At 39.2% G+C, this 576,716-nt stretch overlaps 2 protein-coding genes across 2 annotated transcripts; one reads left to right on the top strand and one right to left on the bottom strand.

Moving 5' to 3' along the window:
* Positions 1 to 175,136: 175,136 nt before the first annotated feature.
* Positions 175,137 to 567,358, top strand: LOC150088157 (protein bicaudal C homolog 1-like). The gene is made up of 19 exons (XM_090370592.1): positions 175,137 to 175,340; positions 221,459 to 221,508; positions 243,595 to 243,664; positions 246,478 to 246,557; positions 285,763 to 285,921; positions 314,294 to 314,347; positions 322,713 to 322,952; positions 346,764 to 346,997; positions 366,816 to 366,873; positions 371,880 to 371,953; positions 386,616 to 386,802; positions 420,863 to 421,147; positions 432,472 to 432,652; positions 452,132 to 452,271; positions 478,139 to 478,290; positions 498,015 to 498,114; positions 527,007 to 527,152; positions 552,439 to 552,535; positions 567,169 to 567,358. Exons 1-19 carry the CDS (start codon positions 175,181 to 175,183, stop codon positions 567,297 to 567,299), a joined length of 2,598 nt encoding a protein of 865 aa, XP_090226718.1. The 5' UTR covers positions 175,137 to 175,180; the 3' UTR covers positions 567,300 to 567,358.
* An 8,039-nt stretch (positions 567,359 to 575,397) lies between these two features.
* Positions 575,398 to 576,069, bottom strand: LOC150088156 (zinc finger BED domain-containing protein 5-like). The gene has a single exon (XM_090370047.1). The coding sequence runs from the start codon at positions 576,067 to 576,069 to the stop codon at positions 575,398 to 575,400; it is 672 nt and encodes a 223-aa protein (XP_090226173.1).
* Positions 576,070 to 576,716: the final 647 nt, after the last annotated feature.

Genomic DNA, 576,716 nt, shown 5'->3' with positions numbered 1-576,716 from the left:
ATCCAACCAGCTGGCCTACGGCTCCTTGAAATATCACAGAACTGGAATGTTCCTCTCGACAATAGGCAACAGATAAAGGATTACTCTCATCCACCATGGACCACCTTTCCTCAACTGACCTCTGATACCTATTTTCTTCAATGGGGAAAGAATTGCCTACCGGCAGTGACTGTGCAACAACTCCATGCTAGCCATATTCAAACCTATGCCGACTTCTTACCGATATATACGGATGGTTCCAAATCTCTGTCAACTGTTGGAGCAGCAGCAGTGTTTCCCTCTGCTATCATATCAGCTTCTCTTCCACCTGAGTATAGCAACTTTTCAGCAGAACTGTATGCAATACAGTTAGCTCTAGAAAATTTGACTCTACATCCATCTGCAAAATATATAGTTTATACTGACTCTCTCAATTAAAGCAATGCAGAATACATCTGAAAAGAATCACAATATTGTAATGAAGATCAGGAGTTTGTTATTGCTGATTTATGATCGTCAACAACTAGTGAAGTTTTGCTGGATTCCAGCACATTCAGGCATAAAAGGGAATGAAGTGGCTGATATATCTGCCAAAAGTCCAAGTTCAGACCTAACTTCTGTCCCTATTCCAGCGCCCGATTATAATATCTTAATTCAAGCAGCATGCCATGCACAGTGGACAGAATTATGGCATAACCAAACGAATAACAAACTTTTCCAGCTGAAACAAAACCCAAAGTTCTGGCACTCCAGCAATCAGACAGTGCGGCGGGAAGAAGTGGTACTCACACGAATGAGAATAGGACACACCCATCTGACTCACCTCCATCTACTAATGGGCGATGATCCTCCTCAGTGTCCACACTGCTTAGAATACCTAACAGTCAAACACATTCTGATTGACTGTCCGCAGTATCAACATCATCGAGCTGCAATACTTCAAAATCTGACTAATCGTTCAGAACCATTGACATTACATCATATCATTGGAGAGGACGCAAATGTTAACAAACTTTTCTGCTTTTTAAAAGAAATTGGAGTGTATCATCTTTTATAAATAGGCTACAGAACTGAAACTAATTTAAACTGGATTATTTTTTAATATTCCTAAGAATAGGCGCACTATAGCCATAGCAGCTAATGCGCCAATAAACACCCATACCACACACACACACACATACCCTTTTCACTGATACAACTAATAGCCGCTTGGTCACCTCGTGGCACTGCTCTTGCTTCCTCGTGACGGGGCCGGTAACCCGGGTGGTAAAGACAAACCCCCAGGGTCAAAAGGAGTCAACATGGATAAAAATACTTATCCACCATTAGAGCCTTCGAGCTCAAGGGCAAAAACTTACATGGATCATGACCCTAATCACGACATAGGAAATAATAATACAAAGAGACAGAAGACTGATCGGACGGAGCAACCTTGCCCATCGTTTCTAATTTTCCACTCCCTCACTAGTCAGACTATGAGCAAACTGTCTCCCTTTATAATTCAAAAACATCTTGATGGTATTGAAGGATCACCTAAGACGTAGTTTCCACTAATAGGTCTCCTGACTGCAGCCTTAAGCGGCTGCAGTCAGGAGACCTATTAGTGGAAACTACGAACCACAGACATTTAGAGAAACTTTTACAAATTACAAACTTTGCTGGCATTCCAGTAAAAATATATCCTCACTCAACCCTAAATTTATCTAGGGTGTCATATCCAGTTGAGACCTATTAAATGTTACCGAGGAAGAAATAACCCAAGAGCTGCATGGACAAAATGTATTTGAAGCAAAACGGATAATGACTAAAAAGACAATCAACTTACAACTACCAGAACATTATTCTCACCTTCAATACCCCTAATTTACTCGCCTCTGTAAAAGCAGGTTATTTCCTATGCCGCATTTGCCCATATATTCCCAATCCTTTACAATGTCATAAATGCCAAAAATATGGCGACTCACAAACTATATGCAGAGGAGTTCCTGTCTGCTCTAACTGTGGGTCCTCAGACCACATATGAAATGGCTGTACAGCTATAGAAATGACCTGCCCAAATTGCAAAGTGATCACCCTGCATATTACAGAGCTTGTGACAAGTGGAAAACTGAGAAAAAAATAGTAAAATACAAAGTTGAGAACAAAGTCAGTTACCAAGAAGCGGGAAGACTAGTTGCACCTACTATGGACAAAAATATTTCCTATGCTAATGCAGTAAAAAAATACCAAACAGTCTCTACTCAAACTGAAGTCACAGTTCCTACTAATAAATCAATTTCTGATTGGGCTAGAACTGTACTCGCTGAGGAACAACCAAATGTACGTAAACAACAACCCAAACTCTCAGACCAAGCAAATAATACTCCTCTGACAACACTAGCGATATATCCTCCTCCAAGGAGTGCTACCGCACCCCGTATTACAAATTCAAATGTAATGAAAAATATTCAGGACACAACCATGGCAACCATGGACACAGATAGTACATCTATACAGGAAGATTCAATTTTAGAAACCCATGCCGAAGAAGAAGAAATTGACACTGGTCGGCCAGTTTTCCAAAAAAAAGGACAAACAAAAATTGGAACGTCATAAGCCGATCACTTCAAAAAGCAGTCAGATACAGCTCCATCAATTAAACTCAAATAAGGCCTGCATTGTACAATGGAATTGCAGAGGCTCTCGTTGCAACACAGATGATATCCATGATCTAATTAACCGGTATTCTCCAGTTGCTCTTTGTCTTCAGGAAACTTACTTAACCTCGCAAATTTCTCCTTCGATAAAGAACTATTACCTTTATCGAAGAGATCGCAATACAGCAAATGCTGCCCACGGTGGTGTAGCAATCCTAATAAATTCAAAGATTCCAACTAAGCATATCCCACTTCAAACTGAAATAGAAGCTGTTGCTGTTCGTATAACTCTCCATATTGCAATAACACTAGTCTCAATCTACTTACAGCCACACCATACTTATTGTTTAAAAGAACTTGAAGACCTCTTCATACAGATACCTCCACCTCTCTGTATATTAGGGGACTTTAATGGGCACAACCCCTTATGGGGCGCTTCTAAATTAGATATACGGGGTAGACTCATTGAAAGATTTTCAGAGGGACTAAACCTCGCCATACTGAATACTGGCGCGCACACTCACATTCAGCTCCCAACTGGACATACTTCAGCAATAGATCTCTCCATTTGTTCTCCAGTACTGGTCCCGACCATAGAGTGGTATGTTATAAATGACCCTATGGGCAGTGATCACTTGCCAATCGTATGCAAAGTATTGATAGCACAGGCTCCTTTAACTAAACCCTGCAGGAAATGTAAATTTGCCCGAGAAAACTGGGCAAAATCCAGTCATCAATCTCTTTCAATGAGAAAAAATCCGTCTCCAGCTATTGATGCTGTGACAGATTACATCACGTCGCATCTTCTAAATGTGGCCAAAGATACAATACCATTATCAAATCCCCCAGGTCAAAAGCATTATAATTACTGGTGGAATGCACAAAAGCAAAAAATAAAGCTTGGAATTTGTTTCGGAAATATCCAATCACAGCCAATCTGATAAATTATAAGAAATTAAAGGCAAAAGCACGTTTCATACAAAGGCAAGCCAAAAAAGAATCCTGGACCCGTTTTGAATCAACAATTAACAGAAACACTGAGAGCAAATTAATTTGGAAAAAAATTAGACAGCTTTCTGGTAAGTTCCCAACCATACCATCTCCAGTCCTCTCCTGGAATGGGAAAGATCTCTCTAATCCTGTAGATATAGCTAATGCTTTGGAAAATACCTTTGCTGAAATATCTGCAGCATCAGCTTATACTACATGTTTATACTACATGTTTCCAGCGAATTAAAAACAGCAGAGAACAGCATACTATTAACTTCGAAACTGCCCTCATTCTACCATATAACAAGCCTCTGCAATATTCCGAACTTTTGCATGCCATTAAAACAGCTCACAGTGGTGCTGCTGGACCAGATGGGATCTATTATGTCATACTGCAACATCTTGATGACAAAGCTTTGCGCCTCCTCCTGGTCTTTTACAACCGTATTTTTTTAGAAAATATTTATCCAGCTTCTTGGCATCACTTTATTCTTTTGGCGTTCCTGAAGCCTGGAAAAGATCCATCCAACCCCCCATAGCTATAGACCAATATCTCTTTCAAGCTGTCTCAGCAAAATCCTAGAAAAAATTGTCCGCAGTAGACTCGTCTGGATCATTGAGTTACAACATCTAATGAGCCACAGTCAACATTTCTTTCGACAAAACAGGCCATGCTTGGATATCATGATTAAGGCTGAATTTTACATTCACAATGCCTTCGTTAAACACGAACATCTAGTAATGGTTTCTATAGATATAGAGAAGGCTTTTGACACCATGGTGACATGGCATCCTTAGTGATCTTAATTATCTCGGTCTACAGGACAACCTTCCCATATTTGTTCAGAAGTTTCTACACACTAGATCGTTTCAAGTAAGATACCCAAATGACCTCTCTAAAACTTTCATTCAGGAAGAAGATGTTACTCAGGGATCAGTACTGAGTGCCACTCTTTTTGCTCTTAGAATCGATGATCTTTCAGTGATGATGAGTGGATGATCTTTCCATCTCCTGCCATTTCCCGAAACATGAGATTTATTGAAAGACAGCTTCAGATATCACTGAATAAAATACAACAATGGGACAGTCTTAACGGCTATCGACTCTCACAACAGAAAACAGTTGCTATCCATTTTTGTAGATAACACAAACTTCATCTGGATCCTGAACTTCAAATTTCTAATGTCTCCATCCCAGTCACTGCTAACATCAGATTTCTAGGATTAATCCTTGACAACAAATTAAATTTCTTAGACCATATTAAAAATGTGCGTACTTTCTGTTTAAAAAGTTAAATATACTCAGAACTTTATCCACACTGACATGGTGTGTAGTTCGTACCTCCCTGCTTCAGTTATACAGGGCATTAATCACATCCCGTCTCGATTATGGTGCTCCTGTCTATGATTCTGCCAGGGCAAGTGCTTTGCGTTGGCTTGATCCAGTTCAGCACAGTGCCTTGGGGATTGCACTTGGGGCTTTCACAACATCACCAGCACATGGCCTCTACATTGACGTTCATGAGCCCCCGTTAACTATACGTAGCAAAACACTGCTACTGAACTATGCTGTCAAAATACAAAGTTGTGCCTCGCATTCAATGCACCATTAGAAAACCTCTACAGAAAGCCTAGTATAGTAAAACCAGCTGATCTTCGCCTTCTTGAACTGATGCAGGTTTGGAATGTTTCCATTCATGCTGTACAACAGGTAGTAACGTGCACTCGCCCACCATGGACTCATTCTCCTCTACCGACCTGTGACACTTACCTTTGGGCCCCGGGTGCCAAGCGATTGACTGAGCGATTTCTATTTGTGCTTTCACTGCGACTTTTTGATAGGTGAATTCTGCGTTCTCTTTTACGTTCCTCTCTTTGAGAAATCCTTTAATTTAGTAGCTCTTGTATCAAAAGTACTGGTATAGAGCAAGGAAGGAAAGTAACCTTTCTTTATTTTTCATATCTAATAGAATAACTCCTACTAATTTCGCTTGGTCACTCCAGGCACTGCTCCTACCTCCCCGTGGCGGGGCCGGTAACCTTGGCAGAAAAGTTCATCTGCCAGGGGCTAAAAGGAGCCAAGATGGAACAAAATATGTTTCCTTGTTTAGAACCGACAAGCAGTCGGCTAAACACAGAGCATGAGCATGACTCTTCGCAAGCAAAGAGGTTAAAAACCATTTCCTCTGCGACCGAGTTTCCTGCATTTTTATTAATGCATTCATTATCAGAACAGCCTCTTAGTAAGCTATCCCCCTTTCTTATCCAAAAACACTTGGAAAGTATTGCAGGGTCTCCCAAGATGGTTAAGAGATTGCAATCGGGGGACTTACTAGTAGAAACTGTCAACTGTAGGCATTCTGAAAAACTCCTGAAAGTGACAAACTTCGCAAAATTTCCAGTAAAGGTAACTGCCCATGCAACCCTAAATACATCTAAGGGTGTTATATCTAGTTGGGACCTTTTGAATGTGACAGAAGAAGAAATTAAAGAAGAGCTAAATGAACAAAATGTAATTGCTGTCAAAAGAATCATGACTAAAAGGGACAATATACTCACACCCACCAGAAGTATCATTCTCACCTTTAACAGTCCAAATCTACCCTCAACAGTAAAAGCAGGATATCTACTCTGTCGCATTCGTCCTTATATTCCTAATCCGCTGAGATGCTACAAATGCCAAAAGTATGGCCATTCTCAGACGGCATGCAGAGGGAACCCAGCTTGTCCCAACTGTGGATCTTCTGATCACAGTCAAAACGAATGTTCGGCAAAAGAAATGACTTGTCCTAATTGCAAGGGTAACCATCCTGCTTACTCTAAAACATGTGAGAAGTGGAAAATGGAGAAAAAAATTGTAAAATATAAAGTCGAAAACAAAGTTACTTATCAGGAAGCAAGAAAATTAATTGCACCCAGTATATCTAACCGTAGCTATGCCAGTATTGCAAAAAAATATCAAACAATAGCCACACAAACTGATGTTACTGTTCCATCCAACATATCAATCTCCGACTGGGCCCGAGCTGTTCTTTCTCAGCAACAGTCCAATATCCAGAAGCACTCAGATCAAGCAAGTAATACGCCTCTTACGATTCCAGCAAAATCTCCTCCTTCGCCAATGATTGCTACCACACCAAATAATCCCAGTTCAACTTCAAAACAGAGTTTTCAGGAAACATCACTCGATCAAGAGTACCCCTCTAAACAGGAAGATCCAATTCTTGAAATATTTGCAGAAGAAGAAGAAGAAGAAGAAGAAGATATGGACACAGGTCGCCCCACCTTTCCAAAAAGAAATAAACCAAAGCCAGAACGCCACAAGACAGCCACGTCAGGTACAGCTTCTTCTAAACTCAAATAATGCCTTATATTTTACAGTGGAATTGTAGAGGCTTTAGATGCAACATTGATGACATTCAGTACTTAATTAGACGCTACTCTCCAGTGGGTTTCTGTCTGCAGGAAACCTATTTAACTGCTAAAATTTCTGTTTCTATAAATAACTACTCAGTCTACCGAAGAGATCGGAATACATCTGACTCTGCTCGTGGTGGTGTAGCCATTTTGATTAACTCAAAGATCCCTGCTAGTCAAATCATTCTTCAAACCAAAATTGAAGCCGTTGCTGTGCGTCTGATTGCTGAGATTGCATTTACGCTAGTCTCAGTCTATCTCCCACCAAACAATTCCTACTCTTTCAAAGATATTGAAGAACTTTTAGTACAGCTGCCGTCACCAGTGTGCTTGCTAGGGGATTTCAATGGCCACCACCCTTTATGGGGATCCTCTAAATTAGATAGACAGGGCCGACTGATTGAAACTATACTAGATAAACAAAACCTTACCATTCTTAATACTGGTACACACACCCACATACAGTTACCTACTGGACAGACCTCTGCAATTGACCTCTCAATTTGTTCTCCGATACTGTTTCCAGTCATTCAGTGGTCCGCCATGGATGATCCAATGGGAAGTGACCATTTTCCAATTGTCTGTAACCTGCTCACTGCACAACTACCATTAGACCAACCCTGCAGAAAATGGAAATTTTCTAAAGCCAAATGGGCCAAATTTCAATCAGCAATCATTCTGGATAAAGAAACTATTCAGCTACAACCTATAGATAAAGTAACCGATTATATCACATCCAGTCTTTTAGTTGCAGCAAAATACTCAATTCCATTATCAAACCCCCCAACCCGACGGCACTTCAACTACTGGTGGAACGAAGAGTGCACAAAAGCAAAGAAGGAAAAAAATAAAGCATTCAACTTATTCCGTCGATTTCCGACAACAGCTAATTTAAATAGCTACAAGAAGCTAAGGGCAAAAGCGCGGTTCATTCACAGGCAAGCCAAGAAAGATTCTTGGACTCGGTTTGCATGTACTATCAACAGAAATACCGACTCCAGAATAATATGGAAGAAAATTAGACAGCTTTCTGGGAAGTTTCCAATCATCCCTTCCCCAATTCTTTCATACAATGGACAAGAACTCTCTGGTCCTCTAGAAATAGCGAATGCCTTGGGTAAAACCTTTGCCGAAGTCTCTGCTGTATCAAATTACACTCCGAAATTCCAAAAAATTAAGACCTCCACCGAACAGAGGCCCATTAACTTTAGAACCTCGCTATCACTTCCGTATAATCAGCCCCTTGAATATTGTGAACTTCTACAAGCCATAAAAACAACGAGAAACAGTGCAGCTGGGCCAGATGGCATATATTATGTCATGCTGCAGCATCTCAATGAGCAAAACTTACAAATGCTGCTAGTTGTCTTTAATCGGATCTTCCTGGAAAATACCTATCCAACATCTTGGCACCATGCTACAGTTTTGCCCTTTTTGAAACCTGGAAAAGATCCTTCCAGTCCTAATAGTTACAGGCCAATCTCTCTGTCAAGTTGCCTTGGTAAAATTCTTGAAAAAATGATCCACAGCGACTCAGCTGGATCATTGAAACTGAACAACTATTGAGTAATTGTCAACATGGCTTTCGCAAAAATAGGTCCTCTCTAGATCTGATGATCAAGGCCGAATCTGAAATTCGCAATGCCTTTGTGAAAAATGAACACCATGTCATGGTCTCCATTGACATAGAAAAGGCATTCGATACAACCTGGCGGTATGGCATTCTCAGTGACCTACATAATTTTGGTCTACGAGGCAACCTGCCTATATTCATTAGGAACTTTCTCCAGATCCGCTCTTTCCAGGTTCGATACCAAAACTCCCTTTCTTCTACTTTCTTGCAGGAAGAAGGAGTACCACAGGGGTCGGTTTTGAGTGCAACCCTATTTGCCCTTAGAATTGATTCCATTTCCAAAGAACTTCCAAATACTGTAGAAGCCTATCTTTATGCTGACGATCTCTCCATTTCTTGCCACTCTCAGAACATGAGATCTATTGAACGGCAATTGCAAATGTCCCTCAATAAAATTGACAAATGGGCTGAGTTCAATGGATATCGGCTTTCCCATCAGAAAACAGTTGCTATCCACTTTTGTAACCAACGCAAATTACATTTAGACCCCGAACTCCGGATATCAAATTCCAGCAACCCGATTACCAACAATATTAGATTCTTGGGATTAATATTAGACAGCAAGTTAAATTTCCTTGAGCACATTAAAGTAATACGTACTACTTGTCTAAAAAAGCTGAACATGCTTAGAGCTCTATCTGCCCAGTCTTGGGGAGCAGATCGTACAACTTTGCTGCTCTTATATAGAGCACTGATTAGATCTCGGTTAGATTACGGTGCCCCAGTTTATGATTCTGCTCGAAAGAGTGTATTACGCTGGCTCGATCCTGTACAACACAATGCACTGAGGATTGCTCTTGGTGCTTATAGGACATCACCAACCTATAGTCTATATATTGAAGCCCATGAGCCCCCTCTTTACCTCCGCAGAAAAATGTTACTACTTAAATATGCAGTCAGAATACGAAACTGTTCTTCGCACCCCATCCAACCATATCTCTTTAATCCATCATTTCACAATCTCTATAGAAATAAATCAAATAAAATACGCCCAGCAGGCCTTCGGCTCCTTGAAATAGCACAAAATTGGAATGTTCCTCTCCAGAGTAGGCAGCACAGAAAGAATGATTCTTGCCCACCATGGACCCCATTTCCTCAACCAGCCTGTGATAATTATTTTCTCCAATGGGGAAAGAATCGTCTACCAACTCTGAATGTGCAACAACTCCATGCTAGCCATATTCAAAACTGTTTTGACTTCTTACCGATATATACTGATGGTTCCAAATCTCATTCAACTGTTGGAGCAGCAGCAGTGTTTCCCTCTGCTATCATATCAGCCTCTCTTCCACCTGAGTACAGCAGCTTTTCAGCGGAATTATATGCAATTCAATTAGCTCTAGAAAATTTGAGTCTTCACCCATCTGCAAAATATTTAATTTACACCGACTCTCTCAGCTCAATTAGAGCAATGCAGAATTTCTCTTATAAGGATCACCCTATACTAAATCAAATCAAGTATTTACTATTGAAAATTGAGGATCGCCAGCAACGAGTGAACTTCTGCTGGATCCCAGCACATTCAGGCATCAAAGGGAACGAGTTGGCTGATATTTCGGCTAAAAATCCATCAACAGCAGATTTAACCTCTGCCTTTATTCCAGTTTCTGGATTATAATGTTATAATTAAAACAGCTTTTCATGCACAATGGACAGAGCTATGGCATAAACAAACAAATAACAAACTGTTCCAGATAAAACAGGACCCAAAATTTTGGCACTCATGGATTCAGACAGTTCGGCGAGAAGAAGTGGTACTCGCGCGGATTAGAATAGGTCATACCCATCTAACGCACCTCCATCTACTCACAGGCGATGATCCTCCTCTTTGTTCACAGTGCTCTGAGCATCTAACAGTCAAACATATTTTGATTGACTGTCCACATTTTCAACAACATCGAACTTCAATATTTCAATCTCTGGCTAATTTCCGTGAACGAATAACATTAAATGATATCATTGGTGAAAATGCCAATATTAATGAACTTTTCTGTTATTTAAAACAAATAGGAATGTATAAGCGACTGTGATTAGTTTCTGGATTAGTTTCTTTCAATATTTCAGAGATTGAAATATTGAAATGAGATTGAACCGTCTTCACATTAATTATTTATTTTATCTTTTCAACATACCTATGAATAGGCGCAATATAGCCACAGCAGCTTGTGCGCCATTAAACACCCATACCACACACACACACACACTTACCTTTGCCAGTGGGGAAAAAAGTTCTTCAAGCATCAAATGTGAAACAACTTCACGCAGTTCACGCTGACAGATATATTTATTTTCTCCAATTTATACGGATGGCCCTAAATCTAACTCAAACTTTGGAGCAGCAGCAGTGTTCCTAAATACCACTATTTCAGTATCCCTTCCACCTGAATTCAGTATCATCTCGGCAGAATTATATGCAATTAAACTAGCCTTAGAAAATCTCTTTTCTGAATGCTCATTAAAATTTGTTATTTACACTGATTCCCTCAGCTCAATTATGGCATTATGTAACTCCTCAGATAAAGTTCACCCTGTTCTAAATGAAATTAGAAGATTATGATTGTAGATTGAAGAGCGCCACCAACTGATCACCTTCTGCTGGATTCCGGCACATTCCGGAATTTCTGGTAATGAACTGGCTGATAAAGCTGCAAAATTCCAACTACCTTAGATTTAACCAATATTCCTGTTCCAGCATCAGACTCCACAAATCATTCATGTTGCGTGCCTAACAGAATGGACAGCAATATGGCACTCTCAAACAAATAATAAACTTTTTCAATTTAAACAGGATCCTAAAATTTGGCGTTCCGGTATCCGTACATTAAGACGAGAAGAAATAGTCCTTTCAAGAGAAAGAATAGGTCACATTCATTTAACTTACCTCCATTTACTCAAAGGAAATGATCCACCCCAGTGTCCACATTGTTCTGTAAATCTGACTGTTACACACATTCTCATTGAATGCCCATACTATAAACAAGACAGAAATACAACTCTTCTATTATTGGTTAACCTTCGGAAACCAATGACTCTAGAGAATGTCATTGGTGACAATGCAAATATTCCTGAATTTTTCAAATTTATGAAGCAAATTGGAGTCTTAAATCATTTCTGATTTCAGCCCTTTCTGACATTTCAAGAATCTTATATATTATTACAATAAATGAATAGGCGCATTATAGCCAAAACAGGTTATGCACTATCAAAATCCCCACAACAACAAATTGTGTCTGTTAAATTGTTTATATGTTCCCCATCTTCAATATCATACTCCTGCATGCGCATCAATCGGTAGTAACAAAGCCAAAGGGGGGGGGGGGGAAAGCTTGATTTATGGACCTATGGCCAGTTAATAGATATGATGTATATAAGTTTGATGGGAACCATTTCTTTATCTCTTTCTTGGTGGAAAAGGTAATATCATGGAAAAAAAATAGCATCTAAAAATAGCATTTCAGCATCTAATTTGATGCTTAATTTCAGGAACTAAACGTTTAGATTTATTGTTTATTTTAACAATTGGTGAACGAGTGGTTCCTTAGTACAGCTTCTCCAACAACATTTTCGTTTTATTTGAGGAAATCCTCACCATCATTATAATAATGATTCCTGCTAGTTTTGTCTTAAAGAATTGCGAATATTTTTAAAGAACGGAAAACTTTGAATAAGAATACAAAAATTTTTTCAAAAGGCATTGATCTCTCAATGAAATCTCTAATTACGCCTGCAGATAACAATTTTGTCAAAAATTAGCCTATTTTTGACGAAATTTAACCTACAGGCGTGATTAGAACATTTAATTGCTTAAAGCTGAAAACGTCATATTTTTATAATACGAATAACTGGTTTAATTTTATGATTTTAGGAAAATATTTGAGTATTTTATTTCGAGATTCAGGAAACAGCAACGGTCATGATGTATGCGTGTCATTGTACGTACATAAAAAATCTCACCCACTTGATAAATAGAAAAACAGCTGTGCATCCAAACTAGGTGCATCCAAACCGATTATAAATAGGACGACAGCAGTAGAGATATACAAGTAAACAATTGTAACTGTAACCTGTTTTCTCATAATAGGAACCGTTTTATGTACAGTATTTCTCTTTTCTTCGTGCTTAAATAGTACAGGTTCTCGAGGATTGTATATTAGGCACCATTTTATCTTTTTGTGTTTCTTCTATACTATTATTTTAAATCAGTATTTCCAAAATTATTTTGATCGCGACTAAATACAATCTTTTCCCAGTCTGGCGACACGTGGGGTTGGTACAAGTTAATTAAAAAAAAAAAAAAACTCTGATCTTGCCAGCAAATGACTTCAGCGCGCAAGTTTCATGTGGTCAGTTTGATTATTAGATTGTCTGATGTCGATAGTACCTATAAAACGCAATAAATTTCAGTGAGTATCTTTTTAATTAATAAAATGAAAATTACGCTGCTTCATTTTTTGATGAGCTCCTCGAGTCTTGGTTTTATGTTAATCCATAAAGCACAATGCAAGTCATGCTGAGAATCCACACAGCTCCTCGGTTTAGTTTTGATTGCAAGAAGAGCTGAAAATGCTTATTTCAGACCCCGTCATTCCGACGGGGTTATTCAATCTCATGAATAATCCCGTCGGAATGGGGTTATTCATGAGCTTGATCCCAAATTTCGAATATGTTGTTGTTGTTTGTTGGATTTATTGGTGTAAGGGCTACTAAGGCCATAATGCACCTATTACAATCTTATTTGGTACACGATTGTTATATTAAATAAAAGGATTCAGATCAGATGATATTTGTTTATCTTTTTGAGGGAGGTAAAAACATCATTAATATCTTGTCGGTCTTCGAGAATCTGCTGTAAGATAAGTTTATTAGAGGAATATAGATGTGAAGAGAAAGCTGTTTGTCGTTCTCTCAGATATAATGGGCATTCAATGATCAAGTGGTTTACTGTGAGTTGAGTTTGACAGTTGCTGCATAGTGGAGGGTCATCCTGACAGAATTCGCATTCTGTCAAGTACTACTTCTTCCTTTCTATTGCCTCTTCGGCTTGATAGCCACTGCTTGTGATCATTTTTAATCTGAAGGAGCTTATTGCTTTTTTCTCCCTGCCAAATGGATAGCCATTTTTTTTTTTCTAACAGTGCTATGTATGATGCGTTTAAAATCTGTGTAAGGTATCTGCATGTCTGATGTTATGTGACTGGCGTTCTTAGCAGCAAGATCCGCTTGTTCATTTCCAATGATTCCAGAGTGCCCAGGTATCCAACAGAAAATTAATTTTTGCCTGTTTTCAAGAAGCTGCACTAACTTGATTTGAATTTGTTGTAGTAACGGATGACTGGAAGGAAATTTACTCTGAAGAGCAGATACAGCGCTTAAGGAATCGGTGTAGATAATAGTTTGAAGATATAACGACTGTTTTACATTGTCTAGAGCCACCAGGATAGCATACAGTTCTGCGGTGTAAATACTGTACTCCAAAGGGAGCTTCTGGGATATTGTAATGTTTGGTAGAACTGCAGCTGCGCCAACTTTACTATCTGTCTTGGAACCATCAGGGTAAATTTGGGTAAAAGTAGAGAACTGAAAAGAGTGAGTTGCATAGATCTGCTGAATACTGAAATTTGGAAGTGAATTCTTTCCTCATTGTTGGAAATGTTGGTCAACATGGCCAAGGGTATTTGCCATGGTGGCATAGCCGTGCTAATATCTAGAATTATGTTATTCATATTTAGTTCCCAGTACGTAGTTACGCTTTGTAATCTAATGCCACATGGTTTATTCTGCAAAGGTTTATTTTGGTACAAATTTTGCCATTTTGGGGTGAATAAATACTGCTTTATAGGATGATGTGGGAAACTTCTGATTTTAGCTGCATAACTTAATAACAGAGCATGCCGACGAAGAAATAGAGGCGGTTCGTGTGCTTCCGTGTAGAGACTCTGAACTGGCGATGTACGAAAAGCTCCCAGTGCAATTCGGAGAGCATTGTGATGTACTGGGTCGAGCCATTTTAATACACTTTCTCTAGCTGAGGCATATGCAGGAGACCAATAGTCTGGTTTGGATCTTATGAGCGACCGGTATAAGTGCAGCAGCATGTACCGATCTGCACCCCCATGACATAGCAGAAATTGCTCCGAGGAGATTCAGCTTCTTAAGACAGGTTGTACGAATATGCTTAATATGCTCTAAGAAACCAAGTTTTTTTTCCAGAATTAGCCCAAGAAAGCTAATACTCTGTTGAAAAGTAATTGGATGAGAGTCAAGATGTAAATCGGGAACTGGATGTAAATTCCGTTTACGGCAAAAATGAATTGCTCTTGTTTTTTGTTTTGAAAGTCTATATCCATTTTTTTGGCCCACTGAACAAGCTTGTTAATTGTGCCTTGAAGCTGCCTTTCAATGAAACGCATGTTTTGTGAGTGGCTTGAGATTGCCAGATCGTCGGCATACAGATATGTTTCAACTGTGTCGGGAATACATTTGGTAATCGAATTAATCCTGAGAGAGAAGAGTGTGGCACTAAGCACAGAACCCTGAGGGACCCCTTCTTCTTCCACAAATGTTTGCGAGAGAGCAGAGTGAAATCGTACCTGAAAGGATCTATTGCTCAAAAAGTTCTGGATAAATTTTGGAAGATTACCACGAAGACCGGATTCATAGAGATCGTAAAGAATTCCATATCCCCAGGTTGTATCGAAAGCTTTTTCAATGTCAAGACATCTCATCACTAGGTGTTCGTTCCTGAGAAATGCATTTCAGATGTTTCCTTCATCGTTGACCATAAGGTCAAGTTTTCGATCTAGTTCTTCGAAATCCATATTGATTTTGACTTAGAACGCATTCCATCTCTAGGAACCATGTCAATCTGGCATTAATTATTTTTTCTAATGCTTTCCCTATACAACTAGTTAAAGCTATTGGTCGATAATTTGTTGGATCTGAATGGTCCTTTCCTGGTTTTGGGAAAGCTAATACAATAGAATGACGCCAACTGGTAGGGTAGTAGTCTTCGTAAAAGATTCTATTATGCAGTTTTAGCAGAGCAGAAAGGGATTCTTCACTTAAATAATATATCATGGCATAGTACACTCCATCAGGGCCAGCAGCACTATTTTTGGATCTTGCAAGTGCGTTACGTAAACTCTGCCATGGTAAGGGGAACATTGTATGGATGCTGTCGTGAAGTACTGCAATTGAAATTACATTTTTCTGCTTGTACTTTATGTGCCTGGAAACTTGGCTCAAATGCGGTTACAGCTGAGATATTTTCAAAGGTTTCACCTAATGTATTAGAAATATCAAGAGGATTGCAGATTTCTTTGCCTTTTAGAAGTATTATCGGAGTGGTTATAGGAGGATATTTTCCATTAATTATTCGAACTTTAGTCCAAACGGTTCTGATATTTGTGGTTCTGTTTATAGAGGAGGCATATTTGGACCATGTCTCTTTTTTTTGCTTATTCGTTGTATATGACGAGATTTAGCTCTAGCTTTCTTGAACTGTATGAGATTAGCTGTGGTTGGGTATTTACGAAATAAGTTCCAGTATCTATTCTTCTCTTTTTTGGCATTGCTACAGGCTTCATTCCACCATATTTTTGGGTGGGAGCGAGTTTTCATGGATGATCTGGGTATACTGATTTCTGCAGCTGCTATCATTTGCTGAGTTATGTAAGTTACAGCAGAGTCAATGGTGAGAGTCTCAATGGTCTGAATATCTAGATGTGCCAGCTCTTGATATTTCTTCCAGTTAGCTTTGTCGAATTTCCAAACAGTTTTTATTTCAGTTTGAGGGGGAGAGTTAGTCGACAATATGCATATTACTGGAAAGTGGTCACTATTTCGCAGGTTATCAGTGACCGTCCAATCAATAAGCGGAAGGAGGTTTGGCGAGCATATTGAAAGATCAATTGCAGAAGTTGACCTTGAGGAAAGATGCATGTACGTGTGAGTCCCATTGTTTAATAATGTTAAGTTGTGCCTTTCAAGAAATTTTTCAATTAACTGACCTCTCTTATCAAGGTGCGAGGAACCCCATAAGGGGTGATGCCCATTCCAGTCACCTAAGATACAGAAAGGCGGTGGGCAACTGGGTAACTAAATCATCCAAATCTGTTAAAGTGTATGAATAATTTGGCGAAAGGTATATGGAAACAACTGTTACAGCTATCTCAACCATAACTCTAGCAGCGATTGCTTCTAAAGTTGTTTGCAGTGCGACAGGTCTGAAAGGAGTTCTGGAGTTTACTAGCAATGCTACACCTCCATGTGCTGTATTAGAGTCGTTCGTATCCTTTCTAAGCATTATATGATGTTTTATGCTCATAGATATTTTAGGGGTCAGGTTTGTTTCCTGTAGACAAAGAACAGCAGGCTTATATTCGGTAATTAAGTCATAAACATCGTCTAAGTTAGCTCGGAGTCCGCGAAAAATCCATTGAATGATTCTATACATTATTGAGGATTATCGGGTGTGTCTGCTTGCTTACGGGATGTGGTTTGTTTGCGCCTGTCTAGTCTTTTTTCCCTTTTTTGGGAAATTTGGTCTAGTGACGTCCATGTCCTCTTCTTCTGCATGAAGTTCAAGAGGTGGTTCATCTCGGTGTGAATTTCTATCTATGTCCATGGTATCACTACTGGATTTTTGATTATTTCTTTCAGAGCTTGTTTGATTAACTGGCTGTTGTACAGAATTTTTAACTGGCGGTATTGTCAATGGTGTATTTACCGAATGAATTTATTGCTGTTGGGTAGGCTGTTCTTTTGGTGTAGAGAGGACTGACCTTGCCCAATCAGAAATTGAGATACTGAACAATCTGTTTGTACTGTTATGGATCGTTGCTTTTTTACAACTGAAAAATAAGATGGCAATTTATTTGAAATTGAAAAATGTCTTTTTGCTTCTTGGTATGGCACCTTGTGTTCCACTTTGTACTTTTGTATATTCTTTTCGGTCTGCCACTGGATGCACTCCTTTGAAAATGCTGAATGATTTCCCTTACAGTTTGGGCAGCTTTGTATTTCAGTGGAGCAGTGTCTGTGTGAACATGCTGTTTTGAACCACAGGAAGCACAGGTGGTTACACCCCTGCAGATTGGTTGTGAGTGTCCAAATTTTTGGCATTTAAAACACCGGACTGGGTTTGGAATATAAGGTCGAATTTTGCACCTTAAATATCGAGCTTTAACAGTTGTTGGTAAAATTGGTGTTTTAAATGTAAGAATGACCGTTCGGGTAGGAGTAAGAACCCCATCTTTCTTAATGATTATCCTTTTGGCATTTATTACATTTTGATCGCCTAATTCCGAACGATCTCCTCCTCAGATACATTAAGGAGATCCCACTCGGCTATTACCCCTTTAGAGGAGTTTAAGGTGGCATGCGGAGTAACCTTTGTGGGAATTCCACCAAAAGTCGATATTTTTAATAGTTTTTCCGAGTGTTTATTCTCATTCATCTCTACTAGAAGGTCTCCAGATTTTAATTTTCGAACCATTTTTGGTGGGCCCGCCGCATTTTCAAGACATTTCTGTATTAAGAATGAGGAGAGCTTACTCAAAGGATTATCAGTTAAAGAATGCAGTATCAGAAAAAGAGGAGCAGGGGTTTCTATTCCTTCTTTTTTCTGCCGTTTTGCATTACCTGCATTTAAATCTTCTCTGTTTGAGAGATCTGGATCATGAGATCTATAAGTGGCATGTCTATTTATGTCCATCTTTGCTCCTTTTTGCCCCGGGAGAGTGCTTTTCTTCTCCCAGGTTACCAGCTCCGCCAAGTGGAGGCAGGAGCGGTGCCACCAGTGACCAAGCGGTTTAGAGAGTGAGTTAGGATAGTACGGATTATATAAATTTATATACAAGGAAAGAAAGGTGTATTTCCTTTCTGGATTCTACTTCAAACTCTTAAGTAAAGAATCACTTATGAAAAACAAGAAGAATAGAGACACTGGAAAATAAATATAACTAATCCGCTCAGAAGGAACGCTATGTATCGCACAAAATATCGATTGGGCACTATCGCTTGGCACTCGGGGCCAAATTTCGAATATGGAAGCTTCAAAAATATTGCTTATGCACTTGACTCCCCTGGAGATTTACAAGTTCTTGAAATCGCCAACATCATTCTCATTCACACGTTGCTTGATGTCGAATTGGGTTATTCATTTTCTGACATGGAGCTTCTTCAAATGATCTTCAAAAATACTTTGACTATCACTAAGCGCTATCGATTTCACTGTCCATTTAACCGGAAATATTTTTTTCTCGAGACCCTCAGAAACACCAACCTAACATTCGTTTCGGAATCTGTTAAAAATGAACAGCAACTTAATATAATATGAAAGCTGCTATTTCGCATTCTATATTTCCAAATATTATGATTTTCTTGCAGTTATCTTAATAATCTACCGCTTAATTTAACCGATGATATTCCAAAGGTCTCCTCCCGTTTGTGATATTTTCATAACTAACTTTTTTAGGCATTCTAAGGTACAGAATAAGAAAAAGTTCAAGTTCAGTTCTGTTCCATCATAACTTAATGGGCGAGCATAAAACAGCTGCCTATCATGAATTAAATTCTATAAACGGATTTATTGATATAAAATTTATCAATATAAAATATCGTAAAATATAGAAAATATAAAATAATAACTGAAAGATATAAAATATTCTAAAATTTGTTCCTGAAAAGTGTCCGTACCCTCAGGTCGATATGGTCATCTTCATTTTCAATTATTTAGGCTACAATTATTTCAGATACAAAATTACCCATAGTGTTCTTAAAATGTTCTGGATAAATTTTAAAAACATCTCTTGTAATTGCATTTTTAATTCTAATAAATTCGAATCCAAGACGGCTTAAGAGAACAGTGCTGCTAACCAGTACTACTCGTACTGTCGTATATTCGACGTAACATTCAAATTGATTCTAATTAATTTTAATTATATAATCAATCTAATGACCTATTTCTATTCAACAGTGACGAAGTTAATTTAATGTATTTTCGTGAGAGACTAACTGCAGTATTTCTAAGTAATTATCAACACAGTTAACGAGGGAAAACACGAGCAGAAATGCCTGATGCGACGTTACAATAGCATGTTTATAATTGTGTTACTGAATAGAGAACGTAGTACATTAATAAAACTGGGATGTTGGCACCATTTCCCGACTAGCAGAGGCATATGATGCAAGAAAGCAAGCTTATGCAGCATCAGCCGAAAAAAAAACACTTCCACTTCACCCCTCCGTTCGTTCGAAATACCTGTCCAGCTGAGCCTTAAATTTTTTTAGGCTATCAACTTCCACAACAAGGGATGGAAGTCTGTTCCACCAACCAACTACCCGCTGGCTAAAGGCAAATTTCCGCACATCTATCCTACATCTGTCTTTCCTCAATTTGAATTTATACCCTATCAGGTGATTATTTTGAGCAAGTGGAAGAATCCCATCAGCATTGAGCATGCTCATACCATTCAAGGCTTTATACACCTCTATCAGTTCACCTCGCCGGTGTCTAGTCTCCACACACGGTAATTTGCAAAACTTAAGCCTTTCTTCGTAAGAGCAACCCTTTGTGTCATTCACTAATCTTGTTGTCCTTCTCTGTACTCGTTCCAGCAGCTCTACATCCTACTTGAAATGAGGCCTCCAGACCTGTATACAGTACTCAAGTTGTGGCCTGACCATTGCCTTATACAAGGGAATAATCACCTCCTTATCCCTGCTAGAAAAATTCCTGTATATAATTGACAAGACACCATGAGCTACTCCTGCAGCGCGTCTGCACTGTTCAGAGAACTTCATATCTGCCTGCACAATTACCACCAGTTCCTTTTCAAGGCATTCGATACTACCTTGCGGTGTGGCATTCTCAGTGACCTACATAATCTTGGTCTATGAGGCAACCGGCCTATATTTATTAGGAACTTCCTCCAGAGCCGTTCTTTCCAGGTTCGATACCAAAACTCCCTTTCTTCTACATTCTTGCAGGAAGAAGGAGTACCACAGGTGTCGGTTTTGAGTGCAACCCTATTTGCCCTTAGAATTGATTCCATTTCAAAAGAACTTCCAAATACTGTATAAGCCTATCTTTATGCTGACGATCTCTCCATTTCTTGCCATTCTCAGAGCATGAGATCTATTGAACGGCAATTGCAAATGACCCTCAATAAAATCCAAAAATGGGCTGATTCCACCATCAAATTACACCATCCCGATTGCCAACAATATTAGATTCTTGGGATTAACATTAGACAGCAAGTTAAATTTCTTTGAGCACATTAGAGTAATACGTGCTACCTGTCTGAAAAAGCTGAACATGCTAAGAACTCTATCTGCCCAGTCTTGGGGAGCAGATCGTACAACTTTGCTGTTCTCATACTGATTAGATCTCGGTTGGATTACGGTGCCTCAGTTTATGATTCTGCCCGAAAGAGTGTATTGCGCTCGCTCGATCCTGTACAACACAATGCACTGAGGATTGCTCTTGGTGCTTATAGGACATCACCAACCTATAGTTTATATATCGAAGCCCATGAGTCCCCTCTGTACCTCTGCAGAAAATGTTACTACTTAAATATGCACTCAGAATACGAAACTGTTATCCGCACCCCATCCAACCATATCTCTTTAATCCACCATTTCACAATCTCTATAGAAATAAACCTAATAAAATACGACCAGCAGGCCTACGGTTCCTTGAAATAGCACAAAATTGGAATGTTCCTCTCCAGAGTAGGCAGCACAGAAAGAATTATTCTCACCCACCATGGATTCCATTTCCTCAGCCAGCCTGCGATAATTATTTTCTCCATTGGGACAAGAATTGTTTACCGACTCTAAATGTGCAACAACTCCATGCTAGCCATATTCAAAACTATTTTGACTTCTTACCGATATATACTGATGGTTCCAAATCTCATTCAACTGTTGGAGCAGCAGCAGTGTTTGCCTCTGCTATCATATCAGCCTCTCTTCACCTGAGTACAGCAGCTTTTCAGCAGAATTATATGCAATACAATCAGCTCTAGAAAATTTGACTCTTCACCCATCTCAAAATATTTAATTTACACCGACTCTCTCAGCTCAATTAGAGCAATGCAGAATCTCTCTCATAAGGATCACCCTGTTTTACATCAAATAAAGTATTTGCTCTTGAAAATTGAAGATCGTCAGCAACGAGTGAACGTTTGCTGGATTCCAGCACATTCAGGCATCAAAGGGAACGAGTTGATTGATATTTCTGCTAAAACTCCGTCAACACTAGACTAAACCTCTGTCTTTATTCCAGTTTCTGATTATAATATTATAATTCAAACAGCATACCATGCACGATGGACAGAGCTATGGCATAAACAAACAAATAACAAACTGTACCAGTTAAAACAGGACCCAAAATTTTGGCACTCATGCATTCAGACAGTTCGGCGAGAAGAAGTGGTACTCGCGCGGATTAGAATAGGACATACTCATCGGACTCACCTCCATCTACTCACAGGTGATGATCCTCCTCATTGTTCACAGTGCTCTGAGCATCTAACAGTTAAACATATTTTGATTGACTGTCCACATTATCAACAACATCGAACTTCAATATTTAATTCTCTGGCTAATCTCCGAGAACGGATAACATTAAATGATATCATTGGTGAGAATGCCAATATCAATGAACTTTTCTGTTATTTGAAACAAATAGGAATGTATGAACGACTATGATTAGTTTCTGGTCTGAAATGAGATTGAACTGTCTTCACATTAATTATTTATTTATTTTTATCTTTTCAACATTCCTATGAATAGGCGCACTATAGCCAAAGCAGCTTGTGCGCCATTAAACACCCATACCATACACACACACAGTTCCTTTTTATGCTCTACCACTGTCAGTTTAGTACCACAGAGTTGAGTGGGCACCTGTACGTGGTGAGGGGACCTCCCAGTGACGCTGCTGGGTTTCCAGATTAGCATCACTGGGATCTAACGTCCATACCTTGGTTTCAGGGTTACATCTTTGAAATCCGGCGTGTGCAGCCGTGCGCCGCGACCCGTGGAAGCGGAAAGGGGGATCCTGGTGGTTGAGGGGCCCAGCTTCAATACACCACTTTGGCCCCTGCTTCGACAAGACGGGTGGTCCCGGACCGGCCCGACTGGGATCAATCGGCGGGTGGTTTTATACTGCTAGGGTCAACTGCGTTCCAATAAGCCTCCCTCCCTATGGTCCTGGGACGGGATAAAGACTTATTGGTAACGTGGGTATGGTGTTCTAAGCGAACTCGGCGTCCCATTCGTGTACGCAGTACCTGCTAGTTCACGAGTGGGCGTCCCCTCGTAGGGCTCCGTGGTGGGTGAGGTACTTAGGCATCAGACATTTTCTCTTTACTCATATGAGTAATTTAAATCCCCTTTCTTCTGGGGCCCCAACAAGGCCCCTACCTAATCGAGAAGATGAAAAAGAAAACACCTCTGCAAAAAGAGCCAGAACTGAGGATACACCAACACCATCAGTGACACCGCTCTTCCTCATTCTCCATTCCATCGGAGAACAGTCAATTGGAAAGATGTCACCCTTCTTTATCCAGAAAGGATTAGAAGGGTTGGCAGGGTCACCAAAATCCGTTAAACGACTGCGTTCTGGCGATCTTTTAGTTGAAGCTTCCAGCACAAAAAAAGCTGAAAAATTCTTAAACTCTACATCCATAGGGGGAATACCTATCACCGTAACCCCTTACAAAACTCTGAACTCTTCACGTGGTGTTATATCAGAGTGGGACCTTCTTCATGTTTCTGAAGAAGAGATCTGCTCTGAATTGAAAGACCAAGGAGTGACAGCTGTGAAAAGAATATCGATACGAAAGGATGGGAATCTCGTCCCTACCCGAGTTCTTATCCTCACGTTCAATACCCCAAGGCCTCCAAGTTCCATCAAGGCAGGCTATCTAAACTGCCCAGTGAGGATTTACATCCCAAACCCACTGAGGTGTTTTAGATGCCAAAAATACGGCCACTCACAAACATCTTGTCGTGGTAACCCTGCCTGTGCTCGATGTGGTGTTAAAGACCACGAGAGCAAGGAATGTTCAGCTTCAAAACCGATCTGTATTAATTGCCAACGAGAGCACCCCGCCTATTCTCGAGCATGCCAGCGGTGGAAGGATGAAAAAGAAATCCAAAAACTGAAAACAGAGCTGAATATCTCCTACCCAGAGGCCAGAAAACGTATCGAACCAATAAATAGCGGGAAACCTTCCTATGCTCAGAAGGTTTCTGCCAAGTGCACTATCGGTACTCAAACTGAGATGACTATACCACCGAAAGAGTCATTCACTCCGATTGCACGCTATTTATTAAATTCACAAAAGCCCACCAAAAAAACACAATCAGTTGCCACTCCTATATCCGTACCTCCTAGTGCTCCACCACTACCAAAACCAAGTGGTAAAAAAGAGCAAAAACGTTCTGAAGAGTCACCCGTAATACCAGAAACAATGGATGTAGAGAACAAGGAGGTACAGGATGAATCAGTCTTGGAACTCTTTGCGGAGGAAGAGATGGACACGGGACATCGTCCATTCTTCCCCAAAAAAGACAAAGCCAAGACTGATAAAAGTAAGCCCTCAGCACCTCGGAAGCCGCCTGATGGACCCACCAAGCCAAAATAATGGCTAAATTCCTACAATGGAATTGTCGTGGATTCCGGCGAAATACCGATGACATCAAGGCCCTCCTGCAAAAGCACGAGCCAGTTTGCTTTTGCTTGCAGGAGACTTATCTAAAGGCAAATGATGATCCCACCCTGCATAACATCACAATCTTTCGTAAGGATAGAATTGCGGATGGTCCTGCTCATGGAGGAGTGGCTATCCTTGTGGGTAATCAGACCCCAGTTCAGCCCTTGCTAATTACAACCAGCATAGAGGCTGTTGCAATTCGCCTTACAGTGGGATTTTTAATAACGGTCTGCTCTATTTATTTGCCACCTGGGACTGACATCTCCCAGGAAGACCTTGATGATCTTCTAACGCAGCTGCCTCCCCCTTTCTTACTTCTCGGGGATTTTAACGGACATAACACCTTGTGGGGTAGTGCTAACATCAACGGAAGGGGACGAGTCATAGAGCGTATGCTCAATGACAATGACCTTTCCCTTCTAAATACTGGAACAAACACCTTCTTCCATATGCCTACCCGTACTTTTTCTGCCATTGATCTCTCTATCTGCTCCCCTTCTCTACTCCCTTCACTCACCTGGGAAGTGGAGGAGAATCCATACGGAAGTGATCACTTCCCTGTGATAACCTTGTTACACAGTGGGAGACCGTGTCTTCCTTTTAGGTTACCACGGTGGAAGTTTGATCAGGCTGACTGGAATGCCTTCCAACATCAGGCAAATTTTGAACTCAGTACAGTCAGTCAGGAGCCTATCAATGACGCAGTAACGTACATCACAGAAATCATTGTCCACGCAGCTGCTACTGCTGTCCCAAAAACATCAGCCCGGTTTCCACCATTTCCCAAACCTTGGTGGAATTCACAATGCACAGCAGCCAAAAAGGCTCAAAACAAAGCGTGGGGAATATTTCGCCGATATCCTACCACGAACAACCTTATAGCCTTCAAACGTGCACGAGCCAAAGCACGCTACATCCGTCGTCAGAGTCAAAAGGAATCGTGGATCCGTTTTACATCATCTATTAACCAGTCTACCAACTCTAAGGTAGTCTGGGATAAAATCCGGAAAATGAAGGGAAAATATACATCCCACCCTTCTTCAATCTTAGATTATAATGGATGCGCTATTGCAGATCCAACTGCAATAGCCAATGCTCTTGGGGAAACATTCTCCAACATCTCCGCAACATCCTCATACTCCCCAGAGTTCCTGGTCCTGAAACATAAACTGGAAAGAGAAGCACTTAATTTTAAGTCCAAGGGCCTCTATCCCTACAACGGGGATTTTACTATTCAGGAACTGAAAAGAGCCCTCGCTCTTTCCAAAGCAAGTGCTGCTGGACCAGATGGCATCCATTACGACATGATTAAACATCTTTCACCAAAATCTATGGATTGTCTGCTCCTTCTGTATAACAGAATCTTTACTGAAGGGCAGTTTCCGGATTCCTGGCGAAAGGCAATCGTTCTTGCCTTCCCTAAGCCAGGAAAGGATCCAAAAGTCACCACCAACTATCGTCCTATTGCTCTGACTAGCTGTCTGTGCAAAATCCTGGAGAGAATGGTTAATTCTCGTTTAATATGGTACTTAGAATCAAATGACCTTCTCTCCAACATACAGTGCGGCTTCCGAAGGAACCGGTCCGCTCTGGACCATCTTATTAGATTGGAAGCATCCATCCGGGATGCTTTCCTAAAACGTGAACACTTGGTGTCGGTGTTCTTTGACATGGAGAAAGCGTATGACACAACTTGGAGATTTGGCATCTTGAAAGATCTGCATAGCCTTGGCCTTAGGGGGCAACTCCCCATTTTTATTAAAAACTTTTTAGCCAATCGATCTTTCCAAGTTCGTGTGGGATCCTCACTCTCTCGTTCCTTCAGCCAAGAGGAGGGAGTACCACAAGGATCAGTACTAAGTGTCACGCTTTTTGCCATCAAAGTGAATTCCATCACAGAACCCCCTCGACGTGGGCACCTGTACGTGGTGAGGGGACCTCCCAGTGACGCTGCTGGACTTCCAGACTAGCATCACTGGGATCTAACGCCCATACCTTGGTTCCAGGGTTACATCTTTGGAATCCGGCGTGTGCAGCCGTGCGCCGCGACCCGTGGAAGCGGAAAGGGGGATCCTGGTGGTTGAGGGGCCCAGCCTTAATACACCACTTTGGCCCCTGCTTCGACGAGACGGGTGGTCCCGGACCGGCCCGACTGGGATCAATCGGCGGGTGGTATTACACTGCTAGGGTCAACTGCGTTCCAATAAGTCTCCCTCCCTTTGGTCCTGGGACGGGATAAAGACCTATTGGAAACGTGGGTATGGTGTTCTAAGCGAACTCGGCGTCCCATTCGTGTACGCAGTACCTGCTAGTTCACGAGTGGGCGCCCCCTCGTAGGGCTCCGTGGTGGGTGAGGTACTTAGGCATCAGACATTTTTTCTTTACTCCTATGAGTAATTTAAATTCTTCTTCTGGGGCCCCAACAAGGCCCCTACCTAATCGATCAGATGAGAGTGAGAGCAATTCTGCAAAAAGAGCCAGAACTGAGGATAAAACACCATCTATAACACCGCTTTTCCTCATTCTCCATTCTACCGGAGAGCAGTCAATAGGGAAAATGTCACCTTTCTTTATCCAGAAAGGATTAGAAGGGATGGCAGGTTCACCCAAATCCGTAAAACGGCTGCGTTCTGGAGATATTCTTATTGAAGCATCGAATATAAATCAAGCAGAAAAAATTTTGAAAGCCACATCTATAGGGGGAATACCCATTATTGTAACCCCTCACAAAACTTTGAACTCTTCACGAGGTGTCATATCAGAGTGGGATCTCCTTCATGTTTCTGAAGAAGAGATCTGCTCTGAATTAAAAGAACAAGGAGTAACAGCTGTCAAGCGAATATCCATGCGTAAGGATGGGAATCTTGTCCCTACCCGAGTTCTCATCCTAACATTCAACACCCCAAGGCCTCCAAGTTCCATCAAGGCAGGGTACTTAAACTGCCCAGTGAGGATTTATGTTCCAAACCCACTGAGGTGTTTTAAATGTCAAAAGTACGGCCACTCACAAACAGCTTGTCGTGGTAACCCTGCCTGTGCTCGATGTGGTGCTAAAGATCACGAGAGCAAGGAATGTATAGCTCCTAAGCCTAACTGTATTAACTGCCAAGGAGAGCACCCTGCATACTCTCGAGCATGCCAGCGGTGGAAGGACGAAAAGGAGATACAAAAGTTAAAAACGGAGCTTAACATCTCCTACCCAGAGGCTAGAAAACGCATACAACCAATAAATAGCGGGAAGCCTTCATATGCTCAGAAGGTTTCTGCGAAGTGCACTATCGGTACACAAACAGATATGACTATACCACCAAGAGAGTCATTCACGCCGATTGCCCGCTATTTATTGAGTTCACAAAAGCCCACCACAAAAACACAATCAGCTGCTACTCCAATATCCGTACCTCCTAGTGCCCCACCACTAACAAAACCAAGTGGTAAAAAAGAGCAACCAAAATTAACAGAATCAATGGATGTAGAGGACAAGGAGGTACCGGACGATTCAGTCTTGCAACTCTTCGTGGAGGAAGAAATGGACACCGGACAGCGTCCATTCTTCCCCAAAAAAGATAAAGCCAAGACTGATAAAAGTAAGCCCTCAGCACCTCGGAAGCCGCCTGATGGACCCACCAAGCCAAAATAATGGCTAAATTCCTACAATGGAATTGTCGTGGATTCCGGCGAAATACAGATGACATCAAGGCCCTCCTGCAAAAGCACGAGCCAGTTTGCTTTTGCTTGCAGGAGACTTATCTAAAGGCAAATGATGATCCCACCATGCATAACATCACAATCTTTCGTAAGGATAGAATTGCGGATGGTCCTGCTCATGGAGGAGTGGCTATCCTTGTGAATAATCAGACTCCAGTTCAGCCCTTGCTAATTACAACCAGCATAGAGGCTGTTGCAATTCGCCTTACAGTGGGATTTCTATTAACGGTCTGCTCTATTTATTTGCCACCTGGGACTGATATCTCCCAGGAAGACCTTGATGATCTTCTAACGCAGTTGCCTCCCCCTTTCTTACTTCTCGGGGATTTTAATGGACACAATACCCTGTGGGGTAGTGCTAACATCAACGGAAGGGGACGAGTCATAGAGCGTATGCTCAATGACAATGACCTTTCCCTTCTAAATACTGGAACAAACACCTTCTTCCACATGCCTACCCGTACTTTTTCTGCCATTGATCTCTCTATCTGCTCCCCTTCTCTACTCCCTTCACTCACTTGGGAAGTGGAGGAGAATCCATACGGAAGTGATCACTTCCCTGTGATAACCTTGTTACACAGTGGGAGACCATGTCTTCCCTTCAGGTTACCACGGTGGAAGATTGATCAGGCTGACTGGACTGCCTTCCAACATCAGGCAAATTTTGATCGTAGCACAGTCAGTCAGGAGCCTATCAATGATGCAGTTAAGTACATCACAGAAAATATTGTCCAAGCAGCTGCGAATGCTGTTCCAAAAACATCTGCCCGGTTTCCACCATTTCCCAAACCATGGTGGAATTCACAATGCACAGCAGCCAAAAAGGCTCAAAACAAAGCGTGGGGGATATTCCGTCGATATCCTACCACGACCAACCTTATAGCCTTTAAACGTGCACGAGCCAAAGCACGCTACATCCGTCGTCAGAGTCAAAAGGAATCGTGGATTCGTTTTACATCATCTATTAACCAGTCTACCAACTCTAAGGTAGTCTGGGAAAAAATCCGGAAAATGAAGGGTAAATACACAGCACACCCCTCATCGGTCCTTGAATATAATGGATGTACTATTGCAGACTCTACTGCAATAGCCAATGCTCTTGGGGAAACATTTTCTAAGATCTCTGCAACGTCATCTTACTCCCCAGAGTTTCTGGTCTTAAAGTGCAAGACTGAAAATCAGGCCCTTAAATTCACATCGAAGTGTTCCCACCCATATAATGGGCCATTTACTATCCACGAGCTAAAAACAGCACTTGCCCATACAAAGGCTACCGCTGTTGGACCAGACAACATCCATTATGAAATGATCAAACATCTTTCACCAGAATCCATGGACTGTTTGCTTTTCATGTATAACAGAATCTTCCTTGAAGAGCACTTTCCGGATACCTGGCGCAAGGCAACTATACTTGCTTTTGCTAAGCCGGGAAAGGATCCTAAATGTCCAAAAAACTATCGTCCTATTGCTCTGACCAGCTGTCTGTGCAAAATATTGGAGAGAATGATCAATGCTCGTCTCTTATGGTATTTAGAATCGAACGACCTTCTCTCCCTCTTTCAGTGCGGCTTCCGAAGAAACAGGTCCACACTGGACCACTTAATTAGACTGGAAACATCAATCCGTGATGCTTTCCTAAAAAGAGAACACTTGGTGTCCATCTTCTTTGACATGGAAAAAGCGTACGACACAACTTGGAGATTTGGTATTTTAAAAGACCTTTACAATCTCGGTCTGAGAGGCCACCTTCCCATTTTTATTAAAAACTTTTTATCCTGCCGTTATTTCCAAGTTAGTGTAGGATCCTCCCTTTCACGGCCTTTTTACCAAGAGGAGGGGGTACCGCAAGGATCTGTCTTAAGTGTTACGCTTTTTGCCATTAAAATAAATTCTATTTCTGAACAACTTCCTCCAACTATAAACAGTGCACTCTATGTCGATGACTTCAGCATATTCTCTCAATCATGCAATATGAGGGTTATTGAGAGACAACTGCAACAAGCTATTGACCGCGTTAACACCTGGGCCACGGCCAATGGATTCAGGTTCTCACCGGAGAAGACCGTTTGCGTCCATTTTTGTCGCAAACGTAACCTCCACCCTGAGCCTGAATTACGACTTGGACAAAGCACCATTCCAGTTGTATCAGAGGCGAAATTCCTGGGACTCATTTTTGACAAAAAGTTGACATTTGTTCAACACATTCGTCAGCTACGTACGAAGTGTACGAGAGGGCTTAACATCCTCCGCTCTCTCTCTTCTACCTCTTGGGGTGCAGACCGATGCACTCTTCTACGTCTGTACCGTGCACTTGTACGTTCAAAATTGGACTATGGGTCTCAGGTATATGCATCTGCCAGAAATAGCGCTGTTCGTTGGCTTGACCCCGTCCATCATCAAGCCATCCGCATTGCTACCGGTGCTTTTAGAACTTCGCCTGTCCAAAGTCTGTACGCCGAAGCAAATGAACCATCTTTGTCGCTTCGGCGAATGCAGTTGTCTCTGCAATATGCCTTCAAGCTGAAGTCCCTGCCGGACCACCCCACGTGGACATCCGTTTTCGAGCCACGATGGGAAAATCTTTATAACACACGACGCAATGCCAATCGGCCATTCGGCATTCGTGTTCAAGAGCTACTCAATGAGCTTAACATCTCGGTAGACAAGGTTGCTCGATCATCACAGGAGCCCCTTCCACCCTGGCATGCACAAACACCAGCATGTGACTTCTCGCTCAAACTTGCGACGAAGTCTAATACTCCGCCCTCTGTCTACTTTCAGCTCTATTCACAACACCGTGCAGAACATTCTGACTTCTTGCCCGTTTACACAGACGGCTCGAAGTCGGAATCATATGTAGGATCTGCTGCTGTTTTTCCAGATAAAACCATATCAGAGCAGATACCTGTTAACTGCAGCATTTACACTGCAGAGCTGCATGCCATAGAGTTAGCTCTAGATCACATAAGAAAACACCGTTACCAACGGTGTATTATATATGCCGATTCAATGAGTGCACTACAGGCTTTATCAGCGATGTCACACACCAATCATCCAACCCTGTCCCGAATTCAGCAGATAATATACAGCCTCGATGCAAGCGGATTCGATATCCGCTTCTGCTGGATCCCCAGTCACATCGGGATTAGAGGAAATGATTTGGCTGACACTGCAGCCAAATCGACAGCCCTGACGGATAATCTTGACCTGTTAGTCCCCTATACAGACTACAGGCAAGTGATCCGTAGTAACCTGCAATCTCAGTGGCAAGATTCGTGGCATCGACTGATTACTACAAACAAACTATGTCGAATTAAGCCTGTGATCCATCCTTGGCGGTCCAGCTTTCGCAGGGATCGCAAAGAGGAAGTTGTTCTTGCTCGGCTCCGCATAGGACACTGTTATTTGACACACTCCTTTTTGCTGAGGGCTGATGACCCTCCTATGTGCGAGCAATGCGACACCGTTTTAACCGTTGAACACATTTTATGTGATTGTTCTAGTTTTATAAATGCTCGTTTTACTGCTTTTACCCATCTGACTGATCCGTATACACTCAGTCAGATTTTAAATGACAACGACAATGTGTCAGCAGTTTTTAAATTTTTAAAGTCGATCAATTTGTATACAGTCATATGAAATAAACAATTTGCTTTTCTCATTGTACTGATTTTATGACTGTATGCACCTTAAGACGAAGTAGCTTTTTACAAGTTACCAGTCTTACCTTTTTATATTTTAACTTTTCCTGGCGCACTATAACCCTGCTGTTTTTGCGCCACAAAAAATCAAAATCAAATCAAATCAAATCAAACCATCACAGAACAACTTCCTCCAACTGTAAACTGTGCCCTCTATGTTGATGACTTTAGCATATTTTGTCAGTCATGCAACATGAGGGTTATTGAAAGACAACTGCAGAAAGCTATTGATCGCCTCAACTCCTGGGCTCTTGCTAATGGCTTCAGGTTCTCGCCGGAGAAGACCGTTTGCGTACACTTTTGTCGTAAGCGTAATCTTCATCCTGAACCTGAATTAAAGCTCGGACAAAATGTAATTCCAATAGCAGCGGACACAAAATTCTTGGGACTCGTATTCGATAAAAAGCTGACCTTTCTGGATCACATCCGTCAACTCCGCACAAATTGCACAAGAGGGCTAAATATTCTGCGCTCTCTTTCCTCAACATCTTGGGGTGCGGATCGATGCACCCTACTACGCATCTATCGTGCACTTGTACGATCCAGACTGGATTACGGGTCCCTGGTATACAATTCGGCCAGAGACAGTGTACTTCGTTGGCTGGATCCTGTCCATCATCTGGCTCTCCGTACCGCTATTGGAGCATATCGCACATCTCCTGTCCAGAGCTTATACGTCGAAGCAAACGAACCGCCATTATTGCTTCGACGTAAGCCGTTGTCTCTAAACTACGCTCTAAAACTGAAATCCCTGCCAGACCACCCTACGTGGCTAACCGTTTTTGAGCCACGATGGGAAAATTTGTACAACACCCGTAAGACTGCCAATCGTCCTTTTGGTATTCGTGTCCAAGAGCTACTCAAAGAACTTAATATAAAGGTAGACAGGGTTGCCCAAACACCAAAGCAACCCCTTCCACCCTGGCATGCTCATGTCCCGGCATGTGACTTGTCCCTTAGAAATTGGGGTAAGTCGGACACTCCATCGTCTGTCTACCTGCAGCTTTTTTCAGCACACCGAGCTGAACATTCTGACTTCGCGCCAGTCTACACAGACGGCTCGAAGGCGGAATCATATGTGGGATCTGCTGCTGTCTTTAGAGACAGCACTACATCGGAGCAGATTCCTTCTGAATGCAGCATATTTACTGCAGAGCTGCACGCTATAAAGTTAGCCTTGGATCACATTAGTGAATGCCAATACCAACGGTTCATTTTATATTCTGACTCTCTCAGTGTGTTACAGGCTTTAATATCCGTGAGGTATAATCCTCACCCGGTTCTGTCTAGCATTCAGCAGAAGATTCACGTTCTCCATGATCGCGAATATGACATCCGCTTCTGCTGGATTCCCAGCCACATTGGGATTAGGGGAAATGATTTGGCTGACACCGCAGCCAAATCAGCAATCCCTAATAATAATCTCTGCCTGTCAGTCCCCTATACAGACTACAGGCAAATAATACACGAGAAGATACATTCCCAATGGCAGGAGTTGTGGAATGGACAGACTGGGAATAAACTATACCGTATAAAGCCTTTAATTGAACCGTGGCAGTCTAGTCTGCGCAGGAATCGTAAGGAGGAAGTTGTTCTTGCCCGGACCCGCATAGGACATAGTCATTTGACACATTCGTTTTTGCTGAGGGCTGATGACCCTCCTATGTGTGTGTCCTGTGGCACAATTTTAACGATCAGACACCTTTTAATTGACTGTCCAGATTTTAGCAGCACTCGTTCTACCGCTTTTAACCATCTGACTGAGCCGTATACACTCAGTCAGATTTTATCCGACAATGACAACGTGTCTGCTGTTTTTAGCTATTTTAAATCAATAAAAGTTTTTAATTGTATTTAAAATTTATGTTATTGTTACGTCTTTATTGATTTATTTTTTTATATCTTTGTTATTATACATCTGGACATGGTGGCCTAACTACTTAGGTCACTGAATGTTTTAATTTTTTTTTACATATGACCGGTATTTGGCGCATTATAGCCTCAGCTGCTTATGCGCCAATAAAACTCAAATCAAATCAAAACCACAGAGTTGATACATTGCTCTGGGGTTGCTGTTTCTCACATGTAGTACTTTACATATTTCAATGTTAAACTTCATTTTCCATCTTTAAGCCCGTCTGCTCAACATTTCCAGATCCTGTTGCAGCAGCATAGCGTCAGTAGTGTCCTTAACAACCCTGCCAACCTTTGTATCGTCTGAAAACTTTGATATTAAGGTTGATAATAAAACTTTGATATTAGTTCACGATGAGCAGTGTCCTTTGATTACCACTCTCTGTCTTTTCCCTCTCAACCACCCCTTTATCCATAGCAGCAATTTGCCTCCAATGCCACACTGCTCCAATTTGTGCAGCAGTCTTCCATGTGCAACAGTATTAAAAGCCTTTCTCAGATCCAAGTATATAATATCAAAGTTATTCCCTGCATCCAGTTCTTTTGTGACTGCAACATAGAATCCAATCAAATTGATCAGGCAAGGCTTTCCCTTAACAAAACCATGCTGTGTCCGAGCTATAACTGAAATCTTGTCTAGATGATCCTGCAGTGCTTCTTTAATCAGTGCCTCCATTAAGTTTCCTTGAACAGAAGTTAAACTCACAGGTCTATAATTACTTGTGTCAGCCTTTGATTCTCCTTTGTGAATTGGGGTCACATTTGCACATCTCCAGTCTACGGGTACCTACCCTGAGTCCAAGGAAGCTCTCATAATTATGGCTAAGGGTTTGCTTACTGCCTTTGCTGCCTCCTTTAATATAACTGGATAGATCCCATCCACACCAGGTGCCTTTCTTGTGTTTATCTTCAACAATTTCTCCTCCACTTTACTCTCAGTTATTACAAGATTATCTAGCTTACTGCCAGAGTTGAATACACTTCTGGCATTCCCCTCGCTGAATAACTCCTCATGTGTGAATGTCGATGCAAAATTTTCATTTAGTTTGTTAGCTACCTGAGCAGAATCATCAAAAGTTTGAACCATCGATATCAAGTGGACCAATCTGATTCATCCCCTTCCTTCTAGAGTTTATATAAGTAAAGAACTCTTGCTGTTTTTCTTTGCATCCTTTGCCAAAGATTTCTCGTAATCTGCCTTCGCCTGCCTAACCTCCTTTGTAACTTGGTTACAGATCAACTTATATCTATCATAGGTTTCTGTGTCACATGTTAATTTATAAGTATCCCATACATTTTTCTTCTCTGCCATGTGTCTCATTAGTTCATCTGACATCCATTTAGGCCTAAACCTTGAACAATATTTCATAGTTGGTATGTAAAGCCTAGTAGCTTCCAAGATAAGTTCTTTGAATGCTTCCCATTTTGAATTTGCTGTTGGTAACATCATCAGTTGGTCCCACTGGATAGAATTTAAATACTGTCTCAGACCATCGTAGTCGCCTTTACGAAAGCAATAACCCTTCCCTTTACCCCTTATGGTAGTGACCTCTTTGAGTAAATCTCACTTCAGCATACTGTGATCACTGCCACCTAGTGGTTCCTTTATCTGCAGATTCTTAATGCATAAAGAATCATTACTGATAATCAAATCAAGAGTATTTGCTCCCTCTAGTTGCCTCCCGAACATGCTGATTTAGAAAACAATCATCCAATAAATCCACAAAAGCCTTGCTAATGTGTGAGTGACCAACCCACAAATTCCAGTCAATATCTCGGTAATTTTCCAATATCTGGGAAGTAGTTAATGATCACTGTCAAGCTGAGCTTCTTCAGAGAGACCTAGATAGACTTCAGGAATGGTCAGAAAAATGGCAGCTGTGCTTTAATCCAACAAAGTGTAAGGTATTACACCTGGGAAACAGTAATCCCAAAAAAACTTATTCACTTGGTGGAGTTCAACTAAACCCAGTACTGGAGGAAAGGGACTTGGGTGTTACGATACGGTCAGACATGAAATTCTCTGAGCATTGTAAACAGGTTGCAAGGAAGGCTCATGGTGTCCTATCGATGATCTATCGAACTTTTGAAAGTAGAGATAGAGACGTGATAATCCCATTATATAAGGCTTATGTTAGACCACACTTGGAATACTGTGTTCAAGTATGGAGACCGCACCTAAAGAAAGACATCGAGCTTCTTGAAAGGGTGCAAAGAAGGGTAACTCGCCTGGTAAGATCGGCAAAAGGGCGTCCTTATGAAGAAAGACTTCGAATATGTGGGTTGCAGAATTTGGAAACTAGACACCTTAGAGGAGATTTGATTGAGGTGTTTAAGGCTCTGAGAGGCATCAGTAAAATGAATGAGGACAAAATTTTCAAGATTATAAATGATGCTACAACTAGGGGACATAAATTCAAGTTACGGGGAAAATGTTTAAATTGGACTGCAGGAAGTTTTATTTTAACCAGCGAGTTATAAATTACTGGAATAAGTTACCTTCATGGGTGGTAGAGGCCGACAGTTTGGGGAAATTCAAAGGTCATCTGGATAGTACTTTCGGGTAAGGGGAAGCGCATAGGATGATAAGTTTAATTTCCTTTTTTTTATTAATTATTATTATTTAGTTATTTATTTATTAATTATTATTATTTAGTTATTTATTTATTTTTTATTTATTTTTTATTTATTATTTATTTATTATTTTTTTTTTGGCTGGTGCAGCATAAGCCATAGGCTTTCTTGCACCATGCGGCCGTTACTAATACTAATACTAAATTAAAATCCCCCATTATAAGACTCTCTGATTTACTGGCCCACTCTATTTCTCTGTACAGTTTCTTATTATACTCATCAGAGTCATTAGGCCTGATCTCCCAATTATTTCTGATCTCCCAATGCTTATGTCACACCAAACTGATTCGGCACTGCACTGTCCAGCCATGTCGACTGGCTTCACTTCCTTCCATTTTATGTGTTTCTTAACTAATAGCATAACCCCTCCTCCCTTCCTATCCTTTCTGTACACATTGTACTCTCCAAATTCCAATTCTGCATTACTTATATCTGTGTGACACCACGTCTCTGATATCCCAACAATATCCGCCTTTGATGCTTTGAGCAATACCTCAAATTCATCAAATTTATTTACCAAACTCCTAGCATTGGTATACACGCAAATATACATGCACCTGTTCCTGTTCTTAGCTACCCTAACACCCATGTGTTTACTTGTACCGCAATGACTCCTAGCAGTGTCTTAAATACCCTGCATCTTGTTTTCCAGGCTTCTGCTCATTTCAATAGAAGCAGTGCATGAATCACTTTCACCTCTGCCAGTGGCTACTGTTAATCTTTTAGTCCTTGTATCCCCCAAGCTAGCAGTTTTCTGACCCACCTAACACTGCGTCGATAGCATCAGCAAATATTCTTGCATTCTTTCTATTTAAGTGTATCCCATCCCTGTAGAAGCAGTCTCTCCTGTTAACAACAGGAGAGACTGCTAATGACTAACTGTGGAATCTTGTCAGGCTGGAGAGGGAATTAAATTATTAACTAATGAATACCCATTGTTCAGGGAAGTAGCAGCAACTAGCTGAGTGAGAGAGAGAGAATTATTCTCACTCCTCTTTTGAAAAATTAATATTTCGATTATATACAGTAGAATCGGGATAAGAAGTTTTCCAGGAACCGGTGGTTTAGAACTTCTTAGAAGGGAAAATGACCTAAGAATATGAAATATTAACTACACAAATAAAAAAGAAAAGATACACATACGTGTGAATGATCATGGAATTGTAGGAAAACTATCAAGAATGAAAATTGTCATTTTATGCAAAACAATATTTATTAGTCATGATTTAATAATATTTCAAAATTATAACAAGGATGCAATGAGAGGAAAGGTAATGAGAATGATAAAACCCAATTACAATAATTACAGGTAGTACAAAAAGAATAACTAAGAAAACGTTTATAATTTTTTCAAGTAGCTATCCAGAGAAGACTCATTCAAATATTTTGGGGAAAGCTTCGTACAGAATAAATCAATTTATTTCCCTAACACATTTCAACACTGCCTCAGGAACATCGGGCACACTGTGAATGAATTGCTGCAGTGAAGAGAAGTCAATCATTGCATCGCGGAATGTTGGTACAACAGGCTCATCTTGTTCAGGCTCACTATCAGTCATGTTTTGATCTTCATTGCCTTCAATACTTTGCAATTCACACGCCATAACATCATTGTCTACATCAACATAATCATAAAAATTCACTGTAAATTCCAAACTAGTTTGTAGGAAATCCCATTCGTCAAAAGGAATCCCTTCCTGTTCATCACTTTCAACACTATCTTCTTTATCATTATAGAACCCAGCCTTTTTAAAGGAAATAATTATAACAGCAGGGCTCAGTGCATCCCATGATGCTTCCAAATAATGCATTGAATCTAACAAAGGAATTTTTGAACTTTTCAGTCTTTCCATCCAGTTTTACAAGGGTAAGAAATTTATATACAAAGTATTTACGAAAATGCATCTTTGAAACTTTGATCGCTCCCTGATCCATTGGTTGCACAACTGACGTAGAATCTCCAGGGAAGAACTCCACATGGACATTGTTTAAAGCAACTGAGATATCACGATCATTAAACTCTATTTGGAATGGTGAGTTACTCTCTGCGCATTCGGCACCAGTGGAAAGAGGTTTTCTAGAGCAACGACTTTGTCTATGCAGTATTCAGGTCTGACTGTTCATTTTTTAGCCTTAAAAGTATCGACAGAACGTTATTTATCGCAGTGGCTTAATCAAATTAATTCACAGTATAATTTTCTTATCAGGCAACGTTTAACCACTGTGCTATCGGAGGGCATGTGATACCGAAAGGGGAATGGCGTTACTTTTCCGCAGGTTGCTGTTGCAAACTGGTCGAGAATATTACATAATCAACTGTATATCACTGAAACCAAAAATGGATCCACGCGTTGTTAATTTCTTTACAAAAAAATCCATTTTCTTCAAGATGAATGGCGTACGTATACTTCTGCGAGGATAGTGTATAATTCCGCTTGTAATGCTGTTTTTGGCGTTCCATTTGAGGACTAGCTGCACATAGAAAAAGGTTTCAAAAATAAAGTTACTTTTAAACATCTTACGTTCAGACATAATATCATCCTTGAGCATCTCATTTGGCAAAAAATTTGCTCTAAACCTGTTTATTCTTTATTACTAGAGCGTGAAAAGTGAGTTGTTTTCGCTTTACGTCTAAACAATATTTAAATATCAAGAAGAAAGAGTGTCAACTTTTTAAAATATTTACGCTCATAACAGAAACTGGGAAAGGATTCTCTGAAAGTAAAAATTACAAAAGCTCACACTGATTATCGCACGTCCCAGTCTATGCACAATTGATATGTAACAGATAAAACTAAAGTCACTCACCAGTTAAGTACCGATCGAGATTAATATCAGGTTCGGAGAGATTTTTTTTTACCCGTCACTAAGAGACTTAAACTGATCAAAGTATGCGAGTGTCGAGAACGCTATTTACCTAAATATATAACACCGTTCAAGTTCACCCTCCGGCAGTTATACAGTGGCGGTGTTCTTTCCCTCCCCCCTCCGATGCCATATGTATTTTCCGCCTCATGCTTTGAAGAGCCTTTATCTCAGGTGCAGTAAAACAGTTGGAAGACTGAAATAAATGTTGAGGTACACCTGCTTGCTGCTATTTTGTTGTGATTTATTCATTTTTTTTTTTTTTTTCCCGAAGAGAAGCCTTCAAAAACACAAAAGTCGCATTCAGCTTGTCTGGAGAAAGTTTATAAACGTCATGTGCACCGTAGCTGCAGACTGACCCTGGCCTACTGATATTACAATAAGAAGTTGCTTACTTTTGGCATTAAATCTGCACCAAGTCTCAAAAATAAGCAGGGTCGTGTTAACATGGAATTGTGGAAAGGGACATCCAGGAGCAAGCTCTCAGAGACGGCAAAATGAACACGTACCAATTCTGTTGTTGTGGTAGTTTCTGGAGCAAGGGCTACTTAGGCCATACCAATTCTGATCATCAAATTACAAGACTATATATTCTTTAAAAAATGTGCGCGTACAACATTTTTATAAGCAGTTCCCTTTAAAGTAGTTTCTCCGTGATGAAACGGAATATTGCAACGTTCCTGTCATTTCTGAAGGCATCGTTCGAAGTCTTCGACTGTGAGCCATTTAAGAACCTCTGACATGGTTTACCGTTTGATCACCCTGAATAATCTCATAATGAACAACATCCCGTGTGTCGTTTGAAGACAAAAAAAGCACTCAAACCTCCGTTGTTATAATTATGATTATTTCCGAATTGGAAATATGTACATAATGGCGTCAAACGTTTGTAACTTGTTGAAATAAGTTCTTGTGACCAAAGTGACCTTTGGTGACGGTGATATTGCAAAGACAGCTTTCACTGAAGAAGTGGTAATAAATACCATGACACATTTTGCACATATTTCCAATTCGAAAATAAACATAATAATACCAATGTAGGTTTTCAGCGCTTTATCTTCAAACAACACAATTTACTGCGAACTATGTAGTTCAATGAATAATTTAAATCCTGAGGGTCATTCATTATGATGAAAGAAATAATTTATTGATTTCTTAAAAAAATATATTTTACTCATTACTGTTGATAACTTAGGGTTCTTGTTTTCTTGCTCTAATTAGTTAATTTTATTTTAGTTCCTTTTTTTTTTAAAATCCTTTTATTTTCACTATTCTTTCAAAATATTAATATGCTGTCCATACGGTACTGTCAGACTTCTGAAGTTTTGACCTTTTCTCTCTAATATTATCTAATATTAGGGCATTGTCCTTTAACGCTAAAACACTGGAAACACTGCGCTTTCTGCCACTGAGCACATTATAAGAACAGCTGCTTAATCCTAACTAATTATTTTATAAATAATAGGGCAATACAGGAATCAGCTCTGTCCTTTCTGTTCAGTGATACAAAATTTTGGATGGCGAAACATTAACAGCTGAAACCTCAAGTTAAATAACCAGGTTTGTGTCTACAGAGCAGTGGTTACATTTTTACTTTGAGGACAGGGAAATTCATGCCCACCTGAATCCATAGCACGTTTGAGAAAATTTGATCAAAACTGATAACATTTGGACCAGAAATCGCAACACATTTTTGGACACACCGTGTGCCTTGATTGAAACCACTGTGGGCACATCTAAGAGAGCGCATTAGCTCTACCCAGGGAGCACAGGAACGACGCTGAATCCTTCACCTCCTTTCCCCCTCCCCTTTTTTTTTTTAAGGAGAGACGACAAGCAGTGAGTGAGCAAATAACGGTGATGATTTTCACCGTGTCTCCTCGCTCACTAATTTTAGCTTTTATTTTTACAGAAGTTTATGCTCGGCGAAAAACGGGGACCAATTTTTTATTTATTTTTTTCAAATAACTCAACAACTCTTTTCGGTTCTCCTGTAACCGTCCTGACTTTCAGTGATTGATGAGTAGTTTCTATGATCACCTCTCTTCTTGTAATACTCAAAGGGTTAATGTTAATCTTTTTCACGTTCTTTCGAATACTTCAAATTTTAAGACTAGTCTCTGTCTGAATTCCTAGCACCATATTTATTATTTGTAGGGCAATTTGGATGGCCAGTATACAATTGATTATAATTCCAACAGCAAAAAATTAGTTGCAGTACAAGCTGTAAAACACAAAAATGCTTTTTGAAATTTTACTAAAAAGTCAATATACAAAAATGAGCTGCCAATATAAGAACTGTTCCACAAAGCAAGCAGCTCGATTTGTTTTCGCACATGCTCATGTATACACCAGAACTGCGAACATGAACTCCTCCAACCTATTCCGGACAACAATAAACTTATTATTATAAATACAAGATTAGGCTGACTAGATTTTGGAAAAGGTAAACTGGAACGCTCCAAAAAAAAAAAAAAAAAAAAAAAAAACCTTCTTACTACCTATTATACTAGTTATTATTATTATACTAGTCTTGCATACAGACACTTCATTTTTGTAACTAATATAACCTAAATTAAATATATGCTATAGTTTAATATATTAATAAATCAAGTACAATTAATAATCACCAAAATAAAAATATGTAATTCTTACAGAACAATAATTAAAATCATAATTGGTCACAACTTGCGAAATAGCTTCTAATATTGATACGTCCATCCGATTTCTCTCTTCACTCCAGTGCAAGTTCTTTAATCGGGCTAAAATGCACTAGTCCCGATGTCTCCCAACTAACCGGAATTGACTGTACTTTTAAGTGCAATTTTCTGGCACGGTTAGAGTGATGAAGGCTTTAGCTATTTTGCATCAAGTTGGATCTTTCAATACTGTAGGATATAATACTTTCAATACTGATAGATACTGGTAAAGGTTTAGTAAATATTCAACTTGGAATTTCTTCCGTGCAAGTGCTAGTCATAAATACGTCTTTGACATTGATAACTGTTAACGATTTTAGAAGATTATATTCGTGTCTTCTACTGTTTTCCAAAATTGAATTCAAAAACTTTAGCCTATGACGTATTTTTAGACATCATAGAACCTCTTGATTCATAGGCTGGATCCAGGATGATATATTTGGTGACAAAACATGCTGTTCTGTCATTTTGGTGCCGTTTTGTCACTAAAAATAACACAGCATTTGTTCCCTTCTTTAAGTTCCTCACAATTGGAATGTAAAGGAGTATTATCTAGAAAAAGAATAATTCGGGTAAGTTTCGGGTAAATTCATTGGGAAAAAAATAATTCTATAAATAATACAAAATAGGTCAGTGATGATTTTAGTGAGTGGTAGTAGACTGGTAAGGTGAAGGATTTATATATTTTTTAAAAGCTCGATGATTGTTTGATTTACCATCAACAGAAAGCTACAATTTGTGAGTTCCAGTTGCATTGTAGGAGGCTGCCGTGATTCTTCCTTTGGATTTTTTTGTACCCTGATGCGGTAGTCACCTCTTTATATATATATTATATATATATAATGAATTATCTAAAATTAAAGGCTGAATCAAAGAGCCAAATTAGAAGTAGAGAAACTTAAAAGGAAAGTAAAATATAAAAATAGTGAGCATCAAATTGAGGGTGGGAAGATAAAAAATAACTGAGGGAAAGAAAAAGTTTGATGCAAACTTAGATCAGGTATTTTATCAGGGGACTACACTTAACTATATATATAAAAATCCCCTCCCTCTCTACTCTTGTTCGTTCGTTTATTCCTTCCCCATCACTGTTCCTATACTGAATTAAACAGAGCATTTCTACTGATAATTTAAATTCACCATTTCATCTGAACACCTATAAACTTTACATTACTTAGTTTTAAAACCATGTTCATAATGAAGTAAATTAATTAATCTGTGTGGGCACGTCCAGTATTGTACTTGTTCTGCATTAAATCACTTAAACGAATTTTAAACTTTCATACGAAGAAATATAGTTGGTGATTCCTCTTCATTTCAGGGGCCTCCGACATGCACCATTGCCGAAACTTATTGGGAAGCATGTGTAGAACATAAGCCAAAAATAATACGCGTAAAAGACGGTACGCAGACAAATCCATCCCTGCGTGCAAAGTTACGGTATGAGTCACAAGCAGGGAAGTAAATTCCGTCAGGTATAGACGCAACATTAGTAAAAAAAAAGTTAACAAGTAAAGCGTGTGAGTGAACGGAGCTATGAAAAACTAAGAACAGAAAGAAAGAAAGAAAAAAAGCGGAGTCAAGGTTCAGTACTCCAACGGGAGTTCTGAAGTAGCATTAGCCAGATGCAAGAGCTTTCCATCATAAGACACACATTTCCGTTAGAAGACAAGCAATTAGGGTGTTTCAGTATATAAGCACATGAGAAAATAAAGCACTTTTGTTTGACAGATATCGACCACGTTTAACTTGTTACAGGATTAATACTACTCATGTTACGTCATCGGAAGTGAAGAGGACAAAATGAAACACTAATGGATCGGAGCTTATCTCCAAACGTTTTCCTTTCGCTCATGAAAATAAAAATAAAACAAACTTTGGAATATAAAAGATTAAGGGAGGAGCGAAACTTGGAAGAATAAATTTTAAATCCAACAAGCCTTAGATAGATTGAATGATGTTAAACTTTCATGCTAAGAAATATAGTTGGTGTTTTATATATAGTTCGCATTGGGTGGCATCATTTTTGCTAGAGGGGAGGAATTATAGGAAATACAGTTGGTATCTCTTCATTTCAGGGCCTCAGACATGCATCATTGCTGAAACTTATTGGGAATCACATCTACAACAGAAGCCAAAAATAATACGAGCCAGTACATCATTTAAAACATTTATTCCGTTAGTTTTTTTATAATTCTTATACTTAATTAGTTAAATCATTATAATTCTTTTAGAGTTTCTTGTTGTTATTAATTCTTTAATTAGAATTTCTGGAAAGTTGTCCAGTTTCAATTATTGCTTTATTGGGTCTATTGAGTGAGAAGTGCTATCAGGCCGACGAATTGATGCTGTAAATTTATTTATGATAGTTTTAAGCGCCAAGACAATTGAATTAGTTATTAACTAATTCAGTTCTCATTCTATCATGAATACTTTTGAATACTTGCATTGTTTGTGGTTTTATGAAACCCCCAAACATGAAAGGTGTTAGAAGCTATAGTACTTGGTACCGTGCGTGGGTTGAAGGTTGAGAATATGAAAGCAGATACTTGTTGAAATTAAACTTGAATTTCTGTACATCGTAATTTTTAGGAAATACAAGTGAAGACAGGTTGTTCCCGAAAATGGAAGTTGAAGGAATAAATGGGGATGAAAAAAAGTTGCTTCTGTGAGTTTGAAATTGGACAATAAAAGGATGCTGACTTGTTGCTGCATATTCGGACTGATTTGGAGGAGAGAGGGGGGGGGTGGAATTGTAGGAAACTCAGAAGAACAGTGCCTATCGATATATCTATAGAAAAGGCATGCAGTAGAAATAGAACGTCTGTGAGACAGAGGGTGGGGACACTTTGTAAGAGATGGGTCATTAATTAACATAACTGGTCTCCTCAAAATGGAGTCTAGAAGCCTGAGAGAAGTTGTGAGGGCACCCACTGCCCAGATATGGGAACAGTATTCCATGGTAGGACGGATTTCAGATTTGTACAGAGAGAGAGAGAGAGAGAGAGCAACTGTTTAGAAGAAAAGTAATACATTAAGCGAAAGAGAAAACCCAGTTTTTTTAGATGCAGAGGAATCAATATTTGTGATGTGCTTATGCCAAGAGCGATTAGAAATTAGGGTAATCCTTAATAGAGATATATGATCTTGTCTAGAAATGTGTGTCAGTGCCGGCCCGAGGTATATTGGCGCCGAGGGCGGAGAGACATTCCTGCGCCCCTTCCAGATAGAAGAAATTTAAGAAGGCGTTTTTATTGAGTTAATATTTTTTATTTTGGCTAGAGAAAACTTAAAACGAGAAATGTAAACGCTGAAAAAAAAAAGACAACCAGAATATTTATGTTTTAATTGTTATATTAAAATATTAACAACACAAATTTTACAAAAGAGTCAATTTTTTATAAGGACATTTATCAAAATACTAGCAGCAGGTTGCAATTACGCTTGCCTTTAGTTTATATCATAATAATAGTTTGTATAATTAAATTTCAGCCGCTCATGTGAAAGAAATGAGATGCACATAGGATTGTAGCCAATCACCTATATTTATACCAAATTTAAAATCGGTATCCCATCTGGAAGTGGAAGGATTTGGAGACACTCTGACAATACAGAATAAATATAGATTTTACATTACATCACAATAAGCTACATCAAAGCTATTTAAAAATACAAAACAAACATTTAAGAAGAATTTTTGTTATTAACACCAAATGTCATATTTTTATCGAGTGCCAAACGAAATTCCTTTAATGCATTCCTTTCTTTCATTTTATATCAGAAAATTTATTAATGACATCGGTAGAATCCAAATTTGCAGCAACATCATTTTAAATTGATAGTACTTCTAATGAATTTAGTCTTTCCCGCGACATTGATGATCGCAAATATGTTTTAATTTGCTAAAACTGCTTTCCCCACTTACAGTTAGTGGAATTGTCAGAATAACTCTCAATGCTACCCATAAATGTGGCAATGTATCTTGTCATTTATTGTTATTTATAAATTTCAAAATAATTAAGTTTTTATCAGGCAAAAGCTTTATCATCGTCTCAATTTCCTGACAAAAATCTTCACCATTTACATCACACTCACTTTTATCACCTAATTTAATTTCAAGTGCGTTACACCTTTTCAATAGATAATTAAGGTTTACATTTTTTTTTATGTTGTACAAAAATCCCCACGTATCATCATATTCTTTTATTTGCATGAATCGTTCTGATAGTGACATGATTGCGTGATCTACGATCACATTAAAAATATGATTTTGAAAATATTTTTCCTTTTTTTTTTTATTTGTAGGAATTTCCTTTCGGGATTCGCTGTTAGAAAAATCATTCCTTCCCCTAAATCTGGATATCTTAAACTCGGGGACCACTCCTAGTTTTATTGCCAATTCTTTTGCCGATTTCAATGCTGTCATATAACATGAGTCCCGATATTCCTCTAAAATTTCTGTACACTTTTCTAATAGCATAACTGTAGTGCTCAGCTCCAATTCTGAGCACTGCATCGATTTGCTTATCAAATTTAAAGTTAATTTTAATGAAATAAAATTTCATTCCAAATACAAATTGTTACTAAAAAATTTAAACGGGAATGCAGGAGGGACCAAATGGAAACAATAAACTGTAATCCGCAGTAAGGATACTTGAAAAATAAAATCCTCGTGGTTACAAATAGGTTGAGATACAAATGGAAGGATGGTGTATATGTAACGGGCGGCACCTGGAACGTCTGTTCAACTGCGCCTCGTGTCTCTGTGAAGAACAGTATCACTACAAATGGGCCAGATGTGTGTGACGTAGGTTTGTGTGTTCTGTTGTCGTGTCTGGCCCCTTGGCTACCCAGAAGCATCAGTCACCTGGACAGATGATTCTGGGTACTCGTCCACACCACGGGAAGGTGGGCCAGGATCCTCTGGGGGCCCATTCCAGAGGGGAGAAAGGGAGAGAGAAAATAAAAAGAAAAGAAAAAAGTCACCCGTGGTGCAGGTTATGAAGAAAAAATAAAATAATAAAATAAATAAATAAATAAAATAAATAAAGAAGAAAAAAAATAAATAAAAGGAAAAAGAAAAATAATAAAATACAATAGATAGATTAAAAAAAAACCTAGTGATACTGATTAAAAAAAAACAGAGTAATTAATAAAAAATAAGTAGACAATAAATTTCAATAAGGCTATAACTAAATGGCAAATTAAGCCAAAAATAAATAAATAATAAATAACTAATAATAAAAAAAATTATTTGATGCGTTTGAGGAGGAGAAAAAAAAACATAGCTGCACCGGATTAACTAACTCCAGGCAAAACGCGACGAAAAAAAAAACAAACAATAAATTAAAAAAAAAATAATAATAAATAGATAAATAAATAGAAAATAATAAGAAAAAAAAGTTTTTCACTGTGGACTTTCAATTTGCTGCATCAGTATTTCTAATGCGTCTTGCTTCAGCATGGATTCGCCTTCTACGCTCGAAGACGTGTGCAGCATAAGTTTGCAGCGCTGAGAGATTTTCTGGTGTTTGGAGTAGGAGATCCGGTTAATCCTCAGTGATGTTTGGTACTGCCTGTGTAAGAGTTCTTCAAATTTCTTCATACAGCGGACATTCAAGTAGGAGATGCTTCCAGTTCTCCTTTTCTCCGCAGAAACAGCTATCTGTTGTAGACAGTTCTAGCTGAAATAGCTTCTCATTAAAGGAGCCATGTCCAATGACCATGAAGGAGGATTCCAAGGTCATCGGCAACCAGGACTTAACAGTTTTCATTGCAGTAAACGAGACCTCTGGAAGGAATTTTCTAGTTGCGGCGCCTGTTACAGAGGTATCCCATCTGGTCTGCCAAATGTTTATTAGTTCATTGTAGCAGCCGAGTCTTTCGGCTTTGGGGTTGCTGTTTAGATCCAGATCAATTTCAAGGATTTTAGTTGGAATTTTCTTCTGGATCCTGAAGTTTAGACCTCGATAGATGACGTACAAATCCAGTGGTAATGTTCCGGCGATCACTTGAATGGCAGCTGTGGACACTGTCTGGCAAATTCTGAGTAGACAAAAGCATGCTTCGCTGGATGGAGTTAAGTTTGCCTCTCATTTTGACTAACTTCACTCTATAAAACCATGCTCCAGCCGCATATGTCACAATAGGCAAAAAGACCGCACTGTAGTATAAGGACAGAGTTTTATTTGAGAGTCCCCAGTGACATCTGGAAATTCTAATGATGGCCGCTAAGAATCTTTTAGCCTTGGTCCCTAAGTACATAAGATGTTGGTGGAAGCTCAGCTTGTGATCAATAATTACCCCCAGGACTTTCGTCTGTGTTACGATCGGGAGTTGCTTTCCAGAGATCTTAATTTGTGGTGGGCGTCTGAGATCTAGCTTGGATTTGAAGAGCATCATTTTTGTTTTATCCGGATTGATTCGTAGTTTGTTGAGCACCGTCCAGGAGTTGAGATCGGACAGGATACGATTTGTTTTACACTCTAGGTCAAAGCGGGATTTTCCAGGAACAACGGTAGTGAGATCATCTGCGAAAGTCACCATTTTGCATTCATCCAAGGGTTTTGTGAGCCAGCTGTGGAGGACCATATTCCAGACAAGGGGCCCTAGGACAGAACCTTGTGGGCACCCTCGAGAGGTCGGTCTGGTTACCTGCAGGTAGTTGGATTTAACTACTATCTCACGCTCTGTGAAATAATTTCGAAAGAGCTGATATAGCTGGAGGGAGCACTGAGCCTGGCGGAGGCGGGCCAATGGAAGGATGGACATATGTTTTTCTCAAGACATATATATTAATCAGGGCTTTATCCTGATGCCTATTTCAGGGTAGAGCTTGGAAGAAGGCAATAAAAGCGCCCCCTTTCAAGAGCGCTGCCATTGTTTCGCAAACTCCGTCCATCTCTGAGGGGTGTGAGAGAAATGTTTCGGTTTGTCTGGTATTATCGTGTTCTCTATCCATTTTCGCTAAAATCTTTGAAAGACGGAAGGCCTTTGCATCGTACGCATGCCATATGGTTCATGCATTTTCGACTGTTTACTGCACGATAGAGAAATAAAGGGAAAGAGAAAGGGCCTCCACACCTTTCCGGAAATCTTTCGTTTTCTCCCCTTCCACGAAGCATATGAACCCTCTCGAACCTTAGACATCCCCAAAGTCATGCGCCTCCAAAGCGTCAGCGCCCAGGTCGACCGCCCGGCTCACCCGTAGCTCAGACCGGCCTTGCTGAGTGTGGTCGAATGTATGCATAGGAGGAGCAGAAAAATCATCTTTGCAAGATGTAAGACAAGACTGAATTTTAAAAGTATTGAAATTAACTAAGTTATCTTTGCCCAACTGGAGAATTAGCTGAATATCTATATTTAAAGAATTAACAGTGGATATTCGAGAAGTTGAAGCTGTTTGTTCAAGGCAAGATTTCTCAAACTGGAAAGTGGAATGCAATGTGCTATCACTGATAATCCTATGGATTTTCAGTCAATGGGAGAAGGTCATTAATATACAAGAGGAAAGGAGTTGGAGAAAGAACTGCATTTTGTACAGTTCTTTAACTGTTTTATTTAACTGTTGTTTTATAACTTAAGTTATAAAACAGAAAGCCGTCTACTATCACCCTCAGTGAGTGGTCAGAGTGAAAACTGGATACCCAAAATTATAAGATGGAGGCTTATATAGAAGACCGTTATGCCAAACATGACCAAAACCTTCGAAATGTTAAGAGCAACTTAACATTTCGAATTAACATTGCTTGAGTTTCATAAAACTTTTCCATTGAATTTGTCTATCGATGGGTAACATAAGCCAGTATATCACCTGCCGATCGACAATGACGGAATTTCATACTGGCAATTATTGATCAGATGGTAGGTTTCTAGATAGTTTGGGAGTTGGTGGCTAATGGATTTCTCCATTACTTTAGAAAGAGTAGAAGTAAATACAATGGGACAATAATTGGATGGAGAAGAGATTTGTCACCCTTTTTTAGAACTGGCTGGATACGAGCAACTTTCCAAGCAGAAAGAAAGCCACCAGTAGCATAAGAAACTGTAAAAAGGTGACATAGAACAAAAGTAATCTCAGGAGCACTGGTTTTTAGACAAAGTGGAGAAATACCATCAGGATCTGAAACTTTCTTGGCAACAAGATTGTTCAAAATTCTTCTGATATCCTTTTAATGGAAGATCACAGAAGGTATTTAGTTTAGTTCACTGGGAATGGTAGGCGGTAGTTTACCAAGATCGTCAATATAAGAGTTAGAAGAAAAGGAGAATGCTAGAAAGTCGGCTTTATCTTTAGCTGACGAGGCAATAGAATTACCAATTTTTAATAGAAGTGGGAATAGAGATGGGCGGACAACCGTTTTTGAGCCACATTAGGAAAATCTGTTCAACACCCGCCAGACTGCCAATTATCCATTCGGTATCCGTATCAAACGGCTACTCAGAGATTTGGACATTATATTAGACAATGTTGCCCCATCACCAAGGCAACCCTCGGCCACCCTGGCATGCTCGTGTTCCACTTTGTCACTTCTACCTTAACAACTGGAGAAAGGACAATAGAGTATTGTCCTTTCTCCAGGTGTTAAGGGAGAAGCTACCGCTGTCTATTTGCAGCTCTTTTCAGCTCACCGATCTGAACATTCTGACTTCTTGATAGTCTACACAGATAGTTCGAAGTCAGAAATGACTGTGGGATCTGCAGACAGCTGCAGATCCCACAAAAAATGTACGACATATACCGACTCTCTCAGTTCATCGCAGGTTTTGTCATAGATGAGGTTCAATCCTCATCCTGTCCTGTTCCGGATACAGCAGAAGATGCACTTCCTTTCGCAAATCCGAGTTTGATGTTCGTTTCTGCTGAATCCCCGGCCACAATGGGATCTTAGAAAATGAGATTTGGCATGGGCAGGCAGCAAACAGATTATATGAGATTAAGTCTGTAATTGAACATTGGCAGTCTAGTCAGTGCTGGAACCGTAAAGAGGAAGTTGTTCTATCTCGGCTCCGTATAGGACATCGTCACATAGCGCACTGCTATCTGCTGAGGGTGGACAATCGTCTATCCTATGTGTAGAAATTGTGACACCATTCTAACAGTCAGTCATGTTTTAATTGAATGTACGCGTTTTAATCTAGTATGATGGGCAGCCTGGCTCATCTCCCAGTGTGGTGGCGGGCAACGTGGGGTACCATTAGGGGCCCTGCGACCAAGAAGCCAGAGAAACAACAGAACCCAACACAATACTATACACGTACAACATGCCACACACATTTCTGGCATTTACAGAGTCCTCTATACTTCACAAGAGTACAGATGGTGCAGCTGTGGGAGACCACAGGTGGCGCCTTACACTAAACACTACGCCACCATGTACGTGTTTTAATAATGATCGTTTGTCTTTCACCGATCTATCTGAGACTTATACACTCAGGCTTTATCGGACAATGACAACGTGTCAGATATATTTAAGTTTTTACAACGTATTAATTTATACAATTTTATCTAGAATGTTTTATTGTTTTATGCTTTATAACTGTTTTATATCATATACTCTTTTACAATAATTTATTAAATAATTCTAATATTACACTTATATATTTTTTACCTATTTGGATTGGCGCATTATAGCCTTAGACGCTGATGAGTCATAAAAGCCTGAAACAAACAAACAAACAAAAGTAGAGGTGGGCAAAAGTTGCAGCCAAGTAGCTTTGGCAAGAGACCAAAATGCTGGACTACCTGTTACACAAGAAGCAAGTTTCTGTTCTTAGCCTGTTCAAAATCTAGTTTGGACTGATTAATAATGCCCTACAGTTGTTGCTAGCTTTGATATAGGCAGAAAATGAACCGGAAAATTTGGATGCAATCCAATTGCGATATGCAACATTCTTATCTTGAACAGCTTTAGCACATTTATTGGAAAACCAAAATTTAGATAAAGGACGGATTTTAAGGTGAAGTGTGGAATAAAGGACCTACAAGAATAAGTTCACTGACACGACCTGAGTGAACATTTACATATGAAGTTTTAAAACAGCAATCCAACCCAACAAAAAGAACAATAGAAATCTCGTAGATTATCCTATTTTGCATTATTGTAGTGCCAAATAATGTGATGTTGAGAATGTCTTCATTTGAGAACAGACCATCACTAAATTGTGATCAGAGACCTACTCAACTCGACCTTATATTTCGAAGGACTAAGAAAAAGATCAAGTTCGTGAGAAAAGATCAAGAGTGTTGGTTGTGTGGTTCATTTACCTACCAAAACACCAAACGATTGTCTGGTGTTCTGGTAGGTAAATGAACAATCTGTATAAAGTCATTAGTAATTGCAAAAAACTCAGCATCTCTACCAGTTGGCTCCCTGTGACTAGAAAACGGAAGCCAGCTGGAGTTGTGAACTTTAAAATCACAAGGAAAATTATATCACAGTTAGAAAATTTGAACCAGAGAAAGTCAGGTTTCAAGGATAGGAGGTCAGAGTACCGAGTGACTCTGAGTGACCGAGCGACGAAACACCTGTAAAGCCATGAAATTAACAACTTATTGTAAACAAACATATTCACAACCTCTTTCCAAATTTGGAATTACCTCCCTCAATGTTTGTCTATATTCCTCATACAAGGAACAATCATACAACACATGGTCCCAAGACTCAGTCGAAGTACACCTGCAATATTTCTGATTTGCCAAACCAAATTTAAACAGTTTGAAGTTAAGGGATCCATGACCTGTCAATAAAAAGGAGGTTCCCATTGATAAATAAAACCACTTGTTCAGTTTATTATCAATATTGAATAAAACATCAGGTAAAAATAGTCTAGTTACTTCACCTGTGGTACTTGAATTCCAACGTTCTTGCCATAAGTCAAGCGATCTCTTAAATATATTACTCTTTTCCTTTTTAATATCTCCAGTACAATCATAAGATAAACCCATGAACGATATTTGTCTACCTTCTCTTATAAAATAACAAAAAGACCGAAATACAACATACAGATCCAAGGGCAAAGCTCCGGCAATAACCTGCATAGCATTGGTAGATACCGTTTTACAAACTCTTAATATTGTCACTAACATAACTCTTTGAAGGGAAATTAATTTTTGACAAAACTTAACATTTTCTATGCGTTTATACCAAATAGATGAAGCATAAGTAACAATAGGTAAAAAGATAGCTTTATAATACATACTAAGAACTCGCTATCCAAGCCTCCAATCAGACCTAGTAATACTAATTATAGAGGCAGTAATGAGAGAATCTGCGACAGGCTCAAGGCCCACATTTTCAAGCGTATAACGTTCTTTGATGTTCCACGTTTAATTTTATGTTGACAGACATGAAAATTAAAAGAGATACATAACCACGTTATGTAGTCTTGCTCTTTTTCACTGGTAAGATTTTCACTGTTGTCAGAAATAAAAGCTCCAAGAAATGTTTTACATCATCGGTACCATAACGTCGAGGAAATTACAAACTAATTAAATACGATGACTTTCTATATGATTTACAAATGTTCTTGTGTATATTCGGACACGACCAACAGTTCAGAGAAGTTTACATTAATTATTTTGACAATGAATGCAGTTAACTGTATTTAGCAGTCACGCGAGCTTGGACCACGGTTCACTCAAAACGCGTGTGCTTCTGCATCCTCGCGCTGACCACTCAGCTACGTTGGGCTAAATGATGTGATTAGCAAATAATCTACACCTAAAGTAATAAAAGATATTATGCGAGTGGCTGCCACTTAGGCGATTTTTCAGAGCAATTATTGGAGCAAATATTTTCAGATCAAATATCATACAAATATTAATATTTTTTCCACTTTTCTGTTGAATAAAATGTTTACCAGGCATTTAAATTTATGTTATAATTTTAAAAAAAGAAAGAAAATGAAAACAATTCTGCATTCAGAATTTTTTATAGATTTAATAGAAAATTTTACTTAAGAGATTTTAAATAAATGCAAAAACCTTGCGAAAGTAGGTAAAAAAAAATATTTTAGTTCAACAAATGCTGCAGTTTCAAATAGTGATATTATATTATATTATAACTATCATAAAGCTTATAATAGTTGCTATTCCTTGATAACTATTTCAAAAAGTCGAAAAGTCTTCGTCTGGCTTCGGGCTCGTCTAGAAACTTAAAATAAATGATCTCGTTATACGCTGGGAATGCCAAATAGGGCTAGAGGAGTTATAATTAGCTCGTGATAGCAGAATTTAAAGTTAAATTCTTCATTTTTGGGGAATATTTGAACTGTCTCATTTTGTTGGGAGAGCTCCAAAATCTATAGATTTGTAAGTTATTTTGAAGTAAATTCTGCAACTTGATAAACGAAAAGAAGTTAAGCACTTTCTTATATAATTCTGAAGAGTATTTAACTCGAGGTATATTGAACTTCCTGACGGTCCTACGATTAATAATTATATCATAAGTATATGTACAATGCAAGTTATTTTCGCTACTGGCGACAGTACACTTTCATCAATAGCGAAACCACAAATTCATGCCCTCCCCAGCGAGATTCATGACACTCCCCCCCCCACTTCTCTTTAGCAACTAATCGAAACCAACCGTATGGGCCTGCCAAACCTCTCGTGCTGTTCTTGCCATGGTGTCGGACCTGGCTGTAGTTTTGCCACAATCAAACAGACTGTTAGAGCGTGTCCGGAGATTCGTTACACATGAAGGACTATTTCGAAATCGACCCCCTCCAGGGTAAATGGCGGATTTCATTAAGGGATAGAAGAGTCTCTTGCAGATACCATCCCTATTTCTTGTTTATTTGGTTTCTGCAATAATATGGCAGCGAGACATTCATTACAACATTTCTAGTGATAAAAATAAAAATTACATTAAATAAACGATGAAAATAAAATGAAATTCAGAATATTTTTTCCACATTTTAAATTGACCAGTGGTTCGAGTTCACTTTGCTAGCCCTTGAACCAAATAGCATAATTTCATGCAATATGAAACTGTGTAAGATCATGCATTTCTTGAATCACACAGTTTCCATAACAACGACTGCTTTAAAGCACTATTAGGGTGAATAATTTAACTTTATTTTATCAGACTCATGTATAAATATAGTGCAAATGCATCAGGAATACATGGCTATATCTGAATAAATCAGATTATTAATAAAACGGCATCGTTTTAAGTTATATCTCATATTGTGAATACCTTCACAACGAGTTGCCATGATATTGCACTACTTCGAATAAGTAACGCTTCACCTAAGGAGAAGACTAATGTTACTTATTCTCGGATGGATACCACCACCCAGACGGCACCGTTTCAGGGCTATTTGATGTATGTATGTGAATATCTACTCGAATATCCACTTGTCCCTATTAGACTTAGAAAAGCAAAAAAGGTAGAGGGAAAGTTATAGTAGGAGTGGAAGAGGAAAAGAAACAGTGTAGAAGAATGAAAGGGACAGTAACTCCTTCAACTCACACCACTCAAAAACTCATAAACTCCTCGAATAGGCAACGCTTCCCCAGTGGAGAAGGCTGTTGTTACCTATTCTCGGAAACTCCGGACATCATCAAGCTCCCCCTAGCAGCACTGTTTCAGGGCTATTTGATGTATGTATGTGAATATCTACTCGAATATCCACTTGTCCCTATTAGACTTAGAAAAGCAAAAAAGGTAGAGGGAAAGTTATAGTAGGAGTGAAGAGGAAAAGAAACAGTGTAGAAGAATGAAAGGGACAGTAACTCCTTCAACTCACACCACTCAAAAACTCATAAACTCCTCGAATAGGCAACGCTTCCCCAGGGGAGAAGGCTGTTGTTACCTATTCTCGGAAACTCCGGACATCATCAAGCTCCCCCTAGCAGCACTGTTTCAGGGCTATTTATGTATGTAATGTGAATATCTACTCGAATATCCACTTGTCCCTATTAGACTTAGAAAAGCAAAAAAGGTAGAGGGAAAGTTATAGTAGGAGTGGAAGAGGAAAAGAAACAGTGTAGAAGAATGAAAGGGACAGTAACTCCTTCAACTCACACCACTCAAAAACTCATAAACTCCTCGAATAGGCAACGCTTCCCCAGTGGAGAAGGCTGTTGTTACCTATTCTTGGAAACTCCGGACATCATCAAGCTCCCCCTAACAGCACTGTTTCAGGGCTATTTGATGTATGTATGTGAATATCTACCCGAATATCCACTTGTCCCTATTAGACTTAGAAAAGCAAAAAAGGTAGAGGGAAAGTTATAGTAGGAGTGGAAGAGGAAAAGAAACAGTGTAGAAGAACGAAAGGGACAGTAACTCCTTCAACTCACACCACTCAAAAACTCATAAACTCCTCGAATAGGCAACGCTTCCCCAGTGGAGAAGGCTGTTGTTACCTATTCTTGGAAACTCCGGACATCATCAAGCTCCCCCTAGCAGCACTGTTTCAGGGCTACTCGGCCCTTCGTCAGTGAGCGGGTAGGTACCCAAGTGATGCAATGATGGCAAAACAGTTATGAAGTATAACTCCACAATATGAGAGATGCCTGATGGTGTATCATGTATTTAGACTCAAGCGTTTAGGGCATAAGCCTCAAGCTATGAAGGAGTCTAGACTATGTATAAATATAGTGCAAATGCATCAGGAATACATGGCTATATCTGAATAAATCAGATTATTAATAAAACGGCATCGTTTTAAGTTATATCTCATATTGTGAATACCTTCACAACGAGTTGCCATGATATTGCACTACTTCGAATAAGTAACGCTTCACCTAAGGAGAAGACTAAACGCTTATGCCCTAAACGCTTGAGTCTAAATACATGATACACCATCAGGCATCTCTCATATTGTGGAGTTATACTTCATAACTGTTTTGCCATCATTGCATCACTCGGGTACCTACCCACCCACCGAAGAAGGGCCAAATAGCCCTGAAACGGTGCCGTCTGGGTGGTGGTATCCATCCGAGAATAAGTAACATTAGTCTTCTCCTTAGGTGAAGCGTTACTTATTCGAAGTAGTGCAATATCATGGCAACTCGTTGTGAAGGTATTCACAATATGAGATATAACTTAAAACGATGCCGTTTTATTAATAATCTGATTTATTCAGATATAGCCATGTATTCCTGATGCATTTGCACTATATTTATACATAGTCTAGACTCCTTCATAGCTTGAGGCTTATGCCCTAAACGCTTGAGTCTAAATACATGATACACCATCAGGCATCTCTCATATTGTGGAGTTATACTTCATAACTGTTTTGCCATCATTGCATCACTCGGGTACCTACCCACCCACCGAAGAAGGGCCAAATAGCCCTGAAACGGTGCCGCTAGGGGGAGCTTGATGATGTCCGGAGTTTCCAAGAATAGGTAACAACAGCCTTCTCCACTGGGGAAGCGTTGCCTATTCGAGGAGTTTATGAGTTTTTGAGTGGTGTGAGTTGAAGGAGTTATTGTCCCTTTCATTCTTCTACACCGTTTCTTTTCCTCTTCCACTCCTACTATAACTTTCCCTCTACTTTTTGCTTTTCTAAGTCTAATAGGGACAAGTGGATATTCGAGTAGATATTCACATACATACATAAATAGCCCTGAAACGGTGCCGTCTGGGTGGTGGTATCCATCACCCAGACGGCACCGTTTTTCATATCTAATAGACTAACTTCTACTAATTTCGCTTGGTCACTCCAGGCACTGCTCCTGCCTCCCCTGGAGGGCCCCGGGTGCCAAGCGTTTCCGTGGCCAAGCGATTCTCGTGCGATTAAAGAGCGTTTTTTGATAAGCGACTAGGTTCTCATTTGTTTTCTCCATTACTTATTAAACCTTTTCGTCAAGTAGCTTCATTTTCTTAAAAACACTTAAGAAGTGAGCCCAGAAGAAGGAAAGTACCTTTTTCTTTAATTTAGTACTTCTACTAACTAAACTAATCTCTACGCTTGGCCACAAGCGGCACTGCTCCTGCCTCCCCGTGGCGGGGCCGGTAATCTCGGTGGTAAAGGTAAACCCCCAGGGCCAAAAGGAGCCGACATGGATATAAGTGACTATCCACCATTAGAGCCCTCGGGCTCGAGATCAGAAATTCGTGACAACGACCGTGACTCCAATCGTCCGAAGCGACTAAGGACGGAAAATCAGAATAATGACATGCCAGCATTTCTTATAATGCACTCATTATCCACACAACCTGTTGGCAAACTATCGCCTTTTCTTATACAGAAATGTTTAGAATCGGTTTGTGGATCTCCTAAAATGGTTAAGCGTCTCCAATCTGGAGACCTTCTAATTGAAACTTCTAAGACAACTCACTCAGAGAAGCTGTTAAAATTAACATCATTTAACAGTATTCCAGTGTCAGTTACGCCCCATAACACCCTTAACACCTCTAGAGGCGTTATCAGCGAATGGGACTTACTATCAGTGTCAGAAGAAGAGATAATACAAGAACTCAGGGAACAAAAAGTGACTCATGCGCGGAGAATAATGACCAAAAAAGATGGGAACCTACTACCAACCAAGTCCATCATTTTGACATTTAGCACTCCGACACTTCCATCTTCCGTTAAAGCAGGTTATTTAAACTGCAAGATTCGGCCCTACATACCAAATCCCATTCGCTGCTTTAAGTGCCAGAAGTATGGCCATTCTCAGACGGCATGCCGAGGCGATGCTGTGTGTCCTATTTGTGGCTCTAAGGAGCATTCCCAAGGAGACTGTACAGCTGACACTCCTAGTTGCCCTAACTGTAAAGGAAGCCATCCTGCCTTTTCTAAAGCATGTGACCTTTGGAAAACAGGCAAACAAATCCAGAAATATAAGGTGGAACATAAAGTCACATACCCTGAAGCAAGGAAGCAAATACTGTTAACCATGCCTAGCCGATCGTACGCATCGGTCTCTAAAAACAGCCGGTCAATTTCAACTCAAACAGATGTCTCCATAGAACCAAACATTTCATTTGCCACCTGGGCCAAAACTATGCTAACGTGCAATAAAAAATCTACAGTTAATGAAACCAGCAGCACGCCAATCAGTATCCCAACTGATGCCATCTCAACCTTGCCCGAAAGAACAAAATCTGTTAGCGTTGAAAATCAAAAGACAATGAAACCATGCTATAGCAACATTCAAATGGAAGTTCAGTCAGAGGACGAAGACACAGTCCTAGAATTACATGCCAATGACACCATGGATACAGGACGCCCAACCTTTCCCAAAAATGAAAAATCAAAACTAAGCAGGCAGAAACCTCAGAAAAAACAGTCAGATCAATCTTCGTCAAATAAACCCAAGCAATGAACAAATTCCTACAATGGAACTGCAGAGGATTACGCAGTAATATAGATGACCTGAATGATTTACTCATACCAACTAACGCATTAGGAGTATGCTTACAGGAAACGTTTTTATCACCAAAAGTTTCACTCAAATTCAAAAACTATACTATGTTTAGGCGAGACAGGGATTCTGACTCTTCTTCTCGTGGAGGGGTAGGTATTCTTGTCAAAACTACCATACCATCAAGACATCTCCAACTAGTAACCTCCCTAGAAGTTGTAGCAGTTCGGATAGCAAAGGGAATATCATTAACTCTTGCATCTATTTATATACCACCTAATTACCCTTGTTCCCAGGCTGAATTGACAACCTTTTAACACAACTGCCACCTCCTGTCTGTTTACTCGGTGATTTCAACGGTCACCATCCATTGTGGGGATCCTCCACTATGGATAAGAGAGGCCAATTAATCGAAACATTCCTAGATAACCATAATCTGACTGTATTAAACACTGGCTCTCCAACTCATGTTCAATTACCTACAGGTACAACCACTGCCATAGATTTATCTATCTGTTCAGCATCTCTTTTTCCAAGTATGGAATGGTTGGTGTTGAATGATCCATTCCACAGTGACCATTTTCCCATCATCAGCTCAATTCAAACACAGGTCGTATCATGCCCGAAAGCCCGTTTATTTTGGAATTTCCACAAAGCAGACTGGGAAAACTACTCTACTTGTGTCCTACTCAACAAACAGTATGTACAGCAACAGCATATTGATGACGTAACCGAACACATTACCAGCCATATATTATCAGCAGCCGAAATTTCGATTCCAAGATCCAAACAGAGCAAGCGGGTACACCAAAACCATTGGTGGAATCAAGACTGTACCATAGCGAAAGTAGGAAAAAACCGTGCCTGGAACCAATTTCGCAAATTCCCCACTACCGTCAACCTTATAGTTTACAAAAAAACTGAGAGCCAAAGCAAGACAAATTAGGAAAAAAGCAAAACGTGACTCCTGGATTAAATTCGCCTCAACTATTAACAAACATACTGACACTCGAATTATCTGGAAAAAAATACAAGCTCTGAATGGAAAATTTCTACCGTTACATTCTCCAATAATATAGTGGAATGGGCAAGACCTATCTTCTCCTACTGATATCGCAAATGCTTTAGCAGAATCTTTCTATAATATTTCCGCCTCTACCACTTATGCGACTGCTTTTCAGAGAATTAAAACTAATGAAGAACGTAAAAAGTTGAACTTTTCCACTAATCTCCCACTTCCATATAACCAGCCCTTTATCATAGCTGAACTCAAAGAATCCTTGAGTAAATCTCCAAATAGTGCACCAGGACCAGACGGCATTCACTACAGAATGCTTAAACATTTGTGTGAAGCTGATCTGTACACACTATTGCTATTTTATAACAGGATCTTCTCAGAAAACACATATCCTCTCTCATGGCGTCATTCCTATATTTGTGCAATACCAAAACCAGGAAAAGATACCTCTCAAGTTCAAAATTATAGACCAATATCATTGACCAGCTGTTTGGGCAAGATCTTCGAAAAGATGGTGCATAAGAGACTCACCTGGATTCTAGACTCCCAAAATCTGCTTTCTGATCACCAATATGGCTTCCGCAAAAACAGGTCCACCCTAGATTTACTTGTTAAAATTGAATCCAACATACGTAACGCCTTCATCAGGAGACAACATTTAGTTATGGTCAACCTGGATATTCAGAAAGCATTCGACACCACATGGCGTCATGGTATTATCACAGATATGCATCAGTTAGGGTTGAGAAGCTATCTCCCTTAAATTATTCAGAACTTTTTAAAGTTACGTACCTTTCAAGTCAGATATCAAAACTTCCTATCAGCATCTCATATTCAAGAAGAGGGTGTCCCACAGGGTTCTATACTGAGTCCAACCCTATTCGCAATTAGGGTCAACAATATATTGGAAGATCTTCCAAAAACTATTGAAGTATATATGTATGCAGATGACCTCACCATATCGTGCCAATCACAAAATATGAATGCCATCGAAAGGCAGTTACAGATTACTCTAAACAGAATAGAATCGTGGACTTTAAGCAATGGATACCATCTTGCTGAACAGAAATCCACTACCACTCATTTCTGCAAACTCCGGTCATTTCATCCTGATCCTGAGTTAAAGATAAAAAATGTGTCGGTTCCTCTGGTTAACACTGTCCGCTTTCTTGGCCTGGTACTAGATAGAAAACTGAACTTTCAAGCACATGTGGCCTATCTTCGAACCATCTGCTTGAAGAAATTGAATATCCTTTGGTGTGTGTCATCCATGTCATGGGGCGCTGATCGGCATATGCTTATCCATATTTATAGAGCTCTCATCAGGTCCCGTTTGGACTACGGTTCTCCAGTGTATGACTCTGCGAGGAAGAGTACTTTAGAGCGGTTAAATACAATCCAGCACAGTGCCCTTCGAGTTTCTCTACGGGCTTTCAGAACCTCCCCAGTCCACAGCCTTTACATTGAAGCCCACGAACCTCCCTTACATCTCCGGAGGAAAACATTGCTTTTAATATATGCCGCAAAAATCCGCAGTCTTCCCAACCACCCGAATTGGAGATGTCTGTACAATACCGAATGGGACTCATTGTACAACAGTAAACCAAATGAAACAGACCTGCTGCACTTAGACTTAAAGAACTAACTCAAACATGGAATATTGAAATCGGCAATATATATCAGGACATAACACCGCCTGATCCACCGTGGACAAATATCCCTGCAATTTTCGATGAATATTTCCAACAGTGGGGAAAGAACACCTTGTGTCCCTTCAATATCGCACAGTTACATGAAGCTCACTCTGCTTCTAATTCACAGGCCTGTAAGATGATCTATACAGATGGATCAAAAACTGAGACCCAAGTAGGCGCTGCGGAGATCTTTCCATCATTCACCGCTTCTGTCTCATTACCTGTAGGATGCAGTATCTTCACTGCTGAGCTTTATGCTATTAACTTGGCTCTAGGGCACATTACTCAACTTCTAATTTCGTCTGCCTTAATATACACTGACTCGCTCAGTGCTGTCTCTGCCATAAATAGTAATACCAACTCCTCTCACCCTGTAATAAAACAAATCCATTCTAAATTACTTATGTGTAATGAATCAAACCAAACTGTGACTTTCTGCTGGATTCCAGGTCATTCTGGGATAGCAGGAAATGAAAGAGCAGATCTTGCAGCCAAACAACCAGATAATTCTCTTTTGCAGACTTTTCAAACTCCATATACTGATTATAAGTATATTATCCGTAAAGCATGTTATAACAGCTGGTCATTAATCTGGAAAGGTCATCCAGGAAATAAACTGTACCAAATAAAACCGGAACCAAAACTGTGGCACTCCAGCTTCCAGAAAAGCAGACGAGAAGAAACAATTTTAGGAAGGCTCAGAATTGGGCATACTCATCTCACACACCTGTATCTATTAACTAACGACAGCGCTCCCCAATGTACATCATGTCAAGTACAACTGACCATTCGCCATTTGTTAGTGGACTGTCCCCATTTTCAAAACATTCGCTTAGACACTTTTAAATCAATTACTAATATGCAGAGATCAATAAATTTAATGCAAATTCTGGGAGATGAGCCTAATAAAAAAGAACTATTTACTTTCCTAAACCGGATAGGAATATATCATAAAATATAGTTATTTATTTCATATTCACCATTAGAAAGACACAATATGGCCCAAGTAGCCTATGTGTCGTTAAACCCAACAGCAACAACAACAACTCCCCTGGAGGGGCCGGTAACCTTGGCAGATAAGTTCGTCTGCCAGGGGCTAAAAGGAGCCAAGATGGAACAAAATATATTTCCTTCTTTTGAACCGAAAAGCAGTTGGCTGGCCAGACACAGAACATGAGCATGACTCTTCGCAAGCAAAGAGGTTAAAAACCATTTCCTCTGCGACCGAGTTTTCTGCATTCTTAAAAATGCACTCATCATCAGAACAGCCTCTTAGTAAGCTATCCCCCTTTCTAATCCAAAAACACTTGGAGAGTATTGCAGGGTCTCCCAAGACGGTTAAGAGACTGCAATCAGGGGACTTACTAGTAGAAACTGTCAACCACAGGCATTCTGAAAAACTCTTAAAAGTGACAAACTTTGCTAAAATTCCAGTAAAGGTAACTCCCCATGCAACCCTAAATATATCTAAGGGTGTTATATCTAGTTGGGACCTTTTGAATGTGACAGATGAAGAAATTAAAGAAGAGCTTCAGGAACAAAACGTAATTGCTGTCAAAAGAATTATGATTAAAAGGGGCAATATACTCACACCCACCAGAAATATCATTCTCACCTTTAACAGTCAAAATCTACCCTCATCAGTAAAAGCAGGTTATCTGCATTGTCGCATTCGTCCTTATATTCCTAATCCGTTGAGATGTTATAAATGCCAAAAGTATGGCCATTCTCAAACAGCATGCAGAAGGAATCCAGCTTGTCCCAACTGTGGATCCCCCGATCACATTCAAAGTGATTGTTCGGTGAAAGAAATGATCTGTCCCAACTGTAAAGGCAACCATCCTGCCTACTCTAAGACATGTGAGAGATGGAAAACGGAGAAAAAAATTGTGAAATATAAAGTTGAAAATAAAGTTAGTTATCAGGAAGCAAGAAAATTATTTGTACCCACTGTCCCTAAACCTACATATGCCAATGTTGCAAAAAATACCAAACAATAGCAAACTCAAACTGATGTTACCGTTCCATCAAACAGATCAATCTCCGACTGGGCTCGGACTGTCCTCTCTCAGCAACATTGCAATCCCGTTAAGCACTCAGACCAAGCAAGCATACGCCTCTTACGATACCAGCGAAATCTCCTCCTCCACCAATGATTGCTACTACTTCAAATAATCATAGTCCTCCTTCAAAACAGATTATTCAGGACACATCGATGGATCCAGAGTACTCATCCAAACAGGAAGATCCGATTCTGGAAATATTTGTAGAAGAAGAAGATATGGACACAGGTCGCCCCACCTTTCCAAAAAGAGATAAACCAAAACCATAACGCCACAAGACAGCCACGTCAGGTACGTGGCTGTCTTGTGGTACAAGTAGCTTCTTCTAAACTCAAATAATGCCTTATATTTTACAGTGGTAGAGGCTTTCGAGGCAACATCGACAACATTCAGTACATAATCAGAAGCTACTCTCCAGTGGGTTTCTGTCTGCAGAAAACCTATTCAACTGCTCAAATTTCTGTTTCTATAAAAAATTACTCAATCTATCGAAGACATCGGAATACATCCGACTCTGCTAGTGGTGGTGTAGCTATTTTGATTAACTCAAAGATCCCTGCTAGCCAAATCATTCTCCAAACCCATATTGAAGCCGTTGCTCTGCGACTGATTACCCAGATTGCGTTTACGCTAGTCTCAGTCTATCTCCCACCAAATAATACCTACTCTTATAAAGATATCGAAGAACTTTTAATACAGCTACCCTCCCCTATCTACTTGCTAGGGGATTTCAATGGCCACCACCCTTTATGGGGATCCTCTAAATTAGATAGACAGGGCCGACTGATTGAAACTCTACTAGATAAACAAAACTTTACCATTCTTAATAGTGGTACACACACCCACATACAGTTACCTACTGTATGTGGGTGTGTGTACCTTCAGTGGTCCACTATGGATGATCCAATGGGCAGTGACCACTTTCCAATTGTCTGTAACCTCCTTACTACACAACTACCATTAGAACAACCCTGCAGGAAATGGAAATTTTCTAAAGCCAAATGGGCCAAATTTCAATCAGCAATCACTCTGGACAAAGAAACTATTCAGCTACAGCTTATAGATAAAGTAACTGTTTACATCACATCCCGTCTTTTAGTTGCAGCGAAATACTCAATTCCATTATCAAGCCCCCCCAACCCGACGGCACTTCAACTACTGGTGGAACGAAGAGTGCACGAAAGCAAAGAAGGAAAAAAATAAAGCATTCAATTTATTCCGTCGATTTCCAACGACAGCTAATTTAATTAGCTATAAGAAGCTAAGGGCAAAAGCAGGGTTCATTCACAGGCAAGCCAAGAAAGATTCTTGGACTCGGTTTGCATGTACTTTCAACAGAAATACCGACTCCAGATTAATATGGAAGAAAATTAGACAGCTTTCTGGGAAGTTGCCAATCATCCCTTCCCCAATTCATTCATACAATGGGCAAGAACTTTCTGGTCCTCTAGATATAGCGAATCTCTTGGGAAAAAACTTTGCCCAAGTCTCTGCATCAAACTACACTCCGAAATTCCAAAAAATTAAGACCGCCACCGAACAGAGAACTGTCAACTTTAGAACCTCACTGTCACTTCCCTATAATCGGCCTCTTGAATATTGTGAACTTCTACAAGCCATCAGAACAACAAGAAACAGTGCAGATGGGCCAGATGGCATATATTATGTCATGCTACAGCATTCTCGATGTGAAAAACTTACAAATGCTGCTAGTCTTCTTTAACCGGATCTTCCTGGAAAATATTTATCCAACCTCTTGGCACCATGCTACAGTTTTGGCCTTTTTGAAACCTGGAAAAGATCCCTCCAGTCCTAATAGTTACAGGCCAATCTCTGTTCAAGTTGCCATAGGTAAAATTCTTGAAAAAATGATCCACAATCGACTCACCTAGATCATTGAAACTCAACATCTATTGAGTAATTGTCAACATGGCTTTCGGAAAAATAGGTCCTCTCTAGACCTGATGATCAAGGCCGAATCTGAAATTCGCAATGCCTTTGTGAAAAACGAACACCTTGTCATGGTCTCCATTGATATAGAAAAAGCATTTGATATTACCTGGTGGTATGGCATTCTCAGTGTCCTACATAATCTTGGTCTACGAGGCAACCTGCCTATATTTATTAGGCACTTCCTCGAGAGTCGTTCTTTCCAGGTTCGGTACCAAAACTCCTTTTCTTCTACATTCTCGCAAGAAGAAGGAGTAACACAGGGATATTGAGCACAACCCTATTTGCCCTTAGAATTAATTCCATTTCAAAAGAACTTCCAAATACTGTAGAAGCCTATCTTTTTGCTGACGATCAATCCATTTCTTGCCATTCTCAGAGCATGAGATCTATTGAACGACAATTGCAAATTTCCCTCAATAAAATTTAAAAATGGGCCGAGTTCAATGGATATCGGTTTTCCCATCAGAAAACAGTTGCGATCCACTTTTGCAATCAGCGTAAATTACATATAGATCCTGAACTTCGGATATCAAATTCCACCATCCCGATTGCCAACAATATTAGATTCTTGGGATTGATACTGGACAGCAAGTTAAACTTCTTTGAGCACATTAAAGTAATACGTACTACCTGTCTGAAAAAGCTGAACATGCTAAGAGCTCTATCTGCCCAGTCTTGGGGAGCAGATCGTACAACTTTGCTGCTCTTATGTAGAGCACTGATTAGATCTCGTTTGGATTACGGTGCCCCAGTTTATGATTCTGCGCGAAAGTGTGTATTGCGCTGGCTCGATCCTGTACAACACAATGCACTGAGGATTGCTCTTGGTGCTTATAGAACATCTCCAACCTATAGTCTATATATTGAAGCCCATGAGCCCCCTCTGCACCTCCGCAGAAAAATATTACTACTTAAATATTCAGTCATAATACAAAACTGTTCTCTCTAATCCACCATTTCACAATCTCTATAGAAATAAACCAAATAAATTACGACAAGCAGGCCTACGGCTCCTTGAAATATCACAAAATTGGAATATTCCTCTCCACAGTAGGCAACAGATAAAGAATTATTCTCACCCACCATGGATTCTATTTCCTCAACCAGCCTGCGATAATTATTTTCTCCAATGGGGAAAGAATCGTCTACCGACTCTGAATGTGCAACAACTCCATGCTGGCCATATTCAAAACTATTTTGACTTCTTACCGATATATACTGATGGTTCCAAATCTCATTCAATTGTTGGAGCAGTAGCAGTGTTTCTCTCTGCTATTATATCAGCTTCTCTTCCACCTGAGTACAGCAGCTTTTCAGCGGAATTATATGCAATACACTTAGCTCTAGAAAATTTGACTCTTCACCCATCTGCAAAATATTTAGTTTACACCGATTCTCAGAGCTCAATTAGAGCAATGTAGAATCTCTCTCATAAGAATCACCGTGTTTTAAATCAAATCAGGAATTTGCTGTTGAAAATTGAAGATCGTCAGCAACGAGTGAACTTTTTGCTGGATTCCAGCACATTCAGGCATTAAAGGGAACGAGCTGGCTGATATTTCTGCTAAAAATCCACCAACCTTAGACTTAACCTCTGTCTTCATTCCAGCTTCTGATGATTCCAGCTTCTGAATATCATAATTCAAATAGCATACCATGCACAGTGGACAGAGCTATGGCATAAAGAAACAAATAACAAACTTTTCCAGTTGAAACAGGACCCAAAATTTTGGCACTTAAGCATTCAGACAGTTCGGCGAGAAGAAGTGGTACTCGCACGGATTAGAATAGGACATACTCATCTAATTCACCTCCATCTACTCACAGACGATGATCCTCCTCAGTGTTCACAGTGCTCTGAGCATCTAACGGTCAAACATATTTTGATTGATTGTCCACATTATCGACAACATCGAACTTCAATATTTCATTCTCTGGCTAATCTCCGAGAACGGATAACATTAAATAATATCATTGGTGAAAATGCAAATATTAATGAACTTTTCTGTTATTTGAAACAAATAGGAATGTATGAACAACTATGATTAGTTTCTGATAAAAATCCATCAAATATAGCTGCTGTGGCTGTATTGTGCCTATTCATAGGCGTAATATAGCCACAGCACCTTGTGCGCCATTAAACACCCATATCACACAGACATATCATTTTGCCAAATGATACTGTTTTACTGCTTCCGCACTAAAACAGTATCATTTGGCAAATACGTTGACTGATTTTACAAATGGCGATTTCGCAATAATGGATATTATTTGTAAATAAATATTAAACGCTGAGAACTTTTCGCAAATTACACCTGATTCGGTTTGCCTCTTAAATAGCCTGTACCTTCTCACTTACTGTACCGCTAATATGTAGCGGTGTGTTTCTTGTTAGGGGAGTTTTTCAAAAAAAATTGTTCAGATAATAGTTTTTGTTTCATTCTTTTTTTCTTTTTAATTGTATTAACTACAAGAAATTTAAATGAATAGGGTACAACCTTTTTAAATCGGCCCATTACATCGACTTCGAATGCTCTTGCTTAGGAACAATCAAAATAGGACTATTTCATCACACTTTCCCCTGTTACAGTACAGTAGGTTCTCCACTTGTCACTCGTTTGGACAGGTCTGGATTTGAATTCCTTCTCAAAATGGAGGGATCACGGAAGGACTCTTCAATCGCGGCTATGATTAGCTGACCACATGAAGGAAGGACCGAGCACCAAGCGATTTATCTGTACTTTCACTGAGCGATTTTTACAGAGGCACTACTAGATATTTTAAGAAAAAAAAAAAAACGGATTTATTTTAAGCCACTACCCCGTTATTTGTAAAATCCAAACAACTAGAATCCAATAGATAAAAATATACATAAAATGTTAATTTTCCAAGGCTAACTGAAATTTATTCACTTCGATATATTAGTTGTCGATCGAATCATAAAATAGCAACCCATCGATGCTGCCACACATCATGCACAACGCAGATTCTAACTGCGGCAACCAATACTATAAAGGTCTGTAGTGGACCTCACATAAAAATGCTGACTTTAAAAAAAAAAAGTGAAAAACAGGGCATGGAACCCATTTTTTAAGCACACAACAACTGAGAACTTAATAAGTTACAAAAATCTTAACGCTAAAGCAGGGTTTTTAAGGAAAAAGAGTAAAAAAGACTCCTAGATTCAATTTGCCTCTACTATAACAAAAAATATAGACATCAGAAAAATCTGGAATAAGATTAAAAACTGAATGGTAGATTTCCACGATCACCCTTTCTGATTTTGTGGAACGGGCAAGATTATTTGTCTCCTGTGGAAACAGCAAATGCTCTAGCAGAAACGTTTTTATGAATATGATATATATAATATAAAATGTGTTGCGGTGAGTTAAGTAAAAATGAATGTCATAGTATCCTGCAGCAGTATGAGGTTACATGAATTACAACTAATAGCTTAGAAAAGATAGAAAGAAAGAATACATAAATAAATAATTAAATGATCATAAACCAATGTACATATTATCTTATCAAGAAGCCACAACACGACCATGGTTGATGGAAGCACAAGGTATTTCAATTAGCAAGACAGTTTTGTGCAAGTTCGGAAAAATTCCTTACAAAATTATTTTATTTTAAATTTGGTAATATTTTCATTTTAAATCTTGTACATCTTGTAGTGCCATTCAGTTCAGATGTACGAAAAGGGACGAATTTGAACTGTAAAATCTATCTCTGAACTGTGAAAAAACTCGATCTGTGTCACTCTATTCTGTGAACCACGAATTGCTGTAATCTAGATATATGGAGAAGTGGTTGACGTGATATCTGTCCCTGGATTGGACTTTATTGATTCAATTTTAATATTTTGTTATAATCATTGTTATTATTGTTATTATTAATAATTATCATTGTTATTATTTTGTTATTATCTTCTTACTATATTTCATTATACTGCCATCGATGTGAAACACCAGGCAGCATGCCGTGATGGGTACATTGTATGTCATCTTTACGTACAATAAAGATTAATTAAAATTTAAAATCGCTGGGCCACTGTGCTACGCTAGTGGTGTGTTACGATATGCAACACACGTGCGGGCGTTGACCACACGTAGCTGGCCCACATGTAAACTTTGGTTGGTCGTCGACAGCTGTTGAGCCAGTCACGGTATACTCGTGACACCACAGAAAGGGAGCACATTACCACGTTGGCTGTTTTTGAGATTCTGGCACCTGCTCGTCTCGCCTCATAATCATTTCACGTTCGGAGCTGGAAAGATCTCGACGCCGATCCAGGCTTCCTCGCAGACACAAAACTGATCGTTACGTGTGCAAAGTACAATCTTATACCAGCCGTTCCGGCGCCTCCGTAGCCAGGTGGGAAGGAGCAGCAGTGTATAACACACGCTTCTTGATTAGACCGGGGTTCGAGCCCGTCACCACCAAATACGGAGGATGCGGAAAGGTCAGGGAATGACCACCGCATATCCCGGAGCAATATGGCCTTAGTTGCTAATGCTCCTAAAAAAAAAAAAAAAAAAAAAACCAAAAAAACCAGCCGTTCCCTACTTTCAGCCTTCACCAGCGTCATACTACTCCAGTCTTACACTGAAGAATGCTACTAATGCAAAGCTAACTCAGTGTTTATAGATATATTTATTTCTATATAACTTGGGTAACAGAAAACGCAGACTTTGTGTTGTTGCTTAGTAATAGAGTTTTAGGAGCATCAAGGACTAAGGCCATATTGCTCCGTTTATACTGTCTGTAAATTGCGTGTGCTGTGTGGTCGATTTTCTTTTGCTGGACAACAAACCCGAATTTGGAGGAGAAAAAACCATGTGGCTTGAGACAGACTAACTCAGCCACGTTGTGAAGAAGGCCCATAAAAATTTCTCACGTCATCGAAGGGACTCGAACTCAGGTCTTTTCCATCCGGTGTGCGGAGGACGATGATTTACCAACTGTGCTACCCAGGAGGGCCTTTATAAAAAACTTCCTTGCAGACCGATCTTTCCAAGTTCGTGTGGGATCCATCCTCTCCCGGCCATTTTTCCAAGAAGAGGGAGTTCCACAAGGATCAGTTTTGTGTTACGCTTTTTGCTATCTTTGATAGAAAAAAGCGTAACACAGAACTCTATTACTGAACAACTCTCTCCAACTATATTATTGAACAACTCTCTCCAACTCTATTACTGAACAACTTCCTACAACCATAAATAGTGCCCTCTTTGTAGACGACTTTAGCATCTTTTTGCAGTCATGTAATATGAGGATCATTGAAAGACAATTACATTGACCACATCAACTCTTGGGCAGTGGCTAATGGTTTCATGTTCTCCCCACAGAAGACCGTATGTGTAAACTTTTGTCGCAAACATTACCGTCACCCTGAACCCGAACTTAAACTCAGACAAAACATCATTCCGGTAGCACTCGAGACAAAATTCTTGGCGCTCATTTTCGATAAGAAGCTGAAATTTCTACTGTATATCCGTCAACTGCTTTTAAAGCGCACGAGAGGGTCAAACCTCCTACCTGCCATCTCCTCCAATAAATGGGGAGCAGACTGTTACACTTTACTCCGCCCTTAACGTGTGCTTGTCCGATCTAAATTAGACTATGGGTCCCATTGGCTAGAAACAGCGTACTACGATGGCTAGACCCCATTCACCACCAAGCTATCCGCATTGCTACTGGAGCATTTAGTTTATATGTCGAAGCAACTGAACCACCACTGTCACTCCGACGAAAGAAGTTGTCTTTAAAATATACCTTTAAATTAAAATCCCTGCCAGACACCCTACGTGGACATCTGTTTTCGATCCACGATGGGAAAATCTATATAACACTCGTCAGACTGTCAACCGTCCCTTTAGTATTCGTGTCCAAGAGCTCTCAGAGAACTCGACATCATGGTAGACAATTTTGCCCAGTCACCAAAGGAACCACCTCCACCCTGGCATGCTCATTTACCATCATGTGACTTCTCCATCCATTAAAAATCGGGGTAGGGCTATAACTCCATCTTCTGTCTACCAGCACTACCAACTCTATGCTGCCTACCGAACTGAACCGAATATTCCGACTTCTTGTCTGTCTTCATTGATGTCTCTAAGTCGGAGTTGTCTGTCGGATTTGCTGCTATCTTTCCAGAGGTTGTACTATATCTGGGAAGATTCCCAAAGAATGCAGCATATATCAGCTAAGTTGTATGCTATAGAGTTAGCCTTAGACCACATTAAAACCCACAAGTATCAAAAGTGTTTGGCGTGCACTGACTCTATAAGTACACTGCGGTCTTTATCGGGGATGAGGTATAATCCTCATCCATTCGTGGCCCGGATTCAGCAGACTTCACATTCTCTGTCTGAGTGTTCATTCGACATTCGTTTCTGCTGGATTCCAAGCCACGTTGGGATCACGGGAAATGAACTGGCAGATGCTGCGGCCAGATTACCAGAACTCCACATTTTTATTTTTTTTTATTTAGTCCCATATACAGACTACAGGCAGCTAATAGACGCTAAATTACTCTTCCAATGGCAACTAGATGCACAGGAAACGCAGGGAGTCTGTGTCCTACGCCTCCGCATAGGACACAATCATCTTACGCATGCATTTCTGCTGAGGGCAGATGACTCTCCTGTGTGACACCATTTTAACTATTCATCATATTTTAATCGAGTGTCCATGTTTTAGACACGAACGTAATTTATATTTTACCACTTTTAGTCATCTGGCTGAGCCGTGTACACTCGGCCAGATTTGCCTGACAATGACCACGTGTCTGCTGTTTTTAGCTATTTAAAATCAGTAAACCTTTTTACTCGCCTCTAAAATGTACCTTTCATTGTTACTCCTTTGTTAAATATCTTTAATACCTTTTATACCTATATTATTATATATCTTAACATGGTGACCTAATTTATTAGGTCACCAAAAGCTTAAATTTTTTTATATATGACCTGGTTTTGGCGCATTATAGCCTTAGTTGCTAATGCGCCAATAAAATCCAAACCAAATTAAACCGACGAGGGCCAGACTGTGAGTGCGTTTTCGTAATTGAAGTTTCTCGGCACTCGTTGCAGATGGAAAGCATTCATTTAATTTTTTAATTTTTCATTTCAATTCATTTAATTTTTTAGCCAGCTCTGCATTCTAACTTTTACTTGCGTACTGATTTGCTGACTGTGCTAAGAAAGTTTCGCGTTATTGTCAGTAGTTATTTCTTATATTCTTTAACTAAATAGATAAAAAAAAGCAGAAATTTACGTGAGTGAAAGACTATTCACAATTCAGCGAGTGCCAACCAGTAAACTTTTAAAGTCAATCTGAGGCAAGTGATTCCACCAATAAGTGCTACCCGAAAAGTGGCAAATCATTGCTCGATGGTTGTTTTTAGGAAAATATCTGGCACCTTTAACGAGCACTGTTTGCAGTCACAGTGGCATATATCATCATGAAATTGAGTGCATTTCACAACGTCGTCTAATCTTCCATTTCAGCAACGAATGAAATCTATAGAACACGATGTTCGTTCATTGGTCGGATATGCTGTCAGTCAAATGTCGGTTAAAGTTGATACCGAGGACAGTCTTGACAGGCAGACGAACCTGGAAAAGCTAACTGACGCCATTGCTTTACGGCGAAACGTTCCTAAAAATGCATCAGCCTCCTCCTCCCCCTCCTTTCGATACAGGTTAGAGAAAAAAGCAAATGTCAGTACTAAAGTTAGATGCTACCTGGTAACACTTCATAGTTTAAAACAGCTGCGATAACCACGTTGTATCATTCGGTATTAGAATTTAAATCCGAGATGTCTTAAGTAACAATTTCGCTGAATGGCCCTCTCCCCCTTCCTCTCTCCCTCCCTCCGAATATGCTACTGGATTGAACAGTGAACAGTTCTACTCTGGCATGAAACTAAATTCCTACTGAACTTCGAAATACGTATAATGCTGCAGTATCTAGCTTAATGTACGCAACGAGTTACATTTCAGACGCTTTTCATTTTTTTTTAAATGAAATGATTTTTTATTTTTATTTTTTGTAAGAGAAATGAAGAGTACATATAGTTACTCCTTATCATTACTTTCTAAGGTTATAAATTATATAGCACTTTATAAAATAATAAAACTATAAATTTATGTTTTCTAAACTTAGCCGTTTAGTTTAATTACAACTGTAATGTTTATTACTCTCCTTCCCTTCCGGAGACTAATAATAATTAATAAAATATTAAAAATAATATTTATAACTTTTTTTTTGTCTTTCTGCCTCTCAGTTTTACAATTGAGAGAGATTTTACAATACACGTAAAACGTGCACGGACTGTAAACTTTACAATGCTGCATTAAAACTGCATTTAATCTATGAGTTTTTTTCTATACAAATTGTATGGAAAAAATACATAATATCTTAAATATTTTTAAATAAAATAAATAAAAAAAAAAGAAAAGAAAAGAAAATTAAAGAGAAACACACACACGTATTTCATAACAAGAATTTCATAGCAATAACGTAAGATTTAAGTATGACTTAATATAAGCATGACTCAATATATTTATGTACTTTGCCTTGGACCGTTTATGCATTGCAACATAGATCATATTTTTTTGTATTTATTCCTTTTAACGCTATGATTCTGATACAAGAGAAACATTAATAAATGCAAAAGAAGTACTGTAACTGTTCATTTACATGTATGTTTAGTAGCGATTCTGGGGAAGATTTTAAAATTTAAGGGCGCGGAACCAGCAACAACAAGAACACATGTCCCAGGATAACCTAAGCAGAGTTCAGAATATAAATACTGTATGAACCTTTGCCGAGTGTACATCCCAGCCCATTTCCTGGAACGCATCACGCTGCTTCGTTGCTTACTTCTTATCATATTACCCTTCCATCTTAACTTAGCTTTATTGAGTGACGTCAGGGATTTTTTGTCTTTAAATTAAACTGTGATAAGGTTGGTTGCAGTACCAGGAACAACCATGAAAAGCGTAGTCAGCTTAAGAAACAAAACAGAGGAAGCAGTTTCTGATACTGAGATTTTTGATCCTAATCTGCAAGGAGTTGGTAAGTTTTTCACACAGGCGAGGTCTTGTTTTTTCGCTCCATTCGCTTCATAAACACATTCGGCATTGACACACAATCGCTTTTGGTTTTCGACTGTATATCAGTCGTTTGTATAGTCACTCACTTAGAAAATGTATTCTAATTCCAGTATCAGCGTGCAAGGAATAGCGGATACAAACTATTCTTTTGATTTGATTTTCTTTCTGTCTTTTTTTTTTTTTTTTTTTGAGGGGTGGGGAACTAATCTATTGAGTTTTTTTAAGATATTTAATAAAAGCTGTTAATAAAAAGTTTCTTTTAGAAAATTCCTCCTCATTTCAGTTGGCCTGCTTATTTATTAAACATTTGCCTCCTTTCGCCAGTATCGCTCTGAGGCGGTCACGCTTCACCTTATGGGCTCGGCACTGATTTTGCCTTCCTTCTGCACGACCTTACTAAATTATAACTAGGTAGGAAACAGGGCCGGATTTAAACATTTGATACCCTAGCCGAAGCATGTGAGATCACTCTGCGCACAACCCGTGAGTTTAACCCCGGGGGCTCACATCTGGTGAGTATGGGCTTGGCAAACCCAGGGTCCTGAGCTGGATATCATCATTCTTCTCTTTCTTGGTGATTCCTCTGTACTACTCTCTCTCTCTCTCTCTTCTTTCTTTCTTAGGGGGTAACTCGGGAATTTTTTTTTTTGGCTTGTGCGGCATAAGCCTCAGGCTTCCTTGTACCATATGGCTAATAATAATGATAATAGATCGCTTCTGCAACAAATATGAAGTTTAGACGTTCCGGTTTAATCAAAGCCCATCGTCAGACATAAGTAACAGGTACAGGCACGTAACCAACAGTTCACAATCGCAGATTTTACTCCATATGAATTTATTTTTCCTATTTTTATGGGGAGGGGGGAGTGGTAGAGGTCTATCCACAAATTTATTTACTGTTTATAAGGCATAATGTTAGCGTAGCAGTTCCGAACAGTAGAAAGTAGTTCTGCATCGACCACTTTGATGATATTATATGCTTTGTGAGCTGAAAAACTCAGAATAACTGACGAGCTTCTCGCTCTTTCTACGTTCACTATCCGAAGCAGAAATAAAAACACAAAATTTCGCAATGCATGTGGAACGCGTGCTTCCCAAAAAATAAGGAATTTGCGCAGCATTTCTGCATAACCACTACAGAATTGCAACCATCTACTGCAGCGTTTCTCGCGTCACGAGCCCCAATGAAAGCCCAGAAAAATCTGGGTGGATGGTGAAAATTTTGTCGATAAAGTACAAGAAATTCATTGAAAATCAAATCAAATCTAATGTACAATAATAAATTGAGTACTTCGAAAATCATGGATCGCAGATTTCTTTTAAGTTTAGGTGGTCACATTGTGAAGAACTGAGAAACGTTGCTTTTTACTGTATTATTATTTTTTATTTACAACTTCATGTGGATGTGAACAGAAATTTTCTCTCCTGCAGCTTGTACTGCTATAGTCTTGATGAGCATGTAGAAAGTCATATGCCGTGTAAACATCAAGGCCATCATCATAGGTAATCGCACGGTGTCCAGAACTATTTTTGCTTCCCGTCCTGTTATAAAGGTCAGAATTCACAAAATTCCTCTCCCCGTTACCCGTAATTACTTCTTGTGGAATGCTTTATGTATAATAAGAGGTTATTTTTCTGAAACTCTTATCGCCCATTCAGAGAAAGAACGATGAGTTCTAGGAAAATGTGGGTTTCCTCAAGGACTGCTTCTCTGTTCGTTCAAGAAACTGGAGTGCACATTTTGTGGCAAAAAAAAAAAAAAAAAACGACGATATTTTTTGTTCCTTTCCTTTATCTCGCAGCTATTACAGTCTGCACTTTATGCTAAGGTGATACATTAAAATTTTCTCTGCAAGTTTGTTTTTTTTTTAAGTGATCCACTGGCTCAAAAAAAAAAGAGGAAGGAATGAAAGAAATACTGATTTGCTGCCAAGTAGTAGGCATTAAAGACATTAGACGACATTTCACTAGGTGGGAGGAGTCGAGGGTAAAGAATAACTGAGTGAAAGTTAGCTCTGTACCAATGAATGAGTTAGTGGAGTGTGAACATATTTAGCAGTTGCCTTTTAGCAGCGATTATTAATGTTACCCGGTCTCCGGTAATGTGATATGGCCTTTACTAATGCCATTAAAGATCTGGCATTCATAACAACTTTCGAAAATTATACAGAAATTAGATTTGTATCAGTGATGGTACTAATGAGTTGGGAGTGGACGCGAAAATAAACTTTTAACTCTGTTTGAAACAAAAATTAGAAATTAAACAGTAGCGTGATGACTAAATTTCTCAATAATCCAACAAAATGTCATTCCGGGAATGATATTTTGTATGGATTATAGAGAAATTTAAAGTTTTCACGGAAACAAGTCATCCAATAAATCCACAAAAACCTTGCTAGTGTGCCAGTGACCAACCCACAAAATTCCAGTCGATATCTAGAAAGTTAAAATCCCCCATTATAAGCCATTCTGATTTACTGGCCCACTCTATTTCTCTGCACAATTGCTCATTATACTCATCAGATTCATTAGGCCTATAACACACACCTACTCTCATTTTTCCTTTCCTAGTGCTTATGTCACACGAAACAGAATGAACATTGCATTGTCCACCAACATCAATTGGATGCACTTCCTTAGATTTTATGTGTTTCTTAACTAACAGCACAACCCCTCCCCCCCTTCCTGTCCTGTCTATCCTTACTGTACACACATGTACTCCTCAAATTCCAATTCTGCACTGCTTATATCTGTGTGACACCACGTTTCTGATATCCCAACAATATCTGCCTTTTATGTTTTTACTAGCACTTCAAGCTCAGCAAATTTATTAACTATACACCTAGCATTGGTATACATGCACCTGTTCCAGGCAGGCACTCCTTTCAATGAAAGGCTTTAGTACGAAAGCCATAAATGTGAAAAGAGAATACTGTGTTGCAGTAATGCACTTATAAATGACTGGAATCCAGAGAATAAGTTGAACAATTTAGATTTATGGAAAAAATATTTGTTTCTCTTATGACTTCCCCACCTCTATATTATTAAAATCAATGCCGAATCACTCAGAGCAGGGGTGGGCAACCTGCGGCCAGCGGGCCAACTCTAGTCCTCGAACGTGCGGATTCCGGTCGGCGGTTGTTTAAAAATATATAATAAATGGCCCTCCGTTTATTATATATACATTTTAAGGCGGAAACTATAGCTAAATAGTTGACTGGACTCTTTGTAGACTTCAAAAGGGCCTTTGACACCCGTTGGTAGCAAATTGCCTTGGAGAGGTTCCGGGAGGCCGAAGTGTCAAGACCAATATACAATCTTTTTTCAAGTTATTTCTCACATCGTTCAATAAACGTCAAGAGTGGATCTGTACAGATCTCCAGAAATGTTTCACGAGGATAACAGGGGTCAATATTGGGGTCTCTGTGTTGGAATCTTGTAATTCACTATTGACTTAGCACAAGATTTGAAGCGATCACTATGATTGGATATGCGGATGACATTACTATTCTTGTGCAGGGAAACTCAAGGAGATCATGTACTGCAGGAACTTTCCACTTGGTCTGAAATACATAAACGTCAGGTTTCAGCGTCTAACTCAGAGGTTGTTGAAGGATAAGCTAGACAAGAGGCGTCCACCATTGATCAAATATCAAGGGCAGTTCATTAAGCAAGCATGATGGAAAGCTGAAAATTTCTGGAAAGCAAGGTAATAGAGATTTCCAGGACTTCTGGGAGTCATAGTGGAACAAGTAAATACATGGGCTGTGTTAGGGTAACTAAGAGTAGGAACTCTTAGTAACCCTTAGTGACTAGGAGTATACCAATGCTAGGAGTATAGTTAATAAATTTGATGAGCTGGAAGTGCTAGTAAAAACATAAAAGGCATATATTGTTGGGATATCAGAAACGTGGTGTCACACAGATATAAGCAGTGCAGAATTGGAATTTGAGGAGTACATGTGTGTACAGTAAGGATAGACAGGACAGGAAGGGGGGGGAGGGGTTGTGCTGTTAGTTAAGAAACACATAAAATCTAAGGAAGTGCATCCAATTGATGTTGGTGGACAATGCAATGTTCATTCTGTTTCGTGTTACATAAGCACTGGGAAAGGAAAAATGAGAGTAGGTGTGTGTTATAGGCCTAATGAATCTGATGAGTATAATGAGCAATTGTGCAGAGAAATAGAGTGGGCCAGAAAATCAGAATGGCTTATAATGGGGGATTTTAACTTTCTAGATATCGACTGGAATTTTGTGGGTTGGTCACTCGCACACTAGCAAGGCTTTTGTGGATTTATTGGATGACTGTTTTCTACAGAAACATGTTCGAGAGGCAACTAGAGGGAGTAATACTCTTGATCCGATTATCAGCCGTGATTATTCATGCATTATGAATTTGTAGATAAAGGAATCACTGCGTGACATTGATCACAATGTACTGATGTGTGAATTACTTAAAGATGTAACTGCCATCAAGGCTAAGGGAGGGGCTTTTGCTTTCGTAAAGGTGACTACAGAGGTCGAAGACAGTTTTTAAATTCTGTACAGTGGGATCAACAGATGATGTTACCAACGTTGAATTCTAATTGGGAAGACTTCAGGGAGTTAATTTTGGAGGCTATTAGGCTTTTCATTCTAACCAAGAAATACTGTTCAAAGTTTAGGCCTAAATGGATGTCAGATGAACTAATGAGGCTCGTGGCAGAGAAGAAAAATTTATGGGATACATATAAAATATCAGGTGACATAGAAGCCTATGGCATGTATAAATTAGTCTGTAATCAACTCAAAAAAGAGGTTAGGCAGGCGAAGGCAGATTACGAGAAATCTTTGGCAAACGATGCAAAGAAAAACAGCAGAGTTCTTTACTTATGTAAACTCTAGAAGGAAAGCGATGAATCAGATTGGACCACTTAACATACATGGGTTGACTATTGATGATCATGCTCAGGTAGCTGATAAACTGAATGAGTATTTTGCTTCTACATTAACACATGAGGAGTTATTCAATGAGGGGAGTGCCAGATGTTTATCAAACGCCAACAGGGAGCTAAGTGATTTTGTAATAACTCAGAGCAAAGTGGAGGAGAAATTGTTGAAGTTAAACGTAAGGAAGGCACCTGAGGTGGACAGGATCTATCCAGTTATATTAAAGGAGGCAGCAAAGGAAGTAAGCAAACCCTTAGCCATAATTATGAGAGACTCCTTGGACTCAGGGGAGGTCCCCATGGACTGGAGGTGTGCAAATGTACAAAGGGGGTTCAAAAGGTGACACAAGTAACTACAGACCTGTTAGTTTAACATGTGTTCCGGGGAAAATAATGAAATCACTGGTTGAAGAAGCATTGCAGGATCATCTAGACAAGACTGCAGTAATAGTTAAGACAGCATGGGTTTGTTTAAAGGAGGTCTTGTCTGACCAATCTGATTGGATACTGTGATGTGGTCACAAAGGAACTGACTGCCAAAAATAATTTTGTTATCATAATCTTCGATTTTAGGAAAGCTTTTGATACTGTTGTATATGTAAGACTAGTGCACAAATTGGAGAGGTATGGTATTAAGGGCAAATTGCTGCAATGGATAAAGGGATGGTTGACAGAGACGACAGAGAGTGGTAATCAATGGACACTGCTCTTCGTGGACAAATGTTATTAGTGGAGTTCCCTAGGGTTCGGTGTTGGACCCATTGTTGTTTTGTTTATTTATCAATGATATTGATGAAGGTATATTAGGCTTAATGTCCAAGTTTGCAGATGATACAAAGGTTGGCAGGGTTTTTAACGACAGTAAAGACAGTATGCTACTCCAACTGGATCTAGATAAGTTGGGCAAATGAAGTTTAACATTGACAAATGCAAAGTACTGCATATGGGTAGCAATAACCGAAGAGAAACGTACCAACTGTGTGGACTGTCTCCTACTACACTTTGTCTGTGTAGGGCTGAAGAGAACATGGATCATATCTTACTTGACTCAGGAGAGTGGAAAGTGAAAAAGACCTGGGGGTAATTGTGCAGTCAAATATGAAGTTCGCTTAGCAGTGCAGACGGGATGCCAGGGCAGGTCATGGAGTCTTGTTAATGATATATAGGAATTTTGCTAGCAGGGACAGGGAGGTGATTATCCGGTTATAAAAGGCAAAGGTCAGGGCACGCTTAGTGTACTGTGTACAGGTCTGGAGCCCTCATTTTAGGAAGGATGTAGAGTTGTTAGAACGAGTACAAAGAAGGGCAACAAGATTGCTGAGGGGAACAAAGGGGTGCTCTTACCAAGAAAGGCCAATGTTCTGCAAATTGCAGCGCCTGGAGAGTAGGCACCTGCGAGGTGATCTGATTGAGGCGTATAAGGCCTTGAATGGGTTGAGCAAGCTGAATGCTGATGAGATTCTTCCTCTTGCTCAGATTAAGAACCTGAGGGGCACAGATTCAAATTGAGGAAATATAGTTGTAGAATAGATGTGCGGAAATTTGCCTTTAGCCAGCGGGTGGAACAGACTTCCATCTTTTGTTCTGGAATTTTGATAGCCTAAATAAATTTAAGGCTGAGCTGGACAGGCATTTGGAACGAATGGAGGGGTGAAATAGGAGGATTTTTGTTTGTTTTTTTTTGGCTGATGTATATAAGCTTGCTTTCTTGCATCGTATGCCTCTGCTAATGCTAATGAAAGTATAACTCTACAACTAAGTATTTAGGCAGCTATCTTGATGACACCTTAAGTTTCTGCCCCATGTAATGTACATAAAAAAAGTGGAACTTAATTCTAGCAAGTTTGCGATTAGTAACCAGAAAGGAGTGGGGTCTGAGAGGTCACTCCCTCAGACTATATTACAAATTGTGTCTTGTCTTTTTGTCTGTTATTACCTATGGCCAGTGCTTAGGGCTGTAGAGCTACTGAATCTGCTATGATTAAACAGTTATTACAGGCCCAGCGTGTTGCCCTCCTTATGATGTCTAGAGCATGCAGGACTACATATACTGTGGCCTTACAGGTTCCGTTGGGAAAACTACCAGTAAAATTATAAGATCCAATACGAATGCATGGATTTTCATCTGAAAAAAAAAAAAAAAAAAACACACCCTATTTAATTGGAAGATGTGCACCTTGATTTGGGAGTTTCTTTGACTTCTGAAAGGAAAAGACTGCATTCCACCTACATTGAAAACGGGCAAAGAGATTGGAATACCTTGGTAGTGTAACGAGAGAATTTTTACCTTTAGTCAGAAAATTCAAGAAGAAACAATTTTTATTGTTTTATCCAGGATTGCACGGCACATTCCTGCTGTCAGGTCATGGCAACATCAATAGTGAACTGTTTAAATTAGGACTGTCTCCTACTACACTTTGTCTGTGTAGGGCTGAAGAGAACATGGATCATATCTTACTTGGTTGTCACTGCTATTTGAACTATAGACAAGAATTTCAACTTATTGCAGGACTCATCTAGTGAAAATAAATCCTAGTTCAATCTCAGGTTGCATTTAATGCTCTTAATACATTTGCTACACGTGCCTCCGAAAGGAGAGATGAACTTCGATTACTTAACGCAAGATAGACTATAGTTCTTGTGATTCTTTGTACATCAAGATTTATGTACCGAAAAGTTACTTCTATTAGATGGTAACAATGATTTTGTTATACATTAGAACTACGTTTGGATTTCTACAGCCTCTGAAGATTCTTCTTTTTAATCCTTGGAAAAACTACTGGAAAACTACTCCAGTGGATTTTCTGTTTTGGATTTGTATTGTTTGGTGAACTGTTGAAGCCAATTTGGACTTGCTATTGATTGTACATAGTATATATACACTGTGCTGCCACTTTATTAGGTACACCTACCTAGTAGCGTGTTGAGCCTCCTTTAGCCTTCAAAACAGCCTGAACTTGCCTAGGCATGGATTGAACAAGATGCTAAAAACGTTGTGCAGGAATGGAGTACCATGCAGACATGAATATATCACGCAGTTCCTTGAGATTCGACGGAGGAGTAGGCCTGCAGCGAACAGCCCTTTCCAGCTCATCCCAAAGATGTTCAATAGGATTGAGATCCGTGGACTGAGCGGGCCACTGCAGCAAAGAAAAGTCTTTGTCATGTTCCTGGAACCATACCATAGTGTTCGGGGTTTGTGCACCGGCCCATTATCCTAACGGATGCACTTTGTCAGCAACGATGTTTAGGTACGATGTGGCATTCAGACGTGAATCTATGGGTATCAATAGACCCAACGTGTGCCAAGAAAACATTCCTCTACACCGTAAGACTGCTCCCACCATCTTGGACAGTAGTCGTCAGACATGACGGGTCCATGGATTCATGTTTTTTCCCCCCAAATTCTGAGCCTTTCATCAACATGATGCACCATGAACTTCGACTCGTCAGACCAAGCAACTGTTTTTTAATCCTCGATAGTCCAGTGCTAATGTTGCTGTGCCCACAGGAGACGTGCTCTCTTGTTCTTCATTGATAACAAAGGTACGTGATGTGGCCGTCGGCTGTTGTAGCCCATTTGCGACAAAGTGCAACTAGTGGTCCGTTGCGATATTTTGTTCTTCGCACGAAGGTTGTATTCTGATGTGATGTGCCAGACATTGTGGCACGTCTGTTTGCTTGCACAATTGTAGCCATCCTCCTCTGACCTCTCTCATCAACAAATGATTTTCTTCCACAGGAGTGCCGTTGAGAGGATGTTTCCTGTTCGTTGCACCTTTCTCGATACATCCTTGAAACTGTGGTGCGTGAAAAGTTCAGGAGAACTGCCGTTTCAGAGATGCTTTGTCCAGCACGTCTTGCATCTACTACCATGCCATGTTCGAAGTCCGTTAGTTCACCCCTCGACGTGGGCACCTGTACGTGGTGAGGGGACCTCCCAGTGATGCTGCTGGTTTTCCAGATTAGCATCACTGGGATCCAACGCCCATACCTTGGTTCCAGGGTTACATCATTGGAATCCGGCGTGTGCAGCCGTGCGCCGCGACCCGTGGAAGCGGAAAGGGGGATCCTGGTGGTTGAGGGGCCCAGCCTTAATACACCACTTTGGCCCCTGCTTCGACGAGACGGGTGGTCCCGGACCGGCTCGACTGGGATCAATCGGCGGGTGGTATTATACTGCTAGGGTCAACTGCGTTCCAATAAGTCTCCCTCCCTATGGTCCTGGGACGGGATAAAGACTTATTGGTAACGTGGGTATGGTGTTCTAAGCGAACTCGGCGTCCCATTCGTGTACGCAGTACCTGCTAGTTCACGAGTGGGCGCCCCCTCGTAGGGCTCCGTGGTGGGTGAGGTACTTAGGCATCAGACATTTTTCTTTACTCTCATGAGTAATTCAAATCCCCTTTCTTCTGGGGCCCCAACAAGGCCCCTACCTAATCGAGATGATGACGCAGATAACACCTCTGCAAAACGAGCCAGAACTGAGGATAAATCACCACCATTAGTGACACCGCTTTTCCTCATTCTCCATTCCACCGGAGAGCAGTCCATTGGAAAGATGTCACCCTTCTTCATCCAGAAAGGATTAGAAGGGTTGGCAGGTTCACCAAAATCTGTAAAAAGACTGCGTTCTGGCGACCTTTTGGTCGAAGCTTCTACCACCAAGCAAGCGGAAAAAATCATAAAGGCTACATCCATAGGGGGAATACCTATCATCGTAACCCCTCACAAAACTCTAAATTCTTCACGTGGTGTCATATCAGAGTGGGACCTTCTTCATGTTTCTGAAGAAGAGATCTGCTCTGAATTGAAAGACCAAGGAGTGACAGCTGTAAAGAGAATATCGATACGGAAGGATGGGAATCTCGTCCCTACCCGAGTTCTCATCCTCACGTTTAACACCCCACGGCCTCCAAATTCCATCAAGGCAGGTTATCTAAACTGCCCAGTGAGGATTTATATCCCAAACCCACTGCGGTGTTTTAGATGCCAAAAATACGGCCACTCACAAACATCTTGTCGTGGTAACCCTGCCTGTGCTCGATGTGGTGTTAAAGACCACGAGAGCAAGGAATGTACAGCTCCAAAACCCGCCTGTGTTAACTGCCAAGGTGAGCACCCCGCCTATTCAAGAGCATGCCAGCGGTGGAAAGACGAAAAAGAAATCCAAAAACTAAAAACAGAGCTGAATATTTCCTACCCAGAGGCCAGAAAACGTATCCAACCAGTAAATAGCGGGAAACCTTCATATGCCCAGAAGGTTTCTGCTAAGAGCACTATCGGGACACAAACTGAGATGACTATACCACCAAGAGAGTCATTCACCCCGATTGCACGCTATTTATTGAGTTCTCAAAAGCCCACCAAAAAAACACAGTCAGTTGCCACTCCTATATCCGTACCTCCTAGTGCTCCACCACTACCAAAACCAAGTGGTAAAGAGCCTGAAGTAACAACAGAAAGAATGGATGTAGAGAACAAGGAGGTACAGGATGAATCAGTCTTGGAACTCTTTGCGGAGGAAGAAATGGACACGGGACATCGTCCATTCTTCCCCAAAAAAGACAAAGCCAAGACTGATAAAAGTAAGCCCTCAGCACCTCGGAAGCCGCCTGATGGACCCACCAAGCCAAAATAATGGCTAAATTCCTACAATGGAATTGTCGTGGATTCCGGCGAAATACTGATGACATCAAGGCCCTCCTGCAAAAGCACGAGCCAGTTTGCTTTTGCTTGCAGGAGACTTATCTAAAGGCAAATGATGATCCCACCCTGCATAACATCACAATCTTTCGTAAGGATAGAATTGCGGATGGTCCTGCTCATGGAGGAGTGGCTATCCTTGTGGGTAATCAGACCCCAGTTCAGCCCTTGCTAATTACAACCAGCATAGAGGCTGTTGCAATTCGCCTTACAGTGGGATTTTTAATAACGGTCTGCTCGATTTATTTGCCACCTGGGACTGACATCTCCCAGGAAGACCTTGATGATCTTGTAACGCAGTTGCCTCCCCCTTTCTTACTTCTCGGGGATTTTAACGGACATAACACCCTGTGGGGTAGTGCTAACATCAACGGAAGGGGACGAGTCATAGAGCGTATGCTCAATGACAATGACCTTTCCCTTCTAAATACTGGAACAAACACCTTCTTCCATATGCCTACCCGTACTTTTTCTGCCATTGATCTCTCTATCTGCTCCCCTTCTCTACTCCCTTCACTCACCTGGGAAGTGGAGGAGAATCCATACGGAAGTGATCACTTCCCTGTGATAACCTTGTTACACAGTGGGAGACCGTGTCTTCCTTTTAGGTTACCACGGTGGAAGTTTGATCAGGCTGACTGGACTGCCTTCCAACATCAGGCAAATTTTGAACTCAGTACAGTCAGTCAGGAGCCTATCAATGACGCAGTAACGTACATCACAGAAATCATTGTCCACGCAGCTGCTACTGCTGTCCCAAAAACATCAGCCCGGTTTCCACCATTTCCCAAACCTTGGTGGAATTCACAATGCACAGCAGCCAAAAAGGCTCAAAACAAAGCGTGGGGGATATTTCGCCGATATCCTACCACGAACAACCTTATAGCCTTCAAACGTGCACGAGCCAAAGCACGCTACATCCGTCGTCAGAGTCAAAAGGAATCGTGGATCCGTTTTACATCATCTATTAACCAGTCTACCAACTCTAAGGTAGTCTGGGATAAAATCCGGAAAATGAAGGGAAAATATACATCCCACCCTTCTTCAATCTTAGATTATAATGGATGCGCTATTGCAGATCCAACTGCAATAGCCAATGCTCTTGGGGAAACATTCTCCAACATCTCCGCAACATCCTCATACTCCCCAGAGTTCCTGGTCCTGAAACATAAACTGGAAAGAGAAGCACTTAATTTTAAGTCCAAGGGCCTCTATCCCTACAACGGGGATTTTACTATTCAGGAACTGAAAAGAGCCCTCGCTCTTTCCAAAGCAAGTGCTGCTGGACCAGATGGCATCCATTACGACATGATTAAACATCTTTCACCAAAATCTATGGATTGTCTGCTCTTTCTGTATAACAGAATCTTTACTGAAGGGCAGTTTCCGGATTCCTGGCGAAAGGCAATCGTTCTTGCCTTCCCTAAGCCAGGAAAGGATCCAAAAGTCACCACCAACTATCGTCCTATTGCTCTGACTAGCTGTCTGTGCAAAATCCTGGAGAGAATGGTTAATTCTCGTTTAATATGGTACTTAGAATCAAATGACCTTCTCTCCAACATACAGTGCGGCTTCCGAAGGAACCGGTCCACTCTGGACCATCTTATTAGATTGGAAGCATCCATCCGGGATGCTTTCCTAAAACGTGAACACTTGGTGTCGGTGTTCTTTGACATGGAGAAAGCGTATGACACAACTTGGAGATTTGGCATCTTGAAAGATCTGCATAGCCTTGGCCTTAGGGGGCAACTCCCCATTTTTATTAAAAACTTTTTAGCCAATCGATCTTTCCAAGTTCGTGTGGGATCCTCACTCTCTCGTTCCTTCAGCCAAGAGGAGGGAGTACCACAAGGATCAGTACTAAGTGTCACGCTTTTTGCCATCAAAGTGAATTCCATCACAGAACAACTTCCTCCAACTGTCAACTGTGCCCTCTATGTTGATGACTTTAGCATATTTTGTCAGTCATGCAACATGAGGGTTATTGAAAGACAACTGCAGAAAGCTATTGATCGCCTCAACTCCTGGGCTCTTGCTAATGGCTTCAGGTTCTCGCCGGAGAAGACCGTTTGCGTACACTTTTGTCGTAAGCGTAATCTTCATCCTGAACCTGAATTAAAGCTCGGACAAAATGTAATTCCAATAGCAGCGGACACAAAATTCTTGGGACTCGTATTCGATAAAAAGCTGACCTTTCTGGATCACATCCGTCAACTCCGCACAAAGTGCACAAGAGGGCTAAATATTCTGCGCTCTCTTTCCTCAACATCTTGGGGTGCGGATCGATGCACCCTACTACGCATATATCGTGCACTTGTACGATCCAGACTGGATTACGGGTCCCTGGTATACAATTCGGCCAGAGACAGTGTACTTCGCTGGCTCGATCCTGTCCATCATCTGGCTCTCCGTACCGCTATTGGAGCATATCGCACATCTCCTGTCCAGAGCTTATACGTCGAAGCAAACGAACCGCCATTATTGCTTCGACGTAAGCAGTTGTCTCTAAACTACGCTCTAAAACTGAAATCCCTGCCAGACCACCCTACGTGGCTAACCGTTTTTGAGCCGCGATGGGAAAATTTGTACAACACCCGTAAGACTGCCAATCGTCCTTTTGGTATTCGTGTCAAAGAGCTACTCAAAGAACTTAATATAAAGGTAGACAGGGTTGCCCAAACACCAAAGCAACCCCTTCCACCCTGGCATGCTCATGTCCCGGCATGTGACTTGTCCCTTAGAAATTGGGGTAAGTCGGACACTCCATCGTCTGTCTACCTGCAGCTTTTTTCAGCACACCGAGCTGAACATTCTGACTTCGCGCCAGTCTACACAGACGGCTCGAAGGCGGAATCATATGTGGGATCTGCTGCTGTCTTTAGAGACAGCACTACTTCGGAGCAGATTCCTTCTGAATGCAGCATATTTACTGCAGAGCTGCACGCTATAAAGTTAGCCTTGGATCACATTAGTGAATGCCAATACCAACGGTTCATTTTATATTCTGACTCTCTCAGTGTGTTACAGGCTTTAATATCCGTGAGGTATAATCCTCACCCGGTTCTGTCTAGCATTCAGCAGAAGATTCACGTTCTCCATGATCGCGAATATGACATCCGCTTCTGCTGGATTCCCAGCCACATTGGGATTAGGGGAAATGGTTTGGCTGACACCGCAGCCAAATCAGCAATCCCTAATAATAATCTCTGCCTGTCAGTCCCCTATACAGACTACAGGCAAATAATACACGAGAAGATACATTCCCAATGGCAGGAGTTGTGGAATGGACAGACTGGGAATAAACTATACCGTATAAAGCCTTTAATTGAACCGTGGCAGTCTAGTCTGCGCAGGAATCGTAAGGAGGAAGTTGTTCTTGCCCGGACCCGCATAGGACATAGTCATTTGACACATTCGTTTTTGCTGAGGGCTGATGACCCTCCTATGTGTGTGTCCTGTGGCACAATTTTAACGATCAGACACCTTTTAATTGACTGTCCAGATTTTAGCAGCACTCGTTCTACCGCTTTTAACCATCTGACTGAGCCGTATACACTCAGTCAGATTTTATCCGACAATGACAACGTGTCTGCTGTTTTTAGCTATTTTAAATCGATAAAAGTTTTTAATTGTATTTAAAATTTATGTTATTGTTACGTCTTTATTGATTTATTTATTTTTTTTTTTTTTTTTTTTTTATATCTTTGTTATTATACATCTGGACATGGTGGCCTAACTACTTAGGTCACTGAATGTTTTAATTTTTTTTTTTTTTTTTTTTTTTTTTTTTTTTACATATGACCGGTATTTGGCGCATTATAGCCTCAGCTGCTTATGCGCCAATAAAACTCAAATCAAATCAAATCAAACCGTTAGTTCACTCCTTGTCCCCATTCTTGCTACGGTTTGTACGCTTAACTAATACTAGAAAGGTTGTTCTGCTGCATTTATATCCACAACTGCGATCATGTGACTTGCAACGTTGTGGGACAAACCATTAGGTACACCCCTGCTGTGCAGGGGTGTACCTAATAAAGTGGCAGCAGACTGAATTTGTTAATACTGAATCTTGCCTTATTAATGGATTGTAATGCGGCCTGACGTAGTCGAGTGGTCAGGAGCGAGAGTACATAGCACGCATTCTTTGACTGGACCGGGCTTCAAGCCCGTGACTACTAAAGACGACAAATATTTGTATTGACGATTTATTGTAAACTCCACTGACTTGGTTGTCGTGCCGGCGTATAAACAGAAATTTAAATTTGGTCCATAATCTTTGAACGCTTTCCTCAAATAAGACAGGAATCTCCCTGACGAGCTGTCTTTGTTTGATAATCCTGATACCAGGATGGGATTTTTAGTAAGATGCCAGGCGACAGTAACACAACAGAACAATCTCATTGGTGATAAGGCAAATATTTCTGAATTTTTAATTTCCTCAAACAAACTGGGTGTTTTAATAATTTCTGATTTCAGAATTTCTTCTGACTTTACAGAAATCTCTCATATAATAATCTCTCATCTTAATATAATAAGTGAATAATCACATTATAGCCTCAGCAGCTTAAATGTCATTAAGCCTCCATAACAACAACAACAGAACACAGCACAAAATTTACAAGCACATGACCGGATTTGGCCCAAGCCTCACCACAAGAAGTATAAAAGCGGCTTATGGGGGAAACCCTGGGGTCCACAACAACTACACCTAAATACTTTACTTTACTAAAATATATTTTTGAATTAATGGAATTTCTTACGTCAATTTAGAAAATACTTTGCGAATGAATCGATATCTGATCCAGTTATCGATTCATTTATAAAAATAAACTATAAAATTTCTCATTAAATGTTATAAAACTAAAATATTGCACTTTTTGTTACTTGGAATTGCATTTGTATTTTTTTACTATAATTGTATTTTTGTAATTTTATCTTGAATTTCTATTTCGTTTTTCTTTATTAATAAAATTAATTATATGTACGTGTATTGTATGTATAACTATTACAATAAATAACATAAAAGTGTTTATGACAATTTTTTCATTACACACCATTTTAATAATCCTAAAAATCGTGGAAAGCTAAAAAAAAATTGGCCCGCATGTACTTTCAAATATCACACAGACTTTATTTGGCCCGCCATTTATAAAAGTTGCTCACCACCTGGCTTAAAGTATGGCGATAATAGAAGGGACGTTTGACGACTACAACTGGAATACAATCTCAGAAATTCTAATATTGCTATGTGGAATCGGAACTCTGTGGGCATTAGAAACACTTTTCTTTTCGTAATGGTGGCCTTCGTGTAGTTCATTTTTTTCAAAGATGCCACCTCTCTCACGTGCACCAGACTATTTTCTATGCTTCTCAGTGACGTTTTTCACCTTCACAGTGTTACCAAATTTGTATTCTCATAGCTTACGTTTTGAATTCTCGCCGTTCTTCACACTGTACGGATAATGGCTTGGATTTCAATCCTTTAATATGTGAACTTGTTTTTATTTTGTTTTTGCACCAAACTAACTATATAAGTCGTCACTGTATTGTATCTGTAATTAAATCTATTGTGCTGTCACTTTTCTTTTCTGCTGGACGAAAACCCCTAGTTGTTGGGTGATGAATCATACAATCCTCTCTATAGACTGACTAATTGAAACGTGGTGTGAAAATGCCCGACAAAAGTTCCTCCTGTCTTATCTTAAGGTCGGAAACAGTCAAAAATCGAATTTAGCGAGATAAGGAGCCGATATTGTAGTGATATACCTTTAAATGTGTTAATTATCATGCAGCAGAAATCTCGGCTTATTCAATATGTCTGGCCTTTCATTATTATTTTCTTTTATTTTTTCGGAATTTTCTCTCAATTAAAATTGTAGCGCCTTCAAATAATAACGATGTCTATAACATAACCTTTTCTTCAGGAGTCGTCTTTAACATGATCGTCGCTTTGCCGCCCTTAGAATATTGAGGGGAGTTGTAGTTCTACGGTTTTTGGCTGTACATAATATGCTGTAAATGAATTGTGTGTGTTTTACAGTTGATCTGCCTGTTTACTGGACGTAAAACCGAGTTTCAGAAGTAAAAACCCTTTTTCTGAGACTGACTGACTAACGCAGCCATTGAGAAAAGAGTTCATAAAAATTCCTCGCGTCATTGACGAGATTCGAAACCGGGTATTTTCCACCCGGTTTTGGGGAGGAAGGGGTTTATATGCTTTATGCTACCCTTAAAATGCCTATACTACCTCAATATCGATGTCCAGTTTGATGCATCTATCCATAAGCTTGGTGATTAAGCTCAAACTTTCCTTGGCACTTTTCCCAGCTTCACACGAAATTTAGTCACATTTTTGCCTTAAAGAGTATAAAATATCGTTTTTCTACTATGGCAAAACGAACCTAACCTTATAAGCCTGTAAGACTCAAACAGTGACAACCCCTACGCTATTAGCGCAATATTCTTTCCATTGCCACTTGATATGCCTTTGGCTCCATTGTGGTTTTTAACAGCGACGAAATGTAGCCAATCTCCGAACTTTTCAAATCTCTCTTACTTCATTTTAATCAAAATACATCTTACTGAAAAGTTCGTTGTAAATAAATTATTTTTAGTGTACGTTTAAAGATAGGCGCACAGTAATTGGCAAAGGCTGAGTGTCATCTGAAAGGAAAACAAAAGCAATGTGATAATTTTGTACAAAGTTTAAAGTGTAATAATAAGTTTTCAGCAAGCAGTAGCGGACGCAACTTTTTCTCAGGAACGCAACTTTATAAGGAAGGGGTACAGTTAAAATTGTATGATTTTGAAGAAAAAGAAGAAGAAATTTTTGCTGTAATGGAGAGTGTGGAAGGTAGCCGTGAAGATCTCCTCAATGTTTTTCAAGTAAAGTATATTTTGTAGATTACTTTGTGATGAAAAAAATTAATTTGTCAAATGTAATTTGCTTTTTTAATTTGCTTACCCTGTAAGACTGTAATAGGTGCATCATTTTAGTTGCTGATGCACCAATAAGTCAAACAAACGCTTTTTATTAGAAAAATAATTAATACGTGGACTTCTTTTCTGATAACCATTTACTTGTACAGATTTCTAATTTTCAGTTAAGGATCTTATCAACGCTATAGTTTAAGACAGTGGTGCACACCATTGGAATCTCAGGGAGGCATGCAGTTCTCTCTTCCCTTCCAAAACTCCATTTTTTCTTATAATATAGGATGTCCATAAAAGCCTTGAGCACTTTAAAACTACATTAATTTAGGTTGTGTAGGAGATTCAGTCCCAAAGTTTTATACGAGATTCTTCCGTTGACACAATTAACGTTACATACAATTAAATAAGTTACAATAATATTCTTAATACAATATTATTCTATTATATTCTTAATATAATACAGTAACATGTACAATTTGTTTGTAATCTATCACGCACAAGAACGTCGAGGGGAGGTGAGAAGGCGGATTAGTTGTCAAGGACATTATGAAGGGCTCTGGACTCCAATTACGAACCGCCATGGGAATAACGGGCCATCGAAGGTTTTTTTTTTTTTTTTATAGCCCTTGCTGCTATCAAGCGGAGAATGGGCCCTCCATGTCCAAATTAATAATTTGGTTCCTGGGTTCGACAGCACAGTGTGATGAATGTATTCATTTATATTTCTAAAATAAGAATCGTAAACAGCGAAAACAGGCTGAATAAATAAAAGCGCATTTTTCTTTATTTTTTAAAAGATAAATTCGTAAATATTACATCAAATTAAATATAAATATACAAATAAATATAATAATTAATATTGCTAATTAGTATTATTATCAATAATAATAATTAGTATTATTAGCACATGGTGCAAGGAAGTCTGAGGCTTATGCTGCACCAGCCAAAATAAATTTCTGAGTTAGCTTCAGAGAGAAAGAGAGAGAGAATCAGAAGTCGAAGGGAATCACCAACAAAGAGAAGAATGATGACATCCGGCTTAGGACCCTGGGTGTGCCAAGCCCTTACTTACAAGATGTGAGCCCTTAGGGTTACACTTTGGACATGAACATAGTTAACTATTGTAATAAATTTTAAGTTCGCTTCTTCCTGAATTGCGTTCAAAATCATTAATACCAGCATCTAAACTGATTCCCAACGATTTCTGGTAGCCCACAAATTTGTGTGTTCTCTAAGTGGGCGAGGTCTGGACATAGGGGCCTGTAGGCTACAGCGCTCAGTGTTAACAGGCAAGTCCACACCTGTTAACAAGGAGGGGGGAAAAGAGAACGATGTAGTTAACCGATCTAAAGTTCTGAACTAAAGGATTACTAAATTCAGAGAATTAGGTGAAAGTCCAACAACGTCTAAGTCCAAGTGAAGAGAGTGAATAATCAAAGAAGGGTGAAAGGAAGGCTCCAGCGAATTTGTATCTTTTCGAAGGAGTACGAAAGAATGTGAACAATGCGTATTAGATGGACTGTTGGCCTGAATGTGGCATCTGCAGTTTTTGTGAATTGTAAATTTCAGTATCCATGGGTTGCATCAGAGGTAGTGGTTGAATGTGAAGGAAACGATAGGTCAAGCCAGCACCGACCTCACTTGATCAAAGTTTCGCATATCCGGAATGTCCACGTTATCCTTGTACACATTATCTCTTGAATGGTTTTTGTGTGTGTATTTGTGTGTTCTCTAAATGAATGGGGGAGGGGAAGAAGGAAGGCAGGATCTCGCGAGACTCGTGGTCGGACATGTGTGACACCTGAACAATGGAGATCTAAATAACAGAACAGTTAAAGCTGCACTTGAGAGGTCTAGTGTTTAGGAATTTTATTTTTATTTAAATGTAATTTTTTTTTTTTTTTTTTTTTTACTTGTTTCTATCTGAAGAAATTATTTAAAATACTCCTGGAACGACCCCGAGTGATAAGCGATTTTTCTTAAGCGACATTTAGAGTGCTCTTTCCAAGTGTTTCATTCTGTTTCATTTCAAGCGCCTTTCTAATCCTCAGTTCATTGTAAGTGGTTCTGGCCTTAACAGATTTAAGTAAGAATCCAGGAAGGAAATCACCTTTTTTTTCTTAGTACATTTATTAATTTTCTTCACTAACAAACCAACTCTCCAGCCGTTTGGTCACTAGGAGGCACTGCTCCTGCCTCCCCGTGGCGGGGCAGGAAACGAAGGAAAAATAATGCTTTCAGGGCTAAAAGGAGCAACAATGGACTCGACAAACCAGGCTTCACTTATAATTATGGATCTGAATGATCATAATCGGCAGCAAGATGATCTTAATCCATCTACTTCCAAAAGAACAAAAGAAAGATGTGACCAAAACCATCTCTCCACTCTTTCTAATTATCCACTCCCTAACAGACCATCCACCAAATATCCCCCTCTCCAGATCGGAATTAAATGATCTTACTATGCAGCTCCAACCTCCCTACTGCCTTATGGGAGATATGAATGCCCATCATCATTTGTGGGGATCTACTCACACAGACAATAGAGGTAACATAATCGAAACTCTCATAGATGATCAACAACTGAATTTACTGAATACCGGATCTCACACTTATATCAGTTTGTCTACAGGTATCACCTCTGCAATAGACTTAACAATATGTTCTCCATCAATTTATCCTAGTATAGAATGGTTCGTGCTGAATGATCCTTACAACAGTGATCATTTTCCGATAGTATGTTCCATACAGACACAATCAACTCCTGCAGAAGGAACGAGAACAATATGGAATTTTAAAAAAGCTAATTGGAGTAAATATATGCAATTAATCAAACTGGATAAGCAATTAATAGAAACCCTGCCAATAGATGATGCTGTCTTATATATCAATGATCAACTGCTAGAAGCTTCCAAAGCTACAATACCTCAAATAAGTAAGGCAAGGCAGGCACGGTACAACTCTTGGTGGAATGCAGAATGTGCAACAGCAAAAACAAAACAAAATCGAGCATGGAATAGATTCCGTCAATACCCAACTACCGCCAATTTAATTGCATATAAAAAAGCCAAAGCTGAAGCAAGGAGAATTCGGAAAAAAGCAAAGAAAAAGTCTTGGATCGTGTTCGCTTCTACACTTACTAGGAACTCGAATCCTGGTTTGGTGTGGAAAAAAATTCGGATTTTAAGTGGAAGATATCCAATCACACAATCTCCAATCTTCCATTGGAAAGGGCAGGACGTTTTTCAAGCAGATCAGATATCAGAAATTTTGGCTGAATCTTTCGCTTCCATATCAGCAGTTACAAGCTACAGCACTGACTTTCAAAAATATAAAGAGCAAGCTGAACGGAGTAAATTGAATTTCTCTACCAAGATATCTCATTCTTATAATCTACCATTTCTAAAAGAGGAATTACTTACAACCATTACAAAATTACCAAATAGCGCACCAGGTCTCGATGGCATTTATTATACTATGATACAACACCTAAACTCTGATTGTCTGGAAATCCTGCTAGCACTATATAATAGAATTTTTCTGAACAACCTGTATCCATCCATATGGCGGCATGCAATTGTCCTTGCATTTCCCAAACCCGGAAAAGATCCTTCCTATACATATAATTATCGCCCGATTTCACTGACCAGCTGCTTGGGAAAAATCCTTGAACGAATGGTGCATAATAGACTTACGTGGTTGCTGGAAAAAGAGAATGTTTTATCACCCCACCAATTTGGATTTAGGAAAAATAGATCAACACTTGACCTACATGTCAAAGTGGAAACAAATATTAGAAACTCATTTATAAGAAAGCAGCATATGGTGATGGTAAATCTAGATCTTGAAAAAGCCTTTGACACAACATGGAGATTCGGAATTCTAGGAGATCTATTTCAAATAGGATACAGAGGACAACTTCCACAATTTATAGAAAAAATTCTTGCCGACAGAACATTTCAGGTACGATACAAAGGCTGTTTATCTACAATCTATATACAACAGGAAGGGGTTCCCCAGGGCTCAGTATTAAGTGCAACCCTGTTTGCACTGCGGGTGAACAATATCACAAAGGTTATACCCCCATCATTGCAAATATATATGTATGCAGATGATCTTTCCATTTCATTTCAATCACAAAGCATGAACACAATTGAACGACAGCTGCAATTATCCATAAACAAAATAGAAGTATGGACTCAAAATAATGGCTATAGAATATCTGAGAAAAAATCTGTTGTTATACACTTCTGTAAAATGCGTGGTCTTCATCCTGAACCGGTCTTATACTTAAATAAAATTGCTCTACCTGTTGTTCAAAATTTCTCCTTTTTGGGCTTAACAATAGATAGAAAACTAAACTTTCAGGAACATATACTAAGACTTCGAACTAGTTGCCTCTTAAAACTTAACATCTTGCGCACAGTATCTTCAATGGCCTGGGGAGCCGACAGGTCCACATTATTACTATTATATAAAACTTTGATTAGATCTCGTTTAGACTATGGATCTCCTGTATATGCTTCAGCAAGAAGGAGCATCTTACGTCGTCTAGATACCATTCACCATAATGCTCTCCGCATAGCTCTAGGAGCATTTAGAACTTCACCAATCTACAGCCTGTATGCAGATGCTTCGGAACCCCCGCTGAATCTTCGACGAGATTATTTACTGTGCATGTATGCGGCAAAAATATACAGTCAGCCATCACATCCAAATTGGTCCATTATTCACAATCCACCATGGACGAGTAATTATGATCACAAGCCAAATGAAAATAAACCAGTAGGACTGCGCCTCAGACACTTAGCTCAAGTTTGGGAAATACATTTCCAGAACATTTCTGCAGTAGATATAAACTCAGAACCTCCTTGGATTCCGACTGTGCCATTATCCATATCACATCTTACAAACAGGAATAAAAAAAGAGATCTCTCCAATCGTTATACAGAAGCTTCATGCACTGCACAGTTTTGAAAATAGAAACAGTCATCAGATTTACACAGATGGTTCAAAATCGAACAACTCAGTAGGCGCCGCAGTAGTTTTACCGGAATATATTATATCTGTCTCCTTGCCTCATGTTTGCAGTATTTTCACAGCAGAATTATATGCTATTAAACTAGCACTGGATGATATTACCCAGCATCAACTTCTACCTGCTCTAATCTATACTGACTCCCTTAGTGCAGTAGCAGCTTTGCAGAACAGCAAACATTCCTCAAATTCCTTGATTCAGCATATCAAAAAACAACTCGGAATTTTTCATAAAGCAAGAAAACAAGTGTCTATCTGTTGGATTCCCAGCCATGCTGGAATTCTAGGAAATAATCATGCAGACCAAGCCTCAAAAAATCCAGATCTTAACATTTGTATACACGATAACTTTCAGTTTGTACAATTTACAGATTATAGGGATGTATTTCGTACCAAATATACTTCCATCTGGAAACAACTTTGGAGGGACTAATCGTGCAATAAACTTCGCAAAATAAAAAAAGATCTATGTTTGTGGAATTCTAGCTCACGTACAAATAGACAGGAGGAAGTTATATTAACAAGACTGCGCATTGGACATACCTTCCTTACTCACAAACATTTACTTTTAAGAGAAGATCCACCGCTCTGCTCTGTCTGTCAGATACAACTTACAGTAAGGCATATCCTGATTGATTGTCCATCATATTCAGCCGTTCGAGCCACATCCTTCCAATCATTAGCAAACTTGCAAGCTCCTCTAACCCTCTCTCATGTACTTGGTGACAAAGCAAACCTAAGTGAGCTCTTTATATATATTAAACATCTAGGAATAATAAATGCACTCTGATATATCCATCCTAAATCATTAAAATGAACGTAATGACGCTGACAGACACATATTGGCCACAGTTGCCCTTGTGTCGTGAAATTTTCATACCAACAACAACAACAACCTAACAGACCAGCCTGTTAGTAAACCTTCTCTCTTTGTAATACAAAGGTGCTTAGAACATATAGCTGGTCCACCGAAAATGGTTCGCCGCTTAAAATCTGGTGACCTACTGATAGAAACGAAAAACCACTGACATTCAGAGCTTCTTAAAACCACAGCTTTTGGCGGTATTCCCATCAAAATCACTCCACATGCCACTTTAAATACATTAAAAGGGGGTTATCGTGGAATGGAATCTTTTAAACATGTTTTGAAGAAGAAATTGTACAAGAGTTACAAAACCAGAATGTTATATACGCCAAAAGAACTCTTATTAAAAAGGATGGAAACTTGATACCAACCCGCACTATCATACTTACTTTCAATACTCCTTCTCTACCAACATCAGTCAAAGCAGGATACCTGAACTGCCAGGTAAAGCCATACATCCCCAATCCCATAAGATGCTTCAAGTGTCAAAAGTATGGCCATTTCCAAACAGTATGCAGAGGACAAGCTATTTGTGCCACTTGTCTCAAATGACCATAATGATAAAGAATGCCATACAGAGTCTTCTGGCTGTCCAAACTTTGGAACAGGCAGGGTGATCTCCTTTTGTTATTTCAGAGACCGCGGTATATGGAAGAGAGAGAAGAAAGTTCAGAAATATAAAACTGATTATAAGGTCATATACCAAGAAGGCAGATACCATTACTTCCAACGGGGTGATTATAACCCCAAGATAATGACCAGAAAATAGGACCCAGACCACATGCAGTCTGGAAGGATGACATCCTAGATTTAACCCCCCTGTTAGTGTCCGACCTAGATGAGACTCAACGGCCAGCTTTTTAGGGCCTGCAAATTGATGGAGACGACATACAGTGGCACTCTCCCGCCGGGACAGCCTATTGGCGACCCAAATCCGCACTCTCTTGAGCGGATCTTTCTTCCCGAACTCCTGGGGAGGGGGGAAGTAAAGGCTTGCCTCTCATCGCCTCCCTAATTTTCTCACTCTGGTGGGGCATGGGCATGCCTCACTACCTGCAGGGGCCATCTACTCTGTCGGCTCCTTATTTCCAATTTCTTCCCCCCAGTCTTCATCCTTCCCCCAAACTTTTGTCTTGCACAGCGTTTAGCCCTACATTTCAAAATCAAAAGAGAACATCAAAATTTTTGCCCGAACCTATTTGGTTTTTAAAACTCACTTTCACCGCACAGCCCAACGTCGCATACTATTAATACTAACTTGTTAAGTATCACTAATATCAACCTCGGTTTTTTTTTTTTTTTTGGTCCTAGCCACTGAAATCCCAGGAAAGTAAGTGGCAAGACCAGCCACAGTACAAATATTAGTAACACCCGACCGGCCTCCCTGTGGCTGGTATTGGTAACGTCGGGTCTCACTAGGGGCCCGGCGGCTAACAGGCCGGACGAACAATGGGCACAACAAACTACACGGTACATATCCCACACACTTTTAAATCTCTGGCTTGTCCGATACAGAGAACATACGCGGAAATGGGAGAAATCCCAGGTGCCGTCAGACCCCGAACATACATAATACCTAATAATACTTCCAGTGGGGACTATCAAACTTGCACCCACACCACCAGCTAGGTCTATGTGAGACATTCCTGAGAACTGGAAGACTTACGAAATAAACCACACTAAGGTAAAGGACTAACACAAACGGAATCCCGGTCCCACGGTTGACAACTCGGACATAACACCAGATTGGACACCACCAGCAGGGTCTCTGTATAGTTTTCCTGCAGACGCCTGTTGGCGATTGCACCGGCCTCTCTTGCCTGGTGCCTTTCCACCCATCCCCCTGCGACGGTGGGGAGATGGTCCCCCTTCCGGCTCCCCTCCTACTTCAAGTTACACTATCATCCCCATATTACTACCTTAACCGGCCCGGGTGCCAAGCGATTGTGACCGAGCGATTTCTCTGTGCTTCCAGTGCGATATCCAAAAGCGATTTACAGTTTTGTTACTTTCCTGTCGTTAAGAAATCTATTTATTTCATAACCGCTCTTGTTACAAAAGTATTTGTAGAGAGCAAGGAAGGCAAGCTACCTTTCTTTATTTCTCATAGTTTATTACTAACCCCCTACTACTACTCGCTTGGTCACACCAGGCACTGTTCCTGGCTCCCTGTGGCGGGAACGGAAACCTTGGCAGAAAAGTTAATCTGCCAAGGGCTGAAAGGAGCAAAAATGGACTATACCAATACTGACTCTTGTGGGATCAATGCCCAAACACATTCTAGAGAGCAGGAAGATCACAACCCTTCCTATGCCAAGAGACAAAAGAAGGATACAGACCAAAATATCTGGCCTCACTTCCTAATAATACATTCCTTGACTGACCAGCCAGTCAGCAAGCTCTCTCCTTTTCTGATCCAGAAATGTTTAGAGAATGCTGCTGGATCACCAAAAATGGTTAGCAGACTAAAATCAGGTGACCTGCTTGTTGAAACAACACAATAGAAGCACTCCGAGAAGTTACTTAAATTGAAAACACTTGGAGAAACTCCCATAGAAGTGTCACCGCATGCCACCTTAAAGTACTGAAAAGGAGATGGCTCTTTGCTTCCACCCAAAACCAAATGGAGCCAACACGCCAAATCCACCAAATTCTGTAAAAGCTGGATATTTGAACTGTCATGTCCGACCATACACACCAAACCCTATCAGATGCTTCAAATGTCAAAAATTTGGGCATTCACAGGCAGTATGTCGAAGGGCTGCGGTTTATGCTTCCTGTGGATCTAAAGATCATATCCACACCGAATGTTCTGCACAGTCTTTACAGTGTCCAAACTGTAGAGGCACTCACTCAGCTTATTCCAAAGAATATGAAACATGGAAAAGATAAAAACTTATTCAGAAGTACAAAACCGAGCATAAAGTTACGTATCTTGAAGCAAAGAAACGAATATCGCCAATTGCAGTAAAACGCACATACACAGCAACTGATATTGATGATGGTATATCAAGCTTAATGTCCAAGTTTGCAGACGATACGAAGGTGGCAGGGTTGTTAAGAACACTAATGACAGTACGCTGCTGCAATAGGGTCTAGAAAAGTTGAGCAGATGGGCTGAGGGGTGGCAAATGAAGTTTAACATTGACAAATGTAAAGTACTACATATGGGAAGCAGCAACCCCAGAGTGACGTATCAACTCTGTAGTACTACACTGACATTGGTAGAGAACGAAAAGGACCTGAGGGTAATTGTGCAGGCAGATATGAAGTTTTCTGAGCAGTGCAGACCGGCTGCAAGAGTAGCTCATAGTGTCTTGTCAGTGATATACAGGAATTTTTCTAGCAGGGATAAGGAGGTGATTATCCCCTTGTATAAGGCAATGGTCAGGCCCCACCTTGAGTACTGTATACAGGTCTGGAGGCCTCACTTTAAGAAGGATGTAGAGCTGTTGGAACAAGTACAGCGAAGGGCAACAAGATTAGTGAATGGAACAAAGGGTTGCTCTTACGAAGAAACGCTTAAATTTTGCAAATTACAGTGTCTGGAGACTAGGCACTTGCGAGGTGATCTGATTGAGGTGTATAAAGCCTTGAATGGGTTGAGCATGCTCAATGCCGATGGAATTCTTCCTCTTGCTCAGAATAATCACATGAGAGGGCATAAATTCAGATTGAGGAAAGACAGATGTAGGATAGATGTGCGGAAGTTTGCCTTTAGCCAGCGGGTGGTTGGTTGGTGGAACAGACTTCCATCCTTTGTTGTGGAAGTTGATAGCCTAAATAAATTTAAGGCTGAGCTGGACAGGTACTTGGAACGAATGGATAGGTGAAATGGAGCGTGTGTGTTTTTTTTTTTCTTTTGGCTGATGCTGCATAAGCTTGCTTTTTTTGCATCATATGCTTCTACTAATGCTAATGCTAACTGTCCAACAACAAAAACAGATAAGTGCTATTGCTACCTCTACTACTGCAGTTCAAACTATTGTTATCCCTCCCAACGTCTCTATATCTGATTTTTCCATTTCCATTTATTTGTACACACAATTCTTTATATTTTATATACAAGAACTTACAGAGAATATATATATACAATTTTATATACATTAGCATTATCATTCTCATTATACCTATATATATATATATATGAACACGTGTGTGTGTGTGTGTGTGTGTGTGTGTGTTTTACCTGTATCAAGGGTGGCTCCTAGGCCTTAGCCCATCTCCACCTTGCACGTCTGTGGTGGTGCAGAAACTCAGCAAGCTTTTTATCGCTTGTGTATGTCCACCTTGCCACCAGGGAGCAGCCAACACCCAGGCAGCCGCTGCCTGCCCCCAGGCACAAGCAGCCAAGCCTGGGTCTACTATTACCTTTAGTGCCATGGGCACAAATCCCACACAAATCTATATCTGATTGGGCTCGCTCACTCTTAGCTCCATCAGTTAAATCATTCTCAATGACAACTTCCAATCAAGCCATCAAAACACTAGTTACGATTCCGCCAGACGCATCTTCTGCCCCCCCCCCCCAGCCATTCACAAATGTTAAAGTTAGAAATACAGAAGACGAAAACGCTGTTCGTTGTCATGTGGATACATACGAAAAAGAAGTCTTAGAGGAACCGATCTTAGAAATACACGTTGAGGAAAAGATAGGTACTCGTCCACACTTCTCTAAAAAAGAGAAAAAGCCTGAACGAAATAAGCAGACTGCCATTCTTAAAAAGACGGATACAAATCCAATATAATGCGTACAATAATACAATGGAATTGTTAAGGTTTCTGCAGTAACATCAGTGATATTCGTGACTTAATTGATAAATATCATCCGGTAGGTGTCTGCCTTCAAGAAACCAACTTAACTCCACAAGTAAACATTGCAGTAAACCGTTACGGTACCTATAGAAAAGATCGATTTCCTTCGGGTGGAGCACATGGCGAAGTGGCTATTCTAATCGACTCCAGAATTCCATGTAAACGCCTTCAACTATAAACATCTTTGGAAGCAGTTGCAGTACGAGTCTCAGTACAGTTTACTTTCTCACTGGTCTCACTTTATCTTCCGGCCTTAGTTGCTAATGGTTCTAAAAACCAAATAACAACAACTTTACCTTCCTCCAAACAAAGAGTATACAAATGCAGATCTTGAAGCATTAGTAACTCACCTACCAGTCGTTATCATGGGTGATGAAAATGGACATCATCCCCTGTGGGGATCTCATCACCAATACAAACGGGGAAAATTGATTGAAAAATTATAATAGTGACCATTTTTCTGTGGTCTGCATAATATTAACGAATGATGTTTCACATCATAATGGCCAAAAAAGATGGAGATTCCATAAAGCTGACTGGACAAAATACGAAACCCTTGCGACAATAGATGAACAAACAATCACCACTCAGCCTATAGACACTGCTGTAACTCATATCACAAATCAAATTTTAATGGCGGCTGTCTTTTCCAGAATACCCCGGTCTTCTGGAAAATATCATAAACATGCTGCAACGTGGTGGAATAATGAATGCAGTATAGCCAAGAGAGAGAGAAGAATAAGGCTTGGAATCTCTTCCGAAAGTATCCCACCACTATCAATCTCATAAATTTTAAAAAAGCTACAGCTAGAGCCAGATATGTCTGGCGTAGGAGTAGAAAGGAATCATGGATACGTTTCGCCTCCACAATTAACAAAAATAGATATTACCGTGTTATATGGAACAAAATCAGAAAAACTTAATGGGATATTTCTTTCAGTATCAACTCCACTAATAAGCTGGAATGGACAGGATATCACTAACTCCAAGGAAATCGCAAACGTTCTTGCAGCTACTTTTTCAAATGTATCAGCATACATTCCATCCTTTCAGAAAACTAAATCTGTAGCTGAAAAATACAAAATAAACTTTAATACCAGACAACATCTCCCATATAACCAACCCTCCAACATAGAAGAACTGCAAAATGCTCTGGCCAAGTCGGGGAAGAGTGCTGCAGGACCTGATGGTGTTCATTATCAAATGATACAACAACTTAGTCAAAAATCTCTAAATACGTTACTAATACTATATAATAGAATTTATATAGAAAACGGTTATCCAAACTCCTGGCGTCACTCTATGGTAATTGCCTTCCCCAAACCTGGCAAAGATCATACAATCCCCAGAGGCCCCGGGTGCCAAGCGTTTCCGTGGCCAAGTGATTATTGTGCGTATATCGAGCGTTTTTCTTCCCAGTGACTAAGTTTTCCTTTGTTTTCTCTTGCAGTTATTAAAATTTTCTGTTAAGTAGCTCTAGTTTCTTATAAGAAATAAGAAGAGAGCCCAGAAGTAGGAATTCACCCTTTTCTCTAATTTAGATAGATCTACTAACCGTACTAACTCTACGCTTGGCCACAAAGCGGCACTGCTCCTGCCTCCCCGTGGCGGGGCCGGTAACCTGGGCGGTAAGGAGAAACCCCCAGGGCAAAAAGGAGCCATTATGGATAAAAATAATTATCCACCGTTAGTCTTCGAGCTCAAGAACAGACATTTATATTAACGATGACCCCAATCACGACTTAGAAAATGATCATCCAAAGAGACAGAAGACTAATCAGATGGAGCAACCCTGCCCATCATTTTTAATTTTCCACTCCCTTACTAGTCAGCCAATGAGCAAACTGTCTTCCTTCATAATACAAAAACATCTCGAAGGTATTGCAGGATCTCCTAAGACTGTCAAGAGATTGCAATCAGGAGACCCGCTAGTGGAAACTACAAACCTCAGGCATTCGGAGAAACTCTTACAGTTAACAAACTTTGCGGGCATTCCGGTAAAAATATCTCCTCACCCAACCCTAAATTCATCTAAGGGTGTCATATCCAGTTGGGACCTGTTAAATGTCACAAAGGAAGAAATTACCCAATAGCTGCAGGGACAAAACGTAATTCAAGCCAAATGTATAATGACTAAAAAAGATTATTTGTTCTTCTGTTATCTTTGGGTAGAATGATGAGCCTATCGATGATGGGAGCATCTAGTCTACCCGAAATGAGCTTGGAGAGGGTAATTATATTGCGAGTAGTGATTATTTGTTTCCAAGGTGTCATTCCATGTAGCGAATGCAGTATAGCCCTAGAGATAGTAAGGGGATGTCCTGAAGACCTATTGAGGGATCGCAGCAGCCAATACTCAAGCCCCAAGAACTGCTGCAGATAGGTTGGAGGAGGGGAGGACCAGATTTGCGACGCGTAAGAGCCACGGGTACAACACAAGTTTGGACAAATCTATATATTAGCTTCTTATTGCCGTAACCAACGAGTACCTGTCGAGCAGACCAAGGGGCTGCGTAGAATTTGTTTTCCTTGCTTCCTTGAAGTGCTCCAGAAAAGACAGGTTCGAATCCCACACCAAACCGAGGTCCCTGTGGGAGTTGACATGCTTTATTTGATGTCCATTTATAGAGACGTGCATTGGGATTATTCTTTTCCTCTTTGTGAAGATCATCGGGGCAGATTTTTCGGCATTGAGCTCAAGTCCAATGTAATGCAGAAAGTGTTTATCTCATTCATTTGTTCTATTGCAGCTCTTTGAACTGAGAGCGCTTGTTCTGGCTGATCCGAATGAATGAAGAGCTTCAAATCATCAGCGATCATGTTTTTTAAATTTGCCAGAAGAGGTTCTAAAGCAGTTTCAAACAGTGCTGCTGACAAAACGCCACCTTGTGGAATCCCTCTGCAGACAGTAAAGAAATGGGAGAGTCCATTATGCTCTACAAGGAGCCATCTTTCCAGCTAAATTTTATTGAGTACGGTGAGGAGGTTATCTGAGATCCTGAAGTAGTTCTTCAGGATGTTAAGTAAGGATGTGATGGAAATCCTGTCATATGCAGATTTGACGTCCAGAAAAATTATGTCGAGCTGAGTTCGAGAATTCAAAGCTTCCTGTATGTGAAAGAGAGTTTGAAGGAGATTGGTGGTAGTAGATCTTCCAGGTACCACAGTGTGAAGGTGGCGAGGTCTGTGATGGAAACGGTTCTCCATAAGTTGAGTAAGGATTGCCTTTTCAAAAACTTTAAGGAGCGAAGAGCCCAAAAATCCTTCGCAGTTTTTGGCCTAGAATACTTCGGAATGGGTTTGACGCAGTAGTGTATCCAAATCTGCGGCATTGTCGAGGTTAGTAAAATTTCATTAAAGATATGTATAAGAGCATCCACAATGAAAACAAGGGAAATCCATCAGGTCCGACAGTAGCTTTGTTCAGTAGCTCGTTTATTACTTTCATCAGATTCTCCTTCATGATGTTAAGTGTGTAGACAAGGGAGTCAAATCACGTAATGGGATGGAGATGGGAGGATTCGATTCTTTCTTTACGTGACCCCTCACCAAACATATTATCGGCCCACTCAACGAAATGGCTTTCATCCATCTTAATATCTTTGCAATGCTTTGCAAATGACCGCTTCGAGCAAACTAACCTATTAGCTATGTATCTATTGTTGGCGTGTCGCTTTTGCTTCAGGAGGAAATATGCTCGTTTCTTTTTAAAGCTAATGAAATCACTTGTCGATCCAGTGCTCTTCCATTTCCTAAAGGCACGTTGCCTATCCAGAAAAGCGGGCTTCAGATCTCTTGAGAATCATAGTTTTGTCCATTTAGAGTTTGTGATGGTTTTTGAAGCTCCTTGAATTTCCATTGCCTTTAGGAAGGAAGCCAGACCATTAGTAGCTTCTTCGATCGGTAGGGTGGAAAGTGCTGCCCAATTGGTTGAGGTGAGAAAACTCATTATGACATCTTGCCTGATGAAATTAATTGAGAAAATGGTTTTGGTTAGGACTTCATCATCCCTAGGATGTATCGACGGAAAAGTAAAAGCAAACGTGAGTGGTTCCTGGTCTGAATTAAAAGTGAAGGTCGGTATTGTGGGCGTCAAATCTGCAGTATGATGAAATACTAGGTCTAACGCTTGGTCGCCTTTGTAGGAAGTGACTCAAGGAAATCCAACCCTAAATTTTCAATGAAGGTAATGAAGTCTCGCCTAGTTTCCGAGTGTCTTGGGGTGGGCATATTGAAGTCCCCTGTAAGAAAGGTAGGTTTATTAGAAGCAAGGTAGTTCGCAAGTCATGACTGGTGTTCATCCCTGGAGTCCTGTGTATGATCAGGTGATTAGACAAATTTGGATCAGGTGATTTCCGCGTGTTACAGTGGCACACAAAACTTCAAAGCGATCAGAACTGCTGGACCTCAGGCAGGAGAGTGAAAAATTACGATGATAAATAATCATAACGCCTCCCAGTCTTCTTCCCATCATTAGTAGCTGCATGATAAGATGAGTTTCTGAACAACATGTTGAGCTATTTATTGGATGACATCCAGGTCTCTGTAAGACAAATAATCCCAAATCACTCAAGGAACAAGAGTGATTGTTGAGAGTGGAGCTTATTGCAGATGCTCTTGACGTTTTGGGTAAAAATCGAGCAAAGCCTGTCGTTCCAATGTCCTCTGTTCCCTTTAGTTTTCGAGATTCGAGAATTTTCCCGAAATTTACAAACGCTGGTGTGCACTCCACTCTTGCTTAAAATCAAATTCCAAACGTCTTGTGAGGCTGTATCAGGGTCAAGCCTAGTTACAAAAACATGCCTAAACCAGGGGCCGATTTGAGTTCCGAAGAGCTGCTACTCCCATGGATGAAGCCATCGCGTGCGGTTATAGCCACTACTCTCTTGTCACTACTGGAAGTGGACATGACTCCGACGTTGGACATCAAGGAGAGTGTGGCATTGGCAGGAGCTACTTCATGGGGTGGTAATGGGAGAGACCGGACGCTCCCGCTCATTGGAGGGAGGTTCACCTCCACACAATTCGGGCTGTTTGTAGATTCCCCTCATTGGTGAGCAAGGGTGGCTGATTTGCTGTAGATTGAAGAGCAGCTGGATGGGAGGACTTAGGATGAGGAGAAAGTGCTGCGATTTGAGCCCAGGTGCCAGCGAGGGGATCCTTCAGAGGCATAAGGCCAGGTAGCGCTTCAGTAGGGCGAGGCTGGCTGGAGGGAGCAGCGCTCCCATCGATTCTTCTGGTCTGGGAAGAATCGATATTAGAAGGACGTCGTAACGAAAGAGGATTTGGATGTTCGGCTGTAGCAGAAGGCTGCCTAGTACCAGAAACAGGAAAAGCGCTGATAAGGCTTCTCCTGTTTCGCCATTGTTGATTGCATGTGGGGGTGCACTGACTCGATCGGGTTTCCTATTATGTGGGGGCAGATCACAGATTCACTTTGAACAGGAGTTTTTATTTACTCTCTGCAGTTGCGAAGAATTATGATTTTGATCCACAGAATAGACATAATCTAATGCTTCATGCAGCTGTGTGTGTGTCAGTCAGATCCATCACCGCTTTATCAATTTGACGTATTCTCTCTAAGGACTTCAAGAATTTACAGTATTCTGTTTCATTAAGGAGTGATTCTATAGCGCTTTCATTTACACAGGAAGCCCTGTTGGGATTAACGGAAATCTCCATGAGAGGAGTGCCAGGTACTAAGAGTTTCGTGTAGAGTGCTTTCAATTCTCCATAGATTTCATAGAGTTTGCGTGTAGCTTGCTCAGGTGAAGCCGTCTGTTTTCTCTTAACATCAAAAAAAAAACAAAACAAACTTATTTTTAGGCCACTCGAATAATGAAATTCATCTGCCGTGCTGTGGTATCTTATGTCTGTTAATTGCGTGTGTTCTATGGTCGATTTGTCTGTTTTGCTGGACGAAAAACCCCAGGTTCTGGGGGGGGGGAAACCTTGCTATTTACCCCTGAGACCGACTAACTGAGCCACGGAGTGAAAAAAGACCATTAAAGTTCCTTGTGTCATCGACGGGATTCTAACCCGGGTCTTTCCCACCCGATGGGGCGAGGACGCTGACGATACCACTGTGCTACCCACGCAGACTCTCCTAACAACCTCTTGAACTGTCTGAATCAGTTGCGTCAACTCCTTTTCCCTTTTAAGTTTCATCAAGGCGAGCTCTTTGCGTATCGCCGCCAGGTCCATTAGGTGGGAGGCGCGCAGTTTTGATGGTAATCGGATCAGTATGGCTGATAGCAGGAAGTTTATTGTCATTTGGGAGTGGGGAAGGAAGAATCTTGCTTTTCACCGACGCCCTGCCGCAGGCCTTTTTAGGCTTTCGCGTTTTACTCATTCGTTTAGTACAATTTGCTGTCCGTTGAGTGATGGGACTATTCCGCGATGCCGTTGCAATTGGATGATAGGAAATAGTTTTCTTCACTTCATTAGAATTACACATGTCTCCAGGTGGATCAGCAGATCTATGCTTGGGCGCGTTTATAGTGGAATTGACCAACGAGCTTTTAGCTGGATTCTTCATAGTAAGTATGCAGATTTGAGATTAAATTAAGAATTAGTCACGGCTGAACCTTGGCAGGCGAGATGGCCTGAGTTCTTTTGACTTTCGAGAAGTAGCACCACCATCGTTAAACAGCTCACAAACGATCCTGAGTAGGGATTAAGCAGGAGGGGAAAGAATGCCGCACATAGCAGACTGGATAGTTATATGGAAAGATTAATATAAAAATCAAAAATAGTTATTTACCTCGAACTTCCACAACTGATTCGGAGAGAGATCCACACAGATAACTTGATTCTGAGTCGATTGATATGAAACTTACTGCATTATTTGGGTGAAAGGGGTGAAAGCAAACACTTGCTATTTTTTAATAAACGGATTTTAATAAAATAATAATAATAATAATATTTAACCATAGCACTGCATAATATCACATTAAATGAGGAGCACACAAGTTAGTACTCAGTAAAATTATCGAACTATCCATCTCACCTGCCATAATTTATACAGACCCCCCCCCCCCCTCAGTGCTGTGTCTGCCATAAGGAAGAATTTCTCATCTTCCCATCCTATCCTTGAAATACATTCATTCCCAGTTAATCTCTTGCAGCGTGTCCAATCAGTTTTTTCTGTATCCCTAGTTATTCTGGCATTCCAGGAAATGAAAGTGCCTACTTTGTCGCTAAACATCCTCAACCCTCTCTCTCTGGCGCCTCCGTAGCCAGGTGGGCAGGAGCAGCAGTGCGTAGCACATGCTTCTTGATTAGACCGGGATTCGAGCCCGTGACCACCAAATACGGAGGATGTGGAAATGTCAGGGAATGACCACCGCATATCCCCGGAGCAATATGGCCTTAGTTACTTATGCTCCTAAAAACCAAACAACAACAACTCTCTCTCTCTCTCTCTCTCTCTCTCTCTCTCTCTCTCTCTCTCTCTCTCTCTCACACACACACACACACACACACACAACATTCTCAGGTTCCTTACAGCGACTATAAGCCTATCATTCGCAAAGCATGCTACAGCAACTGGTCACAGATCTGGAAGAGCAACACGAACAATAGACTTTACCAGATAAGCAAGAACCAAAGCTGTGGCTCTCTGGTTTCCGACGAAGTAGACGAGAGAAAGTGTTATTGGCAAGACTTAGAATTGGACACACTCATCATACACATCTCTTCTTACTATTGGAAGAAAACCCACCTGTGCTCATCCTCTCTGACGCAACTTACGGTCTATCATTTTCTGTTTGATTGTCCCTTACATTCAACCATCCGCTCTAACACTTTTCAATCTCTCTGCACATTGAACTTCTTTCATGATTTATCCCACTTCATAGGAAATGAAACATTCATTGAAGAACTTTTGCTGTACCAAAATATATTGAATGTACAGGAGCATATAACTTAACATCTATAACTATATGTTGCCTGTAAATAAACTTATTGTGACTTTCGAGACACAAGAAGTTTATTTAGCCTCAGTAGCCCTGTTGTCGTTAAGCCCTGTACCAACAACAACAGCAATATCACACATCGACTACTGAATAAATCCTTTGAGTATTTTTGGAATTCCCCAACATTTTCTTTTGTCCCTACCAGAGTCTCTTCATGACCCGGAGTCAACGAGAGTAAATTCTGCATTCCATTTACAAGACTATTCTGAGGTCACCATATCCCTCGCAAATATACATTTCGTGCTCCCAAACCTCGACCAATTCCACACTTGCAATGTATCCTCTGAGACAGTCCTAATTCCTGTAATTTCCCAAATATTGAACCATGATCTATGAACAAATACGTGGTTTGTACATTTGGACCTAACGATCTAGGCATCTTACTAACTGTGTTCACTGTTGAGAACTTCTTAGTAATGACCCTTTTGGGAATGATCCCTGCTCCTGCCAAAGGGCAATAAATAAATAACTATAGCTATATAAATAAATAAATAACGGCGTATACGCCGTTATTTATTGCCCTTTGGCAGGAGCAGGGTTGTGTTGCAATGAACAGTGTTTCATAAGGAAATCCTCGCCTTACATAAAAACACATCGGCCGATACACAAGATATACTGTAGATCAAATGGAAGTCGGCTCCTAATATTTGTAACGCATTATTTGACACAGTCCGGCATGCTTTACCCATTAACAATGGCACCACCCACTGGATGGTAATTATTTTAATATTCACCCTTTGTAATGCCGTATCGAGACAGATATGAGGTCCGTAACTAACAATCAGCAGGAACACGCAGTCATAGAAAAAGCCTAAGGCTTTGCATGTGACGCCCCATTCTTTTATCGTTATCGTGATTATCATACTGATGAACCTTTCAATTTTCTGACTCTCATTATTGATATGAGAAACAAAACACAAAGGCCTATCAATCGGAATCCCAAGATATTTAATATACATTGTAAACTACCACCACCTAATAGAGTCACAGGGTTTCAATTTTCAATTTAGGAGTAACGTCTTACGCTTAGATTTAGGCACAGTTAACCGTTGTATACTGCACCATCTATTCAATTCCACGAAGATTGATTGGAACGTTCCGCCAATTGTAATCTTGAATATCCGTCCACCAAGAACACCAAATCATTCGCATAGATAATCATTTCAACGTTGGGGTACTCCTGCACGAGCCAGTCATTAAGGACTAAGTTCCACATCAGGTGTCCAAAAGCTGATCCTGTGAGCATCCCCTTGCAAAGATATGTGTAACACTTCCACAGGATAACATAACCATTATCTTCCCTTTCGAAAAATAGTTTCTAATCACAGAATAAATCTGTGGATTTGTCCGAGCTAAGCACAATACCATCAAAATACTTCCCCATTGAATGGTATCAAAAGCCCCTGCAAATCAAGAAATACACCTAAACAATATTAGGAGCCACATTCTTCCACCTTTGTCATCAATCAGACATACCATACATCGTCAATTCAGAGCATATATGCCGAAGCAAATGAAATCTTGCATCTAAGTAGATAAATTCTTTTGTTAAACTACGCAGCAAAACTCATTGGACTCTGCAGGAGTTTACTCGCCCAAATGGAAGTTTACAGGGTGATTCACTACCAGTGCGACAAACTTGCAGGAGGTGTAGGGGGAACAAAGACAAATCGGAATCACATAGCATTGCAGGGTCCGAATGCCTTCGTCATGCGGTAAAGGACGTTGAACGGGAGGTCGCGTGAACAGCGATCCCGCTGGAAGTCAGCATTTGCGAACCGGTTTCCAAGGCAGTAGGATGGACGAGGATTCAAACGTTGAACTGGCCGACATGCACCTCGCGTATGGCGCTGCGGACTGTAACGGGCGCGCCGCTCTGCGCTTGTACCAGGAACGTTTCACGCACAGGCGTGCTCCTCATCATACGATTTTCGCCCGTGTGCACAGAAGGTTAAGTGAGACTGGCTGTTTCACGAGAGGTACCATGAATCGAGAGCAAACGAAGAGGACTCCAGACAATGAGGAGAATGTCCTACGTCTTGCAGAAGGCAATCCGAGTACGAGTACTCCAGCGATAGGCCAACGATTAGGTATTTCCCAATCCACTGTATGGAGGATACTGACAACAAACCAAATGAGTTCATACCATCTGCAACGCGTCCAATCATTGGAGCCTGCGGATTATTCACTCCGGAGGACTTTTGCTACTTGGTTTCTTCAACAGAAACGGTTCGCAAATGCTGACTTCCAGCGACCTCCCGTTCAACGTCCTCTACCGCATTACGAAGGCATTTCGGACCCTGCAATGCTATGTGATTCCGATTCGTCTTTGTTGCCCCCTACACCTCCTGCAATTTTGTCGCACTGGTAGTGAATCACCCTGTATTTACATAGCTTACCCATCAACAGGGATACAGTACTCCTTCGTTCCCTGCTCTGACTGGCAACTTGACCTTGGTATGATAGAGCCTACTGCCTCCCCTCAACGTGGGCACCTGTACGTGGTGAGGGGACCTCCCAGTGACGCTGCTGGGTTTCCAGATTAGCATCACTGGGATCTAACGCCCATACCTTGGTTTCAGGGTTACATCTTTGAAATCCGGCGTGTGCAGCCGTGCGCCGCGACCCGTGGAAGCGGAAAGGGGGATCCTGGTGGTTGAGGGGCCCAGCTTCAATACACCACTTTGGCCCCTGCTTCGACAAGACGGGTGGTCCCGGACCGGCCCGACTGGGATCAATCGGCGGGTGGTTTTATACTGCTAGGGTCAACTGCGTTCCAATAAGTCTCCCTCCCTTTGGTCCTGGGACGGGATAAAGACTTATTGGTAACGTGGGTATGGTGTTCTAAGCGAACTCGGCGTCCCATTCGTGTACGCAGTACCTGCTAGTTCACGAGTGGGCGTCCCCTCGTAGGGCTCCGTGGTGGGTGAGGTACTTAGGCATCAGACATTTTCTCTTTACTCATATGAGTAATTTAAATCCCCTTTCTTCTGGGGACCCAACAAGGCCCCTACCTAATCGAGAAGATTAAAAAGAAAACACCTCTGCAAAAAGAGCCAGAACTGAGGATACACCAACACCATCAGTGACACCGCTCTTCCTCATTCTCCATTCCATCGGAGAACAGTCAATTGGAAAGATGTCACCCTTCTTTATCCAGAAAGGATTAGAAGGGTTGGCAGGTTCACCAAAATCCGTTAAACGACTGCGTTCTGGTGATCTTTTAGTTGAAGCTTCCAGCACAAAACAAGCTGAAAAATTCTTAAACTCTACATCCATAGGGGGAATACCTATCACCGTAACCCCCCACAAAACTCTGAACTCTTCACGTGGTGTTATATCAGAGTGGGACCTTCTTCATGTTTCTGAAGAAGAGATCTGCTCTGAATTGAAAGACCAAGGAGTGACAGCTGTGAAAAGAATATCGATACGAAAGGATGGGAATCTCGTCCCTACCCGAGTTCTTATCCTCACGTTCAATACCCCAAGGCCTCCAAGTTCCATCAAGGCAGGCTATCTAAACTGCCCAGTGAGGATTTACATCCCAAACCCACTGAGGTGTTTTAGATGCCAAAAATACGGACACTCACAAACATCTTGTCGTGGTAACCCTGCCTGTGCTCGATGTGGTGTTAAAGACCACGAGAGCAAGGAATGTTCAGCTTCAAAACCGATCTGTATTAATTGCCAAGGAGAGCACCCCGCCTATTCTCGAGCATGCCAGCGGTGGAAGGATGAAAAAGAAATCCAAAAACTGAAAACAGAGCTGAATATCTCCTACCCAGAGGCCAGAAAACGTATCGAACCAATAAATAGCGGGAAACCTTCCTATGCTCAGAAGGTTTCTGCCAAGTGCACTATCGGTACTCAAACTGAGATGACTATACCACCGAAAGAGTCATTCACTCCGATTGCACGCTATTTATTAAATTCACAAAAGCCCACCAAAAAAACACAATCAGTTGCCACTCCTATATCCGTACCTCCTAGTGCTCCACCACTACCAAAACCAAGTGGTAAAAAAGAGCAAAAACGTTCTGAAGAGTCACCCGTAATACCAGAAACAATGGATGTAGAGAACAAGGAGGTACAGGATGAATCAGTCTTGGAACTCTTTGCGGAGGAAGAAATGGACACGGGACATCGTCCATTCTTCCCCAAAAAAGACAAAGCCAAGACTGATAAAAGTAAGCCCTCAGCACCTCGGAAGCCGCCTGATGGACCCACCAAGCCAAAATAATGGCTAAATTCCTACAATGGAATTGTCGTGGATTCCGGCGAAATACTGATGACATCAAGGCCCTCCTGCAAAAGCACGAGCCAGTTTGCTTTTGCTTGCAGGAGACTTATCTAAAGGCAAATGATGATCCCACCCTGCATAACATCACAATCTTTCGTAAGGATAGAATTGCGGATGGTCCTGCTCATGGAGGAGTGGCTATCCTTGTGGGTAATCAGACCCCAGTTCAGCCCTTGCTAATTACAACCAGCATAGAGGCTGTTGCAATTCGCCTTACAGTGGGATTTTTAATAACGGTCTGCTCTATTTATTTGCCACCTGGGACTGACATCTCCCAGGAAGACCTTGATGATCTTCTAACGCAGCTGCCTCCCCCTTTCTTATTTCTCAGGGATTTTAACGGACATAACACCTTGTGGGGTAGTGCTAACATCAACGGAAGGGGACGAGTCATAGAGCGTATGCTCAATGACAATGACCTTTCCCTTCTAAATACTGGAACAAACACCATCTTCCATATGCCTACCTGTACTTTTTCTGCCATTGATCTCTCTATCTGCTCCCCTTCTCTACTCCCTTCACTCACCTGGGAAGTGGAGGAGAATCCATACGGAAGTGATCACTTCCCTGTGATAACCTTGTTACACAGTGGAAGACCGTGTCTTCCTTTTAGGTTACCACGGTGGAAGTTTGATCAGGCTGACTGGAATGCCTTCCAACATCAGGCAAATTTTGAACTCAGTACAGTCAGTCAGGAGCCTATCAATGACGCAGTAACGTACATCACAGAAATCATTGTCCACGCAGCTGCTAATGCTGTCCCAAAAACATCAGCCCGGTTTCCACCATTTCCCAAACCTTGGTGGAATTCACAATGCACAGCAGCCAAAAAGGCTCAAAACAAAGCGTGGGGGATATTTCGCCGATATCCTACCACGAACAACCTTATAGCCTTCAAACGTGCACGAGCCAAAGCACGCTACATCCGTCGTCAGAGTCAAAAGGAATCGTGGATCCGTTTTACATCATCTATTAACCAGTCTACCAACTCTAAGGTAGTCTGGGATAAAATCCGGAAAATGAAGGGAAAATATACATCCCACCCTTCTTCAATCTTAGATTATAATGGATGCGCTATTGCAGATCCAACTGCAATAGCCAATGCTCTTGGGGAAACATTCTCCAACATCTCCGCAACATCCTCATACTCCCCAGAGTTCCTGGTCCTGAAACATAAACTGGAAAGAGAAGCACTTAATTTTAAGTCCAAGGGCCTCTATCCCTACAACGGGGATTTTACTATTCAGGAACTGAAAAGAGCCCTCGCTCTTTCCAAAGCAAGTGCTGCTGGACCAGATGGCATCCATTACGACATGATTAAACATCTTTCACCAAAATCTATGGATTGTCTGCTCCTTCTGTATAACAGAATCTTTACTGAAGGGCAGTTTCCGGATTCCTGGCGAAAGGCAATCGTTCTTGCCTTCCCTAAGCCAGGAAAGGATCCAAAAGTCACCACCAACTATCGTCCTATTGCTCTGACTAGCTGTCTGTGCAAAATCCTGGAGAGAATGGTTAATTCTCGTTTAATATGGTACTTAGAATCAAATGACCTTCTCTCCAACATACAGTGCGGCTTCCGAAGGAACCGGTCCACTCTGGACCATCTTATTAGATTGGAAGCATCCATCCGGGATGCTTTCCTAAAACGTGAACACTTGGTGTCGGTGTTCTTTGACATGGAGAAAGCGTATGACACAACTTGGAGATTTGGCATCTTAAAAGATATGCATAGCCTTGGCCTTAGGGGGCAACTCCCCATTTTTATTAAAAACTTTTTAGCCAATCGATCTTTCCAAGTTCGTATGGGATCCTCACTCTCTCGTTCCTTCAGCCAAGAGGAGGGAGTACCACAAGGATCAGTACTAAGTGTCACGCTTTTTGCCATCAAAGTGAATTCCATCACAGAACAACTTCCTCCAACTGTAAACTGTGCCCTCTATGTTGATGACTTTAGCATATTTTGTCAGTCATGCAACATGAGGGTTATTGAAAGACAACTGCAGAAAGCTATTGATCGCCTCAACTCCTGGGCTCTTGCTAATGGCTTCAGGTTCTCGCCGGAGAAGACCGTTTGCGTACACTTTTGTCGTAAGCGTAATCTTCATCCTGAACCTGAATTAAAGCTCGGAAAAAATGTAATTCCAATAGCAGCGGACACAAAATTCTTGGGACTCGTATTCGATAAAAAGCTGACCTTTCTGGATCACATCCGTCAACTCCGCACAAAGTGCACAAGAGGGCTAAATATTCTGCGCTCTCTCTCCTCAACATCTTGGGGTGCGGATCGATGCACCCTACTACGCATCTATCGTGCACTTGTACGATCCAGACTGTATTACGGGTCCCTGGTATACAATTCGGCCAGAGACAGTGTACTTCGTTGGCTGGATCCTGTCCATCATCTGGCTCTCCGTACCGCTATTGGAGCATATCGCACATCTCCTGTCCAGAGCTTATACGTCGAAGCAAACGAACCGCCATTATTGCTTCGACGTAAGCAGTTGTCTCTAAACTACGCTCTAAAACTGAAATCCCTGCCAGACCACCCTACGTGGCTAACCGTTTTTGAGCCACGATGGGAAAATTTGTACAACACCCGTAAGACTGCCAATCGTCCTTTTGGTATTCGTGTCCAAGAGCTACTCAAAGAACTTAATATAAAGGTAGACAGGGTTGCCCAAACACCAAAGCAACCCCTTCCACCCTGGCATGCTCATGTCCCGGCATGTGACTTGTCCCTTAGAAATTGGGGTAAGTCGGACACTCCATCGTCTGTCTACCTGCAGCTTTTTTCAGCACACCGAGCTGAACATTCTGACTTCGCGCCAGTCTACACAGAAGGCTCGAAGGCGGAATCATATGTGGGATCTGCTGCTGTCTTTAGAGACAGCACTACATCGGAGCAGATTCCCTCTGAATGCAGCATATTTACTGCAGAGCTGCACGCTATAAAGTTAGCCTTGGATCACATTAGTGAATGCCAGTACCAACGGTTCATTTTATATTCTGACTCTCTCAGTGTGTTACAGGCTTTAATATCCGTGAGGTATAATCCTCACCCGGTTCTGTCTAGCATTCAGCAGAAGATTCACGTTCTCCATGATCGCGAATATGACATCCGCTTCTGCTGGATTTCGAGCCACATTGGGATTAGGGGAAATGATTTGGCTGACACCGCAGCCAAATCAGCAATCCCTAATAATAATCTCTGCCTGTCAGTCCCCTATACAGACTACAGGCAAATAATACACGAGAAGATACATTCCCAATGGCAGGAGTTGTGGAATGGACAGACTGGGAATAAACTATACCGTATAAAGCCTTTAATTGAACCGTGGCAGTCTAGTCTGCGCAGGAATCGTAAGGAGGAAGTTGTTCTTGCCCGGACCCGCATAGGACATAGTCATTTGACACATTCGTTTTTGCTGAGGGCTGATGACCCTCCTATGTGTGTGTCCTGTGGCACAATTTTAACGATCAGACACCTTTTAATTGACTGTCCAGATTTTAGCAGCACTCGTTCTACCGCTTTTAACCATCTGACTGAGCCGTATACACTCAGTCAGATTTTATCCGACAATGACAACGTGTCTGCTGTTTTTAGCTATTTTAAATCAATAAACGTTTTTAATTGTATTTAAAATTTATGTTATTGTTACGTCTTTATTGGTTTATTTTTTTATATCTTTGTTATTATACATCTGGACATGGTGGCCTAACTACTTAGGTCACTGAATGTTTTAATTTTTTTTTTTTACATATGACCGGTATTAGGCGCATTATAGCCTCAGCTGCTTATGCGCCAATAAAACTCAAATCAAATCAAAATCAAATCAAAGCCTACTGCCTGTCGTACACTCCCACCACTTTGGACTTATCATATATTGCTGTGCAACTTTTCATTCAAAGCGTGGGGAGAACACGACTTATTCCAACTGCAAATCACACAGAAGTAAGAACCCAGCATGCACAGCACACGCCAATCTATACGGACGGATCTAAAACTTACACTCATGTTGGTGCAGGAGCATTATTTCCCAACATTACCATAGCCAAGAAACTCCCTATTATACGTAGCAGCTATACTGCAGAACTCTGTGCTATCCACATAGCCTTAAATTTCCCATTCTCAACAAACATAATATTACACAGTGTTATTTATACAGATTCCATTATTGCTATCCAGCAGAATAAAATTCATGATAACCCCTTACTTATATAGATTTGGAATACCATGACCAAGTTAAATAAGAACAAACAACAAGTTACCGTTTGTTGGATTCCTGTTCACATTGGAATTGCTGGAAATGAACATGCTAACCTAGTTGCCAAAACTGTTACAGATCATACAGATCAATTCTTTACTGTACCGGTCTCAGACCCCTCGACGTGGGCACCTGTACGAGGTGAGGGGACCTCCCAGTGATGCTGCTGGTTTTCCAGATTAGCATCACTAGGATCTAACACCCATACCTTGGTTCCAGGGTTACATCGTTGAAATCCGGCGTGTGCAGTCGTGCACCGCGACCCGTGGAATTCGGAAAGGGGGATCTTGGTGGTTGAGGGGCCCAGCCTTAATACACCACTTTGGCCTCTGCTTCGACAAGACGGGTGGTCCCGGACCGGCCCGACTTGGATCAATCGGCGGGTGGTTCTTACTGCTAGGGTCAACTGCGTTCCAATAAGTCTCTTTCCCTCTGGTCCGAGGACAGGATCAAGGCTTATTGGAAACGTGGGTATGGTGCTGCTGAGCTAACTTGGCTTCCCATTCGTGTACGCAGTACCTGCTAGTTCACGAGTGGGCGACCCATCGTAGGGCTCCGTGGTTGGGTGAGGCACTTAGGGCATCTGAAATTTTTATCTTACTCATATGAGTAATTTAAATTCTACTTCTTCTGGGGTCCTAACAAGGCCCCTACCTAAACGAGACGATAATACTGACAACACCTCTGTCAAAAGAGCCAGAATTGAGGATAAAACACCATCTGTAACACCGCTTTTCCTCATTCACCATTCGACCGGAGAGCAGTCAATTGGGAAGATGTCACCCTTCTTTATCCAGAAAGGATTAGAAGGGTTGGCAGGATCACCCAACTTCTGGTGACCTTTTGGTCGAAGCTACAAATGTCAAACAGGCGGAAAAAATCCTGAAAGCCACATCAATAGGGGGAATACCTATCATCGTAACCCCCCACAAAACTTTGAACTCTTCATGAGATGTCATTTCAGAGTGGGACATTCTTCATGTTTCTGAAGACGAGATCTGCTCTGAATTGAAAGAACAAGGAGTGACGGCTGTCAAAAGAATATCAATGAGAAAGGATGGGAATCTCGTCCCTATCCGAGTTCTCATCCTAACATTTAACACCCCACGGCCTCCAAGTTCCATCAAGGCAAGCTATCTAAACTGCCCAATGAGGATTTATATAACCAAACCCACGGTGTTTTTGTTACCAAAAATACGGCCACTCACAAACATCTTGTCGTGGTAACCCTACCTGTGCTCGATGTGGTGTTAAAGACCACGAGAGCAAGGAATGTTCAGCTCCAAAACCGATCTGTGTCAATTGCCAAGAAGTGCACCTTGCCTACTCAAGAGCAAGAGCATGCCAGGGGTGAAAGGATGAAAAAGAAACCCAAAAACTGAAAACAGAGGTGAATATCTCCTACCCAGAGGCCAGAAAACGTATCCAACCAATTCAAAACTGAAATGACTATACCACCAAGAGAGTCCATCACCCCGATTGCACGCTATTTATTAAGTTCACAAAAGCCCACAAAAAAAAAAAAAAAACAGTCAGCTGCCACTCCTATATCCGTACCTCCTAGTGCTCCACCACTACCAAAACTATGTGGTAAAGAGCCTCCAGTAATAACAGAAACAATGGACGTAGAGAACAAGGAGGTACCGGATGAATCAGTCTTGGAACTCTTTGCGGAGGAAGAAATGGAGACGGGACAGCGTCCATTCTTCCCCAAAAAAGATAAATCCAAGACTGAAAAAAGTAAGCCCTCATCACCTCGGAAGCCGCCTGATGGACTCACAAAGCCAAAGTAATGGCTAAATTCCTATAATGGAACTGTTGTGGATTCCGGCGAAATACAGATGACATCAGGCCCTCCTGCAAAAGCACGAGCCAGTTTGCTTTTGCTTGCAGGAGACTTATCTAAAGGCAAATGATAACCCCACCATGCATAACATAACAATCTTTCGTAAGGAAAGAATTGCGGATGGTCCTGCTCATGGAGGAGTGGCTATCCTTGTGAGCAACCAGACCCCAGTTCAGCCCTTGCTAATTACAACCAGCATAGAGGCTGTTGCAATTCGCCTTATAATGGGATTTTTATTAACCGTCTGCTCTATTTATTTGCCACTTGGGACTGAAATCTCCCAGGAAGGCCTTGATGATCTTGTAATGCAGTTACCTCCCCCTTTTTTACTTCTCGGGGATTTTAATGGACATAATACCCTGTGGGGTAGTGCTAACATCAATGGAAGGGGACGAATCATAGAGCGTATGCTAAATGACAATGCCATTTCCCTTCTAAATACTGGAACAAATACCTTCTTCCACATGCCTACCCGTACGTTTTCTGCCATTGATCTCTCAATCTGCTCCCCTTCTCTACTCCCTTCACTTACTTGGGAAGTGGAGGAGAACCCATACGGAAATGATCACTTCCCTGTGATAACCTCGTTACATAGTGGGAGACCGTGTCTTCCTTTCAGGTTACCACCGTGGAAGACTGATCAGGCTGACTGGTCTGCCTTCCAACATCAGGCAAATTTTGACCTCAGTACCGTCAGTCAGGAGCCTAGCAATGATGCAGTAACGTACATCACAGAAATTATCTTCCAAGCAGCTGCGAATGCTATTCCAAAAATATCTGCCCGGTTTCCACCATTTCCCAAACTTTGGTGGAATTCACAATGCACAGCATCAAAAAAGGCTCAAAACAAAGCGTGGGGGATATTCCGCCGATATCCTACCACGACCAGCGTTTAAACGCGCACGAGCCAAAGCGTGCTACATCCGCCGTCAGAGTCAAAAGGAATCGTGGATCCGTTTTACTTCATCAATTACTCAGTCCACTAGTACTAAGTTGGTCTGGGATAAAATCCGGAAAATGAAGGGAAAATATACATCCCACCCTTCTTCAATCCTAGATTATAATGAATGCACTATTTCAGATCCAACTGCAATAGCCAATTCTCTTGGGAAAACATTCTCTAACATCTCTGCATCATCTCCGTATTCCCCAGAGTTCCTGGTAATGAAACATAAAATCGAAAAACAGGCACTTAATTTTAAGTCTAAGAACCTTTATCCCTACAACGGGGCATTCACTATACAGGAACTGAAAAGAGCACTCACTCTTTCCAAAGCAAGTGCTGTTGGACCAGATGGCATCCATTATGAAATGATTAATCATCTTTCACCAAAATCTATGGATTATCTGCTTCTTCTATATAACAGAATCTTTATTGAAGGGCAGTTTCCGGATTCCTGGCGCAAAGCAATCGTTCTTGAGTTTTCTAAACCAGGAAAGGATCCAATGGTCACTACTAATTATTGTCCTATTGCTCTGACTAGCTGTCTGTGGAAAATCCTGGAGAGAATGGTTAATTTTCGTTTAATATGGTATTTAGAATCAAATGACCTTCTCTCCAACATCCAGTGCGGCTTCCGAAGGAACCGGTCCACTCTGGACCATCTTATTAGACTGGAAACATCCATTCGGGATGCTTTCCTAAAACGTGAATATTTAGTGTCTGTATTCTTTGACATGGAGAAAGCGTATGACACAACTTGGAGATTTGGCATCTTAAAAGATTTGCATATCCTTGGTCTTAGAGGGCATCTCTCCATTTTTATTAAAAACTTTTTAGGCAATCGATCTTTCCAAGTTCGTGTGGGATCCTCACTCTCTTGTTCCTTGAGCCAAGAGGAGGGAGTACCACAAGGATCAATATTAAGTGTCACGCTTTTAGCCATGAAAGTAAATACCATCACAGAACAACTTCCTCCAACTGTAACCAGTGCTCTCTATGTTGATGACTCTAGCATATTTTGTCAGTCATGCAACATGAGGGTCCCCGGGTGCCAAGCGTATTTCGAGGCCAAGCGATATTCGTGTGATATATAGAGCGCTCTTCTAAAGTGATTGAAGTTATTTCCTTTTAAGTTCCTACATTTCTGTCAACAGCCTTTCTTTAAAACTAGTTCTATACTTGAAAGCCACAAGTTAGAACACAGAGAGGAAACACACCTTTCTTTTTTCCTATATTTCTAGTTCTACTAATCAACTAACACTTCAAATGCTTGGCCTCCAAGCGGCACTGCTCCTGCCTCCCCATGACGGGGCCTGTAAACTTGGGTAAAAGTTATCCTCCAGGGCTAAAAGGAGTGACGATGGATAAAAACCACTATCCAGCTCTAGAGCCTTCAAACTCAAGGCTAGATATACCCAGTGATGATGAATTAAACCAACCAAAAAGGCTCAGAAGAGAAGTGCAGTGCAATGAGATGCCAAACGTTCTGGTAATACACACTCTCTCTCTCTCTCCAACCAGCCTGTCGGCAAAATATCACCATTCGTCATCCAAAGATTTTTGGAAACCATTGCTGGAACACCAAAAATGGTTAAACGACTGCAATCCGGAGACCTATTAATTTAAACAGCCAACTCCAAACATTCCGAGTGGCAGCTTAAAACAACGACATTCGGTGGCCTGCCAGTGGCGGGGCCTGTAATCTGGGGAAAAATTATCCTCCAGGGCTAAAAGAAGTCACGATGGATATTACTCCACACAATACCTTAAATTCCCCGAAAGGCGTTATAACCGAATGGGATCTACTTACAATATCTGAAGAGGAATTAGTTCAAGAACTGAGTAATCAAAAAGTAATCAACGCATAATGACTAAAAAAGATGGAAATCTCGTCCCAAATAGGTCAATCATTTTAACTTTCAGTACCCCGGATTTGCCATCCTCAGTAAAAGCTGGCTATTTAAACTGTCGAATTCGGGCTTATATCCCTAATTCCATTCGTTGTTTTAAATACCAAAAGTATAAACATTCCCAACAAGCATGCAGAGGAGAAGCAACTTGTCCTATTTGTGGTTCCAAGGAACATACACAAGCAGACTGTTCAGCGTCAAGTCCCATTTGTCCCAACTGCAAAGAAAGTCACCCAGCATTTTCAAAATCTTGTGAAATGTAGAAAACAGGGAAGAAAATTCAAAAATATAAAATTGAACACAAAGTCACATACCATGAGGCACGCAGACAGGTTATGTTGACCATGCCCAGTTGTTCATATGCATCTCACACTCGAAGCTTTAATTCAACAGCAGTACAAACAAACCAATGTATCAATACCTCCCAGCACATCTATGGCTAATTGGGTTAAAATACATTATCCAACTCAGGAAAAGACACACATCAAACTAAAACCAGTGAATCGACCAACACTCCAATCAGCATCCCAACTGATACTCAGATAATCCCGCATGACAAAGAAAAATTAAAAACTACTAAAGACAACAAGAAACCTGAATCATCCACCAATAGTATGGAAGTAGATGTACACTCAGATCATGAAGAACCCATACTAGAACTTCATGCAAATGACACTATGGATACTGGACGCTCCAGCTTCCCAAAAAAAGACCGGAAAAAGTGCTCCTCAAACAAAAAACAGTCAGATGAATCATCCTCAACTAAACCTAAATGAACCACAGTATCTTACAATGGAATTGCAGAGGTTTTCGTTGCAACACTGACGATATTCAATACATAATTAACCGATATTCTCCAGTTGCCTTCTGTCTACAGAAAACTTACCTAACCTCACAAATTTCTCCTTCGATAAAGAACTATTGCCTTTATCGAAGAGATCGAAATACAGCTAATGCTGCCCATGGTGGTGTTGCAATCCTAGTAAACTCGAAGATCCCAACTAAACATGTCCCACTCCAAACTGAAATAGAAGCTGCTGCTGTTCGTATAATTCTCCGTAGTGCAATAACTCTTGTCTCAATCTACCTACCACCAAACCGTACTTGATCTTTAAAAGATCATGAAGATCTCTTTATACAGATACCTCCACCTCTCTGTATATTAGGGGACTTTAACGGGCACCACCCATTATGGGACTCTCCTAAATTGGATTGACGGGGCCGATTAATTGAAAGCTATTTAGAGGCACTAAATCTCATCATACTCAATACTGGTGCACCGACACACGTACAGCTCCCAGCAGGACACACTTCAGCAATAGATCTCTCAATTTGTTCACTGGTACTAGTCCCAACCATAGAGTGGTATGCAATAAACGATACCATGGGCAGTGACCACTTCCCAATAGTGAGCAACTTTCTGAAAGCAAAGACTCCTTTAACAACCCTGCAGAAAGTGAAAATTTGTCCGAGCAGACTGGGCAAAATTTCAGTCATCAATCGACCTTGATGAGGAAAAAATCCGCCTCCAGCATATTGATGATGTGACAGATTACATCACGTCGCATCTTCTAAATGTGGATAAAGACACAATATCACTATCAAATCCTCCGGGCCGAAAGCATTATAATTACTGGTGGAATGACAAATGCACCACAGCAAAGAGAGCGAAAAATAAAGCCTGGAATTTGTTTCGGCAATGTCCGAGCACAGTCAATCTCATTAATTATAAGAAATTAAGGGCAAAAGCACGCTTCATACAAAAGCAAGCAAAGAAAGAATCCTGGACCCGTTTTGCATCCAGTTTTCACAGAAATACTGACCCCCAAAATAATATGGAAAAAAATTAGACAGCTGTCTGGTAAGTTTCCTACAATACCTTCTCCAATCCTCTCCTGGAATGGGAAAGATCCCTCTAATCTTGTAGATATAGCTAATGCTTTAGGCAATACTTTTGCAGAAATCTCAGCAACATCAGCATATACTACCGCATTCCAAAGAATTAAAAACAATAAAGAAAAGCATGCTATTCACTTTCAAACTGCCCGTCTTCTCCCATATAACAAACCTCTGCAATATTCTGAACTTTTACATGTCATTAAAATTATTTATTATGTCATGCTACAACATCTTGATGACAAAGCTTTGCGCCGCCTTCTGGTCTATTACAATCACATATTTTCAGAAAATGTTTTTCCAGCTTTTTGGCATCACTCTACAATTTTGGCATTCCTGAAGCCTGGAAAAGATCCATCCAACCCCAATAGCTATAGATCCATATATCTCTCAAGCTGCCTCAGCAAAATTCTTGAGAAAATTATCCACAGAAGACTCGCCTGGATCATTGAGTCGGAACAGCTAATGAGCCATAGTCATTATGGCTTTCATCAAAACATGCCATGCTTAGATCTTATGGTCAAGGCTGAATTTGCCATCCATAATGCTTTTGTCAAACATGAACATCTAATAATGGTTTTAATAGACATAGAGAAGGCTTTTGATACCACCTGGCGGTATGGTATACTTAGTGATCTTTACCTTCTCGGACTACGAGGCAGCCTTCCTATATTTGTTAAGAACTTCTTACATACTAGATAATTTCAAGTTCGATACCAACATGCCCTTTCCGCAACTTTCATCTAGGAAGAAGGTGTTCCACAGGGATCAGTACTGAGTGCCACTCTTTTTGCTCTGAGAATAGATTCTATCACTAAGCAGCTTCCACACACAGTTGAGACTTACCTTTATGCAGATGACCTTTCTATCTCCTGTCATTCTCAAAACATGAGGTCTATTGAAAGACAGATTCAGATATCACTTAATAAAATTCAACAATGGGCGAGCCTCAACGGCTATCGGCTCTCGCAGCAGAAGACAGTTGCTATTCATTTTTGTAGACAACGCAAACTTCATCCAGATCCTGAACTTCAAATTTCTAAGGTCTCCGTACCGGTCACCAGCAACATCCGATTTCTAGGATCAACCCTTGACAACAAGTTAAATTTACTAGATCATATTAAAAATGTACGGACTTCCTGTCTAAAAAAGTTAAACATACTCAGAGCTTTATCTCCCCAAACGTGGGGTGCAGATCGTAACTCCATTCTTCGGTTATACAGGACATTAATCAGATCCCGTCTTGATTATGGTGCTCCCATCCATGATTCTCCCAGAAAGAGTACATTACGTGGCTTGATCCCATTCAACACAGTGCTTTGAGAATTGCAATTGGTGTATTTAGAACGTCGCCAGTACATAGTCTCTACATTTATGCTCACGAGCCCCCACTAACTTTATGCAGGAAAACACTGTTACTGAAAATGCTGCCGACCGGGCTAGCCAGGTGGGTAAAGTTCCTGCCTAGCTATCCAAAGGTTGCGGGTTCGAATCCCGCCTCGGGCTTGGATCAAAGTACTGCAAAAACCGGCCCCGAGTGCCAAGCGAGTGATCATAGCGATATTTCCAAAGTGATTTGAAAGCGTCTTTTCTCTAAGCGACAGATTGTAGAGATTGTTAAAACCCTCTTTATTTATAAAATTATTTAATTTTGGCTTTTTCTAAATAAAGAACTTAGCTTCGTATCAAGAAAGGAAAGACACCTTTCTTTTATATTTATATATATATAACCAATTTCTCTAACGCACTAACCACTAATCTCTTATCGCTTGGTCACTGGTGGCACCGCTCCTGCCTCCACGTGGCGGGGCTGGTAGTCTGAGTATTAATCTAATACTCAGGGCGAAAAGGAGCAAACATGGATCCATTAATATCACCGACTGTAGAGCCTACGTGCTCGCATGAACTTGAGTCATCTCAAGCAAAACGAATCAAAAAAGATGATTCTTCACATGACATACCTGCTTTTCTAATTTTACACTCTTTATCAACGAAACCTCTTAGTAGCTTATCGCCATTTCTTGTGCAGAAAAGCATAGAGGCTGTAGCAGGTACTCCCAAAATTGTCAAACGCCTTCGCTCAGGAGATCTTCTTATAGAGACTTCCCATCCCAGTCATTCTAGACAACTCCTGAAGCAAACGACCTTCGGAGGCCTTCCCATTTCAGTAACCCCGCACAGAAGTTTAAACACCTCAAAGGGAGTCATCTCGGAATGGGACCTCCTTAATGTTTCTGAGGAAGAAATTGCCGAAGAACTTAAAGCACAACGTGTTGTCGGTGCTAAAAGAATTATGACCAAACAAGATGGTGTCCTTACACCCACAAGAAATGTTATCCTTACCTTCAGCAGTCCGAATCTACCAGAATCAGTAAAAGCTGGCTACCTTTCCTGTAAGATCCGACCATATATACCAAATCCACTTAGATGCTTTAAATGCCAGAAGTATGGTCATTCTCAAACAGCATGCCAAGGTAAGACAATCTGTCCCCTGTGTGGCTCATCAGACCATTCCCAAACTGAATGTACAGCAGCTACGCCAAAGTGTCCCAATTGCCAGGGTACTCACCCCGCATATTCTAGAACTTGCGAATTATGGAAAACGGGAAAGAAAATAATGAAGTACAAGGTAGAGAAAAATGTATCTTACCAAGAAGCACGTAAACAAATATTAAATGTGATCCCTGCCAAAACATATTCCAATGCTGTTAAAAACACTAAAGAATTTTCTACTCAGACTTATATTACTATTCCTCCTAAATTATCTCTTATTCAATGGGCTAGATCCATCCTTGCGGATGGTGAGACACTAACAGCAACAAAGACAAAGAGTACATCAAATACTACTAATACAAAGCCATCCAAGCCACAACAAGACATTCCAAACTCAGGCACATTATTAAAGGAGAAAGATGTTCATCGTACACAAAATAAACCAACTGAACGAACCATGGAAACCGATGAGAAATTAGACAATGATGATGCTGTTCTCATGCTTCATGCTGATGATGAGATGGATATTACTCGCCCAGTCTTTTCAAAACGAGAGAAATATAAACAGGATCGAGGGAAAAACAAACGATCAGACCAATCCATCTAACCTAAACCCAAGTAATGCAGAAAATTATTCAATGGAATTGTAGAGGACTAAGAAGTAATCTTGATGAATTAAAATACCTAATGCACCAGCATGATCCTGCATGTATTTGTCTACAGGAAACTTATTTATCATCAAATTATAGCCCACACTTCTCACGGTATACACTATATAGACGTGACAGATGTTCCGATTCTCCAGGAAGAGGAGGAGTAGCAATATTAGTTCGTAGTAATGTACCATCAAAACCCGTTCAGCTTTCCACTAATCTAGAAGCAATAGCCGTTCGTATTGTTCTTGGGATTAATCTCACTCTTGTCTCCATTTATATTCCACCAAACGTTTCATGTTCCATTACAGAACTTGATAATTTACATAATCAACTACCCCAACCTGTATGCTTTCTAGGTGATCTAAATGCTCATCATCCTTTGTGGGGTTCCCCGAACATGGATCGTAGAGGGAGGATGATCGAAACTCTACTTGATAACCATCACTTAACACTACTGAATACCGGTGTGCATACTTATATCCACTTGCCTACAGGTTCTAGCTCTGCTCTGGATCTGTCCATATGTTCCTCGTCCATTTATCCTAGCTTTGATTGGACAGTATTAACTGACCTTCACAACAGCGATCACTTTCCTATAATTTGTGAAATACAGACGGATACAAACTATACATCTAACCAAAAAATTACGTGGAATTTTCACAGAGCTAACTGGGAAAAGTTTTCGAAAACAGTGCAATTTGATAACCATTTGATTCTTTCTGCATCTATTAATAATGCCACTAGACATATAGTAGAACAATTACTTGGAGCTGCTACCAGCGCAATACCGAAAGTTAACCCTACAAAACAAAGGTATAATAATTGGTGGACAAGGGACTGCTATCTTGCCAAAAGGAAACAAAACAAAGCTTGGAACACTTTTCGCCGAAATGCTACAATGGAGAACCTTATAAACTATAAACGGCTGAAAGCTGAAGCACGCCGAATTCGTCGAAAAGCTAAACAGGATGCGTGGATTCGATTCAGTTCTACCATCTGCAGAAACACTGACCCAAGAATAATTTGGAGAAAGATCCGTACCCTCAGTGGAAAGTGTCAACAAACCAAAGCCCCAATCTTGTCCTGGAAAGGAATAGATATTTCTTCTCCAACTGATATTGCAGAGGCTTTAGCAGAAACATTTGCAGTCACTTCATCATCTCAATCTTATGAAGACTCATTTAGACGTAAAAAAATTTCCATGGAAAAATATAAAATTAACTTTGTTACAAAACAATCTCATTCTTATAACCTTCCTTTCACTATGAATGAACTCAACGAAGCTCTCCAGAATTCTAGAAATAGTTCTGCTGGACCAGATGGCATTTTCTATATAATGCTTTGCCACCTCAACTCAAACTCAAAATCTATACTACTGAAATTTTACAATAGAATCTTTGAGGAGAATGTTTACCCTGATACATGGCATCAGTCAGTTGTGGTAGCCATAGCGAAAGCCGGGAAAGATGCTTCCTCTCCCAATAGTTATCGTCCTATATCTTTGACCAGCTGTTTAGGAAAGATAATGGAAAAGATGATACACAAGAGACTCGTTTGGATTGTTGAAGATCAAGATGCCATATCATGCCATCAATTTGGTTTCCGCCGTAATAGATCTACAACTGATGTCCACGTCAAGGTCGAAGCTCAGATTCGAAATGCTTTTCTTAAAAAACAGCACATGGTAATGATAACTTTCGATATTACCAAAGCATTCGATACAACCTGGAGATATGGAATCCTCCAAGACTTATACAAACTTGGACTTAGAGGTAACCTGCCTAGATTCATTCAGAATTTTCTTCACCTCAGGACCTTTCAAGTAAGATTCCAGAATGAGCTGTCCAAAATTCATACACAAGAAGAAGGAGTACCTCAGGGATCGATTTTAAGTGCCACACTCTTTGCATTACGTACCAGTAGCATTATAAGAGATATCCCATCCACGGTAGAAGTTTATATGTATGCAGACGATCTTGCTATTTCCTGTAAATCATCCAACATGGCTACCATTGAAAGACAACTACAGATAGCAATAAACAAAATTGAAACTTGGACAGAAAGCAACGGCTATCAATTAACCGAGGGGAAAACAGCAGCAATACACTTCTGTAAATTACGCTCGCTTCATCCGGAACCTGTATTAAAACTGAAAGGCAGAGAAATACCAATGACAGACTCCATGAGATTATTGGGTCTGAATTTAGACACCAAATTAAATTTTCGTAAACATGTGACCTATCTACGAACTACGTGCCTCCAGAAACTAAACATCCTTCGTGCAGTATCCTCAACATCTTGGGGTGCTGACAGACAGTCACTGCTCAATTTATATCGTGCTCTAATCCGGTCACGATTAGACTATGGAGCCATAGTATATGCATCAGCTAAAAACAGCATCTTACGGTCTGTGAACACCATTCAACACAGTGCCCTTCGATCAGCACTAGGCGCTTACAGAACCTCGCCTGTAAAAAGCTTGTATATAGAAGCACACGACCCTCCGCTTTATCTTAGAAGACAACGCCTACTCTGCCAATACGCTGCCAAAATAAGAAGCTTTCCAACTCACCCTTGTTGGGTATACCTTAACCAACCTTTATGGCCAACACTTTATGAATCTAAGCCTAATGAACCCAGACCTGCTGGGATTCGTCTTCAAGAAATAATAAAAAAGTGGAAACTCGATCTCAATAAAATTGCGGAAAATGAAAATATGCCTTTACCCCCATGGAATAGACATCATATAAACATTGATCTTTATTTTGCTCAGTGGTCAAAAAATACCATTCCACCATGTAATATCCGACAGTTGCATGCCAACTATACTTCGCAACACACTGGGAAACTCATAATCTATACGGATGGATCTAAGAGCCAATCACATGTAGGTGCAGCAGCCGTGCTCCCATCGCATGTAATTTCAAAATCCCTTCCAGTTGAGTGCAGCATTCTATCTGCAGAACTATATGCTATACAGCTTGCATTAAGTGAAATATGTCAAGAGTCGTCCCTCTCTGTCTTAATTTACTCGGATTCACTCAGTGCTATTTCAGCCATACAGGGTAAACGACATTCTCATCATCCTTTCCTACAAGACATTGACTTTCTAATCAACATATGTCAAAAGAAACAATCTGATATAACACTTTGCTGGATCCCAGGACACTGCGGAATAGAAGGCAATGAAAAAGCAGACATTGCAGCTAAGACAGCATCAGAACTGCCAAATAAAACAATGATAGTTCCACACACTGATTTTAGTCCAATCATTATTAGAGAAAGTGAAAATGAATGGGCTGAAATATGGAAAAATGAAATCAACAATAAACTGCAGGAAATAAAACCTAATCCAGAAATATGGAATTCCAGCATCAGAGAGAGTCGCAGAGAAGAAGTAATACTTGCCAGACTGAGAATTGGCCATACTCATCTTACTCATTTTCATCTATTGGCAAACAAAAATCCCCCACGCTGTGTCCAATGCCAAGTTCAGCTTTCCGTAAAACACATTCTTTTGGTATGCCCTCGATTCAGAAATTCCAGATTGCTTTGTTTTCAGAGTTCATGCAATAATCAGAATCCAGTTACCCTTCAACAGATCTTAGACAATTCCGCGAATATAGATGAATTACTTAATTTTATTCGGCAAATCAGATTTGATAAACAAATCTAATGTTTGATTTCCATCAAACTTGGAAAGACACATCTTGGCCATTGATGCCCTTGTGTCTTTAAACCCTTAATCAACAACAACAACTGCAAAAACCGTGGGAGGTGCACTATGGCCACAGAAGCCGATGCGCCAACAACTACCAAAGTAAAAAAAAAACAAAAAAAAAACAAAAAAAAACTGAAAATGCTGTCAAGATACAAAGTTGTGCCTCTCATCCAGTTCAGTAATACCTTTTCAACCCATCGTTAGAAAACCTATACAGAAACAAACCTAGCATAGTAAAACCAGCTGGTCTTCGCCTTCTTGAACTGACGCAGGTTTGGAATATTTCCGTCCATTCCGTAAAGCAGGTAGCAACTTATACTCAGCCACCATGGGCTCCTCCTCCTCTTCCAACCTGTGACACTTACCTCTTTCAATGGAGAAAGAATACTTTGCAAGCATCAAATGTCAACCAAATTCATGCAGTTCACACTCAGAGATATTCTGATTTCTCCCGAATTTATACAGATGGCTCTAAATCAAATTAAAATGTTGGAGCAGCTGTAGTGTTTCCGAATACAATTGTATTAGTTTCCCTTCCATTAGAATTAGTATATTTTCTGCAGAATTATATGCAATCAAACTAGCTTTAGAAAATCTCTATTCTGACTGTTCCTTAAAATCTGTTATTTACACTGATTCCCTCAGCTCAATCATGTCGTTATGTAATAACTCAGATAAAGTTCACCCTGTTCTAGATGAAATCAGAAGCTCATTACTGCAAATTAGAGAACGCAACCAACTAGTCACTTTTTGTTGTATTACAGCACATTCCGGTATTTTAGGCAATGAACTGGCCAATAAAGCTGCAAAAAATCCAACTACCTTAGATTTAACCAATATCCCTGTTACAGCATCAGATTATGCACTAACCGTTCATGCTGCTTGCCTATCACAATGGACAGCACTCTGGCACTCTCAGATTAATAATAAACTCTTTCAGTTTAAACATAATCCGAAAATTTGGCGCTCCAGTATCCGTACATCGAGACAAGAAGTAGTCCTTTCAAGGGCAAGAATAGGACATACCCATCTGACCCACCTTCATTTACTCATAGGAGATGATCCACCACAATGTACACATTGTTCTAACAATTTGACTGTAAAACATATTCTTATTGGCTGCCCTTATTATAAACAAGACAGAACTTCATCCTTGATCTCACTGGTTAATCTTCATAAACCAATAACTCTTGAAATTCTCACTGGTGATAAGGCAATATTTCTGAATTTTTGACTTGCTCAGGCAAACTAGGCTTTTTAATTATTTCTGATTTCAGATTTTCTTCTTATTTATGGAAAACTCATGTTTTAATATAATAAGTGAACAGGCACATTATAGCCTTAGCAGCGTATGTGCCATTAAGCCTCCATAACAACAACAAGCAACATAAGGGTTGTTGAAAGACAACTGCAAAAAGCCATTGATCGCCTTAATTCCTGGGCACTTGCTAATGGCTTCAGGTTCTCGCCGGAGAAGACCGTTTGCGTACACTTTTGTCGTAAGCGCAATCTTCATCCTGAACCTGAATTAAGGCTCGGACAAAATGCTATTCCAGTAGCGGCGGACACAAAATTCTTGGGACTCGTATTTGATAAAAAGCTGACCTTTCTGGATCACATCCGTCAACTCCGCACAAAGTGCACAAGAGGTCTGAATATTCTGCGCTCTCTCTCCTCTACATCTTGTGGTGCGGATCGATGCACCCTGCTACGCATTTACCGTGCGCTTGTACGATCCAGACTAGATTACGGGTCCCTGGTATACAATTCGGCCAGAGACAGTGTACTTCGTTGGCTGGATCCTGGCCATCATCAGGCTCTCCGTATCGCTATTGGAGCATATCGAACATCTCCTGTCCAGAACTTATACGTGGAAGCAAACGAACCACCGTTATCGCTTCGACATAAGCAGTTATCTCTAATGTACGCTTTAAAGCCCTGAATTTTGAAATCCCTGCCAGACCATCCTACGTGGCCATTCGTTTCTGAACCACGATGGGAAAATTTGTACAACACTCGTAAGACTGCCAATCGTCCTTTTGGTATTCGTCTCCAAGAGCTACTCAAAGAACTTAATATCAAGGTAGACAAGGTTGCCCAAACACCAAAGCAACCCCTTCCACCCTGGCATGCTCATGTCCCGGCATGTGACTTGTCCCTTAGAAATTGGGACAAGTCACATGCCGGACACTCCATCATCTGTCTACCTGCAGCTTTATTCAGCACACCGAGCTGAACATTCTGACTTCGCGCCAGTTTACACAGACGGTTCGAAGTCGGAATCATATGTGGGATCTGCTGCTGTCTTTACAGACACCACTACATCGGAGCAGATTCCCTCCGAATGCAGCATATTTACTGCAGTGCTGCACGCTATAGAGTTAGGCTTGGTTTATTTTAAATTCCGACTCTCTCAGCGTGTTACAGGCTTTAATAACTGTGAGATATAATTATCATCCAGTTCTGTCTTGCATTCAGCAGAAGATTCACTTTCTCCTTGAACGTGAATATTATATCCGCTTTTGGTGGATTCCCAGCCACATTGGGATTAGGGGAAATGATTTGGCTGACACCTCAGCCAAATCAGCAATTCCCAATAATAATCGCTGACTGTCAGTCCCCTATACAGACTACAATCAAATAATACACCAAAAGATACACTCCCAATGGCAGGATTCGTGGAATAGACAGACTACGAATAAATTATATCGTATAAAGCCTGAATTGAACCGTGGCAGTCTAGTCGAATCGTAAGAAGGAAGTTGTTCTTGCCCGGACTCGCATAGGACATAGTCATTTGACTCATTCGTTTTTGCTGAGGGCTGATGACCCTCCTATGTGTGAGTCCTGTGGCACAATTTTATCAATTAAACACATTTTAGTTGACTGTCCAGATTTTAGGAATATCCGTTTTACCGCTTTTAATCATCTGACTGAGCCGTATACACTCAGTCAGATTTTATCCGACAATGACAATGTGTCTGCTGGTTTTAGCTTTTTTTAAATCAATAAAGGTTTTTACTTGTATTTAAAATTTATATGTTATCGTTATTTTTTTATTGATTTATATTTTCTACATTTTATATCTTGACATGGTGACCTAAGTAATTAGATCAGTGAAATTTAAATTTTTAATATCACCTGGTTTTGGCGTATTATAGCCTTAGTTGCTAATGCGAAAATAAAACCCAACAACTAACCAACCGGTCCCAAATTACAAGTTAATTTTAAAGAAGCAATGTCTTCAACAATGGCAACACATCTGGAAAAGTCAAGTTGGTAACAAGTTACTCCGTATAAAGAAAGATCTCAAACTGTGTAATTCCAGTGTACGTGAAAACAGACATGGTGAAGCCGACTGAGAATAGGTAGCACAAACCTAACACATTTGTATCTGCTTGCAGGCACTAATCCACCACGGTGCACAAATTGCAAAACCTAGCTCGCTATCCAACATGTCCAACATTGATTGCCCCAAAAAGAATAGTGGCTGACAAGCTACATTTACCTCATTTTCCACAGCGAACACGTCTTTCAATATTGCTGACCTCCTAGCATATACGCTTCACGTGGTCAAAATATTTACTTTTCCTCAAACAGATACAACTGTACAACGCAGTGCGTCCGCGCGGGTAGCACACTGGTATCGTCACTGTCCTCCCCACATCCGGTAAAAAAAGGCCCGAGTTCGAATCCCGTCGATAACTTTAATGGGCTTTTTTTCACACCGTGGCTGAGTTTGTCGGTCTCATGCGTCTGTCACAAGGTTTTTCTGCTCGGAAACTCGAGACTTTCGACAGAAAAACAGGAAAATCGACTAGAGAACACACGCAATTTACAGATACAATACACATGGGTAAATGAACTCTACAAACGTGACCTCCCTTTAATGAACACATGTTTGGATCTATTGAAGGTACCGTTCTTGTCGAGGTGGTCCTGAATCGCATCTTTAACTACAAACTCCTTGATCTTCCGTACCCCAGAAGTCAAACTCGCCCAATTCCTCTTGAGCACCACAATGAAATAGTTATTTTTAAATACCGTGTGGCATAATGTTTTGTAGAACGCGCCTCCGGTTGTTTCCCACATCTACGCCTTGGCACTTTATGGAGAAGTACAGAACCTCCGTAAAAGCCAGAAAAAGTGTAATGTCTGATTTGCGTCAAAGTTTACAACGCAGTGTAAACTTGAACGACATTTATTCGGATAAAACTATGTATTTAACATTACCATAGTTAGGCACATTACGGCCTTTCACTTGCGCCGTAAAGCCTATAAACAAACAAACAACAACAAACATTGATTTCGACATACGAAATCATCTATAGCAGCTTAGGAGAAAGTTCAACAGTGTGCCATAAAGCAGCTGATAAAGTCAACAGGTAGGAGGGAGTTCGTTTTTATAAAACAAATATTGTCTGTGTTTTTTTTTTTTTTTTTTTTTTTTTTTATAAAAACTTATTCCACCGTCATGTTTTATCAGCTGGTTTATTGCATACTGTTGAGCCTTCTCCAAAACTATTATCGAAGATTCCTTATGATAACAGCAAGCTTGAATCTCTGGGGAACGTTAAAGTCAGATTGCTGTAAAATAATATAAAATGATATAACAATCTCAGAAAAGCGTTTGTTTGAGAAACTACTGAGAATAAACATGTACATGTTCAGTTATAATTACAAAAAGCTGCTCGTGAGTGTAACAGACCGTCGGGAATGTTAATGAGAGCGTTATTACACTCCGGCAAGATCCTCTTGGACTGGATAAGGGCTAATGTCTCCGCATTAAAAAAAAAGTCAAACTCACCCAAGAGGAGTTGGGTGAGTTTGACTTCTGCGGTACGGAAGATCAAGGAATCTGTAGTTAAAGATGCGATTCAGGACCATCTCGACAAGGACGGTACCTTCAATAGATCCAAACATGTGTTCGTTAAGGGGAGGTCACGTTTGACTAATCCGGTAAATTACAATGATGTAGTCATTAAAATTTTGGATGCAGATAACAATTTTGATATTATATACTTAGACTTTAGTAGAGCCTTTGATACCGTCGCCTCGTGGAAGGAAGTTAATAAGTTAGTACATGTTGGAGTTTCTTGTAAGATCCTACGCGAGATCGGTTGGCTAAAAGATTGGCGACCGAAGCTTGTCATAAATGGTCAGCAGTGGCACGTTATCCTAGAGACAAAAAAGACATCTACTTTGGGCCCAAATCGGGGGGGAGACGAAATCACTGTTTCAAAAACTTATTGCTATTTTACTAATATTTTTAAGGGATTTTTATTGGAAACTGAACTTTCTACCTGCCAAGGTTAATAAACTTTACTCGAAGATTAATTTGAAAATTACTTTTTTTAAAAAATGGTTTTACCGATTTTGATGAAATTTTGTATTTATTTCTTATGTCATATAATTTGTTTGTTTTGTTGTCACAATAAAAAAAATTGAAAATGTTCTTTATTAGTTTTTTCTTTAGAAGGGGCCGCCGAATTCCATTTTGCGTTGGGCCCCATGAAGGTGTAACGTGCCACTGATGGTCAGTATTCGGGATGAACCAGTGTAACAAGGGGTGTTCGTCAGATCGGATCCGGGTGCCAGCATTTTTTGACTGAGCGATTTCTCAGTGCTTAAAAAGTGATCTTTCTAAAGTGATATAGTTATTGTTTATTTCTAATGTTCTTTAAATTTCTTTGATTGTGAGTAGATCTTTATCTTATCTTAAAAATCCTAGGGAAGAGCAGGGAAAGGAAAGTCACCGTTCTTTGTTTTTACACTGAGTGATCACTGAATTATGACCACCCCTGTGAAAACTGAAAGCCCCGGGTGCCAAGCAATTGTGAATGAGCGTTTTCTCTGTGCTTAAAGTGTGATTATCCAAAAGCGATTTAGAGTTCTTTTAAGTTTCTGCGCTTAAGAAATTTATTTATTTAATATCAGCTATTGTTACAAAAGTACTTGAACAGAGCAAGAAAGAAAAGTTACCTTCTTTATTTTTCATATTTCTTTTACTAACACTTACTACTTTAAGTTTGGTCACATTGGGCACTGCTCCTGCCTCCCCGGGGCCGGAAATCTTGGCAGAAAAGCTAATCTGCCAAGGGCCAAAAGGAGCAAACATGGATCAAAATACGTTTCCGCTTCTAGAGCCGACCAGCTCTCGGCCAGAGTTACATTGACCCTAACACGTCGCAACCCAAGAGGTTGAAAACCACTTCCTCAGCGAAAAATTGTCCTGCATTTCTTATAATGCACTCTCTTGCAGATCAGCCTCTCAATAAGCTCTCTCCTTTCCTTATCCAAAAACACCTGGAAAGTCTGGCAGGATCTCCTAAGACAGTCAAGAGACTGCAATCAGGGGACCTTCTAGTGGAAACAATGAACTGTAAACATTCAGAGAAACTGCTAAAACTTACAAGCTTTGCTGGAATTCCAGTAAAAGTTTCTCCCCATGCAACCCTAAATACATCTAAGGGTGTTATATCCAGCTAGGATCTATTGAATGTCATGGAGGAGAAGATAGCACAAGCACTTCGAGATCAAAATGTCATTGTTGTGAAAAGAATTATGGTTAAAAGAGAAAATACTCAGACCTACAAGGAATATTATTCTAACTTTTAACACGCCAAATCTACCATCATCTATAAAAGCAGGCTACCTACTTTGCCGCATTAGACCATACATTCCTAACCCATTGAGATGTCTTAAGTGCCAGAAGTATGGCCACTCTCAAACGGCGTGCAGAGGAAACCAAGTTTGTCCTAATTGTGGGACCTCTGACCACACCCAAAATGACTGCTTGGAAAAAAAGATATGACTTGCCCCAACTGCGATACGGAACTGTAAAGGGAACCATCCTGCTTACTGAAGGACATGTGGCAGATGGAAAACTGAAAAGGAAATCGTTAAATATAAGATCGAAAATAAAGTAAGCTTTCAAGAAGCACGGAAATTAATTGCTCCCAGTATGAACAAACGTACGTACGCCAATATTGCGCAAAAATATCAATCAGTGGCCACCCAAACTGATATTACAGTCCCGTCGAACACCTTAATCTCTGACTGGGCTTGGACTGTTCTCTCGCAGCAACAGCCCAATATCCCTAAGCAGTTGAACTAAGCAAGTAATGCTGCACTTACAGTACCAGCTACAGCTCCTTCTCCTCCCCAGTGATTGCTTCTACATCGAATAATAGAATCTCACATTTAAAAAAGAATATCCAAGAAAGTATGGATACAATTGACTCGTCCAGACAGGAAGAACCGATCTTAGAATTATATGTGGAAGAAGAATATGTGGGATTATATTGTGGACACTAGTCGGCCATTCTTCTCCAAAAAAGGCAAACCAAAGCCTGAACGCCATAAGCCACCCGCATTAAAGAAACAGTCAGATACGGCTTCTTCTACTAAACACCAGTAATGCCTTACATTCTACAATGGAATTGTAGAGGATCTCGTAGCAACCTTAATGATATACAAGTCTTAATTAGCCGCTATTCTCCAGTTGGTTTCTATCTACAAGAACCTCTCAAATTTCCAATATAAAGAACTATTCTATTTATCAACAAGATCATAATATTTCAAATGCGGCCCTTGGGGGTGTGGCCATTTTCGCCAGTACAAAGATCCCGACCAAAAAAATTGTTTTGCAAACTGATATTGAAGTTAGTTGTTGCCGTACGTTTGATACCCCAGGTTGCGTTAACACTAGTATCAATCTATCTCCACCAAGTCATACCTTATCTTACCAAGATCTTGAAAATCTTCTAATGCAGTTACCTTCCCCTCTCTGTCTCTTGGTGGATTTCAATGGCCACCACCCCTTATGGGGATCGACTAGATTAGATAGGCATGGCCGACTAATTTAAACCTTTGTGGAGAAGCAAAAACCTTATTGCTCTTAATACTGGTGCACCCACTCACATACAATTACCAACTGGACAAACTTCTGCAATCGATCTATCAATATGCTCCCAGATTCTGTTTCCAATCATGGAATGGTCCGCTTTGGATGACCCCATGGGAAGTGACCATTTTTAAATCGTTTGCGAGCTGCTCACTACCCAACTATCATTATCACAACCCTGTAGGAAACAAAAATTCTCTCAAGCCAACTGGGTCAAATTTCAATCAGCTATCAGTCTGGATGAGAAACTTATACAAACACAGCCAATAGATGAAGTCACAGATTATATCACGTCACACCTATTATCTGCAGCTAAATGTTCAATTCCATTGTCAAATAATCCCTCCCGACGGTACCATAATTATTGGTGGAATGTGAAGAATGCACAAAAACAAAGAAATTGAAAAATAAAGCGTGGAATTCTTTTCGTAGGTCTCCAACCACGGTTAATCTTATTAACTGTAAGAAGCTAAGGGCAAAAGCACGTCTCACACAAAGACAAGCCAAAAAGAATGCCTGGATTCGGATTGCTTCTACCATAAACAAAAACACTAATTCCAGGTTAATATGGAAGAAAATTAGGCAAATTTCCAACCACCCTTTCCCCAATTCTTTCGTGGAATGGACAAGAACTTTTTGCTCCTGAGGACATTGCAAATGCCTTAGGCACAACCTTTGCCCAAGTTTCGGCGGCATCAACTTACTCAGTGGATTTCCAGAAAATTAACACCATGTTTGAACAGCGATCCATCAACTTTCGAACCTCTGTACTCCTTCCATATAATCAGCCAATTCAATATTCTGAACTACCTCATGGTATGAAAACAACGCGCAATAGTGCATCTGGGCCAACCAGACGGAATATATTATATCATGTTACAATATCTTGAAGAAAAAATTTTAAAAATACTGCTGTTCTTCTATAACTGAATCTTTCTTGAAAACCTTTACCCCACCTCTTGGCACCATGCCACAGTTCTGGCCTTTTTGAAACCTGGAAAAGATCCTACCAATCCGTACAGTTACAGACCAATTACTCTCTCTCCAGTTGCCTCGGTAAGGTACTTGAAAAAATAATCCATAATCGAATTGTTTGGATCATAGAAATGCAACATCTTCTGAGTAATAATCAGCATGGATTTCGCAAGAACAGGTCTTCCTTAGATCTCATGATCAAAGCTGAGTGTGCAATTCGTAATGGCTTTGTAAAAAATGAACACCTTGTTATGGTTTCCATAGACATAGAGAAGGCATTTGACACTACCTGGCGTCATGGCATTCTCAGTGACCTCCATGATCTTGATCTATGAGGCAAGCTGCCTATATTCGTCACGAACTTCCTCCAGAACCGTTCGTTCCAAGTTCGATACCACAACTCGCTTTCTATGACATTTTTACAGGAAAGAGGAGTACCACAGTGGTCTGTAGTGAGTGCAACCCTTTTGGCCCTTAGAATCGATTCCATCACAAAAGAAATTCCAAATACTATTCAGACCTACCTTTACACTGATGATCTCTCTATTTCTTGCCATTCTCAGAACATGAGATCCATTGAACGGTAATTACTACCTTTGGACTTTATTCAATCCAAAATAAAGTCCAAAGGTGGGCAGTGTGCAATGGCTGTCGTCTGTCACAACAGAAAACCGTTGCAATTCACTTTTGCAATCAACGTAAATTGCATACAGATCCTGAAATTCAGATGTCAAACTCTACCATTCCAGTGACTGACAAGGTCAGATTCTTGGGATTAATCCTTGACAGGAAGTTCAATTTCTTTGAGCACATTAAATTTGTGCGTACTACCTGCCTCAGAAAGCTGAATATACTAAAAGCTTTATCTGCCCTGTCTTGGGGAGCAGACCATTCATCTTTGCTGCTCCTGTATAGAGCATTAATCAGATCCCGTTTGGATTATGGTGCTCCAATCTATGATTCTGCCCGAAAGAGTACACTACGCTGGCTGGAACCTATACAGTATAGTGCATTGAGGATTTCTCTTGGTGCTTTCAGGACATCTCCTCTCCATAGTTTATATGTTGAAGCTCATGAGCCCCCTCTTTGCCTCTTTGTCTGGTCGTCAAACAACGACCAGACAGCAAAATTGCAAAAGTCAGCAAAAGGTTGATGGTAGATGTGAGCGCCTGGTCCGACGACTCGTACAGGAGAACAGGCGCAGCCCTGATGAAGAGTTGACTACCCAATATAACATGGGCCAACCCTGAACAATATCTGGCATGACCATGCGTCGCACGCTCGCACGTATGGGCTATACCAGCAGACGACCCCTACGGCATCCTCTCCTAACCAAGGTTCATCGGCGTAAAAGACTCACCTTGTGCAAAGAGCATGCAAGTTGGACGTTAGAAGACTGGAAAAAGGTGTGCTGGTCGGATGAGTCACGTTATTTACTCCGTACTATGAATGGTCGTGTACGGATTTCGCATCAACAACGTGAAGCTCTTGATCCATCATGCATGGTATCAAAAGTGCAGGCTGGTGGAGGCGGTTCTATGGTGTCGTGCATGTTTCGCTGGCAGGAACTTGGACTCCTGGTGCATGTGGAACAACGTATCACTGGTCTCCGCTTTCGTCAACTGCTTGCTGATTGTGTACACCCCGCTATGCTACACTTTTTCACGAATGGCGATGGTGTCTTCCAAGATGACAATGCGCCGAGCCATCGGGCACGTGCAGGAATGGTTTGAGGAACACAGTACTGACTTCCAGCATATCGATTAGCCTCCGAACTCCACCGATATCAATCCCATAGAGCACTTGTGGGACACTATGGAAAGGCATATCAGGCGTCTGGATACACCAACCACCTCCATACCTGCATTGCTGACCGCATTACACACATCATGTTGGCCATTCCTCCTGAACGCTTCCGACATCTTGTTGAATCAATGCCACGTCGGATAGCTGCTGTACTGAGGGTAAAAGGGGGACCTACGAAGTATTAGGTAGGTGGTCATAATTCAGTGATCACTCAGTGTATATTATATGTTGATTTTACTAACCTTCTTCGCTTGGTTACTCAGTGCTTTTGCCTTCCCATTGCGACGCCGGTAACCTGGCAGTTAAGACAAAAGGAGAAACATGATCTCCATGAATCCTACAGAAAATGACAACCATACACCGACGGACTGGCCTCATCATGGCTGACTCATCTTCTGTCAAATGTCGGAAGACTGATCTAAATAATATAAGAGCTCCCATGCATCTTATATTACACTCTGAAAGTAATCAAAAATCATTCTGTTCAAGACATTTTCTCTGAATATGCTTACACCATTTAATTCAGAAATGCATATAAAGCCCAAATGGTTCTCCTAAAACAATAAAGCGCCTTAAATTTGGAGTCTTACGAGTAGAAGTTTCAACTGCTCTATAGTCTAAACATTTTTTTTAAAATTATATCACTCAGAGCATCATCCATCACTTTTCCATTAATTCCGCTTTTATCACCTCTTGGAAAGTAATAGCTAAGTAGTAATCTCCAAAAAATGACAGAAGAAGAGCTGTTAATAAAACTAAAAAAACAGGGAATAATTCATTTCAAACGAATATTTGTTAAACGCGACAACGTTCTTGTTCTGGAACATAATTTTAAACGTTTGATACTGCCAGACCTTCAACATTGCTCCGGGTGCCAAGCGTAATGTGGCCAAGCGATCTCAGTCCGTTCATTAAAGCGAACTTTCCAAAGATCTTTTGCTATATGCAAATTCTTTGTTCTAATTACCGTTTTCCTAATTTTTCTATTGGAGTAGCTCTTTCTCATTACAAGAAGTTGGCAAAGGAAAAACTCTTTTTGGCACATCGTGGTCCTGCTCCTGCCTTTCCGTGGTGATGCCGGAATCCTGGAAGGAAAAGTTATCCTTTCGGTGCTAAAAGGAACAATTTTGGAAAGCGAAAATTTCCCTCCGATGAAGACTGCAAATCGACTTATGGATCTGCAAAAACTCGATTGTGACAATCAAACCCGAAAGAGGGTGAAAATAAATGTACCTCAAACGGAATTTCCAACTTTCTTTATACTAACGCATTTACTTTTTTTCTGCATTTACTAACGAAACAGTCACTGGATACACTGTTACCTTTCTATATTCAAAAATGCTTAAAAAGTGTGGCCGGATCACCCAAAATGATTCAAAGCTGGCGACTTATTACTCGAAACCAGCTCCACATATTCTGAATCTCTACTGAAACTTATGTTATTTGGTGGGGTTCCTACCAAGGTATCTCTTTATGACACCCTTAACACTTATATAAGTATCATTTTTGAATGACACATTTAGAGGTGTTACACGAAGTTCAAGAAAGATGGAGAATTTGATCCTATTCATAGCATCATACTTACTTTTTCTATACGGAACTTTCTTCAGGCTAAGAATTGGGCATACTCGCTTTACACACCTGCATCCATTAACAAATGACAGAGTTCCCCAATGGACATCGTGTCATATACAATTGGCTGTTCATCATTTATTAGTGGATTGTCTCCACTTTCTAAATATCCGCTTTCTAAATATTACACATTCTTGGGGATGACCCTAATAAGAAAGACCTGTTTACTTTCCTAAATCATATAGGAATATATCATAAAACATAGTTATAGCTATAAAATAAAGTTTTCATATTAACCAAGAAAGACACAATATGGCCCTGGCAGTCTGTGTCGTTAAACCCATCAAAACAACAACAATAACAACCGAACCTTCCTTCATTAGTAAAAGTCAGATATTAAACTGCTGCATCCGTCCCTATACAGTATATCCCCACCCCACCTCACCCCATACTGTGCTATTAGTATCAGAAGTTTGGAATTCCCGACTGTCTGCCGAGGAGATTCGGTTTGCCGAAACTGTGGATCAAAAGAACATATTCATACTGATTGTAATGCTGAATCATCACGATGTCCAAACTATAAAGGCAACCATCCAGCATTTTCTAAATCTGTGTTTTTGATGAAAATATCATTATAATTTTCAGAAATAAACATGAATTTTCACAAAATATTTCATCGATATCGAAACATGCTGTCAGCATCTCACATTCAAGAAGAGGGTGTTCCGCAGGGGGAAAACCCTCTCAATAATTCCATATTGAGTGCTACCCTATTTGCGATTCTGGTCAACAACATGTTGGAATATCTTACCAAAACCATTCAAATATACATGCATACAGATGACCTCACCACATCCTGCCAATCACAAAGAATGAATATCGTTGAAAGGCAGTTACAAAGAGGAAGTTGTTCTAGCTCGGCTCCGCATGGGACACAGTCATCTGACGCATGGTTTTCTGCTGAGGAACACTGATGACTGTCATATGTGTCAGCATGGTGACACCATTTTAACGTTGAAACATGTCCTTATTGACTGTCCTAGATGTTCAAATGCATCCCTTTATGTTTCAGCGCTTTTACCCATCTGACTGAGCCTTAATACACTCAGTGAGATTTCAACTGATAAAGACGATATGTCTGCAATTTTTAACTTTTTAAAACTCACAAACGTGAGTTTTAAACCCGTAAATGTTTTATAAATATATTTATAAACAAATAAATGCTTTATACCCGTAAATAAATGTTTTAGTACGCATCATATATATATTTCTCTTTTAACTGAATTTATTTTTATCTAAATGTACTTGTCTTATAGCCATTTGTATATATTGAAAATTACATAAGAGTTAAGTCAATCTTTATCCATAGGATTGCTTCTCTTCGAAACTCTCCAACTCCGAACTTTTATGACGCACGATTTAAAATGATTAAAATTATATACTCTTCATTAAAATACAATTAAATGTGTTCAATTCTCTAAGCCCGTGCAAGACCAAATAGATACCCCGGGGATCACAGCTGAAGGCCCCAACCCGACCCCAGATCTATCTAATTCATATATACTGATATATTATTTTTAAACATTGTACTTGACACATCATGGCCTTAGTCGCCTTTGAGCCATAAACACCGAAATCAAATCAAAAAGCTGTTCACTGAGGAAACCATTACAGCAATTGACAATGGCTATAATCAACAAATAATAAAAATAAAAGTATAATATATGAAGGTTTAATCAGAAAGTAAAACTTTAAATGATGACACACAAAGAAATCAAAGAACTTAAATATACGCATGAAATAGCCACCACCCATTATAAGTAACATATTGAAAGTTACATTTAAATTACATGTGGCCTCGAGTGCCAAGCGATAGTGCTCTTCCCAAAGTGATATTGTTTTGTTTCTTTTCTAGTGTGACCTGTTCTTTTGTTTACTTGAAGTGGTTCTGTACTTTAAAGGTCAAAAGTAAGAATCTAGAAAGGAAATCCACCTTTCTGTTTTTTTATTATATATATATATATATCCATTACTAACACTCTACTTACTTTAACAACCGCTTGGTCACTAGTGCTACCGCTCCTGCCTCCACGTGGTTGGGTCGGAAACCTAGGTGGGATAAATATTACAGGCGCATTTTAGCCGCAGTAGCTCTTGCGCCAAGAATTCTTAAATCAATCAATGAAACCTGGAGGGATAAAGCAACCCTCGGGGCTAAAAGGAGCAGAGATGGAAACAAATGAATTTCCACTTTAAGAGCCAAAGAGCTCTCAACAGTGACAATCACGATACTCACCATGACTTCTCTATCTCGAAGAGAATGAAGAAAGACACTGGCAGACAAGAATTACCAGCATTCCTAATTATACATTCTCTGTTGACACAACCTGTTGGCAAGCTCTACCCGTTCATCATTCAGAGATGCCTCGAACATGCTGCAGGTTCACCAAAAATGGTGAAACGTCTCCAATCTGGAGATTTGTTAATAGAGACCACCATAATGTCTGAAATTTGGCCATTCTCAGGCAGCATGCCGTGGAGACTCAACATGTGCAAACTGTGGGTGTAAAACTCATACACAAACAGAATGTAAAGCATCAACTCCACAGTGTTCAAATTGCAAGGGCAACCATCCATCATGTTCCAAAGACTGCGAGGAAGTTGGCGAAAAAATATAAAATTGAAAATACGGTTTCCTACCAAGAGCCAAGAAAACAAGTAAAATTAAGTATGCCAAAATGCACCTATGCTTCTTCTACTTACAGTCACCAATCAGAAGCATGTCAGACGAAAGTGACCATCCCTCCAGACTTCGATCTCAAACTGAGCTCGATCAGTCCTCTCGGTCCAGCATCCGTTTCCACCAACGCAATAATACACCACTGACAGTTCATCCCAGAGACTTCCCCGTTGTCAAACAGTGGATAATTTGCAGAAATAGCAGAAACAAGATCCTGTTGAGGTGAAGCAATCTTATCTATCAAGCATGGACACAGATGATACAACCAACCAAGAAGATCTGCTTGAAATACATGCAGACGACGCTATGGAAGAAAGCAATGACTCAGGACGCCCTGATTTTTCAAGAAAAGAAAAATCCGAACTCGACAGATGTAAACAAGCCACCCACAATAAACAGACAGACTCATCTTCTGCTCACAAAACTAAATAATGGAACAAATCATACAATGGAATTGCAGGGGGTTTCGCAGAAATATTGAAAATATTGATATCTATGAATTAATTCTCCATTTAAATCTTGGTGCAATGTGCCTACAAGAAACGAATTTAACACCAAATCTCCGTTTCAGACTAAAATTATACCCTCTTCAGAAAAGATCGATCTGAAACTAACAGCTTCCATGGAGGAGTAGCTGTACTCGTGGAATCGCGAGTCCCCTCTTGGTGCATTCCTTTGAAAACACCATTAGAAGCTGTTGCTACACGTATAGTTATCGGTATCACATTGACAGTGGTCTCGATATATCGCTTGCATCGTTACTGCTATCGCTAGCAACGTACTGCTCTCCTATTCTTCTGATCGCTTGGCCACTAGTTGGCACCGCTCCTGCCTCCACGTGGCGGGGTCGGAAACCTGGGAGAAGGAAGCTCCTCTCCCGGGGCGAAAAGGAGCAACAATGGATTGCGATGACTATCCACCACTAGAGCCAACAGGCTCTCAACATGTTGACACCCGTAGAAGGGAACATGATCCAAGTCTCTCAAAAAGAATGAGAACAGATTCTAGCAAACCAGAACCACCAGCTTTTCTGATAATGCATTCACTATCGAATCAACCAGTAAGCAAATTGTCTCCCTTTGTCATTCAAAGATGTCTTGAAAACTCAGCAGGAACACCAAAAATGGTAAAAAGACTCCAGTCAGGAGATCTATTAATTGAAACCACGCAGGCAAGACACTCTGAACTGTTATTGAAACTTTCAACTATAAGCGGAATCCCAATTAAAGTCACCCCGCATAATACACTGAACTCCTCCAAAGGAGTTATAAGTGAGTGGGATTTACTAAACGTCACCGAAGAGGAAATAGTTACGGAATTACAAGAACAAAAAGTAACACAAGCAAGGCGAATCATGATCAGGAAGGACGACAAACTAGTTCCAACACGAAATATCATATTGACCTTTAGTACACCAAATTTACCAAACTCAGTGAAAGCAGGCTACCTCCACTGCCGAGTCCGGGCATACATTCCAAATCCCTTAAGGTGTTTCAAATGCCAAAAATTTGGACATTCTCAAACAACGTGCAGAGGAGAAATTACATGTCCTAATTGTGGTTCGAAAAATCATTCTCAAACAGATTGTACTGCAAAATCTCCAGAGTGCCCAAACTGTAAGAATGATCACCCAGCTTATTCAAAATCATGTGATCTGTGGAAAATGGAAAAAAAGATACAGAAGTTTAAGATTGAAAACAAAGTATCATATCAAGAAGCAAGAAGACAAGTCAAGGTAACAATGCCAAAACGCAGCTATGCTACTGCTACCCAAAACTGTCAAGCTGTTGCTATCCAAACAGAAGTGTCAATCCCTCCTAACACTTCCATTGCAGAATGGGCACGATCTGTACTTTTGACAAATCAGCCCGCTAACAAACCTGTTTCAATCGACGAAATAAACAATACTCCACTCTCAGTTCCATCTAAAATTACGTCAATTGATAAATTACAAAGGAAACCACAAAGACAACGCGCCACTGAATTGCAACAACCTAATTCAAGCAGCATGGACAGCGAAGCTGTAAATGCACAAGAGGAAACAATCCTTGATCTTCATGCAGAAGATGACATGGAAACTGGATGTTCATCTACTGGTACCGATGAGGTAGAAGGGAGTACAGAATACGGACGCCCTTTTTTTCCAAGAAAGGATAAGATAAAACATGATCGTCAAAAGCAAAATGCTCCATCTTACAAGAAACAGACAGAATCATCTTCCCTCTCTAAAACCAAATAATGATGTACATCGCACAATGGAATTGCAGAGGTTTACGCAGCAATACCGATGATATATATGACTTGATCTCGCAATATAATCCGGTAGCCTTTTGCTTGCAAGAGACTTACTTAAATCCAAAGGTAACTTATTCAATTAAACATTTTACAGTCTATAGAAAAGATAGAATTAGTTCAAGCCATGCACATGGTGGAGTTGCAATTTTAGTGAATTGTAAATTTCCAGCAAGAAACATTCCTCTTCAGACCCACTTAGAAGCCGTTGCAGTTCGTGTAGCAATGGGAAAAACAATAACTCTTGTCTCCCTGTACCTTCCACCTAACAATATTTACACGTTTCAAGAATTAGAAGATCTTATAAAACAAATACCATCTCCTTTTTGTCTTCTTGGTGACCTAAATGCACATCATCCGCTATGGGGATCTGCTCACATGGATAATAGAGGGCACTTGCTAGAAAAGCTCATAGACCAAGTGAACCTAACTTTGCTAAACACTGGTCAAAACACCTACACTCATCTCTCCACGGGATGTATGTCAGCAATTGACTTGTCTATTTGTTCCCCTGAGTTACTTCCTATTATTGATTGGACGGTTTTAAATGATCTGCACAACAGTGATCACTTCCCAATAATATGCAGAATCCAAACAACGCAGACACCTTGCCCTGATCATCGGGTATTATGGAAATTTTCTAAAGCAGATTGGGAAAAGTTCTCTGTCTCCATCTCCTTTGATAGCCAATTGATACAACTAGGGTCCATTGATGATGTCACCGAGCACATTACCAAACAAATAATAGCAGCAGCTTCCAAAGCAATACCAACGTTTTCTGCTTCCAAACATAGAAACCTGAAACACTGGTGGAATGATGCTTGTACCATAGCGAAAAAAGAAAAAAATAAAGCCTGGAATCTGTTCCGTAAGTTTCCAACCACCGACAACCTGATTCAGTTTAAAAGGCTTAAGGCAAAAGCACGGCAAATTAGAAGACAAGCCAAAAAAGAATCATGGATACAGTTTGCATCTTCTATCACAAAAGACACTAGCAGTAAAATTATTTGGAAAAAAATTCGACAACTAAATGGCAAATTTTTACCGGTTTCTGCTCCAATTTTAACCAAGAACGGACAAGAAATATCTTCACCACAAGAAATAGCCAACGCGCTTGCAGAGACTTTCTCTGAAACTTCAGCCACTACAGCTTATGATATTTCCTTCCTACAAACTAAAGCCATTGCAGAAAAATATAAGATAAATTTCCAAACTACCCAGTCTCTAGCCTATAATCAACCTTTTCGTGTTTTTGAACTCCAAACAGCACTAAACAGATCGCCAAATAGCGCTGCCGGAGCTGATGGAATCTATTATGTAATGATGAAACATCTAAACAATATAGCTCTGAATTTGCTAATAACATTCTTTAATCGCATCTTCCTTGAAGGTGTATATCCCTCTACCTGGCATCACTCCGTTATTCTAGCCTTTCCCAAACCAGGAAAAGATCAATCACTCACACAAAATTATCGACCAATCTCCCTCACCAGTTGTCTAGGTAAAACTCTAGAAAAGATGATACACAGGCGACTTACCTGGGTTCTTGAAACTGAAAAGCTGCTAAACAACAATCAATTTGGTTTCCGACAAAACAGGTCCACTTTAGATCTCATGGTGAAAGCAGAGACTAACATTCGTAATGCTTATGTGAAAAACGAACACCTTGTAATGGTAAGTTTGGACATTGAAAAGGCTTTTGACACAACCTGGAGGTATGGCATATTGCGAGAACTTTATTCCCTAGGATTGCGGGGACATTTACCGAAATTTATTCAAAACTTTCTCCAAAACAGAACATTTCAGGTTCGTTATCAAACAGTGCTTTCTCGTATTTATACCCAAGAAGAAGGTGTCCCACAAGGGTCAATACTTAGCGCTACTCTTTTTTCACTCAAGCTGAACTCTATAACCCACAACATTCCCAATACTGTCGAATTATACATGTACGCTGATGATCTCACTCTATCTTGCAGTTCAAAAAATATTCATACTATTGAAAGACAGCTGCAACTCTCCATAAATAAGCTAGAAACATGGACACAGAAGAACGGATATCGTATGTCAGAACAAAAAACTGTTGCAATTCACTTCTGCAAAAAACGTAAGCTGCATCCGGAACCGGAGCTTCGGCTACAGAACCACCTGATACCACTCACCAGTAACCTTCGATTCCTAGGTTTAATGTTGGACACCAAACTTAACTTTGTTTCTCACATAACATATCTCCGAACTGTATGTTTAAAGAAATTAAATATTCTTCGGTCCATTTCTGCCATGAAATGGGGTGCCGACAGATACTCTCTGCTACATCTGTATCGTGCTCTTATCAGGTCACGATTAGATTATGGAGCTGTTGTCTATGACTCTGCTAGGAAAAGTGCACTAAGCAGACTGAACACCATCCAACATAGTGCCCTTCGTACTTCGCTAGGAGCCTTTAGAACATCCCCTGTCCAGAGTCTGTATGTAGAGGCGTACGAACCTCCACTTCACCTTAGAAGGAAAATGCTACTCCTTAATTATGGAGCCAAAATTCAAAGCCTTCCAGCCCATCCTGTTCGACCATTGCTTCTCAACCCTGATTGGATCACGTTCTACAACAGCAAAGTTACAGAAAATAGACCCACTGGTATTCGATTAAAAGAATTGATACATGCCTGGGACATAAACTTTGACAATATGCTTCAAGAGAATGATGTACCTAATCCACCCTGGTCTGTAACTCTCCCTCACTGTGATAAATATTTTCAGCAATGGGGAAAGAAATCCCTGCCAGATGAAAGTATTAAACAGCTCCATAAAGGACATGCCCTCAATAATGCTCAACGCTGTATAATATATACAGATGGTTCGAAAACAGACTCTTCTGTTGGTGCTGCAGCTGTTTTTCCCTCTTTTACAATTTCTATATCACTACCAGTTGAGTGTAGCAGTTACACTGCAGAATTATATGCAATAAAATTAGCCCTAGAAAATATAAACACTTCCTATAATACTAGCAGTATAATATACACAGACTCCAGGAGTGCAGTGTCTGCTTTCGACAATAATCTTTCAATATCGCATCCCATCATAAAACAAATTCTTTCCTGCTTAAACCACCTACGAAGTAAGAATCATAAAGTGTTATTTTGCTGGATTCCAGGGCACTCTGGTATCACAGGTAACGAGAGAGCAGATCAGGCAGCCAAACAACCAATCAGTGCAATACCATCACATTACCAAGTACCATACATAGATTATTTGCAGCGCATTAAAAAAATCTATACAATCCAGTGGTCTGAAATCTGGAGGTCACAAACGAACAACAAATTGCTTGAAATCAAAGAGGAACCAGCACTATGGAAATCTAGCTTAAGGAAAAACAGACAAGAAGAGGTTGTGCTAGCAAGATTACGCATAGGGCATACGCATCCAACCCATGTATATCTACTGAAGCAGGATGTCCCACCTCAATGCACTCATTGTGCTTTACCACTTACTGTGAAGCATATACTCATAGATTGTAAGCAGTATTCCTACTTCCGAAGGACTAGTTTTCTTTCACTCTCACAAATGAAAGAGCCTCTATCACTTGCTCATATTATTGGAAACAATGCGAATTTAAATGAACTTTTTACTTTTCTTAAGCAGATACAAATATATGATTTTCTATGATTAAAAACTGGAATGAAATATTATATGAAAACATGTTATAGGAACAGGCACATTTTGGCCTTAGTTGCCCTTGTGCCCAAAATACCAATACCAATACCAATCTCGATATATCCTCGCCAAACTGTCCATGCATATTTCGGGATCTGGAAAACCTTATTTCTCAATTACCGTCTCCAATCTGTCTAATAGGAGATTTGCTATCGTCATTGCTAAAATTTTACAATCGGTTATTCTCAGAACATATATTCCCCACGGACGCAGGTGCCAAGCGAACTCGAGGTCAAGAGATTTTTTTTTGCGGTCTATAGAGTGCTCATCAAAAGCGACTAAAGTTATTTCTAGATTCGTATGTTTTTCTTAGCAGTCTTATTTTTAAAACTGTTCTACACTTAAAAGCCACAGGTTAGAACACAGAATGGAAACTCACCTTTCTTTATTTATCCATATATTTCTATTTCCACTAACCAACTAACACTTCAACCGCTTGGCCTCCTAGCGGCATTGCTCCTGCCTCCCCGTGGTGGGGTCGGAAACCATGGCAGATAAGTCCTCTTGCAAAGGGCTAAAAGGAACAAATATAACAAATACAAACCATCTAGACATGGAAAATGACAATCCGAAAAGACAGAAGACTGGTCGGATGGAGCAACCCAGCCCATCTTTCTTAAACTTCCACTCTCTAAGTAATCAGCCTATGAGTGAATTGTCTCCCTTTGTGATAAAGAAACATCTGGACGGTATTGCAGGATCTCCCAAGATGGTGAAGAGACTGCAATCAAGAGACTTACTAATAGAAACCATGAACCAAAGACATTCTGAAAAGCTCTTACAATTAACAAGCTTTTCTGGCATTTCTGTTAAAATATCTCCTCATATCTCCTTAGATGAATTTAAGGTTCGAGTTGGGATTTATTAAATGTCACCGAGGAAGAAATTATCTAAGAACTGCAGGGACAGAATGTAATTGAAGCAAAAAGAATAATGATTAAAAAAGAGAATTAACTGACACCTACCAGAAATATTATTCTTACCTTCAATACGCCCAGGCGCCTCCGTAGCCAGGTGGGAAGGAGCAGCAGTGCGTACCACACGCTTCTTCATTAGACCGGGAGTTCGAGCCCGTCACCACCAAATATGGAGGATGCGGAAAGGTCAGGGAATGACCACCGCATATTCCGGAGCAATATGGCCTTAGTTGCTAATGCTCCTAAAAACCAAACAACATCAATACGCCCAACTTACCCTCCGCTGTAAAAGCAGGTTATTTATTTTGCCACATTCGCCCTTACATTCCAAACCCTTAAAGATGCTATAAATGCCAAACGTATGGCCATTCTCAAACTGTATGTAAAAGAATTCCCCTTTGCCCCAACTATGGATCCTCAGACCACACACAAAGTTACTGTACATCTACAAAAATTACCTTTCCAAATTGCAAGGGTGACCATCCTGCGTATTTCAGACATGTGAAGAATTTTAATTCTCTGGAATTAATTTTTATTATTATTTTAGGGTTGCCCGTAATTAAATACATTAACCCGTATTTGTGTCTGTAAATTGCGTATGTTCTATGGTCGATTTGCTTGTTTTGCTGGACGAAAAAAACCCAGTTACTGTAATTCTCTGGAATGATGGATTATAAGCTGCTGCCGCTGAGATTTCAGCAAATGTGTTGCCCAAAGCATTTGCGATATCTAAAGGACTAGATAGATCTCGCCCATTTCAGGACAGGATTGGAGAAGGTACAGAAGGAAACTTACCAGAAAACCGTCTAATTTTTTTCCAAATTACTTTGCTGTCAGTGTTTCTGTTAATGCTAGATGCAAAACGGGTCCGGGATTCCTTCTTGGCTTGTCTTTGTATGAAACGTGATTTTGCCTTTCATTTCTTATAATTTATCAGATTAGTTATGGTTGGATATTGCCGAAACAAATTCCAGGCTTTATTTTTTGCTTTTTTTGCTTTTGTGCATTCCTCATTCCATCAATAATTACAATGCTTTCGTCCTGGGGGAATTGATAGTGGTATTGAGTCTTTGGCCACATTTAGAAGATGCGACGTGATGTAATTTGTCACATTATCAATAGGCAGGAGGCGGATTTTTTCCTCATCTAGGGCGATTGATGACTGAAATTTTGCTCAATTTGCACTGACAAATCTCCATTTTCTGCAGGGTTGAGTTGAAGGAGTCAATGCTATCAAAAAGTTGCATACTATTGGAAAGTGGTCACTGTCCATGAGATCATTTATTACATACCACTCTACGGTCGGTACCAGAACTGGAGGACAAATTGAGAGATCTATTGCTGAGGATTATCCAGTTGGGAGCTGTACATGCGTGGGTGCACCAGTGTTGAGTATGCTGAGATCTAGTGATTCTAAAAGACTTTCAATGAGTCGACCACGTCTATCTAATTTAAAAGCGCCCTATAAGGGGTGTACCCATTAAAGTCCCCTAATATACAAAGATGTGGAGGCATCTGTATCAAGAGGTTTTCAAGATCTTTTAAACAGTAAGTATGGTTTGGCGGTATGTAGATGTAGACAAGTGTTATTGCAATATGAAGAGTTATACGAATAGCAACAGCTTCGATTTCCGTTTGAGGTGAGATACGTTTAGTTGGGATCTTTGAATTTACTAGGATTGCCACACCACAATGGGCGGCATTAGCTGTAGAGTGCTGTTCTGCAGTGCTTTTAATTCTATGGAATGTGTAAAGTGTACATTTTACTTTACACTTTACACATTCCATAGAATTAAAAGCACTGCAGAACAACACTATTAATTTCCAAACTGCCTTCCGACTGCCCTATAACAAACCGCTACAATATTCAGAACTCTTGCAAGCCATTGGAACATCCCACAATGGTGCTTCCGGACCAGATGGAATCTATTACATGATGCTACAACATCTCTATGACAAAGCTTTGCGTCTCGTTCTGGTCTTTTATAACCGTATTTTTCTAGAAAATGTTTATCCAGCTTCTTGGCATCATTCTACTGTTTTGGTATTCCTAAAATCTGGAAAAGAACCAACCAATCCCCATAGCTATAGAACAATATTCCTCTGGATCATTGAGTCAGAACTGTTAATGAGCAATAATCAGTATGGCTTTCGTCAAAACAGGTCTTGCTTGGACCTTATGGTTAAGGCTGAATTTGCCATTCGTAATTACTTTTTTTAGCATGAACATCTAGTAATGGTTTCCATAGATATAGAGAAGGCTTTTGATACCACTTGGCTGCATGGCACACTAAGAGATCTTTACTCTCTTGGTCTGCGGGGCAATCTTCCTATATTTCTAAAGAATTTTCTACACACTAGATCGTTTCAGAAGTTCGATACCAACATGCCCTTTCTGGAACTTTCATTCAGGAAGGTGTTCAACAGGAATCAGTACTGAGTGCCACTCTTTTCGCTCTTAGAATAGATTCTATCACTAAACAACTTCCAAATAACGTAGAGACTTATCTTTATGCAGATGACCTTTCCATCTCCTGTCATTCCCAAAGTATGAGATCTATTGAGCGAAAGTTTCAGCTATCACTAAATAAAATACAGCAATGAGCCAGCCTTAACGGCTATAGGCTTTCGCAGCAGAAATCAATTGCTATCCATTTTTGTAGACAACGCAAATTTCAACTGGATCCTGAACTTCACATCTCTAATATCTTCATCCCAGTCACTAGTAACATCAGATTTCTAGAATTAAACAAACTAAAATTTTTAGAATATAATTAAAAAAGTACATACTGCCTGCCTAAAAAAGATAAACATACTCAGAGCTTTATCTGCTCAAGTGCAGATCGTACCTCCCTTCTTCGATTATACAGGGCATTAATCAGATCCCGTCTTGATTATGGAGCTCCCATTTATGATTCTGCCAGAAAGAGCGCATTACGCTGGCTTGATCCAGTTCAACCCAGTGCACTGAGGATTGCATTTGGCGCATTCAAAATATCGCCAGCACATAGCCTTTACATTGATGCTCGCGATCCGCCACTATCTCCACGTAGGAAATTGCTATTGCTGAAGTTTTCTGTCAAGATACATGGTTGTGCCTCGCATCCCATTCAGTCATATCTTTTCAATCCACCATTAGAAAATCTGCACTGAAATAAACCTAGAATAGTAAAACCAGCTGGTTATCGCCTTCTTGAATTAATGCAAGTTTAGAATGTTTCCATCCATTCCGTACAATAGTTAGCAACTTGTACTCAACCACTGTGGGTTCCACCTCCTATACCGACCTGTGACACTTACCTCTCTCAGTGGGGAAAGATTATTTTGCAAGCATCAAATATCAGACAAGTTCATGCAGTTCACACTCAAAGATATATTGATTTTTTACCAATATACATAGATGGCTCTAAATCCAATTCAAAAGTTGAAGCAGCTGCAGTGTTTCCGAATACAATTGTATCAGCAGCCCTTCCTTCTGAATTCAGTATCTTTTAAGCTGAATTATTCGCAATTAAACTAGCTTTAAAAAATCTCTCTCCTGACTGCTCTTTAAAATCAGTAATTTACACTGATTCCCTCAGCTCAATCAAGGCTTTGTGTAATTCCTCAGATTAATTTCACCCTGTTATAAATGAAATTAAAAAATTATTATTGAAGATTGCAGAACGACACCAACGAGAAGAAGTAATCCTTTTACGAGCAAGAATAGGTCATACTCACCTTCATTTACTCACAGGAAATGATCCACCACAGTGTCCACATTGAAACAGCACAATGTCCTAAATATAATAGTTTTTTTTTTTTTTTTTTATCCTATGAACAGTTGGATGGTTCTATTCTGAAGAAGCGATTTCAGAAACTTCAGTACTTGGCCTGTTGATTTGATTTGATTTTGGGTTTACTGGCGCAACAGCAACCTAGGCTATAATACGCCAACCACGATAAATGAGTAGCCATATTAAAAGTACAGAAACAAAGGTTAAAATATTACAGTTACCCAGGTATATTGGTCACTACATCAGAAAAAGATTTGTACAAAACGTATAAGAGCAGTCAACAAGGTATAAACGATATTGTTATTATTGTTAGCCATAAAGGAAAGGTTTCCTTGCTGGTTAGAAACCTGAGGCTTTTGCTGTAGCAGGCAATTTTTTTTTTTTTTTTTACCTTGGGATGTGGGGAGAGATAGAAAGAGAGACAACGGAATTATCAATAAAGAGATGAATTATGATGATGATGCCCAGCTCAGGACTCTGGGTGTTCCAAGTCCATACTCACCAGATGTGAGCCTCTGGGGTTAATATATAAAAAGTAATAAAAATATATGTTAACGAAAGAGTATATGTTAAAAAGATGTAACATATATGTTACATCATATGTTACTTTCGAGTATATGTTAACTATCTGACAGCCCTATATGCTCTCTTGTCAGAGAGCATCTCACTGAGTATATAGGGCTGTCAGATAGTTAACAGCGGTAAAAGATATATGTTCATGTCTGCAACGTGGTCATTCAGTTAAAATGTGTCTAATAGTTAAAATGGTGTCACAGTACTCACACATAGGAGGGTCGTCAGCCATCAGCAGAAAGAGTGCATCAAATGATTATGTCCTATGCGGAGATGAGCTAGAACAACTTGCTCTCTCCAATTCCTGCGCAGACTAGACTGCCATCTTTGGATTATAGGCTTGATTCATACAACTTGTTTGTGGACTGTCCGTGCCATAATTTCTGCCATTGGGTGTGTAATGCATTTCTTATCACTTGCCGGTAGTCTGTATAGGGGACTAGTGGACTGTGACTGCTGTGGGACTGTGCTGATCTGGCTGCGGCATCTGCCAGATCATTTCCTTTGATCTCGATGTGGCTTGGAATCCAGCAGAAGCGGATATCAAATGTAGATTCACTTTTTCTTACTATCTAGTGAAAAAGCCGGCTATCTCAACTGCCGAGATAGACCCTTTTATTCCGAATCCTATAAGATACTACAAGTGCCAAAAATTTGGTCAAAACTGTGGATCAAATGAACATTTTGTAAACAGACAGTGATGACAAAACATCGCACTGTCCGAATTGCAAAGGCACACATACAGCCTACTAAAAATTATGTGACCTCTGGAAAACAGGGAAAAAAATCCAGAAGCACAGGGTAGAACGAAAAGTTACATACTATGAGGCAAAAAAGCAAATTATGCTAAATGCACCCAAGAACTTATATGCAGCAGCAATGCAGAAGTACTAATCAACGGCAATACAAACTGAAGTATCGATTCCCACCAACCAGAAGCAGCCCTAGGCCTATCGCGAGATTTTTTGGGGCGCCATCTCCGACTTGAAATTTACGACAAATCAGTGAATTATAGGGGATTTTTTGCGCCCCCTACATTTTGGCGCCCTGTTCAGGAGAACTGCTCAATCGCGCCTTAAGCCGGCCCTGCCCGAAACAATATTGATTTTAGATTGGGCCAGATCTGAAACTGTCACTATCGATGGGTCTGCGCGGGTAACACAGTGGTATCGTCACCGTCCTCCCCACACTGTGTGGAAAAGATCCGGATTCGAATCCCGTCGATGACGCGAGGAACTTTAATGGGCTTTTTTCACTCCGTAGCTGAGTTATTTGGTTTCAGGTGTAGATACCAAGGTTTTTTTCCCTCAGAACCGGGGGGTTTTTTTGTCCAGCAAAACAGGCAAATCGACCAGAGGACACACGCAATTTACCGACAAATACATATATCGGGAGATATAATCATTTACGGGTGATCCTAATGTCATAATTTTTTTTTTTTTTTTTCTATCACCATCGATGGTCTGCGCGGGTAACACAGTGGTATCGTCAACGTACTCACTACACCGAGTGGAAAAGACCCGGGTTCGAATCCCGTTGATGACGCCCGGAACTTTAGCATTAGTAGAGGCATAAGAGGCAAGAAAGCAAGCTTATGCAGCATCAGCCAAAAAAAAAAAAAAAAAAAAACTTCCACTTCACCCCTCCGTTCGTTCGAAATACCTGTCCAGATGAGCCTTAAATTTATTTAGGCTATCAACTTCCACAACAAGGGATGGAAGTCTGTTCCACCAACCAACTACCTGCTGACTAAAGGCAAATTTCCGCACATCTATCCTACATCTGTCTTTCCTCAATTTGAATTTATGCCCTCTCAGGCCCATTAAAGCCGTCTTGCTCAGATTATTCTGAGCAAGACGGCTTTAATGGGCTTTTTTCACTCCGTGGCCGAGTTAGTCGGTTTCAGGCGTAGATAGCAAGTTTTTTCCCTCCAGAAACTGGGTTTTTAAATCCAGGAACACACGCAATTTACGTACAAAATAACTAAATATATGGGTAGATGTAATCATTTACGGGTGATCCTAATATTATAATTTTTCATTATTATTTTTTTTTTTTTTGTCACCATCGATGAAACATACTATTTAGAAGCAGAAGGTAGTAGATAGAGTGAACAACGCCCCAGTCACAGGTAACACCAACTACACCACATAGACCATCAAATATTACAAAATCGAAAACAGACTTAGCTCCAAATAGGAAGAAAAACAATGTCACAAAAAAAAAAATCAAATTATTATATTAGGGTCAATTCATGCCATAAACTCGTATTTGTGTCTGTAAATTGCGTCTGTTCTCCGGTCGATTTACCTGTGTTTCTGGACGAAAAACCCCCCGTTTCTGGGGGGAGGAAACGTTGCTATCTACGCCTGAGACCGACATGGATACCTATAATAATGCCGACCCAAATTAACCCGTCCTAGACCTTCACACAGAAGATGACAGGGACACTGGACGCCGAATCTTTCCAAGAAGAGAGAAGGTGAAGCTCGATCGCAAAAAACAGTCTGGGAATAAAAAAGAATCGGAATCATCCTCTTGTAACAAAACCAAATAATGCACCAAATCGTACAATGTAACTGTAGAGGAATTCGAAATAACATTGATGATATCCACCAGTTAGTCGATCGTTATCATCCTGTAGGCATCTGCCTACAAGAGAGAAATTTAACACCGCATGTCTCTCTCTCTCTCTCTCTCTCTCTGTCTCTCTCAGTTAAGAATTATGCACTTTTTAGGAGAAATTAGCATTAGCATTAGCATTAGTAGAGGCATTTGATGCAAGAAAGCAAGCTTATGTAGCATCAGCCAAAAAAAAAAAAAAAAAAAACCACTTCCACTTCACCCCTCTGTTCGTTCAAAATACCTGTCCAGCTGAGCCTTAAACTTATTTAGGCTATCAACCTCCACCACAAGGGATGGAAGTCTGTTCCACCAACCAACCACCCGCTGGCTAAAGGCAAATTTCCGCACGTCTATCCTACATCTGTCTTTCCTCAATTTCAATTTATGCCCTCTCAGGTGATTTTTCTGAGCTAGAGGAAGAATCCCATCAGCATTGAGCATGCTTAAACCATTCAAGGCTTTATACACCTCTATCAGATCACCTCGCTGGTGCCTAGTCTCCAGACACTGTAATTTGAAAAACTTAAGCCTTTCTTCGTAAGAGCACCCCTTTGTTCCATTCTCTGTACTCGTTCTTGTTGCCCTTCTCTGTACTCGTTCCAGCAGCTCTACATCCTTCTTGAAATGAGGCCTCCAGACCTGTATACAGTGCTCTAGGTGTGGCCTGACCATCGCCTTATACAATGGAATAATCACCTCCTTATCCCTGCTGGAAAAATTCCTGTATATCATTGACAATACTCCATGAGCTACTCTTGCAGCCCGTCTGCACTGCTCAGAGAACTTCATATCTGCCTGCACAACCACCCCCAAGTCCCTTTCATTCTCTACCACTGTCAGTGTTGTACCACAGAGTTGATACGTTGCTCTGGGGTTGCTGTTTCCCATGTGTAGTACTTTACATTTGTCAATGTTAAACTTCATTTGCCACCTCTCAGTCCATCTGCTCAACCTTTCCAGATCCTGTTGCAACAGCATAGTGTCAGTAGTGTCCTTGACAACCCTGCCAACCTTTGTATCGTCTGCAAACTTGGACATTAAGCCTGATATACCATCATCAATATCATTTATAAATACAGAAAACAATAATGGACCCAACACTGAGCCCTGAGGGACTCACTAATACCATCAGTCCACGATGAGCAGTGTCCATTGATTACCACTCTCTGTCTTCTCCCCCTCAACCACCCCTTTATCCATAGCAGCAATTTGCCTTCAATGTCACACTGCTCCAATTTGTGTAGCAGTCTTCCATGTGCAACAGTATCAAAAGCCTTTCTAAGATCCAAGTATATAATATCAAAGTTATTCCCTGCATCCAGTTCTTTTGTGACTGCATCATAGTATCCAATCAAGTTGGTCAGGCAAGACTTCCCCTTAACAAAACCATGCTGTGTCTGAGCTATAACTGAAGTCTTGTCTAAATAATCCTGCAGTGCTTCTTTAACCAGTGCCTCCATTAATTTTCCTGGAACAGAAGTTAAGCTCACAGGTCTATAATTACTTGTGTCAGCCTTTGATCCTCCTTTGTGAATTGGGGTCACATTTGCACATTTCCAGTCTATGGGTACCTCCCCTGAGTCCAAGGAAGCTCTCATAATTATGGCTAAGGGTTTGCTTACTTCCTTTGCTGCCTCCTTTAATATAACTGGATAGATCCCATTCGCCCTGGGTGCCTTTCTTGTGTTTATCTTCAACAGTTTCTCCTCCACTTTACTCCGAGTTATTTCAAGATTCTGTAGCTTATTGCTAGAGTTGAATACACCTCTGGCATTCCCCTCGCTGAATACCTCCTCATGTGTGAATGTCGATGCAAAATATTCATTTAGTTTGTTAGCTACCTGAGCAGGATCATCAACACTTGACCCATCAATATCAAGTGGACCAATCTGATTCATCCCCTTCCTTCTAGAGTTTACATAAGTAAAGAACTCTTTGCTGTTTTTCTTTGCATCCCTTGCCAAGGATTTCTCGTAATCTGCCTTCGCCTGCCTAACCTCCTTTGTAACTTGGTTGCATATCAACTTGTATCTATCATAGGCTTCTGTGTCATGTGTTAATTTGTATGTATCCCATGCATTTTTCTTCTCTGCCATATGCCTCATTAGTTCATCTGACATCCATTTTGGCCTAAACCTTGAATAATATTTCTTAATTGGTATGTAAAGCCTAGTAGCTTCCAAGATAAGTTCTTTGAATGCTTCCCATTTTGAATTTGCTGTTGGTAACATCATCAGTTGGTCCCACTGTATAGAATTTAAATACTGTCTCAGTCCATCGTAGTCGCCTTTATGGAAGCAATAACCCTTCCCTTTACCCCTAATGGTAGTTACCTCTTTGAGTAAATCTCACTTCAGCACACTGTGATCACTGCCACCTAGTGGTTCATTTACCTGCAGATTCTTAATGCATGAAGAATCACTGCTGATAATCAAATCAAGAGTATTACTCCCTCTAGTTGCCTCCCGAACATGCTGATGTAGAAAACAATCATCCAATAAATCCACATAAGCCCTGCTAGTGTGTGAGTAACCAGCCCCCAAAATCCAGTCAATATCTGGGAAATTAAAATCTCCCATTATAAGACACTCTGATTTACTGGCCCACTCTATTTCCCTGTACAGTTCCTTATTATACTCATCAGAGTCATTAGGCCTATACCACACTCCTACTCTCAATTTTGATCTCCCAATGTTTATGTCACACCAAACTGACTCCACACTGCACTGTCGAGCGATGTCGACTGGCTTCACTTCCTTGGTTTTTATGTGTTTCTTAACTAATAGCATAACACCTCCCCCCTTCCTATCCTGTCTATCCTTTCTGTAGACGTTGTACTCCCCAAATTGCAGTTCCGCATCCCTTATATCTGTGTGACACCACGTCTCTGATATCCCAACAATATCTGCCTTCGATGTTTTGAGCAATACCTCAAATTCATCAAATTTATTTACTAAACTCCTAGCATTGGTGTACACGCAATTATACCTGCACCTGTTTCTATTCTTAGCTACCCTAACACAACCCATGTGTTTACTTGTACCGCAATGGCTCCCAGCAGTCTGTGAAATACCATGCATCTTGTTTTTCAGGCTTCTGCTCATTCTAATAGAAGCAGTGCAAGAATCTCTTTCACCTCTGCCAGTGGCTACTGTCAATCTATTGGTCTTTGTCTCCCCCCAAGCTAGCAGTTTTCCGACCCACCTAACACTGCCTCGATAGCATCAGCAAATATTCTTGCACCCTTTCTATTTAAGTGTATCCCATCCCTGTAGAAGCAATCTCTCCTGTTAACAAGTACAGTCCAGGCTGAAAAAAATTCTACCCCTTGAGCCTTGCACAATCTTTCCAGGGCCGAATTGATCGACAAAGCTCTTATCATATACTCCCTCCTATCGTGTCTGGGCAGAATTGCAGACACTTTCAAATTCAACCCTAATTCTCGGCTTTTGTTCAACAGTGACCTGTACTTGTTAAGTAATTCTGCCGGTCTCCTACTCTTAATATTATTAGTGCCAACGTGTACAACTATATCACCTTTTGTGCCCTTAAAAGATGATATTCGCTCTACAACGTCATCAACCTTTGCCCCTGGCAGACATACCCTGGTCCTGTTCCACCTATCTTTTTTACAAAGCATGTTCCCTGTTTCCCTGACAACAGAGTCACCAACAACTACTAGTTCCTTCGGGACCAGCGCATTCTGCCTTGGGGGTTGTCTCTGTGTCACGTGATGCCCAAGTGCAAGCTCTGGCGTTGATGTGGGCAGCTGAGAGCGTGATGGGCCCCTCAATTTAGTTTCTTCGAGGGCATCCACCCTGTCCTTCAAGCTCTCATATAGGCCCATAAGAACGCCGAGTTGTTGCCTGATATCGATACACTCCTTGCATCGCGCACACACAAAGACATCTCCCTTGGCAGTATCATGTCCCGTACCCGATTGCTCTGCAAACATCAAGCAAACAGTGCATTTTATAAGGCTGTGAGTCAGAGGACAACTGCCCCCCCCCTCAGTTCTGCTCTGAGCCACAGCACTTCCATTAGCTTGAGCCTTTTGCTTTGCTGCTCTGGTCTGAGTCATGATTCTATTAATTTATTAATTAATTATGTTATGTTATTAATTATATTACGTTTGTAATCTAAGTCGTTATATGTATTTATTTAAACGTACAATTTAACTGCTAACGAAGTTCAACTAACGCTATCTAGTACGGTATATAACCTACGGTATATCTAGTACGGTATCACAATGGCGGGAAAGTTACTAACGGTAGCGGTAGTTACGAACACGTGGAAACCCTTACCGATACTTTTACAAGGCCGAGTAAAGAATAAATACACCAAATTAATCAAAAAATCACAAAATAATGTTATACTACTAAATTTAAATCAAAAGTTTTAGAAAAACAATAATGCTACAAAATGCTACAAATAATGCTCACGGACGGGTAGCTATACTCCTAGACTCAAGAGTACTTTGCAGACACATTCCTTTACAAACCTTCATCGAAGCTGTTGCAACACACATAGTGATTGGTATTACTTTGACATTTGTCTCTATCTACCTATTGCCCAATCATCCCTGTACCATCCATGAATTCGAAGATCTTATTCTCCAGTTGCCAACCCGTATCTGTTTATTAGGCAACTTCAATGGACACTATCCATTGTGTTGTTCTCCCAATGCAGATGGACGAGGACAACTCATCGAACAGCTTGCTGAAATGCAAAAACCAACTATACTAAATACTGACTCGCCAACTTACATCCATCTCTCTACAGGTACAACCTCTGCAGTAGTGGACGACCCTTGACAACCCGCTCAGTAGTGATCACTTCTCGTGAATATGTAAAATTCAAACAGCACATCCATAATTTCAGAAAACTACGTAAAATGGAAATTTTCCAAAGCAGATTGGGCAAAGTTGACTTCCTGAGTGTCCTTTGATGAACAGATCGTCGAAATCTGTCCTATCAACACGGTTACTGATCATATTATGAGGCAAATACTGGCTGTGGAATGTACTGCGTTCAATTACAGTCAACAATCCATAGAACCATAAATTATTAGTGGAACGAAGAGCGCAAGGGCGTAAAAAAAGAAAAAAAAACTGAGCACGGAATCTGTTTCGAAAACATCCTACCACCAACAATGTCATGTTTTCACCTAGTATGCTTGCAGGTTTTACTATTGTGACCTTCAGCTATAAATGGCATTCTGTACATGCTTACCACTTTAGTGAGAGGTTACTGCGGCAGTAAAATAAAATGTCTCCGAAGAAGAATTGAATTGAATAGTACCAGTGGTGCAAATTTTACTGTAATATATACTAGTCGAATTCAAAATATCACTGGTAGAAAAAAAAAAAAAAAAAAAAAGGAAGACTTATACGGTGAATATATTATTAAGCATGAATTTTCAAAGCAAAAAAAAAATCAGAGGTCCACTTATTTTATTAGTATCAGCAATATGATGCAAAGAAGCAAAGCTAACACAACACCAGAGAAAAAGAAGGGGAAAAAACTGCATTTGCCCATTTCTACCAATGATTCGTCTAAATCTTCCTTAAATTGATTTAATCTGCCAAATTTAATCCGCAACACTAGACAGAAGTTTATTCCAACAATTGATTACTCTTTGGCAGAATGCAAATTTCCGCATATCTATTCTGCAGCGCTCTTTTGCTGTTTTTGTAGTGTTTCATCGCGCTAGAGCAACTCGGGCCACATCGCGCCGTGTATATACAATATACACTATGCTGGCACTTTATTAGTTACACCTACCTAATAGCGTGTTGAGCCTTCTTTAGTCTTCAAAATAGCCTGAATTCGTCTAGGCATGGATTGAACAAGATGCTGAAAACGTTGTGCAGGAACGGAGTACCATGCAGACATGAGTTTGTCAGGCAGTTCCTTGAGATTCGACGGAGGTGTAGGCCTGCAGCGAACAGCCCTTTCCAACTCATCCCAAAAATGTTCAATAGGATTGAGATCCAGGGACTAAGTGGGCCACTGCAGCAAAGAAAAGTCATTGTCATGTTCCTGGAACCATTCCATAGTGATTCGGGCTTTGTGCACCTGCGCATTATCGTGCTAGACGTAACCATCTGACCGAAGATAAACTGTCAACATGAACGGATGCACTTGGTCAGCAACGATGTTTAGGTACGATCTGGCATTCAGACGTGAATCTATGGGTATCAATGGCCCCACACCATAACACAGTAGTCGTCCAACATGACGGGTCGATGGATTCATGTTTTTTTCCCCCAAATTCTGAGCCTTTCATCAACATGATGCACCATGAACTTCGACTCGTCAGACCAAGCAACTGTTTTCCAATCCTCGATAGTCCAGTGCTGGTGTTGTTGTGCCCACAGGAGGCGTGCTCTCTTGTTCTTCATTGATAACAAAGGTACGCGATGTGGCAGTCGGCTGTTGTAGCCCATTCGCGACAAAGTGCGACTAGTGGTCCGTTGCGATATTTTGTTCTGCGCACCAAGGCTGTATTCTGATGTGATGTGCCCGACATTGTGGCCCGTCTGTTTGCTTGCAGAATTCTAGCCGTCCTCCTCTGACCTCTCTCATCAACAAGCGATTTTCTTCCACAGGAGTGCCGTTGAGAGGATGTTTTCTGTTCGTTGCACCCTTCTCGATACACCATTGAAACTGTGGTGCGTGAAAAGTTCAGGAGAATTGCCGTTTCAGAGATGCTTTGTCCAGCATGTCTTGCACCTAGTACCATGCCATGTTCGAAGTCCATTAGATCACTCCTTTTCCCCATTCTTACTACGGTTTGTATGCTTAACTGATACTAGAAAATTTGTTCTGCTGCATTTATATCCACAACTGTGGTCATGTGACTTGCAACGTTGTGGGACAAACCATTTGTGTGCACAGCAGGGGTGTGCCTAATAAGTGGGAGCACAGTATGTATTATATCTGTAAATTGCGTGTGTTCTCTGGTGAATTTCCTGTTTTGTGGTCTATTCTGGGGAGAAAGTCCCATGCTACCCACGCCCGAAACTGACTGATTCAGCCGTGTTGTGAAAGAGGCTCATAAAAATTTTCTTCCTCATCGATGGGATTCGAACTCAGGTCTTTTCTTCCTGTGTGGGAAGTATGGTAATTCTACCAGGTGTGACACCTACAGGGAGCGATCCTCTTCCAATTTAAATTTATGTGCCCTCGTGTGTTTTGTCTGAGAAAGAATAAAGATGCCACTAGCCTATAGTTTACTTAAAGAATTTAAGCATTAAACACTTCAAAAATTAGGTTACCCCTGATGACTAATTTCCAGAGATTACAATTTACATATATTCGGTCTTTCTTGGCAACACATAGTTTTTCGCCTCAACTGCCCAGCTCTGGTTACTTGTCACTGCACCCTTTTCAACAAATTTATATTTTTCTTAAAATGAGCTTCCAAACCGATATTCAGTATTTCAAATTCTGCCTGACCATTACCTTATACAACAAAATAATTATTACCTTTTTTTCTCTCTACTAGCAGAATTTCTATATGTCATGGACAGTACCCTGTGAGCTACTCTAGCAGCTTGTTTGCACTGATGAGATATTTTCGTCCCAGACTGTAAAATTTCCCATCCAGATATTTTTCATTCATACTACACTGTTTTGAGTTTGCTACCACTCAAATTTAGGATTATGTTACCCAAGTCAACGTTTGCTCAGATCGTGTCAGTGAAATTATTCTTGCAGGAATGGAATCCTTTATCCCACACTCCACTTTAAAATCTCGTCCTTTATCTAAACCTTGGTTTTCCAATAAATGTGCTAAGGCTGATCAAGTGAAGAATGTTGCATATCGTAATTGGCTTGTTTATAATTCTTCAGTTTCCTTTTTTTCTGCCTACACCAAAGCTCGCAACAATTGTAAAGCAGTGATTAATCAGTCCAATGTAGAGTTTGAACAGGCTAAGAGTAGAAAACTTGCTTCTTGCCCTAATGGTAGCCAAGCATCCTGGTTTCTTGCCAAAGCTATTGGCAACAACCTTTGCCCATCTCTGCTTCCACCTCTGTCCAAACCAGATGGTTCTGTTGTCACTTCAGCCAAGGATAAGGCTGACCTGCTAGCATCCCATTTTCCTTCCAGCTCATGTATTAATGATCTTGATAAAACACCTCCCACCATTCCCAACACGCTCCATCCAATGCCTCCTGTGGTCTTCCGTCAAAAGGATATCAGAAGGATTTTGATGAATCTTGATGTTAAGAAAGCTCCAGGTCCTGATGGTATTTCTCCACTTGTTCTCAAAACCTGTGTTCCTGAACTTACTCCTATTCTTTGCCGCCTTTTTTCACTTTCTTATTCCAAAGGTGTTTTTCCTTCTGCTTGGAAATTTGCTCATATCCAGCCAGTTCCTAAAAAGGGTGACAAATCCCTCCCATCCAATTATCGTCCCATTGCAATTACTTCTACTCTTTCTAAAGTAATGGAGAAATCAATTAACTGCCAACTCTTAAACTACCTAGAAACCTTCCGTCTGATCAACGATCGCCAGTATGGATTCCATCAATGTTGATCCACTGGTAATATTTTGGCTTATGTTACCCATTTATGGACTAATTCAATGGAAAAGTTCGGTGAAACACAAGTAGTTGCTCTTGACATCTCAAAGGCTTTTGATCGTGTTTGGCATAAAGGTCTTCTAAACAAGCTTCCATCTTATGGTTTTCCAACTGTTTTTAGTAATTGGTTATCCAGTTTTCTCTCTGATCGCTCACCGAGGGGATGGTAGATGGCTCTCTGTCTTCTAACAGCTCCACTAATGCCGGTGTTCCCCAAGGTTCAGTTCTTTCCCCCACTCTTTTCCTCTTGTATATTAATGACCTTCTTCCAGTGACTGGAAATCCTATCCATAGTTTTGGCGATGATAGCACATTGCATTCCATTTTCCATTTTGAGAAACCTTGTCCTGCTCAATCAGCTTCAACTTCTCGAAAATCTGCTACTAATTCCTTAAATCGATCTTCAGGTAATTCTCCAGTGGGGCAAAGACAAGTTGATTTCAACCCTTCTAAAACTCAGTCTTGTCTTATATCTCGCAAAAAGGATTCTTCTGCTCCTATGCTTATCTTTAGTGACACTCCGATTTCTAGGCAAAATGATATATCTCTTTTGGGGATTACACTGACTTCTAATCTCTCTTGGCACAAGCACATTACAAATATTTCTTTCTCTGCATCTAAAAAACTTAGTTTTCTCTTTCGCTCTCGGCGTTACTTTTTTTCCCAAACAGCTGCTCACTCTGTATAAATCGCAAATCCGCCCTACCATGGAATATTGTTCCCACATCTGGGGGTGGTGTCTCCAAAACCTCTCTCAGGCTTCTTGATTCCATTGAGAAGAGGGCAGCTTGGTTAATTAATGTTTCATCTCTAACAGTCTCTGCACTCGCTTTCTCATAGACGTACTGTTTCTGCTGCATACCTCTACTACAGATACTTCCATGGGCACTGTTCTTCTGAATTGGCTTCTATAATTCCCGTTCTCTCTTTAAAAACAGTCCGAACACGTGTCGCCACCAGCCAACATCCATTTACTCTCCAACTTGAAACCCACAGAACCAACTTTTCATCTTCCTCATTTATTCATTCAACTGCCGTTTTCTGGAACAACCTTCGTCCATACGTATTTCCTGAAAATTACAATCTACAGAAGTTCAAGTCCAATGTCAGCAAATATCTTCTTTCGTCTTCTCAACCTCCACCCAAGCACGGTACTAAGTACCATAGGTTCCAATACCTCTCGTGTTTGGGGTTCACATAAAAAAAAAAGGAAGTATCTGGAATATGCCACTGCCTATCTAATACTTTATCTAGATCCTCTTGAAACAGAAAAACCTGATTACTGTCATTAAACATTGCGGTCATCTTTGAATTATCAGCAAACTTAGATATCAAATTTGAAATGCGTACATCAATATCATTAATATATAAAAACAGGCCAGGGTTACAACACCAAGCTCCGTGGAACTCTACTGATCACATTAGTCCATGAAGAGCAATGGCTGTTTATAACCACTCTTTGTCTCTTACATAATTATCCCTTTTTATCCATAGTGGTAATGTCTTCCCAATAATGCCATATTGCTTCAATTTATACACTAATCGTACAGTATCAAAAGCTTTATTATTCTCTGGCAGAGAGAGGTTGCTGTTACCCACTTCGCCCTTTGAACCATTCTTGTGGATAGGAGATACATTTGCACATCTCCAATCTACAGGTATTTCTTCTGAACCTAAAGAGGGTATTTCTTCTGAACCTAGATAAATTCCATCAACTCAGGCTGCTTTCTTCACGTTTAACTACAGAAGTTTCTCTACAATCTCAATTATTGTTATTATAAAATCATTTCACTCCAAATCTGTATTAGACAAACTTCTTCTAATGCCATCTATAAAAATTTGATCACATTTTATAGAGATGCAAAATATTTATTCCGCTTATAGCAATGTGTAGAAATCATCAATTCATTAGCATTAGTATATGATGCAAGAAAGCATGCTTATACAGCACAACACCTATCCATTCGCTCCAAACGTTTGTCCAGTTCTTCCTTGAATTATTTAAGCTATCAACTTCCACAACGGCAGATGGAAGTTTGTTCCAGCAATCAACCGCACGCTGGCTAAAGGCAAATTTCCGCACGTGTATTCTGCAACTATCTTTCCTCAATTTTAATTTATCCCCCTCAAGTGTAATCTGAGGAAGAGGAAGAATTCCATCAGCATTGAGCAAGCTTAATTCTTATGCGATCATACCATTCATATCCGGTACACCAAGAAACTAGCAGTAACCAATGTTTGACCTATTCATATCTAGTGAACCAATGTTTTGTCAAGTAATAGTAATAGTAGTAGTGGCATGTGATGCAAGAAAGCAAATGTATGAGCTTATGCAGCATCAGCCAAAAAAAAAAAAAAAAAAAAAAAAAAATTCACACCATACCCTCCAAATACCTGTTCAGTTCCTCCTTAAATTTATTCAACCTATCAACTTCCACAACGAGAGATGGAAGTTTGTTCCAGCAATTAACCATCCGCTGGCTAAAGGCAAATTTCCGCACATCTTTTCTTAATTTGAATTTATGCCCCCTTAGGTTCGTAATCTGAAAAGTGGAAGGATCCCATCAGAATTCAGCGTGCTGAACACATTCAAGTCCTTATACACCTCGATGAGATCACCGCGCAGGTGCCTAGTCTCCAGCCACTGCAATTTGCAGAACTTAAGCCTCTCTTGGTAAGAGGATCCCTTCATTCCCCTCACCAATCTTGTTGCCCTTCTCTGTACAAGCTCAAGTAAATCTACATCCTTCCTAAAATGAGGCCTCCAGACCTGTACGCAATACTCAAGGCGTGGCCTGACCATTGCCTTATACAGAGGGATAATCACCTCCTTTTCCCTGCTAGCAAAATTCCTATATATCATTGACAAAACCCCATGACCTGCCCTGGCAGCCTGTCTGCATTGCTCAGAAAACTTCATATCTGCCTGCACAATTACTCCCAGGTCTTTTTCATTTTCTACCACCTTAAGTGTAGTACCACACAGTTGGTACGTTTCTCTGGGGTTACTTCTACCCAAATGCAGTACTTTGCATTTGTCAAGGTTAAACTTCAGTTGCCACTTCTTAGCCCATCTGCTCAAATTATCTAGATCCTGTTGCAGTAGCACACTGCCATTACTGTCATTAACAACCCTGCCAACCTTTGTATCATCTGCAAACTTCGACACTAAGCCTGATATAGCTTCATCAATATCATTGATAAATATACAAAATAACAGTGGACACAACACCGAACCCTGTGGGACTCCACTAATAACATTAGTCCAAGAAGAGCAGCACCCAATGATTACCACCCTATGTCTTCTCGCACTTAACCATCCTTTTATCCATTGTAGCAACTTACCCTTAATACCATTCTGCTCCAATTTGTACAATAGTCTTCCATGCGCAACAGTGTCAAAAGTTTTTCGTGAAATCCAAATAGATGATATCAAAATTATTTTTTGCATCCAGTTCCTTTGTAACCACATCATAATATCCTATCAAATTTGTCAGACAAGACTTTCCCTTAACAAACCCATGCTGTGTCTGAATTATTGCTGCAGTCTTGTCTAGATGATCCTGCAATGCATCTTTAACCAGCGACTCCATTATTTTACCCGGAACAGAAGTTAGACTAACTGGTCTGTTCCGGGTAAAATAATGGAGTCGCTGGTTAAAGATGCATTGCAGTTGACCTGTTCATAACCAGTGTGTTGTCGAGTTGACCTATTCATATCCAGTGGGCCAGTGTTTTGTCGAGTTGACCTTTACGCGGGAATATAGTTAATTTTTCTGTGTTTTTCATCGAAAGAATCACATTTATTTAACAGAATTCATACAGGAGTGTTTTGACTCGTGATAGCTTTGGCTTTCACATTTTTAGTAACATATTGTTTTTTTTCACGGTATGGAATAAGTATAATTTCCACTCAAAAACAAACTTTTGTTCCTTCCTACGATATTTCATTTAACTGAGTTGTCTTTAAATAGGCCGCCTATTAAATGTCATTTTTTTTTTTTTATTTTGGATGTCTTGTATCAGTGCTCGACGTTCAACAAAAAATTAAATAATAAAAAATAAACGAGCGTATTATGCTTAAATAGTGTTTGAATTAATACACGTTATAATTTTACATCAATATGATTATTAATAAGTAGTTTTTAGATGTCAAAAGCGATTAAGTAATATCGAACTCTATTTTTATGCGTTGATATATCATGAAAAGTGCTCTTGTGTAGGCATGTCACGATATAAAGTGCTCAGACATCTGAAAATTTTAAGTATGGTGGGTGTTTGTGATGTGTGATTGGTATTCATTAAACTGCTGAATCTCAGGGATGCGCTTCGATGAGTTACACGGTGGTCTCGAAAGGATGAAGTCGTTTGTAGAGGAATCGGATCATAGTTCAAACGGGCTAGTTGCCGATGAATGTCTTGTACACGAGTGTGAAGAGAGACTCCGAGTGGACAGGAGGAAACTAGAACAAATGTTACAAGGTAGGCATTGCATTTGGTATAAAAGGTTATTTAGCATTTAAATTACATAATATGTATTCAGTTTCATTCTAGATTTGCTTTGTTAAATCATCCGAAGGTGTATGATACAAGGGTATGACGATTAAGTGATCGAACAGCTACTAATCAGTTTATAGTACATGGGACGATTTATAATACTTAGTTGATCGAAGTTTGTAATATGGGGATCGGTATATGCAGCGAAGAAAGTTTCTATTCGAATCATTATTATGAACTTCCACTAAAAAACACTTAATTATATTTTGCTCAACGTTGTTAAACCACTTAATTACAGGAAAACCCTTTTCCTTTGGGCGATTGCTATTTGTCATCTTATCTTAGAACTCATATCATAGAGTCCACAAAGTGTAGGGGGGGGGGGTTAAAAACAACAACAAAAACGCGTGACTTTCAAGTGGGAGAATATATCGCATTAATATTGCTGAATAATATTTATGAACATAACCCAAGGTTCTGAATATGGAACTATATCATAAAGTTCTATATTGAGAACAAAGATGTTCAGATGCAACTTTCAGAATATCGTATTTTTTGCTTGCTCGCTGTGTTTTATTCGTCAGAGAGAGAAATATTGGCAATATGATATGCTTCACTTGCCATATGAAATATATTCCAGTATATTTTATATGCTAAATGGGAATGTATCATGTGAAAATCAAATTTTATTCAGACTTGGTGTAACTGTAAGCTTAGTGATAGGAAAATGGTAAATAATAATCTGTTAATAATAATCTGCAGTTCGTATTATTACTTTACTATTGTTACTTCATTTGCCGAATAATGGCGTATCATTGTCTTACAAATACCAACAGATAACATACTAGTAATTCCCTTGTGAAAATAAGGTACGAGTTAGCAAAAAAAAAAAAAAAAAAAAAAAAACATAAACAAGCATTTTGTATGATCAATATTTTACGTGAACATTGTTTTTGAAGGCATTTTTAAATTGCAAACTGATAAGGTTCAAATTGCATTGTGTTGAGGCGAAGATTCGTCATTTTTCAGTTAATTAATGGGGTTAAATAATAAACTTTACTGTGATAGAATTAATAGTTCTGGTAGAAAGTGTATATTGAATATCTAATTGGCACAATCATGAAATTTGGTATTACTATATGTATTAAAACTGAAGAGGCTGATAAGAGTTTGCACAAATTAATAGTTAAAAGAATAAAATGAATTTCACATTTTGACTAGACAAAAGGAAGATTAGCTGCCAACACTATTTAAGTAATCAATACTCGATTCTTAGTTGAGCACTAAGGATTATCAAAAATCTTATAAGATATAAAGGTGGGTGTTAATGCTTTTCCAATTTGAGTTGAGGAGGTTAGTGTTTGGAGGTATTTGGAATCTGTTATTTCTTGACTGGTGCTTCTCACTCCAAATTTTTTCTTGTTTTCTGCAATTAGGGCTATAGTTAACTGATCTCTGGCAAAGTGTTTAAAGTTTCTCCATGAATTATTCTGGTTTTCTCAGCCCACACAACATTCTGATGCAAACAAAATATAGGGTGGGACAAAAGTAGACATACAGTTGTTACATGTGAATGTAAGAGAGATAAACACATTTTAATTTCTTAGGTGCTGAAGATATTTATTCTCATTATTCACACATTCACAGAGTCTGGCACACTGCAGCACAAAGGTCTTTCTGTGCACTTCTGAAAGATGTCATTGGTGAAATGTTTGAATGGTACAAGGTTTCCAGCTGTATAGCTTGTCTTAATGACCCCAAAAGAAAGAGTCCAAGGGCACAAGGGCTGGTGACTGTGGCCATTCATAGGAAATAATACTCCCACTGACTTGTCTACTTTGAGGAAATTCTTGGTCTAGTAAGGCATATACTTCTCAAGCATAATGAGACAGAGTACTACCTTCTGGGATAGCTTTTTTGTGTGATTGGGTTGCTGGTGCATTTGTGGTATGATGAAGATGTCCCTTGTCATGCCATATATCCTTCATCATACATGTCCCTGTGACTGTGTTATTGAAAAATACAGTTCCAGTGATTCCAAAACATGATATTCCACTGCAAACTGTAATACCTGGTTGGTTCAAACACTTGACGTGGCCTGATAATTTGAAGCTGGCTTTGTCAGACCAGATAATCTTCCCAAAGAGTAAATACTGCTCTGCCTCAACTCAGTCACTATGGTCATGGCTGATACACATATCATGTATCAGCCTGAGTCTGTATGGTTTCAAATGTAAATGCTCCATTAATGAAGGCAAAGAATGCTTGTGCCACTAACACTATTAGTGCTGCAAGCGTCTTTTGGGTTTCAGTGGTACAAAAGTTTCAGCATTTCACCTTGTCCATAGGAGGGTGGGTGAGTTAATAGTCAGCCACTATTATAATAGTGAACCCAGTCTAATCAAAGTTTGTAGATGGGTAGCCTACTTGGGGGTGTAGTGTCGAAGACTTCAAGTCACTTCACTTGGACAAATTCCACATTCTTATTCCTCTAGTATATAATACTGGAGGACTAAGAATGTGGTATGTTTCTATTTGCAAATAAAAGGAAAAATAAAATAGACCCGTACTGTATACTCATTTTTGCCCAACCATGTGTACAAATGGATATGAGTCACAAGCTCCATTGCCGTTAAAATAATACTTTTTAATTTTGTCCAAAGTCCTTCCAAGTTTTAGTACAAATACCAGTGAGAGATCAGCAGATATGTCTTTACTTCAGTCTTTCAACTCTCCAGTAGGGACACTGCTCGTCATGGACTAATGTTATTAGTGGAGTCCCTCAGGGCTCAGTGTTGGGTCCATTATTGTTTTCTGTATTTATAAATGATATTGATGATGGTATATCAAGCATGTCGAAGTTTGCAGACGATACAAAGGTAGGCAGGGTTGTCAAGGACACTACTGACACTATGCTGCTGCAAGAGGATCTGGAAATGTTGAGCAGATGGGCTGAGAGGTGGCAAATGAAGTTTAACATTGACAAATGTAAAGTACTACACATGGGAAACAGCAACGTATCAACTGTGGTACTACACTGACAGTGGTAGAGAATGAAAGGGACCTGGGGGTGATTGTGCAGGCAGATATGAAGTTCTCTGAGCAGTGCAGACAGGCTGCAAGGGTGATTATTCCCTTGTATAAGGCAATGGTCAGGCCACACCTAGAGTACTGTATACAGGTCTGGAGGCCTCATTTCAAGAAGGATGTAGAGCTGCTGGAACGGGTACAGAGAATGGCAACAAGATTAGTGAATGGAACAAAGGGGTGCTCTTACGAAGAAAGGATTAAGTTTTGCAAATTAGTGTCTGGAGACTAGGCACCAGCGAGGTGATCTGATAGAGGTGTATAAAGCCTTGAATGGTTTGAGCATGCTCAATGCTGATGGGATTCTTCCTCTCACTCAGAATAATCACCTGAGAGGGCATAAATTCAAATTGAGGAAAGACAGATGTAGGATAGACGTGCGGAAATTTGCCTTTAGCCAGCGGGTGGTTGGTTGGTGGAACCGACTTCCATCCCTTGTCGTGGAAGTTGATAGCCTAAATAAGTTTAAGGCTCAGCTGGACAGGTATTTCGAACGAACAGAGGGATGAAGTGGAAGTGGATTTTTTTTTTTTTTTTTTTTGGCTGATGCTGCATAAGCTTGCTTTCTTGCATCAAATGACTCTACTAATGCTAATGCTAATACACTTAAGGTGGCAGAAAATGAAAAAGACCTGGGAGTAATTGTACAGTCAGATATGAAGTTTTCTGATCAATGCAGACAGGCTGCCAGGGCAGGTGAAGGGGTTTTGTCAATGATATATAGGAATTTTGCTAGCAGGGAAAAGGAGGTGATTATCCCTCTGTATAAGGCAATGGTCAGGCCACGCCTTGAGTATTGCGTACAGGTCTGGAGGCCTCATTTTAGGAAGGATGTAGATTTACTTGAGCTTGTACAGAGAAGGGCAACAAGATTGGTGAGGGGAATGAAGGGATCCTCTTACCAAGAGAGGCTTAAGTTCTGCAAATTGCAATGGCTGGAGACTAGGCACTTGCGCGGTGATCTCATTGAGGTGTATAAGGACTTGAATGGGTTGAGCACGCTGAATTCTGATGGGATCCTTCCACTTGTTCAGATTACGAACCTAAGGGGGCATAAATTCAAATTAAGAAAAGACAGATGTAGAATAGATGTGCGGAAATTTGCCTTTAGCCAGCGGGTGGTTAATTGCTGGAACAAACTTCCATCTGTCGTTGTGGAAGTTGATAGGTTGAATAAATTTAAGGAGGAACTGGACAGGCATTTGGAGGGAATGGTGTGATTTTTTTTTTTTTTTTTTTTTGGCTGATGCTGCATAAGCTCATACACTTGCTTTCTTGCATCACATGCCACTACTACTACATCATCAGCAAATTTAGGCATCACGCATCCTATTCCTTCATCGATGTCATTTATGAAAGTCAAAAACAACAGTGGGCCTAATACTGACCCTTGGGGAACCCCACTTCTTACATCAATAGCCTTATACAATGGGATTATGACATCCTTATCCCTACTAGCATTATTCGACCAAATATGAGGAATAACCATTTATCACAACCCTCTGCCTCCTTTCCTGAAGCCATTCAGCTATCCATCTAAGGATTTTCCATGTGATTCCAACCTGTTCCAGCTTATAAAGTAACCGCTCATGTGGGACTGAGTCATATGCTTTGCTGAAATCCAAATAAACAATGTCGAAATTATTCCCAACATTCAGTTCTTGAGTGACCCTGTCAAAATAGCTAACCAGATTAGTTAAACATGATTTTCCCTTTACAAAGCCATGCTGAGTATCCCTCAGAATTCCACTTCTATCTATATGATCCTGCATTCCAACTTTGATCATTGTCTCCATGACTTTCCCTACTACTGAAGTTAGACTAACCGGCCGGTAATTTCTCACTTCAATCTTAGAATTGGCCTTATGTATTGGAGACACATTGGCACTTTTCTAATCCAACAGAATCACTCCTGATTCCAGTGATTCTCGCATAATTAGCCTTACTGGTTCAATGCACTCACTTGCCACCTCCCTTAAGAGATAAAGGGTATATGCCAGCAGCCTTGCTGGCCTGTAGGCTCGAAAGTTTTTTTTTTTATTAAATAAACATGTGAAATTTCAACATAACTAATTACATTTTTTTCAATTTCACTCCCATAATTTCTCATTGACGTAAGGGGTTTTTTCTTCTGTAAATATCGATGCAAAGTAACTGTTGAGTTCATCTGCAACTTCAGCTGAGGTATCTAATACTACCTCACATCCATTACATAAGGGTCCAATCTGGTTTGTTCTTCTCTCCTTTGCATTTATATGAAGAATCATATATGTGAAGAATTCCTTATCCTCCCTCTTTGCCAGTGATTTCTCATAATCTGCCTTTGCCAGCCTAACCTTTTCTGTGGCACTATTACAGATCAATTTGTAGCTGTTATACGTTTTTGTACTTTTTATTGCTCTAACTTTTCCATGCTGTCTTTTTCTGCTCAAGTAATCTGGCAACTTCATTATTCATCCAACTTGGAATCCTCCTCGTGGAGTATTTTTTTTTAATGGTGTATATACCCATTCAAGGCTTCTGTGATTAATGTTTTAAAGGTATACCATAGTTAAATTATAGTCACTCACTCTGAGATATCTACCCAGTTAATAGAGGCCATGTAGCACCTTTCTCGAAGTTATAACCCATTCCTTTGCCTACCTCTGTCTTCATCATCCACCGTAGAACTCTGTGATCACTTCCTGCTACTGGTTCCTGTACTGTCAGCCCTATTATGTCATCTGATTCATGGGTGACGAGGAGGTCTAGAGTATTCTTTTCTCTAGTACTTTCCCTCACATGTTGATACAAATAGCAGTCATCTAGTTGATTTAAAAACTTTGTCCCCCATGTGGAGTTCCGCTCCCATTTGCTCCAATCAATTAGAGGCAAATTAAAATCACCCATAATAAGCCATTCATGCTTACTTGCCCATTTCATTTGCAGAGGCTCTCATCATAATCTTCACAATCATGTGGCCTGTTGATTACTCCCACTCTCATTATACCTTTGCTTCCAACTATCTCACACCATACAGATTCTATATTAGTATGTGAAATATCTGAATTCAGAAAGGCTTTTGTTGCACTCGGGCTGGTTTTGATAAGAAGCACGACCACCACCCCCTCCTATCTTTCCTATCCCTCCTAAGTACATTATATATACTGTACTGAAACTCGTCCTCTACTATCTCTGGGTGGCACCACGTTTCCGTAAGCCCTATTATGTCAGCGTTACTTGTCCTAACGAGCAGTTCGAATTCACTCATTTTATTGATGGCACTTCTGACATTACTGTATGAACAATTAAGACTTAGTGTTCTTGTATAGTTAACTACCCTGACACACCCCTTAAAGTTTTTTAAGCTCGCTTCTCTGGTATTAGCTACCCGCTTATTTGAAACATTTCTGCCGTAAGAACATCGTGCTAATATGTTTTGTTGTGGTAACAAACAAGAAGTCTTGAGGTATGTGCAAGTGTTAATTTGACCAATATTATCAGATAAACTTGTCCCCCCCCCCAAAACTAGCAGTTTGGGGGGGACAAGCAGTATTCCCAATAGCTTAGGTATGAAAAGAGCATTATTCACTATTTTTCCCCCCTTGATGTGGGCACCTGTACGTGGTGAGGGGACTTCCTGGTTATGTTGCTGGCCCTGCAAATTAGCATCACTAGGATCCAATGCCCACAAATCTGTTTCAATCTAACATCAAAGGAATCTGGCATGTGTTCTGTGTGCTGTGACCTGTGGAAACTCAAAGGGGGGATCCTAGTAGTTGAGGAGCCTAGCTTCAACACACCACTTTAGCCCCTACTTCAACAAAATGGATGGTCCTGGATGGCTTGGCCAGTATCAATTGGCTAGTGAGTTCACCTGCAAGGGTCAGCTGTGTCGATGTCATGCCCCTATTCTTATGTTCAGTGAGACAGGATTCAAGTCGCCAGAGGTACAACTATTGCAGTCATTGTTTAGCAAACTCATTTATTGCTTAGCAGTAAACATCCAGATAGTAGGCATTCCATTTGGGATCTGTGGTGAGTGGAGAGTCCAGGTGCTGAACAAAAACAAAATACTCATGAATCCTGATAAAGTTATTTCTTCTGGCTCCCCAACCCAGTTTTCCCTATCTGAAAAATTGAGAATGTTTGTGACCTATGGAAAAGGATGCCTGATGCCACTATTCAACTGACAATATGTAGGCATTACTGGACACATTGTGCAGCACATGGGTAGCACTATCTTGTGGTGTAGTCAATGCCGAGATGTGTATGAGCTGTGCTTACAAGCAAAAGGTGGCCTCACAAGGTATTAGGTAAGTTTTGCCAATTCAGTATACAATGTCCTGCCATTGATATCTAAATACCTGCATATCTACAGATAACCTTTATTTATGCTAAACTAATAACGTGCTAAAAGCACGTTTTGTTAGTTTTCCTGTAAATAAAGGTTTAGCCTTTATGACAGCCTTTAGTCTTCAAGGAATGCTTTCCATCAGTTTTTGTAAATGTCCCTTGATATTTTCCACCATTTGGCCTTCAAAGTGGCAATCAGTTTGGCTCTAAATAGAGGATAATCTCTCCTTGCACACACACCTGATGATCCATTTCATCCCAGAGGTTCTCTGTAGGAGTGAAGTTGTGGCTCTGGACTGATTACTCCAATTTTTCAAATCTCATATACTTCAACTAGTCTGAGACGACATAGGCAGTATGACATGGAGCATTATCCTGTAAATGGCATTAACTTCATTGTGGTGTGCTACCACAGTGTGGGTAATGCATTATGGTCCAGGATAGTTAGACCTCAGCATTCAAGGTTTTGTCCAGAACAACCAATGGTCTCATGCAAAACCATGAAAAATATCCCCAGACCATCACAATACTTCACCAAACTTCATTATTAGGACAATACAGTCTGGCAAGTAGCTTTGTCCAGCCACCAGGCACAATTGTCAGTCTGGTAGATCACGTATTGTGACTTGTCATGACAAAGCACATCTTTCTACTAGTGTATGGTACAAGAAAGCAGGTTAAACCAAGAAAAATGGCATCTGGCATTAGTCAGAGTGATAAATGGCTTGTGGATGGCTGCACAACTAATCCATGTTATGCAGCATCCTGCATGACATGTTCCAAATAGTCTCACTGAGGGACTTTGTGTATGCTGTGAAACACGTCACTTGCATTCCAAGCTGATGATTCTTTTCAGGGCTCTCTTGTCACTTTCTCTCAGAATTGGAGATTTTGCAGATTGTTTTTTGACGGTTTTAGCAACAGTCTGTTTCCATTTGCAGACGACATCACCAATCATTGATAAGGATTTTCAGTGCCATTAAAATGCCTTACACCATTACCAATTTTGTTTATGTGGCAATCTATTATCATTTTCTGCTGGAAGTCTTTAATTCTGTTGATTCCAGCATTTTGCATTCGCAATCATACCACTATCTCCTTGAATGCCTATGACCCCCCCCATACAAAGTGCATGAGAGGATTGAATATTCTCTCTCTCTCTCTCTCTCTGTGTCTACTTCAATTGCACTTTACATCTGCCTTGCACTTGTGCAATATAAACTAGATTATGGGTCTTCTCAGGTATTTGGTATGTTGAGGGTCTAGCGGCTCCTGGGATTTCTCCCATCGCCGCGGTGTTCTCTGTATCGAATGACAGTACCCTGTCAATCCAAAGATTTAAAGTGAGTGGATCGTGTATAGTGTAGTCTGTTGTGCCCGTTGTTCATCTGGCTTATTGGCCATCGGGCCCCTGATGGAACCCGACGTTGCTCATACTGCCCCACGTTGGAGGCTAGCCAGGTGTTACCAGTAAGGAATCAGTACTCTGGCAAGTCCTGCCACCTACTTTCCTCAGATTTCAGTGGCTAGGACCTAAAAAAAAAAAAAAAAAAAACATTGCTTTAATTGCTGTTGGTGCTTTTGTTTGGTCATAGAGATTTGCCTTAAGAGCGAGAAGGGATTGTACACTGGATGAGTTTTATTTTTGGCCGAAAAGGGTCGGGCAAGCAATTTTGGTGTAGTTACAGTTTGACACTTGGGGCTGTGCACTGTGAAGGTAGACAGATTTGGGTGGGGAGAAGGAAGGCTGGAGGGCAGAAAAGGAAGAAAGGGACCAATAGAGAAGGTGGCCCCCAAATGTTCAGTGGGCGTGCCCATGCCACACCAGAGGGAAAGTGGGTTTTGCATGGAGATGAGGGGACAGGGGTGTCCCCCCACCGGAAAAAGGAGATAAAGCAGGCCCAGAAAGGTGTCAGACCTGGGTCGCCATTTGGCTAGTTGGCAGCAAGGCTGCAATCTAAGTCATTTACATTGACTCTCCAGGTGGTGGACTTAGTCTCGGCAGAGGCCAGGATGCGTCACCTGCACGTGACAGGCCAGCTACATCTAAGTCCCAGTGTTTGGTCGCATCCAATTAGAACTCAGTTGTCTTTCAGTTGCTGTAGGTTGTCCCCACCACTTGTGTTCAAGTCCTGTAGTCACTCAGCTGGTCGTCAATGGCCAGTTGTGTTCTTTGTGTCCATCGGTGGTCCAAAGTCTGAAGTTTGTTTCAGGGTGGTGGAAGTGCTCTTTGCCTTACGAAGAGATTTTGAGCAAAAAGCATGAAAGCCTTATAGTTTTCTTCTTCCTGGGTCTCAGGTGTACACATCAGCCAGAGACAGTGTATTTTGATGGCTGATGTGTACGCCATCCATCATCAGGCTATCTGTATTGCTTCTGAAGTGCGCCTCCGTAGCAAAACATCAACGAGTTTTTCTCTTATCTGAAAATAATTGGACTTTATGATAAATTCTAAAATATCTCTGTAAACGCAGCCAAGCTGTTATGCCTAAATTATGTTTTTAGCTATGCTTAAATTTTGTGTTTAGCATTTTCATGTGAATAGGCGCATTATAGCCACAGCAGCTTATGCGCCGATAAACCCCCATAACACACACACACACACCTCTGTAGCACACACTTCTTGATTAGACTGGGGTTCAAGCCCGTCACCACCAAATACGGAGGATGCGGAAAGTTCAGGGAATGACCACCGCATATCCCAGAGCAATATGGCCTTAGTTGCCAGTGCTCCTAAAAACCAAATAACAAACAAACAAACAACAAGCTTCTGAAGCATTTCAAATATCTCTTGTCCAGAGCCTATATGTAGAAGTAAATGAGTCACTGTTATTGCTTCAATGGAAACAGTTGTCCTAGAAGTATCCTTTAAAACTGAAATCTTTGCCAGACCATCCTATGTGGACATTCATTTTTGGCCCACAGTGGGAAAATTTGTACAACACCCACCAGACTGCCAATCATTCTTTGGGTATTCATATCCAAGTGCTACTCCAAAATTTGTATATCATGATAGACAAGGTTGCCCAAATGCTAAAGCAAACTATTCCGCCTTGGCAAACTCAAATACAAGGCAAGAGTGATTTTGTTATTATCCCGTCACAGATAACATGGTAAGATAATGACAATAACCTCCAAACGTGCATGTGCCAAAGCACGTTACATTTGATGTCAGAGTCAGATGGAATCTGGGATCCGCCTCATATATTCCATTGGTCCCAAGTGTTAGTGACAAGCAATTTTCTCTCTGTGATATATAGTGTTCTTTCTAAGTGATATAGTTTTATTTTTTATTTTTTTATTTTTTTTTTTTAAAGGATCATTTTCTCTTTTGTTTACTTCAAGTGGTTCTGTGCCTACAAGGTTTAAAGTAAGAACCCAGAAATGAAATACACCCTTCTTCTCTTAGTATTTTAATTGATAACCAACTCTATTAATCTCAACAACTGCTTGGTCACTGGTGGCACCTCTCCTGCCTCCACATGGTAGGGTCAGAAACTTTGGAAAAAATCACTCCCCCAGGATTGAAAAGAGCAATGATGGACAACAGACATACCACTTACGGATCTTTTGAACCAGATCTGTTGGACAGAGATGATATATTTGTATGTAATGCAAAGAAGCAGAAAAAAGGAACTGTAAACCCTGCTCCTCTTTTCTGGTAGTGCTCTCCTGGAAACTAGTTTTTTTCCCAGCAAACAGCAAATTGACCACAGAACACCCACCATTCATAATTCATAGACATTATATATGGCATAATATGACTTAAGTTATTGATATGCCTAAAACCCTGCAACAGTCGACCAACTTAGATATGTTATTTTTACGAAGATGATCGGCATAAATATGACTACCACCTGTGCAGTGCTGCTAGACGTGAGCATCTGTATGTGGTGAGAGGACCTCCCAGTGATGCCACTGGCCTTCCAGATTAGCAACACTGGGATTCAATGCCCACAGCCTAGATTCCAGGCTAACATATAGGAATCTGCAGTGTTTGCTGTGCACTGCGACCTGTAGAAACTCGGAAATGTGAGGATTTGATAGTCGAGGAGTACATCTTCAACACACCAGTGGTACTGGGATGGCTTGCCCAGGATCAGTCAGCTAGTGAGTTTGCTTGTAATGGCCAGTTGTGTTACTGCCATACCACTGCCATGGTCAAGGGACAGGATTAAGGCTGGCAGCAGTATGGTGTCTGGGAAGCCATGGTAGCCCACTCCCAAGTGCATCTATTGTTTGCTGGGCAGTGGGTGTTCCTCTTTGGGCTCCTGATGGGTGGGGAGGCTGGGCACTGAACCAAAATAAAATACTATAAATCCTAATAATCTAAGCTTCTCTTCTGTGGCCGCAACACAGTGCCTACCAGAAGAATTGGAAGTTGATCCAGCCGAAGCCACCTCAGCAAAAAAGATAGAAAATGAAAGATATATCAGATCCAACATCTCATTACCTGATAATACATTCTTCAAGTGAGAAACCTATAGCAAAAAACTCGCCGTTCTTTATCCAGAAGAGTTGGTGGGTCCAACGTGTGGCCTGACCATTGTACAAGGCAGTGGTCAAGCACACTTTGAGTACTGTGTACAGGTCTATAGGCTTCATTTTAGGAAGGATGTAGAGTTGCTAGAACGATTACAAAGAAGCGCAACAGGATTGGTGAGGGGAACAAATGAGTGCTCTTACCAAGAAAGGCTTAAGTCCTGCAAATTGCAGTGCCTGGAGAGTAGGTGCATGCGAGGTGATCTGATTGAGATGTATACGGCCTTGAATGGGTTGAGCAAGTTGAATGCTGATGGGATTCTTCCTCTTGCTCGGATTCAGAACCTTAGGGGGCATAGATTCAAATTGAGGAAAGACGGATGTAGAATGGATGTGCGGAAATTTGCCTTTAGCCAGTGGGTAGTTGATTGGTGGAACAGACTTCCATCTCTTGTTGTGGAAGTTGATAGCCTAAATAAATTTAAGGCTGAGCTGGACAGGCATTTTGAATGAATAAAGGGGTGAAATGGGAGGTGTTTTTTTTTTTTTTTTTTTTTGGCTGATGCTGCATAAGCTTGCTTTCTTGAATCATATGCCACTACTAATGCTAATGCTAAAAACAACATTCCAATGGTAGCTAAAGTCGTATTCCTGGGATTTATTTTTGACAAGAAGGTGACATTTCTACAGTATAGTAGAAATGCACTTCATTTACTTTCATCAACTTCATGCAGTGGAGATCATTGTACTCTACTATGGATTTACCAGGCTCTTGTCCGTTCAAAAATCTATTACGGTTACTAAGTTTATGCTTCTACTAGAGATAGAGCACTTTTATGGTTAGATCCAATTCATCACCAGGCCATCTGCACTGTCACTGGAGCATTCTGTATGTGTCCTGTCCAAAGCCTCTACAAGCATATAAGCAGTTCTACTTGCAGTACACTTTGAAGTTAATGTCCCTCCCGATCACCTTAGATGGATATCAGTATTTAAGCCACAATGGAAAAATCTCTACAACATCCATTGGATTGCTAATTGACCTTTTGTTATTTGAATTCAAGGGCTGTTATGTGAACTAAACATGACCAGACAATGTTGCTCAGTCACCAAGGCAATTCCTTCTATCCCAGCATGGCCATCTTCCAACTTGTGACCTTCCTCAAGGTCTGCAAGAAGGCCAACAAACCACCAGCTGTCTGCTATCAACTCTTTCCATCCTTCTGAATTCTGCAGTCTACTCTCCCACCCTAGTTGGAGATGCCTATACAATACCGAATGGGAGTCATTTTACAATAGTAAACCAAATGAAAACCATCCTGCTGCACTTAGACTTAAAGAACTGACTCAAACATGGAATATAGAAATGAGTAATATATATCAGGACATGACACTGCCTGATCCATCATGAACAAATATCCCTGCAATTTTTGATGACTATTTCCAACGGTGGGGAAAGAACACATTGCTCCCTTGAATTGCACAGTTACATGAAACTCGCTCTGCTTCTAATTCACAGGCCTCTAAGATCTATACAGACATATCAAAAACTGAGACCCAAGTAGGTGCTGCAGCAATCTTCCTGCCATTCACAACTTCTGTAGAATGCAGTATCTTCACTGCTGAGCTTTATGCTATAAACTTGGCTCTGGATCACATTACTGAACTTCTAATTATGCCTGCTTTAATATGCAATGACTCTCTGTGCTGTCTCTGCCATAAACAATAATACCAACTCCTCTCACCCTGTAATAAAATAAATCCACTCTAAATTACTAGCTTGTAATGAGTCAAACCAAATTGTGACATTCTGCTGGATTCCAAGACATCGTGGATTAACAGGAAATGAAAGAGCAGACCTTGCAGCCAAACAACCAGATACTACTGTTTTGCAGCCTTTTCAAACTCCATATACTGATTATAAACATTATCCGTAAAGCATATTACAATAGCTGGTCACTAATCTGGAGAGGTTATCCAGGAAACAAACTATACCAAATAATACCAGAACCAAAGCTGTGGCTCTCCAGCTTCTGGAAAAGCAGACTAAAGAAACAATTTTAGGAAGGCTAAGGATTGGGTGTGCTCGCCTCACTCACCTGTATTTATTAACTAATGATAGACAACACTCCCCAATGTACATCATGTCAAGTACAACTGACCATTTGCCAGTGGATTGTCCCCACTTTCAAACTATCCACTTAAACGCCTTTAAATCAATTGCTAATACACAGTCATCAATAAATTTATTGCAGATTCTGGGAGATGATCCTAATAAAGAAGAACTATTTACTTTCCTAAATCGTATAGGAATATACCATAAAATATAGTTATTACAATGAAGTTAATATTTCATATTCACTATTAGAAAGACACAATATGGCCCTAGCAGCTCATGTGTCATTAAACTCAATAACAAACTGAAAAAGTATTTTGCATCTACATTCACACATGAGGAGTTATTAAGGATTGAAAATGCCAGAAGGTTATCAAATTGTAGCACAGTGCTTAATTATTTTGTAATAACAGAGCGAAGTGGAGGAGAAATTGTTGAAGTTAAACAGAAGAAAGGCACCTGGAGTGGAAGGGATCTATCCAGTTATATTAAAGGAGGCGGCAAAGGAAATAAGCAAACCCTTAGTCATAATTATGAGAGCATCCTTGGACTCAGGGGAGGTCCACACAAGCTGGAGAGGCGCCTCCGTAGCCAGGTGGGAAGGAGCAGCAGTGCGTAGCACATGCTTCTTGATTAGACCGGGGTTCGAGCCCGTCACCACCAAATACGGAGGATGCGGAAAGGTCATTCAGGGAATGACCACCGCATATCCCGGAGCAATATGGCCTTAGTTGCTAATGCTCCTAAAAACCAAATAACAACAAGCTGGAGATGTGAAAATGTATCCCCAATTCACAAAGGGGAATCGAAGGGTGACATAAGTAATTACAGACCAGTTAATTTAACTTTTGTTCCAGGTAAAATAATGGAGTCACTGGTGGTTAAGATGCATTACAGGATCATCTAGACAAGGCTGCAGCAATAATTCAGACACAGCATAGTTAAGGGAAAGTCTTGTCTGACAAATTTGATTGGATATTATGTTGTGGTTACAAAGGAACTGGGTGCAAAATAATTTTGATATCATATACTTGAATTTCAGGAAAGCTTCTGACACTGTTGTGCATGGAAGACTACTGTACAAATTGGAGGAGAATGGTATTAAGGGTAAGTTGCTACAATGGATAAAAGGATGGTTGAGTGGGAGAACAAGATCTAGAAAATTTGGGAAGATGGGCTGAGAAGTGGCAACTGAAGTTTAACATTGACAAATGCAAAGTACTGCATATGGGTAGAAGTAATCCCAGAGGAACACACCAACTGTGTGGTGCTACACTTAGGGTGGTAGAAAATGAAAAAGACCTGGGAGTAATTGTGCAGGTCAGATATGAAGTTTTCTGAGCAATGCAGACAGGCTGCCAGAGCAGGTCATGGTGTTTTGTCTATGATATACAGGAATTTTGCTAGCAGGGAAAAGGAGGTGATTGTCCCTCAGTATAAGGCAATGGTCAGGCCACGCCTGACCATTGCCTTATACTGAGGGACAATCTTGTATGTTCTTATACTTGTACGTTCGACTGCACCATGGTGCAGTATGTTGGTACATTTGAACCATGGTTGAACTGCAGCATGCTCTTACCAACACAAGGAAAGTGCTGCTAGCCCTGATGGGATATTTTATGTAATGCTCAAAAATTTAGATCCAAAGTCACACATCACTGCTGGTCTTCCTTCTTCAATCGAATCTTCACTGAACATACATTTCCAAGCTCCTGGCATCATTCCTACGTTCTGGTTATCCCAAAGCCTGGTAAAGACTATTCTGTTCCTCAAAACTACAGACCAATTTCACTTACCAGCTGTCTGAGAAAAACTCAAAAATCGATTCAACACTGTCTGACTTGGTATCTTGAGTCCCAAAATTTAATCAATAAAAATCAATATGGATTTAGAAAAAATCGATCATCATTGGATCTTATGATTAAAGCCGAAGCAAACATCAGAAATGCATTCATCAGAAAGGAGCATCTCGTTATGGTCTGTCTGGATACTGAGGAGGCCTTTGACACCACATGGCATTTTAAAGGATCTACATTCTCTTTGCCTGAGAGGAAATTTGCCGTATTTCATCAAAAATTTCTTAAAACAAAGATGCTTTCAAGTTCTTTATTGGGGAACTCTCTCTAAAGACTTTGTCCAGGAAGAAGGAATCCCTCAAGGGTCCATTCTCAGTGCCACTCTATTCGCAATTAGAATTAACCACTTAACTGAATTCATTCCGAAAACGGTGGACTCGTATCTTTATGCTGATGATCTCATGATCTCCTTCCACTCTCAACACATGAACTATATTGAGAGACAATTGCAGATATCAATAAATCAGATCCAGATTTGGATGACACAAAACGGTTACAGACTATCCAGCCAGAAATCTACTGCCATTCACTTCTGTACATACGTAAAATGCATCCTGATCCTGAACTTTGATTAGATAACCATCCTATTCCAATAGCAAATAGCATTCGTCTGCTTGGCTTAATTTTTGACAGTAAGTTAAACTATCAAGAACACATTGAACGTCTCTGGACAGCTTGTCAAAAAAAAATGAACATACTCAGAGCCTTATCAGCAACAACCTGGGGAGTAGATCGTTACACCTTGCTTCACTTATATAGATCCATAATTATATCTCGTCTTGATCATGGTGCGCCTGTCTTCGATTCTGCTAAGGAAAGTGCATTTATCTCGCCTCAACCCTATTCAACATTTGGCTCTAAGAATAGCTCTAGGTGTGTTCAGAACATCTCCAGTGCAAAGTCTCCATGTAGAAGCCTATGAAGCTCCTCTAAACATCAGAAGAAAGATGTTATTACTGAACTATGCAACCAAGATCCAAAGCCAGTCAACCCATCCTAATTGGTCAATATTTAATGATCCGCAGCTCATGACATTTTATAGAAACAAACCACAAGCAACTAAGCTTGCAGGTATTAGGTTAATGGAACTAGCAGAGAAATGGAATATACAACTCAATCAAGTTCACCAAGAACCTATAGATCACGTTCCTCCATGGTCTCTCATCATGCAGTGTTGTGATAATTATTTCCACCAATGGGGAAAACACTCTTTAACGGGTATTAACATCCAGCAGCTGCACATTGCACTTTACGATGTTATCCTGACTTCGCTAAAATATATACTGATGGATCGAAGTCCGAGAGTGGATCAGGTGCAGCACTGGTATTCCATGACACACTGTCATTTTAGAAAGAATGAAATAGTTAAAACACTGAATTATATGCCATAAAGCTTGCTCTGGAAAACATTTTCCATCTCTCAATCGAAAAGAGCATAATCTACACAGACTTGCAAAGTGCTCTATTAGCAATGCAAAAGATTTCTCCACCTACTCATCCATTACTACAGCTAATCAGATCAGAGTTGATTTGTTTCTGAGATCATCAGCAAAAGGTTGTCTGATGTTGTTGTTGTGCATGAATTTTTCTGGTGCAAAGGCTACTTAGGCCATATTGCACCTATCATAATAGTTAATACTAATTTTATTGGTTTCTATGGAAGCAGTTAGAAACTGTTATATAAACCTATTCATTTCTTCTTTCTGAAATGAATAGGTTTATATAAGAGTTTCTAACTGCTTCCATAGAAGCCAATAAAATTAGTATTAACTATTATGATAGGTGCAATATGGCCTAAGTAGCCTTTGCACCAGAAAAATTCATGCACAACAACAACATCAACACTGCCGAACAGTCTACTTTCAGCTCCATCTCAAACCTGTAAGAACCTTTGTCACTCAGCAGCATCATAGAACTTTCATGATCCAGGACTCTCCGAATTTTTCACCTGCCTGAAACGAATTAAAATGTATGATCAAATCTAATTGCTCCCAGAGCAGTTATCATATGTATTCTCACTTACTTTGATAGGTGCAATATGGCCTATGTAGCCCTTGCACCAGAAACTCCCACAACGACAACAACAGCAGCTGCCACTCCCATATCTCTAATGCTCCACTAGTAACAAAAGAAATTGGTGGAGAAAAGAATAAGAAGCATGCAGTAGCCCCTAGCTCCTAAGAAAATATGTATGTTGAGGAGAAGGAGGTACCAGAAGAAACGGTCTTGGATCTCTCTGCAAAGGTGGAAATGGACAGTTTCCATACTTTCCCAAAAGAAATAAATCCAAAACTGAGAAAATTAAGCCCTCAGCAATTTGGAAGCTTCCTGATGGATGTACCATCAGGCAGCTTCCAAAATAATGGTTAAATTCTAATGGCGGAATTGTTGGAATTCAAGCCAAACACTGATGACATCAAGGCCCTCCTGTAAAATCACAAGCCAGTTTGCTTTTGCTTGCATGAGACATATTTGATGGCAAATGAAAACACATCATTTCATAATATTACGAATGTACATAAGGATGCAACTGGGTATGGACTTGTCCATGTAGGAAATGTTACATCCTTTTGGGCATCCATGACTCATTTCAACCTGTGCTGCTCTCCAGTAACTTAGAAGCAGTAGTAGTAGTTCACATACGGTTGGGTTTTTATTAATGCTTGATTTATTTGCCATCTGGAGCTGACATTTTCCAGAGAGACAGTGATGATCTAATTGTGCAGCTGCCTTCCCCTGACCTATTTCTCTGGAGCCCAACATATGAAAATGATCGACAACTAATTTTTTCATCATTATTTAAAGGAAACCAAAACATCACCCTTAAAGATCTTTTAGGTGACAAGGAACATGTATCAGATATTTGTAGATTCATACAAACAATCAACATATACCATCTGCTATAAATAATAATATAATACCACAGAAATATTTAACCTTCTTACATTTGAACAAGATTTGTTTACAGAGAACATTGTATAACAAATTAACTGGCACACTATGATCTCCTTTGTTAATGCGCCAATAAACACCAAAACAACAACATATTTCTCTGGAATTTCAATGGATACTTTGCTGTGGAGTAGTGTTGATATTAATGGAAGAGGACATGTCATAGAGCATATGCTCACTGACAATAACCTCTCCCTTCTAAATGTGGGAAGTAATAACTTCTTCCACATACTTACCTGTACATTTTCTGCCATTGATCTTTTTATCTGCTCTGTTTCTCTCCTCCCTTCACTGATGACATACACCCTTCATGAAGATGGATTCGGTCTCCCCTTCTGCTGAATACCCAGTCACATCAGGATTAGAGGAAACGATTTGGCTGACATTGCAGCTAAATTGGCAGCCCTGATGAATAATCTGGACCTGTTATTCCCCTATACAGACTACAGGCAAGTAATTCGCAATAAGTTACATTCTCAGTGGCATCGCCTGGTTACAAACAAACTATATCAGATTAAGCCCGTGATCCATCTTTGGCAGTCTAGTCTATGCAAGGATCTTAAAAAGGAAGTTGTTCTTGCTTGGCTTTGCATAGGACACTGTCATCTAACACACCTTTTTTTGCTTAGGGCTGATGACCCTCCTATGTGTGAGCAATGCAACACCATTTTATCTGATTGTATCAGTTTTACTGCCCCTCGACGTGGGCACCTGTATGTGGTGAGGGGACCTCCCAGTGATGCTGCTGGGTTTCCAGATTAGCATCACTGGGATCTAACACCCATACCTTGGTTCAGGGTTACATCTTTGGAATCCGGCGTGTGCAGCCGTGCGCCGCGACCCGTGGAATGCGGAAAGGGGGATCCTGGTGGTTGAGGGGCCCAGCCTTAATACACCACTTTCGCCCCTGCTTCGACAAGACGGGTGGTCCCAGACCGGCCCGACTGGGATCAATCGGCGGGTGGTTTTTACTGCTAGGGTCAACTGCGTTCCAATAAGTCTCCCTCCCTTTGGTCCTGGGACGGGATAAAGACTTATTGGTAACGTGGGTATGGTGATGGTGTTCTAAGCGAACTCAGCGTCCCATTTGTGTACGCAGTACCTGCTAGTTCACGAGTGGGCGCCCCCTCGTAGGGCTCCGTGGTGGGTGGGGTACTTAGGCATCAGACACTTTCTCTTTACTCCTATGAGTAATTTAAATCCCATTTCTTCTGGGGCCCCAACAAGGCCCCTCCTAATTGAGATCATGACGCAGATAACACCTCTGCAAAAAGAGCCAGAACTGAGGAAATACCACCACCACCAGTGACACCGCTTTTCCTCATTCTCCATTCTACCGGAGAGCAGTCCATTGGAAAGATGTCACCCTTCATCCAGAAAGGATTAGAAGGGTTGGCAGGTTCACCAAAATCTGTAAAAAGACTGCATTCTGGTGACCTTTTGGTCGAAGCTTCTACCACCAAGCAAGCGGAAAAAAATCATAAAGTCTACATCCATAGGGGGAATACCTATCATCGTAACCCCTCACAAAACTCTAAATTCTTCACGTGGTGTCATATCAGAGTGGGATCTTCTTCATGTTTCTGAAGAAGAGATCTGCTCTGAATTGAAAGAACAAGGAGTGACGGCTGTCAAAAGAATATCAATGAGAAAGGATGGAAATCTCGTCCCTACCCGAGTTCTCATCCTAACATTTAACACCCCACAGCCTCCAAGTTCCATCAAGGCAGGCTATCTAAACTGCCCAGTGAGGATTTATATCCCAAACCCACTGCGATGTTTTAGATGCCAAAAATACGGCCACTCACAAACATCTTGTCGTGGTAACCCTGCCTGTGCTCGATGTGGTGTTAAAGACCACGAGATCAAGGAATGTTCAGCTCCAAAACCGATCTGTGTCAATTGCCAAGGAGAACACCCCGCCTATTCTAGAGCATTCCAGTGGTAGAAGGATGAAAAAGAAATACAAAAACTGAAAACAGTGCTGAATATCTCCTACCCAGAGGCCAGAAAACGTATCCAACCAATATATAGCGGGAAACCTTCATATGCCCAGAAGGTTTCTGCAAAGAGCACTATCGGGACACAAACTGAGATGACTATACCACCAAGAGAGTCATTCACCCCGATTGCACGCTATTTATTGAGTTCACAAAAGCCCACCAAAAAAACACAATCAGTTGCCACTCCTATATCCGTACCTCCTAGTGCTCCACCACTACCAAAACCAAGTGGTAAAGAGCCTGCAGTAATAACAGAAACAATGGATGTAGAGAACAAGGAGGTACAGGATTAATCAGTCTTGAAACTCTTTGCGGAGGAAGAAATGGACATGGGAAGGCGTCCTTTCTTCCCCAAAAAAGATAAAGCCAAGACTTATAAAAGTAAGCCCTCAGCACCTCGGAAGCCGCCTGATGGACCCACCAAGCCAAAGTAATGGCTAAATTCCTACAATGTAATTGTCATGGATTCTGGCGAAATACTGATGACATCAAGGCCCTCCTGCAAAAGCACGAGCCAGTTTGCTTTTGCTTGCAGGAGACTTATCTAAAGGCAAATGATGATCCCACCATGCATAACATCACAATCTTTCGTAAGGATAGAATTGCAGAAGGTAATGGAGGAGTGGCTATCCTTGTGGGTAATGATCCCAGTTCAGCCCTTGCTAATTACAACCAGCATAGAGGCTGTTGCAATTCACCTTACAGTGGGATTTTTATTAACCGTGTGCTCTAATTATTTGCCACCTGGGACTGACATCTCCCAGGAAGACCTTGATGATCTTGTAATGCAGTTGCCTCCCCCTTTCTTACTTCTCGGGGATTTTAATGGACATAACACCCTGTGGGGTTGTGCTAACATTAATGGAAGGGGACGAGTCATAGAGCGTATGCTCAATGACAATGACCTTTCCCTTCTAAATATTGGAACAAATACCTTCTTCCACATGCCTACCCATACCTTTTCTGCCATTGATCTTTCTATCTGCTCCCCCTTCTCTACTCCCTTCACTCACTTGGGAAGTGGAGGAGAATTCATATGGAAGTGATCACTTCCCTGTGATAACCTTGTTATGCAGTGGGAGCCCATGTCTTCCCTTCAGGTTACCACAGTGGAAGATTGATCAGGCTGACTGGACTGCCTTTCAACATCAGGCAAATTTTGACCTCAGTACGGTCAGTCAGGAGCAGATCAATGATGCAGTAATGTACATCACAGAAATTATCGTCCAAGCAGCTGCGAATACTGTTCCAAAAACATCTACCCGGTTTCCACCATTTCCAAAACCTTGGTGGAATTCCCAATGCACAGCAGCAAAAAAGGCTCAAAAGAAAGTGTGGGGGATATTTTGCCGATATCCTACCACGACCAACCTTATAGCCTTTAAACGTGCACAAGCCAAAGCATGCTATATCCGCCATCAGAGTCAAAAGGAATCGTGGATCCGTTTTACATCATCTATTAACCAGTCTACCAACTCTAAGGTAGTCTGGGATAAAATCCGGAAAATGAAGGGAAAATATACATCCCACCCTTCTTCAATCCTAGATTATAATGGATGCGCTATTGCAGATCCAACTGCAGTAGCCAATTCTCTCGGGGAAACATTCTCTAACATCTCTGCAACATCTCCGTATTCCCCAGAGTTCCTGGTCCTGAAACATAAACTCGAAAAACAGGAACTTAATTTTAAGTCAAAGAGCATCTATCCCTACAACGGGTCATTCACTATGCAGGAACTGAAAAGAGCCCTCGCTCTTTCCAAAGCAAGTGCTGTTGGACCAGATGGTATCCATTATGAAATGATTAAGCATCTTTCACCAAAATCTATGGATTATCTGCTCCTTCTGTATAACAGAATCTTTATTGAAGAGCAGTTTCCGGATTCCTGGTGCAAGGGAATCGTTCATGCCTTTGCTAAGCCAGGAAAGGATCCAAAAGTCACCACCAATTATCGTCCTATTGCTCTGACTAGCTGTCTGTGCAAAATCCTGGAGAGAATGGTTAATTCTCGTTTAATCTGGTATTTAGAAACAAATGACCTTCTCTCCAACATCCAGTGTGGCTTCCGAAGGAACCGGTCCACTTTGGACCATCTTATTAGATTGGAAACATCCATCCGGGATGCTTTCCTTAAATGCGAACACTTGGTGTCAATGTTCTTTGACATGGAGAAAGCGTATGACACAACTTGGAGATTTGGCATCTTAAAAGATCTGCATAGCCTTGGTCTTAGGGGGCAACTGCCCATATTTATTAAAAACTTTTTAGCCAATCGATCTTTCCAAGTTTGTGTGGGATCCTCTCTCTCGCTCCTTCAGCCAAGAGGAGGGAGTACCACAAGGATCAGTTTTAAGTGTCAAGCTTTTTGCCATCAAAGTAAATTCCATCACAGAACAACTTCCTCCAACCGTAAACAGTGCCCTCTATGTTGGTCTTTAGCATATTTTGTCAGTCATGCAACATGAGGGTTATTGAAAGACAACTGGAAAAACCCATTGATCATCTTAATTCCTGGGCACTTGGTAATGGCTTCAGGTTCTCGCCAGAGAAGTCCGTTTGCGTGCACTTTTGCCGTAAGCGTAATCTTCATCCTCAACCCGAATTAAGGCTTGGACAACAGGCTGTTCCAGTAGCGGTGGACACAAAATTTTTGGGACTCGTATTTGATAAAAATTTGACCTTTCTGGATCACATCCGTCAACTCCGCACAAGAGGGCTGAATATTCTGTGCTCTCTTTCCTCAACATCTTGGGGTGTGGATCGATGCACCCTGCTACGCATCTACCGTGCACTTGTACGATCCAGACTAGATTACGGGTCCGTGGTATACAATTCAGCCAGAGACAGTGTACTTCGTTGGCTGGATCCTGTCCATCATCTGGCTTTCCGTACTGCTATTGGAGCGTATCGAACATCTCCAGTCCAGAGCTTATACGTCGAAGGAAACGAACCGCCATTATCGCTTCGACGTAAGTTGTCTTTAAACTATGCTCTAAAACTGAAATCCCTGCCAGACCATCCGACGTGGGCATCCGTCTTTGAGCCACGATGGGAAAATTTGTACAACACCCGTAAGACTGCCAATCGTCCTTTTGGTATTCGTCTCCAAGAGTTACTCAAAGAACTTAATATCAAGGTAGACAAGGTTGCTCAAACACCGAAGCAACCCCTTCCACCCTGGCATGCTCATGTCCCAGCATGTGACTTGTCCCTTAGAAATTGGGGTAAGTCGGACACTCCATCGTCTGTCTACCTGCAGCTTTATTCAGCACACCGATCTGAACGTTCTGACTTTGCGCCAGTTTACACAGACGGCTCGAAGTCGGAATCATATGTGGGATCTGCTGCTGTCTTTACAGACAGCACTACATCGGAGCAGATTCCGTCTGAATGCAGCATTTTTACTGCAGAGCTGCACGCTATAGAGTTAGCCTTGGATCACATTAGTGAATGCCAATACTAACGGTTCATTTTATATTCCGACTCTCTCAGCATGTTACAGGCTTTAATATCTGTGAGATATAATCCTCATCCAGTTCTGTCTAGTATTCAGCAGAAGATTCACTTCCTCCGTGGACGTGAATATGATATCCGCTTCTGCTGGATTCCCAGCCACATTGGGATTAGGGGAAATGATTTGGCTGACGCCGCAGCCAAATCAGCAATTCCCAATAATAACTGCTGCCTGTCAGTCCCCTATACAGACTACAGGCAAATAATACACAAGAAGATACACTCCCAATGGCAGGATTCGTGGAATAGACAGACTGCGAATAAATTATATCATATAAAGCCTGTAATTGAACTGTGGCAGTCTAGTCTGCGCAGGAATCGTAAGGAGGAAGTTGTTCTTGCCCGGACCCGCATAGGACACAGTCATTTAACTCATTTGTTTCTGCTGAGGGCTGATGACCCTCCTATGTGTGTGTCCTGTGGCACAATCTTAACGATCAGACACCTTTTAATTGACTTTCCAGATTTTAGCAGCACCCGTTTTACCGCTTTTAATCATCTGACTGAGCCTTATACACTCAGTCAGACTTTATCCGACAATGACAACGTGTCTGCTGTTTTTAGCTATTTTGAATCAATAAAAGTTTTTAATTGTATTTAAAATTTATGTTATTGTTATCTCTTTATTGGTTTATTTTTTATATATCTGTTATTATATATCTGGACATGGTGGCCTAACTACTTAGGTCACTGAATGTTTTAACTTTTTACATATGACCGGTATTTGGCGCATTATAGCCTCAGTTGCTGATGCGCCAATAAAACTCAAACCAAACCAGTTTTACTGCTTTTACCCATCTGACTGAGTGATATACACAGTCAGATTTTAAATGACAACAGTGTGTCAGCAGTTTTTAACTTTTTTAAAATCGATTAATATATACACCGATGAGCCAAAACATGACCAACGAATCGTTATGCAAATTGAAGCAACTGCAGGTGAACTACGGCACGTGTGGGTCGGGACACTGTATAAAAAACACCTAATACTGAGCTCTGTTAATCAATGTTACTCTTTTTCTTCAGATGGGAAAGGCAGCAGACTTGAGCAAGTTTGACAAAGGCCAAATTGTAATGGCAGGATGACTTGGTCAGAGCATATCCAAAACGTCACAACGGATGGAGTGCTCACGGTCAGCCGTGGTTGGTCTACAGAAAGTGGTCAGAGGCAAACCCACGAATCGCCGGCAAGGTGCTGGACAACCACGGCTCATTAATGCTCGAGGTGGGGAAGGCCCTCCCCGATGGTACGTGGCAACAGAAGGGCAACTGTGGCGCAACTCGCTGGTAATTGGAATGCTGGTGTAATGACGGAAGTAATGTGTCACAACACACAGTACATCGAACCCTGCTGAAAATGGAGCTGCAAGCTGCTCCGAGTGCCCATGCCAACCACGGTTCACCAGTGACAGCACCTAAAATGGGCACGGGAGCATCGAAACTGGACCTTGAGTGATTGGAAGCAGGTCGTCTGGTCCGATGAATCATGTTTCCTGTTGCACCATGTGGATGGCCGGGTACGCGTGCATCGTTTACCTGGGGAAATGATGGCACCTGGATACACCGTGGGACAAAAACAAGCCGGTGGCAGCAGTGTCGTGCTTTGGGCAATGTTCTGCTGGGATACCCTAGGTCCAGTCATCCATGTGCTGCTGGGCACTCTGACGTCTACCACTTACCTAAACATCATTGCTGACCAGGTACACCCTTTCATGGCAACAGTCTTTCCCTCTGGCAGTGCCGTCTTTCAGCAGGATAATGCGCCATGCCACAATGCCCAGATTGTTCAAGACTGGTGTGTGGAACATAAGGAAGACTTCCAGGTATTGCCCTGGCCTCCAAATTCCCCAGACATCAATCCTATCAAGCATCTGTGGGTTGTGTTGGAACAGCAACTCCAATCTACAGCGTCTCAACCACAGACCTTACAGGAGTTAAAGGATCTGCTGGTTACGGGTTGGTACCTGATACTCAAAACACATTTAGAAATCTTGTAGCGTCCATGCCTTGCCTTGTACAAGCTGTTTTGGCTGCATGTGGAGGACCAACATCATATTAGGTGGGTGGTTATAATGTTTTGTCTCATCGCTGTATACACTCGTGTGAAATAAACAATTTACTTTTCCTCTTATGCTGATTTTTATTTAGTGACATGCATTTATATATATGTATTTATATATATATATATATATATATGCACTTTTGATGAGGTAACCTTTTTACAGGCTACCAATCTCCTAATAAGTGGGAGACCACGTTTTCCTGTTAGGCTACTGCAGTGGAAGATTGATCAGGACTGATTGGAATGACTTTCAACATCTGGTAAATTTTGACATCACCACAGTCAGACAGGAGCCTATCAATGATGCAGTTATGTACATCACAGAAAGTATCATTCATGCAATTGCAATTTCAAAAATATCCACCCAGTTTCCACCATTTTCCCGAACCATGGTGGAATGCAGATTGCACAGTAGCAAAAAAAAAGGCTCAAAACAAAGCATGGGTGATATTCTGATATCTTACCATGGCCAACCTTATACCCTCTATGTTGATGACTTTTGCATATTCTCTCTGTCATGTAATGTGAGGTTTATTGAAAGATGACTGCAACAAGCCATTGATTGCCTTAATTCCTGGGCACTTCCTAATGGATTCAGGTTCTTAGCTTAGAAGGTAGTTTGCATACGTTTTTGTTGTAAGCGTAATGTTCATCCTGAACTTGAATTGAGGCTTGGCCAAAGTGCTATTTCAGTAGCGCTATATACAAAATTCTTGGGACTCATATTTGATGAAAAGTTGACATTTCTAGAACATATCCATCAACTCTACAAAGTACACAAGAAGCTTAGCATTTTCCATGCTCTCTTCTGCATATTGGGTTGCAGACCAATGCAACCTTACTACACATCTACTGTGCACTCTGCTCTAAATTTGATTTTGTGTCCCAGGTATATGCATCAACCAGAAACAGTGTACTTTGATGGCGGTACCCTGTACATCAGTCTATCTGTATCACTACTGGAGCATTCTAAATATCTCCTGTCCAGAGCCTGTACATGGAAACAAATGAACTATTGCTATCAATTAGACATATGCAGGTGTCTGTAAAGTTCACTTTGAAACTGAAATCTCTGACAGACTATCCTATGTGGATATCCATTTTTGAACCACAATGGGAAAGTTTGTACAGTGCCTGTCAGACTGCTAATTGTCCTTTCAGTATTCATCTCCAAGAGCTACTCAGAAAACTTATCATCAAGATAGACAAGTCTGCCCAATCCAGCATTTTCTAGCATGGGACTTTTCCCTTAAAAACTGGGGAAAGTCAGGTACTCCTTTGTCTTACCTGCAGCTCTATTCAGCACACTGTGCTGAACATTGACTTCACACCAGTTTATAAAGTTGGAATTATATGTAGGAGCTGCTGCTTTCTTTCCTGATACTACTATATCTGAGCAGATTCTCCCCGAATGCAGCTTATTTATTGCAGAGCTATCGAGTTAGCCTTGATATTAGTAGTTGCCAGTACCAATGGTTCATTTATATTCCTAGTGTATTACACTAAGAATTGGAATATAAATGGTAAGGCTTTGTTACTGATGAGATAATCCTCATCCACTTCTCTCTCAACTTCAAGATAATCCACTCTCTCCATGAATGTGAATATATGCTTCTGCTGGATTCCTAGCCACATTGGGATTAGGGGAAATGATTTTGCTGATACTGCAGCCAAATTTGCAATTCCCACTAATAATTGTTGCCTGTCACTCCCCTATACAAGACTACAGGCAAATAATACATAACAGAGTACACTCCCAATGGCAGGATTCATGGAATAGTCAGACTACAAATAAATTACATTAGATAAAGCTGGTAATTGAACCATTGCAGTTTAGTTCATGCAGGAATCATAAGGAGGAAGTTGTTCTTTCACGGACCCGCATGTGACAGTCATCTGACACATTCGTTTTTGTTAAGTCTGATAACCTTCCTATGCAGTTTTATATCTCAGACACATTTTAATCGAGTGCTCCGATTTTAATGACATGCATTTTACTGCTCTTACCATCTGACCGAGCCTTATACATTTACTCAAGTTTCATCTGAAAATGACGTGTCAACTGTTGTTACATTTTTTGACTTATAAATTTATATGTAAATAAAATAAAGCATATATTTTTAGAATATATAAATGTATTCCTTTTTAAACCAATGTTAAAAAAAACTGTGAGTTAGGGTTGAATTTTTTGAAAGTGTCTGCAATTCTGTCCAGACACAATAGGAAGGAGTATATGATGAGAGCCTTGTTGATCAATTTGGCCCTGGAGAGATTGTGCAAGGATCAAGGGGTAGAATTTTTCTCAGCCTGGTCTATGCTTGTTAACATGACAGACTGCTTCTACAGTAATGGGATACACTTAAATAGAAAGGGTGCAAGAATATTTGCTGATGCTATCGAGGCAGTATTAGGCAGGTTGGAAAACTGCTACTTTGGGGGATATACGGACTAATAGATTAACAGTAGCCACTGGCAGAGGTGAAAGTGATTCTTGCACTGCTTCTATTGGAATGAGCAGCAGTCTGGAAAACAAGGTGCAAGGGATTTCAGAGACTGCTGGGAGTAATTACAGAACAAATAACTACATGGGCTGTGCTAGGGTAGCTAAGAATAGGAACAGGTGCATGTACTTGCGTGTACACCAGTGCTAGTAGTTCATTAAATAAATTTAATGAATTTGAAGTGTTGGTCAAAACATCAAAGGCAGATATAGTTGAGATAACAGAGATGTGGTGTTACACAGATATAAAGAATGCAGAACTGAAATTAGGGGAGTATAATGTGTACAGGAAGGATAGACAGAATAGGAAGGGAGGAAGAGTTATGCTATTAGTTAAGAAACATATAAAATCCGAGGAAGTGCATCCAATTGATGTTGGTGAACAATGCAATGTTGCGTCTTTTTGGTGTGACACAAGCACTGGGAAAGGAAAAATGAGAGTAGGTGTCTGTTTTTTATAGGCTGGATGAGGATAATAAACTGTACAGAGAAATAGTGGGTCAATAAATCAGTGTGTCTTATAATGGGGGGGGGGGGTTTACTTTCCCGGATGACTGGAATTTGTGGTTGGTCACTCGCACACTATCAAGGCTTTTGTGGAATCATTGGATGATTGTTTTCTACAGCAACATGTTCAGGAGGCAACTTGAGGGAGTAATATTCTTGATCTGATTATCAGTAGTGATTCTTCATGCATTAAGAATCTTTCTTGCTCTCCACATCCATTGATAAATCAAATAACTCAAATATTGGATCTTCATAAAAATAGGCAGTCACTTTTTGTTGGATCCCAGATCACACTGGAATACCAGGAAATGAGCATGCAGATAAAGCAGCAAGAAATCCCACTGACAATGACAATATTCAGATTCCTTACACAGACTATAAATTAATCATTCACGGAATATGCAATGAAAAATTACCATTGGCATTAGTAGAGGCATACGATGCAAGAAAGGAAGCTTATGCAGTATCAGCCAAAAAAAAAAAAAAAAAAATCCACTTCACCTTTCCGTTCGTTTGAAATACCTGTCCAGCTGAGCCTTAAATTTATTTAGGCTATCAACTTCCACATGGGAAGGAAGTCTGTTCCACCAACCAACTACCTGCTGGCTAAAGGCAAATTTCTGCACATCTATCCTACATGTCTTTTCTCAATTTGAATTTATGCCCTCTCAGGTGATTATTCTGAGCAAGAGGAAGAATTTCATTCACATTGAGCATGCTCAAACCATTCAAGGCTTTATACGCCTCTATTAGATCACCTCGCCGATGCCTAGTTGCCAGACACTATAATTTGCAAAACTTAAGCCTTTCTTCGTAAGAGCAACCCTTTGTTCCATTCACTAATCTTGTTGCCCTTGTTCCAGCAGCTCCACATCCTTCTTGAAATGAGGCCTCCAGACCTGTATACAGTACTTAAGGTGTGGCCTGACCATTGCCTTATACAAGGGGATAATCACCTCCTTATTCCTGCTAGAAAAATTCCTGTATATCATTGACAAGACACCATTAGCTGCTCTTGCAGCCCGTCTGCACTGCTCAGAGAACTTCATATCTGCCTGCACAATTAACCCCAGGTCCTTTTCATTCTCAACCACTGTCAGTATAGTACCACAGAGTTGATACGATGCTCTGGGGTTACTGTTTCCCATATGTAGTACTTTACATTTGTCAATGTTAAACTTTATTTGCCACCTCTCAGGCCATCTGCTCAACCTTTCCAGATCCTGTTGCAGCAACATAGTGTCAGTAGTGTCCTTAACAACCCTGGCAGCCTTTGTTATCGTCTGCAAACTTGGACATTAAGCTTAATATACCATCATCAATATCATTTATAAATACAGAAAACAGCAATGGACCCTACACTGCATCCTGAGGGACTCCATTAATAACATTAGTCCACGATGAGCAGTGTCCATTGATTACCACTCTCTGTCTTCTCCCCCTCAACCATCCCTTTATCCATAGCAGCAATTTTCCTCCACTGCCACAATGCTCCAATTTGTGCAGTAATCTTCCATGTGCAACAGTATCAAAAGCCTTTCTAAGATCCAAATATATAATATCAAAGTTATTCCCTGGATCCAGTTTTTTTGTGACTGCTTCATAGTATCCAATCAAATTGGTCAGGCAAGACTTTCCATTAACAAAACCATGCTGTGTCCGAGCTATAACTGAAGTCTTGTCTAGATGGTCCTGCAGTGCTTCTTTAACTAGTGCCTCCATTAATTTTCCTGGAACAGAGTTAAACTCACAGGTCTATAATTACTTGTGTCAGCCTTGGATCCTCCTTTGTGAATTCGGGTCACATTTGCACATCTCCAGTCTATGGGTACCTCCCCTGAGTCCAAAGAAGTTCTCATAATTATGGCTAAGGGTTCGCTTACTTCCTTTACTGCCTTCTTTAATAACTAGATAGATCCCATCCACCCCAGGTGCCTTTTTTATGTTTATCCTCCACTTTCCTCTCAGTTATTATTAGAAAATCATCTAGCTCACTGCCAGAGTTTACTTCACCTCTGGCATTCCCCTTCCTGAATAACTCCTCATGTGTGAATGTAGATGCAAAATACTCGTTTAGTTTGTTAGCCACCTGAGCAGGATCCTCAACTGTTGATCCATCAATATCCAGTGGACCAATCTGATTCATCACTTTCTTTCTGGAGTTTACATAGGTAAAGAACTCTTTTCTGTTTTTCTTTGCATCCTTTGCCAAGGATTTCTCATAATCTGCTTTTGCCTGCCTAACTCCTTTGTGACTTGGTTACAGACCAGCTTATATCTATCATAGTCTTCCATGTCACCCATTAATTTATGTATCCCATGCATTTTTCTTCTCTGACATATGTCTCATTAGTTCATCTGACATCCATTTAGGCCTAAACCTTTAACAATATTTCTTAGTTGGTACGTAAAGCCTAGTAGCTTCCAAGATAAGTTCTTTGAATGCTTCACATTTTGAATTTGCTGTTGGTAACATCATCAGTTGGTTCCACTGTATAGAATTTAAATACTGTCTCAGACCATCGTAGTCGCCTTTATGACAGCAAAAACCCTTCCATTTACCCCTGATGGTAGTTACCTTTTTGAGTAAATCCCACTGCAGCACACTGCGATCACTGCCACCTAGTGGTTCCTTTATCAGCAAATTCTTAATGCATGAAGAATCACTACTGATAATCAGATCAACAGTATTACTCCCTCTAGTTGCCTCCCGAACACGCTGATTTAGAAAACATCATCCAGTAAATCCACAAAAGCCTTGCTAGTGAACAACCCACAAATTCCAGTCAATATCTGGGAAATTAAAATCCCCGATTATAAGACTCTCTGATGTACTGGTCCACTCCATTTCTCTGTACAGTTTCTTATTATACTGATCAGAGTCATTAGGCCTATAGCACACTCCTACTCTCAATTTTGATCTCCGAATGCTTGTGTCACACCAAACTGACTTGACACTGCACTGTCCAGCGATGTTGACTGGCTTCACTTCCTTGGATTTTGTGTTTCTTAACTAATAGCATAACTACTCCTCCCTTCCTATCCTGTCTGTACTTTCTGTACACATTGTACTCCCCAAATTCCAGTTCTGCATTCCTTATATCTGTGTGACACCACGTTTCTGATATCCCAAGAATATCTGCTTTTGATGTTTTGAGCCATACCTCAAATTCATCAAATTTATTTACGAAACTCCTAGCATTGGCGTACACTCAAGTATACATGCACCTGTTCCTATTCTTAGCTACCCTAACACAACCCATTTGTTTACTTGTACCACAATGACTCCCAGCAGTCTCTGAAATATCCTGCATCTTGTTGTCCAGGCTGCTGCTCGTTCCAATAGAAGCAGTGCAAGAATCATTTTCGCCTCTGCCAGTGGCTACTGTTAATCTATTAGTCCTTGTATCCCCCCAAGGGGAGAGAAATTTGGCCTAATCAGTTAAATAACAAGTTACAAAATATAAAACAGAATCTGCATGTACGGAAATCTAGTTTCTGCTCAAACAGACACGAAGAGGTTGTACTTGACAGAGAACGTATTAGACATACCCACCTTACGCACCTCTATTTATTGTAAGGAAATAACCCCCTACTATGCTTGCATTGTGATTCACCACCAACTATAAAACAAACATATTCTTATAGAGTGCGATTATTATCGGTCTATCAGATTCACATCATTCCGATTCCTCCGTAACTTGAATGAGTCTGTTCAGTTAAGACATATTCTTTGAGACAACTCTAATATATCTGAATTTTTTCACTTTCTGAAACAGATTAATATATGTGAGTTTATATGAGCGTATTAATATGCTCATATAAACTCGCTTTACACTGTACGATCTGTACAGTGTCTCTCTACAGAAATAGGCACAATTTGGTCATAATAGCCCTTGTGCCAAAAAAAACAACATTAAGAATCTGCAGATAATGGAACCACTAGGTGGCAGTGATCACAGTGTGCTCAAGTGGGTTTACTCAAAGAGGTAACTACCATCAGGGATAAAGGGAAGGGTTTTTTGCTTTTGTAAAGGTAACTATGGTGATCTGAGACTGTATTTAAATTCTATACCAACTGATGATGTTAACAACAAATTAAAAATGGGAAGCATTCAAAGAATTAATCTTGGAAGCTACTAGGCTTTTCATACCAACTAAGAAATATTGTTAAAAGTTTAGGCCTAAATGGATGTCAGATGAACTAATGAGACATGTGGCAGAGAAGAAAAATGCATGGGATACATATAAATTAACAGGCGACACGGAAGCCTATGATAGATATTGGCTAGTCTGTAACCAAGTCACAAAGGAGGTTAGGCTGTCAAAGGCAGATTACGAGAAATCTTTGGCAAAGGACGTAAAGAAAAACAGCAAAGAGTTCTTTACTTCTGTAAACTCTAGAAGGAAGGGGATGAATCATATTGGTCCACTTGATATCGATGGTTTAACTGTTGATGTTCCTTTTCAGTTAGCTAACAAACTAAATGAGTATTTTGCATCTACATTCACACATGAGGAGTTATTCAGGGGGGGGTAATTCCAGAGGTGAATTAAACTCTGGCAGTGAGCTAGATGATTTTGTAATAACTGAGAAGAAAGTGGAGGAGAAATTGTTCAAGATAAACATAAGAAAGGCACCTGGAATGGGTGGAATCTATCCAGTTATATTAAAGGAGGTAGCAAAGGAAGTAAGCAAACTTTTGGCCATAATTATGACAGCTTCCTTGGACTCTGGGGAGGTACCCCTGAACTCGAGATGTGCAAATGTGACTCCAATTCACAAAGGAGGAGGATCAAAGGGCAACACAAGTAATTACAGACCTGTTAGTTTAACTTCTGTTCCAGGAAAATTAATTAAAACTGGTTAAAAAGAAGCACTGCAGGATCATCTACACAAGACTTCAGTTATAACTCTGACACAGCATGGGTTTGTTAAGGGGTAGTCTTGTCTGACCAATTTGATTGGATACTGTGATGTGGTCACATAGGAACCGGAAGCAAAGAATAATTTTGATATCATATATTTCGATCTTAGAAATGGCTTTTGATACTGTTTGACCTGGAAGACTGATGCAAAAATTGGAGGAGTGTGGTTGGAGGCAAATTGCTGCTATGGATGAAGGGATGGTTGAGTGAGAGAAGACAGAGTGGTAATCAATAGACACTGCTCTTTGTGGACTAATGTTATTAGTGGAGTCCCACAGGGTTCAGTGTTGGATCCATTGTTATTTTGTGTATTTATTAATGATATGTATGATGGTATATCAGGCTTAATGTCCAAGTTTGCAGACAATATGAAGGTCGGAAAGGTTGTTAATGACATTAATGGCAGTATGTTGCTGCAACAGGATCTAGAAAAGTTGAGCAGATTGGCTGAGAGGTGGTAACTGAAGTTTAACATTGACAAATGTAAAGTACTACATATGGGAGGCAGTAATCCCAGAGTAATGTATCAACTCTATAGTAGTACACTGACAGTGGTAGAGAATGAAAAGGACCTGGGGTAATTGTGCAGGCAGATATGAAGTTTTCTGAGCAGTGCAGATGGTCTACAAGAGTAGCTCTTGTGTGTTGTCAATGATATACAGGAATTTTTTTAGCAGGGATAAGGAGGTGATTATCCCCTTGTATAAGGCAAGGGTTAGGCCACGCCTTGAGTACTGTATACAGATCTGGAGGCCTCATTTTAAGAAGGATGTAGATCTGTTGGAATGAGTACAAAGAAGAGCAACAAGATTAGTGAATGGAACAAAGGGTTTTTCTTACAAAGAAAGGCTTAAGTTTTGCAAATTACAGTCTGGAGACTAGGCATCTGCGAGGTGATCTGATTGAGGATTTTAAGCCTTGAATGGTTTGAGCATGCTCAGTGCTGATGGGATTCTTCCTCTTGCTCAAAATAATTGTCTGAGAGAGAAAAATTCAAATTGAGGAAAGACAGTTGTAGGATAGATGTGCAGAAGTTTGCCTTTAGCCAGCGTGTGGTTGATTGCTGGAACAAACTTCCTTCTGCTATTGTAGAAGTTGATTGCTTAAATAGATTCAAGGCATAACTAGACAGCCCATTTGATGTTGTGGAGGTGGGTAGCTTAAATAAATTTAAGGAAGAACTAGATAAACTGCTGGAGGGAATGGACAGGCGAAATGGCAAGTGTTGGCTTTTATTTATTTATTATTATTATTTTTTTTTTTTTGGTGATTTTGTATCAGTTTTCTTCCTTGCATCACTACTACTGAAAATAATAAACTTAACAGGGCTAATTTTTGTGGTGCCAGAGGCAAAACCATGTAAAGGCGCCTGATTCATATCATAACAGGCATAATATGCAGTAGCACATCTGGAGGCGCTTGTGGCAAGTACCCAATTGCGCACCCCTAGTAAAGTGCCCTATGAAGGTATAATCTTAGTAATGAATTGATAAGAATATAACTATATTTACTTTTCACTTCAGTTAACCACAGGGGGGAAAAAATGAATTAATTTTTTCCAAAAAATAGAACTCACCTGAAATGTAACGCACTGCATATTGTAATGGAAGTATGTTATATGATATTTAGATGTTACTTAATAGAAAATGTTCAATCGAACTAACAGTTTCAGCATGTTTCGTTGGTTAATGAAAAGCTTTTAAGATCAATTGTAGCCTTCCGTGACTCCCCTCCATCTCACAGAAATCTATTCACATAAATGAAAGTTATATTTCGCGTATCACTCTAGAACGAAAAGTCGGATCGAGGCCACAGTTTTAATTTGTGTTTTTTTTTAGTTCGTCGGAAAATTTCGGACCCGGTTACGATTTCACAGTTCTCGTATCTCGCCCCCCCCCTACAAAATTGGCATAAATGAAAGACAAGTATATTTTTGCATTAATCGTCAAAAAAAAAAAAAAAAAAAAATGGGGAATTTGCTACCAAATTTTCAACATAACAGTATATGCTGTTGGTCCCTGGGATGGTTCTAAGTTCATTGCCAATTTTAGCATTCCCTCCCCAGTTTCCCCTACAGAAATATTGTTTTATATTTGGAACAGGAGCTCTAATCCATTTCATATTTTCAATGCTTGCTTAGAATATTTTAAATATTTCTAACAAATTTTCTTATTGATGGGTTAACTTATTTTGTTATAAATCGTTAATTTGCGTGCTTGCCAACGCGCCTGAAATTTAATGTACTGCGTACATTAAATTACTTATCTCACTTATATTAGACAGTTAAGACCCGGGTTCCCCATTCAGGACTCGGGTCCGGCTGGTAGCAGTAATGATGTGGTTTCGCGTATATTATCTGGATGAAAAAAAAAAGAAGCTTAAAGATTAAAAAAAGAGTTTTTCTATTGCTGAATTACTTAAAAGCAATACAAGTTGTTATGATTAAGGTATTGAATTTCTGGAGCTACAAGCGGGCGGGAGAGGGAGATCAAAATAAGTTGAAAATGATTAGCAAATTTTCTCCTGAAAATAAGTCATTAAGGGGTTAGGCATTAATTTGTCTAGAGTTGTCTTTTGAAATGAACAGGTGTTAAGAAACGAAATCAATTTATTGAAGCCGAATACATGTACACATTTTGGGCTTATAACAGGTGTTCAAAATCTTCATGAGCGCGTGCGACTGCACGATGTGTGAAAGCGAATTTTGAACATGCTTATCAAAAAGGCGTTGCTGGGATGCTATTTACGAATGCTGAACATACAGCGTTATTACGCTCTATGTTCAGGGCAAGTTTGCTGTCGTCTTCGCTCCTTTTTGACACCGCACTTCTTTTCACTCCGAATTTCAGTTTCTTATTCAGAAACAGTTTGCACTAGTTTACAGATCAATGGTCGGGAACGCATCATGGATCGCTAGGAGTTGGATGATCCAAAATACTTTTAAGTAATTTTTATTATTATTTTTTTTAATGATACCTGAAAACAAAACCCCTGCATGAATTTATTGTTAGGAAAAGATGGGATGGATAACTCCCCCCCCCCCCGAAAACATACTGTTTGATACCTACGGCACACTACAGTGGTCAATGGGTACTGGTCCATTGTGCTTTCGACTGGTAAAGTACGCGACAACCGCCGTTTAGTTGTTTGCTTTTCTAAGAGGTCAGTTGTGTGTTTGCACCATTAATATTTAATTTGTTAATAAATGCGCTCCTAATAAACCCTTGCCCATTTGTTAATATTTATTTTATTACCTAAGTTGCTCTTGCACTTAGTTGAGGCTGACAGTTTGAATAAATTCAAAGGTCAGCTGGATACTTGTGTGGTGAGGATGCATATAATTTGTTTTCTTGGCTACTTGGTGGTGTTTTTTTTTTTTTTTGCCAGTGAAGCAAAAGCCCATGGCTTCCTTGGACTATGGCGAATTCTATTAAAGCAAATACAGAGCCAAAATTTTCTCATTCAGAAGGATGTTATATCGTATAAAAAAAACATTATGTGAATCCTAATGAAAACAAAAATTCCACACCAAGGATGTTATATTGAACAATAATCTGATTCAATCAACCTTTGATGTTTATAATAATAATATAAAAAATTGGAAACATGCTACATTACGTCAGATTTCATCGTATAAAGAAAGATGAAAATTTAATTATTTTATGTTCCCCCGCTTTAATCTACTTTTTCGATTAATCGACCAAAAGCCGTTTCCGATCATGTCGGATAGGAGGACCTTTACTGTACATAAGCCACTATAAGCTAATGATGTCGCTAAAGTTTATGGTCTTCATGTTCATGAAGATAGGTAAAATGCAATGAAATCCATGAAATAATGACTAGAGTGTATCGCCGAGATATGCTACTGTTGCAAGATGGTCGGGTCGGCTGAGTTCAAAAGAGAACGAGGGTCAGTAGAGGATGGTCCAAGGTGAAGTCGGCCAACTGAGGATGATCCAAAGTGAAGTCTGCCAACTGAAGCAATCCATTCTGAAACGGTTGCCATCGCTGAACAAAAAAAAATTTAGGAAAATAGAAGAATTTAAATATCCGAACTTGGAAAAAGTACTTAACATTTCCCATGGTAGCATATTAATAATAATACATGAGTATTTAGGAATGTCCAAAGTTTGTGCAAGGTTGTTTCCCAGAAACCTTTCTATATGACAAACATCAGAGGGTGTATCAAAAGAGAATTGAGAATTAATTCCTGCCAATCTACATAGATTTTTTTCTATCTCGTTTGATAACTGGTAATAAAACGTAGCCGCATTTTTATGATCCCGAATCCAAATTCGAAAACGTGCAGTGGAAGCCCAAGGAATCTCCAAAGTTTTTTTTTTTTTTTTTTTTTTTGCAGATGCTGCATAAGCTTGCTTTCTTGCGTCATATGCCTCTATTAATGCTAATGCTAAAAAAAAAAAAAAGTGTCCTGAATTTTGCGGAATTCAAAAGGATTATTGTTCATTTGATTATCTTGCACATAAAACTACAATAACAGAGGTTATTATTAAGCCAGCCTTATTCCAAAGTTAAAATTTGCAATTGAGGAAAATTGAGTGATTGACTCTTGAGTTGTCTGTGACAATGCCCCCGAACACAAAGCCTTTACTGCACTGGCTGAAATTCACAAGTAACTCTCTTCCCCTACCCATACATACAAACTAGATTTTTGTCTTAATGGAACTCGCTTTAAATATGATTAAGAGCAGAAAGAAGCTGATGTTCATTTGTGATACCTAACCCGAAGAAGTTTGTTATTCATGAATTTATTTATTTTGAAGGATTATACTCAAAACGTGCATTGAACTTCGGCGTGAATACATTTAAAAATAATAATTTTGTAACTGTCATTTATATTTGTCTTTCAGAACTTTTTGATCATTCCTTGTACTTCTTATGGCCCATTAAAGTGAGCTTTTACTGTATTGATCTGCAATGGGGAAAAAAGTAAAGGTTGTAGGATCACTGTTGTGGATAATTCAGAAAAGAAAAGAAAAATATAAATAAATACGAGGAAATAAGTGCGAAATTGCTATCAGTACATATTCGTTTATTGCGAGTCCATTGTTGTTTTCAATATTTATCAATGCTATTGAAGGTGTATCAGGCGTAATGTCTAAATTTGTGATACTAATGTTGGCAGGGTGGTTAATGACAGTCATCAAGGTGAGCTATTGCAAGGTTTAGGAAAATTGGGTCAACAGGCTGACAAATGGCAGTTGAAGTTTAACATTGACAAATGTAAGGTACTGCACATGGGTAGCAATAACCCCAGAGTAAATTATCAGCTTCGTGATATTACATTCAGGGTAATGGAGAATGAAAAAGACCTGGGTCCTTTGCAATTGGGTAATGTGCAGTCAGACCCTTAAATTCTCTAAACAGTGCAGACATGCTGCCAGGACAGCTCATGGGGTTTTGCCAATAGTATACAGAAACTTGGCTAGCAGGGATTAGGAGGTGATTATCCCTTTGTATAAGGCCAAGGTTAGGCCGCTTCTTGAGTACTGTATACAGGTCTGGACACCTCACTTTAGAAAGGATGCAGAGAAGGGCAACCAGATTGGTGAAGGGAACAAAAGGGTGCTCTTACTTAGAAAGACTTCAGTTCTTCAAATTTTGCAGCGTCTTGAGACCAGACACCTGCAGGGAGATCTGATTGAGGTGTTTAAAGCCTTGACTGAATTGAGTAAGCTGAATGTTAATGGTATTCTTCTACTTGTTGAGAACTATGCACACGAAGTGGCATAAATTCAAGTTGAAAATGGTTGCAGGATAGATGCACGGAAGTGTGCCTTCAGCCAGCGGGCTGTTGATTGTTGAATGGCTTGAATAAATCCAAGGGAAAAGTAGACAAATTCTTAGTATTAATGGGTGGAATTTTTTTTTTTTTTTGACTGATGCTATATAATCTTGCTTTCATGCATCAATTGCCATTACTACTGCTATTACTACCCTATCTGTATACATGCATCTCCTGCGTTTCCTAATAAGGTTTTCGTCCAATACTGACTACTCCAGCTGTTCTTACATGATCTTTGAAAAAGATTGTGCTCGATTTTCGCAAATTTCTTGAGGTCTCATGGCCTTAGCGGCCCGCGCATATTCTCAAGAACTCTGCAAGCAAAGATCGTAATTTGATTGATGTAATTGCCCTTCTTGTTTTATCGTTAATTAAAAGCTATAAGATGTCAGTGCAGTTTGATGGGTGCATAAATTTTATTTATCAAATAAAGTGAAATAATAATAAAAAAAATTAAATAAATAAATTTCTGTTGGTTTCGTAATTTATGCTAAATTAAATTAAAGAGACTTCAAAATTTTGTTTTTAATGAATCTAAAAGAACTGCTGTGGTTACAAATGAATAAATTTTAGTTCTTCGAAATGCGCTGGTACGTTCAATGAACTAAATATAATTTGTAAAGAAAAGTGAAGTGATTGACCGACCTCTTGTTCCTGTTCTTTGGACTGTGAGAATTTCCGCCCCGTTCTTTTCAACTCCGTTACATATTAACAGTTCTTTGCCCCTTCCCCCGCAGTAAGTTTTGACACTACTTCTCGTACGGCGTACTTGCAATTCTTTTATACTAAAGTGTAGTTGAAATTGCATTCGCATCCTGTTTTATTATGGCACAGTGATCCTATTTTGTATATGAGAAATTCATTTACATAGCAGAAGGAAACGGGATAGATAAATCTGGTGGTAGTAGAAAGGGTCATTTAATGTCAGCTGGGTGCTGAACTGGGAGTTCTGAAATAACGATTCCTTCCTATGGGGTCAAGGCAAAACGAAGCGTTGGCCACTTTGGTGCCACTGTTCTGTAAGGTCGGTGAATGTTACCCAGCACTGTGGGGTAGGGTGACGTAGCCGATGAATGAAAGTCTTTATAACTTGGGAGCAAGTTGGCAAAAAATATTGTGCCTGTTGACGAAGAACTCGAGACCATATGTCGCGACAGCACCCATAGTTGGAAACTGTACAATTAACCTTGCCGAACATGTGGCTATTATTTTGCGCTTTACCTTTCTCCGGTTACAAAAGGATAACTCATTATCCTTTTGTAACTGGAGAAAACTGTGTTTTTCTTTAATTATATTTTTAAAAAAAAATGTACGATATAATTATTCATTGTAGAGGTGAATTTAAATAGAGAAATTTTATAGAAAAAAACAAAACATATCGTGTTAATAGCCACCAGATTATTTCACTTCTTGCGACGGAAACTTGAGAAAAGGAGCATAAATATTATTTGTACATATTACTGAAAGATACTTGCTACTATATTCATTCAGAACGACCGCATGATTTTAAACACGAAGGTAGTCTTGAAAAAAGTTAGTTAAATAACGAAAGTTTTAATCTATGACCTTGATCCAAGGTTCATTATTCAAGCTTCGCATGCGTAGATATTGTTGAGCCCACATAATTAAGTTATGTAAATTTTCGTTCGAAAATTTTCATGAGAAATAAAAACGATTTTTTTTCATAGCCTTTTAATTTGCAAAAATTTATCCCGATTATTTCAGTTTTAATTATTGAACAGTATATAGAAACAAGCAGATTACAGAATTCCCTGCATTCTGTGATCCATGTTGATTATTTGGCTATAAGAAATACAATCCCCTGCATACCGCGGAGGTGGGGGTGAATTCGTACCTGAAAAGTACTGTGTTTGATAGAAGTGCAGCTGACAAGACTAATGTCTTATATAAAATAGGGATTAGGAAAAATATATATAATAATATGCTGGGCCAATTAAAATATATGAAAAACATTGTAAACTTAATTTTTAATTTATTGTACAACATTGCAACAACAATAAGGTTGGAGATGATTTATGCATGGCTACTGCACATACATCATTTTTACTACCCAGGTAGAGTGACTGCATCATTTAATTATATTTCATATTGTGAATTCACCTTCACAAGTGGCCGAGGTATTGCACTGCTTTGAATAAGTAATGCTTCACCAGTGGAGAAGACTAATGTTACTAATTTTTGCCACCAGAGTGAATTCTGTTACAGAACAGTTTCCTCCAACTGTACACAGGTTGTTAATATTAATGATTTTAGTATATTTTCCGAGTTATACAACATGAGGATTATTGAAAGACAACTGCAGTGTGCCCCTGGGAAATGAATAATGAATTCAGGATCTTTCTGCAAAAGAACTGTTTGCATTCATATTTAACTCCCCCCCCCTGATATGGGCACATCTACGTGTTGAGGGGATCTCCCGTTGATGATGCTGGCCTTCCAGATTCGTGTCACTGGGATGTAACACCCACAGCCTTGCACAACCCCAGGCTTACAGCATAGGGATCTGGCATTTTTACCATGCACTGTGACCCTTGAAAATTTGGGTAGTCCTGGAATGTCCAGCTAGTGTGTTCACCTGCGAGGATCAACCACGTCAATGCTGTGTCCCTACCCTCATGGTCCAAGGAACAGGATTCAGACTGGTGGCAGTGCAATAAGATGTTTTTCCTGAAACATAAGTAGCTGATTTAGCTTGTTGAGTATCTCTTCGAAGAAGGAAAGTCCAGTGAAAATCTTTGTCACGCTTCAGCGCAGGCTTATAATGCTTCATTCATATTTACATTTTGGAAAGTTGGAATATGAGGTTTGGTTTTCAAATTATCTTAGATTGTTCAATTAAATCAATTTTTAGTTCATACAGTGGGTTGGTTTTTGGGGTTCTAATTTTAAATTTGGGTTTGATTTAAGTAAACCTTCAATATGAGTTAGTTGTTATTTCTAAATTTGACTATTTTCTTATTTCTACATGTTAAAAAATTTGTGTATTTTTGGACCTTTGTCTGCAGTTTATTTCTATGGGTCTTGAATAAGAAGCTTAGCATAGTCCAGTGGTTCCCAAACTGTACGGCTCCCAAGGGGAGGCACAGCAAACTCACAGGGACTCCTTGGGATATTTTAAATTTTCGATGGAAACACAGCAATACTCTACATCTGTTCAGAATCGCTGTGTTTTCATCGGAAATCGTGTTAACTACTAGCATGAGGTAGTTCACAGTTTCAATGTTACTTATTAAATAAATATGATCTTTATTGTAAGATGCAAAAGTACATACAGGTGCACAGACTTGACAATACACTTCACCGCACTAAGCCAGGGGTTAATAAGTGGCTGAGATGTTACCTTGCCATAAATATAATACATCAAAATAAAATACATAAAAAATGACACAGAATAGTTTTCTTGAATTCGGTTTTCCATCAAATTCTTGCTAAGCCGGATCGATCTTACATCAATTGATGGTTGTGGAACACATGCAGATCTAGGATGAGCCAGCTATACTTTTTGTCATCGATGATTTTTCACAGGTCTACATCCAAGGATTGAGCTAGATGGAGCTTCTGATAATGCAGGAATCAGTCTTTAAAATGTGGCCTCGAAGGAAGAGCAAGAAGCTTTGGAGTGGAGCAGAGCACTCCTTGGGTATCCACCAGCACACAATGTCCCAAATGTTGGGCACAGATTTTTCCAGTGATCATTTGGATGGTGAAGATTAGTCTTCTTTCATGCATTAGGGCTGAAAATCTGGTTAAGTTCAGTGCTTTGGCCATCAGTGATGTGTGCCTCTGTGGTGGGAGGTGACACTTCCAGGTTGACCACTTCAGGAGCCAGTATTCTGTAGCTTTTAATGGTTTAATTATTGTTTGCAGCCGAGCCCCCCCACACCTCTACTCCATATAGTACGCCTTTGAAAATGATCATTCTGATATACATTTTTATCAGATTTGTGTTCCGAAATGTAACAAGTTCTGCTTGGCAATCCACTGTTTCATATTGAATTTTGCACAGAACTCTTCTATATGAAGATGGAATTTTAGTTTTCTGTCAAAGATTACACCCAGATCTCTTTGCATTTCGACACGAGGAATCAAGACTCCGTGAATTGCGGGCTGAATTATGGCTGAATTCAGTGAGAAGACCACGATGGCAGATTTTTTAGGGTTAACTTTCAAGTCAAATCTCTTGGGGTACTGCTGCATTTTTGATAAAGTCTTGTTGATGTGTCTATTGCTTCATCGGCTGATTTTATTTTTGTTAGGAGCTTCAAGTCATCGACATATGATAACATTTCTGTTGTGTATTAGCAGGTTAATTAATAGCAGTAAAAAGAATGCCAGACAGGACTCGTCGTTGTGGCATGCCTGCTTGTATTTGCCTAGTTTATGTCTGCTTTCCTATGGACAGTTGGATGGTTCTATTCTGAAGAAGCAATGTCAGAAACATCAATACTTGGCCTCCAGTGGGATAGTAAGTTTGAAGGAGCTTAAGCAAGGCCAAGATGTTAACACTATCGAACGCAGCTTGTGGATCTAGATATGCTATTGCCATTTCTTCTTTCTCCTCAAACGATTCAAGGAAGGCATTGGTAGTCATAAGTAGATTACTAACTGTTGATCTATCCTGCAGGGCATAATGAATTTGCTGGGCGTCTCCGCAGCCAGGTGGGAAGGAGCAGCAGTTCGTAGCACACGCTTCTTGATTAGACTGGGGTTCGAGCCCGCCACCACCAAATACGGAGGATGCGGAAAGGTCAGGGAATGATCACCGCATATTCCTGGAGCAATATGGCCTTAGTTGCTAATGCTCCTAAAAACTAAATAACAAAACAAACATAATGAATTTGCTGAGGCCTGTGAGGGAGGATGTGCACAGTAAGTGTTTTCAGCAATGTTTTCTCAAGCAACTTCAATAAACACACAGAGTGCAAGATGGGTCTAAAGTGCTTGGTTTTAGTTGGCTGGGAAACTTTTGGGAGTGGCCTAACAGATTACCTATTCCATGTTAGAGGGAAAAATTCTCCTTTGAATATGGTGTTAAAAATCATTAAGAGAGGATCAATTAGATATGGGCTCAAATATTTACTGATAAACTGTGGAACTTTATCAATCCCTGCAGTACCAATTGATTAATTACAGATATCAGATCTTGCCATGTAATTAATATAGTTGCAAGTGCATCTCTGGGCACGTCATCAAACATGGGAATGTCGTTGGACTCATGGTGACATTGCTGAAATTGTGCAATAAAATCCATCCAGACTTCAGGATCGAGCTGTGAGGAGAGTTCACAGTGTTTCTGTGAATATGATGGGGGCTCCCTTACAACGTGTGGCTTCAACGTGATGCTGTATGGCTTGAGACTTAACGCGATTGAAGCTTTCTCGTACTTTGGAGCATGTAGTTCGGTCTGGAAATTGTGCTGTCCTTTTCCATTGTTTGTAGAGTTGTTGTTTAAGCTTAAAGCTGCGCCTCGGCTCAGGGGGTCCACCATCCTCTCATGCATCCGAGATCGTTATTTTCTTTGAGGCTGTAACATTAGAAATTGTGACCAGCCAGTTAGTTAACAGATCCAAGGCAAGTTGACTATCACACTGCTCAAGTCCATTCCAAGTGATTGCAGTTGTTGCTTCAAGGCATTTACTAATGTTGATTCATTTCAGGCTTGTTATAACCTTAGTGTGGACCTGAGTCAAAATGTTGTAATTCTTTGGACCTAACTACTTAATAAATGGAACTGTTAGGTATTCCTTTTGGCCTAGGGGTGCTATGAAAAAATTAGAGACATTCAGGATGCCATGAACGGAGAAAGTTTGGGAACCTCTGGCATAGTCTATTAATGAATGCAAAGTTTGTGAGATGAGGATTTAATACAAATATTACTTTTCCAGTTAAAAGCAATTTATGAATGTGTATTTTTTCCCCCTCTCCACTCACAGGGACTGACTTGCCTTGCAAGGGAGAAACAGCAGATGATTTTTTCCATAGGGTAAGTATTATTATAAAGTAGTCTTATTATTTGAATAAATTGAATGGATAATGAAAATCTAGGATCATAACTTGTACATGTAACTGAAAAGCATGTGGAAATACACAAGCTATACAAATTTGGAAATTTATATAGTTCAGGGTAGAATATCAGCAAAATTGCCCAGCAGCATTATAAAACTAAATGCATGGAATTTTATTCATTGCATTAAATATATATAAGTGGAACATTTGCCTTACCAAATTGATTGCAGATTTACCATTTCAGGTAATAAATTTGTTCAGATAATTCTCAGATTGCCAATTATGGAAGAAGAATAACCAAACTCTGTATGGGTTTAAAATTTTATTATTGAAGTTAATTATACATATGATTAGCAAATGATAAAGCATGTGTAAAGTTCATGAATATGAATTCTGTTTGTTATAGACTAATGGAGAATATATAAATTTTTTTTTCATAATTTTGTGCGTAGTTAAATAAATTTTGTTCTTGTTTGTTAGTCATGTATAATTATTACTAACTTTTAAAATAAACTCTGCTAATTACATAGTCTGAATTATTCTCCATATGTATTGCATCTGGATATTTTCTTTTGGGTCTGTCTTTAAAAAACATACAGTAATAGCCATGGTGTGATTTGCATCCCTGTTTTTATAGTCTAGGTATGAGAAAGCCATAATCTTATGAAAAGTCATTGATCTCTCAAATTGTAAGGCTACCATGAAGAGTTGCCTTCCTTATGCCGACCTCACTATGTGAGGTATAATGTTACTTATTAGCATGCTCTCCCCTTCCCAAGTGGTCATTCCAGTACTTATTGGTACCTGATCAATGAGAGGATAAGCACCTCAGTATAGCATCTGACAACCCAGTGATGGTAAGCAACCAGCATGCTCAAAGATACTGGAGTAAATTAATAAAAAAAAAAAAAAAAAGGTCTGTTCATGTTTCAGAAGCAAATAGAATGTTGAAAGAATCAAAAGGATACCAGGCTAAAGCCTCTTGCATTTATATTGCAATGGAACACCAGAACTTAAGAATAACTGCATCAGAGGTCCTAACAGAGAAAGCAGAGGTAATAAGAATTAGAAAGTAAAAGCAAAGGAAAAATAGTGCATTATTCAGGAATTCTAGAATCATAATTTCACCCTAATGAAATTCTTCAGAAACAAAAACTGCTAATTTTTTTGGTGTTCCTCTTGTTTATTAACAGATTTTGTGCATTATGGCATTTTTCCAAGGTATAAAACTTTATAAATTTGAGTTTCAAAACATGAGAGTTTATGCATTGTAATTTTACAAGCAGTGTATTACACTTGATGGCCACTATTTTGAAAAGGAAACAGCCTTTAATGCACCATAAAGTTCCATACAGTCTCAGAACTTTTCACAGAGCCCTCTTAGTTGTTAGAATGTTTAAATTTAAAAGCATTAAAAGCATTACAGATGTAATGGCCCCGAGTGATCTATTGATTTTCAAAGCATATTTACTATAAAGAAGTGGTTGAAGATTTCTAAAGCCTTTTTACTTTCAAAGTTATTTATTTTCTGGCTCTTTTTTTCAATAAAGAAGGAAGCCTCCTATAAGAAAGGAAATAAACCATTCTTTTGTATATATAACTAACTCCTGTAACACACTAACCACTAACTTCTTATTGCTTGGTCACTGGTGGCACTGCTCCTGCCTCCACGTGGTAGGGCTGAAAGGAGCAAAGATGGACAAAAAGGAGCAAAGGTGGACAAAATTAAAAGTCCACTTATGGATCTTCTGATCCAGACCTAGATAAACATGGTCCAGATCATGATGACACAACATCCCATGCTAAACAACAAAAAAAAAAGAACGAACGGATAATACTGTACCTCTCTTTTTAATACTACCCTCCTCCACAGACCAATCATTGAGTAAACTTCCCCCATTTTTGATACAAAAATGTGGTGCAATTCCCATGAAGGTTGCCCCACATACCACCTTAAACTCCTCTAAAGGGGTAATATCAGAGTGGGATCTGTTAAATGTGTCGGAGGATCAACTTGTCCCGAACTATGAGAACAAAATGTGGTACATGCAAAAAGAATTGTCATCAAAAAAGATGGAGAGCCTGTCCCTAATCAGACAGTGATACTCACATTTAAAACACCAAACCTACCTACCACCATAAAAGTGGTTACCTTAGGTGTCAGGTAAGACCTTGTATTCCAAACCCAGTCCGGTGCTTTAAGTGCCAAAAATTTGGCCATTCGCAAACTGTATGCAAAGGAGTTCCTGTCTGCCCCAATTGCAGGTCCTCAGATCACAATCAGAGTGACTGTTCGGCTGCAAAAATGATGTGCGCGAACTGCAAAGGTGACCGCCCAGCATATTCCAAAATTTGTGAAAAATGGAAAACAGAAAAAAAATAGTAAAATACAAGGTCGAGAATAAAGTCGGCTACCAAGAAGCAAGAACTAGTTTCACCTACTATAAATAAAAATATTACCTATGCTAATGTAATGAAAAAAATATCAAACAGTCTCCACTCAAACAGATGTCACAGTTCCCATTACCAAGTCAATATCTGATTGGGATAGAACTGTCCCCTCTGACCAACAACCAAGTGTGCATAAACAACAACCTAAATTCTCAGACCAGGCAAATAACACTCCTCTGACAATACCAGCGGCATCTCCTCCTCAAATGTGTGCTAATACATCTGATATTACAAACTCAAATGCAAAGAAAAATACCCAGGACATAACCATGGATACAGATGCACATCTGTACGTGAAGAACCAATTTTAGAAATCTACGCTGAAGAAGAAATGGATACTGGTTGACCAGTTTTCAAAAAAGACAAATCCAAATTGGAACATAATAAGCCAGTCACCAAAGCAGTCAGATACAGCTCCATCAATTAAACATATATATACCTGCGTGTACACCAATGCTAGGAGTTTGGTAAATAAATTTGATGAATTTGAGGTATTGCTCAAAACATAAAAGGCAGATATTGTTGGGATATCAGAGACGTGGTGTCACACAGATATAAGTAATGCGGAACTGGAATTTGGGGAATACAATGTGTATAGAAAGGATAGACAGGACAGGAGGGGCGGAGGGGTTATGCTATTAGTTAAGAAACACATAAAGTCCAAGGAAGTGAAGCCAGTCAACATCGATGGACAGGGCAGTGTCGAGTCAGTTTGGTGTGACATAAGCATAGGGAAATCAAAATTGAGAGTAGGAGTGTGCTATAGGCCTAATGACTCTGATGAGTATAATAAGATATTGTACAGGGAAATAGAGTGGGCCAGTAAATCAGAGTCTTATAATGGGGGATTTTAATTTCCCAGATATTGACTGGAATTTGTGGGTTGGTCACTCGCACACTAGCAAGGCTTTTGTGGATTTATTGGATGATTGTTTTCTACATCAGCATGTTCGTGAGGCAACAAGAGGGAGCAATACTCTTGATCTGATTATCAGTAGTGATTCTTCATGTATTAAGAATCTGCAGATAAATGAACCACTAGGTGGCAGTGATCACAGTGTGTTGAAGTGGGATTTACTCAAGGAGGTAACTACCATCAGAGGTAAAGGGAAGGGTTTTTGTTTTCGTAAAGGCGACTATGATTGTCTGAGACAGTATTTAAATTCTATACAGTGGGACCAACTGATGATGTTAGCAACAGCAAACTCAAAATGGGAAGCATTCAAGGAACTAATCTTGGAGGCTACCAGGCTTTACTTACCAATTAAGAAATATTGTTCAAGGTTTAGGCCTAAATGGTTGTCAGATGAACTAATGAGACATGTGGCAGAGAAGAAAAATGCATGGGATACATACAAATTAATGGGTGACATGGAAGCCTATGATAGATATAAGTTGGTCTGTAACCAAGTCACAAAGGAGATTAGGCAGGCAAAGGCAGACTATGAAAAATTCTTGGCAAAGGATGCAAAGAAAAACAGAAAAGAGTTCTTTACATATTTAAACTCAAGAAGGAAAGGGATGAATCAGATTGGTCCACTGGATATTGATGGTTCAACAGTTGAGGATCCTGCTCAGGTGGCTAACAATCTAAACGAGTATTTTGCATCTACATTCACGCATGAGGAGTTATTCAGGAAGGAGAATGATGTAGGTAAAGTAAACATTGGCAGTGAGCTGGATGATTTTGTAATAACTGAGTGGAAAGTAGAGGAGAGATTGTTGAGGATAAATTAAAAAAGGCACCTGGGGTGGATGGGATCTATCCAGTTATATTAAAGGAGGCAGCAAAATAAGTAAGCAAACCCCTAGCCATAATTATGAGAGCTTCTTTGGACTCAGGGGAGGTACTCATAGACTGGAGAAGTGCAAATGTAACCCCAATTCACAAAGGAGGATCAAAGGCTGACACAAGTAATTATAGACCTGTTAGTTTAACTTCTGTTCCAGGTAAATTAATGGAGGCACTGGTTAAAGAAACACTGCAGGATCATCTAGACAAGAATTCAGTTATAGCTCAGACACAGCATGGTTTTGTTAAGGGCAGGTCTTGCCTGACCAATTTGATTGGATACTATGATGTAGTCACAAAAGAACTGGATGCAGGGAATAACTTTGATATTATATATTTGGATCTTAGAAAGGCTTTTGATACTGTTGCACATGGAAGACTGCTGCACAAATTGGAGCACTGTGGCATTGGAGGTAAATTGCTGCTATGGATAAGGGGATGGTTGAGTGGCAGAAGACAGAGAGTGGTAATCAATGGACACTGCTCAACGTGGACTAATGTTATTAGTGGAGTTCCTCAGGGTTCAGTGTTGGGTCCGTTGTTGTTTTCGGTGTTTATGAATGATATTGATGATGGGATATCAAGTTTAATGTCCAAGTTTGCAGATGATACAAAGGTTGGCAGGGTTGTTAAGGACACTACTGACGCTATGCTGCTGCAACAGGATCTGGAAAGGTTGAACAGATGGGCTGAGAGGTGGCAAATGAAGTTTAACATTGACAAATGTAAAGTACTACATATGGGAAACAGTAACCCCAGAGCAACGTATCAACTCTGCGGTACTACACTGACAGTGGTGGAGAATGAAAAGGACCTGGGGGTAATTGTGCAGGCAGATATGAAGTTCTCTGAGCAGTGCAGACGAGCTGCAAGAGTAGCTCATGGTGTCTTGTCAATGATATACAGGAATTTTTCTAGCAGGGATAAGGAGGTGATTATTCCCTTGTATAAGGCAATGGTTAGGCCACATCTTGAGTACTGTATACAGGTCTGGAGGCCTCATTTCAAGAAGGATGTAGAGCTGCTGGAACGGGTACAGAGAAGGGCAACAAGATTAGTGAATGGAACAAAGGGTTGCTCTTACGAAGAAAGGCTTAAGTTTTGCAAATTACAGAGTCTGGAAACTAGGCACCGGCGAGGTGATCTGATAGAGGTGTATAAGGCTTTGAATGGTTTGAGCATGCTCAATGCCAATGGGATTCTTCATCTTGCTCAGAATAATCACCTCAGAGGGCATAAATTCAAATTGAGGAAGGACGGATGTCGGATAGATGTGCGGAAATTTGCCTTTGGCCAGCGGGTGGTTGGTTGGTGGAACCGACTTCCATCACTTGTTGTTGAAGTTGATAGCCTAAACAAATTTAAAGCTCAACTGGACAGGTATTTCGAACGAACGGAGGGGTGAAATGGGAGTGGTGTGTGTTTTTTTTTTTTTTTTTTTTGGCTGATGCTGAATAAGCTTGCTTTCTTGCATCATATGCCTCTACTAAACACAAATAATGGCCTGTATTTTACAATGGAACTGCAGAGGCTTTTATTTTATTATTATTTTTTTTTATGAAAACCCCAAACACGAAAGGTATCAAAACCTATAGTACTTAGTACCATGCATGGGTTGAAGGAGAAGTATGGGGGGGGGGGAATGCCAGAAACTTTGCCCTAGAGACTAAACATGGGTTTCACCACTTCAAGCCTCCAATAAGCAAAGTGGTGGTACTTCACCGGTTGATGAAAGTCATCTACCACTTTTATTGCAACACAGTATTCTCCAGTTGCTCTTTGTCTTCAGGAAACTTACCTAACCTCTCAAATGTCTCCTTTGAGAAAGAATTATTGCCTTTATCAAACAGATCGTAATAGAACAAATGCTGTCCATGGTGGTGTAGCAGTTCTAATAAATTCAAATATCCCAACTAAACATATTCCACTTCAAACTGAAATAGAAGCTGTTGCTGTTCATATAACTCTCTGTATTTCAATGACAATTGTCTCAATTTACCTACCACCAAACCATACTCTTACTCTTTAAAAGATCTTGAAGATCTCTTCATACAGATACCTCCACCTCTCTGTATATTAGGGGATTTTAACGGGCACCACACCTAATGGGGCAATCCTAAACTAGACAGACGGGGTCTATTCACTGAAAGCTTTCTAGAGTCGCAAAACCTTACCATACTCAATACTGGTGCACATACATGCATACAACTCCCAACTGGACACACCTCAGCAATAGATCTCTCAGTTTGTTCTCCGGTGCTGGTCCCAAGTATATGGTATGTTTCAAATGATCCTATGGGCAGTGACCACTATCCAATCACATGCAATTTTTTAATATCAAAGACTCCTTCAAACAATCCCTGCAGGAAATGGAAATTTGTTCGGGCAGACTGGGCAAAATTTCGATCATCAATCTCTCTTGATGAGAAAAAAATCCAGCTCCAGAATATTGATAATGTAACAGATTACATCATGTCACATCTTCTAAAAGTGGCCAACGACACAATACCATTATCAAATCCCCCTGGTCACAAGCTTTATAATTATTGGTGAAATGAGGAATGCACTAAAGCAAAGAAAACAAAATTAAAGCCTGGAATTTATTTCAGCAATGTCCAACTAATAGAGCAAGCTTATCTGCGAAAAGATCTAAACTTCCCAAGCACTTCCTAATTCATTTCACAAATATACGTGTCTCAATTCCATTCTCAACGATGTCCATTTCCACTTGCAGTCTGCCAAACCCCATGTACTTTTTCTGACAGAATCTCGGTTATCAGTTGATTCAACTACTGCTCATCTTAGATGCCCAAATTATTTGCTGTATAATTCCTTTCGCCTCAAAGGTGGTACTTGTGCATATGTCCATTCTGATATTCCCTGTCAGAGACTTGGCAATTTGGAATCTCTTCTCTTTGATCTTCTCTGGCTTAAAATCTCTCTACCTCATTGTGTCAAATTCATCTGTTGTCTCTACCGTTCTCCCAACTCCACTAATCACTTGGAGCTCTTTGACTTCCTCTCTTTGCAACTTGACTTTCTCCAGTCCAACTTTCCTAACAGTGAGGTAATTTTCCTTGGTGATTTAATGTTCAAAACTCCAGCTGGCTTCCGTTTTCTAGTCACACTGACCCAGCAGGTCAAGATGCTGAGGCTTTTGCAATTACTAATGACCTTTCACAGATTGTTCATTTACCTACAAGAATACCGGACAATCCTAATCAAGGAGAGGTCCTTTAGGCACTTCAGATCACAACTTGGAGATTGTCTCTTCTCCAATGGAACCTTTATCTCATGGCTATTCCCAACCTCGTGTTGTTTGGCATTACAAGAATGCAAAATGGGATGACCTGCGAGACTTCTTTTCTTCTTTTCCTTGGTCGGATTACTGTTTCAAAACTTCTGATGTCAACGTTTGCTCAGACCGTGTCAGTGAAATTATTCTTGCAGGGGCCCCGGGTGCCAAGCGAATGTGACTGAGCGATTTCTCTGTGCTATTACTGCGATTTTCCAAAAGTGATCTATAGTTATTTTACGTTCTTGTCGTTAATAAATTTATTCATTTAAAAACAGCTCTTGTAACAAAAACACTTGTACAGAGCAAGAAAGGAAAGGCACCTTTCTTTATTTCTTCTAGTTTACTACTAACCACTTACTACTTTTCGCTTGGTCACACCAGGCACTGCTCCTGCCTCCCCGTGGCGGGGCCGGTAACCTTGGCAGAAAAGTCCATCTGCCAGGGGCTAAGAGGAGCCAACATGGAACAAAGTATGTTTCCAACTCTAGAGCCATCAAGCTGTCAGCCAAACACAGAAAATGACCATGACCATGATTCGTCGCAAGCAAAGAGGTTGAAAATCAATCCCTCGGCGACAGACTTACCTGCATTCTTAATAATGCACTCACTATCTGAACAGCCTCTCAGTAAGCTATCCCCCTTTTTAATTCAAAAACATCTGGAAAGTATTGCAGGGTCTCCCAAGACGGTTAAGAGACTGCAATCAGGGGACTTACTTATTGAAACTCTGAATAGCAGGCACTCTGAGACATTACTAAAAAAGACAACTTTCGCTGGTATTCCAGTGAAAGTTACCCCACATGCAACCCTAAATACATCAAAGGGTGTAATATCTAGTTGGGACCTGATGAATGTGACGGAGGAAGAAATTAAAGAAGAGCTTCAGGAACAAAATGTAATAGCTGTAAAAAGAATAATGATAAAAAAAGACAATATTCTCACACCTACCAGAAATATCATTCTTACCTTCAACAGTCCAAACCTGCCCTCATCAGTAAAAGCTGGATATCTACTTTGCCGCACTCGTCCTTTCATACCAAATCCGTTGAGATGTTATAAATGCCAAAAGTATGGCCACTCTCAAACGACATGCAGAAGCAACCCAGTTTGTCCCAACTGTGGATCCTCCGATCACATTCAAAGTGATTGTGTGGCGAAAGAAATTATATGTCCCAACTGCAAAGGGAACCATCCGGCCTTCTCTAAGACGTGTGAGAGGTGGAAAACAGAGAAAAAGATTGTAAAATATAAAGTTGAAAACAGTTAGTTATCAAGAGGCAAGAAAATTAATTGCACCCAGTATGCCTAACCGTACCTATGCCAATATTGCAAAAAAATACCAAACCATTGCCACACAAACCGATGTTACCGTTCCTTCAAACACTTCCATCTCTGACTGGGCTCGGGCTGTCCTCTCTCAGCAAAAGTCCAGTCCTGTTAAGCACACAGACCAAGCAAATAATACACCTCTCACTATACCAGCAAAATCTCGATCTCCGCCAGTGAATGCCACTACTACAAATAATGATAGTTCGACTTCAAAAAAGATTATTCGGGACACATCGATGGAGGCAGAGTACCCATCCAAACAGGAAGATCCAATTCTGGAAATATTTGCAGAAGAAGAGATGGACACCGGTCGCCCTTCCTTTCCAAAAAGAGACAAACCAAAGCCAGAACGCCATAAGACAGCCACGTCAGGTACAGCTTCTTCTTCTAAATTCAAGTAATGCCTAACATCTTGCAATGGAATTGCAGAGGCTTTCGTGGAAACATTGACGACATCCGTTACTTAATTAATCGCTACTCTCCAGTTGGTTTCTGCCTGCAAGAAACCTATTTAACTACTCAAACTTCCATTTCTATAAAAAACTACTCGGTCTATAGACGAGATCGGACTACATCCGATTCTGCTCGTGGTGGTGTAGCTATTTTAATTAGTACAAGGATTCCAGCTAGGCAAATTACTCTCCAAACCCAAATTGAAGCTGTCGCTGTGCGGCTGATTACTCAGACTGCATTAACTCTAGTCTCAGTTTATCTCCCACCAAATCATACTTACTCTTATAATGATCTTAAAGAACTTTTATTACAGCTACCCTCCCCTATCTGCCTGCTAGGGGATTTCAATGGCCACCACCCTTTATGGGGTTCATCTAAATTAGACAGACGCGGCAGACTGATTGAAACTTTACTGGAAAAAGAAAACCTCACTCTTCTTAACAGTGGCTCGCACACCCATATACAGTTACCCAATGGACAGACTTCTGCCATTGACCTATCGATTTGCTCCCCGATACTGTTTTCAGCTATGCAATGGTACACCGTGGATGATGCCATGGGTAGTGATCATTTTCCAATTGTTTGTAATCTGTTGACTACCCAACCACAATTACAACACCCCTGCAGGAAATGGAAATTCTCTAAAGCCAATTGGGCCAAATTTCAGTCAGCAATCACTCTTGACAAAAAAACTATTCAACTACAGCCCATAGATGAAGTTACTGATTATATTACATCCCGCCTTTTAGCTGCAACTAAGTACTCAACTCCGTTATCAAATCCCCCGTCCCGACGGCATTTCAACTACTGGTGGAACGAAGAGTGCACAAAAGCAAAGAAGGAAAAAAATAAAGCATTTAATATATTCCGTCGATCTCCAACCACAGCTAATCTAATTAGCTACAAGAAACTAAGGGCAAAGGCACGTTACATCCAAAAGCAGGCCAAGAAAGATTCTTGGACTAGGTTCGCATCAACTATCAATAGGAACACTGACTCCAGACTAATATGGAAAAAAATTAGGCAGCTTTCTGGGAAGTTTCCAACTGTTCCTTCCCCAATTCTCTCCTGCAATGGGCAAGAACTCTCTGCTCCTCTAGATATAGCCAATGCCTTGGGTAAAACGTTTGCTGAAATATCGGCTGCATCAAATTACACTCCAAAATTCCAGAAAATTAAGACCGCCACCGAACAGAGACCTATCAACTTTCGAACCTCACTATCACTTCCATATAATCAGCCTCTGCAATATTGTGAACTTTTACAGGCCATCAGAACAACACGAAACAGTGCCCCTGGGCCAGATGGCATATATTATGTCATGCTGCAGCATCTCGATGACAAAAACGTACAACTGCTTCTAATCTTTTTTAACCGGATCTTCCTGGAAAACATTTATCCAACCTCTTGGCACCACGCTACAATTTTGGCGTTTTTGAAACCTGGAAAAGATCCCTCCAGTTCTAATAGTTACAGACCAATATCTCTGTCAAGTTGCCTTGGTAAAATTCTTGAAAAAATGATCCATAGTCGACTCACTTGGATTATTGAAACTCAACATCTACTGAGTAATTGTCAACATGGCTTTCGCAAAAACAGGTCATCCCTAGATCTGATGATCAAGGCGGAATATGAAATTCGCAATGCCTTTGTGAAAAACGAACACCTTGTCATGGTCTCCATTGATATAGAGAAGGCATTTGATACTACCTGGCGGTATGGCATTCTCAGTGACTTATATAATCTTGGTCTACGAGGCAACCTACCTATATTTATTAGGAACTTCCTCAAGAGCTGATCTTTCCAGGTGAGATATCAAAATTCCCTTTCTGCTACATTCTCGCAGGAAGAAGGAGTACCACAAGGATCAGTTTTGAGTGCAACCTTGTTTGCCCTTAAAATTGATTCCATTACAAAAGTACTCCCAAATACTGTAGAGGCTTACCTGTACGCTGATGATCTCGCTATTTCTTGCCATTCGCAGAACATGAGATCTATCGAAAGGCAATTGCAGATGTCCCTCAATAAAGTTCAAAAGTGGGCTGAGCTCAATGGATATCGTCTTTCCCCACAGAAAACAGTTGCGATCCACTTTTGCTGTCAACGCAAATTGCATGCAGATCCTGAACTTCGGATTTCAAATTCCACCATTCCGATTGCCAGCAATATGAAATTCTTGGGACTAATCTTGGACAGTAAGCTCAACTTCTTAGATCATGTGAAATTAATACGTACTGCCTGTCTTAAAAAGATCAACATGCTAAGAGCTTTATCTGCCCTCTCTTGGGGAGCAGATCGTACAACTTTGCTGCTCTTATATAGAGCACTGATTAGATCCCGCTTAGATTATGGTGCTCCAGTTTATGATTCTGCCCGAAAGAGTGTGCTACGCTGGCTGGATCCTATTCAGCATAATGCATTGCGGATTGCAATTGGTGCATACAGGACATCTCCAACTCAGAGTCTGTACATTGAAGCTAATGAGCCCCCTTTGCATCTTCGTAGAAAAATGTTACTACTTAAATATGCAGCCAAAATACAGACTTGCCTTTTGCATCCTATTCAGCCATACCTTTTTAATCAACCACTAGTTAATCTCTATAGAAATAAACCAAGTAAAATCCAACCGGCTAGCCTACGGCTCCTTGAAATATCACAGAACTGGAATGTTCCTCTCCACAATAGGCAACAGATAAAGAATTACTGTCATCCACCATGGACCACCTTTCCTGAATTGACCTCTGATACCTATTTTCTTCAATGGGGAAAGAATTGCCTACCGCCAGTGACTGTGCAACAACTCCATGCTAGCCATATTCAAACCTATGCCGACTTTTTGCCGATATATACGGATGGTTCCAAATCTCTGTCAACTGTTGGAGCAGCAGCAGTGTTTCCCTCTGCGATCATTTCAGCCTCTCTTCCACCTGAGTATAGCAACTTTTCAGCAGAACTGTATGCTATACAGTTAGCTCTAGAAAATTTGACTCTACATCCATCTGTAAAATATATAGTCTATACTGATTCTCTCAGCTCAATTAAAGCAATGCAGAATACATCTCAAAAGAATCACCATATTGTAATGAAAATCAGAAGTTTGTTATTGCAGATTTATGATCGTCAACAACTAGTGAAGTTTTGCTGGATTCCAGCACATTCAGGCATAAAAGGGAATGAAGTGGCTGATATATCTGCCAAAAGTCCAAGTTCAGACCTAACTTCTGCCCCTATTCCAGCGCCCGATTATAATATCTTAATTCAAGCAGCATGCCATGCACAGTGGACAGAATTATGGCATAACCAAACGAACAACAAACTTTTCCAACTGAAACAAAACCCAAAGTTCTGGCACTCCAGCAATCAGACAGTGCGGCGGGAAGAAGTGGCACTCACAAGAATGAGAATAGGACACACCCATCTGACTCACCTCCATCTACTAATGGGCGATGATCCTCCTCAGTGTCCACACTGCTTAGAATATCTAACAGTCAAACACATTCTGATTGACTCTCCGCAGTATCAACAACATCGAGCTGCAATATTTCAAAATCTGGCTAATCGTTCAGAACCATTGACATTACATCATATCATTGGAGAGGACGCAAATGTGAACAAACTTTGCTGCTTTTTAAAACAAATTGGAGTGTATCATCTTTTATAAATAGGCTACAGAACTGAAACTAATTTAAACTGTATTATTTTTCAATATTCCTACGAATAGGCGCACTATAGCCATAGCAGCTAATGCGCCAATAAACAACCATACCACACACACACATATTCTTGCAGGAATGGATTCCTTTATCCCACACTCCACTTTAAAATCTTGTCCTTTATCTAAACCTTGGTTTTCCAATAAATATGCTAAGGCTGTTCAAGAGAAGAATATTGTATATCATAATTGGCTTGTTTCTAATTCTTCAGTTTCATTTTCTGCCTACACCAAAGCTCGCAACAATTGTAAAGCAGTTATTAATCAGTCCAAACTAGAGTTTGAACAGGCTAAGAGTAGAAAACTTGCTTCTTGCCCTAATGGTAGCCGAGCATTCTGGTCTCTTGCCAAAGCTATTGGCCGAAACTTTTGCCCATCTCTGCTCCCACCTCTGTCCAAACCAGATGGTTCTGTTGTCACATCAGCCAAGGATAAAGCTAACCTGCTAGCATCCCATTTTTCTTCCAGCTCATGTATTAATGATCTTGGTAAAACACCTCCACCATTCCCAACACGCTCCATTCAATGCCTCCTGTGGTCTTCCGTCAAAAGGATATCAGAAGGATTTTGATGAATCTTGATGCTAAGAAAGCTCCAGGTCCTGATGGTATTTCTCCACTTTTTCTCAAAACCTGTGCTCCTGAACTTACTCCTATTCTTTGCTGTCATTTTTCACTTTCTTATTCCAAAGGTGTTTTTCCTTCTGCTTGGAAATTTGCTCATATCCAGCCAGTTCCTAAAAAGGGTGACAAATCCCTCCCATCCAATTATCGTCCCATTGCAATTACTTCTACTCTTTCTAAAGTAATGGAGAAATCATTTAACCGCCGACTCTTAAACTATGAAGAAATCTTCCGTCTGATCAACGATCACCAGTTTGGATTCCGTCAGTGTTGATCGACTGGTGATATTCTGGCTTATGTTACCCATTTATGGACTAATTCAATGGAAAGGTTCGGTGAAACCAAGTAGTTGGTCTTGACATCTCAAAGGCTTTTGATCATGTTTGGAATAAAGGTCTTTTAAACAAGCTTCCATCTTATGGTTTGCCAACTGTTTTTAGTAATTGGTTATCCAGTTTTCTCTCTGATCGCTCACCGAGGGTGATGGTAGATGGCTCTCTGTCTTCTAACTTCTTCACTAATGCCGGTTTCCCACAAGGTTCAATTCTTTCCCCCACCCTTTTACTCTTGTATATTAATGACCTTCTTCCATTGACTGGAAATCCTATCCATAGTTTTGGCGATGATAGCACATTGGATTCCACTTTCCATTTTGAGAAACCTTGTCCTGCTCAATCAGCTTCAACTTCTCGAAAATCTGCTACCAATTCCTTAAATGCCGATCTTCAGATAATTCTCCAGTGGGGCAAAGACAACTTAGTTGATTTCAACCCTTCTAAAATTGTCTTGTCTTATATCTCGCAAAAAAGGATTCTTCTGCTCCTATGCTTATCTTTAGTGACACTCCGATTTCTAGGCAAAATGATATATCTCTTTTGAAGATTACCCTGACTTCTAATCTCTCTTGGCACATTACAAATATTGCTTCCTCTGCATCTAAAAAACTTGGTTTTCTCTCTCTCTCTCGGCGTTACTTTTCTTCCAAACAGCTGCTCACTCTGTATAAATCGCAAATCCACCCTGCCATGGAATATTGTTCCCACATTTGGGGTGGTGCCCCCAAAACCTCTCTCAGGCTTCTTGATTCCATTCAGAAAAGGGCAGTTATGTTAATTAATGATTCATCTCTAACAGAGTCTCTCCACTCGCTCTCTCATAGACGTACTGTTTCTGCTGCATACCTCTGCTACAGATACTTCCATGGGTACTGTTCTTCTGAATTGGCTTCTATAATTCCCACTCGATTTTTCAAAACAGCCCGAACACGTGCCGCCACCAGCCAACATCCATTTACTGTCCAACTTCAAACCCACAGAACCAACTTCAAACCCACAGAACCAACTTTTCATCTTCCTCATTTATTCATTCAACTGCCGTTTTCTGGAACAACCTTCCTTCATACGTATTTCCTGAAAATTACAATCTACAGAAGTTCAAGTCCAATATCAACAAATATTTTCTTTCGTCTTCTCAACCTCCAACCCGAGCACGGTACTAAGTACTATAGGTTCTAATACCTCACGTGCTTGGGGTTCATATAAAAAAAAAAAAAAAAAAAAAAAAAACACAACCTCATTAATTATAAGAAGCTAAGGGCAAAAGCACGATTTATACAAAGGTAAGCCAAGAAAGGATCCTGGACCCGTTTTGCATCGACCTTTAACAGAAACACTGATCCTAAAACTATATGAAAAAAAATTTAGACAGTTATCTGATAAGTTTCCTACTATACCTTCTCCAATCCTGTCCTGGAAAGGACAAGACCTAGCCAATCCCTTGGATATTGCTAATGCTTTAGGCAATACTTTTGCTGAAATCTTAGCAGCATCAGCCTATTCTACGTCATTCCAACAAATTAAAAGCACTAAAGAAAAACATGCCATTAACTTTCAAACCTCCTGCCTGCTTTCATATACTAAACCTCTGCAATACTCTGAACTCTTTCATGCCATTAGAACAACCCACAATTGTGCTGCAGGGCCAGATGAGATTTATTATGTCATGCTACAACATCTTAATGACAAAGCTTTGCACCTGCTGCTGGTTTTTTACAATCGTATATTTTCAGAAAATGTTTTTCCAGCTTCTTAGCATCACTCTACTGTTTTGGTATTCCTAAAGACTGGGATAGATCCAACCAACCCCCATAGCTATAGATTAATATCTCTCTGAAGCTGCCTCAGCAAAATCGTAGAAAAAATTGTACACAGACTCGTCTGGATCATTGAGTCAGAACATCTAATGAGCCATAGTCAATATGGCTTTCGTAAAAATAGGTCGGGCTTAGATCTTATGGTCAAGGCTGAATTCGCCAATCGAAATGCCTTTGTTAAACATGAACATCTTGTAATAGTTTCAATAGAGAAGAGAAGGCTTTTGACACCTCTTGGCGGCATGGCATACTTAGTGATCTTTACTCTCTTGGTCTGCGGGGCAACCTTCCTATATTTGTTCAGAACTTCCTACATACTAGATCGTTTCAAGTTCAATACCAATATGCCCTCTCTGCAGATTTATGCAGGAAGGTGTTCCACAGGGATCAGTACTGAGTGCCACTCTGTTTGCTCTTAGAATAGATTCTATTACCAGTCAGTTTCCAAATACAGTCGAGACTTACCTTTATGTGCAGATGACCTTTCCATCTCCTGCCATTCCCAAAATGTGAGATCTATTGAACGGCAGCTTCAGATATCACTTAATAAAATACAACAGTGGGCCTGCCTCAATGGCTGTCAGCTCTTGCAGCAGAAAACAGTTGCTATCCATTTTTGTAGTGGAGGTCAAACTTAAATAAGTTCAAGCAGAGCTAGACAAGTATTAGGAGTGAATGAATGGGTGAAATGGGAAGGTTTTTTATATTTTTTTGGCTGGTACTATATAAGCTTCTTTTCTCGCATCATATGCCTCTGCTAATGTCTCAAGAAAGTAACTGAGTGGTCCCTCTTCTTAATACAGCAGTATTAGTCACCTCCGGTCACTGCAGGTTTTTTTTTTTTCAATTTTGTTTTATTTTTTTAAAGTTTTGTTTGCTTACAATGAAGATAATGTCCAAATGCAGGCATTTTTAATAGTATATAACAGAGCCATGGCACTCAATATGTTCTATTTTGTTGATCTATTTGTAGAAGAATATGAGAAATTTATGTAAATATGATATGCAGAATGCTTTTGTATGATACTCTCTAGAAATTAAAATGAATAAAAGATTAATACAAAATGATTACAGTAAAAAATCAATTAAACACAATTCAAAAATTAACTAAAATTCAAAAAACAATTTAAAAAAATAAATAAAAAAAACAAAGTTTAACATAAATTTTGAAAAATGATTTTCCTTCCTAATTTTGAAAATCATTTTTCAAAATTTACATTTAACTTTAATTGATTTTTTAATTAAATTTTTTAAAATTGTTTTTTGAATTTTAGTTAGTTTTTGAATTGTGTTCAATTGATTTTTTACTGTAATTATTTTGCATTAATCTTTTATTCATTTTAATTTTTGGAGAGTATCATATATAAGTTCTACGCATCATATCGACGTAAATTTCTCTTATTCTTCTACAAACAGGCATTTTTAATGAACATGTCTAAAGTGTGGCAGAGGAGGTTTTATTTTAAAAAAAATCATTAAAAATATACATTGTTGATATAAAAAAAAAAGTGGATTATTTACTGTTGTGCCCATAATATTTGAAAATAAAGGGTGGTTTCAAAGAGCATTAGTAGAGGCATTTGACGCAAGAAAGCAAGCTTATGCAACATCAGCCAAAAAAAATAAATAAATAAAAAAAATAAATAAAAAAGAAAATAACCACTTCCACTTCACCCCTCTGTTCGTTCGAAATACCTGTCCAGCTGAGCCTTAAACTTATTTAGGCTATCAACTTCCACGACAAGGGATGAATGTCTATTCCACCAACCACCCGCTGGCTAAAGGCAAATTTCCTCATGTCTATCCTACATCTGTCTTTTCTAAATTTTGAATTTATGCCCTCTCAGGTGATTATTCTGAGCAAGAGGAAGAATCCCATCAGCATTGAGCATGCTCAAACCATTCAAGGCTTTATACACCTCTATCAGATCACCTTGCCGGTGCCTAGTCTCCAGACACTGTAATTTGCAAAACTTAAGCCTTTCTTCGTAAGAGCACCCCTTTGTTCCATTCACTAATCTTGTTGCCCTTCTCTGTACTCATTCCAGCATCTCTACATCCTTCTTTAAATGAGGCCTCCAGGTGTGGCCTGACCATTGCCTTATACAAGGGAATAATCACCTCCTTATCTCTGCTAGAAAAATTCCTATATATCATCGACAATACACCATGAGCTACTCTTGCAGCCCATCTGCACTGCTCAGAAAATTTTATATCTGCCTGCACAACCACCCCAGGTCCCTTTCATTCTCTACCACTGTCAGTGTAGTACCACAGAGTTGATACGGTGCTCTGGGGTTGCTGTTTCCCATATGTAGTACTTTACATTTGTCAATGTTAAACTTCATTTGCCACCTCTCAGCCCATCTGCTCAACCTTTCCTGATCCTGTTGCAGTAGCGTAGTGTCCTTGACAACACTGCCAACCTTTGTATCGTCTGCAAACTTGTACATTACGCTTGATATACCATCATCAATATCATTTATAAATACAGAAAACAATAATGGACCCAATACTGAACCCTGAGGAACTCCACTAATAACATTAGTCCACGATGAGCAGTGTCCATTGATTACCACTCTCTGTCTTCTCCCCCTCAACCACCCCTTTATCCATAGCAGCAATTCGCCTCCAATGCCACACTGCTCCAATTCGTGCAGCAGTCTTCCATGTGCAACAGTATCAAAAGCCTTTCTAAGATTCAAGTATATAATATCAAAGTTATTCCCTGCATCCAGTTCTTTTGTGACTGCATCATAGTATCCAATCAAATTGGTCAGGCAAGACTTCCCCTTAACAAAACCATGCTGTGCCTGAGCTATGACTGAAGTCTTGTCTAGATGATCCTGCAGTGCTTCTGTAACCAGTGCCTCCATTAATTTTCCAGGAACAGAAGTTAAACTAACAGGTCTATAATTATTTGTGTCGCCCTTTGATCCTCCTTTGTGAATTGGGGTCACATTTGCACATCTCCAGTCCATGGGTACTTCCCCTGTGTCCAAGGAAGCTTTCATAATTATGGCTAAGGATTTGCTTACTTCCTTTGCTGCCTCCTTTAATATAACTGGATAGATCCCATCCACCCCAGGTGCCTTTCTTGTATTTATCTTCAACAATTTCTCCTCCACTTTGCTCTCAGTTATTACAAGATTCTCTAGCTTACTTTCAGAGTTGAATACACCTCTGGCATTCCCCTCGCTGAATAACTCCTCATGTGTGAATGTCGATGCAAAATATTCATTCAATTTGTTAGCTACCTGAGCACGATCATCAACAGTTGACCCATCGATATCAAGTGGACCAATCTGATTCATCCCCTTCCTTTTAGAGTTTACATAAGTAAAGAACTCTTTTCTGTTTTTCTTTGCATCCCTTTCCAAAGATTTCTCGAAATCTGCCTTCGCCTGCCTAATGTCCTTTGTAACTTAGTTACAGATCAACTTGTATCTATCATAGGCTTCTGTGTCACGTGTTAATTTGTATGTATCCCATGTATTTTTCTTCTCTGCCATATGTCTCATTAGTTCATCTGACATCCGCTTAGGCCTAAACCTTGAACAATATTTCTTAATTGGTATGTAAAGCCTAGTAGCTTCCAAGATAAGTTCTTTGAATGCTTCCCATTTTGAATTTGCTGTTGGTAACATCATCAGTTGGTCCCACTGTATAGAATTTTTAAATACTGTCTCAGTTCATCGTAGTCGCCTTTTCGAAAGCAAAAACCCTTCCCTTTACCCCTAATGGTAGTTACCTCTTTGAGTAAATCCCACTTCAGCACACTGTGATCACTGCCACCTAGTGGTTCATTTACCTGCAGATTCTTAATGCATGAAGAATCACTACTGATAATCAGATCAACAGTATTACTCCCTCTAGTTGCCTCCCGAACATGCTGATGTAGAAAACAATCATCCAATAAATCCACAAAAGCCTTGCTAGTGTGTGAGTGACCAGCCCCCAAATTCCAGTCAATATCTGGGAAATTAAAATCCCCCATTATAAGACTCTCTGATTTACTGGCCCACTCTATTTCCCCGTACAGTTTCTTATTGTACTCATCAGAGTCATTAGGCCTATACCACACTCCTACTCTCAATTTTGATCTCCCAATGCTTATGTCACACCAAACTGACTCGACACTGCACTGTCCAGCAAAGTCGACTGGCTTCACTTCCTTGGATTTTATGTATTTCTTAACTAATAGCATAACCCCTCCTCCCTTCCTACCCTGTCTATCCTTCCTGTAGACATTGTACTTCCCAAATTCCAGTTCTGCATTCCTTATATCTGTGTGACACGTCTCTGTAATCCCCACAATATCTGCCTTTGATGTTTTGAGCAATACCTCAAATTCATCAAATTATTTACTAAACTCCTAGCATTGGTGTACACACAAGTATACATGCACCTGTTCTTTTTCTTAGCTACCCCAACACAACCTATGTGTTTATTTGTACCCCAATGATTCCCAGCAGTCTCTGAACTATCCTGCATCTTATTTTCCAGGCTGCGGCTCATTCCAATTGAAGCAGTGCAAGAATCACTTTCACCTCTGCCAGTGGCTGCTGTTAATCTATTAGTCCTTGTATCCCCCAATCTAGCAGTTTTCTGTCCCACCTAACGCTGCCTCAATAGCATCAGCAAACATTCTTGCACCCTTTCTATTTAAGTGTATCCCATCCCTGTAGAAGCAGTCTCTCCTGTTAACAAGTACAGACCAGCCTGAAAAAAATTCTACCCCTTGAGCCTTGCACAATCCTTCCAGGGCCGAATTGATCGACAGGACTCTCATCATATACTCCCTCCTATCGTGTCTGGGCAGAATTGCAGACACTTTCAAATTCAACCCTAATTCACGGCTTTTTTTTCAACAGTGACCTGTACTTGTTAAGTAATTCTGCCGGTCTCCTACTCTTAATATCATTAGTGCCAACGTGTACAACTATATCACCTTTTTTTGCCCTTAAAAGATGATATCTGCTCTACAACGTCATCAACCTTTGCCCCTGCACATATACCCTCGTCCTGTTCCACCTATCCTTTTTACAAAGCATGTTTCCCGTTTCCCTGACAATAGTCACCAACAACTACTAGTTCATTTGGGACCAGCGCATTCTGCCTTGGGGGCTGCCGCTGTGTTGCGTGATGACCAAGTGGAAGCTCTGGCATTGGTGTGGGCAGTTGAGAGCTTGATGGGCCCCTCACTTTTAATGCTTCGAGAGCATCCACTCTGTCCTTCAAGCTCTCATATAGGCTCATAACAATGCCGAGTTGTCACCTGATTTCCTTGCATCGTGCACACACAAAGACATCCCCCATGGCAGTATCATGTCCCGTACCTGACTGTTCCACAAACATCAAGCAATTAGTGCATTTTAATAGGCTGCGATTCAGAGGGCAACTGCCCCCCTCAGTTCACCCCTGAGCCACAGCACTCCCATTAGCTTGAGCCTTTTGCTTTGCCGCTCTGGTCAGAGTCATGATTTCGATTTAATTTCAATAAAATTTCAATTTCAGTACAAAATTAAAACCCTAAACTTATATCACAACACAGTTATAACTCTATATTTATGTTTCAGTATCGAGTGTTATCTACGAAATTCCTTTATATAACTTCCGTATCAAGTTAAGTATTAATTATTTATTTTTTACTAATTATTTACGTTACGTAACCCAAGTCGTTATATGTATAGTTAAAAGTACAATTTAATTGACAATGAAGTTCAACAAGATTAATTATCTGATTAATTGACAATATTATGTACTATACTATACTATATTATGCTTATGCTATATATTTCGAGATATTTTGTATCGCGTAGCAATGGCGGCTATTTACGAACGGTAAACAAGTGGATTTGGTACCCTTTCCGATACTAAGTAATACCTACAAAATCTCTATCTAAGTTACTTTAATCTAAGTATTGCAAATAAGAATATAAAACTACTCTAGAAAATAAGTTAATTTAAGAAAATAATGCCAATTTAAGCTAATAAAACAGAAATTAAATCAGAAAAACTTCTCTGTTCCAGGAGCGGTAAAAATGTACGTCCGCACAGGCTACGCTCGTTCTCCTAGGGAACAATTCTAAATTATTTCATGCCATTTTACAGTTACAAAATGGGATACTTTAACCAAAGATAACCTGTCAGAAGGAAATTTGCATTCCCATCAGTAGGTTAAACTAATAGTAAAATTAAGTGTATTTCATTTATTATTCAGTAAAGCTATTCCTCTAAACAATTTCTCTAGGTAATGAAAGAAACGAATACGATTATATATTGGCCATCACAGCTTAAAGTAGGAGCCAAGTCCAAAAAAGGTTAGCAGTTGTTTTGTTCATTTATTTTTAATTTTGGTAATTGTTATAACGTGGAACCACAAACTTTTTTATTTTTCCTGCACTTTGTTTTTAAATCAGAACTTTGTATAATAAACTCTTGCTTCTTATCTTGAGATATCAATGCATGAATAATTATCCATGTAGCAATTGTCTGTGCATAATATTTAAACCTTTTCTATTTACTTTTCATTACTTAAAGTTATATCAGAGTTATTGAAATTATGGATTATTGTATTAAGAGTAATAAAATTAAAGTACAAGTCCTTTAATTTTATTACTCTTAATTGTTTAAGTTTAAAATATTGCATGGCATCTGTCAACTTTGAGAGACTGTAGGAAAGGTGATGACTTTTGTAGGGTCAGATCAAGCTTTTTGGGGACCATGGGGCTGGCATTCTTAGTTGGGCCCCTTTAGGTATTACTGTAATGTGCATGGCACAATCAGTTAAAATCAATGTGGTCACTCCTTGAAAATAATCAGTCAATTAAGGGTCAACCTATGCTGTATGTGACACTCACTAATGTTGGAGATATTGGATTAGGAACAAAAAAATTATATGAGAGAATTTTTTTATTTAGAAATAAAATAGGGAAACATCTAACAAAATTCAAAAATAATATGTATTATAAAAACTCTTAGCGATACGTTTACATAATATTTTAGAATGTTCAAATATTTTTAGACTACAAAAAGTGGGAGCTTGGTTCTACCGAGGTCGTGTCAGAGCAAGTGCAGCGTCCACTAACATTCTAATTGCAAAAAACTAAATTTGTAGAGGGTTTTGGTTGAAAAGCTGCTTCAATGTTGTAATAACTGTTAATTATTCAAATGTCAGGAGTATCTGTATATACACTGTAAATAATTAAAAAATGTTTTACAAATTAATAATAATATCCTAACACAAAAAAAAAAAAAAATACAACTTAGATATTTGGGACCCCCGGACTTCAGGGGGACAAGGGCTCAAGTCCTATTTGCCATGTCTGGCACCACCCCTGGACTCATGGAATAACTTTAATGCTTTATCATGTAAGCCAAGGATGTACATATTGACAAGGAGGATCCCAGGATTGAATGAATAAGGAGAGAGAGAGAGAGAGAGAGAGAGAGAGAGAGAGAGAGAGAGAGAGAGAGAGAGATGAAAAGCTCTGCCATATAATAAATTGATCTCAGATAGTACCATAAAAATGATTAGGCTGGCAAAGGCCACAGATGGTTCATGCCCTCAGTTTAGAAAGCAATAAAGATGTTAAAAGAACTTAAAGCCCATTAAAAACTAAATATCATTAAAGATTTATTTTCAAATGAAATAAATTATGGTTTTTCAACTCCTCTAACTCCTATTTCGAGGAGGCTAGAAATAGAAGCCAAACACCACCTTTCTCTGCAATAAATTAGTAAGGCTGCCTTACTTGTATTTTATGATTAATGTGCCATGCACATTAATCTTGAATTCTGATGACCAAAGTGTATTTCCTTTTGACATTTGAAAGTCTTCTGGTTTCAGAAAGAATTTATAGATAGCAATTGTTGCCTGCTATGTTTTTGGAAGCCATTAAGTTAAATATATTACTTTAATGTAAGAATAATCATATTTGGAGAACCAATTTGCCATCCAATAGCTTTTGAAAGTTTTTGGAAGCCATTAAGTTAACTATTATTTAACTTTAATGTAAGTATAATCATATTTGGAGAACAAATTCATCATCCAGTAGAGTTATTCAGAGAAGTGTTTTGAAATGAATTGATTGTGGAAAAAAAGAATACTGATAATTTTTAGCAATATTTATATTTTACGGTCTTTTATGATATTTTTATATATAAATCACAGAAAAAGAAAAAAATAATAATAGACAGATAGATGTTTCTATCTGTCTGTTATTATTTTTTTTCTTTTTCTGTGATTATTAGAAGTAAAAAAAAGTTTGTTAGTCTCCAGAGAAGTTTTGGGTTTAATTCCGATTCCGTGGAGTGATTTCAAACATTGTAATAAATTTGCAACAATAGCACCAGCCCTTTGAAATTATTATGACTGAGAATATTCTTCTGGATCTTTGTGTCAGATTTTGGGTAGCTGAGTTAACCCATATCCCTATGCTTATATCCCTCTCTGCTTAAAAGAGATTTCTGTAGCTTTTATTTCATTATTATGTTTTTTTCAGTTGTCCCATGAAATGAATATTGCACGGTGAAGTTTTCGGTGCAGTGTCGAGGATTTTTAACTCCTGCGGAATTCTATTTTATAATTGGAATGCATCTGAAATATAATGCATTGTGTACTCTACCTAACCTATATTATTAGTTTAACCTTATAACAAGCCGTTTTTCAAGTTAGTCTATAGTTAGGTTATCCGAACTCCGCAGTAAGGAGTTCACAAAACTTTTCACATAGGATGGAGAAGGTGCAGCTCTTAAAATAATAATCGAATGTTCAATTAAAATAATTACAGATTTAAAAGAATGCTCATTATTTATTACTTATTTTGGTTTTCTTTATCCATTTTATTTATCTATGGTTATTTGTATATAGAGGTGCTCAAATTTTTAATAGTTTAATTGTTTTCAACAGTATTGCTTACATATATTTTGAAAACTATGATAATAAATGATTTTTTTTTTTAAATAATTGGAAACAAAAATTAATGCTGTTTGTCACAAGTCTTTTAAAGAACATATTTTAAATTTCATTTTACACATATAGGTAGTTTTGTTTTGTAATTTTTTAAATTTATGGATAGGCCATTCCAATTTCAAACTTTTATTTTTCTCTCTCTCTCTCTCTCTGACACAGATCCTCATATAAAAATCTGTGGGAAAAGTGAAGCTGTTTGGAAGGCAAAGGAAATGATCACAGAAGTTCTTGATACAAAGGTAAAGTTCATGTTTGTATCTATACAGTCATAATAGCATCTTTGTCTTCACAAAGCAAGGTAAAAGTTAAATTAGACACCTGTAAACTTACCACCAGTTTGAACTAATCACATTTATATTGCACTTCCAAAAACTTGTTAATTAATACATATCCAGTGCTGTACAACTTAAATACCTTTGGCCAGTCTGGCCAGAATTCAAATTGGCCAGACTGGCCAATTTGAATTCATTCCAAGAAATACAACTCATGGATGAATTGTTTCTGTCCTGTTTTCAGATTATTAAGTACCAGAATGGTGTAGTCTGCAAAGAGAATATTCATTTTGAAAATTACATTATGCATGGCAGTTATGAAGCCACCAGAGAAGAGTTTTCAGAAAAACACAGCGGCAAATTTACTTCCTCCATATAAATATAGCCATTAAATGCCTGTACAAAAGATTTAGCACAACTGATAGGATTTCAGATGCATACAAAAGTAGAAAACAAAGTGTTTGAGAAATTCACGACAATAGAATGGGCCTAGAGTGCCAAGCGAGTGACAAGCAATTTTCTCCCTTCAAATATAGAGTGCTCTTTTGAAGTAATATAGTTTGGTTTCTTTTCTAGTGAGACCTTTTCTTTTCTTTACATCAAATGGCTCTGTACTTATAAGGTCTAAATTAAGAACTCAGAAAGTAAATCCACCTTTCTTTTCTTAGTCTTTATATTTATAACTAACCAGCTCTAATAACCTCTTAGTTACTGGTGGCACCACTCCTACGTAGTAGGGCTGGTAACCTGGGTGTAAAACCAACCCTCAGTGCTAAATGGAGCAGAAATGGAAACCAATGAATTTCCATGTCTAAAACACAAGAGCTCTCAACAAATTGAAAATCATGACACAGACAGACCACGACTTTCTCTCTCAAAGAGAATGAAAAAAGGACACTGGCAGACAGGAACCACCAGCATGCCTGACAATACATTTTGTCAATACAACCTGTGTGCAAGCTCTCACCCTTTGTCATTCAGAGATGCTTCAAAAATGCTGCAGGTTCACCAAAAATGGTGAAACTGGGATTCCACTCACATCCTTGAGTGGAATCCCAGTTCAAATCACATCACATGCTACACTCAATTCTTCCAATTGAGTGATCACTGAATGGGATTTATTGAACATTCCTGAAGATGAAATAGTTCAGGAACTTAATGATCAAAAAGTCACTCAAGCAAAAAGAATCATGATCTGAGAATACTGCAGTTTAGTCCCTACCCAGAGTATAATTTTAACTTTCAGTTCTCCAAACCTACCAGCTTCAGTCAAGGCAGGTTATTTAAATTGCCACATTAGGCCATATATCCCAAACCCCCTAAGATTGTTTTAAATGCAAGAAATTTGGCCATTCTGAGACAGCATACCATGGAGATGTAGCATGTGCAAACAGTGGGTGTAAAACTTATACACAAGCTTGTGTATGAGTTTTACACCAACTGTTTTAAATTTACAAAGCACCAACTCCACAGTGTCCTAGTTGCAAGGGCAACTATCCAGCATACTCCAAAAATTGTAAACTCTGGAAGTTATGGGAAAAAAAATTCAAAAATATAAAGTTTTCTACCAAGAAGCAAGAAAACAGCCAAATTTCACTTATGCTCCTGCTACTTATAGTCACCAATCAGTAGTATGTCAAACAGAAGTGCCCATCCCTACAGATGCATAGATCTCAGACTGGGGGGCCGTGAGTGCCAAGTGAGTGATCTAGCAATTTTCAAAGCATATTTTCTATAAAGAAGTGCTTAAAATTTCTAGTCTTTTACTTTCAAAGTTATTTATTTTCTGGCTCTTTTTAAATAAAGGAAGTCTCCTACAAGAAAGGAAAAACACCTTTCTTTTGTATATATATATATATAACTAACGCTTGTAATACACTAACTTCTTATCGCTTGGTCACTGGTAGCACTGCTCCTGCCTCTGTGGTGGGACCAGTAACCTGGGGGATAAAACAATCCTTGGGGCTAAAAGGAGCAGAAATGGAAACCAATCACTTTCCTCATCTAGAGCCCAAGGGCACTCAATGTGAAAACAACGAAATGGACCATGACTTCTCTACCTTGAAGAGATTGAAAAAAGATGCTGGAAGACGGGAATCACCTGCCTTCCTGATTATCCATTCTCTGTCGGTTTAACCTGTTAGAAAGCTTTCCCCTTTCATCATTCAACGATGCCTGGAACATGCAGCAGCATCACCAAAAGTGGTGAAATGTCTCAGTCTGGGGACTTACTAATAGAGACTTCTCTCCCAAGACACTCCAAACAATTATTAAGACTGACTACTTTAAGCGGAATTCGAATTCAAGTCACTCCACATAACACCCTGAATTCGTCAAAGGGAGTGATCACTGAGTGGGATCTATTGAACGTTTCTGAAGAAATAGTCCAGGAACTGAAGGAACAAAATGTAACACAAGCAAAAAGAATCATGATAAAAAAGATGGTACCTTAATTCCAACACGCAACATAATTCTAACATTCGATACACCAAATATACCAGCTTCAGTCAAAGCAGGTTACTTAAATTGCCGTGTTTGACCCTTTATCCCAAATCCACTAAGATGCTACAAATGCCAGAAATTTGGTCACTCCCAGACAGCATGTCATGGAGTTTTAACATGTCCAAATTGTGGCTCTACATCTCATACCCAGTCAGAATGCAAAGCTAAAACTCCTCAGTGTCCTAATTGCAGAGGCAACCATCCAGCATATTCTAAAGAATGCGATCTCTGGAAGCTAGGGAAGAAAATTCAAAAATACAATACTGAAAATAGTCTCATTTCAAGAAGCTAGAAAACAAATTAAATTAATCATGCCAAAAAGCTCTTATGCCTCGGCTATCCATTCTCACCAATCAGTAACATGTCAGAAGGAAGTGTCACTCTCTCTCCAGATAAATCAATAGCAGACTGGGCTCGACCGTCACCACCAAATACGGAGAATGTGGAAAGGTCAGGGAATGACCACCGCATATCCCGGAGCAATATGGCCTTAGTTGCTAATGCTCCTAAAAACCAAATAACAAACAAACAAACAAACAAACAGACTGGGCTCAATCATTTCTATTGACCCAGCTTACATCAAAGCCAAAAACAGTAGATCAAAGTATGAATACACCTCTCACAGTTCCAACCCAAAACATAACCCACAGTAAAGTAACAGAAAAACTGCAAAAATCAGATCCTGTCAGATCAGCCACCCTCAACAAGGATGGATACTGATGATATGATCACCCAAGACCCTCTCGAATTACATGCAGATGGCGAAATGGAAGATAACAGTGATTCAACACGCCCCAATTTTCCCAGAAAATAAAAATCTAAACTAGATCGTCACAAAGAATCCACTTATAAAAAGTAGCCAGATTCATCTCCCTCTTACAAATCCAAATAATGGAACATATCATCCAATGGAACTGTAGAGGCCTTCGCAGTAACATTGATGATATCCATGAATTAATTCACCACTACGGACCTGGTCCTGGGTGCCAAGCGATTGTGACTGAGCGATTTATCTGTGCCTTATAGTGCGATTTCCAAAAAGTGATATATAGTTCTTTTGCGTTCCTCTCGTTAAGTAATCTATTTATTTTATAACTGCTCTTGCTACAAAAGTACCTGTACAGAGCAAGAAAGGCAAGCCACCTTTCTTTTTTCATAGTCTTATTACTAACCCCCTACTACTTCTCGCTTGGTCACACCAGGCACTGCTCCTGCCTCCCCGTGGCGGGGCCGGAAACCTTGGCAGAAAAGCTCATCTGCCAAGGGCGAAAAGGAGCAAAGATGGAGCAAAGTGATTATCCATCTTTAGAGCCGACAAGCTCTCGGCCACATACTGAAATTGATTATGACATTTCACAACCCAAGAGGTTGAAAACAAATTCAACAACCAAAGAGTTTCCTTCCTTTTTAATTTTACATTCACTTTCAGAACAACCTCTCAGCAAATTATCTCCTTTCCTCATCCAGAAACACCTGGAGAGTATTGCAGGATCTCTGAAGACTGTGAGAAGGCTGCAATCTGGAGACCTTCTTTTAGAAACAACAAAAAGTAGACATTCAGAGAAACTCTTACAACTTTCAAATTTTGCTGGGATACCAATTAAAGTATCTCCCCATGCTACCTTAAATACATCCAAAGGTGTGATTTCTAGTTGGGATTTGTTGAACGTGACAGAGGATGAATTAACCCAAGAACTTCAGGATCAAAATGTTATTGCATCAAGAAGAATCATGATTAAAAAAGACAATAACCTTATGCCTACCAGGAATATCATTCTTACATTTAATTCCCCAAACCTACCATCAATAAAAGCTGGCTATCTACTTTGCCGTGTTCGCCCGTATATACCCAATCCCTTGAGATGCTACAAGTGCCAAAAGTATGGTCACTCTCAGACAACATGTAGAGTAAACCCAGTTTGTCCAAACTGTGGATCTTCCGATCATACTCAGTCTGAATGTTTGGCGACAGAAAAGACATGTCCCAACTGTAAAGGTAACCATCCTGCATATTCTAGAACTTGTGAGAGATGGAAAACTGAGAAACAAATTGTTAAATATAAGGTTGAGAACAAGGTAAGCTTTCAAGAAGCAAGGAAAATAATTGCTCCTACCATGCCCAAACGTACCTATGCAAATGTTTCACAAAAACAACAAACAGTATCCACCCAAACTGAAGTTACCGTCCCCTCAAACATATCAATCTCTGACTGGGCTCGAGCTGTCCTCTCTCAGCAACAGTCCAGTAACCCCAAGCATTCAGATCAGGCAAGTAACACTCCTCTTACAATACCAGCGACATCTCCTACTCTACCGGAAGATCCAATATTAGAAATTCATGCCGAAGAAGAAGAAATGGACACTGGTCGGCCAGTTTTCCTAAAAAAAAAGACAAACAAAAATTGGAACGTCATAAACCAGTCACCTTCAAAAAGCAGTCAGATACATCTCAAACAATTAAACACAAATAATGGCCTTCATTGTACAATGGAACTGCAGAGGCTTTCGTTGCAACACAGATGATATCCATAATCTAATTAACCAGTATTCTCCAGTTGCTCTCTGTCTCCAAGAAACTTACTTAACCTCGCAAATTTCTCCATCGATAAAGAACTACTGCCTTTATCGAAGAGATCGCAATACAGCAAATACTGCCCACGGTGGTGTAGCAATCCTGATAAATTCAAAGATCCCAACTAAGCATATCCCACTTCGAACGGAAATAGAAGCTGTTGCGGTTCGTATAACTCTCCATATTGCAATAACAGTAGTCTCAATCTATTTACAGCCAAACCATACTTATTGTTTAAAAGAACTTGAAGACCTCCTCATACAGATACCTCCACCTCTGTATATTAGGGGACTTTAATGGGCACAACCCCCTATGGGGTGTTTCTAAATTGGATACACGTGGTCGACTCATTGAAAGACTTTTAGATGCACTAAACCTCACCATACTGAATACTGGCACGCACACTCACATTCAGCTCCCAACTGGACATACTTCAGCAATAGATCTTTCCATTTGTTCTCCAGTACTGGTCCCGACCATAGAGTGGTATGTTATAAACGATCCTATGGGCAGTGATCACTTCCCAATCGTATGCAAGGTATTGATAGCACAGACTCCTTTAACTAAACCCTGCAGGAAATGGAAATTTACAAGAGCAAACTGGGCAAAATTTCAGTCATCGATCTCTTTCGATGAGAAAAAAATCCGTCTCCACCGTATTGATGATGTGACAGATTACATCACATCGCATCTCTTAAACGTGGCTAAAGATACAATACCATTATCAAATCCACCGGGTCGAAAGCACTATAATTATTGGTGGAATGAGGAATGCACCGAAGCAAAAAATAAAGCGTGGAATTTGTTTCGGCAATATCCAATCACAGCCAATCTGATAAATTATAAGAAAGTAAGGGCAAAAGCACGCTTCATACAGAGGCAAGCCAAAAAAGAATCCTGGACCCGTTTTTGCATCAACAATTAACAGAAATACTGACAGCAAATTAATCTGGAAAAAAATTAGACAGCTTTCTGGTAAGTTTCCAACCATACCCTCTCCAGTCCTCTCCTGGAATGGGCGAGATTTAACTAGTCCCTCGGATATAGCTAACGCTTTGGGCAATACTTTTGCTGAGACCTCAGCAACATCAGCTTATACTACATCTTTCCAATGAATTAAAAACAGTCGAGAACGGTATTCTATTAACTTCCAAACTGCCCTCATTCTGCCATATAACAAACCTCTACAATATTCTGAATTATTGCATGCCATTAAAACAGCTTGTAATGGTGCTGCCGGACCAGATGGGATCTATTATATCATGCTGCAACATCTTGATGACAAAGCTTTGCGCCTCCTCCTGGTCTTTTACAACCGTATTTTTTTAGAAAAAACTTATCCAGCTTCTTGGCACCACTCTATTTGTTTTGGCGTTCCTGAAGCCTGGAAAAGATCCAACCAATCCCCATAACTATAGACCTATATCTCTGTCAAGCTGCCTCAGCAAAATCCTTGAAAAAATTGTCCACAATAAACTTGTCTGGATCATAGAGTCACAACATCTCATGAGCAATAGTCAGCATGGCTTTTGACAAAACAGATCATGCTTAGATCTCATGATCAAGGCTGAATTTGCCATTCGCAATGCGTTCGTTAAACACGAGCATCTGGTAATGGTTACTATAGATATACAGAAAGCCTTTGACACCACCTGGCGACATGGCATACTTAGTGATCTTTATTCTCTCGGTCTATGGGGAAACCTTCCCATATTTGTACAGAACTTCCTATACACTAGATCGTTTCAAGTAAAATACCAAAATGACCTCTCTACAACTTTCATTCAGGAAGAAGGTGTTCCTCAGGGATCTGTGCTGAGTGCCACTCTTTTTGCTCTTAGAATCGATTCCATCACTAAACAGCTTCCAAACACAGTTGAGTCATATCTTTACGCGGATGACCTTTCCATTTCCTGTCATTCCCAAAGCATGAGATCAATTGAAAGGCAGCTTCAGATATCACTGAATAAAATACAACAATGGGCCAACCTTAATGGCTATCGACTCTCACAACAGAAAACAGTTGCTATCCATTTTTGTCGACAACGCAAACTCCATCTGGATCCTGAACTCCAAATTTCCAACTTCTCCATCCCAGTCAATAGTAACATCAGATTTCTAGGATTAATCCTTGACAACAAATTAAATTTCTTAGACCATATTAAAAATGTACGTACTTCCTGTTTAAAAAAGTTAAATATACTCAGAACTTTATCCGCCCTAACATGGGGTGCAGATCGCACCTCCTTACTTTGGCTATACAGGGCATTAATCCGATCCCGTCTTGATTATGGTGCTCCTGTCTATGATTCTGCCAGAGCAAGTGTTTTGCGCTGGCTTGATCCAGTTCAACACAGTGCTTTGAGGATTGCACTTGGAGCTTTCAGAACATCACCAGCACATAGCCTCTACATTGATGCTCATGAGCCCCCGTTAACACTACGTAGGAAAACACTGCTACTGAAGTATGCTGTCAAAATACAAAGTTGTGCCTCACATCCAATTCAGTTATACTTATTTAATCCACCATTAGAAAACCTCTACAGAAGTAAGCCTAGTATAGTAAAACCAGCTGGTCTTCGCCTGCTTGAACTGATGCAAGTTTGGAAAGTTTCCATTCATTCTGTACAAGAAGTAGTAACATGCACTCAACCACCATGGACTCTTACTCCTCTACCCACCTGTGACACTTACCTTTGCCAGTGGGGAAAAATGTTCTTCAAGCATCAAATGTGAAACAACTTCATGCAATTCACACTCACAAATATTCTGACTTTTCTCCAATTTATACAGATGGCTCTAAATCTAACTCAAATGTTGGAGCAGCAGCAGTGCCACTATTTCCTAAATACCACTATTTCAGCAGCCCTTCCACCTGAATTCAGTATATTCTCAGCAGAATTATATGCAATTAAACTAGCCTTAGAAAATCTCTGTTCTGACTGCTCATTAAAATTTGTTATTTACACTGATTCCCTCAGCTCAATTATGGCATTATCTAACTCCACAGATAAAGTTCACCGTTTTCTAAATGAAATTAGAAGATTATTACTGCAGATTGAAGAGCACCACCAAATGATCACCTTCTGCTGGATTCCAGCACATTCTGGAATTTCTGGTAATGAACTGGCCGATAAAGCGGCAAAAAATCCATCTACCTTAGATTTAACCACTATCCCTGTTCCAGCATCAGACTACCCACAAATCATTCGTGATGCATGCCTAACAGAATGGACAGCACTCTGGCACTCTCAAACACATAACAAACTTTTTCAATTTAAACAGGATCCTAGAATTTGGCGTTCCAGTGTCCGTTCATCAAGACGAGAAGAGGTACTCCTTTCAAGATCAAGAATAGGCCATACACATTTGACTCACCTTCATTTACTCACAGGAGATGATCCACCACAGTGTCCACATTGTTTTCTAAATCTGACTGTGAAACACATTCTCATTGAATGCCCACACTATAATCAAGACAGAAATACAACCCTGTTATCTTTGGTTAACCTTCGCAAACCAATAACTCTAGAGAATGTCATTGGTGACAATGCAAATATCCCTGAATTTTTTAACTTTCTGAAGAAAATTGGAGTTTTTAGTCATTTCTGATTTTTGCCTCTTCTAACAGAACAAGAAATTCTCATATATTATTACAATAAAGGAATAGGCGCATTATAGCCAAAGCAGCTTATGCGCCAGAAAACCCCCACAACAACAACAACAACACTACGGACCTGTTGCAATGTGCTTGCAGGAAACGAATTTGAGATCTCAATCAAAATCAAAAATTATACTATGTTCAGACAAGACAGAGCTGGCACTAACAGTGCTCACGGAGGAGTAGCAATACTCGTGGATTCAAGCATCCTCTCCAGATGCATCCATTTACGAACCACCTTAGAAGCGGTTGCCACCCGCATTGTAAATGGTATTACACTGACCCTGGTTTCAATCTATCTTCTGCCAAATCATCAATATACTATTCAGGAAATTGAAGATGTTATTTTGCAGTTACCATCTCCATTTTGTTTACTAGGAGACTTTAATGCCCACCATCCAATATGGGGTTCCCCTATCTCAGACAGACGAGGGAAGCTTATTGAAATGTTGATAGATAGGCAGAACTTAACTTTACTAAATACTGGTACTTCCACGTATATCCATCTCCCTACAGTTCAACATCTGCAATAGACCTTTCCATTTGCTCCCCAGTCCTCTTTCCAAGTATAGATTGGGTAACTCTGAGTGATCCCTATAGCAGCGACCATTATTCAATAATCTGCAAAATTCAAACATCCTGTTCCTTCCAAACAGAAAATCCAATTAAATGGAAATTTTTGAAGAGCTGATTGGACAAAATACAGAATGCACATATCATTTGACAACTGTATCATTCAGTCCTGTTCCAACAACAGTGTTACTGAGCACATCAAAAATCAAATTCTGACAGCCACATCCGCTGCCATTTCTCAATAACAAGTAAGAAATAGACGAAAAACAAATTACTGGTGGAATGAAGATTGCAACCATGTGAAAAAAGAGAAAAACAAAGCATGGAACTTTTTCCACAAACACTCAACCACCTCCAATCTTATTAATTATAAACTTCTTAGAGCAAAAGCTCGTTACATCAGATATAAAGCAAAAAAAGAAAATTGGATTAAATTCACCTATCAGTAAATAAAAATACTGATATCAAATTAATCTGGAGAAAAAAAAAAAATGTTTAAACAGTAAATTTCCTCCTTTATCCACCCCACTACTGAACTGGAATGGACAGGAGCTTTCTACTCCGACAGAAATATCAAATGCACTGGGGATGGTATTTTCTCAGTTGTCCTGTATTAGTAACAGCCGCATGGTGCAAGAAAGCCTATGGCTTATGCTGCACCAGCCAAAAAAAAAAAAAAAAAAATCCGAACAAAACAATGATAAAAACAAAAAAAAAGAAAATAAATAAAATAAATAACTAAATAATAATAATTAAAAAAAATAAATAAAATATAAATAAAAAGGAAATTAAACCTATCATCCTATGCGCTTCCCTTATCCGAAAGTACTATCCAGGTGACCTTTGAATTTCCCCAAACTGTCGGCCTCTACCACCCATGAAGGCAACTTATTCCAGTCATTTATAACTCGCTGACTAAAATAAAACTTCCTGCAGTCCAATCTAAACATTTCCCCCCCGTAACTTGAATTTATGTCCCCTAGTACTAGCATCATTTATAATCTTGAAAATTTTTTCCTCATTCATTTTACTGATGCCTCTCAGAGCCTTAAACACCTCAATCAAATCTCCTCTAAGGTGTCTAGTTTCCAAATTCTGCAACCCACATATTCGAATTCTTTCTTCATAAGGACGCCCTTTAGCCGATCTCACCAGGCGAGTTACCCTTCTTTGCACCCTTTCAAGAAGCTCGATGTCTTTCTTTAGGTGCGGTCTCCATACTTGAACACAGTATTCCAAGTGTGGTCTAACATAAGCCTTATATAATGGGATTATCACGTCCCTATCTCTACTTGCAAAAGTTTGATAGATCATCGATAGGACACCATGGGCCTTCCTTGCAACCTGTTTACAATGCTCAGAGAATTTCATGTCTGACCGTATCGTAACACCCAAGTCCCTTTCCTCCAGTACTGGGTTTAGTTGAACTCCACCAAGTGAATAAGTTTTTTTGGGATTACTGTTTCCCAGGTGTAATACCTTACACTTTGCTGGATTAAAGCACAGCTGCCATTTTTCTGACCATTCTTGAAGTCTATCTAGGTCTCTCCGAAGAAGCTCAGCTTGACAGTGATCATTAACTACTCTACCAATTTTAACATCATCTGCAAATTTAGACATCACGCCCTCTATCCCTTCATCAATGTCGTTTATGAAAATTAAAAACAACAGTGGTCCTAATACTGATCCTTGGGGAACCCCACTTCTTACATCAACCCAATCTGAGGAATAGCCATTTATCACAACCCTCTGCCTCCTGCCCTGAAGCCATCCTTCTATCCATCTAAGGATTTTCCCAGTGATTCCAACTTGTTCCAGCTTATAAAGCAACTGCTCATGTGGGACTGAGTCAAAAGCTTTGCTGAAATCGAAATAAACAATGTCGAAATTATTCCCTAAATCCAGCTCGAGAGTGACCCTTTCGAAATAGCGAATCAGATTTGTTAAACATGATTTTCCCTTTACAAAACCATGCTGAGTATCCTTGAGAATTTCAATTCGATCCAAATGATCCTGAATTCCACCCTTGATCATTGCCTCCATGATTTTCCCTACTACTGAAGTCAGACTGACAGGTCGATAATTTCCAACTTCACTTTTAGAGCCACCCTTATGTATGGGAGATACATTTGCACTTTTCCAATCCAAAGGAATCTCCCCAGAGTCTAGTGATGCTCGCATAATTAGCCTCAATGGTTCAATGCACTCGCTTGCCGCCTCTCTTAAGATTATAGGGTATATTCCATCAACTCCAGGAGCCTTACTGGTCTGTAGGCTCGAAAGTTTTTTCATTAAATAATCTTGCGAAATTGCAATATCATTAATTACATATTTTTTAACTTCGCTCCCACTATTTCCCATTGCCACAAAAGGTTTTTTATTTGTAAATATCAATGCAAAATAATTGTTGAGTTCATCTGCAACGGCAGCTGGTGTATTTATTACTATCCCCTTTCCCTTACGTAAAGGCCCGATCTGGTTTGTCCTGCTCTTCTTGGCATTTATATATATGTGAAGAATTCTTTATCCCCCCTCTTTGCTCTGTTTGCTAGTGATTTCTCATAAACTGCCTTTGCCTGTCGAACCTTTTCTGTGGCTCTATTACAGATCACATTGTAGCTGTTATAGGCTTCAGTACTTTTTATTGCTCTGTAACCTTTCCATGCCACCTTTTTCTGCTCAAGTAATGTGGCAACTTCACTATTCATCCAACTTGGAACCCTTCTCGTGGAGTATTTTTTTTAATGGTATATACACATTCAAGGCATCTGTGATTAATGTTTTAAAAGCGTACTACAGTTCAATTGTATTCATTCTCAGCGCGATATCTACCCAGTTAATAGAGGCCATGTAGTACCTTAAGGCATTGTAATTTCCTTTTCTGAAATTAAAACCCATTCCTTTGCCTTTTACTTCTGCTACCTCTCTCATCATCATCCACTGTAGAACTCCGTGATCACTTCCTGATACTGGTTTCTCTACTGTCAGCCCTGTTATGTCATCTGATTCATGTGTGATGATGAGGTCTAGGATATTCTTTTCTCTAGTACTTTCCCTGACATGTTGGTACAAATAACAGTCATCTAGTTGATTTAAAAATTTTGTTCCCCATGTCGAGTTTCCTTCCCATTTACTCCAATCAATTAGAGGCAAATTGAAATCACCCATAATAAGGCATTGACGCTTACTTGCCCATTCCATTTGCATGTAGAGGCTTTTGTCATAATCTTCACAATCACCTGGTCTGTAGATTACTCCTACTCGCATTATACCTTTGTTTCCAACTATCTCACACCATACAGACTCTATACTAGCATGTGAAATGTCTGAATCCGGGAAAGCTATCGTCGCACTCAGGCTTTTATCAGCTATGATCAAACATTTCAAAAACTTAAAACAGTTGCAGAGAAATCAAAAAATTAAATTTCACTGACAATTCTGCTTTACCTTATAACCAACCATTTACATGCTTGCGCTGCAACAATCCCTTACCAACTCAAGAAACAGTGCTGCCGGCCCTGATGGGATATATTATATAATGCTCCGAAATTTGGATCAAAGAGCACTCTCCTTGCTGCTCATATTTTTCAATCGAATTTTTTCTGAACATACCTTCCCAAGTTCCCGGCATCATTTTTATGTACTAGCAATTGCAATGCCCGGTAAAGATCATTCTGTTCCGCAAAATTACAGGCTGATATCCCTTACCAGCTGTCTCAGCAAAACCCTCGAGAAAATGTTACATCACCGTCTCACTTGGTTCCTGGAGTCCCAAAACTTTATTAACGACAACTAATTTGTTTTCCAGAAAAACCAATCTTCATTGGATCTCATGATCAAAACAGAGACAAACATTAGAAATGCTTTCATCAAGAAGGAACATCTTGTCATGGTCTGACTTGATATTGAGAAAGCCTTTGATACTACATGCCGTTTCGACATCTTCAAAGATCTACATTCTATTGGCCTGAGAGGTAATTTACCATACTTTATCCAAAATTTTCTTCCTCAGAGATTCCAAGTTTTGCTACCGGGGAACCCTCTCTAAGATCCTTACCCAAGAAGAAGAAAGAATTCTGCAAGGGTCTGTTCTCAGTGCCATTTTGTTTGCAATGAGAATGAACCATATAATTAAACTCACTCCGAAAACTGTAGATTCATACCTTCTTGCAGATGATCTTTCAATTTCCTGTCATTCTCAAAACATGCATTACATTGAATGCCAACTACAAATATCAATTAATAGCATTTTGACATGGATGACACAAAATGGTTATAGACTATCCAGCCAGAAATCTGCCGCCATTCACTTCTGCACCAGACACAATATGCATCCTGAACCCACACACCACTTGAATAACCGTCCTCTTCCCATAGCTAATAGTATTCGTCTACTAGGGTTATTTTTCGACAGCAAGTTAAACTTCCAGAAGCACATTGAATATCTCCGTACTAATTTTCAAAAGAAACTGAACTTACTCAGTCTTATCAGCGTTAACATGGGGGGCAGATCGTTACAGCCTGCTTCACTTATACAGAACCATAATTAGATTTCACATGGACTACAGCACGCCTGTTTTCAATCCTGATTGGAAGAGTGTTTTATCTCGCTTCAATCCTATTCAACACTCAGCTCTTAGAACAGCACTAGGTGCATTCAGAACATCTCCAGTGCAAAGTTTGTATATTGAAGCCCATGAACCTCCTCTAAATATCAGGAGAAAGATGTTGCTGTTGAACTCTGCAATCAAGATCCGAAGCCAGGTGACCCATCCTAATTGGTCAATACTTTTTATGATGATAGGCGCCTCCGTAGCCAGGTGGGAAGGAGCAGCAGTGCGTAGCACACGCTTCTTGATTAAACCGGGGTTCGAGCCCGTCACCACCAAATACGGAGGATGCGGAAAAGGTCTGGGAATGACCCCCGCATATCCCGGAGCAATATGGCCTTAGTTGCTAATGCTCCTAAAAACCAAATCACAAACAAATCACAAACTTTTTATGATCCACTGTATATGACCCTCCAAAGAAACAACCCACAGACAGTTCGGCCTGCTAGTATTAGGCTAAAACATCTAACAGAAGATTGGGATATACACTAGAATAAAATCTTGCAAGATCCTATAGATCCCGACTCTCCATGGTCTGTCATCACGCCATCTTGTGACAATTATTTCCACCAGTGGGGAAAATACTCTCTATCAGACTTTACCATCCAACAGCTGCACATTGAGCATACTCAACATTATCCCGATGTCGCTAAAATATATACAGATGGATCGAAGTCTGAGAGTGGATCAGGTGCAGCAGTGGTACTACCTGATACTATAATTTCTATATCTCTTCCAACAGAGTGTAGTAGCTACACGACTGAATTATATGCCATAAAGCTTGCATTAGAAAATATCTTCCATATGTCAGTTCAAAAGAGCATAATATACACAGACTCGCAAGGTTCCGTATTAGCATTGCAAAACAATTCCCCACCTACTCACCTGTTATTAAAGCTCATCAAAACACAGTTGATATGTCTTGGAGAACATCAGCAAAAGGTTATCTTCTGCTGGATCCCAGGCCATACTGGAATACCAGGAAATGAAATTGTAGATGATGCTGCCAAAAAATCCATCCTGCTCAGCCCCAATGATTTCCCTAGTACCGGTCACAGATTATAAAATGAATATACAAAGAATATGTAAAGATCAATGGACTCTTCAGTGGCAAACACAATTTCATAATAAACTACTCCAAATAAAACCTTTACCAAAATGGTGGGCTTCTAGCTCCATAGCAAATAGACGAGAAGAAGTAATTCTAGCCAGACCAGAATCGGCCATACCCATTTAACCCCTCTGCTTCTTTTGTCAGGAAATAATCCTCCTCAGTGTGGTCATACACCACTCACAGTCAAACACATACTTCTGGAATGTACTCTATATAATAATGCTTGACTAGTGTCTTTCAGTTCTCTGTCAAATTTAAAGGAATATTTAGGTCACTTAGCCATATCATAGGTGAAAAATCAAATCTTGCAGAATTCTTCTCCTTCCTAAAACGACAACTGCTTCTAAATCAACAAATGCAGGCAGTATGCATCACTTGCATAAGTGCAATATGGCCTAAGTAGCCATTGCACTTAAAACCCCATCAACAACAACAACAACAACTCAGACTGGGCTCGACAACTCCTCTCGGTCCAGCATCCATGTGACTAAAGCAGTAATACACCACTGACAATTCCATCCCAGAAACCTCCACATTGTTAAACAGTAGAGAATTTGCAAAAATCAGATCCTCTTCAAGTGACGCAATCTCCTCTATCAAACATGGATACAGATGATACAACCAGCCAAGAAGATCTGCTTTAAATTTTTTTTTTTTTTTTTTTTTTTTTATGAAACCCCCAAACACGAGAGGTATTAGAACCTATAGTACTTAGTACTGTGCTTGGGTTGGAGGTTGAGAAGATGAAAGAAGATATTTGTTGACATTAGACTTGAACTTCTGTAGACTGTAGTTTTCGGGAAATACATATGAAGGAAAGTTGTTTCAGAAAACGGCAGTTGAATGAATAAATGAGGAAGATGAAAAGTTGGTTCTGTGAGTTTGAAGTTGGACAAGAAATGGATGTTGGCTGGTGGCAGCATGTGTTCGGACTGCTATTGGCAAAACTATGGTTAGGATTTCCAGTCAATGGAAGGTCATTAATATACAAGAGGAAAAGAGTGGGGGAAAGAACTGAACCTTGGGGGGCACCAGCATTAGTGGAGAAGTTAGAAAACAGAGAGCCATCTACCATCACCCTCAGTGAGTGATCAGAGAGAAAACTGGATAACCAATTACAAAAAACAGTTGGCAGACCATAAGATGGAAGCTTGAGGAAGATAGAAGGATGAAATATATGCAGATGATGATATGGAAGAAAGCAATGATTCAGGATGCCTTACTTTACAAGAAAAGAAAAATCAAAACTTGACCAATATAAACAACCCACTCACAAAAAGCAGACATTCATCTTCTGCTCACAAAACCAAATAATGGAACAAATCATTGAATGGAATTGCAGAGGTTTTCGCAAGCAGTAATTTGATATCTATGAATTAATTCACCATTACAATCCTGCTGCCATGCGCTTACAAGAAACAAATTTAATCAACCAAAAATCTGTTTCACTCAAAAATTATTCTGTCTTCGGAAAAATTGATCTGATACTAACAGCCCAATGGGGGAGTGGCTGTTCTTGTGGACTCAAGAGTCCCCTCCAGGCACATTCCATTACAAATGGCATTAGAAGCTGTTGCCACACATATAGTAATTGGTATTACATTGACCTTGGTCTCAATATATCTTCCACTGAACCATCCATGTACAATTCAGGAACCGGAAAATCTTATTTTTCAATTACTATCTCCTGTCTATTGTAGATTTTAATGGACATCATCCATTGTGGAATTCTCTGGTCTCGTGGATGTGGTGAGCTTATTGAAATGCTACTTGACAGAGAATTTGACACTATTGAACACTGGCTTACCCACTTACATCCATTTTCCTACTGGATCAACTACTGCAAAAGATCTCTCAATCTGCTCTCTGATCTTCTTCCCAACTATAGAGTGCACAGTACACAACAATCCTCTAAATAGCGGTCACTATCCGCTGATTTGTAGCATGCAAGTCACCCATTCCAAACAAGCAGAAACAAAAACGAAACGGAAATTTTCCAAAGCAGATTGGAGAAAATTTACCAATTATGTATCTTTTGATGATGACATCATTGAGTCTTCTGCTATTGACCCTGTCACTGGTCATATCACAATGCAAGATACTAACAGCTGCAACAGTCTCAAATAAAAAGCCATCGACATACCAAGTACTGGTGGAATGATGATTGTAACAAAGAAAAAAAAAAGAGAAAAAAAAATGCAGCATCGAACACCTTCCAGAAAAATCCCACCACTGCCAACCTTATTAACTTCAAGAGACTGAGAGCCAAAGCTCGTTACATCCAGCAAAAGGCCAAAAAAGACTCATGGATAAAATTTGCCTCTTCAAGCAACAAAGATACCCAAATAATCTGGAAAAAAAATGAAGCTAAATGGTAAATATCATATTACCTTCTATTAACTGGAATGGGACGGCGCTTCTCCTGGGGAGTTGCCAATGCCTTAGCAACTGTGTTCTGTGAATTGTCTGTCTCAACCTCATATCATCCGTCTTTTCAAAAAATTAAAGTGATATGTCTTGATATAGTTAAAGCTTTTGGTACCACACGGCACTACAGCATTGTAAAAGATCTCCATTCCATTTATGTGAGAGGCCATTTACCATATTTTATTCAGCGTTTCCTTCTGCACAGATCTTTCCAAGTTAGGTACTGGCAGATTTTATCTCAAAGATGCATACAAGGAGTCCTCCTAAGGCTCTGTTCTTATCACCACTTTGCTTGCAATACAAATAAACAACGTCACAAACAGCATTCCAAACACTGTTCACTCTTATCTCAATGTAGATGATCTTACCATATCCTGCCATTCCCAGAATATGAACTATATTGAGAGGCATTTACAAATATACATAAATAACATTGAATTATGGATGGCACAAAATGGATACAAACCGTCAAGCCACAAATTTACAACCATACATTTCTGTACAAATGCATCCTGAACCTGATTTATGAGTTACATTTGGCCAGTTATACTCTGCTAATCTTGAACAGTATGCATCTCCTGGGCTAATTTTTGATAAGAAGTTAAACTTCCAGGTGCTCATCAAATATCTAAGAACCACTTGCACAAAGAAAATGAATATACTCCAGGTCATCTCCAGTACCTCTCGGGGTGCAGATCGCTATACCCTGCTCCACTTATATAGGTCCCTAATTAGATCTTGGCTAGATTACAGAGCACCTGTTTTGGACCTATCCAACACTCCTCATAATGATAGCCTTAGGTGCATACAAAATATCACCAGTTCAAAGTCTTTATATTGCGACTCACAAACTTCCACTCAGCATCAGAAGAAAGATGCTGCTACTGAACTACTCAGCTAAAATTAAAAGCCTCTGTAGCTGAGTGGTCAGGAGCGGGAGTGCAGTAGCACACGCTCCTTGAGTAGACTAGTATTCAAGCCCCTGACTGCTGAATATGGTCGATCTGCCAACCCGCACTGGACCAGCGTGGCAGATTATGGTCAATTTCCCTCAGCATGAATTGTTGAGGAGGCTTCCATCCTGCAGTGGGTTGATAATGGCTGCACTTTACCTTTTTTTACATCATCCTCAGTGGACAACCCGTTATGCATATTAACCCAGAACAATTTGGCATACTGGTAACAGACTGCAGAATCTAATAGAATGCTGGAACATTCAGCTTGATAATATCCTCAGAGAATCAAAAATCTGGATTCCCCCATGAACTACCTTCAGACTTTATTGTGACAATTACTTTGACAAATATTAACATCTGACTACATCTTGTTCATATACAAAATTATTCCCACTTTTCTAAGATCTACATTGATGGTTCAGTCTGACCATCAGGTGGGTGTAGCTGCTGTCCTCCCTAATATAACTGTTTCAGTTTCACTTCTGGCCAGATGCAGCAGTTATACTGCTGAGCTCCGTGAATTAAGCTTGCTCTGAAAATGTATAATAATAAAATTCTGCTGCAATGCATCCCTCTGGCATAGCTTCAACAAATGATCTAGTCCCATATCTTGACACAATATCTGGAAAACATCTGTGGAAAAGGCAAACAAAGAACAAACTATATCAACTAAAACCTGAACCACAAGTTTGGACTTCTAGAATTCATAAAAACAGAAAAGAAGTAATCCTACCCAGAACCTGAATAGGTCATATTCACCTCACACATCTATCTGCTTACAGGAAATGATCCTCCACAGTGTATGCACTGCTTGCAACCATTACAGTAAAACATATGCTCCTAGAACATAGTTTTTTCAACAATGACTGACAATTGTTTCAGTTTCATTTCAGATCTCTTAAGAGACAAATCTCAGCTGAGATCTGTCTCTCAACAACATTTGGTAAAGAAACAAATCTCTCTGAATTCTTTCTCACTTTAAAACAAATACAAATGTATGATTGTTTCTGACTGCTGCCCAGGCAGTTGTCATATGTAAAGTTAATTGGTCTGAGAGGTGCAGTATGGCATAAGTATAGGCAATATGACCTAAGTACAATATGGTCTAACAACAGAGACAGCAGAATGATCACAAGTCTGAAGAAATCTGCAAGGATACTTGTGTCCCAGGGTGTCTTATATCATAACTTGTGATTACACACAGCTATGATATGAGAACATCATAGCTGTGCCATCATAGCTTCTCTATACTCGTTCTAGGAGCTCTACATCCTTCCTAAAAGGAGGCCTCCAGACCTGTATGCAGTACTCAAGGTGTGGCCTGACCACTGCCTTATACAAAGGGATAATTACCTCCTTATCCCTGCTAGAAAAGTTCCTGTATATCATTGACAAGACTCCATGAGCTGCTCTGGCAGCCTGTCTGCACTGCTCTAAAAACTTCATATCTGACTGCACAATTACCCTCAGCGCTTTTTCATTCACCACTATTCCAAACATATCAACCACACGGTTGATACGTCACTCTGGGTTACTGCTACCCATATACTTTGCATTTGTCAATGGTAAACTTTAGTTGTCACCTCTCTGCCTATCAATATTCTGAGTACTGTACGCATGTATCCTCTATGCAGATGACCTTACTGGACCATTCAGTGTGATAATATCCTCACGACAGTCTCCATAGTATGCTCTTTTTAGAAGTGACAACTTCAACTTACCCTGAATAAACTGCTTCTGGGTGAATAATGATGCCTACCATTTATCTGAACAAAAAACTGTTGCCATACATTTCTGTAGGACCTAGAAAATGCATACTGATCTTGAATTACAGGTATGAGGACATACAGTTCTTATTACTAACATTCCTGAGTGCCAAGTGATAGTTTCCAAGTGAATTTATAGTTTGATCATGATTTTTTTTCCTAGGGTGAGTATTAGCTTGTTTCATAAACCCTCCTCCGCTTGCCACTTTACTGCCTCCCTCACTAGCATTGTTGCTGCTACACCCGCTTGCAATCTACTGCTGTCCTACTCTCCTGATCGCTTGGGCATTGGTTGGCACCATTCTTGCCTCCACGAGCCTGGCCGGTAACCTGGTAGAAGAATGTCCCTTTACCAGGGCTAAAAGGAGCAACCACGGGTTATGATGCATATCCACCATTAACCCCTCGACTTGGGCACCTGTTTGTGATGATGGGACCTCCCAGTGATGCTGCTGGTCCAGCACACGCTGGATTACTCTCCTATCAATGTTAATCTTTTGATCCTAAATCATATCCTCCGTATGATAAATCAAACATTGAGGATATGTTACCGCCTCTGCCCCGAAGAGGATGTAGACTGTCTAGAGCTGCCCCGGATATCGAATGTCTAGAGCTCAATTAAACTTTAAACTTCAAAGGCAAACTTCTATAAATTGTGATTCTTGTTCCAGCCAAATTAAAACTCTAAACATTTAAAATTCATCAATATATTTTTGTATTTTATACTTTTTACAACTTTTTCTTTTATACAACTATAAACTCTAAAATCATATATAAAACCCTAAACAATAAAATTAATCAATATATTTTTGTATTTTATTTTTCATACTTTTTTTTTTTTTTTAACATTTCCTTTTTATACAACTGTAAACTATATAAGATCAATAAATTCCAATTCCAACTAAATCTCAACTCCATAAAAACACACCCCTCGATGTGGGCACCTGTATGTGGTGAGGGGACCTCAGAGTGATGCTGCTCATTTTCCAGATTAGCATCACTGGGATCTAACTCCCATACCTTGGTTCGAGGGTTACATCATTGGAATTCGGGGATACTGGTGGTTGATGGGCCGAGCCTCGATACATCTCTTTGGCCCCTGCTTCGACAAGACGGGTGGTCCCGAACCGGCCCGCCTGGGATCAATTGGCGGGTGGCTCTTACTGCTATGGTCAACTGCGTTTCAATAAGTCTCCCTCCCTTTGTCCTGGGACGGGATCAAGCTTATTGGAAACGTGGATATATGCTTCTGAGCGAACTTGGCATCCCTTTCTTGTATGCAGTACCTGCTAGTTCACGAGTAGGCATCCCCTTGTAGGACTCCGTGGTGGGTGAGGTAATTAGGGCATCTGAAATTTTTTATTTTACTCCTATGAGTAACTTAAATCTTCTTTCTTCTGGGGGCCCCTAACAAGGCCCCTACCTAACCGAAATTATAGCACGGAAAACACCTTCGTAAAAAGAGCCGGAACTGAGGTCACACCATCAATGACACCACTCTTCCTAATTCTCCATTCCGCCGGAGAGCAGTCAATCTGAAAGATGTCACCCTTCTTTATCCAGAAAGGATTAGAAGGGTTGGCTGGATCACCAAAATCCGTTAAACGACTGTGTTCTGGTAACCTTTTGGTCGAAATTCCAGCGGAAAAAATCCTGAACTCTACATCCATAGGTGCAATGCCTATCACCATAACCCCCCACAAAATTCTGAATTCTTCAAGAGGTGTTATATCATTGTGGAACCTTCATGTCTCCGAAGAAAAGATTTGCTCTGAATTGAAAGACCAAGGAGTGACAGCTATCAAGAGAATATCAATACGAAAGGATGGGAATCTTGTCCCTACTCGAGTTCTTATCCTCACATTCAACACCCCAATGCCTCCAAGTTCCATCAAGGCAGGCCATCTAAACTCCCTAATAGGGATTTACATTATAAACCCACTGAGGTGTTTTAGATGCCAAAAATATGGCTATTCACAAACAGCTTGTCGTGGTAACCCTGCCTATGCTCGATGTGCTAAAGACCACAAGAGCACGGAATGTTTAGCCTCAAAACTGATCTGTGTCAATTGCCAAGGAGGGCATCCCACCTACTCTAGAGCATGCCAGCGGTGGAAGGATGAAAAAGAAATCCAAAAATTAAAACCAGAGCTGAATATTTCCTACCCAGAGGCTAGAAAATGTATCCAACCAATAAATAGCGGGTAATCTTCATATGCCCAGAAGGTTGGTGTCTCCGTAGCCAGGTGGGCAGCAGCAGCAGTGCAAAGCACACGCTTCTTTTTGTTAGACCGGGGTTCGAGCCCGTGCCCACCAAATACGGCAGAAAGGTCAGGGAATGACCAAAGTATATCCCCAGAGCAATTTGGCCTTAGTTGCTAATGTTCCTAAAAACCAAACAACAAACAACAGCCCAGAAGGTTTCTGCTAAGTGCACTATCGGTGCACAAACAGATGACCGTACCACCTCAAGAGTAATTTATTCCGATTGCACGCTATTTATTGAGTTCAGAAAATCCCACTCAAAAAAACAGTCAGCTGCCACTCCTATATCCGTACCGCCTAGTGCTCCACCACTACCAAAACCAAGTGGTAAAGAAAAGCCAAAAAGATTGGAAGAGCCACCCGTAATACCAGAAACAATGGATGTAGAGTATAAGGCAGGTACTAGATGAATCAGTCTTGCAACTCTCTGCGGAGGAAGATATGGACACGGGACAGCGTCCACACTTCCCCAAAAAAGATAAATCCAAGACCGACAAAAGTAAGCCCTCAGCACCTCGGAAGCTGCCTGATGGACGCACCAAGCCAAAATAATGGCTAAATTCCTACAATGAAATTGTCATGGATTCCGGCGAAATACTGCTGACATCAAGGCCCCCATGCAAAAGCACGAGCCAGTTTGCTTTTGCTTGCAGGAAACTTATCTAAAGGCAAGTGATGACCCCCCCACCATGCATAACATCACAATTTTTCTTAAGGACAGAATTGAAGATGGTCTTGATCATGGAGGAGTGGCTATCCTTGTAGGCCACCAGGTCCCAGTTCAGGCCTTGCTACTACCAACCAGCATAGAGGCTGTTGCAGTTCACCTTACAGTGGGATTTCTTTTAACCATCTGTTCAATTTATTTGCCACCTGGGACTGATATCTCCCAGGAAGACCTTGATGATCTTGTAATGCAGTTGCCTCCCCACTTCTTACATCTAGGGGATTTTAATGGACATAACACCCTGTGGAGTAGTGCTAGCAGTAATGGAAGGGGATGAGTCATAGAGCATATGCTAAATGACAATGACCTCTCCCTTCTAAATGTGGGAACCAACGCATTCTTCCACATGCCTACCTATACGTTTTCTGCCATTGATCTTTCTATCTGCTCTCCCTCTCTACTCCCTTCACTGACTTGGGAAGTGGAGGAGAACCCATATGGAAGTGATCACTTCCCTGTGATAACCTGCTTACCCAGCGGGAGACAGTGTCTTTCTTTCAGGTTACCACGATGGAAGGCTGTTCAGGCTGACTGGAATGCCTTCCAACATCAGGCGAATTTTGACCTTAATGCAGTCAGTCAGGAGCCTATCAATGATGCAGTCACGTACATCACAGAAAATATCGTCCATGCAGCTGCCAATACCATACTGGCACCTCCGTAGCCGGGTGGGTAGGAGCAGCAGTGCGTAGCACACCCTTCTTGATTAGACCATGGTTCGAGCCCGTGACCACCAAATACGGAGGATGTGGAAAGGTCGGGGACTGGCCACCGCATATCCCGGGAGCAGTATGACCTTAGTTGCTAATGCTCCTAAAAACCAAATAACAACAGCCAGTACCATACCGAAAACATCTGCCCGGTTTCCACCTTTTCCCAAGCCATGGTGGAATTCACAATGCACAGCAACAAAAAATGCTCAAAACTAAGCTTGGATGATATTCCGCCGACATTCTGCCACTGTTAATATAATAGCCTTCAAACATGCACAAGTCAAAGCAAGCTATATTCGCCGTCAGAGTTAAAAGGAATGATGGATCCATTTTACCTCATCCATTAACCAGTCTACCAACACTAAGGTAGTCTGGGATAAAATCCGAAAAATGAAGGGAAAATATACATCTGACCCCTCATCGATCCTAGACTATAATGGATGCACTATTGCAGAGCCCACTGCAATAGCCAATGGTCTTGGGGAAACATATTCAAACATCTCTGGGATATTATTCTATTCCCCAGAGTTCCTGGTCCTGAAACATAAAAAAGAAAAACAGGCACTAAATTTCACACCGAAAGACCTTTGTCCCTGCAATGTGCCTTTCACTATGCAGGAACTAAAAAGAGCTCTATCTTTCCAAGGCAAGTGCTGTTGGACCAGATGGCATCCATTATGAAATGATTAAACATCTCTCACCAACATCTGTGGATTGCCTGCTTGTTCTGTATAACAGAATCTATATAAAAGAGCAATTTTCGGATTCCTGGCACATGGAAATTGTGCTTGCCTTTGCGAAGCCACGAAAGGATCCTGAACTCCCTGCTAATTACCGTCCTATAGCTCCGACTATCTGTCTTTCAAAATCCTGGAGATAATGATTAATTTTTGGTTAATGTGGTACTTAGAATCGAATGACTTCTCTCCAGCATCCAGTGCGGCTTCCGAAAAAACAAATCAACTCTTGATCGCTTAATTAGACTGGAAACATCCACCAGGGATGCTTACCTAAAACACGAACATTTCATGTCAGGGTTCTTTGACATGGAGAAAGCATATGACACAACTTGGAGATTTGGCATCTTAAAGGATTTGCATAGCCTTTGTATTAGAGGCCAGCTCCACATTTTTATTAAAAACTTTTTAGCCAATCAATCTTTCCAAATTCGTGTGGGATCCTCACTCTCTCGTCCCTTCTGCTAAGAGGAGGGAGTACCACAAGGATCAGTATTAAGTGTCACGCTTTTCGCCATCAAAGTAAATTCTATCATAGAACAGCTTCCTCCAACTGTAAACCGTGCACTCCATGTTGATGACTTTAGCATATTTTGTCAGTCATGCAACATGAGGGTTATTGAACGACAACTGCAACAAGTCATCGATTGCCTTAATTCCTGGGCACTTGCTAATGCCTCAGGTTCTCGCCGCAGAAGACTGTTTGCATATGCTGTTTACACTTACCACTTTTGTGGTAAGCATAATCTTCATCCTGAACCTGAATTAAGGCTCGGACAAAATGCTATTCCAGTAGTGTCAAAACCAAAATTCTTGGGACTTATGTTTGATAAAAAGTTGATCTTTCTAGAACATATTTGTCAACTTCGTACAAGTGCACGAGCAGACTAAATATTCTTAGCTCTCTCTCCTCTACGCATTGGGGAGCAGACAGCTGCACATTACTACTTATTTATAGTGCACTTGTACGATCCAAACTAGATTACGGGGTCCCAGGTATACTCCTCAGCTAGAGACAGTGTCCTTCGATGGCTGGACCCTGTCCACCATCAGGCCATCCGTATCGCTACTGGAGCTTTTCAAACATCTCCTGTCCAGATCTGATATGTCGAAGCAAACGAACCACCGTTATCGCTTCGACATAAGCAGTTGTCTTTAAACTATGCTTTAAAGTTGAAATCCCTGTCAGACCATCCTACATGGACATCCGTTTTTGAGCCATGTTGGGAAAATTTGTAGAATACCCATCAGACTGCCAACCGATGTTTTGGTATTCGTGTCCAAGAGCTACTCAAGAGAGTTTAACATCATGGTAGACAAGGTTGCACAAACACCAAAAGAAACTCTTCTGCCCTGGCATGCTCATACCACAGCATGCAACTTTTTCATTAAGAAATGAGTAAAGTCTGAGACTCCATCATCTGTCTACCGGCAGCTGTATTCAGCTCACCGACTTTCTGCCAGTTTACACAGACGACTCAAAGTCAACATTGTGTGTAGTATCTGCTGTTGCCTTCCCAGACATTATAAAATCTCAGCAGATTCTTCCTGAATCCAGCATATACATTGCAGAACTGCATGTTAACCTTGGATCACATTCGAACTTGTCAATGCCAAAGGTCAGTAATATATATATATAGTTTGTTTGAGTGTATTACAGGCTTTAATATCTTTGAGACACAACTCCCATCCAGTTCTCTTTCGGGTTCAGAAGAAGATTCATTCTCTTTATGAATGCAAGTTTGATATCCACTTCTGCTGGATTCTTAGCCACTTTGGGATAAGGGGAAATGATTTGCCTGACACTGCAGCCAAATCAGCAGCTCCCAGTAATAATCGTTGCCTGTCGGTCCCCTATACAGACTACAGGAAAATAATATACAACAAGATATATTCCCAATGGCAAGAACTATGGCGTAGAGAGAGAGAGAGAAGAAATAAATTATATCAGATTAAGCCATGTAATAGAAACATGGCAGTCCAGTCTGCACAGGAATTGTAGCAAGGAAGTTGTTCTTGCTCGACTCTGTATAGGACCCAGTTATATAACGCATTTGCTTCTGCTGAGGGCAGATGACCCTCGTATGTGCGAGTCTTAAGACACCATTTTATCAATAAAGCATATTTCAATAGATTCTGTTAATTTTAGCCATATGTTCGCAATATATATTTTACCGCTTTTACTCATCCAACTGGGCCTTATACACTCAGTCAGATTTTATCAGACAACGACCATGTGTCAGCAGTTAAGTTTTTACAAGCTGTTAATATATATGCACATATCTGAATTGGATAATTTACTTTTAAACTTATACTGCTTTATATATATATATATATATAATAATTTGATGAGGTAATCTTTTTAAAGGTTACCAGAATTTATATTTGTTGACATTTTAATCTTTTCTTGGCGCAGTATAACCTCAGTCGTTTTTGCACCAGTAAAATCCAAATCAAATCAAATGCACCACTAGAGCCAATAGGCTCTCAACACGTTGACACCCACAGAATGTAACATGAGCTCAGTCTTCCAAAAAGAATGAGAATGGATTCAAACAAATCAGAACCACCAGCCTTTCTGATAATGCATTCCTTATCAACTCAGCCAGTAAGCAAACTGTCTGCCTTTGTCATTTAGAGATGTCTCAAAAATGTAGCAGGTACAACAAAAATGGTAAAATGACTAACAGGAGATCTATTAATTGAAACCAATCAAGTAAGTCATTCTGAACTGTTACTGAAACTGTCCTTTATAAGTGGAATCCTAATTAAAGTCTCATCACATAACATTATAAATTCCTCAAAGGGAATGATAAGTGAGTGAGATTTATTGAACTTCACCGAAGAGGAAATATTAACGGATTTACAGGAACAGAAAGTAACTCGAGCAAGGCAAATAATGTTATGGAAGGACAAGGCTCCTGTTCTAACATGTAATATTATATTGACCTTTAGTACACCTAATTTACCAACCTCAAAGCAGGCTACCCAAATCTTTTTAGACATTTCCAAAGCCAAAAATTTGATCAATCTCTGACAACATGCAGAGGTGAAATTAGTTGTCCTATCTGTGAGTCAAAAAATCATTCAGTGTGCACTGCAAAGGCTCCGGAATGCTCAAATTGCAAGAGTGATCATCCAGCATATTCAAAATCACGCGACTTCCAGAAAATGTAAAAAAAAATACAAAAGTATAAGATCAAGAATAAAGTCACATAGCAAGAAAGCAAATAAAGTCAACAATCCCAAAACATGTACTCTTCCAAAAATGCCAAGCTGTTTCAACCCAAACTTGAGGTATCAATTCCGCCTAATACATTCATTGCAGAATGGGCGCGATCTGTACCATCGGCACATGAAAATACTAAGAAACATGTTTTAATTGATGAAATAGATAATACCTCTATTATAGTTCTGCCTAAAATTACACTATATGATAAAATGCTAAATAAATCATGAAGGCAAGAGGCCACTGAATTGCCACAGTCAAATTCACAGTACTTGATCTTCGTTTTTTTGAGATTACATGGAGACTGGAATTTCACACAGTCAAACCGATGATGTAGAAGACACTACAGATTTCTTGATGTCCCTTTTTTCCTAGAAAAGATAAAATGAAATATGACTCTAAAGCAAGGTAATCTCCCAAGATAGTCCTGTAGCCCTTTGCTTACAAGAGACTAATCTAATGCCAGAAGTAACTCCATCAATTAAAAATTTTACAACTTACAGAAAAGATAAATTCTTCATTATCTGCATGTGGAGACATCGCAATTTTAGTTTAGTATGAAATACCTTCTAGAAACATTCTGCTTCAGACTCACGTAGAAGTTATTGCATTACATGTATCAGTTGGACAAACTCTAACTCTAGTATCACTGTGCCTTCCAACTAACAATATCTGCACATTCAAAGAATTAGCAGACCCTATAAAACAAATATAACCACCTTTTTGTCTCCTTGCTGACTTCAGTGGGATTATCTACTATAGGGATCTGCCCACATGGACAATAGAGGATACTTAGTAGAGATGATACTAGACCAACTGAACCTAACATTACTAAACACTGGGCAAAATATTTATACTCACTTTCCCACTGGATCTATGTCAGCAATTCATTTAACTGCCTGTTCCCCCATGTTGTATCCCAGTGTAGAATGGAGAGTTTTAAACAATCCACGTAATAGTGATGTGATCATTTTCTAATTATACGCAGAATCCAAATGCTACTAATCCCATTCCCCGATCATTGTGTAAAATGGAAATTCTCCCAAGTAGATTGGGAAAAAGTATTCAACCTGCCTTTCCTTTAATAGTCATTTGATTAGACTACAACCCATTGATGATTTCATTCAGCATATTACTGAGGAAATACTGACTGCAACTTCCAAAGCAATACCTCAGACCTATGCACGTAAACACAAAAACCTTCAACACTGGTGGAATGAAGCTTGCAAAAATGCCAAAAAAGGAAAAAAATAAAGCGTGGAACCTGTTCCGGAAGTTTCCAACCACAACCTAATTTCTAACAACCTAATTCAATATAAAAGGGTTAAAGCAAAAGTTTGACAAATTAGAAGAAAAGCCAAAAAAGACTCGTGGATACAGCTTGCCTCCACATCACAAAGGATACTAGCAGTTGATTTATCTGGAAGAAGATTCGACAACTAAATGGTAAATATCTACCTCCTTCTGCTCCCATCTTAACCAAGAATGGACAAGAAATATCTTCTTAAGAAATAGTTAATGCCCTTGCAGAGACTTTCTCCCAAAGATTTGCCACTTCAGCATATGGCAACTCTTTTCTTCAAATCAAAGTTTTAGTAGAAAGGTACAAGATAAAGTTCCATACTACCCAGTATCTTGCCTATAATCAATCATTTAACTTATTTGAACTGCAAACAGCATTAAATAGATCACCCAACAGTGCAGCTGGACTTGATGGAATCTATTATGTAATGCTGATGTATCTAAATAGTACAGCCTTTAATGTACTATTAATGTTCTATAACTGGATTTTCCTTTAAGTGAATATCCCTCTCCCTGGCATCACTCCATTATTTTAGTCTTTAGCATTAGTAAAGGCACATGATACAAGAAAGCAAGCTTATACAGCATCAGCCAAAAAAAAAAAAAAAAAAACCCTTTCCCATTTAACAGATCCACTCATTCCAAATGTTTATCTAGTTCTGCCTTGAATTTATTTAAGCTATCAACTTCCATACATCTATTCTACAACTGTCTTTCCTTAGTTTGAATCTATGCCCCCTCAGGTTTGTAATCTGAGCAAGAGGAAGAATCCCCTCAACATTACGCTTGCTCAATCCATTCAAGGCCTTATACACCTCAATCAGATTGCCTCACAGGTGCCTAGCATCCAGAAGCTGCAATTTGCAGAACTTAAGCCTTTATTCATAAGAGCACCCCTTTGTTCCCTTCACCAGTCTTGTTGCCCTTCTCTGTACTCATTCTAGCAATTCTACATCCTTACTAAAATGAGGCTTCCAGACCTGTATGCAGTACTCAAGGTGTGGAAGGCGCCTCCGTAGCCAGGTGGGAAGGAGCAGCAGTGCGTAGCACACGCTTCTTGATTAGACCGGGGTTCGAGCCCGTCACCACCAAATACGGAGGTTGCGGAAAGGTCAGGGAATGACCACCGCATATCCCGGAGCAATATGGCCTTAGTTGCTAATGCTCCTAAAAACCAAATAACAACAACAACAAGGTGTGGCCTGACCATTGCATTATACAAGGGGGATAATCACCTCCTTATCCCTGCTTGCAAAATTCCTGTATATTATTGACAAGACCCCATGACCTACTCTGGCATCCTGTCTGCACTGCTTAGAAAACTTCATATCTGACTGCACAATTACCCCACGGTCTCTTTCATTCTCCACTACCCTGAGTGTAACACCCCATAGTTGGTACATTTCTCTGGGGTTACTGCTACCCATATGCAGTACATTGCATTTGTCAATGTTAAACTTCAGTTACCACTTCTCAGCCCATCTACCCAAATTTTGCAGATCCTGTTGCAGCAGCATACTGTCATTATTGTTATTAACAACCCTGCCAAACTTTGTGTCATCTGCAAACTTTGACATTAAGCTTGATATATCTTCATCAATATCATTGATAAATATGCAAAACAACAACAGGCCCAACACCAAACCCGACGGGACACCACTAATAACATTAGTCCACATAGAGCAGCACCCATTGATTACCACTCTCTGTTTTCTCCCACTCAACCATCCTTTTATCCATTGTAGCAACTTACCCTTAATGCCATACTGCTCTAATTTGTACAGTAGTCTTCCATGTGCAACAGTATCAAAAGCTTTCCTGAAATCCACATATATGATATCAAAATTATTTTTTGCACACAGTTCCTTTGTGACTACATCATAGTATCCAATCAAATTTGTCAGACAAGATTTCCCATTGACCAACCCATGCTGTATCTGAATTATCGCTGTAGTTTTGTCTAAATGATCCTGCAATGCTTCTTTAACCAGTGACTCCATTATTTTCCCTGCAACAGAAGTCAAACTAACAGGTCTGTAATTACTTGTGTCACCCTTTGATCCCCCTTTGTGAATTGGAGATACATTTTCACATCTCCAGTCTGTGAGGACTTCCCCCCCCTCCCCAAGTCCAAGGATGCTCTCATAATTATGGCTAAGGGTTTGCTTACTTCCTTTGCTGCCTCCTTTAATATAACTGGATAGATCCCGTCCACCCTAGGTGCCTTTCTTATGTTTAACTTCAACAATTTCTCCTCCACTTTGCTCTTAGTTATTACAGAATCATTTAACTCCCTATTAGAGTTTGATAAACATCTGGCCCTCTCCTCCTTGAATAACTTCTCATGTGTGAATGTAGATGCAAAATATTCATTTAGTTCGGCAACTATCTGAGAATGATCATCTACAGTCAAAGCCTTTCCTAAATGAGGAAAAGTTCAATCACTCCTGCAAAATTTACTTACATATCTCCCCCCCACCATCTTCCTAAGTAAAACTCTAGAAATTATGTTGCACAGACTGTTTACCCAGGCTCTTGAAACTAAAACACTGATGAACAACAAATTTTTAGATTTGTTGTTTGACAAAATAGACCCACGTCCATATTCCTTATGTTAAAAATGAACATCTTGTAATGGTAAGTCTTGAAATATTGAAAATCCTTTTGATGCTACCTGGAGGTATGGTATTTTCAGAGAACTTCTTTCCATAGGATTGCGAGGACTTACCTGAATTAGATATTTTCTTCAACACAGAACCTTTCAGGTCCGTTATCAATCTGTACTTTCTCGGTCCTACACTGAAGGTGTCCCACAAGGATCAGTGCTTAGTTCTATCCTTTTTTCACTTAGACTGAACACCATAACACAGAACATCCCCAATACTGTAAAACTATATATATGCTGATGATCTTACTGTATTTTGCCGTTTGCAAAATATTCATACTACTGAAAGTGTAGCTTTCCATAAAAAAGTTAGACATGGGCACTGCAGAATGGATATCGTTTATCAGAACAAAAAACAATTGCAGTTCACTTCTGCAAAAAACATAAGCTACAACCAGAACTGGAACTTGGATTAAAAGAAACATCTGATCCTTCTCACCAGTAACCTTTGTTTCCTAGGTTTAATGTTTGGACACCAAACTTAACTTTGTTTCAGATATAACATACATCCAAACTGTTTGTTTAAAGAAACTTAGGTCTGTTTCTGCTATGACATGGGGTGCTGATAGATACACTTTTACATTTGTATTGTGCTCTTATCAGGTCTTGCTTTGATTATGATGGTGTCGTTTGTGACTCAGCTAGGGACAACTGCACTAACCAGACTGCATACCATCCAACACAGTGCCCTTCGTACTGCTCTAGGTGTGTTTAGAACATTCCCTGTCCAGTCTGTATGTAGAGGCATATGAACCTTCACTTCACCTTAGAAGGAAAATGCTGCTCCTTAATTATGCAGCCAAAATTCAAAGCCTTCCCCCCCCTATCCTGTTAGATCATTGCTTTTCAACCCTGAATGGACAGTGTTCTATAACAATAAACCGACTGAAAGTAGCCCACACCTGGAATATTAATTTTGACAATATACTTCAAGAGAGTGATGCACCCTGACAATATACTTCAAGATAACTGATGCACTCTGGTCTGTAAATCACATCTCTCAATATCCTGTCATTCTCAAAACATGCATTATATTGAACGCCAGCTACAAATATCAATTAATCGCATCCTGACATGGATGACACAAAATGGTTATAGACTGTCCAGCCAGAAATCTGCTGCCCTACACTTCTGTAACAGACGCAATATGCATCCTGAGCCCGAGCTCCACTTGAATAACCATCCTCTTCCCATAGCTAATTGTATTCGTCTACTAGGATTATTTTTTGACAGCAAGTTAAACTTCCAAAAACACGTTGAGTATCTCCGGACAAACTGTCAAAAGAAACTGAACATACTCAGAGTTTTATCAGCGACAACATGGGGAGCAGATCGTTACACCCTTCTTCACCTATACAGAACGATAATTAGATCACGCCTGGACTACGGGGCACCTGTTTTTGATTCTGCTAGGGAGAGTGTTTTATCTCGCCTCAATCCAATTCAACATTCAGCTCTTAGAACAGCATTAGGTGCGTTCAGAACATCTCCAGTGCAAAGTTTATATATTGAAGCCCATGAACCTCCTCTAAATATCAGGAGAAAGATGTTGCTGTTAAACTATGCAATCAAGACCCAAAGCCAGGTTACCCATCCTAATTGGTCAATACTTCATGATCTGCTGTATATGACCCTGTATAGAAACAAACCACAGACAGTTCGGCCTGCTGGTATTAGGCTAAACATCTAACAGAAGATTGGGATGTACACTTCGATAAAATCTTGTGAGATCCTATAGATCCTGACCCTCCATGGTCCGTCATCATTCCATGTTGTGACAAGTATTTCCATCAGTGGGGTAAACACTCTCTATCAGATTTTACCGTCCGACAGCTACACATTGAACATACTCAACATTATCCTGACTTTGCAAAAATATATACAGATGGTTCGAAGTCTGATAGTGGATCGGGTGCAGCAGTAGTACTCCCTGATACCATCATTTCTCAATCTCTTCCGACAGAGTGTAGCAGCTACACAACTGAATTATATGCCATCAAGCTTGCATTAGAAAATATCTTCCATATGTCAATTCAAAAGAGCATAATATACACAGACTTGCAAGGTTCCGTATTAGCATTACAAAACGATTCCCCGCCTACTCACCCGTTACTAAAGCTCATCAAAACACAGTTGATACGTCTTAGAGAGCATGAGCAAAAGGTTATCTTCTGCTGGATCCCAGGTCATAACGGAATACCAGGGAATGAAATTGCAGATGACGCTGCCAAAAATCCATCCAGCCCAGCCCCAACAAATTCGCTAGTACCCGTCACAGATTATAAAATGAAAATACAAAGAATATGTAAAGATCAATGGACTCTTCAGTGGCAAACACAATCCCATAATAAACTACACCAAATAAAACCCTTACCAAAATTATGGGCTTCCAGCTCTATAGAAAACAGACAAGAAGAAATAATTTTAGCCAGGGCCAGAATCGGCCATACTCATTTAACCCATCTGTTTCTTTTGTCAGGAAATGATCCTCCCCAGTGTTAATCATTGTCATACACCACTCACAGTCAAACACATACTTCTGGATTGTACTCTATATAATAATGCTCGACTAATGTCTTTCAATTCTCTGTCAAATTTAAAGGAACTTTTCACACTTCGCCATATCATAGGCGAAAATTCAAATCTTGCAGAATTCTCCTTCCTAAAACGAATAGGATTGTATAACCGTATTTAACTGCTTCTAAATCAACAAACACAGACAGTATGCACCACTTCCATAAGTGCAATGTGGCCTAAGTAGCCATTGCACTTTAAACCCAAACAACAACAACAACAACAACTGTAAATCACCTTCACTGTGATACCTGTTTTCAGCAGTGGGGAAAGAAATCCTTTGCAGATGAAAATATTAAACAACTACATAAAGAACATGCCCTCAACAATATGCAAAGCTGCCTAATATATACAGATGGCTCAAAAACTGGTTCTGAGGCTGTCTTTCTTTCTTTTACAGTCTTTGTATCACTACCGGTTGAATGTAGTAGTTATACTGCAGAGTTATATGCAATTAAATTAGCCTTAGAGAATATCAACACTTTCCACAATGCTAGCAGTGTATTATACACCAATTCCATGAGTGCAGTGGTGGCATTGGACAAATAAATTTTCAGTATTGTATCCCATCATAAAACAAATCCTTTCCTGTTTAAACCATCTACGGAATAAAAATCATTCAGTGAAGTTTTGCTGGAGTCCAGGATATTCTGGTATCACAAGTAATGAGAGAGCAGATCTGACAGCGAAACATTCAAACAATACAATACAAACAATTTGCTCCAAATCAAAGAGGATTCAGTGTTATGGATTTCCAGCTTCAGACAAAACAGACAGGAAGATGTACTAGCAAGACTAAGGATAGGACATACACACCTAACCCACGTTTCTTCTCGTGGGGAACGACCTACCTCGATGCACGCATTGTACATTACCCCTTCAGTCAGATATATACTCTTAGATTTTACGCACTATTCCCATTTCAGAAAAAATATTATCCACTCTCAGTCACAATTACAAGAACCTTTATCGGTTACCCACATCATTGGAAATAGTGCTGATCTAACTGAACTGTATACCTTCCTTAAACAAATACACATATATGAATCCCTTGATGCCAAACTAGACCAAATTACTATATTACTGTAGAATGATAATATAGGAATTGGCACATTTTGGCCTCAGCTGCCCTCATTCCCTTAAACATTCATATAAATACTAATATTACTAACAGCATCCATTTTTATGGGTTTAATAACTGTTGACAGTAAGTTTTTGCTTTTTTAGAGCACAAAAAATGTATATAAACTACCTCTTTAAAGAAAATACTTAAGAGTAATGACTTCCATGATATGGAGAATGAACAGATAGTGTCATTCTTCAATTATATCAATCCCTAATTATATCTTCCTATCTGATTCTGCAAAGGTGCACTAAGGTGGATTAATCCAATTCAGCTTAGTGCACTCAGGATTGCTCTGGGTGCCTTTAGAACACTGCCAGTTCAGTCTATATATCGAAGCTCACAAACTACCATTATTCCTTCAAAGAAAAATGCTGCTGCTGAATTATACAGCAAAGATCTAGAGTATTTATTCTGATCCTATTTGGCCAAACCTTTTTGGTCAAAAGTTGATCACATATTACACAAATAAACCTAAAGCAAACAACTTTCAAGCTACATGAGTTAGAAGAAAATTGGAAAATGTACCATTGCAAAATACATCAAGAAACAGATACTTGTCATTCTGTGACGATTACTGCTGCAAATGACAGACATTCCCTAGAAAATCTGAACATTAGGCAACTCCATGCAGTTCACATATGGAATTATGCACATTTCATTGAACTGATGGTTCTAAAACTGATATGCAATGGACACAGCAGTGGTCTTTTTTTCCACTTTCATCCATTTCTTCACTGGTTGAATTTTTTTTACGTAAACCCCAAACACGAGAGGTATTAGAACCTTTAGTACTTAGTACAGTCAGTCTTCGTATAACACGCATTTACACTAACGAATTAGATCATACACAATTTATAAATAGGGGAACGATATCGTATGTAACATGAATCAAATTCGCTTATGCACGATTCGCCTTTGTGATTACAAGGAATATCAGTCGAACACTTAATCACCCCCAACTGAATGCAACACGATAGCAATGAAGAGAAGATTCTGAAAAAGTATTTTGTTTTTTTATATCAGTGAAGGGGAAACACGTTTCACCATAACGTAAAAACCCACACAATTCCAGCTATTGTTTGTTGTTTGTTATTTGGTTTTTAGGAGCATTAGCAACTAGGGTCATATTGCTCCGGGATATGCGGTGGTCATTCCCTGACCTTTCCCTCATCCTCCGTATTTGGTGGTGACTGGCTCGAACCCCGGTCTAATCAAGGAGCGTGGGCTGCACACTGCTGCTCCTTCCCACCTGGCTACGGAGGTGCCTATTCCAGCTATCGGTATTATCACCAATGCAATTAGATCGAGTTTACTACCAGTTTATAACAGATGCCACTAGCAGAAACTCAACTGGAAATTGTTTTTATTGTTTTATGGTAGTAACCCCCAGAAATGTGCTTTAGTAAAATGTGAGCTAGTGAGGTGTTAATGGTGTGTCTCTGCCTTTATGGTATTGTTTATTCAGTTGCTATGTGCATGCAGCTTGGTGCTTTCTATAAGCACAAAGATTAGTTTCTATTTTTATTTTAAAAGTGCTTTTAAAATAAAAATCGTTTTCAACATTGAAAAACAATAGAGAAATACAGTCAGTCCTCGTATAGCACGATAGTTGTGTTGAGGAGGCATGTTTTGTCAATCTTGCCTCCTCATTTTGTAATTGTGCTTTATTTCCTAAAAATGAGTAAAAAAGACACTACAGGTTCAAAGAGAAAAAGAAAAGCAATATCAATAGACAGGTGGACTGGGTCAAAAATTCTTACCCAGAAAAATTTGTAGCGGCCTCATACTGGTGTTTATGGCCAAAATCACACTTCAGGCCTCCGGCCCACCATGGTTTCGCCGGTAAGCTTATGGCCAGTCCACCTCCGTTAGAGAAAAAAATATGAAATTGTGAAACACTGAGCGAAATTATTATTATTATTATTACTAGCCATATAGTGCACGGATGCCTGAGGCTTATGCTGCACTAGCTAAAAAAATAGGCCCATACTCACCAGATGTGAGCCCCTGGGGTTATGAAAGAATATGTGATATTGCACGTGCTACAGGCCTAAATGAAGCAATTCCGAGAATAAGAAAGAATGCAGAGAAAAAAAAAAAAAACAACTTTCATAGCAGGAACAATTCAAAGTGTAATAAAATCCATTAGATCAAGACACAAAAAATTGGAAGAGATGGAATGACTGTCATCTGTTTGGATAGAAAATCAAACAGAGAACAAGTTTGCTTATGTTAGAAGCAAAAGCATTAGCAATATTTTATTTTGTAATGATCGTAATAAAATACGTAAGTATTTTATTATGATTATTTATTGCGTTTGGTAATGATTTGGTTATAAATGTGTGTGTTCAACCTTGGGTGGTCGGCACCTAACCCTATTTAACCCATAGGGCCTGTTATTTATATTGCACGATTTTGCATTGCATGAGGGTTTATAGGAACACAACTATCGTTCTATACGAGGACTGACTGTATCGTGCTTGGGTTGGAGGTTGAGAAGATGAAAGAAGATATTTGTTGACATTAGACTTGAACTTCTGTAGACTGTAATTTTCAGAAAATACTTATGAAGGAAGGTCGTTCCAGAAATGCAAAATTTTCACTCCTGAGCACATTACAATTAAATTAGCACTAAAAAATATTGACCTCACTTCTAATACCGACTACATAATGTATGCAGACTCACTCATTGCAATTAATGTCTTACAGAATGGCTCAGTGCTACATCCTCTTTTCACCCTGAACTAATGCAACTTCAAGAAAATAATTTCACCAGTTTTTGTTGGATTCCTGCTCACGCCAAAATATTAGAGAATTAATGAATGAGCAGTTGAGGCAGCCAAAGCTCCAACTACCACAGAACTGACACACATTGAAGTGCCGTTTTAATGACTATATAGATCTGTCATGCAGAAACCTGTACAAACAAATGGACATTATTATGGCAAAGTCAGTTGACTAATAAACTGAAGCAAATAAAATGTGAACCACAGTTATGGAATTTGAGCTCCCAGACGAACACAAGAGTAGTCTTTGCCAGACTACACGTTGAATTTACACACCTTACTCATGTGGTCATACTAACCAGAGATAACCCTCATCGGTGTCCTCACTGTTTTACCATGCCCACAGTAAAACACATACTTATAGATTGTACTCATTACCAACAGGATAGGCAATTTGCTGGGACCTTTGGCATTAATTTAGTATGTCATTGGAGATGACACCACTGTATCTGAAATATTTGCATATCTAAAATAAATTCATTTAATTTCAATATATAATTAAGTCATATTTAACTATTACTAGCAATTATGACTAACTCTTTTACTATGGGATACACTGATAGACACGACACCTTAAAATAACTATTATATAGTGTTTGGCATATGTAATCGTACATACAGATACCAAGTATTCTTCATAAATCAGATGTATATTTTAGTTCCATGATTACAGATCTGGTAAATGATTGTTGTTATCTAATTTTTAAATTTACTGCTACTGTTACGAAATTTTCAGTGACTACAGGTTGATAATTTTCACAGACCATTTTATCAGTAAGAGTACTAGTGTAACTGTATCTCTGTATAATTAGTATAAAATTATTTCTAAACAATTTAACACAAACATTTTTTTTTCTCTTCCCAAAGCGTAATCGGGTTACTCTGAAGATGGATGTATCTTATACTGATCATTCACATATTATAGGTAAAGGAGGACATAATATCCAACATGTAATGGAGGAAACTGGCTGTCATATTCATTTTCCTGATTCTAATCGTAGTAGTCAAGTAGAGAAAAGCAATCAGGTGTTGTGTTTTTTTTTTTTTTTTTTTTTTTTCCTGTTACATAATTGTGTTAAGAAAAGCACAGACATGGTTGTTCATAAATAATGTGAAATAAGTGACATATGAATTGTTACAAATTGTTATACTTTAGACCAGTAATTAGATTATGTGAATTGTTACAAAGTATTATGTATATAGGGTTAAGATTTACTATTAATAAGGTAAAATTCTGATAATGCAAATACAACTCTACTGAACTAACAACTACAGATATGAAGTTTTCTGAGCAGTGCAGACAGGTGCCACAGCAGGTCATGGGGTCTTGTCATGATATACAGAAATATTTTGCTAGCAGGGATAAAGAGATGATTATTCCCTAGTATAAGGCAATGATCAGGCCACACCTTGAGTACTGTGTACAGTCTGGAGGCCTCATTTTAGGAAGGATGTAGAGTTGCTAGAGTGAGTACAGAGAAGGGAAACAAGATTGGTGAGGGGAACAAAGGAATGCTCTTACCAAGAAAGGCTTAAGTTCTGCAAATTACATTTCGTTCACCAGCTGCGTAAGCTAAAACCATAGAAAAAATGATACACCGTCGACTAACATGGTATCGATTCCCAAACTATGATAACTGACAATCAATTTGGTACTAGAAAATACCGATCATACCTGGATCTCATGATCAAAGCAGATCCCCTCGACATGGGCACATGTATGTGGTGAGGGGACCTTCCAGTGATGTTGCTAGCCTTCCAGATTAGCATCACTGAGATCTAATGCCCATACCTTGGTTCCAGGGTTACATCGTTGGAATCCGGCATGTGCAGCCGTGCTCTGCGACCCGTGGAAATTCGGAAAGGGGGGATTCTGGTGGTCGAGGGGCCCATCCTTAATATACCACTTCGGCCACTGCTTCGATAAGATGGAAGATTCTGGACCGGCCTAACTGGAATCAATCAGCAGGTGGTTCTTACTGCTAGGGTCAACTGCGTTCCAATAAGTCTCCCACCCTTTGGTCCTGGGACAGGATCAAGGCTTATTGGAAATGTGGGTATAGTGCTCCTAAGTGAACTTGGCGTCCCATTCATGTATGCAGTACCTGCTAGTTCACGAGTGAGTGTCCCCTCGTAGGGCCCCGTGGTGGGTGAGGTACTTAGGGCATCGGAAATTTTTATCTTACTCCTATGAGTAATTTAAATCCTACTTCTTCTGGGGCCCCAACAAGGCCCCTACTTAATCGATCATCAGAGGATAATGACACCAATTTTGTTAAAAGAGCCAGAACTGAGGAGAAAATGCCATCTCTGACACCTCTTTTCCTCATTCTCCATTCCACCGGAGAACAGGTAATTGGGAAAATGTCACCCTTCTTTATCCGGAAAGGAATAGAAGGCATGAGAGGATCACCTAAATCCGTAAAACGGCTGCGTTCTGGAGATATTTTAGTCGAAGCATCAAATACAATGCATGCTGAAAAAATTTTGAAAGCCATATCTAACAGGGGAATACCCATCATCGTAATCCCCTCACAAAACTCTGTACTCGTCACGAGGTGTCATATCAGAGTGGGACCTTCATGTTTCTGAAGAAGAGATCTGCTCTGAATTAAAAGAACAAGTAGTGACAGCTGTCAAGCGAATATCCATGCGAAAGGATGGGAATCTCGTCCCTACCAGAGTTCTCATCCTAACATTTAACATCCCTCAGCCTCCAAGTTCCATCAAGGCAGGATACTTAAACTGCCCAGTGAGGATTTACGTTCCAAACCCACCGAGGTGTTTTAAATATCAAAAGTACGGCCACTCACAAACAGCTTGTTGTGGTAACCCTGCCTGTGCTCGATGTGGTGCTAAAGATCACGAGAGCAAGGAATGTCTAGCTCTTAAGCCTAATTGTACTAACTGCCAAGGAGAGCACCCTGCATACTCTCGAGCATGCCAGTAGTGGAAGAACGAAAAGAAGATTCAAAAATTAAAAATGGAGATGAACATCTCCTACTCAGAGGCTAGAAAACACATACAACCAATAAATAGCGGGAAGCCTTCATATGCTCAGAAGGTTTCTGCGAAGTGCACTATCAGTACACAATCAGAGATGACTGTACCACCAAGAGAGTCATTCACTCCTATTGCTTGCTATTTATTGAGTTCACTAAAGCCCACCCAAAAATCGCAATCAGCTGCCACTCCAATGTCAGTATCTCCCAGTGCTCCAGCATTACCAACAGTGAGCACTAAATTAACATCACAGAAAATTGAACTGCCCACTTCAGTGCAAGATATAATAGATGTCGAGACCAAGGAGGTACATGATGAGTCAGTCTTGGAACTGCTCTACCAATTTTAACATCATCTACAAATTTAGACATCATGCCCTCTATTCCTTCATCAATGTCGTTTATAAAAATTAAAAAGGAGGAAGAAATGGACACAGGACAGCTTCCATACTTCCCCAGGAAAGACAAATCCAAGACTGACAAAATTAAGCCCTCAGCACCTCGGAAGCCGCATGATGGACCCACCAAGTCCAAATAATGGCTAAATTCCTACAGTGGAATTGCAGTGGATTCCGGCAAAATACCAATGATAACAAGGCACTCCTGCAAAAGCACAAACCAGCTTGTTTTAGCATACAGGAGACTTATTTAAAGGCAAATGATGACCCCACCATGCATAATATTACCATCATTCGTAAGGATAGTATTGTGGATGGTCCTGCTCATGGAGGATATTCGAAGTCTTTCTTCATAAGGACGCCCCTTTGCCGATCTCACCAGGCGAGTTACCCGTCTTTGCACCCTTTCAAGAAGCTCAATGTCTTTCTTTAGGTGCGGTCTCCATACTTGAACACAGTACTCAAAGTGTGGTCTAACATAAGCCTTATATAATGGGATTATCACGTCCCTATCTCTACTTGCAAAAGTTCGATAGATCATCGATAGGACACCATGGGCCTTCCTTGCAACCTGTTTACAATGCTCAGAGAATTTCATGTCTGACCGTATCGTAACACCCAAGTCCCTTTCCTCCAGTACTGGGTTTAGTTGAACTCCACCAAGTGAATACGTTTTTTTGGGATTACTGTTTCCCAGGTGTAATACCTTACACTTTGTTGAATTAAAGCATAGCTGCCATTTTTCTGACCATTCCTGAAGTCTATCTAGGGTTCTCCGAAGAAGCTCAGATTGACAGTGATCACTAACTACTCTACCAATTTTAACATCATCTACAAATTTAGACATCATGCCCTCTATTCCTTCATCAATGTCGTTTATAAAAATTAAAAACAACAGTGGTCCTAATACTGATCCTTGGGGAACCTCACTTCTTATATATCAACCCAATCTGAGGAATAGCCATTTATCACAACCCTCTGCCTCCTGCCCTGAAGCCATCCTTCTATCCATCTAAGGATTTTCCCAGTGATTCCAACCTGTTCCAGCTTATAAAGCAACCGCTCATGTGGCACTGAGTCAAAAGCTTTGCTGAAATAGAAATAAACAATGTCGAAATTATTCCCTAAATCCAGCTCATGAGTGACCCTTTCGAAATAGCGAACCTGATTTGTTAAACATGATTTTCCCTTTACAAAACCATGCTGAGTATTCTTGAGAATTTTAGTTCGATCCAAATGATCCTGAATTCCACCCTTGATCATTGCCTCCATGATTTTCCCTACTACTGGAGTCAGACTGACAGGTCGATAATTTCCAACTTCACTTTTAGAGCCACCCTTATGTATGGGAGATACATTTGCGCTTTTCCAATCCAAGGGAATCTCCCCAGAGTCCAGTGCTGCTCACATAATTAGCCTCAATGGTTCAATGCACTCACTTGCCACCTCCCTTAAGCTTTGCTGAAATGCCCTTAAGATTGTGGCGTATATTCCATCAACTCCAAGGGCCTTACTGATCTGTAGGCTCAAAAGTTTTTTTCATTAAATAATCTTGCGAAATTTCAATATCATTAATTATTTTTTACTTCGCTCCCACAATTTCCCATTGCCACAAAAGGTTTTTCATTTGTAAATATCGATGCAAAATAAGTGTTGAGTTCATCTGCAATGGCAGCTGGTGTATTTAATACTTTTCCCTTACGTAAAGGTCCGATCTGGTTTGTCCTGCTCTTCTTGGCATTTATATATATATGTGAAGAATTCTTTACCCCCCCCCCTCTTTGCTGCTCTGTTCGCTAGTGATTTCTCATAAACTGCCTTTGCCTGTCGAACCTTTTCTGTGGCTCTATTACACATCACCTTGTAGCTGTTATAGGCTTCAGTACTTTTTATTGCTCTGTAACCTTTCCATGCCACTTTTTCTGCTCAAGTAATATGACAACTTCACTATTCATCCAACTTGGAACCCTCCTCGTGGAGTTTTTTTTTTTTTTTTAATGGTATATACGCATTCAAGGCATCTGTGATTAATGTTTTAAAAGCGTACCACAGTTCAAATGTATCCATTTTCTGCATGATATCTACCCAGTTAATAGAGTAGTACCATGTAGTACCTTAAGGCATTGTAATTTCCTTTTCTGAAATTAAAACCCATTCCTTTGCCTTTTACTTCTGCTACCTCTCTCATCATCATCCATCGTAGAACTCCGTGATCACTTCCTGCTACTGGTTCTCTACTGTCAGCCCTGTTATGTCATCTGATTCATGGGTGATAATGAGGTCTAGGATATTCTTTTCTCTAGTACTTTCCCTGACATGTTGATACAAATAACAGTCATCTAGTTCAGTGTTTCTCAAAGGGTGTGCCGCGTCTCATTAGTGTGCCGCAAAATTTTCCAAGTGTGCCGCGAAATTTAGAAATTTCTTCTTCTATGACTACATAGGTGTGCCGCGAAATTTTTCTTCTTTGGAAAATGTGCCACGAGAGTAAAAAGATTGAGAAACACTGATCTAGTTGATTTAAAAATTTTGTTCCCCATGTCGAGTTTCCTTCCCATTTACTCCAATCAATTAGAGGCAAATTGAAATCACCCATAATAAGACATTGACGCTTACTTGCCCTTTCCATTTGCATGTAAAGGCTTTTGTCATAATCTTCACAATCACCTGGTCTGTAGATTACTCCTACTCGCATTATACCTTTGTTTCCAACTATTTCACACCATACAGACTCTATACTAGAATGTGAAATGTCTGAATCCGGGAAAGCTGTCGTCGCACTCAGGCTGTTTCTGATAAGAAGCATTACCCCACTTCTATCTACTCTATCCTTCCTAAATACATTATACAAGCCGTACTTAAACTCATCATTCCCAATTTCCGGTTGACACCACATCTCTGTAAGCCCTATTATGTCTGTGTTACTTGTTTTAACCAGCAGTTCGAATTTCGCTCATTTTATTGACGACACTTCTAATGTTACTGTGTAAACAGTTAAGATTTACAGTTATTGTATATTTAACAACCCTTGAAGTTTTTTAGGCTCTCTTCCTTGATATTAGCTACCCACTCACGTGAAACGTTTCTGACCCCAGAACATCTAGATAATACGTCCAGTTGGGGTAGCAGATAAGAACTCTTAAGGTATGTGCAAGAGTTACTTTGACCAATATTATCAGATAAACGTGTGTCAGTATTACCCACATCCCCCCCAGCTAGCAGTTTCCCTGAACCTTTAAGGTATCCTCAATAATACTGGCAAAAACTTTTGCACCACCTTTGTTTAAGTGTATCCCGTCTCTACAAAACAGACTCCTTCTACCTACGAGTGTGGGCCATGCTGATAGAAATTTCCCCCCTAAAGCCTTGCAGATTCCTTCAAGTCTTGAGTTAATCCACAAGGCTCTTAACATATAATCCCTCCTATCGTGTCTGGGCAGAATTGCAGACACATAGACATTATGGCCTAGCTCGTGGCATTTCCTCAGCATGGTCCTGTATTTTTTTATATATATATTGATTTTAGATTTTATATAACTATAAACTCTAAAATCAATATATATATATAAAACCCTAAACAATAAAATTAATCAATATATTTTTTTTGTATTTTGTACTTTTTTTTTCTTTTTTCAACATTTCCTTTTTATACAATTATAAACTATAAGATCAATAAATTCCAATTCCAACTAAATCTGAACTCCATAAAAACACACCCCTCGATGTGGGCACCTGTACGTGGTGAGGGGACCTCCGAGTGATGCTGCTCATTTTCAAGATTAGCGTCACTGGGATCTAACGCCCATTCCTTGGTTCCAGGGTTATATCGTTGGAATCCAGCGTGTGCAGCTGTGTGCTGCGACCCATGGAATTCGGAAAGGGAGATCCTGGTGGTTGAGAGGCCCATCCTTGATACACCACTTTGGCCCCTGCTTCGACAAGACGGGTGGTTCTTACTGCTAAGGTCAACTGTGTTCCAATAAGTCTCCCTCCTTTTGGTCCTGGGACGGGATCAAGGCTTATTGGAAACATGGGTATGATGCTCCTGAGCGAACTTGGCGTGCCATTCGTGTACGCAATACCTGCTAGTTCATGAGTGGGCGTCCCCTTGTAGGGCTCGGTGGTGGGTGAGATACTTAGGGCATCTGAAATTTTTATTTTACTTCCGTGAGTAATTTAAATCCTTCTTCTTCTTCTGGGGCCCCAACAAATTCCCTACCTAATCGATTAGAAGAAAATGACACCTATTCTGCCAAAAGAGCCAGAACTGTCTATAACACCGCTTTTCCTCATTCTCCATTCTACCGGAGAGCAGTCAATTGAGAAGATGTCACCCTTCTTCATCCAGAAAGGATTAGAAGGGTTGGCAGGATCACCAAAATCTGTAAAACAGCTGCGTTCTGGCGATCTTTTAGTCGAAGCTTCAAGCACAAGGCAAGCAGAAAGAATCCTGAACGCGACATCCATAGGGGGAATACCGATCAGTGTAACACCCCACAAAACTTTGAACTCTTCATGAGGTGTTATTTCAGAGTGGGATCTTCTTCATGTCTCTGAAGAAGAGATCTGCTCTGAACTAAAAGACCAAAGAGTGACGGCTGTCAAGAGAATATCAATTCGTAAGGATGGGAATCTCGTCCGTACCAGAGTTCTCATCCTAACATTTAACACCCCACGGCCTCCAAGTTCCATCAAGGCAGGCTACTTAAACTTCCCAGTGAGACTTTACATCCCAAACCCACTGAGGTATTTTAGATGTCAGAAATATGGCCATTCAAAACAGCTTGTCGTGGTATCCTACCTGCGCTCGATGTATTATGAAAGACCACGAGAGCAAGGAATGTTCAGCTTCCAAACCAATTTGTATAAATTGCCAAGGAGAGCACCCTGCCTATTCTAGAGCATTCCAGAGGTGGAAGGACGAGAAAGAAATTCAAAAAATAAAAAGAGAGCTGAACATATCCTATCAGGAGGCCAGAAAACGCCTTCAACCAATAAATAGTGGGAAACCTTCATACGCCCAGAAGGTTTCTGCAAAGTGCACCATCGGTACACAAACTGAGATGACTGTACCACCAAAAGAGTCATTTACTTCGATTGCACGCTATTTATTTTGTTCACAAAAGCCCACCCAAAAAACGCAGTCAGCTGCCACTGCTATTTCCGTATCTCCTAATGTTCCACCACTACCAAAACCAAGTGGTAAAGGAAAGGTGCAAATATCGGAAGAGTCACCTGCAATACAAGAAACAAGAAGCAATGGATGTCGAGGATAAGGAGGTATCGGATGACCCAGTCCTGGAAACCTTTGCAGAAGAAGATATGGACACAGGCCAACAACCTGTGTTTCCAAAGAAAGATAAAGCCAGAACTGAGAAAATGAAGCCTTCAGCCCTTCGGAAACCACCTAACGGAAACCTACAAAAAAAATCCAAATAATGGGTAAGTTTAAATTTCTACAATGCAATTGTCGTGGATTCCGTCGAAATAGTGACGACATCAAGGCGCTCTTGAGTAAGCATGAGCCTACTTGCTTTTTCTTACAGGAGACGTATTTAAAGGCAAATGAGGACCCATACTTGCGTAACTTTTTAGTTATTCGAAAAGACAGATGCGGATGGACCTGCCCACGCAGTGGTAGCCATCCTTGTGGGTAACCACATCCCATTTCAAGCTACATCACTTACCACCAACTTAGAGGCTGTAGCAGTTCAAGTTACTGTAGGGTTTCTCTTAACTGTTTGTTCCATCTATTTGCCACCTGGGAACGACATCCCCCAGGCAGACCTTGATGATCTCATTAGACAATTGCCGCTCCCTTTTTTCTTACTAGGGGATTTTAATGGACACAATACTCTGTGGGGTAGTGCCAAAGTCAATGGAATGGGTCGGACTATAGAGCACATGCTTGAAAACAATGACCTGGCCCTGCTAAATGTTGGACTTAACACTTTTTGCCACATGCCTATCCGTACTTTTACTGCAATTGATCTCTCTATATGCTCGCCCTCTCTCCTTCCTGTGTGTACGTGGGAGGTTGAAGACAAAATTTATGGCCGTGACCACTTCCCTGTGATATCCACCCTTTGCAAAGGGAGACCATGCCACCCGTCTAGGATGCCACGGCGGAAGATCGGTCACACTGACTAGAATGCCTTTCAAAGATCTAGCAACATTTGATATCAACACAGTCAGCAAGGAACCGATTAATGACACGGTAAAGTACATTACAGACACTGTTGTCCAAGCAGCGGCAATTGCAATTCCAAAGACTTCGACTCTGTTTCCACCATTTCCAAAACCATGGTGGAATTCTAATTGCATTGTAGCAAGAAAGTCTCAAAACAAGGCTTGGGGTATTTTTTGCCGGTACCCCACCACAGATAACCTAATAACATTCAAACACACACGTGCGCGTTCTAGCCCTACAAAAGGGCTAGAACCATATAACACGTCCTTTACACAGGGAGAGTTAAATTTCTCGTGTGCCAGTGCTGTTGGGCCAGACAACATTCACTACGAAATGATAAAACACCTCTCACCACAATCTAAGGATCACCTTTTAATTTTATTTAATAGAATTTTTCTTAATAAACAATTTCTGGATTCCTGGCGGAAAGCAATCATTCTTCCCTTCCCAAAACCAGGAAAGGATCCTAGAAATCCAATTAACTATTGTCCTATTGCTCTGACAAGCTGTTTGTGCAAGGTCCTGGAATGAATGGTTAATTCTCACCTTATATGGTATTTAGATACAAATGGTCTGCTTTCCAGGACACAGTGCTGCTTCCAAAGAAATGAACCACTTTGGATCACTTAATCCGACTTGAAACTTACATTCGTGATGCTTTTATTAAATCAAAGCATCTGATAGCAGTTTTCTTTGATATTGAAAAAGCGTATGACACCGCCTGGCGATTTGGCATATTAAAAGACCCCCTATAACTTTTGGTCATAGGAGTAACCTACCTCTTTTTATTAAAAACTTTCTCTCTAATCGCTAGTTTAAGTCCATTTAGGATCCACACCCTCTCGAGTATTTTGTCAGGAGGAGAGAGTTCCACAAGGATCCATCCTAAGTGTCACGCTTTTCACAATCAAAATAAACTATTACCAAACAACTTCCACCCATGGTAAACAATGCCCTCTACGCGTTTGCTTTATTTTGTCATTCATGCGATATGAGGGGCATTGAAAGGCAACTGCAAAAAACTGTTGATCACTTTACATCCTGGTCATTGGCTAATGGGTTCAGATTTTCATCACAGAAGACCGTTTGTGTACACTTCTGTCACAAACATAATCTTCATCCTGACCCAGAATTAAGGCTTGGGCAAAACGACATTCCAGTTGTAGCAGAAGTCAAATTCCTTGGACTTCTTTTCAATAAGAAGCTGACATTTCTACAACATGTTCGTCAGCTTAGGACAAGATGTGCTAAGGGGCTTAACGTCCTTCGTGCCCTCTCGTCAACTTCGTGGGGGCGCAGATCATATTACTCTTCTTCGTCCCTACCGAGCCCTTGTCCGTTCCAAACTTGATTATGCGTCTCAGGTTTATGGTTCTGCTAGAGATAGTGTACTTCGGTGGTTAGATCCAGTTCACTATCAGGCCATTCGGACAGCCACTGGAGATTTTTGCACATCTCCTGTCCAAAACCTTTACATTGAAGGAAATGAACCATCTCTATCTGTTTGACATAAGCTGTTGTCTTTACAATATGCCTTTAAATTAAAATCTCTGCGCGATCATCCCTTGTGGGCATCTGTTTTTGAGCCACATTGGGAAAATCTCTACAACACCTGTCGGACTGCCAACAAACCTTTTGTTATTCACAATCCAAGGATTGTTAAATGAATTAAACATAATGGTAGACAACGTTGCCCAGTCACCAAGGTAATTCCTTCTAACCTGGCATGCCTATTTTCCAACTTGTGACTTCTCCCTTAAGACCTGGGAGAAGGCTACTACACCACCATCTGTTTACCAGCAACAGACGGCGGTGTAGTAGCAGCAACTCTTTGCATCACATAGACAGCAGTATTTTGACTTTCTGCCAGTCTATAGATGGCTTGAAGTCAGAATGTTATGTGGGATCTGCTGTTGTGTTCCCTCACAAAACATTATCCAATAAGATCCCACAAAAATCTAGCATTTATACTGCAGAGTTGCATGCAATAGAAATAGCCCTTGTTCACATTAAAAATAGCGATTACAAGATATATGATATATAGTGACTCATCAAGCATGTTACTGGCTTTGTTATTCATGAGGCATAACCCTCACCTGTCCCGGATCCAGCAGATGCTTTTTTCTCTTTTTGAATCAGAATTTGACTTTCACTTCTGCTGGATCCCAAGCCACATTGGGATCTGGGGAAATGAATTAGCTGATACCACTGCCAAGTCTGCCATTTTCCTTGGATAATCATTGCCTGTCAGTCCCCTATACAGACTACAGGCAAATGATATGTTCTAAATTATATTCCCAATGGCAAGATTCCTGGCACGAACAGGCCACAAATAAACTACATCACATAAAGCTTGTAATCATGCAATGGCAGGCCAGTCTACGCAGGGTTCGAAGAGACCGGCTCCGCATAGGTCATAGTCATCTAACACATTCCTTTTTGTTGAGGGTGGATGACCCACCTATGTGTGAGATGTGTAATACTATTTTAAGTATTCGTCACATTTTTATAGTGTCCTGTTTTTATGGAACCACAATGTTTATTTTTTAGGGATTTTAATGATATGGCTGAACCATCTACATTCAGTCAGATTTTAGGTGACAGAGACAACATGTCTGTTTTTAACTTTTTACACTCAATCAATTTATATAGAAAGATTTATGTTTATATATTTTTTATTTACCTTTATACTGGAGTATACGATGTTTACCTTCTTGATGTGGTAGCCAGTTTATAAGCTACAAAAGTTTTTGTTTTGGCTTTAATTTTGACTTGGTGCATTATGGCTTTGTTGCCAATTCACCATTAAACACTAAACCAACCAACCATCAAAGCAGAAACAAACATCAGGAATGCGTTTATCCAAAATAACCATCTCGTAATGGTATGTCTTGACATACAGAAGGCCTTTGACACCACTTGGCAGTTTGGCATCCTGAGAGGACACTTACCGTATTTCATACAGAATTTCTTACAGCACAGGACCTTTCAAGTTTGCTATCAGCAAGTCCTTTCGAAGGCGTCCCTTAGGGCTCTGTACTCAGTGTAACCTTATTTGCAATAAGAATAAATCAGATGACCAAAAATATTCCCAATGCTGTTAATTCATACCTTTATGCTGATGATCTGACCGTCTCTTGCAGTTTGCAAAACATGAGCTTTATTGAAAGGCAGCTGCAAACCTCAATTAATAATATTGAGCTATGGATGACACAGAATGGTTACCAACTATCCTATCAGAAATCAAGAGTCATTCACTTTTGTAATAAACGAAAGATGCATCCAGATCCAGATAACAAATCATCCCATCACGGTTGTGAATAGCATTCGTCTCTTTGGTCTGATTTTCAATAATAAACTGAACTTCTCAGATTATATTACACATCTAAGGACTGCTTGCCAGAAAATGAACTTACTAAGAGTTATCTCTTCTACATCATAGGGTGCAGATCGTTACACCTCACTTCACTTGTACAAAGCCCTAATCAGATCTCGCCTCGATTATGGTTCCCCGGTGTATGATTCTACTAGGGAAAGTGTGCTGGCATGTTTTGCCCCTATTCAACATTCTGCCCTCAGGATTGTTGTAGGCACTTATAGAACAATACCAGTACAAAGTCTTCATATCGAAGCCCATGAACCTCTGCTCAGCCTCAGGAGAAAGATGTTAATTCTGAACTATGCAGCCAAAATTCAGAGTCTACCTACCTACTTGCCCCATTAGGCCAATACTTAATCATCCACAGTTCACGATATACTACAGAAATAAACTTAGAGCAGCTCAGCCTACTGGCATCAGATTGCAGGCTTTATCACAAACTTGGAATATACATCTGGACAAAATCCTCAGAGATCCAAACAATTCGGATCTGCCATGGTTTTCTATTAGACCATCCTGTGACAGCTATTTCTTAAACTGGGGAAAACATTTACTAGCAAATACCAATATACAGCAACTGCATACTGCTCACACAAAATTACCGAAATTTTACACAAGTATATACTGATGGATCAAAGTCTGGGAGTGGAGTCGGGGCTGCAGCTGTCTTTCCCTATAACACCATCTCTGTTTCACTTCCCACTGAATGCAGCAGGTATACAGCTGAATTATGTGCCCTCAAGCTTGCCTTAGAAAACATTCTCCATTTGTCCATCCAAAAAAAAAGTGTACTATATACTGACTCACGGAGTTCACTTTCGGCCTTGCAAAATTCCTCCTCAGAAACGCATCCCTTAATAAAAATCTATAAAAACTTAGCTGATGCATATCAATGATCACAAGCAAGTAGTCATCTTTTGCTGGATCCCAGGCAACACTGGGATACAAGGGAAATAAAAGCAGCCTCTGCAGCCAAACATTCATCCAACATGGCATTGCCAGATTACTACATTCCATATATGGACTACAGATCCCATATAAGAAATACATGTAAGGAACAATGGACACTTCTATGGCAAGCTCAACTGAATAACAAGCTTCGTGAAATAAAACCTGAACCACAGTTATGGGTCTCTAGTTTTTTTGTAAACAGAAAGGAAGAAGTCATCCTGGCCAGAGCACGAATTGGGCATAGTCAGCTCGCCCACATTTTTCTTATTACAGGAAATGATCCTCTGCATTGTACGCACTGCAACTCTCTTCTCACAATAAAGCACATTCTCGTTGAATGCACCTTATGCACTCAACCCTGAAAAGCCTCATTCAGTATTCTTCAAAATCTCCTGGAATTTTTCTGCTTTTTAAAATGGATACATCTGTATAATTGTTTCTAACTGTTCCTACAGATGCCGTGTGACCTTCATCTCGTTTATAGGCACAACATGGCCTAAGTAGCCCTTGCACCTTGAACCATACCAATACTAAATTGTAAGAACAAATTAAGATATGGTGTTGTGGAAGTGAATAAATTTGAGGATGTATTAGACAAATTATTAGAGAGGATGAACAGGTGATGTGGGTAGTGCATTTTTTTTTCCCTCTTTTTTTTGTTGATGCTGTATAAGCCAACATCCCCCCCCAAATTATTTGTCACTACTAATTTGTTACACAGCTTGCTCATCCTATTAGGTGACATGAAAATTGAAATGTTGGTTTCAAATGAGATCAGTGATCTCTTTTAATATACATCACGAATGGGTTTTTAAGAATGTAATCTATACATTAAACCCACTACCTGAATTTATTTTTAATTTCCTCTATTATAAATGTATGGTAACAACAACTGTCCATCCACTCTTGAGAGATGATTAAATCATACTGGTTGATGCATCCAAGTGAGAGGCCTAATGTATATTATAATATGCATTGTTTTATAATAAAATTCTGTTACCTATTATAATATATTTAGGATGTGGCTATTTCTTCAAGTGCAAATAAATAATGTATTAATAATATTTTTTAGTATTTTTTAACTCTTTGCAGTCCAGCATTATTGCTGCTGTCATCCCATTTCAGTCCAGCTCAAATGGAAAAAAAAAAAAAAAAAAAAATGAATACTGAATATGAACTCTTCAAACATTACTTGTTTTCGAGTTTATGAGTTATTATATAAAACTAATTGACAAAATAATATAAAAACGCTTCAGACATTTTAAAAATGTATTATTTATATGATTTTAGTGTGTAATATTTCTTAAAACATTCACTAGGATTCAATCTTGATTTTCTGAAGCATGTCTCACAATAGCAAAATGTTTCTCTTCCACCGCTAACCATTTTGTTCACTCCATACTGCACAGTCTTTCTTATTTGAATTTTCTTGTTTCCTCACAAAGTGAGGAAAGCCATTCAATCTTGTTGGTATCTGAACTTGATAGTCTTTTCAGAAGGGACCTTGTTATTTTGGACATCTACTAGCTGAACAAACAAACAAAGGTTGATGACGTTGTAGAGCGGATATCATCTTTTAAGGGCACAAAAGGTGATATAGTTGTACACGTTGGCACTAATGATATTAAGAGTAGGAGACCGGCGGAATTACTTAACAAGTACAGGTCACTGATGAAAAAAAGCCGTGAATTAGGGTTGAATTTGAAAGTGACTGCAATTCTGCCCAGACATGATAGGAGGGAGTATATGATAAGAGCCCTGTCGATCAATTTGCCCCTGAAAGATTGTGCAGGGATCAAGGGGTAGAATTTTTTTCAGCCTGGTCTGTACTTGTTAACAGGAGAGACTGCTTCTACAGGGATGGGATACACTTAAATAGAAAGGGTGCAAGAATGTTTGCTGATGCTATTGAGGCAGTGTTAGGTGGGTCGGAAAACTGCTAGATTGGGCGGATACAAGGACTAATAGATTAACAGTAGCCACTGGCAGAGGAGAAAGTGATTCTTGCACTGCTTCTATTGGAATGAGCAGCAGCCTGGAAAATAAGATGCAGGATATTTCAGAGACTGCTGGGAATCATGGGGGTACAAGTAAACACATGGGTTGTGTTAGAGTGGCTAAGAGGAAGAGCAGGTGCATGTATACTTGCGTGTAGACTAATGCTAGGAGTTTAGTAAATAAATTTGATGAATTTGAGGTATTGCTCAAAACATCAAAGGCAGATATTGTTGGGATTTCAGAGACATGGTGCCACACACATATAAGGAATGCAGAACTGGAATTTGGGGACTACAGTGTTTACAGAAAGGATAGGAAGGGAGGAGGGGTTATGCTATTAGTTAAGAAACATATAAAATCCAAGGAAGTGAAGCCAGTCGACATCGCTGGACAGTGCAGTGTCAAGTCAGTTTGGTGTGACATAAGCATTGGGAGATCAAAATTGAGAGTAGGAGTGTGCTATAGGCCTAATGACTCTGATGAGTATAATAAGAAACTGTACAGAGAAATAGAGTGGGCCAGTAAATCGGAGAGTCTCTTATTATGGGGGATTTTAATTTCCCAGATATTGACTGGAATTTGGGGGCTGGTCACTCACACACTAGCAAGGCTTTTGTGGATTTATTGGATGATTGTTTTCTACATCAGCATGTTTGGGAGGCAACTAGAGGGAGTAATACTCTTGATTTGATTATCAGTAGTGATTCTTCATGCATTAAGAATCTGCAGATAAATGAACCACTAGGTGGCAGTGATCACAGTGTGCTGAAGTAGGATTTACTCAGAGAGGTAACTACCATTAGGGGTAAAGGCAAGGGGTATTGCTTTCGTAAAGGCGACTATGATGGACCGAGACAGTATTTAAATTCTATACAGTGGGATCAACTGATGATGTTACCAACATCAAATTCAAAATGGGAAGCATTCAAAGAACCTATCTTGGAAGATACTAGGCTTTACATACCAACTAAGAAATATTGTTCAAGATTTAGGCCTAAATGGATGTCAGATGAACTAATGAGGCATATGGCAGACAAGAAAAATGCATGAGATAGATACAAGTTGATCTGTAACCAAGTTAAAAAGGAGGTTAATCAGGCGACGGCAGATTATGAGAAATCCTTGGCAAGGGATGCGAAGAAAAACAGCAAAGAGTTCTTTACTTATGTAAACTCTAGAAGGAAGGGGATGAATCAGATTGGTCCACTTGATATCGATGGGTCAACTGTTGATGATCCTGCTCAGGTAGCTAACAAACTAAATGAATATTTTGCATCGACATTCACACATGAGGAGTTATTCAGCGAGGGGAATGCCAGAGGTGTATTCAACTCTGGCAGTAAGCTAGAGAATCTTGTAATAACTGAGAGTAAAGTAGAGGAGAAATTGTTGAAGATAAACACAAGAAAGCCACCTGGGGTGGATGGGATGTATCCAGTTATATTAAAGGAGGCAGCAAAGGAAGTAAGCAAACCCTTAGCCATAATTATGAGAGCTTCCTTGGACTCAAGGGAGGTACCCATGGACTGGAGATGTGCAAATGTGACCCCAATTCACAAAGGAGGATCAAAGGCTGACACAAGTAATTATAGACCTGTGAGTTTAACTTCTGTTCCCGGAAAATTAATGGAGGCACTGGTTAAAGAAGCACTGCAGGATCATCTAGACAAGACTTCAGTTATAGCTCGGACACAGCATGGTTTTGTTAAGGGGAAGTCTTGCCTGACCAATTTGATTGGATACTATGATGCAGTCACAAAAGAACTGGATGCAGGGAATAACTTTGATATTATATACTTGGATCTTAGAAAGGCTTTTGATACTGTTGCACATGGAAGACTGCTGCACAAATTGGAGCAGTGTGGCATTGGAGGCGAATTGCTGCTATGGATAAAGAGGTGGTTGAGGGGGAGACGACAGAGTGGTAATCAATGGACACTGCTCATCGTGGACTAATGTTATAATTTAAGTCCGTCAGGGTTCAGTATTGGGTCCTTTATTGTTTCCTGTATTTATAAATGATATTGATGATGGTATATCAAGCTTAATGTCCAAGTTTGCAGATGATACGAAGGTTGGCAGGGTTGTGAAGAACACTAATGCACTATGCTGCTGCAACAGGATCTGGAAAGGTTGAGCAGATGGTCTGAGAGGTGGCAAATGAAGTTTAACATTGACAAATGTAAAGTACTACATATGGGAAACAGCAACCCCAGAGCAACGTATCAACTCGGTGGTACTACACTGGCAGTGGTAGAGAATGAAAGGGACCTGGGGGTGGTTGTGCAGGCAGATATGAAGTTCTCTGAGCAGTGCAGATGGGCTGCAAGAGCAGCTCATGGTGTTACTGTCAATGATATATAGGAATTTTTCTAGCAGGGATAAGGAGGTGATTATTCCCTTGTATAAGGCAATGGTCAGGCCACACCTAGAGTACTGTATACAGACCTGGAGGCCTCATTTCAAGAAGGATGTAGAACTGCTGGAACGAGTACAGAGAAGGGCAACAAGATTAGTGAATGGAACAAAGGGGTGCTCTTACGAAGAAAGGCTTAAGTTTTGCAAATTACAGTGTCTGGAGACTAGGCACCAGCGAAGTGATCTAATAGAGGTGTATAAAGCCTTTAATGGTTTGGCATGCTCATTGCTGATGGGATTCTTCCTCTTGCTCAGAATAACCACCTGAGAGGGCATAAATTCAAATTGAGGAAAGACAGATGTAGATAGACGTGCGGAAATTTGCCTTTAGCCAGCGGGTGGTTGGTTGGTGGAGCAGACTTCCATCCCTTGTCGTGGAAGTTGATAGCCTAAATAAGTTTAAGGCTCAGCTGGACAGGTATTTCGAACGAACAGAGGGGTGAAGTGGAAGTGGTTATTTTTTTATTTATTTATTTTACTTTATTTTTTTTTGGCTGATGCTGCATAAGCTTGCTTTCTTGCATAAAATGGCTCTACTAATGCTAACTTCTTTCAAAACTGCCTGTGACAAAGATTTTTTGAGATGAGTTTCACTACCTTCATCAAGATGAAGCTGTTCATAAATTGAGACTTCTATAGCCAGAAAAACAACTTTCTGCACCATTTCATTGATTTCCGAGTGAACAAATAACTCTCAAAGTAATGATCGAAGTACTAAGATTTACCCCTCCTTTTACTTTTCCTGTTGCAGCTTCAGTTTGGATATCATAGAAAGCACGAGTACAGTTCTTTTGTCTTTCCATAAATCTTTACTAGCATCTGAACTTTGTCCTCCCTCCTGAGAAAAATGACTGTTTTTCAATTTTCTTTGTTGTCTTTATCTCTAGCGGTAAATCCTTCTTGTTTTATATAACGGTGCCTGTTAGTGTATATTCAGTGTAAGTAGCTCTTTTGCTAGTTGAATACTAGTGTAAAATCAGTCAGTGAACAAATGAAATCCACTACCCTTAATGCTTTGAAGAAATTGTTCGATGAGATGAAACAAGGTCCTTGAGGTGAAAGAGAAGTATTAGCATTAGTAGAGGCATACAATGCAAGAAAGCAAGCTTATGCAGCATCAGCCAAAAAAAAAAAAAAAAAAAATGCCTCCCATTTCACCCCTCCATTCATTCCAAATGCCTGTCCAGCTGAGCCTCGAAATTTATTTAGGCTATCAGTTTCCCCAACAAAAGATGTAAGTCTGTTCCACCAATCAATTACCCGCTGTATAAAGGCAAATTTCTGCATATCTATTCTACAACCATCTTTTCTCAATTTGAAACTGTGTATAAGGCCTTTTCCCATTCAAGGCCTTATACACCTCAATCAGATCACCTCGCAGGTACCTACTCTTCAGGTGCTGCAATTTGCAGAACTTACCAAGCCTTTCTTGGTAAGAGCACCCCTTTGTTCCTCTCACCAAACTTGTTGCCCTTCTTTGTACTCGTTCTGGCAACTCTACATCGTTCCTAAAATGAGGCCTCCAGACCTGTACACAGTACTCCAGGTGTGGCCTGACCATTGCCTTGTATAACGGGATAATCACCTCCCTGTCCCTGCTAGCAAAATTCCTATATATCATTGACAAGACTGCATGACCTCCCATGGCAGCCGGTCTGCACTGCTCAGCAAACTTCATATTTGACTGCACAGTTCTCCGCCCCCCCCCCCCCAGGTCTTTTCCATTTCCATGAGTGTAGTACCACACAGTTGGTACGTTTCTCTTTGGTTATTGATACCCATATGCAGTACTTTGCATTTGTCAATGTTAAACTTTAGTTGCCACTTCTCAGCCCATTTGCCCAACTTATCTAGATCCAGCTGGAGTAGCATACCGTCTTTACTGGCATTTACAATCCTGCCAACCTTTGTATCATCTGCAAACTTGGACATTAAACCTGATATACCTTCATCAATATCATTGATAAATATACAAAACATCATTGGGCCCAACAACGAACCCTAGGGAACTACACTAATAACATTTGCCCACGAAGAGCAGTGTCAATTGATTACCACTCTCTGTCGTCACCCACTCAACCATCCCTTTATCCATTGTAACAACTTACACTTAATGCCATACCTCTCCAATTTGTACAGCAGTCTTCCATGTGCAACAGTATCAAAAGCTTTCCTGAAATCCAAGTATATGTTAATAAAATTATTTTTGGTAGTCAGTTCCTTTGTGACTGCATCATAGTATCCAATCAAATTGGTCAGACAAGACCTCCCTTTAACAAACCCATGCTGCGTCTTAACTATTACTGCAGTCTTGTCTAGATGATCTGCAATGCTTCTTCAACCAGTTATTCCATTATTTTACCCGGAACACAAGTTAAACTAACAGGTCTCTAGTTACGTGTGTCACCTTTTGAACCCCACTTGTGAATTGGTGATACATTTGCACACCTCCAGTCCATGTGGACCGCCCTTGAATCCAAGGAAGCTCTCATAATTATGGCTAAGGGTTTGTTTACTTCCTTTGCTGCCTCCTTTAATATAACTGGATAGATCCCATCCACCCCAGGTGCCTTCCTTATGTTTAACTTCAACAATTTCTCCTTCACTTTGCTCTCTGTTATTACAAAATCACTTAGCTTTTAGAGTTTGATAAACTTCTGGCACCCTTCCTCATTGAATGACCCCTCATGTTTTAATGTAGATGCAAAATACTCATTGTTTATCAGCTATCTGAGCATCATCATCAATAGTCAACCCATCTATGTTAAGTGGTTCAATCTGATTCATCCCTTTCCTTGTAGAGTTTACATAAGTAAAGAAATCTTTGCTGTTTTTCTTTGCATCCTTTGCCAAAGATTTCTCGTAATCTGCCTTTGCCTGAATAACTTCTTTGGTGACTTGATTACAGACTAATGTATACCTGCCATAGGCTTCTGTATCACCTGATACTTTAAATGCATCCCATACATTTATCTTCTCTGCCACCAGCCTCATTAATTCATCTGACATCCATTTAGGACTAAACCTTGAACAGTATTTCTTAGTTGGAATGAAAAGCCTAGTAGCCTCCAAAATTAAGTCCCTGCAGGCTTCCCATTTAGAATTCAACGTTGATAACATCATCAGTTGATCCCACTGTACAGAATTTAAAAACTGTCTGAGACCTCTGTAGTCACCTTTACGAAAGCAAAAGCTCTTCCCTTTAGCCTTGATGGCAGTTACATCTTTAAGTAATTCCCACATCAGTGCATTGTGATCACTGTCAACCAATGGTTCCTTTATCTGCAAATTCTTAATGCATAAATAATCACTGCTGATAATCAGATCAAGAGTATTATTCCCTCTGGTTGCCTCTTGAACATGTTTCTGAAGGAAACAGTCATCCAGTAAATCCACAAGTCTTTGTAGTGTGCAAGTGACCAATCCACAAGTTCCAGTCAATATCTGGAAAGTTAAAATCCCCCATTATAAGACATTCTGATTTACTGGCCCACTATTTCTCTGCACAATTGCTCATTATACTCATCAGATTCATTAGGCCTATAACACACACACACACCTACTCTTTTTTTTTTTTTTTTCTCCTTTCCCAGTGCTTATTTCACGCCAAAGACTTAACGCTGTATTGTCCACCAACATCAATTTGATGCATTTCCTTAGATTTTTTAGTTTCTTAACTAACACCATAATCCCTATTTCTTAACTAACACCATAATCCCCCCCTCCCTTTCTGTACATGTTGTACTCCCCAAATTCCAATTCTGCACTGCTTATATCTGTGTGACACCATGTCTCTGATGGTCCCGGGTGCCAAGCAAATTGTGACCAGGCGATTAACTGGGCAATCTTTCAGTAAGTGATATTTATGAAGTGACTAGTAGTTCTTTTTAAGTTCCAGTGTTTTCAAAAAAAAAATTGTTTATTTCATAGAAGCTCTTCTACCAAAAAGTTTTTGTAGAGAGTAGGGAAGGAAATCCACCTTTCTTTTATATTTTTCTTTAATAAGTACTAATCCATACTAACCTCCACTTGGTCACACCAGGCTCTGCTTCTGCCTCCCCATGGCAGGGCCGGAAACCTTGGCAGTAAAGTTGAACTGCCAAGGGCTAAAAGGAGCAAAGATGGAGCAAAATGTGTTTCCACCTTTAGAGCCAACAAGCTCTTGGCCACAAAATGAATTCTGATTATGACATATATGACAATCAAAGAGGTTAAAAACAAATTCTCCAACAACAGAATGTCCTGCATTTGTTATTTTGCATTCACTTACAGAACAACCTCCTGGTAAATTATCTCCTTTCCTCATCCAGAAACACCTGGAGAGTATTGCAGGGTCTCCTAAGACTGTGAAGAGGTTGCAATCTGGAGACCTACTATTAGAAACGGCAAACCGTAGACATTCTGAGAAACACTTACTAATTTCAAATTTTGCTGGGATACCAGTTAAAGTATCTCCCCATTCTACCCTAAATACATCTAAGGGTGTTATATCCGGCTGGGATCCGTTAAAAGTGACGGAGGCAGAAATAACTCAAGAGCTCCAAGATCAAAATGTTATTGCAGCAAAAAGAATAATGATTAATAAAGACGATAACTGTACACCAACCAAGAATATTATCCTTACGTTTAATTCCTCAAACCTGCCATCATCAGTTAAAGCTGGCTATCTACTTTGCCGTGTTCTTCCTTATGTACCCAATCCCTTGAGATGTTGCAAATGCCAAAAGTATGGCCACTCTCAGACGACATGCAGAGGAAATCCAGTATGTCCCAACTGTGGATCTTCTGAGCATACTCAATCTGAATGTTTGGCGACAGAGAAAACTTATCTCAACTGCAAGGGCAACCATCCTGCCTATTCCAAAACATGTGACAGATGGAAAATTGAGAAAAAAATTGTTAAATGTAAGGTTGAAAACAAGGTAAGCTATCAAGAAGCCAGGAAAATAATTGCCCCTACTATGCCCAAATGTACCTATGCCAGTATTACACTAAAACAACAAACAGTGTCCACCCAAACTGATGTTACCTTCCCCTCAAACATATAAATCTCTGATTGGGCTCGAGCTGTCCTCTGTGAGCAACAGTCCAATATCTCTAAGTACTCAAAACAGGCATGTAACACTCCTCTTACAATACCAGTGACATCTCCTTCCCCACCAGTGATTGCTATCACATCACATAGTAAAAGTTCCAATTCAAAGAAAAATATCCAAAACACCTCCATGGATACTAATTACTCAACTAACTAGGAAGACCTGATTTTAGAAATATATGTGGAGGAAGAAATGGACACTAGTCGGCTTATATTTCCAAAAAAAGACAAACTGAAGTCTGATCGACATAAAACTTCCATACTGAAAAATTCTTATATTTTACAGTGGAATTGTAGAGGACTTCTCAGCAATATAGACGATATCCATGACTTTATTCATCTGTACTCTCCAGTGTGTTTCTGCTTGCAAAAAACCTATTTAACTTCCCAAATTTCCTCCCCCACAAAGAACTAGAACTACTCTATATATCAAAAAGATCGCAATACATCAAATGCTGCCCGTGGTGGTGTGGCCATCTTGATCAACTCTCAGATCCCAGCGAAGCAAATTGTTCTTCAAACAGAAATTGAAGCTATTGCTGTACCATTTCATTACTCAAATTGCGATAACGCTAGTTTCAATCTAAAAAAAAAGTGCAGCCATTATCAACCCACTGCAGGATGGAAGCCTCCTCAACAGTTCATGCTGAGGGAAATGGACCATAATCTGCCACGCTGGTCCATGCGGGTTGGCAGATCGACTGTATTCAGCAGTCAGTGGCTTGAACCCCGGTCTACTCAAAGAGCGTGTGCTACTGCACTCCCGCTCCTGACCACTCAGCTACGGAGGCTATCTTCCACCAAATCATACCTTTTCTTACCAAGATCTGGAAAATCTTCTGCTGCAGTTACCTTCCCCTGTCTGTCTAATGGGGGATTTCAATGGTCATCACCCTCTGTGGGGATCTTCTAAATTAGATACACATGGCCGACTAATTGAAACCTTACTGGATAGGCAAAATCTTACCATTCTTAATACAGGTGAACCAATGCATAGTTAATCTCATTAACTATAAGAAACTAAGGCCAAGAATGCGTCTCATTAAAAAAAAAAAGCCAAGAAGGATTCCTGGACTCGGTTTGCATCCACTGTAAATAGAACACTGACTGCAAATTAATATGGAAGAAAATTAGACAGCTTTCTGGAAAGTTTCCGACCATCCCTTTTACAATCCTTTCCTGGAATGGGCAAGAACTCTGCTCCTCTAGATGTAGCAAATGCCTTGGGAAAATCCTTTGCCCAAGTCTCATCGGCATCAAGCTATTCACCGGAATTCCAGAAAATTAAGAATATCGCTGAATCGCAACCCATCAACTTTCGCACCTCTCTAATCTTACCATATAACCAACCTCTTCAGTATTTGGAACTTCTACAAGCCATTAGAAAAACACACAACAGTGCAGCAGGGCCCGATGGAATATATTACATCATGTTACAGCACCTTGATGACAAACAATTGCAGTTGCTGCTGTTATTTTATAATCGAATATTTCTGGAAAACATCTATCCTACGTCTTGGCACCATGCCACAGTTTTGGCCTTTTTGAAACCAGTAAAGATCCCTCCAGTCCTTTGAGTTACTGGCCAATTTCCATTTCCAGTTGCCTTGGTAAAATCCTTGAGAAAATGATCTACAGACTATTCGTTTGGATAATTGAAGGCCAAAATCTAATGAGTAATAAATAGTCAACACAGCTTTCGCCAAAACAGGTCTGCCTTAGATCTCATGATCAAGGCCAAGTCCACAATTCACAATACCTTTGTGAGAAATGAACACCTTGTTATGGTCTCCATCGACATAGAGAAAGCATTTGATACTACCTGGCGTCACAGCATTCTTAGAAACCTGCATGCCCCTGGTCTACGAGGCAACCTGCCTATATTCATTAAGAAATTTTTGTGGAGTCATTCTTATCAAGTATGATATTTTAACTCCCTTTCTACGACATTCTTGCAGGGTCTGTACTCAGTGCAACTCTTTTTGCCTTTAGAATTGACTCCATTACTAAAGAACTTCCAAATACTGTTGAGGCTTACCTTTATGCTGATGATCCCTCTCTTATTTGCCACTCTCAGAACATGAGATCTATTGAACGTCAATTGCAGATATCACTAAATAAAATACAAAAGTGGGCAGTGCTCAACGGTTATCGTCTTTCACAACAGAAAACTGTCACTATAAATTTTTGCAGTCAACACAAATTACATACAGATCCGGAACTTCACATGTCAGACTTTACCATTCTGATTGTCAACAACATCAGATTCTTGGGATTAACCCTTGACAAGAAGTTAAACTTCCTTGAACATATTAAATTTGTACGTAATACCTGCCTCAAAAAGATTAACATACTAAGAGCTTTATCCACCCTTTCTTGGGGAGCAGATCGTACCTCGTTGCTTCAACCATATAGAGCATTGATTAGATCCCGTTTGGATTATGGTACTCCAGTCTACGATTCTGCCCGAAAGAGTGTACTACGCTGGTTGGATCCAATACAATACAGTTCATTACGGATTGCACTTGGAACCTTCAGGACATCTCCAACTCACAGTCTATATATTGAAGCTCACGAACCCCCCTCCGCAGGATAATGTTACTACTGAAGTATGCAGCCTAAATAAAAAGTTGCTGTTTACATCCTATTCACCCATACCTCTTTGATCCTCAACTACCTAATCTATACAGAAATAAACCTAATAAAATAAGGCCAGCAGGCTTACGGCTTTTTGAAATAACCCAGAGTTGGAAAGTTCCTCTTCACAATAGTCAACAGGTTCATCCACCTTGGACTCGTCAACTGAATGTTGATGCTTATTTTCTTCGATGGGGTAAAAATCTTCTACCGACTCTCAACCTGAAACAACTCTATGTAGGTAATATTCAGAGCTATGTTGATTTCCTGCCAATATATACCGATGGGTCCAAATTTCAATCAGCTATTGGAGCAGCAGCAACAGTGTTTCCCTCCGCTATTATTTCAGCTTCCCTTCCACCTGAGTATAGCAACTTTTCTGCAGAACTACATGGAATAAAATTTAGCTCTAGAAAATTTGAATCTTTACTCATCTTCAAAATATTTAATTTACACAGACTCTCTCAGCTCAATTAGAGCAATGAAAAATCCATTCTATATGAATCACCCTGTTTAAAACCAAATCAGGAAGTTGCTCTTGAAAACTGAACGTCAACAAGTAGTGAACTTTTGTTGAATTCCATCACATTCAGGGATAAAGGGAAATGAACTGGCAGATATATCGGCAAAAAATCCCTCCACATTAGATTTGACCTCTGCCCATATTCCAGCCTCTGACCATGATATCATCATAAAAGCAGCATGCCTTGAACAGTGGAAAGAGCTGAGAGCTGTGGCACCTAGACTAATAACAAACTTTTCCAGTTGAAACAGGAACCAAATTTTGGCACTCAAGTATCCAACCAACTAGAAATGAAGAAGTGGTACTTGCACAGGCAAGAATAGGACATACTCATCTGACCCACCTCCATCTACTCACAGGTGATGATCCTCTTCAGTGTCCACACTGCTCAGTACATCTAACAATCAAGCATATTCTTGTTGACTGTCCTCAATATCACCAAGGCAGGACATCAGTCCTGCTTTCTCTGAATAAACTGCAAGAACCAATATCGCTAGAGTATATTATTGGTGACAAGGTGAACATTGATGAACATTTTTGTTTTCTGAAAAAAAATTGGAATATATCATCGATTCTGAATAGTTTCTAAAATGAAACTGAAATGCCTTCAATTCTGAATTATTCCCTAACATCTCTATGGACAGGTGCACTATAGCCAGTGTAACTTATGTGCCATTAAACACACACACACACACACACACACACACACACCCTCTGATATCCCAACAATATCTGCCTTGTGTCTTGACTAGCACTTCAAGCTCATCAAATTTATTAACTGTACTCCTAGAATTGGTGTACATGCACCTGTTCCTACTCTTAATTACCCTAACACAGCCCATGTATTTACTTGTTCAACTATGACTCCCAGCAGTCCTGGAAATCTCCATTACTTTGCTTTTCAGGCTGCTGCTCGTTCTAATAGAAGCAATGCAAGAATCAATTTTGCTTCTCCCTGTGGCCACTATTAACCTTTTAGTCTGTGTATCCCCCCCCCCCCCCCAAGCTAGCAGTTTTCCGACCTACCTAACACTGCCTCAATAGCATCAGCAAATATTCTTACATCATTTCTATTTAAGTGTACGCCATACCTGTAGAAGCAGTCTCTCCTGTCATCAAGCACAGACCAGGCTGAAAAAAATTCTACCCCTTGAGCCTTGCACAATCTCTCCAGGGCCAAATTGATCGACAAAGCTCTCATCATATACTCCCTCCTATAGTGTCTGGGCAGAATTGCAGACACTGTCACATTCAACCCTAACTCGCAACTTGTTTTTTCAACATTGATCTGCACTTGTTGAGTAAATCTGTAGATATCTTACTCTTAATACCATTAGTTCCAACGTGTAGAACAATATCACCTTTTGTGCCCTTAAAAGATACCTTCTCTACAACGCCATCAACTTTTGCCCCTGGTAGACATACCCTGGTCCTGTTCCACCTATCCTTGCATAGTATATTTCCTATCTCCCAGACAGAGTCACCAATAAAAACTAGTTCTTTTGGGACCAGTGCATTTTACTTGGGATATCAACTTATTTTGCTTGGGATAAGTCTTGCCTTATCAAGCTGTCAGTAGTAGTATTTCCAAAATATGCCACAATAGCTGAGACATAACCTGTTTCTGAGTCAGCTAAAACAAATACACTAAGACCCCCACTTTGTTGACTTTTGAGAGTTATAAAACTTGAATGAAATTCTACACTTTAAACCAACAGCAGTTTCATCTAATGCAATATTTCTGCCTGGAACAAGATGTTCACAGAATTTTAAAAGATAATCAACAATATTCTTCTCTTTCGATCCCAGATTTTGAATTAATTTTGTTTGCCATTTGTTGGTTGGCAAAGAAACAGCATCAAAAATATCTGCAGAAATATCTTCCTACTAAGAACATTCTTGAAAAACAGGATTTTATATGTCCATTCTTCAGACCAGCATTCTTTTATAGAAGTTTTCTCCTTTAGTCCCGTGTTAATGTTCACATAAAAAATAGCCTTTAGTTCATTTATTTAAACCAGAATCCAATCATAGCATATGGAACAAGTAGGAAATAGCTTATTTGAAAGAGTTTCATTTGTATAGTTATTTGTTTCATTCAAAATTTCTTTGAACAAAGAATTGGTAACAACAGCTGAAAATATTCAAGTTCAGTTTTTGGAATACTTTAATTATTCAAATGAAATGTACAGTAAGAGGAAAATGTTTGAATGAAACATCATTTGCCTTGCTGGTCTCCAGTTTTTCCCACCAGCATTGGTTGACAGTTTGTCATAAATTTCTTCATCACTGCCATTAAAAAATAACATCAATGTCACTATTAGACAATAGTAAATCAAATTCTGCAAATTTCTAAATTTCTTCATCAGAAAGCCTTTACGAATGTTGACACCATGAGTAAACATTTTGTTTCTGGCAGTGAGTAAATACACAGTGAACACTAAAAATGAAGGAAAACTACAGCCACCGGCTCTTAAAAATTGAATTAAACATTCAATTAGTTTGTCATTGTTTATATGAAGTCTAAATAGAGGGCAGTTTAATGATTATACCAGAAGAGTGTGGAAAACAAGTTATGTAATTGGCAAAACAAAAGGGCATGCCTGACCCAACAGTGTATCGGAAGAGAAATTAAGAGTAATTTTATGATGTCGCATGAAATGCACCAATGGACTGCAAAGGGTTAAAATCATTCAAGTAGTTCAGTCTCACCAGAAAACACAGTGTAATAATATTTAAAATGAAATATCAATTATTTGTTTTTATACTTAGCATGAATAAGTATTTTGATTTTCTTTCTGAGACAGGTATCTATAACCGGTGAACCAGCAGGAGCTGAAAAAGCTAGATGTCAAGTCAGGGTAAATATCAGTATTTTTTGGAGAATTAGAGAATTTTGTAGAGGATTAATTAAAATATTAGCTGTTGAAGAATTTTAATAATAAAAATGCTGTGATTTGTTTATGTGAGCTATAAGTACCAGTTTTATCTAATATATTAATTTATATGAGAAACGAATTAAATTTCTTTTCAATAATTTTGTGCTCTTAATACAGCCTAAAATGACTTCAGAATTTGAGACTTTGTCCTCAGAAATTGACATTTCATATTCTGAAAAAATTTCCAAACTGAATTAATTAAACTAGCACTTATTTTAGCTATTTATATATATTAACCATTTTCACTTGAGGTCATAAGAATTTATTTATGACAGTATAGTGGATTCATCATCATCATCAGCCATTTTCAATCCACTGCAGGATGAAGGCCTCTCCAGCAACTTTCCAGTTCCTTCTGTTTTGAGCACTGGCCATCCATTTACTACTCAAAAACTCATGAATTTCATCTATCCATCTCCGCCTTTGTCTTCCAGGTTTTCTTCTAGCTCCTCTTGGGTACCATTCTGTTATTTTCTTAGTCCATCTGTCATCATGTCTTCTAGCTATGTGTCCTGCCCAAGACCATTTTAGTTCTTTAGTTTTGATAAGAATGTCCTTTACTTGAGTTTGCTGCCTAATCCATGTGTTTCTCTTCTTATCTAACAGTCTGATTCCCAATATAATTCGTTCCATTCTTCGCTGTGTAGTTCTTAGCTTCTCTTCCATTCTTTTGGTGAGTGCCCAAGTTTCACTTCCATATGTCATGGTGGGGAGTATACATTGATTCATTATTTTACGTTTCAGACAAACTGGGATATTGCTCTTCAGTATGTGACTATATTTCCTGAATGCTATCCATCCAAAATTTATTCTTCTCTTGACTTCCAGCCATTTATCATTATTACAGCTAATGACTTGTCCCAGATAAGTATATGATGCCACGTTTTCAATTACTGCTCCTTCAATCATTACAACCCTTTCCGTGGCATACTTGTTCATCATTACTTTTGTTTTAGACATATTCATCTTTAGTCCAAAATCCTTACTAACTGTGCATAACTGATTAAGATTTTCCTCTAATTCTTTGGGATCGTGGCTTATGACCACAATGTCATCTGCAAATCGTAAATGGTTTAGGTACTCTCCGTTCACATTGACTCCTTTCTGCAACCAGTCTAATCTTCTGAAAGCTTCCTCAAGGGCAGTAGTAAACAGCTTCGGAGATATTGTGTCTCCTTGTCGAACTCCTTTCTCGATTTTAAATTTGCTACTGTCTTTGTCTAGTCTAATAAAGGAGGTAGCACTCTCGTATATTTTCTTCAAAATCATAATATATGGGGTATCTATGCCTTGTCTTTCCAGTGCCCGAAACATTGCCTTATGCTGTATGGAGTCAAATGCCTTTTCATAATCCACAAATGCCAGGCATAATGGTGTTTTATATTCATTTGCTTTCTCCATTAGCTGTGATATTACGTGAAGGTGATCCATAGTTGAGAATCCTGTCCTAAAGCCAGCTTGCTCTTTCGGTTGATTCTCATCAAGTATTCTTTCTACTCTGTTAGTAATGACCCTTGTGAACAACTTGTAGATATGGGATAACAAGCTAATTGGTCTATAATTTCCAATTTCTGATTTATCTCCTTTCTTATGCAGCAAAACTATGATTGCATTTTTCCACTGCTTAGGCATCACACCTTTTCTAATGCACTTTGTGAAGAGCCTTGCCAGTTTTTGTGTTATGTCTCTTCCTCCCAATTTTAACAACTCTACAGCAACTTCATCTTTCCCCGGGGCTTTCCGATTCTTTATTTTCTTCAATGCATGTTCTACCTCATCAGGAAGAATATCGGGTATGTCTTATGTGTTGCTACTTTGCAATCCATCTTCCCCACTGCTGGTATCATTCCCTCGCTCCTTGTATAATTCTCTATAGTAGTCTTCTGCTATTTGAATTATGCCTTCTCTGCTGTTTATAAGTACACCATCGCTATTCTTCAGTTTCAGTATCATTTGTCTTTCTGTATTACTGCTCATGGCTGCCGATTTCAATTCTTTGTTTTCCCTTAATGCTTGTTCTACTTTTCTTGTGTTAAATCTTCTTATGTCCTCTCTGAGTCTCTTTCTAATGGCTTTATATAACTCAGTATACTCAATTTTCTCCTTGTCAGTGTTTATCTTGCTCTTCGTTTGTCGTCTTCGGTTAATCATGACAAGTGTTTCTCGACTAATTTTTTCTTCTTTGGATTTCTTTTTACCTATAGGTTTCTTGGGCTTTATCACTTTCAGAAAGTTGTAATATTCCTCATCAGTATCTTGGTCCTGAGCTGTCTGCAGAAGCTCAAAATTGTTCTTAAGTTCCAGTACATTCTGCTTTTTCTCCTCTTCTGTTATCTCAAAGACCGTTGTATTATTTACTCGAGTCAGTTTTTTCTTTTCCTTTCCTACATCTATATCAAGTGTACATCTTACCATTCTGTGATCACTTCCAACATTTACCTTATTCAGGACGGTAACATCATTCACAATATATCTTCTGTTAGTGAGGATGAAGTCGATTTCATTAGTTGTTAATCCATTTGGACTCTTCCCTGTCCACTTTCTGTTCACCCTTTTCTTGAAAAAAGTGTTCATTACTGACATTCCTTGAGATTCTGCAAATTCCACAAGTCTTTCACCTCTTTTATTTCTTTCACCAATTCCAAAATTTCCTATAGTTCTTCTTTCTGCGCTGTTTTGCCTTTTTCCAACCTTAGCATTGAAGTCCCCCATAATAATAATGTAGTGGGTTTTCTGCTCATCTAGAAGACTCAATTTCAGTGTACATTTCTTCAATCTCTTCATCATCATGGCTCGATGTTGGTGCATAAATCATTATAATCTTTAGCTTGTACCTCTTAGAAATCTTGAGTATTAGTCTTGTTGACACCCTTGGTGATGTACTTTTGAATTCCAAAATGTTGTTTTTAAAATCTTTATGGACCAGAAACCCAACTCCACCTTCACTCCTTTCACTGTTTCCATTGGTGTACAGCAGATTTCCACTTGATAAACTTATAAGTGATTCATTTCTTCTTCTTGTTTCAGCCAAACCGATGATATTCCAATTCACATTTTCTAATTCCTTTTCCAGCTCTAATATCCTGTCTTCACTGATGAGTGATCGTACGTTATAACAGGCCAAGTTCAATTTCCGTGCATGGCAGCCTGGTCGTACCCAGAGATTCTTAGCACCCTCTGCTTCCACTCTGATCCTCTCGCTGCCGTAAGAGGGAGAGTGAAAGCTGCTGGGGACTGAAGGGCCATTTGTATTGTTGTGCTCTCATTGCTGGAGGGTTTGGTCTTTTCCTCTTCACGCTGACCAGGCGTCTTGAAGAGAACCACTCTACACGTTCATTGCCACCTAAGTGACGTAACAGCTTACCATCGAGAAGGTGTGCATGAGTGGATTTTAGGGAGGCAGGCCAACCGGACTTCTCCTAAATCTTCTGTAATAGAGAGATATTGGATCCATCAGTGTTTTAGGCTGAGTGTCTGATAACACACAGGATACCTGTTCCCCTCTAAGCCACTCTAATAGTGGATTAACTACTTTTTATTCCTTTGTAAAGGCCTCAGTTTGAATCTTAACAGAGGATGAAAAGAATTCTCAGAGTTCCTTTAATTTTGAAGTTGGCCAACCTTGTTGGGGGGGGGATCTGGGTCTTCCTCAGTTAAAAGCACTGAGTTTTTTAGTCTTCATAATATACAAATTAGATCAAGGACACACACAAGGGCATGGAGACATAGTACAGATTAAGGTGTATCATCTTGTAATAGGAACCAACAGTTTATATAGATATATCAGATATATCATGTAACTGATATATAGATATATCAGATATATCATGTAACTGATATATAGATATATCAGATCTATATATCAGTTACATGAAGGAAACTCTCTGAACAATTAACCAGAGAAAAGAAAAAGTCTAAAAGTCTATTTGTAGAAAAGAAAAAGTCTAAAAGTCTACTTGTAGTTTAAATGGCATTCTGGAATTTTCAGACATGAAAACCCCACCAGGATCAATAACTGCAGTATGACTGTGTGGTGGAATAGGTTTGGCTTTGCATTACAAGTAAATAGTATAGTTCTCTTATGAGAAAACTATTAGTACTGAGTCAATTCATAGGTGATAGCCTCATAATTTAGTTTCAGAATATAGGTTTCATTAAATAGATTTTTTTGAAAACATAGGCTATTTTCTATGCATATGCAATTGCAAATACAATTGCATCAGCAACCCTTCCATCTGAATTTGATATCTTTTTAGCTGAATTATTCACAATTAAACTAGCTTAACAAAACCTCTACTCTGGCCATTCCTTAAAATCTGTAATTAACAGATTCCCTGAGCTCAATCAAGGCTTTGCATAATTCCTCAGATAAAGTTCACCCTGTTATAAATGAAATTAGATTAAAATAAGAAGCTAACCATCTTAAGAATACTATGTGTGGAGCCGACCATTACACGCTACTGCATTTGTATCATGCATTAATATGGTCACGTATGGACTACGGGTCTATGGTCTACAGCTGTGCTAGACCAAGTGCCTTACGTTGGCTTGATCCCATACACCACAGTTCTCTTCATCTTGCACTAGGGGCATGCCATACATCGCCAGTCCAGAGTTTATATGCTGAAGCAACTGAAACCTCTTTACATCTATGTAGACAAATGCTTCTGTTAAACTACACAGCAAAAGTCAAAGGGTAACTGGACAACCCTACTCGGAATGGCCTTTCTTGCCCTTTACAGAGCCTACCCAACAACAGGGATATGCCTGCATTCCCTGCTCAGTGATTGGCAAATTGACCTTAGCACGATACAGCCTGCCACTTCGTGTACAGTTCCACCTTGGATGTATCACATACCGCTGTGCGACTGTTCACTCACATCTTTGGGAAAACACACCTTATCCCAACAAAACATACTGCAAATTCATGCCACATTGAGAACCAAGCATGTAGAGTACATGCCAATCTACAAGGATGGATCTAAAACTGACACCCATGTTGGTGGAGCAACAGTATTCCCTAACTTTACCATAGCCAAAAAACTGCCCATTGAATGCATTAGATACACTGCAGAACTCTATTCTATCTCATCATCATCATCAGCCATTTTCAATCCACTGCAGGATGAAGTCCTCTCCAGCAACTTTCCGGTTCCTTCTGTTTTGAGCACTGGCCATCCATTTACTACCCACAAACTCATGAATTTCATCTATCCATCTCCGCCTTTGTTTTCCAGGTTTTCTTCTACCTCCTCTTGGGTACCATTCTGTTATTTTCTTAGTCCATCTGTCATCATGTCTCCGAGCTATGTGTCCTGCCCAAGACCATTTTAGTTCTTTAGTTTTGATAAGAATGTCCTTTACTTGAGGCGCCTCCGTAGCCAGGTGGGAAGGAGCAGCAGTCCGTAGCACATGCTTCTTGATTAGACCGGAGTTCCAGCCCGTCACCACCAAATACGGAGGATGCGGAAAAAGTCAGGGAATGACCACCGCATATTCCCCGAGCAATATGGCCTTAGTTGCCAATGCTTTCAAAAAGCAAAATAACAAACAAAAAAAACAACCTTTACTTGAGTTTGCTGCCTAATCCATGTGTTTCTCTTCTTATCTAACAGTCTGATTCCCAATATAATTCGTTCCATTCTTCGCTGTGTAGTTCTCAGCTTCTCTTCCATTCTTTTGGTGAGTGCCCAAGTTTCATTTCCATAAGTCATGGTGGGGAGTATACATTGGTTCATTATTTTACGTTTCAGACAAACTGGGATATTGCTCTTCAGTATGTGACTATATTTCCTGAATGCTATCCATCCAAAATTTATTCTTCTCTTGACTTCCAGCCATTTATCATTATTACAGCTAATAACTTGTCCCAGATAAGTATATAACTCCACCTTTTCAATTACTGTTCCTTCAATCATCATTTCCCTTTTTGCGGCATACTTGTTCATCATTACTTTTGTTTTAGCCATATTCATCTTTAGTCCAAAATCCTTACTAACTGTGCATAACTCATTAAGATTATCCTCTAATTCTTTGGGATCGTGGCTTATGACCACAATGTCATCTGCAAAAAGTAAATGGTTTAGGTACTCTCCGTTCACGTTGACTCCTTTCTGCGACCAGTCTAATCTTCTGAAAGCTTCCTCAAGGGCAGCAGCAAACAGCTTCGGAGATATTGTGTCTCCTTGTCGAACTCCTTTCTCAATTTTAAATTTCCCACTGTCTTTGTCTAGTCTAATAAAGGATGTAGCACTCTCATATATTTTCTTCAAAATCATAATATATGGGGTATCTATGCCTTGTCTTTCCAGTGCCCAAAACATTTCCTTATGCTGTATGGAGTCAAATGCCTTTTCATAATCCACAAATGCCAGGCATAATGGTGTTTTATATTCATTTGCTTTCTCCATTAGCTGTGATATTACGTGAAGGTGATCCATAGTTGAGAATCCTGTCCTAAAGCCAGCTTGCTCTTTCGGTTGATTCTCATCAAGTATTCTTTCTATGCTATCTACATACCGTTAAATTTCACCTTCTCAACAAATATTTTGCAAAATGCCATCTACACAGACTCAATTAGTGCTATCCAAGCTGTGCAGCAGAATAAAAATTATCACAATCCCTTACTCGTACACATTTGGAACACCATGACCAAGTTAAATAAGAACAAACAATGAGATCCTTAGTCACGTTGGAATTGCTGGAAATGAACATGCTGACCTAGCTGCTAAACTGCTACAGATCCCATAGTGGTATGCTAAAGATCCCTTTAGCATACCACTCTGATTTCAAATTAATTATAAAAATGCAAAGACTTGAGCAATGGCAACACATCTGGCAAAATGAAGTTGGTAACAAGCTGCTCTGTATAAAGAAAGATCTCAGGCCTTGGAAGTAGAGTTTTCTTGAGAACAGACATAAAGTAGTATTAGCTCGACTACAAATAAGTCATAGGTACCTGACATCTCTATCTTCTTGCAGGCATTGATCCACCACGGTGCACAGGGTGCAACATTCAGCTCACTGTCCAGCATGTACTTATTGATTGCCCCAAATACAATACTGATCCACAAGCTATGTTTACCTCATTTTCCATGGCGCCTCCGTAGCCAGGTGGGAAGGAGCAGCAGTGCGTAGCACACGCTTCTTGATTAGACCGCGGTTCGAGCCCGTCACCACCAAATATGGAGCATGCGGAAAGGTCAGGGAATGACCACCGTACAGGAGCAATATGTCCTTAGTTGCTAATGCTCCTAAAAACCAAATAACAACAACAACCTCATTTTCCACAACAAACACCTTTCAGCATTTCTGACCTCCTAGCAGACACACCACTTGTTTGTTTGTTTGTTATTTGGTTTTTAGGAGCATTAGCAACTAAGGCCATATTGCTCCGGGATATGCGGTGGTCATTCCTTGACCTTTCCGCATACTCCGTATTTGGTGGTGACGGGCTCGAACCCCGGTCTAATCAAGAAGCATGTGCTACGCACTGCTGCTCCTTCCCACCTGGCTACGGAGGCGCCCACACCACTTGTAACCAAAAATTTTTGGTTTCCTCAAACATATAAACTGTACAATGCAGTATAAAGTTGAATAACATCCATACAGATATAACTATGTATTTAACGTTACCATAGTTAACGTTAACATAGTGCATTATGGTCTTCGCTGCCCTTGCACCTTAAAGCCTACAAACAAACATAAACCAGAGTTATGGTGCTCATTTACATTCTACGTAATATTGAAGTAAATTTCTCTTATTCTTCTACAAATCTTATTTGAAACATATTGGCCTGTACAAAAGCATATATTTCAACACTCATAGCCTTCTGCTGCTTGCAAATAAATCTACGAACATACACAATTTGGCCAAAAAAAAAAAAAAAATTGTGAACAGTAAGGGGCCTGGCACTGAGTCTTGAAGGATTCCACGTTAGTCCCAAGCACAGTGCCCATATAGCTCATGGGCCTAAGTTGCCTATGCACTATAAAAATTCTAATTAAATCAAAACCGACAGAATAAAAAAAAAAAAAAACTTGATATTAAATTTTTTTTTTTTTACCGGTTGGATAAATAAATTAAAAAATAAAAGTAAATTATAAATATACACTCTTCTTTATTTTTTGCATAGTGCCTGAAATTGAAATAAAAAGTAGTTGTAACTACAAGGGAAAAAATTTAAAATTATGACTATCCTTACATAATATATGTGAATATATATATTATAGTAATATTTGATTATTTATATTAGTTTTGATTTTTCTTTATTTCCCTCTACTTTAGGACTTGCTTCCTCTAGTTTTCACATTTGATCTTCCAGTAACTGGATTTCTGCAGCCAGTACCAGATCCATCATCACCTGATATTCAGTTTATTCAGCATGCTTTTGGTTTCATGGTCTCATTTCGACAGAAGGCTAAAGGAGCTCCAACTACTGTTGTTGTACGAGGCTGTCGTAAACAGCTCTCTGACATGTGCAAAGGTGCCTGGGTATTAATGGAATATCTTACAGGAACTAAAGGGGTAAAAATAATTTGCTATCATTTTATAAATATTTTAAAATTTAAGTATGCTAGAAGACCCAGCCTGCTGAACAGGCAAATTTACCTGTTCAGCAGGCTGGGTCTTCAACTCTTTGCCATGGAACAATCCTTTGTTCAGTGAAAGAGTATTAGAAAAGAATTTTGCTGATAATTCTGAATAATTGTGCTTTCTTATGGTGTGAATAGGCCAAATGCTTTTTTCAGACATAACTGGCAGTTTCACATTTGCTCCATTACACATGCTGTGGTATCTGTGAAAATGGTAAAATACAATGAAAATAATGCAGTTAATTCTTATATGTATAATTTATGCAAATCTCTCTCTCTGTAGAACTTTAAATGCAGTGTTCTTTGCTTTGTTATGGTGTATGGAAAATTTAAGGCCATTGTATGTCCTACACCCTAACAATTCCACACAAGCTGCCCATGCAGAGGCATTTTCACTGGCATCTCTGTATCCACCCACCGTATTGAAACTCTGGCCTTAGACAAATACAAGGTATGGATATAATAGAACTGGCTTTACCCCCCATTCCAGATACCTTACATATAAAAGTCCTGCAATGTACTCCTGTTCGAAATCTTACTGCAGAGTCCAGAAGTAATGCTTGCATTCCATAATGACATTACAATAACACCAATTTTCCATCTCATATTGTGTGGTAACAGTGCAGGTTTACTGTTAGTGAAAAACAGGTAGTTTTATTATTATTATTTTTTAAATCTCACACCTAGCATCAAACTGTTGGAGACACTAAGATGGCTGGTAAACGATTAAATTAGATATAAGCAGACTGTTTGCTAGCAATGATAAATGAACTATCTCTTTCATCAACACAGCTTAAATTTTGAATAAATTTGCCATGGTTCCTTATTCTGCACTGAAACTGATGACACTAATATTTTAGTAAAAGTAAAATATTAGCACCATCAGTTTCAGTGCAGAATAAGGAAAGTAAAAGAAGAAAAATATAAAAATAACTTGTTTCACCAACGAATAAGATGCATTTAAACATTGCAATTAATTTCTGGGCCTCGAGTGCCAAGCAATTCTTGTGTGATTAAAAGTGCACTTTCTCACCTGTGACTGAGTTTTCTTGTTTTCTCTTTACTTATTAAATTTTTCTTTTAAATAAATCAAGCTCTACCTTCTTAAAAGCACTAAGAAGAGAGCCCAGAAGAAGGAAAATCCTTTTTCCTTTAATTAGTTTTGGCCCCCAGTGCCAAGCAATAGTGTCCAAGCAATTTTTTTTCTTGAGCAATATATAGTAATTTTTCTGAGTGATTTCATTCTGTTTTTTTCTAGTGCCTTTCTTAACCTCAGTTCATTGCAAGTGGTTCTGTACTTAACAGATCTTGAGTAAGAACCAAGAAAGGAAAATCACCTTTCTTTTCTTAGCAAAGTTACTAATTTTTTAACTTGCAAACTGACTTCACCAGCCACTTGGTCACTAGGTGGCACCACTCGTGCTTCCCCATTGCGAGGCTGGTAATTTTTGGGGTAAAGTTATCCTTCAGAGCTAAAAGGAGTAACCATGGATATAAATGACTATCCACCTCTAGAGCCATTAAGCTCAAGACCAGACAAATCCAATGATAATGACTTGAACCAACCTAAAAGGTTTCAAAGGGAAGCACAGTGCCAAGACTTGCCAAACGCCCCTCGACGTGGGCACCTGTACGTGGTGAGGGGACCTCCCAGTGACGCTGCTGGACTTCCAGACTAGCATCACTGGGATCCAACGCCCACAGCCTAGGTTCCGGGCTTACATCAATGGAATCCGGCGTGTTTGCCGTGCGCTGCGACCCGTGGAAATTCGGAAAGGGGGATCCTGGTGGTTGAGGGGCCCAGCTTCAATACACCACTTTGGCCCCTGCTTCGACAAGACGGGTGGTCCTGGAAGGCCCGGCTAGGATCAATCGGCTAGTAGGTTCGCCTGCGAGGGTCAACCGTGTCAATGCCACGCCCCTACCCTCATGGTCCGAGGGACAGGATTCAGGCTGGCGGCGGTGCGGGTATAGTGTCTGGGTAGCCCTGGCGTCCCACTCCCGAGCGCATTTATTGCATGCCGGGTAGTGGGCGTCCCTTTGGGCTCCGTGGTGGGTGGGGAGCCCGGGCACTGAACACTTTAATAAACTCCATGAATCCTGATAAACGTATTCCTTCAGGGGCCCCAACCCGGTCCCTATCTGAAAATAATGACGGAGAGGCAGATAGCATTATTGCTACAAAGAGGCAGAGAACCGAAGTCCCATCAGGGCCAGTCCCAAGGTTCCTAATTATGCATTCTACCAATGAGACACCAATTGGTAAAATGTCGCCCTTTTTCATACAAAAAGGGTTAGACGGGGTAGCATGTTCACCCACATCAGTTAAGAGGCTTCGTTCTGGAGACCTTTTAATTGAAACTAAAAATGACCGGCAATCTGAACATCTACTCCGAACAACATCAATCGGAGGAATCCCTGTAACGGTGACACCACACAGAACACTCAATTCATCGAGAGGTGTCATTTCGGAGTGGGACCTTCTCGACGTCACCGAGGAGGAAATCTGCTCCGAACTAAAACCACAGGGAGTTACTGCCGTCAAGAGAATCACTGCGCGAAGGGATGGGAAAATTGTTAAAACCAGGAGTGTTATCCTGACTTTTAACTCTCCCAAACCTCCTGATGAGATCAAAGCTGGATACATCAACTGTCCAGTACGTCCATACATTCCGAACCCTTTACGGTGTTTTAAATGTCAGAAGTATGGACATTCTCAAATGGCCTGCCGTGGAGTCCTTGCATGCGCTCGATGCGGTGCAAAGGACCACGAAACAACAGCATGTTCAGCCGCAAAACCCACCTGTATTAACTGTGAAGGCGAACACCCGGCCTATTCACGAGCATGCCAGAGGTGGAAAGAAGAAAAAGAAATTCAACGGCTGAAGGCAGAGCTAAATATATCATACCAGGAGGCAAGGAAATCGGTCAAACCCCTGAATATCAACAGACCTACCTACGCCCAGAAGGTAGCAGGGAGATGTTCCGTCGGAACTCAGACGGACATGACCATTCCTCCAAAGGAGTCTTTCACTCCCATCGCGCGGTATTTATTAAGTTCACAAAAACCTGCACAAAAGGACCAGTCAGCTGCCACTCCTATATCGGTACCTCCTAATGCTCCACAAATTACAAAAGTAGATACGAAAGAAAAGAATAAGAAAGGGGAAGTCCCCCCTAGTTCCCAAGAAAAGATGGATGTAGAGCAGAAGGAGGTACCCGATGATTCAGTCTTGGAACTCTTTGCGGAGGAGGAAATGGACACGGGACAGCGTCCATTCTTCCCCAAAAAAGATAAATCCAAGACTGATAAAACTAAGCCCTCAGCACCTCGGAAGCCGCCTGATGGACCCACCAAGCCAAAATAATGGCTAAATTCCTACAATGGAATTGTCGTGGATTCCGGCGAAATATAGATGACATCAAGGCTCTCCTGCAAAAGCACGAGCCAGTTTGCTTTTGCTTGCAGGAGACATATCTAAAGGCAAATCATGATCCCACCATGCATAACATCACAGTTTTTCGAAAGGATAGAATTGCGGACGGCTCTGTACATGGGGGAGTGGCTATCCTTGTGGGTAACCAGACCCCAGTGCAGCCCTTACTAATTACAACTAGAATAGAGGCTGTTGCAATTCGCCTTACGGTGGGATTTTTATTAACTGTGTGCTCTATCTATTTGCCACCTGGGACTGACATCTCCCAGGCAGACCTTGATGATCTTCTCACGCAGCTGCCTCCCCCTTTCTTACTTCTCGGGGATTTTAATGGACATAACACCCTGTGGGGTAGTGCTAACGTCAACGGAAGGGGACGAGTCATTGAGCGTATGCTCAATGACAATGACCTTTCCCTTCTAAATACTGGAAAAAACACCTTCTTCCATATGCCTACCCGTACTTTTTCTGCCATTGATCTTTCTATCTGCTCCCCTTCTCTACTCCCTTCACTCACCTGGGAAGTGGAGGAGAATCCATACGGAAGCGATCTGCCTGTTGTTGGAAGGCAGTCCAGTCAGCCTGATCAATTTCGATCTTAGCACAGTCAGTCAAGAGCCGATCAATGTCGCAGTACAGTACATCACAGAAATCATCGTCCAAGCAGCTGCTAAAGCTGTCCCAAAAACATCAGCCCGGTTTCCACCATTTCCCAAACCTTGGTGGAATTCACAATGCACAGCAGCAAAAAAGGCTCAAAACAAAGCGTGGGGGATATTTCGCCGATATCCCACCACGAACAACCTTATAGCCTTCAAACGTGCACGAGCCAAAGCACGCTATATCCGTCGTCAGAGTCAAAAGGAATCGTGGATCCGTTTTACATCATCTATTAACCAGTCTACCAACTCTAAGGTAGTCTGGGATAAAATCCGGAAAATGAAGGGAAAATATACATCCCACCCTTCTTCAATCCTAGATTATAATGGATGCGCTATTGCAGATCCAACTGCAATAGCCAATGCTCTTGGGGAAACATTCTTTAAGATCTCTGCAACATCTTCGTACTCCCCAGAGTTCCTGGTCCTTAAACACAAACTGGAAAGGCAAGCACTTAATTTTAAGACCAAGGGCCTCTATCCCTACAACGGGGCATTCACTATAGAGGAACTGAACAGAGCGCTCACTCTTTCCAAAGCAAGTGCCGTTGGACCAGATGGCATCCATTATGAAATGATTAAAAATCTTCTACCAACATCTATGGATTGTCTGCTCCTTCTGTATAACAGAATCTTTACTGAAGGGCAGTTTCCGGACTCCTGGCGAAAGGCAATCGTTCTTGCCTTTCCTAAGCCAGGAAAGGATCCAAAAGTCACCACCAATTATCGTCCTATTGCTCTGACTAGCTGTTTGTGCAAAATCCTGGAGAGAATGGTTAATTCTCGTTTAATATGGTATTTAGAATCAAATGACCTTCTCTCCAACATCCAGTGCGGCTTCCGACGGAACCGGTCCACTTTGGACCATCTTATTAGAATGGAAGCATCCATCCGGGATGCTTTCCTAAAACGGGAACACTTGGTGTCGGTGTTCTTTGACATGGAAAAAGCGTATGACACAACTTGGAGATTTGGCATTTTAAAAGACATACATAGCCTAGGCCTAAGAGGGCATCTGCCTTTTTTTATTCAAAACTTTTTAGCCAATCGATCGTTCCAAGTTCGTGTGGGATCCTCACTCTCTCGCTCCTTTAGCCAAGAGGAGGGAGTACCACAAGGATCAGTATTAAGTGTCACGCTTTTTGTCATAAAAATAAATTCCATCACAGAACAACTTCCTCCGACTGTACACAGTGCCCTCTATGTTGATGACTTTAGCATTTTTTGCCAGTCGTGCAACATGAGGGTAATTGAAAGACAACTGCAGAAAGCCATTGATAGTCTGAATTGCTGGGCACTTGCAAATGGCTTCAGGTTCTCGCCGGAGAAGACCGTTTGCGTACACTTTTGTCGCAAGCGTAATCTTCATCCTGAACCCGAATTAAGGCTCGGACAAAATGCTATTCCAGTAGCAGCAAACACAAAGTTCTTGGGACTCATATTCGATAAAAAACTAACTTTTTTGGATCACATTCGTGAACTCCGCACCAAGTGCACACGTGGACTTAATATTCTCCGCTCGCTCTCCTCTACATCTTGGGGAGCAGACCGATGTACCATTCTTCGGCTTTACCGTGCACTAGTGCGATCCAAACTAGATTATGGGTCCCAGGTATATTCCTCAGCCCGAGACAGTGTCCAGCGGTGGCTGGACCCCGTCCATCATCAGGCTATACGCATCGCTACTGGAGCATTTCGAACATCTCCTGTCCAGAGCTTATACGTCGAAGCAAACGAATCACCGTTATCACTTCGACGTAAGCAGTTGTCTCTAAAGTACGCCTTAAAACTGAAATCCCTGCCAGACCATCCTACGTGGCCATTCGTTTTTGAGCCACGATGGGAAAATTTATACAATACTCGAAAGACTGCCAATCGTCCTTTTGGTATTCGTATCCAAGAGCTACTCAAAGAACTTGATATCAAGGTAGACAAGGTTGCCCGAACATCAAAGCAACCCTTTCCACCCTGGCATGCTCGTGTCCCGGCATGCGACTTGTCGCTTAGAAACTGGGTAAAGTCGGACACTCCATCATGTGTCTACCTGCAGCTTCATTCAGCACACCGAACTGAATATTCTGACTTCGCGCCAGTCTACACAGACGGTTCGAAGTCGGAATCATATGTGGGATCTGCTGCTGTCTTTACAGACAGCACTATATCAGAGCAGATCCCCTCTGAATGCAGCATATTTACTGCAGAGCTGCGCGCTGTAGAGTTAGCCTTGGATCATATTAGTAAATACCAATACCAACGGTTCATTTTATATTCTGACTCTCTTAGCATGTTACAGGCTCTAATATCTGTGAGATATAATCCTCATCCAGTTCTGTCTAGCATTCAGCAGAAGATTCACGTTCTCCATGAACGCGAATATGACATCCGCTTCTGCTGGATTCCCAGCCATATTGGGATTAGGGGAAATGATTTGGCTGACGCCGCAGCCAAATCAGCAATTCCCCATAATAACCGCTGCCTGTTAGTCCCCTATACAGACTACAGGCAAATAGTACATCAAAAGTTACATTCCCAATGGCAGGACTCGTGGAATAGACAGACTGGAAATAAATTGCATCGTATAAAGCCTGTAATTGAACCGTGGCAGTCTAGTCTGCGCAGGAATCGTAGGGAGGAAGTTGTTCTTGCCCGGACCCGCATAGGACATTGTCATTTGACACATTCTTTTTTGCTGAGGGCGGATGACCCTCCTATGTGTGAGTCTTGTGGCACAGTTTTATCAATCAGACACATTTTAGTCGAATGTTCAGATTTTAGCAATATCCGTCCTACCGCTTTTAACCATCTGACTGAGCCTTATACACTCAGTCAGATTTTATCTGACAATGACAACGTGTCTGCTGTTTTTATCTTTTTAAAATTAATAAATATTTTTACTCATATATAAAATTTTTACATTTTTCTTTTATATATTTGTTATATATTTTGACATAGTGACCTACCTAATTAGGTCACTGAAAGTTTAAAAATTTTCGTTTATAAATGACCTGGTCTTGGCGCATTATAGCCTTGTAGCTGATGCGCCAATAAAACCAAAAAAACCCAAAAAACCCAAACTTGCCAAACGTTCTGATAATATGCTCCCTGTCCACCCAGCCTGTTGACAAGTTATCACCATTTCTAATTTGAAAAAATTTGGAATCCATCGCTGGATTACCAAAAGTGGTGAAACGGCTGCAATCAAGAAACTTCCTGATTGAAACAGCTTCCTCGAACCATTTCTGAATAGCTGCTAAAAACAACTGTTTGTTGGGCTGCCAGTATCTGTTACTCCTCACAATACCTTAAATTCATCTAAAGGTGTTATCACAGAGTGGGACCTACTTTTACAATCTCTGAGGAAGAATTAGTTCAAGAACTTAGCAGTCAAAAAGTAATCAGTGCCAAATGAATAATGACGAAAAAATATGGAAATCTTATTCCTACTAGATCCATCATTTTAATATTCAGTACTCCAGAATTGCCATTCACAATAAAAGCTGGCTATTTAAACTCCGAATTTGTCTATATATTCTGAACCCTATTCGCTGTTTCAAACGCCAGAAATATGGCCACTCTCAGCAGACATTCAGAGGGGATGCCATTTGTCCGATTTGTTTATCAAAAGACCATACACAAGAAGGCTGTTCAGCCTCAACTCCCATTTGTCATAACTGCAAAAGAAACCAGCCTGCCTTCTCTAAATCATGTGAAATGTGGAAAACTGAAAAAATAATCCAAAAATATAAAATGCAACATAAAGTCGCATACTCTGAAGCATGAAAGACAAATTACAATGGAAATCGTTTAACATGAAACCATGGGGACAGGAATATTTTTTTCGTGTTAAAAGAAGTAAACAAAAAAAACTCACCAACGTTTTTGATGTTGTAATAACCAAAAGAGTTAAGATAGAAAGTTTTAACAAGTTAACGTTTTATGCACTATATAACACTACACAAGGGCCATTTTACAAACACAATTTATTAACACTTAATATGTTCATTGACTTCACAAATAAAAAAAAAAAAAAACACTTATCATTAGAATTAGTAGACGCATACGATGTAAGAAATCAGGCTTATGCAGCATCAGCCAACGAAAAAAAAAAAAAAAAAAAAAAACCTCCCATTTCACCCCTCCATTTGTTCTAAATGCCTGTCCAGCTCAGCCTTAAATGTATTTAAGCTATCAGCTTCCACAACAAAAGTTGGAAGTCTGTTCCACCAGTCAACTGGTGCCTCTGTAGCCAGGTAAGCAGGAGCAGAAGTGTGTAGCACATGCTTCTTGATTAGACTGGGGTTTGAGCCTATGCCCACCAAATACAGAGGATGCGGAAAGGTCAGGAAATGACCACCACATATTCCCCGAGCAATATGGCCTTAGTTGCAAATGCTCCTAAAAACCAAATAACAAACAAAGAACAACAAGTCAACTACCCGCTGGCTAAAGGCAAATTTCTGCACATCTATTCTACAACTATCTTTCCTCAATTTGAAACTGTGCTCCCTCAGGTCCTTAGTCTGAGCAAGAAGAAGAATCCCATTAGCATTCAGCTTGCTCAACCCATTCAAGGCCTTATACACCTCAATCAGATCACCTCGCAGGTGCCTACTCTCCAGGTGCTGCAATTTGCAGAACTTAAGCCTTTCTTGGTAAGAGCAACCCTTTGTTCCCCCTCACCAAACTTGTTGCCCTTCTTTGTACTTTTTCTAGCAACTCTACATCCTTCTTAAAATGAGGCCTCCAGACCTGTACACAGTACTCTAGGTGTGGCCTGACCATTGCCTTGTATAATGGGATAATCACGTCCCTGTCCCTGCTAGCAAAATTCCTATATATCATTGACATGACTCCATGACCTCCCCTGGCAGCCCATCCGCACTGCTCAGCGAACTTCATATTTGACTGCACAATTACTCCCAGGTCTTTTACACTTTCCTCTTCCCTGAGTGTAGTACCACACAGTTAATAGGTTTCTCTTTGGTTATTGCTACCCATATGCAGCACTTTCCATTTGTCAATGTTAAACTTTAGTTGCCACTTCTCAGACCATTTTCCCAACTTATTTAGAATGATTTGGAGCAGCATACTGTCTTTACTGTCATTAACAACCCTACCGACCTTGGTATCATCTGCAAACTTGGACACATTAAACCTGATATACCTTCATCAGTAGGCCCTGGGTGACAAGCGATTGTGATCAAGCGATTTAGAGTTATTTTAAGTTCCTGCCCTTAAGAAATTTATTTATTTAATATCAGCTATTTTTACAAAAGTACTTGTACAGAGCAAGAAACAAAAGCTACCTTTCTTTTACTAACACTTACTACTTTATGCTTGGTAACACTGCTCCTGCCTCCCCGTGGCGGGGCCAGAAATCTTGGCAGAAAAGCTAATCTGTCAAGGGCCAAAAGGAGCAGGCATGGACCAAAATACGTTTCCGCCTCTAGAGCCGACAAGCTCACGGCCAGAGTTGGACATTGACCATAACATGTCACAACCCAAGAGGTTGAAAACCACTCCCTCAGCGACAAATTATCCTGCATTTCTTATAATGCACTCTCTTGCAGATCAGCCTCTCAGTAAGCTCTCTCTCCATTCCTTATCCAGTTACACCTGGAAAGTCTGGCAGGATCTCCTAAGACAGTCAAGGGACTGCAATCAGGTGACCTTCTATTGGAAACAGTGAACTGTAGACATTCAGAGAAACTGCTAAAACTTACAGGCTTTGCTAGAATTCCAGTAAAAGTTTCTCCCCATGCAACCCTAAATACATCTAAGTGTGTTATATCCAGCTGGGATCTATTGAATGTCACGGAGGAGTAAATAACACAAGAGCTTCAAGATCAAAATGTCATTGCTGTGAAAAAAATTATGGTGAAAAGAGAAAATATACTCACACCTACAAGGAATATTATTCTAACTTTTAACATGCCAAATCTACCACCATCGATAAAAGCAGGTGAGCAGAGGAAACCAAGTTATGTCCAGATTGTGGGTCCGCTGACCACACCCAAAGTGACTGCTTGGCAAAAGAAATTACTTGCCCCAACTGTAAAGGAAACCATCCTGCCTACTCAAGGATATTAGCATTAGTAGAGGCATTTGATGCAAGAAAGCAAGCTTATGCAGCATCAACCCAAAAAAAAAAAAAATAATAATAAAATAAAATAAATAAATAAATTAAAAAAATAATAATAAATAAATAAAAAATAACCACTTCCACTTCACCCCTCTGTTCGTTTGAAATACCTGTCCAGCTGAGCCTTAAACTTATTTAGGCTGTCAACTTCCACGACAAGGGATGGAAGTCTGTTCCACCAACCAACCACCCGCTGGCTAAAGGCAAATTTCCGCACGTCTATCCTATATCTGTCTTTCCTCAATTTGAATTTATGCCCTCTCAGGTGGTTATTCTGAGCAAGAGGAAGAATCCCATCAGCATTGAGCATGCCAAACCATTAAAGGCTTTATACACCTCTATTAGATCACCTCGCTGGTGCCTAGTCTCCAGACACTGTAATTTGCAAAACTTAAGCCTTTCTTTGTAAGAGCACTCCTTTGTTCCATTCACTAATCTTGTTGTCCTTCTCTGTACTCGTTGAAATGAGGCCTCCAAGCCTGTATACAGTACTCTAGGTGTGGCCTGACCATTGCCTTATACAAGGGAATAATCACCTCCTTATCCCTGCTAGAAAAATTCCTATATATCATTGACAATACACCACATGCTACTCTTGCAGCCCATCTGCACTGCTCAGAGAACTTCATATCTGCCTGCACAACCACCCCCAGGTCCTTTAATTCTCTACTACTGTCAGCGTAGTACCACAGAGTTGATACGTTGCTCTGGGGTTGCTGTTTCACATATGTAGTACTTTACATTTGTAAATGTTAAACTTCATTTGCCACCTCTCAGCCCATCTGCTCAACCTTTCCAGATCCTATTGCAGCAGCATAGTAGTGTCCTTGACAATCCTGCCAACCTTCATATCGTCTGCAAACTTCAAGTTATGCCCTGCATCATAGTATCCAATCAAATTGATCAGGCAAGACTTCTCCTTAACAAAACCGTGCTGTGTCCGATCTGTAACTGAAGTCTTGTCTAGATGATCCTGCAGTGCCTCCATTAATTTTCCGGGAACAGAAGTTAAGCTCACAGGTCTGTAATTACTTGTGTCAGCCTTTGATCTTCCTTTGTGAATTGGGGTCACATGTGCACATCTCCAGTCCATGGGTACCTCCCCTGAGTCCAAGGAAGCTCTCATAATTATGGCTAAGAGTTTGCTTACTTCCTTTGCTGCTTCCTTTAATATAACTGGATAGATCCCATCCAACCCGGGTGCCTTTCTTGTGTTTATCTTCAACAATTTCTCCTCCACTTTACTCTCAGTTATTACAAGATTCTCTAGCTTACTGCCAGAGTTGAATACACCTCTGGCATTCCCCTCGCTGAATAACTCCTCATGTGTGAATATCGATGCAAAATATTCATTTGGTTTGTTAGCTACCTGAGCAGGATCATCAACAGTTGACCCATCGATATCAAGTGGACCAATCTGATTCATCCCCTTCCTTCTAGAGTTTACATAAGTAAAGAACTCTTTGCTGTTTTTCTTTGCATCCCTTGCCAAAGATTTCTCGTAATCTGCCTTCGCCTGCCTAACCTCCTTTTTAACTTGGTTACAGATCAACTTGTATCTATCATAGGCTTCTGTGTCACGTGTTAATTTGTATGTATCCCATGAATTTTTCTTTTCTGCCATATGTCTCATTAGTTCATCTGACATCCATTTAGGCCTAAACCTTGAACAATATTTCTTAGTATGTAAAGCCCAGTAGCATTCCAAGATAAGTTCTTTGAATGGTTCCCATTTTGAATTTGCTGTTGGTAACATCATCAGTTGGTCCCACTGTATAGAATTTAAATACTGTCTCAGTCCATCGTAGTCGCCTTTACGAAAGCAATAACCCTTCCCTTTACTCCTAATGGTAGTTACCTCTTTGAGTAAATCCCACTTCAGCACACTGTGATCACTGCTACCTAGTAGTTCATTTATCTGCAGATTCTTAATGCATGAAGAATCACTACTGATAATCAAATCAAGAGTATTACTCCCTGTAGTTGCCTCCTGAACATGCTGATGTAGAAAACAATCATCCAATAAATCCACAAAAGCTTTGTGGCCAGCCCCAAAATTCCAGTCAATGGGAAATTAAAATCCCCCATTAAAAGACTCTGATTTCCTGGCCCACTCTATTTCCCTGTACAGTTTCTTATTATACTCATCAGAGTCATTAGGCCTATAGCACACTCCTACTCTCAATTTTGATCTCCCAATGCTTATGTCACACCAAACTGACTTGACACTGCACTGTCCAGCGATGTTGAGTGGTTTCACTTCCTTGGATTTTATGTATTTCTTAACTAATAGCATAACCCCTCTTCCCTTTCTATCCTGTCTATCCTTTCTGTAAACATTGTACTCCCCAAATTCCAGTTCTGCATTCCTTATATCTGTGTGACACCACATCTCTGAAATCCCAACAATATCTGCCTTTGATGTTTTGAGCAATACCTCAAATTCATCAAATTTATTTACTAAACTCCTAGAATTTGTGTACACACAAGTATACATGCATAGTAGCTAAGAAAAAGAACAGCTACCCTAACACAACCCATGTGTTTACTTGTACCCCATGTCACAGATGGAAAACTGAAAAGCAAATCGGTAAATGTAAGATAGAAAATAAAGTAAGCTTTCAAGAAGCATGGAAATTACTTGCTCCCAATATGAATAAACATACGTACGCCAATATTTCACAAAAATATAAATCAGTGGCCACCCAAACTGATGTTAGTCCCTTCGAACACCTCAATCTCTGACTGTGCTCGGACTGTTCTCTCTCAGCAAGAGTCCAATGTCCCAAAACAGTTGAACCGGGCAAGTAATACTGCTCTTACAGTACCAGCTACATCTCCTTCTCCTCCCCTATTGATTGCTTCCATATCGAATAATTGTAACTCAAATTTAAAAAAGAATATCCAAGAAACGTCTAGGGATACAATTGACTCATCCAGACAAGAAGAACCGATCTTAGAAATATATGCGGAAGAAGAAATGGACACCGGTCGACCATTATTCTCAAAAAAAGACAAAACAAAGCCTGAATGTCACAAGACAGCCAAATTAAAAAAATAGTCAGAAGCAGCTTCTACTGAACATCAGTAATGCATTATATATTCTACAATGGAATTGTAGAGAATTTCGTAGCAACCTTAATGATATTCATGTCTTAATTAACCACTACTCTCCATTTACAGGAAACCTATCTAACTCCTCAAATTTTCACCAACATAAAGAACTATGCCATCTCCCAAGAACCTCCCAAGCACTTCCTAATTCATTTCACAAATATACATGGTCTCAATTCTAATCTCAATGATGTCCATTTCCACTTGCAGTCTGCCAAGCCCCATGTACTTTTTCTGACAGAATCTCAGTTATTGGTTGATTCAACTACTGCTCATCTCAGATGCCCAAATTATTCGCTGTATGATTCCTTTCACCTCAAAGGTGGTACTTGTGCATATGTCCGTTCTGATATTCCCCGTCAGAGACTTGGCAATTTGGAATCTCCTCTCTTTGATCTTCTCTGGCTTAAAATCTCTCTACCTCATTGTGTCAAATTCATCTGTTGTCTCTACCGTTCTCCCAACTCCACTAATCACTTGGAGCTCTTTGACTTCCTCTCTTTTTAACTTGACTTTCTCCAGTCCAACTTTCCTAACAGTGAGTAATTTTCCTTGGTGATTTTAATGTTCACAACTCGTTTTCTAGTCACACCGACCCAGCAGGTCGAGATGCTGAGGCTTTTGCAATTACTAATGATCTAGCACAGATTGTTCATTTATCTACAGGAATACCGGACAATCCTAATCATACAGCCAATACGCTTGATCTTTTTCTCACAAACAACCCTTCTAAGTACACATGGTCAAAGTGAGAGGTCCTTTAGGCACTTCAGATCACAACTTGGTGATTGTCTCTTCTCCAATGGAACCTTTATCTCATGACTATTTCCAACCTCGTGTTGTTTGGCATTACAAGAATGCAAAATGGGATGACCTGCGAGACTTCTTTTCCTTGGTCGGATTACTGTTTCAAAACTTCTGATGTCAACACTTGCTCAGATCATTTCAGTGAAATTATTCTTGCAGGAATGGAATACTTTATCCCACACTCCACTTTAAAATCTCTTCCTTTATCTAAACCTTGGTTTCCCAATAAATGTGCTAAGGCTGTCCAAGAGAAGAATGTTGCATATCGTAATGGGCTTGTTTCTAATTCTTCAGTTTCATTTTCTGCCTACACCAGAGCTTGCAACAATTGTAAAGCAGTTATTAACCAGTCTAAACTAGAGTTTGAACAGGCTAAGAGTAGAAAACTTGCTTCTGTCCCTAATGGTAGCCGAGCATTCTGGTCTCTTGCCAAAGCTATTGGCCGCAACTTTTGCCCTTCTCTGCTCCCACCTCTGTCCAAACCAGATGGTTCTGTTGTCACTTCATCCAAGGATAAAGCTGACCTGCTAGCATCCCATTTTTCTTCCAGCTCATGTATTAATGATCTTGGTAAAACACCTCCCACCATTCCCAACATGCTTCATTCAATGCCTTCTGTGGTCTTCCGTCAAAAGGATATCAGAAGGATTTTGATCAATCTTGATGCTAAGAAAACTCCAGGTCCTGATGGTATTTCTCCACTTGTTCTCAAAACCTGTGCTCCTGAACTTACTCCTATTCTTTGCTGTCATTTTTCACTTTCTTATTCCAAAGGTGTTTTTCCTTCTATTTGGAAATTTGCTCATATCCAGCCAGTTCCTAAAAAGGGTGACAAATCCCTCCCATCCAATTATTGTTCCATTGCAATTACTTCTACTCTTTCTAAAGTAATGTTGATATCAATTAACTGCCAACTCTTAAACTACCTAGAAACCTTCCGTCTGATCAACAATCGTCAGTATGGATTCAGTCAGTGTCGATCCACTGGTGATATTCTGGCGTATGATACCCATTTATGGACTAATTCAATGGAAAGGTTCGATGGAACCCAAGTAGTTGCTCTTGACATCTCAAAGGCTTTTGATCGTGTTTGGCATAAAGGTCTTCTAAACAAGCTTCCATCTTATGGTTTGCCAACTGTTTTTAGTAATTGGTTATCCAGTTTTCACTCTGATCGCTCACTGAGGGTGTTGGTAGACGGCTCTCTGTCTTCTAACTTCTCCACTAATGCGTTGTCCCCCAAGGTTCAGTTCTTTCCCCCACTCTTTTCCTCTTGTATATTAATGACCTTCTTCCATTGACTGGAAATCCTATCCATAGTTTTGCCAATGATAGCACATTGCATTCCATTTTCCATTTTGAGAAACCTTGTCCTGCTCAATCAGCTTCAACTTCTCGAAAATCTGCTACTAATTCCTTAAATGCCGGTCTTCAGGTAATTCTCCAGTGGGGCAAAGACAACTTAGTTGATTTAAACCCTTCTAAAATTATCTTGTCTTATATCTCGTAAAAAGGATTCTTCTGCTCCTATGCTTATCTTTAGTGACACTCCGATTTCTAGGCAAAATGATATCTCTTTTGGGGATTACCCTGACTTCTAATCTCTCTTGGCACAAGCACATTACAAATATTGCTTCCTCTGCATCTAAAAAACTTGGTTTTCTCTTTCGCTCTCGGCGTTACTTTTCTTCCAAACAGCTGCTCACTCTGTATAAATCGCAAATCCGCCCCGCCATGGAATATTGTTCCCACATCTGGGGTGGTGCCCCCAAAACCTCTCTCATGCTTCTTGATTCCATTCAGATGAGGGCAGTTAGGTTAATTAATGATTCATCTCTAACAGAGTCTCTCCACACGCTTTCTCATAGATGTACTGTTTCTGCTGCATGCCTCTTCTACAGATACTTCCATGGGCACTGTTCTTCTGAATTGTCTTCTATAATTTCCGCTCTCTCTTTCAAAACAGTCCGAACACGTGCCGCCACCAGCCAACATCCACTTACTGTCCAACTTCAAACCCACAGAACCAACTTTTCATCTTCCTCATTTATTCATTCAACTGCCGTTTTCTGGAACAACCTTCCTTCATACGTATTTCCTGAAAATTATAATCTACAGAAGTTCAAGTCCAATATCAACAAATACGTTCTTTCGTCTCCTCAACCTCCAACCCAAGCACGGTACTAAGTACTATAGGTTCTAATACCTCTCGTGTTTGGGGTTGACATAAAAAAAAAAAAAAAAATCTATCGACACGATCGTAATACTTCAAATGCTGCCCGTGGGGGCATGGCCACCTTGGTTGGCTCAAAGATCCCGACCAAGCAAACTGAAATTGAAATTGTCGCTGTGCGTTTGATAACCCAGATTGCTTTAACAGTAGTATCAGTCTATCTCCTACCAAGTCATACCTTCTCTTACCAAGATCTTGAAAACCTGATAATGCAATTAGCACCCCTTGTCTGTCTCTTGGGTGATTTCAATGGTCACAACCCCTTATGGGGATTGACAAAATTAGATATACATGGCCGCTTAGTTGAATCCTTTCTGGATAAGCAAAACCTTACTATTGTTAATACTGGTGCACCCACTCACATACAACTACCAACTGGCCAAACGTCTGTAATTGATCTATCAATATGTTTCCCGATTCTGTTTCCAATCATAGAATGGTCTGTTATGGACAATATCATGGGCAGTGACCATTTTCCGATTATTTGTGATCTGCTCACTGCTCAACCACCATTAGCCATACCGTGCAGGAAATGGAAGTTCTCTCAAGCCAGTTGGGTCAAATTTCAGTCAGTTGTCACCCTGGATGAGCAATATATACGAACACAGTCGATAGATGAAGCCACAGATTATATCACTTCACACCTACTATCTGCAGCTAAATGTTCAATTCCATTGTCGAATCCCAATCCCAATGGCACCTTAACTATTGGTGGAATCAAGAATGCACAATAGCTAAGAAGTTAAAAAATAAACGTGGAATTTATTTCGTAGATCCCCAACCACAGCTAATCTTATCAATTACAAGAAACTAAGAGCAAAAGCACGTCGCATTCAAAGAGAAGCAAAGAAAAATTCTTGGATTCGGTTTGCATCTACCATAAACAGAAACAGTAACTGCAGGTTAATATGAAAGAAAATCGGGCAGATTTCCTGAAAATTTCCAACCACCCCTTCACCAATTCTTTCATGGAACAGGTAGGAACTCTCTGCTGTTGAGAACATAGCAAATGCTTTGGGCAAAACCTTTGCCCAAATTTCAGCGGCATCAACTTATTCTCTGGATTTTCAGAAAATAAAGACCAAGACTGAACAACGAGCTATCAATTTTCGAACCTGAGTTTTCCTTCTGTATAACCAGCCTCTTCAATACCATGAACTTCTACATGTCATTAAAAGAACACGCAACAGTGCCTCTGGGCCAGATGGAATATCTTACATTATGTTACAAAACCTTGGTGACAAAAATTTACAAATACTGCTGGTCTACTGTAACCAGATATTTATGGAAAACATTTATCCCAGCTCTTGGCATCATGCCACAATTCTTGCCTTTTTGAAACCCAGTAAAGTTACTACCAGTTTTTTTTTTTTTGTTGTTGTTGTATTTGTTGCCGCATCTGCTTCTGTGGCCATAATGCACCTCCCAAGGTTTTGCAGTACTTTGATCCAAGCCCGAGGTGGGATTCGAACCCGCGACCTTTGGGTTGCTAGGCAGGCACTTTACCCACCCGGCTAGCCCGGTCGGCCTCCTACCAGTCCTAACAGTTATAGACCTATTTCTCTATCCAATTGCCTTGGTAAATTGAGCCATACGTCTTGAAAAAATGATTCATAATCAACTTGTTTTTATTATCGAAACACAACAACTAATTAGTAATAATCATCATGGCTTTCGAAAGAACAGGTCCACCTTTGATCTCATGATCAAAGCTGAGTTTGCAATTCGTAATGCCATTGTAAAAAATGAACATCTTGTTATGGTTTCCCTAGACATAGAGAAGGCATTTGTTACTACTTGGCATTGTGGCATTCTCAGTGACCTCCATGCTCTAGGTCTACGAGGCAACCTTCCTATATTCATCAGGAACTTCCTCAGGACCTCGTTCGTTCCAAGTTCGATACCACAACTAGCTTTCTATGTCATTTTTACAGGAAGAAGCAGTGCCACATGGGTCTGTACTGAGTGCAACCCTTTTTGCCCTTAGAATCGATTCCATCACAAAAGAAATTCCAAATAGTGTTCAGACCTACCTTTACGCTGACGAACTCTCTATTTCTTGCCATTCTAAGAACATGAGATCCATTGAAAGGCAACTACAGATATCTTTGAATAAAGCCCAAAGGTGGGCAGAGTTGAATGCCTTATCGTCTATCACAGCAGAAAACTGTTACAATCCACTTTTGTAATCAACAGAAAATGCATAAAGATCCTGAACTTCAGATGCCAAACTTTACCATTCCAGTGACTGACAATATCAGATTCTTGGGACTAAACCTCGACAGGAAATTAAATTTTCTTCAGCACATTAAATCCGTATATTCTGCATCAAAAAGCCGAACATACTAAAAGCTTTATCTGCCTTGTCTTGGGGAGCAGACCGTACATCTTTGTTGCTCTTATATAGAGCATTGATCAGATCCCGATTGGATTATGGTGCTCCACTCTGATTGGCCCGTAAGAGTACACTAAGATGGCTGGATCCTATACAGCATTGTGGATTGCACTTGGTGCTTTCAGGGCATCTTCTACCCATAGTTTGTACATTGAAGCTGATGAGCCCCCTCTTTACCTCTGCAGAAAAACACTGCTTCTTAAGTATGCAGCCTGAATACAAAGTTGCTCTCATCATCATCCTATTGAGCCATACCTCGTTAATCCACCACTGCAAAACCTCTATAGAAATAAACACAGTAAAATAAGACTGGCAGGCTGTGATGCCTTATTGAATTAATGCAGTGTGGGAATGTTCCATTTTCAACAGGCAACATTTAATGAATTACTCCCAACCGCCGTAGATTCTCCCTCCTTGGTTATCTTTTGATACTTATCTTCGCAAGTGGGGAAAGAATCGTCTGCCAACACTCAATGTGAAACAACTCCATGCAAGCCATATTCAGAAATACGCTGATTTTCTGGATGTGATTTGGAAATCACATTCAGCCGTTGGAGCAGTGGCAGTATTTCCCTTGGCAGTTCTATCATTTTGGCTGCACTTCCACCTAAGTATAGCAGCTTCTCCGCAGAACTTCACGCAATAAAATTAGCTTCAGACAACCAGATTTTTTACCCATCTATAAAATATGTTGTATACACACTCTCTCAGCTCAATAACAGCAGTGGAAAACTCCTCCTGCAAGGCTCATCCTGTGTTAAATAAAATCAGAAGACTCCTATTACAAATTGAAGAATATCATCAATCAGTGACTTTTGCTGGATCCCAGCACATTTGGGGATAAAGGGTAACGAACTTACTGATCAAACTGCTAAAAATCCATCAACTTTTTGATTTAACCTCCATTCCTGTTCCGGCCTCTAACTACCATCACATCATACAAACAGCATGTTTCTCGCAGTGGAAAGAGCTATGGCACACCCAAACCAATAATAAACTCTACCAGTTGAAACACGATCCAAAGCATTGGCACTCTAGCACCAAAACTGTGCGAAGGGAAGTGGTTCTTGCACGGGCACGTATTGGACACACATATCTGACCCACCTCCATCTTCTGAGAGGCGAAGATCCTCCTCAAAGTCCATACTGTTCAGAAAATTTAACAGTCAAACATTCTGATTGATTGTCCTTACTATCAACAGGACAGAACATCCATCCTGTGTTCCCTGAGAAATAAACGAGAACCAATGACATTATAATATATTATTGGAGATGATGCAAACATTGAGTTTTTCTCTTATCTGAAAATAATTGGACTATATGATAAATTCTAAAATATCTCTGTAAACACAACCAATTATGCCTAAATTATGTTTTTAGTTACGCTTAAATTTTGTTTTTAGCATTTTCCTGTGAATAGGTGCATTGTAGCCACAGCAGCTTATGCACCGTTAAACCCCCGTAACACACACACACACACACACACACACACACACACACACACACACACACACACACACACACACACACACACACACACACACCTTGATCAATATCATTGATGAATACACAAAACAACAATGGTCCCAACACTGAACCCTGAGAAATTCCACAAAGAGCAATGTCCATTGATTACCACTCTCTGTCGTCATCCACTCAACCATCCCTTTATCCATTGTAACAACTTACACTTAATGCCATATCTCTCCAATTTGTACAGCAGTCTTCCATGTGCAACAGTATCAAAAGCTTGCCTGGAATCCAAGTATATGATATCAGAATTATTTTTGGCATTCAGTTCCTTTGTGACCACATCATAGTATTCAATCAAATTTGTCAGACAAGACTTCTACTTAACAAACCCATGCTGTGTCTGAACTATAATTGTGGTCTTGTCTAGATGATCCTGCAGTGCTTCTTTAACCAGTGACTACTATTTTCCCTGGAAACTAACAGGTCTGTAATTACTCGTTTTACCCCTCAGTCCCCCTTTATGAATTGGGGATACATTAGCACATATCCAGTCTGTGGGGGCTCCCCCCCCCCAGAGTCCAAGAATGCTCTCATAATTATGGCTAAGGATTTGCTTACTTCTTTTGCTGCCTCCATTAATATAACTGGATTGATCACGTCAGCGTCTTTCTTATGTTTAACTTCAGCGATTTCCCTGCACTTTGCTCTCAGTTATTATAAAATTCTTTAGTTCCCTGTTACATTTGATAAACTTCTGGCATTCTCCACGTGTGAATGTAGATGCAAAATACTCATTGTTTGTGAGCTACCTGAACAGGATCATCAACAGTCTAACCATTGATATCAAGTGGACCAATTTGATTCATCCCTCTCCTTCTTGAGTTTATATAAGTAAAGAAGTCTTTCCTGTTCCTCTTTGCAACTTTTGCCAAAGATTTCTCATAATCTGCCTTCACTTGCCTGACCTCCTTTGTGACTTGATTACAGACTAGTTTATATCTATCATAGGCTTCTGTGTCTCCTGATAATTTTTATTGGTCCCGTACGCTTTTCTTCTCTGCCACTAGTCTCATTAGTTCATCTGACATCCATTTAGGCCTAAACCTTGAAGAGTATTTCTTAGTTTATTTGAAAAGCCAAGTAGTTTTCAAGAATCATTCCTTGAATGCTTCCCATTTAGAATTTGCTGTTAGTAACATCATCAGTTGGACTGAGTGCATAGAATTTAACAATTGTCTGAGACCACTGTAGTCACCTTTACAAAAGCAAAATCGATCCCTTTACCCTTGATGGTAGTTACATCTTTGAGTAAATCCCACATCAGTACACTGTGATCTCTGCCACTTAGTGGTTCCTTTATCCTGCAGATTCTTAATGCACGAATAATCACTGCTGATAATGAGATCAAGAGTATTACTCCCACTGGTTGCCTCTCGAACACACTGCTGCAGAAAACAGTCATTCAGTAAATCCACAAAAGCCTTGTTAGTGTGCTAATGACCAACCCACAAGTTACAGTTGATATCTGGGAAGTTAAAATCCTCTGTTATAAGACAATGATTTACTTGCCCATTCTGTGTTTCTGTACTCATCAGAGTCATTAGGCATAATCCCAGTGCTTATGTCACACCAAACCTTGAACAGTGCACTGGCCAACCATGTCAACTGGATGCACTTCTTTAGATTTCATGTTTCTTAACTAAAAGCGTAACAGTTCATTTCAAAAATTAATCCAATTTTGACACTCCTCTGATGCTACTTTATTTGGTGGGGGAATTAAGTCAAAGTTTTGTTTATAACAATGATATTGATGTTTAGACTTGGTTCTGAAGTATATTTCCAAAGCTTCACTGAAAGGAAAAGATCTGAACAAGCCAAGTTTCTCTCTTTTTTTTTTTTTTTTTTAATACCTGGCTGAATATTCTTTTGCCCTCGATATTGCTAATATGCTGAGCATGATTTGTGATAATTTATATTTCAAATTTCATTATACACTCATTTTTTCCCCAACCAAAGACCACTGTACATTAGTTTCTTTCTTTCATTATGAAACAAGGGTTTAAAGAACTGATGTTGCAATTATCTATTTTTTTTATCTTCAATAATACTAAGAAATGTTAAACTTTTTTTATTGTTTTTTTCAAGTTGATTAATTTCCCATTTGGTTGGGGAAAAAAAAAAAAAAGCAATGTCTATTTATAGCATTATTGGATGACAAAGGGTTTTCTCCTAATACAATTATATTTGATATACAGTGGATTCCAGTTATTTGGGCCACCGGTTAATCGGAGCAGCCGTTTATTTGGGACAAATCTTAAAAAAACAGAACCCGATCGAGAAAATAGCCAGGGTTTACTTTGCTCAATTGGGACAAAATGCTGTTTAATTGGGGCAGGAGACCGCAGCACTGGAGATTACCCTATGATTGTCTCCAACCATACCATGTAGTTCGGTCGGATTTCTGGAGGTCACAACCATAAAACAATAAAAAGAATTAGCAGTCACCTGTTTATTGGGCTTTTCTGTTAGTGCAATCTATCATAAACGGACAGTAAACTCGATCTTATTGAATTTGCGATAATACCGACAGCTGGAATTCTGTGGGTTATTATGGTAAAATGTGTTTACGCTTCCATGGAATCTTCAATCATATAAAAAAATTAATTTTCAGATCTTCTCTTCATTCCTATTTTAAAGCTTTGTAATTCGTTACTCCGTTCTCACTTGCGTGTATTGTGTTACTTACAATTTGTGTGTGCCGTGTTCTTTGTTATTGATTGCTTATCTTTTTACTGTTTTAAATTTTAACCCCTGCCCACAAATGTCAGTAAACAGAAATGTCAAATAGTTTAGTTAGTATGTACATATTACAGTACATATTAATTATTCCGATTATCACGTATATTCTTCCGATTTTCATGTATCATTTAATTTTTTAATTGATAAGGTAATAAAGGGTAAATTTGTGCTTAATATATCTTTACTTTTATAGCCTGTGGATAATATTCCTCCTATTTTCGCTAATTAGAATCGCTGTTTAATAGAATTAAAATTCAATTCACAAATGTGATCACAATGACCGGCACTTACTACACATCGTATAGTGAACGGTGCTTTACTATGGTGAGTTCGTCGTAACGTGATATGATTGTACAGTTAACTAATTGTAAAGGGGGGGGATAAATTGTATTTGTAACTATTTATGTGAAACTTCGGATAATTGGGGCAGCCGCTTAATTGGGCCAAAATGCACTAGTCCAGATGTGTCCCAAATAACCGGAATCAACTGTGTATTATATTATTATTAAAAATAATAACAATTATTTTTGCCATTTTTATTTCATAAATTTTTTTGTTAATTTTAGATGGCATGATTTATTTGTTATATTGTTATCATATCTGTAATATTGTAAACTTAACTTTTTCCTTTGAAATAAAATTATTTTATTTACTCTGTTAAACTTTTTTCCCCACCAATTCTAGACCACTTTACCAGTAAGCACAAGTATTGAAATTTCGCCTCAGCATCATTCTTTTGTTATGGGTAGAGCAAGTGTAAATGTTCATATGATAATGCAACAAACGTCTACGACTATAACCTTTCCTAGTACATCCACCATATCTTCGAACTTGCTTGAAGCACATAATCAAAGAAAATCAACTATTACAATATCTGGCCATATTGATAGTGTTTATCTTGCATGGCAGGAGCTAATGGTAAGTATTTTCTGTTCTGTGTTTTTTTTTTTTTTTTTGTGACAATTTACATCATGAACACACAAACAATGCTTGTGCAGTATTTTATTCCTGTGTTTATGGTTTAATTATCCATATGGCTATAATTTTCATGGTCTTCAGAGAAATGAATTTTTAAAGAAATGTTTTTGATTGTTCATTTATTATTATTATTTTTTTTTTTATTTCATCACTTTCGTAGCAGTGGTGATAGAATGAACTTTCTTTCTCAAAAGATATATATATGTATGGGTTTTCGATGTAACTCTTTAAAAGAAAAGTTTAAAGAGTCACATAGAAAAGAGGTAAACACTAGATGAAATTGTTTCAGTGAAAGCAAGATTTATAAATGAGGTATGAAAGGTTCGCCTAAAAGTGAAAAGCAGCATTAAAGGATGCAAGAGTATATGTAATTTATATTAATATTAAATTAAGTATAAATGGATGTGAAAGTTACACAAGGTGCCAGGAACTGTTAGTGAGAGGTGAAAGAATGTTAATATCCTAGAGGTTATGATGAATTATTTTGTTGTACTAATTTTACTTTACGGTTCCCTCACTTCATATTGGCTTGGCAATTCAGCCCATAATTTATTAATTCATCATAACCTCTAGGATATTAACATTCTTTCACTAATCTACTACTCTTCTTTTTCTACTTTCCTCACTCTTGTAGTTACTGGCATCTTGTGTAACTTTCACATCCATTTATACTTATTTCATTTAATATTAATACAAATATTTATATTTATATATATATATATATATATATATATATATATATTTATATTTAAATAATGGCTTAAAAGTTAAGATAAAATAACATAAAATAAGACAAAAATAAATAAATAATATGCTATCATTAGAGGCAGCAAAATGCACATCCTCCACATGATGCCCAGATATATTCGATAATTCAAAATAAAATAAAATAAAACATAAGCCAGTAGTATGGCAAAAACTGTAGAGCAAAAATCAACATAAAAATAACGTAAAATAAACCAACAGGGAGGGGGAAGTAATGGTAATAAGACATAAACAGTAGCCGAAAGTCCCCTCTATAATTTAGCTCTTTAAATCCAATTAATAAAACCGATATAAAATTTAAAATAATGCCAATTATGATAATTTAGCGGTACCCCCCCCCACATAAGGTACCAGTTCCGAAAAACGAGAAATATCACCATAAAGGGTTAATAGAAAACAAAATATCAAAATAGACTGACCATTATGCCCCATATCGACAGAGGACTACGAGGCCAATAATGATCATGGAATTGCTGCATTTCAATCGCTATACAAATCATCGCAAAGGCGAAAAGATCAATGAAGCAAACCACCCATTCCTCCTCCAATCGATCTGCAAAGGGCATAATGGTCAGTCTCTTATTTTGATATTTTGTTTTCTATTAGTAGTTCTTTTAACCCTTTTTGGTGATATTTCATGTTTTTCGGAACTGGTACCGTACGGTGGGGGGGGGGTACCGCTAAATTATCATATAATTGGCATTATTTTAAATTTTATATCGGTGTTATTAATTGGATTTAAAGAGCTAAATTATAGAGGGGACTTTCGGCTACTGTTTGTCTTATTATCTTTACTTCCCCATCCCTGTTGGTTTATTTTACGTTATTTTTTGCCATACTACTGGCATATGTTTTATTTTGAATTATCGGATATATATATATATATTTATATGTGCGCATGTGTATATATATATACAGGCATACCTCGAATAACGAATAGGATGCGTTCCACGAAATTACTTCGTTAAGCGAAACTTCGTTTTCAGAGGTAAAAATACTATGGCCAGAATAGGGATACGTTCCTACGTAAAGAAAATGAAAAGCTTTTTTTTCGAACAAAGAAAAGTTTTATTAAATAAACAGTCAACTTACATACAAAGTAAAATCACATTTTAAAATATGAGTCTAAAGTTGATTGCTTATGCTTTTTTTCTCTTTCATTTAACAATTGCTTATACGGAGTTATTGCATTTAACACTAATCGCTTAACAATAACACTTCTTCCTAAATCAGGATTATTTTCACTAAAACAATTTAAAACGTTTTCAATGTCATTTAAGCACCTTTTTAAATCTTTGGTTGTTAACACTTTTGCGGCAGGAATTTCTTTAACTTCGTCTTCATTATCTTTGTCTTCGTTGCTAACAAGGTTTTCTAAATCTTCCACTGAAAAACCATCATCTTCTGCATTCAATAAATTTCTAACATCCTCTTCATCGACATTTTCGAAACCTATTGATTGAGCCATCTGGATAACTTCATTTCTAATTTCTTGGATGTTATTTTCTTCTAGTACAAACTAGAATTTTGCGCCAAACTCCATTTAAGCATTTCTTAAGTGACTTCTTTCCAAGAACTATCAATGTTTTCAATTGCGTTTTCAATGGTTTAGTTTTTCCAAAAAGTTTTAACTATCATTTTCTCTTTATCCTCTAGTTCAGTTAAATTGCTTAATGTTCGACGCAGATAATAAGCTTTAAATGATGCTATTACTCCTGATCCAATGGTTGAATCAGGGAAGTTGTGTTTGCTGGAAGAAACACAACTTTGACAGGAATGCATGTGTCCAACGTGTTAAGATCAGTAGGATGTCCCGGAGCATTGTCTAACAACAAAAGAGCTTTTTCTTCAAAGTTGTTTTTTTGACAAAAGTGGTTAACAAACCAATCAGTAAATAACTCCTTGGTAACCCACGCTTTTCTATTTGCTTTCCATATTACAGGTAAATTCATTTTTATGTTACCTTTTAACGCCCTCGGATTTTCTGAATGGTAAACTAATAACAATTTTAATTTATAATCGCCAGAGGCATTTGATCCAAAGAGTAACATTAAACGGTCTTTTGCTGCTTTGAACCCAGCAGCTGATTTTTCTTCAATAGAAATGAAGCTTTTTGTTGGTAGCCGTGTCCCGAACAAACCGCTTTCGTCAACACTGAACACCAAATTTGGTGAAAAATTTTCACGTTCAATTATTTCCTTTAGTTTTTTTGGAAACTTATTTGCAGCTTCTCCTGTTAATTTTACACTATGAATCCTGGCCCTTTTTTTAAATTTCTCGAACCAACCACGAGAAGCCCCAAAGGTTTCTGTAATTTCTTCAGTTTGTTTAGATTTCAGGTGATTAAACTGGAATATTTTTTTATGTTAAATGGGGCTTGAAATTGCGGACTTCGTTATATCGAAGCTTCGTTATCAGAGGTAACGTTAACCGAGGTGTATATATATATATATATATATATATATAAAGCATCCATAAAATTACTGAGTTTAGGTTGTAAAGATGTAAAATTATAGTTAAAGTGTAATATATAGAACACCCAATTAATGCCATCAAACGATCGAACATTACATCGGACGTTATGTATATACTAAATAGATACGTTATAGTGTAAAGTTAATATCTTTAAAGTTTGAAAATACATATAGCCATAGTCCTGCCATATCTCCAGTATACATGAAAACCAAAATATAAATCATATTAAGTAAATTAATAAAATAATAAAATAATAAGCCCAACACAGGAAAATTATTTTGCAAGGAACTTTGTCGAGGGCTAAACCCTTACAAAATAACCAACCCATGCTAGACTGAGCCATCGGTTTCTGTTATCATCTGCCTGTATACTAAAGCCAAAATAATATAATAGTGGAAATGTGGAATAATTTAGTATAACATTAACGTAAGATTTGAGACAAATGTAAGTCTAGAATGCCAAAACAACAAGTGTCGTACCGTAATACATAACAACAATTTATAAATGATACAGGCTGGATGATATTTAGCCCGACCGATCGCTACCACATTATAAGCACAACTGAGTAATTATTAAAATTTTTGCTGAACACAATTTAGCATAAAATTTTGCAGAAAATAGCTAATAAAGCTAACCGAAGGAGAACGGAAAAATGTATAGTAGAGCAATAGTACCTCACTCCCCCTCGAATTACTCTAATAGTTCGCGAGGTATGAAAAATAAGGCAAGAGGAAAGCTAAAAGCCAAAAGAAAGAAAAGGTCAATTTATCGATAGTACATCGGATATTAACCGGGAGCGTAACTTCCCGACCCTAAAAGTAGGGATCCTGGTTAGGTAGTAAAGGCCTGTAAAAATATATCAATCGAATAAAAAGAAAAAGAAGAAAAAGAAAAAGGAAAAAACGGAATGGCTAATTCCTAATAAAGTTTACTTTAAGTAGGACATAAATAATGTCAGATAAAGTCAAATTGTCAGTAATGCTAAGAGAACGAAAGACGGAACCTGTCAGATAAGGTCGGATTGTCAGTAATGCTTAGAGAACAAAAGAGGGGACATGGTAAAAACCCCGTAAGGAATCTACCTAGCATACTTTACCGTAGCCCAAGGCGGGAAAAACAAAACGCCTGCAACAACCTCACTAGACTTATATAACTACAAAGCGTCATGCGCCACCTAAGATTTGTCAAGAATTAGCCGGTGTTTTTTGGATGAACAAAAGCATAATAGCGCCCTCTATAATAGAGAAAACAAAACCAATAATACTCAGATGTAGAAGAGAAATCCTAGTATAATATAGAATTCATTCCTACTGTAAAGAACCCATATAGGTACCACTTTTCTAAGGCGTAAGCTATATATAGCGAGTTCAAAACAGCAGTCCCTAGTATGTACATGTATATACAAAGGCTAATTAGTACACCACTCGCTATATCTATACCCTATATTAAAAAACAATAATGATTACATTAAGACCACGGCAATATCCAAAATGTATATAACAGTTTAATAAACTGCCTGCCTAATATTTTCGATAATTTCCAACTGGTTTAAATTATCGTGGTACTTTTTTAGTGCTATGGATAAAGCAGTACTCATATGTTTCAAAATGAAATTATATGGGAAACCGTTATCCAATAATTTATGCTTAAGATCGATAAGCGCATATATAACATCACTTTTATTATTACAAATATATACTCTTCTGATAGTTTGTGTCACTATAATGTTTTTAAGTATACGTACAGAGATATTAGTACCCCAACGGGTTAAGTCTATAGTTTTGAAATTGAATTCTTTGCGTTTGTCAAATAGCTTGGTAGATAGTGTATTATTATTAATCTGAATATCTATGTCCAGATATGCTACTTTAAAAGGGTCACCGTTGTTAGTGACTTCTAGAACCAACTCCTGCGGGTAGTGTTTAACCGCTTCTGTAAGAAAGCTAGTATTGTTGAACACAATTAGGTCATCAATATATCTGAACATATGGATATCTTTAACAAAGTTGTTTTCAAAATGATGCAGATATAAGTTGGCGATGAGACACGAGCTACTCGCCCCCATGGCAATGCCAGCATGCTGTATGAAAATATTACTACCATTATAAATATAGCTGTTGGAAATACAAAGATTAATCAAGTTATCCCAATAATTACGTTGGCAGGGTAAAATTTGGCTATATTCTGTAAAATAATTATTTAACACCAATTTTAGACTATCATGTGGGATGCTAGTAAATAAATTTTTGAAATCATATGTATTTATATGTTTGATGCTATTCATATTGTTCTTTATAAAGGTTAAAATAGGTCTATTGTTATTAATAATTCTGGAGGAATCTATAGCCTTGAAAATCATGCTGAGCAATTCAACTAGCTTACTATGTGGGACTTTTGAGTAGCTATTTCTACAAGATGTAATAAATCTGAAACTAATAGGCGATTTGTGAAACTTGGGAATACCATACAAATACGGAAAATTAGTATTATAGTTACTAATTTTTAACCTTTTTTGTATAGCCAGTAGCTTTTTGGTAATAGTACCAAGGTTACAGTTAGATTTAGTATATGTAGCACTGCTATGTAGTTCATTGTATAATAGTGTGGCATAGAATTTTTTGCAGATGAAACTGTAATTATTAGCGGCCTTATCTATAGTTGTTATGATAAATATATCCTGTAACTCCTTTAAATGTCGTTTGATTAACTGCATATTATATCTTTTGCTATCTCTAATGGTATGATGCTTCCTATGTAAAAGCATACTAAATATATGTTGTTTAAAATCGCTATTAGTAAGAACTAGCCAATTATAGAAGGCCTCTAGTGGTAAATTAAACTTATAGGCCAATTTAAGGCAAAAATGCATAAGGTCAGAATGTATTAGTTTGGTTATAAGATTAGCATTAAGGCTAGTGTTAGGTCTGTATTTAAAACCGTAGGAAAGAACAGATCTCAATTCCTGGTGAGGAACCAGGTTAAGATTACCAGTAATTACATGCCCATGATGTAAGTCAACGAAATCATGGTATTGTGGTAAGTGGCAGTAGCAAATAGCATCCTGGTAGACATTATCTAAGTTGCAGGCTAGCTGCTTATAATTACAAGCAGTAAGCCCAAAAGGTTTATTGTAACTAAACCTAGTTACTATATTCCTATTACTGAGTGGAAAACTGCTAACATGTTTATTTAATATCTCCTTTAACGGTAAGTAGTCAAATATAATGTTACTGAATTTAATATTGATATAGATGTTATGGATAACAGGTTTATTACATAGACGATATTTAAAAATATCCCTAAGTAAGTGGTCAAGATGCTGGTTACGATGTGAATATGTCTGGTTAATTTTTTCTAAGGCTTTTAACTTGCTATGCTTGAGGCCGAATAAGATATCATGTATGAGTTTAATATTTATAACATTTTTATCCCAAGTATCCAGCATGTCGGTAAATTTTCCTAAAGTATGCTTAGTGCGCATTTGAATGCCAGTACCAGTATTGTTAAAAACTTTGTTTCTCATCTTACTACGTGGCAATTTAGGCTGGGATCTATTAGCCATATGAAAAAGTTTATAAACACAAGTATCTAAACTACCAATATTATAATTACGTCCATTAAACAAACTATTGAGACCATAAGGGTACAGGGTTTTATATTTAAGAATAATGTGTTGGGCTTATTATTTTATTATTTTATTAATTTACTTAATATGATTTATATTTTGGTTTTCATGTATACTGGAGATATGGCAGGACTATGGCTATATGTATTTTCAAACTTTAAAGATATTAACTTTACACTATAACGTATCTATTTAGTATATATATATATATATATATATATATATACAAAGTACAAAGTATGTTGAGGGTCAAACGGCACCAGGAATTTCTCCCATCTCCGCGAGTGTTCGCTGTATCGAGGGACAGTACTCTGTCAAGACCAGAGATTTAAAAGTGTGTGGATCATGTGTTCTGTAGTATGTTGTGCCCATTGTTCTTCTGGCCTATTGGCCGTCGAGCCCCTGATGAGACCCGACGTTGTCCGTACTATGCCAACGAGGAGGCTGGCCAGGTGTACCTTGAAATTTATTATACTCTGGCAGGTCCCGCCGCCTAATTTCCTGGGATTTCAGCAGCTGGGTCCTATAGAGAAAAAAAAAAAAAAAAAAAAGATAGATAATCGCGGTGGTATAATTGCAAATTCGCTATTAAGTTAGTATGTGGGGTTTGTTCCCCGAAATTACCATGGGATTGTACGCTAAAATGACAAGTTCTAGAGGCCTAATGGGGCGGGCAATAATTTTGGTGCTAATTTAAATTTGGATGCGTGGGGCTTTCGCGGTGTATAGTCAAAGAGAAGGGTAGGGAGACTGAAGGCTGGGGGGAAGAAAGAGAAGTAAGGGGCCGATAGGGTAGATGGCCCCTGCAGTCAGTGGGGCATGCCCATGCCCCACCAGAGGGAAAGGGGGATGGCAGGAGGAGGAGAAGACAGCGAGCCATCTCCCCCCCCTGCCAAGGAATAGGAGTGAAAGCAGGCTGGTCAAGGTTGCCAGCCCAGATCGCCATATGGCTAGGTGGCAGCAATGTGCTGCAATCATTTCTCTGAGCCCTTGCATGGTAGTATCTGGGAAGGTTTTCGTGGTTGTGTAGACATTCTGCTGGCCTGCAAGGCATGGTTGTTTACTGCAGTGGTTGAGGTTGTGGGAGCGTCCTTCTCCTTGTGAAGAGGTCCTGGGCCAGCTGCGCGAATGCCTTGTATGTGTCAACTTCAGTTATGGCGAGGTCTTCTTGATTACGGAGGTTAAGCTGTGTTCTTGTAATGAACCTGCAATAGAGGTCCTCATATAGTGGGCAACTGTACATTAGGTGCTCCCACGTTTCACGTTCACCACAGAGGCAGAACGGTGTATCACTCAGTCCAAATCCTTGTAGTTTGTCTCTAATGGCCCCGTGTCCCGTCAGCAGGTAGGTGGTGTAGAGTCCTGGTGAGAGCCACGGTGGATAATTCGGGTATACCAGCCGTATGTTGGGTAGAAATTTTCTAGTTATTGCACCTTTGCTGGAGGTCTCCCAGCGGGCCTGCCAAGTTTGTTGGAGGTAAGCGGAGAGACGGCTCCTTTCTACTTTGGGATCATTTGACAGATCTATGGTGTAGTCGAGGCATGTTGCCGTTCTGCCTTTGGTCAGTTGATAGAGTAGCCCATGCTTAACAATCTCCAGGTCCAGAGGGAGGGATCCCGTTAGAGCCTGGAGTGCGTGGGTACTTAGTGTTACATGCTCTCGAGATGGTTAAGAGTATGTGTCGCTGTGTAGTCTCCAATTTTTTCCGGTTCACTGCAGTGGTAGCCTTGCGATACCATATTCCAGAAGCATATGTAATCGCTGGCAAGAAAATAGCTTTATAGTAGAGGCTGAGGGTTTTCCGCCTCAAACCCCATTCCTTGCGTTGATTCGCGCAAAAAATGCGGAGTATCCTCTGATTTTCTTCCGTAAGTGCACTATATGTGGTGTAAAGCTCAGGTTTTTGTTTAGTACGACTCCAAGGTGCTTTAATTCGGTGGTAAGCTTGATTGATACAGTAAACCCCCGCTATTCGCGGTATCTGTATTCGCGATCGCCGATTTAATATAAAATGAAACCTAAAAAAATGTGAATTTTAAAGCGCCGTGAACATTTTCCACCATAAAAAAACATGGGCGTGGCTAAAATTATCTTTCCCGGTCAAAACAGCGCTCAGTGGGTGGGGGGAGAGGGGGTGACAAAATCGCGAGCTTGGATGTTTCTCGCTAATCCTTGTTCGGTATGTGTTATGCGCTTGCCATGGAAGGTTTCGTTGTTTGTTTTTAATTTATATGCTTTTAAAATTGAATAAATTTATCAATTTATAAATTGATATGCTTACAAAAGTGATAAATCTACCATTTTGCAGTGTAAAACAGACTTTTTCGAGTGTGTTAACGGAAGAAAGTGACTTTATTTGGACAAGTTCTTTCTAACCCATACAAAAATATGGCTACGAATAACAAGGAAATGCGAATGTGAAATTATCAAAGAAGGCAATGACATTGGCGAATAAAATTGAGTTATTAGACAAAATTTCTAATGGTGAAAGTGTCTTCTCAATGGCAAAACATTATAAAATCAATGAGTCAACGGTACGATCAATCAAGAAATCGGAAGAAAAAATCCACCGTAGTGTCCGTGAAAACGCGCTAATTGCTTCAAAAATTTGCTCTGTAGCTCGTGATGTTAAATTAGAAAAAAATGGGAAAGCTTTAAATCTGTGGATGGAAGACTGAACTCAAAATAAAATTCCGTTAAGTTCACTCATTATTCGTGAAAAGGCAAAACTCCTTTATCAACACTTAAGCGAAACTGGTAATAGCACTGGCGGATAAGTTATTTTAGTTAGCAAAGGTGCTGGTTTGAAATTTCTAATAAATATTACATTTAATATTAAATTGTTTCTTATTTTCATTTCGATGCCATATGCTTGCATTTCGCTATGTACTGTCTATGTACATAGTCATATTATGAAGGTACATATAATACATACATAGACAAAATTTTAGAATAGTTTTTCTTATATATTTCATACTTTGGAGCGGAACTCCTTTATTACTATGGGAGCCATAACTCAGTATTCGCGTTTTCGGTATTCGCGGCATTTCTCAGGAACGTAACCCCCGCGAATAGCGGGGTTTACTGTATATAGAGATATATATATATATATATATATATTTTTTTTTTTTTTTTTTAATCACCTTTCTGTATTTCCTGTCAATATGACATTTCCTTTTCTGCTATTTTGCTAAATAGCAGTCATTTGTAAACAGTGGCGTGATTTAGCAGATGGATGACAGAGTACACTGGCCATAATATATGATAATTAAATTATAATATTTCTTTGTGATCAAAAATTAACTTTATGCAGATCTCACAAAAATAAGAGCATTGGAACACTAAGTTTTCACCTTGCTAGAGGTTATGGATATTATTACTTTGCAATCATAACTGGAGTTATTGTTCTAAAATATAAGCTAGGGATTTTATCTGTTGCACAACACCCTTTATTCTGCACATTACAGGAAGCAGCTGATAAATTTTCCAAAATGCATCTTCTATGACATCTATAACTGGGATTAAATAGAATAATGTTATTTTATTTACAAGTTTTGTCATGTTTAAAATTTTCACCAAATTTTTTATTTAATTTTAATTGGAAATTTGTAGGTTTTGTAATTTAAATTGTGTAAGTGTTAAGTTAGTTTCAACAAATTTATTGTCATTAAACGTAACTACAGACCATCTCATCCTCCAAATACAGTACCCTGATGATGAGGTGCCATATTCAAAGGGTGAGAATAGGTATCAATTGAATGGGGTAACATTCTTAAGATCAGTGTTGAATCCAGGGAGCATGACCAGGGGTGAGTTTCACCCTCCCAGTGGAATAAAATCCACCCCCTTTCCCTGCCAAAAAATAGTAATTTTTATTTTAATATTCATTCCAAGACCTTGGACATGGAAATTCTTCTTACTATGTTCTTTATGGGCCATATTATCAGTTTACACAAGGTTGTAGTTATAAAACATGAATTCAGTAAATTTAGATATCAAATAAATACAAAAAATAAAAAATTTCACATTAGCTAAAGCAGTGTTTCCCAAAGTGTGGTACTAGTACCGCCAGTTGTATGCGGCAAAAATTAACCACTAAAATTCAAGACACAAAATATTTTCCATTTAAATATTTTCGAAATAATTAAATGGGCAGTATTTCTAGCTGCACGAATGTAACTGAATTATTGAAAAAATTATTATTGTAGATAAATTATTGCAAGATTGCATGAAAATAAGCATAGGCCAGAATGAGCTATTGGAAAAATTAATAAATAGTGATTGATACATACACAAAGAAAAAGCAAAGGATAACATTATTATAATACTTGCATGTTTGATTATAATTTTTGTGATTTTTTTTTTTACGAATTTTAATCTATGATTTTCATATTATTAAATAATAAATACTTCTTTTGCTTAAATAAAATCCATTGCTTAAATAAATAAATATGTATGTCCTATAAAAAATTTTTAATACACATTTAATTACAAATGGTTTGTAGCTTTTGAGGCTAAACAGGCCTCTTCGTCAGCAAATACTAAAAGAATGGAGACGTTAGAGACAAATTTTAAAGGATACAGTTGTGCGCGCAATGAGGCGTGCGTGGGCACAAGGTTGTCCATTCGACCATTAGATTGGTGTTCATTGTTGCTGCATGGATGTGTGTGGTTATGCTTCCAGTGCTTATCTAGTCTCAAAACAGTTGCCTCCAAGATAAGGTGTAGTCTCATTCCCTTGCTACGGTTCATAATTCTTGAATTACATGATATATTAAGTGACTCTAGCCAGAATCGGTGGCAAAAGTGTCGGGACTGGTTTAATCACTTTATAGTCACGCTTGGGATTAAGGTCGTGGTGGGTCGACCAGAAGTGTTTTGCCATTGCAGATTGGTCAGTCTCAGCAAGACGAATCGATCTGTCATGCTCTGCAAGGCGGTCTTGAAGGCATCTCGAGGTCTCCTCTATGTAGTAGCTGTTACAATCTTTGTAGGTTATGCGGTATACTACACTGCTATGCAAGAGAGGGGCCACTTGAGTCTTCATGCTGGAAACCAGAGAACGCAAGTTTCTACCAGGTAGCTGCACGCATTTTATGTTGTATTCTCGAAGGATTTTTGAAATCTGGCCCGACATGCCCGGATAGTGGGGAATGTAGGCGGTAGGTACATTGTCATGAGTTGATGACAGTCTTGGGTGGATTGCGAGCTCCTGCGCTTGCAATAAGCACTTCTCCAATATGTGGGTTGGATAGTCACGATTGACCAAGTCTGTCCTCACTCTGGAAATCTCGTTGTGCCTAGCTTCATCTGTGCTGGAGTGGCTCCAAGCCTGGGAGAACAGGGTTTTGGCAGTGCTGTTGAGATGGCTTGGGGTGTGGCCAGATCTGTAGTTGAACTGACCTCACCGCATTGGCTTGTGGTATACTGAGGTTTCCAGGTGTGGGCCCATGCATTTTACCAGGACATCCAAGAATGGAAGGGATCCATCCACTTCTAACTCTAAAGTGAACTGGATGAGCACAGACAAGGAATTGAGGTACTCCGGTAATGTTGTTTCAGAACCACGTGGGATGACGGTGAAGATGTCATCAACGTATCTGCACCATGTTGTAGTAGGTACAGGTGGGTTCAGGAATATCTGTTCTTCCATGGTGATGTTGGCCACTTGCGCAGCGGTGTAGTATACTGCATAACCTGCAAAGATTGTAACAGCTGCTACATAGAGGAGACCTCGAGATGCCTTCAAGACCGCCTTGCCGACCAATCCACAATCGCAGAATACTTCTGGTCGACCCACCATGACCTTAATCCCAAGCATGACTATGAAGTGGTTGACCAGTTCTGACACTTTTTCTACCGACTCTGGCTAGAGTCATTTAATACAGCATGTAATTCAAGAACTATGAACCACAGCAAGGGAATGAGACTACACCCTGTCAAGTACACTAATGCATCGGACAGACTGGGTGACCTATTCTCAAGATAAAATACATTAACCTTATTTTGACAACAGAAAGAGCTGGAATTGACAGCCAGTGAAAACCATTCAGCAGACCTCTCCTAATTCTTACCCTTTCCAGTTTTAATGTGTTTGTTTGGTTGTTAATTATCACATCTTTGGGTTTTATTTTCGTTGACTACCAGTCCCGCTCTTTTCGTGGAAGAGTTAATGTTTTAAATAGCAAAGGGGTCATTTCAATTTTTGCTTTTGAAGAAGATGCATGCCTTGCATCTCAGGAGAGATTGGATTCTTTTTTGTTTGTTTGTTTGAAGAATGGAGGGCATTTGAAAGTGATTGAATGTTATATGAGTGTAGGCTTGATCTCCTCCCGGCATTAGTGTACCAAGTGTGGAAAAGAGATGAAACTGACTTGAGAGAAAGGATAAAATGGATGGCTATGAATGGAAGTGCAGAGTCAAAGGGCTAAATGCACATTATGTGAAAAGGTCTGTACAAATGGGGTTTTGGTTCTTGGAAATCAGGTTAGGAATGATTGAAGGGCTTCTTCTGACCTATTTTTGAGTTCAGAAGATGCCTTGTGAAAAAGTGAAGAATGAACTGGGTGTGAGTTGCAAGACCATGAGTGACTGCCGCACTATGGCCATAGATGCTGATGCGCCAAATAAATCCCCAATCAACCAACCAACCAACCATGAGTGACTGGAGGAGCTTTTGCCAGCAGGTGTGTATCGATCTGTGTGTGTGTGTGTGCGAGAAAGTAGTATGATTGATGATGTGGGTGTTGTAGTAAAGATTGATGAAATCAAGCTTGGCAAAAGGAAGTGGTAAGCATGTGAATGGGAAATAGGTGTTTGGTTCTGTTGAGCATGGGTCTGTATCGTGCTTTTTCAGGGTCATTGAAAATAGGAGTCAAGAAGTTGTTCTAGACATCATTAAGACTTTCATTTTGTCCAGCACTACTATAGTGTCCATTTGCTGGAAGTCTTACGACTTCCTATGGGATGAATGTTTTCAGCTTATCGCCTTGAATCACTCGCTTTACTTCAGCAATCCTGAAACTGGAGCAAATGGCAACAGTATTGACGGGTCATGGAGTGCCATCAAAAGGCAGGTGTCCTTCCAGCTGGCAAGAAACCAGTTCGATGCATATCTTGCGGAATATATTTGGCGAAGGAGACATGCATTGAGTGTCAACATCAAACAATTTATTTCAGCCATCAGGGCCATTTACTCACTGATAGAATAGGATTAACAAATGACTGACGAAATGGGGTATGTGTATCCCTTCTATTTTGCATACTATAACCCCTTCATGTTGGTGTGTTTTAATCTTGAGAATATGTTATTCTGTCCATCCAGTGCATTTTATCTTAATGTTAATAGCGGGTATCCTTTCCATGGATTTTTGATATTTTTATATTAATATTCTCTTTGATTGATGTGTTTAAAGTTTTTGAGCCACTAACTGCATGCCAACTAAGTAAAAAATAATAACATTAATAAAAATAATTTCATAATAAAGTTTTTGTAGAATATTCCAAATTTTCATTAAGTTCTCATCGGACACCCTATGCCGACATCTTTTCTTCCTCTTTGAGTGACGGTTGCTGAATGATGTTTCCGAAGCAGTCATGAATCAACATATTTTTCTGGATTGAAGCGGGTCAGCGGTCAGCGGTGGGCCTACAGTTTTAAGAAATGGTAGTGAAGAAACTGTTTTTTGTCATCAACGGAGCGCTGGTTGGGCCGGCGATCAGATTCATTTGTGAAAATCCTCTTTCACATTCACTCGATGAAATTGGTATCGTACCAGAACATTAGCCAAATGCTTCGATTCTTCCGAAACCTTCTTATCAATTAGGTATCCCCGAATTGCATTTAACTGTAACCTTTGCGCCTCTGTAGTCAGGTGGGCAGGAGCAGCAGTGCATAGCACAAAATCTTCTTGATTAGACTGGGGTTCGAGCCCGTGACCACCAAATACAGAAGGTCAGGGAATGACCACTGCATATCCCCAGAGCAATATGGCCTTAGTTGCTAATGCTCCTAAAAAAACCAAATAACAAATAATAACTGTAACCTAATTGACAATTTTCTAACTTCATTTTCACCAAATGCCAACAATTCATGTTTGGAAGGATTAATACCTTTGCTGTCCTCGTTTTCCTTCTCTCGTCATCGGTATTGTCACTAGTTCTTAAATTTGAATTTTTTTTTTTTGTGAAACTGTCCAAAATGATGGTGTTGTCCGGATATTTAAATACTGTGACCACATAAACAGAGATAGGGAAAATTTATTTAAAAATGTGGATAACCCACTTCTGCGAAACAACAGATAATTTTTTATGGGGTAAAAGAAAAACACTTTTCTAATTCTCAAACGGGGCACTTACAGTTGATTCACAGGGGTGTCCAACCTTACGGCCAGTGAGGAAAGTGAACTAAAACAGCATTTTAAATTTTGTTAATTATCAAAAAAATTCTCATTAAATGTTTTGTTTGGTAAATGTAATTGTGTATTGTACTTAATAAAAGTTTCAAATATTTTCAGTTTTACTTTTACATGCAATAAGATATGGAAAATGTAACACACTAAAGAAATCTAACTTTGAATTTTTTTGAATATGGCCCCTGTACGGAAAAAGGTTGGACACCACTGCAGGTGTGGCCAGAGCCCATTGGGATACACCTTGATCTGCTCACTCTTGACCAGCGTGACTTCTCCGTATGTGGGACAGTGGTCGTATAGGTTTCACCAGGTACCACTAAGTTGTAGAATGATAATCCTTCTAGCTCTCTTAATTCGCACAGCAGCACAAATTGCCTGAAGGCCAGAAGTGCGTACTGAGTTAATTCTTTCCTAATCCATTCGCTATATGAAAATTTTCTTTGCTCAACAGAAACTATTTTAAATGTGACTTCCAAGGGGAATTCAAAACAATTCACTATAAAAGGACTTCGTTAAATAGAAGTCTGACTGAGTAATTTAGAATTATAAAAATGGTTATACAGTAAATATCTTAACAAAAAAAAGTAAAAAAAAATGCAAATTTAGTTAAATAATTTTAAGCTTATTTGAATAGTAGGTAAACATGTGAAAAAAATTTACGGAAAATTACAAATTTTGAAGTGCATTGCATCCAATGTCACACATCACTGTTAATAAAGGTGCCAGTATACTGTACTGTTGCGTACCATCCCAAAAAAAGCAGTGGTTAAGACACAGCATGGGTTTGTTAAATGGAGGTCTTGTCTGACCAATTTGATTGGATATTATGATGTGGTCACAAAGCAACTGGATGCAAAAAATAATTTTGATATCATATACTTGGATTCCAGGAAAGCTTTTGATACTGTTGCACATGGAAGACTGCTGTACAAATTGGAGAGGTATGGCATTAAGTGTAAGTTGCTACAATGAATAAAGGGATGGTTGAGTGGGTGATGACAGAGAGTGGTAATCAATGGACACTGCTGTTTGTGGACTAGTGTTATTAGTGGTGTTCCCCCATGGTTTGGTGTTGGGCCCATTGTTGTTTTGTATATTTATCAATGATATTGATGAAGATATATAAAGCTTAATGTCAAAGTTTGCAGATGGTACAAAGTTTGCCGGGGTTGTTAACAACAGTAAAGATGGTATACTACTCCAACTGTATCTAGATAAGTTGGGCAAATGGGTTGAGAAGTGGCAACTGAAGTTTAACATTGACAAATGCAAAATACTGCATATAGGTAACAATAACCAACTGTACCAACTGTATGGTACTACACTCAGGGAAGTGGAAAGTGAAAAAGACCTGGGGGTAATTGTGCAGTCAAATATGAAGTTCACTGAGCAGTGCGGATGGGCTGCCAAGGCAGGTCATGGAGTCTTGTCAATGATCTATAGGAATTTTGCTATCAGGGACAGGGAGGCGATTATCCTGTTATACAAGGCAATGGTCAGGCCACACTTAGAGTACTGTGTACAGGTCTGAAGGCCTCATTTTAGGAAGGATATAGAGTTGCTAGAATGAGTACAAAGAAAGGCAATAAAGATTGGTGAGGAAAACAAAGGGGTGCTCTTACCAATAAAGGCTTAAGTTCTGCAAATTGCAGTACCTTGGAGATAGGCACCTGCAAGCTGAATGCTGATGGGGTTCTTTCTTTTGCTCAGATTAAGAACCTGAGGGAGCATAGATTCAGATTGAGGAAAGACAGTTGTAGAATAGATATAGATGTGTGGAAATTTGCCTTTAACCAGCGAGTGGTTGATTGGTGGAACAGACTTCCATATTTTGTTGTGGAAGTTAATAGCCTAAATAAATTTAAGGCTGAGCCAGACAGGCATTTGGAACAAATGGAGAGATGAAATGAAATGGGAGGGTTTTTTTTTTTTTTTTTTTGCTCGTGTTCCATAAGCTTGCTTTATTGCATCATATGCCTCTGCTAATGCTAATGTGACGCAGTGCTAATTTTAAATGCTAGTTTCAAAAACTATCCTGCTAGTTTTTGAAACTAGCAGGATATTTCAGCCACGTGTAGCATGTGATGACCAAGAAACATCAGTACATGTAATATCAACTGTTAGATGCAATATGGCCAAAGTTGCTATTGCAAAAAAACACCCCCAATAAAACTAGAAACCCTCCCATACCAGTTATACATGGCAACCCACATTATGGGAATTACTGCTTCTAATAGTTCTTATGATATTTCTTAAAATGCCCCTCCCCCTCCTTAATTGACCTCAAGTAATTATAATCCAGTTAGTCTGATATTTCTAAAAAGTGATTTTGACAATGTAGTCAGTGCATTATAATTATAGAGGGGACTTTTGTATAATACTGTCTTCAGATAGTATTATACAACCAAGATACTATGCATGTGTTAGCAGGTCTCAAATCAAGCTACAAAATGCTAACAATTGACCTCAAACATGGAATCTGCTGGCACTCTCCATACAACCATTCTGGACCTTTATTAGGTCTTCTTCAGTGAGGAGATAGACAAAACATAAAAACCAGATGAACAGACTTCTCCTACATCCTCTTTGCAAAATACTCTGGGTGCAACCATTTGAAAAACTCCAGCTGAACTGTAAACCACAACATAGATACAGAAAGGGGAAACAAAAAATGAATCAGACTGAAAAACAAGTAGCTGTAAAAGAAAACAATGTGCATATTAAAAAAATACAAATAAAGCAAATTACTGACTCCATTATTAAAGAAGGGAAAAATCCGTGGATAATAAATCAAAAATTACCTAAATGTAACATAGAATTAATGACATCCAAATGAACATTAGTACTGTATGGTTTTAAAGATGGTTAGCAGACAAAATACAAAGTGTGGCTATTAAATAATGAGACTACAATAAAATAAATGGAATGAAATATTTCATATCTTACAAGTTATCCCTTTCAAAATAAGCCTTGGGCTTTCATACACTGTTTCATACATTTCTTTAAAACACAGAAATGTTTTTGGAAGTCATCTTCTGTAAGCCCTTTGAACATTTTGGTCGTTATTTATTTATTTTTTTTCTGCATCTGTCATATGTACCCATTTTCAGTCCAGAGTTGTTAGAATAGATGTGCGGAAATTTTCCTTTAGTCAGCAGGAAGTAGACAACTCAAATAAATTCAAGAATGTCTTCAGTGGACTGAAAATGGGTGCACTTTTAAGTACACTTTCCAGTTTGGGGAAGAGAAAGTCATAAGGGTCTATGTCTGGTGAGTAGGATGCATGTTTGCACACAGGGATTTTTTTTTTTTTTTTTGGCCAGAAACTGCCGAGCAGAGAGCATGTTGTGTGCTAGAGCATTGTCTTGATAGAGCATCCAACCATCCTTCCACAATTCAGATTCCACACCTGAGAGTGAATAAATTCAAATCAAGGAAAGACAGTTGTTAGAATAGATGTGCGGAAATTTTCCTTTAGTCAGCAGGAAGTGGACAACTCAAATAAATTCAAGACTGAACTAGACAAACTTTTAGAGTGAATGGATGGGTGAAACAGGAAGAGGTTGTTTTTTTTTTTTTTTTTTTTTTTGACTGATGCTGTATAACCTTGCTTTCTTGTATCAAATGCTTCTGCTAATGCTGATTTTGGTACATATTCATCCCTAATGATAAATTTAATATCAAAGAAAACAAAAAGCATGGTTTTTTTTTTTACTTCCTTGCTTCTTTTTGGTCTGGGGGATCTTCCATTGCATTGACTATCTTTTAGTTTGTGGATCATACTGGAACAGCCAATTTTCATTGCAAGTAATTACAATACTCATTCTGTTGTGGTTTACACTTCACTTCACCTGGAGTTGGAAACGGTTGCACCCAGAATATTTATAAAGAGGATATTTGAGGGAGAAGGTCTGTTTATTTGGTCTTTCTGCTTCACCTATCTCCTCACTGAAGAGGACCTAATAAGATCCAAAATGGCCATATGAGGAGTGGGAGTTAGTTCCATATTTGGGATCAATGGACAGCATTCCATAACTAGTTTTTGTGGTGTTAATATCTACACATCTGTTAGTGGGTCTCAAACTTTAGGTTATGTCCGATGTATATTTAGTGAATCAGAAAAGGCCTGAAAACGCTATACATTTTGGCAAGTTCTACCCTGTTAACTTCAGCCTTTCAACACATGTTAGTCATGATGATTGTAAAAGTCCATATACCATATAACAGCTCATTCAAAAATTCATTACATTTTAGATGTAATTAAGAAAACAATTTTCAATCAAACAGAATGAAAATTAATAAAGACTGATTTAATATCAGACAATTTTGTTTGGAAGAGTTAATTATTTTATTTGACAATTGTTTCATAGTAGATGAATTTCAGATTTTTAAAGTTTTTTCTTATATGCTCATATTGATATGTTTATTGTTGTTTGTAGTATGCATTCTGTTTTACATTTACTTTTTCTCTTTATTAGAGCCATCTTCCTTTGATTTTGATGTTTGATTTAAAAGAAGGACAAGAAATAGATACAAGTAAGCATTAAAGAAAAATTGTTTTAAAAAAAAGGAGAAGCAATTTAAAAGAACTTTGAAGTAAATTTAGGGTTACCATATTTTCAAATCTTGAAAGCCAAATCACCTGATCAAACTGCCAAGGAAATGATGTGACGTGTATGTGCAGATCGCGCGATGTCATTTTTCAGACTGCAAGCTAATGGCTTCAACCGAGACCTGTGAGCCTGTTTTACTAATTAAGAAACTTAACATGAAATAAACAAATTAATAAAACTACACCACCTAAAACAATATTATAATAAAATGATGCACTCTTCATTTTGTGTTATACAGTACAAATTTAACAGCACATGAAAAAAAAAAAAAAAAAGAAAGATTTATGACTGTCTTAAATAATTTAAGCATCCAAACATGGAACCTTAACCAAAATTAAGTATTAGGAATGAATTTACCCCTTCCTAAATGCTTCACCACATATTATGCTTTCTGGCCACTATAAGGACCTGTAGGTTATGGGCTATGTACAACAGTGTATGCAAAAATATACAAATTGAAGAGGTCACTGTGTGTGACATGCAGGAAAGGTATAGACTATGTGACCTGAATAGTAACCAAATCAGTTCACTGGCAATGGGAAACAGGCAGAATGTCATGGATCTCTTTGTCTGCATTTATCAGGTGCTATATCAGATAAGATGGCTGCACTTGTAAAGTCTTTAAAGAATGGGAAAATATCCAGAAAAAAACTAGGGAATAAATGCAGCGAGAAATGTACAGAGTGAGACTCTCCACATCTGGATTAAATTATAAGGTGTAATCTCCACCAAATCACAGACATATTTAACACATTCACTTGACTTCCGACCTTAATGTGTCCAATTCAGAAAGCACTGGATTAAGTCCATCTAGATTATGGAGGGCAGTGACACTTTTGGACTTTCTTTTCACTGTGGCTGTAGTCAACCTCTGGTGAAGGATGTTTGACAAAAATATCCAGTTTTTCTTCTGGAAAATTGGAAGAAAATAATTCTTAAGGCTTGTTGATTTTTCACCCAGTTGGATTAAAATCACCTGCACTATCCGTGAGCAATACCATTCTTGGTAGCACTGATAGATCTGATGAACTGTTCTAGTGGCCTGTCTGTGCTGTTTAGAGAGTCAGATTTTACAATTATTTGTAGGAAAGGTATAATGAGAGGGGAAGTAATGTTCAGACCAGAAGTTAATGATGATTATGACAAGCCTCTATTCACAAATGAAATGGGCAGTCAAATATGAATGTCTTATCATGGGCAATTTCAATTTGCCCCAGTTTTATTAGAGCAAGTGAGAGGGAAACTCACTATGGGGAACAAAATTAAATCAACTAGATGATTGATATTCATATCAGTATGTTAGGGAAAGTACTAGGGGTAAGAATATTGTAGAATTCATCATCAACCACAAAACAGATGATATCAGGGAGCTGACAGTAACAGTGTGATCACAGAGTTCTAAGTTGAATGAAGAGGAGATTGGTAGCACTTGTTAAAGGAATAGGTTTTAATTTCAAGAAGGGAGATTGACAGTTAAAGGTGTTACATGGTCTCTATCAACTGTAGAGATAGCACAAATATTTTGATCACAGAAGCCATGAATTCACATATACTATAAGAAAATACAGCACAAGGAGGATGCTGAGATGGATGAATAATGGGCTAGCTAGTTTAGCGCATTTGCACCACCTGTATTTGAGGGAGTGCATTCAATGTGCCGTAATAGAGTGACTTCGCCTTCCCAAGATCGATATTTGAAATGGCTATGCCTTCTTAATCGGCATGATAGTGGTCCTGATCTAAAACTGGACTTTGAGATGGCCTCTGGTGTTGAAACAAGTGCACGAACTATCCAAAAACTGCTTTCAGATGTGGTCTGCATGCCTATCGGCCCAAGAAGAAGCCTTTGTTGATGCAACAAATAAGGAAGAAGCAACTTGGTTGGGCTAAAATGCATGTTTCATGGACAATAGAGCAATGGGACACTGTCATCTTTTCTGACGAATCAAAATTCAACCTGCATGGCTCAGATGGGAAGCGATATATCAGAAGACAAAAATCAGAGGCATACTATCCTGACTGCATAACAACCACTGTAAATTTCCCTGCAGGTCAAATAGTCTGGGGGATGCATAAAAAAGCAAAGGGGTGGGGAGAATTAAGTTTAATAACAGAACGGTGAATGCAGAAACCTACGCTGCTATCTGGGAGGAGTGCCTGAAACCTGTTATTAGGGATCACCACACATACATCCAAAACTGCATTTTTAAACAGGACTTTAGCACCTTGCCACACAGCAAAATTGGTAAGTTTTATGCTATTTAGATTTAATGATGCATTTGCCTTCTTGTATCACAAGGTTAAAAACATACTTACACCAATGTTTTCCCTCGTTTTCCTCCCTTAAGCTGCAGTCATACCTCAGAAATGTTGGCATTACAATGTTGGACTGGCCCGGCAACAGTCCACATTTGAACCCTGTTGAAAATTGCTGGTACATAATGTTGTCTAAAATTGCTCAGAAGAAACCAACAAGTAAGATTCAGCTGCAGGAGAGCGTTGTAAGGGTGTGGTACCACGAAATTGGGCAATCGTATATCCAGAAGTTGATTAACTCTATGCCAGATCGTTGCAAGGCTGTAATTGCAGCTTGAAGAGGAACAACAGAATATTGAGGACTTATTTTGCTGATTTACAGTAAATAATAATATTATGTTAACTTGTCATTTCAGGTTATACACATAAATTCAATTAAATGTGTGTTTGGTTGTCATGATTGCCATTTGCATGATTTCTCATATTTCCATTAATTACTCATTTCATCCTTTGGGAAGATATTGGCAATTAGGTATATCAGGTGGAGTCTTTTTATTGGATTTCATTCACAAAGATATATTCCATCTAATAAATGCATTTTGAACATTTCTGCAACCAATAGTGCAACACAAAACACATTATTTGCAAAATTCACAAGTGATGAAGTTTTTTTTTTTTTTTTTTGTCTGCCACTGTACATATGCTAATTACTGGTGGAATGAGGAATGTACACATGCTAAACAGAAAAAAAGTAGAGATTGAAATTTGTTTTGCAATTTCCTTGCAACTAGTAACCTCTAACTTTAAAAACTCAAAGTCAAGTTCTGCTTTAAAAGATTCAAAGCCAAGAAGAAAAGTAAAGAAAGATGCCTGCATAAGTTTTACTTTAACCATTAAGGACACAGACAACAGACTCATCTGGAAGAAAATTTAAATCCTAAATGGCACATACATGATTGAGTACCCAGCCTCAATACTGAACTGACAAGGGCAGAATTTTTCCACACCGGTAGAAATAGTGAACGCATTACCTGAATCATTTGCCAGAATATCAGCAACATCCAGTTACACCCAAATCTTTGGACAACATAAAATAAACTTTTGTGTTGTGATATCATACCCATACAACCAGCAATGCACATTAACAGAACTTTTAGATTCTCTCAAAAAAACATCCAGTACTTGTTGCTGGTCCAGTTGGAGTCTGCTACATAATGTTAAAAAAAATCTAAATAACAAAGAGAGCTCCCTGTTAAATTACAATCGAATATTTTTCAAAAATACTTACCCAAACTTCTGGCATCACTCAATAATCCGCGCCTCCGTAGCCAAGTGGGAAGGAGCAGCAGTGCGTAGCACACGCTTCTTGATTAGACCGGGGTTCGAGCCCGTCACCACCAAATACGGAGGATGTGGAAAGGTCAAGGGAATGACCACCGCATATTCCCGGACCAATATGGTCTTAGTTGCTAATGCTCCTAAAAACCAAATAACAAACAACTCAATAATCCTAGCCTTTCCAAAGCCAAGGAAGGATCGTGCCTTTCCACATAATTACAGGGGATGATTTTATTGACTAGCTGTTTAGGCAAAGCTTTGACAAAAATTGTTTGTAGGCAGCTAAAGTGGTTCCTGAAAACTAGCCTTCGTGAGTAGTACAGTTGGTAGGATCACAGTCTTCCACACACTGGGTGAAAAAGACCTGAGTTCGAATCCTGTCGATGAAGGGAGGAATTTTTATGGGTCTTTTTCACAGCTTGGCTGAGTTAGTTGGCCTCAGGCGAGGGTAGCATGGTTTTTTCATCCGGAAACTCTGGTTTTTCATCCAGCCAACAAAAAATCAACAACAGAACATGCAATTTACAGACAATGTACACAGAGCAACATGGCCTTAGTTGCTGACACACCTAAAATCCAAAACAACAACATCCTGGAAACTGAAAACCTGCTAAACAGTAACCAGTACAGTTTCGGAAGAATTGGTCCACTTTAAATGCAGTAGTAGCAGAGGCATTTGATGCATGAAAGCAAGCTTATGTAGCATCAGCAAAAAAAAAAAATTTCACACATTCATCCCCTCTAAAAGTTTGTCCAGTTCCTCCTTGAATTTATTTAAGCTATCAATTTTAAATTTATGCTCCTTCAGGTTCATAATCTGAGCAAGAGGAAGTCTCCAGACGCTGCAACTTGCAGAACTTAAGCCTCTCTTGGTAAGAGCACACCTTTGTTCCTCTCACCAATCTTGTTACCATTCTTTGTACTCTCTCTAGCAACTCTACATCTTTCCTAAAATGAAGCCTCCAGACCTGTTTGCAGTACTCAAGGCGTGGCCAGACCATTGCCTTGTACAAAGGGATAATCAGCTACTTTCCCTACTAGCAAAATTCCTCTATCTGTATCTAATAAACATATTTGATGTTTATTGTGCATAGCATAAGCAAGAAATTTACTGGATTCACTGATAGTGCTAACTGATTTAAATAATGTGATAATAATTAACAATGTAACTGTTATAATATTAACCTGTAAATTTCATGTTTAAATTCTTCATCTAGCATGTAAGTGATTTTAAACCAAAATTAGCAGAATTCAGTGTAATTTAAACTAAGAAGCTATTTAGCAATGAAATTGTGCTAAAAGTTATTTAGCTATGTTTTGTTACTTGTTTTATAGCCGACATACGACATCTCACCGAGCATCACAACATTAGCATATTGATAAGACCAAAGCCAAAATATAATGTTAAGGTAAGTTTTCACTTAATGAATTTTTGTAAATTTAAAAACAAAATTTCAAAATTCTTTCTTTTATTTGAAGTTGTTTTGATTATTCCTTTATGTCCAGGATGATTCCGAAGTGGAGGGCACTATTTTGTGAAGATTTTCTTCAAGAAAAAAAAAAAAAAAAATTAAGCGCACTTTTGAATTAAAAGCACTGTTATCAAGTTATATAATCTTGAACTTAAATTACGTCATTTACGTTCAGGCATATGGTGACATATATGTGTAATATGAAGATATTCATTCGCTTTTCAAGTGCTCTGGCAATTTATGTAGCTCAAACAAATAGTCTTTCACAGTGTAAACCCACACTAATACAGCTAATAGAGTGAAATCAAGATTTTCCACACCGAATTGCAGATTTTGCATATTAACTACTTGTTACTGTGTAAATACTAGCTCATCACTCCACAATATGGCCCCAAGTGCCAAGCGATTTATAGTGAGATTTTCTAGTATTTCTCTAGGGAGAGTACTAGCTTTTTTCATAAACCCTCCACTGCTCACAAATTACTGCTTCCTTTGCTTGCAACGTCACTGCTTCACCCACTAGCAACATTACTGCTAACCTCACTTGCAATGTTACTGCTACCTCCGCTAGCATCGTACTGCTTTCCTATTTTTCTGATCGCTTGGTCACTGGTTGGCACCGCTCCTGTCTCCATGTAGCAGGGCCAGTAACCTGGAAGAAGGAAGTCTCTCTCCCAGGGATAAAAGAAGCAACAATGGATTGTGACGAATATCCACCACTAGAGCCAACAGGCTCTCAACATACTGACACCTGTAGAAGGGAACATGATCTCAGTCTCCCGAAAAGAATGAGAATAGATTCTAGCAAATCAGAACCACCAGCATTTTCTTATAATGCATTCATTTTGAACTCATCCAGTAAGCAAATGGTCTCCCTTTGTCATTTAAATATATCTTGAAAATTCAGCAGGAACACCAAAAATGGTAAAATGACTCCAGTCAGGAGATTTATTAGTTGAAACCATGCAAGCAAGACACTCTGAACAGTTATTGAAACTGTCATCTATAAGCAGAATCCCAATCAGAGTCACACCACATAATATACTGAACTCCTCAAAAGGAGTGAGTGGATAAGTGAGTGGCATTTATTGAATGTCACCGAAGAGGAGATATTTACAGAATTATAAGAACAAAAAGTAATACAAGCAAGGCAAATTGTGATCCGGAAGGACCATAAACTAGTTCCAACACGAAATATCACGTTGACTTTCAGTACACCAAATTTTCCCAACTCAGTGAAAGCAAGCTATCTGCACTGTCATGTCCATGCATACACCCCAAATCCCTTAAGATGTTTCAAATGCCAAAAATTTGGTCATTCTCAAACAACATGCAGAGGTGAAATTACATGTCCTAATTGTAGATTGAAAAATCATTCTCAAGCAGATTGTACTGTTGCCAATTCCTTTTCTGAGAAGTATAGTAATGATTTAATTAAAATAAATAACACTCCAGATTTTATTTTCTGTTAAATAACAATGGTCTCCCTATAAATAGACTGGCTTATCAAAAACTTTTTCCAGGTTGTTCATCTGAACCAAAGGGAGGCACTCGGTGATTGTAGCAGGCTAACATGATAAAATGCACATTATATCTGAAATTGTCAGTGAGATGACATGTAACTATTTATTAGTAATGTGAGCTTTACTGGTGACCAGATGCTGTATAATAATCCAAAATTGATAAGGCTAGTAGCTTGGATAGAGTTACAAAGGTTTGTTAGTGTTCATGTGCCTGGCAAAATAAAGATAAAAAAGTAAGTTTGAAAATATGCTGCATGAATAAAATTAACATGTATTGCGCAAGAGTGGAAGTAACATAAAAAAAAAAAAAAAAGTAGGGAATATTGGACAAATTTTTAATAAGGAAGAAACCGAATCTGTTTATATTAAATGGGCTCACATCTTGTGAGTACGGGCTTGGCACACTCAGGGTCCTGAGCTGGGTGTGCCAATATCATCATTCTTCTCTTTCTTGATGATTCCTTTCTACTTCTTTCGCTCTTAGGATAACTCTTGAATTTTTTTTTTTTTTTTTTTTGGCTCAGGCTTCCTTGCACCATGTGGCTAATAATATTAATAATGATGTGCAAGTGATTTTATTCACCTAATGTTTTGGAAGCTGCCTTGCTCCATTCTTCTCAGTCTAATAGATTAAAAGATGATTTTTTTTTAAGTACTTTATGGTATAAAATATGATATTTATGTCATATTTTATAAGTACAGCTAGGCATATTGTCATAACTATTTCCACATTGATTCCTGTAAGAAATGTCATTTTCTTTGCCCATGAAGTCAGATTATTCCCCATATCTCTGTAATTTTTCCTATTATTATTTTGAATAAACCAGTCTGAAACAGTTACCCCAGTTGCCACAAGTGATTTGTGAAGCTGCAATTTTTCTGTGAAGTTACTGAGCAACTCTTCCAAAGTTATTTTTCTTTATACTTTTTCTTGTTGGCTATTAACCGTTACTAATCTTTGTGGCCCCGAGTGACTATTGAGATTTTCTTAAAGAGCTGGTTGATTATTATTGTGTTATTCTTCTAATTTCTGGAGTTATTTAATTTTCCTATTCTAAAATAAAGAAGCTATATCACTTTAACAGAGAGGAAGAACACCTTTCTTCTTGTATGTAGCCCCTCGACGTGGGCACCTGTACGTGATGAGGGGACCTCCCAGTGATGCTGCTGGGTTTCCAGATTAGCATCACTGGGATCTAACACCCATACCTTGGTTCCAGGGTTACATCTTTGGAATCCGACGTGTGCAGCCGTGCGCCGTGACCCGTGGAATGCGGAAAGGGGGATCCTTAATACACCACTTTGGCCCCTGCTTCGACAAGACGGGTGGTCCCGGACTGGCCCAGCTGGGATCAATCGGCAGGTGGTTCTTACTGCTAGGGTCAACTGCGTTCCAATAAGTCTCCCTCCCTTTGGTCCTGGTACGGGATAAAGACTTATTGGTAACGTGGGTATGATGTTCTAAGCGAACTCGGCGTCCCATTCGTGTACGCAGTACCTGCTAGTTCACGAGTGGGTGTCCCCTCGTAGGGCTCCGTGGTGGCTGAGGTACTTAGGCATCAGACACTTTTTCTTTACTCTCATGAGTAATTTAAATCCTTCTTCGGGGCCCCTACCTAACCGATCAGATGAGAATGACACCAATTCTGCCAAAAGAGCCAGAACTGAGGATAAACCACCATCTCTAACACCGCTTTTCCTCATACTCCATTCCTACCGGAGAGCAGTCAATTGGGAAGATGTCACCCTTCTTCATCCAGAAAGGATTAGAAGGGTTGGCAGGATCACCAAAATCAGTAAAACGGCTGCGTTCTGGCGATCTTTTACTCGAAGCTTTAAATACAAAGCAAGCAGAAAGAATATTAAACGCGACATCCATAGGGGGAATACCAATCAATGTAACACCCCACAAAACTTTGAACTCTTCACACGGTGTCATTTCAGAGTGGGATCTTCTTCATGTCTCTGAAGAAGAGATCTGCTCTGAACTAAAAGACCAAGGAGTGACAGCTGTCAAGAGAATATCAATGCAGAAGGAAGGGAATCTCGTCCCTACCCGAGTTCTCATCCTAACATTTAACACCCCACGGCCTCCTAGTTCCATCAAGGCAGGGTATTTAAACTGCCCAGTGAGGATCTATATTCCAAACCCACTGAGGTGTTTTAAATGCCAAAAATACGACCACTCACAAACGGCTTGTCGTGGTAACCCTGCCTGTGCTCGATGTGGTGCGAAAGACCACGAGAGCAAGGAATGTTCAGCTCCTAAACCGAACTTTGTAAATTGCCAACAAGATCATCCTGCTTACTCCAGAGCATGCCAGCGGTGGAAGGATGAAAAAGAGATCCAAAAATTGAAAACGGAGCTGAATATCTCCTACCCAGAGGCTAGAAAACGCATTCAACCAATAAATAGCGGGAAACCTTCATATGCCCAGAAGGTTTCTGCAAAGAGCACTATCGGGACACAAACTGAGATGACTGTACCACCGAGAGAGTCAGTCACACCGATTGTCCGCTATTTATTGAGATCACAAAAGCCCACCAAAAAAACGCAGTCAGCTGCCACTCCTATATCCGTACCTCCTAATGCTCCACCACTACCAAAACCAAGTGGTAAAGAGCCAACAGTAATAACAGAAACAATGGATGTCCAGGAGAAGGAAGTACTGGATGAATCAGTCTTGGAACTCTTTGCGGAGGAAGAAATGGTCACGGGACAGCGTCCATTCTTCCTCAAAAAAGATAAATCCAAGACTGACAAAATAAAGCCCTCAGCATCTCGGAAGCTGCCTGAATGACCCACCACGCCAAAATAATGGCTAAATTCCTACAATGGAATTGCCGTTGATTCCGGCGAAATACTGATGACATCAAGGCCCTCCTGCAAAAGCACGAGCCAGTTTGCTTTTGCTTGCAGGAGACTTACCTAAAAGCAAATGATGATCCCATGACGTATAAAGCACAATCTTTCGTAAGAATAGAACTGCGGATGGTCCTGCTCATGGAGGAGTAGCTATCCTTGTGGGTATTCAGACCCCAGTTCAGCCCTTGCTAATTACAACTAGCATAGAGGCGGTTGCAATTCGCCTTACAGTGGGATTTTTATTAACGGTGTGCTCTATTTATTTGCCACCTGGGACTGACATCTCCCAGGAAGACCTTGATCTTGTAATGCAGTTGCCTCCCCCGTTCTTACTTCTTGGGGATTTTAATGGACATAACACACTGTGGGGTAGTGCTAACATCAATGGAAGGGAACGGGTCATAGAGCGTATGCTCAATGACAATGACCTTTCCTTTCTAAATACTGGAACAAACACCTTCTTCCACATGCCTACCCGTACTTTTTCTGCCATTGATCTCTCTATCTGCTCCCCTTCTCTACTCCCTTCACTCACTTGGGAAGTGGAGGAGAATTCATACGAAAGTGATCATTTCCCTGTGATAACCTCGTTATGAAGTGGGAGACCGTGTCTTCCTTTCAGGTTACCACGGTGGAAGATTGATCAGGCTGACTGGTCTGCCTTCCAACATCAGGCAAATTTTGATCTCAGCACCGTCGGTCAGGAGCCTATCAATGATGCAGTAACGTACATCACAGAAATTATCATCCAAACAGCTACGAATGCTGTTCCAAAAACATCTGCCGGGTTTCCACCATTTCCCAAACCTTGGTGGAATTCACAATGCACAGCAGCAAAAAAGGCTCAAAACAAAGCATGGGGGATATTCCGCCGATATCCTACCACGACCAACCTTATAGCCTTTCAACGTGTACGAGCCAAAGCACGCTATATACGCCGTCGGAGTCAAAAGGAATCATGGATCCATTTTACATCATCAATTAACCAGTCTACCAACTCTAAGGTAGTCTGGGATAAAATCCGGAAAATGAAGAGAAAATATACATCCCATCCTTCTTCAATCCTAGATTATAATGGATGCACTATTGCAGATCCAACTGCAATAGCCAATTCTCTTGGGGAAACATTCTCTAACATCTCTGCAACATCTTCGTATTCCCCAGAGTTCCTGGTCCTGAAACATAAACTCGAAAAACAGGCACTTAATTTTAAGTCCAAGAACATCTATCCGTACAACGGGTCATTCACTATTCAGGAACTGAAAAGAGCCCTTGCTCTTTCCAAAGCAAGTGCTGTTGGACCAGATGGCATCCATTATGAAATGATTAAGCATCTTTCACCAAAATCTATGGATTATCTGCTCCTTCTGTATAACAGAATCTTTATTGAAGGGCAGTTTCTGGATTCCTGGCGCAAGACAACCGTTCTTGCCTTTGCTAAGCCAGGAAAGTATCCAAAAGTCACTAGAAATTATCATCCTATTGCTCTGACTAGCTGTCTGTGCAAAATCTTGGAGAGAATGGTTAATTCTCGTTTAATCTAGTATTTAGAAACAAATGACCTTCTCTCCAACATCCAGTGCGGCTTCCGAAGGAACCGGTCCACTTTGGACATCTTATTAGATTGGAAACATCCATCTGGGATGCTTTCCTTAAACGCGAACACTTGGTGTCAGTGTTCTTTGACATGGAGAAAGCGTATGACACAACTTGGAGATTTGGCATCTTAAAAGATCTGCATAGCCTTGGTCTTAGGGGGCAACTGCCCATTTTTATTAAAAACTTTTTAGCCAATCGATCTTTCCAAGTTCGTGAGGGATCCTCACTCTCTCGCTCCTTCACCGAAGAGGAGGGAGTACCACAAGGATCAGTTTTAAGTGTCACGCTTTTCGCCATCAAAGTAAATTACATCACAGAACAATTTCCTCCAACTGTAAACAGTGCCCTCTATGTTGATGACTTTAGCATATTTTGTCAGTCATGCAACATGAGGGTTATTGAAAGACAACTGCAAAAATCCATTGATCGTCTTAATTCCTGGGCACTTGCTAATGGCTTCAGGTTCTCGCCGGAGAATACAGTTTGCATGCACTTTTGTTGCAAGCGTAATCTTCATCCTGAACCTGAATTAAGGCTCAGACAAAATGCTATTGCAGTAGTGGTGGACACAAAATTTTTGGGACTCGTATTTGATAAAACGTTGACCTTTCTGGATCACGTCCGTCAACTCTGCACAAAGTGCACAAGAGGGCTGAATATTCTGCGCTCTCTTTCCTCTACATCTTGGGGTGCGGATCAAAGCACTCTACTACGCATCTACCGAGCACTTGTACGATCCAGACTTGATTACGGGTCCCTGGTATACAATTCGGCCAGAGACAGTGTACTTCGTTGGCTGGACCCTGTCCATCATCTGGCTCTCCATACCACTATTGGAGCATATCGAACATCTCCAGTCCAGAGCTTATACGTAGAAGCAAACGAACCGCCGTTATCGCTTTGACGTAAGTAGTTGTCTCTAAACTACGGTCTAAAACTGAAATCCCTGCCAGACCATAGTACGTGGCTATCCGTTTTTGAGCCATGATGGGAAAATTTGTACAACACCCGTAAGACTGCCAATCGTCCTTTTGTTATTCGTCTCCAAGAGCTACTCAAAGAACTTATTATCAAGGTAGACAAGGTTGCTCAAACACCGAAGCAACCCCTTCCACCCTGGCATGCTCATGTTCCGGCATGTGACTTGTCCCTTAGAAATTGGGAAAAGTCGGACACTCCATCGTCTGTCTACCTGCAGCTTTATTCAGCACACCGAGCTGAACATTCTGACTTCGCACCAGTTTACACAGACGGCTCGAAGTCGGAATCATATGTGGGATCTGCTGCTGTCTTTACAGACACCACTACATCGGAGCAGATTCCCTCTGAATGCAGCATATTTACTGCAGAGCTGCACGGTATAGAGTTAGCCTTGGATCACATTAGTAAATGCCGATACCATCGGTTCATTTTATATTCCGACTCTCTCAGCATGTTACAGGCATTAATAACTGTGAGATATAATTCTCATCCAGTTCTGTCTAGCCTTCAGCAGAAGAATCACTTTCTCCATGAACTTGAATATGATATCCGCTTCTGCTGGATTGGGATTAGGCGAAATGATTTGGCTGACACCGCAGCCAAATCAGCAGTTCCCAATAATAATTGCTGCCTGTCAGTCCCCTATACAGACTACAAGCAAATAATACACCAAAAGATACATTCCCAATGGCAGGATTCGTGGAATAGACAGACTGCGAATAAATTATTTCATATAAAGCCTGTGATTGAACCGTGGCAGTCTAGTCTGCGCAGGAATCGTAAAGAGGAAGTTGTTCTCGCCCGGACCCGCATAGGACATAGTCATTTGACTCATTCATTTTTGCTGAGGGCTGATGACCCTCCTATGTGTGTGTCCTGTGGCCCAATCTTAACGATCAGACACCTTTTAATTGACTGTCCAGATTTTAGCAGCACCCGTTTTACCGCTTTTAATCATCTGACTGAGCCTTATACCCTCAGTCCGATTTTATCCGACAATGACAACGTGTCTTCTGTTTTTTGCTAATTTAAATCAATAAAAGTTTTTAATTGTATTTAAAATTTATGTTATTGTTATCTCTTTATTTGTTTATTTTTTATATATCTGTTATTATATATCTGGACATGGTGGCCTAACTACTTAGGTCACTGAATGTTTTAACTTTTTACATATGACCGGTCTTTGGCGCATTATAGCCTCAGTTGCTGATGTGCCAATAAAACCCAAACCAAACCAAATCTTGTATATAGGACTAACTTACCAATGCACTAACAACTAACCTCTATCTGTTGGTCACTGGTGGCACCACTCCTGCCTCCATGTGGTGGGGCTGGAAACCTGGGAGAAGAAAGCCATCCAACCATGGCTTAAAAGAGCAACGATGGACAAAACTAAACAGTCCTCTTTTGGAACGTTTGATCCAGATCTAGTAAATGTGATCCAGATCATAATGTAAGTACATTCCATTCTAAGTGATTAAAAAAAAAAAGAAGAAATGAATAATACTGCTCCTCTCTTTTTAATACTACACTCCTTCACAGACCAACCATTGAGTAAGCTTTCCCTAATTTTGATAAAGAAATATCTCGAAAATACAGCTAGCCCTCCAAAAATGGTTCGGCAATTATGGTCCGGAGATTTATTATTTGAAGTGACTGAACATAGACATACTGAAATTCTATTAAAAATATCTACTTTTAGATACTGTGATCTAAAAGTATTAGGAGGTGGCATGTTTTACCCCACATGCCACCTTAAAGTCCTCTAAAGGTGTAATATCAGAATAAGATCTGTTGGAATTAGTAGAGGCATATGATGCAAGAAAGCAAGCTTTTTTAGCATCAGCCAAAAAAAAAAAAAAAAACCCTTCCAGTTTCACCCATTCACTCCAAAAGTTTATCTAGTTCAACCTTAAATTTATTTAAGCTCTCAACTTCCACAATGACAGATGGAAGTTTGTTCCATCAATCAACCACCCGCTGGGTAAACACAAATTTTAGCACATCTGTTCTACAACCATCTTTCCTCAGTTTGAATTTATGACTCCATGTGTGGAATTTGAGCAAGAGGAAGAATCTAGTCAGCATTGAGCTTGCTGAAACCATTCGTCTTTACACATCAATCAGATCAGCTTGCGGGTGCCTAGTCTCCAGATGCTGCAATTTTCAGAAGTTAGCCTATCCTCGAAACTGCAACCCATTTTTCCACTCACTAATCTCGCCTATCTCTGTACTCATTCTAGTAGCTCAACATCTTTCCAAAAATGAGACCTCCAGACCTGTATGCAGTACTCAAGGTGTGGCTTGACCATTGCCTTATACAAGGGGATAATCACCTTCTTATCCCTGTATGTCATTGACAAGACCCTACAGCTACTCTTGCAGCCTATCTGTACTGCTCAGAAAACTTCACATCTGACTGCACAATTATACTCGGGTCTTTTTCATTCTCCACTACCCTGAGTGTAGTAACGCACAGTTGGTATGTTACTTTGGGGTTACTGCTACCTGTATGGAGTACTGTGGAGTACTGTTCAACTCCATCCTCTCTCATAGTGTTTCCTGCATCCTGGAGCAAATACGCTCTCGCCCCACTACCTAAATTTCAACTACCAAGCCAACCGAAGCACTATAGACCGATATCCACTGCATCCACACTCCTAAAGCTACTGGAAAAAGTCCTTCTTCCGCATATAACACGCCATCTTCTTCCACAATCATCAAAACAACTCCATTATGTTCTCCCTAATAGATCAACTGTCTCCAACCTTCTGGCAGTCCAAACGGAAATTTTAAATGCATTTGAGGCCAGATCAGAAATGGCGGTTGTTTATGCCGATATCGAAGCTGCTTTTGATAGCCTGAACATCTCAGCCCTTCTGAATCTCCTAACTAACTTCTTTCGGATCAAAGGTGACGTTTTCGCTTTCCTGCACTCTCTCCTCTGGAATAGAACAGTGTACCTCACTCATCGCAACCTCTGCTATACCCGATCCATCAGTGCTGGTGTGCCACAAGGTGGCGTTTTATCGGGGTTACTTTTAACCGCCCTCCTTATTCCGTTTGTTTGTAACAGAGATGATGTTATTACCTACGCCGACGATATAAAGTTCCTAACGGAAATACCACCATCAGCCGACAGGGGAGTGATCACATCGGAAATCTGTAATAAGATCACAGCTTTCTCTAGCCATCTCAACCATTTCGGTCTTAAACTGAACCCCCAAAAATCCGTTATTATGGTTTTTTTCTCTGAAGAAGTGTCCCACATCCATACAACTCTCACTGCAGGGTGCAGCTATTCCAAGTGTAACTAAACACAAAGATCTCGGTGTAACCTTCGACCCAAACCTTAGGTTCAACTGTCACATCGAATGTGGTCTACGCAAGATCAACCGAATGCGCTGGATTGCCCGTCAACATCTTCTTCATAACACAGATGCAAGAACCACAATCAGATACCTGGAAACCATTGTGTATCCTACCTTTCTGTATGCCTCTGAAATATGGGCATCCACAGTACCTTCTCTCATGAAGCCCATCTTCACCAGTGAATACTGGATATTGAAGTGGGCAACCCACAAACATCGACTCCCCCCTCAGCAGAGGACCACCAGCATGGCCGACCAACTCCAAATCCCGCGGCTGCCTCAAATAATCAGCATGAGGAGAACTGTGACCACAGTCAAAATGCTGGCTGGCAAAATCAACTCCCCTGACTTCTGGGATATATGCCAGTGGCATGTTCCACTTCCTTCCTTACGAGCCACCCCTCTTCTTCAGCTACAACGGAACAGGCTGAAGATCAGTGACAGATTCCTACCTGGACAAGTACTTCCTACAGTACAAGCCCTGCTAATGATCGGAGTTGACCTGCAGAAATTCGCTTCTGATCGCAATTACAGGCGCTCGTTGGCCGAACTTGTTCCCCCTTTGTTTGGCCCTGATGTCGACTCATACCGATATCTCCACCTGCTATCTGCCATGAGGCGCAGAACGGCACGTCGCAGGCAAATCGACGAACTGTTTCAATAGAAAATGCAATACCGAACATCAATTTGGCACTGTGAAATATTCTGACTTGTGTGAATATGCTTAAATATGTGCTTTGTACATATGAACGTGAACATACCTTGGTGTACTGTATGCCTCACAACTATGTACATACTCATACCTATTGAATGGCTAATGCTACGTTTTTAATTGTTATGTTATCTTTTATACTGTACATATTTTTATATTACCCTATATCATTGTCAAGCTCCTGGCTGTGGCGGGCGCATTATTGTATCTGTATCTTTACTGTACAATAAAGATTTTCTTCTTCTTCTACTTTGCATTTGTCAATGTTAAACTTCAATTGTCACTTCTCAGCTCATCTGCTCAACTTTTCTAGATCCTGTAGCGCACCATCTTTACTGCCATTAACAACCCTACCAACCTTCGTATCATCTTCAAACTTGGACATTTATCCCGATTCAACATCATTGATAAATGCATAAAACAATGGGCCCAACACGCACCCCTGGGGAACTCCACTTATAACATTAGGCCATGAAGAACAGCGTCCATTGATTACCACTCTGTTTTCTCCCACTCAACCATCCTTTTATCCATTGTAGCAACTTACCCTTAATGCCATACTGCTTCAGCTTGCATAGTAGTCTTCCATGTGCAACAGTATCAAAAGCTTTTTTAAAATCCAAGTATATGATATCAAATTTATTTTTTTGCATCCAGTTCCTTTGTGACCACATAGTATCCAGTCAAATTTGTCAGACAAGACTTCCCCTTAAGAAACCCATGCTGTGTCTGAACTATTACTGCAGTCTTGTCTATGTGGTCTGTAATTGCCCGTGTCGTCCATTTGATCCCCCTTTGTGAATTGGGACACATTTGCACATCTCCAGTCTATGGATTCCTCCCTTGAGTCCAAGGAAGCTTTATTAATTATGGCTAGGGGTTTACTTCCTTTGCTGCCTCCTTTGATATAACTGGATAGATCCCATCCATCCCAGGTGCCTTTTCAGCAACTCTCTCATTCAAATTCAGTATCTTCTCAGCTGAATTATTATGCAATAAAACTAGCTTTAGAAAGTTTCTATTCTGACTGTTTCTTAAAATCTGTTATTTACACTGATTCCCTCAACTCAATCATGGCTTTATATAATTTCTCAGATAAAGTTCACCCTATTCTAGATGAAATCAAAAACTTATTACTACAAATTGAAGAACGTCACCAAATGGTCACTTATTGTTGGATTCCAGCACATTTAACCAATATCCCTGTTTCAGCATCAGATTATGCACTAACCATTCATGTCACTTGCCTATCAGAATGGACAGGACAGCACTCTGGCACTCTCAGTCTAATAATAAAATCTTTCAGTTTAAACAAGATCCGAATAATCTGGCTCTCCAGTGTCCGTACATCAAGACCAGAAGAAGTAGTCCTTTCAAGAGCAAGAATAGGTCATACCTATCTGACCCACCATCGTTTACTCACAGGAGATTATCCAAAACAGTGTCCACATTGTTCTTTAAATCTGTTAAACATATTCTCATTGCCTGCCTCTACTATAAACAAGGCAGAACTTCAACTTGCAATCACTGGTTAATCTTTGTTAACCAATAACTCTTAAATCTTATTGGTGATCAGGCAAATATTTCTGAATTTTTTAACTTCCTCAGGCAAACTGGGCTTTTTAATAATTTTTGATTACAGAATTTTTTCTGACTTTACAGAAATTTCCCTCTTTATATAATAAATGAATAGGCACATTATAGCCATAGCAGCTTATGTGCCATCAAACCTCCATAACAACAATAAATCAATCAATACAAATGTTAATCATATTTAGCAGTCACTGGCTTGAAACCTGGTCCACTCAAAGAGCAGTGTGTTACTGCATTCTCGTTTCCGACTACTTGGCTACATCAGGCCTAATATTGTCCCATTACCTAGGCAATCCCTTCTGCCCCGGCATGCTCATGTTCCCGCCTGCAACTTCTCTCTTACCAACTGGGGTAAGGATAGGACTCCATCTGCCATCCACCTGTAGCTCTTCTTGGCCTATTATCACATACAAACAGACTACCACCACCAAAAATGCATTATATATACTGATTCTCTGTTCTTTGCAGGCTTTGTCATTGATGAGGTGCAATCGTCATCCAGTCTTTTTTCAGGTACAGCAGAGGATATATTTCCTTTCTGAATTGGAATTTGATATTCACTTCTGCTGGATCCCTATCCACACTGGGATGGATCGTGGTAAATGATTTGGCAGACTCTGCAGCCAAATCAGTGACCCATTCTAACTCATGTCTGTTATGTTAGTCCCCATACAGATTACAGTAATATGAAAGAAACTGGTTTCCCAATGGCAACGCTCTTGGCATGGGCAGGCTGAAAATAAGTTATACAAGATTAAACCTGTAACCGAACATTGGCCGTCTAGTCTGCACAGGGACCATAAAGTGGAAGTTGTTTTTAACTTGGCTCTGCATAGGACACAATCATCTGATGCATACTTTTCTGCTGAGGGCTGATGACTGTACTATTGTGACACCATCTTAACATTAAAACATGTAGTTATTGACTGTCCTAGATTTTTGAATGCTTCCGTTTATGTTTTAGCACTTTTAACCATCTGACTGAGCCTTACATACTCAGTCAGAATTTAACTGACAAAGACAATATGTCTGCAATTTTTAAAAACTACAAACCTCTATACACACATGTTTTTTAATACACATCATATATATTTCTTTTATCAGATTTTATTTTTATCTAAATTTACTTGCCTTTTAACCATTTCTACATATTAATATATTATTGTTTATTTAACCTGTCTTATTTAAATATTGGACTTGGTGTATCATGGCCTTAGCTGCCTGTGCATCATAAAAACCAAAACAAAAAAACTCTTAGTTACCCGAACACAACCCATGTATATACTTGTTCCATGATGACTTCCATCATTCCTCGAAATGGTTCAAGACTGGTTCAAGCAGTTAGAGCACTTGAAATGATTAGAGATATTGTTTTATTGTTTGTCAGTATGAAGTCAATTTCACTAGTATTTCCAAGAGGACCCTTCCATGTTCCATATTCTTGGGCCTTTTTCTTGAAGAATGAGTTCATGATGAACATTTTGTTCTCTACAAATTCAGTTAGTAGATTGTTTCTGTGATCTCTTTTTCGAGTTCCATGTGGGCCGATAGATCTTTCCCCATTTTGGATCATACCAATTGTCACATTGAAATCTTCCATTACAATTTTATAGTGGTACGTCTTGCTTGTACAGGTGCAATACATTTTCATAAAAATTTTTAACTTCATCATCACTATGGCTACTCATAGGAGCATAAGCTTGAATAATTTGAAGAGAATAGTGACTATTTAGCTTAATAGCACAGAATTCTTTCAAGCAATTCTTTCAGTAATACCACTCTACTTTTATGGCTGAATCTGTAGATTATTATAGAATTTGTTTTTATGTTACTATAATGATTCTATAATATTTGAATATTATAGAATTTGTGCATAATAGTTTCTTTGTTTCTAAAAGCAGATCCTGTTACTATTATTTAGGAAGTATTATATTATCTTTATTATATTTTGCAGACTGTTACAGTAAAAGGTGCTGAGCGAGACTCACTTCTCCTTTTTGAAATTAGAAAACAAATGCTTGGATTAGATAAAACAGAATTTCCTCCATTCTATGAATGTGAAGACTCTTCTTTGATGTCAAATTTGCTCTCACAGTCATTGAAACATAGTCTTATTCAGGATTTATCTGGAAGGAATATAGGTAAAATTAACATACTTAGTTTTAAATTTTTTATTTTTTAGTACTCTGCATTGTATTCTTATACAGATAGAACATCTGAAATCTGGCTGTTCAGAGACTGGAATTGCCCAAAATCCAGAAGGTGTTTTTTTTTTTTTTTTTTTTAATGAAGCTGAGCCATGTCAGTTTCATGCAAAACTTTTTCTCCAAATAGCTGTTGGGTGACAAATAGGTTCTCTGGATTCAGTTATATTAAAGTTAAATAATATTGAGAGAGAGAATGAGAATACTTTTATTGCAGATGTTCAATTGTAATCCTAGGCATATTGATTAGTGTTACAAAATCCCTTGACAGCCAGAAACACTTGCAAAAACTCCATTGGTAGCTGCTTTGTATTTGTACATATATGTTTGATGACCAGCACTTTCAACTAATGATAGGCACAATTGTTTAAAAGTTGTTTGCTTAATTGACTGTTGAAGAAATAATTAAATGAATTCATTCAGTTAACAACTAGTCAAATACAGAGTACATAAGACTGCATCTTGTGGTCATTCATTCATGGTAAAATTTTACTACAAATTGTAAAAAACAGCTTCTTCATTTACCTATTTTTACTTACCATTTTACTCACCGAGAATTTACTTACCATTTTACTCACCAAGAATAAGTAACAATAGTCTTCTCTATTAATGAAGCATTACTTATTCAAGGTAGTGCAATATCATGGCAACTCGTCATGAAGGAAGAGCACAATATGAGAAACAGAGCAAATGATGCCTACTACAACAACTACTTCGTAGTTTCTTGAGAGTTGTCTGTGGTGTATCTACACCGATATTATATAGATAATGAACTCTTAACGTATTATGCCTTGTGCATTTAGTTATTTTTAAATATTATCATTTTACTTACTTTTACTTACCATTCTACTTATCAGAGAAAAAGCAGGACTAGCCTAGCCTTCCATGGTTGGGAAAAATTATAAAACAGTGATTCAATCGATGAAACTATTGAGCTTGTGATATTGTGGAGGGGGATTCCTCTCTTAACACACGATGTTCAATGCCAGCAAAAATCATAAAAGGGGGGGAAATGTTAAAATGAATATTTCTAAATTTTAACAGACATTTTAAAATTTTAATACTTTTCTTTTTTTTTTTTTTTTTCTCTACAGTTCACAATTACTAATACGAACTAAGAAATCTCCTGTATGAAAATCAACCTTGGAACCTGAACTGTACCAATAGCTATATACAAGTTATATTCATTACTCAAAAAAAAAAAAAAAAAAAAAATTCCAGTACAACCCCAAGGTGGCTAAAGGGGTTTACAGCTTAATTTTTAAATCTTTGGCAGGAAGTATACAGTAGGTTTGGTCCTTTGATTATCAAGGATAGTGATTTTTCAGTAATTTGATTTAACCAGCTGAATGATGATTGAAAAAAAAAAAAAAAAACATAAGCAAAAGGCCGATTGCTGTCAACTTTAGTGTACTGAGCTTTACAATTTTGTTAAAATATATTGTTTGATATGATTCTATGTATAATTACGATCATGGTGCCTATTTGCTCTGTGGCTTTCTTTATTTCTTCCATTTATTTTGTATTTAATTTGTGTGAATTTTTAAAATACACACTAATTTCTATCACCACTACCACTTGGACCACATTGATTAATAGTCCCCTAGGGTTCAGTGCTGAGCCCATTGTTGTTGTCTATATTTATTATTTATATTGATGATGACATATCAGACTTAATGTCTAATTTGCAGATGATGCGAAAGTTGGCAGGGTAGTTTTTCACAGTAATCTGGGCACGCACTGCAAAAGATCTAAACAAATTGGGCAGATGGACTGAGAAGTGGCAACTGGAGTTGGATATTGACAAATGCAAGGTGATTCATATGAGGAGCAGTGATCCCAGGTTAACATACCAGCTGTGTAGTATCACATTTAGGGCAGTGAAGAATGAAAAAGACCTGGGGGTAATTGTGCAGTCAGGTATGAGGTTGTCTGAGTAGCACAGACTGTCAGGACAGTTGATGGTGTTTTGTCAATGGCTACAGGAATTTTGCCTTCAGCCAGTGGGGGTAGTCAATTGTTGGAGCAAACTTTGACCCGTTGTTGAAATGGTTAGTTTAAATAAATTCAAGGAAGAACTAGACAAATTATTGAAGGGGATGGATAGGCGATGTTGGAAGTTTTTTTTTTTTTTGCTGATGATTTATAAGCTTGCTTTCTTGCATTACTTGCCACTACTAATACTACCTAATACTATTCAAGCAAGGCTAAGGAGGTGATTATCCCATTGTATAAGGCAATGGTTAGACCAAATCTTGAGTACTGCATATAGGTCTGGAAGCCTTATTTTAGGAAGGACATGTACCTGGAACAGGTAAGAAGAGCAACAAGGTTGGGGGGGGGGGGAAGTGCTCTTACCAAGAAAGGATTCAATTTTGCAATTTGCAGTGTCTAGAGACTAGGCACCTGTGAGGAGATCTTATTTAAGCCCTTGAATGGATAGAATAAGTGCAACGCTGATGGAATGCTTCCTCTTGTTCAGATCACACACACACACACACACACACACGCGTGCGCACGAGGGGACATATATATTGAAATTGAAGAAACATGGTTACATTTTGGATGTGCATAAATTTGCCTTCAACCAGAGGGTAGTTGATTATTGGAACACACTCCCATCCTGTTATATTGAACATTTTCTAATACACCAATACTACTGTTTATTATCTGTTTCCAACTAATTTGTAGACAGTAGATGACGGTATGATAGTACAAAAATAGGAGAAGGAGAATATTGCACCTGCTGACCATAGTTTCCCATTTTAGCTTACAAAAGCCAAAATTTAAGAATTTCTGTGGAATTCACATCCAGAAGTTAATAAAAACTGAATCAGGTGATTCATAGGTAGATGTAGAGGATGTTATTGTAATTAAAAAAAAAAAAAAAAAAAAAAAGTGAAAGATTTTTTTTTTTTTTACAGGATTTTTTTTTAAATGCTAATTTTATTTCTAACAGTAAGTTTGCTGTAAGTCTGTAATGATAAGCCATATACTAAAGTGATGAAAATAATACAGAGTAAAAATTGCAGACACTGTAACTGCATTATTTTTGTTATTTTTGACTTATTTTCATTTATTTTTATTTATTTTTGTATATTTATCATAATAAAGTTCATTTGGTTGGCTCAAGTAATTTGTAGTTTATATGATCCTCTATGCGCATGGCCTTTTTTTTTTTTTTAAATATAAGAACAAATTAATAATTTAATGCAGTTATGTACAACGTTTTCATTTTTACTAACTTTGAATTCCATTCTTACTTAGTATAAAAGTTATACCGTTGAACTATACACCATTAGCATTCAGCCCCTACTGTCCTGTTTACTTTTAGCTTCAACAATTTCTCTTCCATTTTCCTTTGAGTTATTACAAAATAATTTTACTCCAAATTATAACTTGGTATAATTCTGGTACTACACATCCCTAAAATCTACTTCACTCTTCATAGTTAGGCGCATTATGGCCTTTGCTGTCCTTGCGCCGTAAAGCCCCCAAAACAACAACAACAACTTCACTCTTCATACAAAATGTTTATTTAGTTTCTTAGCAACTTGAATAAGATTGTCAATAGTTATGCCAAAGTTTTCTTATGTTCCCATTGATTAATAGTAAAGGTAGTCTTAATGAATTGTAAGTAAGTTTCAAAAAGGAAAACCACCTTTCTTTTTCTTATTAAACTAACATACTAACTTTTATAGCTCTTGGTCACTCTTTCGGTACTGCTGCTGCCTCCTGTGGTGGGGCCAGTAACCTGAGAGATGAAATCCATTCTCCCAGGGCTGAAAGAAGCAAAGATGGATAATACTCTGTTTCTGCCTTTAGAGCCATTGAGCTCAAGACTAGAGACAAATGACACTTAAAGTGATTTTTCTCAAACCAAGGTTTTGAAAACAACCACTGAAGAGGAGATACCAGCATTTCTATTTCTGCACTCTCTATCGCCCAGCCTCCAAGTAACCTATTTGCATTCCTTGTGCATAAATGCATTGAGTCTGCTGCAGGTGCACTGAAATCATTAAGAATTTACAGTTAAAGGAACCACTAGTGGCAGTGATCACAGTGTGCTGATGTGGAATTTACTCAGATGTATCTACCATCAGGGGTAAAAGGGAAGGGGTTTTTCTTTTTGTACAGATGACTCCAGTGGGACCAACTGATGATGTTACAAACAGCAAATTCTAAATGGGAAGCATTCAAAGATGTAATCTTGGAAGCTACTACTCTTTTTTTTTCTAACTAAGAAATATTGTTTAAGGTTTAAGCCTAAGTGTATGTCAGATGAACTAATGAGACTCGTGACAGAGAAGAAAAATGTATGGGATGCATATAAACTAAAAAAGTGACACAGAACCTGTGGCAGATATAAGCTGGTCTATAATCAAGTCACAAAGGAGGTTAGACAGTTGAAGGCAGATTATGAGAAATTCTTGGCAAAAGATGCAAAGAAACACAGCAAAGAGTTCTTTACTTATGTAAACTCTAGAAGGAAGGGGATGAATCAGATTGGTCCACTTGATATCGCTGGTTCAACTGTTGATGGTCCTGTTCAGGTAGCTGACAAACTGAAATGAGTACTTTTTTTTTTTTTTTTTTTTTTATGAAACCCCCAAACACGAAAGGTATCAAAACCTATAGTACTTAATACCGTGCATGGGTTGAAGGAGAAGTATGGGGGGAGGGAGATGCCGGAAACTTTGCTCTAGAGACTAAACATGGGTTTCACCACTTCAAGCCTCCAATAAGCAAAGTGGTGGTATTTCACCGGTTGATTCACACATGAGATATTCAGGAAGGGGAATGCTAGAAGTTTATCAAACTCTGGCAGGGAGCTAAATGATTTTGTAATAACTGAAAGCAAAGTGAGGAGAAATTGTTGAAGTTAATTAAACATAAGAAATGTACCTGGGGTGGATGGGATCTAACCAGTTATATTAAAGGAAGCAACAAAGGAAGTAAGCAAACTCTTAGCCATAATTATGAGAGCTTCTTTGGTCTTGGGAGGATCCCATCAACTGGAGATGTGCAAATGTGTCTCCAATGCACAAAGGGATCAAAGGATGACACAGGTAATTACAGACCTGTTAGGCCCCAGGTGCCAAGCGTTATAGTGATCAAGCAATTTTCCGAGTGATTCATAGAGCATTTACACAAAGCCACAGTTCTTCTTTTGTCTAAAAAAAGTTTTTTTACATTCTCTTCAACCAATAACTTAGTCTTATGAATTGTAAGCAAGTTTTAAGAAAGAAAATCCACCTTTCTTTTTTTTCCCTTTAAACTAATGTAATAACCCTTATACCGCATGATCACTCTAGCGGCACTGCTCCTGCCTCCCCGTGGCAGGGCTGGTAACCTGGGAGAAGAAATCCACTCCCAGGGCTGAAAGGAGCAAAGATGGAAAACAGTTCATTTCCACCTTTAGAGCCATCAAGCTCAAAAAATGACAAAAGACAATGACAATGACTTTTCTCAACCTAAGAGGTTGAAAACAACCCTTCAAGAGGAGATACCAGCTTTCCCCATCTTACATTCACTCTCTGAGCAAATTATCACGTTTCCTTGTGCAGAAATGCATTGAGACTGCTTCTGCTGGTTCACTTAAATCAGTAAGGTGACTTCAATCCGGTGATCTTCTGGTTGAGACTACCTAACCTCAACATTCTATAAAGCCATTAAAGCTCACAACTTTTGGAGGACACCCAATAAAGTTACTCCCCATGTCACACTAAGCTCCTCTAAGGGAGTAATAACAGAATGGGATTTTATTAACAGTATCAGAGGAGGAAATTGTCAAAGAGCTGCATGAACAAAAAGTCATCCAAGTAAGGAGAATTATGACTCGAAAAAATGGTATTCTTGTTCCAACAAGGAGCATAATTCTAACTTTTAACACTCCTAGCTTACCATCATCAGTGAAAGCAGGCTATCTGCATTGCCGTGTCCGACCATACATCCCAAATCCCATCAGGTGCTACAAATGCCAGAAATACGGACACTCGCAGACTGCATGTCGAGGTCAGGCAATATGTCCTAATTGTGGATCAAAAAAAGCATAATTAATCTGGTTGCACAATTACCACTCTGCATTGCTCAAATTGTAAGGGTAACCATCCGGCTTTCTCAAAAACATGTGAACTATGGAAGCAAGGGAAAAAAATTCAAAAATATAAAGTAGAAAACAAAGTGACATACTCAGAGGCAAGAAGACAAAAATAATGAAAACAGAAATAAAGAGTACATATGCCACAGCCACTCAACATTTCCAATCTGTGCGGATTCAAACTGATATATCAGTTCCTCCGAATATATCCATTGCTAATTGGGCACATTCGTTGCTCGCTACCTCGAAACTGTCTCCTTCTCAACAAACAACTTGAACAAGCAAATAACACCCCAATTACCATACCAACCGATGTTTCCTCAACAAAACCAAAAGTGTCAGAAACCATGAAATCACAATCATCACTCTCCACCAGAATGGACATTAAATGCCATGACTCAGATGATGGAATCCTAGAATTACATGCAACCTGTGAGATGGATGTGAGCCGCCCTTTCTTTTCTAAGAAAGACAAAACAAAAATAGATCGATGCAAGCAAAATACAACTAAAAAGCAGTCAGAACCAAAAACATGCCATAAAACCACATAATGGAAAGAATCCTTCAATGGAATTGTAAAGGCTTTTGGAATACAAAAGATGATTCGCAGGATCTTATCGATCAGTACAAGCCAGATGCCATAGCTTTACAGGAAACTATTAAATTCACGAGTGTGTCCTACCGTTAAGAACTGTGCTATCTTTGACGCGATAGGAGTATAGACACACCAGCTCATGGAGGGGTGGAAATTATTGTCAGAAACAACATTCCATCCAAACATGTTTCTCTTCAGATTCCTTTTGAGGTAGTGGTGGTGTGCATTGTAATTGGCATTACTCTAACAATAGCTTCTATATGTCTTCCTCCTAATTTCTCTTTCTCCTTGAATGACTTAGAAAACTTAATAGATCAGCTGCCATCTCCCTTCTGCTTATTCGGAGACATCCATGCTCATCATCTGCTATGGGGATCTCCAAAAGTTGACAAAAGGGGCAAACTAATAGAAGCCCTGCTGGATACTTATCATCTTACCCTATTAAACACTGGTGAGCTCCACCTCCTCGACATGGGCACCTGTACGTGGTGAGGGGACCTCCCAGTGATGCTGCCAGTCTTCCAGATTAGCATCACTGGGATCTAATGCCCATACCTTGGTTCCAGGGTTACATCATTGGAATCCGGCTTGTGCAGCCGTGCGCCGCAACCTGTGGAAACTCGGAAAAGGAGATCCTAGTGGTTGAGGGGCCCAGCCTTAATACACCAATTCGACAAGACGGGTGTTCCAGGACCGGCCGGACTGGGATCAGTCAGCAGGTGGTTCTTACTGCTAGGGTCAACCGCATTCCAATAAGTATCTCCCTCCCTTTGGTCCTGGGACGGGATCAAGCCTTATTAGACACGTGAGTATGATGTGGAGTAGTGCTAGCAACAATGTAAGGGGATGAGTCATAGACCATATGCTAAATGACAATGACCTCTCCCCTCTAAATCTGGAAACCAACACGTTTTTTCATATGCCTACCTGTACGTTGTCTGCCATTGATCTTTCTATCTGCTCTCCCTCTCCACTCCCTTCACTGACTTGGGTAGTGGAGGAGAACCCATATGGAAGTGACCACTTCCCTGTGATAACCTGCTTGCACACCGGCAGACGGTGTCTTCCTTTCAGGTTAGCATGGTGGAAGACTGGTCAGGCTGACTGGAATGCCTTCCAACATCAGGCAAATTTTGACCTTAATGCAGTCAGTCAGGAGATTATCATTGATGCAGTCATGTACATCACAGATATTACCGTCCGTGCAGCTGCCAATATCATTCCGAAAACATCTGCCTAGTTTCCACCTTTTCCCGAACCATGATGAAATTCACAATGCACAGCAAAAAAGGCTCAAAACAAAGCTTGGAGGGAGGATATTCCGCCGATATCCTACCACTGTCAATCTAATAGCCTTTAAACGTACACAAGCCAAAGCACGCTACATTCGCCATCCGAGTCAAAAGGAATCATTGAACTGTTTTGCATCATCTAATACCCAGTCTACCAGCACTAAGGTAGTCTGGGATAAAATCCGAAAAATGAAGGGAAAATATAGATCTCACCCTTCACCGATCCTACAATATAATGGATGCACTAATGCAGAGCCATCTGCAATAGCCAATGCTCTTGGGGAAACATTCTCAAACATATCTGCAATATCTTCCTATTCCCCAGAGTTCCTGGTCCTAAAACATAAAAGAAAAAAAAAAAATTTAATTTCACACCGAAAGGCATTTGTCCCGACAAAGTTCCTTTCACTCTGCAGGAACTAAAAAGAGCCCTCTACATCTCCAAGGCAAGTGCTGTCGGACCAAATGGCATTCATTATGAAATGATTAAACACCTCTCACTAACATCTGTGGATCACCTGCTTGTTCTGTATTACAGAATCTATATAAAAGAACAATTTCCGAATTCCTGACGCATGGCAATTGTGCCTTTGCAAAGCCAGCAAAGCATCCTAAATTCCCTACTAATTACCATCCTATAGCTGTGACTAGCTGTCTGTGCAAAATCCTGGAGAGAATGGTTAATTTTCAATTAGTGTGGTATTTGGAATCAAATGATCTTTTCTCCAGCATCCACTGCAGCTTCTGAAAAACCAGATTGACTCTTGATCACTTAATTAGACTGGAAACATCCATCCGGGATGCTAAAATACAAACACCTGGTGTCAGTGTTCTTTGACATGGAGAAAGCATATGACACAACTTGGAGATTTGGCATCTTAAAAGATTTGCAAAGCCTTGGTCTTAGAGGGCATCTCCCCATTTTTATTAAAAACTTTTAACCAATCGATCTTTCCAAGTTTGTGTGGGATCCTCACTCTCTTGTTCCTTCAGCCAAGAGGAGGGAGGATCAGTATTAAGTGTCACACTTTTTGCCATCAAAGTTAATTCCACCACAGAACAGCTTCCTCCAACTGTAAACAGTGCCCTCTATGTTGATGACTTTAGCATATTTTGTCAGTCATGCAACATGAGAGGTTATAGAAAGACAACTGCAATAAGCCATTAATCGCCTTAATTCCTGGGCACTTGCTAATGGATTCAGGTTCTCGCCGCAGAAGACTGATTGCATACACTTTTGTCGTAAGCGTAATCTTCATCCCGAACCTGAATTAAGGCTCGGACAAAATGCTATTCCAGTAGCCGTCAGTCACAAAATTCTTGGGACTCGTGTTTGATAAAAAGTTGTCTTTTCTAGAACATATTCGTCAACTCCGTACAAAGTGCACAAGAGGACTAAATATTCTTTGCTCCCTCTCTCTCCTCTGCACGATGGGGAGCAGACAGGTGCACTTTACTACATATTTATTGTGCACTTGTACGATCCAAACTAGATTACGGATCCCAGGTATACTCGTCAGCCAGAGAAAGTGTCCTTCGATGGCTGGCCCCTGTCCACCATCAGGCTATCCGTATCGCTACTGGAGCATTTCGAACATCTCCTGTCCAGAGCTTATATCGAAGCAAACGAACCACCCTTATCGCTTTGACGCAAGAAGTTGTCTTTAAACTATGCTTTAAAACTGAATTCCCTGCCAGACCATTTTTGAGGCACTTTGGGAAAATTTATATAATACTCGTCGGACTGCCAACCGACCTTTTGGTATTCATGTCCAAGAGGCACTCAGAGAGTTTAACATCATGGTAGACAAGGTTGCACAAACATCAAAGCAAACTCTTCCACCCTGACATACTCATACCCCATCATGCGACTTTTCCCTTAAGAAATGGGTAAATTCAGCACACCGAGCTGAGAACTCAGACTTCCTGCCAGTTTACACATACGGCTCCAAGTCTGAATCGTACGTAGGATCTGCTGTTGTCTTTCCGGACACTATAATATCTCAGCAAATTTTTTCTGAATCCAGCATATACACTGCAGAGCTGCATGCTATAGAGTTAGCCTTGGATCACATTCGAACTTGTCAATACCAAAGGTCAATAATATATTCTGATTCTTTGAGTGTATTACAGGCTTTATTATTTTTGAGACACAACTCTCATCCAGTTCTCTGTAGGGTTCAGCAGAAGATCCATTCTCTTCATGAATACAAGTTTGATATCTGCTTCTGCGGGATTCCTAGCCACATCGGGATAAGGGGAAATGATTTGGCTGACACTGCAGCCAAATCAGCAGATCCCACTGATAACCTTTGCCTGTCAGTCCCCTATACAGACTATAGGCAAATAATATGCAACAAGATATATTCCCAATGGCAAGAACTATGGCATAGAGAGAGAACAAATAAATTATACCAGACAAAGCCTGTAATAGAAACTTGGCAGTCCAGTCTGTGCAGGAATCAGAGCGAGGAAGTTGTTCTTGTTCAACTCCACATAGGACACAGTCATCTGACACATTTGTTTCTGCTGAGTGAAGATGACCCTCCTATGTGTACGAGTCTTGTGACACCATTTTATCAATCAAGCATATTTTAATAGATTGCATTAATTCCCAATGTTTGTAATATATATTTTACCGCTTTTACTCATCTGACTGGCCTTATACACTCAGTCAGATTTTATCGGATAATGACCACTTGTCACCAGTTTTTATGTTTTTACAAGCTATTAATATATACACACATATATAAATAGGATAATTTACTTTTAAACTTATACTGCCTTTTATATATATAAATAAGTTTGATGAGGTAACCTTTTTAAAGGTTACCAGAATTTATCGTTGTTTTATTTTAATCTTTTATTTTCTTGGTGCAGTATAATCGTAGTCGTTTTTGCACCAATAAAATTAAAATTAATTAATTAAACTCATGAGCCCACATATCCATTTTTATACAGGATCCATGACTGCAATAGATCTTACAATCTGTTCTCCATCTATTTATGCCAATATGGGTGGTCTGTTCTAGGTAACCCACTAAACAGTGATCATCTACCGATCCTTTGCAAGATACAAACAAGAGTAATCTTTTCCCCATCGCAGTGCTCCAACTGAAAATTCCGTAGGGCATGTTGGCATGAATACTCCTGTCTAACTCAGTTTGATGATATAATCCAGCCACAGCCCATAGATAACGTCACCGATCATATAACCAACCAGATATTACATGCTGCTACTTCTTCAATACCTAAATCTCAACCAGGGAAATGTAAACACAGCAGTTATTGGTGGAATCAGGAATGCACACATGCTAAAAAAAAAAAAAAAATAGAGCTTGTAATTTGTTTCGAAAAATTCTTACATCCAGTAATCTTATTAACTTTAAGACTCAAGGCGAAGTTCCGCTAAACAAGAAGAAAAGCCAAGAAAGATGCCTGGATAAGTTTTAGTTCCACTATTAAAAAGGACACAGACAACAGACTCATCTGGAAAAAAATCCACTTAATGGTAAATATGTGCAGTCCCCATCCTCGATCCTAAACTGGAAAGGACAGGAGTTGTCCGCACCAATAGAAATAGCTAATGCATTAGGTGAATCATTTGCTAGTATATCAGTAGTGTCCACATACAACCAAACCTTTCAAAAAATTAAGGCATCTGCAGAAAAACAAAAAATAAATTTCTCTACTAAGGTATCACATCTGTACAATCAGCCATTCACTTTAAAGGAACTTTTGGAGTTTCTCAATAAGACATCCAGTACTGCTGCTGCTGCTGGTCCGGATGGAGTCTGCTATATAATGTTAAAAAAAACTAAATAACAATGCACTAAGCTCCCTGGTGGGCCCCGGGTGCCAAGCGTATTTCGAGGCCAAGCGATATTCTTGTGATAAATAGAGAGCTCTTGTAAAGTGACTGAAGTTATTTCCTTTTAAGTTCCTACATTTCTATCAACAGCTTTTCTTTAAAACTAGTTCTATACTTGAAAACCACTAGTTAGAACACAGAAAGGAAACACACCTTTCTTTTTCCTATATTTCTTGTTCTATTAATCAACTAACACTTCAACCGCTTGGCCTCCGAGTGGTACTGCTCCTGCCTCCCCGTGGCGGGGCCGGTAATCTGGGGGAAAAGTTATCCCCAAGGGCTAAAAGGAACAACGATGGATAAAAATGAATATCCACCTCTTGAGCCTTCAAACTCAAGGCTAGATAAACCAAACAATGAAGACCTGAACCAACCAAAAAGGCTGTGAAGAGAAGTGCAGTGCAATGAAATGCCAAACTTTCTGGTGATACACTCTCTCTCTCCAACCAACCTGTCGGAAAATTATCACCATTCGTCATCCAAAGATTTCTGGAATCGATTGCTGGAACGCCAAAAATGGTTAAACGACTGCAATCTGGAGACCTATTAATTGAAACAGCCAACTCCAAACATTCTGAGTGGCTGCTCAAAACAACGACATTCGGTGGCCTGCCAGTATCTATTACTCCACACAACACCTTAAATTCCTCGAAAGGCGTTTTAACTGAATGGGACCTACTTACAATATCAGAAGAGGAATTAGTTCAAGAACTGAGTAATCAAAAAATAACCAACGCCAAATGCATAATGACTAAAAAAAGATGGAAATCTCGTCCCAACTAGGTCAATCATTTTAACCTTCAGTACCCGAGATTTGCCATCCTCAGTAAAAGCTGGCTATTTAAACTGCCGAATTCGGGCTTATATTCCTAATCCCATTCGTTGTTTTAAATGTCAAAAATATGGACATTCCCAACAAGCATGCAGAGGAGAAGCTATTTGTCCTATTTGTGGTTCCAAGGAACATACACAAGCAGACTGTTCAGCATCAAGTCCCATTTGCCCCAACTGCAAAGAAAGTCACCCAGCATTTTCAAAATCCTGTGAAATGTGGAAAACAGGGAAGAAAATTCAAAAATATAAAATTGAACACAAAGTCACATACCATGAGGCACGCAGACAGGTTATGTTGACCATGCCCAGTTGTTCATATGCATCTCACACTCGAAGCTTTAATTCAACAGCAGTACAAACAAACCAATGTATCAATACCTCCCAGCACATCTATGGCTAATTGGGTTAAAATACATTATCCAACTCAGGAAAAGACACACATCAAACTAAAACCAGTGAATCGACCAACACTCCAATCAGCATCCCAACTGATACTCAGATAATCCCGCATGACAAAGAAAAATTAAAAACTACCAAAGAAAACAAGAAACCTGAATCATCCACCAATAGTATGGAAGTAGACGTACACTCAGATCTTGAAGAACCCATACTAGAACTCGATGCAAATGACACTATGGATACTGGGCGCCCCAGCTTCCCAAAAAAAGACCGGAAAAAGTGCTCAAACAAAAAACAATCTGATGAATCATCCTCAACTAAACCTAAATGAACCACAGTATCTTACAATGGAATTGCAGAGGTTTTCGTTGCAACACTGACGATATTAAATACCTAATTAACCGATTTTCTCCAGCTGCCTTCTGTCTACAGGAAACTTACCTGACCTCACAAATTTCTCCTTCGATAAAGAACTATTGCCTTTATCAAAGAGATCGAAATACCGCTAATACTGCCCACGGTGGTGTAGCAATCCTAGTAAACTCAAAGATCCCAACTAGGCATATCACACTCCAAACTGAAATTGAAGCTGTTGCTGTTCGCATAACTCTCCATAATGCAATAACACTTGTCTCAATCTACCTACAACCAAACCGTATTTACTCTTTAAAAGATCTTTTGAAGATCTCTTTATACAGATACCTCCACCTCTCTGTATATTAGGGGACTTTAACGGGCACCACCCATTATGGGGGTCTCCTAAATTGGATAGACGGGGCCGATTAATTGAAAGCTTTTTAGAGGCACTAAATTTCAGTATACTCAATACTGGTGCACCGACACATGTACAGCTCCCAGCAGGACACACTTCAGCAATAGATCTCTCGATTTGTTCACCAGTGCTAGTCCCAACCATAGAGTGGTATGTAATAAATGATCCCATGGGCAGTGACCACTTCCCAATAGTATGCAACTTTCTGAAAGCAAAGACTCCATCAATTCAGCCCTGCAGAAAGTGGAAATTTGTCCGAGCAGACTGGGCAAAATTTCAATCATCAATCGACCTTGATGAAGAAAAAATCCGCCTCCAACATATTGATGAAGTGACAGAATACATCACGTCGCATCTTCTAAATGTGGCTAAGAACACAATACCACTATCAAATCCTCCGGGCCGAAAGCATCATAATTTCTGGTGGAATGACAAATGCACCACAGCAAAGAGAGCAAAAAATAAAGCCTGGAATTTGTTTCGGCAATGTCCGAGCACAGTCAATCTCATTAATTACAAGAAATTAAGGGCAAAAGCACGCTTCATACAAAAGCAAGCAAAGAAAGAATCCTGGATCCGTTTTGCCTCAAGTTTTCACAGAAATACTGATTCCAAAATAATATGGAAAAAAATTAGACAGCTGTCTGGTAAGTTTCCTACCATACCTTCTCCAATTCTCTCTTGGAATGGGAAAGATCTCTCTAATCCAACAGATATAGCTAATGCTTTGGGCAATACTTTTGCTGAAATCTCAGCAGCAACAGCCTATCCTACCTCATTCCAAAGAATTAAAAACACTGAAGAAAAACATGGTATTCATTTCAAAACTGCCCGTCTTCTCCCATATAACAAACCTCTGCAATATTCTGAATTTTTACATGTCATTAAAACCGCCCGAAATGGTGCTGCCGGGCCAGATGGGATTTATTATGTCATGCTACAACATCTTGATGACAAAGCTTTGCGCTGCCTCCTGGTCTTTTACAATCGCATTTTTTTTAGAAAATGTTTTTCCAGCTACTTGGCATCACTCTACAGTTTTGGCTTTCCTGAAACCTGGAAAAGATCCATCCAACCCCAATAGCTATAGACCCATATCTCTCTCAAGCTGCCTCAGCAAAATTCTTGAGAAAATTATCCACAGAAAGACTCGTCTGGATTATTGAGTCGGAACAGCTAATGAGCCATAACCAATATGGCTTCCGTCAAAACAGGTCATGCTTAGATCTTATGGTCAAGGCTGAATTTGCCATCCGTAATGCTTTTGTCAAACATGAACATCTAGTAATGGTTTCAATAGACATAGAGAAGGCTTTTGATACCACCTGGCGGTATGGTATACTTAGTGATCTTTACCTTCTTGGACTACGAGGCAACCTTCCTATATTTATTCAGAACTTCTTACATACTAGATCATTTCAAGTTCAATACCAACATGCCCTTTCCACAACTTTCATCCAGGAAGAAGGTGTTCCACAGGGATCAGTACTGAGTGCCACTCTTTTTGCTCTGAGAATAGATTCTATCACTAAGCAGCTTCCAAATACAGTTGAGACTTACCTTTATGCAGATGACCTTTTGATCTCCTGTCATTCTCAAAACATGAGGTCTATTGAAAGACAGCTTCAGATAGCACTTAATAAAATTCAACAATGGGCGAGCCTCAACGGCTATCGGCTCTCGCAGCAGAAAACAGTTGCCATCCACTTCTGTAGACAACGCAAACTTCATCCAGATCCTGAACTTCAAATTTCTAACATCTTTGTCCCAGTCACCAGCAACATCAGATTTCTTGGATTAATCCTTGACAACAAGTTAAATTTCCTAGATCATATTAAAAATGTACGGACCTCATGTCTAAAGAAGTTAAACATACTCAGAGCTTTATCTGCCCAAACGTGGGGTGCAGATCGTACCTCGCTTCTTTGTTTATACAGGGCATTAATCATATCCCGTCTCGATTATGGTGCTCCAATCTATGATTCTGCCAGAAAGAGCGCATTACGCTGGCTTGATCCAATTCAGCACAGTGCTTTGAGAATTGCAATTGGTGCATTCAGAACGTTGCCAGCACATAGTCTCTATATTGATGCTCACGAGCCTCCACTAGCTTTACGCAGGAAAACACTGTTACTCAAATATGCTGTCAAGATACGAAGTTGTGCCTCTCATCCCGTTCAGTCATACCTTTTCAACCCACCATTAGAAATCCTATACAGAAACAAACCTAGTATAGTAAAGCCAGCTGGTCTTCGCCTTCTTGAATTGGTGCAAGTTTTGAATATTTCCATCCATTCCGTAAAGCAGGTGGCAACTTATACTCAGCCACCATGGGCTCCTCCTCCTCTTCCAACCTGTGACACTTACCTCTGTCAATGGAGAAAGAATACTTTGCAAGCATCAAATGTCAACCAAATTCATGCAGTTCACACTCAAAGATATACTGATTTCTCCCCAATTTATACATATGGCTCTAAATCTAATTCAAATGTTGGAGCAGCTGCAGTGTTTCCGAATACAACTGTATCAGTTTCCCTTCCATCAGAATTTAGTATATTTTCCGCTGAATTATATGCAATTTAAACTAGCTTTAGAAAATCTCTGTTCTGACAGTTCCTTCAAATCAGTTATTTACACTGATTCCCTCAGCTCAATCATGTCGTTATGTAATTCCTCAGATAAAGTCCACCCTATTCTTAATGAAATCAGAAGCTTATTACTGCAAATTAAAGAACGCAACCAACTGGTTACTTTTTGCTGGATTCCATCCCATTCTGGTATTTTAGGCAATGAACTGGCCAATAAAGCTGCAAAAAATCCAACTACTTTTGATTTAACCAATATCCCTGTTCCAGCATCAGATTATGCATTAACTGTTCATGCTGCTTGCCTATCACAATGGACAGCACTCTGGCACTCTCAGACTAATAATAAACTCTTTCAGTTTAAACATGATCCAAAAATTTGGCGCTCCAGTATCTGTACATCGAGACAAGAAGTAGTCCTTTCAAGGGCAAGAATAGGACATACCCATCTGACCCACCTTCATTTACTCACAGGAGATGATCCACCACAATGTACACATTGTTCTAATAATTTGACTGTAAAACGTATTCTTATTGGCTTCCCCTATTATAAACAAGCCAGAACTTCATCCTTGATCTCACTGGTTAATCTCCATAAACCAATAACTCTTGAAAATCTCATTGGTGATAAGGCAAATATTTCTGAATTTTTTGACTTTCTCAGGCAAACTGGGCTTTTCAATTATTTCTGATTTCAGATTTTCTTTTGATTTAGGGAAAACTCATGTTTTAATATAATAAGTGAATAGGCACATTATAGCCTTAGCAGCTTATGTGCCATTAAGCCTCCAGAACAACAACAACAACAGCTCCCTGGTGAAATTCTACAATAGAATATTTTTAGAAAATAATTACCCGCAATCCTAGTGTCACTCAGTTGTTCTAGCTTTTTTGAAACAAGGGAAGGATCATACCATCCCGCATAATTACAGGCCAATTTCACTGACTGGCTGTTTATGAAAAGTCTTAAGAAAAAATGGTACATAAGCGGCTAATGTGGTTTCTGGAAACCAACAATCTGCTAAACAGAAATCAATATGGGTTTTGGAAGAATTGCTCAACGTTAGACGTGATGATCAAAGCAAAAGCAAACATCTGCAATGCTTTTGTAAGGAGACAGCTGGTCACGTTTAATGTAGATATTGAGAAAGCTTTTGACACCATGTGGTGATATGTTGTTCTTCAGGACCTTCATTCTTTTGTATTGAAGGGGCAGTTACCCAAATTTATTCAGAACTTTCTACACCACAGAAAATTTCAGGTCAGATATATGAACAGTTTATCCAAACCATTTGAACAAGGTGTACCACAGGGTGCCATCCTAAGCGTAACATTATTCACAATAAGAATTACTAATATGACACGAAACATACCAAAAACAGTTGAGTCATACATGTTTGCCGATGATCTGATTATTTCTTGTCAGTCACAAACTACGAATGCCATTGAAAGGCAACTTCAAATATCCATGACCAGAATAGAATCGTGGGCGTAACGGAATGGCTATTCCTTAGCAGAAAATAAATCAACAGCAATGCATTTCTGAAAAATATGCAAACTACTTCCATATCCTGAAATATATTTAAAAAATAACCTGATTCCTCTTACCAATAACTTTTTTGTATTGGGATTGTATCTAGACAATAAACTTAATTTTTCTGATCACGTAGCCTACCTTAGAATGGCCTGTCTAAAGAAATTGAACATCTTAAGAGCTGTCTCTGCTAACTCCTGGGGTGCTGATAGACACTCACTATCACATCTCTATAGAACTTTAATTTGGTCCCACTTAGATTATGAATCACCTGTATATGACTCTGCAAGGAACAGTTCCTTGTTGCGGCTAAATACAATTCAGTATAGTGCCCTAAGGATAGCCATGGGAGCCTTCAGAACATCTCCAGTCCACAGTCTATATATTGAGGCAAATGAACCCCCATTGCACCTCAGGCAAAAAACCTTACTTTGTAATTATGCTGCAAAAATTAAAAGTATTCCATCTCACCCCAGCTGGGAATTACCTATTTGATCCTCAAAATGTAATGTTATACCGTAATAAACCTAATGAAAACCGCCCTGTGGGTTTTCGATTGCAAGAGATCATGAGCAGTTGGAATATTAACTTTCAGCATATCCTTGATGACTGTGCTTCTCCTGAACTTCCCTGGATTCAATTTTTGCCTCATTGTGATACTTTCTCTCTGAGATGGGGAAAATTCTACCTGCAAAACAACAACCTACAGCAACTACATGAAGCCCACATCTTAGAAAACTCAGAAAAACTACTTATCTACACTGATGGCTCCAAAACAGATGAAACCTTAGATGCTGAAGCAATTTCTTCTACCTTCTCAATATCTGTATCTCTTCCTACCGAATCCAGTATCTATACTTCAGAATTATATGCAATAAAACTGGCCCTAGATAATATAAGTAAGCAGCATTTCAAGCAAGCTTTGATATACACTGACTTCTTAAGTGCAGTCACCGCCATTCGGTCTATTACTTCTTCCCACCATTCCATTCTGAAACAGGTCCGATACAGATTATATCAAACATCAAACCAGATGGTCACCTTCTGCTGGGTCCCTGGTCATGTCGGCATCCCAGGTAATGAATGTGCAGGTCATGCTGCTAAACATCCCGACAGTACCTCATTCTGCCATCTGAAAGTCCCATATGCTGATTATAAATCCACTCTTAAAAGAGCATGTAGGACTCAATGGTCAGAACTGTGGCAAACACAAGTAAATAATAAACTGGTCCAGATTAAAAAAGAACCTCAGCTATGGACTTCTAGTTTCAGGAGAAGCAGGTGAGAAGTAATTTTGGCAAGACTTCAAATTGTTCATTCTTATACAACTCATCTATTCTTGCTTATGGGAGAGAATCCTCTTTAATGTCTCAACTGTCAGACCCAGCTAACAATTAAACATATTCTAATAGAATGCCCTCATTTCTATTCTCTATCCAATTTGCAGGAACCTTTAACTTTATTAACATACTTGGCAAAAATGCAAATTTTTAAAAACTATTTCAATACTTGAAATGCACAAGGTTATATAACCATCTCTGAAAGACACAATATACAATTTTCAGTCATAAGAAATTCACGAACAGGCACAATATGGCCCAGGAGGCCCTTGTGTCAAAAATCCTCAATTACAAGAACAACAGACCTGTTAGTTTAACTTCTGTTCCTGGGAGAAATTAATGGAGTCTCTGATTAAAGAAGTAATGCAGGACCATCTACACAAGACTGCAGTTATATGGAAGACTGCAAATTGCTACCATGAATAAAGGGATGGTTGAGTGGGAGAAGACAGAGTGATAATCAATGGACATTGCTCTTTGTGGATTAATGTTATTATTGGAGTCCCCCAGGGTTCAGTGTTGGGCCCATTGTTGTTTTCTGTATTTATTAATGATATTGATGAAGGTATATCAGGTTTAATGTCCAAGTTGGCAGATGATATGAAGGTTAGCAGGGTTGTTAATGACACTAATGATAGTACGCTGCTGCAACAGGATCTAGAAAAATTGAGCAGACGGACTGAGAGGTGGCAACTGAATTTTAACAATGACAAATATGAAGTACTGCGTATGGGTAGCAGTAATCCCAAATGGCATATCAACTATGTGGTACTGTGCTGACCCCTCGACGTGGGCACCTGTACGTGGTGAGGGGACCTCCCAGTGATGCTGCTGGGTTTCCAGATTAGCATCACTGGGATCTAACGCCCATACCTTGGTTCCAGGGTTACATCTTTGGAATCCGGCGTGTGCAGCCGTGCACCGCGACCGGTGGAAACGGAAAGGGGGATCCTGGTGGTTGAGGGGCCCAGCCTTAATACACCACTTTGGCCCCTGCTTCGACAAGACGGGCAGTCCCGGACCGGCTCGACTGGGATCAATCGGCGGGTGGTTTTATACTGCTAGGGTCAACTGCGTTCCAATAAGTCTCCCTCCCTATGGTCCTGGGACGGGATAAAGATTTATTGGTAACGTGGGTATGGTGTTCTAAGCGAACTCGGCGTCCCATTCGTGTACGCAGTACCTGCTAGTTCACGAGTGGGCGCCCCCTCGTAGGGCTCCGTGGTGGGTGAGGTACTTAGGCATCAGACACTTTCTCTTTACTCATATGAGTAATTTAAATCCCCTTTCTTCTGGGGCCCCAACAAGGCCCCTACCTAATCGAGAAGATGAAAAAGAAAACACCTCTGCAAAAAGAGCCAGAACTGAGGATACACCAACACCATCAGTGACACCGCTCTTCTTCATTCTCCATTCCATCGGAGAACAGTCAATTGGAAAGATGTCACCCTTCTTTATCCAGAAAGGATTAGAAGGGTTGGCAGGTTCACCAAAATCCGTTAAACGACTGCGTTCTGGCGATCTTTTAGTTGAAGCTTCCAGCACAAAACAAGCTGAAAAATTCTTGAACTCTACATCCATAGGGGGAATACCTATCACCGTAACCCCCCACAAAACTCTGAATTCTTCACGTGGTGTTATATCAGAGTGGGACCTTCTTCATGTTTCTGAAGAAGAGATCTGCTCTAAATTGAAAGACCAAGGAGTGACAGCTGTGAAAAGAATATCGATACGAAAGGATGGGAATCTCGTCCCTACCCGAGTTCTTATCCTCACGTTCAATACCCCAAGGCCTCCAAGTTCCATCAAGGCAGGCTATCTAAACTGCCCAGTGAGGATTTACATCCCAAACCCACTGAGGTGTTTTAGATGCCAAAAATACGGCCACTCACAAACATCTTGTCGTGGTAACCCTGCCTGTGCTCGATGTGGTGTTAAAGACCACGAGAGCAAGGAATGTTCAGCTTCAAAACCGATTTGTATTAATTACCAAGGAGAGCACCCCGCCTATTCTCGAGCATGCCAGCGGTGGAAGGATGAAAAAGAAATCCAAAAACTGAAAACAGAGCTGAATATCTCCTACCCAGAGGCCAGAAAACGTATCGAACCAATAAATAGCGGGAAACCTTCCTATGCTCAGAAGGTTTCTGCCAAGTGCACTATCGGTACTCAAACTGAGATGACTATACCACCGAAAGAGTCATTCACTCCGATTGCACGCTATTTATTAAATTCACAAAAGCCCACCAAAAAAACACAATCAGTTGCCACTCCTATATCCGTACCTCCTAGTGCTCCACCACTACCAAAACCAAGTGGTAAAAAAGAGCAAAAACGTTCTGAAGAGTCACCCGTAATATCAGAAACAATGGATGTAGAGAACAAGGAGGTACAGGATGAATCAGTCTTGGAACTCTTTGCGGAGGAAGAAATGGACACGGGACATCGTCCATTCTTCCCCAAAAAAGACAAAGCCAAGACTGATAAAAGTAAGCCCTCAGCACCTCGGAAGCCGCCTGATGGACCCACCAAGCCAAAATAATGGCTAAATTCCTACAATGGAATTGTCGTGGATTCCGGCGAAATACTGATGACATCAAGGCCATCCTGCAAAAGCACGAGCCAGTTTGCTTTTGCTTGCAGGAGACTTATCTAAAGGCAAATGATGATCCCACCCTGCATAACATCACAATCTTTCGTAAGGATAGAATTGCGGATGGTCCTGCTCATGGAGGAGTGGCTATCCTTGTGGGTAATCAGACCCCAGTTCAGCCCTTGCTAATTACAACCAGCATAGAGGCTGTTGCAATTCGCCTTACAGTGGGATTTTTAATAACGGTCTGCTCTATTTATTTGCCACCTGGGACTGATATCTCCCAGGAAGACCTTGATGATCTTGTAACGCAGTTGCCTCCCCCTTTCTTACTTCTCGGGGATTTTAACGGACATAACACCCTGTGGGGTAGTGCTAACATCAATGGAAGGGGACGAGTCATAGAGCGTATGCTCAATGACAATGACCTTTCCCTTCTAAATACTGGAACAAACACCTTCTTCCATATGCCTACCCATACTTTTTCTGCCATTGATCTCTCTATCTGCTCCCCTTCTCTACTCCCTTCACTCACCTGGGAAGTGGAGGAGAATCCATACGGAAGTGATCACTTCCCTGTGATAACCTTGTTACACAGTGGGAGACCGTGTTGTCCTTTTAGGTTACCACGGTGGAAGTTTGATCAGGCTGACTGGAATGCCTTCCAACATCAGGCAAATTTTGAACTCAGTCAGGAGCCTATCAATGACGCAGTAACGTACATCACAGAAATCATTGTCCACGCAGCTGCTAATGCTGTCCCAAAAACATCAGCCCGGTTTCCACCATTTCCCAAACCTTGGTGGAATTCACAATGCACAACAGCAAAAAAGGCTCAAAACAAAGCGTGGGGGATATTTCGCAGATATCCTACCACGAACAACCTTATAGCCTTTAAACTTGCACGAGCCAAAGCACGCTACATCCGTCGTCAGAGTCAAAAGGAATCGTGGATCCGTTTTACATCATCTATTAACCAGTCTACCAACTCTAAGGTAGTCTGGGATAAAATCCGGAAAATGAAGGGAAAATATACATCCCACCCTTCTTCAATCTTAGATTATAATGGATGCGCTGTTGCAGATCCAACTGCAATAGCCAATGCTCTTGGGGAAACATTCTCTAACATCTCCGCAACATCCTCGTACTCCCCAGAGTTCCTGGTCCTGAAACATAAACTGGAAAGAGAAGCACTTAATTTTAAGTCCAAGGGCCTCTACCCCTACAATGGGGATTTTACTATTCAGGAACTGAAAAGAGCCCTCGCTCTTTCCAAAGCAAGTGCTGTTGGACCAGATGGCATCCATTATGACGTGATTAAACATCTTTCACCAAAATCTATGGATTGTCTGCTCCTTCTGTATAACAGAATCTTTACTGAAGGGCAGTTTCCGGATTCCTGGCGAAAGGCAATCGTTCTTGCCTTCCCTAAGCCAGGAAAGGATCCAAAAGTCACCACCAACTATCGTCCTATTGCTCTGACTAGCTGTCTGTGCAAAATCCTGGAGAGAATGGTTAATTCTCCTTTAATATGGTACTTAGAATCAAATGACCTTTTCTCCAACATACAGTGCGGCTTCCGAAGGAACCGGTCCACTTTGGACCATCTTATTAGATTGGAAGCATCCATCCGGGATGCTTTCCTAAAACGTGAACACTTGGTGTCGGTGTTCTTTGACATGGAGAAAGCGTATGACACAACTTGGAGATTTGGCATCTTAAAAGATCTGCATAGCCTTGGCCTTAGGGGGCAACTCCCCATTTTTATTAAAAACTTTTTAGCCAGTCGATCTTTCCAAGTTCGTGTGGGATCCTCACTCTCTCGTTCCTTCAGCCAAGAGGAGGGAGTACCACAAGGATCAGTATTAAGTGTCGCGCTTTTTGCCATCAAAGTGAATTCCATCACAGAACAACTTCCTCCAACTGTAAACTGTGCCCTCTATGTTGATGACTTTAGCATATTTTGTCAGTCATGCAACATGAGGGTTATTGAAAGACAACTGCAGAAAGCTATTGATCGCCTCAACTCCTGGGCTCTTGCTAATGGCTTCAGGTTCTCGCCGGAGAAGACCGTTTGCGTACACTTTTGTCGTAAGTGTAATCTTCATCCTGAACCTGAATTAAAGCTCGGACAAAATGTAATTCCAATAGCAGCGGACACAAAATTCTTGGGACTCGTATTCGATAAAAAGCTGACCTTTCTGGATCACATCCGTCAACTCCGCACAAAGTGCACAAGAGGGCTAAATATTCTGTGCTCTTTCCTCAACATCTTGGGGTGTGGATCGATGCACCCTACTACGCGTCTATCGTGCACTTGTACGATCCAGACTGGATTACGGGTCCCTGGTATACAATTCGGCCAGAGACAGTGTACTTCGTTGGCTCGATCCTGTCCATCATCTGGCTCTCCGTACCGCTATTGGAGCATATCGCACATCTCCTGTCCAGAGCTTATACGTCGAAGCAAACGAACTGCCATTATTGCTTCGACGTAAGCAGTTGTCTCTAAACTACGCTCTAAAACTGAAATCCCTGCCAGACCACCCTACGTGGCTAACCGTTTTTGAGCCACGATGGGAAAATTTGTACAACACCCGTAAGACTGCCAATCGTCCTTTTGGTATTCATGTCCAAGAGCTACTCAAAGAACTTAATATAAAGGTAGACAGGGTTGCCCAAACACCAAAGCAACCCCTTCCACCCTGGCATGCTCATGTCCCGGCATGTGACTTGTCCCTTAGAAATTGGGGAAAGTCGGACACTCCATCGTCTGTCTACCTGCAGCTTTTTTCAGCACACCGAGCTGAACATTCTGACTTTGCGCCAGTCTACACAGACGGCTCGAAGGCGGAATCATATGTGGGATCTGCTGCTGTCTTTAGAGACAGCACTACATCGGAGCAGATTCCCTCTGAATGCAGCATATTTACTGCAGAGCTGCACGCTATAAAGTTAGCCTTGGATCACATTAGTGAATGCCAATACCATCGGTTCATTTTATATTCCGACTCTCTCAGTGCGTTACAGGCTTTAATATCTGTGAGATATAATGATCATCCAGTTCTGTCTAGCATTCAGCAGAAGATTCGCGTTCTCCATGAACGTGAATATGATATCCGCTTCTGCTGGATTCCCAGCCACATTGGGATTAGGGGAAATGATTTGGCTGACGCCGCAGCCAAATCAGCAATTCCCAATAATAACCACTGCCTGTTAGTCCCCTATACAGACTACAGGCAAATAATACACCAAAAGATACATTCCCAATGGCAGGATTCGTGGAATAGACAGACTGCGAATACATTATATCATATAAAACCTGTAATTGAACCGTGGCAGTCTAGTCTGCGCGGGAATCGTAAGGAGGAAGTTGTTCTTGCCCGGACCCGCATAGGACACAGTCATTTAACTCATTCGTTTTTGCTGAGGGCTGATGACCCTCCTATGTGTGTGTCCTGTGGCACAATTTTAACAATCAGACACATTTTAGTTGACTGTACCAGTTTTAGAAATGCTCGTTTTACCGCTTTTAACCATCTGACTGAGCCGTATACACTGTCAGATTTTATCCGACAATGACCATGTGTCTGCTATTTTTAATTTCCTAAAATCAGTAAACCTTTTTAATCATATTTAAAAATCTTATTATTTTAAGATTTTCCATTGTTACTTATTTACTGATATTTGTCTGTTACAGTTTATACTTGTTTTTATAACCTGACGTAGTGACCTAATTCAGTAGGTCACTGAAACCTTTTTACTTTTTATGTCAAGGTTTTGGCGCATTATAGCCATAGTTGCTGATGCGCCAATAAAACTCAACCAACCAACCAACCAACCGTACTGTGCTGTGAGGGTAGTGGAGAATGAAAAAGACTTGGGGGCAATTGTGCAGTCAGATATGAATTTTTCTGAGCAGTGCAGTACAGACAATCTGCAAGAGTATCTTATGGTGTCTTGTCAATGATATACAGAAATTTTCCTAGCAGGGATGAGGAGGTGATTATCCCCTTGTCTACAACATGAGGTCTGGAGGCCTCATTTTAGGAAGGATGTAGAGCTGCTGAAACGAGTACAGAGAAGGACAATGAGATTGGTGATTGGAGCAAAGGGTTGCTCTTACGAAGAAAGCCTTAAGCTCTGTAAATTGCAGTGTCTGGGAGGGAATCTGATTGAGGTTTATAAAGCCTTGAATGGTTTGAGTAAGCTCAATGCTGATGGGATTCTTCCCTTGCCCAGATTATTTGCATGAAGGGACATAAATTCAGATTGAGGAAAGACAGTTGTAGAATAGATGTGCAGAAATTCCTTTAGCCAGTGGATGGTTGATTGCTGGAACAAACCTTTCTGTCTTTGTGGAAGTTCACAGCTTAAATAAATTCAAGGCATAACTAGACAAACATTTGGAATGAATGGATGTGTGAAATGGGAAGGGTTTTTTTTTTTTTTGGTTGATGCTGTGTAAGTTTGCTTTCTTGCATCATATGCCTCTACTAATGCTAAATCAGTAGAAGACTTCAGTTTGGCCACCTTCTGGTACAGACCATGAAATCTCAGCATTCTGCAAAGTAATTAAACACACTACTTTTGGTGGACAACCAATAAAAGTTACTCTCCAGTGACACCCTAAACTCGTCAATTGGAGTCATTGCAGAATGGGATTTATTAACTGTATCAGAGAAAGAAATCGGCAGAGCTACGCGAACAAAGAGTCATCCAAGCTAGGAAAATTATGACTCGTAAAGATGGTATTCTTGTACCAACAAGGAGCATAATCCTCACTTTTAGTTCCCTCAGCCTACCAACATCTGTCAATGTAGGCTATCTCCCATTGCCGTGTCCAAAATATACAAACTATGGAAGCAAGGAAAAAAATACAGAAATATAAAGTGGTGGAGAACAAAGTCACATATTCAGAGGCAAGAAAGAAATCAAAACAGGACCAAAGTGTACATATGCCACAGCTGCTAAACATTTCTAGTAAGTAAGTATTCAAACATATGTTATAGTTCCTCCAATTATATATATATTGCCAGTTGACACATTCTATTCTCACTACTTCCAAACAATGGCCTTCTCAACAAAAAACTGAACAAGCCAATAATACACCAATTACCACACCAACCGATGTTTCTTCAACAATAAACTTAATTTATTGCTCATAAAGCTTATTTTTGGAAAACCTGCCTTAAAAAGCTGAACATCCTATGAGCAGTCTCCTCTATATAATGGGGGCTGGCAGATGATTCCTCCTGTAGAACCTTAATAAGGTTACACTTGGATTATAGATCATCTGTCTTCGACTCCACTGGGAAAAGATTCTCTATTATACCTGAACAACATCCAGCATAGTTCCCTTAAGATAGCTGTGGGAGCCTTCAGAACATCTCCAGTCCACAGCCTGTGTATTGAAGCAAATGAACTCCCCCACTCTCTACATCTAAGAAAATCCTTATTGTGTAAGTATGCAGAAAAAAAGTTAAAAGTATTCCATCCCACCCCCCGCTGGCAGTACCTGTTTGGCCCTCAATATGTCATGCTATGCCACAATAAACCTAATGAAAAACCATCCTGCAGGGCTTCAATTGCAAGAGTTCATGCTCGTTTGTGATATTAACTTCCAAAATATCTTCCAAGATGTCGCTACTCAGTCTGTAATCAAGTCACAAAGGAGGTTAGGAAAGCTAAGGCATATTATGAGAAGTCTCTGGCAAAGAGCCACTCTGGCATTGGGCCACTTGATGTCAATGGCCCAAGAAGAAGTGATTCTAAGGTTGCGAACAAATTGAAGTTTTTGAAGTTAAACATTAAAAAGGCACCTGGGGTGGATGGGATCTATTGAATCATATTAAAGGAGGCAGCAAAGAAGGTAAGGAAAGCCTTAGCTATAATTATGAGAGCATCCTTGGATTGAGAGGAGTTCTTTATGGACTGGAAAAGTGCGAGTGTATCCCCAATTTATAAAGCAGGGTCAAAAGTAACAGTTACAGACCTCTTAGCATAACATCTGTTCTAGAGAAAATAATGGAATTACTGGTTGAAGTAATGCAGGACCATTTCAACAGGCATGCAGTTATACTGCAGTCACAGCATGGATTTGTCAAGGAGTGGTCTTGTCTAACCAATCTGATAGGTTACTATGATGTGGTGACCAAAGAACTGGTCACTGCACCATAGGACAGCTCATGAGGTTTTTCAATAATATGCAGTAAGTGTGCTAGCAAGGATAAGGAGTTAATTATCCCTTTGTATAAGGCCATGCAAAAGATAATTTTGACATATTCTTAGATTTCGGGAAGACTTTTGATACTGTTGCACATAAGACTGTTGAGGTGTACAAAGTGGAGCAATGTGCAATTAATGGCAGATTACTACTATGGATAAAGGGATGGTTAAGTGGAAGATGACAGAGTGATTATCAGTGGGCACTACCTGATAATCTTGGACTAGTGTTATTAGTGGAGTTCCCCAGAGGTTGGTCCTGTGTCCATTGTTGTTTTCAGTATTTATCACTTAATATTTAAGTTTGCAGATTATACAAAGGTTGGTAGGGTGTTTAATGGCAATCATCAAGGTGATCTACTGCAAGGGGATCTAGAAAAATTGGTTCGATGGGCTGAGAAATGGCATTTGAAGTTTAACATGAAAAATGCAAGGTACTGCACATGGGTAGCAGTAACCCCAGACTAACTAATCATCCATACTGTCCAAGACCTTGTCTAGTTTCCCTTGAATATATTCAACCAATCCACTTCCACAGATAGAAGCCTGTTCTAACAATCAACTACCTGCTGGCTGAAGGCAAACTTCCCTAATCTATCCTGCAATGCCCATCTGTTGTTGTGGTATACTACATTCAGGGTAGTGTAGAATGAAAAAGACCTGGGGATAATTCTGCAGTCAGACATGAAAAGGGGTGCTCTTACCAAGAAAGGTTTAACTTCTGCAAGTTGCAGCGTTTGGAGACTAGGCACCTGCGAGGTGATCTGATTGAGGTGTATATGCCTTGAGTGGTTTGAGCAGGCTCAGTGTAGATAAGATTCTTCCTCTTGCTCAGATTACAAACCTGAGGGGGCATAAACTGAAATTGGGGAAAGACAGTTGTAGTATAGATGTGCGGAAGTTTGCATTTAGCCAGTGGATAGTTGATTGCTGGAACAGACGTCCATCTGTTGTTGTGGAAGTTGATAGCTTAAATAAATTTAAGACAAACATTTGGAGTGACTGGATGGCTGAAATTGTAAGGGTTTTGTTTTGGCTGTTGCTGTATAAGCTTGCTTTCTTGCATCATATGCCTCAACTAATGCTAATTATTACTACTACTACTCCTGAACTTCCCTCCTGAAATCCTCCCCTAGCAGACATCAGCTTTCAGCTGCTACGTAAAACACAATCCTTGGAAAACTCAGAGAAAGTACATATGTATACTGATGGCTCCAAAATAGATTTTGCTGTAGGTGCTGCTGCAGTTTCTTTCACCTTCTCACTAGCTGTCTCTCTTCCTACTGAATGCAATAAAACTAATTCTAGATAACATAAAAAACCACCATATCAAAGCATTCTCTGTTATATATGACTTCTTAAGTATCAGTGCTATTCGAGCTACATTTCCTCCCTTTCATGCCATTCTTAAAGAGATCGTATCTAAATTATGTCACTATCATATGGCCAACCAGGAGATTACTTTCTGCTGAATTTCTGATCACATTGTCATCCTGGGTAGCAAATGGGCAGATGATGCTGCTAAACATCGTGACACCAAATATTCTTGTCAACTAAAAGTGCCCTACACTGACTACAAATCCATTATTAAAACAACATGTAAGAAACAGTGGTCTCAACTATAGCAAACTGAAATCAATAATAAACTGCTGTGGTTAAAAAAAAAAAAAAAAGAGAGAAAGAAGCTATAGCTGTGGGTATCTAGTTTCAGGAGAAGCATGCAAGAAGTGATTCTGACAAGACTCAACCTCTGTCATTTCCAACTAACTCATCTGTATTTGTTGATGGGAGAGAATCCTCCTCAGTATTTCTTTTGTCAGTCACGGCACACGATAAAACATGCTCATTGAATGTCTTCAACAATCAACTATCTGAAACTCCAGCTTAGCTCCCTATCTAACTTGCAGGAACTTTTAACTTTATCACGTATTCTTGGCAATGATGAAAATTTCAAAGAACTGTTTATTTGCAATGCATAAATGTGATCATAAGCCATAAGTAAATCACGAGCTGGCACTATATGGCTCAAGAGGCTTTTGTGCCAACAATCCCAAATACAACAACAGCAGCAAAGAATTCTTTGCATTCTTAGCCAAAGACATCTCGTAATCTTCTTTAGATTGCCTATTGACTAAGCCACCCCTTAATGACTTGATTGCACATTGGTTTAGGTTTCTATATCCCCTGATAATTTATAATAATCCCATGGATTTTTATTGTCTGCCATTAGTCTAATCAATGCATATGACACCGATTTAGGTATTTGCCTTTGAAATCTGTTAGTTGGTATAATAACCTTAATAACTGCTATGATTATTTCCCTGAAACCTTCATGTTTAGGATTTGCAGATATATTGCATTTGATTCCTGTTTTTGTTCTGGTTCTATCTTTGAACTGCCTATACTGTCTAAATGCAGGCACCTCCATAGCCAGGTGGGCAGGCCCGTGAGCCACCAAATACGGAGGATGCGGAAAGGTCAGGGAATGACCACCGCATATCCCTGCAGCAATATGGCCTTAGTTGCTAATGCTCCTAAAAACCAAATAACAACAACAACTGTCTAAATGTAGATAACCTGGGTATAGCAAATTCTCCATAAGATTTTTGCAAATTCAGCAGAATATAGAATTTCACATCAGCTTGCTGCTTGTTCATTAAATGACTTATGTATATTGTACAAGTCATTTAATTCCTTTACAGGTACTTTTCTGAAAACCAGAAGGGTACCTATAGAGGCAAAAATAAAACGTGTTAGAGATGAATAACTAATAGGTCTTAAAGGTATATAGTTTTATTAATAATTATTTTAGATTTTATATAGTAAAATTTGTGTATTTTTTTCTTTTTAGGGTCCGTTAAATTTTGTATGGGTTTGTACATCATGTTGGCCAACACGATGACATATTGATCATTGTTGACAAAAATTTGTCTGAGAAATGGGGGGGGGTGTAAAAATGGGGGCAAAATGTTGTCGACAACCTATAGATTATTATACACTGTTGGAAAGCGCTCATCGAGTAGGTTTAAAATATTTTAAAATTTTCGTGTCCATCCCCTCTATTTCCATCACTAATGGAGCTAAAAATTTAAAAATCACAGAGAACATCTGTTCTTCAGCTCGCTTGGACTGGGAAACCAGAAATGACCCATCCCCAAGAATTAGAAAAACTCAGGAAACAAACTATACCAAAATAGACTAACATGGATGGCACCCATCTTCCATGAATGACAAATGGAGATGACTACCAAACTTAGACACCCCACCAGCTGGGTCTATGCGAACAAGACACATCCTGAGAACTGGAAGACGCAAGACTTGAGAAATAAACCACACTATGGTTAAGGATTAACACGGACAGGACCCCCGGTCCCACGGATGACAACTCAGACTTGACACCAGATTGGGACACCACCAGCAGGATCTGTGTATAGTTTTCCTGCAGACACCTGTTAGCGATCGCACCGGGCTCCCTTGCCTGGTGCCTTTCCATTCCTCCCCCTGCACCGGTGGACCCCCTGCCGGCACCCACTACTTTCTCCTGGTGAGGCATGGGCCTGCCTCACTGACTTCTGGGGTTGCCTACATTATCATCCCCCATATTTCTACCTTAACCCTTCCCAGCCTTCAATCTCCTACCCACTCTATCTTTATGCCAGCCCCACATACAAAAAACTTAATGATGTCCAAATTACCATTCACCTATATTTTTTGGCCTTTATTATGCAAGCGGTATCCCCCTCACATACCGATCAGCAAAACCAAATATGATGGAAATATTGTATCACATATATATGAATCTGTCTGTACGTATGTGCATATAAAAGAGTGCATGCAGGAATTTTTTTTTTTTTTTTTTTTTTGATCCTGAGATTTCAGTGGTGACTAGCCCATTGAAATCTCTGGATCTCAGGTGGCAGGGCCTGCCAGAGTAAATCTAAAACTATGGGTTCCTGGTCTGTCTCCACGGGGCAAAAGTGGGGCAATGTTGGGCCTCAGCAGGAGTCCAGTGACTAAATGGCCAGAAGAACAACAGTACGTAACACTACACATAGACAATGTCCATACACTTTTAAATCTCTGGCCTTCCCAGCGAACTGGTACACCCACAATGAAAGCAACGCGGAGATGGAGGAAACCCCTGGTGCAGTTTGACACTAAACACACTTTACTTTAGCTATGCGCTATTTGATGCTTATCAAGGGAAAACTGTTCCGATTGAAATCTATCATTTACTTTTTGTGTTAAAATAAAAAAAACAATTTTTTATTGCACTTTGATAGTGCACTTCTTTGTACTAAGTAACTCTCATTTTGGTGACAAAAAGGTTTCTAAATAGTTGGTTAATAATTCTATAAAGGTCATTTATAAATTTTGCGATGAGAAGTATTGTTTAACAATTTTCAAAGCTGGAGTTGTCCGTGCAAGGAGGTACTCAGAGAGACAGTGTTGAGGCGGTGGTGGTGGGGGAGGTAGGTGCCTGTGCGGAGCCGTGCACGGCCCACCATTGTCATTCACAACAGTTGGAAAGACTCAAATATTTATTTTATTTATTTATTATTTTTTTTATTAAAAATAAAGGCAGCACCCGGAACATAAGTTCAGATCCACCTAACAGCTCTAAACTGATTATCTTACATCTTTCATAAAATAAATAAATTAAACATTATAAAATATATAAATTAATTTAAAAAAAAAAACAAAATAAAAAAACAACACATAAAACTGACACTAGCAGCTCATCCATATCTTAAACAACAGACTTTTAAAACTCTAAGTATTGTCCACGTCTTGGTAAAAACAGATCTTCTTATTGTCCAATTTTATCTTCAGACTTGATTGATCTGGGGCAGAACTGGGTTTGCCCTGAGAATAAGCCTCTTTTTCCGAGCAAAATCTTCTTTTGCAATGGCCTGGAGTGCTGCAGGGTTACTTGGTGTTTGAATTAGTTGTTCCACTGCAGTTGGGGAGAATCCCTGGACATTATTCCACAGCTGTTCTCTGGATTCAGACTCAAGTAGACAACGTTTTTGTTAGTTCCTCAGTTTTAGGCCAAACCAGGGCAGGCTAGTGGCAAACACCGGCTTGCCACTAGCCTGCTGGTTCACTGTGATTATGTATCTGTTGAGCCGGGCAGAACTAGGTGGGTCACCTTCTATAAGTCTCCAATGTGTACTACCAAGATAGCTTTAAAATTACTTTTCTAGCCACTATCATCTTCGGTGACTTTAATGTAAATTTTCTAAAGGATGGATCTAACAAAGTCTCGGAATTCTTTTGTTTGAAGAACTTCAAATTGCTTCTCCCACCCTTGTCATTCACAACAACTGGAAAGACTCAAATAAACAACATTTTCGTTAGTTAGGGTACTAGAACCAAGCTAGGGTACTAGAACCTTTTTTCATTTACTTAAAGCTCTCTATTTGAGATACTACACTAACGACCATTAGTGACTACAGACCCTTCATCCTGAGTGCCTGGCACTCAGTAGTTGACAGATTTATTTTTTATCATCCCTTAACATTTTAATTTTAGATAACACAAGACAAAAAATTGTGTGTGAAATTATGACTTCATTAATTTGTTTGCCTTTCCCATTGCAAAAATCCTTATTTGGATTTTAAAACTTGGTTCCAAACATCATATGAAAATCTTACAGTAAGTAGTGTGGAGATCAAAGGGTGGAAAAAAAGTGATATGTAATATTTCTATTTGAGATGGTTTTTAACCATGATTTGTGCTTTTTTTTTTTTAAGACTGCTTATTGCATAGATGAAAAGGGTTAAATTTAATTTTTTGATTGTATTTTACAGCGATTTTATTCACATTTAACAAACTATTTCTGCCAATTTTGTAGATCTTGCATCAGTGTCAGCATCATCTGTTTCATCATCATCAAGTATAATTCATTCAGCTGGAGATGTTCTAGGACAGGTCAGTAGCTCTGGATCACAGTCTTCTACATCACCATCAGTTTCAAATCAACTGTTACCTCTTATTTTAAACCAGTTGTCGTCAAGTCCCACAAATTCAAATCCACATGTGCACTCACATTCTCATTTTGGCTCTCACTTTCTAGACGTTGCAACAAATGGAATTTTCTCTCAAGGTGCTGATAATCTTTCAGAGAATTTGGAGAAAAGTGAGTTAATTTAATTGAACTAAAAGATTTTTTTTTTTTTTCGAAAATTATTTTCCATATGCTGTTGGATGTAGTCTTTAAGAAATAAATATTAGCTTAATAGTACTTGACCCTTTCTTATCTCATTCCAAGGTAAATGTTGGAAGTGATCACAGAATGGTAAAATGCACACTTGATATAGATTTAAGAAAAGAAAGTTAAAACTGACTCGAGTAAATAATACAAAGGTCTTTGAGATAACAGAAGAGGAGAAAAAGCAGAATGTACTGGAACTTAAGAACAATTTTGAGCTTCTGCAGACAGCTCAGGACCAAGATACTGATGAGGAATATTACAACTTTCTGAAAGTGATAAAGCCCAAGAAACCTATAGGTAAAAAGAAATCCAAAGAAGAAAAAATTAGTCGAGAAACACTTGTCATGATTAACCGAAGATGACAAACGAAGAGCAAGATAAACACTGACAAGGAGAAAATTGAGTATACTGAGTTATATAAAGCCATTAGAAAGAGACTCAGAGAGGACATAAGAAGATTTAACACAAGAAAAGTAGAACAAGCATTAAGGGAAAACAAAGGACTTAAATCAGCAGCCATGAGCAGTAATACAGAAAGACAAATGAAACTGAAGAATACCAATGATGTACTTATAAATAGCAGAGAAGGCATAATTCAAATAGCAGAAGACTACTACAGAGAATTATATAAGGAGCGAGGGAATGATGCCAGCAGTGGGGAAGATGGATCGCAAATTAATAACACATACCCGATATCCTTCCCGATGAGGTAGGACGTGTTTAAGAAAATGAAGAATCAGAAAGCTCCGGGGGAAGATGAAGTTACTGTAGAGTTGTTAAAATTGGGAGGAAGAGACAAGACACAAAAACTGGCAAGACTCTTCACAAAATGCATTAGAAAAGGTGTGGAATAATGCAGTCATAGTTTTGCTGCATAAGAAAGGAGATAAATCAGAAATTGGAAATTACAGACCAATTAGCTTGTTATCCCACATGTACAAGTTGCTCACAAGGGTCATTACTAACAGATTAGAAAGAATACTCGATGAGAATCAACCGAAAGAGCAAGCTGGCTTTAGGACAGGATTCTCAACTATGGATCACCTTCACATAATATCACAGCTAATGCAGAAAGCAAATGAATATAAAACACCATTATGCCTGGCATTTGTGGATTATGAAAAGGCATTTGACTCCATACAGCATAAGAAAATGTTTTGGGCACTGGAAAGACAAGTCATAGATACCCCATATATTATGATTTTGAAGAAAATATATGAGAATGCTACCTCCTTTATTAGACTACACAAAGACAGTAGTAAATTTAAAATTGAGAAAGGAGTTCGACAAAGAGATGCAATATCTCCAAAGCTGTTTGCTGCTGCCCTTGAGGAAGCTTTCAGAAGATTAGACTGGGCGCAGAAAGGAGTCAATGTGAACGGAGAGTACCTAAACCATTTACTTTTTGCAGATGACATTGTGGTCATAAGCCACGATCCCAAAGAATTAGAGGTAAACCTTAATCAGTTATGCAGAGTTAGTAAGGATTTTGGATTAAAGATGAATATGACTAAAACAAAAGTAAAGTAATGATGAAAGAGCAAGCTACCCTTCATATATCCCTTCATAGAAAGGGATATAATGGTTGAAGGAGCAGTAATTGAAAAGGTGAAGTCATATACTTATCTGGGACAAGTCATCAGCTGTAATGATAAATGGCTGGAAGTCAAGAAAAGAATAAATTTTGGATGGATAGCATTCAGGAAATATAGTCACATACTGAGGAGCACTATCCCAATTTGTCTGAAACATAAAATAATGAACCAATGTATACTACCCACCATGACTTAAGGAAGTGAAACTTGGGCCCTCACCAAAAGAATGGAAGAGAAGCTGAGAACTACACAGCCAAGAATGGAACGAATTATATTGGGAATCAGACTGTTAGATAAGAAGAGAAACAATTGGAAAGACTCAAATATTTATTTTATTTATTTATTTTTTTTTTATTAAAAATAAAGGATTAGGCAGCAAACTCAAGTAAAGGACATTCTTATCAAAACCAAAGAACTAAAATGGTCTTGGACAGGACACATAGCTCAAAGACATGATGACAGATGGACTAAGAGAATAACAGAATGCTAGAAGAAAGCCTGGAAGACCACGGCGGAGATGGACAGATGAAATTCATGAGTTTGTGGGTAGTAAATGGATGGCCATTGCACAAAACAGAAGGAACTGGAAAGTTGCTGGAGAGGCCTTCATCCTGCAGTGATTTGAAAATGGCTGATGATGATGATCTCATACACAAAAGTGTAACCTGTAACAAGCACACATTTTATAAGGTCCAATCAGACTTCGAGCAAATTATACCAGATTAAACTTAGAAATGAACAATGGCAGCAAAGTCTACACAACAATTGAGATAAAATCATAGTCATAGTGAGGGTTAAATTTGAAAGTGTCTGCAATTCCCGCCCAGCACGATAGGAGGGAATACATGGTTGAGAGCCTTGTCAATTTGGCTCTACAGAGAGACTGTGTGCAAGTCTCATAGGATAGAATTTTTCACTGTGAACAGGAGACATTGCCTGTACTGGGATGGGATACACTTGAATAAAAAGGGGGCAAGAATATTTGCTTATACTATCAAGGCAGTGTTAGGTGGGTCAGAAAACTGCTATTTTGGGGGATACACAGACTAATAGATTAACAATAGCCACAGGGAGAAGTGAACGTGATTCTTGCACTGCTTCTATTGGAATGCAGAAGTGTGGAAAGCAAGGTACCAGAGATTTTGAGGCCCACTGTGGGTGATTATGGAACAAGGAAATATATGAGCTATGTAAGAGTAAAAACAGGTGCATATATAGTTGCATTGTACACCAATGCTAGAAGCATATTAAATAACACCAACTTGGATCATATTAATAAATGCCAGCACCAACAGTTCTTTTTATATTCAGATTCTTTGAGCGTCTTACAGGCTTTATTATTGGTGAGATGTAATCCTCACACAGTTCTGTCTCAAGTTCAGCAGAAGATTCACTCTCTCCATGAACGTGAATACAATATCCGCTTCTGCTGGATTCCCAGCCACACTGGGATTAGAGGAAATGGTTTGGCTTGCACCACAGCCAGATGAGCAATTCCCTCTAATAATGGTTGCCCGTCAGTCCCTTATACAGACTACCAAACAATGCACAAAAAGATTCACACCTGGTGGCACGATTCATGGAATAGGAAGGATTACCAATAAATTACATCAGATAAAGCCTGTAATTGAACCATGGCAGTTTCATCTGCGCAGGAATCATTAAAGGAAGTTGTTCTTGCACGGACACGCATAGGACACAGTAATATGACACATTGGTATATGCTTGAGGCTGATGACCCTCCTATGTGTGACTCCTGTGGCATGGTTTTATCGATTAGACACATTTTAACTAACTGTCTAGATTTTAGCAGTACTTGTTTTTTTTTTTTTTGCTTTTAACCATTTGACCGAGTCTTATACACTCAGTCAGATTTTATCCGACAGTGACAAGGTGTCAGCTGTTTTTACTTTTTTGCAACTTATTAAGGCCCCTGGTGCAAACGTTCTGTGGCCAAGCGATTATAGTGTGTTTCGTGAAGCGGTCTTTTCAGAGAGCTTTTGCCCTATAGAGATTCTTTTTTGTTCTGATTACCGTTTTCCTTATTTTGATTACTGATTACCGTTTTTCTGATTACCATTTTTCCTCATCTGGGCTTAAGTAGCCCAGAAAGGAAAGACACCTTTCTGTTTCTTTTTCAATCCTCTCACTAACACAACTAGCAGCGGCTTGGTCACCTCTTGGCACTGCTCCTGCCTCCCCGTGGTGCGGCTGGTAACCTTGGAGATAAAGACAAACCCCCAGGGCCAAAAGGAGCTATCATGGATAAAAATTCTTATCCACCCTTAGAGCCTACAAGCTCAAGACCTGAAACTTACAATGACTATGACACCAATCATGACCTAGGTAATGACAATCCAAAGAGACAGAAGACCAATCAGATGGATCAACCATGCCCATCATTTTTAATTTTCCACTCACTCACTGGTCAGCCTATGAGCAAACTGTCTCCCTCCGTTATGCAAAAACATCTGGAAGGTATTGCTGGATCTCCTAAGACTGTTAAAAGACCCCAATCAGGAGACTTATTAGTGGAAACTACTAACCACAGGCATTCGGAGAAGCTTTTACAGTTTACAAACTTTGCTGGCATTCCAGTAAAAATATCTGCTCATGCAACCCTAAATTCATCTAAGGGTGTCGTATCCAGTTGGGACCTTTTACATGCCACAGAGGAGGAAATAACCCCAGAACTGCAAGAACAAAACGTAATTCAAGCAAAACATATAATGACTAAAAAAGATAATCAACTTATACTAACCAGAAATATTATTCTTACCTTCAATACACCCAACTTGCCCTCTTCCATAAAAGCAGGTTATTTACTTTGCCACATTTGCCCCTACATTCCCGATCCTTTACGATGCTACAAATGCTAAAACTATGGCCACTCACAAACTGCATGCAGAGGAGTTCCTGTCTGCACTAACAGTGAGTCCTCAGATCACATACAAAGTCACTGTACGACCACAAAAATGACTGCCCAAATTGCAAAGATCATCCTGCATATTCCAAGACACGTGAAAAATGTAAAACTGAGAAAACAATAGTAAATTACAAGGTTGAGAACAAAGTTACCAAGAAGTGAGAAAAATAGTTGTACCTCCTATAAACAAAAATGTAACCTATGCCAATGCCGTAAAAAAAGTATCAAACAGTGTCCACTCAAACCATAATTATGGTTTTTTTTAACCATAATTATGAGAGCATCCTTGGACTCAGGGGAGGTCCACATGGACTGGAGATGTGCAAATGTATTCCCAATTCACAAAGGGGATCGAAGGGTGACACGAGTAATTACAGACCAGTTAGTTTAACTTCTGTTCCGGGTAAAATAATGGAGTTACTGGTTAAAGATGCATTTTAGGATCATCTAGACGAGACTGCAGCAATAATTCAGACACAGCATGGGTTTGTTAAGGGAAAGTCTTGTCTGACAAATTTGATAGGATATTATGATGTGGTTACAAGGGAACTGGATGCAAAAAATAATTTTAATATCATATATTTGGATTTCAGGAAAGCTTTGAAATCTGACACTGTTGCGCATGGAAGACTATTGTACAAATTGGAGCAGAATGGTATTAAGGGTAAGTTGCTACAATGGATAAAAGGATGGTTGAGTGGGAGAAGACAGAGGGTGGTAATCAATGGGTGCTGCTCTTCGTGGACTAATGTTATTAATGGAGTCCCACCGGGTTCGGTGTTGGGTCCACTGTTCTTTTGTATATTTATCAGTGATATTGATGAAGGTATATCAGGCTTAGTGTCGAAGTTTGCAGATGATACAAAGGTTGTCAGGGTTGTTAATGACAGTAATGGCAGCGTGCTACTGCAACAGGATCTAGAAAATTTGGGCAGATGGGCTAAGAAGTGGCAACTGAAGTTTGACCTTGACAAATGCAAAGTACTGCATATAGGTAGAAGTAACCCCAGAGAAACGTACCAACTCTGTGGTACTACACTTAAGGTGGTAGAAAATGAAAAAGACCTGGGAGTAATTGTCCAGTCAGATATGAAGTTTTCTGAGCAGTGCAGACAGGCTGCCAGGGCAGGTCATGGGGTTTTGTCAATGATATATAGGAATTTTGCTGGCAGAGAAAAGGAGGTGATTGTACCTCTGTATAAGGCAATGGTCAGGCCACGCTTTGAGTACTGCGTACAGGTCTGGAGACCTCATTTTAGGAAGTATGTAGATTTCCTTGAACGTGTACAGAGAAGGGCAACAAGATTGAGGGAAATGAAGGGATTCTCTTACCAAGAGAGGCTTAAGTTCTGTAAATTGCAGTGGCTGGAGACTGCATCTGCACGGTGATCTGATTGAGGTGTATAAGGCCTTGAATGGGTTGAGCATGCTGAATTCTGATGGGATCCTTCCACTTGTTCAGATTACGAACCTAAGGGGGCATAAATTCAAATTAAGAAAAGATAGATGTAGAATAGAAGTGCGGAAATTTGCCTTTAGCAGCGGGTGGTTAATTGCTGGAACAAACTTCCATCTGTCGTTGTGGAAGTTGATAGGTTAAATAAATTTAAGGAGGAACTGGACAGGCATTTGGAGGGAATGGTGTGATTTTTTTTTTTTTTTTTTGGCTGATGCTGCATAAGCTTGTACACTTGCTTTCTTGCATCACATGCCACTACTACTACAAACCGATGTCACGTTCCTACTAATAAATCAATTTCTGATGGTGCTAGAAATATTCTCTCTGAGCAACAACCAAGTATACATAAGTAACAACCCAAACTCTTAGATCATGCAAATAATACTCCTCTGACAGTACCAGCGGCATCTCCTCCTTCAACGAGTGCTACCACATTCCATATTACAAACTCAAATGCAATTAAAAATATATTCAGGATACAACCACAGACAGAGATGGCAGATCAATACAGGAAGATCCTATTTTAGAAATGTATGCTGAAGAAGAAATGGACATTGCCCATCCAGTTTTCTCTAAAAAAGATAAACAAAAACTGGAACGTAATAGCCAATCATCACCTTCAAAAAACAGTCAGATACAGCTCCATCAATTAAACATAAGTAATGCCTTGTATTTTACAATGGAACTGCAGAGGTTTTCGTTGCAACGCAGATGACATCCATGATCTAATTAATCGATATTCTCCAGTTGCTCTTTGTCTTCAGGATACTTACCTAATCTTGCAAATTTCTCCTTCGATAAAGAACTATTGTCTTTATCGAAGAGATCGTAATACAGCTAATGCTGCCCATGGTGGTGTGGCAATCCTAATAAATTCAAATATACCGACTAAACATATTCAACTTCAAACTGAAATAGAAGCTGTTGCTGTTCGTATAACTCTCCATAATGCAATAACATTAGTTTCAATCTACTTACAACCAAACCATACTTGCTGTTTAAAAGATCTTGAAGACCTCTTTATACAGATACCTCCACCTCTTTGTATATTAGGGAACTTTAATGGCCACAACCCCTTATGGGGGGGCTCTTCTAAATTAGATAGACAGGGTCGACTCATTGAAAGCTTTTTAGAGGCACTTGTTCTCAATACTGGCGCGCGCACACTCACATTCAGCTCCCAACTGGACAAACCTCAGCAATAGATCTCTCCATTTGTTCTCCAGTACTGGCCCTGGCCATAGAGAGGTATGTTGTTAATGATCCAATGGGCAGTAATCACTTCCCAATTGTATGCAACATATTAATAGCACAGAATCCTCTAACTCTACCCTGCAAGAAATCGAAATTTGTCTGAGCAAACTGGGCAAAATTCCAGTCATCAATATCCTTTGATAAGGGAAAAAATCTGTCTCCAGCCTATTGATGATGTGACAGATTACATCATGTCGCTTCTCCTAAATGTGGCCAAAGACACAATACCACTATCAAATCCCCATGGCCGAAAACATTATAATTATTGGTGGAATGAGGAATGCACAATAGCAAAAAAAGCAAAAAATAAAGTCTGGAATTTGTTTCGGCAATATCCAACCACAACCAATCTGATAAATTATAAAAAAAATTAAGGGCAAAAGCACATTTCATACAAAGGAAAGCCAAGAAAGAATCGTGGACCTGCTTTGCTTCCAGCATCAATAGAAACACTGACAGCAAAATAATTTGGAAAAAAATTAGACAGCTATCTCATAAGTTTCCAACCATACCATCTGCAATCCTCTCCTGGAATGGGCGAGATCTATCAAGTCCCTTGGATATAGCAAATGCTTTGGGAACTACCTTTGCTGAAATATCAGCAGCATCTGCTTATACTACATCTTTCCAGCGAATTAAAAACAGTAAAGAACAGCATACTAGTAATTTCCAAACTACTTGCAGTCTGCTGTCACAAACCACTGCAATATTCTGAACTTTTACATGCTATTAAAACAGCCCACAGTGCTGCTGCTGGACCAGATGGGATCTATTATGTCATGCTGCAACACCTTGATGACAAAGCTTTGCACCTCCTTCTGCTCTTTTACAATCACATTTTTTTAGAAAATATTTATCCAGCTTCTTGGCTTCATTCTATTGTTTTGGCATTCCTAAAGCCTGGAAAAGATTCATCCAACCCCCATAGCTATAGACCAATATCTCTCTCAAGGTGCCTCAGCAAAATCCTTGAAAAAGTTGTCCACAGTAGACTCGTCTGGATCGTTGAGTCAGAACTGAGCCATAGTTAACACAGCTTTCGAAAAATAGGTCATGCTTGGATTTCATGGTCAAGGCTGAATTTTTCGTTGGGAATGCCTTCGTTAAGCACGAACATCTAGTATTGGTTTCAATAGATATAGAGAAGGCATTTGGCACCACATGGCAGCATGGCATACTTAGTGATCTTTATGCTCTCGGTCTACGGGGAAACCTTCCCAAATTTTTCAGAATTTTCTACATTTGAGATCATTCCAAGTGAAATACCCACATGCCCTCTCTGCAACTTTCATTCAAGAAGAAAGTGTTTCACAGGGATCAGTATTGAGTGTCACTCTTTTAGATCTTAGAATTGATTCCATTACTTAGCAGCTTCCAAACACAATTGAGACTTACCTTTATGCAGATGACCTTTCCATCTCCTGCCATTCCCAAAACATGAGATCTATTGAAAGACAACTTCAGATATCACTAAATAAAATACAACAATGGACCAGCCTCAACAGCTACCGCAGAAAATAGTAGAAATTCATTTTTGTAGACAACAAAAACTTCATCTGAATTCTGAACTTCAAATTTCCAGTCAGAACTTTATCCTCTCTAACATGGGTGCAGATCGCACCTCCCTGCTTCAGTTATTCAGGACATTAATCAGATCCTGTTTCGATTATGGTGCTCCTGTCTATGGTTCTGCCAGGGCAAGCACACTGCACTGGCTTGATCCAGTTCATCACTGCCTTGAGAATTGCACTTGGTACATTCAAAACATCACCAACTCATAGCCTCTACATTGATACTCATGGCCACCACTAACATTATGTAGGAAAACATTGCATACTGAAGTATGCTGTCAAAATACAAAGTTGTGCCTTACATCCCATTCAGGCATATCTGTTCAATATGCCACTAGAAAACCTCTACAGAAATAAACCTAGCTTAGTAAAACCAGCTGGTCTACGCCTCCTTGAACTGATGCAGGTTTGGAATGTTTCCATTCATTCTGTACAACAGGTAGTATATTTCACTCAACCACCATGGAGTCCTGCCGTTCTACTGACTTGTGACATTTACCTCTGCCAATGGGGAAAGAATATTCTACAAGCATCAAATACCAGACAACTTCATGCAGTTCACACTCATAGATATATTGATTTTTCCCAAATTTATGCGGATGGCTCTAAATCCAACTCAAATGTTGGAGCAGCCGCAGTGTTTCCAAACACCACTTTTTCAGCATCCCTTCCACTCTAATTCAGTATCTTCTCAGCAGAATTATATGCAATTAAACTAGCCTTAGAAAAGATCTGTTCTGACTCTGTTAAAATTTGTTATTTACACCGATTCCCTCAGCTCAGTTATGGCATTATGTAACTCCTCAGATAAAGTTCACCCTGTTCTAAATGAAATTAGAAGATTATTACTGCAGATTGAAGAGCGTCACCAACTGGTCACCTTCTGCTGGATTCCGACACATTCCGGAATTCCTGGTTATGAACTGGCCGATAAAGCTGCAAAAAATCCAACTACCTTAGATTTAACAAATGTCCCTGTTCCAGCATCAGACTATCCACAAATCATTCGTGGAGCATGTCTAACAGAATGGATAGCACTCTGGCATTCTCAAACAAATAATCAACTTTTTCAATTTAAACAGGATTCTAAAATTTGGCATTCCGGTATCCGTACATCAAGAAGAGAAGAAATAGTCCTTTCAAGAGCAAGGATAGGTCATACTCATTTAACTCACTTTCATTTACTCACAGGAGATGATCCACCCTAGTGTCCACATTATTCTGTAAATCTGACTGTTAAACACATTCTCATTGAATGCCCATACTATAAACAAGACAGAAATACAACCCTGCTATCATTGGTTAACCTTCAGAAACCAATAACTTTAGAGAATTTTATTGGTTGCAATGCAAATATTCCTGAATTTTTCAACTTTCTGAAGCAAATTGGAGTCTTGAATCATTTCTGATTTCAGACTTTTCTGACATTGCAAGAATTTCTTATATATTCTTATAATAACTGAATAGGTGCATTATAGCCAAAGTAGTTTATGCACCATCAAATCCCCACAACAAGACAACAAGCAGCTTATTAATTTATATACATATATATAAAATAAAGCATATATTTTTAGAATATATACTGCCTTTTCTACCTCTATACATTCTTAACTTTTTAACCAGATAACTGTTTCAAAGTTACCAGATTCTATTTTTATCTGCCTTGGCACATAATAGCTGTTGTTGCTAATGCACCAGAAAAATCTTATACCAAACCAAATCAGTCAGACAAAAATAAGATTTTACAAGTTGTGCACGATCTAAGAACATCAATAACAGTTCAGCATTCCTAATTCTAAAAGAAAAAAAAAAAAAAGAAATTGAAAGCTTAATGAATCTGCTGCACTCTGAGCACAAAAGGCACAAAAGGCAAAGCATTCAAATCTTTAAGATCCCTATCATCTTAAAAGATGATATTTTCAAGTGCAGCCTAACTATAAAGTGAATTAACTACTATTGTGTGCTTTCGTAATTCTCTTTTAAAACCTGCTCTACCGACTGAAATAACGATTTTTACAAATTATTTTGAAGTATTAAACCAATTCCCCTGTCTATGGTTTAGTCCTTGATATTTACATAGATACCATAAATATGTACTGCTGTATACCTGTATTCGGAAATTAATCTTATTATATTTTACAGTCAATGCAAAATATACGGTCTTATTTAATACTGTACATATTCAGGATTAGATTGTACCATGTTGCATTAAATGTTCAAACTTTTTTCTTTTGCTGATTTGATGAACAAATTTATATAGCATCCTTCATACTTAATAAACTGGTCAATGAATATGTAAACTCTTTTGGATGCTTATTCTTTATATTCATATAAGAATATAAAAAAAAACTATTTCTTGATAAATTTCCATCCCTCCAACAATTTTTATTCATTGACCAGTTTATTCTTAAGGGTAAGAAATGGGAAATGTTTTATTCTTTCAGAAGTTGATTTTGCTCCTTCAGATGAGTGGAAAAGCTGGAGTTTGGAAAGCAAGCATGGTACCACTGCAAGGCGAATGTCACTTTCACAAGAAACTAATTCAAATCTTCATCGAATGTGCTCTTATGATTGTCCAAGCTATGTTAACCTAGCTCATTTTGGTTCTGTATCTCCTTTAACCAGGTAAAACATTGTTTTAAGTATTCTTTCATTGTGCACTCTGTGTGGAGATGCTTCTCTTTAGTATTAAGTTAGTGTGAGAGAGATTCTTGATGAAGGTTATTGAGCAGCATTAGGAATGTCATGTTATTAATCTAAGATTTAAGATTGATTATTGAGTTTTTTCATGCTGAGGGAAATGGGCCATAATCTGCCACGCTGGTCCAGTGTGGGTTGGCAGATTGACCGTATTTAGCAGTCAGGGGTTTGAACCCCAGTCTACTCAAAGAGTGTGTGCTATGCACTCCCGCTCCTGACCATTCAGTTGCGGAGACCAGGATGAATTGTTGAGGAGGCTTCCATCCTGCAGTGGGTTGATAATGGCTGCAGTTTACTTCTTTTTTTTTTATTGAGTTTTGTATTATTTTATTTTATTATTTTTTTAAATTTATGATCAGTTGTTAATTCATTGCGCTCTCTCTCTCTCCCCCCATGTGTGTTCATAAAGTGAAATCTGGCTGTCATAGAAATTTTGGCTGCCCCTTATCCCTAATAATGGCATCACTATTCAAGGAAAATCTGGAAGTGGCATGATGAACAATTTTTGTATTCAGATTTTGAATGAGCAAAAATAATTTAAGGAAAATGACACCAAACAATTACATTCATTGTTTGTATTCTTAAAAGTATCTATAAGAATGACGGTTGTTTAGTTTTGTAAATACAAAGATGTATTTGTTAATAAAGGATGTCCCGAAAGTTTTGGAAGGATTTTATGTGGCCCTAACTTTTATGTTTGGTAATTTTAGTTACATGCAGTAGAATCGTGGTTGTCCAAAACAATCAGAATCAAGGATATTTCAAAAGTTTTTCTCTGATAACTATTTGAAATGCTTGAGAGAAATAGGGAAAAAAATTAATGAGAGAAAATTACAGTAATTTTCAGGTATGATTTACATATGTATTGTACATGCATATCTTAAAATATTTGGCAGTCTTTCTCAGCTTGAAAGATGTCATATCTCTTTTTGTGATTCATGATTCAGTACTTTTGATGCAACTCAGTTAGTAACAGTTGAATGGATGTTAAACACTTCACTGTCTGTTCATTTTCAATTTCTGTCTAATTCACTTTGGTAAAATTAACGGTGAAACTATTTTTTTATCTGTCAAAAAGCGAATCTGGATTGCAAGATGCGACTGAGGCCATTTCATAATCTGTATTGCTGTTAAATTGTTCGAAGGAATTTATGGCAAAGTTTATTAAAAATGTTGGGAAACCCTTCTTTGTGGGTAGTTAAATTGAGGGACTTTGTAAATAAAAATTAAAAGAACAAAGTGTATCAAAACAACTAGGAAGTTGAATGAGTCTCAAAAAAATGCCAAGCAAGCTAGGTAGATTATCCATGCCAATTCTGTTTAGCACCAACCACACAGATGTGATGCATAAAAATTCTGTTGAAAAAAGTAATGTCTACAAATTCACTGTGGCAAAATTTTATTTGCAATGATTTATAACACTGAATTTGTAGCCTTTTTTTTATAGTGAAATTTTTATGCTCTATATCAGAGTGATTGATATTATACAGGAGGACAGATAAAGTTACTCTTTTTTGCTTCATTCACATTATATAAGTGGAACCATAATTTTATTATGTTCATATGATAGTTTTGTTTCTTATAGTTAATCAGAGATAAAAATAAAAAAAATTTGAATAACTAAAATTTCGAATAACTTTAACATACTATTTTATGTATGAAAAATCATACCACTAAAATAGCTTCTGTTTGCCGCAAAAATTGTTTCTCTGCCCTTTTGAAATCATTTTTCATGGTTTAATGTTTACAAATTAAAGGAAGAAATCTGGGAAGCTTAAATCAAGCAACCTTGTTGATGAATTAATGTCACAAAACCAGGAAATAGAAGTTCCCTAGGGATAATTTTCTCAAAATTGTCCTTTAAAGTGCATCCATTTTTGCAAAAAATTAGTTGGCAGTTTCAGTAATACTCTACTTTAATAACTTACTATACATATAAAACAAAATAAAATAAAGAAAATAGTTTAATGTAACTTTATAAATATTATACCATGTCTGAAGAAGTATATGTTCCTTATTAAATATGTGAAATATCTAAAAAAAAAGATAAAGCTAACTCCTCTTTTCACTGATGTTCAAAGGTCAAACAAGTCAGATTTTAGGCTGCAAATGTATGGTGCAATAGTTATTTTAATGTTAAGGCCTGTTTTCTAATAGGTCTTTCACATAGATGACCCCTTCACATTCCAAAAAAAAAAAAAAAAAAAAAACTAACTGCTGAGTGCCAAGGGGTGGTTTCCTGTAAGTTTATACCTAATAAGGATAGTATCCCTCAAAAAAATTATTTAAAGGAGTCCTTATACTTTCAAAGGGATCCTTAGAGTGCGACTTGTTGAATGCCTCAAAAGTGATTTGGTTGGAGAGTTGCAAGATGGGTCATTCCATGTCAAGTGGCCTAGGGGTCCCTGCTCGACCATCTTCAATTTTGTTGAATCTTGGTGTGGATGTTTAAACATGTTTCAAATGAAGCTGTGCAAAATTTCAGTTCAAAATATAGTATGCTTGAGGCACCAGCACCTTTTTTGTGGAGGTCACTTGTGTTATGTGGAATAAATCACAAAAAATTTTCAGTTTTAAATTTTACTGTTGCACAATGGTGAGAGGTAATGCTCTGAAACTTGGTATACCCAGTTCACTTTTGGCAGAGAAAGCAAAACTTTTGGCATCCAGCCTCAAAAACCTTCACATTTTTCACAATGCGGTCTAAAACTGGCACCAAAAATTTGTCGCAACAAATTTAAGCAAGACTTTTGAAAGTCATAACTTTGAAATAAAAACTTTTAGTATCTTCTTCTTTGGACTTACCAACTGCATGAATTCAACCTAACTAAATATCAGCTCTTACACTTGTTTTTTGGCTGAGATTTTTCCTTCAAAGATTGACTCAAAATTTAAAAAGTCAAATTTGACCTATTTTAATGGGAAAATATCTTAATGTGGGAGACCTTCAATTCTTTCGTTTTTTGCCACCACTGGAAAGAGCAGAGCTACAAGGATCATGATTTATCTGTTTGTGTCTTTGCACTTTAGGCCTTAAAATTAAGCTTAAACATCAAATAGTTTTGTGTGCCATATTGTTATTTTGTGAGATCTTTTTTGTTGCAGAACACTTCTGCAACAAAAAAAATCTTGCCTAATGTTTAGAATAATCTAGAAATAGAGTATATTCTAGAATTATAGAATATTCTTGAATTCCAAAAAAAACGAATGTCCAAGTTTGCAGACGATATGCAGGTTGGCAGGGTTGTTAAGAACACTAATGACAGTACTCTGCTGCAACAGGATCTAGAAAAGATGAGCTGAGAGGTGGCAAATGAAGTTTAACATTGGCAAACGTAAAGCACTACATATGGGAAGCAGTAACCCCAGAGTAACGTATCAACTCTGTGATACTACACTGACAGTGGTAGAGAATGAAAAGGACCTGGGGGTAATTGTGCAGGCAGATATGAAGTTTTCTGAGCAGTGCAGACGGTCTGCAAGAGTAGCTCATGGTGTCTTGTCAATGATATACAGGAATTTTTCTAGCAGGGATAAGGAGGTGATTATCCCCTTGTATAAGGCTATGGTCAGGCCACACCTTGAGTACTGTATACAGGACTGGAGTCCTCATTTTAAAAAGGATATAGAGCTGTTGGAACGAGTACAGAGAAGGGCAGCAAGATTAATGAATGGAATGAAGGGTTGCTCTTATGAAGAAAGGCTTAAGTTTTGCAGATCACAGTGTCTGGAGACTAGGCACCTGCAAGGTGATCTGATTGAAGTGTATAAAGCCTTGAATGGTTTTAGTATGCTCAGTGCTGATGGGATTCTTCCTCTTGCTCAGAATAATCACCTGAGTGAGCATAAATTCAAATTGAGGAAAGACAGTTGTAGGATATATGTGTGGAAATTTGCCTTTAGCCAGCGGGTAGTTAATTGGTGGAACAGACTTCCATCTTTTGTTGTGGAAGTTGATAGCCTAAATAAATTTAAGGCTGAGCTGGACAGGTATTTGAAATGAATGGAGGGGTAACATGAGTCTTTTTTTTTTTTTTTTTTTTTTTTTGGCTGATGCTGCATAAGGTTGGTTTCTTGCATCTTATGCCTCTACTAATGCTAATGCTAACTAATGAACATTCTAGAACTCTGGAATATTCTAGAATCATACAAAAAAAGATAATTTTTATTGTTTGACTGTAATAAAGGTAGTTTTCATTGCTTGCAGAACCATCCGCTTATTAGTCAGCATGAAAACTATGGAATCAGAAGATTTTGCTGGAGATGAGCATGACTCATGCACCATCATCATATGGATAATTCTGTATGTCATATGCTATCCTATACATGCAAAACTGGGTTAAAATTATTTAAAGAATTTGAATTTGTAGAATAACAGCTGATAGGTCGATGTTGTGGATTAAAACTGGGTGAAGAAGACACAATTTGTCTACATCATGAAGCTTTGCTTTTGACAAAATTTTTAATTTTTGCAGAATTCATGTTGCAATCCTTTCCAGAAGAAAAATCATATGGTGGAAAAAAGTTTACAGCCAATTGATATGTCAATGGCAGACTACCTGAAAGACCTAACAAAGGTAGACATAAAACCAGGCCAGAAGCTGTGCCATGCCAAAAAGGGTCTAACAGCCAATACACAGGAACATCAACTTCGTCTGGATCAGACCATGATGACAAAATGCATGTGACTGAAAGCTTGAACACAAGTTTCATGGCTATTGGTGTTTCTCCTCTGAAATTTCAGCGAATGGCTAAGAGAGACTCACAATGCTATGCCAAAAGGAAGGCAAGTCAAGTTCAAGATGTAATTGCCAGTAAAATTGCATCTATTGGTGACTCGGATCCAAATGACATCATGGAGCCAAGTGGAAGTCATCAGTGTAGAAATTGCTTAGATTACAATGAGCTGCTGAAACAATTGAAAGAAAACTTGATGGTAAAGAGTCATTCAGAAAAACTTCAAATATTAACAATAGCTTCAGTTAGTTGGTCCATAATGAAAACAATGGAAGAGTTTAGTGTCTCAGAAAGAATGGTCAAGAAAGCTAGAAAACTTAAAGCAGAAAAAGCAATTGTGGCCATACCTGGAAAAAAGCTTTCTGAGCAAGTAAAGCAAAAGGTGATGGAATTTTTTGAAGATGATGAATTTAGTTGGATATGCCCTGGAAAGAAAGATTACATTTCCATTAGAAATGCAAACCCAACAACTTGAAGGAAATGTTTATAACTTTTCGAGATAGAAATGGATCTTACATTGGATTTTCTAAATTTTGTGAACTTCTACCCAAGTAGTGTGTCACAGTTGGTGCACCAGGAACACATTCTGTATGTGTATGCATGATCCATCAAAATGTAAAGTTAATGCTAGCAACAAGTCCTATAGAATGTGATTACAAGGTTTTCATTGGTAAAGCGGTCTGTGATTGTAGTCAAAAGATTGTATGCTTCATCGGTGTGAAAAATGTCCAGGAATAAATGAATTAAAAATGTTTCTAGAGAATATTTTTGAAAACAATTGAACCAGAAGATATTATTGAATTCAAGCAATTGATACACTGGACACAAAGCAATTAACAACAGATTTTATTGAACAATTGAGTACAAAGATATTTAACCTTTCCTGTCATCACTACATTGATATACATCAAGGCTACCATTTGAAGTCAACAAAGGAAGCCTACTGACAGGAGAATTGGTCATCTTGATGGATTTTGCAGAAAATTCTTCATGTATTGTGCAAGATGTTGTTCAAGGGTTCCACTGGGAGAATAGCCAGGCTACATTGCATCCATTTGTCATTACAAGGATGTTGAACTTCAAAATATAAGTTTCTACATAATCAGTGACTGCCTTTGACATGACATAATTGCAGTTCGTTTTTCTAACCAACTTAATTGAATATTTTAAGTGTTTCATGACAGAAATCAGGCGCATTTACTACTTCAGTGATGGTTCTGCAGCTCAATACAAGAATTTTATTAACCTGTCATCATCAAAAGGATTTTGATATCAGTACTGAATGGAATTTCTTTGGCACTAGCCATGGCAAGTCACCATGTGATGGAATTGGTGGAACAATAAAACGATTGACAGCACGTGCAAGTCTCCAACGCCCAATTGAAAACCAAATCCTGACACCAAGAAACATGTTTGAATTTTGTCACTTGTGACTGGAATAAAATTCTGTTTTGTTTCTAAAGAGGAAGTTGAGCAAGTAAGGCCATTTCAAGAGAAAAGATTCATAGACAGTCATGCTATTGCTGGAACAAGAGAAAATCACCACTTCATTCCTATTGATGCAAGACAGATTTATGTTTGCAGAGTATAAAATGACACATCATCATTTGTAGCTCATGTAGATCAGATTAGTGAAACCAATGTTCAGTATGTGCCAATTGTTAATTTACAACCTGGCCAATACATTGCCTGTAATTATGACAATAATTGGTGGATTGGAAATATTTGTGAAATTTCATTTGAAGAACATGATGTATTGGTAAATTTCATGCATCCTCATGGAGCAGCTCACTCATTTCACTGGCCTGCTAGACAAGATGTCTGCTGGATTCCTGAACAACAAATTATTGCCAATCTTCCAGCTCCAAAAACAACAACAACAATGGGACGATAATATAGCTTGCCTGAAGTAATAACATCAACCATCAATGAAAAATTCCAGTCCATTACGAAGCAGTGACTCACTTGCTTATTTCAAATTGTTTTTTTGTGTTTTAAATAAATTTTGTTGCAGTTATAACTTCTTTCAAACTTAGAAACTAATAGAACCTCATCTTTATGCTTGGAATCCTGAATAAAGACCACTTTTCAGGCTTGGGAACTTGCACTAAAGAAACCCATGCAATTTCTTTTCTTGCCATTTGCACCCCCATTGGGAAAAAATAGAGATCTTTTTGTGCATTGGCAATATATCCTTTCTCCTTAAACCAAAGGGCAGAGTAATTGCAGAAAAGTTCACTCTTGTAAATGCAATAGTTCTGTCCTTATTGAGATGTGAAACTTCACCATCAAATAAGTATGCAAATATTATGTGGAAAATATAAAATGTTTAAGGCCATTTTTTAGGCCTTAAGTAACAAGACATAAAACTGAAAAAACAATGATTCAAAACGTGCTCTTTCCACTGGTGGCAAAACCGAGAGAATTGAAGGTGTCCCACAATAAGATATTTACCCCTAAAGATAGGTGAAATTTTTTTTGAGTCTATCTTTGAAGGAAAATATCTCAGTCAGAAAACAAGTATACGAGCTGATATTTAGTTAGGCTGGATTCATGTAGTTGGTAAGTCGAATGTCCAAAGAAGAAGAAGATACCAAAAATTTTTATTTCAAAGCAATGAGTTTCAAAAGTATTGCTTAAATTTGTCACAACAAATTTTTGGTGCCAGTTTGACCGTATTGTGATGGTTTTTGAGTCTGGACACTAAACGTTTTGCATTTTCTGCCAAAAGTTACTAGGTATACCAATTTTCAGAGCACTACCTCTCAATATTGTGCAATAGTAACAGGCCCCGGGTGCCAAGCGTTATAGTGATCAAGCGATTCTCAGTGATTTCTAGAGCGTTTTTCTCGAAGCTGCAGTTTTTGTTCATTTATAAAAGTTTTCGTACGTGTTCATTAAATAATAGTAAACTTAGTCTTACGATCTGTAACTAAGTTTCAGAAAGGCAAATCACCTTTCTTTTTTCCATTTAACTAATATACTAACTTTTATAACGCTTGGTCACTCTAGCGGCAATGCTCCTGCCTCCCTGTGGCGGGACCGGTAACCTGGGAGAAGAAATCTACTCTCCCAGGGCTGAAAGGAGCAAAGATGGATAACAATGCATTTCCACCTTTAGCGCCTCCAACTCAAAACTAGCGACAAAACACACTGATGATGACTTTTCCCAACCCAAGAGGTGGAAAACAAATCCTCAAGAGGAGATACCAGCATTCCTCATACTGCACTCTACATCAGACCAGCCTTTGAGTAAATTGTTCCCATTCCTTGTGCAAAAATGCTTAGAGGCTGTCACAGGTTCACCAAAATCAGTAAGGCAACTCCAGTCTGGGGATCTTCTGGTAGAGACCATGAAATCCCAGCATTCTGCAAAGTTATTAAATCTGACAACTTTTGGCGGATATCCAATAAAAGTCACTCCCCAATGCCACCCTAAATTCCTCTATGGGAGTAATTGCAGAATGGGACTTATTAACCGTATCAGAGGAGGAAATAGTCAAAGAGCTATGAGAACAAAGAGTCATCCAAGCCCAGAGAATCATGACTCGTAAAGATGGTACTCTTGTTCTAACAAGGAGCATAATCCTCACTTTTAGCTCTCCCATCTTACCAACATCTGTCAAAACAAGCTATCTCCATTGCCGTGTCCGACCCTACATCCCAAGCCCAATCAGGTGCTATAAGTGCCAAAAATATGGACACTCTCAGACTGCATGTAGAGGTGAGGCAATATGTCCTAACTGCGGATCAAAGGAGCACAGCCAATCCGATTGCAATGCTCTCACTCCTCATTGCCCAAATTGTAAAGGTAATCACCCATCCAAAATATGCGAACTATGGAAGCAAGGGAAAAAAAATACAGAAATATAAAGTGGAGAACAAAGTCACTTATTCAGAGGCGAGAAGAGAAATTATCAAAATGGAGCCAAAGCGTACATATGCCACAGCTGCTAAACAGGTTCAGTCGGTAAGTATCCAACCAGATGTTACAGTTCCTCCTAATACATCTATTGTGAATTGGGAACGATCCATGCTTACTTCTCCCAAACAGTGGCCTTCACAACAAACAACTGAACAAGCCAGCAATACTCCAATGCCAAATTGCTGGCATGCCAAATTGCCAACTTCCATCTAAACCTCTCTATTTTTACTTCACGCAACTGATGAGATGGACACAGCACGTCCTTTCTTTCATAAAGTAAAAATAGAGAGGTATAAACAAGCTACAACCAAAAAGCAGTCTGAAACAAAAACAACTAACAAAAACGCATAATGGAAAGAATCCTTCAGTGGAATTGTAAAGGCTTTCGTAATGCAAAAGATGACTTGCATGATCTCATCAACCACTATGAACCAGCATGTATATCCCTACAAGAAACCTATTTAAATCCACAAGTGTGTCCTACCATTAAAATTTATACCATGTTCAGAAGAGATAGGAGTATCGACTTGCCAGCCCGTGGAGGCGTGGCGGTTCTTGTTAGAAATAATATTCCATCTAAACCTGTTGCTCTTCAGACTCCTTTTGAGGTAGTGGCAATGTGTGCAGAAATTGGCATGACTATTACAATAGCATCTATATATATATTCCTCCAAATTACTCATTCTCCTCAGAAAATCTAATAGACCAGCTACCACCTCCTTTCTATTTGCTCGGAGACTTCAATGCTCATCATTCGCTGTGGGGATCTCCAACAATCGACAAAAGAGGTAAACTAATAGAAACTCTTCTCGATGTGTCAGCTTACCCTTTTGAACACTGATGAGCCTACCTATATTCATTTTTCTACAGGATCCATGAGTGCAATAGACCTTTCAATCTGCTCTCCCTCCATATGTACAAAGTGGTCTGTTCTTGAAAATCCACTAAATAGTGATCATCTACCAATTCTCTGCAAGCTGCAAACATGGCTAAACTCCCCTTTGCCGGGTTTTTCCGAGTGGAAATTTCGTAGGGCACACTGGAATGAATATGCTTCAAATGTTCAGTTAGATGATGAAATAATCCAACTCCAGCCCATAGATTATGTCACACAACATATAACTAATCAAATATTACAAGCTGCCAACTCTATAGTACCAAAGTCCTTGCCTGGGAAATGCAAACACGGTAATTACTGGTGGAATTCGGATTGTACATGCGCTAAACAGGAAAAAAATAGGACTTGGAATTTGTTTTGCAAATTCCCCACAACCAGTAACCTAATTAGTTTTAAAAGAATGAAAGTCAAGTTCTGCCAAATAATAAGGAAAGCAAAAAAAGAAACATGGATTAGCTTTTTCTCTAGTATAAACAAGGACACAGATATCAGACTCATCTGGAAGAAAATACTAACACTTAATGGCAAATATGTCCAGTCCCCGGCTTCAACATTAAACTGAAAAGGAAAAGAGTTGTCCTCTCTCTGGCAGAAATTGCAGCTGCCTTAGTCGTAGGTGCCTCCGTAGCCAGGTGGGAAGGAGCAGCAGTGCGTATCACATGCTTCTTGATTAGACCGGGGTTCGAGCCCGTCACCACCAAATACGAGGATGCGGAAAGGTCAGGGAATGACCACCGCATATCCCTGGAGCAATATGGCCTTAGTTGCTAATGCTCCTAAAAACCAAAACAACAACAACAGCCTTAGTCGTATCATTTGCCTGTATATCAGGTGTATCATTTGCCTGTATATCAGGCGTATCCACCTACAACCCAATCTTTCAGCAAATTAAAGAATCATCAGAGCAGCAGAAGATCAATTTCTCTACTAGAGTTTCACACCCGTACAACCAGCCATTTACATTAACAGAACTTTTAGGGGTGCTCAATGAAACATCCAGTAGTGCTGCTGGTCCAGATGGGATCTACTATGTCATGATAAGCTAACTAAACAACAGAACAAAAAGGGCATTGTTAAAATATTACAATCGAATATTTCTAGAAAATACTTACCCAAACTCCTGGCGTCACTCAATTATACTAGCCTTTCCAAAGCCAGGAAACGATTGCAGCTTTCTGCATAATTACAGGCCAATTTCACTGACCAGCTGTTTAGGCAAAGACCTGGAAAAAATGGTTCACAGGTGGTTGATGTGGTTCCAGGAAACTAACAACTTGCTAAATAGCAATCAGTACGGGTTTCAAAAGAACCGGTCCACATTAGATGTAATGATAAAAGCAAAAACAAACATCCGAAATGCCTTCATAAGGGGACAACAACTGTTCATGATCAATCTTGATATTGAGAAAGCCTTTGATAACACCTGGCGATATGGTGTACTTCAAGATCTTCATTCTTTTGGCTTGATAAGGTCATTTACCCCACTTTATACAAAACTTTCTATGCCACAGAACATTTCAGATTAGATACATGAACAATTTATCCAAATCATTTGAACAAGAGGAGTGTGTTCCTCAGGGGTCCATTCTTAGTCCAACATTATTTGCAATAAGAATTACAAACATGACACAGGATGTACCGAATATAGTAGAATCGTATATGTTCGCTGATGACCTTTTTATGTAAACCCCAAACACGAGAGGTGTTAGAACCTATAGTACTTAGTACCATGCTTGGGTTGGAGGTTGAGAAGACGAAAGAAAATATTTGTTGACATTGGACTTGAACTTCTGTAGACTGTAATTTTCAGGAAATATGTATGAAGGAAGGTTGTTCCAGAAAACGGCAGTTGGATGAATAAACAAGGAAGATGAAAAGTTGGTTCTGTGAGTTTGAAGTTGGACAGTAAATGGATGTTGGCTGGTGGGAGCACGTGTTTGGACTGTTTTGAAAGAGAGAGCTGGAATTATAGAAGACAATTCAGAAGAACAGTGCCCATGGAAGTATCTGTAAAAGAGGCATGCACCAGAAACCGTATGTCTATGAGACAGCGAGTGGAGAGACTCTGTTAGAGATGAATCATTGATTAACCTAACTGCCCTCTTCTGAATGGAATCAAGAAGCCTGAGAGAGGTTTTGGGGGCACCACCCCAGATGTGGGAACAATATTCCATGGCAGGGTGGATTTGCGATTTATACAGAGTGAGCAGCTGTTCGGAAGAAAAGTAACGTTGAGAGCGAAAGAGAAAACCACGTTTTTTTAGATGCCGAAGAAGCAATATTTGTAATGTGCTTGTGCCAAGAGAGATTAGAAGTCAGGGTAATCCCCAAAAGAGATAAAGAGATATATCATTTTGCCTAGAAATCGGAGTGTCACTAAAGATAAGTATGGGAGCAGAAGAATCCTTTTTGCGAGATATAAGACAAGACTGAGTTTTTAAAATCAACTAAGTTTTCTTTTCCCCACTGGAGAATTACCTGAAGAACGGCATTTAAGGAATTGGTAGCAGATTTTCAAGAAGTTGAAGCTGATGGAGCAGGACAAGGTTTCTCAAAATGGAAAGTGGAATGCAATGTGCTGTCATTGGAAAAACTATGGATAGGATTTCCAGTCATTGGAAGAAGGTCATTAACATACAAGAGGAAAAGAGTGGGGGAAAGAACTGAACCTTGGGGGACACCGGCATTAGTGGACAAGTTAGAAGACAGAGAGCCATCTACCATCACCCTCAGTAGCGATCAGAGAGAAAACTGGATAACCAATTACTAAAAACAGTTGGCAAACCATAAGATGGAAGCTTGTTTAGAACACCTTTATGCCAAACACGATCGAAAGCCTTTGAGATGTCACTTTTTGTTGGATTCCAGGGCACAATGGAATACCAGGAAATGAGATGCAGATAAAGCAGCAAGAAATCCCACTGATAATAACCACATACAGATTCCTTATACAGGACTATAAATCAATCATACGCCGAATTTGGAGAGAAAAATGGAGAGAAATTTGGCATAATCAGGTAAATAACAAGTTACGAAATATTAAACAGAATCCACAGCTATGGAAATCTAGTTTCCGCTCAAACAGACACGAAGAGGTGCTTGCCAGAGCACGTATAGGTCATATCCATCTTACACATCTATATTTATTGCAAGGAAATAATCCTCACTGTGCTTCCACTGTGACTCACCACTAATTGTAAAGCATATGCTTATAGAGTGCACTCACTATCATTCTGATCCCTATCAAATTTAAACGAACTGCTTCAAATTAGACACATTATTGGGGACAACTTGAACTTTTCCACTATCTAAAACAGATTAATATATTTATGCTCATATAAACTCTTTTTATTAATCCATACAGTGTCTCTCCAGAGGAATTGGCACAATATGGCCAAAGCAGCTCTTTCCCCAAAACAACCCAACAACAACAATAGTGCTCATGGAGGAGTAGCCATCCTGTTGGACTCAAGATTCGGACTCCAGATGCATTCCATTGCAAACTTTAAAGCTGTTGCCACATGCATAATAATTGGAATCACTGTTACATTGGTCTCAATTTATCTTCCACCTACCTAATTGTCCATATTCTATTCAGGAAATCAAAGATCTTGTGTTGCAGCTACCACCTCCCTTCTGTCTACTAGGTGACTTTAATGCTCACCACCCATTATGGGGTTCCCCTAGCTTAGATTGGCGTGGAAAGCTTATTGAAATGTTGATAGACAGACAGGATTTAACATTGCTGAATACTGGCTCTCCTACCTATGTTCATTTTCCTACCGAATCAACCTCCACAATAGATCTTTCCATTTGCTCTCTAGTGCTCTACCCAAGTGTCGATTGGGTAACTGTTAACAATCTTCACAACAGCAATCATTTCCCAATAATATGGAAAGTTCAAACTTCCTGTTCATCAAAAGATAATCCAGTAAAATGTAAATTTCCAAAGGCTGACAGATAAAATACAGCAGGCTTGTCTCGTTCGACAACCATATCATACACTGCTCTTCTATCAACCATGTTACTGGACTGAACACATAACAAACCAAATTCTAACAGGTGCAACCACTGCCAGTCCGCAATACCAAGTCAGAAAAAAGGCGAAAATTAAATTATTGGTGGAACGAAGAGTGCAACAGTGTAAAACAAGAGAAAAACAAACATGGAATCAATTCCACAAACATCCAGCCACTTCCAATTTTAGTAATTATAAGCGACTTACAGCAAGAACCTGTTATATCAGACGAAAAGCAAAAAAAAAAAAAGAATCTCGGATTAAATTTGCTTCCTCAGTTAATACAAATATAAACATGAGACTTACCTGGAACAAGATATAACTGTTAAATGGCAAATTTCCTCCAAAATCTACTCCACTAATTAACTGGAATGGACAGGAACTCTCTACCCCCTGCATAAATTGCAAATGCACTAGGATCTGTTTTTTCTCAGTTGTCCTCCTCAACTACTTATCACCAATCATTTCAAAAAATTAAAGATGTAACTGAAAAATCCAAACTGAATTTCACTGACAAATGTGTATTAACATATAATCAACCATTCACCATGGTGGAATTGCAGCATGCTCTTACCAACACAATGAACAGTGCTGCTGGCCCTGATGGGATATTTTATGTAATGCTCAAAAATTTGGATCCAAAATCACACTCATCACTGCTCATCTTCTTCAATCGAACCTTCACTGAACGTACATTCCCAAGCTCTTGGCATCATTCTTACGTACTGGTTATCCTAAAACCTGGTAAAGACTATTCTGTTCCTCATAACTGCAGACCAATTTCACCTAACTGTTAATATCCTTAACAGATATTAACTTCCAACAGCTGCACATTGCACATATACAATGTTATTCTGACTTTGCTAAAATATATACTGATTGATCGAAGTCTGAGAGTGGAACAGGTGCAGCATCAGTATTCCACGACACTACCATTTTTTTATCACTTCTGACAGAATGCAGTAGTTACCCACTGAATTATATTCCATAAAGCTTGCTATGGAAAACATTTTTCATCTCTCAATCCAAAAGAGCCACGATATAAGGAACGATGGATACTTCAGTGGCAAATGCATATGCATAACAAACTACTATTAGTAAAATAATAAGAGGAGTTTACCTCAATATAATATGTAGAACACTTCTGGCTGGAATTCTGTGGGTTATTATGGTGAAATGTGTTTACACTTCCATGAAATCTTCAATCATATAAAAAAAATTAATTTTCAGATCTTCTCTTCATTCCTATGTTTAAAACTTTGTAACTTGTTACTCCATTCTCACTTGCGCGTATTATGTTACTTGCAATTTGTTTGTGCCGTGTTCTTTGTTATTGATTGCTTATCTTTTTACTGTTTTAAATTTTAACCCCCACCCACAAATGTCAGTGAACAGAAATGTCAACTAGTTAGTATGTACATATTACAGTATATATTAATTATTCTGATTATCACATATATTCTTCCGATTTTCACGTATCATTTAATTTTTTAATTGATAAGGTAATAAAGGGTAAATTTGTGCTTAATATCTTTGCTTTTATAGCCTGTGGATAATATTCTTCCTATTTTTTTGCTAATTAGAATTGCTTTTTAATAGAATTAAAATTCAATTCACAAATGTTGATCACAATGACCGGCGATTACAGCACATTGTATAGTGAACGGTACTTTACTATGTTGAGTTCATCGTAACATGATTTGATTGTACAGTGAACCAATGTAAAGGGGGGGGGGTACATTGTATTTTTAACTATTTACGCAAAACTTCGGATAATTGGGGCAGCCGCTTAATCAGGCCAAAATGCTAGTCCCGATGTGTCCCAAATAACTGGAATGGACTGTATATAATAAACTCCTTCAAATTAAACCTGTACCACAATTATGGGCCTCCAGTTTCCGCACAAACAGACAAGAAGAGGTAGTCCTGGCCAGAGCCCGAATAGGCCACACTCATTTGACCCATCTATTCCTGTTATCAAGTAATGACCCTCCACAGTGTACCCATTGCTACAGGTCACTCACAATAAAGCACATACTCCTGGAATGCACCTTATATAACAATTCCCATCTAATTTCATTCTCTTTTCTCTCAAGCTTACAGGAATTGCCACTTAGCCATATCACAGATGAAAATTCAAACCTTACAGAATTTTTCTTCTTTCTGAAACGAATCGGTTTATATAACCGTTTCTAACTGCTTCCATAGAAGCCAATAAAAGTAGTATTAAATACCATAAGTGCAATATGGCCTAAGTAGCCTTTGTACCAGAAAAATTTTCACAATGCCTCCATTCATCCCTACAGATGCAAAATACATTTCCATATTTTTTTCAGTTTGCACCGGCCAGCAAAAACTTAAAGTCGAATTTGCGTAAGTCGAGTATTACATAAGTCAGGGAGTTCCTGTGTATATATATTTGCTTTATATATATATTTATTTGGTTCGGTTCATTTTCACTCTACTGGTTTGCCATGCTACTGCCAATATCCTATTTCTATTATTCATTTTAATATATATTTCAATAATATTTATTTCTTTCTCTATTTAATTTTTGGATTAATTTGATCATATATATATATACACACACACACACACACACACACACAGGGTGTCTCAAAAATATTGGTACAAACATTTAGGGGAGGTAGGTAACATCTAAAGGAATGTGAATCGCATAGGAACCCATAACCGGAAACGTCACCGTAAGTCGGTTAGGTTTGTTAGGTTTTTATTGGCGCATTAGCAACTAAGGCTATAATGCGCCGTAAGTCGGTACACAGCGCTGTTCGTGACAGGGAAAATTTCTGGTTTACTCATTCAAGCAGTAGTCGCCACATGAAGAGCATGCATCGATATACGAACTGTGAGCTGGCAGACATGCACGTAGTGTATGGATTAGCAGAGGGCAATGGACAGGCTGCCACTCAACGAATTTATGGAGAACGCTTCCCAGACAGACATGTACTGGACCACCATTTGTTTGTGCGTGTGCATCAAAATTTGTGCGATTATGGGTCATTTAGAGGTAACAGGAGTAGTGCGGGCAGACCACATTCGACACGAACTCCTGCCATGGAAGAAAGTGTGTTGAATGCCGTCCAGAATAATCCTACTACCAGCACACGTGCCGTTGCCTCTGCCTTAGGAGTGTCTCGTTGCAGTGTAAGTTACTGCTCCCCCAAGATCATCCTGCATGTGTGGCTTTTGCGCAGTGGTTTCTCCAAGAAAGTGTTCAAGACTTGAATTTTCCAGCCTATGTTTTGTTCACGGATGAGGCTTATTCAATCAGCATAATGCTCACGTCAACCCACACGGTGTGCGCCCCCATGCAGCAGCACAACATTGCTTCGCAATAAATGTGTGGGCAGGTATGGTCGGTGACTGCTTAGTCGGCCCATACCTGTTACCATCCCGCATGAACTCCGCTAAATATCGGATCTTTCTTGAACAAGTTCTACGAGGGTTACTTGACGATGTTCCAGCAAATGCAAGCCGCAACATTTGGTTTCAACATGACGGGGCGCCTGCCCATTATGGAAGGTGTGTTCATGACCATTTGAACAGGCGTTTTGGGCTTTGATGGGTTGGCCGGGGTTGACCCGTTGCCTGGCCCCCACGCTCACCTGATTTATCGAGCCTTGATTTTTCTTTCTGTGGGAGGTCCTCAAATCTATCGTGTATGAATTGCCTGTGGAGACGGAAATGGATCTCCTGGCGAGACTCGTCTGCCCTGCTGCTACTGTCGAAGAAACTCCAGGTGTGTTCGACCGTGTTCGCCAATCCATGCTGCATCGGCGTCACGCATGCATCGCGTCTCATGGTGGAACCTTCGAGCATCTGTTGTAACATCATGAAATGCATCCATCTCGTACTCCATTGTTAATATTATGTCAAATAAATGTTTGCCACTAATTACTGTCTTGTGTCATTTCTGCTTCTTGTGCCTCTACTACTGCTTTCCCATGAAGTTTCCGGTTATGGGTTCCTATGCGATTCACATTCCTTTAGATGTTACCTACCTTCCCTAAATGTTTGTACCAATATTTTTGAGACACCCTGTATATATTAATAGTTCAACTGTTATGAAAGCAAAAGCTGTGTTATTGACCTATGTGTGTATTAAAAAGTGCTGTAATTATGCAACCAATATTAGTTGTAAAATGTCTGAGAATTGCAATTGAGGAGCTTTTAGGTATTGTTTAAGTGCATAGAACATTTTTGTAGAACATTAACTTAAGCGAACATAAAGCTGTATAGTTAAGACCATATATAAATAGTGACTTATTACACATTAAAATGTATACTTTTAGTAAATCTGTAAAGGGATGGTTGTGTGGGAGACAGCAAAGAGTGGTAATAAATGACACTGCTCTACATGGGCTAATGTTATTAGTGGAATCCCCCAGGGTTCGGTTCTTGGCCCATTTTTGTTTTGTGTATTTATCGATGAAGGTATATCAGGCTTAATGTCTAGGTTTGCAGATGATACAAAGGTTGGCACAGTTGTTAATGACAGTATGTTACTGCAACAGGATCTAGAAAAGTTAGGTAGATGGCTGAGAAGTGGCAAATTTAACATTGACAAATGCAAAGTACTGCATATGGGTAGAAGTAACCCCAGAGAAACGTACCAACTGTGTGGTACTACACTTAAGGTGGTAGAAAATGAAAAAGGCCTGGGAGTAATTGTGCAGTCAGATATGAAGTTTTCTGAGCAATGCAGACAGGCTGCCAGGGCAGCTCATGGGATCTTGTCGCTGATATATAGGAATTTTGCTAGCAGGGACAAGGAGGTGATTATCTCCTTGTATATAAGGCAGAGGTCAGGTCACACCATGAGTACTGTGTACAGGTCTGGAGGTGTCATTTTAGGAAGGATGTAGAGTTTCTGGAACCAGTACAGAGAAGGGCAACAAGAATGGTGAGAGGAACAAAGGCATGCTCTTACCAAGAGAGGCTTAAGTTCTGCAAGTTGCAGAATTTGAAAACTAGGCTCCTGTGAGGTGATCTGATTGAGGTGTATATCTCCTTGAATGGTTTTAGCAGGCTCAATGCTGATGGGATACTTCCATTTGCTCAGATTAAGAATCTGAGAGGACATAGATTCAAATTGAGAAAAGACAGTTGTAGAAGAAATGTGCAGAAGTTTGCCTTTAACCAGTGGTTAGTTCATTGCTGGAACAGACTTCCATCTGTTGTTGTGGATGTTGAGAGCTTAAATAAATTCAAGGCTGAACTAGACAAAACATTTGGAGTGACCTAATGAGTGAAATTTTTTTTTTTTTTTTTTGGTTGACGCTATGTACGCTTGCTTCTTGCATCATATGCCTCAACTAATGCTGATTTCTACTGGTTGCATTAATGGTCTTGATCCCTGAGCATAATAGGTATTCTGATCAGTATTTCCTTCTAGGAGTCTATGCTTAAAACATGATTAAAAGTTTCTAAGATGCCCATTCAGTGTCTATAGATTACTGCTAAACAGTCTATAATATAGATTGTTTAGCAGTAAAACACATTTTTTATTCTAAGATTTGTTCTTAAAAAATAGAAATGAAATCACATTCAGCAATATTAAATCACAGGGTTATTTGAGTGCAGTAGTTGAAATCAAATCAAAATTTATACCTATTCATTTCTTGTCATGTCATTTTCATAACTCTCTAAATGACTCATTACTTTTTAGTGCCAAGTATTCAGTGCTGTGTCTTCAGTAAGAGCAGAAAGTATCACCATGGTCAAAATCAAATGCAATTAAGTGTATAGATTTTGATTTAAAATTCCATTATCTCATTTTGTTTCTGATAAATTTGTTCTTTTTAGCAGCAACAGTTGTGGTAATATATCCCAGTGTGACACAGAACATAGGAAAGATATAGGAAGCATTGGCTGTGAACGGAGAAAGATAATGAAAAAAAAACTCTCCCTTGATTACGAACAAAAGAAGCTTTTGGCTACTCAGGGTAAGTGTTGTTGATGTTTTGCACTATTTAAGTTTTACAGATATACTTTTCATTTTATGTAGTTGGAGAAGGAATAAATTCCTAATTTTGGACATGAGACATAGTAAGAGAATACAGTTCTTACAGTAGGAAACCAGAGATTTCATGATATTCATTAAAGAGCTGAAGGTAGTACTTATGCGTATGTCTATTCCGAGGTTCCTTTTCAGAGAACCTGTTTTTGATCTCCTGTTTTTCATCTCCTTTGGCTGAAGGGGGCTCACATCTGGTGAGTATGGGCTTGGCATACCCAGGGTCCTTAGCTGGATATCATTGTTCTTCTCTTTCTTGGTGATTCCCTTCTACTTCTGACTCTTGTTTTCTCTCTCTCTCTCTCTCTCTCTCTCTCTCTCTCTCTCTCTCTCTCGGGGTAATTCAGAATTTTTTTTTTTTTTTTTTTTCTGGCTGGTGCAGCATAAGCCTCAGGCTTCCTTGCACCATATGGCTAATAATAATAATAAAACCTCTTCATCCCATTCTCTCTCAAATTCGGCCCCAGGTGCCAAGCGATTCTGTGATCGAATGACTTTGCTCTGAATTAGTGCTTTTTCTTGAAGTAGAAATTGTTTCTTTATTTAAAGCATTTTTTATTAACACAAATTAAATAATCTATAGTAAAAAAAAAACTTTACTAGATTAAGAAGGAAAGCAACCTTCTATTTCCCTTTTATTTTCTTGTTATATCTTAATTACTAACTGCCTTATGCTTGGTCATAGGGTGCCACTTCTCCTGCCTCCACGTGGCGGGGCCGGTAACTTGGAAAGGAAAAGCTCTCACTTCCAGGGTGAAATGGAGTGAACTGACTCCAATACCCAGGAATTCACTGGATCAATGGATCTGAATAGAACTGACCCAAGATATGAGAAATTGAGTTCTTTCAGAGATACCTTTAAGGCAACCAGAAAAGGCGATAGAAATGACTCTGTCTCCATGAAGAGATTAAAAACTGATGTTAAAGCTTTAAATTCTCCAACATATATTATTATACATTCAGATACTGAGAAAGCAGTAGGCCAATTGTCACCCTTTCTCATACAAAAGACTCTTGAGAGTTATGTCGGCCCACCAAAACAAGTTAAAAGACTAAAATCAGGTGATATTTTGGTAGAAACTGTGAATGCTAAACACTCCGAAAGATTATTACAAATGACAACCTATGCAGGAATACCAATAATGATATCCCCACACAAAATACATTAAGTATCTCAAAAGGTGTCATTACAGAATGGGACCTTCTAAATGTGCCCGAAGAGGAAATTCAAATAGAGCTTCAGGAACAAGGAGTCATCAGTGTTAAAAGAATTTCGATTAAAAACGATGGGTTGATCACCCCCAACCAGGTATCTGATACTCACTTTCAACACACCGAAGCCACCCAGATCAGCAAAAGCGGGATATCTACACTGCAATATAAGCCCATATATCCCGAATCCTCTCCATTGTTTCAACTGTGAGAAGTTTGGTCACTCGCAGACAGTATGTAGAGGAAAATTAACATGTGAAAACTGTGGTTCTCAAGAACATGCCACTTCTATTTGCACAGCTGGAAACCATAAATGTATAAATTGTAAAGGGGAAACATACTGCATACTCAAGAAAGTGTGAAATTTGGAAGAACGAAAAAAGAATACAAAAATACCAAGCAGAAAATGGAGTTTCATATCAAGAAGCAAAAAAGCCGATTGCGCACACACACACACACACACACACACACACACACACACACACACACACACACACACACACACACACACATTTCCAATTACAAGTAGCCATAAATATAGCAAACAAACCATCTTATGCATGGATTACTACAATCAAAAATACTGCAGAAATGAAATTATCTAATTCAAAATGTTGTGGCACACAAACAAATGTTACAATTCCCCCAGGAGAATCCATCTCAGAATGGGTTTGTGAGTTTTACAAACCATCTCCATCACAAAAACAAGAAGAAAAAATTATCAATACTCCTTTATCTTTCCCACCAGATAATTCAGAAAACGCAAGAAGAAAACTAAACAAAGAAAGGAAAGTAGTACAGGAAAAAAGATGGCAGAACAAATAGACACAGAGGTAAGAAACCAAGGAGAGGAACCAGTTCTCTATGTGTAGACCATATTTTTCAAAGAAAGACAAAACCAAGGTAGATAAAGTGAAAACAGCCCAAAGGAAGCAATCCGAGGGATCATCCAATCCCAAATGACCAATACGATTATCCAGTGGAACTGTTGAGGTTTTCGCTCAAACGTAAATGATGTCATAGACCTCATCACCCAGTACCATCCACTAAGTATCTGCCTACAAAAAACCCATTTAAAACCACAGGACAATAGTATAATCAAAAATTATATTATATGTGGTATAATATTGCGATCGTATATTCTACACGATCGCAACGCGAGGAGTCGCCGCATATTAGTTAACAGACATATACATTCCCAAACTTCTAATGGTGTGTTCAATTGTACAATTGAACACACCATTAGAAGCAGTTGCAGCCCGCCTAGCAATAGGCTTCAATATTACCATAGCCTCAGTATACTACCCCCTAATCAAGAATTCCGATTTAAAGATTTCAAAGAGCTGATCACTCAACTACCACCTCCATTCTGCATTTTAGGTGACCTAAATGGACATCACCCACTATGGGGTGATCCCAAAATAGACCAGAAGGGAAAGCAAATTGAAAAATTTGTTGTTGAGAACAACCTAATGATTTTAAATGACAACACACACACACACACACACACACACACACACACACACACACACACACACACACACACACACACACACACACACACACACACATTTCTACCTTCCATCAAAAAGCAGTTCTGCAATAGACTTATCAATCTGTTCCCGGTGACACAATGGAGTGTGCACGAGATTCCATTGAGCAGCGACCACTACCCCATAATATTGAAAATCATGAGGAAAACGCCATGCCAAGCCAGTAGTCACCCCAGATAGAAAATATATGATGCAGATTGGGAAACATTCAGGTCACTAGCCAAGTTAGACTGCAACATTATTAAACGAGAATCAATACAAATATCAGTGGCCTATGTTACTGATAATATTCTTCAAGCTGCAGAAAAGACAATACCTAAAACATCTTCTAACATTAGAATATATCCAAAACCATGGTGGAACAGAGTGCCAGGAAGCTAAAAAAGAGAGAAATAGAGCCTGGAACCTCTTTTGCAAAAATCCAACAACAGACTATCTGATACAATTCAAGAGAGCCAGAGCTAAGGTCAGGAAAGTGCAAAAAAGCTACTTGGATGAAATTTGCATCCACTGTAACCATTTCCACACTAGCTACACATATCTGGAAAAAGATCAGAAGGATGACAAACAATTCTCAAGTAAACCCCTCTCCATTTCTAAATTGGAAGGGGCAGTTGGTTACAAATACCTTAGATATAGTCAATATGCTTGGTGAAAATTTTTCGAATACATCTGCTAATTGTGCATACACGACTGCTTTCAAAACATACAAGAATGAGGCCGAAAAAATAAAACTAAACTTTTCCAGCAATCAGTGTGAACAATACAACTTGCCGCTGACATTAGCAGAACTAAAACAAACTCTGCTACAGGCGAAACACAGCGCAGTCGGTCCTGATGAAATACCTATGCAATGATACAACAATTAGATGAACAATCCCAACTAGGCCTGTTAGATCTATACAATAAAATATGATGCTAAAGCACTTTATATATACATAAAATATACCTTGAAAATTCTTTCCCAAACAAATGGCACTACGTAATAATACTAGCTTTCATAAAACAGGGAAAAGATCTATCAGACCCACAGAATTATTGTCCCATAGCTTTAACTAGCTGCTGGCAAGATCTTAGAGAAAATGGTCAACAATAGACTAACTTGGTATCTAGAAAATAATGATATTCTCAACTCAGAACAATATGGCTTTAGAACAAATCACTGTACTTTAGATGTACTTATAGAATTGCAAAGTCGAGTAAGAAATGCCGTTCTCAGGAAACAACACCAAGTCATGGTTAATTTTAATATCGAGAAGGCATATGATACCACGTGGCGCTATGCTATACTTAGAAGGTTACATCAACTTGACCTTAAAGGACATCTACCCCTCTATATATACACTTTCCAATATATGTTATCAAGAAGGGGTCCCTCAGGGATCTGTACTAAGTGCACACTTTTTGTAGTCCACTTCATCACAATAATAGAATAAATCCCAAACAATATCTTTACAACTGTTTATGCTGATGATTTCAGCATTTCTTATCAAGCACAGCATATGAGGGCAATAGAACAGCAATTACAAGTAGCCATAAACAGAGTCATAAAATGGACAGAAAGAAATGGATATAGAATTTCAGTACAGAAGACTGCATGTATACATTTCTGCAGAAAAAGGAATCTCCATCCTGACCCCGAACTCAGGCTGAAAGAACAGATCATACCAGTTAAAAATAGTGTTTGTTTCTTAGGACTTGTTTTTGACAAAAAATTGACTTTTATAGAGCATATCAGTCACAGAAGAGTCCACCGTCTGAAGAAAATGAATATCTTGAAGGTCCTATCTGCTATATCTCCTGGGGAGCAGACAGTACAATCCTACTACGCTTATATCGCCTTCTCATTCGGTCTAAGCTAGACTATGGTGCCCCAGTCTATGACTCGGCAAGACATAGTGCCCTGAGATGGCTCGATCCGGTACATCACTGTGCACTCACTTTAGCCCTTGGAGGTTTCCGCACTTCACCAGTGCAGAGCCTGTATGCTGAAGCCCAAGAACCTCCTCTACAAATCAGAAGATGGGGCGCCTCCGTAGCCAGGTGGGAAGGAGCAGCAGTGCATAGCACACGCTTCTTGATTAGACCAGGGTTCGAGCCCGTCACCACCAAATACGGAGGATGCGGAAAGGTCAGGGAATGACCACTGCATATCCCGGAGCAATATGACCTTAGTTGGTATTGCTCCTAAAAACCAAATAACAAACAAGTCAGAAGACAAAATCAATTACTTTATTATGCAGCTAAAATAAAATCTTTACCAAGTCATCCCTACAGAAAACTCTGTCTGCATCTGAATGAGAACAACATTATCAACAACAACAACAACGAAGAATCAAACCTGCGAGCGTGAGATTAAAAAACCTTCTTCTCAGTAGAGAGCTTCACCTGGATGATATAACTCCGCTGATGAAGCAGTCTACACCACCATGGATAATCAGACAGCCTTTATGCGACTTCTCTTGCCATCTTTGGAGCAAAACAAACCCTTTCTCATATAAACCATCAACAACTGCATGCTGCTTATAAGGCACAATTTTCAGATCATTGCTTTCTATATACAGATGGATCCAAAACTGATTCTCATGTGGGAGCTGCAGTTTACTTTTCTGATATCACATTGGCCCAAACGATTGCAGAACTGCAAGCTGTTATGTTAGCTCTAAACCAAATCGACCATTCAAGTTTCCAAAACAGCATCATTTTCACTGACTCCTGTAGTTCCATGATGGTGATACAAAATATCAATTCTAACAAACAACCACTACAACAGCAAATTCAATACAGAATATCAAAACTCCTTGAATAACTTCGTAACATTAGATTTTGCTGGATCCCAAGCCATGTCAGAATACATGGTAACGAGCAAGCAGACAGCTGCTAAAGAAGCCAAAAACAACATTTCTGCATCAGAATGTATCCCTTTTTCAGATTACAAACAAGTTATTGATCACAGTGGGATACATCAATGGCAGCAGCAATGTCAAATACTAACCACTAACAAATTGCATCAGATTAAAAGATTACTCCAACCATGGAAATCCAACATACAGAAAAATAGACACTATGAAGTGATACTTGCAAGGTTAAGAACAGAACACACACATTTCAGCCATTCTTATCTTTTGTGAGGAGAGGATCCTCCTATGTCCTATTTGTCACGCACAACAAACAATAGAACATGTACTGATTACTTGTCCAGCTTTTGCAGATGAGTGCTGAAACTGCTTTAAAGAGTTAAACAAACATCACTCTCAAAACCATACTGGAAGATAGGAAAAATATAGCAGATGTTTTTCAGTTCCTCAAGAAAATAAATTATAATCAAATATGAAACCAAATATTATCTCTGAAGCCAGCTATAGTCACTCTGTGACTCTTGGAAACTATTAGCAGCAAAATGCAAATTAGAACAAAACTGTTGTAAAAAAAAAAAAAAAAAATTACAGGTGCATTTTAGCTGCAGTAGCTTTTGCGCCAAGAATTCTTAAAACAATCAATCTCTCAAATTCATTTGTTGTCTCTGTCTCTGTCATTCTCCCAGTTCTATAAACCGATCACTACTTTTTACCTTTTGTTCTTTCTTTCAGTCTTTCTCCAATCTAACTTTTCTAATGATGAAATAATTTTTGTTCAATGATTTTAATGTTTACTGCTCCATCAGGCTTTATTATTCTTTTTTATAACAGATTCAACTGGTAGATTGGCCAAGAACCAAGTGTTTCATTAATCAAAGGATTTCAACTGATCTATATAATGCTTTCTTTTTAAAAGATTAGTGTTTGTCTGATAACCAGTACTCCCCTTTTCTTAGGCGTATTCATTGTGCGTGCATCCCCCTCCATGAATAACTCTACATTTGCATGTGAGGAGTTTATTCAGGGAGGGGTGGGGAATGTCAGAGGTGTATTAAACTCTGGCAGTGAGCTAAATGATTTTCTACTAACTGAGAGCAAAGTGGAACAGAAACTATTGAAAATAAACATAAGGAAGGCACCTGGGGTGGATGGGATCTATCCAGTTATATTAAAGGAGGCAGAAAAGGAAGTAAGCAAACCCTAGCCATAATTATGAGAGCTTCCTTGGATTTAGGGGGGTATCTATGGACTGGAGAAGTGCAAATGTGAACCCAATTCACAAAGTAAGATTAAAGGGCGACACAAGTAATTACAGACATGTTAGTTTAACTTCTGTTCCAGGGAAATTAATGGAGGCGCTGGTCAAAGAACCACTGCAGGATTATCTAGACAAAACTTCAGTTATAATTCAAACACAGCATGGGCTCGTTAAAGGTAAGTCTTGTCTGACCAATTTGATTGGATACTATGATGTGGTTGCAACGGAACTGGATGCAAAGAATAATTTTGATATCATATGCTTGGATCTTAGGAAAGCTTTTGATACTGTTGCACATGGAAAACTGCTATACAAATTGGAGCAGTGTGGCATTGGAAGCAAATTGCTGCTATGGATAAAGGGATGGTTGAGTGGGAGAACACACACACACACACACACACACACACACACACACACACACACACACACACACACACACACACACACACACACACACACACACACACACACACACACACAGAGAGAGAGAGAGAGAGAGAGAGAGAGAGAGAGAGAGAGAGAGAGAGAGAGAGAGAGAGATCGATCAGAAATCAATGGACACTGCTCTTTGTGTACTAATGTTATTAGTTGAGTTCCCCAGGGTTGAGTATTGGGTCCATTGTTGTTTTCTGTATTTATTAATTAATTATACTGATGAAGGTATATCAGGTTTAATGTCTTAAGTTTCCAGACTATACAAAGGTTAGCAGGGTTGTTAATGACAATAATAACAGTATGCTACTGCAATAGGATCTAGGAAAGTTGAGCTAAGAGGTGGCAACTGAAGTTTAACGTTGACAAATGTAAAGTACTGGGGTAATTCTGCAGTCATATATGAAGTTTTCTGAGCAGTGCAGATTGTCTGCAAGTGTAGCTCATGGTGTCTTGTCAGTGATGTACAAGAATTCTTCTAGCATGCATAAGGAGGTGTTATCCCCTTGTATAAAGCATTGGTCATACAGTACTCAAGGTATTGAGTACTATATGAGTACAAGGTATTGAGTACTCAAGGTATTGAGTACTCAAGGTATTGAGTACTGTATGTCCTGCATACAGTACTCAAGGTACTGAGTACTGTATGCAGGTCTGAGGCCACATTTTAGGAAGGCTGTAGAGCTGTTGGAATGAGTACAGAGAAGGGCAACAAGATTAGTAAATGGAACAAAGGGTTGCTCTTAAGAAAAAAGCTTACAGTGTCTTAAGCTTAAGTTATGCAGATTACAATGTCTGGAGACTTAGGCACCTGGGAGGTGATCTGATTGAGTATAAGGTCTTGAATGGTTTGAGCAAGCTAAATGCTGATGGGATTCTTCCTCTAGCCCAGATTAATTGCCTGAGGGGACATAAATTCAAATTGAGGAAAGACGGTTGTAGAATAGATGTGCCGAAATTTGCCTTTAGCTAGTGGATGGTTGATGTGTGAAACAAACTTCCATCTGTTGTTGTAGAAGTGGACAGCTTAAATAAATTCAAGGCAGAACTAGACAAACATTTGGAGCAAATGGTGGGTGAAATGGAAGGGTTTTTTTTTTTTTTTTGCCTGATGCTGTATAAACTTGCTTTCTTGCATCATATGCCTATACTAATGCTAAAAAGTACTTGTTACTTTGACTGCTAGTGGACAGATTTTCATGAAATTTTTTATTTGAGATCTTTTGCAAAGATTTCACAAGCCATCACTACTTCATTAAAATTGGATGAAAACCAGCAATTATTCTTTCTTTTTCTGTTTTTCTTTTTTTTTTTTTTTTCATACATATTACGTAAAGCAGCAAGAACTTCTTTAGTTATATAAACTCTAGAATGAAGGGAATGAATCAAATTGGTCCACTTGATATTGATGGTGTGACTGTTGATGATCCTGCTCAGATAGCTTACAATTTTAATGAGTATTTTGCATCTACATTCACATATGAGGATTTATTAAGGGAGGAGAAGGCTAGGAGTTTATCAAACTGTAACAGGGTGCTTAATGATTATCTAATAACTGAAAGCAAAGTGGAGGAGAATTTGTTGAAGTTAAACATAAGAAAGGCATCCGGGGTGGATGGGATCTATCCAGTTATATTAAAGGAGGCAGCAAGGTAGTCAGCAAACCCTTAGCCATAATTATGAGAGCATCCTTGTACTCTGGGGTAGTCCCCACGTACTGGAGATTTGCAAATGTATCGACAATTCACAAAGGAGGATCTAAGAGTGACACAAGTAATTACAAACCAGTTAGTTTAACTTCTGTTCTGGATAAATTAATGGAGTCACTGTTTAAAGATGCATTGCAGGATAATCTAGACAAGACTGCAGTAATAATTCAGACACAGCATGGGTTTGTTAAGGGGAAGTCTTGGCCCCGGGTGCCAAGCGTTATAGTGATCAAGCGATTTTCCGAGTGATTCGTAGAGCGTTTACTTACTCCAAGCCACAGTTCTTCTTTATTTTAAAAGTTTTTTACGCTTTATTTAATAAATAACTTAGCCTTACGAATTGTAAGCTAGTTTCAGAAAGGAAAATCACCTTTCTTTTTTCCTTTAAACTAACACTAACTTATATACCTCTTGGTCACTCTAGTGTCACTACTCTTGCCTCCCTGTGGCGAGGCCAGTAACCTGGGAGAAGAAATCCAGTCTCCCAGGGCTGAAAGGAGCAAAGATTTTGCTCCATCATCAGTGAAAGCAGGCTATCTGCATTGCCGTGTCTGACCATACATCCCAAATACCATCAGGTGCTACAAATGCCAAAAGTATGAACACTCCCAGACTGTCGAGGTGAGGCAATATGCCCCAACTGTGAGTCAAAAGACCATAACCAATCTGATTTCACCGTTACCACTTTGCAATGCCCAAATTGTAAGGGTAACCACCCAGCTTTCTCAAAAATATGTGAACTATGGAAGCAAGGGAAAAAAATTCAAAACTATAAAGTAGAAAACAAAGTGATATACCCAAAGGCGAGAAGACAAATAATGAAAACAGAGACCGAGCGTACGTATGTTACAGCCGCCCAACGTTTTCAGTCAGTGGGAATTCAAACTGATGTATCAGTTTCTCCGAATGCATCCATTGCTAATTGGGCACGTTCATTACTCTAATCCGAAACAGTCTCCTTCGCAACAAACAACAGAACCAGCTAGTAATACCACAATTACCATACCAACCGATGTTTCCTCAACAATAAAACCAAAAGTGACAGAAACCACGAAACCACAATCATCACTCTCCACCAGAATGGACATTGATCAACAGCATAATTCATACAATGACATATTAGAACTACATGCAACCAATGAGATGGACGTGACCCGTCCCACTTTCTCTAAGAAAGACAAAACAAAAATTGATCGATACAAGCGAGCTGCAACTAAAAAAACTGTCAGATCCGAAAACAACCCGTAAAACCACATAATGGAAAGGTTCCTTCAATGGAATTGTAGAGGCTTCCGCAATACAAAAGATGATTTGCAGGATCTTATCAATCGGTACAAACCAGCTGGCATAGCCGTACAGGAAACTTTTAAATTCACGAGTGTCCCCTACCCTGAAAAATTATACTATCTTCAGACATGATAAGAGTATTGACACACCAGCTCATGGAGAGGTGCAATTATTGTCAGAAACAACATTCCATCCAAATATATTTCTCTTCAGACACATTTTGAAGTAGTGGCGTGCTCATCGTAATGGGTATTACTCTTACAATAGTTTCTACATATCTCCCTCCTAAATTATCTCTCTCCTCAGATGAATTAGAAAATCTAATAGATCAGCTGCCAACTCCGTTCTGCTTACTTGGAGACTTCAATGCTCATCATCCGCTATGGCGATCTTCATCAGTCCACAAAAGGGGTAAAATAATTGAATCCATGCTTGATTCTCATAACCTTACCCTTTTAAACACTGGTGAACCCACCTACATCCATTCTTCTACCGGATCCATGACTGCAATTGACCTATCAATTTGTTCTGTCTCCATATATGCTATTATGGAGTGGAAAGTTCTTGATTACCCACTAAATAGTGATCACCTACCAATTCTTTGTGAGATTCAAACACAAGTAAACTTATCCCCATTGCAGCAACCCACTTGGAAATTCCATAGGGCAAGCTGGAACGAATATTCCTCCCAAATTCAGTTTGATGACGATATAGTAAATTCCCAGCAATAGATATTGTCACCGATCATATAACAAAACAGATATTACAAGTTGCAAATTCTACAATACCTAAATCTTTGCCTGGGAATTGCAAACAAGCAATTATTGGTGGAATCAGGAATGCCCATATGCTAAACGGACAAAAAATAGCCTTCAAAAGACTCAAGGCCAAGTTCCGTAAATCTCACCTCACAATCACCTGATGATCTAATTGATCTCAGAGGTTTTTTTTTCCCCCTGCTAATACAGGTGTGGGCCTTTCCTTACATGCTGCCATAACCTCATAACACATTATTGTCCAGGATATCTGGACAGAACTCAGCATTTGTGATTTTATTCAAAACAACCAGTGGTCTTCAGCCAAAGCTTGAAAAACATCCCCAGACCATCGCTTTGCCTTCATCAAACTTCGGCCCCCAAGAGCCAAGCATTAGGGTCCAAGAGATTTTTTCCTAAGCGATAAATAGAGTGATTTCATTCTGTTTAATTTCTAGTGCCTTTAAAATTCTCAGTTTATTATAAGTAGTTCTGTACTTTACACATTTTGATTAAGAACCCAGAAAGGGATTTGCCTTTCTTTTTCTTAGTGTATGTGTGTGTGTGTATATATATATATATATATATATATATATATATATATATATATATATATATATATATATATATATATATATATATATTAATTTTTCACTAACAAACTAATTTCTCGCTTGGTCACTAGGTGAAACTGCTCCTGCCTCCACATGGCGGGGCCAGTAACCTGGGGAAAAGTTATCCTCCAGGGCAGAAAGGAGCAACCATGTATATAAATGACTATCCACCTCTACAGCCTTCAGGCCCCGAGTGCCAATAGATTTTCTTCCTGCGATATAGTTTCTTTTCTAGTGTGACCTGTTCTTTTGTTTACTTGAAATGGTTCTGTACTTTAAAGGTCAAAAGTAAGAACCTAGAAAGAAATCCATCTTTCTTTTTTTAATTCTATATTTTCGTTAGTAACCCTCTATTGACTTCAACAACCACCACTTGGTCACCAGTGGCACCACTCCTGCCTCCATGTGGCTGGGCCAGTAATCTGGGGCGGGGGTAAGGCATCCCTCAGGGCTAAAAGGTGCAAAGATCGAAACAATTGAATTTAAATGTTTAGATCCAAAGAACTCCCAACAAAGTGACAATCACGATACTGACCATGACTTCTCTGTCTCAAAGAGAATGAAGAAAGACTGGCAGAGAGGAATTACCAGCATTCCTGATTATACATTCTCTGTCAACAGAACCTGTGGGCAAACTCTCCCCATTCATCATTCAGAGATGCCTCGAACATGCTGCACATTCGCCAAAAATGGCAAAACGTTTCCAATGTGGAGATGTGTTAATAGAGACCACCAATTCTCGACACTCTGAACCATTATTACGTCTGGGCATCCTTGAGTGGAATTTCAATTCAAATCACACCACATACCACCCTCAATTCTTCAAAGGGAGTGAACTCAGATGACTGAATGGGATTTATTGAATGTTCCTGAAGGTGAAGGAACTTAAATATTAGTTCAGGAACTTAAATATCAAGTCACTCAGGCAAAAAGGATCATGATCCAAAATGATGGCAGTTTAGTCCCTACCTGGAGTATAATTCTAACTTTCAGTTTGCCCTCATTTTTCAAGAAAATAAAAATTAAAACTCAATATATGTAAAGAAGCCACCCACAAAAAACATACTCATCTTCCACTCGCAAAACCAAATAATGGAACAAATCGTACAATGGAATTGCAGAGGTTTTCGCAGCAATATTGACGATATCTATGAATTAATTCATTTCAATCTTGCTGCCATGTGCCTACAAGAAACGAATTTAACACCAAAAATCTGTTTCAATCAAAAATTATACCATCTTCAGAAAAGATTGATCTGAAACTTAACAGCCCCCACGCAGGAGTAGCTGTACTTGTGGAATCACGAGTCCCCTCCAGGCGCATTCCTTTGAAAGCACCATTAGAATCTGTTGCTACACATATAGTTATCGGTATCACATTCACAGTAGTCTCAATATATCTTCCGCCAGAACATCCATGCACATTTCAGGACCTGGAAAACCTTATTTCTCAATTACCATCTGCTATCTGTCTATTAGGAGATTTTAATAGACATCATCCATGGTGGGGGTTCTCTGGTCTCAGATGGACGTGCTGAGCTTATTGAAATGCTATCTGACAGAGACAATTTGACATTATTGAACACTGACTTACCCACTTACATCCCATTTTCCTACTGGGTCAACCACTGCTGTAGATCTCTCAATCTGCTCTCCAATCCTCTTCCCAACTATAGAGTGGGCAGTACAAGACAATCCTCTAAACAGCAATCATTTTCCGCTGATTTGTAGCATTCAAACCACCCAGTCCAAACAAACAAAATCAAAATGGATATTTTCCAAAGCAAACTGGACAAAATTTACCAATCATGTATCTTTTGATGAGGATATTACTGGGTCTTCTGCTATTGACACTGCCACCGATCATATCATAATGCAGATACTAACAGCTGCAACAGTTGGCATCACACAGCATCAAATAAAAAACCATCAGCATATCAATCACTTGTGGAATCGTGATTGTAACAAAGCGAAATGGGAAAAAAAAGCAACATTGAACACCTTCCGCAAATATCCCACCACTGGCAACCTTATTAACTTCAAGACTGAGAGCCAGAGCTCATTTCAACCTGTGAAAGGCTGAAAAAGATTCATGGGTAAAATTTGTCAATCAACAAAGATATTGATACCCAAATAATCTGGGAAAAAATAAAGAAGCTAAGCCGGAAAAATTATGTATCACCTTCTCCTATTATTAACCGTAATTGGAAGGAGATTGCCAAGGCCTTAGGAACTGTGTTCTGTGCTACTCGAGTGCATATCAACTGTCTTTCCAAAAAATTAGAACCAAAACTGAGAAAAGGAAACTGAACTTGAAAGCTACACGTCATTTACCATATAACCTATCATTCACAATATCTGAACTGAAAGCATCTATATATACCTCAAGAAACAGTGCTCCTGCCCCTGACAGAATTTACTATATAATGCTTCAACATCTCAAACAGAAATCGCTATCATCATTACTAAAAGTTTGCAAACAGATATTCTCAGAACATATATTCCCCGCTTGCTGGCAACATTCTTATGTAATAGCTATACCGAAACCTGAGAAAGATTATTTGATTCCTCACAATTATAGGCCAATTTCTCTAACCAGCTGCTTGAGTAAGACTTTGGAAAAAAATGGCTCACCACTGACTCACCTGATTTCTTGAAATCCGAAACATAATCAGTAACAATCAGTTTGGTTTTTGAAAGAATAGATCTTCCATAGACCTCACGACAAAAGCTGAATCAATCATAAGAAATGCATTCATCAGAAATCAACATCTCATCATGAAATATCAAAAGCCTTCTCCTCAAGAAGGCTTTTGATACCACATGGCAATACGGCATCCTAAGAGATCTCCATTCTATTCATATGAGAGGGCATAGGCGCCTCCGTAGCCAGGTGGGAAGGAGCAGCAGTGCGTAGCACACGCTTCTTGATTAGACCGGGGTTAGAGCCCGTCACCACCAAATACGGAGGATGCAGAAAGGTCAGGGAATGACCACTGCATATCCCGGCGCAGTATGGCCTTAGTTGCTAATGCTCCTAAAAACCAAATAACAAACAAACAATGAGAGGGCATTTACCATATTTTATTCAAAGCTTCCTTCAACAGATCTTTCCAAGTTAGGTATCGACAGGTTTTATTTCAAAGATATATACAAGAAGAAGGAATCCAACAGGGCTCTGTTCTTAGTGCCACTCTGTTTTCAATATGAATAAACAATATCACAAACCATATTCCAAACACCATTGACTCATATCTCTATCCGGATGACCTTACCATACACTGCCCTTCCCAAAATATGAACTGTATCAAAAAGCATCTATAAATATCCATAAATAACATTGAATTATGGATGGCACAAAATGGATACAGACTCTCAAGCTTCAAATCTATAGTCATACATTTCTGCACAAAGTGCAGAATGCATCCTGAACTTGAGTTGCACTTGGCCAATCACCCTCTACCAATTGTGAATAGTATTTGCCTCCTAGGGCTAATTTTTGATAAGAAGTTAAAACTTCCAGGAACCTAAAATATCTAAGAACCACTTGTGCTAAGAAAATGAATATACTCAGTCATCTTCAATACATCTTGGGGTGTAGATCGTTATACACTGCTCCACTTATATACGTTCCTAATTAGATCTTGGCTAGACTATGTAGCACCTGTTTAGGACTGAGCTAGGAAGAGCACCTTGGCCTGTCTTGTGTCCATACAACACCCTTTTCTAGGATAGTCCTAGGTGCGTGCAGAACATCACCAGTTCAAAGTCTTTATGTTGAGGTTCACATACCTCCACTTAGCATAAAAAAAAAAAAGATGTTGCTGATGAACTACTCAGCTAAATTTAAAAGCCTGCCTACTCATCCTGTTTGACCACTACTTCATGATCCTCAGTGGAAAACCCACTATGCAAATAAACCCAGAGCAATTCTGCCTACTGGTATCAGGCAGCAGAATCTTAACAGAAAGTTGGAACATTCAGTTTGATAATATCCTCAGAGAATCAAAAGATCCAGATCCCCCATAGACTACCTTCACATTTTCTTCTGATAAATACTTTGAGCAATGGGGTAATGGTTCCATAGCAAAGATTAACATCCAAAAACTACATTTTGCTCATACCCAAAAGTACCTCCAATTTACCAAAATCTAATTTACCAAAAAATCTATACTGATGGTTCAAAGTCTGACAATCAAGTAGGTGCAGCTGCTGTCTTCCCTAATTAAACTGTCTCATTTTCACTTCCAGCTGAATGCAGCAGTTATACTGCTGAGCTTGCACTGTAGAACATCTCACTCCTGTCAATAAATAAAAGCATAATATATACTGATTCACAAAGTGCTATTTTAGCTTTGTACTTCCTCACTGTACCATCCTTTATTAAAACTCATAAGACATAAGCTGATGCAACTTCATGAGCATCAGCAAACTGTTATCTTCTCTTGGATCCCTCGCCACAGTGGGTCCCAGAAAATGAAGGTGCAGATGCTGCTGCAAAGCATGTTTCCAACATAGCCTCAACAAATGATCTAGTCCCATATCCTGATTATAGAAAATATACTGAGAACATGCACGTACAAATGGACACTTCTGTGGAAAATGCAGAAAATAACAAGCTATTTCAGATTAAACCTGCACCACAATTAGGGACTTCTAGCCTTCGTAAAAATAGAAAAGAAGTAATCTTAGCCAGAATCTGAATAGGTCACATTCACCTCAAACATCTGTATCTGCTTACAGGAAATGGTCCTCCTCAGTGTGCACACTGCTTGCAACCACTTACAGTAAAACATATACTCCTTGAATGTAGCTCGTTCAACAATGCCCGACAAACTCCTTTTAGTTTCATTTCAGGTGTACATCAACCTCGGTCTCTGAATAGCATCATAGGTAAAGAAGCAAATCTCTCTGAATTCTTTTTCTATTTAAAACAAATTCAAATGTATGTAGGTTTCTAACTGCTACACAAGCATTTCTTATATGTAAATTCAATTGATTTGGGAGGCACAGTATGGCCTAAGTTGCTCTTGCACCGGAAAACACAACAACAACAGCTAGAGCCTTCAGGCTCAAGGCCAGTAACATCCAATAATAATGAGTTGAATCAACCCAAAAAACTTCAAAGAGAAGAACATTTTCTCCTACCCTACCTAATTTTCTGGTGATACACTCTCTGTCTACTCAGCCTGTGGGAAAGTTATCACCATTTATGATACAAATATACTTGGAATCAATTGCGGGATCACCAAAAATGAAGAGACTTGAATTCGGAGACATCCTTGTTGAAACAGCCACCTCCAAACGTTCTGAGTGGCTATTAACGACAACTACATTTGGTGAGCTGCCAGTATCTGTTAATCCCCACAGTACCTTAAATTCATCGAAAGCTTTATTAATGAGTGGGACCTACTTGCAGTATCTGAGGAGGAATTAGTCCCAAGAACTTAATAATCAGAAGGTAGTCAGTGTGAAGCGCATAATGATTAAAATAGATGGAAATCTGGCCCCAACTTGATCCATCATTTTAACCTTCAGCACTCTTGATTTGCCATCCTCTGTAAAAGCTACACATTTAAACTGTTGAATCTTCTTCACCTTTTTAAATGCCAAAAATATGGCCACTCTCAGCAGGCATGGAGAGGTGATGCCATCTGCCCTATGTGTGGCTCTTAGGATCATACACAAGCAGATTGCTCAGCCTCAACTCCCGTGTGTCCCAACTGCAAAGGAAGTCACCCTTCTTTTTTCAAAATCATGTGATACGTGGAAAATTGGAAAGAAAATTTAAAGATACAAAATAGAACATAAAGTAACATATCCTGAAGCACCAGACAAATTATGTTAACCATGCCCAGTCCTATGTGTCTCACACCCAAAGCTATGTTTCAACTGCAGCTCAAACAAATGTGCCAATACCACCAAACACCTCTGTGGCAAACTAGGTTATGGCGACTTTATCAGCCTCCAGAAAAGATACTCCTAAGACTAAAACCATTGAAACAACTAACACTCCAATTAGTATCACAACTGATACTTGAATGGTATCACATGACAGCGAAAAATTAGAAAGAACTAAAGATGGCAAGAAAACCAAATCGCCAAAAAATAATATGGAAGTAGATGTACACTCAACTTACGAGGAACCCATACTAGAACTTCGTGCGAATGACTGTGGATACTGGATGCCCCGTCTTCACCCCCCAAAAAAATGGGGGGGAAGGCCCAAACAATAAACAGTCAGATGAATCATCCTCTGCCAAACCTAAATAATGCATAACGTCATACACTGGAACTGCAGAGTACTAAGCAGACATTCTGATGACTTAAGGAATTACTAGCTCAATTCAAACCCATACGTGTATTCCTACGGGAAACATTCTTGTCATCCCAAGTTTCCCCAAAATTCTCCAATTATATGATGTACAGATGAGATAGGAACTCGGTCTCCTGCACGTGGTGGAGTAGCCATTCTAGTTAATTCTAATGTGACGTCCAAGCCGACGTCACATTAGCATTAGCATTAGTAGAGGCATATGATGCAAGAAAGCAAGCTTATTCAGCATCAGCCAAAAAAAAAAAAAAAAACTTTGGAGATTCCTTGGGCTTCCACTGCACGTTGAAGTGCAGTGGAAGCCCACTCCCATTTCACCCCTCCGTTCGCTCGAAATACCTGTCCAGTTGAGCCTTAAATTTGTTTAGGCTATCAACTTCAACAACAAGTGATGGAAGTCAGTTCCACCAACCAACCACCCGCTGGCCAAAGGCAAATTTCCACACATCTATCCGACATCCGTCCTTCATCAATTTGAATTTATGCCCTCTGAGCTGATTATTCTGAGCAAGATGAAGAATCCCATTGGCATTGACCATGCTCAAACCGTTCAAAGCCTTATACACCTCTATCAGATCACCTCGCCGGTGCCTAGTCTCCAGACTCTGTAATTTGCAAACTTAAGCCTTTCTTTGTAAGAGCAACCCTTTGTTCCATTCACTAATCTTGTTGCCCTCCTCTGTACACGTTCCAGCAGCTCTACATCCTTGAAATGAGGCCTCCAGACCTGTATACAGTACTCAAGATGTGGCCTAACCATTGCCTTATACAAGGGAATAATCACCTCCTTATCCCTGCTAGAAAAATTCCTGTATATCATTGACAAGACGCCATGAGCTACTCTTGCAGCTCGTCTGCACTGCTCAGAGAACTTCATATCTGCCTGCACAATTACCCCCAGGTCCTTTTCATTCTCCACCACTGTCAGTGTAGTACCGCAGAGTTGATACGTTGCTCTGGGGTTACTGTTTCCCATATGTAGTACTTTACATTTGTCAATGTTAAACTTCATTTTCCACCTCTCAGCCCATCTGTTCAACCTTTCCAGATCCTGTTGCAGCAGCATAGCGTCAGTGGTGTCCTTAACAACCCTGCCAACCTTTGTATCATCTGCAAACTTGGACATTAAACTTGATATCCCATCATCAATATCATTCATAAACACAGAAAACAACAACGGACCCAACACTGAACCCTGAGGAACTCCACTAATAACATTAGTCCACGTTGAGCAGTGTCCATTGATTACCACTCTCTGTCTTCTGCCGCTCAACCATCCCCTTATCCATAGCAGCAATTTGTCTCCAATGCCACACTGCTCCAATTTGTGCAGCAGTCTTCCATGTGCAACAGTATCAAAAGCCTTTCTAAGATCCAAATATATAATATCAAAGTTATTCCCTGCATCCAGTTCTTTTGTGACTACATCATAGTATCCAATCAAATTGGTCAGGCAAGACCTGCTCTTAACAAAACCATGCTGCGTCTGAGGTATAACTGAATTCTTGTCTAGATGATCCTGCAGTGCTTCTTTAACCAGTGCCTCCATTAATTTACCTGGAACAGAAGTTAAACTAACAGGTCTATAATTACTTGTGTCAGCCTTTGATCCTCCTTTGTGAATTGGGGTTACATTTGCACATCTCCAGTCTATGGGTACCTCCCCTGAGTCCAAAGAAGCTCTCATAATTATGGCTAGGGGTTTGCTTACTTCCTTTGCTGCCTCCTTTAATATAACTGGATAGATCCCATCCACCCTAGGTGCCTTTTTTATGTTTATCCTCAACAATCTCTCCTCCACTTTCCTCTCAGTTATTACAAAATCATCCAGCTCACTGCCAATGTTTACTTTACCTACATCATTCTCCTTCCTGTATAACTCCTCATGCGTGAATGTAGATGCAAAATACTCGTTTAGATTGTTAGCCACCTGAGCAGGATCCTCAACTGTTGAACCATCAATATCCAGTGGACCAATCTGATTCATCCCTTTCCTTCTTGAGTTTAAATAGGTAAAGAACTCTTTTCTGTTTTTCTTTGCATCCTTTGCCAAGGATTTTTTGTAGTCTGCCTTTGCCTGCCTAATCTCCTCTGTGACTTGGTTAAAGACCAACTTATATCTATCATAGGCTTCCATGTCACCCATTAATTTGTATGTATCCCATGCATTTTTCTTCTCTGCCACATGTCTCATTAGTTCATCAGACAACCATTTAGGCCTAAACCTTGAACAATATTTCTTAGTTGGTATGTAAAACCTGGTAGCCTCCAAGATTAGTTCCTTGAATGCTTCCCATTTTGAGTTTGCTGTTGGTAACATCATCAGTTGGTCCCACTGTATAGAATTTAAATACTGTCTCAGACCATCATAGTTGCCTTTACGAAAACAAAAACCCTTCCCTTTACCTCTGATGGTAGTTACCTCCATGAGTAAATCCCACTTCAACACACTGTGATCACTGCCACCTAGTGGTTCATTTATCTGCAGATTCTTAATGCATGAAGAATCACTACTGATAATCAGATCAAGAGTATTGCTCCCTCTTGTTGCCTCACGAACATGCTGATGTAGAAAACAATCATCCAATAAATCCACAAAAGCCTTGCTAGTGTGCGAGTGACCAACCCACAAATTCCAGTCAGTATCTGGGAAATTAAAATCCCCCATTATAAGACTCTCTGATTTACTGTCCCACTCTATTTCCCTGTACAATATCTTATTATACTCATCAGAGTCATTAGGCCTATAGCACACTCCTACTCTCAATTTTGATCTCCCTATGCTTATGTCAGACCAAACTGACTCGACACTGCCCTGTCCATCGATGTCGACTGGCTTTACTTCCTTGGACTTGGTGTTTCTTAACTAATAGCATAACCCCTCCTCCCCTGTCTATCCTTTCTATACACATTGTATTTCCCAAATTCCAGTTCCGCATTCCTTATATCTGTGTGACACCATGTCTCTGATATCCCAACAATATCTGCCTTTGATGTTTTGAGCAATACCTCAAATTCATCAGATTTATTTACCAAACTCCTAGCATTGGTGTACACGCAGGTATACATGCACCTGTTTCTATTCTTGGCTACCCTAACACAACCCATGTGTTTACTTGTACCGCAATGACTCCCAGCAGTCTCTGAAATATCCTGCATCTTGTTTTTCAGGGTTCTGCTCATTTCAATAGAAGCAGTGCAAGAATCAGTTCCACCTCTGCCAGTGGCTACTGTTAATCTATTAGTCCTTGTATCCCCCCCAACTAGCAGTTTTCCGACCCACCTAACTCTGCCTCGACAGCATCAGCAAAAATTCTTGCACCCTTTCTATTTAAGTGTATCCCATCCCTGTAGAAGCAATCTCTCCTGTTAACAAGTACAGTCCAGGCTGAAAAAAATTCTACCCCTTGAGCCTTGCACAATCCCTCCAGGGCCGAATTGATCGACAAGGCTCTCATCATATAGATAAGAACTCTGTCTCCTGCACGTGGTGGAGTAGCCATTCTAGTTAATTCTAATGTGATGTCCAAGCCTATGTCACATTAGTGACATCGGCTTGGATGTCATATTAGATCCAGTTATGAACCAATCTAGAAGCTGTGGCTGCTCGTATTGCAGTTGGTACATCAGTTACCCTTGTTTCCGTTTATATACCACCATCACTACCTCTTCTCTATTCAAAACTCGAAAACCTTATTATGCAACTCCCAACTCCAATTTGTCTTTTTGGTGACTTCAATGGGTACCATCCATTGTGGGGGTCCGCTACAATGGACAGAAGAGGCAAATTGATTGATGAATTTATGAATAATAATGATCTTCATTTACTAAACTCTGGATCTCCTACATATCTACCTACAGGATCCACTTCTGCAGTTGACTCCCCTCGACGTGTGGACCTCCCACTGATGCTGCTGGTTTTCCAGATTAGCATCACTGGGATCTAACGCCCATACCTTGGTTTCAGGGTTACATCATTGGAATCCGGCGTGTGCAGCCGTGCGCCACAATCCGTGGAATTCGGAAAAGGGGATCCTGGTGGTTGAGGGGTCCAGCCTTAATACACGACTTTGGCTCCTGCTTCGACAAGACGGGTGGTCCCGGACCAGCCCGACTGGATCAATCAGCGGGTGGTTCTTACTGCTAGGGTCAACTGCGTTCCAATAAGTCTCTCTCCCTTTGGTCCTGGGATGGGATCAAGGCTTATTGGAAACATGGGTATGGTGCCCCTGAGCGAACTTGGCATCCCATTCGTGTACGCAGAACCTGCTAGTTCACGAGTCGACGTCCCCTCCGTGGTAGGTGAGGTACTTAGGGCTTCTGAAATTTTTATCTTACTCATATGAGTAATTTAAATTCTACTTCTAGGGCCTTAACAAGGCCCCTACCTGATCGAGATGATAACACAGACAACACCTGTAAAAAGAGCCAGAACTGAAGATAAAACACAATCTGTAACACCGCTTTTCCTCATTCTCCATTCGACCGGAGAGCGGTCAATTGGAAAGATGTCACCCTTCTTTATCCAGAAAGGATTAGAAGGGTTGGCAGGATCACCCAAATCTGTAAAATGACTGCGTTCTGGCGACCTTTTGATCGTAGCTACAACTATGGAACAGGTGGAAAAAATCCTGAAAGCCACATCAATAGAGGGAATACCTATCAGCGTAACCACCCACAAAACTTTGAACTCTTCACGAGGTGTCATTTCAGAGTGGGACCTTCTTCATTTCTCTAAAGAAAAGATCTGCTCTGAATTGAAAGAACAAAGTGTGACGGCTGCCAAAAGAATATCAATGCAGAAGGATGGGAATCTCGTCCCTACTCGAGTTCTCATCCTAACATTTAACACCCCACGGCCTCCAAGTTCCATCAAAGCAGGATACTTGAACTTCCCAGTGAGGATTTATATTCCAAACCCACTGAGGTGTTTTAAATGCCAAAAATACGGCCACTCACAAACAGCTTGTCGTGGTAACCCTGCCTGTGCTCGATGTGGTGTGAAAGATCACGAGAGCAAGGAATATTCAGCTTCCAAACCAAGCTGTATAAATTGCCAAAGGGAGCACCTTGCCTACTCCAGAGCATGCCAGCAGTGGAAGGATGAAAAGAGATCTAAAAACAGAGCTGAATATCTCCTACTAGAAAACGCATACAACCAATAAATAGTGGGAAGCCTTCATATGCCCAGAAGGTTTCTGCTAAGTGCACTATCGGTAACCAAACTGAGATGACTGTACCACCAAGAGAGTCATTCACTCCGATTGCACGCTATTTATTGAGTTCACAAAAGCCCACCAAAAAAACAGTCAGCTGCCGCTCCTATATCCGTACCTCCTAGTGCTCCACCACTACTAAAACTAAGTGGTAAAGAGCCACCAGTAATAACAGAAACAATGGATGTAGAGTACAAGGAGGTACTGGATGAATCAGTCTTGGAACTCTTTATGGAGGAAGAAATGGACACGGGACAGCATCCATTCTTCCCCAATAAAGATAAATCCAAGACTGACAAAAGTAAGCCCTTAGCACCTCGGAAATCGCCTGATGGACCCACCAAGCCAAAATAATGGCTAAATTCCTACAGTGGAATTCTCGTGGATTCCGGCAAAATACTGATGACATCAAGACCCTCTTGCAAAAGCACGAGCCAGTTTGCTTTTGCTTGCAGGAGACTTACCTAAAGGCAAATGATGATCCCACCTTGCCTAACATCTCAATTTTTCGTCTGGATAGAATTACAGATGGTCCTGCTCATGGAGGAATCGCTACCCTTGTGATCCAGACCCCTATTCAGCCCTTGCTGATTACAACCAGCATAGAGGCTGTTGCAATTCGCCTTACAGTGGGATTTTTATTAACTGTGTGCTCTATTTATTTGCCACCTGGGACTGACATCTCCCAGTAAGACCTTGATGATCTTGTAATGCATTTGCCTTCCCCTTTCTTACTTCTCGTGGATTTCAATGGACATAATACCCTGTGGGGTAGTGCTAGCATCAATGGAAGGGGACGAGTCATAGAGCGTATGCTAAATGACAATGATCTCTCCCTTCTAAATATTGGAACAAACACTTCTTCCACATGCCTTCCACACGGTAAGTTTTCTGCCACATTTTCCTGTACGTTTTCCACGCTGTACGTTTTCTGCCATTGATTTATCTATCTGCTCCCCTTCTCTTCTCCCTTTACTCACTTGGGAAGTGGAGAAGAACCCATATGGAAGTGATCACTTCCCTGTTATAACCTGCTTACACACTGGGAGACCATGTCTGCCTTTTAGGTTACCACGGTAGAAGTTTGATCATGCTGTCTGGAGTGCCTTTCAACACCTGGCAATTTTTGACATCTCTGCAGTCAGTCAGGAGCCTCTCAATGATGCAGTCACGTACATGCAGTCACGTACAAGTCTGTCATTAGTCCCACGGGCTCACATCTGGTGAGTATGGGCTTGGCACACCCAGGGTCCTGAGCTGGATATCATCCTTCTTCTCTTTCTTGGTGATTCCCTTGTCTCTCTCTCTCTCTCTCTCTTTCTCTCTCTCTCTATCTCTCCCTCTCTCTCTCTCTCTCTCTCTCTCTCTCTCTCTCTCTCTCTCTCTCTCTCTCTCTCTCTCTCTCTCTCTTAGGGTAACTTGGGAATTTTTTTTTTTTTTTTTGGCTGGTGCAGCATAAGCCTCAGGCTTCCTTGCACCATATAGCTAATAATAATAATAGTAATATGCAAAGCATGCTACAATAAATGGGCACATATCTGGAAAAGTAACACCAACAATAAACTTTACCGGATAAAAGAAGATCCAAAGCTTTGGCTCTCTGGCTTCTGATGAAACAGATGAAGTAGTACTGGCAAGACTCAGAATGGACACACTCATCTCTTGCCTATTATTGGGAGAAAACCCACCTCAGTGGCCATCCTATCAGCCGCAACTTACGTCCTATTTTCTGGTTGATTATATCACTCTCCACATTGAATATATCACCTGATTTATCTCATTTCTTAAGTTTGATCTAGAGTAATAAGGAAGCAGCACCAAGATGTAAGGCATCTGAAGCTTGATGATTTCTTCAAGAACACTTCATCAACAAGCAAATATTGAAGAACCTTTATTGTATCTAAAACATATTGCCTTGTACAGAAGCATATAATTTAACATCTCCCAAAAATATGCTTCTTCTTGCAAATAAATGAGGAACAGACACAATTGGCCTTAGTATCCCTTGTGTCATTAAACTCAATACCAATAACAACATAAATACGACACCGTTTTATCCGTCCAACACATTTTATGCGATTGTACCAGTTTTATAAATGCTCGTTTTAGCGCTTTTACCCATCTGACTGAGCCATATACACTCAGTCAGATTTTAAATGACAACGACAATGTGTCAGCAGTTTTTAAATTTTTAAAATCGATCAATATGTATACACTCATATGAAATATACAATTTGCTTTTATGTATTGACATGTCTGTGTGTGTGTATGTATATATATATATATATATATATATGTGTGTGTGTGTGTGTATATATATATATATATACATGCAACTTTAGACAAAGTAACCTTTTTTAAAACTAACAAATCTAATCTTTTTTGAATTTTATTCTTTCCATGGCGCACTATAACCTTGCTGTTTTTGCACCACAAAAATCAAAATCAAATCAAATCAAACAACATAAATATTCTCTACTCAATCTCAGTAATTCAATATTTATGATGGTACATTTCAATATTTTTAATTACTTTTTTTTTTGTGGTATTTCCTGTCCTCTATAATAGCAATGCAAAAACCAATTGGAGCTGAGGCAAGAACACCTACTAGTTTATGGTCTGGACTTGGATTTTCAAAATCAATGCCAGAATCAGTCATCAAACAGAGGCTTTATCAGAATGGATTTCTTCATCGTGCTTGTTTTGATAATCATAAAGAGGTAGGTAAAACAATATAAAATATTTTAGATCCTCCATTTTATTTTGCATCTTAAGTGTATTCAAGCATTTTTTTTGACATTATAAGAAGTTTGATAATTAGGTTGAAAAACTAGATTTTTTTTTTTTTTTTTTTAATAGCGGATAATAATATGTTATTATTTCATTTCTTTTAAGTAAATAATATATTGGAAATTATGGCGTCTTTATCCATTTTGTGGCTCTGAGAAATGTTTTTGCCAAATTATTGTTGCTAATAGCAATCTGTCTTTCTGCTTAATTCTATAAGTATAAAGCATATGTAACCAGTGGCAAAACTAGAGTGCCATAATGAGAGGGAGAAGGCTTTACAAAGTTATTGTTGCTAGTAGCTATCTACCGGGTTTTTTTTTTCTCTTAACAGTTTTAGGGAAATTATGCTGTAGTTGTTTCATTTGCTATCTTTTGTTATTTTGAGTAATTTAACATTACGCAGTATAAATTATGTGTGGCCAGTGGTGAAAAACTACAGTTCTGTAATGGGGGGAAATGGTGGTGTGGTATGGTTGCTAAAAAATTGGGGGAACATCATCCCCCACTTCCCCCCGAGTCTTCTTAAATGAGCTTAAGTAATAGCCAGGCACATCAGGAGAGCCAGCAAAAAGCTTCCTGGGTACCCTATGCCTCTCCAGTAAATAATACCACACTTCCCAACAAAAATCTCACTTTAGGATACAAATCTATATTATTGTAGAATGTAGCAAATGCTTACTTTGAAAAATTAATAAGGAAGTGATTTACTATTACAACAGATCAATGAATGAACTCATTCAGACAATTTAGTTTCACCATAAAAAGTGGCTACTCAATATGAAAGTTTTGTTTTTGGTGGATACTACTACATATGGTAATCCTGTATATGCTTAATACATTAAAAAGAGTAGATTCAGAAAGGTGGAATCTCTTTGTCGTTCCAGAAGATAGAATTTTAAGTGAACTCAAAGATCATAAGGGGGGTGGAGGTTGAGGTTGAAAGAATCTCAACTAAGCTTAATGGTAACATTACACTTACATCTTATCTAAACCTTACTTTTAACTCACCATTTTTTTCTAACATCAATCTTAAAAAAGCCCAAACTCCTGATGCCCCAGGTGGCAAGCAGTTTTGTGATCAAGTGTCTCTTTGCCAGTAAATTTGCACTCTCTTGAAAAAATAAAATCGTTTCCTTGTTTTCAGCATTACACTAGCACTCAATTAAATAATCTTTAGTAAAGAAAGTACTTTACTAGCTCAGGAGAAAAGGTAGCCTTCCTTATTTCTTTCTTCTCTTAGTTTCTTCTTTTTATTACTAACCCACTACTGCTTTGTCACAAAGGTGGCACCAACAGTGATCAAAGCAGGTTATCTTTTACTGCCTTGTTAAAACTTACATTCCAAACCCAGAATGCTGCTAAAGTGCCAGAAGTTTGGGCACTCAGTCTGCAGAGGAGCAGTTGCCTGTACCACATTTGGATCCTCTGCACACACTAATACTGATTGCAAGGCTACAACACCAAGTTCTCATAACTGCAGAGAAGAACATCCGGTGTTTTCCAAACAGTTCACCCCTGTATAAACTTGAAAAAAAGATACAGCAATATGAAAATTAACACACAATGTCACCTGCCGAGAGGCTAAAAAATCCTTACCAGCTCTGCATACTAATAAATAAACCTGTGCTCGAGCAACCGAAAGACAAATATCAATTGCAACCCAAACAGTGGTAACCATACCACCAAGCAAATTGCTATCTGAGTGGGCAAGGTCAGTATTGCCATTGTACCAATAAACCAAACAACAAGCAAACAAAATAAAGCTATAAATATGCCAGTTAGTATACAACCAGATGCCACTCCACAGCAGAACACTACAGTACCTACTTCTGGTGCAAACCAAACAGATTGCATGGACTTAGAAGATAGCTCACACCAAGATGAGCTGGTACTAGGACTATTCACTGACAAGTAGATGGACATGGAAAACCATCCTCTCCAAAGAAGGGAAAGGGTAAATTTAAACAAAACAAATCTTCAGCCCCTCAAAAATAATTTGAGGGTTCTACTAAACTTCAAGCCTATTACTATGATATCCTCTACAGTTCCACTGCATTTCTGCAGTGGAACTGTAGAGGATATCATAGTAATTTGACATCTAAGACCTCCTCTCACAATATGACCCTATCGCTTTCTCCTACAAGAAACCAATCTAGCCCTACATATAACTGTTTCCCTTCTGGAAATACATAATTCATTGGCAAGATCATGTTGCACACAACTCGAACAGTTTGGCATGTGGAGGTGTAGCATTGATAATTAACACTCAGATACCCTCCAAACCAATCCCACTGAAAATAAACCATGAGGCAGTAGCAGTATGAGTCAGCATTAACTTTGACTATAATCTTGCTATACTTGCCCCCTAATCAGAATATATAAGCTATGCCGACCTAGAAAAATTAGTTTTAAACTTCCTCAATCCTACTTCATTCTAGGAGACTTCAACAATCACCATCCATTATGGGAAAAACAAAACAAGGACAAATTATTGAAAAAGCTTGACCAGCACAATTTGATTATGCTCAATAATGAAGCGCAGACTTATAGTTATTTACCTACAGGATCTACTTTAGTTATTTATGTCTCTCTCTTCTCAGCAGTTATGTTCATCCTCTATTTGAATGAACTATTCATAGCAACCCACTGGTTAGTGACCATTATCCAGTGATGGTCAATTTATCAATGACCATCAATACATTGATGGCCAATACTTTGAAGGTGAACATTATCCAGTGATATTCCAGATTGATACAAGCATTCCCCATTTTTATAATGAAACTGCCAAATGGTACTTTTTCAAAGCAAAATGGGATGTGTACAAGCAGCTAGCAATACTGGGAGAAAAGCAGGTCCAACAAACATCCATGAACTTGGCTACAGAATATGCAGGGTGTTTCAAAAATGATGGTCAATAATTTAAAGGTGAAAAGTACAAACTAAAATAAGCAAAAAAGTCCCAGTGAACATCGGGCTGCAAATGAACCATTTTCAAGATAATGTATCATTTTCTGTTAAGATCCGCCAATGACTATGGGAGAACTCTGGGAGAGTTCTCCCATAGTCATTGGCGTCCTACCATATCTCCCATGTACAAGGTCTGCATTGCTTGAGACCTTGTACATGCTGGATATGGTAGGGGTACAGGAATTGGCGATATAAAATTCACCACACACTGCTATGACTCAGTACATGCTCTTGCAAAGCAACCCTCCTTCTCGAATTTCCTGGATTTTGTTCTATTCTTTCTAACACCCTTTCCTCAACATCAGGTGTTATGCTTCTGGGCCTACCTGCTCATATTCCATGTGTGAAGCACCCATGTTCTCTAAGGTGTTGATGTACCCTGAAGAAATGCTTCTTGGTGCAAACGTGCAGCCTCGAGTGCAATGCCGTTGGCTTTACCATACATGAAGTGCATGTCCACATACTCTTCGTTGCTGTAACCACTTTCCATGTTGACTATACTTTGACAAGTACTAGTATGCATTGTTTCAGAGCATTGAGAAAGGGGAAACAGAGAGAATAAGCAAAACCTAAACAAACAAGTCATTGGTGGATCCCAACTAGAAATGTGCAATATCTCGGAAACAATTCACTTAAGGACCCATGTTTGCTAGGCTTTTTTTGCATATTGTAGTCTGTACAATTTACCTTTAAATTATTGACCATCACTTTTGAAACACATTGTATATCTAACCAAATACTGTAGGCAGTGGACTAAATGATTCCAAAAAATGTCAGCACACTCAAAATTGTGGTTGAATAACAAATGAAGCACAACTAAAAAAAAAAAAAAAAAAACAGAACATGGATCATCTTCAGAAAGTTCCCAACAACTGCAAATGTCATCTGCTTTAAACAGGTTTGAGCAAAATGTATTAGGCGGACCAGCAAAAGGGAAGCATGGAGGTGCCACAATTACAAAATTGCAAATGATATGGGCCAAAATACAATGTATGTATTCAAAATATCCACGCATCAACCCTTCAATACTCACTGTTAAAAGTCGTGATATTACAAAACCAGTAGAGACTGCGAATACTTTGGCAAATCGTTCATAAAAATCTCAGCTATGATTTGCAAGTACATAATTACATAATTTTTGCAAGTACTTACCCACCTAATTTGCAAGTACATGAGTCACAGGCTGAGAAACATTTCATCAACTTCGAATCAGCATATAATGCTGCATACAATGTCACCCCTTCACAATGTCAGAATTTCACAATGATCTAACCACCACCAAACTCATTGCAGCAGGACCAGAATGAATACATTATCACGATCTCTACGACAGAATATTCAAAGAAAATAATTGCCCAGACAAATGCCGTCATGCTTATAATTTGGCATTTCCAAAACCAGGAAAAGGTCCTACAAATCTGCTATGTTTGCAAACCTATTGCACTCACGTGCTGTATAAGAAGGTCCTGAAAAAAATATATTAATGTCCCCCTCACTTGGTTTCTAGTTCAAAATAACTTCCTTAACGTGATGCAATGCAGTTTCCATGAAGGCAGATCTACTCTTGACAGAGCTGAAATAAACATACATCGATAAACATTGTTTATAGACATTGTCTATCATTGTTTATAAACATAGAAATAAACATATATGATGCTTCTGTATGAAAAGAACACCATGTCGTGGTTCTCTTTGACATAGAAAAAGCCTTTGACAGCTTGGCGATATAGTACAATGCAAAACCTATATAATCTAGGACCACACTACGGGACACCTGCTGCAGTTTATCAGAAACTTCCTACATCACCGCTCATTTCGTTAGAATCGACAGCCAGTTATCTTAAATTTTATTCAGAAAGAAGGGATCCTACAAGGATCAACCCTAAGTGCCACCCTATTTAACATAATGAATTTAATAATACATGACCTACCAGTGTCACTATCATGTATGCCGATGATTTCAGTATCAACCCCCAGGTGCCCACATCTTGTATGTGCCAAGCCCATACTCACAAGATGTGAGTATGGGCTTGGCACACCCAGGGTCCTCAGCTGGATATCATCATTCTTCTCTTTCTTGGTGATTCCTTTCTAACTCTTGTTTTTTCACTCTCTCTGGGTAATTCAGGATTTTTTTTTTTTTTTTTTTTTTTTTTTTGCTAGTGCAGCATAAGCCCCTCAGGCTTCCTTGCATCATATGGCTAATAATAATAAAATCTCCTGCCATTCCCCTAATATGTGAATGCTAGAAAGAGAGTTGTAAGGTGCCATCAACAAAGTTGTTAAATGGTCCCAAAACAATGGTTTTCACCTCTCCTCCAAAAGACTGTTGGGATACACTTCTGTAGGAAGCATAACCTACATCCAAACTGGAACTTCCCTATAAAATCAAATCATCCTAGTGTCCGCTTTCTTGTGTGTGGTTTTTTGATCAAAAACTTACCTTCTTTGAACATACAAAAAAACTCAGATTACTTGTCTTAAAAACTAAACATCTTAAGAGTATTATGTCACACAACATGGGAATCCAAACATTACACACTACTGCATTTGTACAGTGCATTAATATAGCCACCCCTCTAGACTACAGCTCTGCTAGACAGAGTGCTTTATGTGGGCATGATCCCGTACACTAGTTCTTTTCATCTTGCTCTAGGGGCGTACTGCTGGTTCAGAGCTTATATGCTGAAGCAAATGAAACCACCTTGCATGTATGCAGACAAATGCCCCTGTTAAACTATGCAGCAAATCACAAAGGGCAACCAAACCACCCAACTTGAAATGGACTTTTCTCTCCCAAATGGGAAAACCTTTACAAAGCTTACCCATCTACAAACTCATTAACAGGAATATGGCTTCATTCTCTGCTCACTGACTCGCAACTTGAACTTGGTATGATACAGCCTTCTGCCTCTTGTACAGTTCCACCTTGGACATATCATATATCACTGTGCAATCTTTCATTTAAAACATAGGGAAAACACATCTTATCTCAACAGAACATACTGCAAATTCACACTGAAGTGAGAAACCAGCATGCACATTGCACACCAATCTACTCAAGTGGATCTAAAACTGACAGTTATGTTGGTGCAGCAACATTATTTCCCAACATTACCATTCTGGTCTCTTGCCAAAGCTATTGGCTGCAACTTTTGCCCATCTCTGCTCTCACCTCTGTCCACACCAGATAGTTCTGTTGTCACTTCAGCCAAGGATAAAGCTGACCTGCTAGCATCCCATTTTTCTTCCAACTCATGTATTAATGATCTTGGTAAAACACCTCCCACAATTCCCAACACGCTCCATTCAGTGCCGCCCGTGGTCTTCCGTCAAAAGGATGTCAGAAGGATTTTGACGAATCTTGATGTTAAGAAATTCCAGGTCCCGATGGTATTTCTCCACTTGTTGTCAAAATGTGTGCTCCTGAACTTACTCCTGTTCTTTGCTGCCCTTTTTCACTTTCTTATTCCAAAGGTGTTTTTCCTTCTGCTTGGAAATTTGCTCATATCCAGCCAGTTCCTAAAAAGGGTGACAAAACCCTTCCATCCAATTATCGTCCCATTGCAATTACTTCTACTCTTTCTAGGGTAATGGAGAAATCAATTAATCGCCAACTAATAAACTACCTAGGAACCTTCCGTCTGATCAACAATCGCCAGTATGGATTCCGTCAGTGTTGATCCACTTGTGATATTCTGGCTTATGTTACCCATTTATGGACTAATTCAATGGAAAAGTTCGGTGAAACACAAGCAGTTGCTCTTGACATCCCAAAGGCTTTTGATCATGTTTGGCAAGCTTCCATATTATGCCAACTGTTTTTGATAATTGGTATCATCGCTCACTGAGGGTGATGGTAGATGGCTCTCTGTCTTCTAACTTCTCCACTAATGCTGGTGTCCCCCCCCCAATGTTCAGTTCTTTCCCCCACTGTTTTCCTCTTGTATATTAATGACCTTCTTTCATTGACTGGAAATCCTATCCATAGTTTTGCCAATGATAGTACATTGCCTTCCACTTTCAATTTTGAGAAACCTTGTCCTGCTCAATCAGCTTCAACTTTTCAAAAATCTGCTACCGATTCCTTAAATGCCAATCTCCAGGTAATTCTCCAGTGGGGCAAAGACAACTTAGTTGATTTCAATCCTTCTAAAACTCAGTCATGTCTTATATCTCGCAAGAAGGATTCTTCTGCTCCTATGCTTATCTTTGGTGACACTCCAATTTCTAGGCAAAACGATATATCTCTTTTGGAGATTACCCTGGCTTCTAATCTCTCTTGGCACAAGCACATTACAAATATTGCTTCCTCTGCATCTAAAAAACTTGGTTTTCTCTTTTGCTCTCGGTGTTACTTTTCTTCCAAACAGCTGTTCACTCTGTACAAATCACAAATCCACCCTACCATAAAATATTGTTCTCACATCTGGGGTGGTGCCCCCAAAATCTCTTTCAAGCTCCTTGATTCCGTTCAGAAGAGGGCAGTTAGGTTAATTGAAGATTCATCTCTAACAGAGTCTCTCCACTTACTGTCTCATAAACGTACTGTTTCTGCTTCATGCCTTTTCATGGGCACTGGCCTTCTGAATTGGCTTCTATAATTCCTGCTCTCTCTCTCTCTCTCTCTCTCTCTCTCTTTCAAAATAGTCGGAACACGTGCCGCCACCAGCCAACATACATTTACTGTCCAACTTCAAACTCACAGAACCAACTTTTCATCTTCCTCGTTTATTCATTCAACTGCCATTTTCTGGAACAACCTTCCTTCATACGTGTTTCCTGAAAATTACAGTATTAAAATTCAAGTCCAATATCAACAAATATCTTCTTTCATCTTCTCAACCTTCCACATCTCAAAGGCTTCTGATCGTGTTTGGCCATACTGTACTAAGTACTATAGGTTCTAATACCTCTCGTGTTTGGGGTTTACATAAAAAAAAAAAAAAAAAAAATTTAAACTCCCTATTGAATGTAGCAGCTGTATACTGCAGAACTCTGTGCAATCGACATAGTCTTAAATTTCACACTATCAAGAAACATATTGCACAGTGTTATTTATAGACTTCATTAGGGCTATCCAAGCTATACAGCAGAATAAAAATCATGTTAACCCCTTACTCATACAGATTTGGAAAACCATGACCAAGTTAAATAAGATCAAACAACAAGCTCGCTTTTGTTGGATCCCTGGTCACATTGGAATTGCTGGAAGTGAACATGCCGACCTAACCACCCAAACTGCTACAGATGCTATAGATCACTCTTTTAGTATATCGGTCTCAGATTACAAGTTAATTGTAAAGATAGTGTCTCAAATAATGGCAATACATCTGGCAAAGTCAAGTTGGTAACAAGCTACTTCATATAAAGAAAGATCTCTAACCAAAGAAGTTATACTAGTTTAACTGCAAATAGGCCATACAAACCTAACACTTCTTTATTTGCTTGCAGGCACTGATTCACCACAGTGCACAAACTGCAACACCCAACTATTGTCCAGCATGTACTCATTGATTTCCGCAAATATAATAGTGACCGACCAACTATAGCAGATATGCACACGCAGCCAAAATTTTTACTTTCCTCAAGTGGATAAGACTGTAAAACGCAGTGTAAACTTGAACAACACTTTATACGGATAAAACTATGTATTTAACATTACCATATTAACCCCGGGGGCTCACATCTGGTGAGCATGGGCTTGGCACACCCAGGGTCCTGAGCTGGATATCATCATTCTTCTCTTTCTTGGTGATTCCCTTCTACTTTTGACTCTCTCTCTCTCTCTCTCTCAGGGTTACTCGGGAACTTTTTTTTTTTTTTTCCCTGGTGCAGCATAAGCCTCAGGCTTCCTTGCATCATATGGATATTAATAATAATAATAATAATAATAATAATAATAATAATAATAATAATAATAATATTTAGGTGTATTATGGCCTTGTTGCCCTTAGGCCATAAAACCTATAAACAACTCAAATTCCTGAGGTGTTATACATGCCAAATGTTTGTGCATGTCCAAATAGCTTGCAGAGGAACCTACTTCTACAAACTGCAGATCCACAGATTACAAATCCTCTCAGATTAAATGCCCAAATTACAAAAAAAAAAAAAAAAAAAAAAAAAAACCACCTAGCATATTCTATGATGTGTGATCATTGGAAAAGTGAGAAAAACTATCTAGAAATATAAGTAAATGTCTCTTAATAGAACCTCAGGTTTAACAGAAGTAGGAGTATAGCTGGATAGAACTTGCAGCCAATAGCTTTTGGTAAGAGACCAGAACTTGACTACTATTTGGCCGAGAAGTAAGTTTTCTACTCTTAACCTGTTCAAAATCAAGTTTGAATTGATTGATTGATAAACACACACGTGCACATGTAGCTTTAATGTAGGCACAAAATAAAACTAGAGATTTGGGTGCAAGCTAATTGTAATATGCAATGTTTTATCTTGAATAGCCTTTAGCACATTTATTGGAAAACTGAAATTCAGATAAAGGACAAGGTTTTCAGATGGAATGTGGAATAAAGGATTTTACCCTGCAAGAATAATTTCACTGACATGATCTGAGCAAACATTGGAGCAAATCATCACATTTCCCATTCTAATAATGTCAAATAATGCCAGGCTGAAAATGGCTATGAGAGACTCTCCACTTGAGAATCACCAAGTTGGGATGTGGGGTGCCTAGAGAGCCACAAACATTGACCATCTACTTTGAAGGGTTGTTTCTGAAAAAAATATGTAGTGCTTATGTGGTTAGGATTTTGTGGTATTCTGGTAAGTAAATGAACAATCTGAGTGAGGTCATTAGTAATTGCAGAAGCCTTGGGTCCTGAACTGTCTGGACCTGAACTCGGGTCCATACAGCTAGAAAACTTAATCCAGCTTATTATAAACATTAAAATCAACAAGTAAAATTAGCTCCCTATTTGAAAATTTAGATTGGAGAAAGTCACATCTCAGAGAAAGGAAGTCAAAACTCTACTCATGAAATTACGAGTCCCCTCCAGATACATTCCATTGCAAACATCATTAGAAGCTGTTGCTACGTGTATAGTGATGGGTATCACATTGATAGTGGTCTCAATATATCTTCCACCAAACCATCCATGCACATTTCAGGATCTGGCAAACCTCATTTCTCAATTACTGTCTCCTGTCTGTCTATTAGGAGATTTTAATGGACATTATCAGTTGTGGGATTCTCTGGTCTCAGATAGATGATGCAGTGAGCTTATTGAAATACTATTTTACAGAGAGAGAGAATTTGGCACTATTCAACACTGGCTTACCCACTTACATCCATTTCCTACTGAGTCAACCACTCCTATAGATCTCTCAATCTGCTCTCCGATCCTCTTCCCAACTGTAGAGAGGGCAGTACACGAAAATCCTCTAAACAGCAATCATTTTCCACTGATTTGTAGCATTCAAACCACCCAGTCCAAACAAACAAACAAAAACGAAATGAAAATTTTCCAATGCGAACTGGACAAAATTTACCAATCATGTATCTTTTGATGAGGATATCATTGAGTCTTCTGCTATTGACAATGCCACCAATTATATCACAACGTAGATACTAACGATTGCAACAGCTGCCATCTCAGTCTCAAATAATAAACAATCGACATATCAATCACTTGTGGAATGTTGATCCTTACAAAGCGAAAAGGGAAAAAAAACGCAGCATGGAACATCTTCTGCGAATATCCCACCACTGCCAACCTTATTAACTTCAAGAGACTGAGAGCCAAAGCTCGTTTCGTCTGGCAAAAGGCCAAAAAAGATTCATGGATAAAATTTGTCTCCTCAATCAACAAAGATACTGATACCCAAATAATGTGGGGAAAAAATAAAGAAGCTAAGTGGGAAATATCATATATCACCTTCTATTGTTAACTGGAATGGGAAGGAGATCTCTCCTGGGGAGATTGCTAATGCCTTATGAACTGTGTTCTGTGAATTGTCTGCCTCAAGCACATATCAACTACCTTTTCAAAAGCCGAATCTGAAAAAAGGAAACTGAACTTCAAAGCTGCGTGTCCTTTACCTTATAACCAACCACTCACAATATCTGAATTGAAAAAATTCATATATACCTCAAGAAACAGTGCTCCTGGCTCAGACAGAATTTACTATGTAATGCTTCAACTTCTCAATCAGAAATCACAATCGTCATTGCTAAAATTTTACAAATTGGATATTCTTTGAAAATATATTCCCCACTTCCTGGCAATATTCTTATATAATAGCTGTACCGAAACCTGAAAAAGATCATTCGATTCTTCACAATTATAGACCAATCTCTCTAACCAGCTGCTTGAGTAAGACTTTGGAAAAAATGGTTCACCACTGACTCACCTGATATCTTGAAACCAAAAACATAATCAGTAACAATCAGTTTGGTTTTTGAAAGAATAGATCTTCCCTTGACCTCATGAGAAAAGCTGAATCAATCATAAGAAATGCATTCATCAGAAGTCAACATCTCATCATGATATGCCTTGATATAGAGAAGGCCTTTGATACCACATGGCAATAGGCATCCTAAGAGATCTTCATTCCATTCATATGAGAGGGCATTTACCATATTTTATTCAAAGCTTCCTTTGACACAGATCTTCTTTCCAAGTTAGGTACTGGCAGATTTTATCTCAAAGATATATACAAGGAATCCAACAGGGATCTGTTCTTAGTACCACTCTGTTTTCAATGCGAATAAACAATATCACAAACTGCATTCCAAACACTGTTGACTCATATCTCATGCCCTTCCCAAAATATGAACTATATCGAGAGGCATATACAAATATCAATAAATCTATTGATATCCACAAATCTACTGCCATAGATTTCTGCACAAAGCAGAGAATGCATCCTGAACCTGAGTTGCACTTGGCCAATCACCCTCTGCCAATCATGAACAGATTCACCTCCTAGGGCTAATTTATGATAAGAAGTTAAACTTTTAGGGGCCCATCAAATATCTATGAACAATTTGCACAAAGGAAATGAATATACTCTGGGTCATCTCCAGTACATCTTTGTGTGCAGATTGTTATACACTGCTCCACTTATATAAGACTAATTAGATCTCGGCTGGACTACGGAGCACCTGTTTGACTCAGCTAGGGAGAGCACCTTAATCCATCTTGTGCCCATCCAGGCGCCTCCGTAGCCAGGTGGGAAGGAGCAGCAGCGCGTAGCACACGCTTCTTGATTAGACCGGGGTTCGAGCCCGTCACCACCAAATACGGAGGATGCGGAAAGGTTAAGGAATGACCACCGCATATCCTGGAGCAATATGGCCTTAGTTGCTAATGCTCCTAAAAAAAAAAAAAAAAACCGAAACAAATGTGCCCATCCAGCACTCTTCTCTTAGGATAGCCCTAGGTGCATACAGAATATCGCCAGGTCAAAGTCTATGTTGAGGCTCACGAAATTCCACTTAGCATCAGAAGAAACTACTCGGCTAAAATTAAAAACCTGCCTACTCATCCTGTTTGGCCACTTCTGCATGATCCTCATGGAAAACCCACTATGCAAATAAACCCAGAACAATTCGGCCTACTGGTATCAGACTGCAGAATTTAATAGAAAGCTGGAACATTCAGCTTGATAATATCCTCAGAGAATCAAAAGATCCGCATCTTCCGTGGACTACCTTCACACTTTCTTCTGATAAATACGTTGAGCAATGGGGTAAAGGTTCTATAGTAAATTTTAACCTCCAACAACTACATTTTGCTCATACACAAAAGTACCCCCACTTTACCAAGATCTATACTGATGGTTCTGAGTCTGAATATCAAGTGGGTGCAGCTGCTGTCTTTCCTAATACAACTGTTTCAGTTTCACTTCCAGCCAAATGCAGCATTTATACTGCTGATCTCTATGTCATTAAACTTGCTCTGAAAAACATCTCAGTCCTGTCAATAAATAAAAGTATAACATACACTGACTCAGAGTGCTCTTTTAGTTTTCAAAAACACTTCCTCACTATATAATCCTTTATTAAACCTCATAAAACATGAACTGATATGTCTTTTTGAGGATCAGCTAACTGTTATCTTCTCTTGGATCCCTGGCCACAGTAGTATTCCAGGAAATGAATGTGCCAATGATTCTGCAATGCATCCCTCTGGTATAGCCTCAACAAATGCCCTAGTCCCATATTTTGACTATAAACACAATATCCGGAGCACATCTATGGAACAATGGACACTTTCTGTGGAAAATGCAAACAAATAAACTATTTAAAACAAAAACCTGAACCTCAATAATGGACTTCTAGCCTTTGTTGAAAATGGAGAAGAAGAGGTAATCTTAGCCAGAACTGAAGTAGGTCACATCTCTATCTACTTATGGGAAATGATCCTCCTCAGTGTGTGCACTGCCTGAAACCCTAACAGTAAAATATATACTCCTTGAATGTAGCTTTTTCAGCAAAGCCCAACGGATGTTTGATTTCAGATCTATAACAACCTCTGTCTCTCAATAGCATTATAGGTAAAGAAGCATATATCTGAATTTTTTTCATTGTTTATAACAAATTCAAATGTGTGTCTGTTTCTTACTGCTGCACAAGCAGTTTTTTATATGTAAAGTCAACTGATTTGGGAGGTGCAATATAGCCTATGTAGCCTTTGCACCAGAAAACACCACAAAAACAACATTTACTCTACAACTACAGAATTGAATTAGTTATGCAGAACATGCAAGGCCTGGGTACCTAGCATTTTCTCTGTGCTTAAAGTGCAATTATCAAAAGCAATTTATAGTTCTTTTAAGTTCCTATCCTTAAGAAATTTATTTATTAATAACAGCCACTGTTACAAAAGTACTTGTACAGAGCAAGAAAGAAAAACCATCTTTCTTTATTTTTTCTTACTTCTATTACTAACACTTACTACTTTACGCTTAGTCACACTAGGCACTGCTCCTGCCTCCCCGTGGTGGGGCTGGAAACCTTGGTAGAACAGGTATCTGCCAAGGGCAAAGGCCGCCTCCGTAGCCAGGTGGGAAGGAGGCAGCAGTGTGTAGCACACGCTTCTTGATTAGACCGGGGTTCGAGCCCGTCACCACCAAATACGGAGGATGCGGAAAGGTCAGGAAATGACCACCGCATATCCCTGAGCAATATGGCCTTAGTTGCTAATGCTCCTAAAAACCAAATAACAAACAAACAGCCAAAGGCAAAAAGGAGCATATATGGAACAAAATGTGTTTCTGCCTCTAGAGCCAACAAGCTCTCGGCCTGAGTTAGACTTGGAACATGACACAATCGCAACCCAAGAGATTGAAAACCACTTCCTCAGCAACAGATTTTCCTGCATTCCTCATAATGCACTCTCTTGCAGATCAGTCTCTTAGTAAACTGTCTCTGTTTCTTATCCAGAAACACCTGGAAAGTCTGGCAGGATCTCCTAACACAGTCAAGAGATTGAAATCAGGGGACATAGTAGTGGAAACAATGAACAATAAACATTCAGAGAAACTGATAAAATTTTCAAACTTTACTGGAATTCCAGTACCCCAAATACATCTAAGGGTGGTATATCCAACTGGGATCTATTTAATGTCTCGGAGGAGGAGGAGTTAACTCAAGAGCTTCAAAGTCAAAATGTCATTGCTGTGAAAAGAATTATGGTTAAAAAAAGAAAATACACTCACCCCTACAAGGAATCTTATTCTAACCTTTAACATGCCAAATCTACCACCATTGATAAAAGCAGTCTATCTACTTTGTCGTATTAGACCCTACATCCCTAATCCATTGAGATGTTATAAGTGCCAAAAGTATGGCCACTCTCAAATGGCATGCAGAGGAAACCAAGTTTGCCCCAATTGTGGTTCCTCTGATCACACTCAAAGTGATTGCTCAGCAAAAGAAATGACTTGCCCAAACTGTAAAGGCAACCATCCTGCTTAATCGACATGCAACAAATGGAAAACTGAAAAGAAGATTGTGAAATATAAGATCGAAAATAAAGGAAAGAAATTGCTCCCAGTATGACTAAGCGTACATATGCCAATATTTCGCAAAAATATCAATCAGTGGCCACCCAAACTGATGTTACGGTCCCTTCAAACACTTCAATCTCTGACTGGGCTTGGACTGTTCTCTTGCAGCAACAGCCCAATATCCCTAAGCAGTTGAACTAGGTAAGTAATACTGCACTTAACAGTACCAGCTACATCTCCTTCTCCTCCCTCAGTGATTGCTTCTACATCGAATAACCAAAGCTCACATTTAAAAAAGAACATCCAAGAAACATCTGTGGATGCAATTGACTTGTCCAGACAAGAAGAACCGATCTTAGAATTATGTGCGGAAGAAAATACAGACACTTGTCGGCCATTCTTCTCCAAAAAAGACAAACCAAAGCCTGAATGCCATAAGCCAGGCCCATTAAAGAAACAGTCAGATACAGCTTCTTCTACAAAACACCAGTAATGCCTTCCATTCTACAATGGAATTGTAGAGGATATCATAGCAACCTTAATGATATTCAAGTGTTAATTAGCCACTACTCTCCAGTTGGTTTCTATCTACAAGAAACCTACCAAACATCTCAAATTTCTACCAACATAAAGAACTATTCTATCTATCGACAAGATTGTAATACTTAAAACGCAGCATTTTGGTCAGTGCAAAGATCCCGACCAAACAAATAGTTTTGCAAACTGATATTGAAGTTGTTGCCATACGTTTGATAGTCCAGATTTTGTTAACATAAGTATCAATCTATCTCCCACCAAGTCATACCTTCTCTTACCAAGATCTTGAAAATCTTCTAATGCGGTTACCTTCCCCTGTCTGTCTCTTCGGGGATTTCAATGGCCACCATCCCTTATGGGGATCGACTAAATTAGATAGACATGGCCAACTAATTGAAACCTTTCTGGAGAAGCAAATCTGTTCTTAATACTGGTGCACCCACTCTTATACAGTTACCAACTGGACAAACTTCTGCAATCGATCTATCAATATGCTCCCCGATTCTGTTTCCAATCATGGAATGGTCTGCTCTGGATGATCTCATGGGAAGTGACCAATTGTTTGTGAGCTGCTCACTACCCAACTACCATTATCACAACCCTGTAGGAAATGGAAATTCTCTCAAGCCAACTGGGTAAAATTTCAATCAGCTATCAGTCTGGATGATAATTTTATACAAACGCAGCCGATAGATGAAACCACAGATTATATCACATCACACGTATTATCTGCAGCTAAATGCTCAATTCCATTGTTGAATCCTTCTTCCCGGTGCCACATAGTTATTGGTGGAATGAAGAATGCACAAAAACAAAAAAACAAAGAAGTTAAAAAATAAAGCATGGAATTCTTTTCATAATTCTCCAAATGGTTAATCTTATTAACTACAAGAAGCCAAGGATAAAAACACTTCTCACACAAAAACAAGCCAAAAAGAATTCCTGGATTTGGTTTGCCTCTACCGTAAACAAAAACACTTAATTCCAGGTTAATGTGGAAGAAAATTAGGCAGATATCAGGCAAATTTCTAACCACCCGTTCCCCGCCAACTGGGCTAGCCAGGTGAGTAAAGTGCCTGCTTGGCAACCCAAAGGTCGCGGGTTCAAATCCCGCCTTGGGTTTGGATCAAAGTACTGCAAAAACCTTGGAAGGTGCATTATGGCCACAGAAGCCAATGTGCCAATAACTACCAAAAAAAAAAAAAAAAAAACCACCCGTTCCCTAATTCTTTCGTGGAATGGACAAGAGATCTCTGCTCCTGAGGACATTACAAATGCCTTGACCAAAACCTTTGTCCAAGTTTCAGCGGCATCAACTTACTCTCTGGATTTCCAGAAAATTAAGACAATGTTTGAACAGCGATCCATCAACTTTCGAACCTCTGTACTCCTTCCATATAATCAGCCACTTCAATATTCTGAACTACTTCATGCTATCAAAACAACATGCAATAGTGCCTCTGGGCCAGCCAGACAGAATATATTATATCATGTTACAACATCTTGAAGAAAAAAATTTAAAAATACTGCTGGTCTTCTATAACAGAATCTTTCTTGAAAACCTCTACCCCACCTCTTGGCACCATTCCACGATTCTGGCCTTTTTGAAAGCTGGAAAAGATCCTACCAGTCTGTAATAATACAGTTACAGACCAATTTCCCCTTTCCAGTTGCCTTGGCAAATTACTTGAAAAAATAATCTGTATTCGACTTGTTTGGATCATAGAAACGCAACGTTTTCTGAGTAATAATCAGCATGGATTTTGCCAGAACAGGTCCTCCTTAGATCTCATGATCAAAGCTGAGGCTGCAATTTGTAATGCCTTTGTTAAAAATGAACATCTTGTTATGGTTTTCATAGACATAGGGATGTTTGACACTACCTGGCATCATGGCATTCTCAGTGACCTCCATGCTCTTGGTCTACAAGGCAACCTGCCTATATTCATCATGAACTTCCTCCAGAATTGTTCGTTTCAAGTTCGATACCACAACTCGCTTTCTATGAAATTTTTACAGGAAGGAGTACCACAAGGGTCTGTACTGAGTGCAACTCTTTTTGCCCTTAGAATTGATTCCATCACAAAAGAACTTCCAAATACTGTTCAGACCTACCTTTATGCTGACGATCTCTCTATTTCTTGCCATTCTCAGAACATGAGATCCGTTGAACGGCAATTGCAGATATCTCTGAATAAAGTCCAAAGGTGGGCAATGGCTATCGTCTGTCATAGCAGAAAACCGTTGCAATTCACTTTTGCAATCAACGTAAATTGCATACAGATCCTGAGCTTCGGATGTCAAACTCTGCCATTCCAGTGACTGACAAGGTCAAATTCTTGGGATTAATCCTTGACAGGAAGTTAAATTTCTTTAAGCACATTAAATTTGTGCATACTACCTGTCTCAAAAAGCTGAATATATTAAAAGCTTTATCTGCCCTGTCTTGGGGAGTAGACCGAACATCTTTGCTACTCCTATATAGAGAATTGATCAGAACCCATTTGGATTATGTTGCTCCAATCTATGATTCTGCCCGAAAGAGTACACTCCACTGGCTGGAACTTGTACAGCATAGTGCATTGAGGATTGCCCTTGGTGCTTTCAGGACATCTCCTACCCATTGTTTATATATTGAAGCTCATGAGCCTCCTCTTTGCCTCCGCAAGAAAACTCTACTTCTTAAGTATGCAGCCCGAGTACAAAGTTGCTGTCAGCATCCTGTTGAGCCATACCTCTTTAATCCACCACTGCAAAACCTTTATAGAAATAAACCCAGTAAAATAAAACCAGCAAGGTTACACCTTATTGAATTACTGCAGAGTTGGAATGTTTCTATTTTCAACAGGCAACAATTAATGAATTACTCCCAACCTCCTTGGACTCCCCCTCCTCAGTTATCTTTCGATACTTATCTTCACAAGTGGGGGAAAGAATTGTCTACCAACACTCAATGTGAAACAACTCCATGCAAGCCATATTCAGAAATATGCTGATTTTTTGCCAATATATACTGATGGCTCCAAATCATATTCAGCCATTGGAGCAGCGGCAGTATTTCCCTCTACTATCATTTCGGCTGCCCTTCCACCTGAGTATAGCAGCTTCTCTGCAGAACTTCATGCAATAAAATTACCTTTAGACAACCTGAATCTCTGCCCACCTCTAAAATACATTCTATACACAGACTCTCTCAGCTCAATTATAGCAATGCAAAACTCTTCCTTCATGGTTCACCCTGTGTTAAATCAAATTAGAAGACCCCTATTACAAATTGAAGAATCTCATCAATCGTTGACCTTTTGTTGGATCCCAGACATTTGGGGATAAAGGGGAACGAACTTGCTTATCAAACTGCTAAAAATCCATCAACTTTTGATTTAACCTCTGTTCCAGTTCCATTTTCAGTCTCTGACTACAGTTGTATCATACAAACAGCAATCTTGCGCAGTAGAAAGAGCTATGGCACATCCAAACCAATAATAAACTCTACCAGTTGAAACACGATCCAAAGCGTTGGCACTCTAGCACCAAAACAGTGCGAAGAGAAGAAGTGGTACTTGCACAGCACAAATCGGACATAGATATCTGGCTCGCCTCCATCTACTCACAGGCAAAAATCCTCCTCAGTGTTGGCCATACTGTTCAGAAAATTTAAGTCAAACATATTCTGATTGACTGACTGCCCTCACTATCAACAGGACAGAACATCTGTCATGTCTTCCCCAAGAAATCTACAAGTAATAAATTTTATTACTTGTAGTAATAAAATTTAAGTAACAAAATAAATTTTGTTACTTAAATTTTATGTTTAGCATTTTTCTGAGAATATGCGCATTATAGCCACAGCAGCTTATGCACCGTTAAACTCCCATAACACACACACACACACACACACACAGAACATGCAAGTTTAAGAATATAGCTTTCATTTGTATTGGGTATGCTTTATACACTCTCTAGACTTTACATTATTAATTATGCATTTTGAATGCATTCAAAATATTGTTTACCTTAATTTGAGTTTTATTTATTGATTACTTTTAAACAGTAAAGAAATTGTATTATTAACTATACTGATCACTGTATGTATTTTATTAAAATAAAAATAAAAACAGAATTAAGGCAAAGACCGTGAAATTCTCTCTTCCCCCCCCCCTCCCTTTCACTCCAGGATAGTTCCAGAAAACATGGCACAGAATTGCAAAAGGAGTGGAACAATGCATCCAATTTGTCATGCCAAGAATTGCTTCCTCCAGTTGAAGTACAAAGTGGTAAGAATCCAAACTTGATTCAGAACACAGTTCAGAATATTAGTGAAAATATTTTAACATTTAACCTTGTGAATGTTAACCCAGTGGTGTCAAGGCACCTGACAATGCCCTCAAAAATGCTTTCACATCAATGATTAAAAATCTGAAATTTATAGGAAAACTTTTACAGCAATAATTTCTGAAGTGACTTTTTTACAGTTTTTGCACAAAAATTGTGTGCAGGAACCTGTCAGATGTCCCACCATCATTTTTGCTACTACAGCCACTCCCTAATTTATGTAAGGGTTGTATTCCGCAGAACTCTACATAAGTCAGAATTTCCCTGAAGGTTTACAACACACTCAACTATGCGCACTGAATTTGATTGAAGCAAAAAAGAAATGTTTGATGAACATGTAAATAGAATTATTAATCCAATTTTTTTTTATCTCATTCAAAGGTTTACAAAAGTGCAGTTACAAAAATTTTACTTTAACGTTGTGGAAACCAGCGCCATGCTTGAACGTATTAAGCCACCCGTTGCTTGCCATGAACTTGGCTTGGGGTTTGCAATACTTATCCTTAATATCTTCCTAAATACTTCTTGCTTTTGTTCGAATGGCTGTTAGACTCAGATGCACTTGCTTCTGAATCTGATTTTCCATCCATATTATTTATAGCTTTACCATCTTCGATATAGCACCTGAATGCTGTTTTGTGATCACTGCTGATCTTAAATGCATTGATCCTTTAACATCTTCTATTATACGTGCACTGTCCTTTAAAATGTATTCACTGTTGAAGTAGTAAGACTTAATTCCCGTGCAATAGATGACACACTTTGTCATTCTTGTTACTTCTTAATCATTTTCATCTTCATTTCTAAATCAATTTTGTTTCTTTTCCTAGCTCTGCCACCACTTGCACTTTCCGTTGGTCTCTTTCCCTTCAGACAACCTGAATCTCTACCCATCTCTAAAATACATTCTATGCAGGGACTTGTAATAAGTAAATAGGAATGAAGAGAAGATTCTGAAAATTTATTTATGTTTTTTATATGATTGAAGATTTCAGTGAAGGGGAAACACGTTTCACCATAATAACATAAAAATCCACACAATTCTAGTTATCAGTATTATCACAAATGCAATAAGATAGTTTACTACCCGTTTATAATAGATTTCACTAACAGAAAAGCCCAATAAACCAGAAAGTGCAAATTGCTTTTTATTGTTTTGTGGTCATGACCTCCAGAAATGTGCTTTAGAAAAATATCACAAAGGCATTCAAAATAGATTCTTATAATGGACCAGATGATAACAATGAAAGTGTCATTTCTCCAGCTCGACCTGTTTTTATTTCTTCGGCTAAATTCTTTCAATCATTTCAAAATTTTTCTCTTTCTGTATTTTAAAAGGTGGCAATTACTGCTGAACAATAAAATTACCATTTAAATAGCTCACTGCCTGTTATTGTTTTAATTTTTTTTTTACATAATTTTACTGTTTCTTACCCTAAAACTGCTAAATTCCTAGTTTGTTTTAGTGAATACCTTTCAAATTACCTTTTTTTTTTTCAAAATGTTAAAATGTTTTGAAAAAATGTTTTTTTCAAAATTGTATTATCGTTTTTTTCAAAATGATAATACAAATGTTAAAATTTTATTGTTATTCTAATTATAAAGATGTTTTTTACATATGTTGTCTAAATTGTCCGTTGTGTTAAAACTACACCTTTATCTTAAATTTTGTGGTATGTTTTTACATTATCATCTATTTCTACTATTGACCTTGAATAAAAACTTGAACTGTTTTGAACTTCTATGGATAATATTGAACTCTTGGGTCAGTAGTGAACTCTGTTGACCCAAAATATTCGGTCATAAATTGACTGTTTTTCTTGTCATGAACTGTTTTCGCTGACTAACACTGTCATTGATGCGATGTAATATAAATACTTTTATTTGAACTGATTTTTTGCAACCAGAGGAGTAGGTTCTATCTTTAACTATTTGAGGATATATTTCTCAAAATATACTTGGTTTTTTTTTTAATTCAATGAAATCCAAATTAAATAAAATTTTTTTTTTTTTTGAAGCATATATATTTACTTATTAATTGTTTGAACTGTGAAATGGTTCAATGTATGTTTTGCCTACTGACAAAGTATTCTTATTCTTTTTTAATATTTTAATTAGATGTTTTATTATTATTTCTCATTGTATGCGTGTGTGCACTCGCTGATGCTATATAAGCTTGCTTTCTTCTGATATGTCTTCATCGATATCATTGATAAATATAGAAAATAACAATGGGCCCAACACTGTTTAATCTCACCCTTAACATTCCCCAGAATCATTCAGAATAAATCCTTGTTTCTGATTTTAACATGATGTTTAATATAGCAGAAGAACTCTTTATTGCATACAAAAGGCATACTCCATACATATTACCGTTCACTGCTACAAGCCAGGGTTAGCCTGTTTTTAATAGCTTGTTTTTAATAAGTTATATTTGTCTCCATACTGATGTAATAGTTTACAGTTACTTTGTCATTGAAAGATGAAATAATTGATCCCCTTATTTATGTATGTTTTTTCAACATATTTAGTTTCATCCTTTTTTTGGAAAGTTAATAAAAATTTAAGCAGATCAACAGATAAATTTTGTAAAAACTGCATTTATTAATAAATAAATGCATTTATATTACCATAATATTGCTAACTCTTGATAATTTGATTCGTGAACCATACTGGGGTAGCATGTGAAATGTTAACACATTTAAATTTTTCCTAAGCAATTCATTTATTCATTAATTTTTGCAAATACAGTGTATTCCGGTTATTTGGGACACATCGGGACTAGTGCATTTTGGCCCAATTAAGCAGCTGCCTCAATTATCCGAAGTTTCATGTAAAAAGTTAAAAATACAATGGACCACCACTTTACAATTGGTTCACTGTACAATCGTTAGGATGGACTCACCATAGTAAAGTACGTTCACTATACGATGGGTAGTAAGTGCCGGTCATTGTGATTATGTTTGTGAATTGAATTTTAATTCTATTAAACAGCGATCGTAATTAACGAAAATAGGAGGAATATTATCCACAGGCTATAAAAGTAAAGATATGTTAATCACAAATTTACCCTTTATTACCATACCAATTAAAAAATTAAATGATAACGTGGAAATCGGAATAATTAATACGTACTGTAATATGTACATACTAACTAGTTGACATTTCTGTTCACTGACATTTGTGGGTGGGGGTTAAAATTTAAAACAGTAAAAAGATAAGCAAACAATCAGTAACAAAGAACACGATACACTCAAGTGAGAACAGAGTTTAAAGTTATGAAGCTTTAAAAATAGGAATGAAGAGAAGATTCTGAAAATTAATTTTTTTATATGATTGAAGATTCCATGGAAGTGTAAACACATTTCACCATAATAACCCACAGAATTCCAGCTGTTGGTATTATCGCGAATTCAATAAGATCGAGTTTACTATTCATTTATTATAGATTGCACTAACAGAAAACCCAATAAACAGGTGACTGCTAATTGTTTTATGGTTGTGACCTCCAGAAATCTGACCGAACCATGTGGTACAGTCCGAGACAATCGTAGGGTAATCTCCAGTGCTGCAGTCTCCTGCTCCAATTAAACGCCATGTTGTCCCAATTAAGCAAAGTAAACCCTGGCTATTTTCTCGATTGGGTTCTGTTTTTTAAAGATTTGCCCCAAATAAACAGCTGCCCCAATTAACCGGTAGCCCAAATAACTGGAATCCACTGTATTATGAATTTTCATGCTCACCCTTAGAAAACGTTATTTTGTCATGTGTTCAATTCATCCACCATTTTGACAAACACATTCCTGTAGACATACACCAATGTTTGTAACCAGTGCTTTTTTTGGGATGGTACACAATGGTATGGCATACCGGCACCTTTATTAACAGTGACGTCTGACATTTTGAAATTTGTAATATTCCGTAAATTTTTTTCACATGTTTACCTTTGCTATTCAAATAAGCTTAAAGTTATTTAACTAAATTTGCATTTTTCACTGTCTATTGTTAAGATATTTTCTATATAAAACTTTATAACCATTTTTTAGAATTCTAAATTACCTAGAGTTATCAGGTTTTCCTTAAAAAAAAAAAAAAAAAAAAAAAAAAAGGGGGGGGGAATATTTTTGTCAATAAAATTAATTTTAAAAAATACAAAAAAATTCAAATTGTTTGATATTTTAATTGTGCTTATTTTGAAATTTTTCCCTTTTTAACAATTGTTTATCCTGTTTTGCATACTGAAGGAACTCTTTACATTTAAAAGAGAAATTCATTGCAATCTGCAACTCTGCCTTGATTAATTCTCGGGTACATCTGTCCACTTCAATTTCATTAGCGAAAACACCCTTTCTACAACAGCATTTGAGCCAGGAATACTTAACAAATATCCTACAATTCTACTGATATTGGGTACATTTTCCTTAGGAACTTTGGGGAAAAAAATCAAGCCACTTGTGCACATCACTTGTTGTTATTTTGGTTTTTAGGATTAGCAACTAAGGCCATATTGCTCCAGGGATATGCAGAGGTAATTCTCTGACCTTTCCGAGGCGCCTCTGTAGCCAGGTGGGAAGGAGCAGCAGTGCATAGCGCACACACACACACTTCTTGATTAGACCAGGGTTCGAGCCCTTCGCCACCAAATACGGAGGATGCGGAAAGGTCAGGGAATGACCACCACATATCCTGGAGCAATATGGCCTTAGTTGCTAATGCTCCTAAAAAACCAAATAACAACAATAACAACTGACCTTTCTGTATTTGGTGGCAACAGGCTCGAACCCCGGTCTAATCAAGAAGCGTGTGCTACGCACTGCTGCTCTTCTTGCCCACCTGGCTACGGAGGCGCCGCACATCACTTCCTGTACGCTTGACACTTTCCAGCAACTTCAGCATACCTTCACAAAACTCTACATACAACTCATCTAGATTTACACATTCTTGGAGTTGAAAATATCAATTGCTGTTTCAAAATCTTGATACTTATTTTTCTCACTGAGTCATAGTTTTGTCTAGGTATTGCAATAGATTTGAATAAAAATCACAACATTCATCAACAATCTTTTATATTTAAAATTTAGCGCACAATGTAATCCTTCTCCCACACAATGGACAATGAAAGTGAAAGAACAATATATTCTACAACTTCTACCACCTTTCTCATGGTAGGCAATTGTTGCCAACAGTTTTTGAATAGTTGCAGCATCTGGTTGTGTTAGCAACCAACTTTTAACTATATTTACCGGGACATATAAAACATGATTTTCATCATAAAAAGAAAAAAAAAAAAAAAAAAGGAAGAAATCTACTTACAGGCAAATTAAAAACGTAAACAGTAAAATAAACCAAAAAAACATAGGATGTGGCAACCCTAGTCGGAAATCTGTTTAATGAACTCCTTTTATAGCGAATTATTTTGAATTCCCCGTGGAAGTGTAGAGTAGGAGACCAGCGGAATTACTTAGCAAGTACAGGTCACTGTTGAAAAAAAGCCGTGAATTAGGGTTGAATTTGAAAGTGTCTGCAATTCTGCCTAGACACGATAGGAGGGAGTATATGATGAGAGCCTTGTCGATCAATTCGGCCCTGGAGGGATTGTGCAAGGCTCAAGGGGTAGAATTTTTTTCAGCCTGGACTGTACTTGTTAACAGGAGAGATTGCTTCTACAGGGATGGGATACACTTAAATAGAAAGGGTGCAAGAATTTTTACTGATGCTGTCAAGGCAGTGTTAGGTGGGTCGGAAAACTGCTAGTTGGGGGGATACAAGGACTAATAGATTAACAGTAGCCACTGGCAGAGGTGGAACTGATTCTTGCACTGCTTCTATTGAAATGAGCAGAAGCCTGAAAAACAAGATGCAGGATATTTCAGAGACTGCTGGAAGTCATTGCGGTACAAGTAAACACATGGGTTGTGTTAGGGTAGCTAAGAATAGAAACAGGTGCATGTATACCTGCGTGTACACCAATGCTAGGAGTTTGGTAAATAAATTTGATGAATTTGAGGTATTGCTCAAAACATCAAAGGCAGATATTGTTGGGATATCAGAGACGTGGTGTCACACAGATATAAGGAATGCGGAACTGGAATTTGGGGAATACAATGGGTACAGAAAGGATAGACAGGACAGGAGGGGAGGAGGGGTTATGCTATTAGTTAAGAAACACAAAATCCAAGGAAGTGAAGCCAGTCGACATCGATGGACAGGGCAGTGTCGAGTCAGTTTGGTCTGACATAAGCATAGGGAAATCAAAATTGAGAGTAGGAGTGTGCTATAGGCGTAATGACTCTGATGAGTATAATAAGATATTGTACAGGGAAATAGAGTGGGCCAGTAAATAAGAGAGTCTTCTAATGGGGGATTTTAATTTCTCAGATATTGACTGGAATTTGTGGATTGGTCATTCGCATACTAGCAATGCTTTTGTGGATTTATTGGATGATTGCTTTCTACATCAGCATGTTCGTGAGGCAACAAGAGGGAGCAATACTCTTGATCTGATTATCAGTAGTGATTCTTCATGCATTAAGAATCTGCAGATAAATGAACCACTAGGTGGCAGTGAACACAGTGTGTTGAAGTGGGATTTACTCAAGGAGGTAACTACCATCAGAGGTAAAGGGAAGGGTTTTTGTTTTCGTAAAGGTGACTATGATGGTCTGAGACAGTATTTAAATTCTATACAGTGGGACCAACTGATGATGTTACCAACAGCAAACTCAAAATGGGAAGCATTCAAGGAACTAATCTTGGAGGCTACCAGGTTTTACATACCAACTAAGAAATATTGTTCAAGGTTTAGGCCTAAATGGTTGTCAGATGAACTAATGAGACATGTGGCAGAGAAGAAAAATGCATGGGATACATACAAATTAATGGGTGACATGGAAGCCTATGATAGATATAAGTTGGTCTGTAACCAAGTCACAAAGGAGATTAGGCAGGCAAAGGCAGACTACGAAAAATCCTTGGCAAAGGATGCAAAGAAAAACAGAAAGGAGTTCTTTACCTATTTAAACTCAAGAAGGAAAGGGATGAATCAGATTGGTCCACTGGATATTGATGTTTCAACAGTTGAGGATCATGCTCAGGTGGCTAACAATCTAAACGAGTATTTTGCATCTACATTCACGCACGAGGTGTTATACAGGAAGGAGAATGATGTAGGTAAAGTAAACATTGGCAGTGAGCTGGATGATTTTGTAATAACTGAGAGGAAAGTGGAGGAGAGATTGTTGAGGATAAACATAAAAAAAGCACCTGGGGTGGATGGGATCTATCCAGTTATATTAAAGGAGGCAGCAAAGGAAGTAAGCAAACCCCTAGCCATAATTATGAGAGCTTCTTTGGACTCAGGGGAGGTACCCATAGACTGGAGATGTGCAAGTGTAACCCCAATTCACAAAGGAGGATCAAAGGCTGACACAAGTAATTATAGACCTGTTAGTTTAACTTCTGTTCCAGGTAAATTAACGGAGGCACTGGTTAAAGAAACACTGCAGGATCATCTAGACAAGAATTCAGTTATAGCTCAGACGCAGCATGGTTTTGTTAAGGGCAGGTCTTGCCTGACCAATTTGATTGGATACTATGATGTAGTCACAAAAGAACTGGATGCAGGGAATAACTTTGATATTATATATTTGGATCTTAGAAAGGCTTTTGATACTGTTGCACATGGAAGACTGCTGCACAAATTGGAGCAATGTGGCATTGGAGGCAAATTGCTGCTATGGATAAGGGGATGGTTGAGTGGCAGAAGACAGAGAGTGGTAATCAATGGACACTGCTCAACGTGGACTAATGTTATTAGTGGAGTTCCTCAGAGTTCAGTGTTGGGTCTGTTGTTTTCTGTGTTTATGAATGATATTGATGATGGGATATCAAGTTTAATGTCCAAGTTTGCAGATGATACAAAGGTTGGCAGGGTTGTTAAGGACACTACTGACGCTATGCTGCTGCAACAGGATCTGGAAAGGTTGAACAGATGGGCTGAGAGGTGGCAAATGAAGTTTAACATTGACAAATGTAAAGTACTACATATGGGAAACAGTAACCCCAGAGCAACGTATCAACTCTGCGGTACTACACTGACAGTGGTGGAGAATGAAAAGGACCTGGGGGTAATCGTGCAGGCAGATATGAAGTTCTCTGAGCAGTGCAGACGAGCTGCAAGAGTAGCTCATGGTGTATTGTCAATGATATATAGGAATTTTTCTAGCAGGGATAAGGAGGTGATTATTCCCTTGTATAAGGCAATGGTCAGGCCACACCTAGAATACTGTATACAGGCCTGGAGGCCTCATTTCAAGAAGGATGTAGAGCTGCTGGAACGAGTACAGAGAAGGGCAACTAGATTGGTGAATGGGACAAAGGGGTGCTCTTACGGAGAAAGGCTTAAGTTTTGCGAATTACAGTGTCTGGAAACTAGGCACCAGCGAGGTGATCTGATAGAGGTGTACAAAGCCTTGAATGGTTTGAGCATGCTCAATGCTGATATGATTCTTCCTCTTGCTCAGAATAATCACCTGAGAGGGCATAAATTCAAATTGAGGAAAGACAGATGTAGGATAGATGTGCGGAAATTTGCCTTTAGCCAGCGGGTGGTTGGTGGGTGGAACAGACTTCCATCCCTTGTCGTAGAAGTTGATAGCCTAAATAAGTTTAAGGCTCAGCTGGACAGGTATTTCGAACGGACAGAGGGGTGAAGTGGAAGTGGTTATTTTTATTTATTTATGTTACTTTTTTTTTTTTTTTTTTTTTTTTTGGCTGATGCTGCATAAGCTTGCTTTCTTGCATCAAATGCCTCTACTAATGCTAATGCTAAAAGAATGGTTGCAGAATATATATGTGGAGGTTTGCCTTCAGCCAGTTGCTTGAAGACAAACCTCCACAGTTGCCTTCAACCAACTGTTGATTGTTGGAACAAACTGTCATTTGTTTTTTTTTGGAAGTGGGTAGTTTGAATAAATTCAAGGAAGAAGTACATAAATTAATGAAGGAGATTACTTTCTTGCATTATATGCCACTGCTACTACTACTGCTAATGATGATGATAATAATAATAAAGCACAACAGACTAACCCACATTAGTATTAGTAGGGCATATGATATAAGAAAGCAAGTTTATATAGCATCAGCCAAAAACAAAATTTTGTGTGAAATATTGTGTTGTGTTGTAAAAAACACATTCTAAATCTCCACAGCCCTCAACTGCCGCAGCGATGTGCTTATCAGCTGGGGAGTTAATTCTGGCAATGATGCTCGAAAGGTAAAACTTGCTCATGATTATTCCTGTCTCCTCTCTCTCTTTTTGTAATTATATAATTTTGAAATTTTTTCAATTTTGTACACTTTTGTAATTTTTCCTGCGCATGAGATAAAAAACACTGAATAAATAATTCTCTTTACATGTTCGTTGATGAACATTTCTTTTTTGATTCAATCAAATTTCTGAGTGCTGCATAAGCATTTAGGGAAATTCTGACTAACGTAGAGTTTCATGGGAAAGCAACCCTTACGTAAGTCGGGGAGTGGCTGTATGTAATATCAAAATTATTTTTTGCATCCAATTCCTTTGTGATCACATCATAGTATCCTTACGTAAGTCAGGGAGTGGCTCTATGTAATATCAAAATTATTTTTTGCATCCAATTCCTTTGTGACCACATCATACTATCCAATCAAATTTGTCAGACAAGACTTCCCCTTAACAAGCCCATGCTGTGTCTGAACTATAACTGCAGTATTGTCTAAATGACTTTGCATTGCTTCCTTATCCATAGACTTCATTATTTTCCCTGGAACAGAAGTAAGACTAACAGGTCTGTAATCACCCATGTCAACCTTTGATCCCCTTTTGTGAATTGGGGACACATTTGCACATTGCCAGTCTATGGGGACCTTCTCTGAGTCCAAGGAAGCTTTCATAATTATGGCTAACGGTTTGCTTACTTCTTTTGCTGCCTCCTTTAATATAACTAGATAGATCCCGTCCACTTCAGGTGCGGGCACCACCGTAGCCAGGTGGGAAGGAGCAGCAGTGCGTAGCCCGCGCTTCTTGATTAAACCGGGGTTCGAGCCCGTCACCACCAAATACAGAGGATGCGGAAAGGTCAGTGAATGACCACCGCATATCCCGGAGCAATATGGCCTTAGTTGCTAATGCTACTAAAAACCAAAAAAAAAAAAAATCCACTTTAGGTGCCTTCCTTATGTTTAACTTCAACAATTTATCCTCCATTTTGCCCTCAGTTATTAAAAAGTCACTTAGCTCCCTGGCATTAGCATTATTTGAGACATATGATGCAAGAAAGCAAGCTTATAGAGCATCAGCAAAAAAAAAAGAAAAGAAAATAAACCTTCCCATATCACCCATCTGGTCACTCCAAATGTTTGTCTAGTTCAGCCTTAAATTTATTTAAGCTGTCAACTTCCACAACAACAGATAGAAATCTGTTCCCACAATCAACTACCTGCTGTCTAAAGGCAAACTTCCACGCATCTATTCTGCAACTGTCTTTCCTCAATTTGATTGTATGCCCCCTCAGGTTCTTAAACTCAGCAAGTGGAAGTATCCCATCAGCATTGAGTCTGCTCAAACCATTTAAGGCCTTGTACAGCTCAATCAGATCACCTCACAGGTGCCTAGTCTCCAGATGATGCAACTTACAAAAGCCTCTCCTGGTAAGAGAACCCCTTTGTTCTTCTCACCAATCTTGTTGCCCTTCTCTTACTCATTCTAGCAACTCTACATCCTTCCTAAAATGAGGCCTCCAGACCTATATACAGTACTTAAAGTGTGGGCTTATGCAAAGGTATAATCGCCTCCTTGTCTCTGCTAGCAAAATTCGTAAATATCATTGACAAAACTCTATGACCTGCTCTGGCAACCCATCTGCAGTGCTTAGAGAACTTCATATCCAACTGCACAATTACCCCAGGTGTTTTTCATTCTCCACCTCCCTAAGTGTAGTACCACACAGTTGGTAAATTTCTCTTGGGTTACTGCTACCCATATGCAGCACTTTGCATTTGTCAATATTAAACTTCAGTTGCCACTTCTCAGCCTGTCTACCTAACTTTTCTGGATCTTGTTACAATAGCATACTGTCTTTACTATCATTAACAACAATGCCAAACTTTGTATCATCTGCAAACTTGGACATTAAGCTTGATATACATTCATTGATATTAATAAATACACAAAACAACAATGGGCCCAGCACTGAACCCTGGGGGACTCCACTAATAACATTAGTCCACTTAGAGCAGTGCCCACATATTACCACTCGGCCATCTCCCACTCAACCATCTCTTTATCCATTGTAGCAACTTGCTCCATTGTAGCAACTTGCCCTTAATGCCATACCACTCCAATACTCCAATTTGTACTGCAGTCTTCCGTGTGCAATAGTATCAAAAGCTTTCCTGAAATCCAAGTATATGATATCAAAATTATTTTTTGCATCCAGTTCCTTTGTGATCACATCGCAGGATCCAATCAAATTGGTCAAACAAGATCCACTTAACAAACCCATGCTGTGTCTGAACTATTACTGCAATCTTGTTTAGGTAATCCTGCATAACTTCTTTAACCAGTGACTCCATTATTTTCCCCAGAACAGAAGTTAAACTAATAGGTCTATAATTATTCACTTCACACTTTGAACCCCCTTTGTCAATTTGTGATACATTTGCACATCTCCAGTCCTTAGGGATCTCCGCGGCCCCGGGTGCCAAGCGTTCCGTGGCCAAGCGATCTCAGTGCGTTTCAAAAAGCGAGCTATCTAAAGAGGTTTTGCCATTATATATATTCTGTTTATTTCCGAATACCGTTTTCTTCATTTTATTCTTAAGTAGCTCTTTCGTTCTACAAGTAGTAGGCAAAGGCCCAGAAAGGAAAGAAACCTTTCTGTTTCATTTTCTTTATTACTAATACAACTAATAGCCGCTTGGTCACCTCGTGGCACTGCTCCTGCCTCCCCGTGGCGGGGCCAGTAACCTGGGTGGTAAAGACAAACCCCCAGGGCCAAAAGGAGCCGACATGGATATAAGTGACTATCCACCATTAGAGCCCTCGGGCTCGAGATCAGAAATTCCTGACAACGACCGTGACTCCAATCGTCCGAAGCGACTAAGGACGGACAATCAGAATAATGACGTGCCAGCATTTCTTATAATGCACTCATTATCCCCACAACCTGTTGGCAAACTATCGCCTTTTCTTATACAGAAATGTTTAGAATCGGTTTGTGGATCTCCTAAAATGGTTAAGCGTCTCCAATCTGGAGACCTTCTAATTGAAACTTCTAAGACAACTCACTCAGAGAAGCTGTTAAAATTAACATCATTTAACAGTATTCCAGTGTCAGTTACGCCCCATAACACTCTTAACACCTCTAGAGGCGTTATCAGCGAATGGGACTTACTATCAGTGTCAGAAGAAGAGATAATACAAGAACTCAGGGAACAAAAAGTGACTCATGCGCGGAGAATAATGACCAAAAAAGATGGGAACCTACTACCAACCAGGTCCGTCATTTTGACATTTAGCACTCCGACACTTCCATCTTCTGTTAAAGCAGGTTATTTAAGCTGCAAGATTCGGCCCTACATCCCAAATCCCATTCGCTGCTTTAAGTGCCAGAAGTATGGCCATTCTCAGACGGCATGCCGAGGCGATGCTGTGTGTCCTATTTGTGGCTCTAAGGAGCATTCCCAAGGAGACTGTACAGCTGCCACTCCTAGTTGCCCTAACTGCAAAGGAAGCCATCCTGCCTTTTCTAAAGCATGTGACCTTTGGAAAACAGGCAAACAAATCCAGAAATATAAGGTGGAACATAAAGTCACATACCCTGAAGCAAGGAAGCAAATACTGTTAACCATGCCTAGCCGATCATACGCATCGGTCTCTAAAAACAGCCGGTCGATTTCAACTCAAACAGATGTCTCCATAGAACCAAACATTTCATTTGCCACCTGGGCCAAAACTATGCTAACGTGCAATAAAAAATCTACAGTTAATGAAACCAGCAACACGCCAATCAGTATCCCAACTGATGCCATCTCAACCTTGCCCGAAAGAACAAAAACTGTTAGCGTTGAAAATCAAAAGACAATGAAACCATGCTATAGCAACATTCAAATGGAAGTTCAGTCAGAGGACGAAGACACAGTCCTAGAATTACATGCCAATGACACCATGGATACAGGACGCCCAACCTTTCCCAAAAATGAAAAATCAAAACTAAGCAGGCAGAAACCTCAGAAAAAACAGTCAGATCAATCTTCGTCAAATAAACCCAAGCAATGAACAAATTCCTACAATGGAACTGCAGAGGATTACGCAGTAATATAGATGACCTGAATGATTTACTCATACAAACTAACGCATTAGGAGTATGCTTACAGGAAATATTTTTAACACCAAAAGTGTCACTCAAATTCAAAAACTATACTATGTTTAGGCGAGACAGGGATTCTGACTCTTCTTCTCGTGGAGGGGTAGGAATTCTTGTCAAAACTACCATACCATCAAGACATATCCAACTAGTAACCTCCCTAGAAGTTGTAGCAGTTCGGATAGCAATGGGAATATCATTAACTCTTGCATCTATTTATATACCACCTAATTACCCTTGTTCCCAGGCTGAACTTGACAACCTTTTAACACAACTGCCACCTCCTGTCTGTTTACTCGGTGATTTCAACGGTCACCATCCATTGTGGGGATCCTCCACTATGGATAAGAGAGGCCAATTAATTGAAACATTCCTAGATAACCATAATCTGACTGTATTAAACACTGGCTCTCCAACTCATGTTCAATTACCTACAGGTACAACCTCTGCCATAGATTTATCTATCTGTTCAGCATCTCTTTTTCCAAGTATGGAATGGTTGGTGTTGAATGATCCATTCCACAGTGACCATTTTCCCATCATCAGCTCAATTCAAACACAGGTCGTATCATGCCCGAAAGCCCGTTTATTTTGGAATTTCCACAAAGCAGACTGGAAAAACTACTCTACTTGTGTCCTACTCAACAAACAGTATGTACAGCAACAGCATATTGATGACGTAACTGAACACATTACCAGCCATATATTATCAGCAGCCGAAATTTCGATTCCAAGATCCAAACAGAGCAAGCGGGTACACCAGAACCATTGGTGGAATCAAGACTGTACCATAGCGAAAGTAGAAAAAAACCGTGCTTGGAACCAATTTCGCAAATTCCCCACTACCGCCAACCTTATAATTTACAAAAAACTGAGAGCCAAAGCAAGACAAATTAGGAAAAAAGCAAAACGTGACTCCTGGATTAAATTCGCCTCAACTATTAACAGAAATACTGACAATCGAATTATCTGGAAAAAAATACAAGCTCTGAATGGAAAATTTCTACCGTTACATTCTCCAATAATACAGTGGAATGGGCAAGACCTATCTTCTCCTACTGACATCGCAAATGCTTTAGCAGAATCTTTCTATAATATTTCCACCTCTACCACTTATGCGACTGCTTTTCAGAGAATTAAAACTAATGAAGAACGTAAAAAGTTGAACTTTTCCACTAATCTCCCACTTCCATATAACCAGCCCTTTATCATAGCTGAACTCAAAGAATCCTTGAGTAAATCTCCAAATAGTGCACCAGGACCAGACGGCATTCACTACAGAATGATTAAACATTTGTGTGAAGCTGATCTGTATACACTATTGCTATTTTATAACAGGATCTTCTCAGAAAACACATATCCTCTCTCATGGCGTCATTCCTATATTTGTGCAATACCAAAACCAGGAAAAGATACCTCTCAAGTTCAAAATTACAGACCAATATCATTGACCAGCTGTTTGGGCAAGATCTTCGAAAGGATGGTGCATAAGAGACTCACCTGGATTCTAGACTCCCAAAATCTGCTTTCTGATCACCAATATGGCTTCCGCAAAAACAGGTCCACCCTAGATTTACTTGTCAAAATTGAATCCAACATACGTAACGCCTTCATCAGGAGACAACATTTAGTTATGGTCAACCTAGATATTCAGAAAGCATTCGACACCACATGGCGTTATGGTATTATCAAAGATATGCATCAGTTAGGGTTGAGAGGCTATCTACCTCAAATTATTCAGAATTTTTTAAAGTTACGTACCTTTCAAGTCAGATATCAAAACTTCCTATCAGCATCTCATATTCAAGAAGAGGGTGTCCCACAGGGTTCCATACTGAGTCCAACGCTATTTGCAATTAGGGTCAACAATATATTGGAAGATCTTCCAAAAACTATTGAAGTATATATGTATGCAGATGACCTCACTATATCGTGCCAATCACAAAATATGAATGCCATCGAAAGGCAGTTACAGATTACTCTAAACAGAATAGAATCGTGGACTTTAAGCAATGGATACCATCTTGCTGAACAGAAATCCACTACCACTCATTTCTGCAAACTCCGGTCATTTCATCCTGATCCTGAGTTAAAGATAAAAAATGTGTCGGTTCCTCTGGTTAACACTGTCCGCTTTCTTGGCCTGGTACTAGATAGAAAACTGAACTTTCAAGCACATGTGGCCTATCTTCGAACCATCTGCTTGAAGAAATTGAATATCCTTCGGTGTGTGTCATCCATGTCATGGGGCGCTGATCGGCATACGCTTATCCATATTTATAGAGCTCTCATCAGGTCCCGTTTGGACTACGGTTCTCCAGTGTATGACTCTGCAAGAAAGAGTACCTTAGAGCGATTAAATACCATCCAGCACAGTGCCCTTCGAGTTTCTCTAGGGGCTTTCAGAACCTCCCCAGTCCAGAGTCTTTACATTGAAGCCCATGAACCTCCCTTACACCTTCGGAGGAAAACAATGCTCTTGATGTATGCCGCAAAAATCCGCAGTCTTCCCTCTCACCCGAATTGGAGATGTCTGTACAATACCGAATGGGACTCATTGTACAACAGTAAACCAAATGAAAACAGACCTGCTGCACTTAGACTTAAAGAACTAACTCAAACGTGGAATATTGAAATCGGAAATATATATCAGGACATAACACCGCCTGATCCATCGTGGACAAATATCCCTGTAATTTTCGATGAATATTTCCAACAGTGGGGAAAGAACACCTTGTGTCCCTTCAATATCGCACAGTTACATGAAGCTCACTCTGCTTCTAATTCACAGGCCTGTAAGATGATCTATACAGATGGATCAAAAACTGAGACCCAAGTAGGCGCTGCGGAGATCTTTCCATCATTCACCGCTTCTGTCTCATTACCTGTAGGATGCAGTATCTTCACTGCTGAGCTTTATGCTATTAACTTGGCTCTAGGGCACATTACTCAACTTCTAATTTCGTCTTCCTTAATATACACTGACTCGCTCAGTGCTGTCTCTGCCCTAAATAGTAATAACAAATCCTCTCACCCTGTAATAAAACAAATCCATTCTAAATTACTTATGTGTAATGAATCAAACCAAACTGTGACTTTCTGCTGGATTCCAGGTCATTCTGGGATAGCAGGAAATGAAAGAGCAGATCTTGCAGCCAAACAACCAGATAATTCTCTTTTGCAGACTTTTCAAACTCCATATACTGATTATAAGTATATTATCCGTAAAGCATGTTATAACAGCTGGTCATTAATCTGGAAAGGTCATCCAGGAAATAAACTGTACCAAATAAAACCGGAACCAAAACTGTGGCCCTCCAGCTTCCAGAAAAGCAGACGAGAAGAAACAATTTTAGGAAGGCTCAGAATTGGGCATACTCATCTCACACACCTGTATCTATTAACTAACGACAGCGCTCCCCAATGTACATCATGTCAAGTACAACTGACCATTCGGCATTTGTTAGTGGACTGTCCCCATTTTCAAAACATCCGCTTAGACACTTTTAAATCAATTACTAATATGCAGAGATCAATAAATTTAATGCAAATTCTGGGAGATGAGCCTAATAAAAAAGAACTATTTACTTTCCTAAACCGGATAGGAATATATCATAAAATATAGTTATTTATTTCATATTCACCATTAGAAAGACACAATATGGCCCAAGTAGCCTATGTGTCGTTAAACCCAACAGCAACAATAACAATAGGGATCTCCGCTGAATCTAGGGATGCTCTCATAATTATGGTTAAGAGTTTGCTTACTTCCCTTGCTGCCTGTTTCAATTTAAGTGGATAGATTCCAGGTGCCTTTTTTAAGTTTAACTTTAACAATTTCTCCTCCACTTTGCTCTCAGTTATTACAAAATCATTTAGCTCCCTATTAGAGTTTAGTAAACTTCTATCCTGCCCTTCCTTACAGAATTCCTCATGTGTGAATGTAGAGGCAAAATACTCATTCAGTTTGTCAACTATCTGAGCAGGATCAATAACAGTTGAACCACCAACATCAAGTGGACCAAATTTGATACATAAGTAAAGACTTTGTTGTTTTTCTTTGCATCCTTTGCCAAAGATATTTGTAATCTGCATCCTTTGCTTGCCTAACCTCCTTTGTCACTTGATTACAGACTATCTTATAACTACTGTAGGCATCTGTGTCTCCTGATAATTTGTGACCCCTGCATTTTTCTTCATCTGACCTCCATTTAGGCCTAAATCTTGAACAGTATTTCTTAGTTGGTATGAAAAATCTAGTAGCTTCCAAGATGAATTCCCTGAAGGCCTCCCATTTAATATTCACTGTTTTTAACATCATCAGTTGATCCCACTGTATATAATTCAACAACTGCCTGAGATCACTGTAGTTTACGAAAACAAAAACCCTTCCCTTTACCCTTGATGGTAGTAACATCTTTAAGTAAGTCCAACATCACTAGACTGTGGTTACTGTCACCTAATGGTTTCTTTATCTGCAAATTCCTAATGCATGAGTCATCACTGCTGATAATCAGATCAAGGGTATTACCCCCTCTGGTTGCCCCTCGAACATGTTGCTGTAGAAAACATTCCTCCAATAAATCCACAAAAGTCTTGCTAGTGTGTGAGTGACCAATCCACAAGTTTCAGTCAATATCTGGAAAGTTAAAATCCTCCATTACAAGATATTCTGTTTTACTGGCCCACACTCTATTTCTCTGCTCATTGTACTCATCAGAGTCATTAGGCCTATAACATGCTCCTACTCTCATTTTCCCTTTCCCAGTGTCACACTAAACTGACTCAACATTGCACTCTCCACTCATGTCAACTGGATGCACTTCCTTAGATTTTGTTTCATAACAAACAACATAAACCTCTCCTCCCTGCCTATCCCGTCTATCATTTCTGTAACACCATGTCTCTGATATTCCAACAATATCTGGCTTTGATCCCTTGATCAGCACTTCAAATTCAAATTATTTACTACACTTCTAGCTTTGGTGTTCATGCAAAAGTATACAGGTAGTTCCCGACTGTATGAGTTAATTTGTAGTGCATGCTTGTAAAACAGGAATTTATTTCCCATAGACAATGTTAAAAATCAGGGTTACATTATCAACAATGAAATTAGTTAGCTAGTGCTTTTGTTTAAACAATGATTGATTTATCCAAAAATATGAAAACATAGCCTGTAAAATCAAGCAAAATTATAATAATGGAAAAATTATTTGTGACTTACAAATGTTAACACTGAATATTTATCCTTCATCGACATCATAAACAAAATGCATTATTGGCTCGGCACTCGTTGGTTTTTTGCACTAGGCATTGTCTTCTTCAGAAATGCTTCAAGAGACATTTATTTCCAAGAATCTTCTTTTCTTTATAAATTTCAGTAGCATGCATAAGCAGTTTTTAGCAGAATGCACAAATTGCAACTAACATAATTTGTGCAGAGTAACAAGTTTATGAATCTTAAAAAAAAAAAAAAAAAAAAAAAAAAAATGAAGAGAAGATTTTTTTTTTTATATATATACGATTGAAGATTTTCACCACAATTCCAGCTAGCGGTATTTTTGAAAATGCAATGAGATCAAGTTTACTACCTGTTTATAATTGCTTGCTGTAACAGAAAAGCCCAATAAACCAGAAAGTGCAAATTGTTTTTATTGTTTTATGGTAGTGACCTCCAGAAATGTGCTTTAGAAAATTATCACAAAGACATTCAGAATTGGTTCTTATAACAGAACATATGATAACGATGAAAGTGTGGTGCATTTTAATGATTTGAATTAGAAACTAATGCAATTTACATTATAAAAATTCTCTTTTAGAGAGTTATATATAGCGAAAATTTCAAATTTCCGATGTCATGAAACAAATTACCAAAAAAGTGTTGTTGGGTTCACGTTACGATATTTTCACGATACGATGGTGTCTCTGGAATGGATTAATATTGTAAAGCGGGGTACATTGTATTGTATTGCTACGGACATGGTTTGAAATGTGGTATTTATGAATGTTTAACATTCATTTTTTGCAATTAATGTTCATATTGTCGATTTTGTTGATACATGAAAAAGAAAACTGGTAAACCCTAGAACTCTTAAAGCAGGAACTGCCTGTAACATGCACCTGCTCTTACTCTTAGTTACCCTAACACAGTCCATGTAGTTACTTGTTCCATGATGACTCCCAGCAACTTGCTCTTTAGGCTGTTGTTGTTTGGTTTTTAGGAGCATTAGCTACTAAGGCCATATTGCTCTGGGGATATGCAGTGGTCATTCCCTGATCTTTCCACATCCCTTGTATTTGGTGGTGACAGGCTCGAACCTCGGTCTAATCAAGAAGCGTGTGTTACGCACTGCTGCTCCTTCCCACCTGGCTACGGAGGCACCTGCTCTTCAGGCTGCTGCTCATTATAATAGCAGCAGCAGCAGTGCAAGAATTGCTTTCGCCTCTGCCTGCGGCTACTGTGAATTCCCCCCCCCCCCCCCGAATCTAGCGGTTTTCCAACTTATCTAACACTGCCTTGATAGCATCAGTAAATATTCTTGCACCTTTTCTATTTAAATGTGTCCCATTCCTGTAGAAGCAGTCTCTCCTGTTAGCAAGCACACACCATGCTGAAAAAAATTCTACTACATGAGCCTTGCACAATCTCTCCAGGGCCGAATTGATTGACAAGGTTTTCATCATGTACTCTCTCCTACCTTTTCTGGGCAGAATTGCAGACACTTTCAAATTCAACCCTAGCTCGCGACTTTTTTTCAACCTTGACCTGTACTTGTTAAGTAAATCTGCAGATCTCTTACTCTTAAGGTCATTAGTGCCAACGTGTACGACAGTATCATCTTTTGTGCCCTTAAAAGATAACTGCTCTACAGCAACTTTTGCCCCTTGCAGACATACCCTGGTCCCGTTGCAACCATCCTTTTTATGTAATATATTCCCCACCTCCCTGACAATAGAGTCACCAACAATAACCTAGTTCCTTGGGACCAGTGCATTCAGCCTTGGAGAGTGCCGCTGTGTTGCCTGATGCACAGTAGTGAGATCTGGTATTGAGTTAGGCAGCTGAGAGCTTGATAGGCCCCTCTTATTAATTTACTCAAGAGTATCTACCCTATACCTCAAACTCTCATAGATGCCCATCAGAACACTGAGTTGGCACCTAATTTCCTCACAGTCTCTGCACCTAGCATGCACAAAGACCCACCTGGGCTAGATCATGTCTCGTTCTAGGCTGGTCTGCAAACATTTCACGCATTTTTTTAAGACTGTGATGCATTGAAAATCACCCCCTTTGGTTCTGTCCTGAGCCACATACAGTGCTTTGCTGCTGTGGTCTGGGTCATGATTCAGTTTAAGTACAATTTAATTGACAATGAAATTTAATAAGATTAATAAATTTTACAGATTAATAATACTATAATTTCTAATACAGTGCTAATCTTTTAGTCTGTGAATCCCCCGAATCTAGCGGTTTTCCAACTTATCTAACACTGCCATTCGACAGTATGAGGAGTGTATCTAGTTTTACACTAAACCTTACGCATTCTAGTTTGGGATATGTTGTATTGTATAACAGTCTCGGCAAGTTACGAACTGTAAATCTATGGACACCAAGTATTAACTTTCAAAATCGCTATCTAAATTCAAAATAAACCAAGGAGCTTGATTAGGACTGTAAGCTACTTATAGAAAATAATTTAATTTAACAATTAAGTCAATAAAACATCTAAATATAATTATAAATTTGCCATTTGCCAGAGCTGCAAAATCTTGTCCAACACGTGGATACCCTTACCAATACTAAGTAATAACCTACAAAATCTCTAAGTTCAAAATAAATAAATATGTCAATTTAAATCAATAAAACAGTAAAAATTTAAGAAAACTTCTGTATTAGCTGGAGCTGTAAAATGTTTGCCCCTGCATAGGTACTTGGACCGTTTCCCTTCATTGTTATTTTCTAATAAAGCCAGTGACTAAGTTTTGTTGTTAAAACCACATGTTCTGCTTCTTCACAACCCCCATCCAAATGAAAATAGGCCAGGTGTTGTGTAACAGCATTTCTCCCCACTGCCCAGACAGCATTGAAGTCATCCCTGCTTGTTGTTTTTTGTAAAGTTTATGCAGCACTGTACACTGAAAGGACAGAATTCATGGGATACCCTGTTCCTGGGCAATGCGATGCTGTTATCCCTCTCACTAGTGGATGAACCCACCACTTGACAGGTATATATGTACACTGCATTCATGTAGACGGTAATTCGATATCAGTAAGGAAAAATGTTAGTTAACCGACTTTGAAAGAGAGATGATAGTGGGTGGTGACACATGGGTCACTCTATCGCAGAGGTGATACGGAAATTGCACTATTCCCATTCGACAGTATGAGGAGTGTATCGGGAATATGCCATTTCTGGAATAACATTTCATTGTGGAGAGCACCATGGGCAGAGAAAGGTGGTGGGTGAACTTGTCTGTTGACACCTGTCTTACATTGTTTCAGCCAGCTGAAGAGCAACAGTACCACAAATCACCTCTGACTTCAATGAGGGAGGTGCCAGAAAAGTCTCCACCAAGACCATCAGGCGATCATTAGCCGCAATAGCCTCAATTGGGCGAAAGAACATTGGCACTGGACCTTGGATAATTGGAGACTGTTCTCCTGGTCCGATGAGTCCTGTTTCCAGTTATTTTGAGCAGATGGGAAGGTGCATATTTGGCGGAAACCGCACAAAGCTATGCCCCCTTCATGTCAACAAAGAACTATTCAGGCAGGTGAACAGTTGATGATGGTCTGTGGCATATTCAACTGCCATACATTGGGACCTCTGGTACGTCTAGATGCATTTCTGAACGATCTAGGTTACGTGTCCATCTTGCAGACCATCTGCATCCCTTCATGATCATCATGCACCCACAGAGCAGTGGACTATTCCAGCAGGACAGTACACCTCCCCACAGAGCCATGGTGACTAGAATTTGGTTCGAAGAGCATTCCACAGATTTTGCCACCATAGAATGTCCTCCCCATTCATCGGACATGAACCATGTGGAGCGTCCTTGGGGCACTGTGGATAGGTCCGTTCAATCTTTGGATCCTCCGCCCTGGAATGCGATGGAATTATGGACAGTAGTGCAGCAAGCATGGATGGAAATACCTGTGGAACATTTTCGTGAACTAGTGGACTCAATGCCTCGCCGGGTGACTGCTCACAAAAGGGCCTACCCATACTAGGTAGGGAAACCCTTCTATTATGTTAGATATAATTTTCAACATGTGCTGGGAAACCCTTCTATTATGTTAGATATAATTTTCAACATTTCCATTCCTTTTTGTGAATTCCCGCTGTTGACTCACTTGTATCACCTTCATGGTATTTTTCTAAAGCAGTGGCCGTGAACCAGTGGTCTGCAAGAGAATTTTGGTGGTCCGCAGAGTAATCTGAATATATTTGCAATTTTCTTGTTTATTAAAATGTTTCATTATATTCTGATTCTACTTTTTTTTGCAATTTTTGCTTTATTACGTTGCATGTTTATAAAAGGCCCAGTGCAATATCTGGTATTAGCGATGCTTTTATTGCAAAAAAATATATAAAGCTATTTCTATTTCTTATCGATGGCCTAGCGTGAGCATGTGCAGTTCGCAGTTCCTTAGGTAAGTGACCAGTGATATTTTTATTTTAACTGCGCACAGTGTGATATTTAATGGCATCACTTGAATTTGATAACTATCTTATTTCTTGTTTGGTTTTAGATTCAAATAAAATAACCCTAATGAGTGAGAAAAAGCAAGCAAGCATTTGCGCTTCTTAGGTAATACATCGTGTTGTCATGAGTTGGTTAATGAATCAGAGCCTCCAGCCACCATCAGGAAGAACATTAGAACTGCAGGCGGAGAGAAGAAAAGGTTCAAAGTTTCAAGAAAATATGATGCGGACTACCTGAAGTTTGGATTTATTCAAGAAGCTGGAAGTGAACTGGATCCATGGCCGCTTTGTATTATATGTTCTGAGAGTTTATCCAACGATGCCGTGTAACCTTCAAAACTCGGCAAGCGCTTACAGTCAAAACACCCATATTTAACTAAAAAAGCCAGTTGAATACTTCCAAAGGATGTGTGAAAATTTGCAAAAGCAAAAAAGTTCATTAGCAACAATGATTGTTGAAGATAAGTCCTTAGTAAAATCTTCTTATTTGATAGCACTTCAAATCGCAAGATGTAAAAAGCCGTATACGGTTGGAGAAGAATTAATTAAGCCTTGCTTGTTACAAGCCTGTGAAGAGGTTTTGGGAAAACAGGCTGTCCAAAATCTGAAAGGAATTCCTATGTCCACTAACACTGTGAAGTGGAATTGAAGACATGGCCGAAGATATTGAAAATCAAGTGATTGCACTTGTGAAAAATTTTACAATTTATTCAATTCAACTTGACAAATCAACAGACATAACTAACAAGGCAGTTCTTCTTTGTTTTGTGAGGTTTGATTGCCAAGGAGAATTAAAAGAAGAACTCCTCTGTTCACTAATCTTGTTGGGTAGAACAACAGGCTCTGAAATTTTCAATGCACTTAATGGATATTTCCTGAAACACAGTATTGAATGGAAGAAATGTGTTGGGATATGCACAGACGGTGCCACAAGCATGACTGGACATCGTTCAGGAGTTGTTGCAAAAGTGAAAGACGTTGGACACCCAGACATCTTGTTTACTCGTTGTATTATACATCGTGAGCAACTTGTGGTGAAAAGATTATCTCCAGAACTGCACAAAGTACTCTTATGTAATTAAAATCGTAAACGAAATTCGCCACAAAGTGCTCAATTCTTGAATATTTGAGGAACTTTGTTAAGAAATGGGCTCTCATCGTACTCATGTTCTTCTTCTTCACACTGAAGTGAGATGGCTATCGAAGGACAAAGTACTAACCCGATTGTTCGACCTTCGCCAAGAAGTCAAGTTATTCTTCTAGCAGCAAAATAATTTGAGGTTCCATGATCTCTTGTCTGACAATGATTGGCTAGCCAAGCTTGCATACCTGGCAGATATTTTCTTTTTGTTAAACGAGCTGAACACGTCCTTGCAAGGACAGCTTACGGACGTGTTCACACTGCGAGGCAAAATGGATGCATTTCAAAGGTAGATATTGCTATGGCAAACGCAGTTGGCTGAAGAAGATCTGCAAATGTTCCCAAATTTTGATGATTATATGAAACAGGAGGATGTCAACCGACAGGTAATAACTCTTGTTCGATTGCACTTACAGTCGCTCACTTACTCTTTTGGTCTTTATTACCCAAAGGAAGAGGACCCCAGACACGAAAATACGTGGATAATAGATCCATTTTCGGCGAAAATCAAGGATAGCAATTTGAACATGAAAGAAAAAGAAAGCCTAATCTATCTATCATCCAACGACAGTCTCAAAAAGTTAAATTCCACTCTACCCTAACGACCTCACTTTTGGCTTTCCGTAAAAAGTGAGTACCGAGTGCTGAGTGAAAAGGCCATCAAAATTTTAATTCCATTCGCAACTACATATATGTGTGAAAAGACATTTTCATCAGTTAGGGCAATTAAAAACAAGTACAGTCAGTCCTCGTATAGCACGATAGTTCTGTTCCTAGAAACCCTCGTGCAATGCAAAATCGTGCAATATAAACAACAGGCCCTATGGGAAAAATAGGGTTAGGTGCCGACCACCCAAGATCGAACACACGTTTGCAACCAAAACATTACCAAACACAATAAATTATCGTAATAAAATACTTACGTATTTTATTACTATAAGCAAACTTGGTTTTTGTTTGATTTTCTATCCAAACATATGACAGCCATTCCGTCTCTTCCAATTCTTTGTGTCTTAATCTAATGGATTTTAATTATACTTTGAGTTGTTCCTGCTATGAAAGTTGTTTTTATTTTCTCTGCATTCTTTGTAATTGTCGGCGTTGCCTCATTTAGGTCTGTAGCACGTGCAATATCATGTGGTCTTTCATTTCGCTCAAAGCGTTTCACAATTTCATATTTTTTTCTCTATCGACAGAGGCGGACTGGCCATAAGCCTTACCGGGGAAACCCCGGTGGGCCGGAAGCCAGTGTGATTTTGACCATAAACCATAGTATGAGGCCACTATAAATTTTCCCGGGTAAGAATTTTTGACCCAGTCCGCCTCTGTGTATCGATATTGCTTTTCTTTTTCTCTCTGAATCTGCAGTGTCTTCACCAGGACGCTTCCTTTTCACACCTTTTAAAGTATTTTGCTCATTTTTAGGGAATAAAGCACAATTACAAAATGAGGAGGCACGCTTGATGCACATAAACAAAGCTGTGCGTGTGTAACAACTAAATAAATAAGACCGTAAAGGCAGAGATACACTATTAACACCTCACATTTTACTAAAGCACATTTCTGGGGGTTACTACCATAAAACAATAAAAACAATTTCCAGTTGCGTTCCTGCTAGTGGAATCTGTTATAAACTGGTATAAACTCGATCTAATTGCATTTGCGATTATACCGATAGCTGAAATTGTGTTGGTTTTTGCGTTATTATGGTGTTTCCCCTTCACTAATATAAAAAAACAAATACATTTTCAGAATCTTCTCTTCATTCCTATCGTGGTGCGTTTGGTTGGGGTGATTCTGTGTTCGACTGCCATTTCTTGTAAACACAAAGGCAAATCGTGCATAAGCAAATTCGGTTCGTGTTATATAAGATATCGTTCCCCTATTTATAAATCGTGTATGATCGAATTCGTGTAGTGTAAACACGTGTTATATGAGGACTGACTGTACCACTGCCGGCTAGAAATACAAACGGCTCTCCGTGTTGCAGTAACGTCATTGGAGCCAAGAATCCAACAGCTTATTTCAAACAAGCAACAACAAATGTCACGCTGATTATTTTGCTATAATTAATCCTTTATACACCTCTATGTCGAGGTGCACTTGATATTTGATAATTGTTAATATTAATCGTTTCTGTTAATTCTTTTTTTAATAAAATGAAATTTAAAATTTTTTTTTTGCATTTTTCGTAATGAATATATCTGCGTTTATTTATTATACTTTTTTATCATTATAAGGCCATTATATTATTAATTATATTAACATTAATGATATCCAATTTTTTGCAAATAACTTGGAGTGCAAAAACAAGTGTAAGTACCATTTCATATTTAGAATGTTACTTTTGTGGAAAAAATCATGTAATGGACAGCGGGATTCAAAATTGAGTTTAGTGGGCCGTGAGGTCCAAAAGGTTGGCGACCGTGGTTTTAAAGCACATTTCTGGAGGACACTACCATAAAACAATAAAAGCAATTTGCAGTTTCTGTTTTATTGGTCTTTTCTGTTAGTGTAATCAATTAAAAATGGGTAGTAAACCCGATCTTCTTTTATCATTTGCTATAGTACTAATAGCTGGAATTCTGTGGGTTTTCAAGTTATTATGGTGAAATGTGTTTCCCCTTCCATGAAATATTCAATCATATAAAAAACAAATTTATTTTCAGAAACTCGTTAATCTGTATCCTGTGGTGAAACTTGTGCGTGCCATGTTCTTTATTAGACTAAAGCATTTAGGGCATAAGCCTCACGCTACGGGAGAGTCTAGACTATGTATAAATATAGTGCAAGCGCATCAGAAATACATAGCTATATCTGAATAAATCAGAATATTAGTAAAACGGCATCGTTTTAAGTTATATCTCATACTGTGAATACCTTCACAAAGAGTTGCCATGACGCTTTAGAGTCTAAATACATGATACACCATCAGGCATCTCTCATATTGTGGAGTTATACTTCATAACTGTTTTGCCATCATTGCATCACTCGGGTATCCACCCACTGAAGAAGGGCCAAATAGCCCTGAAACGGTGCCGTCTGGGTGGTGGTATCCATCTGAGAATAAGTAACATTAGTCTTCTCCTTAGGAGAAGCATTACTTATTGGAAGTAGTGCAATATCATGGCAACTCGTTTTGAAGGTGTTCACAGTATGAGATATAACTTAAAACGATGCCGCTTTACTAATATTCTGATTTATTCAGATATAGCTATGTATTTCTGATTCGCTTGCACTATATTTATACATGTTCTTTATTATTAATTGCTTATCATTTTTAATGTTTTAAATTTTACAACCAAAAAAAAAAAAAAAAGACTTAGAATGAACAGAAATATTAATTAGTGTGTACATTTACAATATGTATTAATAAGCTATGTATGTAAGCATAAATTTATTTTTATTTTGCTAACCGGAAAATATTCTTCCGATTTTCACGTTACATTTAAAGCGGGGGTCCACTGTATTTTGTTGGAAGATCCCTGGGTTAGGCTCTGTGCTATTGAACTTGTGCTTGTTTGAGACCATTAAAAATAATTGTGACTTCGAAGAGTGCAGTTCATGACTTTTAAAGAGAGCAGAAGGTACACGACATATAGATGCTGCAGAAGAGATTGTGCTTAGCAGTGATGAAGAGGAAGAAAATTGAATGAACGTACATTATCTGACATATTAGTATCACAGTTTGTAAGGTAGGACATTTGTTCAGTTATTACTATTTAAGTTACTACTATTATAAAAATAAAGTTAAAATATTAAGTTATTACTACTATAAAAATTAAGTTTCCAATAGTTATAAAAAAAAAAATGTGTATTTTTGTTAGCTTTTGGAACATAACCCCCCTTTTGTACTGGTTCTTAGTCCCGTATAACACAGTTTCGCATTACATGAGATTTTGTAGGAACCAAACTACCATGTTATACAAGGGTTACCTGTATTTTGTTATTGAATATCCAACACCAAGAATCAACAAATGCTTAAATATATTCTGAGTTCACAAGTAGTCTTTTCTTATTGAATTTCTGGATTACCTGGAATTTGGAGGGTTTTAACATTTTCTGGAACAAATACTGGTTGAGTGAAGTCATTTTCATTCTTTTACACAGCCCTCCTCTTCAGACTGCTAGGATAAACAAAGTATTCTTTTGAGTGTCCAGTAAGTTTAAAAGAGCCCAAAATCATCTCTGTGCAGCAGTTAATCTTTGTTTTAGCAGAAAAAAAAAAAGCACACCTTCAGCCTTCTGTTTAATTTTGAGGCACTACTTCTCTGCTATATTGCTTACTGACTGGGGCATGTGGGATTAGCAATCATGTGAAGTGCTTTGACTTATTGTGCTCTGCAGCAAATTTTCCTGGAACTATTGCAGAGCACTGCCAATTTTAAAATAACTTGAACTCTAATAGTTCAGTTTTAATTAATAAAAAAAAATGTCAACCTTTGTATCATCGTTTTTATATCATGTGTCGCTCTATAGATTTAGCATCATCATTTGTGTATCATAGAATATTTTTAAAATATTCTGTTAATAAAGGTACGAAACTTTCTCCATTGTATATTTCTGTTCTGCTTTAGGAGAAGTTCTTTTTAGCACAAGTAACTTCTTTGATGCAGTCTTTTCCAAGTCACAAAATTTGATCTGTGCAGAAACTGAGAATCTTTCGGAGCTTCTCAGTAGACAGGGATTAGCCAAGTATGTGGACACATTCCAACAGCAAGAGGTAAGTCTAGTAATCCAGGTTTTTACTGAGTTATGAGAATCATCAACAAAAAAAAAATATATATATATTCTTTTCTTTTTTTTATTTACAGCTGAAAGGTTTCATTATTTTTGTTAAAGTATGGCATTATATTTGTTGGCGATGGGAATGTGTTAGGAGGGGTGGGAGGTGGAAGGGCAAGGCCTCTTACAACCCCCTACATCTGCTGTAGTGGCATTGCTTTTATATAAATGGATTAATTGGTAATCCATTATGTGAAGAAATGAAGTTGAAAATAGACTTGGAGAAGGGTGCCAAGCATTTGTGACTGAGCAATTTCTCTGTGACTTTCAGTGCGATTTCTTAAAAGTGATATACAGTTATTTTACATTCCTCTCGTTAAGCAATCTGTTTATTTAAAAACAGCTCTTGTCAAAAAAGTTCTTGTACAGAGCAAGAAGGGAAGCCACCTTTCTTTTTTCTCATAGATTTATTACTAACCCCATAGTACTTTACACTTGGTCACACCAGGCACTGCTCCTGCCTCCCCGTGGTGGGGCCGGAAACTTTGGCAAAAAAGCTCACCTGCCAAGGGCGAAAAGGACCAAATATGGAGCAAAATATGCTTCCACCTCTAGAGCCGACAAACTCTTGGCCAGAGAATGATACTGATTTTGACATCATACAACCAAAGAGGTTGAAAACTAATTCACCAACAGTTTCCTGCATTTCTAATTATGCACTCACTTTCAGATCAACCTGTCAGCAAGTTATCTCCTTTCCTCATCCAGAAAAACCTGGAGAGTATTGCTGGATCTCCTAAGACTGTAAAAAGGCTACAATCTGGAGACCTACTATTAGAAACAGCAAACCGTAGACATTCAGAGAAACTTCTACAACTGACAAATTTTGCAGGTATACCAGTGAGTGTATCTCCCCATAAAACTCTAAATACATCTAAAGGTGTGATATCTAGCTGGGATCTGTTGAATGTGACAGAGGACGAAATAACTCAAGAACTTCATGATCAAAATGTTATTGTGGCTAAAAGAATCATGATTAAAAAAGACAATAGCCTTACACCCACTAGGAATATTATCCTTACATTTAATTCCCCAAACCTACCATCATCAGTGAAAGTGGGTTATCTTCTTTGCCGTATTTGTCCATACATACCCAATCCTTTGAGATGTTACAAGTGCCAAAAGTATGGACATTCTCAAACGACATGCAGAGGAAACCCAGTATTTCCCAACTGTGGATCTTCTGAACATACACAATCTGAATGTTTGGCGACAGAAAATACTTGCCCCAACTGCAAAGGTAACCATCCTTCGTACTCAAAAACGTGTGACAGATGGAAGGCAGAGAAAAAAATTTTTAAATATAAGGTTGAGAACAGGGTAACCTATCAAGAAGCGAGAAAATAATTGCTCCTACTATGCCCAAACGTACCTATGCTAATATAGCACAAAAACAAGTGTCCACCCAAACTGATGTTAGTCCCAATCAGTCTCCAACTGGGCTCGAGCTGTCCTCTCTCAGCAACAGTCCAGTGTCCCTAAGAAATCAGACCAGGCAAGTAACACACCTCTTACAGTACCGGTGACATGTCCTTCCCCACCCGTGATTGCTACTGCATCACATAGTAAAAGTTGCATACAAAAAGTTTAAAAAAAATATATTCAAGACTACTTCAATACTAATTTCTCATCCAACCATAAAGATCCAATTTTAGAAATATATGTGGAGGAAGAAAAGGACACTGGTTGGCCTACATTTTCAAAAAAAGACAAACAGAAATCTAACTGACATAAAACTACCATACTGAAAAACAGGTCAGATACAGCTCCTTGTTCTCATCTCAAGTAATGCCTTATATTTTACAGTGGAATTGTAGAGGACTTCGTAGCAATATCGACGATATCCATTAAATTATTCTTCACTACTCTCCAGTGGGTTTCTGCTTGCAAGAAACCTATTTAGAAACCAAATTTCCACCTCCACAAAGAACTACTCTATATAATGAAAAGATCGCAATACATCAAATGATGCCCGTGGTGGTGTGGCCATTTTGATTAACTCACAGATCCCAGCAAAGCAAATTGTTTTCCAAACAGAAATTGAAGCTGTCACTATGTTTCATTACTCGGATTGCGATAACACTAGTTTCAGTCTATCTTCCACCAAATCATACCTTCTCTTACCAAGATCTGGAAAACCTACTGCAGTTACTTTCCCCTATCTGTCTGTTGGGGGATTTCAATGGTCACCACCCTTTATGGGGCTCTTCCAAATTAGATACACATGGCCGACTGATTGAAACCTTTATAGATAGGCAAAATCTTACCGTTCTTAATACAGCCGAACCTACGTACATACAATTGCCAACTGGACAAACTTCTGCAATTGACCTCTCAATATGCTCCCCAGTACTGTTTCCAGTCATGGAATGGTCTGTTATGAATGATCACATGGGCAGTGATCATTTACCAATTATTTGTAATATGCTCACTGCACAACCATCATTAGCCTAACCCTGCCGGAAATGGAAATTTTTTGTGCTAACTGGGTGAAATTTCAGTCAGCAATTAAACCGAATGAGGAAATTATCCGATTACAACCCATAGATGAAGTGACAGAATATATTGCATCCCAATTGTTATCAGCTTCTAAAAACTAAATTCCATTGACAAATCCCGTGGCCCGGCGTCATTTTAACTACTGGTGGAATGATGAATGCACGAAAACAAAGAGGGATAAAAAAAAATAAAGCGTGGAATTTATTCAGACAATCCCCAACCATACCTAATCTCATCAACTATAAGAAAACTAAGGGCAAGAGCGTGTCTTATTCAAAAACAAGCCAAGAAGGACTCCTGGACTTGGTTTGTGTCCACTGTAAATAGAAACACTGACTGCAAATTAATATGGAAGAAAATTTTTGACAGTTTTCTGGAAAGTTTCCAACCATCCATTCAACAATCCTTTCCTGGAATGGGCAAGAACTATCTGCTCCTCCGACTATAGCAAATGCCTTGGGCAAAACCTTTGCTCAAGTCTCAGCGACATCAAGCTATTCCCCAGAACTCCAGAAAATCAAGAACATCACTGAACAGCGACCCATCAACTTTCGCACCTCTGTAAACTTACCACATAACCAGCCTCTTCAGTATTTGGAACTTCTACAAGCCATTAGAACAGCACGCAACAGTGCAGCAGGGCCCGATGAAATATATTACATCATGTTACAGCACCTCGATGACAAACAATTACAGTTGCTGTTGCTATTTTATAATCAAATATTTCTGAAAAACATCTATCCAATGTCTTGGCACCATGCTGCAGTTTTGGCCTTTTTGAAACCTGGTAAAGATCCCTCCAGTCCGTTTAGTTGCTGACCAATTTCCCTTTCCAGTTGCCTCGGTAAAATCCTTGAGAAAATGATCCACAAATGACTCGTTTGGATAATTGAAGACCAAAATCTAATGAGTAATAGTCAACATGACTTCTGCCAAAACAGGTCTGCTTTAGATCTTATGATCAAGGCCGAGTCCTCAGTTCACAATGCCTTTGTCAGAAATAAACACCTTGTTATGGTCTCCATCGACATAGAGAAGGCATTTGATACCACCTGGCGTCACAGCATTCTTAGAGACCTTCATGCCCTTGGTCTAAGAGGCAACCTGCCTATATTCATTAAGAACTTTTTATGGAATCGTTCTTATCAAGTACGATATTTTAACTTCCTTTCTGTGACATTCTTGCAGGAAGGAGTTCCGCAAGGGGTCTATACTGAGTGCAACTCTTTTTGCCATTAAAATTGACTCCATTACTAAAGAACTTCCAAATACTGTTGAGGCTTACCTTTATGCTGACGATCTTTCTCTTTCTTGCCATTCTCAGAACATAAGATCTATTGAACGTCAATTGCAGATATCACTAAATAAAATACAAAAGTGGGCAGTGCTCAATGGTTATAGTCTTTCCCAACAGAAAACTGTCACTATACATTTTTGCAATCAATGCAAATTACATTCAGATCCGGAACTTCACATGTCAGACTTTACCATTCCGATTGTCAACACAGCAGATTCTTGAGGTTAACCCTTGACAAGAAGTTAAACTTCCTTGAACATATTAAATTCGTATGTAATACCTGTCTCAAAAAGCTCAATATACTAAGAGTTTTATTCACCCTATCTTGGGGAGCAGATCGTACCTCGTTGCTTCGACTATATAGAGCATTGATTAGATCACGTTTGGATTATGGTGATCCAGTCTACAATTCTGCCCGAAAGAGTGTACTACGCTGGCTGGATCCTATACAACAGTGCATTACAGATTGCACTTGGAGCCTTTAGGACAGGGGTGGGCAACTTTTTTCATCAGCGGGCCGAATGAAATTTTCGTATCATGATGTGGGCCGGAATAGATTGAACGATTTAATAAAAAAAATCAGAACCTAAAAATGTTATGTTACTTGAATTACCAAATTATTAATGTATTTTAAAAAAATATATCTGAATGTCCAATTATCATTGAAAATGCGGCATTCGGCATCAATTTTTCTTTTTTTTTTTAATTGGCTCATTTTATGGGCTATAAATTATATTAAATTAAAAATTGTAATAATTAGAAAAGGCATAAAACAAAATATCTCGCACGAATATTATTTTTTTTTAATAAGAAGTCAAACCCAAAGGAACTTCGTTCGATCGATGCTACAATAATAATTAGGAAATAACTCTTTGACGCTGCGTAGAATCACTTGGTTACTGTTGTACTGGCCGCAATTCCCGATTGAACCGAATTAAGCCGAACGTTTACGGCGAGTGTAGTCAGGTATGGATTTTCTATATTTATGCATTTACCGAGGGGGCCGGATTCAACATCGTTGCAGGCCGGATGTGGCCCACCCCTGCTTTAGGACATCTACAATTCACAGTCTATACATTGAAGCTCACGAAGCCCCTTTGCGCATCCGCAGAAAAATGTTACTACTGAAGTATGCAGCCAAAATAAAAAGTTGCTGCTTTCATCCTATTCACCCATACCTCTTCAGTCCTCAACTAACTAATCTCTACAGAAATAAACCTAATAAAATAAGGCCAGCAGGCCTACAGTTTTTTCAAAATATCACAGAGTTGGAAAGTTCCTCTTCACAATAGTCAACATATAATGAATTACTTTCATCCATCTTGGACTGCCCTCCTCAACTGAAATTTGATACTTATTTTCTTCGATGGGGTAAGAATCTTCTACCGACTCTCGACCTGCAACAACTCCATGCAAGTCATATTCAGAGCTATGTTGATTTCCTGCCAATATATACCAACGGGTCCAAATCTCAATCAGCCATTGGAACAGCAACAGTGTTTCTCTCCACTATTATTTCAGCTTCCTTTCCACCTGAGTATAGCAACTTTTCCGCAGAACTACATGTAATAAAATTAGCACTACAAAATTTGAATCTTTACCCATCTTCAAAATATTTAATTTACACAGACTCTCTCAGCTCAGTTAGAGCAATGCAAAATCCATTCCATATGAATCGCTCTGTTTTAAACCAAATCAGGAAGTTGCTCTTGAAAACTGAACATCAACAAGTAGCGAACTTTTGTTGGATTCCAGCACATTCAGGGATAAAGGGAAATGAACTGGCGGATATATTGGCAAAAAATCCCTCCACATTAGATTTGACCTCTGCTCGTATTCCAGCCTCTGACCATGATATCATCATAAAAGCAGCATGCCTTGAACAGTGCAAAGAGCTATGGCACACCAAGACTAATAACAAACTTTTCCAATTGAAACAGGAATCAAAATTTTGGCACTCAAGTATCCAACCAACTAGACGGGAAGAAGTAGTACCTGCATAGGCAAGAATAGGACATACTCATCTGACCCACCTCCATCTACTCACAGGTTATGATCCTCCTCAGTGTCCACACTGCTCAGTACATCTAACAATCAAGCATATTCATGTTGACTGTCCTCAATATAACCAATATAAGATAGAACATCGGTTCTGCTTTCTCTGAATAAACTACAAGAACCAATATCACTAGAGCATATTATAGGTGACAAGGCAAACATTAATGAACTTTTCTGTTTTCTGAAAAAAATTGGAATTTTTCATCACTTCTGAATAGTTTCTAATATGACATTGAAATGCCTTCAATTCTGAATTATTTCTTAACACATCTCTATGGACAGGTGCACTATGGCCAGTATAGCTTATGCACCCTTAAAACACACACACACACACACACACACACACACACACACACACACACACACACACACTTAATAACAATTGCTGCATTAACTTGCTCTAAGGGAAATGGCCTAAGTTAACCATCTTCGCAACAAAAAATTTCTTCAAAATTTGCAATTTGATCAACGTGCGTGTCTGCCAATTTTATTAATTTTTTTTTATAAATTTTCTGTAATCTACATATTTTTAAGATTAGTTTACGTTACAAATTCATTCTGTTATCTTTTTCAAACCTACCATTAAGTGGTTTTGACTGCATTTTACTCTGTCAGAAAATAAAGTCTATGTTTTTTGTAGTGTCCTTGTTTATACCATAACAAATTTTTATGAAATTTTTTAGGTCAATTCTCCTAATTTTTTTTTTTTTTTTTAGCTGCATTGGTGTCAGCTGCCTTCTCTAAAATAAATTAAAAAATTTTCTACTTTGTTTAATTAAATTATTTGTGGCAGGTCTAGAAACCTGGGAGAAGAAAACAACCCTCCCAGGGCTAAAAGGAGCAAAGCTGGACAAAACTAAACATGATCCAGATTACGATGACACAACATCCCATGCTAAGAGACAAAAAAAGAAGGAATGGATAATGGAAGGAATGCACACCTCTCTTTTTAATACTACACTCCTTCACAGACCAACCATTGAGTAAGCTTTCCCCATTTTTGATACAAAAATGTCTTGAAAATGTGGTTGGCCCTTCAAAAATTGTTCGGTGATTAAGATCCAGAGATTTATTAGTTGAAATGACCGAACATAGACATGCTGAGAGACTATTAAAAGTATCTACCTTTGGTGAATTACCACGAAGGTTACACCAAATGCCACCTTAAATTCCTCCAAAGGGGTAATATCAGATTCGGATCTGTTAAACGTATCGGAAGATGAACTTGTCTATGATATCAAAATGTGGTGCGTGCCAAAAGAATCATCATCAGAAAAGATAGAGAGCCTGTCCCTACTCGAACGGTAATACTCACATTTAAAACACCTAATCTACCTACTACCATAAAAGCTGGTTACCTTAGATGTCACATAAGACCATACATTCTGAATCCAGTCCGGTGTTTTAAATGCCAAAAATTTGGCCATTCGCAGCAAACTGTCTGCAGAGGTGTAGCTACCTGTGCTTCTTGTGGTTCTAAAGAACATACACACACAAACTGTAACACTGAAATGCAAAGTTGTCATAACTGTCACGGCAAACATTCTGCCTTTTCAATGGAAACGAGAAATTAATATTCAAAAATATAAGCTAGAGCAGCAAAAAAAAGTGTCATGCAAAGAAACATTTTGCAGTACCTTATTAAGTCATCTACACATGCTTCAGTTACACAACAGCTACACTCAGTAGCAGCTCAGTCCCTCCAAATATCTCAATATCTGGATGGGCTAAATCACATTCCTCATCAAAGGAACAATATGCTACTTGAGAAGCGAATATACCTATAACAATATCTCCAGATAAGAAACCCACTGAGAAACCAATAGAACAAACCAAGAGCCCTAAAAGAAGCAACATGCATAAATTAATATCTGATACCATGGACATTGATGAAGAGGTAAATGAAGATGTTACAGTTCTTGAGATTTGTGCAGGGGGTGACATTGAGACAGGAAGACAAAACTTTCCAAAGAAAGAAAAGGCAAAACTTTTTTTTTTTTTTTATGAAACTTGACAGATGCAAACAAAAATATCTGACATAAGTAACCAAACACACCAGTTAGAACCAAACAATGCACACAGTAATTCAATGGAATTGTTGTGGGCTTCGTGCTAATTTAGATGACCTATACGATCTCCTAATGAATTTCTAAATCAAAATCAAATACAGTACACTTCTGTCAACCATTCATTACATCCTCATTCAGACCTTCAGTTAGACTATCATTGTATTACATTTCAACCCAGTACTCGATTCCTTGGTATAATATTTATACAAAATTAAACTTTAGCATTAGCAAGGGCACATGATGCAAGAAAGCAAGCTTATATGGCATCAGCCAAAAAAAACATGCCCTCTTCTCATTTCACCCATTCACTCGCTCCAAATGTTTGTCTAGTTCTGCCTTGAATCTGTTTAAGCTATCAGCTACAACGACAGATAGATGTTTGTTCCAGCAGTCAACCACCTGCTGGCTAAAGGCAAACTTCCACACATCTATCCTACAACTGTCTTTCTTCAGTTTGAATTTATACCCTCTCAAGCGATTATTCTGAGAAAGAGGAAGAATTCCATCTGCATTGAGCATGCTCAAACCATTAAAGCCTTTATACACTTCAATCAGATCACCTTGCAGGTGCCTAGTCTCCAGACACTATAATTTGCAAAACTTAAGCCTTTCTTCATTAGAGCAACTCTTTCTTCCATTTACTAATCTTGTTGCCCTTCTCTGCACTCATTCCCACAGCTCTACATCCTTCTTAAAAAGAGGCCTCCAGACCTGTATATGGTACTCAAGGTGTGGCCTGACCATTGCTTTATACAAGGGAATAATCACCTCCTTATCCCTGCTAGAAAAATTCCAGTATATCATTATCAAGACACCACGAACCACTCTTGCAGACCGTCTGCACTGCTCAGAAAACTTCATATCTGCCTGCACAATTACATCCAGGTCCTTTTCACTCTCTACCACTGTCAGTGTAGTACCACACAGTTCATACATTATTCTGGGGTTACTGCTTCCAATATGCAGAACTTTACATTTGTCAATGTTAAACTTCAGTTGCCTCCTCTCAGCCGATCTACTCAACTTTTCTAGATCCTGTTGCAGAAGCATACTGTCATTAGTGTCATTAACAACCCAGCCAACCTTCGTATCATCTGATTAAGCCTGATATACCATCATCAGTGTCATTAATGAATACAGAAAACAACAATAGACCCAACACTGAACCCTGGGGGACTTCACAAAGAGCAGTATTCATTGATTACCACTCTGTCTTCTCCCACTCAACCATCCCTTTATCCATAGCAGCAATTTGCTTACAGTGCCACACTGCACGAATTTGTGCAGCAGTCTTCCATGTGCAACAGTATCAAAAGCCTTTCTGAGATCCAAATATATGATATCAAAATTATTCTTTGCATCCAGTTCCTTTGTGACTACATCATCGTATCCAATCAGATCGGTCAAACAAGACTTCCTCTTAACAAACCCCATGCTGTGTCTGAGCTGTAACTGAAGTCTTGTCTAGATGATTCTGCAATGCTTCTTTAACCAGTGCCTCCATTAATTTCCCTGGAACAGAAGTTAAACTAACAGGTCTGTAATTACCTGTGTTTCCCTTTGATCCTCCTTTGTGGATTGGGGTCACATTTGCACATTTCCAGTCCATGGGTACTTCCCCTGAGTTCAAGGAAGCTTTCATAATTATGACTGAGGGTTTTCTTACTTCCCTTGCCGCCTCCTTTAATATAACTGGATAGATTTCATCCACCCCAGGTGTCTTTCTTATGTTTATCTTTGAGAATTTCTCCTCCACTTTACTCTCAGTTATTACAAGATTATCTAGCTTACTGCCAGAGTTTACTTCACCTCTGGCATTCCCCTCCCTGAATAACTCCACATGTGTGAATGTAGATGCAAAATATTCATTTAGTTTGTTAGCTACCTGAGCAGGATCATCAACAGTTGAACCATCGATATCAAGTGGACCAATCTGATTCATCCCCTTCCTTCTAGAGTTTACATAAGTAAAGAACTCTTTACTGTTTTTCTTTGCATCCTTTGCCAAAGATTTCTTGTAATCTGCCTTTGCCTGACTTGGTTACAGACCAGCTTATATCTATCATAGGCTTCTATATCACCTGTTAATTTATGTATCCCATGCATTTTTCTTCTGTGCCACATGTCTAATTAGTTCATCTGACATCCATTTAGGCCTAAATCTTGAACAATATTCCTTAGTTGGTATGAAAAGCCTAGTAGCTTCCAAGATTATTTCTTTTAATGCTTCCCATTTTAAACTTCCTAGAACATAAAATATATTCGTACCAGTTGTCTTAAGAAATTAAATATTCTCAGAGTAATCTCCACTATGTCAAGGGGTGCAGATTGCTACATGTTGCTACATTTACACCACTCATTAATTAGATCCCATTTAGACTATACATCTCCTGCTATACATCACCCACATCCTCTGCCTCAGGAGGTGTCTCGATCCACATCATAGGGCACTAATAGTTGCACTCTGGGTCTTTTGCACATCTCTAATTTTGAGTCTATATACACTGAAGCCCATGAACCGCCGCTACACCTTCGACGACAAATTCTTCCACTAAATTATGCTGCTAAAATCAGCAGCCTTCCACATCACCCCATATGGCAATATCTCTTCAGACTAAAATGGGAATACCTCTATGAAACTAAACCAAGTCTCAACAAACCATCTGGCATTAGGCTTTGAGCTTTCAACACAAGCTGGGGCCTCAACATGAATAACATACTGCAGGATACCAACATGGAAACCCAGCGAGGGCAAATACCCATGATACATGGAAACCCAGCCAGGGCAAATACCCATTGACAGATATTTTCAGAAATGGGGAAAGAATAATCTTCCAGATATTAACATCAGACAATTACATCTGGCCCACTCTACTCTGTTTAGAAGCTACATTCAGATGTATACAGGTGGATCCAAGACTGTAAAATTGGTAGCTGTAGTCCTGCCAGATGCTATTAGCCCTGGAGAATCTAAAAGAAGATGCATGTACTAAATCCATCATATTTACTAATTTGTTAAGTGCTGTGAATTGTATACAATGTAAATGATCCGACGATCATCCTCCTCCGGTACGGAAAATCTGGTCTCGGTTAATAGAAATTCATACACGTGGTCACTGCCTAATTTTTTGTTGGATTCCTAGACACTCTGGAATCCCAGGAAATGAACAGGCAGATTTAGCTGCCGAAATTGATTTCAATTCGATCTTGTCCAATTTCAGGACACCTTATGTTGACTATAAATGCATTATACAACAGATCTCTAAAGAACAGTGGAAACGTATATGGGGAAAAAGAAACAAACAAACAAATAAACTTTTTGAAATAAAGAGAGAACCCAAAGAGTGGCAGTCTGAGAGGAAATAGAAAAGAAGAAACTGTACTAGGGTGACTACACACTGGTCACACATACCTTATTCACTCACAGGTACCTATTAAGAAAGGATGATGTCCCATAATGCAGTAACTGTTCATGTTCACACACCATAAAGCATATTGCCATAGAATGCCCACTGTATCTAAGAGAATGAAAAACTGCTTTCTCCTCACATTTCAAAAATTGCAATCAATTAACACTACAGAATGTTCTAGGACAGTGGTGTCCAACTTATGGCTGACGGGCCTGGATTCGGCGTGTGCAGAAAGTTAACTAAAACAGCATCGATCGCCACTGCATGTACATGCATGCAAGCATCCAGCTGGACTGTATAAAACGTGTATATGTGGTTCAATACGGTCATATGTAAGATAAATACAGTTATGTATTTTAATATAGCTTGTTCATTGCACTGAATTAATTATTAATTTGTATTGAATTAAAAAAAAAATCATTCTTAAAAATGTTCCAAAAGAGGAAAATCGAATTGGAGTGTCGTATTTTGATCCAAGGTGGACCGAAGACTATTTCTTAATTGTTTACCACAAAAAAGCAGTGTGTTTGGCGTGCCAGGAGATTGTGCAAGTTTTTAAAGAATATAATTTAAAACGACACTGATTCCAATCTTACGATCAACATAAAGGAGTGATGCAAAAAGAAGTATTAAAAGTTACAAAACGAATTAAGAAAACAACAACAACAAACAATCAGTCAAGAAATTTATCTGCTGTATGTGCCAGTTATCAAGTTGCACATTTGATTGCTTTTGAAAGTAAACCGTTCAGTGATGGTGAATTTGAATTTGTTAAGCGTTGTGGAAGAAATTTGTCCGGAGAAACGAACAATGAGACAAGACAGTTTGTCTCGACAAACAATTATGCGAAGAGTGGAAGATATTGGAAAGAATTTGTTCGAACAATTTTTGGAAAACATAAAACAAATAAAATATTTTAGTGTGGCACTGGATGACAATACTGATGTAAATGACACAGCCCAACTCCTCATCTTCATATGTGGAATTAATGATAATTTTGTACCAGTTGAAGATTTAGCTGATCTACAGAGTATGCACAGAACAACTACAGGTGAAAATCTTTTTGAAAATTTTTGCCACTCTATCGAAAAGTTAGGATTAAATATTAAAAACCTAGTAGGAGGCATAACTGACGGTCCAAAAAATATGATTGGTAAAAACATTGGGCTTATGGGTAGAATAACCAAGAAAATGATAGATATCGGAGCTAAAATTCCGATTGTAATTCACTACATTGTGCATCAAGAAGCTCTTTATGGGAAAGTATTGGATCTCCAACATGTTATGAATGCAGTTATTTCAACTGTAAATTTTACAAGGTCACATGGCCTTATGTGGCTGTTGAAACATCACCGAATGTTTCAACACAGTAAAAGGGAAACCAATAAAACAACTATCAAATATGGAGTGGCTGTTTGATCTTACAATTCATATATACATTTCTATTAATTTAAATGCTCTTAATTTAAAACTACAAGGGAAAGGAAAATTGGTCTGATTTGTTTGGTGACATCAAATTATTTCAGAATAAGTTATTATTTAAATCCCAGTTGAGTAAGACAATTTAGTTCACTTTGAACTAAAGAAGAAACACATTTCCAAAGAATCGTTGCCTTTCGTTATTAGAGTTACTTTTTGACAAGTTTGAAAGTTGATTTTCTGATATCACATCCCATGAAAAAACATAAGCTTTTGTTTGAGAACCAATTTACTTCTATGGCTGAAAACTACAATCCCAGATTGCAACTCGAAATTATTGATCTTCAAGCCAAAATATGATTCAAAAATAAGTATATAAACTGCAACAATAAACTATTTGAATTCTACAAGGCTTTCCCATCTGAAGATTTTCTGCTAATAAAAGAAAATGTAATGAAAATGGCTACTTGTTCGGATCAACGTGTGTTTGCAAACAGATTTTTTTTTTTTTTCACTCTTAAAATCAAATAAATATTTAAAAAGAAACAGAATAACAGATGAGCATTTTTTTTTTTTAATGAAAACCCCAAACACGAGAGGTATTAGAACCTATAGTACCATGCATGGGTTGGAAGTTGAGAAGACGAAAGAAGATATTTGTTGACATTAGATCTGAACTTTTGAAAATGCACTATAATTTTCAGGAAATACGCATGAAGGTTTTGGGGACACCGTCCCAGATGTGGGAACAATATTCCATCGTAGGGCGGATTTGCGATTTGCCAAGTGAACAGCTGTTTTGGAAGAGCCGAAAGCAAAAGAGAAAAAGTTTTTTTTAGATGCAGAGGAAGCAATATTTGTAATGTGCTTGTGCCAAGAGGGATTAGAAGTTATGGTAATCCCCAAAACGAATACAGGGTGTCCCAAAAAGGTGTAACCAATTTTAAATGTTTGTAACAAATGTAATTTTAATGATAGAAACACAAAACCTGTGCTAAATGTGAGAAAAACAGTTGAAGATTTTACTGACATTCAACATGTGCACCACTTGTCACACGAACAAAAAGGTGTAACCAATTTTAAATGAGCAATACAAACATGTTGGAAAAAATGGAACAAGATGAACGTGTAAGGACACTGATTTGTTCCATGGACGAGTGCACATTTCATGTTTTGGGAAAGGGGAATAAGCAAAATGTCAGAATTTGGGGGACTGAAACCCACACTTGTGGGTTTTCAGTCCCCCAAAGGGCAGGAGTATCAGTGAGATAGCCCAAAGGCGAATGTGTGGTGTGGCATCATGGTTGATCGTGTTATTCGACTTTTTTTCTTTTAAGAAGCGACTGTAAGAGCAGATAATTACCAGGACATGCTTGAGCTTTGTGTATCCTCAAATGGATGAACTGTCAAATAGGGTTATTTTCCAACAGGATGGAGCGCCACCACATTGGGCTTTGAGTGTGAGGAGGTCTCTTTATGACAAGTTTCTTGGCCATTGGATTGGGCCTCATGGTCCCATTGCGTGGCCACCACATTCACCAGATTTATCCCATTGCGATTTCTTCTTATGGGGATTCATCAAAGGCACAGTCCACAAAATCCCTGTTGCAGACTTCAAGCGCAGGATTACAAATGCAATTACCATGATTAAGTGTGGCATTAGCATTAGTAGAGGCATTTGATGTAAGAAAGCAAGCTTATGCAGCATCAGCCAAAAAAAAAAAATAAATAAATAAAAAATAACCACTTCCACTTCACCCCTCTGTTCATTCAAAATACCTGTCCAGCTGAGCCTTAAACTTATTTAGGCTATCAACTTCCATGACAAGGGATGGAAGTCTGTACCACCAGCCAACCACCCGCTGGCTAAAGGTAAATTTCCTCATGTCTATCCTACATCTGTCTTTCCTCAATTTGAATTTATGCCCTCTCAGGTGATTATTCTGAGCAAGAGGAAGAATCCCATCAGCATTGAGCATGCTCAAACCATTCAAGGCTTTATACACCTCTGTCAGATCACCTCGCTGGTGCCTAGTCTCCAGACAGTGTAATTTGCAAAACTTAAGCCTTTCTTCGTAAGAGCACCCCTTTGTTCCATTCACTAATCTTGTTGCCCTTCTCTGTACTCGTTCCAGCAGCTCTACATCCTTCTTGAAATGAGGCCTCCAGGCCTGTATACAGTACTCTAGGTGTGCCTGACCATTTCCTTATACAAGGGAATAATCACCTCTTTATCCCTGCTAGAAAAATTCCTATATATCATTGACAATACACCATGAGCTACTCTTGCACTGCTCAGAGAACTTCATATCTGCCTGCACAACCACCCCCCGGTCCCTTTCATTCTCTACCACTGTCAGTGTAGTACCACAGATTTGATACGTTGCTCTGGGGTTGCTGTTTCCCATATGTAGTACTTTACATTTGTCAATGTTAAACTTCATTTGCCACCTCTCAGCCCATCTGCTCATCCTTTCCAGATCCTGCTGCAGCAGCATAGCATTAGTAGTGTCCTTAACAACCCTGCCAACCTTCATATCGTCTGCAAACTTGGACATTAAGCTTGATATACCATCATCAATATCATTTATAAATACAGAAAACAATGGACCCAATACTGAACCCTGAGGGACTCCACTAATGACATTAGTCCACGATGAGCAGTATCCATTGATTACCACTCTGTCTTCTCCCCCTCAACCACCCCTTTATCCATAGCAGCAGTTTGCCTCCAATGCCACACTGTTCCAATTTGTGCAGCAGTCTTCCATGTGCAGACATCCTTGAAAAAACATGGGATGAACTTTATTACCGATTAGATATTGTTCGTGCGACAAGTGGTGCACATGTTGAATGTCAGTAAAAACTTCAACTGTTTTCTCACATTTTTGCACAAGTTTTTGCGCAAATTTAATTTCAACGGTTTGTATCATTAAAATTACATTTGTTACAAACTTTTAAAATTGGTTACACCTTTTTGGGACACCCTGTATATCATCTTTCGTAGGAATCGGAGTGTCACTAAGAGCAGAAGAATCTATTTGCGAGATATAAGACAGGACTGAATTTTAGAAGGATTGAAATCAACTAAGTTGTCTTTGCCCCACTGGAGAATTACCTGAAGATCGGCGTTTAAGGAATTGATTGTGGATATTCGAGAAGTTGAAGCTGATTGAGCAGGGCAAAGTTTCTCAAACTGGAATGCAATGTGCTATCATCAGCAAAACTATGCATAGGATATCTGGTCAATGGAAAAGGTCATTAATATACAAGAGAAAAACAATGGAGGGAAAGAAGGGGGGACACCAGCATTAGTAGTGAAGTTAGATGACAGAGTGCCATCTACCATCACTCTCCGTGAACAGTCAGAGAGAAAACTGGATAACCAATTACAAAGAACAGTTGGCAAGCCATAAGATGGAAGCTTGTTTAGAAGATCTTTATGCCAAACGTGACCGAAAGCCATTGAGATGTCAAGAGCAACTGCTTGTGTTTCACTGAACTTTTCCATTGAATTTGTCCATAAATTGGTAACACAGGCCAGATATCACCTCTGGATCGAAACTGACTGAATCCATACTCGCGATCGTTGATCAGACCGAAGGTTTCTAGATAGTTTAAGAGTTGACGGTTAAGTGATTTCTCCATTACTTTAGAGAGTAGAAGTAATTGGATGGGAGGGTTTGTCACCCTTTTTAGTAATTGGCTGGATATAAGCAAATTTCCAAGCAGAAGGAAAAACACCTTTGGAATAAGAAAGTGAATAAAGGTGGCATAGAATAGAACAGGAGTAAGTTCAGGAGTGCAGGCCTTGAGAACAAGTGGAGAAATACCATAGGGCCTGGAGCTCCATCAAGAAATACCATCAGGACATAATCTTCATTATGTATTGAGATTGGCGTCACAAATTTGCAACCAAATTTTGAACAATTATTTAAAAATATCCAGCCTCAATCATCTCATTAAATGTTAAGTTTTGTTCAGTAAATGTTATTGTGTATTGTACTTAATAAAATTTTCGAATATTTCAATTTTAGGTTTATCATTATATTTATTTATTCACCTTAATACTGAAAAGCAGTGATCCTTTTCAGGTTGTAAATTTTCTAAAATGAACATTTAAAAGCAAAAGTGAAGTATTTCAAACAAACAAAAGTAAAGTATTAAAAAAAAGTAAGTCATTTTTATAATTTTAATAAAATCTAAAAAATGAATCACTGACATAGATTTGTTGCACATAAAAGTACTAGGAATTTGCATTTTTATATATATAGCTTGAAAAGAAAAAACGGTAACAAGATATAGAAAATGTGACACACACATTTTTGTCGAATCACTGTGCGGCTCGCGAAACAAATCTAATTTTGAATATGGCCCCCATACAGAAAAAGGTTGGACACCACTTCCAGATCACCAGGATATGGATGACTTTTTTTTTTTAAATTGATTGATAAATATCACCTTGTCTAAACTTTTATCAGAATCAAAATAAACAAGATAGATATACTAGTCAGAAATCAGTGCATTATAGCCACAGTTGCTGATTAGCATTAGTAGAGGCATACGATGCAAGAAAGCAAGCTTATGCAGCATCAGCCAAAAAAAACCCCTCCCATTTCACCCCTTCGTTTGTTCCAAATGCCTGTCCAGCTTAGCCTTAAATTTATTTAGGCTATTATCTTCCACAACAAAAGATGGAAGCCTGTTCCACCAATCAACTACTCACTGTTCACAAAAATTACACACGTACACCAACTGTTGCTGAAATAATTACTTTTAATTTGCTTTAATACTGTAAAATATACATAGAACTAATGAAAAACTTTTCTTTAAATTAATGTAGAATAAAATAAAATCTATTTACAATAAATATAAAAATATATATAGGAATTATGAGAAAATAAAAGCGATAAAATAATGAAAATAAAACCACTAAAATACTGATAAAACAATGAGACTAAAACCGCTAAAATCCCGAAGCTTTCAAAGGCATCCACCTCCTTTCTCAACAGTAAGCTTTCTCAACAGTAAGATGGGCAGGATTCTCTTCATGCGCACTGGAACCGGAAATGGCTCGGGAGCATGCGAGGCGGAACCGATCATCCCGTCTGAGAATCACCGCCTCAAAGAGGGGATGAATACGAATTCCCCTGTCTCTGTTAATGGTATTGTTCTCAGAAGACCTCAGGAAATGTGGTTACCCCCAGAGGATCTTGCACAAATTTATTAGAGGAGTTTGAGCAAAGAAGGCCATTCATACCAATTGCCACCGCATACATTCCTTACTATCCGGCCTTAACGGAACGTATAGCATGTGTATTACGTGACTGTCAGACACGCTGTGTGCAGCTTCCGGGACAGAGGTTGCACACAGTTGTGTCTCAGGTTAAGGACCCCGATACCAAGGGATGTTAGTAGTGGAGTTGTTTATGAGATTAGATGCCTGGATTGTGGGGAGTGTTATGTTGATGAAACGAGGTGGTGGTTCAAAGATCGTCTGGGGGAACACATGAATGCTATAAAATCTGCGGATTATGGGAAGTCCGCCGTAGCAGAACATTTTTGGGGAAGCATCATCGGGTCTCCCTGGACGAAGCTGTCATCATTGACCATGCACATAGGTTTTGGGAGCGCAAGTGGCTTGAGAGCTTGCGGATTTGTTCTTCTGAGAACAATACCATTAACAGAGACAGGGGAATTCATATTCATCCCCTCTTTGAGGCGGTGATTCTCGGACGAGATGATCGGTTCTGCCAGGCATGCTCCCGAGCCATTTCCGGTTCCAGTGCGCATGAAGAGAATACTGCCCATGCTCCTGTGGAACCACGTGCTGAGAGCCATGAGCCTGCTGTTATTTAAGGATGTGTTGTACCATAAAAAATCTTACTGTTGAGAAAGGAGGCGGATACCACTGAAAGCTTCGGGATTTTAGTGGTTTTAGTCTCATTGTTTTATCGGTATTTTAGTGGCTTTATTTTCATTATTTTATCGCTTTTATTTTCTCATAATTCCTATATATCTTATATATATTTTTATATTTATTGTAAATAGATTTTATTTTATTCTACATTAATTTAAAGAAAAGTTTTTCATTAGTTCTATGAATATTTTACAGTGTTAAAGCAAATTAAAAGTAATTATTTCAGCAACGGTTGGTGTACTTGTGTAATTTTTGTGAATATGAATTTTCCCAACCCCAGAGGCCTATTTGAAGAACTACTCATTGGCTAAAGGCAAATTTCTGCACATCTATTCTACAACTATCTTTCCTCAATTTGAAACTGTGTCCCCTGAGGTTCTTAGTCTGAGCAAGAGGAAGAATCCCATCAATATTCAGCTTGCTCAACCCATTCAAGGTCTTATACACCTCAGTCAGATCACCTCACAGGTGCCTACTCTCCAGGTGCTGCAATTTAGAGAACTTAAGCCTTTCTTGGTAAGAGCACCCTTTGTTCCCCTCACCAATTTTGTTGTCCTTCTTTGTACTCATTCTAGCAACTACATCCTTCCTAAAATGAGGGCTCCAGACCTGTACACAGTAATCTAGGTGTGGCCTGCCCATTGCCTTGTATAACGGGATAATCACTTCCCTGTCCTTTGCTAGCAAAATTTCTATATATCACTGACAAGATTGCAGACCTGTCCTGGCAGCCTGTCTGCACTGCTCAGTGAACTTCATATTTGACTGCACAATTACCCCCAGGTCTTTTTCATTTTTCACTTCCCTATGTGTAGTACCACACAGTTGGTACGTTTCTCTTCGGTTATTGCTATCCATATGCAGTACTTTACATTTGTCAATGTTAAACTTCAGTTGCCACTTCTCAGCCCATTTGCCCAACTTATCTACATCCTTTTGGAGTAGTATACTGTCTTTACTGTTGTTAACAACCTTGCCAACCTTTGTATCATCTGCAAACTTCAACAATAAACCCGATATACCTTCATCAATATCATTGATAAATATACAAAACGGCAGTGGGCCCAACACCGAACCCTGGGGAACTTCACTAATAACATTTGTCCACAAAGAGCAGTGTCCATTGATTACCACTCTCTGTCGTCTCCCACTCTATCATCCCTTTATTCATTGTAGCAACTTACCCTTAATGCCATACCTCTTCAATTTGTACAGCAACATGTCTTTCATGTGCAACAGTATCAAAAGCTTTCTTGAAATCCAAATATATGATATCAAAATTATTTTTGGCATTCAGTTCCTTTGTGACTACATCATAGTATCCAATCAAATTGGTAAGACAAGACCTTTCTTTAACCAGTGATTCCATTATTTTCCCCAAAACACAAGTTAAATTCAACACAAGAACAAGGTCTATAGTTACTTGCATCACCTTTTGAACCTCCTTTGTGAATTGGTGATACATTTGCACACCTCCAGTCCATGGGGACCTCCCCTGAATCAAAGGAAGCTCTCATAATTATGGCTAAGGGTTTGCTTACTTCCTTTGCTGTCTACTTAACTGGATAGATCCCATCCACTCTAGGTGCCTTCCTTATGTTTAACTTCAACAATTTCTCCTCCACTTTGCTCTCAGTTATTACAAAATCACTTAGCTCCCTGTTAGCATTTGATAAACTTCTGCCATTCCCCTCAAAATACTCATTCAGTTTATCAGCTACCCGAGCATGATCATCAATAATCAACCCATCTGTGTTAAGTGGTCCAATCTGATTCATTCCTTTCCTTCTAGAGTTTTCATAAGTAAATAACTCTTTGCTGTTTTTCTTTGCATCCTTTGCCAAAGATTTCTTGTAATCTGCCTTTGCCTGCCATAGGCTTCTGTGTCACCTGATACTTTATATGCATCCCATACATTTTTCTTCTCTTCCATGAGCCTCATTAATTCATCTGACATCTATTTAGGCCTAAACCTTGAACAGTATTTCTTAGTTGGAAAAGAATAGTAGCCTCCAAAATTAAGTCCCTGAAGACTTCCCATTTAGATATTCAATGTTGGTAACATCATCAGTTGATCCTACTGTACAGAATTTAAAAACTGTCCGAGACCTCTGTAGCCACCTTTACGAAAGCAAAAGCCCTTCCCTTTAGCCTTGATGGTAGTTACATCTTTAAATAATTCCCACATCAGTACATTGTGATCATTGTTACCCAGTGGTTCTTTTATCTGAAAATTTTTAATGCATAATGTAAATGAATAAGCACTGCTGATAATCAGATCAAGAGTATTACTCCCTTTGGTTGCCTCTCGAACATGTTGCTGTAGAAAACGGTCATCCAATAAATCCACAAAAGTCTTGCTAGTGTGCAAGTGACCAATCCACAAGTTCCAGTCAATATCTGGAAAGTTAAAATCCCCCATAATAAGACATTCTGATTTACTGGCCCACTCTATTTCTCTGCACAATTGCTCATTATACTCATCAGATTCATTTGGCCTATAACACACACCTACTCTCATTTTTCCTTTCCCAGTGTATATTTCACATCAAACAGACTCTACACTGCATTGTCCACCAACATCAATTGGATGCACTTCCTTAGATTTTGTGTTTCTTAACTAATAGCATAACCCCTCCTCCCTCCCTGTCCTGTCTATCCTTCCTGTACACAATGTACTCCCTAAATTCCAATTCTGCACTGCTTATATCTGTGTGACACCACATCTCTGATATCTCAACAGTATCTGCCTTTGATGCCTTGACTAGCACTTCAAGCTCATAAAATTTATTAACTATACTCTTAGCATAGGTGTACCTTACTTGGTTCCCATACTTGGTTACCCTAACCCAGTCCATGTATTTACTTGTTCCACTATGACTCCCAACCGTCATAGAAATCTCCATTACCTTGCTTTCCATGCTGCTGCTCATTCTAATAGAAGCAGTGCAAGGATCACTTTTGCCTCGGCCACTGTTAACCTTTTAGTCTGTGTCTCCCTGCAAGCTAGCAGTGTTCTGACCCACATAACACTGCTTCGATAGCATCAAGAAATATTCTTGCACCCTTTTTATTTAGGTGTACCTCATCCCTGTAGAAGCAGTCTCTCCTGTCAACAATCACAGACCAGGCTGAAGAAAATTCTACCTCTTGAGCCTTGCGCAATCTCTCCAGAGCTAAATTGATCAACAAGGCTCTCATCATATACTTCCTCCTATCGTGTCTGAGCAGAATTGCAGACACTTTCACATTTAACCCTAACTCATGACTTTTTTTCAACATTGACCTGTACTTGTTGAGTAAATCTGCAGATCTCTTACTCTTAATGTCATTAGTTCCAATGTGTACAACAACATCACCTTTTGTGCCCTTAAAAGATGATATCTGCTCTACAATGTCATCAACTTTTGCCCCTGGCAGTCATACTTTGGTCCTGTTCCACCTATCCTTCTTGCATAGTATATTCCGTCTCCCTGACAATAGTCACCAACAATAACTAGTTCCTGTGGACCAGCACATTCTGCCTTGGAGATTGCTTCTATTTTGCCTGATGCACAGGAGTGAGCTCTGTTGTTGAGCTGGGCAGCTGAGAGTTTGATGGGCCCTTCATGCCTACATTTACCCTACACCTTGAGGTATGGGGTAAATATATTTGCCCTATACCTCAAGCTTTCATAGATGCCCATTAGAATGCTGAGTTAGTGCCTAATTTCTTGACACTCTAGACGACTTACACACACAAAGGCATCCTCCTTGGCTAGATCATGTCCTGTTTTAGAAAGGTCAGCAAACAGTTTCACATTTCGCACATTTTTTGAGACTGATGCGTTGGAGAATCTCCCCTGAGTCACGGCACTCTCACTAGTCTGATCTTTGCTTTGCAGCTCTAGTCTGGGTTATGATTTCCGTTTAAATACAATTTAATTAACAATGAATTTTAATAAGATTAATATTATTTTTGATTAATTGATAATACTATAATAAGCCAACAGATTCCTAATACAGTGCTTCATATTACACTGTCTAGTTTTACTTTATACCTTACGCTATCAGTTCAAGATATATATACGTTAAGTTATTTCTCATCGACTACAATATGGCAGCTAATTCAACAATATTGGCGCCAACACCGGGAGTTGTAACTTCCAAAAATCACTGGTTAAATTCAAGATAAGAAGCTAACAAATGCTATTAAACCCATTGAATCTCTGTAAAACACAATGTACTATGTTAATTACCGAAAAATACAGTAAAAATTAAATATACTTATCCTTTACAGCAGCCAAAAATCCACCGACTTTTCTCTTCTGCCCTTTCTCTTTTCTCTTGATGCACCAACGACAACAGCAACGGGTCTTTCCAAGTTCGATACCAGCAAACTCTGTCTCAAACATACAAGGAGTCGTCGTCCCACAAAGCTCTGCCCTCGGTGCCATTCTATTTGCAATACAAATAAACAGTATCACAAACAGCGTTCCAAACACTGTTGACTCTTATCTCTCTGCTGATGATCTTACCTTGTCCTGTCATTCACAGAATATTAGCTTTATTGAGAAGCAATTATAAATATCAATATATAACATTGCACTATGGATGACACAGAATGGATACAGACTATCAGACCTCAGAACTACAGCTGTGCATTTCTGCAACAAATGCAAAATGCATTATCAACCTGAGTTACACTTGGGTAATCACCCACTTTTAATAGTGAAGTGTTCATCTCCTAAGGCTAATTTTTGATAAGAACATTCCAAGAGCACATGAAACTTCTACAAACTACTTTCATTAATAAAATGAATAATACTCCATGTCATCTCTAGCTTATTGTGTGGCACAGAGCATTATAACTACTCCACTTATATAGGATCTCTAATTAGATCTCTGCTGGACTATGGAGCACATGTTTATGACTCTGCTAGGGAGAGTACCTTAGCACATCTTGCCCCATCCGACATTCTGCTCTTGGGATCGCTCTTGTTGCATAAGGAATATCCCTAGTTCAAAGTCTGTATGTCAAGGCTCACAAACATCCACTCAGTATCAGAAGAAAGATGTTACTTTTAAATTAACAAAAATTAAAAACTTCTCCCACCCTCATTTCAATTTAGCCACTACTGTATGACTCGCAGCAGATGACCCACTATGGGAAAAAAACCCAGAACAATCTGACCTACTGGTATCAGATTTCAGAATGCTGGAATGTTTACTTTCATGATATCATCAGAGATTTAAAATATCCAATTTCCCCCATCTCTTACTTTCACTCCTTCTTTTGATGATTACTTGGGGAAAACAATTGGGAAAGTGCTATAGCAGATATTAACATACAACAGCTACATCTTGTTCATACACAAAATTATTCTAAGATTTTTCTAACTTTTCTAAGATTTATACTGATGGTTCAAAATCTGGCGACAAAGTGGGTGCAACAGCTGTCTTTCCTAATACAACTGTTTCTGTTCACTTCCAGCTGAATGCAGCAGTTATACTGCTGAGCTCCATATCATTAAGCTTGCACTGGAAAACATTCCACTCCTTTCAACCATTAGTCTTGGAATCTGTCAAGACTGGTATAGTCTTGACAGATTCCAAGAGTGCACTCTTAGCTCTCCAAAACAACTCTCCTTACAATCCTTTGTTAAAGCTAATAAGACATACGCTGATATGTCTTCACTAGCATCAACAAACTGTTGTCTTCTCTTGGATCCCAGATCATAGTGGTATTCCAGGAAATAAGTGTGCTAATGCTGCTACAAAACATCTCTCCAGCTAACTTCAACTAATGATTTGCTCCCATATCCTGGTGATGAGTATAACATACAGGAAATGTGTATGGAACAATGGACAAGAGCAAATGCACAACAAGCTATTTCAACTGAAATGTGATCTTAGCCAGAACCCTAATAGGCCATACTCATGTCAAGGCTGATCTGTTTCTGCTCACAGGAGATGATCCTCCTCAGTGCATGCACTGCCTGCAACTGCTATCAGTAAAGCACATTGTTATTGGATGTAACTTGTTCAACAGTGCCCCATAGTCAATTTTCAGCTCCTTCTCAAACCTACAAGAACCTTTGTCACTCAGCAACATCATAGGTAATGGTCTAAAACTGTCTGAATTTTTCTCCTACCTTAAACAAATTAAAATGTATGATCAATTGTAATTGCTCACAGAGCAGTTATCACATGTAACCTTACATACTTTGGTAGGTGCAATATGGCCTAAGTAGCACTTGCACCATAAATTCCCATAACAATAACTGATTGAGGCAAAAGCTTGTAAAAAAAAAATCTTCTGACTTACCAATAAATCTCATTTAAAACTTATCACATGGAAAAAGAATATTTTATTTAAAACTAACTTAGTAATACTAGCATGTAAATATCTTTCTCAAATCAAATTAAATGTAATACAGTTTCAAAAAATTCATTCTGGTTTCTTTGCTCTTTTCAGTTATGCCTCATGTTAAAATGTAGACTGTACTTAGTATTATTATATTCACTTTGCTAAAATCTTAAATATTATAGTATTAAATTTGTACTTTCCAGATTGATGTACAGACATTTTTAACAATGTCAGACCAAGATCTTCAGGGATTGGGCATTACATATGGAGCAAGACGAAAAATGTTATGGATGATTTCAGGTATATTGCACCTTTTATGTGACTGACTGAGTATTTTTTTTTTATTCTTCTATTTATTCATCCCCTCCCACATGCACGTGCGTGCACACACAAACTGTTTAGCAAAATACCAAATTTCTTAATTTGCTATTGTTAAATCTGTGAAAAAAGCCTATATTCCCCCTCCCCCAGAATTCAGGATTCATTATCTTATTCACAGCTTATGTACTGTAACAGTGCAATAATCCAGTGTGGGCAGTCCGGCCTTGAATGGATAAGATTTATTTTTGAGGTAGATAGCTTATATGAGGTGGATGGATTGGGAGATGAGATGAGCCTTTTCCTCTCTCTGAAGGAAAAAAATAGGACTTTTTTTTTCTTTTAAATTGTATTTGTAATTATTATTTTAAAAATATTCTCCTGTTTTCAGTTAACTGGCGTAAAATAATGAGCAACGCATTTTTTACATAAACACCTTTTTCCACACGTCTACCCATACATTTTCTGCAATTGATCTTTCTATCTGCTCCCCCTTTCTTCTCCCTTCACTTACTTGGGAGGTGGAGAAGAATCCATATGGAAGCAATCACTTCCCCATGATAACCACCCTAATCAATGGGATACACTATCTTCTTGTTAGGTTACTGCAGTGGAAGATTGATCAGGCTGACTGGAATGCTGTTCAACAACTGGCAAATTTTGACATCACCCCAGTCAGTCAGGAGCCTATTGATAATGCAGTTATGTACATCGCAGAAAATATCATACATACAGCTGCAACCGTGATTCCAAAAATATCCACCTTGTTTCCACTTTTCCCAAACCATGATGGAATTTTTATATGTAGCAAATTACCAAGGTAGATGAACTGGCATTGTTTTAGGTATGTCTCATATTGTAAATACCTTCACAACGAGTTGCCATGATATTGTACTACCTCGAATAAGTAATGCTTCACCAATGGAGCAGTCATATGGCAGCAAACTCCTTCATAGTCTAAGGCTCTAGCCACAAAGATGTCATTTATTCTAGACTATTGTACACCATCAGGCATCTTTCACATTGTCAAGTTATACTTCATAACTGGGTTGTGACTGTTGCAACACCAGGGTGCCTGCCCATCCGGTGATGAAAAGGCAAAAAGCCTTAAAACCGTGCTGTCAGAGTGGTGGTATCCGCTAAGAATAAGTAACAATAGTCTTCTCCATAGGTGAAGCATTACATATTTGAGGTAGTGCAATATCATGGCAACGCTTGTTGTGAAAGTATTCAATATGAGACATTCACAACTAAAATGATGCAATTGCTCTAACCCATATGTCAGTGATTGTCTGTCTCCAGACAGCAAGTGATTTTCTGATTGTGTCTTTGCCAGTGAATTTACACTCTCTTGAAGAAATAAAATCATTTCCTTGTTTACAGTGTAATAGTAATACTCAATTAAATAATCCTCATTAAAAAAAAATCACTACTAGATCAGGAGGGAAAAGTAATCTTCTTTTGTTCTTTTTGTTTTTATTACTAACCCACCACTGCTTGGTCACAAAGGTGGCACTACTCCTACCTCTGTGGCAGGGCTGGTAACCTGGAGGGGAAAAGCTCCACCTTCCAGGGCAACATAGAGCAGACTGTTCCCAAATTTAGAAATTCACTGGTTGCACAGAACAAACTCCTGACAGGAAATGCACAAGAGACACCTGGTTCTGTCACAACAAAACATCAAAGGTCTGACATAGACAGAATCCAACATTTCCTAATTATCCATTCAACTCAAGAACAACCGATTGGAAAAGTTTCACCACTTCTAGTGCAGAAATGCCTAGAAAGTACAATAGGTATCACCAGGACATACTGGTGATACCTGTTGTTTAAGATAAAGAGACTTATTGGTTGAAGTTGTCATTGCTCAACAGTCTGAGCAACTACAAAAACTAAAAATATTTGGAACTTCTGTTAACCATTTGACCATGTTTCCCAGAAACATCAAGATGAATTTTGACAAAGAAGGATGTATTTTAGTTTCCACTCAGAATATAATTCCTTACTATTGATATTCCCAAACCACAATGATCAAAACAGGTTACTTTAAACCCTACATTCCAAATCCCTTATGCTGCTACAAGTGCCAGAAATTTGAACACTCACAGACAGTTTGCACAGGAGCAGCTGCCTATGCCACATGTGAATCCACATGCCATTCCACAGCAGAATACTACAATATCAACTATTCCTGATGCAAAATAAACAAGCTGTATGGACTTAGAAGGTAGTTCACACCAAGATGAAGATCCTAGAATTATTCACTGATGAGGAGATGGATGCAGGGAAACCATACTTTCCAAAGAAGGGGAAGGGTAAATTTTAATGATACAGACCTTCAGCCTCTCACAAACAAAGTGAAGGTTTCACTAAATTGAAATAATGCTTAACTGACATCCAAGATCTCTTCTCTCAATATGAACCTATCACCTAATGCCTACAGGAAACCAATCTATCTTCACATATAACCCTTTTCCTCCAGAACTGCATAATTCATCAGCAAGATTGTGTTACACACAACCCAAACAATCTGGCACATTGTGGGGTAGCATTGATAACCAGCCCTCAGGTATGCTCAAAACCAATCCTACTAAACTGAAACTTTTGAAGCAGTTGCAGCACGAGTCAACATTAACTTTAACTTAACTGTAGTCTCATTATACTTGCCCCTAACCAAAATGTAAACTATGCTGACGTAGAAGAATTAGTGGTCAACTTCCTTAACTCTATTGCATCCTGAGAAACCTTAACAGCCACCCACTATGGGAAAATTAAAACCTGGACAAACATGAACAAGTTATCAAAAAATTACTTGACCAACACCATCTGTTAACCCTCAGTAATGGAATGCACCCTTATACTCATCTTCCTACGCGATGTACTTCAGCTATTGATGTCCCTCTATGCTCAGCAGCCATATATCCTTTATTTGGATGGACTAGTGATAGCATTGCATTGGGTAGCAGCCATTTCCCTGTAATATGCCATACTGATAGAAGCATTCCCCACTTTTCTACTGAATTGTCAAATGTAAGTTTTCCAAAGTTAAATGGGATATATATATAAACAGCTAGCAATACTGGAAGAAAACTAGGTCCAACAAACATCCATAAACTTGGCTGTAGAATATATATCCAACAAAATAATACAGGCAGTGGATCAAACAATTCCAAAAACAATCCACAAAAGTATCAGCATGCTCAAAGTTGTGGTGGAATAATGAATGCTGTACAGCTTAATGAGAACATAGCATGGAACATTTTCAGGAACTTCCCAACAACTGTGAATCTCATCTTCTTTAAACGGACTCTCACCAAAGCAGAACTTATTAGGCAGAGCAGCAAAAGGAAAGCATGGAGGTATTTCTCTTCCACAATTACAAGAATTACAAAAATGCAAATGATATGCATTTTTGTAATTCTTGTAATTGTGGAATCAAATCAAAATACAACAAATATACTCAAAACCCGTGCATCAACCTTTCCATGTGCTCACTTAATGGTGTAATGTTACAAAGCCAGCAGAGGTTGCACATACTTAAAGCAAATCATTCATGGAAATTTCAGGTATATACCATTTTAACCATTTTACTCACCCCATTTTAAAGCACACAAAACACAAGCTAAAAAAAAAAAAATTGATCAATTTTGAATCGACATCTGGGGTGCTGCTTACAGTCTGCTCTTCACATTATCAGAATTGTACCATGCTCTAGCCTTCACCAAACTCAGTGCAGTTAGACCAGATGGAATATATTATATTATGATAGCACAACCTGCTGAACCATCCCTTAGGACACTTACTTCTCTACAACAGAATAGTCAAAAAAAAATACCTGCCCTGACTAATGCTGTCATGCTTATATTTTGGCATTTCTAAAAACAGGAAAAGCCCCTACAAATCAGCAACATTACCTTCCTATTGCACTCATAATAGCATCTTATGTAACTTGGACAAAGCAACATTCTAGTAGTAGTAGAGACAAAATTCTTGAGACTATTTGACAAAAAGTTGATATTTCTCCATCATATTCATCAGCTATACGCTAAGAGCATGAGAAGGTTGAACACATTGAACATTCTCTGTGCTCTCTCTCTTCTACTTCTTGAGATGCAGACTGGTGCACTTTACTCCATCTGTATCATGCTCTTGTGTGATCAAAATTAGATTATGGCTCTCAGGCATATGCATCTGCCAGAAATAGCATCCTTTGGTGGCTTCACCCCATTCACCATCAGACCATCCTTATTGCTACTGGTGCATTCAGACTAAGAGATTGAGAATATCTTGCATCCAAAGTCTGTATGTGAAAGAAAATGCACCATCATCACTTCAGCAGCAAAACAATTGTCTCTGCAGTGTATTCTTGAGCTGGACTCCCTGCCAGACCATCCCCATGTAGTCATCTATTTTTGAGCCACAGTGAGAAAATCTTTATAACACTTGTTGGACTGCCAACCATTCAGGCAGTATTCATGTTCAAGAGCTATTCAAAGGGCTTAACATCACAGTAGACAAGGTTGCGTTATCACCAGAGCAGCCCCTTCCACCCTGGCATGCTCAATTACCAGCATGTAACTTCTCCCTTAAGAACTAGATTAACTCGGATAACCATTTTCCATCTACCTTCAGCACTATGCTGAACATTCCGACTTCTTGCCAGTTTACCATTCAAAGTCAGAATCATGTGTGGGATCTGCTGCTGATTTTTTAGATAGTACTATATCTGAGCAGATTCACCTGAATGCAGCATATACACTGCAGAGTTATACACTGTAGAGATAGTCTTGTATCACATAAGAACTTGGCAGTACCAGTGGCTTTTTATATAGATTGATTCTTTGAGTTCACTATAAGCTTTATCAATGGTAAGATATACTACTCATCCAACCCTGTTCCAACTTCAGCAGATAATATGCACTCCATGAAAGTAGATTTGATATCCATTTCTGCTAGATCCTCAGCCAAATCAGCACCTCCAGCGAATAATCTTGACCTGTCAGTCCCCTGTACAGACTACAGACAAATAATCCGTAACAAGTTATATTTGCAGTGGCAAGATTCTTGGCATGAGCAGAAAACAAACTGTATCAGATCAAGCATGTAATCAAACTATGGCAGACTAGCCTGCACAGTGATCGTAAAGAGGAAGTTGTTCTGTGTTCCACATAGGACACAGTCATCTGACACATTGCTTTCAGCCATGGTCTGACAACCTTCCTGTGTGACAGTGCACCGTTTTATCCATTAAACATTTTTTTTTAGAAATGCACGTTTTACCACTTTTAACCATATGACTAAGCTATATACGCTCAGTCAGGTTTTATCTGACAATGACCATATTAAGTTTTTACAAGCTGTTAATATGTATATACTTATATTAAATAAACAATTTATTTTTACTCTTATACTGCATTTATTGATATTTATATATAACACTTTGAGAAGTTAACCTTTTTAAAGATTACCAAAATCTCAATTTTTGAAATTTTAACTTTGCTGTGACTCATTATAACCATAATCATTTTTTACTCCATTAAAATCCAATCAAATCAGATCAACTTTAATCCTAGATTCTATATGCATTCCACTAAAATTTTCATGTCCATGTAGTGCTCTTGATCATATAATATAATATAATAGAACTTAGACCTCCACTTTGTATCTTGGAACATCTGAATGGCCATCATCCATTATAGGGATCCACTTATATGGATACCAGGAGTTACTAAATAGAATCATTGCTTGGTGATTACCAACATACGCTGCTAAACACAGGATCACATACCCACATCCATTTTCCAACAGGTACTACCTCTTCTCTGGACTTCTCAATATGCTCTCCCTCTGTCTATCCGAGTATGAAGTAATCAGTGCTCAGCGATCCACACAACAGTGATCACTTCCATATTATCTGTAAAATCGAAATGCAATTAACTGCTAACCCCACAAGTCACATTACCTGCAACTTTTCTAAAGCAGATTTGAATAATTACAAAAAACTTGCCCAATGTGATGATCATATAATTCTATCAAAATCCATTGAAGATGTTATGGTGCATATCACTGACCAAATATTAACAGCTGCTACTTTAGTGGTACCAAAATCTCAAACTAACAGACCATGAGTCTGCAACCCTTGGTGGAATAGAGATTGCTTCCTTGCCAAATCACAGAAAGCTAAAGCTTGAAATCAGTTCTGCAAATGCCCCATCACAGAAAACCTTATCAATTACAAGTGGCTCAAAGCTGAACCCCAGTGAGTTACCAGGAGAGCTAAACAAGATTCTTGGAAAAAATTTGCATTGGCTATTGCCTCGGACATAGATCCCTGGCTTTTTGAAACAGTCTATTCTCACTCTCAAATATCAGCTTCTACTACATATGATTCATATTTTCAGAATATTAAAACTCATACTGAATGGCACAAGGTCAGTTTTGTAACCACCTTCCTATCCATATAATAAACTCTTTACAGAAGAACTCAAGGAATCTTTGTAATTCATCTAGCAGAGCTGCAGGACCAAATGACATTCATTATCTCATGCTGCATTGCCTAAATGACAAAGTCTTGAACTTCCTACTGCTTTTCTACAGCTGGATCTTTAGGGAAACTATCCATTATCTTGGTGTCATTCATTTGTGTTAGCCTTTCCAAAGGCTTTAAAAAGATCTCCCTTTGCCAAATAACTATAGGCCAATGTCATTTATTAGCTGCTTAGGCAAGACTACAAAAAATGGTGCATCGGAGGCTCACATGGATTTTAGAATCACGAAACATCATCTGTGATTATCAGTATGGTTTCAGAAAGAACAGATCTACTTAGGATGTCCACATCAGAGCTGAAGTTAACATTCGAAATGCTTTTGTAAAGAATCATCTGTTAATGGTATCTCTAGATAATGAAAAAGACTGGCACAGTAGGTTTAAGAGTACACTTACCCCCCCCCCCCCCCAGCTGATGCCCCAAAACTTCCTCCATTATAGAACTTTGCAGGTTTGTTACTAGGGCTCAGTTTTCTCTGTGCACATGCAAGAGAAAACCTTCTATTCCTACTTTTTAGTGTATGTGAATGCACAGACTCGTATTGAGGAACACGCTGCGATAGTTCTAGGCAATTTGAAGAAGTGGTCTAATTTATATGGTTCGCAAATTTCCGACACAAAAACAGTACAGACACTGTTGAAGGGGCAATTAAATATGAATTGGCACCTATTAGTAAGAGCTTATGGAATGCCTGTCAAATGTGTTATTGTTGTGAAGTACTTAAGTGTAATGATAGGGGAGCAAATTAGTTTTGTGCCATGTGCCAATTTGAAAAAGAAAATTAGAATGTTATATACCAAGCTAAAAAGAGTTATAAGAGTAGACTGGGGCATAAAGGCAGGGCGCTCAATTTATTGTATGACTGCCTATTTGTACCGATAATGTCTTATTGCCTTGGCAGCTTGGCTTCATAAATTGACTAATTCTTTAATAAAAAAGTTTGTATGGCAGGCACAGAGATTTGCTTTGCTGCCTATCACAAGAGTATACAGAACAGTGTCAACAGATACTCTACAAGTAGTCTCGGGAAGATTGCCTGCAGATTTGCAGATAATTTTGTCTGCTTTAATATACCACACAGGGCATAATATGTGGAGAACCATAACTGCTTGCCAAACCTAAACATCCTTCGATCAATTTTAGCTACATCTTCAAGTGCAGACAATCTCTACTGCATATGGAGAACTAATCAGATCACAGCTTGATTATAGTTCTACAGTGTATTCCTTATCCAGGAAAAGCTTATTATATTGTCTCAATACTGTCTAGCATAGTGCACTTCAGTCGTCCACTTGTTCCGTGAGAAACCTCTTCCAACAAGCCATGAAATCTCCAACACCTTGCTTTCTAGGCTGTTGCATATTCCAAAAGAAGCAGTGCAAGAATCACTTGTACCTCTACCTGCAATTGCTGTTAATCTATTAGTCTGTGTACCTCCCCAGCTAGTAGTTTTCTGTCCAACTAACTCTGTCTCAATAGTATCAGAAATATTCTTGTCCCCCTTCTGTTTAAGTGTATTCCGATCCTTAAAAACAGCTTCTCCTGTTAACAAGCACAGACCATGCCGACACAAATTCTGCCCCAGAAGCTTCGCAGTGTCTTCTGTGCTGAATTAATCTTTGTTAAAATTGAGTGTGTAAGTGATGTAAGGTTCAAGAATTCCACTTTGCAGCTAAAAAAGTGATGCAGTCCCAATATATTAGTAAAATGCTAGTCAATAGTAATGAAAGTCATTTTTCCATCCCTCTAATACTTTGTCTAATCCTTGAAAGTGAAGCCAACTCTAAACCCTATATTCCAAGGTGGGCACCCTTCTAAGTATTAACCCGGCCTGATGCTGCCTAACTTTGGTGATCCGAAGTACTACTGATAATTTCTTTATGTTGAAATTAACAAATAAAAGTTATGTCTGTAATTTAATTTTAGAGCAGCTTTATTATTAAAAGACAACTAATGTATTCTGGCTTATAAGTCAACTTTTGAAATACTTAAAAAGCATTTTAAGGTTTTATTATACAATGAGTATAAAATCCTCAACTTGAATTAAAGGCATGTGCTTAGGGTTAGGAAAATATGAATTAATACCAATATATTTACAATTCATTACATATTTTTATGCAGCTATACATTTCTGCTCACTTTTGACAGTGTTGAAAGTAACTTTTCAACATTGTCAATTTCTTAGCAAACACACACACACACACACACACACACACACACACACACACACACACACACACACACACACTTCCATATTGAGACTTTGTATACAAAGATACTTGTTTGTAGTATAGTCAAGTTCTAAACAGGTAACAACAAGGAATGACTCAGTTTCATAAGCAGAGCCTTCTGCATACACATGTATCATCAATAAGAGTAATAACAGCCTCATCACTGCATATAGGTTGTGGTGTCATATGTTTACTGCTTCCTTTACAGTTTGTGTAGTGTAATAAAATTTTAAAATATAAACTGTTAAAAGAAAGAATCAGAAATAATTGAATTAAAAAGTAGACAGTGGTTCTCAGTGCATAATTTTGCTGTAATATCCTGCAATGTGAGTTGCAAAAGATGACTGAAAAAGGAGGATCATATGGTGAATAAATGTTAAAGCACAGATTTTCAAGGCAAAAATTAGAAGTTGAATTCCATTACAAATATCACTTATATACAAAGGAATGTACTGTAAACCTTAAAAGAAAGCTATTAAGAAACAATATATATAACCCCAATAACCTAGCTATTAAGAAAGCTATTAAGGTTATTGGGGTTATACTGTTTGCAAAAAAAAAAAAAAAAAAGTTTCCATTTTAAGAGCGTGTTCCAAATACTGCATCCATTAGGCTTGAACTGTGTTTATGAATTGAAGATAGTTTTCATTATGGAGGAACTTTCAGGCTGAGATAAAATCCAGAAAATGAAGGGAAAATATATATCGCACCCTTCGTCAGTCCTGGAATATAATGGATGCTTTATTGTAGACCCAACTGCAATAGCCAATGCTCTCGGGGAGACCTTTTCTACCATCTCATCAACATTTTTGTACTCCACGGAGTTCCTGGTCCTGAAAGACAAACAGGAAAAGCAGCCAATTAACTTCAGATCGAAGAATTCTCATCCATATAATGGGGTATTTACCATAGAAGAGTTAAAAAGAGTTCTAACTGTTACCAGGATGAGTGCTGCTGGACCATATCTTCTCCATTATGATATGATCAAACACCTGTCAGAAAAATCATGGACCAATTGCTCTCTCTGTATAATTGAATCTTTCTAGAAGAGCAATTTCCAGATTCATGGCATAAGGCAATCGTCTTAGCCTTTCCTAATCTAGAAAAAGATCCCGATGTCCCAACAAACTACTGGCCTATATCTCTGACTAACTGTCTGTGCAGAATTCTAGAAAGAAAAGTCAACACTTGCCTTGTATGGTATTTAGAGGCAAATGGCTCCCCTCCAGGTTGCATTGCGGCTTTCGAAGGAATAGATTACAAAAAAAAAGTGTAATTATCATTAGCAAAGGATATGATGCAAGAAAGCAAGCTTATATAGCATCAGCCAAAAAAAAAAAAAAAAAAAAAAAAACTTATTTCACCCATCCACTCGCTCCAAATGTTTGTCAAGTTCTGCCTTGAATCTAAGCTATCAACTTCTACAATGACAGATGGAAGTTTGTTCTGGCAATCAACCACCCACTGGCTAAAGGCAAACTTCCGCACATCTATCCTATAACTGTCTTTCCTCAATTTGAATTTATACCTTCTCAGGCAATTATTCTGAGAAAGAGGAAGAATCCCATCAGCATTGAGCATGCTTAAACCATTCAAGGCTTTAAACACCTCAATCAGATCACCTCACAGGTGCCTAGTCTCCAGACACCCCAATTTGCAAAACTTAAACCTTTCTTCATAAGAGCAACCCTTTATTCCATTCACTAATCTTGTTGCCCTTCTCTGTACTCATTCCAACAGCTCTATATCCTTCTTAAAATGAGGCCTCCAGACCTGTATACAGTACTCAAGGTGTGGCCTAACCATTGCCTTATACAAGGGGATAATCACCTCCTTATCCCTGCTAGAAAAATTTCTGTATATCATTGACAAGACACCATGAGCTACTCTTGCAGACCGTCTGCACTGCTCAGAAAACTTCATATGTGCCTGCACAATTATCCCATGTCCTTTTCATTCTCTACCACTGTCAGTGGAGTACTACAGAGTTGATACATTACTCTGGAGTTACTGCTTCTCATATGCAGCACTTTATTTTTGTCAATGTTAAACTTCATTTGCCACCTCTCAGCCCATCTGCCCAACTTTTCTATATCCTGTTGCAGCAGTTTAGTGTCATTAACAACCCTGCACCTTTGTATCGTCTGCAAACTTGGAAATTAATCCTGATATACCATCATCAATATCATTTATAAATACAGAAAACAACAATGGACCCAACACTGAACTATGAGGGACTCCACTAATAACATTATTCCGCGAAGAGCAGTGTCCATCGATTACCACTCAACCATCCCTTTATCCAAAGCAGCAATATGCCTCCTATGCCACACTGCTCCAATTTGTGCAGCAGTCTTCCATTTGCAACAGTATCAAAGGCCGTTCTAAGATCCAAATATATGATATCAAAATTATTCTTTGTGTCCAGTTCCTTTGTGACTACGTCATAGTATCCAATCAAATTGGTCAGACAAGACTTCCCCTTAACAAACCCATGCTGTGTCTGAACTATAACTGAAGTCTTGTCTAGATGATCCTGCAGTGCTTCTTTAACCAGTGCCTCCATTAATTTCCCTGGAACAGAAGTTAAACAAACAGGTCTGTAATTACCTGTGTCTCCCTTTGATCCTCCTTTGTGGATTGGAGTCACATTTGCACATCTCCAGTCCATTGGGTACCTTCCCTGAGTCCAAGGAAGCTCTCATAATTATGGCTAAGGGGTTTCTTACTTCCCTTGCCGCCTCCTTTAATATAACTGGATAGATTCCATCCACCCCAGGTGCCTTTCTTATGTTTATCTTCAACAATTTCTCCTCCACTTTATTCTCAGTTATTACAAGATTATCTAGCTTACTGCTAGAGTTTAATACACCTCTGGCATTCCCCTCCCTGAATAACTCCTCATGTGTTAATGTAAATGCAAAATATTCATTTAGTTTGTTAGCTACCTGAGCAGGATCATCAACAGTTGAACCATCAATATCAAGTGGACCAATCTGATTCATCCCCTTCTGATGTTCACATAAGTAAAGAATTTTTTGTTGTTTTTCTTTAAAGAAATCCTTTACCAAAGATTTCTCGTAATCTGCCTTCGCCTACCTAACCTCTTTTGTGACTTGGTTACAGACCATCTTATATCTATCATAGGCTTCTGTGTCGCCTGTTATTTTATATATATCCCATGCATTTTTTTTCTCTGTCACATATCTAATTAGTTCATCTGACATCCATTTAGGCCTAAATCTTGAACAATATTTCTTAGTTGGTATGAAAAGCCTAGTAGCTTCCAAGGTTAATTCTTTGAATGCTTCCCATTTTGAATTTGCTGTTGGTAACATCATCAGTTGGTCCCACCATATTGAATTTAAATACTGTCTCAGACCACCGTAGTTACCTTTATAAATGCAACATTGAACCATTTAATTAGGTTCAAAACATCCATTCAAGATGCCTTTTTAAATCGAAAACACTTAGTGTCAGTGTTTTCTGATATAGAAAAAGCTTATGACACAACTTGGAGATTTGGAATTTTAAAAGACCTTTATTGCCTCAGACTTAGAGGTCATCTCCCAACTTTTATTAAAAACTTTTTATCCCATCATTCATTCCAAATTTGTGGAGGATCTATCCCCCTCTCGCCCCTTTTGCTAAGAGAAGGAAGTACCCCAGGGATCAGTTTTGAGTATTACGCTTTTTGCCATCAAAGTGAATTCGATCATAGAACAAATTCCTCCAACTGTGAACTGTGCCCTCCGTGTTGATGATTTCAGCATTTTCTCTCAATCTTGCAACATGCCATTGATCATCTGAACTTATGGTTAGTGAATAATGGCTCCAGGTTCTCCTCACAAAAGACGGTCTGCATACATTTTTTCCACAAGCACAACCTTCACTCTGAACCTGAATGGAGTCTTGGACAGAATGCTATTCCAGTAGTACCTGAGACTTGATTTTTGGGGCTTGTGTTTGATAAAAAGTTGACATTCCTACAACACATTCATCAACTACATATGAAGCACACAAAAGCACTGAATATCCTATGCACAGGCTCTTCTAATTCCTGGGGTGCCGACCAGTGCACTTTATTGCACTTCTGTCTTGCACATGTATGTTCCAAATTAGATTACAGGTCGCAAGTATATGCATCTACTAGACTCAGCTTACTCTGGTGGTGGTGGTGGCTGGATCCAATCCACCATCAGGTGGCTCATATTGCCACTAGAGAATTTAGAACATCTGCCAGAGTCTGTGTCAAAACAAACAGATCCTCATTATCGCTTCATCAGAAACAGTTGTCTCTACAGTATGATTTAAAATTGAAATCCCTGCCAGATCACCCCATGTGGACACCCGTTTTTGAGCCACATTGGGAAAATCTATACAACACTCACCAGACTGACAATTATCCATTCGGTATTCGGATCCAACAGCTACAACAGAGATTTGAACATTACATTAGACAATGCTGCCCTGTCACCAGGGCAACCCCGTCCACCTTGGCATGCTTGTGTTTCATCTTGTGACTTCTTCCTTAACAACTGTGTAAAGGACAGTACTCTCTCTACTATCTACTTGCAGCTCTTTTTGACTCGTCGATCTGAGCATTGACTTCCTGCCAGTCTACACAGATGGTTTGAAGTCAGAAATGGCTGTGGGATCTGCAGCTGTCATCCCAGACACTACAATATCTGAGCAGATCTCTCTCTCTCAAATGCCGCATATTCACTGCAGATCTTTTTGCAGTTGAGCTAGCCTTGGATCATATACAAACCAACCACTACAAAAATTGCATTATATGTACTGACTCTCTTAGTTCATTGCAGGCTTTATCATCGATGAGATTTAATCCTCATCCAGTCCTGTCCTGGATACAGCAGAAGCTACACATCCTTTCTCAATCTGATTTTGACTTTCACTTCCTGCTGGATTCCTAGCCATATTGGGATCTTAGGAAATGATATGGCAGACAATGCAGCCAAATTAGTGACCCTTTTTAACTATTGCTTGCCAGTCACCTATACAGACTACAGGCAATTAGTACATAAGAAACTGATTTCCCAATGGCAACACTCATGGCATAGGCAGGCTGCAAACAAATCATATGAGATTAAACCTGTAATTGAACATTGGCAGTCTAGTCCGCACAGCAACCATAAAGTTGTTCTATCTCAGCCCCACATAGGACATAGTCATCTGAAACACTGCTTTCTGCTGAGAGCTGATGATCCTCCTATGTGTGAGCATTGTGACACCTTTTTAACTGTAAAATATATTTTATCCGACTGGCCCAGTTTTAGAAACACTCATTTTACCACTTTTACCCATCTGACCGAGCCATATACACTCAGTCAGATTTTAACCAACAGTGACCATGTGTCAGCAGTTTTTGAATTTTTAAAGCGATTAATATATATATATATGCTTGTATGAAATATCCAATTTATTTTTACTCATATACTGATTTTTATTTATTGATATGTATATATATGAACTTTTGACGAGCTAACCTTTTTTTACCAAACTACTTGTCTTTTTTTTTTTTTTTTTTTTTAATTTTAAAATCTGTCATGACGTAATATAACCTTGTTGTTTTTGCACCATCAAAAATCATCATCAAGGAGCTTTTAGGTTCTGCCCTCCTTTTATTGCTTTTCTGCCAGCATTTACTTGCTGCTGTAACCATTATAATATGAAACCCATACATGTTTAAGACCACCCAGTGGATGACAGACATAGTTATATATGTACAAATGTCATTCCATTTTAATACAGTTAGTTTGAATAATAAATTTAAACTTTGTACCATTATGGTTAAACATACGATTAAATTTTTCAGAACTTACTCGGCAGAAGATTTCCCAAGAAGACAAAACGTTTTGTCATGCTTCAGGTGCTGAAAGGATATCTCTCTTTTCTAGACTAGCTCTTCAGAGGCCTTCGCCAAGACTTGTGGATCCATGCTGGTGACACAGAAAGCTATGCATTTAGTTCCTCATTATCCATCCTCAAAATTTTCGATTGAAAGAATTCTGTCTCTTGCAATACTTTATTCATTACAAGTGTTCATCCAGATGTGGATTCAATGCATAATTACTTGTGTATTCTTCCACACATCTTATCCAAAGAGAATGAAGTATGTGAGGGAAGTTTTTTTTTTTTTTTTTTTTTTTTTTTTAGTTACTGGACAATACTAGATATTTGCAAATACTGCAAAAATTGTGGTTATGTTAGATTATATTACGGAATGTTTCACATGACAACTGTTTTAATTGTGTGATATGTTGAAAGGTTTGTAAATGAATGTTCAATTGAATCATTTGTTTATTTAAACATAATTCATATTTCAGTACACTCTCTTTCCCCCCACTCTTTCCTGGTGCCTTTCACATTGTCATTCTCTACAGTTATAACTGTGACAGTTTAATTATTATTTCTGCTTCATTGCTAAATTATTTTCTCTCATTTCTTTCCTTTGAACATGGTTTCAATATTGTATGCTAATAAAACTGGGAAAGATCATGTTTAATGAAAAAATCCTATACATTTTTATTGAAATCGAATTTCAGCATTATGACTAAGGGATCTAAAATAACAGATTGTGTTTTCAGAATGCGAATAATCTTTAAAATAGAAAAAAAAAAAAAAGGCTGTGCCATACAAATCTGTAGGTATGGGACTCCATTAAATTTTAAGAAAATGTATATATATAACTATATTAAATCCTTATGACCTATGAATGAAATTCTGTTATTTTGAAAATCAGTGTTGCAGTTATCATTTATTTCTGAGTACTTGCCAAAAGATTTATATGAAGTTGAATTGTGGATATTTAATGTGTGATTTCTGTCAGTGTGCTCCTAGCTTAGAGCAAATTAAAAATATTGTTGATGTAATTTCAACAAACTAATGCACAACTTTAAACCTTAAAACCATCTATGCAACGATATGTTATTTTATCCATGTTGCATCTTTGTCAGTGTTGCTTATGGTGCTAATTCTATATAGTTACTGTTGCCAAAGGTGTTTTTCACCAATACAGTGATTTACAAAAATCATACAATTGTGATAATAACAAAGTGCAATATAGATGCCAAAGACTATATGTATTTTTGTAGCTAACAGAAAATTTTTCTTCTGGGAAAACTTTTCTTCTTTTAACCTTGGATGTCAGGTTTGAAGGGGTCATGTCTTGTTCACAGTGAATATAGTATAGCACATTGTCTATTGAAGAAGCACTTCATTCTTATTTTACATGATTCAGTTTAGTAATTCAGATAATTTATTTATGTTGAAATTAAAAAATAAAAGTATAGTGTCTGTAATTTAATTTTAGAACAGCTTTGGTCCTCCTTGCAGGCATTGTGATGATCTTAGCAAACTGTTTGTTCACTAAGCAGCAACAGTTTTTTTTTTTTATATATATATATATATATTTATATATATATATACACATACATAAGTAAAACAACATAATTCTGTAATGACCTCTACTCTAACAAGTGGAATTATTTTGAGCTTTAATATTATTTTTGATTTTTAGCAGAGATTTTTGACTACATGGTATTTGCCAACAACTAGTTAATTGAGAATTGGTGGTTGCATTGCCAGAAATGGTTTAGTTACAATATGACAGACTGCTCTAATTATCATATTCATGGTAACTAATTTTATGTAATTAATTTTGTTGAAATATATATCAGTTACTGTAAGAAGCGACTAATATAATTAAAGAGAATTATAATGTAGAACTGATTTTTATGATATTTTTATCTATTTGGTAAATTAAATTTTATTAGAACTACAGTAGCTTAATATAGCTACTCATGACATTTATTGCTAAAAGCACATTTGTTAGAAATGAGTTCAATTTTATACTTAGCATTATTAATGTTACTTTTTTTTTCCTTAACTTAATATTCTGCTTCTTCTGTTTATAGAATTGTGCAATATTTGATATTTTGATCACTCGTTGCTCAAGGAATGTAATTAGCCAGTTAGAAAAGTATAAAGTGGATGTTACAAGTTGTTGGTTTTTAGAATACCTGTTTCTGTTTTCAGTTTGTACAAAAATTGTACAGTTCCCATACCCTCAAATAACACTCACTCAAGTTGATGCTAATGTTATGTTGAAATTTGATAACAAAAGGTGTCATATTTTTTATGTTTTTTGAAGCATTTTGCTTAGCTAGTCAAAATTTCTGTATGAATAGTCTGCTTTTTTATATAATGGAATATTTCTATATACAACTGTACCATGCTTTTTTGTAATAATCAGAACAAAATACTGTTTAAATATTAATTCTTGTACCTCTTCACAGTATATTTTTGATACTGTCTCTTTTTTTGCCTCTTTTTTTACTTTCAGGTAGTTTGTGAATAAAAAAAGAATTGTTTCTACAAATTCTGTCTTGCTGTTAATTGAAGTTGCAGTATCTCTAATGCATTAAGGGCTTATGCCTCAAGCTGCGAATGAGTTAGACTATGTATATCTTAGTGCACTTGCATCATTTATACACAGCCAATTACAGATTAGCAAATTTGCAATAGCGGCATCGTTTAAGTTACATCTCATATTGTGAATACCTTCACGACGAGTTGCCATGGCATTGCACTACTTCAAATAAGTAATGCTTCACCCGAAGGAGAAGACTGTTGTTACTTATTCTCAGTGGATACTGCCACCCAGACGGCACCGTTTCAGGGCTATTTTGTATTTGTGTGGGATAATAACTCGAATATCCAGTTGTCCCTATTAGACTTAGAAAAGCAAAAAGGTAGAGGAAAGTAATAGTAGGAGTGGAAGAGGAAAAGAAACTGTGTAGCAGAATGAAAGGGACAGTAACTCCTTCAACTCACACCACTCAAAAACTCAAACTCCCCGAATAGGCAACGCTTCCCCAGTGGAGAAGGCTGTTGCTACCTATTCTTGGAAACTCTGGACATCATCAGGCTCCCTCTGGTGCCGTTTCAGGGCTATTTGGCCCTTCTTCGGTGGGTGGGTAGGTACCCAAGTGATGTAATGATGACAAAACAGTTGTGAAGTATATCCCCACAATATGAGAGATGCCTGATGGTGTATGATATAAGTTAGGACTCTAACGCATTTAAGGGCTTATGCCTCAAGCTGCAAAAGAGTTAGACTATGTATATCTTAGTGCACTTGCATCATTTATAAACAGCCAATCATAGATTAGCCACACGGTATCCACTGAGAATAAGTAACAACAGTCTTCTCCTTCGGGTGAAGAGCGTTACTTATTCAAAGTAGCGCAATGTCATGGCAACTCGTCATGAAGGTATTCACAATATGAGATGTAACTTAAACAATGCCGCTATTGCAAATTTGCTAATCTATAATTGACTGTGTATGAATGATGCAAGTGCACTAAGATATACATAGTTGCAGTATCTTTAACTTTTTTAATATCATGTAATTTTCTTATATAGAATTCTGAATAATTGTCATGGAAACTGCAAATCATCAGTTTCTGTGATCATCCTCTTAACAGATGTGAGCAGATGCAGAAACTCCCAGCCAAGGGAAAAGAATTACAACTGATATGTTCCACACCCACATTTTATGAAATCTAAACTTTTTTAGTGTTGGGCATTCAGTGCATGAACACATGAATTGCATAGTTTAAAACTCAAATGAAGTGTGTGTGCACTTTGTATGACAGGATTTTTCACTTGGAATATAAATTCAGGTAGTGTAGGTTGAACATACACTCGAGTGATTTGAATTTGGAACATGAATTCAGGTCCCATTTGTGAGTAAGACTGACATGAGGATATTCCCAGAGTTACTGTCACCCTCATGATAGGACAGTCAGCAACCCTGGGTATATCCTCGTGTGCAAAGCACGAATACCTCGCCTATTATACTGGGAATGTCACCCAAGTGTGAATAAACATAGCAGGGATAAGGTGTGGGCAGGGCTGCTGCAACACCCTATGTGCCGCCAGTAAGCGAAATCAGTTTCTGCCCCAAAATATTTGGATTAAAAAATAAAATCGGGCATAAATAATTATTATGAATTTATTGAAAAAGAAAACAATTACATATCTCACATATAACATAACAAAATCATTTTTCTATTTTTCTTGATGCTACATAAGCCCATGCTCTTGCTCTTGCTTTCTTGCATCACATGCCTCCATTACTACTATTACTAATATTCTGAAAATAAACTTTAAATTCTAAATCACAGTAATCATACCCACAATAATAAATAAAAGAAATTATAATGTTAAAAAAAATTATACAAATTTGTTTCCTAGCTTTAAGATGTGCAAATTTATTAATAATTTCATTTATGTTTATTTGTTCCAAAAGATCATTTTCTGTTGAAATTATTGACAAATTAGACGCTAGTTGTTGACAGTCAGTGGTAAATAAATAATTTTTGATTAATTTTGAAAAACTCCTTTCACCTGAGGTAACTGAAACTGATAAAGTTAGAAAAATTCTTAATGAAACTGCTACGTTTGGAAAAAAGTATCTGTAAAATCATTTTTAGAAATATATTGTAAAATTTAAAATGGAATAATATTGTCTTTAATATAAATTTGAAGTGTACTCTTAAGCTCTTCAGATAATACTAAACCATCAGTGTCACTTAACTTAATATGTAGATCTTTGCAATGATTTAATAAATCATCTAAGCATCTTTTAAATTCAGAAATATTATAAAACATTTTAAATATTTCTACATGTTCTTTCATATTTGTAAACCTTTTAGTTAACGAGAAAATTTTTGTGCCCGTAATTTGAAAGAAAAAATTAATTTTGAAATTTGTGTCACGAATCCTGAGTAGCTTAATTTCTACTTTCATAAACAAAATAGATGTGTTTTCAATATTTTCCTTAGTGCTTACTTCTGGGAACGAAGCTTCAATGCCAATGATAGTAGCCATATTGTTAGCCGAATCAAATTTTTTGGACTGCCGTTTAAAATATTCCATGATATTTTGTAGACATTCAAGAGCGTCATGTATATCAGAATCCTCTTTCTTTTATTTTATTTTATTATTTTTTTTGATCATTTTACTTACCAGATTAATTTTATTTAAAATATAATGCCAGATTATAATTGAACAAAAACTTATGAGATGTTATTTTTGAATTAGCATGTTTCCTTGTATCCAAATCTTTATTTTCATCTTCAGTTGATTATGGCAAAATCATAAAAAAATATTTAGTTTTTCTAGTATTTTATCCGTAATATTTCGTGAAATTATTTCAATAATTTCATTTTGTATTTGATCACCCAAATACGGCAAATATATTCTGCCATAACTGAATCAAATTTAGCAATTGTTTAAGAAGTTTAAAAAAAGTTACCATTGTCATTTTCATATAAATCTTTTGAAGAGCCCCGTAACGCTGTACATTGCCTTGCTAAACGTAGTATCATACAGTATATTATTCTGGCTGAAGTCCAGAATATGGGTATCTCCGTTGAGGGCATGGCCGAAGAACGGAGTGATTGTCGGTCGAATTCTGTGATTGGCTGATTATTGGAAATGCATAATTTACCTCATTTTGCGTTTTTGATTGTTTGATTGGATGCACATTCGCTTCTGAGTTTAGTGGGAAATGTGAAATTATCATGCTGTTGTTTAGTCGTCATTGTGCTGCTCTCGGTTATTTTGCGTTATTGTTATTCCATTGGCAAAAGGATGGATATAAGACTAATTGAATGGTGTATGAGTGTGAATGTATCAACTCTTGCCGAAGTACAACCCTGTACTTCGGAGAGTTGTTGATACATCACTATTTTGCTGTAACCATTTTCTGGAGTATAACCCTGCAAAATACAAATATGTAACATGGATCCAGATAATAAGCACACATGAAATTGCAGACTTAATAACATAAGGCTGCAATTTCATGTACTGTATTTATTTCAAATGAATTATTTGCTTGCCTTGTTGAATACTGGTAAACGTTCAACCAATTAGATGACCAGCATGACTTCTAGCTATGTGGGACAGGCAGCTGAATAGGTCTCATGAATACCACTAAGTTGCAGAATGGTAATCCCTTTGGCTCTTAATTCGTACTTAGTAGCAGCACTAATTGCCTTAAGGCCAGAGGTGCAAACAATTCCCAGTTAAGTCTCGTAATCTCTTACATATACCGTATTATGACTTACATGTACAGTCATAATACATATATGTATTATGACTGTCAATTGCATGTGTTCTCTGGTTGATTTGCCTGTTTTGCTGGACGAAAAAAGCCCAGTTTCTGAGGGGGAAAAAACCTTACTATCTATGCCTGAGACCGACTAACTCAGCCACGGAGTGAAAAAAGTCCACTAAAGTTCCTCACATCATCAACACGATTCGAACCCGGGCCTTTTCCACCTGGTGTGGGGAGGACAGTGGCGATACCACTGTGCTACCCACGCAGAATCTGTTCGTTATATGGAAATTTTCTTCATTCTATGAAAACTTTTAAATGTTTTCAATTTAAATTACCAAGGGGAATTTAAAAAATATCGCTAAATAGAAAGGTTTGCTATAAAGAAGTTCGTGAAACAGGGTCCGACCTGTATATGTCAAAAATAATTTTGGCGTCCTCCTAAATTACTGCCCATAAGCAATGCTTACCTTGCCTACCCACATGCGCCGCCTCTGGGTGTGGTGGCCACATTTTACAGAAAAATGCCACTTCTCCGTATCACCATGCATTACAAAGTGATAGGTTACTTACTCCTCATTTAGTACGACACCACCACTTTGCTTAATGGAGACTTGAAGTGGTGAAATCAGTGTTTAGTTTCCGGTGCAAAGTTCTGTAACTGCATCTCTTCCATCATATAGTATAAGCCAGTGTTTCTCAATCTTTTTACTCTCGTGGCACATTTTCCAAAGAAGAAAAATTTCGCGGCACACCTACGTAGTCATAGAAGAAGAAATTACTAAATTAAATAAATAGAACGAAAAATAATATTAACATTTTTTTTATTTATACTTATATCTGTGTTATGCAAACAATTCTTACAACCAAAATAAAATATAAAAATAATCAAATAAATAATTATAAAAAGAAAATACGTACGCCTACAACAAAGCTTTAAATTATTTAAATATTTGATAGAGATCAAATGAATTTTTATTTAAAAAATTATAGTCAATGAGAAATATGTGACTGGCGATGTTTTGTTATTTCTGCTATATCAGGTCTTATTTCAGACAGAGCAACTCGCAGGTAGTGAGAGTTGAAAATCCTAACTTACATAAATACGACGTAGAAAATTGGAGTAAAATGTTTATTGCTATTTTAGATAACTTTGGATATTCATCTCTGACTGAAATTCAAAAAGTATCCAAATGAAATTCCAAATGTTTGATTTTTAATGTTCTATCGGATGAAAGGGAAATCAGTTCTTCCTCTTCTTCAAGACAAAGATTCCAGTTTGATGTATCATTAATAAAAGGATTTCGAATCCAGTCATTTTTCCGATTTAATAGATGGAAAATATGTTTTCATTGCCTTTTGTGAAGCAAATCCAAATGGTTTTTCACCACTGGTGCAAGAAAATTTCTCATCTGTTCAGGAATCTTAGGAAACAGCTAAATTATTTTCAAGTTTATTCATCCACAAGCATAATTTTTTATCAAAAGCAATTGACTTATCTGTTGATGTTAAGATATTTTCGTTTCGCCCTTGTAAACTAGTATTTAAAATATTAAGATGTGCAAATATATGTTCTATGTAAGCCAGTTTTGCCCACCACAATTCATTCTTAAAACAATCATAAAATTTTTGTATTTTCATACGATTCTTTTGTTTTCCTGCTGTACTTGTTTCATTTTTAAAAAATGTACAAAGTTCTGCTCACAATTCAAATACACGGGCTAAAACTTTTCCTCTAGAAAGCCAACGAATATCATTATGTAGTAATAAACAATTGTAGTTAGATTCCATGCTGTCGCATAATTCTTTGAAAATTTGTGATTTTAAAGGTCTGCTTTTAATATAGTTAACAATTTTTATTACATCATCTAGTACAATGCTTAATTCTGTTGGGAGAATTTGGCCTACTAAAGCTTCTCAATGAATAATGCAATATATAGAAATAAGATTTGAATTTTTTTGTTTTGCAAATGCCAAAAAACCTTTTTCAGGTTCGATCATTGATGTAGCACCATCTGTACAAAATTTCCATGATAACTTTGTCTTTTTGAAAAAGTTATCTACACAATTAAATATTTCTCTTCCTGTCGTTCTTCCTGGCAATTCTTGACAAAATAAAAATTGGTTCATAATTAAATCTCCATTAATGAATCGAACAAATCCCATTAATTGTGCTTTCCCGCTGATATCTGTTGACTCATCTATTTGCAGAGCAAAAATTTGACCAAGTTTTTGTTGAACATTTTCTACTATATTTTCCGACATATCGATTATTCTTCGACTTATAATATCGTTGGAAAGAGGAATCTTATTTATTTCTTCTTTTTTGCTGAACATACATTTCACCATTATACGACAAGCAGGGCCGATCAACGTTTCTCCAATCGAATGAGGTTTCCCTTTTTGTGCAATAAGTTGCGCTACTTCATAGGAGGCAATTTGTGCTTTGTCAGACACTTTTATTGTGTTTTCCAATTTTTGTATTTGTTTGGCACTATTTGCCATTAATCGTTCAAAATGCTTTTTATCTTTAGACATCAAATTTTGATGAAATTTTTCCATATGGCGTTTTAGCTTGCTAGGAACCATTGCACTGTTTGCTTTTTTATGTCCACATACAACACATAAAGGTAAGGGGAAATTTATGTCCCCTGTCCACGTAAAACCAAAATTTAAGTAATCTTCATTATATTTTTTTCTACTAATTTTCGATCTTTTTGGCTGAGATTCATTGGCGCTGGTATTGTTCATATTGGACTTTATTCAAATAGTGTTGGCGCCTGAATGCAGACGCCCCTGTATTCAGATATGTCATTTTCAATTTGTCATAAAAAGATCGTTCGTGTACTTTATTCTTATTAATGGTATTGTACGTACCATTAATAGTAATACTTATTAATAGTATTGTATGTATATTCGGACAATGATGTTAAAATAAAAACGACGCTAGTTTTTTTTTTAAGATTTCGCGGCACACTTGGAAAATTTTGCGGCACACTAATGTGACGTGGCACACCCTTTGAGAAACACTGGTATAAGCAATGTTTTTGAGGTTATGATGGGCATTGGAGTGAGATTCAGAATTCCTTACATTTTAAGGTTACAGCCCAAACTGTTTGCAGGTTAACCACTAGATAGTTTGTTAATCTATCCTCATTCACACAACTTTATTGACTTTAGGACCTGCAATTAATAAAAGACGTTATTGAAACTGCATAAGCTTGGTGGGGTTACTT

Source organism: Mastigoproctus giganteus, chromosome 3 (genome assembly GCF_048544385.1).
Source record: "Mastigoproctus giganteus isolate SK-2022 chromosome 3, ASM4854438v1, whole genome shotgun sequence".
NCBI classification, from domain to species: Eukaryota; Metazoa; Arthropoda; class Arachnida; order Uropygi; family Thelyphonidae; genus Mastigoproctus; species Mastigoproctus giganteus.
The sequence above is the reverse complement of the archived record's forward strand: the minus strand, read 5'-3'. Positions and strand labels throughout refer to the sequence as shown.

Bases quoted from the DNA above. Each gene is read 5' to 3' on its own strand.
- LOC150088157 (XM_090370592.1), top strand. From the start codon at position 175,181: ATGCGCTTCGATGAGTTACACGGTGGTCTCGAAAGGATGAAGTCGTTT. The intron at 366,874-371,879 runs GTAAGCATTAAA...CTTGTTTTATAG, and splicing joins AGGACAAGAAATAGATACAA to CCGACATACGACATCTCACC. The intron at 498,115-527,006 runs GTAAGAATCCAA...GTTCTGCTTTAG, and splicing joins TCCAGTTGAAGTACAAAGTG to GAGAAGTTCTTTTTAGCACA.
- LOC150088156 (XM_090370047.1), bottom strand. From the start codon at position 576,069: ATGGTTCCTAGCAAGCTAAAACGCCATATGGAAAAATTTCATCAAAAT.